This window comes from Dendrobates tinctorius, unplaced genomic scaffold (assembly GCF_039654945.1).
Source record: "Dendrobates tinctorius isolate UK_male_01 unplaced genomic scaffold, ASM3965494v1 ptg000008l, whole genome shotgun sequence".
Taxonomy (NCBI): domain Eukaryota; kingdom Metazoa; phylum Chordata; class Amphibia; order Anura; family Dendrobatidae; genus Dendrobates; species Dendrobates tinctorius.
In genome coordinates, this window is record NW_027361676.1 from 49951 (window position 1) to 626666 (window position 576716).

At 43.6% G+C, this 576716-nt stretch overlaps 2 protein-coding genes and 1 long non-coding RNA gene across 4 annotated transcripts; 1 reads left to right on the plus strand and 2 right to left on the minus strand.

The window, feature by feature from the left end:
* The first annotated feature begins 1128 nt into the window (after positions 1 to 1128).
* Positions 1129 to 53380, plus strand: LOC141089670 (uncharacterized). 2 transcript variants are annotated; one of them, XM_073576149.1, is made up of 8 exons: positions 1129 to 1446; positions 3389 to 3465; positions 5591 to 5655; positions 18030 to 18099; positions 22911 to 23002; positions 24044 to 24116; positions 26310 to 26630; positions 53117 to 53174. In XM_073576149.1, exons 1-7 carry the CDS (start codon positions 1184 to 1186, stop codon positions 26612 to 26614), a joined length of 945 nt encoding a protein of 314 aa, XP_073432250.1. In that variant the 5' UTR covers positions 1129 to 1183; the 3' UTR covers positions 26615 to 26630; positions 53117 to 53174. The 2 variants fall into 2 exon arrangements, with proteins under 2 accessions (XP_073432250.1, XP_073432254.1); XM_073576153.1 differs by lacking the exon at positions 26310 to 26630 and having other exon boundaries at positions 53117 to 53380.
* Positions 53381 to 132910: 79530 nt separating this feature from the next.
* On the minus strand, positions 132911 to 380854 carry ZNF827 (zinc finger protein 827). The gene is made up of 14 exons (XM_073576166.1): positions 380388 to 380854; positions 309344 to 310339; positions 294584 to 294756; positions 278219 to 278672; positions 233090 to 233314; positions 180832 to 181065; positions 176174 to 176228; positions 175364 to 175461; positions 151040 to 151177; positions 150615 to 150786; positions 148130 to 148296; positions 146945 to 147136; positions 145270 to 145447; positions 132911 to 138483 (listed from the first exon to the last, which is right to left on the minus strand). The coding sequence occupies exons 1-14, from the start codon at positions 380428 to 380430 to the stop codon at positions 137676 to 137678; spliced, it is 3933 nt and encodes a 1310-aa protein (XP_073432267.1). The 5' UTR covers positions 380431 to 380854; the 3' UTR covers positions 132911 to 137675.
* Positions 380855 to 477538: 96684 nt separating this feature from the next.
* LOC141089359 (uncharacterized) lies at positions 477539 to 500760 on the minus strand. The gene is made up of 2 exons (XR_012232259.1): positions 500511 to 500760; positions 477539 to 480169 (listed from the first exon to the last, which is right to left on the minus strand). It is a non-coding gene; the product is annotated as an uncharacterized lncRNA (long non-coding RNA).
* Positions 500761 to 576716: the final 75956 nt, after the last annotated feature.

Consider the following 576716-nt stretch of genomic DNA (forward strand, 5'->3'; position numbering starts at 1 on the left):
TCTCCAGAGGTCTAATGGTTTCTTGTTACATACTGAGGGGTGACTGAAAGCTGGATATAAAAAATAGATGTTCTATAAAAATTTGGTATGGAAATTTCCAAGTTTTATTTCAGGCCTTATATATGCCTGCGTTACCTGTATGCCCCTTTTTATAGGAGTCAAGAGAGGCATTACAGGTGAGAATTAAAGACAAGTTGGTATAAGCTTTTGTGCAGATGTCTGTATTTTAGGACCAATGTTAGTCTATGGGGCCGTGCATAGGTCTGATTTTTTTCCTTGGGCCAGGGTCACACTTGTGAGTGTAATGTGAGAAACCTGCGCATTAATACCCAACACTGCCACCGGCACTCGGGACCAGGGTGTGCAGCTGCATGTATTTCTATGCAGCCACACACTCCAGTCCCGAGTGCCAGAGTTTCTCGCATCACACTCGCAACATGCATGATTTGCATCCAATATTCAGATTGCACTCAGCCATGCAAGTCAATGGGTCCCAAATGCACTCGGATGCCATTCGAATGCAATCCGTTTTCCATAGACTGACTGAATGGAGAAGATGGAGAATTTTTTTCCATCTTCTCCTCATCCTAGAAAATCAGATTACGCTGTGATCACACTTTAATCAAACTTTGATCCAAGTGTCATTTGCATAATCAACCCGATTCTCTTGGATGAGAGAACATATGGTGATGTGACTCTAGCCTAATATGCAGTCATACAATGACATTGGATGGCGCCATCTCACAACGTCACAAATATATATATACTTTTACTGCATTTAAGTCCTACAGTTGTTATGTCTGCCACACACAGCTCGGGAGCTTTAGGCTTAGTTTCTCTAGGATAGAACTCATATATAAATAAGTAAGATTATTTAGTAGTGATTGGCATACTTGCTGTAAGATACCGATTTCTTTTTCTCTGAGGAGCTCGGATTCTGCACTCCATATTAGTCCTTTCACATGGTAGAGACCGTTATTGTGTTTTGTGCTCACTTTGCATAGTAATTGATATGTAGTGCTTGCTTAGGTACACCTTCCACGTGGTGGTCACCGAGTAACGAGGGTCAAGTAGCGAGCAATATAAGCGTTACTAAGCAACCATTAACAACGTAACAGAGCCTTCTGAGCGAGCGCAGAGCAGTGGAGGCGAGAACACTTCTTACTCTCTAGAACTCGTCATCATGACAATGGCAGGCTATTCCCTATACCACAATGCCAACTTTCAGTCATTTGTTAGGCGAAATTACCAGCCTAGGCCTGCCAAGGAGAAATATGCTGAGATTAGGGTTGAAGCGCAGCTGCAGCACATCCGTGATGCCAGAAAGAAAGAGAAAAGTGCCACAGTATACGCTGGTGAATACCGGAGGAAGGAGCTGGATGAAAGCTGCCAATCATCGATGAGACCAAGCTCACCCACCCGGATGAACAAGCCTCACCCACCTGAGTAAGAATGGCAATGTGTGTGACGCGATGACGCTAGCTGTGGCCACTCTATGATGGTGATTGTGATATGGCCAATGATAATATTGGGTTCTCCAAAACGTTGTATTCCTGACGCACCATTTCCACCATAACCAGTTCCAAACTGGCTGGCTCATAATAATTGTCACCGAATGTAGACACCGTATGGCCAAAAGTAATATTATGGGAGTCAGTAGGATCAGTCCCCCTAAGCCGTCTATATGGGCATGTAGGGCATAGGAAGCCGAACACAATGAGATCTTACACCTGTGATCCAGTGTCTTATTCCAGTCTAATCTGCTGGAAAATTGTGTGGCAAAAAAACTAGTAAGAGATTTTACAGCTGTATATTTCTCCACACATTGCTAAGAATCTGTTTGTCATGACAGAGAGTTTATAACACTTTTATCTGTCTTTTGCTGAGCTCCACTCAACTGATTTATGACCACACATCACATCCAAGGAAAGTTGAACATTTATGTGATCACAAATTAGCACATAAAAGCTCAGAAAAAGACAGATAAGAGAGTTACAAACTCTCTTTCAGAGTGAGCTCACTGATTAATTCTTATTAAACTTATTCTGCATCCAGCAAGGGACCGTGCAACACCGAGTCTATAGAATGCAAATGATGCCAAATTTTTAATGAAACCTAATTGCAGAAAATGTTAGCCCAAAATACATGCATAGAAGTAAACAAAGAAAAAAACAGTTGCCCCAAAGGTGTCTATGTGCTTTTATTCTCATTATGTAACCCCTAAAAGGGATCATACAGGGCTATTTAATTTCTTTACTACAGACCTAAGAACTAACAGCCAAGTAGTTGCTAACTACCTGTCTGTTTTGCCCAGTGCCAGTGGCTTCTGTTCCATTCTGCTCTGTTGAAGGGGTATGACTGCTAATGTCATGCTGATTAGCAGCCGGCTCCCCACTGCCTAAGTGCGGGGAGCTGACTGTCAATCAGCATGATGACAGTAGTCTCACCCCGTACACAGAGCAGACTGGAAGAATGAAAGCTGCTCTTTTGACATAGAGCATCTAAATCACCAGAAGGAGTGGTCGGTGACTGCTCTGAGCCGGCACCAGGTAGGACAGGCAGGTAGTTGACTCTTTTACCAATTACCTGACTGTTAGTTTTTAGGCCCACAGAAAAAAAACCAACCCCTTTAATTTATCAGGTCTTAATAACCCAGCATTTTATGGCTATATTATGTTTTTTCTTTTCGTTGTAGAATATAAAAGTAATAATGTGATTTAGGATTTATATTTTATGCCAATATACATCTATGGTATGAATTAATTTTTTTAGAATACAGTTATGTGAAAAATCAGGAAAAAAAAATTTTACTTAAAAAAATCAAATAGTATTTATATTTCTCTTCATCATAGTTCACCCTTTAATTTGATATATAACAAAGCCTAGTTATTGAGTTTTAATTAGAAATGTAGGATGTTAGTGGGAGGAGGAGCTGTTACTTTTATTATTACGTTACATTACATTTTATTATCATCAGACACTACATTTTATTTATTATAACTGTAGTTGTCAGGGCACCATTACACAATTTTGGGGTGCCAAACCTCCACTGCTCAGGTTGAGGCCACTAAGTATTAGGGTCTTACAGGATTACTGGAGGTGCTCTTTCCCCTTCTTACCCTATTGTTTTTTTGAGGGGATCCTTTTGTCACCCCCTTGTATGTTTTGTGGTGTTATTTGGGTGTTTTTAATGAGTCTATCTAGTAAAGATTTACTAATTTTTAAAGAGAACCAGAAGAATTGGCGTAGCTAATATTAGCAGACTATAACCTTATTCCAAAAATGACCAATCCACTCATTATCAGCATCCCAAAATCAATGGTCCTACTAGTAGCAGATTATAATCTAATAAAACATGTGATTACTGGTTTTTTTATGTCTTTTTTAGGGTATTCTTATTTACGACACTACATAACATCCCAGGTCATTACAACTGTAAGAAAAACATCTCTTTTGAAGAAAAAGGTACCGCAATCGTATTCAGGAAATCATGAATTCAAAGAAACACATCATGTTTCACGCACATTAGCTAACTCCATCCAGCCCCCAAAAAGTTTAGGAATATATTCTTTAAGTACCCTATAGTCTATGGGCCAATTGTTTGGTATGTCATGAATCCTTTTTTTCACTGTAGGGGATTGCTCAGGCATGCCAATGAAGGTCTGCATTGCATACATTTGCATCCAATTTTTATATTTCTAGTGTTTGAAGATGTATTTCATGCATACGTTGAGCCAAAAATATAAATGGGTCTTTATATATTACTTTGGTATAACACGACTAGCAAACACCTACACTTCGGGCACGGACCTCAAACATGGACTTCTCCAAGAAGTCCGTTTTACTGTTTGGGTTCAGCACCCTGAACATCTGGTGTTTCTCACGGGGGCTCTGATCGGCGGTAAAATCATAACTGCTGGTCAGAGAGCTGCAGTTCCCACATTGTCAGATGACAGCGTGAGCTAAAAATAAATACAAAAAAAATTACGGGGATCTCTTCTATTTTTGATAACCAGCGCAGGCAAAACTGACAACTGTGGGCTGTCACTGACCACAGTTGCTTGCTTACATTGTCCTCAGACAGCGTGTCAACCACAGCTCTTTGACCGCAGATCAGAGCCTGGGTATGCTACGCTGTCATGCAGATAACAGCGTTGCAAACAGTGGATGTTCTGGTCAGCCATTCATCTGAATGGTGCTTGGGTTCAAGTTCAGGTACCATTCTGGTTCTAGTACCAAAGCCAACATTTTTGTAGATGTTCAGCTGAACCTGCCAGACCTGAACATCCACGGGTTCGCCCATCACTAAACACTACATATACTGTATATTCATATTATAATCTGGAAAACAGAATTCCACGTGCCTGCGGCTCATTGACCTAGCATCAACTGCGTGAGAATTGAACTAATCTATATCCATTTTCACTCCAATAGCTATAGCACTGCTTGTGTCTCTTTCTAGTCTAAACCAATGGAAGGTTCTGCCTCCCTTATTGTAAATTAGCGTATGCTAGGGAAGAAGTTAGTTCAAGGGATTCAACATGGAATATATCATTGACCAGTAAGGACTGTGCACTGAATATATCTCACCATCTTGGAATATATGAAGGATCATCATGAAACACAGACTGTATATAGCATTTATCAACTGGCTGTCATTAATAAGAAATGGCCACTGTGGATCAGGCTCTGAATTTACTTGTCATTGATAGTACAATCCTGAAGTGTAACATAAACTATTATTTAACACGACAGTCTACGCTTATATCACACATTATGACGCACCATGGCATAAAGTGGTCACATAGATGAGATAAATGAATGATGGACTGCTGGAGTTTTTTGAGGCTTTCAAAATGACAAGTTTTTAAAATGGAAACTGGTTTCGGGAAAGGCTTCTTTTTTGGAAAATTTTGGAAGATTTCTTCCTTTCCTGAAGCAGTTTTGAAGCGTTTTAGAAAAGTTTTTTTTACAAGAGTGTTTTTTTTGTTTTTTTGCAGCCTTCTGATCTAACAGTCTTTGGTTTTTGTCACCACGTTCAGTATTCGGCCAGTATTTTTCCTCAGTGTTTGTAAGCCAAAATCAAGAGTGGAACAGTCAGAGGAAAAGTATAATAGAAACACGTCACCACTTCTGGATTTTTCATCTACTCCTGGTTTTGGCTTACAAATACTGAGGAAAAAAATCACCAAATACAGAATGCGTGAACGTCGCCTTCAAAGAACTGACTTGCATTTATTTTCCACAATGGTCCCTTATTTTCCACAATGCTCAAGCAACTCTTCATATGAAAAGCGAGGTGTAAATGAACACAAAAATGAATACTAATTGTTTCACAAGCATTTCTGAAGCAGTCAAAAAAAGAAAAACTCTTAAAAAAAATTAGTGTGAACATAACCTTAGACACTCTGATTACTGCTGGATTTCAACATGCCAGATCCCTGTTACCTCTTGCACGATTTAAATGTAAACATGGGTGCCTGGTGCAGTCAGGAGAAATAGCTTTCGGCCTAACACGCATCTCAGTGTATGATGCTTTAGATGTAAGTAAACCAATTCTGAAAATAATTTAAGAAATCGTTTTTTGCAGGGAAAGAACAAACAACCATTTCTCCCATTAAACCTAAAAAACTCCAACGTGGAGACAAGGTCAAGGTAAAGAACACATGCAGCCATCTGAAGGTCACACTCCTATTGTTTCTTACGTACAAAAAGGGTTTTCTAAAATAGTATTCCTTTAAATTTCTCACGTGACCCAACTTCTAAGTTAATTTATGATCAATAAAAGTTGAACGGTTAAAGGTGTTTTCCACTTTCAGGAAAGTGGACCTCAAACACTCTAAAATATAGCAGCGGAATCACATCGACAGTGCACACTTAAAGCCGAGGCTGGGCATCAGTGAGGACCTCCCTAGTTATTATTTTAGAGTATTGGGGTCCACAGTCCTATAATTGGAAAACCACTTTACCTGGTCAATAATCATCTTAGAAGAGACATAAGAGTTATGCACTGTGTAGAATAAGCTCACTAATGGATTGACTGCTAACTCCTTCTCCAGCCCTTTTGGATTGAACTGGACCACCTCCTTTCCAACAGCTCCTGCTCCATCCAGTCTCTCCAAAATCCCAAGTTCAAACATAGGTGTGCTGATGATTCCCTTTTTCACATGTACTCATTTATGCTGACCACTTTATTTTTGCATATATTTATAGTGCTCAGTATTAGAGTTGAGCGAAACGGGTCGAAAAAATTCAAAAGTCGCCGACTTTTGGCAAAGTCGGGTTTCATGAAACGAAACCCGACCCTAGGATGAGGTCGGCCACGAGGTCGGCGACTTACGCGCCAAAGTCGCGTTTCAAAAGTTTGTTTTGCGCTCTTTTTCAGCCAATCAGGATCCACGGACACTGTGGGCAACGTGATGACATAGGCACGGGTCACCACCATCTTTCAGAAGGGCATGCAAGTGATTGGCTTGCTTTGGTGGGCGTCACAGGGGGTATAAAAGGGCGTGCACGCCGACCGCCATCTTACTTCTGCCGATCTTAGTATAGGGAGAGGTTGCTGCTGATTCTGTAGGGAGAGCGTTAGGCAGGGAAGAAGACAAAAAAACTGCTTCTGCTGCTAGCGATTTGGCCTGCACAACACACCAGTCACTGTGTGTGCAGTGCAAGGGGAGGCTATATAGTGGTGTATCAGTGGTGTTGGTTGTTGGGCTGCCTTCTAAGGCTTCCTGACATTCCTGCATTGCTGTTTACCCACTGCTCCGCAAACTGCTTTTTTAAAAGCAATCCCAATTTTTTTTTTTTGTCCTGCTGAGAAGAAAAAAAAAACTGCTTCTGCTGCTAGCAATTTGGCCTGCACAACACACCAGTCACTGTGTGTGCAGTGCAAGGGGAGGCTATATAGTGGTGTATCAGTGGTGTTGGTTGTTGGGCTGCCTTCTAAGGCTTCCTGACATTCCTGCATTGCTGTTTACCCACTGCTCCGCAAACTGCTTTTTTAAAAGCAATCCAATCTCCCTTAACCTCTAGTCACTTTGGTCACAGCTGTGCCATCGAGCCTGTCACATAGCGCTCAGATATCAGTGGGCCTCACACAATCCAAAAGTGTCCAGTGTCCAAAAGTGTGTGCAGAGATTCAAAATCTCCCTTATCCTCTAGTCACTTTGGTCACAGCTGTGCCATCGAGCCTGTCACATAGCGCTCAGATATCAGTGGGCCTCACACAATCCAAAAGTGTCCAGTGTCCAAAAGTGTGTGCAGAGATTCAAAATCTCCCTTATCCTCTAGTCACTTTGGTCACAGCTGTGCCATCGAGCCTGTCACATAGCGCTCAGATATCAGTGGGCCTCACACAATCCAAAAGTGTCCATCCAGTGTCCAAAAGTGTGTGCAGAGATTCAAAATCTCCCTTATCCTCTAGTCACTTTGGTCACAGCTGTGCCATCGAGCCTGTCACATAGCGCTCAGATATCAGTGGGCCTCACACAATCCAAAAGTGTCCAGTGTCCAAAAGTGTGTGCAGAGATTCAAAATCTCCCTTATCCTCTAGTCACTTTGGTCACAGCTGTGCCATCGAGCCTGTCACATAGCGCTCAGATATCAGTGGGCCTCACACAATCCAAAAGTGTCCATCCAGTGTCCAAAAGTGTGTGCAGAGATTCAAAATCTCCCTTATCCTCTAGTCACTTTGGTCACAGCTGTGCCATCGAGCCTGTCACATAGCGCTCAGATATCAGTGGGCCTCACACAATCCAAAAGTGTCCAGTGTCCACAAGTGTCTGCAGAAATTCAAAATCTCCCCTGTCCTATAGACACCTTGTACCTTGTTTTACATTACTATATAGTTTGTTGGATTTTGTCTACATTTCTACCAAAAATGAGGAAGGCTGGTGGAAGAGGCCGTGGAATTGGGCGGGGGTTGGCAGCTGGTAATGATGGTGTTGGTGGTGGATCTGATGGTAGTGGCAAGAGCAAAATAGGACCGAATGCAGGAGGTGCTGACCCTGCGTCATCGTCTGGCTACATAAGGCCTCGAACGCTTAGTTTTCTAGGAGTTGGCAAACCGCTTTTAAAGCCAGAGCATCAGGCTTTAAAAGCATCTTACATTGCTGACTCAGCCTCCAGCTCTATCGCCTCCTCTTCTTCAGTTGTAAAAAGTAAAAGCACTGAGTCGTCATTGGAGGCTCATGTTCATGAACCACACCTTTCCTTGTGTCCTTCACCCCAACCAAGATTGAAGGATGACGCAGGCCATACTACTGATTACTCCATGGAGCTGTTTTCACATACCATGCCTGGATTATCAAGTGAAATGGTGAATTACCCAGGCCAAGATGAATCTGACATGGAGTGCACTGATGCACAGCCGCTGATGGATGATTCTGCTGGTACATTCACTCAGAGCACTACATTGTCCTCGCAGTGTACAGAGCCAGATTCTGACCCTGATGAGACTCAGGTGCCCCTTCCCGCACACTATACCACCATACACGGTGACACAGAGGAAGGTGCACATGACATAGAAGAGGAGGTGATGGATGACCCAGTTGTTGACCCAGATTGGCATCCATTGGGGGAAGAGGGTGCTGCTTCCAATAGCTCAGATGAGGAGCATCCACAGCAGACATCGACATCGCAACAGCTGTTATCTGGCAGGCCCGGAGCACTCCAAAGACAGGTTCCAAACATCAAAAGAGTTGCTGGACAGCTTGTCCAGAGGGTCAAAAGATCACAGCGTGCTAGGCCGCAAAATGTCTCCCAAAGTAGGAAGAGTGCAGTGTGGCACTTTTTTGACCAAAATCCTCATGATCAGGCCAAGGTTATCTGTAAGAAGTGCGCAAAGACCTTTAGCCGAGGGAAAAATCTGAAAAATTTGAATACCAGTTGCATGCTTAGACATTTAACCAGCATACACTTGCAAGCGTGGACACAACACCAAACCTCAAGTGCCACATGTGCAATTGATCACAACGAAGGTAGTCAGCAACGCTACATTGTTTCCCCCACTGTAAGCCCACCGGTTAGCACAGCAGCAAATGTTGAGGTGTCGTTGCAAGACCACAGCAGTCAGGGAATCCCACTGTTATATCAACGAAAGACTGATTCTAGGCCATCAGAAAGAACACCAACTCCATCACCATCATCAACCCTCTCTCAGTCCGCCCTGTCCACCGCTACTTCCACCATATGCAGCTCTCAAGTCCAGCTCACCCTCCCAGACACTATGAGTAGGTCAAGAAAGTACTCAGTCTCTCATCCGCGTACACTGGGTTTGAACGCCCACATTGCCAAACTAATCTCGTTTGAGATGATGCCCTTTCGGTTGGTGGAAAGCACAGCTTTCCGCGAACTCATGGCCTATGCAGTACCACGCTATGACCTACCCAGTCGCCACTTCTTCTCTCGCAAAGCCATCCCAGCCCTCCACCATCATGTGAAAGACCGCATTGTCCATGCACTCAAGCAGTCAGTGAGCGGAAAGGTGCACCTCACAACTGATGCATGGTCCAGTCGGCATGGCCAGGGCTGTTACGTGTCCATCACTGCGCACTGGGTTAATGTGGTGGATGCAGGGTCCACAGGGGACAGCGGTGGTGGGACAGTGCTGCCTAGCCCACGGTATAGGAAACAGTTGGCTGTAGGCATTCGACCCTCCTCCTCCTCCTCCTCCTCCAGAAGCGAAAGCTCGTCCACAGAGCGCAGTCGTACGAGCACTCCATCTGCAGCTGCCACTGTTGCACATGATGTGTCCCCCTATCGAGCAGCTAGTGGAAAGCGTCAGCAGGCTGTGTTGCAGATGATGTGTTTGGGCGACAGACACACCGCCGAGGTGCTGGCCGAGTACTTGAAGCGACAAACTGAGTCATGGCTGGGCAGTGTACATCTTGAGGCAGGCAAGGTAGTTAGTGATAACGGCCGTAATTTTGTGGCAGCCATAGCCCTTTCAAAACTCAGCCACATACCTTGCTTGGCTCACACCTTGAACCTGGTGGTGCAGTGCTTCCTCAAAAATTATCCGGAGTTAACAGCCCTGCTCCAGAAGGTGCGAAGACTTTGCGCGCACATCCGCCGGTCGCCTGTACACTCCGTTCGTATGCAGAAGCTGCAGCGATTGCTCCACCTTCCCAACCACCGCCTCATTATCGACATTGCAACAAAGTGGAACTCCACCCTGCACATGGTGGAGCGGCTGTGCGAGCAGAGGCAGGCCATAATGCATTTGTGGGAGGATACACGGCCAGGCACTTTGAGAGCAGACATGGAGTTGACAGGTGTGCAGTGGTCGAAGCTGAAAGACCTTTGTAAAGTCCTTCAGTGTTTTGAGGAATGCACACGGCTGGTAAGCGCAGACGACGCCATCCTAAGCATGAGCATCCCACTTATGCGTCTGCTCATGCAAACTTTGACGCACCTTAAGGAGCAGGCGTCTGAAGCCAATGTTGATGAGGAGGAAGAGGAGGAGGGAATCCTTGATGACATTCAGCCATTGTCTGCTCAGGGACCTCTCCTGGACGAGGTGGAGGAAGAAGAGGAGGAGGAGGATGATGATGGGGATGATTTCTTAGGGGAGGAGGATGCATCTCGTGGGGCAAGTGAAAATGTTGGCGTGGCAAGGTCTGGTACAGGGTTTGTGCGTGACTGGAGGGATGTGGATTTGCCAGAAAGTGCTCCTCCACCCAGCACTCGCAGTGCATCATTGACACCGGGAACATTGTCCCACATGTCAGATTATGCCTTGCGGATCCTAAAAAGGGACCCCCGCATTGCCAAAATGATGAACGATGACGACTACTGGTTGGCCAGCATCCTGGATCCACGCTATAAAGGCAAATTACAAAACATCATGCCACAGGAGAACCTTGACCTAATATTGGCTAATAAACAAGCAACTCTGGTAAATCGGTTGCTTGAGGCATTCCCAGCACACAGCAGCGGTGATGGTTCTCACACGAGCCGTTCGGGCCGGGGGCAGCTTGGCAGAGGTGTTCGTGGTGCACACAGCAGAAGTGGCGTTGGAGACAGGGGTTTCATGACAATGTTGTGGACTGATTTTTCAAATACCGCTCACACAACTGGTAATACTGCATCGATGGAAAGTGACAGGAGACAGCAGTTGTCAACTATGGTTACAAACTACTTTTCCTCCCATATCGATTTTCTCCCACACAGGTCATTCCCCTTTGACTATTGGGCCGCTAAACTGGACACCTGGCCTGAATTGGCCCAATATGCCTTACAGGAGCTCGCTTGCCCAGCTGCAAGTGTGCTATCGGAAAGAGTCTTCAGTGCAGCTGGATCAATCCTGACAGAAAAAAGGACCCGTCTGTCAACCCAAAATGTGGATGATCTAACCTTCATTAAAATGAACCACGCATGGGTTTCCAAGGATTTTGTCCCACCTTCCCCTGATGACACATAGGGTGACAGAAAAATGGCTTGCTTTGGTCCACCTCTTCCTGGTACTTCACCTATTTCGCCTTTTGCATCAGCTGAATGTCCAACATCAACATATGCCACTTTCTAAAACTCCCTAACTGTGCTGCCTCCCCCCCCATGGCCGGGGTCACCACCTAGCGCACGACACCGTGCGAGTGCCGTTGCCCTGGACAGGTGGGTAGGCCGACTCTTGGGAGCGGGCGCGGGCACTGGCACAGGGTCCCTCATAGTGCAATCAAGTGTCTCTGACGGTGGTGGTGCACACCCGCCGTCAGACACACCGCTGTACTATGAGGGGCCCAGTGCCAGTACCGACGCCCACGAGTGGGCTCCCCTTGCTTGGGCAGGGCCCCAGCATTTGCAATCTTTACCTCTCCCTGCTCCTCCGCTGTGTAATCTGGGCCGTCAAATCCATACTGTGCCTGACACCGTCTGAGCCTGCCTCCTGATGTATAGACATATATTTTGAATGTGTACGCTATCCATACATGTTATCCGGGGATACGGTACCCTTTCTAACCTTTGTGCAATCACGTGCAATCCATACTGGGCCTAACACTGTCTGAGCCTGCCTCCTGAGACATATATTTTGAATGTGTACGCTATCCATACATGTTATCTGGGGATACGGTACCCTTTCTAACCTTTGTGCAATCACGTGCAATCCATACTGGGCCTAACACCGTCTGAGCCTGCCTCCTGAGACATATATTTTGAATGTGTACGCTATCCTTACATGTTATCCGGGGATACGGTACCCTTTCTAACCTTTGTGCAATCACGTGCAATCCATACTGGGCCTAACACCGTCTGAGCCTGCCTCCTGAGACATATATTTTGAATGTGTACGCTATCCATACATGTTATCCGGGGATACGGTACCCTTTTTAACCTTTGTGCAATCACGTGCAATCCATACTGGGCCTAACACCGTCTGAGCCTGCCTCCTGAGACTTATATTTTGAATGTGTACGCTATCCATACATGTTATCTGGGGATACGGTACCCTTTCTAACCTTTGTGCAATCACGTGCAATCCATACTGGGCCTAACACCGTCTGAGCCTGCCTCCTGAGACATATATTTTGAATGTGTACGCTATCCATACATGTTATCTGGGGATACGGTACCCTTTCTAACCTTTGTGCAATCACGTGCAATCCATACTGGGCCTAACACCGTCTGAGCCTGCCTCCTGAGACATATATTTTGAATGTGTACGCTATCCATACATGTTATCCGGGGATACGGTACCCTTTCTAACCTTTGTGCAATCACGTGCAATCCATACTGGGCCTAACACCGTCTGAGCCTGCCTCCTGAGACATATATTTTGAATGTGTACGCTATCCATACATGTTATCTGGGGATACGGTACCCTTTCTAACCTTTGTGCAATCACGTGCAATCCATACTGGGCCTAACACCGTCTGAGCCTGCCTCCTGAGACATATATTTTGAATGTGTACGCTATCCATACATGTTATCTGGGGATATGGTACCCTTTCTAACCTTTGTGCAATCACGTGCAATCCATACTGGGCCTAACACCGTCTGAGCCTGCCTCCTGAGACATATATTTTGAATGTGTACGCTATCCATACATGTTATCTGGGGATACGGTACCCTTTCTAACCTTTGTGCAATCACGTACAATCCATACTGGGCCTAACACCGTCTGAGCCTGCCTCCTGATGTATAGACATATATTTTGAATGTGTACACTATCCATACATGTTATCTGGGGATACGGTACCCTTTCTAACCTTTGTGCAATCACGTGCAATCCATACTGGGCCTAACACCGTCTGAGAATGATAGATGGGGCCCACCATACACTGGAACATTCCAAAGGTGGACATCAGACACTGGAGCAGCATTTACAGGGCCCATTATACACTAGAGCATTAGAAATGGGGCCCATTATGTTTGGAGCATTATTTGGGCCCATAAGACAGTAGAGCTTCATCCATGGGGACCAACATATACTGTAGCATTATGTGGAGCTCATCATATACTGTTTCAAACATTATATGGGACCAATGATTCTGTATGGAGAAATAGATGGGCCTCGTCATGAGATGTAAAAAGTGAGGTATTTTTCATTGTACTATACCGCTATTTCTCTGCCGTATCGGAGCATGATGAGTTGTGGTATGTGTTAAAGGGGCGCTCTTTCGCCCAGGGCACATGAAAACCTGGAGCCAGCCCTCCCCCCACAGTCTGTAGCCAAATAACCCCCATTTTTCAGTGCGTAACTTGTATTATGAAGTTAATTAAGGTTGACAAGCTTAAGTAAGAAGAATTGATGCTTTTGGCATTCAAATGGGCACTGTTGGTGTGTTTCCTGTCCTCCTCTCACTGCCGACTTTTATTCCACATTGACTTACATTGGGTTTCGTGTTTCGGGACGACCCCGACTTTTCCCTATAATCGGACGATCTTGCTCGACCCGACTTTTGGAAAAGTCGGGTTTCACAAAACGAAACGCGACCCTAAAAAACCAAAAGTCGCTCAACTCTACTCAGTATAAATGAGTACACCCTCTTTGAAAAGTAACATTTTAATCAGCATCTCACTAAACACCAATACAATTTCCAAAATTTTGACAAGATTGAGATTCTTGGAACATTTTTTAACCCATAACATGAAAGTAAGGTTAATAATATTACTTTTATTATAAAATCTTCAGTTTTAGTCAAATAATTTATGCTAAGAATTAATACATCCCACAGTTGCAGCACCACTCTCCATCTAGCATTCAGGTTCTAAAAGATGTTTTTCTTGAAAAATGGAAAAAGATACGGTAGATTTTGCAATATGTCGCCAGCATGTTCATTCCATTCCATGACTGGAAGGCTTGGGGTTGTCCTTAAAAATCATGGAGGTCATACAAAACAGATGTTGTAATTTTTGATGTGGGGTGTATTCATTTTTGCATCAATTAATTTTAGAAAAATGGAAGATCAAGTAATGAATGTTATATTATTATCCTTACTTTGATGTTATGAGTTAAAAAAGTGTTCAATGAAACTCAATCTTATCAAAATTTGTGCAATTGTACACTGCTCAAAAAAATAAAGGGTACACTAAAATACCACATCCTAGATGTCACTGAATGAAATATTCCAGTTGCAAATCTTTATTCATTTCATAGTGGCATTCATTGAAAACAGTAAAATATTGAAATGATTAATGTAAATCAAAATTAATATCCCATGGAGGTCTGGATTTGAAAGGAGACTCAAAATCAAAGTGGAAAATCAAATTACAGGCTGATCCAATTTCAGTAGAAATGCTTGAAGACAAGGAAGTGATGCTCAGTAGTGTGTGTGGCCTCCACGTGTCTGTATGACCTCCCTACAATGCCTGGGCATGCTCCTGATGAGGCGGCGGATGGTCTCCTGAGGGATCTCCTCCCAGACCTGGACTAAAGCATACGCCAACTCCTGGACAGTCTGTGGTGCAACGTGACGTTGGTGGATGGCGCAAGACATGATGTCCCAGATGTGCTCAATCTGATTCAGGTCTGGGGAACAGGTGGGCCAGTCCATAGCTTCAATGCCTTCATCTTGCAGGAACTGCTGCCACACTCCAGCCACATGAGGTCTGGCATTGTCCTGCATTAGGAGGAACCTAGGGCCAACCACACCAGCATATGGTCTCACAAGCGGTCTGATGATCTCATCTCGGTACCTAATGGCAGTCAGGCTACCTCTGGCGAGCACATGGAGGGCTGTGCGGCCCTCCAAATAAATGCCACCCCACACCATTACTGACCCACTGCCACACCGGTCATGCTGAAGGATGTTGCAGTCAGCAGATCACTCTCCACGGCTTCTCCAGACTCTGTCACATCTGTCACATGTGCTCAGTGTAAACCTACTTTCATCTGTGAAGAGCACAGGGTGCCAGTGGCGAATTTGCCTATCCTGGTGTTCTGTGGCAAACCCCAAGCGTCCTGCACAGTGTTCGGCTGTGAGCACAACTCCCATCTGTGGGCGTCGGGCACTCAGTCCATCCTCATGGAGTCGGTTTCTAACCATTTGTGCAGACACATGCACATTTGTGGCCTGCTGGAGGTCATTTTGCAGGGCTCTGGCAGTGCTCCTCTTGTTCCTCCTTGCACAAAGGCTGAGGTAGCGGTCCTGCTGCTGGGTTGTTGCCCTCCTACGGCCCCCTCCACGTCTCCTGGTGTACTGGCCTGTCTCCTGGTTGCGCCTCCAGCCTCTGGACACTACGCTGACAGACACAGCAAACCTTCTTGCTACTGCTTGCATTGACGTGCCATCCTGGATGAGCTGCACTACCTGAGCCACTTGTGTGGCTTGTAGAGTCCGTCTCATGCTACCACTAGTGTCAAAGCGCAACTAACATTCAAAAGTGACCAAAACATCAGCCAGAAAGCATTGGTACTGAGATGTGGTCTGTGGTCCCCACCTGCAGAACCACTCCTTTATTGAGTGTGTCTTGATAATTGCCAATAATTTCCATCTGTTGTCTATTCCATTTTCATAACAACATGTGAAATTGATTGTCAATCAGTGTTGCTTCCTAAGTGGACTGTTTGATTTCACAGAAGTTTGATTTACTTGGAGTTATATTCTGATGTTTAAGTGTTCCCTTAATTTTTTTGAGCAGTGTGTATATATATATATATATATATATATATACTAGCTATGAACCTGTTCTACGCCCGGGTGGCGGGCATTTTTATTGGTATATGGTCTCCCATCCTGGTATGTGCTGCCCCCCTCCTATCCTGGTATGCATGGTCCTCTCACCCCCCTATCCTGGTATGCATGGTCCTCTCACCCCCCTATCCTGGTATGCATGGTCCTCTCACCCCCCCTATCCTGGTATGCATGGTCCTCTCAACCCCCCTATCCTGGTATGAATGGTCCTCTCAACCCCCCTATCCTGGTATGCATGGTCCTCTCACCCCCCAATCCTGGTATGCATGGTCCTCTCGCCCCCCAATCCTTGTATGCATGGTCCCCTAGCTCCCCAATCCTGGTATACATGGTCCCCTCCCCCTTTTTGTGGTATGCATGGCCCCCTCACCCCCAATCCTGGTATGCATGGTCCACTCGCCCCCCAATCCTTGTATGCATGGTCCCCTAGCTCCCCAATCCTGGTATACATGGTCCCCTCCCCCTTTTTGTGGTATGCATGGCCCCCTCACCCCCCTTTCGTGGTATGCATGGTCCCCTCACCCCCCTTTCGTGGTATGCATGGTCCCCTCACCCTCCTTTTGTGGTATGCATGGTTCCCTCACCCTCCTTTTGTGGTATGCATGGTCCCCTCACTCCCCTTTCGTGGTATGCGTGGTCCCCTCACCCCCCCTTTCGTGGTATGCGTGGTCCCCTCACCCCCCTTTCGTGGTATGCGTGGTCCCCTCACCCCCCATTCGTGGTATGGTGTCCCCTCACCCCTCTTTCGTGGTATGCGTGGTCTCCTCGCCTCCCTTCTCCTGGTATGCGTGGTCCCCTCACCCCCCCTTTCGTGGTATGCGTGGTCCCCTCACCCCCCTTTCGTGGTATGCATGGTCCTCTCTCCCCCTTTCCTGGTATGGATGGTCCCCCTCACCCCCTATCCTGATATGCATGGTCCCCTCACTCCCCTTTTGTGGTATGCATGGTCCCCTCACCCCCTCTCGTGGTATGCGTGGTCCCCTTGCCCCCTTCTGGTATGCGTGGTTCCCTCACCCCCCTTTCGTGGTATGCGTGGTCCCCTCACCCCCCTTTCGTGGTATGCATGGTCCCCTCTCCCCCTTTCCTGGTATGGATGGTCCCCCTCACCCCCTATCCTGATATGCATGGTCCCCTCACTCCCCTTTCGTGGTATGCATGGTCCCCTCTCCCTCTTTCCTGGTATGCGTGGTCCCCTCACCCCCCTTTCGTGGTATGCGTGGTCCCCTCACCCCCCTTCTCCTGGTATGCATGGTCCCCTCACCCTCCTTTCGTGGTATGCATGGTCCCCTCACCCTCCTTTCCTGGCATGCATGGTCCCCCTCACCCCATTAAACTACACACATACAAAAAAAAACATTTATACTCACCCTTCTTTCCTGTGCTCCAGCGCTGCCTGTCACGTTCTGCTGGAGGCCGGGGGAGGAGTCTGGTGCCGGAGTTCGCACATGCCCATAGCGCTGTCTGGCGCCATATTGCTGAAGACACACTGCAAAAGTGTCCAGTAAAATGGCGCCGGATCGCGCTATGCTCATGCGCGATTCCGGCCGCACTCCTGCCCCGGTCTCCGGCCGAAGAGAAGCGCCGAGGCAACGCTCCTCCCGGTCAGGTAAGTATGTAACTATGGCGCCGGACATAGCGGTATGCAGTGTGTATGCGTACCGCCATCTTTGACGCCATACACACTCCTCACCGCTGGCTGCCTCATTCTGTCAGGAGCCAGACTGCGCAGGCGCGTCACGCTTGCGCAGTCTATAAAGGCTTCAGACAGAGTGACGCTTAGCCTGTTATATTATAGATATACAGTATATATATATATATATATATATATACACACATATATTTATAACCTGTTGTAGTATGACATATGAACCAACAGAGTATTTTGTATTTTCATAGGTACAAATATTTAAAGACGTAGACGCCAATATGGCAGCCCAGGCTTGGCTGAAACTTGCTAATATTGAAGGTAAGATGCGTATTCAACTTTCTATGTTATGCATAGTCCAAGGGAAAGGTATGTGCAAAATGTAGGGAGTTTCTATTTTTGCACACTGAAAAGTAGAGATGATTCAACCTCTTCAAATTCACCTGGCTTGCGCAATTTTTTAAAAGAAATTTGATTTGCGATGAAAAAATGTGCTGGGTATTGCAGGTAGTTTAATTGTGGTGACATAATGTGGCCAACAGTGTGAGGTTTCATGCTTGTTTTAATGTGTTTAAGGCCCCTTTCACACATCCGGGTCTCCGGTATGTGTGGCGACAGTTTTTACACGTATCGGAGACACGCACACACGTAGACCCATTCAAATGAATGGGTCCATGCACATGGCAGTGTGTTTCCACAGACCGTGTGTCCGTGGGCAAATCATACTGACATGTCCGTTTTTTGCTGTCATCACAGACGGCAAAACGTCCCTCACACGTGCACACAGAGAACACACATTGATGTCCTCCGTGTGCACGGACGGCCGCCGGGGAAGAAGCGCTACTGTAAGCACTTGCACTGTTCCCCAGTGGAAGGTGCTGAAGCCAGCTGTCATTCTCCCCTGCCCTGCCAACGGGCAGGGGAGAATGATGACAACCGGCTTCCGCACCAGCCGCCGGGGAACAGCGCTTACAGTAGCACTTCTTCCCCGAAGGCTGTCTGTGTGCGGCACACGGTTGCCACACGTGTGCCACACGGAGTACACACAAGGACACGGATATCTCCAGTACTTGTTTTTCCGGTACCGGAGATATACGGATGTGTGAAAGAGGCCTCAGTGGGCTCAGTAAGTTGGAAGTCAGATGTGAGATAGAGACGGGCACAGTTCTGGCATAGGATAATCTGTGGTAGTCGTGATGCCCTTAAGGACATGTGAAGCCTGTGTCTGTTCTCCGAAGTCATTGTGTAAATTTGTTAAATTTTTCTATGAGTTAAAACTACACACATGATCAAAATTATTGATACCCCTCGTTTAATGACAGAAAAACTCACAACGGTCACAGAAATAACTTGAATCTGACAAAAGTAATAATAAATCAAAAATCTATGAAAATGAGCAAATGAAAGTCAGACATTGCTTTTTAACCATGCTTCCACAGAATTAAAAAAAAAAAAATAAAAGGTATGAAATAGACCTGGACAGAAATGTTGGTACCCCTGAAAATAATGTAACAAAAGGGACTTGTTAAACCAAAGTGTGTCCACTAATTAGCATCACAGGTATCTACAATCTTGGAATCAGTGAGTGGGCCTGTATAGAGGGCTACAGATACTCACTGTACTGCTTGGTGACAAGGTGTGTATCACACTCAACATGGACCAGAGGAAGCGAAGGAAAAAGTTGTCTCAGGATATTAGAAAGAAAATTATAGACAAACATGTTAAAGGTAAAAGCTATAAGACCATTTCCAAGCAGCTTGATCTTCCTGTGACTACAGTTGCACATATTATTCAGGAATTTAAGCTCCATGGACTGTAGCCAACCTCCCTGGACATGGCCGTAGAAGGAAAATTGATGCCAAATCAAAGAGATGGATAATACGAAAGGTATCGAAAGAGCCCAGAAAAAATTCTAAACAGAGTAAAGGTGAACTTCAAGCTCAAGGAACATTAGTGTCAATATGACAAAATTTAGTAATTTTCAAACTTTAAATGAATTTCCCTTTAATCCAGATAGATATACCATGCAAAAATAATAGTAAAAAGCATTTCCCTCATGTCAGCATGGTATTTTGGCCCACTCCTCAAGAGCAAACTGCTCCAGTTATCTTGTGTTTGAAGGTTGCCTTTTCCAGATGGCATGTTTCAGCTCTTTCCAAAGATGCTCAATAGGATGTAGGTCAGGGCTCATAGAAGGCCACTTCAGAATAGTCCAATGTTTTCCTCTTAGCCATTTTTGGGTGTTTTTAGCTGCGTGTTTTGGGTCATTATCCTGTTGCAAGACCCATGACCAACGACTGAGACCAAGCTTTCTGACACTGGGCAGCACATTTCTCTCTAGAATCCCTTGATAGTCTTGAGATTTCATTGTACCCTGCACAGATTTTAGACACCCTGTGCCAGATACAGCAAAGCAGCCCCAGAACATAACAGAGCCTCCTCCATATTTCACAGTAGGGACAGTGTTCTTTTCTTGATATACCGGTACTTCATTTTTCCATCTGTGAACATAGAACTGATGTGCCTTGCCAAAAAGTTCCATTTTTGTCTCATCTGTTCATAGGAAATTCTATAAGAAGCTTTGTAGCTTGTCAAAATGTAGTTTGGCAAATTCCAGTCTGGCTTTTTATATGATTTTTTTTTTCAACTATTGTGTCTTCCTATGTCATCTCCCTTGAAGTTTACTTTGGCTCATACAACGACGGATGGTGCGATCTGACACTGATGTTCCTTCAGCTTGAAGTTCACCATTATTCTGTTTTTCTGGGCTCTTTTGTTACCATTTATGTTATCCATCTCTTTGATTTGTCATCAATTGTCCTCCTGCAGCCATGTCCAGGGAGGTTGGCTACAGTCCCATGAAGCTTAAATTTCTTGCTGCATGACCCACATTCATTTGAGCATCAGCTCATGGACAGATCTCCTGACAATTTCCTTCAGAATTTGCTGATATAATTCAGAATTAATTAATAATGATGAACCTTTGTGTCCCAGATCCAGCAAAATAGGCCCAAACCATGATACTACCATTACCATGTTTCACAAATTCTAAGATGTTTTTTATTTTGTAATACAGTGTTTTCTGTCTTCAAACAAAACATTTCCTCTTTAGAAAAGCTTTATTCTGGTCTCATCCATCCACAGAAAAAAATGTACCTATAATCTTCTGGCTTGTCCAGGTGATCTTTAGCAGACTCCAGATAAGTAGCTAGTTTTTCTTTTATGCACAATGGCTTTCTTCTTGGAATCCTGCCATTTACACCATTGTTGTTCAGTGCTCTCATGATGGTGGACTCACAAATGTTAAAATTATCCAAATGTGAGACAGGCCTTTAGCTGCTTACAGGTTACCTTGGGTTATTTTGTGACCTTGCTCTTGAAATGATCTTTGCTGGTTGACCTCTAATGGGAAGGGTAATAACGTTCTTCAATATCCTCCATTTATATAAAAATTGCATGATTGTGGATTGGTGGAGTCCAAACTTTTTAGAGATGGTACTGAAGTAAGCTTTTCCAGCCTAATGAGCATCAACAACTCTTCTAAGATCCTCAGAAATCTCATTTATTTGTGCAAGTGATACTCTTCAACAAACATCTGTTGTGCAGATCAGACTTTGTTAGATCTCTGTTCTTTATATAAAATACCTCACCCATTCACACCTGATGGTCTCCCCATCGATTAGAAACACCAAGTTCTAATTTCACCTTCAAATTATCTTGTAGTCCTAAAAGGTCACATACTTTTGCCAGTCAGTGACATTTGATAATGGATAACTTTCCTCATTTAAAAAATGACAAAGTCTACTATGTTTGACTCCTCTGTTTTATTTGGTTTTCTTTCATCCACAGTACTTTTAAGATGTGTGTCAAAAAATCTCATGCAGTTTTGGATCAAAAATATGCAAAAAAAAAAAAAGTTTTTGGAGAGCTTACAAACTTTCAAGCACCACTGAATATGTTCTTATTTTGTCCATTCTATTCCTCGCCATTTACAGCATTTCATATCATATTTGGTCTTACCTAATGATTTCTCTTTCTAAACTATTGGTTCTTTTAATATGCATTTAATTTCTACCTGTCCTTTCCTATCCATCCAGTAAATTCCATTTGTTCTATGCCTATCTGGGCTTATCAAATATATTTCTATCTTATTTTTTCATAATTATTTCTCTATAGTATTGTATCTCTGCCTATACTAGCCATTTACAGTATATTCATTCTATTCCTATTCTATGCATATTCCTTTCCTATTCATCCTAATTTACACCTAAACTATGCTGTCCTTTATTCTTTCATCCTTTCTCAATTCATCTAATCCTCCATCATCTCCAATCTTAGGGTCCCGTTACACATAGCGACGCTCCCGCGATCCCGACAATGATATGACCTGGTAAGGATCGCTGGTGCGTCGCTACATGGTCGCTAGTAAGCTGTCAAACAGGCAGATATACTCAACGATGCAGCAACGATTCGGCGATCCATATAACGACCTCGGCGGCCATCGGGACCTTGTCACACAGCAGCTATTCTGACAACTCACGCCTGCGTCCATGAGTTCTGCGTCGCCAACGAGGTCGCTCGTCGGCGTCAAACACATCGATGCGCGCTGGCCAGCGGGATGCCAATGATCAAAAAATGGCCCAGGACATTCGAGCACGATCAGCGATATCCAGCGGGGGGGGGCGGTCGCCGCTATGTGTCACACGTAGCGAGATCGCTGGCGAGGTCGCAGATGTGCCACAAAATCTGTGATGTTTCAGCGATCTCGCTAACGATCTCGCTATGTGAGACGGGGCCTTTAGTCATTCCTATCCTATCTGTTGCTTTATAACGTTATATTTTGTAATCCATTTTTTCTTATTCTTTTACATCCTATCATATTATTTTTTAATACCATTACGAATCTAATCTGTTTCCATAGTAGTTTATCCATCTGTTTCTTCTGTTACTGTTCTACCTATCCACTCCTATCTCCTCTGTACCTATCCATTCCTACTGTAGATCCGTATATCTCTTAATAACTATTTAGTTCTCATTTTATGCTTTAATGCTTTTCCAAATCTTCAGCTACTCATCCTTTTTAATTATTTATATATTTACTAAACTGTCCATTCTTCTTATGATAAATACAGACTATTCTGCATTAATGAATATGATAAGGTTTGTAAGTGACAATCAAGCAATGAATGAGGATCCAAGAGCAAAGAAGAATTTACTCAACCAGGTAAGAGTTTTGATATTTTCGTAAAATAGATACGGTAACAGAAAATTTTCACATTGTAATTCCTGATTTTCCATTTAATTATACCTAGCAGCTTACCTGACTTTTACTGTAATTTCCTGTTACAATAAGTGTACCAGGGGGCATCTCTTGAGGAAGGGGGGGGATATGTTAGGACATGCATTATGGTCACTATGCCAATTTATGTCAAGAGTACTTAAAAGAAAGGACATAGAGGATGATTCTTTAAGACCAAAAACCAAAGTGCGTACCAGCTCATCGGGTGTAGATAGGTTTAATTCAAGGCACGGACCATGTTCCTGTGTTCCAATGAAAATCCAAAAATTCATCTTTAGTCCAGCCACATGGGTAAAACATAAAATCTTCTTTATCAAATGTTGAACAAAAACATGTAACAGAGTAACATCATAAAATCCGTCTTCATGCCTCATTTCATGATATAACTTTTTACAACATGATTTTACTCAATATTCAATAGAGAAGATTTTATGTTTTATCCATGTGCCTAGACTAAAGATGCATTTTTGGAGAGTCATTATTGAAGCTCTCACCTAAGTAGACTGACCTAATTCATGATATCTACATTCTGTAGTTGCCAGAAATGTACGCCAACCTCGAGCTGGTCTACATCTATGGTATATACTACTCCACTTTAGTGGTGTAACTTATGATGAATTTGACGGGCGGACATCCTACCTATACACCACCGACGCCCATATTGACGTAGCTGGCCAGGACTGGTGGGTAAATGCTAAAAGTCGCAATATGCCATGTTGCAGAAAAATATTGGGAATTATTATGGTGTTTTTGCCAGGTTTCTGGCATAAACACCCTAATGAGCCGCCCCCTTTCAATGTCTGGCTTGCACCTAAAACCTTGCTGTTTGACCTATATGGCCTGTCCCGATCTCCATATTTTCTATTTTATTCTTGGTTGATAGAGAAAGAGGGGTTCACTTTAGTTGAAGAAAGCAGCACAGTTATCATCATTCACTGTACATAACATTTTATATCTTTTAAACAGGTATTGGACCAACATATGAAACCGGAATATGTTCCCTCAGCCCAACGGTGGTTACTAAATGCTCGGCCTGAAGGTAAAATGAATATGAATGACATCAAGACCTCCAACATACAGTTCATATAGTAAATTACAAGTATAAAGAGGCAACATAAATGTGTGAATGTTGGGCCTGAGAATATAACACTTATTACAAGCAAATCACCAAGGTTACAGAATTATTTATTTTGAAATGCGTTTCTCGATATGAGATGTGAACATTTCATAAATGACTTTTCTAATATGCAACTTACAACTGTGATCTTCATAGAGTAAATGTAATGTTGAGTACTGTAGACCATGTCTCGTACTCTAGCATCAATGGCAATGAGATGAAAATTCAGGGTATTGCCCAAAGATTTATTTTTCTTGTGTACTTTATTATATATACACTATTATCTGTGACAGGTCAGACACTGACAGTGAAGGGTCACCTTGCAGGATTCGCACCTGGTGTCCACCCCCATCAGGCCCACCTGGGTATACACTGCACATTTTTTGTGATGCATTTGTTCAGACATCTAGACTATTTTTATTGTTCACTCATTCATAGATGTAACAGCCATAACCTTTTAATCTTTATGTAAGCTTCACTGTAAGTTTTTTACAAGTCAAGCTGTCGTTTTGTTAAAAGTGCCATTTTGTCAAACACGCGGTTAGGGGTTACATTTGTATTAACTTTTTTATGGGTTTAATGTATTAAAAAAACAATCAGGACATTTTTTATGCCATTTACCATTTACAGTGAATTTTCTATTCACTGTAGTGTATGGGTTGTTTAAATTACAATGATAACAAATATGTCAATATGTCAATGGTATTTGATGATTTGTGACATTTATTTAAAAAAAGTATTAAAGTGGTTTCCTGGGGCGTGGCTATGCCGTGAACGGGAGAGAGGACGCTGGTGAAGAGAGCTCCTCTTAATCCTGACAAATCCTGATCCCTAGACCCTCTCCTGGCGACTTACTTGCGGCTGGCTGGACCCCTTTGGACGCCGGGACCCCCTGGGCACTCCGTGGCAGGTCAGGAGACGGCTTTTAGGAGCGGGCGGCGGGGGAGATAGAAGTGGGTGGCTGGTTCCCCCATGAGGTGGCGGCCATCTTGGGCGCATGGCTCAGCTGCTGAGAGCTGCAGCGCCGGCTTCCCACTGCTGCACCGCCGCCGGGCAGTGAAGAAAACTGGCTGACAACCTGAGGGAGGGCGTGGTGAGTGCCCTGGAAAAACGGGCCCCGAGTGGTATCCCTCTCTTCTTACCCGCTCACTGTGCCGGCTTGCGCCATCATTAAGGGAGGCCCTGTGCATCCTCCCCCACTGCAGCTGCCTCTGCGGGACCCCCCTCCCTCCCTGGGCCATAAAGATCATTTGAATTGTGCCTGGCTGCCGTCCGTGTAATCCCTCAGGCATCCCTCTGTAGCCTGAGCCATATTTAACTGTTGCCAGCCAGCTGTGATTCCCATCTGTAGTGGGTAATACCTGGATTACAAGTTTCAATTGTTTCAGCAGAACGCACCGCAGACAATCATGAGCCGACTTAAAGGGGCGGGAGCGGCGGAAAAATTGAAGGAGTTTGCTAGACCTGACCCCGCTGAAGGTGCGCGGCATAATAGGAGCACATCCTCTCAAGTTCAGCGCAAAAATCGCCAGTCTGGGGGCAAGGAGGAGATGGAACAGGAAGAACTGACCCTTAAACAGGCATCTGAGCAGTTGATGCAGGCTATCTCATTGACCAGCACATCCCTGACGGAGAAAATTGAGGATGTTTACACAGAGGTGGGGAGACTCTGTCAGGATATGCAGACCATGAAGGGGCGCATTACGGAGGTGGAGACGAGGGTGTCTAAGGTGGAAGATACCATTGCACCTATGGAGACTAAATTAACGAAGGTGGCAGGCTCCATGAATGCTTGGAAGCAGAAAGCGGATGATTTAGAAAACAGAATGCACCGGAATAATATGCGTATTGTTGGACTACCTGAGCGCTCGGAATGTCAGCATCCTGAGCAGTTTCTGGAGGATTGGCTTAAGACCTCCCTGGGGGATGAATTCTCCTCAATGTTCGCCGCTGAAAGAGCTCACAGGGTCCCTACAAGACCCCTGCCTCCGGGGGCCCCACCTCGACCATTCCTGGCACGCCTGTTCAACTGCAAGGACAGAGATACCACATTGCGTCTTGCATGCCTGAAAAGCCCTATTAAATACAACAATGCTGTCGTTTCCATCTTTCCAGATTTCTCCGTGGAGCTGCAGAAGCAATGGGCGCAGTTCTCCGAGGTCAAGAGGCGACTCAGAGACAGGAACATTGTATATTCGATGATATATCCGGCCCGGCTCCAAGTTGTCCATGAGGGTTCCTCCGTATTTTATACAGATCCGGCGGAGGCGATTGAGTGGCTGCGGTCCCATGGGGGATCCCCTGATTTGTATGACCTGGAATGTAAGAGGCATAAAAAACCCCTCGAAAGAAAATTAAGGTGTTCTCACAAATCAGACATTACTGTCCTCACATTGTGGCCCTGGCAGAGACGCACCTGACTAGAGGTACAGTTCGGTGGGTACAGAAACCGTGGGTGCAATGGTTTATACATGCTTTTCACACCAGCTACTCAAGGGGAGTTTCTCTGTTAATTCATAAGGATGTTCGGTGGGAGGCCGGGGAGGCCCGGAGAGATCCCGAGGGACGATTTGTGTTCGTACACGCGCTAATTAACTCTCAGAAATATGTCATTCTTTGTATTTACAATCCCCCTCCGGCCAATATATCAATTGTTCAGAAGGCATTGAGCTTTGCTTTAAATTACCCAGACACACAAGTCATCTGTATGGGAGATTTTAATTTGGTCATGAACAACCATCTTGATAAATTGAGACTGGGTGATGGAATACAGGGTGGGGTCCCCCCCGGGCACATCCCAACTGTCACAATTCATGGCGGGTAGTGGGTGGCTAGATCTATGGAGAATCCGCCATCCAGAGACAAGGGAGTACACTTAACATTCCTCCACCAAACGTTCACTGTCTCGCATAGACTACATTTTTGGGTCCAGCAGTCTGGCGGCGTGGGTGGATGATATTAAACATGGAGGCAGGGGGATTTCGGATCATAGTCCAAATATTCTCAAGCTTAAATATGGGCCATTGACTAATAGGATAGCATGGAAGCTGAATCCTTTTTGGCTGAAGTTGATAACACCCCCTGATAGAACGATAGATCAGTTACGTTGCTTCGTCTCGTCCCACCCCGAACCCCGAAATATTAATGTATTTTGGGATGCTCTCAAAGTCTATCTACGGGGCTGTCTATCCTCTACGATTTCTCACATTAAGCGGGTGACATCGGAGGAGGATGGCGAGATGGAGCGACGTCTGAAGTACTCGGAGGCAGCATATACATCGGATCAAGCTAACAGTAATGAGGTAGAATGGCTGACCGCTCAAAGGTTATATGCTCAATACACTGACACCAAGACGAAGCGTAAATTATTTTTTGTCCGGCAGTCTTATTTTGAAATGGGGAATCAGGCGAGTAAGTTTCTGGCTTACTTAGTACGACAGCATAATGCAACTAACACAATTCTACAAATCCGTGATTCAGGTGGTACGTTGGTTTCGTCAACTGAGGAGATACTAAAATGCTTTTCTGATTATTATGGTTCATTGTACAATTCTAAGACGGATAATTCCTTCCCAACAGGCCTTTATGGATGCTGAGTTTACTCTGGAGGAGGTAGAGGATGCCATAAAAGACATGGCCTCCGGGAAGGCCCCTGGGCCGAATGGGTTCCCTGTGGAGTTATATAGGAAATATCAGGATATACTGGCGCCAGTTTTGTTGACAGTGTTTCTTAGGATTTGGGAGGGGGGATGCATGCCAGAGTCCTTTTATGAGGCCAATATAATAGTTCTTAAAAAGGAGGGGAAAGACCCTTTAGATTGTGGATCTTACAAGCCTATATCACTAGTAAATGTGGATTATAAAATTTTGACAAAAATTTTGGCCAAAAGAGTAAATTCAGTTATATTAGATCTTGTACACCCTGATCAGACAGGTTTTATGCCGGGTAAGAGCACTTCCATGAATATCAGACGTGTCCAGTCAGTGGTCTAATATAGCTCTCTGGTACCAGATAATGAATGGGCATTGGCATCACTAGATGCGGCCAAGGCCTTTGACTCGCTTGAATGGCCTTTTCTCCGTGCATGTTTGCAGAGGTACGGGTTTGGAGATAGATTCCAAAAATGGGTCAATGTCTTATACATGAAGCCCAAGGCCCGGGTCATCGTAAATAACTCCATATCTGAATCATTCTCACTGCATAGGGGAACTCGTCAGGGGTGTCCTCTTTCCCCGACCCTTTTTGCTCTTGCTATTGAGGCGTTGGCAATTCGTATAAGATCCTCCCCTGATATTGCTGGTATAGAAATAGCAGGTCGAACGGATACCATAGGCCTATATGCTGACGATATGGTGATATTTATGGACAAAGCAGAGGAGACCCTAACAAGAGTGATCACTACCATAAATAAATTTAGTAAATATTCTGGCTTATACATAAATTGGGAGAAATCCGCTTTGGTGCCTCTTTCCCATGCTCCAATGCCACGACTTGAAACTCTCTCCTTACTGCCCATTGTAACCAGTTTTAAATATTTGGGTGTTTATATCTCTAAGGGTAGTAAATTTGATTTACAACTCAATATACAACCATTGCTGGAGACGGTTAAAGGTAAATTCGCGATTTGGGGTAAACTTCCACTGTCTGTAGCCGGACGTGTTAATTTAATTAAAATGATATTACTCCCCAAGCTTATCTACTTTCTTCAACATAGTGCGGTAGTGGTGCCCAAATCCTTTTTTGCTAATCTAAATTCCCAAACCACATCCTTTATTTGGGGGAAAGCCAGGCCTAAACTCAAACTAACCACTCTGCAGAGGCCCAAGAGGGGAGGAGGGGCGGCGTTACCCGATTTCTTTTTATATTATCTAGCTGGACAGGCCAAGGCTATAAGTACATGGATGCCTGGAGGTCACCTCCCGAATTCTGAGAGTCATCTACTTCATGCTGCAGGGACTGGTTGCCCACTGGGTTTTTTGGAAATGAGGAAAATAAATGTCTCGAGACTGTTGCCTCTGCTCCGTCTGGCTCGATCGATATGAAGACAGATTAAGGGGGTGGTTAGATTTGGGGATAGTATAGCTGAAATGCCCCTGTGGAATAATGACTACCTCCCGGTGCTATGTGAACATCCATCCACCGAGTTCTGGGTACAGTACAGTGTCTCTAAGATAGGTGATCTATACGATCATGGTACTTTGGTGTCCTTTGAGCAATTACAGGCTGATCGAGGTGTTCCGAGATCCCAGTTCTTCCGTTATTTACAACTAAGGTCAGCTTTTCAATCGCATGTGAGAAGTCTAAATATAAGTGATGCCATTTCGTCTCTACCCTTGATAGGGATCCTCAAGTCACAAGGCCCTCAAGGTCTCATCTCCTCACTATATACATATATGTTGTCAGTGGGGACAGAATGTACCTTAGATTCCGTTAAGAACGAAATGTGAGGGGCTCATCCCTGATACACAGAGTGAGGAATGGGAAGAAATCCTGGAGTCACCAATTTGGGTGTCTCCGTCTGCCAACAACAGGATGATACAACTGTATAACTGTATATTATTAATCAATCATATTTGACCCCAATTCGACTCTTTAAGATGGGCCGATACTCGTCATCGGAATGTTTGAGATATCATTCAATGGATGCAGACTTATTTCATATGATCTGGAGTTGTCCTGTTGTTGTGCAATATTGGAGAGGGGTGACGTCATTATTAACATCCTTGGTACAAACCCCAGTTCCCCTTGAGCCACTGATCTGTCTGTTTGGAGTGTGCAATGAGGAGACATGGGGTCATTATGTTTGGATTTTTCTACGGGGACACTGTTCATGGCACGGAAGATACTAGCATTACGGTGGATGGGGAATTCACCTCCCTCTCTTGGGTCCTGGATCACTCTAGTAAATTCGATTATCCCATATGAACGTACACTGTACCAAAATAGAGGGTGCCCAGGTAAATTCAAAAAGATTTTGGAGAGGTGGAACTCCTCTCACCTTACTTTGCAGAGCGGAGATATCGCACAGTAAACTGCTCATTATATAGAAGTAGGCTGCGGAATGGTTTATGTTTATTTTTTGGTAGATGTAAGTAGGGTTTAGAAGCCAGGCAGGTTTCACTACTGGTGCATTAACACAATACTACTGTGATTCAATTGATATTATGTTTGCTTTATTTACACACAATTGATGCACACATTATGTTTCACGTCTACATGATATTTGAACATATATATTTTGTATCAAGCTTAACATCTTGTACTAAATGTGTGTACTGTAAAACTGCTTATGGTTTAAGAAACGAATTTAAAAAAAAAAGTGGTTTCCTGCGCTCCAGATTAATTTCTGCAGTCACTCTTTATGCCGACCATCACTATTCCCCTGTATTTCAGGTGAGAGTAGGCGATTACGAGACCTGAGAGAAGCGAATGAGAATCGAGTTGACAGCTGTGATTTGCACCACCCACTCGCACAGTGACTGCAGAAATTTGTCTAGAGTCTAAAAAATCCCTTTAAAAATGTGACTTTTATACCCTCTGACTTTTATTTTACTCCAAATATATACAGCCAAAGCAACGCGTTTCGATCTAGTGATCTTTATCACGGCTGGCACTACCAGCAGATGCACCACCACCATCAGTACCAGGTGGCCCCCCACGCCCACATCCGCGTCCTCTTCCACCATACTTCCTCATGTTTTGGAAAATGGACCCAAAATACCAGCAGATATATGGTACTGTATCAGAAGCGTACAGCTGTATACAGTGTTGGCCAAACTGAAAATCTCGGTATATATTTCTGAAGTCACCCTCAGACGCTCACTCAGTCTGGATTTGACCATAATAAAAAATGTTGTAAAAAAGGTACTGGATAACAAGATAGCAAGTATATATATTTTAGGGTACAATTGAAATCTCCATATAAATAGTCCCGTAGTCACTCTCAGACGCTTACTCAGTGCGGATTTGACCGTAATGCTAAATGTCAAAGGTACTGTATAACAAGATACAAGCTGTATCGAGTATAGTGTAAAAATTGGTATCTCCGATTCACCATATATATAGAAGGCGCAACCCACACACGCTCACTCACTATGGATGATGTAGGGAAGGTGGACTGACAGACAAACCAGCCTGTAGTGAGTAGCAGAGGTGTAGCGCAGTGTAGGTGTGAAACCGCTAAGATAAAGAGAAAGGGTGCAGTGTTTTAGCATGCCCATTGGAGGGCAGTGGAGAGTGTAGGAGTGGGACTGAATAACTGCCATTGGTCAGAGAAACTGTCAGGTGATGGTGGGCGGAGTTACCAGAACTGGAATTATAAAAGGCTGAGGGAAGTTTCTGGAAGAGTCAGTCAGCGAAGGGAGCACAGTAAAGAGGAAGTTCTGCTGATGAAATAGAGACAGTGGAAACGCTCCAGAGAGGACTGACAGTTGAGGCGGTCACAAGGGGGGTGGCCCAGAGGACGGTAGCCGCAGACGAAGATGGCCTGGGGCTATCATACGGACGGTGTGCTCAGACTTGTGAAGTGCTGTAGTGGATGGGCATAGGGCAGCCCCAGTGGAAGAGCCACAGAGGACGCCACGATTATAGTAGCAAAGGAAGTGAAGGTACCGGGGCCTGTGTACAGAGAAATGTGCAACGGCTGTGGTGAATTGCTGTGGTCGACAGAAGGATGGGCAACAAAAACGGACCTGTTCAATACAAACTCTGTCTCAATCTTGTGTTTATCTGCGGCAAGAAGAGGGTCCCCCCCAGTTGGTTATCCTACAGATGATACCGTAATACAAATTTTTGAACCAAGGTACTGTATCAGCACATACCAGGTGTATCCAGTCTAGGGGTAAATTTCCGTCTATACTTCCGGAGTCAGACACAGACACTCACAGGCTCACTATGTATTACACCAGAATTAAAAAAGTAGAAAAAGGGAAAGGTATTCAAAGCGTACACCAGTAGACAGTGTTGTGGTACTTTTAAATTTTCGTATATATTTCAATCTCAGTAAGCCAGTCCAGACTCTCTGCTACTGGAAACTACATGGATACAAGTACAGACGGAAAGTCGAGTGTTACCAGAAGTTTTGGAATTACTCATCGCGGGAAAACCTCCCAGTAGATGTTGCAGAGGCAATGCAGACCCTCAATTACTGTGTCTGTGGAGAAAGCGAAAAAGGTTCTTTGTGAAGAAAGGATTGCTTTATCGCAGTAGCGTGGATCACATCACCATTACTCGTCTCCATTAAATTGTGATCACAGGGAGAGATGTACACATGGTCCTCTCTGCCTATCATGATGTGTCTGGTCATTTTGGAGTGCAAAGAACAGAAGCCACAGGCCGTAGGCGATTCTATTGGATTGGCATGAGAGGAGACATTGAAAAATGGTGGCAGGAATGTCACACGTCTGTGACTATCACAACTGTGAAAGGTGATCATAAACCACCACTGCATCCGCTTGTAAGTTGACGTCCATTTCAAATGGTAGCCATTGATCATCTGAAGGTAGAGGCCAGCAGGACAGGCCATAGCTACATCTTAGCACCATCTGTAGGCGTTCAAACAAAGTGTACGCGGATGAGAGGATGAGTACTTTCTTGTCCTACTCAGAGTGTCTGGTAGGGTGAGCTGGACTGAAGAGCTGCATATGGGGGAAGTAGCGGTGGACCGGATGGAGTGAGAGGGGGGTGGTGATGGTGTGGCTGGTGATGGCCTAGATTCAGTGTTGTGTTGAAAAACAATTGTGATTCCCTGAGTGCTTTGGCCTTGCGACGACACCTCCACATTTAGTGCTGGTGGTGTGCTTAACGGTGGCGGTGGACTTACAGTGGGGGAAGCGATGGAGCATTGTTGTCTACCTTCAGTCAGAGCAGGTGCACATGTGCTACCTGAGGTTTTGTAGTCCGTCCACGCTTGCAAGAGCAAGTTAATTAAATGTCTAAGCATGCAACTGGTATTCAAATTTCTGAGTTGTTTACCTCACCTAAAGGTCCTTCCGCACTTCTTACAGGTAACCTTCGCCTCTTCAGTAGGATTTTGGACAAAGAAGTGCCACACTGCACTCATCCTACTATGGTAAACATTTTCTGGCCTTACACGCTGTGGTAAGTTGACCGTCTGGTCAAGCTGTCCTGCAACTCTTTTAGTTTTTGTTCCACGTTGTAGGACAGCTGCAGGCCTGCCAGATAACCGCTGCTGCGATGTCAATGCCTGCTGCGGATCCTTCTCCTTATCTGAACTATTGCCAGCGCCACCCTCCTCCCCCAATGGATGCCAATCCGGGTCCAAAACTGGGTCATCCATCACCTCCTCTTCAAAGTCATCTGCATCTTCCTCTTTATCTTCCTCTGTGTCACCATGTAAGGTGGTATAGTATGCGGGAAGGGGCACCTGAGTTTCATCAGGGTCAGATTCTGGCTCAATAGACTTCGAGGGCAATGTAGTGCTGTAGGTCAATGTACCAGCAGAATCATCTAGCAGTGGCTGTGCATCAGTGCACTCCATGTCAGATTCATCTTGGACTGGGGAATTCAGGATTTGACTGGATAACCCAGGCATGGTATATGAAAAGAGCTCCATAGAGTAATCTGAAGTGTTGGCTGCCGCATCCTTAACATTTGGTGGGGGTGAAGGACACAAGGAAAGGTGTTTTTTCTGACCAGAACCCTGCACTGACGACTCCGTGCTTGCAGGTTTCGAACGTTCAGAAGAGGAGGCAATAGAGCTGGTGGCTGTTTCGGCAATGTACGCCAAAACATGTTCCTGATGCTCTGGCTTTAAAAGTGGTTTTCCTACTCCAAGAAAAGGCAACCTTACAGGCCTTCTTGGGCCAGAGGATGACGCAGTCTCAACACCTCCTGCCTTAGCTGCTATTGTGCTTTTGCCAGAACCAGCCGATGCACCACCACCATCAGTACCAGCTGCGCCCCCCTGCCCATGTCCGCGGCCTCTTCCACCATACCTCATGTTTGGGAAAATGTACCAAAAATACCAGCAGAGAGATGGTACTGTATGAGGAGCGTCCAGCTGTGTAAGGTGTATTAAAAGAATTAAATCAACGTATATATTATGTTAATCACAGACGCTCTCACAGTATGTATTGGACCGTAATCCAACAAGCAGATATACGGAACTGTATCAGAAGTGTACAGCTGTATACGTTTTTTGTGTAACTAACAATCTCCGTATATGTATTTACGGAGTGTCACACACACACGCTGACTCTGTATAAATGTGACTGTAATACGAACGGCAGATATACAATACTGTTTGAGAATCGGACAGCTCTATACGGTGTGTGTATGGAAAATTGTCAAGCTCCGTCTATTTGTATACGGACTGACACACGCTGTCTCTGTCTAGTTTTGACCGTAATCAAACAGCAGATATATGAAACTGTTTGAAAAACGGACAGGACTCTAAGGTGTAGGTCTGGAAAAACGGAAAAACTCCTCGGCTTTTTTTTCCAGAGTCACACACAGGTAGCTTCTATTTGTCCGTGATAACAGCCGGTACACGGTAGTGTGTGAGGAGCCTCTCAACCATGTGCAGGGTGGAGTTCCACCTTGTTGCAGCTTCTATGATTAGGCGGTGCTTGGGGAGGTGGAGCAGTCGCTGCAAATTCTGCATACGACTGGAGTGTACTGTCGAGCGACGGATGTGCGAGCACAGTTTTCGCACCTTATGGAGCAGGGATGTTAACTCCGGATAATTATTGAGGAAGCATTGCACCACCAGGTTCAAAGTGTGAGCCAGGCATGGTATGTGTGTGTGAGTTTTGCACGGGCTATGGCTGCCACAAAATTACGGCCGTTATCACTGACTACCTTGCCTGCCTCAAGATGTAGACTGCCCAGCCATGACTCTGTTTGTCGCTGCAAGTAGTCGGCCAGTACCTCCGCGGTGTGTCTGTTGTCGCCCAAAGACATCATCTTTAAGACAGCTTGCTGACGCTTACCATTAGCTGTTCGATAGTGGGACACCTCGTGTGCAACACTGCCAGCTGCGGATGGAGTGCTCGTGCGACTGCGCTCTGTGGACGAGCTTTCGCTGATGGAGGAGGAGGAGCGAAAGCCTACAGCCAACTGTTTCCTATACCATGGGCTAGGCAGCACTGTTCCACCACCGCTGTCCCCAGTGGAGCCTGCATCCACCACATTAACCCAGTGTGCAGTGATGAACACGTAATGGCCCTGGCCATGCCTACTGGTCCATGCATCTGTTGTGAGGTGCACCTTTCCACTCACTGACTGTTTTAGTGCATGGACAATGCGGTCTTTCACATGCCAGTGGAGGGCAGGGATGGCTTTTCGAGAAAAGAAGTGCCGACTGGGTAGGTCATAGCATGGGACAGCGTAGGCCATGAGGTCGCGGAAAGCTTCGCTTTCAACCAAACGGTGGGGCATCATCTCTAATGAGGTTAGTTTGGCAATGTAGGCATTCAAACAAAGTGTACGCGGATGAGAGGATGAGTACTTTCTTGTCCTACTCAGAGTGTCTGGTAGGGTGAGCTGGACTGGAGAGCTGCATATAGGGGAAGTAGCGGTGGACCGGATGGGGTGAGAGGAGGTTGGTGATGGTATTGGTGGTGATGGCCTAGATTCAGTGTTGTGTTGCAAAACCATTGTGATTCCCTGAGTGCTTTGGCCTTGCAACGACACCTCCACATTTAGTGCTGGTGGTGTGCTTAACGGTGGCGGTGGTCTTACAGTGGGGGAAGTGATGTAGCGTTTCTGGCTACCTTGAGTCGAAGCAGGTACACACGTGCTACCTGAGGTTTTGTAGTCCGTCCACACTTGCATGCTTATGCATGCAACTGGCATTCAAATTTCTGAGTTGTTTACCTCGGCTAAAGGTCCTTCCACATGTCTTACAGGTAACCTTTGCCTCATCAGTAGGATTTTGGACAAAGAAGTGCCACAATGCACTCTTCCTATTATGGTATACATTTTCTGGCCTTGCACGCTGTGCTAAGTTGACCATCTGGCCAAGCTGTCCTGCAACTATTTTAGTTTTTGGTCCACATTTTTGGACAGCTACGGGCCTGCCAGATAACCGCTGCTGCGATGTCAATGCCTGCTGCGGATCCTTCTCCTTATCTGAACTATTGCCAGTGTCACCCTCCTCCCCCAATCGATGCTGGCAGGTTTCGAACGTTCAGAAGAGGAGACAATAGAGCTGGTGGCTGTTTCGGCAATGTACGCCAAAACCTGTTCCTGAATCTCTGGCTTCAAAACCGGTTTTCCTACTCCAAGAAAAGGCAACCTTACAGGCCTTCTTGGGCCAGACAATGACGCAGGCTCAACACCTCCTGCCTTAGCTGCTATTGTGCTTTTGCCAGAACCAGCCGATGCACCACCACTATCAGTACCAGCTGCACCCCCCTGCCCATGTCCGCTTACTCTTCCACCATACTTCCTCATGTTTGGGAAAATGTACCAAAAATATCAGCAGAGAGATGGTACTGTATGAGGAGCGTCCAGCTGTGTAAGGTGCATGAAAAAAAATAAATCTACGTATATATTTTGTTAGTCACAGACACTCTCACAGTATGTATTGGACCGTAATCCAACAAGCAGATATACGGAACTGTATGAGAAGTGTACAGCTGTATATGTTTTTTGTGTAACTAACAATCTCCGTATATGTATTTACGGAGTGTCACACACACGCTGACTCTGTATAAATGTGACTGTAATGCGAACGGCAGATATACAATACTGTTTGAGAATCGGACAGCTCTATACGGTGTGTGTATGGAAAATTGTCAAGCTCCGTCTATTTGTATATGGACTGACACACGCTGTCTCTGTCTAGTTTTCACCGTAGTCAAACAGCAGATATACGAAACTGTTTGAAAAGCGGACAGCACTCTAACGTGTAGGTCTGGAAAAATGGAAAAACTCCTCGGCTTTTTTTTTTAGAGTAACACACAGATAGCTTCTATTTGTCCGTGATACCAGCCGGTACACGGTAGTGTGTGAGGATCGTACACCGCTATACGATGTCTGTATGGAAAATTGTCAATCTCCGTCTATTTCTATAGGGACTGAGACACGCTGTCTCTGTCTAGTTTTCACCGTAATCAAACAGCAGATATACGAAACTGTTTGAAAAGCGGACAGCACTCTAAAGGCTCATTCACACGTCAGTATTTGGTCAGTATTTTGCATCAGTGTTTGTATGCCAAAGCCAGGAATGGAACTTACCGAGAAAAAATATAATTGAAAGACTGACTCCTGTTCCTTATTTTGGAGACATTCCTGGTTTTGGCATACAAGTACTGATGAAATACTGCTCAAAAATACTGATGTGTGAAAGAGGCCTAAGGTGTAGGTCTGGAAAAATGGACAAACTCCTCGTCTTTTTTTCCCAGAGTAACACACAGATAGCTTCTATTTGTCCGTGATACCAGCCGGTACACAGTAGTGTGTGAGGATCATACACCGCTATACGATGTCTGAATGGAAAATTGTCAATCTCTGTCTATTTCTACAGGGACTGACACACGCTGTCTCTGTCTAGTTTTCACCGTAGTCAAACAGCAGATATACGAAACTGTTTGAACAGCGGACAGCACTATAAGGCCGGGGTCACACTAACCGACGCAAAATACGGTCTGTAGTTTACAGGCATAATACGGATGAATGACCCCTAAATAGTGATCCGTATGTCATCCGTAAGCAAGGTGTGGTCGCGTATTTTGCGCATGTAAGCATCCATATGTAATCCATATGCCATCCGTATGCTGAGATTTTCTTGCCGACTTGCAAAATGGACATATAATGGAGCCCTATGACAGGTTTTATAACACAAACGAAAGAATAGATATAGACACATAGAATACATATATATATATATATATATACATGTCATTGAGACACATATATAAATATATATATATTTCACAGAGTTCTGACATAGCAGAATAGCCGCTAATTCAATTGCCGGCTTTTGTCAAATCATTCCCCAACCTGACATGAAATGACACATGGTTTACATACAGTAAACCATTTCATTTTTTTTTTTTGTATGTCTTTCATTAGTAATTAGATGAGGGTTGATGTGTAAAATTTGGGAGGTGTAGGTGTTAATTTAAGGGGTTAATTCGTTGTTAAAAAATGTGTGGGCTCCCGCGGTAATTTGTCAATGCGGGAGCCCACACATTTTTTAACAATGAATTAACCCCTTAAATTAACACCTACACCTCCCAAATTTTACACATCAACCCTCATCTAATTACTAATGAAAAACAATTGAATTAGCGGCTATTCTGCTATGTCAGAACTCTGTGAAATATATATATATACAGTGGGGCAAAAAAGTATTTAGTCAGTCAGCAATAGTGCAAGTTCCACCACTTAAAAAGATGAGAGGCGTCTGTAATTTACATCATAGGTAGACCTCAACTATGGGAGACAAACTGAGAAAAAAAAATCCAGAAAATCACATTGTCTGTTTTTTTTTCATTTTATTTGCATATTATGGTGGAAAATAAGTATTTGGTCAGAAACAAAATGTCATCTCAATACTTTGTGATATATCCTTTGTTGGCAATGACAGAGGTCAAACGTTTTCTGTAAGTCTTCACAAGGTTGCCACACACTGTTGTTGGTATGTTGGCCCATTCCTCCATGCAGATCTCCTCTAGAGCAGTGATGTTTTTGGCTTTTCGCTTGGCAACACGGACTTTCAACTCCCTCCAAAGGTTTTCTATAGGGTTGAGATCTGGAGACTGGCTAGGCCACTCCAGGACCTTGAAATGCTTCTTACGAAGCCACTCCTTTGTTGCCCTGGCGGTGTGCTTTGGATCATTGTCATGTTGAAAGACCCAGCCACGTTTCATATTCAATGCCCTTGCTGATGGAAGGAGGTTTGCACTCAAAATCTCACGATACATGGCCCCATTCATTCTTTCATGTACCCGGATCAGTCGTCCTGGCCCCTTTGCAGAGAAACAGCCCCAAAGCATGATGTTTCCACCACCATGCTTTACAGTAGATATGGTGTTTGATGGATGCAACTCAGTATTCTTTTTCCTCCAAACATGACAAGTTGTGTTTCTACCAAACAGTTCCAGTTTGGTTTCACCAGACCATAGGACATTCTCCCAAAACTCCTCTGGATCATCCAAATGCTCTCTAGCAAACTTCAGACGGGCCCGGACATGTACAGGCTTAAGCAGTGGGACACGTCTGGCACTGCAGGATCTGAGTCCATGGTGGCGTAGTGTGTTACTTATGGTAGGCCTTGTTACATTGGTCCCAGCTCTCTGCAGTTCATTCACTAGGTCCCCCCGCGTGGTTCTGGGATTTTTGCTCACCGTTCTTGTGATCATTCTGACCCCACGGGGTGGGATTTTGCGTGGAGCACCAGATCGAGGGAGATTATCAGTGGTCTTGTATGTCTTCCATTTTCTAATTATTGCTCCCACAGTTGATTTCTTCACTCCAAGCTGGTTGGCTATTGCAGATTCAGTCTTCCCAGCCTGGTGCAGGGCTACAATTTTGTTTCTGGTGTCCTTTGACAGCTCTTTGGTCTTCACCATAGTGGAGTTTGGAGTCAGACTGTTTGAGTGTGTGCACAGGTGTATTTTTATACTGATAACAAGTTTAAACAGGTGCCATTACTACAGGTAATGAGTGGAGGAAAGAGGAGACTCTTAAAGAAGAAGTTACAGGTCTGTGAGAGCCAGAAATCTTGATTGCTTGTTTCTGACCAAATACTTATTTTCCACCATAATATGCAAATAAAATGAAAAAAAAACAGACAATGTGATTTCTGGATTTTTTTTTCTCAGTTTAACTCCCATAGTTGAGGTCTACCTATGATGTAAATTACAGACGCCTCTCATCTTTTTAAGTCGTGGAACTTGCACTATTGCTGACTGAATAAATACTTTTTTGCCCCACTGTATATGTGTCTCAATGACATATATATATATATATATGTATTCTATGTGTCTATATCTATTTTTTCGTTTGTGTTATAAAACCTGTCAGTGTGATTTTACTGTATCGCGCACTGAATTGCCGGCTTTTCTAAAGGACACTGGGTGCGTATTTCTCGCAAGTCACACATCTGGTCCGTGTGTAATGCATATTTTTAGCGCACCCATAGACTTGCATTGGCGTACTATGGGCGTAGTACGCTGACAATCGCAGCATGCTGCGATTGGCACGGACCGTAGAATACGGACGAGAAATATACGGCTGATGGGAGAAAACCCATAGAGAATCATTGGTCCGTGTGTAATGCCTGCTTTTAACTCCTCTCCCTCGTCCGTATTCCTCTCTAGTGTGACCCCGGCCTAAGGTGTAGGTCTGTAAAAACAGACAAACTCCTCGGCTTTTTCTTCCAGAGTCACACCCAGATAGCTTCTATTTGTCTGTGATACCAGCCGGTACACGGTAGTGTGTGAGGAGCGTACACCGCTATACGGTCTGTGAAAAAATGAACGCTCAGTAACTCACCAGGACAAAATAATAAAAGTTGGAGTGCTTTGAAAAAAGCAGTTTGAACACCAGTATGCACACAGCAATGCAGCTAGCAGGTAGCCTTACAATGCAGCCTAATCACCACCAGCGCTGTTGCACAAAAGCAGAAATCCTCCTCTTTCACTGCACACTAACTGTACAGTGAAAAGCGCTATCAGCACAAGCAGTTTTTTTCTCTTCTTCCCTGCCTAACGCTCTCCCTATTCAGAATCAGCAGCAGCACCTCTCCCTATGCTAAGATCGCCAGAAGTAAGATGGTGGTCGGTGGTCACAGCCTTTTATACCCACTATGACGCCACACAAAGCCAGCCAATCACTTCAATGCCCTTCTCTAAGATGGTGGTGGCCGCTACTTATGTCATCGCGTTGCCCACAGTGTGCGTCCTCCATCATTGGCTGAAAAAAGGCGCTGGAAGCATAATTTGAAACGCGACTTTGGTGCTCGGGTCGCCGACCTCATGGCCGACCTCACGCAATGGTCGGGTTTCGTTTCATGAAACCCGACTTTGGCGAAAGTCGGCGATTTTTTAAATTGACCGACCCGTTTCGCTCAACTCTACCCACAAGTCATCATCTCAGTAAATTAGAATAACAAAAAACACCTGCAAAGGCTTCCTAAGCATTGAAAAAGGTCTTAGTCTGCTTCAATAGGCTCCACAATCATGGGGAAGACTGCTGACTTGACAGATGTCCAGAAGGCAGCCATTGACACACTCCACAAGGAGAGTAAGCCACAAAAGGTCATTGCTAAAGAAGCTGGCTGTTCACAGAGTGCTGTATCCAAACATATTAATGGAAAGTTGGAATATGAGTTTCACTTTTTGTATTGAGGAGCTGATAAAAATGAACTTTTTGATTATATTTTAATTTAGTTAGAAGAACTGGTATTTTACCCAGTAACAATAAATCAAAAATCTATGAAAATGAACAAATTAAAGTCAGACATTGCTTTTCAACCATGCTGCCACAGAATTAAAAAAAAAAAAATAAAACTCATGAAATAGGCCTAGACTGAAACGTTGGTACCCATGAAAATAATGTGACAAAAGGGACATGTTAAATCATGGTGTGTCAACTAATTAGCATCAGAGGTGTCTACAATCTTGGAATCAGTGAGTGGGCCTGTATAGAGGGCTACAGATACTCACTGTGCTGTTTGATGACATGGTGTGTATCACACTCAACATGGACCAGAGGAAGCGAAGGAAAGAGTTGTCTCAGGAGATTAGAAAGAAAATTATAGACAAACATGTTAAAGGTAAAAGTTATAAGACCATCTCCAAGCAGCTTTATGTCCCTGTGATTACAGTTACACATTTTATTCCAAAATTTAAGATCCTTGGGACTGTAGTCCTTGGATGTGGCCACAGGAGGAAAATTGATGACAAATCAAAGAGACGGAAAATACGAATGGTCACAAAAGAGCCCAGAATAACTTCTAAACATATTAACCTCTTTCTGACAGATGACGTACTATCCCGTTCATGTGCCTTGGGACATAATTCCCAAGGAAGGGATAGTACGTAATCATAGATCAGCGGCGCTCACGGGGGGAGCGCGGCTGATCGGGGCCTGGTGTCAGCAGATTATGACAGTTGACACCCAACACTATGTGCCAGGAGTGGGCACGGACTGCTCCCAGCACATAAACCCCTGACACACTGTGATCAAACATGATCGCAGAGTATCGGGGGCATAGGGAAGAATCGCACAGGGAGAGTGCTCCCTGTATGCTTCCCTGACACCCTCGGAGCAACGTGATGTGCTTGCGTTGCTCCGAGGGCCTCCTCCCTGCAGGCCCCCGTATCCAAGATGGCCACGGCGGCCTTTGAGGTCCTGCAGGGAGGCAGCTTTCTCAGTGCCTGCTAAGAGCAGGCGCTGAGAAGCCGCCTGCAGTGCCTGTCAGATCGCTGATCTGACACAGTGCCCTGCAAAGTGTCAGATCAGCGATCGACACTATGTAGTAATGTCCCCCCATGGGACAATGTAATAAAGTAAAAAAAAAAAACGTGTAAAAATAATTAAAAAAAAATCTTAAATAAATAAATAAAAAATCTGTAATAAATTCTTTTTTTTTAAATAAAAAAAACAATAAAAGTATACATGTTTAGGATCGCCGCGTCCGTAACGACCCGCCCTATAAAACTGTCCCACTAGTAAACCCCTTTAGTGAACCCCTTCAAAAAAAGGCAAAAAAACAATGCTTTATCATCATACTGCCGAACAAAAAGTGCAATAACGCGCAATCAAAAAGACGGATATAAATAAATATGGTACCGCTGAAAACGTCATCTTGTCCCGCAAAAAACAAGCCACCAAACAGTGTCATCAGCAAAAAAATAAAAAAGTTATAGCTCGCAGAATAAAGCGATGCAAAAATAAGTATTTTTTATATAAGATTGTTTTTTATTGTATAAAAGCGCCAAAATATAAAAAATTGTATAAATGAGGTATCGCTGTAATCGTACTAAACTGAAGAATAAAACTGCTTTATCAATTTTACCACATGCAGAACGGTATAAACGCACCCCCCAAAAGAAATTCATGAACTGATGGTTTTTGTTCATTTTGCCTCTCAAATATCGTAATAAAAAGCAATAAAAAAAGTCACGTGCCCGAAAATGGTGCCAATAAAAATGTCAACTCGTCCCGCAAAATATAACACCTCACATGACTCTGTGGGCCAAAATATGGAAAAATTATAGCTCTCAAAATGTGGTGATGCAAAAACTACTTTTTGCAATAAAAAGCGTCTTTTAGCATGTGACAGCTGCCAAACATAAAAACCTGCTATAAATAGTAAATCAAACCCTCCTTTATCACCCCTGTAGTTAGGGAAAAACAACAATAAAATGAAAAAAAAAATATTTATTTCCATTTTCCCATTAGGGCTAGGGTTAGGGCTAAGGTTAAGGCTAGGGTTAGGGTTGGGATTAGGGTTAGGGTTGGAGTTAGAATTGGGGGGTTTCCACTGTTCAGGTACATCAGAGGCTCTCCAAGTGCGACATGGCGTCTAATCTCAATTCCAGCCAATTCTGCGTTGAAAAAGTCAAACGGTGCTCCTTTCTTTCCAAGCTCTGCCATGCGCCCAAACAGTGGTTTACCCCCACATATGGGGTATCAGCGTACTCAGGAAAAATTTCACAACAATTTTTGGGGTCCAATTTCTCCTGTTACCCTTGGGAAAATAAAAAATTGGGGGCAAAAATATCATTTTTGTGGAAAAAAATATGATTTTTTTTATTTTTATGGCTCTACGTTATAAATTTCTGTGCCACACATCTAGATAAGTTCCTTCGGGGGTCTAATTTCCAAAATGGGGTCATTTATGTGGGTTTCCACTGTTTAAGCACATCAGGGGCTCTCCAAACGTGACATGACACCCACAGACCATTCCATCAAAGTCTGCATTTCAAAACGTCACTATTTCCTTTCTGAGCCCCGACATGTGCCCATACAGTAGTTTACTCCCACATATGGGGTATCAGCATACTCAGGACAAATTGCACACCAACTTTTGGGGTCCAATTTCTCCTGTTACTCTGGGCAAAATAAAAAAATTGGGGACTAAAAGATCATGTTTGTTTAAAAAATATGATTTTTTTATTTTCACGCCCGGGCGTTATAAACTTCTGTGAAGCACTTGGGGGTTCAAAGTGCTCACCCCACATCAAGATAAGTTCCTTGGGGGGTCTAGTTTCCTAAATGGGGTCACTTTGGGGTTTCCACTGTTCAGGCACATCAGGGGCTCTCCAAACGCGACATGGCGTTCGATCTCAATTTCAGCCAATTTTGAGTTGAAAAAGTCAAACGGCGCTCATTCCCTTTCGAGCTCTGCCATGCGCCCAAACAGTGGTTTACCACCACATATGGGGTATCAGAGCACTCAGGAAAAATTGCACAATAACTTTTGAGGTCCTGTTTCCCTTGGGAAAATAAAAACTGGGGGTGAAAAGTTCATTTTTGTGGAAAAAATATGATTTTTTAATTATACGGCTGTACGTTATAAACTTCTATGAAGCCCTTGGGGTTCAAAGTTCTCACCACACATCTAGAAAAGTTCCTTTGGGGGTATAGTTTCCAAAATGGGGTCACTTGTGAGGGGTTTCCACTGTTTAGGCACTTCAGGGGCTCTCCAAATGCGACATGGCATCCTATCTCAATTCCAGCCAATTTTGCGTTGAAAAAGTCAAACGGCACTCCTTCCTTTCCAAGCTCTACCATGCGCCAAAACTGTGGTTCCCCCACATATCAGGTATCAGCGTACTCAGGACAAATTGCACAATAACTTTTACTGTCCAATTACTTATGTTATCCTTGGTAAAATAAAAAAAATTGGACCTGAATTAATTTTTTTGTGAATAAAAGTTAAATGTTCATTTTTTTTCAACATTCAAGAAATTCCTGTGAAGCACCTGAAGGGTTAATAAACTTCTTGAATGAGGTTTTGAGCACCTTGAGGGGTGCAGTTTTTAGAATGGTGTCACTTTTGGGTATTTTCTATTATATAGACCCCTCAAAGTGACTTCAAATGTGACGTGGTCCCTAAAAAAAAAATGGTGTTGTAAAAATGAGAACTCGCTGGTCAACTTTTAACCCTTGTAACTTCCTAACAAAAAAAAATTTTGGTTCCAAAATTGTGCTGATGTAAAGTATTCACTGATTCAAAATGTAGAATTGTAAAAGCGCAAATAGGGTCTTATCCGATAGACAAGATACAGATAATACTATAATTGCACTCATCTGATGTATGAGTAAAAAAGCGCATAGAATTGTCAGTCAGCTGCTGCACATCCATAGGTCAAACCGGTGACCGCAGAGATATTCAGATTAGTGGAGCTTTTCGTGGATTTATTGTGCTGCTAAACATGACAGGATCAGTTATTCATAAAAGAGAGTGATGATATATTCATAAGCCAACACGTTTCGAAGTTTAAACACTTCTTCCTCAGGGGATGATATAAAAATACAATAGCGTTGCTCGCTGGTTATGTATATCTATATATATTCTTTCTATATATATATACATTTTGTACCTGTAAATTAAATGAAAAAAAACATGATTATTTTATGATGTTGTTTTATACAAAATAATAAGATTTGTTAAAATCATGTGATAAATGTATTGGTCATTATATGAACTTTGACTTTTTCTTTGACATGTGACTCTTGGCGCCAGTTTTTTTCAAATGTGTTTAACCAGTGAGCAACACTATTGTATTTTTATATCATCCCCTGAGGAAGAAGTGTTTAAACTTTGAAACGCAAATAAATCATCACTCTCTTTTATGAATAACGGATCCTGAGTCATGTTTAGCAGCGCAATAAATCCATGAAAAGCCCCACTAATCTGAATAGCTGATGTAAAGTAGACATGTGGGAAATGTTATTTAATAAGTATTTTGTGTGCCATATCTCTGTGATTTAAGGGCATGAAAATTCAAAGTTGGAAAATTGCGAAATTTTCAAACTTTTCACCAAATGTCAGTTTTTTTCACAAATAAACGCAAGTTATATCAATGAAATGTTATCTCTATCATGAAGTACAATATGTCACACAAAAAAAAATGTCAGAATCACCAGGATCCATTGAAGCGTTCCAGATTTTTTACCTCATAAAGGGACAGTGGTCAGAATTGTAAAAATTGGCCCGGTCATTAACGTGCAAACCACCCTTGGGGGTTTAGGGATTAAAGATGAACTTCAAGCTCAAGGAACATCAGTGTCAGATCGCACCATCCATTGTTGTATGAGCCAAAGTGGACTTCATGGGAGATGACCAAGGAGGACACCATTGTTGAAAAAAATTATAAAAAAGCCAGACTGGAATTTGCCAAACTACATCTTGACAAGTGTAGTGCAGCAGTGTCCACGCTGTGCAGTGATGAGGCAGTGACCCAAGCAAGTTCAAATACAAAACGTGTTTAATGTCCAAAAAGGAAACACACACAGTGCACCAAACGCTGTATCCTCCGGATCGCAGCCGGTAAAATCAAATACAGGCCAGTACCGGCTGTTGTGAGCGATGGCACCGCTGTATATGCTGGGGTGCCAGACCTTTTGGCTTTGCTTGGCCCTGTGTTACTTCACACAGGGAGTGCTCTGCAGACCTACTGCTCTGCAGACCTACTGCTCTGTCTGCCAGCAAGCTCAAAATGGACACACCCAAACCCTTCCTGCAGGGTTTTTCTTTTCCTTCACTCCACTCTGTGGCCATGGGCCACTTGTAAGATCTGGGCTGGAGGAAATGGACAGATCTCCACTACCTTCCTGCAGTCCGTTTAAAAAAATAAAAGCCTAAAAGCCCATACTGGGTTTTCCTGAACAATTCCTTTGTCAAATAACTTGACCAAGTTCACACTTACTTTTATTCTGCCTTATGACTCACATGCAACCTGCTGTGAGCACAAGGCACTCCAGCGGATCTAATACGCTTCTGAGCGTATCCTGAGGGACACATAGCGACCCTTGCATATGACTCCGGTCACTGCCTCACATATTTTCCCCCTGTTCAAAAGGGACAGGAACCATCTGGTGACTCGGTCATTCCTCTTTTGCATTTCTCATCCAGACGAGGGGTGAGTGGCCCGTTACCAAAAGAAACTGACGCTCGAGCAGATAGTAGCGTAGGGACTCCAAGGCCCATTTAATCGCCAAGCACTCCTTCTCCACTACGCTATAATTTTTCTCTGCCGGGGTCAGTTTCCTGCTCAAGTAGGTGACTGGATGCTCATCCCCATTCACGTCTTGCGACAGCACCGCTCCTAGGTCTACCTCCAAGGCATCGGTTTGTACAATAAAGGTTTTCTTGAAGTCGGGGCCGACTTCAGGGACTGGAATGCTTCCTCCGCTTGAGGATACCATCGGACCATCACTGTCTTCTTACCTTTTAACAGGTCCGTTAGGGGTGCTTATTTACCCACAAAATTGGGTATAAACCGGCGGTAGTACCCAATGATGCTAAGGAATGCCCTCACCTGTTTGGTACTTAAGGGCTGGGGCCAGTTTTGGATGGCCTTGATCTTGTATACTTGGGGTTTGATCACCCCACAGCCAATCACGTAACCTAAGTATCGAGCTTCCGTGCGTCCTATCGCACATTTCTTTGAGTTTACTGTTAATCCTGTGATTCTGAGCAACTTTAGCACTGCTTGTACCTGGGACAGGTGGGTCTTCCAGTTGGTACTAAAGATGACTATGTCATCTAAATAGGCTGATGCGTATTTCCGTTGTGGTTCTAACACTATGTCCATTAGCCTCTGGAATGTGGCCGGGGCCCCATGTAACACAAAGGGCAAGATGACATAGTGAAATAGACCCTCTGGCATGATAAATGCGGTCTGATAAATGCGGGCTTCTCTTTAGCCGATTCTTTCAGGGGAACCTGCCGGTGTTCTTTGATGAGATTGAGCGTGGAGAAGTTCTGGGCCTTCCCCTTTCTTTCAATTAGCTCATCCACCTGAGGCATTGGATAGAGGTCAAATTTTGACACCTCATTTAATTTCCTGAAGTAATTACAGAAGTGTAACGACTCGTGCGGTTTAGTTGTTAACACAATGGGGCTAGTCCACCCACTCCGGGACGCTTCAGTGACTCCCAATTGAAGCAATTGCTTCACTTCAGCTGCTATGGCTTGCCTTCTGGCTTCTGGCACTCAGTATGGTTTCATCTGTACCCTTACCTGGGGCTCCGTGACAATGTCATGCTGAATCACCAAGGCTCGCCTCGGCAGCTCTGAGAATACATCCGTATTCTGCTACACCACAGCTCAAGCCTCCCATTGCTGTTGTTTTGTGAGGGTGTCATACACTTTTACCTCACACCTGGCCGCATCCCTGTTCGGGGCCAGAGGGTTCCCTATTGGTACGCCCAGAGTCGCCTCCGTGACTATGCACTCTTGGTCCTTCCAGGCTTTTAACAGGTTAACATGATACAACTGCTTAAGTTTCCTTTTACAGGGTTGATACACCTTATAATTCACTTCCCCTACCTTCCCCTTTATCTCAAATAGCCCCTGCTACTTGGCCATGAGCTTACTCTTTGGGCATGAGGACCAACACACGATCCCCTTCTTTAAAGGTCCTGACTGTGGCCCTTTTATTATACATGCGGCTTTGAGCGGCCTGGGCATCCAGCGGATGCTCCTTTACTATGGACTGCATGGCTGCAAATTGGTCCTGCATACTTGCCACATGCTCAATAAAACTCTTGCGGGGAGTGAGCTTCTATTCCCACGTCTTTTTGGCTACATCCAGTAATCCCCTTGGGAGCCTGCCATACAAGAGCTCAAATGGGGAGAAGCCCGTGGACGCCTGCAGTACCTCAAGGATGGTGAACATTAAATAGGGGAGTAGCATGTCCCAATCTCTCCCATCCTTGGCGACCACTTTTGAACATTGGTTTGAGGGTCTTATTAAATCTCTCCACCAACCCGTCGGTTTGTGGATGGTACACAGACGTACGTAGCTGTTTAATTTGGAGGAGCTTACATAGCTCCCTGGTCACGCTAAACATAAAATGAGTTCCTTGATCTGCAAGGATCTCCTTGGGTAGCCCAAGGCAACAAAACATGACAAATAGTTCACGGGTTATCAGTTTAGCCAAAATGTGATGGAGTGGTATAGCCTCTGGGTACCAAGTGCGTAGTCTACGACTACCAACATGTGTTGGTGACCCTGGGTGGATTTCACTATTGGCCCTACCAGATCCATTGCAATCCACTCAAAAGGTACCTCTATAATGGACAGAGGTACCAATGGACTCCGGTAGTTCACGGTGGGTGAGGTCAGTTGACACTCCGGACACGTATCACAGTACCTTTGGACCTCAGTGTAAACACCTGGCCAGAATGTGACTCACATACAACCTGCTGTGACCACAAGGCACTCCAGCAGATCTAATACGCTTCTGAGCGCATCCTGGGGGACACATAGTGACCCTCGCATATAACTTCTGTCACTGCCTCACAAAAGCCACAAAGCTTCTGGGAGAATGTCCTATGGACAGATGAGACAAAAATGGAACTTTTTGACAAGGCACATCAGCTCTATGTTCACAGATAGAAAAATGAAGCATATCAAGAAAAGAACACTGTCCCTACTGTGAAACATGGAGGAGGCTCTGTTATGTTCTGGGGCTGCTTTGCTGCATCTGGCACAGGGTGTCTAGAATCTGGGCAGGGTACAATGAAATCTCAAGACTATCAAGGGATTCTAGAGAGAAATTTGCTGCCCAGTGTCAGAAAGCTTGGTCTCAGTTGCAGGTCATTGGTCTTGCAACAGGATAATGACTCAAAACACACAACTAAAAACATACAAGAATGGCTAAGAGGGAAACATTGGACTATTCTGAAGTGGACTTCTATGAGCTCTGACTTAAATCCTATTGAGCATCTTATGAAAGGGCTGAAACATGCCATCTGGAAAAGGCAACCTTCAAACATGAGACAACTGGAGCAGTTTGCTCTTGAGCAGTGAGCCAAAATACCTGTTGAGCGGTGCAGAGATTCCAATGACAGTTACAGGAATCGTTTGATTGCAGTGATTGCCTCAAAAGGTTGTGCAACAAAATATTAAGTTAAGAGTACCATAAATTTTGTCCAGGCCTATTTCATGAGTTTTATTTTGTTTAAATTCTGTGGAATCATGGTTGAAAAGCAATATCTGACTTTAAATTGTTCATTTTCATAGATTTTTCATTTATTGTTACTTTTGTCAGATTCAAGTTATTTCTGTGACCATTGTGGGTTTTTCTGTCAATAAATGAGGGGTACCAACAATTCTGACCACGTGTGTAGAGATGTACTGGTATATAGAGAGGGCAGCATGGTGACTCAGTGGTTAGCACTGTTGATTTGCTGTGCTGGGGTCCTGGGTTCAAATCCCACCACTATAAGGAGTTTGTATGTTCTCCCCATGTTTGCATACTGATAGGGAATTTAGATTGTGAGCCCCATTGGTGGACAGCAATCATAATGTGTAACATCCCTGCCAGCATCACTGCATGGCTTCCCATCTCCCATCTTACTCACCACTCCAGGCCATGCTGTGAGTTCTGTCCTCTGCCTGCTCCATGCTGTGAATCTCATGTCCTTGCTTGCTGCATACTTACTGGCTGTATGCTTAGGGCAGCAGCGCCGGCACTTCCTGAGTCTTATAGACAGTGTGCACACCCCTAATTTGGCCCCAGCCTATTGCCAGTAGATATCAGCTACTTAAGGCATCTCCACCCATCTCCACTTAAGGCATCTGTCAGTCTGCTACTGAGTTGCCAGGTCCTGTCCTGTTTCTGCCTTCCTGGGGGCTGCATACCCAGGCCCGTTTCTGTGCTCTTAGTGTCTTGTTTCTGCCTTCCTGGGGGCTACATACCCAGGCATGTATCCTTCATCCTGTTCATTCCCGTGTCTGTCCTTGTCTGTACTAAGTCCGTTTCTTGTACCTGTTCGTATCCTTGCCTGTTTCCTTCCCTACTCAGCTGTGTGTAGCCTTGTGTATATTCCTTTTGCTCTGCTCTCCGCACTGTGGCTCTGCTCTGCAGCTCTGCTCCGAACCCTGTGCTCTCTGCTCCGCTTCCTGCGGCTCTGATCTGCTCTCCGCTCCACACCCTGTGGCTCTAGTCTGCTCTCCACATCCTACGGCTCTACTTTGCTCTACGCTCCGCACCCTGCGGTTCTGATGTACGCTCCGCACCCTGCGGCTCTGCTCTCCGCTATGCACCCTGTGGCTCTGCTTTGCTTTCCTCTCCGCACCCTGCAGCTCTGCTCTCCGCTATGCACCCTGTGGCTCTGCTTTGCTTTCCACTCCGCACCCTGCAGCTCTGCTCTGCTCTCCGTTCCGCACCTTGCGGTTCTGCTCTGCCTCCGTTCCGCACCTTGCAACTCTGCTCCGTCCTGCGCCCTGTGGTTCTTCGTCCTTCTAGTCTGAACTGGTTCCTGTCTCTCCAGTCAGAACTGGTTCCTACCTTCTCCCTTATCCTACTCGTACCTGTCTGTGTTCCTGCCCTACCTGTAACGGTTCCGGTTCCTCCAGTCTGATCCCTGCCTGCTAGAGTGCCAGCCGTGCCCGCCTGCCTGCCAGAGTGCCAGCTGTGCCCGCCTGCCTGCCAGAGTGCCAGTCGTGCCCGCCTGCCTGCCAGAGTGCCAGTCGTGCCCGCCTGCCTGCCAGAGTGCCAGTCGTGCCCGCTTGCCTACCAGAGTGCCAGCCGTGCCCGCCTGCCAGAGTGCCAGTCTTGCCCGTCTGTACTTTCCCGCACCTGTCACTAGTGTTTAGTCCCCCAGTGGGATCAGCTGCTACTGTCAGACACACAGCCCAGGAGTGGTACCTGGCAGCTACCTGCCGCACAAGCCTGACCTCACCACTAGAGGCTCCAGTGTACACCAAGGTAGCTGCTTAATCATGCCCCTCCATGGTAGTCAGGTTTGTGGCACAGAGGAGCCACAATCCCCTCTTGCGCCATCCAGTCTGGGCGCGAGCGTTACTTAATGCCTGTAAAGTGCTGTGGACTATGATGTCACTATGTAAGCAATGCATAATAAATATATAAATACATATTTATCTACTAGTACATTAAGCCTGTAATGAAGAATCATAGCTCACTACGAAAACTGTTACCCACCATGCTAGAGGTTGACAGTTTGAAACCCAAGGAAGAGTGTCCTAAATGAGCAACATGACTTCCAACTAGGCCACCCTCCTCTATGGGCCACTGTGCATCTAAGCCAGCTGCTCTTGTAGTATGTCTGAACCTGGGTTGCTTCTCCTGTGCCATACACTAATTTACAGACTAGCAGTATCCCCTCTTTTTTAAATGTTTCTATTATACAGTCATCCTTTTATGCAAATCTTTAGCAATGCTGTTGAACGCAGAAAGCGAACTCTGGGGTAAGTTACTGCAAAAAGAGGTTAGGAATAAAACTTAACTTTTAATTATAATTCATGGTTAAAAATAAATACTGACCAACAATACATCACAATACTATAATTTTGATCCACCTGAGTTCAGTGCTGGGTGGACATAAATATTCCCCAATCCGCATCTTTTCTAGTGTGCATGTTTGTCTAGGAATGTGGAAATGAGATTCACAATAATGTTCCAACCAGTCATGAAAAGCCATTGTCATAGAGCCCAAAGAACTAGCAAAGAAAAATGGTATTAAACCTTTTTACAAAACAAAATATTTAAATCAAGTGACATAAAGGTATGACTAACAAGTGAGAAAATCAACACGTGTCTCCTGTCATTAGGTTCAGTTGATCAGTGGTTTACCTTTCATATCTATAGTTGCCCTAGTGTTTCGTGTGTGATCACATAACTTGATGAGGTTTATAATTCACTTTGGGTTAGGATATATTAATTCGTAATCTTATACATGTCCAAAGCTGGTGTTATTACTATACATCCATATCTAACACATTATTACACTCAATTTCAGAAGGAAAAGCTATGGAGAGATTGCTTAGGACTTTGTCTACAGGACCTCCAACAGCACCAAAAGAAACGTCTGGAACTTATCGACCTGTTTACAGACCACAAAAGAAAGAATATCTAATACACCCGGACTGGAGGGCACAGAAATAAACTGTTTAAACTCTTTTTCAGTAAGATGTCTACACTGAGTATTTATTTCATTAAGATGTCTACACTGAGCTGTAAGAAGTGTGAACAATGACTGTCGTGTTACTATCCCTGAATACACCAACCGCGTTATTTGTATAAGTGTTATGTGTCTTTTACATATATTATGATATATACATATATTGTGAGAAGGTCACTGATAAAATACTGGAGGGGAAATATGTGTCAGTAAGGATGTTAGCCTCAGTAATATGAACCTGGAAAAATGCTCCAGCATACAATGTGCTGAGAGGGGTCAATTGGACATATTAAGGGCTGGGTTTTGGTGGACAGCGCAAGAGTAGGTGGGAAGCTGTTCACCATATCGCCACTCGCAGTGTGTGGTCCAGAAGATAAATGAGGAGCCTTTGGACTAATTCAGTGTTCGGTGTTATCCACAGTGTACAACAGTGTTATAGGTAATGCTGGTAATTTATCATGTAGGATGATAGAGATCGGTGTTGTAGTGTTTGCATAGAATGTAGGCGAAAGGTTACATCTGCCCAGCAACATACAGCAGGGTCAGAGACAGTTACTGTTGGGACTAGCCCACAGGGGGAGGCCTTAGTGATAGGGAAAGGACTGCATTTCCTGGTTAGGGAGAGATAGAAGTTAGAGTCTGAAGAAGTAACAAGTGTGCAGTGCTGCCAAGAGGTGATTCACAGCATAACAAGATGTATGTGTAACAAGGTGGCACGAGGTGATAGTCGCGTGCGAGTTCAGTAAGCAACAGTCAGTGAGCACCCCGGCACCTTGTACATGAAAAGATAAAGTCCTGGTACTGCTATACAGTTGATTATCTCTATTCCATGTTCACTTCTCCTTCCCAGGGTGGCGAACAGACAGACAATGACACATCCAATGTTTTTTACACCAAAAACATTTACTTGCAGAATAGATGTCTTCAGGCACAGATTATAAGCAGCAGGCATTCCTTCACATTCAGCACACACTCAGTCCCAGTTGCTGAACCTCCAGTCTTGTCCTAGGAAACTGTGCTACTCACATACGGATTCTGTCCCTTCTCCACCGCCTCTATTCAGTCCTCAGCCTCAGCTGCTGACTCTCTTGTGCACCAGTCTGCACACCCTCTTGACCCTGTCTTGGTCTCAGGCTGCTGGACTCTCTTTTAGTACAATAGCCCGCGCACCGTATTGACTCTGTCTTGGTCTCAGGCTGCCGGACTCTTGTACTCACATGGACCCTTGACTCAACGTGTACTGGCCTATTGCCTGAGCGTGCTTACACCATCACTGGTCCACACTGTTCTGTAGTGTTGCTTTGGCTCTAAGTGGCGTCCTCAGGATGAAACTCTCAACCACTGACTCTGGTCCCAGAGGTCTGCAATCTTCCTACTCTTGCCCTGTCTCTGCAAGCCAGGCACCGCACTCTATTCACTTCTTGCCGAGGGCATGGCTGCCTGGGCTCTGCTCTCTGATTTCCTGCTGCTGCTGCCTTATCTCTTGCTCTTCCCTCCAAGTTAACCCATGCCTGCTTGTAGACTACCACGGCTCCCCTTCTAGTGCCTTCTGCTGCTGCCACCTAGTGACCGTCCAGTCACAACATTCACTCACATGCACAACACATTTGCAGTATATTAGAACACACATGTGGGGATGAGTAGCAGGAAAAGAGGTACCATACCACCCCTACTACATACGGACAGGAATAGTGAGATCCTGAAGAGAATTACTGATGAGACAGAGTGGCCTTCCACCTTAAAGGGGCCCTTGCATAGGACAATGTACCACGTGAAACCCGGGAGCTTGCTAGTGCTGAAGGTAACGGACCTAAAGGGGACCGAGAGCATGGAACTATTGGGGGTTCCGAACAGTAGATCCAGGGCATCCATAGTAATAGGATGCAGAACTGCTGAGCAATTAGAGAGAAACTTGCTGATCAGGAGTGGCTGGGGCCTAGAAGCTGGGCTGTGGTGGTGAAGTAGGGTGAAACAGTGTGCTTCACTGGCCCTGGAGTAGACTACAGTGGAAGTAAACAATGAGTATGAAAATACTTTTCATTGTGAAGGAAATGTGCTTAAGACTGTGTACCTGCTATCCCTTGTACATAACCCTTATCAAGTTCAGCAAAGTCCCTATGTTTGAATGGAAGCCTCCTTTATTAAACTGTGGAATTCCTGGTCCTGGCAAGCCAACACTATTGGGTTAAGGTGGCCTGCATGGGCATAAGGCCCTCACATTACCAACACCCCGCCAGACCCCATCTTGCCCTGTAAAGAGCAGCCGGGCCATGGCTACCGCCCATGGTCAATTTACATAGCGTTTATTTCAATAAGGCCATGTTCACATGTTCAATATTTGTTAATATTTTACATCCGTATTAGTAAGCAATCTTTGCTTTCTAATACATTAGTGAATGAGAGACAGTCTCTACTTTTTATTTCTGACTTTTTATGTCTTTCAGGTTTACATTTGTGGTCTATGTCAGATTCCTTGGACTACATCAAACCTGCATGACTTGTTTTTTTCTTTGTATATATGCTTTATTTAGAAAATTTTAATAATATCACAGGAAAGGAAAATTCCATTTTCCAGAAATAGTAAAAGAAAGAATGAAATTAAAAAAACAAACAATCGTAATAAACCACAACGATAACACTACAAGGCTGCAGATTGCGAACCAAAAGGGTTGTAAGAAGAGTTTAAAAAACATGGGGCAGTGGTGGGGAGAGACACGGAAAGGAAAGGGGGAGGGTAAGGAGTCAGAAAATCCTGCTTAAAATATAGAGGTTAACTAAGCCATTTGGGAGATCAAGCTCAAATAAAGGCATAAACATTACAGAACTAGCTATATGTAAAGAAAAAAAATGAATAACAAAAGAAATTTGTAGAGGGACAGAAATTAAGGATTACCGGTTGTGCTTATTTGGTGATCCTCTGAGGCGTTCAACCAGGCTATCCATGCGTTTAGAGTCTTTAAGTTTTTAGATCCTGAAAGTCTAATTTTCTTGTATATACCGATTTGGTTGGATTCTTTTATCCATTGTTTGCAGGTAGGGGTCTCTACATCTTTCCAGTGTCTTGTGAGCCTTTTTTAAAGTGTAAATTTGAAGGATCCAGATTGAATAGAATGAAACTTGACGTTAATGGGATGTCTCCGTTTAAGGTTTTCTTTATATGTTCTCTAACTCTCTCCCAGAAACTTTTAATTTTTGTGCATTCCAGCCAAATGTGAGATGGAGAACCCTTCTCTCTGGTGCATCTCCAACAAAGAGGAAAGGATGAGCTGCCTATTTTATTCAATATGTCTCCTATCTTGCATTTGATCCCTAATAAATATAGATCTCTTAAGAGGAAAATCAGGCTCTCAATTCCCTTCAGAAACATGCCGATTTACTTATTGGTGCACAAAAACAAATGTATGAGCAAGAAGAAGATCAGCTCACTCACTAAAAACCTTCACTTGAAAGATGAGGAAATTCAAACTCTACAGGAAGTTACAAATCTTTATCCCCCAGACATTTCTACCTCAGCACCTGATACGCCAATTCTTAAACTAATTATGAACACAAAAGGAAAGGGAAAAATGATAGCCAAAATAAATAAGAACCTAACCCAAACACAGGAGACCCCAGATTTCATTAAAAAATGGGAATTAGAACTAAACACAAAATTTCTCCCAGAAGAAAGTAATACAATCTTCAAAAACATCCACTTCCTAACATCTTAAGTGAGATTCCAAGAACCTAATCATAAAATTATATCAAGATGGTATAAAACACCTGCATGACTTGTTTTAATAAATTGGTGAACCAGGGAAAAAGTCAGGTAGTGTTTTTTTAAATAAAATATTTCTGTGTGTTTTTTTCTTTTTACTAAGTTAGTAATGGGAGTATCTGATAGACAGCTCTCTATAACTGACAGCAGGGCTTAATGCCAGATGTGTTTTGGGACAATTCACAGCTGACATCAACCCCAACTACTATTACTCCAATTGTAATGTGGCGCCCCTGAGGGTCCAGTCGCCACAGAGGTACTGCACCTCATCCAGAGGTGTGGTATCTCACCCTCAGGTAAGGAGGGAGCACCACCTAGGACTCCAACACTTGCACCCAACACACACCAGTTCAGTCAGGGCATCTGGGTGTACCCTTCAGGAGGATGGCCTCATCCCAGGCTGGCTAGGAAAGGGTGTTGGGGAGTCAGTGGGGAAGGGTAGAGAATGGGCAGAGCTTGGTGAGTGGTGTGAGAGGACATCCAATCAGTGGCAGTTGGTGGGTGGAGTTAAAGGGAATCTGTCACATCTTTTTTGAGATATCATATAATGATATCATTTAATTGTGTGTCACATAAGGATTCTCTTAGTACTTTTGCTTCCCCTTGACAATGCACCTTTCATGCATAAATACCTTGCTTATATCGGTTCAGATGTATGTAAACTGCCGCTGTCCGGTCCGCTGGGCAGGGCTTATTCACCTGCCCCCCCCTGTCTTGCTCTACGCATTTCTTCTTGTGTAGAGCAAGACAGGGAGGGGGGGAGCAGTTGAATAAGCCCCGCCCAGCGGACCGGACCGTGGCAGTTTACATACATCTGAACCGATATAAAAACGGTATTTATGCATGAAAGGTGCGGGTTCAGGGGGAAGCAAAAGTACTAAGAGAATCCTTATGTGACACACAATTGAATGATATCATTATATGATATCTCAAAAAGGGGTGACAGATTCCCTTTAAGGCTGAGGTAAAAGGATTGTTCTGGAAAGATCTAGCCAGTTGGTGGCGGGACAGCGGAGGAGTCATTCAGGTGCTGGGGAGAGAGGAGTGAGGAGAGCTGAAGGAAGCTTCCGGAAGGACAGAAGGGGTCCTAGGGGCATGGGTAGTGCGGAGGCCACCCATGGGGCCTGTATCCAGAAGAGAAAGGACCAGGTCGCAGTGGGGGAGCCGGCCCCTAAGTCTAGTGGAGAATAACAAACGAGGCTCAGCTAGGAAGCCGGAGGCTGACGTCATTTCAAGTGCCTCAGCCGCAACCACAATTATTCCCCAAAAAGGCAGCCAGATAGGAGCAAGGGGACTCTGAGAACATCGCCCGACAGGGTCCGCGGCTGCCGACTCGGGGACACTGCTTGTGAAAGCGCAGAGCAGGAGAGAAAGTGGAGATCAGCGCAGAAAGGCGGCCAAGAAAGGTGAACATCAAGGGGTGTCCTGAAAAGGTGTTCCTAATCTACCTGGGAGTTGGCTGGACCCCTCACCCGAAGAACATGGCACCAAGCAGGCACCGGTGCGCACAATACAACAGTGAGTAAAAACTCTGAAACTGCACCCATCTGTGTCCCTCGTGTCATTTGCGTCTCGCCTGCCCTACTCCGCACACACCATCTCAGTCACCGACTCAACTGATAATATCTTAGCTGCCCTGTGAAACAGCTCTGCCCGTGGAGAGCTTAACCATCATAGCTGCCCTAACATCATCTCAGAGGATCTGCATTGCAGCGTCGGCTACTCTTGCCGAATACTACGGGTGGCGTCACGATTGCATTTTCCCTACCATTTTCCCATCATCTTCTCCCCATTGTCATCCATCATCCTTCATTTAACAGCACAGCTATCTTTACTGGACACCCAGGGCCACGGACCGGGTCACTGCCACCGTGACACATCCCCTTTAAAGAACCTGACCGGCCCGGTACCGAGTAACCTAAGGCCCTGCAGGGTGCTCCACCGACACACAAGGGCAACTGGGAAAAGCCAAGAAGAAGCGGCTGAATTGGCGCATCTAAAGTGATGCGCAACTTCTGAGGCGGCTGTGGGCTGGTATTTTTAGGCTATGAAGGGCCCAATAACAATGGACCTTCCCAGTCTGATAATATCTGCCCACAGCTCTCTGCTTTGCCTTTCCCGGTTATCAAAAATATGAGGAACCCCATGTTGGTATTTTTAAATTATTTATTAGGTTAAACAAGGCTAAACACCCTTTAGAGCTACATGAAAGACACTAAAGGGTAGAAGTTTATAATATGTTCGGGGCCTGTGAAATTATAACTGTATAGGATATCTTATATATATAGATCTATTATCTAGATTATAGATCTAATATCTTTCTGTCATCTATCTATATCTTTATATAAGACTAGCTGAAGAGCTCGGTGTTGCCTGGGCATAGTAACCAACTGTGGTTAGTTATAACAAATTATAATGATTATATTGCACATAAAAACCATGCATCTAATCCTATCCTGTGTGATATTGACTGCTGAGCTGTGTATCTAATCCTATTCTGTGTGATACTGTCTGCTGAGCTGTGTATCTGATGCTATTCTGTGTGATACTGTCTGCTGAGCTGTGTATCTGATGCTATTCTGTGTGATACTGTCTGGTGAGCTGTGTATATAATCGTATCCTGTGTGATACTGACTGCTGAGCTGTGTATCTAATCCTATTCTGTATGTTACTGTCTGCTGAGCCGTGCATCTAATCCTATCCTGTGTGATACTGACTGCTGAGCTGTGTATCTTATCCTATACTGTGTGATACTGTCTGCTGAGCCATGTATCTAATACTATCCTGTGTGATACTGACTGCTGAGCCGTGTATCTTATCCTATCCTGTGTGATACTGTCTGCTGAGCAGTGTATCTAATCCTATCCTGTGTGATACTGTCTGCTGAGCCATGTATCTATTCCTATCCTGTGTGATACTGACTGCTGAGCTGTGTATCTAATCCTATCCTGTGTGATACTGGGCTCCCCCTGCAGTCTGTGTCAGAGGGTGGTCTGTGTTGGCACGGTAATAAATTGTGCTATTTCCAGCTTTACAGAAGGACGATAACACCATAGAAATGATAAGAATAATAGGCCTCAGTTACCACAACTGTCTACAAAGAAAACTGTTGCTGATAGTAACCAATCACAGCTCATTTTTCATCTTTTAAACAGCTCTGGGACAGCGTGGCGAGTTTTGAGTGGCGACTTTTGTGTTTTGACTTTTATGTGGTGAGGTTGGTGTATGTGTGGTGAAATGTGTGCTGAGGGTGGTATATGTGTTGAAGCACGTGGTAGTGTGTGGCGCATTTTGTGTGTGTGTTCATATCCCCGTGTGTGGTGAGTATCCCATGTCAGGGCCCCACCTTAGCAACTGTTCGGTATATACTCTTTGGCGCCATTGCTCTCATTCTTTAAGTCCCCCTTGTTCACATCTGGCAGCTGTCAATTTGCCTCCAACACTTTTCCTTTCACTTTTTCCCCATTATGTAAATAGGGGCAAAACTGTTTGGTGAAGTGGAGCGCGCGGGGTTAAAATTTTGCCTCACAACATAGCCTATGACGCTCTCGGGGTCCAGACGTCTGACTGTGCCAAATTTTGTGGCTGTAGCTGCGACGGTGCGGATGCCAATCCCGGACATACAGTACATACACACATACAGTGGGGAAAAAAAGTATTTAGTCAGTCAGCAATAGTGCAAGTTCCACCACTTAAAAAGATGAGAGGCGTCTGTAATTTACATCATAGGTAGACCTCAACTATGGGAGACAAACTGAGAAAAAAAAATCTGGAAAATCACATTGTCTGTTTTTTTTTCATTTTATTTGCATATTATGGTGGAAAATAAGTATTTGGTCAGAAACAAGCAATCAAGATTTCTGGCTCTCACAGACCTGTAACTTCTTCTTTAAGAGTCTCCTCTTTCCTCCACTCATTACCTGTAGTAATGGCACCTGTTTAAACTTGTTATCAGTATAAAAAGACACCTGTGCACACCCTCAAACAGTCTGACTCCAAACTCCACTATGGTGAAGACCAAAGAGCTGTCAAAGGACACCAGAAACAAAATTGTAGCCCTGCACCAGGCTGGGAAGACTGAATCTGCAATAGCCAACCAGCTTGGAGTGAAGAAATCAACTGTGGGAGCAATAATTAGAAAATGGAAGACATACAAGACCACTGATAATCTCCCTCGATCTGGTGCTCCACGCAAAATCCCACCCCGTGGGGTCAGAATGATCACAAGAACGGTGAGCAAAAATCCCAGAACCACGCGGGGGGACCTAGTGAATGAACTGCAGAGAGCTGGGACCAATGTAACAAGGCCTACCATAAGTAACACACTACGCCACCATGGACTCAGATCCTGCAGTGCCAGACGTGTCCCACTGCTTAAGCCTGTACATGTCCGGGCCCATCTGAAGTTTGCTAGAGAGCATTTGGATGATCCAGAGGAGTTTTGGGAGAATGTCCTATGGTCTGATGAAACCAAACTGGAACTGTTTGGTAGAAACACAACTTGTCGTGTTTGGAGGAAAAAGAATACTGAGTTGCATCCATCAAACACCATACCTACTGTAAAGCATGGTGGTGGAAACATCATGCTTTGGGGCTGTTTCTCTGCAAAGGGGCCAGGACGACTGATCCGGGTACATGAAAGAATGAATGGGGCCATGTATTGTGAGATTTTGAGTGCAAACCTCCTTCCATCAGCAAGGGCATTGAAGATGAAACGTGGCTGGGTCTTTCAACATGACAATGATCCAAAGCACACCGCCAGGGCAACGAAGGAGTGGCTTCGTAAGAAGCATTTCAAGGTCCTGGAGTGGCCTAGCCAGTCTCCAGATCTCAACCCTATAGAAAACCTTTGGAGGGAGTTGAAAGTCCGTGTTGCCAAGCGAAAAGCCAAAAACATCACTGCTCTAGAGGAGATCTGCATGGAGGAATGGGCCAACATACCAACAACAGTGTGTGGCAACCTTGTGAAGACTTACAGAAAACGTTTGACCTCTGTCATTGCCAACAAAGGATATATCACAAAGTATTGAGATGAAATTTTGTTTCTGACCAAATACTTATTTTCCACCATAATATGCAAATAAAATGAAAAAAAAACAGACAATGTGATTTTCTGGATTTTTTTTTCTCAGTTTGTCTCCCATAGTTGAGGTCTACCTATGATGTAAATTACAGACGCCTCTCATCTTTTTAAGTGGTGGAACTTGCACTATTGCTGACTGACTAAATACTTTTTTTCCCCACTGTACATACACACACACATTCAGCGTTATATATATTAGATTGCTTTATTATTTATAACAACTAGATTTAATTTACATAGAGTATTAAAGTATGCAAAAGATGCATACGCATGATATCTGGATGCTAGGCAAGAAAAAAGCGCATAGTCGCATAGCATTCACATAACATACGGATTGACATGCGCAGGACACTCGCCATCTTTTCTGGCTGAGAATCTGAGAGATTTTCTATATGCAGATGTGAGCGAAGCCTAAGATGTCTACACTGAGCATTGTATTTTGACACATTGCTTTGAAACTAAGGGCTAGCCCACATTGCATACTTTACATCTCCTGTTGATTCCTGAATTTTTTGTAAAAATGGGAATGTATCACAGCAAAAAAAGAAAGCCTCTGCCAGAACAATAATTTTCCATCTTCCTCGAATTAATCCTTTTTGTGAATAAATTGTGAACTCATGGACACCAAATACGTGCTTTTAAGCTATACTAAAATGATAATTTAGCAGAGTAGCTGCATATATTATGCTACTAATCAGACTTGTTCACAGAAGTCACATAGCACATTAGTGTACACTCACTGGCCACTTTATTAGGTACACCTGTCCAACTGTGTGTTAAGACTTAATTTCTAATCAGCCAATCACATGGCGGCAACTCAGTGCATTTAGGCATGTAGACATGGTCAAGACAATCTCCTGCAGTTCAAACCGAGCATCAGTATGGGGAAGAAAGGTGATTTGAGTGCCTTTGAACGTGGCATGATTGTTGGTGCCAGAAGGGCTGGTCTGAGTATTTCAGAAACTGCTGATCTACTGGGATTTTCACGCACAACCATCTCTAGGGTTTACAGAGAATGGTCCGAAAAAGAAAAAAAAACCAGTGAGCGGCAGTTCTGTGGCCGGAAATGCCTTGTTGATGCCAGAGGTCAGAGGAGAATGGGCAGACTGGTTCGAGCTGATAGAAAGGCAACAGTGACTCAAATTGCCACCCGTTACAACCAAGGTAGGCAGAAGAGCATCTCTGAACGCACAGTGCGTCGAACTTTGAGGCAGATGGGCTACAGCAGCAGAAGACCACACTGGGTACCACTCCTCTCAGCTAAGAACAGGAAACTGAGGCTACAATTTGCACAAGCTCATCGAAATTGGACAGTAGAAGATTGGAAAAACGTTGCCTGGTCTGATGAGTCTCGATTTCTGCTGCGACATTCGGATGGTAGGGTCAGAATTTGGCGTAAACAACATGAAAGCATGGATCCATCCTGCCTTGTATCAACGGTTCAGGCTGGTGGTGGTGGTGTCATGGTGTGGGGAATTTTTTCTTGGCACTCTTTGGGCCCCTTGGTACCAATTGAGCATCGTTGCAACGCCACAGCCTACCTGAGTATTGTTGCTGACCATGTCCATCCCTTTATGACCACAATGTACCCAACATCTGATGGCTACTTTCAGCAGGATAATGCGCCATGTCATAAAGCTCGAATCATCTCAGATTGGTTTCTTGAACATGACAATGAGTTCACTGTACTCAAATGGCCTCCTCAGTCACCAGATCTCAATCCAATAGAGCATCTTTGGAATGTGGTGGAACGGGAGATTCGCATCAGGGATGTGCAGCCGACAAATCTGCGCCAACTGTGTGATGCCATCATGTCAATATGGTCCAAAATCTCTGAGGAATGCTTCCAGCACCTTGTTGAATCTCTGCCACGAAGAATTGAGGCAGTTCTGAAGGCAAAAGGGGGTCCAACCCCTTACTAGCATGGTGTACCTAATAAAGTGGCCAGTGAGTGTATATTGCTGAGATGCACATTTTTATTACATTACCTGAGCTGAAAAGCGTGGTGGGTCTCCTTTTGGTATTCCGTAACCCTCCAGCCATGATATCACTGCATATTTACACAGCTGTAAGGGAAGTGACCATGGAATTAGAAATGAGTCCACATGGACCAGTGTCAAAGTTTGTCACTGAAGTTCCCAAAATTGCATTTCTCCAATACCTAGGACATTGCCAGCAGACATGACATTGGCTTAATATAAACATTGATTAAGAAAATGAGCAGACTGTGGGTGGCTTTATATGAGGTCTAGAATTTGGAAACCGTATCAGGCATAAATATAATGAGCTTTACGCTTCACCAAGTTTTAGCTTGATTATAGTAGTATTCAGCACCATTCACTTCCAGATGGAGCGTCAGACACACTTCATGGACTGGTGCTGTTTTTGGAAGGAAGTAGCCATGGTTTTCTAAGCTTGGACAGATACTTTAAATGCAGCATCTGGCAGAGAATCATCCATTGCCCTGGGATGTTCAAGAATGTCCTAACAGAGTCAGCAGCTGCACTGAAAACACAGCTCTTGCTGCCATGCTCGGCCTGACATTCCATAGAAAAGGCAGAGATGGTTTATTACTATATTATCAGCTCTGATAAAGCCCTGTGTATAAAGTTTAGGAAGCACTGACAGCGCTTTATTCTCCCCTCCTAGTGACTGTTGTGTGCCGAGAAGGAGCTGGCGCTGCTGGATCATACTCAGATCAGCACCTCAGTTCAAGGAGGAGGCTGAATTTGCCCTGTTACTGGGACTGGTATTTCAATCCCAGTTACAGGGACAATTAGCAATAGAAAAAAAGTTTTTTAAGGTTTAAATGCCCCCAAAAAGCTTGTTTTGGCCTTATGAGGAGCACAACATGCGAAATGTGTGTGTGTAAATATTTATATATTATATATATATATATATTATATATAAATATATATATATAAATTGAGCAGAGAGCAGCACCTGAACAATGGCAATAGCTGGGTGCAGGGCTTAGAAAAATCAAAGGAGCAGCACACCATCATTTTAGTGCAAAAAAAGCTATTTTAATAGCCCATTTGTGCGCAACATTTCGGCTGTGTGTGTGAGCCTTTTTCAAGCAGTATACAAGCGCACATTCGGGATATTTAAAGTATGCAATGAAGTGAATACAATTTACTGTATATCATTTAGTATCAAACAGTACAATTTCATATCTGTTATTCCATATTTAGGCTAAGTGCACACGTAGCAGAAATTTTCTGCTGAAAAACAGGACTCCCTTCCCAGAAACCGCACGATTTTTGCGCGGTTTTTTTGCATTTTTTTTCCCGCGCGGTTTATAGACACATGGAAACAGCAAGAAACACGGAAAAAAACGCGAAATTATTGAGCATGCTGCGGTTTTTACCACAATGCGTTTTTTCGCGGTAAAAAACTCATCAATATGCACAAAAAGTGCAAAATGCATAGAAATGAATGGGAAGCTTCTTTTTCGCGTTTTTCCCGTGGATCTTTATTATTAGAAATCCTACTTGAGCATGTGTAATCACATCTTGCTTGCTTGGTAAATCCCCTGTGTTGCCCCTCTATTGGTCTTGTTAAGTGTCCTGCAGTGATGATGTGTCAACCACTGCAGACAATCTCTGTTATAGGAGTGAATACATTCTTTTGCATTCATTGCTTTGTGGCTATTATTATTTTCTTTAATCCTGGACAAGCTATTTCGATTATATCCCCCATTCTTTCTACTGCAGCTCTGTATGCTCAGTCTGGCTGCTGAGATAAACACATGCTCCATTACCAGCTCTCATAGGGAGCTTACACCTAAAGGGTACTTCACACTCAGCGAGATCGCTAACGAGATCGCTGATGCGTCACCGATTTTGTGACGCATCAGCGATCTCTCCAGGGATCTTGCTGTGTGTGGCACGCATCAGTGACCGCCCCCCCCCCCCCCGCCGGTTATTGCTGATCGTGCAGGAATGTCCTGGGCCATTTTTTGATCGTTGGTCTCCCGCTGGCCAGCATGCATCGCTGCGTGTGACAGTAGGAAACCAAAGATCAGCGAGCTCAAAGCGCTGTAAGCAGACGCTGGGAGCTGGTATCCAAGTTAAATAGCGGGTAACTAAGCTCGCATGTCCCTTAGTTACCCGCTGTGTACCCTGGATAACAGCGTGCTCGCGCTGGTAGCTCATATCCAAGGTAAACAGCGGGTAACTAAGCGCCGCGTGCGCTTAGTTACCTGCTGTTTACCTTGGATACCAGCTCCTAGCGCGAGCATGCTGGTATCCAGGGTACACAGCATTTAACTAAGGGACGCGTGCGCTTAGTTACCCGCTATTTACCCTGGTTACCAGCGTCCTCGCTGGTCCTGATTGCTGGTGAGTCTGCCTGTTTGAGAGCTCACCAGCGATCATGTTGCGACGCAGCAGCGGTCCTGACCAGGTCGTATCGTTGTCGGGATCGCTGGTGCATCATTTAGTGTAACGGGACCCTAACTCTCCTGCACATTTTCTAGACACTCGCTAAAATATGTTGTTTGTGGTCTATGTTGCTACCTATAGTTACATGTACAGTAGTGTTCAAAATAATAGCAGTCCAATAAGACTAACCACATTAATCACTGTTTGGTATAAATTATATTACCACATGTGCACTGGATTCTAAGAAAACCGACAGACTCAGCATTCATGATCTGCATGTTTATGAGACCGCGTAATAAAATAATTAATTGAAAAATGGTGTGTTCAAAATAATAGCAGTGTAGAGTTTAGTTAGTGAGGTCAATAATTCTGTGAAGAAACAGGTGGGAATCAGGGGTCCTTATTTAAGGGTGAAGCCAGGACATGTTGTACTTGCATTTCTCCTTTAAAGCCTGAGAAATATGGGTCGATCGAGACATTGTTTAGAAGAACAGCGTACTTTGAAGTAGACTGTTCAGCTAAAATGCTCTCCAATGCTTTAAAATGGAAAGTCAAACCGGAAAGATGTGGAAGAAAACCAAAGACTACCATTCGAATGGATGGCAGAATAGCCAGAATGGCAAAAGCTCAGCCAATGATCGGCTCCAGGATGATCAAAGACAGTCTCAAGGTACCTGTGAGTCCTGTGACAGTTAGAAGGTGCCTGTGTGACGCTAATCTCTTAGGAAAAAGTTCCCACAAAGTCCCACTGTTAAATAAAAGACATGTACTGAAGCTGATACAATTTGCCAAAGAACACATCAAGTGGCCTAAAGAGAAATGGAGAAACATTTTGTGCACTGATGAAAGTAAAATTGTTCTTTTTGGGTCCAAGGGCCACAGACAGTTCATCAGTCAACCCCCGAACTCTGCATTCAAGCCACAGTATACTCTGAAGACAGTAAAGCATGGTGGTACAAGCATCATGATATGGCCATGTGTCTCTTACTATGGTGCTGGACCTATTTACTGCATACCAAGGCTCATGGACCAGTTTGCATATATTAAACTACTTGAAGAGGTCATGTTGCCTTACACTGAAAGGATATGCCCTTGAAATGGGTGTTTCAACAAGACAATGACCCTAAACACACCAGTAAACAAACAAAATCTTGGTTCCAATTCAACAAAATTGAGGTTCTGGATGTTGGTGACATAAAAAATGCCGTTTCTAAGACAAAGCCAACAAACGCAAATAATTGTGGGATGTAATCCAAGCACCTGGGCTGGAATAACAGTTGACAGGTGCCAGAAGTTGGTTGACTCTGTGCAACATAGATGTGAAGCAGTTCTACAAAACACTGTGGGTATACAACTAAATATTAGGTTAGTGATTCACAGGAAGGCTAAATCCACAAAAAAAGTACATATTGTGAGTTTGTAAAGACAAATGCAGACACAGCTATTTTTTAGAACAGCACAATATTCATTTTTGGTTATTTTCTGTAAAGTAGTTAAAATTATATACATTTCTTTTCATGCTTTGAATTTTAAAAAAAAGTGCAATGTTCCCAATGCATGGAAATAAAAACTAGTATAAAGATTTTGAGATTAACTCGTGTTTTTGAACACATTGCAATTTTTATGGAAATCAGCATTACTGTTTTATCTTGTTATCCAGGCAAATGTCCCTTCTGATTGGTTGGACAGAGGATTCACTGGGGGGAAGATTGTCCCCTTCGGTAGCTGGATCCGTGGATTGTGATCGCAACTGTGAAGAGAGAAGCCTTGACCATCACCCCCCCTCTAAGGAAAAAACAGTCTATATTTATTAAAGGGTCTGTCAAGAGGTAACAAGATAACTTATACATTGGTGAAGTTCCTGTTATCTCCGTTTAAGTACTGCACTCAGCAGCCACATAAGGAATGAATGGAGAGGAGATTTGGCATGTGCACTGCTGCTCCATACGAACGGGTATGAAGGTGCCCCATTATGTTGAATCTGCAATTCCTTAAACCAGAGAGTTATGTCACACAAAATAGTTAAATAATAACATTTCCCACATGTCTACTTTACATCTGCATCATTTTTGAAACATCAGTTTTTATGGTTACGAAGTTAGAAGGGTTAAAAAATGAACATCAATATCTTATTTCTCCAACAAAATTTACAAAACCATTTTTTTAGGGACGACATCACATTAACTTTGAGGGCCCTATATTACAAAAAACATCCAAAAGTGACACCATTCTAAAACATGCAACCCTCAAAGTGCTCAAAACCACACTCAATAAGTTTATTAACCCTCAAGGTGCTTCACAGGAATTAATGCAATGTGGAAGGAAAAAATTTACATTTTATTTTTTTTCACAAAAATATTTTGTCCCCAAATTTTTATTTTTATAAGGGTAACATGATAGAATGTACATCACAATTTGTTGTTCAAATTCTTCTGAGTGTGCTGATACCCCAAATTTGGGGGAAAACTACTGTTTGGGTGCATGGCAGGGCTCAAAAGAGAAGGAGCACTGTTTGACCTTTTTAACACAAAAATGGCTGTATTCGAGAGCAGATGCCATGTCTTGTTTAAAGAGCCCCCAATGTGCGTAAACAGTGTAAACCTTCCACAAGTGACTCCAGGGAAGGGCTTGGAAGGGAAGGAGCACAATTTGACTTTTAGAGTGCACAACTGTCTGGAATCGATAGCAGTCGCCATGTTACATTTGGAGAGTCCTTAATGTGCCTAAACAGTGGAAACCCCCACAAGTGACCCTATTTTGGAAACTTCATCTTTTGAAGAATTCTCCTAGGCATGTAGTGAGTATTTTAAACCCACAGGTATTTTACAGATTTTTATAACATTGGGCTGTGAAAATGAAAAATTAAATTTTTTCACTAAAATGTTGCTTTAGCCCCAAGTTTTTAATTTTACAAAGGGTTAATAGGAAAAAATGGACCACAAAATTTATTACATAATGTCTGCTGAGTTCAACAGTGCCCCATAAGTTGTCAACAACTACTTTTAGATATAGTGCAATGCTCAGAAGGGAAGTACCGATTTTGCTGGAATGATTTGCAAGTGCCACGTCACTTGGTACAGTCCCTGAGGTGTCAGGACAGTGGAATCATCCCCTCAATTGACACAAATTTAGAAATTACACCCCTCTGGAAATTCATCTACAGGTGTAAGTGATGATTTTCTTGCAATGTATATTACCAAGTGAATATGCAAATATGCCATTTTAGTGTGCAGTACATTGTACTGCCCAGTACATTTTAGTGCCCATATATTGTGCCCAGCTCATGCTTCTGTAGACACAACTTAAATTAGGCGGGCTCTCATCACTACAGTAATGCCAAACATGTGGACACTATCTGTGGATTAGGCACACTGAGGCACAGAAGGAGGGGGAATTTGGATTTGGGAGTGCAGATTTAGCTGGATTTCTTTTGGTGGGAGCTACCTCACTTTTCCAGAGCCTTTGTGCTACCAGTAATGTGGACACCCCCTATATTTCTGTTAAATGACCAACCTTAGTGGGGATTTCTTTTTGATGGGTAGAGTTGAAGCTTGTATTGGTTGTATTTTGGGGTAGAGAACATTTTGGATCACTTTTATCCTGTGCTGAGCATTTACATCGGGGTTTACATCTAAATCTAAAAAATATGTGTGATTCGGATGAAATCCCGAGGGATCCATTCCCTAATGAGGCGGCAGAGTTAAGGGGGTTTTACAGATAGCGATATCGCTAACAATATCGCTAAAGCATCACCGATTTGGTGACGCAGCAGCGATTTCGCTAGCGATATTGCTATGTGATACTTACCTACGACCGGCTCCCCTGGTGTCCATCACTGATTGTGCGAGATCACGCAGCTCCATTTCTCGTCGGGCGCTTCCTGCTGGCGCTGACGAGCGACGCGTGGACGCAGACGGGAGGACGTCAGGATCGCCGCGTCTGAAAGGTAAGTATCACCCGCTAGATCGTTGCTATGTCGCTGTGAGATCTGCTTGTGTGGCAGCTCACTAGCGACCATTTAGCGATGCACCAGCGATCCTAACAGGGTCGTATCATTGTCGGGATCGCTGGTGCATCGCTAAATGTAAAGGGGCCTTTACTCTGGACTCTGTCTAGCCTCTCTTCAGCGGGGTCCTTCTTTTCAGAAGTGCACAAAACTCTGGCTGACTGCGCTTTTATGCACACCTAAAACACAGGTTGGTTCATAGGCCAGACGGCGTCCAGCATTTTCATCTGCGTTATTGTGGGGAAAGTTCTGCACGGGTTCTGTCTTAATCACATATTTCTGAGATTTGCATGGAAATCTTGGTGTATGTGCTCAGCGTAGATCGCAGGATAAATGTGCGCCGAGCCTTACTGGGTCCTTTGGGAAACAGAGTGAACAAATCAGCAGCAAGTTAAGAATTGGTTTTATTTATTTTTTATGCCGTTTCTTAAGCGGTATAAGTGATTACGCAACTTTAATCTTTGGGTTGGTGTGATTACAGCTAATTCTAAGAGCTACAATTTCCTGTTTCAGTGCTTGTTTTTTGCAGGAGGAATTGACATTTTTATTGGTACCATTCTTGGGCACATAACGTTTTTTGATCGCTTTCTATTCTGAATTTTGGGAGGCAGAATGAACAAAATCCAGCAACTCAGAGATCGTGTTTTTTTTTTGTTTTTTTGTTTTTGCCATTCATCGTGTCCACAAGTGATAAGACAGATTTTTTTTGTTCGGGTCAGTACGATTATAACGATACCACATTTTTATGATTTTTTTTTGTTTTACCGTTTTTACTCAATAAAAACTATTTTATTGAAAAAAATGTTGTTTTTACATCACTGTATTTTGAGAGCAGTAGCTTTTTTATTTTTCCACTCATAGAGCTGTATGGCAGCTAGGCTTCTAAATTGATTAAATCTATCAAGGATCAGGTTAAGTAACGAGCCTAAATCATGCTGGTACTTTATATGCAAGGGTTCCATTTCATTTTCTACAGCTGTGCTGGCCTTCTCAAAATACTTTGCTACGTCTCATACACACATCAGTATTTTTGATCAGTATTTGTATGCCAAAACCAGGAGTGTCTCCAAAACACAGAACAGGTGTCAGTCTTTCAATTATAGTTTTTCTCTGTCCGCTCCTGGTTTTGGCATACAGACACTGATGAAAAATACTGACCAAATACTGACGTGTGACTGAGGCCTTATGCAAGGAAAATAATTTTCAAGTGAGATGTAGAAACTAAAACTTATAAGTTTATTTTCAAAAGCTTTTATGTATCCAAACATAATGTCAATACTTTTGCCAAAACCTTGTAACTTTAAGTTCAGTAGTTCAGTTCATTAATATGAACAGAGAGATCTGTAAAAAAACATCAGGGTGTTGACTCACTTATCATCATTGAGTTGAGGAAACTTTCCCAGATCCTTATCCTCAAGAAATACCTAAGGGTCCCGTTACATTTAGCGATGCACCAGCGATCCCGACAACAATACGACCCAGTCAGGATCGCTGGTGCATCGCTAAATGGTCGCTAGTGAGCTGCCAAACAGGCAGATCTCACCAGCGACGCAGCAGCGATCCAGCGATGCTCGGCTGTCATTCTTACCTGTCACACGGCAGCGATGATGATGACTTCCGCCTGCGTCCAAGCGTCGCTAGTCGGCGCCAGCGGGACGCCAACTAGGAGAAAATGGCCCTGGACGTTCACTCGCGATGAGCAATATACAGCGGGGGGCCAGTCGGAGGTAAGTGACACATGTAGCGAGATCGCTAGCGATATCACTGTTGCGTCACAAAATCGGTGACGCTTTAGCGATATCGCTAGCGATCTCGCTATGTGTAAAGGGCCCTTTAATTTCTTCAAAGCACTCCACAAAGCGCTCAAGAACTTTGCCTCGGCTCAGCCAGCTTACATTACTGCACATCAGAAGTCCACTGTAGGTGGAATCAACCTCCAGTAAAAGTGCAGAAAATTCTCGTTAGTGAAGGGGGCGAGCAGCTATTAAATTAACTACTTTTGTAACAACTGACATTAAGTCGTTTAAATCGTTGAATCCTGCCATGACACAATGAAAAGGCACAATCGGTTGTCCAAAAGCTTCCGTAAACCATTTCACAAAAACAACTTTTTTCCCCATCTGTCGTCACTGACACAACTTTAGAGATATCAATGCTTAGGTCACAAAATGTTTGAATAATAACCTTACATATTTTGCTTCCTGTTGTACTTGTTGACACTGATTCTAACTTTATCAACTTTTCTCTCATTGTGAGACCTTCAGAATATTGACCAACTGAGCATGTGATTTGACATCAGTAGTTTCATCAAGAGAGATTGAAAAATATTTACAATTACTTATGTCTCTCTTTAATTGGTGTTGTACGTTTGTGTTTAGTCTCATTATTTGGTCTTTTATGATATTTCTACTGAGTGGTAACTCAGATATTCTCTTAATAATTACATCTTTATTCTGCATATCATGAAATATAGGGTGGGCCATTTACATGGATACACCTAAATAAAATGGGAATGGTTGGTGATATCAACTTACTGTTTGTGGCACATTAATATATGGGAGGGGGAAAACGTTTCAAGATGGGTGGTGGCTATTGAGGCCATTTTGAAGTCAGCCATTTTGGATCCAACTTTATGGGAAGAGGGTCATGTGACACATCAAACATATTGAGAATTTCACAAGAAATACAATGGTGTGCTTGGTTTTAACGTAACTTTATTCTTTCATGAGTTATTTACAAGTTTCTCTTTGTTTACAGCCATTGACATGTCACAGAGGTTAACACGTGAGGAGCAGATAAAAATTGTGTTGATGTCTGGTGAATGCAGTACCTGGGTCATTGCAGATTTCAATGCAAGACACCCTAAGCAAGAAAGCTGTCACCATTCCCATTTTATTTAGGTGTATCCATATAAATGGCCCACCCAAAAAAGTTTGCCTCATCATTGAACATAATGTTGTGTGTAAATTGAGGGTCCTGTTCCAATTTTTGTTTTGCCCATTCTGCAAATTCAGCACGCAGATCTGCGTCACCAACCATTCCCATTTTAGTTAGGTGTATCCATATAAAAGGCCCACCCTGTAGAACTGGTGCACATCTTAGTAAAGTTTCTTTAATAAATTCTTCCTCACTGAGTGCTTTTCCATGCTGAGCTATGGAGTGAGCAATGCTCAAACTTGCAGATATTAGCCCCTTTCTGCCATCAGATGTACTATCCTGTCCATTTGACCTGGGGCTTAACTCCCATGGACGGGATAGTATGTCATAGCGATCAGTGGCGCCCCCAGGGGGGAGCGCCGCTGATCGCGGCCGGGTGTCAGCTGATTATCATAGCTGACACCCAGCACTATGTGTCATGGCTGGTCATGGACTGCCCCTGGCACATTAACCCCTGGCACACTGCAATCAAACATGATTGCAGTGTACTGGGGGATTAGGGAAGAATCGGCAGGGAGGGGGCTCCCTCTGTGCTTCCCCGAGACCCCCGAAGCAGCACAATGTGCTGCGCTGTCTGAGGGTCTCCTTCTCTGCGGCTTCCTCAGTGCCTGCAGAGAGCAGGCATGGAGGAAGCCTGCTTCACTGCCTGTCAGATCTCTGATCTGACACAGTGCTGTTCTAAGTGTCAGATCAGCGATCTGACACATTACAGTGATGTCCCCCCCGGGGACAATAAAATAAAGTAAAAAAAAAAAGTGTAAACATAATTCATAAAAAATCCCTAAATAAATTTAAAAAAATAAAAATATTCCCTAATAATTTCATTTTTTGGAAATAAAAAAAAACAATAGAAGTACACATATTTAGTATCGCCGCGTCCGTAACGACCTGCCATATAAAACTGTCCCACTAGTTAACACTAGAGATGAGCGACTTTTCCTTTTTTAGGGTCGAGTCGGGTTTCATGAAACCCGACTTTCTCAAAAGTCGAGTCGAACGAAATTGGCCAACTATAGGGAAAAGTCGGGGTCTGACTGAAACACGAAACCCAATGCAAGTCAATGGGGAAGCAAAGTCGGCAGGGAGTGGAGGACAGTAAACACAGCTACAGTGCCCATTTCAATGCCAACAACATCAATTCTTATTACTTAAGCTTGTCAACCTTAATTTACTTTATAATAATAGTTACGCATTGAAAACTGGGGGTTATTTGGCTAAAGTTGTGGGGGGGTAGGGCTGGCTCCAGGTTTTCATGCGCCCCGTTAACACATACCACTATTCAATAGTACAATGAAAAATAATTCACTTCTTACATGACATGACTGATATCTATTTTAAATTCTTCAATAGCTCAAAAAGCGGACAGTGTATTACTCCATACAGTATTATGGCCACAACATGGTGCGCCATACAGAATAATGAGCCCCATATATTTCTCCATACAGAATAATTGGTCCCATATAATGTTCCATACAGTATATGATGAGCTCCACATAATGCTACAGTATATGATGGTCTCCATGGATGATGCTCCAGTGTGTTATGGGCCCAAATAATGCTCCATATATAATGGGCCCCATTTCTAATGCTCCAGTGTATAATGAGCCCCATAGATGCTGCTCCAGTGTCTGATCTGCCCCATTTAGAATGCTCCAGTATCTGATGGGCCTCATGGATGATGCTCCAGTGTCTTATGGGCCCAAATAATGCTCCATATATAATGTGCCCCATTTAGAATGAACCCAGGCATGGTATGTGAAAAGAGCTCCATGGAGTAATCTGAAGTGTGGGCTGCCGCATCCTTCACTTTTGGTGGGGGTGAAGGACACAAGGAAAGGTGTTTTTCCTGACCAGAACCCTGCACTGACGACTCAGTGCTTGCAGGTTTTAATAGTTTAGAAGAGGAGGCAATAGAGCTGGTGGCTGTTTCGGCAATGTAAGCCAAAACCTGTTCCTGATGCTCCGGCTTTAAAAGCGATTTTCCTACTCCCAGAAAAGGGAACCTTACAAGCCTTCTTGTGCCAGATGATGACGCAGGCTGAACACCTCCTGCCTTAGCTGCTATTGTGCTTTTGTCATAACCAGCAGATGCACCACCACCACCATCAGTACCAGCTGCCCCCCCACCCACGTTCACGGCCTCTTCCACCATACTTCCTCATGTTTGTGAAAATGTTGCAAAAATACGAGCAGATATATGGTACTGTATGAGGAGCGTAAAGCTGTATAAGGTGGAGGTAAAAATTTTAATCTCCGCATATATTTCCTTAGTCACAGACGCTCACCCAGTATGTATTTGACCGTAATCCAACCAGCAGATTTACGATACTGTATTAGAAGCTGACAGCTCTATACGGTGTATGTATGGAAAAATAAAAATCTCTGTCTATTTTTTACGGAGTCACACCCAGATAGCATGTATTTGTCCGTGATACCAGCTGGCACACGGTAGTGTGTGAGCAGCGTACAGCTCTATACGGTGTATGTATGGAAGTTTTTAAATCTCCATCTATTTTTTTACGGAGTCACACACGCTGTCTCTTTATAGATTTGACCGTAAGACAAACAGCAGATATGCGATGCTGTTTGAGAAGCGGACAGCTCTATACGATGAATGTATGTAAAATTTCAAATCTCCGTCTATTTTTTGACGGAGTCAACAGTAGATATTTGATACTGTTAGAGAAGCGGACAGCTCTATACGGTCTATGTATGGAAAATTTTAAATCTCCGTGTATTTTTTTACGGAGTCACACACACACATGCTGTCTCTGTATAGATTCGACCGTAATCAAACAGCAGATATACGATACTGTTTGACAAGCGGACAGCTCTATACGGTGTATGTATGGGAAATTTTAAATCTCTGTCTATTTTTTTACAGAGGAACACACACGCTGTCTCTGTATAGATTTGACTGTAATCAAATAGCAGATATGTGATATTGTTTGAGAAGCAGACAGCTCTATATGGTGTATGGAAAAATTGAAATGTCCGTTTATGTATTTACGGAGTCTCACACACACACGCTGTCTCTGTATAGATTTAACCGCTATACAAACAGCAGATATACGATACTGTTTGAGAAGCAGACAGCTCTATACGATGTATGTATGGAAAATTTAAAATCTCCGTCTATTTTTTTACGGAGTCACACACAGATAGCATGTATATGTCTGTGATACCAGCCGGTACACGGTAGTGTGTGAGGAGCGTACACCTCTATATCGTGTGTGAAAAATGAACGCTCTGTATCTGTGCAGAAAATCAGAATATCTTATACGGCAACCTAATAACCACCAGCGCTGCTGCACACACAAAAATCCTCCGCTGTCACTGCACACTAACTGTACAGTTGAAATCGATATCAGAAGAAGCACAGATTTTTTTCTTTGCTGCCTAACGCTCTCCCTATTGAGAATCAGCGGCAGCAACCACTCCCTATGCTAAGATCGTCAGAAGTAAAATGGCGGTCGGCGGTCAGGGTTTTTATAGCCACTGTGACGCCACACAAAGTAAGCCAATCACACGAATGCCCTTCTCTAAGATGGTGGTGGCTGCTGTCTATGTCATCACATTGCCCACAGTGTATGTCCTTGATGATTGGCTGAGAAAAGGCGCTGGAAGCATTATGGGAAACGCGACTTTGGTGCACGGGTCAGCGACCTCATGGCCGACCTCACGCTATGGTCGGGTTTCGATCGGCGAAACCCGACTTTAGCGAAAGTCAGCGACTTATGAATTTGACCGACTAGAGTTGAGCGAAATGGGTCGGTCATATTCAAAAGTCAGCGACTTTTGCTGAAGTCAGGTTTCATGAAACGAAACCTGACCATAGTGTGAGGTCGGCCACGAGGTCGGCGACCAGAGCGCCAAAGTCGCATTTCAAAAGATGCTTCCGGCGCCCTTTTTCAGCCAATGATGGAGGACGCACACTGTGGGCAACGTGATGACATAGGCATCGGTCACCACCATCTTTGAGAAGGCATGCAAGTGATTGGCTGGCTTTGTGTGGCGTCACAGGGGCTATAAAAGGGCATGAACGCCGACCGCCATCTTACTTCCGCCGATCTTAGCATTAGGGAGAGGTTGCTGCTGCTGATTCAGAATAAGGGAGAGCGTTAGGCAGGGAAGAAGAACCAAAAAACTGCTTCTGCTGTTAGCGATTTCCACTTACAGTACAACACTTTGTGTGCAGTGACAGGGGAGGCTCTATTTTTGTGCATCAGCTCTGTTGGTTATTAGGCTGCCTTATAAGGCTCCCTGATAGCTGCATTGCTGTTTGCACACTGCTGTGCAAACTGCTTTTTTAAAAGCAAAAATACTTTTTTTCCTCTTTTCTGCAGTTACCAAGCGTTCATTTTTCCACCCTTTTGTGTGCAGCAGTCCTGCTTATTAGGCTGCCTGCGTCCATACTGAGAGCATCATTGTCAGCGTCCTCAAATCTCTAGTGAGATCAAAATAATCACCAATCCTATAGACACCCTCCACCTTGTCATACACCATCCAATTTCAGTCTGTTACATTGAGGTGTAATCTCTACTGGGCCTGAGACAATAGTTAAGCGTCCACAAATCTCTAGTGAGATTCAAATTCTCACCAATCCTATAGACACCCTCCACATTGTCATACACCATCCAATTTCAGCCTGTTACATTGAGGTGTAATCTCTCCTGGGCCTGAGACAATAGTTCTGTGTCCTCAAATCTATAGTGAGATTCAAATTCTCACCAATCCTATAGACACCCTCCACCTTGTCATACACCATCCAATTTCAGCCTGTTACATTGAGGTGTTATCTCTCCTGGGCCTGAGACAATAGTTCTGCGTCCTCAAATCTATAGTGAGATTCAAATTCTCACCAATCCTATAGACACCCTCCACCTTGTCATACACCATCCAATTTCAGCCTGTTACATTGAGATGTAATCTCTACTGGGCCTGAGACAATAGTTCAGCGTCCTCAAATCTATAGTGAGATTCAAATTCTCACCAATCCTATAGACACCCTCCACCTTGTCATACGCAATCCAATTTCAGCCTGGTACATTGAGGTGTAATCTCTACTGGGACTGAGACAATAGTTCTGTGTCCTCAAATCTATAGTGAGATTCAAATTCTCACCAATAGTAGATACACCTTCTACCTTGTTTTACAGTACCATATAGCTGGTGGTATTTTGGGTACATTTTCACAAAAATGAGGAAGTATGGTGGAAGACGCCATGGTACTGGGCGGGGATTGCCAGCTGGTCCCGATGGTGGTGGTAGTGGTGTTGCATCTGTTAGTAGTAGCAAAAGCACAATAGCACCTAAGGCAAGAGGTGTTGAGCCTGCGTCATCATCTGGTTCCACAAGGCCTTGAAGGCTCTCTTTTCTGGGAGTAGGTAAACCACTTTTAAAGCCAGAGCTTCAGGAACAAGTTTTGGCTTACATTGCTGACACAGCCTCCAGCTCTCTCGCCTCCTCTTCTGAAGTTTCAAAAAATAAAAGCACTGAGTCGTCAGTGGAACAACACCTTTCCTTGTGTCCTTCACGCCTACCAGAAGTGAAGGATGTGGCAGGCCACACTACCGATTACTCCATGGAGCTCTTTTCACATACCATGCCTGGGTTAGCAAGTCAAATCGTGAATTCCCCAGTCCAAGATGAATCTGACATGGAGTACACTGATGCACAGCCACTGCTAGATTTTTCTGCTGGTACATTCACTCAGAGCACTACATTGTCCTCGCAGTGTACTGAGGCAGAATCAGACCCTGATGAAACTCAGGTGCCCCTTCCCACATACTATACCACCTTACACGGTGACACAGAGGATGGTGCATATGAAATTGAAGAAGAGGTGATGGATGACCCAGTTGTTGACCCAGATTGGCATCCATTGGGGGAAGAGGGTGCCGCTGCCAATAGCACAGAAGAGGAGAAAGAGGATCCGCAGCAGGCAATGACATCGCAACAGCTGTTATCTGGCATGACCGTAGCAGTCCAAAAACGTGTTACAAAAACCAAAAGAGTTGCAGGACAGCTTGGCCAGACGATCAAATTAGCACAGCGTGCAAGGTCTCAAAATGTCTTCCATAGTAGGAAGAGTGCAGTGTGGCACTTTTTTGAACAAAATCCTAATGATCATGCAAAAGTTATCTGTAAGAAGTGCGCAAAGACCTTTAGCCGAGGAAAAAATCAGAGAAATTTGAATACCAGTTGCATGCTTAGACATTTAACCACCATGCACTTGCAAGCATGGACGGACTACTAAACCTCACGTACCACATGTGTACTTGCTCCGAATGAAGGTAGTCAGCAACGCTACATCACTTCCCCCACTGTAAGCCCACCGGTTAGCATACGACAAGCAGCAAATGTCGAGGTGTCGTCGCAAGGGCAAAGCAGTCATGGAATCACAATGTTATTGCTACGAAAGACTGAATCTAGGCCAACAGCAACACCACCAATACCATCACCATCACCAACCCTCTCTCAGTCCGCCATCTCCACCGCTAGTTCCACCATATGCAGCTCTCAAGTCCAGCTCACCCTACCAGAGACTCTGAGTAGGACAAGAAAGTACTCATCCTCTCATCCGCGTACACTGGCTTTGAACGCCCACATTGCCAAACTAATCTCGATAGAGATGATGCCCTACTGGTTGGGTGAAAGCAAAGCTTTCCGTGAGCTCATGGCCTACGCAGTACCATGCTATGACCTACCCAGTCGGCACTTCTTTTCGCGAAAAGCCATCCCAGCCCTCCACGTGCATGTGAAAGACCACATTGTCCATGCACTCAAGCAATCAGTAAGTGGAAAGGTGCACCTCACAACAGATGCAAGGTCCAGTTGGCATGGCCAGGGCCGTTACGTGTCAATCACTGCGAACTGGGTTAATGTGGTGGATACAGGGTCCACAGGGGACAGCGGCGGTGGGACAGTGCTGCCTAGCCCATGGTATAGGAAACATTTGGCTGTAGGCATTCGACCCTCCTCCTCCAGAAGCGAAAGCTCGTCCACAGAGCGCAGTCGCACGAGCACTCCATCCGCAGCTGCCAGTGTTGCACACGAAGTGTCCCTCTATCGAACAGCTAGTGGTAAGCGTCAGCAGGCTGTGTTGAAGATGATGTGTTTGGGCGACAACAGACACACCGCGGAGGTACTGGCCGACTACTTGCAGTGACAAACTGAGTCATGGCTGGGCAGTCTACTGTATATCTTGAGGCTGGCAAGGTAGTTAGTGATAACGGATGGAATTTTGTGGCAGCCATAGCCCTTTCAAAACTCAGACACATACCTTGCCTGGCTCACACCTTGAACCTGGTGGTGCAGTGCTTCAATAATTATCCGGAGTTAACACCCCTGCTCCATAAGGTGCGAAGACTGTGCTCGCACATCCGCCGGTCGCCTGTATACTCCAGTCGTATGCAGAAGCTGCAGCGATTGTTCCACCTTCCCAAGCACCGCCTAATTATCGACGTTGCAACAAGGTGGAACTCCACCCTGCACATGGTTCAGAGGCTGTGCGAACAGAGGCAGGCTGTAATTCATTTGTGGGAGGATACACGGGCAGGCAGTTTGCAGGCAGACATGGAGTTGTCTGGTGTGCAGTGGTCGAAGCTGAAAGACCTCTGTAAAGTCCTTCAGTGTTTTGAGGAATGCACACGGCTGGTAAGCACAGACAACGCCATCATAAGCATGAGCATCCCACTTATGCGTCTGCTCATACAAACTTTGACCCACATTAAGGAGCAGGTGTCTGCAGCTGAGGAGGAAAAGGAGGAGGGAAGCCTTGATGACAGTCAGCCATTGTCTGCTCAGGGAAGTCTCATGGACGAGGTGGAGGAAGAAGAGGAAGAGGAGGAGGAGGATGATGGGGTGATTATTTTGTGGAGGCGGATGCTTCTCAGGGGGCAAGAAAAAAATGTTGGCATGGCAAGGTCAGGTACAGGGTTTGTGCGTGACTGGAGGGATGTGGATTTGCCAGAAAGTGCTCCTCCACCCAGCACTCGCAGTGCATCATTGACACCTGGGACATTGACCCACATGTCTGATTATGCCTTGCAGATCCTAAAAAGGGACCTCCGCATTGCCAAAATGATGAACGATGACGACTACTGGTTGGCCAGCATCCTGGATCCACGCTGTAAAGGCAAATTCCAAAACATCATGCCACAGGAGAACCTAGAGCTAATATTGGCTAACAAACAAGCAACTCTGGTAAACCGTTTGTTTGAGGCATTCCCAGCACACAGCGGCGGTGATGTTTTTCCATCAAGCCATAGGGGGCAACATGGAAGAGGTGTTCGTGGTGCACACAGCCGAAGTGGCATTGGACACAGGGGTTTCATGACCATGTTGTGGACTGATTTTTCAAGTACCGCTCACACGACTGGTAATACCGCATTAATCGAAAGTGACAGGAAACAGCAGTTGTCAACTATGGTAACAAACTACTTCTCCTCCCATATCGATATTCTCCCTCACTGGTCATTCCCCTTTGACTATTGGGCCAGTAAACTTGACACCAGGCCTGAATTGGCACAATATGCCTTGCAGGAGCTCGCTTGCCCTGCTGCTAGTGTGTTATCTGAAAGAGTCTTCAGTGCCGCTGGATCAATCCTGACAGAAAAAAGGACCCATCTGTCGACCCAAAATGTTGATGATCTAACCTTCATTAAAATGAACCATGCATGGGTTTCAAAGGATTTTGTCCCACCCTCCCCTGCTGACACGTAGGTTGCCAGAAAAATGTCTTGCTTTTGTCCTCTTCTTCCGCGGACTTCTCTAATTACTCCATTTGCAGCTGATGAATGTCCAACATCAACATATGCCATTTTTTCCACCTCCCTAACTGGGCTGCCTTCCCCCACAGGGCCGGGGTCACCACCTGGCGCACGCACCCGGTCCCTCATAGTAGAATCAAGTGTCTCTGACGGTGGGGGTGCACACCCGCTGTCAGACACACCGGCGTACTATGAGGGGCCCTGTGCCAGTACCGCTGCCCACGAGTGGGCCCCCCCGCTTGCTCAGGGCAACAGCAATTGCAATACTTACCTCTCCCTGCTCCACCACTGTGTAGTCTGGCCTGTTAAATACTTCACTGGGACTGCCAAAACAAATTTGGTGAAATGATAGATGATGGTTAAGACGTAGCCATGCCCTGTCCTGCTGGGCTCTATTTTCAGATGATCAATGGCTTCCATTTGTTATGGACGTCGACTCACAATGAGATGCAGTGGTGGTTTATCATCAGCTTTCACGGTTTTCTGACTCATAGACGTGTGACATTCCTGCCCACATATTTAAATGTGTCCTCTCTTGCCAATCCAATAGAATCGCCTACGGCCTGTGGCTTCTGTCTTTTGCACTCCTAAGTTACCTGACAGATCATGATAGGCAGTGAGGACTATGTCTACATCTGTCCCTGTGATCACAATTTGATGGAGATGAGTAACGGTGATGGGTTCCACGGTACTGCGATACAGCAAACCTTTCTTCACAAGAACTGTTTTCGCTGTCTCCACAGACAAAGTAATTGAGGGTCAGCATCGCCTCTGAGAATTCTCCCGGAAGTTTTTACCGTGATTAGTAATTCCAAAATTTCTGCAATCAGTCAACTTTCCATCTGTACTTGTATCCATGTCGTTTCCTCTTGCGGAGAGTCTGGACTGTCTTACTGAGACTGAAATATATATGAAGATTGAAAAATACCCCAACAGTGTATACTGGTGTACGCTTCGAATACATAGCCCTTTTTCTACTTTTTAGATTCTTGTCTAATCCATACTGAGGCTGTGAGTGTCTTTGTTGGACTCCGGAAATATACACGCAGATTTTTAATGTTTAAACTATGCTATATATACCTGCTATCCAGTGATACTGTACCCTTTCTCAACTTTGTAAAATCACGTCAAATCCATACTGGGACTGAGACCCTCTGAGTCTGCCTCCTGATATATAGACATAGGTTTTTAATGTTTAAACTATGCTATATATACCGGTTATCCGGTGATACTGTACCCTTTCTCATCTTTGTACAATCACGTCAAATCCATACTGGGCCTGAGACCCTCTGAGTCTGCCTCCTGATATATAGACATAGGTTTTTAATGTTTAACCTATGCTATATATACCTGTTATCCGGTAATACTGCACCCTTTCTCAACTTTGCACAATCACCTCAAATCCATACTGGGCCTGAGACCCTCTGAGTCTGCCTCCTGATATATAGACATAGGTTTTTCAGGTGTACACTATGCTACATATATACCTGTTATCCGGTGATACTGTACCCTTTCTCAACTTTCTACAATCTTGTCGAATCCATACTGGGCCTGAGAACGCCTGAGTCTGCCTCCTGATTAGAGATGAGCGGTGTTCGAGTCGACCTGTTTGCCAAGTTAAAATTCCAGCTGTTTTGGGCGGTGTTCGAGCGGTTCGTCGAACTCGAACACTTTGCTTAAAATTCGGCTGTTCGAGGTTCTGTTCGAGAACGGTTCGTTCACCAAAAGCGTAACTTCATTTTCACATTAATAATGGTTTTCAATGTTAATAGACTGTTTCATGGCATAGTAGCGGTGTGTGGTAGCAAGCGGTGTAGTACACCTGTCAAGGAGCTACACCGTGTGTGTTTCTAATTATTTTTTACCACATCTTGTCCAGAAAATCCTTTTGGGCTTTGTAGCACTGTCTGCTACTCAGCAGAGGAGGCCACCAGTGAACCAAGCTATGCCGCCTGTTTATGTAAGAACTGCGTGCTACTCAGCATAGGAGCCCAGCTGTTAAGGAAGCTACAGCCCTGTGGTTTGGACACTTATTTTTTTCATTTTTTTCTGGAATGCCGGTTAGGCCTAATTCCAGAATTCCGGTTGACCTGCACTTACTGGGAAATCCTCGATCGCGGGGAAGAATTGCTATCCCAGATCCCCATCACTAACGGGGTTCAGCGGGTTATCTGCACCTGTAACGACACACGCTGGACCTTTCAGTGTAGCGCGCATGCAGCCCCGGGCATGTAAGGGCATGGCAGACCTGTTATTGATCGATCTCGCGTGCCAGAGCCTCGCGTGTCCCTCTAGAAAGCTTGACGCGTACCGCGGGGGCATGCCGGAGTCTCGTTCGTTAACAGAATTAAGCTGACAAATCTCTAGCACAACTAAAAACAGACATCCACCACCACCCACAGAATCAACAAAGCTTACAATCTGTCAATCTTTTCTGTAGCTGGCATGGTTGAGGTTTCCCGGGTGGAGTCGAATTAAGCCGCAAGCTCCACTCCTGGTGGTGCCCTTCTGGAGATTCCTTTAAATTTCAGCTTTGCAACCATACTGCCCCCGGAAACCAAACACTTTGCCTTCATGGACACTGTTCGGAAGTTCGTGGGAATAACGCCGCTAGATCAGCAGTTGGCCTAATTTATGGTGGGAAGTCCGACGGTATATGATCATCTTCGATTTCAGATTTTTACTGTTTTTTGGTATTTTACATTTTTATTCCAGCCTTTCTTGACTTCATAAGGGCATGACATGCCTATATCTGTGTCTCCTCCTCCTCCTTTTACTCCTCCACCTCTTTTCTATATGTAGTTGCCGTTTTCCATATGTTATTTTTGTATTCTGAGCATTTTGTCTGCTTTGGGACACGTTTTAAGGTGTTTTGTAATTGTTTTCTATGTGTTTGTGTTTGCCTGCACTTACTGGGAAATCCTCGATCGCGGGGAAGAATTGCTATCCCAGATCCCCATCACTAACGGGGTTCAGCGGGTTATCTGCACCTGTAACGACACACGCTGGACCTTTCAGTGTAGCGCGCATGCAGCCCCGGGCATGTAAGGGCATGGCAGACCTGTTATTGATCGATCTTGCGTGCCAGAGCCTCGCGTGTCCCTCTAGTAAGCTTGACGCGTACCGCGGGGGCATGCCGGAGTCTCGTTCATTAACAGAATTAAGCTGACAAATCTCTAGCACAACTAAAAACAGACATCCACCACCACCCACAGAATCAACAAAGCTTACAATCTGTCAATCTTTTCTGTAGCTGGCATGGTTGAGGTTTCCCGGGTGGAGTCGAATTAAGCCGCAAGCTCCACTCCTGGTGGTGCCCTTCTGGAGATTCCTTTAAATTTCAGCTTTGCAACCATACTGCCCCCGGAAACCAAACACTTTGCCTTCATGGACACTGTTCGGAGGTTCGTGGGAATAACGCCGCTAGATCAGCAGTTGGCCTAATTTATGGTGGGAAGTCCGACGGTATATGATCATCTTCGATTTCAGATTTTTACTGTTTTTTGGTATTTTACATTTTTATTCCAGCCTTTCTTGACTTCATAAGGGCATGACATGCCTATATCTGTGTCTCCTCCTCCTCCTTTTACTCCTCCACCTCTTTTCTATATGTAGTTGCCATTTTCCATATGTTATTTTGTATTCTGAGCATTTTGTCTGCTTTGGGACACGTTTTAAGGTGTTTTGTAATTGTTTTCTATGTGTTTGTGTTTGCCTGCACTTACTGGGAAATCCTCGATCGCGGGGAAGAATTGCTATCCCAGATCCCCATCACTAACGGGGTTCAGCGGGTTATCTGCACCTGTAACGACACACGCTGGACCTTTCAGTGTAGCGCGCATGCAGCCCCGGGCATGTAAGGGCATGGCAGACCTGTTATTGATCGATCTTGCGTGCCAGAGCCTCGCGTGTCCCTCTAGTAAGCTTGACGCGTACCGTGGGGGCATGCCGGAGTCTCGTTCATTAACAGAATTAAGCTGACAAATCTCTAGCACAACTAAAAACAGACATCCACCACCACCCACAGAATCAACAAAGCTTACAATCTGTCAATCTTTTCTGTAGCTGGCATGGTTGAGGTTTCCCGGGTGGAGTCGAATTAAGCCGCGGGCTCCACTCCTGGTGGTGCCCTTCTGGAGATTCCTTTAAATTTCAGCTTTGCAACCATACTGCCCCCGGAAACCAAACACTTTGCCTTCATGGACACTGTTCAGAGGTTCGTGGGAATAACGCCGCTAGATCAGCAGTTGGCCTAATTTATGGTGGGAAGTCCGACGGTATATGATCATCTTCGATTTCAGATTTTTACTGTTTTTTGGTATTTTACATTTTTATTCCAGCCTTTCTTGACTTCATAAGGGCATGACATGCCTATATCTGTGTCTCGTCCTCCTCCTTTTACTCCTCCACCTCTTTTCTATATGTAGTTGCCGTTTTCCATATGTTATTTTTGTATTCTGAGCATTTTGTCTGCTTTGGGACACGTTTTAAGGTGTTTTGTAATTGTTTTCTATGTGTTTGTGTTTGCCTGCCATTGTTTTCAATGGTGTTCAACGTTGTTCGTCGAACGTTCGACAAACATTCGACGAACTTGCCTCGTGTTCGACGAACCAAAACGAACTGGAACACTAGCGGGGTGGCTCAACACTACTCCTGAATATATAGGCGTACATTTTTAATGTTTAAACTATGCTATATATACCTGGTATCTGGTGATATTGTACCCTTTCTGCCAGGAAGTCCTCCTCCACCCACCACTCTAAGTGTATCATTGACACCTGGAACATTGTCCCACATGTGTGATTATTTCTTGCGGATCTTCTTGTTATATTGTGGTGTGATCCATCTTGAGCGTGTGACTGTCTGTGGGTTACTCCTGCAATTTAGATGTACATTTAAAAATTACCCCAACACTAGTGTATACAGCTCTACGCTTGTGATACATTACCCATTTACTGCTTTTTATATTCTGGTCTAATCCAAACTGACCAAGTGAGAGTTATTTTCTGACTGTGGAAATAAATACTGAGATTGACAACAATAACCCCTACACTGTGTACAGCTGTACTCTTCAGATCCATTACCGTTTTACAGCTTTTTATACTATGTTGTAATCCATACTGAGCCTGAGAGCTTCTGTGTCTGCCTCCTGAAATATCTACGGAGATTTAGAATGTTTAAACTATACTTTATATACCTGCTATCTGATGACACTGTACACTTTTTCTACTTTTTATATTCATGTCTAATCCATACTGAGCCTGTGAGCATCTGTGTTACTGATGGTAGGGAGATTGACAATCACCCTTTGACGGTATAGAGCTGTACGCTTCTGATACAGTACCATATATCTGATGTTATTTTGGGTTCATTTTCTGCAACATTTTGAAGTTTGGTGGAAGAGGCCGCGGACGTGGGTGTGGGGGGGCCAGCTGGTGCTGATGGTGGTGGTGGATCTGCTGGTAGTGGCAAAGGCACAATAGCAGCTAAGGCAGGAGGTATGGAGCCTGCATCATGGTCTGGTCCGGAACGCCTGGAAGGCTACCTTTTCTGGGAGTAGGTTAACCGCTTTTAAAGCCAGAGCATCAGGAACTGGTTTTGGCTTACATTGCTGAAACAGACTCCAGCAAATATGCCCTCCTCTTCTGAAGTTTCAAAAAATGCAAGCACTGAGTCGTCAAGTGCTGGCTCCTGGTCAGGAAGAACCCCTTTGCTTGTGTCCTTCACCCCCACCAAAAGTGAATAATGCAGCAGGACACACTTCACATTAGTCCATGTAGCTCTTTCTATCATACCATGCCTGGGTTATCAAGTCAAATCGTGAATTCCCAAGTCCAAGATGAATCTGGCATGGAGTGTGGGTGGCCAGCCAGGGCAGTGGGGTTAATCGGTACCGGGCCGGTGTCTCAGAGGAATGTGTCACGTTGGTGGTGATGACCCGTTCCGTGGCCCTGGGCGTCCATGCAAAGGGGTGAATAACGTTTATAGGTGAATGATATGTGACGCCACCTGTGGTTTCTGATCAGATTGACCCACGTTGCAGTGTCGCTTCTCTGGGACAGATGTTGTGGTGCAGCTAAAATGTAGAAGCCCTGCACAGGTAGGGCCGTAGTCGCAGGGCAGATGAAAGAGTTGGTAGATGGTGTGCAGTGCAGGATGTAGCAGAGCTGTGCACCAGGCGCAGGAGAAAGATGACAGACACAGTCATGCAGTTCCTTTACCTGTACTTGGTAAGTGCCATCCAGGACCCAGAGTACAGATGGAGAAGGAATTGGTTAGCCTGGAAGCAAATTAGGAATTCTCTCTCTGCAGATAGGTAGTGTGGCCTCCGTTCTAGCGCTTATCTGAGGTACTCGCAGTACTGAGTTCACTGAAGTTCCCCCTGTTGACTCTCTTTTGGAACTTTCTCGTATGGCAGGCAGCCATAGCCTTTTCCTTCTGGCTCACACACGTCGCTGCTGGGGCCTCCGAGCCTTAGTTGGGAACAGAGCATTTACAGGGGCTACTTCCTCCGGTTTCTGCTGCAGTACCGTCAGTGTCCCTACAAACTCGGAGACCGGAATCCTGACCATGCGCTCCAGCTAAGAGTGAGCCTTAACTCTGCTCATCCTCCAGATCCCCTTCTCACGTCCACACACTTCCCCTTCCCTTCACAGACTGCCCTAACTTACCTCCTCCCGACCACAGAGAGCAGCTCCTCAGCAGTCAGGTTCAGAGGTCTTCCTGCTGGCCTGGAGTGGGAACTGTGTTGTGTGTTGGTTTAACTGCTAGAGAGATCCTTCGTTGCTCCCAAGCATGACATCACACTCCCTAGGAGGAAGGTAATGCCACTGTGGCGACTGTACACCTGGGGGCGCCACAAGTGCACTGATGCCCAGCCACTGCTAGATGATTCTGCTGGTACATTGACCCAGACCACTGCATTCCCCTCACACTCTACACAGCCAGAATCTGACCCTGATGAAACTCAGGTTCCCCTTCCCGCATACTATACCACCTTACACGGTGACAAAGAGGAAGATGCAGATGAAAGTGCAGGTTCCTTGAGCAGGTGGGGGGGCATACTCATGGGCGACGGCACTGGCACAGGACCCCTCATAGTACACAAAAGTGTCTCTGCCGGTGGGAGGGCCCACCCGCCGTCAGACACACCGCCGTACTATGAGGGGCCCTGTGCCAGTGCCGTCGCCAATGAGTGGGCCCCCCCTGCTTGCTTAGGATCACAGCACTTGCAAAGTTGAAATACTTACCTCTCCCTGCTTCACCGCCGTGACGTCTTCCGCGTTTCCTGACAGTGACATTCTGGTCAGAGAGCGCAATGACATCACATCTGTACGCCCTCTGCCTAAACAGTCCAAGTGCAGTGAGATGGAAGATGGGGGCGACGAGAAGTCCAGACTAGTGCAGGGATTCCCTAGCGAGGAGACTTATTTAATTGTTTTCAATGTTGGGACAGCTATTTTTGTGGAGCACTATACTCTGGAGAATGATATATGAGGCCCACAATACACTGGAGCATTCCAAAGGTGGACATCAGACACTGGAGCAGCATTTACAGGGCCCATTTTGCACTGGAGCATTAGAAATGGGGCCCATTATATATGGAGCATTATTTGGGCCCATAACACAGTGGAGCTTCATCCATGGGGCCCACTATATACTGTAGTATTATGTGGATCTCATCATATACTATTTCAAACATTATATGGGACCAATGATTCTGTATGGAGAAATATATGGGCCTCATTACTCTGTATAGCACACTATGCGTTGGCCATAATACTGTATGGAGTAATATAATGTCCGTTTTTGGAGCTATTGGAAAATTTAAAATGGATATCAGTCATGAGATGTAAGAAGTGAAGTATTTCTCATTGTACTATACTGCTATTTCTCTGCCATATCAGAGGATCATGAATTGTGGCATGTGTTAAAAGAGCCCAGTGACACTCTTTGGCCCAGGGCCCACGAAAATCTGGAGCCAGCCCTACCCCCCCACAACTTTAACCAAATAACCCCCAGTTTTCAATGCCTAACTATTACTATAATGTAAACTAAGGTTGCAAAGCTTAAGTAATAAGAATTTATGTTTTTGGCATTAAAATGGGCACTGTAGGTGTGTTTCCTGTCCTCCACTCCCTGCCGACCTTGGTTCCCCATTGACTTGCATTGGGTTTCATGTTTCAGTCGGCCTTCGACTTTTCATGATAATCCGTCAATTTCGTTCTACCCGAATTTTGAGAAAGTCGGCTTTCATGAAACCTGACTCGACCCGAAAAAAGGCAAAGTCGCTCATCTCTATGACCGACCCGTTTTGCTCAACTCTAGATAACACCTTTAGTGAACCCCTTAAAAAATAAAAAGCAAAGCAAAAAACAATGCGTTATCTTCATACTGTCGAACAAAAAATGCAATAACGTGCGATCAAAAAGATGGATATAAATAACCATAGTACCACTGAAAACGTCATCTTGTCCCACAAAAACGAGCTGCCACACAGCATCATCAGCGACAAAATAAAAAAGTTATAGCTCGCAGAATAAAGCGACGCAAAAATAATTATTTTTTATGTAAAATTGTATTCATTGCATAAAAGCGCCAAAACATAAAAAACTACATAAATGAGGTATCGCTGTAATCATACTGACCAGAAGAATAAAATTGCTTTATCAATTTTACCACACGCGGAACGGTGTAAATGCACCCCCCAAAAGAAATTTATGAAATGCTGGTTTTTGCTCATTCTGCGTCCCAAAAATCGGAATAAAAAGCGATCAAAAAATGTCATGTGCCCGAAAAAGGTACCAATAAAAACGTCAACTCGTCCTGCTAAAAATAAGACCACACATGACTCGGTGGGTCAAAATATGGAAAAATTATAGCTCTCAAAATGTGGTGATGCAAAAACTATTTTTACAATAAAAAGCGTCTTTTAGCGTATGACAGCTGTCAAACATAAAAGCCCACTAAAAATAGTAAATCAAACCCCCCTTTATCACCCCCTTAGTTAGGGAAAAATAATAAAATAAAAAAAATGTATTTATTTTCATTTTCTCTTTAGGATTAGGGCTAGGGCTAGGGTTAGAGTTAGGGCTAGGGTTAGGATTAGGGCTAGAGTTAGGGCTGAGATTAGGGTTAGGGGTGTGTTGGGATTAGGGTTGGAGTTAGAATTGGGAGATTTCCACTGTTTAGGCACATCAGGTTCTCTCCAAATGCAACATGGCGTCTGATATCAATTTCAGCCAATTCTGCGTTGAAAAAATCAAATGGTGCTCCTTCCCTTCCAAGCTCTGCCATGCGCCCAAACAGTGGTTTACCCCCACATATGGGGTATCAGCCTACTCAGGACAAATTGCACAACAACTTTTGGGGTCCAATTTCTCCTGTAACACTTGGGAAAATAAAAAAAATTGGGGGCAAAATTATCATTTTTGTGGAAAAAAATGATTTTTTTCTTTTTATGGCTCTACTGTTATGATTGAGTCACCGTAGGAGGCAAAAACAGAAATGCTAGCTAAGTCCAGAAAACCAGAGAGTTTGGCAGCTATCGGATTGCAGACCCCTGATCCTATCCACAACAACTAACAGTAGCCGTGGGGGGTTCCTACGATGCCCTAGACCCCTCGATCACAGCCGGAGAATTAAATAGGCCTAAAGAAAGAAAGGGGAAATCTAAACTGCCCCAGAGCAGACCCCAAAGCAATAGGCAGCCCCCAACATATAATGATGGTGAAGCAAGATGAAAACACTAACACAGACAGAAAGATAGACTGAGCAAAGACGGGGCCCAAGCTATCTAGATAGGAAAGGACAGGAAGGCTGCTGTCTGCAATCCGTGAAAAACCCTATGAAAATAAGAGCCAACAGACTGACAGTGAAAAAGGCCCTGAAGACGCTAGGCTTCAAAAAAGCTATGTCAGTACTCAGGAATATTCTGAAGACAGAACATCGGCAAAAGGAGATTCAGCTCACCCCAGCAGGGAATTGCAGAATCAGAAAAGCAAGGAAAACAAAAACAAAACACAAATGCTAACATGCAAAGCAGAAAACTTTAGAGGAGCAGGAATCAGACTGGTGTCCTAGAAGTCCACAGAGAAATCACCCGCAGGGCAGAAGGGCGTCGGCAGCCTTATATCCAGTCTGTGACTCCACTCAGCCAGTCATCCTCATTAGGCTCAGGTGCCTGATAATCAGGCTCATTACCTTCCTTTACCAGAATAGGGAGTTCACCAGACCTCAGTGACGAAGGGGAAAATGAACTCACAACAGTACCTCCCCCTTGAGGAGGGGTCACCGAACCCTCAACCACGCCACCAGGGCGATCAGGGTGAGCCCGATGAAAGGCAAGAACCAATCTTTTGGCATGAATATCAGAGGCAGAGACCCAGGAATTATCCTCCTGACCATAACCCTTCCACTTAACCAAATACTGGAGTCTCCGTCTAGCCAGACGGGAATCCAGTATTTTCTCTACCTCATATTCCATGTTACCTTCAACCAGTACAGGGTCTGGAGGTGCTACCCCAGGAACAACTGGTTCAACAAACCTCTTCAACAAGGACTTATGGAACACATTATGGATTTTAAATGTGACAGGAAGAGCCAAACGAAAAGAGACCGGATTAATAATCTCCAAAATCTTGTAAGGTCCAATAAATCTAGGCTTAAACTTAGGAGAAGCCACCTTCATAGCAATATTTTTTTAATGATAACCACACCATATCACCAATCTTAAACTGGGGACCAATGGTCCTATGTCGATTGGAAAACCGCTGGGCCTTTTCCTGGGAGAGAGATAACTTATCCACCACTTGGTCCCACATCTGGTGCATTCTCTCCACCACAGTGTCAACACCTGGGCAGGCAGAAGGCTCCACCTGCCCTGAAGAAAATCGAGGATGAAACCCAAAGTTACAAAAAAAAGGTGACATCAAAGTGGCAGAACTAGCTCTATTATTTAAAGCAAATTCGGCCAAGGGCAAAAATGAAACCCAATCATCCTGATCAGCGGAAATAAAACTTCTCAAATACGACTCCAAGGTCTGGTTTGTTCTCTCTGTCTGCCCATTGGTCTGAGGGTGAAAAGCAGAGGAGAAGGACAACTGAATTCCCAGCTTGGAACAGAAAGTCCTCCAAAATCTAGACACAAACTGAACTCCTCTGTCAGATACAATGTTCTCAGGAATCCCGTGTAAGCGAACCACCTGTTGCAAAAACAGGGGCACCAACTCAGAGGAAGATGGCAACTTAGGGAGTGGTACAAGATGAACCATCTTAGAGAACCTATCACAAATCACCCAAATAACAGTCATTCTTTGAGAGACCGGCATATCAGAGATGAAATCCATTGAAATATGGTCCATGGCCTCCTGGGGACCGGCAAAGGCATCAACAACCCACTAGAGCGAGAACAAGATTTAGACCGGGAGCAAGTCCCACAGGACTGCACAAAATTCCTGACATCATGAGACAAGGTGGGCCACCAAAAAGAGCGACTCACCAGATCTCTAGTACCAAAAATACCTGGATGACCAGCCAACGCAGAGCAATGAACTTCAGACATCACTCTCTTCTTCCACTGGTCAGGAACATACAACTTTCCACTGGGACAACGCTCAGGTTTGTCCTCCTGGAATTCTTGCAGAGCAAGTCTCAAATCGGGCGAGATGGCAGAAAGAACTACCCCTTCACCTAAGATGGTAGCAGGCTTGGTCACCACAGGAGAATCAGCAAAGAAACTCCTAGAGAGGGCGTCTGACTTGACATTCTTAGTTCCAGGAAGAAAAGAGACCACAAAATCAAAACGTGTAAAAAAACAAGGCCCACCTAGCCTGTCTAGGGTTCAAGCGTTTAGCCGACTCTAGGTAAATCAAATTCTTGTGGTCAGTGAGGACCACAACTTGATGTTTAGCTCCCTCCAACCAATGTCTCCACTCCTCAAATGCCCATTTCATGGCCAACAGTTCCCGATTCCCCACATCATATTTACGTTCAGATGGAGAGAACTTTCGGGAAAAGAAAGCACAGGGATTCATTTTAGATGTTACAGGATCCTTTTGGGACAAAACAGCTCCTGCACCAATCTCAGAAGCATCCACCTCTACCTGGAACGGGAGTGAGACATCAGGTTGCCGCAAAACCGGGGCGGAGGTAAATCTTCGATTCAGCTCCTGAAAGGAAGCAACAGCCTCCAGAGACCAATTCAGCACATCAGCACCCTTCTTAGTCAGATCAGTCAATGGCTTGGCAATACTAGAAAATTTTGCTATAAATTTCCGATAAAAATTAGCAAAACCCAAAAACTTCTGGAGGGCCTTCAAAGAAGTGGGCTGAACCCAATCATAAATGGCCTGTACCTTGGCCGGGTCCATTTCAATAGTTGACGGAGACAAAATAAATCCCAAAAATGAAATCCTCTGTACTCCAAAAAGGCATTTTGATCCTTTGACATACAGGGAATTCTCCCTCAAGATCCGGAACACAGTCCGAATATGTTCCACATGAGAATCCCAATCCTTGGAGAAGATCAAAATATCATCCAGATAGATGATCAAAAATTTATCGACAAAGTCTCGGAAAATATCGTTCATGAAGCACTGGAAGACAGAAGGGGCATTAGTGAGCCCAAAAGGCATCACCAGGTACTCAAAATGTCCCTCCGGAGTATTAAATGCCGTCTTCCATTCATCCCCCTGCTTAATGCGGATAAGATTATACGCCCCCCTGAGGTCAAGCTTGGTAAACCAGCAAGCACCTCTAACTCTAGAGCAGGGGTCCCCAACCGCCGGTCCGCGGCCCAGCACCGGGCCGCTGCAGTGCCCTTGCCGGTCCGCGGACACAAGGGGAGCCAGGGGCGGTCAGTGGCGTAGCGGGGGCAGGGGCGGCGCGCAGCAGTTCTTAGTGGCGTGTGTAGCGGCGGCCAGGGAGCGATCAAGCAGCTCCGCTGCCTGCAAGAGGGAATAGCAGGAGCGGAGCTGCAAGGACCCGTCCAGCTTCCTGCCCGCCGCCCGCGCTTCCTGTCTCTGACTGACACAGAGAGGAGCGTGGCCGCTGCTGTGTCAGAGCGAGGGAGCGCGGGCGATGCTGCGACAGGTGAGAGGAGAGAGGTGGTGTGTGTGTGTATGTATGTCTGTCAGTGTGTGTACATGTATGTCTGTGTGTGTGTGTGTGTGTGTGTGTGTTGGTCTGTGTTTGTCTAGCCTGGCCCTGGAGGAGATGGGGACATGAGGAGAAGGCCATGAGGGGAGTGATGGGGTGAAGGCAATGATGGAGAGACAACAGTGATGGGGAGAAGGGAGTGATGGGGTGAAGGCAATGATGGGGAGACGGCAGTGATGGGGAGAGGGGAGTGATGGGGTGAAGGCAATGATGGGGAGAGGGGAGTGATGGGGTGAAGGCAATGATGGGGAGACGGCAGTGATGGGGAGAAGGGAGTGATGGGGTGAAGGCAATGATGGGGAGACGGCAGTGATGGGGAGAGGGGAGTGATGGGGTGAAGGCAATGATGGGGTGAAGGAAATGATGGGGAGAGGGGAGTGATGGGGTGAAGGCAATGATGGGGAGACGGCAGTGATGGGGAGAGGAGAGTGATGGGGTGAAGGCAATGATGGGGAGAAGGGAGTGATGGAGCACTCATTCAAAACCTATGGTGAGTTGAGTCACATTATAAATGTTATTTAATTATAAGTATGCACTGCTAAACTACAAGTGTCCATAGCCCCGCCCCCTTATGACCAAAGCCCCGCCCCTGCCACACCTCCATCCCCGGGCCATGGAAGAATGGTCTTGCTTGAAACCGGTCCCTGGTGCAAAAAATGTTGGGGACCACTGCTCTAGAGAATAGATCCGAAATCAGGGGTAACGGATACTGATATTTAATAGTAATTTTATTGAGGGCACGATAATCAATACAAGGCCTTAGGCTACTTTCACACATCAGGTTTTCGGCGTCAGGCGCGATCCGGCGTCGTGCCGGAATGCCGGATCCGGCAAATGTTTTGTAAAACCTGATGTGCCGGATCCGGTTTTCTGCCGGATCCGTCTTGTTCTTGACAGACAAAACCGGATCCGTCTCATCCGGTTCATCCGTTTTTCTATCCGTTTTTTCGACGGATTTCGCCGGATCCGGTTTTTAAAATTGACCCTTGTGGCCCCTCAAGGCAGAGTACACTGGCAGGATGACAGAGTGTGAAAGATTTGTGCCCTAACCAAACTTGTGTACCTTCTGGACCAACAGTATATACCTTTGCCAACCAAAGTTGGCTATCTTGTCATGGTCTACTATTTTTAGCTTTAGGCCACAGGTGTGTACCTGGTTGTGTTTTATGCAAAGTATTTCACCTTTTAACAAAAGTTGTGTACATTGTTAGGAAATCACCAACAATAAACACAACTTTTTAGGTGAAATACTTTGCTTCAAACACAACCAGGAACACAACTGTGGCAAAAAGCTAAAATTTACCCACAGTTATACCTGGTTTTGAATACCTTTTTACCTTTGAAATACCCTGTATTTAACCTTTTTTTTAAACATAGTTCGCCGCAGAAAGAAAAGACAGACAACCATTGTGAAACGATAATTTAACTTTTATTTAAAATTTTTTTTTTTTTTGTAAAATGTTTTTAAAGTGCAAAAAACTTTTTTAATAAAGGTTTTAAACCCAATGGGCATTTTTATTAAAAAACACACATTACAAATCTGTGTATTGTGGGGTGGAAATACTGCTGGAGGGGCTGCGGGACACTTCAACACTGGGTGTGTGGAGAGAGGACTGGGATCGTGGTGGGGAAGGAACAGTTAGAGGTGAAGGTGTGGAAAAAACTACAGAATGGGTGGACATGTGGGAAGCAGAAGAGGTGGTGGGTGGTGGAGTGGAGGGTTGGGCAGGGACTGTAGGAGCAGATGATGTTGATGGAAAGTTGTATGGGGAAGGAGTTTGGTACGGGGAAGGAGTTTGGTACGGGGAAGGAGTTTGGTACGGGGCAGGTTGCTGGAAGTGGGGAGATGACTGGTACTGGGGAGGTTGCTGGTACTGGGGAGGTTGCTGGTACTGGGCAGGTTGCTGGTATGTAGTAGGAGGGGGAGGATGAAAAGTGGCTGGAGGGGGTGCAGATGTAATAGGAGGGGGAGGATGGAAAGTGGCTGGAGGGGGTGCAGGTGGAGGAACTACAGTGGTGGGAGGTGGAGGTTGGGAGGTAACCTGCTGTAGAGCACCGTGGCACGAATGCATTACATGCATCTGCTGGGCAGGAGAGAGCGTTTCCATGCGCTCCACAACAGACCTGAAAAAGGTGTGGTTTGGCGAAGATCTTGCTTCTGAATGCATGGTTTGCAGAAGTGTCTTCACCTCCAGAATGCTGGATTTGATCTGCTGAAAGCCTGCGGAGATTTGCTCTGACAAGACTTTGAGACAGTTCTGGAAAGATGCATTCAGATGCAATAACTCTTGCGCATAACTCTTTTCCTGACCCCTCTGCCGCTGCCGCCCAGTACCCGCAGGTGTACTAGAGGCGGCAGGGGCAGAAGGGTGGGGTAAAGGGAAAGCGATCTCCTCACCAGCAGCTTCATGTAATGTAGGCGGCCACGATGCTCCTGTGCTGGTGGATGGGACAGATGGGTCGAATGTGTGGGAAGGCAGGGAAGGTGCAGATGTACCGGGGCGGTCGAAGTGTCCCTCGGTGCCGGTCTCCTCAGGGATCGCCTCAGAAGGGTCCAATCGTGCAGGCTCCCGAGTGCTGCTCACCGTGCTGTGGAATAAAGAGAAAAAAAAACAATTAAAATACTGACATGGTATGGCCCTGGCTGAAAAAAAAAAGTTACATCTTTTTCACATGTGGTGTGTAATATTTACCTTCTGGTGAGCATTGTTTCCCAGAGGAACGACAGGGCTTGTGCGTACTTGTACTTGCTCCTGCGTCCTCCAGATCCACTCGGGGCCCGCATCTCTTTATTGAACTCCTTCTTGAAACGATCCCTCACAGACCGCCACCGATTCACAATTCTGTTCCCTGAAACGAGAAAGGAGTGGTTAGTATACAACATCAGTGTTTCACAAACTCCAGTCCTCATGGTCCCCAGGGGTCATGTTTTCAGGATTTCAATAGTAAATAGAAATCCTGAACACATGATCCGTGGGGACCACGAGGACTGGAGTTCGGGAAACACTGGTTTACATCAAGCAACCGTTACTGTATATACTTACGCTCTTTAATCTGGTCCCGAGCTTCGAGGTCCTCCCAGCGGCCCACAAGGAGAGAACAGATTTCCTCCCAGAGTCGTCGGGTAATGATCAGGTCAGCGTGGCGGCGGTCAGCCATATTCCAGAGCGGCTCCCTTTCTCTGACGAGATCGATGAGGCGGTCCACATCAATCCCTCCATCCTCACCGTCAGAGTCGGGAGCACGCTGTGAAGGCTGTTAAAGAAAAAGACAAAAATAACATAATTAGCCTCCACAAAAGAAATGAAATAAAAAGTGCCAAAAAACAAAGCAAAAATATTTATACTTACACGCTGGTGACCGCCGCGTTGCTGTCGCCGACGACCCTGGGAGGCACTGCGAGGACCTCTTGGCCGAGCACCAGATTGGGAAGACTAGAGAAGAAAACAAAAAATGTTATGAGTTTGGATGTAGGCATTTGTTTGCTGTGTGTGGTCTGCAGAACATTGTTTTCTATGTGTTGTGTGTAGTGTGATGTTGTGTTTCTGCGTTTGATGCAAAAAACTTACCAATTGTGAGCCCACTCCAAGCGTCTGTCCACCCCTTCCTTCTTCTTCTGGGAGCTCCTCTTCATCTTGTGATTCCTGTTTTGAAATAAAAGGCAATGAATAGACATATATTACAGAGATGATAGATTTTGGAAATAAAAACTTACCGTCAAACGCTGACGATGCGAGGGAGGGCTCCCAGAAGAAGATGTGCTGTCCTGTTGATGGCCAGACTCCATGGCTGTGGGTATTGCTGCTGCCAGTGATGCCATTTCTGCTGCTGCTGCTGCTGCATCTCTTTGGCGGCTGTTGAATAAAGAGAAACAAAGGGCCAATGAATATCTTGATATTCCATGGCCCTAGTTTGGAGGAATGGGGGATTTGATAATTACCGTCTCTCATCTGCTTCTGGACTCCCCTCCCGTTCAGCATGCTGCTCCATTTGGGGTGTTGCTGATGGTGCTGCTGCTGCATCTCTTTGGCGGCTGTTGAATAAAGAGAAACAAAGGGCCAATGAATATCTTGATATTCCATGGCCCTAGTTTGGAGGAATGGGGGATTTGATAATTACCGTCTCTCATCTGCTTCTGGACTCCCCTCCCGTTCAGCATGCTGCTCCATTTGGGGTGTTGCTGATGGTGCTGCTGCTGCAGATGTCTGCTGCCTTCTCCTGCGCCTGGTTGCTGTCTTGGGTGGCATGTTGGGTGTGGCTGAGGGTCCCATTGTCTTGCTTTTATATATCTCCTGTGGGCAGAGCTACTGAGCATGCTCAGACCAAAAAAACCGGATCCGGCGCATTGCGGCGCTCATAGGCTTTCATTGTGTGAAAAAGCCGGACGCGCCGGATCCGGCGCGTCCGGCTTTTTCGCCGGAGACAAAAAACGTTACAGTAGACGTTTTTTCCAGACGCCGGATCGCGACACATTGCGACACATTGCCGGATCCGGCGATAACCGGATGAAACGCATGGCCATCCGGCGCGATCCGGCGCAAATGCAAGTCAATGGGGGGAAACCGGATCCGGCATTGCATTTCGCCGGATCCGGTTTCTGTCAAAAGCGCCGGATCGCGCCTGACGGCGAAAACCTGATGTGTGAAAGAGGCCTTAAAGAACCATCCTTTTTGGCCACAAAAAAAAACGGCACCTAAGAGTGAAGAGGATGGTCTAATATGACCCTTCTCCAACGCCTCCTTAATATAGGACCGCATAGCCTCGTGCTCGGGTACAGATAAATTGAAGAGCCGACCCTTGGGAAATTTACACCCCGGGCTTAGTTCAATTGCACAGTCATAACTCCTATGAGGAGGCAAGGACGCAGACTCATTCTCACTAAATACATCATAAAAGTCCGCCAAATAGTCAGGAACATCATGCGACTGAGGAGAGGTGGAAAAAACCGGAGCCTCACTAAAGGCACACCGACAACCCCAACTCACCACAGACACAGATTTCCAATCCAAAACTGGATTATGAATTTGCAACCAGGGAAACCCCAGAACAACGGCATCATGCAGACCATGCAACACCAAAAATCTGCAATTTTCTTGATGGTCTGGGGCGACCCGCATGACCACCTGGGTCCAAAACTGAGGTTTATTTTTAGCCAAAGGAGTAGCATCAATCCCCCTCAAAGGGATAGGCGTCTGCAGAGGTGTCATCGGAAATCCACAACGTTTAGCAAAATCCAAGTCCATTAGGTTTAGCGCTGCTCCCGAATCCACAAAAGCCTTGACGGAAAATGTGGACAGGGAGCAGATCAGAGTAATTGCCAGAAGAAACTTAGGTTGAACACCACCAACAGAAAACGTGTGTGCAAAGCGTTTCTCTCGTTTAGGACAAACAGAAATAATATGCGAGGCATCTCCACAGAAAAAACACAGCTTATTACGCCTTCTGAACTCCTGACGTTGCGCCTTAGACAAAACTCTATCACATTGCATAGGTTCAGACGTCTGTTCAACCGGTGGCAACACCTCTCGTGCAATCCTGCGTTCACGTAAACGCCGATCAACCTGAATGGCTAATGACATAGAATCGTCCAGACCAGAGGGAACAGGAAATCCCACCATAGTATCTTTTACTGCTTCTGACAAACCCTTCCGAAAGAGAGCAGCCAAGGCATTATCATTCCAGGTAGTAAGGACCGCCCACTTTCGGAACTTTTGACAGTACAACTCTGCAGAATCTAGACCCTGGTTCAATGCCAACAGGGTCTTTTCAGCCTGATTAATAGCATTAGGTTCGTCATACAACAACCCCAAAGCTTGAAAGAATGCGTTGACATTAGTCAGAATAGGATCATCTGGTTTCAAAGAAAACGCCCAATCCTGGGGTTCGCCACGCAGCAAAGAGATGACAATTTTAACCTCCTGCGTGGAGCTCCCTGACGAGTTAGGCTTCAAGGCAAAAAATAATTTACAATTATTTTTGAAACTCAAAAATTTAGATCGATCCCCAAAAAATACATCAGGTGTAGGGATCTTTGGTTCAACAGCATGCGAACGAGCAAGGTAGGCGGAAATTCCCAGCACTTCCGCAGCGAGCTGCTCCACACGATCAGACAATTGCTTTATCTCCATTGAGAGAAAAAAAAATTCCCCCTATGGCCTCAGAGATATAGAGGAAAGAATATACACACCTTTTTTTTTATTTTTTTTTTAAACACAATTCTTTCCTGCTATTGAGTACCCTAGGATCTGCGGTAGGGCGGGTGATTCAGTTATGATTGAGTCACCGTAGGAGGCAAAAACAAAAATGCTAGCTAAGTCCAGAAAACCAGAGAGGTTGGCAGCTATCGGATTGCAGACCCCTGATCCTATCCACAACAACTAACAGTAGCCGTGGGGCAGGGCAGAAGGGCGTCGGCAGCCTTATATCCAGTCTGTGACTCCACTCAGCCAGTCATCCTCATTAGGCTCAGGTGCCTGATAATCAGGCTCATTACCTTCCTTTACCAGAATAGGGAGTTCACCAGACCTCAGTGACGAAGGGGAAAATGAACTCACAACACTCTACGTTATAAACTTCTGTGAAGCACTTGGGGGTTCAAAGTGCTCACCACACATCTAGATAAGTTCCTTGGGGGGTCTAGTTTCCAAAATGGGGTCACTTGTGGGGGGTTTCCACAGTTTAGGCACATCATTGGCTCTCCAAATGCGACATGACACCTGCAGACTATTCCATCAAAGTCGGCATGCATTCCAAAATGTCACTACTTCCCTTCCGAGCCCCGACGTGTGCCCATACAGTAGTTTTCTCCCACATATGGGATATCAGTGTACTCAGGACAAATTTGACAACAATTTTTGGGGTTCAATTTCTCCTGTTACTCTTGGGAAATAAAAAATTCGGGACTAAAAGATCATGTCTGTGGAAAAAATATGATTTTTTTTATTTTCACGCCCGGGCATTATAAACTTCTGTGAAGCACTTGGGGGTTCAATGTGCTCACCACACATCTAGATAAGTTCGTTGGGGGGGTCTAGTTTCCAAAATGGGGTCACTTGTGGGGGGTTTCCACAGTTTAGGCACATAAAGAGGCTCTCCAAACGTGACATGGCATCCGATCTCAATTCTAGCCAAAAAAGTCAAAAGGCACTGCTTCCCTTCCGAGCTCTGCTATGCGTCCAAATAGTCGTTTATCCCCACATATGGGGTATCAGCATACTCAGGACAAATTGCACAATAACTTTTGGGGTCCTGTTACCCTTGGGAAGATAAAAATTGGGGGTGAAAAGATCATTTTTTTGGAAAAAATATGATTTTTTAATTGTACGGCTGTATGTTATAAACTTCTGTGAAGCCCTTGGGGGTTCAAAGTTCTCACCACACATATAGATAAGTTCATTGGGGGGTCTAGTTTCCAAAATGGTGTCATTTATGGGGGCTTCCACTGTTTTGGCACATCAGGGGCTTTCCAAACGCGACATGGCATCCGATCTGAATTCCAGCCAATTTTGCGTTGAAAAAGTCAAACGGCATTCCTTCCCTTCCGAGCTCTGCCATGCGCCCAAATAGTCATTTACACCCACATATGGGGTATCAGCGTACTCAGGACAAATTGCACAATAACTTTTGCAGTCCAATTTCTCCTGTTACCCTTGGTAAAATAAAAAAATTGAACCTGAAGTATTTTTTTGTGAAAAAAAGTTAAATGTTCATTTTTTTTAAATATTCAAAAAATTCCTGAGACGCACCGAAAGGGTTAATAAACTTCTTGAATGTGGTTTTGAGCACCTTAAGGGGTGCAGTTTTTAGAATGGTGTCACTTTTGGGTATTTTCTATCATATAGACCCCTCAAAGTGGCTTCAAATGTGATGTGGTCTGTAAAAATAAAATGGTGTTGCAAAAATGAGAAATCGCTGGTCAAATTTTAACCCTTATAACTTCCTAACAAAAAAAAATGTTGGTTCCAAAATTGTGCTGATGTAAAGTAAACATGTGGGAAATGTTATTTATTAAGTTTTTTGTGTGCCGTATCTCTGTGATTTAAGGGCATAAAAATTCAAATTTGGAAAATTGCAAAATTTTCAAATTTTTTGCCAAATTTCCATTTTTTTCACAAATAAACACAAGTTATATGAATGAAATTTTACCACTAACATGAAGTACAATATGTCACGAGAAAACATTGTCAGAATCACCAGGATCCATGGAAGCGCTTCAGAGTTATAACCTCATAAAGGGACAGTGGTCAGAATTGTAAAAATTGGCCAGGTCATGAACGTGCAAACCACCCTTGGGGCTTAAGGGGTTAAAGAAAAAAAATAGCAGATCATTTTGCGTTCTATGTACTGAAATGGTAGTAAGCAGGACATGGAATATAATTGACATTTTGAAACTAATCATTCCCAGCTCTTGAAAAAAAAAGTGAGGATGAAAGGAAGGAATGCATTTCCAGGTAGCTACACCTTTATAAGAGCCAATCTAAATCCATCCTTAAATTTGGAAAAGGCTCTACAAATTTAACCCCTTTACCCCCAAGGGTGGTTTGCACGTTAATGACCGGGCCAATTTTTACAATTCTGACCACTGTCCCTTTATGAGGTAATAACTCTGGAACGCTTCCATGGATCCCGGTGATTCTGACTTTATTTGACGTTTTTGGCTGGAATTGAGATCGGAAACCATGTCGCGATTGGAAACCCCCTGATGTACCAAAACAGTGGAAACCCCCCACAAATGACACCATTTTGGAAACTAGACCCCCCAAGGAACTTATCTAGATGTGTGGTGAGAACTTTGACTCCCCAAGGGCTTCACAGAAGTTTATAACATACAGCCGTACAATTAAAAAATCATATTTTTTCCACAAAAATGATCTTTTCACCCTCAATTCTTATTTTTCCAAGGGTAACAGGACCCTAAAAGATATTGTGCAATTAGTCCTGAGTGCGCTGATACCCCACATGTGGGGTAAACCACTATTTGGGCGCATGGCAGAGCTCGGAAGGGAAGCAGCGCCATTTGACGTTTTCGGCTGGAATTGAGATCGGACACCATGTCGCGTTTGGAAAGCCCCTGATGTACCAAAACAGTAGAAACCCCCCACAAATGACACCATTTTGGAAACTAGACCCCCTAAGAAACTTATCTAGATGTGTGGTGAGCACTTTGAACCCCCCAGTGCTTCACAGAAGTTTATAACGACCGGGCGTGAAAATAAAAATATCGTATTTTTTCAACAAGCATCATCTTTTAGTCCCCTTTTTTTTATTTTCCCAAGAGTAACAGGAGAAATTGGACCCCAAAAGTTGTTGACCAATTTTTCCTGAGTACACTGACACCCCATATGTGGGAGAAAACTACTGTATGGGCACATGTCGGGGCTCGGAAGGGAGGTAGTGACACTTTGGAATGCAGACTTTGATGGCATGGTCTGCAGGTGTCATGTTGCCTTTAGAGAGCCCCTAATGTACCTAAACTATTGAAACTCCCCACAAGTAACCCCATTTTGGAAACTAGACCCCCCCACGGAACTTATCTAGATGTGTGGTGAGCACTTTGAACCCCCAAGTGCTTCATAGAAGTTTATAACGCCTGGGCGTGAAAATAAAAAAATCATTTTTTTCCACAAAAATGAAATTTTTGCCCCCAATTTTTTATTTTCCTAAGAGTAACAGGAGAAACTGGACCCCAAAAGTTGTTTTGCAATTTGTCCTGAGTATGCTGGTACCCTATATGTGGAGGTAAAACACTGTTTGGGCGCATGGCAGAGCTTGGAAGGGAAGGAGCACCATTGACTTTTACAACGCAGAATTGGCTGGAATTGAGATCAGACGCCATGTTGCATTTGGAGAGCCCCTGATGTGCCCAAACAGTGGAAACCCCCCAATTATAACTCCAACCATAACCCCAACACACCCCTAACCCTAATCTCAGCCCTAACCCTAACCCTAGCCCTAACCCTAGCCCTAGCCCTAACCCTAATGGGAAAATGGAAATAAATACATTTTTTTTATTTCATTATTTTTCCCTAACTAAGGGGGTGATAACGGGGGGGGGTTTGATTTACTATTTATGGCGTTTTTTTTGTTTGGCAGCTGTCACACGCTAAAAGAAGCTTTTTATTGTAAAAATAGTTTTTGCATCACCACATATTGAGAGCTATAATTTTTCCGTATTTTGACCTCATGTGAGGTCTTCTTCTTTGCGGGACGAGTTCCATTTTCGGGCAGATGACATTTTTTGATCGCTTTTTATTCCGATTTTTGTGACACAGAACAAAAACCAGCGTTTCATGAATATTTTTTGGGGGGTGCGTTTACACCGTTCCGCGTGCAGTAAAATTGATAAAGCAGTTTTATTCTTCCGGTCAGTACGGTTACAGCAATACCTCATTTACGTCTTTTTTTATGTTTTGGCGGTTTTATGCAATGAAAACTATTTTATATAAAAAATAATTATTTTTGCATCGCTTTATTCTGCAAGCTATAACTTTTTTATTTTTTTGCGGATGACGCTGTGTGGCAGCTCATTTTTTGCGGGACAAGATGACGTTTTCAGCGGTACCATGGATATTTATATGCGTCTTTTTGATTGCGCTTTATTGTACTTTTTGTTCGGTGGTATGATAATAAATCATTATTTTTTGCTTCGTTTTTTATTTTTATTTTTTAAGGGGTTCGCTAAAGGGGTTAACTAATGGGACAGTTTTATAGGGCGGGTCGTTACGGACGCGGCGATACCATTTATGTGTACTTTTATTGCTTTTTTTTTTTTTTTCAAAAAATGAATTTATTGGGGAATATTTTTTTTTTTTTACTAATTTATTTAGCGATCTTTTTAAAATTATTTTTACACTTTTTTATTTTTTTTAATTTTATTACATTTGGACATCACTGTCCTGTGACAGATCGCTGATCTGTCACATCACAGATCACTGTGACAGATCAGCGATCTGTCACAGGCACTGCACAAGGCTTCCTCCTTGCCTTTGCAGGCATGAGGAAGCCAGCTCCCTGCAGGCCCCCGAAGGTCCCTGTCGCCATCTTGGATCTGGGGGCCTGTAGGGAAAGAGCCCCACGCAGCAGTGCGGACCGCCCCCGACACGTTAACCCCTTGCACACCGCGATCAAATACGATCACGGTGTACCGGGGGTTAAAGGGAAGCAATGGCAGGGAGGGGGCTCCCTCCGTGCTTCCCTGAGCCCCCCACAGCAGCGCAATGTGCAGTGCTGCTGCGGAGGCTCCATCCCTGCAGGTCCCCGAATCCAAGATGGCGACGGGGACCTTCGGGGGCCTGCAGGGAGCTGGCTTCCTCAGTGCCTGCAAAGCGCAGGCACGAGGAAGCCTTGTGCAGTGCCTGTGACAGATCGCTGATCTGTCACAGTGATCTGTGATGTGACAGATCAGCGATCTGTCACATGACAGTTATGTCCCCCCCTGGGACAATGTAATAAAGTTTAAAAAAAAAAAAAAAAGTGTAAAAATAATTTTTAAAAAATCGCTAAATAAATTAAAAAAATATATATTCCCTAATAAATTCATTTTTTGGAAATAAAAAGAAAAAAACAAAAGTACACATATTTGGTATCGCCGCGTCCGTAACGACCTGCCCTATAAAACTGTCCCTAAACTAGGGATTGGAGAAGCAGGAAGCTCATCTGCATATTTCTGGTGCATTCTGGGAAGAGGAGAAGAGTCGCCTTAAGCTGATCGATCATTGGGACTTGCCGGGTCTCGCTGTTTGAGGAAGTCACATCATAGACTGCATCAGCAATAGCAATATGGAAGAGAAGAAAATCCACATGGTCACCTGCAACACATGCTACATGTTTATGGATCTTCTGGCTCAAAAACTCAACTTTACCTGTCAAAAGTGCAAACTTGTTGCCCTCTTAGAGGAAAAGGTGCAGGGACTGGAGGAAAGAATAGCAACATTGAAGGTAATTAAAGAACATGAGGACGTCTTGGATGAAGCAGAAGCAACCATTCAGGATACGGAAAGTGAGAAAAGATTCAGAGCACATACAGAGGCTGAAAAGTGGAGCCATGTGACGAAAAGAAGCAAATGGATCAAGTGGTCATCACCACCCACACAGCTTAGTAACAAATATGAAGCCCTCATGCTGGAGAACGAAAATGCCACAGCTCAGGATGATACCGTATCTACAAGAGAAGACACACTATCAACAAAAGAAGTTATTGTGTCAACAAAAGCGGAAACAAATGACACTCAAAAACACTCACGAGCAACAAGCAGTGCGTCCGGAAAGAAAAGAGTGGTAGTTATGGGCGACTCACTACTAAGAGGCACGGAGGCAACTATCTGCAGGCCGGACATAACCGCACGAGAAGTATGCTGCCTCCCAGGAGCAAAAATCAAGGATGTGGCCAACAGGATACCAACTATCCTCAAATCCAAGGACGACTACCCTTTCCTACTGATACATGTAGGCACAAACAACAAGGCAAGAAATGACCTACCAACTATCTGTGAAGACTTTGAAATTCTGGGGAAGAAAATAAAGGAACGGAACGTACAGGTTGTTTTCTCATCAATCCTCCCAGTCGATGGTCATGGCATCAGAAGATGGAATAGAATACTAGAGGTGAACAACTGGCTATGACGGTGGTGCAGGCAGCAAGGATTTGGATTCTTGGACCATGGCATGAATTACCTCTGCGGTTGACTTCTCGCAAGAGATGGGATACACCTCACAAAACCTGGGAAACACACATTCGCCAGAAGACTTGCCACACTCATCAGGAGGGCTTTAAACTAGAAGAAGAGGGGATGGGAGGAAAAACAGCAGACAAGAACATGCAGCAGAAGGACAAACTAATCAAGAATACTAGATGTAGTAAAGAGGACCCAAGACAGGGTACTCAGAAGGAAGCTAAGAAAAAGGAAGCAAAACTTCTTTCCTGCATGCTGACCAACGCAAGGAGCCTGACCAATAAGATTGAAGATCTGGAGTTGTTAATGTATAAGGAAAATACGACATAGTAGGAATAACTGAGACATGGTTAGACGACAGCTATGACTGGGCGGCTAACTTGCAAGGATATGATTTGTTTAGGAGGGATCGTTAAAAAAGGAAAGGGGGTGGAGTCTGTCTATATATAAAGTCCACTTTAAAGCCCACACAAAGAGAAGATATACAAGAGGGAAATGAAGAGGTGGAGTCTCTATGGGTGGAGATACAAGGAGGGAATAGTAATAAAATCCTCATAGGGGTTTGTTATAAGCCACCAAATATAACAGAAACCACTGAAAATGTATTATTGAAACAAATAAGACAATGCAGAAAATCACAATGAGGTGATTAATATGGGGGACTTCAACTACCCCGACATAGACTGGGAAACTGAAACCTGCGTATCTCAGAAAGGAAGCCAATTTCTGTCAGTGACCAAGGATAATTATCTGTCACAACTTGTGCAGGGCCCAACTAGAGGAACAGCCCTTCTGGACTTAATTTTAAGCAACAGGCCAGATAGAATAACAGAAGTACGAGTCGATGGGCACCTAGGGAACAGTGACCACAATATAAAACATTTCCACTTGTCCTTCAGTAAGGTGCCCTGGAAGGGGGTTACAAAAACGCTGGATTTCAGGAAAGCAAAGTTTGATCAGCTTAGAGAGGACCTTCGCCGAATTGATTGGGACAATGTCCTCAAAAATAGGAGTACAGAAAATGAATGGGAAATATTTAAATCAGTTTTACACACCCACTGCGAGCTAGCCATACCGTACAGAAATAAAAGGGCTAGGAACAGGAGAACACCAATGTGGCTAAATAAGGATGTAAAAAGGGCAATAAATAACAAGAACAAGGCATTTAGGAAGCTAAAACAAGAAGGCAATGAAGAAGCATTAAAAAGTTATAGAGAAAAAAATAAAATGTGTAAGAACAAATACATTTAGCAAAAGTAGAAACTGAGAGACTCATTGCTAAGGAAGGTAAAACAAACCCCAAACTATTCTTTAATTATATAAACAGTAAAATGATTAAAATTGATGGTGTCGGCCCTTTAAAGAAAAATGAGGGTGAAATCATAGAGCGCGATGTGGGAAAAGCAAATGTTTTAAATACTTTTTCTCAACAGTGTTCACACAGGAAAAGGATTTGCCAGGGGAAATGCAGAGTGATAATGTAAACTCCCCATTAAGTATTACCTGCATAACCCAGGAAGAAGTGCAGAACCGCCTTAGTAAGGCTGGTTTCACACTTTCATTTTTTTGCGCTGTTTTTTAGCGCAAAAAAAGCATGCGTTTTTTTTCCCCATAATTTAACATGGGTGCGCATACACATGCGTTTGTATGCGTTTGTATGCGCATGCGTTTTTTTGTAGTGTGCGCTCGGGCGCACAAAATGCATCCTGTTGCATTTTTTATGCGTCCGACTTGCCCCAAAAAAACGCATGCGCACACAATGCGTTTTTTTTACAGCAAAATACCCATTTGCACGTATGCGCAAAAAAAAATGCAGTTTTTTTTAGAAAACGCACCAAAACCCGCAAAAAAACGCACACAAAAAGCATGATGCTTTTTTTTCATGCGTTTGTGTGCGCAAAAAAACGCAGAGCAAAAAAAAGCAAGTGTGAAAGTAGCCTAAGATTAAAATTGACAAATCACCAGGCCCTGATGGCATTCACCCTCGGGTATTAAGGGAGTTAAGTAGTTAAGTAATGTGATAGACAGGCCTCTATTCCTTATATTTAAAAACTCTATAGAAACAGGAGAAAAAGAGGAAAAAATAGAGGAAAAAATAGAAGGTTTAAATTATAGATCAGATTTGCAATATATAATGTAATATGTCTTTTTTTTTCTTTTGCAATACTCATCTATTGTGATTTATGGTTTATTGCTGTTTTTGCATGTATTCATTTATGTCTGCAAACATATATTTCTTATTTATATGTTAGCTTTGTTTAGTAACATTACTTGCTTAGGTCTGAATAGGGTGGAGCTAATTAATTACCTGAAACTGGGTGTTCACTTTGCAGTCTCCTCATGTATTCATTTATTTAAGCTTCCTAGTTTTGATAAGATATACCTATGACTAAGGACATATAATATCTGTCTGAAACGCGTAAGGTAGCCTTGCCTGTCATGGTGGCTTATTAATATGATTTTAAAACCTTCCTAATAAATATGAGTTTTATCTTTTTTCACTAATTTTGGTGCTGGAGACCCCCTCTTTTTTTCTTTGGAATTGGATCTATAGAAACAGGGTCTCTTCCTTTTGATTGGCGGCAAGCAAATGTGGTACCAATATTCAAAAAGGGGTGTGAAAGGGAACCTGAAAACTATAGGCCGGTAAGCTTAACATCTGTTGTGGGTAAAATTTTTGAAGGGTTTCTAAGGGATACCATTATGGAATTTCTCAATGTTAATAAATGTTTAACTTCATATCAACATGGATTTATGAAGGATCGCTCCTGTCAAACTAACCTGATCAGCTTCTATGAGGATGTAAGTTCTCAAATGGACCAAGGAGAATCATTGGATGTCATTTTTCTCGACTTCTCTAAAGCATTTGACACTGTCCCACAAAAAAGATTGGTAAGTAAGATGAGAAAGCTTGGGCTAGGGGAAAATGTGTGTAGATGGGTAAGTAGCTGGCTTAGTGATAGAAAACAAAGAGTGGTTATTAATGGTGCATACTCAGATTGGGCCAGGGTTACTAGTGGGGTACCACAGGGTTCTGTATTGGGCCCCCTACTATTTAATATATTTATTAATGATCTAGTGGATGGCTTACACAGTAAAATATCAGTATTTGCAGATGATACAAAACTATGTAAGGTAGTTAACACAAAGGAGGACAGTTTGCAACTACAAAACACAAGCCGCGGAGACACCATCACATGTTTCTCAACGCAAGCAATGACTAGCCAGGTCTTTCCCCGGGAGGGAACAACCACGGGAAGGGCAGTCTCCAATGAACGAAACAACCTATGCCAAAACATGGTATCCATCCACAGACAGCTGTTTCGGGGTATTGCCCCTCATCAGTGTGGAGTAGTAAACTGGCCAGTAGGAGCAATGCCTAGTAGAAGACTGTGAAAAATGAGGATGAATGAACTCGTGGAGATCAACATCCAACACTGCGGAGACACCATCACATGTTTCTCAACGCAGTGATTCTAGGTGGTTTCCTTCATTGGAGACTGCCCTTCCCGTGGTTTTTCCCTCCCGGGGAAAGACCTGGCTAGTCATTGCTTGCGTTGAGAAACATGTGATGGTGTCTCCGCGGCTTGTGTTTTGCATATATTTACATATTTCCCATAAGGGTGGGGGCATTGCCCTAGAATCACTGAGTTGAGAAACATGTGATGGTGTCTCCGCAGTGTTGGATGTTGATCTCCATGAGTTCATTCATCCTCATTTTGCAACTACTGACAGATTTGAGTAAATTGGAGAATTGGGCTGAAAAATGGCAAATGAGGTTTAACACAGATAAGTGTAAGGTTATGCACATGGGAAGGAGAAACAGATGCTACAATGACTTACTAAATGGGAAACTGCTGGGGAAATCAGACATGCAAAAAGACTTAGGCATCTTAGTCAATAAGAAGCTAAATTGGAGTGCCCAGTGTCAGGCAGTGGCCACCAAAGCAAATAGGGTCATTAGAAGAGGTCTGGGGACACGAGATGAAAACTTAATTCTCCCTCTGTACAAATCACTCGTCAGACCACACTTGGAGTATTGTGTGCAATTTTGGACGCCGGTGCTCAAGAAAGACATTACTGAGCTTGAAAGGGTTCAAAGGCGGGCTACTAAAATGATAAATGGAGTTGGTTCACTACAATACCCAGGAAGGTTATCAAAATTAGGTCTATTTACTCTAGAAAAGAGGAGACTTAGGGGAGACCTAATATATATGTACAAGTATATCAGAGGGCTATACAGAGATCTCTCCAATGAACTGTTTGTACCAAGGACTGTGACAAGAACAAAGGGGCATTCTCTTCGTTTGGAGGAAAGACAATTTCTGCACCAGCATAGAAGAGGGTTCTTCACGGTAAGAGAAGTGAGGCTCTGAAATTCTCTTCCTGAGGAAGTGGTGATGGCCAACTCACTGAATGAATTTAAGAAAGGAATGGATGCTTTTCATGTGAGTAACAGTATAGAAGGTTGCGAATAGCATAATATTATAGGTAGATGGTTGACCCAGCTTAGGGGAAGGAATTTTTTTTCCCAATGGAGAAAATTGGCTTCTACTCTGTGGGTTTTTTGCCTTCCCCAGGATCAACAATGCAGAACAGCTGCACTAAAAATAGGCTGAACTAGATGGACATAAGGTCTTCCTTCAGCCTTCAAAACTATGTTACTATGTTACATTAGTTAACCCCTTTAGCGAACCCCTTAAAAAATAAAAATAAAAAAAGAAGCAAAAAAATAATGATTTATTTTCATACCGCCGAACAAAAAGTACAATAACGCACGATCAAAAAGGCGCATATAATTATCCATGGTACCGCTGAAAATGTCATCTTGTCCCGCAAAAAATGAGCCGCAACACAGCGTCATCAGCGAAAAAATAAAAGTTATAGCTCGCAGAATAAAGCGATGCAAAAATAATTATTTTTATATAAAATTGTTTTCATTGCATAAAAGTGCCAAAACATAAAAAAGACATAAATGAGGTATCGCTGTAACCGTACTGACCCAAAGAAAAAAACGCTTTATCAATTTTACCGCAGGCGGAACGGTGTAAATGCACCCCCCAAAAGAAATTCATGAAACGCTGGTTTTTGTTCATTCTACTTCCCAAAAATCGGAATAAAAAGCGATCAAAAAATGTCACGTGCCCGAAAATGATATCAATAAAAACGTCAACTTGTCGCGCAAAAAATAAGACCTCAAATGACTCGGTGGGTCAAAATATGGAAAAATTATTACTCTCAAAATGTGGTGATGCAAAAACTATTTTTACAATAAAAAGCGTCTTTTAGCGTACGACAGCTGCCAAATATAAAAACCCGCTATACATAGTAAATCAAACCCCCCGTTATCACCCCGTTAGGGAAAAATAATAAAATAAAAAAAATGTATTTATTTCCATTTTCCCATTAGGGTTAGGGTTAGGGCTGAGATTAGGGTTAGGGGTGTGTTGGGGTTAGGGTTGGAGTTATAATTGGGGGGTTTCCACTGTTTGGACACATCAGGTGCTCTCCAAATGCAACATGGCGTCTGATCTCAATTCCAGCCAATTCTGCGTTGAAAAAGTCAAATGGTGCTCCTTCCCTTCCAAGCTCTGCTATGCGCCCAAACAGTGTTTTACCCCCACATATAGGGTATCATCCTACTCAGGACAAATTGCAAAACAACTTTTGGGGTCCAATTTCTCCTGTTACCCTTAGGAAAATAAAAAATTGGGGGCAAAAATATCATTTTTGTGGAAAAAAATATGATTTTTTTATTTTCACGCCCGGGCGTTATAAAATTCTGTGAAGCACTTGGGGGTTCAAAGTGCTCACCACACATCTAGATAAGTTCCTTGGGGGGTTTAGTTTCCAAAATGGGGTCACTTGTGGGGAGTTTCAATAGTTTAGGAACATCAGGGGCTCTCCAAACGCACATGACACCCGCAGACCATTCCATCAAAGTCTGCATTCCAAAACGTCACTACTTCCCTTCTGAGCCCCGACGTGTGCCCATACAGTAATTTTCTCCCACATATGAGGTATCAGCGTACTCAGGATAAATTGGACAACAACTTTTGGGGTCCAATTTCTCCTGGTACCCTTGGGAAAATAAAAAAATTGGTGACTAAAAGATCATGTTGTTTTTTTATTTTCACGCCCGGGCGTTATAAACTTCTGTGTAGCACTGGGGGGTTCAAAGTGCTCACCACACATCTAGATAAGTTCCTTGGGGGTCTAGTTTCCAAAATGGTGTCATTTGTGGGGGGTTTTCACTGTTTTGGTACATCAGGGGCTTTCCAAACGCGACATGGTGTCCGATCTCAATTCCAGCCAAAAACGTCAAATGGCACTGCTTCCCTTCCGAGCTCTGCCATGCGCCCAAATAGTGGTTTACCCCCACATGTTGGGTATCTGCGTACTCAGGACAAATTACACAATAACTTTTAGGGTCCTGTTACCCTTGGAAAAATAAAAATTGGGGGCGAAATGATCATTTTTGTGGAAAAAATATGATTTTTTAATTGTACAATTGTACGTTATAAACTTCTGTGAAGCCCTTGGGGGTTCAAAGTTCTCACTACACATCTAGATAAGTTCCTTGGGGGTCTAGTTTCCAAAATGGTGTCATTTGTGGGGGGTTTCCACTGTTTTGGTTCATCAGGGGTTTTCCAGTTGCGACATGGTGTCCGATCTCAATTCCAGCCAAAAAAGTCAAATGGCGCTGCTTCCCTTCTGTGCTCTGCCATGCGCCCAAATAGTCGTTTACACCCACATATGGGGTGTCAGCGTACTCAGGACAAATTGTACAATAATTTTTAGGGTCCTGTTACCCTTGGGAAAATAAAAATTGGGGGTGAAAAGATCATTTTTGTGGAAAAAATATGATTTTTTAATTGTACCGCTGTACGTTATAAACTTCTGTGAAGCCCTTGTGGGTTCAAAGTTCTCACCAAATATCTAGATAAGTTCCTTGGGGGGGGTCTAGTTTCCAAAATGGAGTCACTTGTGGGGGTTTCCACTGTTTAGGTACATCAGGGACTCTCCAAACGTGACATGGCGTCCGATCTGAATTCCACCGAATTTGCACTGAAAAAGTCAAACGGCGCTTCTTCCCTTCTGAGCACTGCCATGCGCCGAAACAGTCGTTCCCCCCCACATATCAGGTATCAGCGTACTCAGGACAAACTGCACAATAACTTTTGCAGTTCAATTTCTCCTGTTACCCTTGGTAAAATAAAAAAAAATTGAACCTGAAGTATTTTTTTTGTGAAAAAAAGTTAAATGTTCTTTTTTTTTAAATATTCAAAAAATTCCAGATGCACCTAAAGGGTTAATAAACTTCTTGAATATGGTTTTGAGCACCTTAAGGGGTGCAGTTTTTAGAATGGTGTCACTTTTGGGTATTTTCTATCATATAGACCCCTCAAAGTGGCTTCAAATGTGATGTGGTCCGTAAAAATAAAATGGTGATGCAAAAATGAGAAATCGCTGGTCAACTTTTAACCCTTATAACTTCCTAACAAAAGAAAATTTTGGTTCCAAAATTGTGCTGATGTAAAGTAAACATGTGGGAAATGTTACTTATTAAGGCTGGTTTCACATTTGCGTTTTTTAGCGCTGGAAAAAAACGCTAACCTGCGCATGCGTTTTTTCCCCTATCTTTAACATGGGTGCGCATACTTGCGCGCTTGTAAGCGCATGTATGCGATTTTCATGCGCTGCGTTTTTTTGGGGTGTGCGATTGGATTTTCCAGACGCATCATGTTGCATTTTTTGGCCCTGCAAAAAAGCGCATGCGCACATATGCGCACGTTTTGCGCTAAAAAGGGCCATTATAGCCTATGGATGCGCATATGTGCGCACTGGCATGCTCATGTAAGCGTTTTTTTGCATATGCGTTTTTTTTTTTTAACCATGGAATTTAGGGGTTTGAGTTAGAGTTAGGGTTAGTTAAGGGGGTTTAGGGTTAGGGTTAGGGTCAGGGTTAGGGTTGGGTTTTGGGTCAGGGTTAGGGTTTAGTATGGTTTGGTTAAGGGTTAGGGTCAGGGTTAGGGTCAGGATTAGGGTTAAGTATGGTTTTGTTAAGGGTTAGGGTCAGGGTTAGGGTTAGGGTCAGGGTTAGGGTTAGGGTCAGGGTTAGGGTTAAGTATGGTTTTGTTAAGGATTAGGGTCAGGGTTAGGGTCAGGATTAGGGTTAAGTATGGTTTTGTTAAGGGTTAGGGTCAGGGTTAGGGTTAGGGTTAGGGTTAGGGTTAAGTATGGTTTTGTTAAGGGTTAGGGTCAGGGTTAGGGTTAGGGTTAGGGTCAGGGTTAGGGTTAGGGTCAGGGTTAGGGTCAGGGTTAGGGTTAGGGTCAGGGTTAGGGTTAGGGTTAGGGTTAGTTAGGGTTTAGGGTTTGGGTTAGGGTTAAGTATGATTTGGTTAAGGGTTAGTGTCAGGGTTAGGGTTAGGGTTAGGGTCAGGGTTAGGGTTAGGGTCAGGGTTAGGGTTAGTAAAGTCATGGTTTGGGTAGTGTGAGGGGCCACCTAAAAATGTTGGAAAAAAACGCAAACGCGGTAAAAACGCGCTAAAAACGCATACAAACGCATAAAAACGCTGCGTTTTTTTCATGCATGCTCATAAAAATGCTTGAAAAAAACGCAGCAGTTGTATGCTTATGTATGCGTTTTTTCAATGCGTTTTTTTGCGGGAAAAACGCGCTGCAAAAAAAAGCAAGTGTGAAACTAGCCTAAGTTTTTGTGTGCCATATCTCTGTGATTTAAGGGCATAAAAATTCAAATTTGGAAAATTGCAAAATTTTAAAAATCTTTACCAAATTTCCATTTTTTTCACAAATGAACGCAAGTTATACGAATTAAATTTTACCACTAACATGAAGTACAATATGTCACAAGAAAACAGTGTCAGAATCACCAGGATCCATGGAAGCGTTTCAGAGTTATTACGTCATAAAGGGACAGTGGTCAGAATTGTAAAAATTGGCCAGGTCATGAACGTGCAAACCACCCTTGGGGGTTAAGGGGTTAAGTTTTGTAGCCCAGCTAATGCAGGGTGGATTTAATCGATTCTTATGTGTTTGTTACTTATATTTATGCATAAGGTATTATTGGATATGTATTATTCATGATTGATTGATAAAATGGATATTCCTTTAATAAAACATTGTTGCCTATTTGCTGTGTGTTAATTAGGTATTTGATATGTATTAAATTTATATTGGGTGTTGGGATACCATGACCTGTCACTCACAGGCTGACAACATGCCCTGAAGCTGAACACTGTCCTTGCTCTACATAGATTGGGGATCTTTCAAGCCAGAGAAAGCTTAAAATAATTGAGAGAGCAGTGCCTTTCTTCTTGTAATCATGCCATGCACACCATTGTATTGTTTTTCGATGTCCTCTTGATGGAGGATTCATGAATAGGGATGCGCGAGTATACTCGTTGCTCGGGTTTTCTACGCTGCTGCATGCTTTGTGGCTGCTGGACAGCCTGAATACATGTGAGGAATGCCTGTTTGTTAGGGAATCTCCACATGTATTCAGGCTGTCCAGCAGCAGCAAATCATGCAGCTACGGCGACAGAAACTAAATCTCAGAGCACACCAAAATACTCGGAGGACACCCAAGCATGCTTGGGAAAACCCGAGCAACGAGTATACTTGCTCATCACTATTCATGAACATTAACTACAGTGAAAAAGGTCCTTACTTGCTTAGTTGTTACCTCAGCTTCTTTTTTTTTTTTTCTTTAACAGTTTTTATTGAATATTTTCATATATAACATACAAAAAATAAAAAGTATCCATGCAAGGACAAGGAAAAGCAAAAAATAGCAACACAGTTAAGTAAAACAGCAAGACAATCAAGTAAAGCATAACCACTAGTGATGAGCGAGTATACTTGTTGCTCGGGTGGTCTCCGAGTATTTTGGCATGCTTGGAGTTTTATTTTTCGTCGCCTCAGCCACATGATTTGTGACTGCTAGACAGCTTGAATACATTTGTGGTTTGCCTGTTTGTTAGGGAATTCCCACATGTATTCAGCCTGTCTACAAGTCGCAAATCATGCAGCTGAGACGAGGAAAACTAAATCACTGAGCAAGCCAAAATACTCGGCGATCACCCGAGCATGCTCAGGAAAACCAGAGCAACGAGTATACTCGCCCATCACTACTAACCACCTTACATGAGTCAGATTCACTCATTAACCATTAATTGATTGTCCAGAGCATTGCCATAATGCTGTCTTGAGTATCATATTCCTTATCATCATAAACATCCGATAAACATAATAGAATGAAAAGAAAAGAGTGTAGCGTAGGTAATAGAAAGTACGGAAAAAAGAGGAAGGAGGATATAGGGGCGGTCTGATCAAGAAGACGGAAGGGAGGGGAGAGAAGGGTATTGAGGGGTCAAGTATGAGGAGAGTTGAATCTCTCCCGTTTGTGTTAACTGCCTCTCTGTTCTACCCTACTCCGCTAATTTGTCTCCAAGAGTGTTAGGAATTCAGGTGATTCATGAAACAATCCATTCCTGCCATGTTTTGTAAAACGCATCCACATGCTATGTCATAACAGCCTACATAGGAAATCCATTTCAACTATCATCAATCCCCAATATTGGGGGCTGTCTTAGAACGCCACTTCCTAGGAATGATAGTATGAGTGGCCGTTATGCAATGTTTTAGGAGTCCTACCTTGATGCTCCTGAGGGAGCCTGCGATCATTGACAGTAGGCCCAGCTGAGGGTTACTTCCAATGATGTCACAGAAACCTTTGAATAAATTTCAAAGACCATATTTCAAAGTTTTTTAATTGGTGGACAATCCCACTGGCTGGCTGGACATCTGTACCAGCTAGTTAAAAGATTAAAGGTCATTTCCTGAGCCCTACAAGCCAAAGAGAGCCCGTGTGCACAAAAGAAAGTTTTTTCCATTGCTCAAAAGAAAACTATAGCCTAATCTTCCTAATCCAAGGCAAGCCATGACTTAAGGCCCCGTCACACACAGCGATCTCGCTAGCGAGATCGCTGATTTTGTGATGCCACAGCGATCTCGCCAGCAAGATCGCTGTGTGTGTGACGGGGATCAGCGACCGGCCCCCCTGCCGGGTATCGCTGGTCATGCTCAATCGTCCTGGGCCATTTTTTGATCGCTGGTCTCCTGCTGGCCAGCACGCATTGCTGCATGTACGCTGGTTTCCAAGGTAAACAGCGGGTATCCAAGAGCCGCGGCTCCTGGATATCCGATGTTTACATTAGAAACCAGCTTGCTCACTGGTCTTGATCGCTGGAGGGGCTGTCTATGTGACAGCTCACCAGCGATCAGCCTAACGATGTCCCAGCAATCCCATCCATGTCGGATCGTTGGTGGGATCGCTGGGACATCGTTATGTGTAACGGGGCCTTTATTCTCAGCTCTCTCTGACTTAAGAATTGTGTATGCTTGTGAGACTGAGTGTGCAGGGCTCTTCTCTTGCATCATCAATGATTCCAGGGGTGTCAGATCTGTCTCGTTTAATGGAGCCAGCTGGAGGGATGACACAAAGGAGCACAGTTGCAAATATGCCAGTGATTTCTGTCTCTCTAACATCCTAGAGATGTGCATCACTCACAGTTTAGGTGTGTTGGACCACACCAAAAATGACCCCACTCCAACACCCGGGGGAAACTCGGGATTGTCAAACACTGAGGTCATGGGACTGGGGCTGTTTGAGAAACTCTGCCAAAATAGAGGAGTCCCATATTTTAAGTAGATCACGTCAGAAAAGGTAGGGAGTTGGTCCAGTTATGATGTGTCTTAGGTGTCCAAAGTAGCGAAGACAGCGCCAGTGGTGAAAAAGACCATTCTATCGAGACCCATTGTTTTCCTCCCTGATCATGAAACCAGTCCGAAGCTCATATCTCTATGGCTGCCCGACGGTAGTTTCTCAAGTTTGGCATGCTCATACTGCCCTCTGATTTGGGTTTGCTAAGCAGTGAGCGAGCAAGTTGAGGGCTCTTCAGTCCGCATATGAACTTACTACAGACTGTATCTAGATGCTTAAAAAAATTAACTGTATCACCTGGACTGCCTGGAACAGGTACAACAGTCTGAGGAGAATATCCATTTTGATGACATTTATTCTACCAAACCAGGACAATCTAGCTCTCCCATATCTTTGAAGATCAGCTGTAATACGTGTTTAAAAGAGGGGCAAAGTTGGCCTGATATAATTGAGAAGTCTCTGATGTCAACTGTACCCCCAGATATTGCATTGATGTGGAACACCACCGAAAGGGAAATGAGTTTTGTAGCACCACCCTCTCCCGACCCGTCACCGTATAATTAAGTATCTCAGACTTAGATGGATTGATTTTAAAGTTACTTACCCTGCTATACCTATCAAACTCCTTCATGACCACGGGTAGTGAAAGTCTTGGGGTGATATACAGCAATAAGTCATCTGCATATAAGGAGAGTTTATGTACTCTAGGGCCAACCTGTATATCAGTAATATTGGGGACATTTCTAAGGGCTACCACTAGTTGCTCCATCACTATAATATACAGCAGCGGTGACAGCGGGCAGTCCTGTCTCATTCCATTTGATATCTTAAAATAATCTGAAAAGACACCATTGCATTTTACTTTAGCTGTGGGGTTATGATCTAGAGCCATTATCTTCTCTTGTTGGTTAGGTCCCATATTGATGTGACTGAGTGCACTATGGAGAAAGGACCATTTCACCCGGTCAAATGCCTTTTCAGCATCGACCGATAGAATACATGTGGGTGACTTTGTCGTTTTTCTGTGGGACATAAGTTGGAGTGTCTTAATAGTATTGTCCCTCGGCTCTCTCCGCAGGACAAACCCTACCTGATCAGTATAAATTAATTCTGGTAGATAGGTGGACAATCTTATTGCTATCATTTTGGAGTATAATTTTACATCTAAGTTGATTAGTGACATTGGCCTGTAGTTGGGGCATAATTTAGGGTCCTTCCCGGCTTTAGGAATGAGAGAAATATGAGCCTCCAGTGTCTGGTCAGGAAATGGGTGCGCCGAAGAAACCTTGTTGAATACTTTGGTCAAAAAGGGTGTTAATTGGGGGACTAGTAACTTGTAAAATTTGGCTGTCTAGCCATCTGGGCCAGGACTTTTATCAGTTTGGGACATTTTGATCGCTTGCGTAAGCTCCTCCTCACTAAAAGGCAAATCCAGGGTCTCCCTGAAGTCCGCCGATAATGAGGGAAGGGCAGTCTCTCTGATCTACTTTTGTTTGCCCATGTGTGGGGGACATGTCTGCATAGTGGCCCGTGATGTTAGAGAGCGCTTCATAATAGTCCATGAATGACTGAGCAATCTGACCTGATTAATTCACCTCTACCCCTCCAATATTGCGAATAGAGGGTATATGGGTATTGGGGCTCCTTGGATGAATACTTCCATCCAACGGGCCCCCGCAATTGTCAGCAAACTCATAAAGAAACCCGGCAATATTTCCCTGTATTTGGTAAAGCCTTGATCTACTAATTTTTTCAAGTCCTCTCTTGCCTTTTTTTTAACATAATAAGGGTTGCCACTAGTTAGATCATGTTTAAGTTCTTGTTCCAGGGTGTGTATCTGCGCAAGCAGCTCCTTCATGTGGGCAGTCTTCTTCCTTTTAAATCTGGAACCCTCCCACACTAAAATCCCCCCAATTACGCATTTTAGGTCCACCCACTGGGTGGGCAACGGGGTAGGGTCTCCCTCACGGTTTATGAAAAATTCTTGGATGGTGGTTTTAATTGCATTAGTTGTCTCAGGATCCTGAAGAAGGTTCGGTTTTAGGTGCCACTGCCAAGGTCTGTGATTCAAATTGGGGAGGCTGGAATGAGAAAAAGATGGGAGCGTGATCTGACCATGTCATTACACCTATGGACATTGTGGGATTCCAGCTAAGAAAATGATGTGAGACCAGTAAATGGTCTATCCTACTGTAGGAGTTCTGGAGGTGGGAGAAGCAGGTATAGTCTCTGTCCCCCGGGTGTAGAATGTGCCAAATATCCACTATCTGTAGTCTGTGAAAGTCAGCTTTCAGCACAGCTAAGAGTGAGGGAGGAATGGAAGACTTTCCCGAGGAAGAGTCAAGTGTCTTGTTCATTATCTGATTCAGGTTGCCTCCTATTATCAGTTGGCTATCTTGATTGTAGACATTCTGTAAACCCCCAATGATAGTTGCTGTAGAGGATCGTAGAGAAAGACTGAGGGTAGAGCCTGAGAGGGTAAGCAGAAGGTTAGGGAAGGACGGGAAGAAAAGAACGAATGGGGAACAGAAAGCAGCAAAAGATGAGGAATAAGTAAATACAGAGAACCTAAAGAAAATTCAGGAGCCTAACAAGGGTAGGCAACTTCCTCAATCCTAAGCTGAGAAAACAGTATTCGGGAAATCTCAGAACACGGAGATTTTCCGATGCCTTCAAATGCAAGCTTTCTATGTGGGGGGTGTCTCTCAAGATGCGGGTACACCACATGGACCAAGCATCATTGTTTGTATAGACCCAAGAATCTAGACATAAATCAACAAGCACAGTAACCCCAATGCTTCCTCCTATCTCCGGAAAAGCACACAGGTAGGCGGAGTCAATACTACATTCTCATTGTCGAAAACCTGAAGCCAAAATATGGATTATCACCATCTCAGCCCGCATGTTGGCTCTCCTCCAACAGAGAGCTGTTGTGCCATTAGGAGCAAGGTGCCTCTCTTAGTCATGGTTAAGTCCAGATCGACAGATGGGCTACCTTGGTCCGGGTACATTTGACAGGGTCCATATTTTTACAAAAATCAAAGAGGAATAAAAAGCAAGTGTCACTGTTCTGCAGATTGTGCGGAAGATGGGTGAGAGCCTATGCGGCTACACCCGCCCTGTTCCCGCCCTGTTGCAGCAATGGTTGCTGCGAAGGTCTGCAACGGTTGTTGTAAAGCACCACAGGTCTTGGCATGTTTGTTGGCCAGTCAGTTATCTGAACCTGTGGGAGGTCCAGTCTCTCCAAAAATCCCTGCAAGCCCTAAGGATCCCTCAGCGACGCCACTCCCCTCTGGTCTCTGAGGGGACTGAGGGATTAGCTGCACCCTTCCTCCACTCTTTCCAGCCTTCTAGATGTGGTGCCCATGCTCCAGAGCTCTCCCAATGTGCTTTTATTCCATCAGATGCTGGCCTTCTCCATGTGAGCAGCAGGAGCTCTCACACCATGCTTCTGTCCCGTGCCATTGCTAGGCCACGCCCCCTCGGCTTCTTTTTTTTTTAACTTTTTGGACTACTTCCACAAACGTGTCGTGAAGATTTATGAAATCACATCCAATTTGCTTGTACAGTTAAATACAATAAATACCGCATAAAAACTTAGCTAAATAAAAAAAAAACATAGGGGAGACACACTCCACAAATAGATATGTTAAACCAACTGAAAACACCCAGAGTGCTACACTGGTCTCATGAAGAAAAATATTTCATTGATGTAAAAAAAATGAGTAAAAATTTTACAAAAAACAGAATACTTCAATGAAGTGGTACCAAAGCACATATGGATATATGCAATAAAAGATTTATCAAAAGGTCAAGTGCAAGATGCGTATATATAAAAATATATAAAAATATATTAACAGGTAAATAGAGCCCTTACTAAAAAATACCCTGTCATACATGCAAAATGATGAGACTACCTATTACATAGAGGGAAACCATAGTGTACTTACATCAAAATGATGTGACAGTAAAAGAGGAGGTAATGTGCGTGTGCTCTGGTTCACCAGCCCCAACGCATGTTTCACCCACAGACTTCGTCAGTGGGCGTGTCTATTTAAGAGGTAGTCTCGGCATTTTGCATGTATGACTTAGGGTAATTTTTTGGTAAGGGCTCTATTTACCTGCTTATATATTTTTATATATACTTTTCTTGCACGTGACCTCTTGATAAATCTATTATGACATACAGTATATCCATATGTGCTTTGGTACCATTCCATTGGAGTATTCCATTGTTTTGTAAAATTTGTACTCGTTTTTTTTACATCAATAAAATATTTTTCTTCATGAGATCTGTGTAGCACTCTGGGTGTTTTCAGTTGGTTTAACATACAGTTAAATACAGTACAGCAGAATTTCTGAGCAAAATAAAGCAGAAAAAGAGCAGCATTTACGCTACATGTGAACACGGCCTAAATGTACAAGCAAAGTGGTTGTGATTTCATGAAAACTCTTGTCCTCAGTGTGTCTAAAGACATTGTTGTAATGTGTGGTACATTTTTCTCTACGAACTTCTAAGTGGAGCTTGAAAAAAACAAAGTTGCATTTTTAGTGCAGAATTCAAGATTTCTGTGTTATTAAAAATGCAGTTTAAAATTTGCACTGCCAGACGCATTAAATTAAGGTAGTCACACTTAGCGATGCACCAGCGATCCCGACCAGCGATATGACGCGGTCAGGATCACTGGTGCATCGCTAAGTGGTCGCTAGTGAGCTGCCACACAGGAAGATCTCACCAGCGACATCGCAGGGGTCGGGGGTCGCTACTTACCTGTCAGACGAGGCGATCCTGACGTCCTCCCGCCCGCGTCCACGCGTCGCTCCAGCAGGAAGCTGACGACGAGAAACGGTCCAGGACGTTCTCGTGCGATCAGCGATAACCAGCGGGGGAGCCGGTCGAAGGTAAGTATCAGACATAGCGATATCGCTAGCAATATCGTTATAACGTCACAAAAACCAGTGACGTTATAGCGATATTGCTAGCGATATCGCTTAGTGTGACAGGCCCTTAAGGGATAAAATGCACACAAAAAAACACAGCAAACATGGAAACATCAGAGAAGATTGTTATTGTGCCGTGTGGTGTGGACACCTGTAGAAACAGTGCAAAAAAAAAAAAAGCAGTAGAAAAAATGCAACATTTATGCTATCTATAACCCCTATTGATTTAAATAAGTGGCGGATATGAAGTACGTGATCGTAGCCACTATATGCCGTATTTTTCGGACCATAAGATGCACTTTTTTCCCTCTAAATTTGGGAGGAAAGTGTGGGGTGCATCCTATGGTCCGAATGTAACGTGGGGAGGGGGCAAGTCCAAGTCCTCAGTCAGACAAACAAGGGAACAATATTTTACAGCTCTCAAATAAACTCCTTCTGTGAGGTTCAGAGACTCTCTCTGTTTTTGCTCATACATAGAGTCTACAAAATGCTGACGTTGTTGCATAAAATTGGCGTACGCCAAGATGCCATGTGTAATATGTTGGGTTGATGTTGACACCTATTACCCGTGCTATGGGAATTTACTGGAATAATGGAAAGGGATGTAAATCTTTAGCTCTTATTAGTCTATAATACTGTTCTTTACGTGGATCCAAAAAATATGCAAAATAAAAAAAAATCAGGTTCACAACCCTAATGCCATTACCATAAAGGAAATAATGTCTGCAATATTTGGATAGGTTGTATAAAATATTATACATATCAAAGCCAAAGAAATGTTGACCCAAGATTTCCCAGCAGAACATTGTCCGGCGCATTACACTGCTTGCCTTCTTCCCATTGTGCATCATGAAGCTATATTTTCTCCAAATAAGCCACATTAATGTACTCAGTCATACATATGTTAAGGAGGACGTGACACATCCGACAAGACAACCGTCTCTCATTACTCCATGGTTTATGTGGCCATTGGTCAGCATTGGCACGGTGATCCCTCTAAGGCTACGCAGCCATAATACACAGAAACCTGTTATGCAGCATGTCCTCTGAGACCTTCTACAACAGTCAGCAGTCGGTCTTTTGTGGGATTGAAATAGACAGGCCAGGTCCTGCCCCTGCTTCCCAGAAGCATCAATGATCCTTTTTGAAGATGCTCTATCTCACCTACCAATCACAATTTGGCACCAGTCTAAGTTCATCATTCTAATTTTTCCTAGTTTTTCTGCTTCCAACACATCAACCTGAAGAATTATGTGAGAGAATGCTTACTTTCTGATTAACCCTTTCACTTTTGAACCAATTTTCGTTCTAATAATAATAATCTCTTTATTTATATAGCGCCAATATATTCCACTGCGCTTTACAGGTTTTGCACACATTTTCATCGCTGTCCCCAGTGGGGCTCACAATCTAAATTTCCTATCAGTATGTCTTTGGAATGTGGGAGGAAACCCACACAAACACGGGGAGAACATACAAACTCCTTGCAGATGTTGTCCTTGGTGGGATTTGAACCCAGGACCCCAGCGCTGCAAGGCTGCAGTGTTAACCACTGAGGCACCGTGTTGCTTTTTCTTTCTTTTTTTACTCTCCTTTTTAAAGCCATTCATGTAGTCATATAAGGGCCTGTTTCTTCGTTTTAGATTTAAAGAGTGCCAATCCTGTTTATCCGATTTTATAAAGTACTGAAAAAATGAAAAAAAAAAAAGATAAGTGTGATAAAATGGTGGAAAAAGCAATTACATTATTATTTAATTTAATTTTTACAGAATTCAATATGACCTACAAATGAATGGGCAATATGATGCTGCAGGTCGGTGCAGTTTCAGAGATACTAAACTTTGGTTTTTTTTTAATTACACAGGGCATTTTTACCAGATTTAAAAATATTCAAAACTATTTAAAAAAATAAATAAATATATATACCGTATATTATATATATATATTGTTTCTCCATTTTTTGTTTCATAAACTTTTAATTTTTCCGTCGATGGAGCAATATTAGAGCTTGTTTTTTTTCATCTTTTGGAAGTGGCTGTGACCATAAAATGGCAATGCTGGCTTTTCCTTGTTTTTTTTTTCTTTATGGTGCTTACTATATGGGTTAAGTATAGGTTTTATGCTTTCGAACTTATGAATGCAGTGATATCAAACTAGTTGTTTCTTTTTTTATTTCTTTATTTTTGGTTTGGGAAAAGGAGGTGACTTTATTCTTAATATCTCAATATGTTTTTAGTCCCCTTAGGGGACTCGTTCCTGCAATCATTTGAATGGGGGTACAACAAAATCCAAAACTATAGCTTTGAAGTATGTAGTAAAATAAATGATCTCTGAAGATGGTGGCGAGTGGGGGCTACTGGAGACCCTGGTTAACAACAGGAACGCACTCTGCAATTGTGTAGGAAGGGAATAAGGTGATGACTTCCCGAAAGACATGTCTGCCAATGACAACCACTTAAATAATGCAGAGATTGACAGTGGCATCTAAGTGACTGCACTTGTCCTGAGTGGATAGGCTCGGCTCCTTGGCCCAGACATGTGACATAGATGCACATCACTTTTTGAAAAGGGAATAATGCTGTATATCCCAACCCTTGTAAGATGACATTGACTCAAGATAATATTAAAGCTTCTGTTCAGGGAAAGCAATTACATGACTCGCATACTGTTTAGATTTAATTTCAGTTGAAAATGTTTGAAACATTCGTGCATGACAAGACTCCATCCTGCAGAGCTGATCAGTCAACGCTTCTTCAAAAAAGCTGAAACTAGCTTGATGTAAAATTTTTCTTATCAGTGGAGAAGTCCATGTCTTAAAACAAATTCAGCCTGTAGAACAGCTTGAGGAACACCAGTAGTAAAAGTACTCATTTAGATTTTTTTGTTCATAATTCCATATTTTTTCAACTACACGGCGATTAAATGTGCTGAGGAACATCCTCTAAATGTTTGGATTCCTACATTTTTGTCTATGAGCTATCTTCAAGATATGACTCCAGTGTCAAAATGGACCACCGTACCTTTGTGTTCACATGTGTAACAGCTGCTTGTTTATTTCTAATTAAAACCCCAGTCTCATTTCAGTCTTTAATAAATGTGTAGACACACAGTAAAATAATTCAACAATAAATACATAAAACTGAAAGCTTTAATTGTAAACATATTTGCTGCTTTTATACCTAGTTAGGTAACCATTCTCCCAGAGAAAGGGGGGGAAAAAAAAAGGAACTTTTTTAATATACCCAGTCTGTTCCATGCTCGAAGGTGAGCAGAAATAAAGGACACAGTGCTGTGAATAGCAATAATATCATATAGAATAATATCATATAGGAAAGCATTCATATACACCAAAGTGTTTATGTCATCGGATGGGAAAACGTTTCAGTTTATAATACATTACAGTTCACTTTTTGATCAACATACATAATATCGTCAAAGTAACTTTAGGCTTTCTGGTCTGTTTAACAGAAGACAAAGTATATTTTTATTAAAATCCTCAAAAGTACTGCTACTTTTTTTTCCCCAGAAAATCAATGTTTTATTCTCCTTTTTTAAGGTTAAGTATCAATACAACCAAATGTTATGCAACCGTTGCTGCCTCAGCTAGCAGTAAAGTGCAAGAAAGTTGCCACATTTGTTATAACCATGCTTTTAGCATCACTTAGAAGAGGTCTCCTCTAGGACCTCAGTACAGGTAGAGGGGTATTCACCTTTCTAAGAGGTCATCAGAAAGCCAAGCTTCTTAGCTTAACGTTGAGTCCCTTTCTTATCATGTTTCAAAGTGCCTTGTGATTAGTTTGCCTCATTCAGCCTAGGTTACTCTGGGGTGTATCTAAGCTTATGTTTGCCACTTGCAATCTCCCTCTGTGTGTCTATCCAATGAAGCGTGAAATGGTGCCTGAGAGATTACAGTGGTGTGCAAGGAAAGCTGCCTCGCACAACTGTTACAGAGAAGAATATTGGTCTGTAAGCGTCATCACACAGAGAATAAGTGCGTACTGCATGTAACAATGGAGGTTTACCGGCTAAGTGACAAATCTGACGGAAAAAACTTAATGAGAAGCTATATAGACAGCAAACAAAGCTCATATGTTTATATGGATAGTCATTTCCAGGCCGATCAATATGTTTTCAATGTCTGTATTGAGCCCTGGAATTTTTGTGGTGGCGTCCAAAAAGTTAAACTCAGTAGACGAATAGTCCGAAGTACTATGCACTTTTCTCATACAACTGGATACAAATCATAAACATTCAAAAACACTGAATATAGACATCCCTGACCCGAAAATCTAATATGGATGGGACAGCCTAAACAAACCTCTAAAAGGCATCATCTACAAGATTAATATTTTTTTTTGCCATAGGCCAATCACAATACCCGTCCTGACCACCAAGAGTTACCGTAACTGCCCGGATGCTTCAGTTATTGTGATCCGAGCGCACTTCATGGCTCTGGGACATGTGAAATTGGCCTGAGTGCTATAAAACAAATCATATGATAAATGTCACAACTGTGACTACATTACGGTTGTTGGACTCCATTTATCCACTCCATTCACCTTTAAGGCATTTACGTCATCAAAGAGAAAAGAACATATGATTATAGAAAATATCTACCCTTAATAATTAGCTACCAGCAAGTGTTACAGCTATGGATTTTACCAGTGAGTAATTGACAGTGACATATTTGATTGAAAATTGACCCCAGGAATATACAGCCAAAGGCAAACTACTTTTGATGGCCAAAAAGGCTTAGCAAGGATAGTCCAGACTTTATCAAAGGTAACAATACTGCTAAAGATTTGAGTGTGAAAATAGGTTTATAGTTAATGGAAAAACTGGTGATACTGAGTATCAATGCAGCACAGAAGAATGACAGAATAATGTCATACTGGACACCAAGTGTAAAATCAATGGTGAATAAAGGGGCACTCAGCAGTATTGATCATACAATGTCAGCCACCATATACACAGGTAGGCCGGTCTGTGATGTTCTGCTACAGGATTATGGACAAGAAGTGTAGGAGAATCTCAGTCGTGTGATCATCACTTCACGAATGTGGAGAACATTCAATGATAAAAGTAGCTGTTTCTGTATTGTAGTTAGGTGTGGTATCCTCTAGAATACAGGAGTACAGGTGGGGTAACGCTGGTGTGCACAAGGGCATATATCTCTTCTCAATGGATACAATCAACAATATAACCACTTAATCATTGCTTGCTTAAAGTGCACTTACACAGACAGATTCAAACTATATGGGGACTGAACGTTAGCTTGGTCGTTGTCTCGTTATACAGTTTGCATATTGTTGGCAGCACATATCCTGCTTACATGGTATGATGTGATATGGACACAGTGTTTTTAGGCCAGCATAAGTGATAAAACTAGGTGGCAAATGAGTGTTATGCATGCAAGTTCTTGGTTAATGAATGGGTCCTTAGTCAGTGAAGAACAGTGGATATCTCTGGCCACAAGAAAGGAAGCCGTCACAAAGTGGGGTAGAAATAAGACACAAGTCTATTTAGTTCAGCCTAACTGAAGTAACGCCACCTGAGTTGGAACTGGATGCTCCATTTTTTTATCCAATCCAAGTCCCGATGGCTCAGCAAAGAACTGTCCTGCAGAGAACACTATTTTTTTAAGAATTCACAGTGCAAAACTACCGTATCTACACTGTCAGAAAAATGCCTAAAATTCTATGGGCATTGTACTAACATCTTTATACCTATGGACCTCTCTGACAACACAACTGAAAAATACATTACAGCACCCATCATGCACTGCGTATGGTATTGGGTGGCTTCAGTTTTGCATTGCATGTGCCCTTATTCAGTGTGCCGTACTTTAGAATAAAGATATTCTACCATGCAGATTAATGGCAGGGACCATAAGCCCACACACAATCACTGGTTGTGAATTCAGGACATTTTTCATTCACAAAGATCCCAAAAACGCTATTGTGAATTGTACATGAAGTCGTATTTTATCACTTAAAATAAAAACAAAACATACACACGTGGTCAAAATTGTTGGTACCCCACGTTTAATGACAGAAAAACCCACAATAGTCACAGAAATAACTTGAATCTGACAAAAGTAATAATAAATCAAAAATCTATTAAAATGAACAAATGAAAGTCAGACATTGCTTTTCAGCCATGCTAACACAGAATTTAAAAAACAAAATAAAACTCATGAAATAGATCTGGACAGAAATGTTGGTACCCCTGAAAATAACGTAACAAAAGGGACATGTTTAATCAAGGTGTGTACACTAAATAGCATCACAAGTGTCTACAATCTTGGAATCAGTGAGTGGCCTGTATAGAGGGCTACAGATACTCACTGTGCTGTTTGGTGACATGATGTGTATCACACTGAACATGGACCAGAGGAAGCAAAGGAAAGAGTTGTCTCAGGAGATTAGAAAGAAAATTATAACTTTCACCTTTTACATGTTTGTCTATAAGACCATCTCCAAGCAGCTTGATGTTCCTGTGACTACAATTGCACTTATTATTCAGAAATGTAAGGGTATGTGCACACGGTGCAGATTCTGCAGCAGATTTGGCCCTGCAGAACTGCAAGTGATATACAGTACCATTTAAGGCTATGTAAAACAAAAACCGCTGTGCACATGCTGCAGATTTTTCCGCACAGATTTGGTGCAGATTTAAAACCGCAGCATGTCACTTCTTTTGTGCAGTTCTGCAGCAGTTTTTCATCTGCTCCATTATAGAAATCTGCAAGTGAAAACTGCAGGGGAAATCCGCACAAAAACTGCACTAAAACTGCAGGTAAAACGCAGGTCATTTCACCTGCAGATTTAGCAAAATCTGCGCTGAAAAATTCCACAGCAGAATCCGCACCGTGTGAACATAGCCTTAGCTCCATGGGACTGTAGCCAACCTCCCTGGGCGTGGCCAGAGGAAAATTGATAACAAATCAAAGAGACAGATAATATGAATGGTCACAAAAGAGCCCAGAAAAACTTCTAAACAGACTACATGTTGACAAACACAAAGCTTCTGGGAGAATGTCCTATGGACAGATGAGACAAAAATTGAATTTTTTGTCAAAGCACATCAGCTCTATGTTCACACACGGAAAAATGAAGCATATCAAGAAAAGAACACTGTCCCTATTGTGAAACATGGAGGAGGCTCTGTAATGTTCTGGGGCTGCTTTGCTGCATCTGGGACAGGGTGTCTAGAATCTGTGCAGGGTACAATGAAATCTCAAGACTATGAAGGGATTCTAGAGAAAAATGTGCTGCCTAGTGTCAGAAAGCTTGTTCTTAGTCGCAGGTCATGGGTCTTGCAACAGGATAATGACTCAAAACACACAGCTAAAAACACCCAAGAATGGCTAACAGGAAAACATTGGACTATGCTGAAGTTGCCTTCTATGAGCCCTGACCTTAATCCTATTGAGTATCTTTGGAAAGAGCTGAAACATGCCATCTGGAAAAGGCAACCTTCAAACACGAGACAACAGGAGCAGTTTGCTCTTGAGGAGTGGGCCAAAATACCTGTCGAGAGGTGCAGAAGTCTCATTGACAGTTACAGGAATCGTTTGATTGCAGTGATTGCCTCAAAAGGTTGTGCAACAAAATATTAAGTTAAGGGTACCATCATTTCTGTCCAGGCCTATTTCATGAGTTTTATTTTTTAATAAATTCTGTGGAAGCATGGTTGAAAAGCAATGTCTGACTTTCATTTTCATTGACTTTTTACTTATTACTTTTGTCAGATTCAAGTTATTTCTGTCACCCTTGTGGGTTTTCCTTTCATTAAACGAAGGGTACCAACAATTTTGGCCACTCGCGTACATATATTTATTTCACGATCCATGTGACTGCTATCTGAGATTCAAACAGCAGAAAGATAAAGTGCCACATTTAATACTGGGAGACTGTATCAAGATAGATATTTGTATGTAATTAATTGTAAGAGTGCTAAAAGTTGTTTAATAGTCACTTACTGACATTTATCGTGAAAGTAATGAGCTGTTTAGCATCTGTGAAACAATCTATGATTGACAATAATTGTAGCAGAAGAAGAATTGCAAGGGGTTACCTATATAGGAATACTAACGGCCTCAAAAGTGATTTACTCTGCCAGCTTGACAAAACCCTGCTGAGAAATGCATGTGCCATGGACCTGAATATAAAAATAATCACCACCTTATGAATGCGGCATCATGCAATGGACTTCTCCCACTTGTAGCACATGCTTTTATCATCCCATAACTGATGGAATGACCATTGTTGGACCTGTCACTAAAGGGAATCTGGCATCATCTGAGCATGATGTAGGGGCAGAGACTCTGATTTTAGCAATGTATCACTTACTGGGTTGCTTGATGTATTTTTTATAAAATCTCTTTTATCTGCTGCAGATCTAGCAGTTCTCTGAATGCTGAGCCCTGTATAACCCCCGCCCACACCACTGATTGGCAGCTTCTGTGTGCACTGTGCAGAAAGCTACCAATCAGTGGTGAGGGTGTGGTTATACAGAGCTCATGAATATGCAGGACTACATGGCAGCAGGTTTATAACGTCTCTAGTTATAATTTCCTGCTAATAAAACTGATTTTGGAAAATCAGCCCTGTAATGGATACATCTCTAAAATAAGAGTATCTATCTTTATAATTTGCTGCTCTCGGATTAGGTGGCAAAAACCTGGTGACAGATTCCCTTTAAAGGGATTCTCCAAGAATGGAATAAAATGGACGCCGTCACAAAAAAAAAATCAGCAGCCCATCCCAGTCATGTGTCAGGATGGACTGCAGCCTGGAGAAACACAGCTCCTGAAACTTTTGTCTCAACTGGCAGTGGAGCTGTAAGCACACATACCAGTGAGTTGCTGGTACATGAGAAGAAATACATCATCTTAATCATGGAGGACTACGACTTGAGAAAAAGTCTTTTGTGTGCAGTCAGATGAGGAAAAGATTTATTTCTTTTGATGTCGCAGCCTTTCTCCTTAGTTTACAGAATTGTGCTTTAGATACAGCTCCTCTGTCAACAGACTGCAGCACGTCCTGATACATGAATAGGACAGGCTGCCATTTGAATTATGTGCCAAGGACAATTTGAATACATTTTTATAGAACCAATTTAAAATTGGGCTAAGCAGCTGGCAATGTCTCCCTTTCGATAGTTCACCTCATGGAGATCCTACATGATTCAATCTATCCTTGTACTAATTGACAAGAGTAGGGTTTTAGTGGAAAGGAATAGTTTTGTATATTGAACAACTGTGACAATTGTGGAGAGGCTTTCATGATACAGAAGACATGTGGAAATGGAGAAAATAGGCAAAAACCAGGGTTAGTGAATTACCAACTTACTATCTAGGGGATTTTTGAAAACTGGCACACAAGTCTGGAACAGCTGCCAATCAGCAAAATGAAATTCCCACCAGTTACTTTTTCTTGTGCACAAGTTTTAATAAAACCACATCTGCTGGCTTCCATTGCATAGAAAAACCACATGGTCAATAAATATAAATTCTTCTGTGGGTTTAGGAGCTCGTTTGCTGTATATATCATCACTTCTCATTAAATATGTACCGTCACATCATCATAGGTAAATATCTGTCTGACAAGACACAAGCTTTGATCCACATATTGGAATCATCTGGAATACATACCAACAAAATCTGGTTTTCTACGTCTAACGGGTGAGATTATTTTGCTTCGTACTGACATTTTAGACAATCAATGGTATATTATGGTTCAGGAAATGAGATACATGAACTAGCGCAAGGCAAGCACTGTGCAAAACTGCCTTTTTATCCTGGGCGCATCACCCAGCTTGTATCGGACACCCTTAATAATCCTTACCGGACAGAATGACATCAATTTCTATAGGTAATATACATATATTCAGTACAAAAAGGTACCCACTGCATACTCACCATATTTAACCCTTGTGTGTCATCCTAATGAGATAAATCTTTATACATTGCAGACAACCATGGAAACCATGATTAGGCTGTATCCTTTGTCCCGACGCCATTGTTACCAGTTGCTAAGTGAACTTCCAAACAAGCCTCTTAAGACAATGGCAGCAGAAATACAGAGTATTCAGACTAGTTTAATGGGCCCTTGACCTTTTTTCCAGCAGGAAGATGTTAAAGCAAGTGGATTAAAAAACGCCATGCAAAAGCAGCGCGCGTTCGAGTACACAGCTGCCAGTCCAACATCCAGCATTGTCTGCCTGTAAGCACTGCTTGATTTCTTCTGTTAAACAGAGCTAACAATGGTAATTTACTCAGGCTAAATTAGGTGGCAGAACAGCAAAGGGTTCCCTACCTACAACCACCAGTCTTGCTTTACCGGACATATGGGAGGGGTGTTGGTGATCTGAATAACTGAACAAGGTGGACTGCAAATCAAAGGCCATACTGCAAAAAGGAAATATTTCTATATAACTAATGTAAGGTCTTACATCTCTAGACATCTAAGAACAACTAATATGACCTATTATTCTGAATATCTGCAGCAGATCAGTGAACATTCTCCTGCAACCCACCCTGCAAATTATAGGATTTTACCAATCCTAAGCAGCAATATAGTATGTTACACAAGGTAAGCAGCGAAGATCTGGGACGTCACAGATTTCTAGTCCTCTGTAATGTCTCAAAATGTCAGCCTCCAGCACCTGTACAGTGCCAGAAAAATGAAAGAAAATGCTACTTTCTGGTGAAGATTCCAGCTGCAGTTCCTAAGGGTTTCCTTCACTTGTAAATGATACATTCTGCAGGAAAACTGTAACATGGTTAAGTGAAGGTGTTTTACACTGGGACAAAGAAGATCATTGTGTAAAGTACTGATACATGGGATAAGAAAAGCCAGTAACAGATCTCAGGAGAAGTACTGGATGGAAAGGAAAATAGAATGTATACAATTGCATACGCTGATTCTGGCTACGTTGAGAGTGCACATGGAAAGATACTCCACAGTGCTTATATTATGGGTGGTACATTTCTCTTCATAGTATGTATTGGTGGTATTAGAGATGCTGCTTATTAATTAATCGTTCAGAAGCCAAGCAGGTAATCTGTGGCTGTCAGACAGGAACCCTGCTTCCTACCTGACGGCATCATCGTTTGATTAGCTGGCCTGGCACAATGTCATTTTTGCGGTGTTGCGCCAGGCCAGGTAGTCAAAAGAAGAGCCACAGATGCTGACAGGTAGGAGACAATTCACTTAGCTCCAGTCAGGCAGTCACAGGTCACCGACACGGCAGCTGGCCCAGGTCCTGCAAATTGGTTTGCAGCATCTCTAGGTGATACTTTTCTCCCCACAATACTTCTATTATGGGTGGTACTTTTCTCCCCACAATACTTCTATTATGGGTGGTACTTTTCTCCCCACAGTATTTCTATTATGGGTGGTACTTTTCTCCCCCAGTATTTCCATTATGGGTGGTACTTTTCTCCCCACAATACTTCTATTATGAGTGGTACTTTTCTCCCCACAATACTTCTATTATGGGTGGTACTTTTCTCCCCACAATACGTCTATTATGGGTGATACTTTTCTCCCCACAGTACTTCCATTAGGGGGTCGAACTTTTCTCCCCACAGTATTTGCATTATAGATGATACTTTTCTCCCCACAGTACTTCCATTATGGGTGGTACTTTTATGGGTGGTACTTTTATCCCCACAGTACTTCCATTATGGGTGGTACTTTTCTCCTTACAGTACTTCTATTATGGGTGGTACTTTTCTTCCCAGAGTACTTCTATTATGGGTGGTACTTTTCTCCTTACAGTACTTCTATTATGGGTGGTTCTTTTATGGGTGGTACTTTTATCTCCACAGTACTTCTATTTATGGGTGGTACTTTTCTCCTTACAGTACTTCTATTATGGGTGGTACTTTTCTCCTTACAGTACTTCTATTATGGGTGGTTCTTTTATGGGTGGTACTTTTATCTCCACAGTACTTCTATTTATGGGTGGTACTTTTCTCCTTACAGTACTTCTATTATGGGTGGTACTTTTCTCCTTACAGTACTTCTATTATGGGTGGTACTTTTCTCCTTACAGTACTTCTATTATGGGTGGTACTTTTCTCCTTACAGTACTTCTATTATGGGTGGTACTTTTCTCCTTACAGTACTTCTATTATGGGTGGTTCTTTTATGGGTGGTACTTTTATCTCCACAGTACTTCTATTTATGGGTGGTACTTTTCTCCTTACAGTACTTCTATTGTGGGTGGTACTTTTCTCCTTACAGTACTTCTATTATGGGTGGTACTTTTCTCCTTACAGTACTTCTATTATGGGTGGTACTTTTCTCCTTACAGTACTTCTATTATGGGTGGTACTTTTCTCCTCACACTACTTCCATTAAGGGTGATATTTTTCTCTCCACAGTACTTCCATTAAGGGTGATATTTTTCTCTCCACAGTACTTCTATTATGGGTGGTACTTTTCTCCTCACACTACTTCCATTAAGGGTGATATTTTTCTCTCCACAGTACTTCTATTATGGGTATTACTTTTCTCTTCACAGTACATATAATATGGGTGGTCCATTTCTATCAACAGATGTGTGGAACACATTTCACTCCACAGTACTTAAAATATAGATGGTACATGTTTCTCCCCATAGTACTTTTATCAGGAGTGGTACATGTTTCTTCCTCAGGCTGGCACATACTTGTATACAACTGAAACATGAAAATATCATTCAATAAGTGCAGAAGCCGTCACCCAAAGCAGCGGCATTGGGGCGCCAGCCCCTCGATATGTAGATGTATGCAGTAGGTTTTCTCTCTGAATACTTAATTAAGCAGCTTTATGTAAATGCAGTAAGTATACACACAGAGCCCATTAACTAATCTTCATACCAATCAAACATATAATTTGCAGCAATGTTTACCTGCCGGATTTTAAAGACAAAATAAGGGCTGTTCTTAAACAGTTTTTGCCCTTTCTATCAGTCCAAGGTAAGCAAGGAAGGAGTGCTTCGGTGTGGTGACACCAGGGGGTGCCGTTTGAGGTCTGGGAGGATGGAATGTGACGTCATAATGGTTCTTAGGAAAGAGCATTGTTAAGGGAATGAGATGAGCAAATTCTGAGTTCTGGTACCTATCCAAGCATGATAAGTTACCGTTTACTGCAAAGGCTTTAAGTGCTAAATGTGTCTCCATGCCACTGCTTTGAGCAGCAGACATAGCCACTGATTGGAGAGCCTGTGAGGCAGACATGACAGAGAGAGGTGACAAGAGGCTCCGAGTGTCATTGACAGAGAGCCCAGGGGTAGCCTCTTTTTGGACTGTGGTCTGGAATTTCTTCTCTTCTTCCAGGAACTCACCATTCTGGTGCTTCTTAACATGACGGCTGAAGACAAAAGGGTGGGTGGTCTTAAACAGGCACTCCTCGCAGCTGAAGGTCTGGCGGGGAGAGTGCTTGAGCTTCTTGTGCAAATTGAGATTGTCTTTGCGCTTGCAGCTATAGCTACACTGGTCACAGTGAAAGGGGCGCTCTCCTGTGTGGACACGCACATGCTCAATCAGCTTATTGGCCGTCTTTGAGAGGTAGCCACACTGGTCACACTTGTAATGATTCCCGAGCCGATGCTCGCGGATGTGCACTTCCAGCTCTAGCTGGTTTGCCTTGACCGTCTTGCAGATCCGACACTTGTACTCCATCTTGTAGTGCGTTTTCAAGTGACATTCCATGGCTGCAGGGCGGTTTGTGGAGTAAATGCAGAATGGGCACCTAGAAAGAAAGCCATGCAAATCATACTGACAGTTAGTCTTCACACCTCATGTATAAAGACCAAACATAAATGAGAATATATTGACACTGACTAAAGGCGACTATGCTTAGCTACTAACAACTTTTCAAAAACTTACTACGATTTAGCAGCTTGAGCATTCTAATAATACTGTGGAACACTTTAAAGAACTTACTGCGGCAGTCTGTTTCTGGCAGTTTGTAGTCTGTGTATGCACTCCAGACTGTCAAAAAGCAGCCTCTGATTTCTGGAAAGGCTGCAAGTCAACCTTGAAAGGATATGTCACCATATTTTACAATGTAAGCTGCATACAGTTTTAAAAAAAAGTCTTGGACCTGATGAGGTTGGTGTACTTGATGTGAAATCTGTCAGAATGACTGTGTAATCTTTTTTAAGTTGTAGCATCTGATATTAATACACATATTTAATATCACATGGGAAAACTTTTTGAAAGTACTATACAACATTCAGATATGGATTTTTGAGGTAAGTACATCAGCCTCATCAAGTCTAAGACATTAATATTAGTCGAGTCACTGGCGCTGCTCCCAGTGTCTGTTATTGTCTTCAACATTGACAGCCAATCAGTGAGCTCAACGGTTCATGTCATGTACATTAGCAAAGCCGCTAAGCTCAGTTATTGGTTGAAGCAGTGTTGACATGGTATCAACGCTGCAGACAATCACAGACGCTGAAAGCAGTAGTGCAGACTTAGCAGTGGAACCGGGCAGGGTAAAAAAGGACAGTCTGTTTTTCTTTTTTTTACCACTAACAGCGCTTATAACTTTTCTGAAAAGGTACAATCCCTTTAAGAACCTGGCATTTTCAGCTATTTCAGATCTACTATCCTGTATTTGAGGTTAGCAGAGAATATTGAAGGTGAAGTTGAGCTTGATGATATGAAATGCCCAATTTTCGATCATACTAATCAGTATTTTAATAGGAAAAGCTAGAGAATTACTGACTTAGAAAATGCACGTGAGTCCGGTCTCCCTAGTCCAAATAGAATGGTACAGTGCGTTGCGAAAGTATTCGGCTCCCTGGAACTTTTCAACCTTTTCTCACTTATCATGCTTCAAACACAAAGATACCAAATGTAAGTTTTTGGTGAAGAATCAACAAAAAGTGGAACACAATTGTAAAGATGAACGAAATTTATTGGTTATTTTACATTTTTGTGGAAATTCAAAAACTGAAAAGTGGGGCGTGCAATATTATTCGTCCCCTTTACTTTCAGTGCAGCAAACTCAATCTAGAAGTTCATTGTGGATCTCTGAACGATCCAATGTTGTCCTAAATGACTAATGATGATAAATATATTCCACCTGTGTGTAATCAAGTCTCCGTATAGATGCACTTTCTCTGTGATAGTCTCAGGGTTCTGTTTGATGCACAGAGAGAATCATGAAGACGAAGGAACACAACAGGCAGGTCCGTGATACTGTTGTGGAGAAGTTCAAAGCTGGATTTGGATACAAAATGATTTCCCAAACTTTAAACATCCCAAGGAGCACTGTGCAAGCGACCATATTGAAATGAAAGGAGTATCATACCACTGCAAATCTACCAAGACCCGGCCGTCCCTCTAAACTTTCATCTCAAACAAGGAGAAGACTGATCAGAGATGCAGCCAAGAGGCCCATGATCACTCTGAATGAACTGCAGAGATCTACAGCTCAGGTGGGACAGTCTGTCCATAGGACAACAATCAGTCATACACTGCACAAATCTGGCCTTTATGGAAGAGTGGCAAGAAGAAAGCCATTTCTCAAAGATATCCATAAAAAGTGTCGTTTAAAATTTGCAACAAGCCACCTGGGAGACACACCAAACATGTGGAAGAAGGTGCTCTGGTCAGATGAAACCAAAATCGAACTTTTTGGTAATAATGCCAAACGATATGGTTGGCATAAAGGCAACACAGCTCATCACCCTGAACACATCATCCCCACTGTCAAACATGGTGGTGGCAGCATCATGGTTTGGGTCTGCTTTTCTTCAGCAGGGACAGGGAAGATGGTTAAAATTGATGGGAAGATGGATGGAGCCAAATACAGGACCATTCTTGAAGAAAACCTGTTGGAGTCTGCAAAAGACCTGAGACTGGGACGGAGATTTGCCTTCCAACAAGGCAATGATCCCAAACATAAAGCAAAATCTGCAATGGAATGGTTCATAAATAAACGTATCCAGGTGTTAGAATGGCCAAGTCAAAGTCTAGACCTAAATCCAATCGAAAATCTGTGGAAAGAGCTGAAAACTGCTGTTCACAAACGATCTCCATCAAACCTCACTGAGCTCGAGCTGTTTGCCAAGGAAGAATGGGCAAGAATTTCAGTCTCTCGATGTACAAAACTGATAGACATACCCCAAGTGACTTGCAGCTGTAATCGCAGCAAAAGGTGGCGCAACAAAGTATTAAGTTAAAGGGGCTGAATAATATTGCACTCCCCACTTTTCAGTTTTTGAATTTCCCCAAAAATTTAAAATAACCAATAAATTTCGTTCAACTTCACAATTGTGTCCCACTTGTTGATTCTTCACCAAAAATTTACATTTGGTATCTTTATGTTTGAAGCATGATATGTGGGAAAAGGTTGAAAAGTTCTAGGGAGCCGAATACTTTCGTAAGGCACTGTATGCTGTGCTGTCTGGGAGCAGTGTAGGGGAGGTGAGAATCCAGACTCGCGAGCTTTCTCTGCGAGTCCTTGCAGCATTTATACAGCTTGTTATATAAAAATAATAAAATAAATTGAAATGTGCATATATACAAGCTCAATGTCTCCATTTCTCGGTTACCCTACATTCCTACAGGGTCACATTGCAGATTTGACCTGTATGTAAAGATAATATAATAATATACTTCTTTTACTTACGCTGTATAGTTGTCAGTTATCATTGACTACATGGACAATGAAACATTGAAACATTGTTCCATATATGACAACACTCAACAAAAATGGATATAATACCGCATTAACCCCTTCCCGACCAACGACGCCACATAGGCGTCATGAAAACCTGTGCCATTATGACCAGTGACGCCTATGTAGCGTCATGACTTTAAAGCACCCCTGCGGGTCGGGTGACCGGGGTCAAAGGTCACCCGACCCGCACACAGAGGACCCTTCACTTAACCCCAGGGGGCGTGGCTTAGCCCCCACGTGCCTACGATCGCTCTGATTGGCTGTCAAAAGTGAAACAGCTAATCAGAGGGATTGTAATATTTCACCAATGAAATTTGGTGAAATATTACAATCCAGCCATGGCCGGTGCTGCAATAGCATCTGCCATGGCTGGAGACACCGATCAGCCCCCCCCCCACTGACTGGAGGCGCCGATCGGCTGCCGCCCCTGATTGACGGCACCGATCGGCAGCCGCCATCAAAATCTGCCTCCCCTCCCTCCACTCCCCCTCGCCTTCCGATCCCCCCTCACCCTCCTTCTGGCCGTCTTGCCGTCTCTGTCCATGGGCGCCGCCACCTTGGAAAATGGTGCATGCGCAGTGCGCCTGCTCGAATCTGCAACGCTGCAGATTAATTCATTTATTTTGATCACTGTGATAAACTCTCACAGTGATCAAAATAAAAAAAAAGTAAATTACTGCCCCCCTTATCATCCCCATATGTTGGGACAAATAATAAAATAAAGAAAATATTTTTATTTTTATTTTTCCATTAGGGTTAGGGCTAGAATGAGGGTTAGGGTTGGAATTAGGGTTAGAATTATGGTTAGGGTTGGAATTAGGGTTACGGTTGGAATTAGGGTTATGGTTGGAAATAGGGTTAGGGTTGGAATTAGGGTTAGGGTTGGAATTAGGGTTGGGATTAGGGTTAGGGTTGTAATTAGGGTTAGAGTTGGAATCAGGGTTAAGATTAGAGTTAGGGGTGGGTTGGGATTAGGGTTAGGCTTGTGGTTAGGGTTGGGATTAGGGATAAGGGTGTGTTGGGGTAAGGGTTGTGGTTAGGGTTATGAGTAGGGTTGGGATTAGGGTTAGGGTTGGAGATAGAATTGAGGGGTTTCCACTGTTTAGGCACATCACGGGGTCTCCAAACGCGACATGGCGCCACCATTTATTCCAGCCAATTTTGCGTTCAAAAAGTCACAGTGCTCCCTCCATTCCGAGCCCCGACGTGTGCCCAAAGAGTGGTTTACCCCCACATATGGGGTATCAGCGTACTCAGGAAAAATTGCACAACAACTTTCTAATTTCTCCTGTTACCCTTGGGAAAATAAAAAATTGGGAGCTAAAAAAATTATTTTTGTGGAAAAAAAAATTATTTTTTATTTTCATGGCTCTGTGTTATAAACTTCTGTGAAGCACTTGGGGGTTCAAAGTGCTCACCACACATCTAGATTAGTTCCTTGGGTGGTCTAGTTTCCAGAATGGGGTCACTTGTGGGGGGTTTCCACTGTTTAGGTACATCAGGGGCACTGCAAACGTAACATGACGCCCGCAGACTATTCCATCAAGTCGGCATTTCAAAACATCACTACTTCCCTTCCGAGCCCCGACGTGTGCCCAAACAGTGGTTCCCCTCCACATATGGGGTAACAGCGTACTCAGGACAAACTGGGCAACAACTTTTGGGGTCTAATTTATCCTGTTACCCTTGTGAAAATAATAAATAGTGGGCTAAAAATTATTTTTTGAGGAAAAAAATTTTTTTTTTATTTTCACGGCTCTGCATTATAAACTTTTGTGAAGCATCTGGGGGTTCAAAGTGCTCACTATGCATCTAGATAAGTTTCTTAGGGGGTCTAGTTTCCAAAATGGGGTCATTTGTGGGGGAGCTCCAAAGTTTAGGCACACAGGGGCTCTCCAAACATGACATGGTGTCCGCTAACGATTGGAGCTAATTTTCCACTCAAAAAGTCAAATGATGCTCCTTCCCTTCTGAGCCCTGCCGTGCGCCCAAACAGTGGTTCCCCCCACATATGGAGTACCAGCGTACTCAGGACAAACTGGACAACAACTTTTGGGGTCCAATATATCCTGTTACCCTTGGGAAAATAAAAAATAGTGGGCTAAAAAATAATTTTTAAGGAAAATTTTTTTTTTTAATTTTCATGACTGCGTTATAAACTTCTGTGAAGCACTTGGGGGTTCAAAGTGCTCACTACACATCTAGATAAGCTCCTTGGGGGTTCTAGTTTCCAAAATGGTGTCACTTGTGGGGGTTTCTACTGTTTAGGCACATCAGGGGCTCTGCAAACGCAACATGATCCCCGCAGAACATTCCATCAAAGTCTGCATTCCAAAATGGCGCTCCTTCCCTTCTGAGCTCTCCCATGCTTCCAAAGAGTGGTTCCCCCCCACATATGGGGTATCTGTGTACTCAGGACAAATTGCACAACAACTTTTGTGGTCCAGTTTTTCCTGTCAGCCTTCTGAAAATAAAAAATAGTGGCCTAAAAAAATCATTTTTGAGGAGAAAATTTTTTTTTTTTTCACTGTTCTGCGTTATAAACTTCTGTTAAGCACTTGGGGGTTCAAAGTGCTCATCACACATCTAGTTAAGTTCCTTCGGGGGTCTAGTTTCCAAAATGGGGTCACTTGTGGGGGAGCTCCAATGTTTAGGCGCACAGGGGCTCTCCAAACGAGACATGGTGTCCGCTAACGATTGGAGCTAATTTTCCATTCAAAAAATCAAATGGCGCTCCTTCCCTTCCGGGCCCTGCTGTGCGCCCAAACAGTGGTTTATCGCCACGTATGAGGTATCGGTGTACTCAGGAGAAATTGCCCAACAAATTTTAGGATCCATTTCATCCTGTTGCCCATGTGAAAATGAAAAAACTGAGGCTAAAAGAAAATTTTTGTGAAAAAAAAGGACTTTTTTTTTACGGATCAATCTGTGAAGCACCTGGGGGTTCGAAGTGCTCATTATGCATCTAGATAAGTTCCTTGGAGGGTCTAGTTTCCAAAATGGGGTCACTTGTGGGGGAGATCCAATGTTTAGGCGCACAGGGGCTCTCCAAACGCGACATGGCAACCGCTAAATCGCAAAGTGATGTGAATGGTATTGTTAAGGTTAATAAGCATAACAGAATTGGAAGTTTCCTTATATTACAAATAAAATATAAAGTTAAAAGGGGTTGTCCCATTTTAATCAATAGATCTTGGAATAATAGTAAGTTCCACAACTGTGCTGAGATAAATTTGAAAATATGTCCCAGCTACTGTATGTACTGTGTGATGGCTGTGTGTGACTAAGCACAGCTCCAACAGCTCATGGTCGGCATATACCACAGCACCTGGCCGGTGAGGAAACATGGGTGACTTATGATAAGTGAGTATACAGACAAAATAGCAGGAGCTCCTGTGATAAAGCAGGGAAATGCTAAGAGCATTTGCTTTTTCGTCTGTATACTCACTAATCATAAGTGACTTATGCTTCCTACCCTTCCCAAGAGCTATGGTATCTGCCGACCATAAGCTGGAGCAGCTTTGCACGATCATTCATTACACAATATATAGCAGGGGCACATAAGATCTCAGCACAGGAACATTTTTTCCCCAGTACATCCAATTATGGAACTTGCTATTATTACAATATCTCTTAATTAAAATATACTTTGTTAGTGGGACAATCCCTTGAAATGCTATCAATGATAATAGTTTGGGAATGAGAGCATGCTATGACAGTGTACTCCTAGCTATATGACCAGGGAATATTTTGCAGACATATACAAAAATAATCATATAATTACAACAAAATGTATCATATGCTTAACACAGGAAAAGTTTTTGTACTTGCTTTCCTTACTTGAGCCCACCGGTAGGGACTGTGTGGCATTTCTTGTGTTCTAACAGCTGTTCAGGTGTCTTCATGAACTTATGGCACACGTCACACTCGTACATTCGAGTGATCAGGTGAATCTGCAGGTGTCGTTCAAACATTGGTTTCGTTTTGCAGACAAAATTGCAGAACACACATTCAAAACCTGCCATTAGAAAAGATCCATTAGCATAAAACTTTGACATCCTAATATCATAAGAAACTACACAAAAGTAATAAACTGCACACTGATCAACGAGGATTTCAGCTTTAATTTTGTTTCTTTAATTTTATTTACTCGCTTTACCTGTAGCACAGCGTCATGTTCTTTATTAACCGGGTGCAGCGGTGACGTCACAACTACACTATGAGGCCGTTGCAGCCAATCATGAGACAAGTAACTGGCTGCAGTGGTCACATACTGTAGTCATGACGATACTGCTGCAACCATGTCATGGAAGACTGAAGGTGGTGGTGCACAGGTAGTGCTGAGGTGTCATGGGTAACTAAGGCTCATTTTGTTACTTGTTTTGATAGGGGATGTTATGGAAAAGAAACATTTAAACTGGGAAAATCCCTTCATACCTTGACATGCAAAAACATAACTGCAAAGCATAAAGTAGCTATAAAATGAAACCAATGAAAAGAAAGGCATTAAATGGGTCCTCCAGGACTTTGATATTGATGGCTTATGCATAGAATAGGTCATGAATATCAGTTACATGGGTGTTCACTTCATGGCACCCCCAAAATCAACTGACTCCTTCATTGTCTCTCAAATTTCAGGAGACTAAATTGCGATATCAGGCATAAACACTGAAAATGTTTGGTACTACATCGGGGAAACATTGAAGGAAAGGCAGCAGTCGCCTGACCCCATCAATTATGGTAGTTGATCAGTGTAGGGACCAAAAGTCAGACCACTAAAGAGCTAATAATTATAGCGTATGTTATGGATAGGCCATAAGGCTATGTGCACATGCTGTGGATTCTGCTGCGGATCCGCAGCGGTTTTGGCCCTGCGGATCCACAGCAGTTTCTGCTGCGTCGTACAGTACCATTAAAATCAATGAAAAACAAAAACCGCTGTGCACATGCTGAGGATTTTTCAGCGCAGATTTGCTGCAGTTTCTAATCCGCAGCATGTCAATTCTTTGTGCGGATTCCGCAGCGGTTTTACACCTGCTCCATTGTACAGGTGTCAAACCGCAGGGCAAATCCTCAGGCTAATCCGAAGATAAACCGAAGCTGCGGATTTTGCAAAATCCGCAGCACAATCCGCAAAGTGTGCACTTACCCTAATGGTCCCAGAAAACCTCTTTAACCAATGGAGATCTCATTTACGCAAAGCTATGCCAGATCTCCACATTACCATGTACTGTACATACAAGTAGATATGTTATAGTGTTAACAATATTGCGTTATTGTAAATGTTATATTGCTCACAATTCCTCATTTTAGGTGTTGAATCCTATCCCTTTTCTATCAATGTCGCCATTCTCCGCCTCACACCACAATATATAGTTACTTGCTCACTTCAGAGCTCCTTACACAGCTTATATGCACTTGGGTAAAATGGGAATTACATTGTCAGTGCACAGAACAATGCGCTTACAGGTGGATGGAGAGGACATTGTAGGCAGCTAGTGTGAGTCACAGTTACCTTTGTCAGATTTCTCTTCACTGCTAACAAAAGGCTGGGAGCTGTGTCCTACAGAAATCACCAACAAGCTGTTTGAAGTCGGGTTTCTTAGTGGGGTGTCCGAGTCTTCTTTACTGTTGGCTGAATCACTAAGTGCTGACAATGAAGAAGAAGAAGGGCTTACGGACTCACTGGGGGTCTTTCTTTCATCTCCTAGAGAGAAAAAAAAAACACCATTTTAAATGGTACAATAACTTTAGACAATTTATGTCACACATGGGCTCCATGTCACACATGGGCTGAGTGCACGTGATGATTTCCATACTGGCCAAGATGCATCAGTTTGCTCTGTGAAGGTGTTATTATGGCTTACCGGGGACCTGTCAGCATTCCTGACAAGTTTTGTCTTAGCAAATATTTGTATTTTCTATACATCAATAATGCTGAAGAAGCTTTTCTTGACATCTTCCATTATGCCATTCCTCTTTTATTCCTGCACAAAATTGATGCCAATGTCTTAGCATTCCCTTTGTCAACATGGTGTGCCCCTGTACAGTCAAATGGTCAGCTCTTATTGGACAAACAGACATTTTGGGAATTGGAGGAATTGTATAAAAAGCCAAGGTATTTTATAAACTGCTTAAACTGTGAAGACATTGTATAAAATAAATTATTTGTGTACATTTTCCTAATACTGAAATGTTACAAGTGACCAAATCATAGCCTGAAACTTGCATTTGCCTACATTTGTAGCTTAATCGGTGCACATTTCCTAACCCTAATAAATGAAAGCCTACAATGACACAATGCTAGCTTTCAGGTAATATGTCCAAAGTAATGGATACAGAAAAAATAGACCAAATAATATTTTATTAAGTATTGATAAGCATATTAAAAACATATCAAAAATAGATCTGACAGTGCAAGTGGCTTCAAAGACAGTGGGAGAGGACAATGTGCACCTTGTCCATTGGGGCAATTGTTTTTTATATTATCTTCCGGTTGATCCTTTTCTATTGGTGCCGATATTATTTGGTACCCCTGCTAATATTTCTATGGCATATTGCTTTATAGCTTTCAGGTAAGTTTTCTCATAAAGTTTTCTCATCTTTCTACCTATTTTTATTCGTTTGCATTTCACTCCACTAATAAAGTTCTCTCCCCTGTGGTCCATTATTCCGGTCTCTGAGGGCCTCCTTTCCTTACCTGAGTGTTTGGTGCTGATGTGAGTTCTCATATCAGCTTCTTCCATGGTGACAAAGTCACAAGTACTGCAGCAAATTGAATACATCCATTGTTCCTTGTCTACATGAAGAGACATGTGGCTCACAAACTGGACATTCAGCTCGGTCTCAAAGCCACAAACATGGCAGCTATATGGGATGAAGAGGAACAAATGTTATTATCTGTGGCTAAACTGCATTACATACCCTTTTGTGATTTCTGTCACCTCCGAAAGCAATAGCATCGATACAAAGCCAGAAGAGAGGATTTCCATAAAAACTATGAAATGCTCCTAAAGATTTCTGGATGTTATGACATGAAAGATTAATACTGTGACTTTTTAATTCCCGTGAGTACTGAAGAAACAAACAAAAAATCTTTGAAGACGTTTCCCCCTTCCAACCATGTATATATATATATTGCGAGGTATGTGTCATGACATTACACTGCGGAGTATAATGATGATGTTAATTGGGAACTACATGTTCCAGATGCTGCACATCACCTAGCAGATTCCTCGGGGCAACAGAGGAGCAATGTAACCCTGCCAAATACAGTTGTAAAGGCTGGTTTGTTGCTAAGTAGAGAGCACACGGCACCTCAGAAACCAACTCAAACAATCTGGACAGCTTCCCAGGTTACTCTGCACTATTTCACAAGCTTCCAGGAACGTCATGTCCCAGTCAGTGCTAGAATATGAACACAATGCTGCCACCGGCTGTTATTTAGTGAGCAGGACATATACAGAACAAGACCTCAGATCATTGTGTGACAGCGCAAACTGACACACAACTGACAATAGGTCACTGCCTATTTTTAACCATGGACACAGGGCAAAGGGAATGAGACTTCCAGGAAGCCTCAAATACGGCTGGTACAACACTTGGGGTCTCTGTTCTGTTAGAGGAACACAAGAAACCCAACTCCTGCAGGAAACTGTCCGAGCGTGGAAACAAATAACACCAGATGGAACCCGGTAGGGTCCATTTGGTTTTTGGCTGTTTTTTTTCTGCAAAAAATGACTGACCTTTGTCTGAGCCTCCGACACAAGTGCAAACAGTGTTGTTTAATAATGTATAAAGGCTATAAAATGCTAAAGCAAAGTGTCTGGGTGCTGCGGAATAGATTTACACTATATAGATACATAGAAAAAAACGTGCAAAAAATCCAGCAATGGTGTCCTTAAAATCCAGCTTTTATTGTCTTTGCATTCAAATCCAAGAAATTGCAGATGCGTTACTGACATACGTCCTTGCTAAATGGACCCCTTGCTGGATTTTTTGCTCATTTTTTCCTACGTGACCCTTTGTCAAAGCAATGGTTTTCTCTGTGCGTTGGGGATTCCTCCGTTCCATGGTGAGTTGATTGTTTCTTTCTGTTTGACTCTATACATACTTGCCTTCATATAGGACAATTACGGTATACATTTTACTAAAGAAAGTGATTCCTTGTTCTTGAATAAATATTATTTATAAGCTGGGATTTTATTATGCACAAGCTGGTTATTTAGATTTTTCTGGATAATCTAAGAAATACAATTCACCTTATATGATTGACATTAGTCATGTGATTAACGCCATGTCGGACTTTATATTAACCCTAAAATCAATGGGAAGGATACTGCCTTCATACCTGCTAATTGCGTCAATTCATGGCAGTACTGAATATTCAACACCCTTTGACTAATTCAGAAAGCTCTAGGGCATTTTTTTTGCGACAAAACAAAACGGTCATTAGGCTAAACTTCCGTATATAGCATAAAACCATTTTATTTCTGAGTAAAACACTCTGGTGATTGACAGCTTGTTACTGGGCAAACACAACCACAGCAACCCTCCAATCGCAGAGACGAGGGGTGGGAAGAACGAGACCCTCACAAGTACAGCGGACTCAATCTGTTGGGAGAGTTTATCAAGACAGGTGACACATAAGCCAAAGCCCACTGGAGTGAGGTGTGCTAATTTTATGAAGAGGTGCGCCCATCATAATAAATATAAGTAAGCTAGAAATGCTCGCTCCGATCTGACATACCGTAATTTAAAATACAATGTGCGCCAATTTTGTAAGAGTTATTATGCAAATGCCCCTTCCACATTTTTGATTCCAGAAAAGTGGCATAGATGTAGAGCGAACATTAAATGGGGAACAATAAATGGTCAGTGTATATTTGGAAAAAATGCACAAGATTTAGTTTTCAGCCATTTTGGCTAATAGGAGAGCCAACTTGTATACCTTTAAGCACAGACTGATGACAGATCTGATTTTAAACATACATTGCTTTTATCAATGTAATATTTGAGATTACTAATGCCATAATTGGCCTTCTGAGACAAAATGAAATAATTGACTGAATTTCTCGTAAAAAAAGATGTGAAAGCCATTAACTTAAAAAAAACCCTATTAAAATGGTTGAAAACATCATTAATGTAATACTGAATAAAGAATACAAGTACGTAAGTCCTCTCACCTATAGTAATATGGGTTCTTCTTTTTCTCACTGGTATCAGAAATGACGGCACTGACAATATCTTCAGTGTCAGTGCTTACCAACTTTACCGCGTGGACGGTTAGGTGCTGGTTCAGGTTAGCCCGGCACTTTGCAGCATATGGGCACAAATGGCACTTATACTTTCTCTCTTCTGTACAGGAAAGTACAAAAACAGTAATATTAAATCCACCACATGGGCTACATTATATTCGAGGAAATGTCTGCCCATCGTAAGGGTTAGAGAAATATGACCTATTGCTGCCCATGAAATACCAAACTGGCAGCACAAGATGAAGAACAAAGATGAGATGGTACAACCGGGCCTTTCCTAGGTGTTCACCATGTCGATAAAAGGGTGGGCTTCAGGGCATACTTTTAATATTTCACAGTAATGAAAGCTGTACCTGTGTGCAATAACAGATGTCGAGATAAAGTCTGCTGTCTACCAAATACTTTTCCACAAACATCGCATGGAAAGAGCTGTTCATTCAGCTTCCAGGCCGTTAACCCACTGCTTGCATCTAGTCCAAGTGTCTCTGAATCTGCAACGATGGAGAAAATACATCAAGGGATTTATGTCGGCGAAGACTTGTTAACCAGGTTGTAATTCCATCTTTGTAGTAAAAGAAAAAAACAAAATACATAACTTAAATAAGAATTTACTGGATATATTAGGTAGAACAAGGAGAAATATTACAGACATTGTAAAGCCGCCAGAACAAAGGTATACACAGACTGGTGCTCATCATCAGGGAAGCTTTAGCTTTCTTAAAATATTCTGCAGAAGAAAATCACTTTATGATCATAACACTTTCAAGACTTTGCCATGAAAATGGATGCCAAGCACTATGTTTTTATTGGGGCCCAACTGTCAAAGGACACATAATTCATAAGCCGATCCTTGGGATCTGGCCGGCACATGCACAGTTCTCATGTCTGAGAGACATACCACCTGGACAGGCATCAAAAGAAATGGTTTCTGGTTCAAAAACAGATGTTCTTGGCCAGAGAATACACTGAGCATTTTTATATGTGCAAACAGCTTACAGGAGAACATCAAAGACACAGCAAGAAGTGTAGAACAGCTCCTGAATTGCCATTGTTTGCTCACATGGACATCAGCCTTGATACCAAAAAATCCTCAACCACTGACTGTCCAGATTAGCGTGCAACTAGGGTCCAACATCTGCTCACGTCATAGCATCAGACACCTCTGATTAGGAGTTTCATTAATGCAACCCAAGCAACAAGAGGCACGGAAGTACATTGTAATAAAGGGTCATGTAAAGCAAATTACCCCCGTTCTGTCCTTATAAGCTGTTCAGATTTGTTCATACCAGCATTGTGAATGCAAGCATATTGGATGAAAAATGCTCCTGATAACATGTCATTTTGATACAGGAGGTCAATTTTCTGATGTTGTCATAAATCTGGACAAGTCTTTCAAAATTAAAAAAGACTACTCTTGAAACAAGTCCTTATCATCAGAATCCAAGGTAAACCATCAAGGGGGAGCAACGATTTTGCACATGAAGAATTTTCTTTAAAAATGAAAGAAAAACCAGAAACCAACTTATATTCATTTTTTTTCTGTTCAGAGTTATTATTCTTTTTTCTGTACACGACAATGGGGGCAGTGAAAACACAACTTCTCAAGATGAGTTTTTGCAAGCTTTTGATGCTGCGTCTAACAGTTTCTGCACAGTGGATGGGATTTATAGAGATCTAATGCCCGTTGTTCTTTTTTACGCCGTGTAAACTGACCTTAGATGTGTGTTTCAAATCCACAACAAAATGTGCATGAGTTCTTAGTGCTTGTAATCTGTACATCCATAAAGTTTTGTCATAGCCAAATACCAGGAAGTATCAAAAACAAAGCAACTTTATTTAAAAGCATAACACGCCAAGAGCCAAAAATTAAAGGAACAAAAACATGATAAAAATACATGTAAAAAAGCACACTCAAACACTCAATGAAAAAACACAAATAGCCTAGTTTACATAATAGGTGCAGAAATGCTGCAAAAAATCTGCAAGATCAAAAACTCACCAAAAGCTCATCATGGGAATGCAGCCCTATAGTTCAGAGCAGTATTATTTTGCTGCCTTTAGCGCTCAGATCTTAGCCTTACTAATTGCTAGAACATCATTTGCAACAGAGAATATTTTGTAAAATGTAAAGGGAACCTGACAACTGATTCATTCTGCTCGGTCAGGTCAACCTGGTATGTTTCAATCGGAAACGCTACGTCATTTCAAAGCAGAACATACATTTTGCTAGCAAGACTGGAACAATGCCAATTGTAGGACTAGTACAAAAGGCCCGTTAATGGGGGCTTCTTCCTACTCCACTCTTCTTGAGTGACAGATCTCACCCTATACACACACATAAAGAAAGTCCTGTCACTCAAGGGGAGTGGGGTGGGTAGAAGACCAGCCTTTTGAACTAGTCATCTGAGCACCATGGTTCCCAGCCAGCTTTAAAATATGTTTTATTTTGAACTGCCTCAGCACGTCATAACAAAACTGTGTCCGTTTCATGCTGCACATGGTATGGACAGAATCAGCGTCGGACTGGAACACCTTGGGCCCACCAGAGAAAGTCATTCTTGGGGCCCACTATGTAGCTGCATAGAGTTAAATACCAGACCACCAATTATGCGGTAAAACACGCTAATATCCGGGTATAATATAAGGTTGTACATGTCTTAATTATGTAGCAGGAGTTGGGGTAGCCCCCTCATAGAATATAAAGCAGCCCCCTCACATAGTATAATGCAGCCATCTCATAGAATATAATACTGCCCCCCTCATAGGGTATAATACTGCCCCCCTCATAGGGAATAATGCACCCCCTCATAGGGTATAATGCACCCCCTCATAGGGTATAATGCACCCCCTCATAGGGTATAATACTGCCCCCCTCATAGGGTATAATACTGCCCCCCTCATAGGGTATAATACTGCCCCCCTCATAGGGAATAATGCTGCCTCCTCATAGGGTATAATACTGCCCCCCTCATAGGGAATAATGCACCCCCTCATAGGGTATAATGCTGCCCCCTCATAGGGTATAATACTGCCCCCCTCATAGGGTATAATACTGCCCCCCTCATAGGGTATAATGCTGCCTCCTCATAGGGTATAATACTGCCTCCTCATAGGGTATAATGCTGCCCCCCTCATAGGGAATAATACTGCCCTCATAGGGTATAATGCTGCCTCCTCATAGGGTATAATGCTGCCCCCTCATAGGGTATAATACTGCCCCCCTCATAGGGAATAATGCACCCCCTCATAGGGTAGAATGCTATATAGATATATAGATATAGAGTTAGATAGATATAGATAGAAAGATAGATGTAGAAATAGATAGATATAGAGATAGATAGTAGATAATGGATAGAAAGTAGATAATGGATAGATATAGATAGAAAGATTCATAGAGATAGATAGAGATAGATAGAAATAGATATAAAGATAGATATAGAAAGAAAGATAGATAGATCGATAGGTAGATAGATATAGAGATAGATAGAAAATAGATAATGGATAGATATAGAGATAGATAGCTATAGATAGAAAGATATAGAGATAGAGATAGATAATAGATAGAGATAGATAATAGATAGAGATAGATAATAGATAGAGATAGATAAGAGATATACAGATATAATAATAATAATAATAATAATAAAGACATATATAGATATAGAGATAAATATATATAGATAGATGGCTATAAATAAAAATAGATATATAGATAGATATAGAGATAGATATAGAGACAGATAGATATAGAAAGATAGATATAGAGATAATAGCTAGATATAGAGATATGTATAGAGATAGATATAGAGTTAGAAAGATAGATAGATATAGAGAGAGATATAGAGATAGATATACACTCACTGGCCACTTTATTAGGTACACCTGTCCAACTGTGTGTTAAGACTTAATTTCTAATCTGCCAATCACATGGCGGCAACTCAGTGCATTTAGGCATGTAGACATGGTCAAGACAATCTCCTGCAGTTCAAACCGAGCCTCAGTATGGGGAAGAAAGGTGATTTGAGTGCCTTTGAACGTGGCATGATTGTTGGTGCCAGAAGGGCTGGTCTGAGTATTTCAGAAACTGCTGATCTACTGGGATTTTCACGCACAACCATCTCTAGGGTTTACAGAGAATGGTCCGAAAAAGAAAAAAATCCAGTGAGCGGCAGTTCTGTGGCCGGAAATGCCTTGTTGATGCCAGAGGTCAGAGGAGAATGGGCAGACTGGTTCGAGCTGATAGAAAGGCAACAGTGACTCAAATTGCCACCCGTTACAACCAAGGTAGGCAGAGGAGCATCTCTGAACGCACAGTGCGTCGAACTTTGAGGCAGATGGGCTACAGCAGCAGAAGACCACACCGGGTACCACTCCTCTCAGCTAAGAACAGGAAACTGAGGCTACAATTTGCACAAGCTCATCGAAATTGGACAGTAGAAGATTGGAAAAACGTTGCCTGGTCTGATGAGTCTCGATTTCTGCTGCGACATTCGGATGGTAGGGTCAGAATTTGGCGTAAACAACATGAAAGCATGGATCCATCCTGCCTTGTATCAACGGTTCAGGCTGGTGGTGGTGGTGTCATGGTGTGGGGAATTTTTTCTTGGCACTCTTTGGGCCCCTTGGTACCAATTGAGCATCGTTGCAACGCCACAGCCTACCTGAGTATTGTTGCTGACCATGTCCATCCCTTTATGACCACAATGTACCCAACATCTGATGGCTACTTTCAGCAGGATAATGCGCCATGTCATAAAGCTCGAATCATCTCAGATTGGTTTCTTGAACATGACAATGAGTTCACTGTACTCAAATGGCCTCCTCAGTCACCAGATCTCAATCCAATAGAGCATCTTTGGGATGTGGTGGAACGGGAGATTCGCATCAGGGATGTGCAGCCGACAAATCTGCGCCAACTGTGTGATGCCATCATGTCAATATGGTCCAAAATCTCTGAGGAATGCTTCCAGCACCTTGTTGAATCTCTGCCACGAAGAATTGAGGCAGTTCTGAAGGCAAAAGGGGGTCCAACCCGTTACTAGCATGGTGTACCTAATAAAGTGGCCAGTGAGTGTAGATAGATGGATAGATAGATATAGATAATAGAGATAATAGATAGATATAATAGATAGATATAGAGATAGATATAGAGATAGATGGATAGATCAATAGACAGATAGATAAAGAGAGAGATAGAGATAGATAATGAGATATAGAGATAGATATAGAGATATAGTGTTAGATAGAAAGATAGATATAGAGATAGATAGATATAGAGATATATATGGATATAGAGATAACAGATAGATATAGAGATAGATAGATAGCTATAGAGAGAGAGATATAGAGAGAGATATAGAGAGAAACAGATATAGAGATAGAGATAGATATAGAGGTAGATAGATATAGAGATAGAGAGAGCGGTAGATAGAGAGATAGATATAGAGAGATAGATACAGAGATCGATAAATAGATAGAGAGATAGATATAGATAATAGATAGAGATAAATAAATAAATATAGAGATAACAGATAGATATAGAGAGAGAGTAAGATAGAAAGATATAGAGATAGCTAGATAGATAGACATAATAGATAGATATAGATAGATATAGATGTAGAGATAGAAAGATAGATATAGATAATAGATAGAGATAAATAGATAGATAGATAGATAGAGAAAGATAGATAGATATAGAGATAGATAGATAGACAGAGAAAGATAGAGATAAATAGATAGATATAGAGAGAGATATAGAGATAATAGATAGATATAAGATAGATATAAAGATAGAGATAGATATAGAAATAGATAGATATAGATAATAGATAGAGATAGATATAGAGATAGATAGATATAGATAATAGATAGAGATAGAAAGATAGATAGATATAAGAGAGATAGAGAGAGAGATAGAGAGAGCGAGAGAGATATAAAAAAAAACAAACAAAACACAATACTCACCTCTCCTCCTCGCTCCCACGCTGATCCCGGCTTCAGTGTCAGGAGCTGCCCCCTCTGCCAGACACACAGCGGGTGCGCAATGTAGTGACGTCATCGCGCACTGGCTGTGAGCCAGGAGCAGAGAGGACTGAGGGCGGCGCCGGCCCTGATTTACAGCTGTAGTCTGCAGAGCGGCTTACTGGGCTGGGGGCGGGGCCTCTGGGGGTGTGGAGACCTGAAATGATATTCACTGCTTCGCAGTGAATATTCATTTCTCTTTAGCAGCGGGGACAGGGGCTCCTGCCTCCTGACACCCGCTGCTGCTCCGCTGGCAGGGGCCCCCATAGCAGCTGCATGGTGTGCGACACACCACTGGCTGGGGGCCCCTGGAGCAGCGGGGGCCCTAGGCAACTGCTGGCCCTGTATGCCTGCAGGTGCCAGGGCCCACCAGATGCCAGGGCCCACCGGAGAATCCACCGGTTCTCCGGTGGGCCAGTCCGACGCTGGACAGAATGAATCAGTTGTGAGGGTCACCTTAAAGGGGTCGCCTGGGAAATCAAACTCAGGTCCAATGCTGCCTCTATGCTGCTTGGTATAGGTTTACTGGCTGCAGCATTGATATCACAACTACATAACAAATCAGCGCTGCAGTCCATCATTGAGCTCAGTGGAGTAGATTGTCTACATCGGCATAGCCACTGAGCCCAAGGATCAGCTGCAGGTGTGATGTGCCATGTAGTGGACAATAAACTGAGCGCAGCCACCGCACTCCCATTAGGATTACTGGAGTGGAAGTCTGCTTCTTCCAGCCAAGGCTCTATAGAGCCATGTTCTGGTAGATCAAAAGCCATTTAAGACAAAAACATTTGTTCAGATTAAAAAAAAATACAGCCCCGTCAGAAACAAAGTTCCCGCCTGGATACACTGGCACAAAAATGGGCATTATATAGAGCAGCCAGATAAAAGCCATTGCTGCACAGACATAACAAAACATCCATTTACAAAATGAATATAGAGAAGATTCAAAAATTACTGGAACTAAATTGGCAGAAATGAGACCTAAATTAAACTTCATGGTCACAACAATAAAGTCTAAGTTTGGAGTGGAGACAACAAGGCATGAGGTGAATGCTGATGGTTTGGGGTTTGTAAGCCACAGTAGCGCAAGAGTTTATTTAAGGGCTCATTCTCATCTGCGTATAAATCAGTTGAGTGGAATCCAATAAAAAAATCGGATTGCACTTTGACTAATAATATTGAATGATTCAGTGCTCATGTGCGATTTTTATCTCAATTCGGATCGAATGTAGAAAAAAATCCCAGCATGCTGCGAGTGGCTGCGTATATCGGTCGAGACTCGCTAATGCAAGTCAATGGGTGCGATACAAATAAAGCACATGCGTGTGCAGTCCAATTTTTACACACCGGACTCATAGGAAACCAGACATTTCATCAGTCGAGTACAGTAAATTCAGAGCCCAAATTGTCAGGATAGAACAGATATAAGATAGAATAGATAGAAATATGTTAGTGAGATATATAATCAGCGTTTTGCATGCTTAGTTTTTTGCACTTGTAATTAGCAAATAAAGACTGGAGGAAGACAACAGGGACCGCCGTGGGATAGGACCTCCATATTATCATTTATGGCTGACCCTGTGGTTTACTTTTCTACAGTTGTCCAGGATTATAGTAACAAAGCAGTTTTCTTCCAGAAACTGTGCCACCCTTGTCCAAGCATTATATCTGGTATTGCAGACCAGCTCTATTAAAGGGAATGGGACTGAGGTGCAATACCACCCACAACCTGCAGACAGGTGTGGCAATGCAACTGGATTACAACTGAACTCTTAATCTCTTTCGGACGTTGGGCGTAATACTACGCCCACGTCGGAATTCCTCCCTTTGATGTGGGATCCGGCGCTGAGCCCAAATCTCTTCCGGCACATGTCTGCTGTTTTGAACAGCTGACACTTGCCTCTAACAGCCGCAGGTGGAATAGTGATCCACCCGCGGCTGTTAACTATGTCGCTGTCAATCTCTGATAGCGGCATTTCATTTGCACTTTCCAGAAGCGCGACGGAAATCCCGCCCATCGGTGACCCTGTCACGTGATTGCGGGTCACCGATGGGTTGGCATGACAACCAAAGGTCTCCAGCAGACCTCTATGGTTGTCATAACTGGATTGCTGCCCGATGGTCGGAGCTCATAGCAAGTGATGATCGCCTGTATGTAGCAGAGTTGATCAAAGTAGTGCAGCTTCTAGTCTCCCATGGACACTACTTAAGCATGCAAAAAGTTAAAAAAAGTTTTTAAAAATATATAAATAAAAAAATAAAAAGTTCACCCCCCTTTCAAAATAAAATAAAAATATCAAATATACACATATTTGCTATCGCCTCGTTCAGAATTGCCTGATCTATCAATATAAAAAAAGAATTAACCCGATCGCTACACGGCATAATGAGAAAAAAATTCAAAACGTCAGAATTATGGTACTTTTTTTGGTCGCCGCTACATTGCACCAAAATGCATAAACGGGCGATCAAAAGATCGTATCTACACTAAAATGGTATCTATAAAAATTTCAGCTCGGCGCACAAAAAATAAGCCCTCACCCAGCCCCAGATCACAAAAAATGGAGATGTTACGGGTCTTGGAAACTGGCGCTATTTTTTTTTTTTGACCAAGGTTTGGATGTTTTTTTTACCACTTAAACAAAAAAGAACCTAGACATATTTGATTTCTATGAACCCGTAATGACTTGGAGTATCATAACGGCAGATCAGTTTTAGCATTTAGTGAACATGGTTAAAAAAAAAAAAAACACCTGTGGAATTGCACTTTTTTTGCAATTTCACCGAACCTGCAATTTTTTTCCATTTTCCAGTACATGATATGTTAAAACAATGGTGTTGTTCAAAAGTACAAACTTGTCCCACAAAAAACAAGCCCTCACATGGCCATATTGACAGAAAAATAAAAAAGTTATGGCTTTGGGAAGAAAAGGAGCAAAAAACAAAAGCTAAAATACCTCTGGTCGTTAAGGGGTTAAACATTTAAGAACAAAAGGCATCTAGGCTTGTTAAAAGAGCACTTTTAATTTCCATTACTGTTACAGTTGGATTAATGATTCTGCTTTATATTCTGTAATATAGAATGGTTTTATTTGAAAAACAAAGTTAATATTTTGCTCTTCTGCATTCAATTCCCCCCCCTTATTTCAAGAGGCATAACTATTTTTGTCGACATAGCCGTATGAGGGTTTGTTTTATGTGGGACGAGTTGTAATTTTGAATGACACTATTCATTTACCATACAATATACTGAAAAACAGGAAACAAAATTCCAAGTAAAGTGAAATGTTGAAAAAAAAAAAAGAAACGCAATTCCACCATTGTTTTTTGGGTTGTATTTTATGGCACTAATTGTGCTGCAAAAATCACCTGAGAACATGATTCCCCAGATCACTACGATTATGGCGTTAGTGAACTTGTAATTTTTAAAAATATATTTTATATGGTTACAAATATTCCGGATGTTGCTCTATGAAAACTTGTTTTTTGCGTGCAGAGCTGTAGTTGTTATAGCTATGACTTTGGCATACACACAATGTTTTGATTGCCTTTTATTGCATTTTTTTCAACAAAGTGCGGTGAGTGAAAAACAGCAATTCTGGAGTTTCGATTCTTCTTTACTTTTTTGCATTTTACTTATGGTTGAAATAATTTTACATGATAGACAATACCAAAAAGGTTTAATTTTATTTTTATTTCTACTTTCTTATTTAAGTTCTATCTAGAGACTTGAACCAGCGATCGCTTGATATACCACAAGATTGCAGTTTGCAGTGTAATTGACCTTCTTCTATAAAGCTGAGCCTATGGCTGGGCTTCATAAAAGGACTAAGATAGCAGACCCCCTTCTGCTATGGTAACTCACCGTCAGGGTCTCCCCATGGTCGCGTTGCTGGGGGTTGTGGGATATTGATAGCTGATACTCGAGTGCACCGGCAACCAGTACATGATGCAGTCATGGATTGACAGTGGCAGTTAAATGGTTCAACAGCAGGAACCAGAGCTACTTCTGGTCACTGTTGTTAAAGGCAGATGCTGGCTGTATAACTTAGCCGGCATCTGCATTGGTAGGATGCAGCCTCCACTGCTGGGCAACGTCATACACCCTGCATGTGACCTGTGCCGAAAAGATATGTCACAGGTTACTAATGGGTAAACGTTATCACCTAGTCCCAGCGCTGTACTCGGCTATGTCCAGAAGTCCAACAGAGAATGAATGGAGCAGTGGTGCGCATGCAGTGGTCACTACTCAATTCCGACAAGACATTTCAGAGCCCGGTCTCCATTTCTGCCTGTGGTATGTAGACCTGTGTGCACAACTGCCCAGGTAACTACATGGAAGAAGGACACTGCCAGGAGACAGGGCACCGACGTCTACTGGCAACATTGTGATCATCTGACGGGACTGTTTTTCCTTCACTGCCCATTTAATTGCAGATGGGCGGGAGATAAAGGCTGGTAGCACAAACATATTTTGGATCTCCAACAAACGCACTCAGTTTAGAAACGTTTAACTGCACTTAAAAAGCTAAACTTCTGTCTAGTAAATACATTTAATGCTAAACTAAAACCAGTCATTTTCTCCCATATTCTAAAGGTCCCTTTCTCTCCCATTCTCCTGTCATTATACTGAAGGTCACCTTCACATAAAACACAACCTTAGCACGGAGAAGACTCTCAATTAGTTCTACAAATTGTACTGTTAGTGCAGGGGATTGTGGCGCTCACTAATGCCATCTTGTGGTCTGCAAAAAACTACAAGTCCTCATAACACTTCACTAACCACAAAGAACACGCCAAGACTGACAGCCACTGTCTGATTGTAAAATATATTATATTCATTCCATAATATATTCTGCTTAAATACATTTGTCCATTGAGATATCATTTAGACAAATGTACTGGAAGTCATCGAGACAAAAGGCAGCTTCAGTGAGAAAGAATAGTGCTGCTCGATAATTAGAGTATTCTTTATGACTTTGCTCTAGTTGACAAGTGCAATTGTTTTTAGCATAGATCTAAATGAGACAGAGACACAGTGGAGAAAAAAAAATCAACATATTGGAGTAACAAGATTGTGGCTTATATTTAGCCAAATTTCATCTACATTCTGCAGAGACAATCCTCAGCAGAAATTGTTCTATGTGGCAGTTGTGAAATTTCCAACATTTATAATTATTTATTTTACTCACTTATACAGCACCATTAATTCCACAGCGCTTTACAGATATTATTATCACTGTCCCCATTGGGGCTCACAATCTAGAATGCCTATCAGTATGTTTTTAGAATGTGGGAGAAAACCGGAGTACCCGGAGGAAACCCACACAAACACAAGGAGAAACATACAATCTCTTTGCAGATGTTGTCCTTGGTGGTCCAATAAAACTAACAATGATTTTATCTACTGAGGATTTTCCACTAAAGAAAGTCCACTACTGAGAAGTCTATTAGGTGGTCATGGGGTGAACTTCCACCTATACATTATAATTATGGCTTAAAGGGATTTGGACAACCTCTCCTCAATCAGTATGTTTCGCCCTATTAAAATAACAACACTTCTACTCACATCCGATGCCTTTCCAGCAGTGTTGGCATTGTCTTTCCCATGTTCTTGTGCAGGTGAGTGACGTCACGCGAACTAAGAGACCAATCAACGGCCGTTTCAATCACCCCATTTTCGGACAATTTGCTTAAATCTGTAGGAAGTGAGCACTGCTGCTCTCTCTTCCCCCGGATGTATGTGATACATCTGAAAGCGGGGAAAGTGAAACAGCCGTCGATTGGCTGCTTGGTTCATGTGACATCACACTGTTTCGCGATCGCTGGAAAAGTCAATGCCAACACTGCTGGAACGGCGGCAGCACCAGAAGTGAGTTTAACTGTTATTTTAATGGGGGTAAACATACGGATTGAGAAGGGATGTCCCAGTAGAGGATAACCCCTTTAAATCCAGTGGGTAAACTGAAGACTTGAATGTACTAATGTATTACAGAACTATATATAATCTAAACAGACTAAACTTTTTTTTAATAAAATGGTGGTGCCTCTTATTGCTTATCGGGGGTGGTGACTGCGGTGAAGTGGGGTCCCAGGGTCGCTGCTGGAGGAGGCAGTACTCAAAATACAGTAAAGGTTTTCAGACAAATCTGTTGGGGTGTACTCATTTATGCTGTATATTTCTGCACTCAGAGAAGTGGGAGCGTGTCAGTAGATACCACAACCTGTGTTTGCTTTCTCTGTGCTCTTTAACCAAACAGTGGACTGAATCTAATTTTCCCAACACTAAAGAGGTTGTCCAGGACAATTTTTCAATATTTTTTATTATGAGTCTAAAAACTAAACAAGCAGGTAGTTGCTAATGGAGGCACCTTCCTGCCTTTTCTATCCTGCGCCGTCACGGTCCACTCCTGCCAACGATGCAGCAGGTCCATGTCTCAGATTGCTCTGTCGACAGGGTGAGACTGCTGATGTCATGCTGATTGACAGCTGTCTCCTCACAGTTATGCTTTAATGAGCTGCCTGTCAATCAGCAAGATGATGGCAGTGACGCCCCATTAACAGAACAGGGTAAACTATTACTATGGGCATACAGGTTATAGACAGCATAAACAGGTCCTAACTCTATGTCTCATATCAGATGCCTTGTTGTGGATAAATCATTTGTATCACTTTATGTAAATGACCTCTTCCATACTCTGGGGAGGACGCTGCCTGGAAGATAGCTCTGCCTCCAGACCGTATTTACATATAAGGGGCAGTTACCGGTGTGATGGCCGCTCTCTGGTCACAGTTGGCTGTTATTACTTGAGGCTCTATACCTGAACACTCTACAACATACACTCACTGGCCACTTTATTAGGTACACCTGTCCAACTGTGTGTTAAGACTTAATTTCTAATCAGCCAATCACATGGCGGCAACTCAGTGCATTTAGGCATGTAGACATGGTCAAGACAATCTCCTGCAGTTCAAACCGAGCATCAGTATGGGGAAGAAAGGTGATTTGAGTGCCTTTGAACGTGGCATGATTGTTGGTGCCAGAAGGGCTGGTCTGAGAATTTCAGAAACTGCTGATCTACTGGGATTTTCACGCACAACCATCTCTAGGGTTTACAGAGAATGGTCCGAAAAAGAAAAAAAATCCAGTGAGCGGCAGTTCTGTGGCCGGAAATGCCATGTTGATGCCAGAGGTCAGAGGAGAATGGGCAGACTGGTTCGAGCTGATAGAAAGGCAACAGTGACTCAATTTGCCACCCGTTACAACCAAGGTAGGCAGAAGAGCATCTCTGAATGCACAGTGCGTCGAACTTTGAGGCAGATGGGCTACAGCAGCAGAAGACCACACTGGGTACCACTCCTCTCAGCTAAGAACAGGAAACTGAGGCTACAATTTGCACAAGCTCATCGAAATTGGACAGTAGAAGATTGGAAAAACGTTGCCTGGTCTGATGAGTCTCGATTTCTGCTGCGACATTCGGATGGTAGGGTCAGAATTTGGCGTAAACAACATGAAAGCATGGATCCATCCTGCCTTGTATCAACGGTTCAGGCTGGTGGTGGTGGTGTCATGGTGTGGGGAATTTTTTCTGGGCACTCTTTGGGCCCCTTGGTACCAATTGAGCATCGTTGCAATGCCACAGCCTACCTGAGTATTGTTGCTGACCATGTCCATCCCTTTATGACCACAATGTACCCAACATCTGATGGCTACTTTCAGCACGATAATGCGCCATGTCATAAAGCTCGAATCATCTCAGATTGGTTTCTTGAACATGACAATGAGTTTACTGTACTCAAATGGCCTCCTCAGTCACCAGATCTCAATCCAATAGAGCATCTTTGGGATGTGGTGGAACGGGAGATTCGCATCAGGGATGTGCAGCCGACAAATCTGCGCCAACTGTGTGATGCCATCATGTCAATATGGTCCAAAATCTCTGAGGAATGCTTCCAGCACCTTGTTGAATCTCTGCCACGAAGAATTGAGGCAGTTCTGAAGGCAAAAGGGGGTCCAACCCCTTACTAGCATGGTGTACCTAATAAAGCGGCCAGTGAGTGTATGTAGCCATGCAGTGGAATAATAACCCTGTAACATGTAAGTACTGTAGTGCTAGGCTGATTTTGGAAAAGAAGCTGCTGCCATAAAAGTATCTTGGTGGGAATTTCACCTTTGCCACAGTTTTCTGCGGTAGGTTCACTAACAAGGGAGAGGCGCATCTGCACAATGATTAATTATGGACTGTTCCTCTGCAAGAAATCTGTAGGAGCCCAAACTTTAATGACTCGCTGGACTTAGAATAGCTTCACAGCAGCTGCGCGCTGGGTACAAACGTAGTATGAGAAATACAGTGCAAGAGAGGGCAACATCAGACACTGACGGAGGTTACACTGTTAAATCAGAGTTCAGCACTCAGGCCGCAAAGCTCTATTACAGTTGCATAATGAAAGGAAGAAATTTAACATTAAGTAGTATCCAAAAATGACTTTCTATCTGCGCTTTGCTGATTTTTTTTTTTTTTTTTTTTTGCTGAATAGTTATACTAGAACTACTTCAAATAATGACTAGTAATTAAATTATCATACAGTATATATATATATGCTCATATTTTTAATCTCCTAAGGAATAGGCCATTTTGGTATACAAAACCATAGAAAATGCTCAATTTTTTTAATCTCACCATTTGAGAAGTGATACATTCATCGTGTTTGCATTAGTGCATAGATGTGGGGTCAAATTGTTGTTCTGCACACACACATACCACTTGATACACTTATGTTAGCATTTACTTCTTATGCATTTCATTTTGTAGGGAACAAGCAAAAAAAAACAAAAAAAAACCGCATAAAACAAACAAAGAAAAGACTCCGCTACTTTTTTCCTATTTCTTTTTTACCTTATTTATCACTGATCTAGAATAATTGTATATATTTATATTTGTTGTGGCGATTGTAGATATACAAAAAAATATCTGAGGGTTATTTAGTTGAATGTGTGATTTTTAAATGAACATGTTTTATACAAAAATGTTTTTTTTTTTTAATTTTGTTTTTAAAGGGAACGTCACACGTGAAAAAATGCTATTAAACTGCTGATATGTGGTTAAGCTTCAGGTTAATAGTGTTCTGAACCTGCCCGGCGCCTGCATGTGGAGCCCCGCGGCTGGGAGGAAATCAACTTTATTCCCCCATCAGCGATCTGGTTTCAGTCACAGGAGCGCGGGTTCAGACACAGCTCTATGTATAGAGAATGGCGGCTATTACCGTGCCACCCGTCACTGACTGACAGCTCACTCGGCATTAGAACCGGCTGTCAGTCAGTGTCGGGGTCGTGGCTACAGTCGCCGCTCTCTATACACAGAGCTGTGTCTGAACTTACGCACAGCACCCATGACTGAAACCCAAACACTGTTGGGAGGAATAAAGTTAATTTCCTCCTGGCAACGGGGCTCTATTAACCTGCAGATTAACCTCAAATTTGCAGGTTGATAGGGTTTTTTTTCAGGTGAGCAGGGGAAGCAGAGCAGATTGATATGATTTGGAACAAAATATTTAGTATAACCTGTGTTTTCAGCATATAAACCTCTGCTTTAGCTGGGATTTTTGGTCCAGTGAGTGGGCCTATCATTGGCAGACACCTTACTATGATTAACAAAGTCAATTTTAATGACCAAGCCCCATTTGTTCAAATCTAACCAGTGTCACTTTATGTGATAACTCTGGAACACTTCTATATATCCTGGGGATTCAGAGATTTTTCCCCTCACACATTGTACTTTATATTAGTGGTAAATTTAAGTTGATACGTTTTTAATTTTTTTGTGAAATAATCTAAAATTTGATGAAAATTTAGAGAAAAATAGCGATTTTCAAACTTTGAATGCTTTTATCCATAATCTTGATAGTCATAACACACAAAACAGTTTAAAAAACATTTGCCATATGTCTACTTAATGTCAGCCTAATTTTTCAAACGACCTATTATATTGTTACAATGTTAGAAGTGTTAAAATTAAGCAGCATTTTTTCTTATCAAGGAAATTTACAAATCCAGTTTTTTACAGACCTATTCAGGTTTGAAGGGACATTGAGGGTCCTATATATCATAAAATCCCTCCAGAAGTGATAGCCTTTTAAAAACTGCACTCCTCAACTTATTCTAAACTGCTGTTCGAAAATGTGTAAACTCTTCATGTGCTTCACAGGGATTAAAGGGGTGGACCAAAGATCAAAGAAATTTTAATCTAAATCTCCATTTAGTGCTTTAATCTAAACTAATTTCTAAAATGTTTGCATTAAAAATTCCCTACTGTTCCCTAACTACACCATCTAAGTGTATATTCTACTTTTTCCCTACTTCCTTTGTGACAACGCTTCATTTGAAAATCCCAGTGCATCCTGGGATACGAAGTGTCATCAGGGGACAAAGGATCAGTCACTGCAGCAGCATCTGCCCCTCCCTGAAATCAAGAATTATCAGTGATGCTCGTTCCAGGGGTGGGGATAGTCCTTGCTCTGTCCCTGCTCACTGTCATTGTGCAATGTGCACAATCACAGCACATTCTGTTTTGCAGGCTCAGCTCAGCAGTAACAAGCCGGCAACACAGAGAACAGCGGACTGTCAGTGATCAGAGACCATCACCTCCCCCCCCACAAGTGATGTCACTTGTGCGAGCGGCACTGTTCTTTGCAAGCCGCTGGGTATTCTGACAACGCGCTCTCAGGTTAGATGATATCCAACCTTTTAGGCATGCACACATACGGTTGTCCACACTTGTGCGCTAAAAAGATGCATAAAATGATGGGACACTGCCGGAACAGAGACCAGTCCAAAATAACTCCATCTGCCCCATTATAATGAGTAGTTCCTTCGGGCGTTTTGTCTGAATTGCCATTTTTGGCCATCTACACGAAACCCCGAATGAAGAAATCAGCGGAAAGCATAGGATAAATGTGAACTGAGAATAATTTTGATTTTTGAGAATGAACAAATACAAGTATAAGAATAGTTTTTATTTTAGTGCAGTTCACCGTGCGGTATAAATGATGACTGCTTTGTTCTTCAGGTCAGTTCCAGATTTATATAGTTTTTTTTTGTGCTTTGCTTCTGTCACATAGTAAAAATGCATTTTTATAAAAAAAAAATAATCTATTTTGATTCCGTTTCTATATTCGAAAAGCAGTGACGTTCTTTAATTTTTTTAGTTAATAATGGCGATTGCAACACTGGGGTCGGTAAAAACCGACCCGAATCATGTTCCCTGGGGTCTCAGCTACCCCCGGTAGCCGAGACCCCTGAGAAATTCCGACTCTGGGGGGGCGCTATACCCTTATTTCTCAGCGCCGCTTAAAAAGCGTCGCTGTGGTTTAAGTACCCTTAACTGCCGCCCTTTAAAAGGCATATCGGCAGTCGTTAAGGGGTTAAGACAACCCTTTCTGAAGCCCTATTCATCCCTTCAAAATTCATATATTTGTGACCGATAGAGATGAGAAACTTTGCCCTTTTTTAGGGTCGAGTCGGGTTTCATGAAACCCGACTTTCTCAAAAGTCGAGTCGAACGAAATCGGCCAACTATCGGGAAAAGTCGAAGGTCTGACTGAAACACGAAACCCAATGTAAGTCAATGGGGAAGCAAAGTCGGCAGGGAGTGGAGGACAGTAAACACACCTACATGCCGGACCGCTTTTTTTAAAGTGCGCGAAATCTCTCTCTCTCCCCGGACGCTGCACATGTCATCTCGTTGCCCACAGTGTACGTCCTTGCTCAGTGGCTGAAAAAAGTCACGTGCAAGCATCCGACTTTGGCCGACTGCATGGCCGACTTCACGCTGTGGTCGGGTTTCGGTCTGCGAAACCCGACTTTGCCATAAGTTGGCGACTTATGAATCTGGCCGACCTGTTTCGCTCAACTTTAGTGACCAACAACCAACAGACAACCACCGAAATTGGATACTTTAAACTCTGCACGACTACAAGTGCTTCATCAATGCGGCATGGCATGGCATGGAGGCGATCAGTCTGTGGCACTGCTGAGGTGTTATGGAAGGCCAGGTTGCTTTGATAGCAGCCAACAGCTCGTCTGCATTGCTGGGTCTGGTGTCTCTCATCTTCCTCGTAACAATACCCCACAGATTCTCTATGGGTTAAGGCTGTGTGCACACGCTGCGGATTTTGCTGCGGTTCCGCAGCGGTTTTGGCCGCTGCGGACCCGCAGCAGTTTTTGCTGCGGTGTACAGTACCATGATTCCCTATGGGAATCAAAAACCGCAGTGCAGACGGTGCGGAATTTTCCGCGCGGATTATCTGCGGTTTTCAATCCGCAGAAAGAATTGACATGTCAATTCTTTCTGCGGATTCTCCTGCGGTTTGCCATCTCCTCCATTGAGGAGATGAAAAACCGCAGGGCAAAACCGCAGAGCAATCCGCAGGTAAAACCGCAGGTCTTTTGACCTACGGTTTCACCTGCGGATTTTACAAAATCCGCGCGGATGAATCCGCACATAATCCGCAGCGTGTGCACACAGCCTTAAGGTCAGGCGAGTTTGCTGGCCAATCAAGCACAGTGATACTGTTGTTTTTAAACCAGGTATTGGTAATTTTGGCAGTGTGGACAGGTGCCAAGTCCTGCTGGGGTATGAAATTTCCATCTCCAAAAATCTTGTCGGCAGAGAGAAGCATGAAGTCCTCTAAAATATCCTGGTAGATGGCTGCGCTGACTTTGATCTTGATAAAACACAGTGGACCTACACCAGCAGATTACATGGCTCCTGAGTCCCCAAACCATCACTGATTGTGGAAACTTCACATTAGACCTCAAGCAGCTTGGATTGTGTGCCTCTCTACTCTTCCTCCAGACTCTGGGACCTTGACTTCCAAATGAAATGAAAAATTTATTTTCATTTGAAAACAACACCTTGGACCTTTGAGCAACAGTTCAATTCTTATTCTCCTTGGCCCAGGTAAGACGCTTCTGGCGTGTCTATTGGTCATGAGTGGCTTGACAAAGGGAATGCGACACTTGTAGCCTGTGTCCTGGATAATCTGTGTGTGGTGGCTCTTGAAGCAATGACTCCAGCAGCAGTAACTTCCTTGTGAATCTCCCTCAAATTTTTGAATGGCCTTTTCTTAACAATCCTTTCAAGGCTGCGGTCTTTTTCTACCACACTTTTCCTTTCACTCAACTTTCCATAAATATGCTTTGATACAGCACTCTGTGAACAGCCAGCTTTTTTAGCAATGTGGAATGTGTCAATGACAACCTTCTGAGCATCTGTCAAGCCAACAGTCTTTCCCATGATTCTAATTTACTGAGATAATGACTTTTGGGTTTTCATTGGCTGTAAGCCATAATCATCAACATTAACAGAAATAAACACTTGAAATAGATCACTCTGTTTGTAATGACTCTATACAATATTGCATATTCACTTTTTGTTTTGAAGAAATGAAATAAATTAACTTTTTGATGATATTCTAATTTAGCGAGAAGCACTTGTATGTGTGCATAACAAATTTTATCGAAAATAGACCCTAGGTAATAGGCAAAGTAGGCACGCCAGCTTGCCATTTTTAGACAGATGCACTGTAAGGGAGTGTCAAAAATTACGCACAATCCTGGTTTATGTCGGTCAACCTCTCCTCCTTTTTGGTCCCAGATTTTAGCGGCAGTTCTGTTAAGCACTGAGTTATCTAAATCAGATTGGTTATTGGATATGCACTGACAGCAAACCGCACAAAACAACTGTTGGTGTGTATTGTATTCCTAACAACCAGTCTGCCTTAAAGGGGTTGTTTGTTCTAAAACTATAAATCTGCAGTCACTCATCATGACTGCAGACTTGTGAATCTGCACACTACGCACAATGCTCGCTGTGAGGATTCTCCGGTGCTGGCAGAGAGCGGTCATGTGACCACAAATATGCATTCTCGTCTGGACTACTGCAACTCTCTTCTGATCGGTCTCCCTCTTACCAAATTTTCTCCTCTCCAATCCATCTTGACTGCGGCAGCCAGGGTCATATTTCTGTCCAGCTGCTTCACCGATGCCTCCATCTTGTGCCAGTCATTACACTGGCTACCTATTCGCTACAGGGTCCAGTATAAACTCATCTCTCTCACCCACAAAGCTCTCCACAGTTCTGCACCGCCATATATTTCCTCTCTCATCTCTGTCTATCGCCCTACACGTGCCCTCCGTCTTACAAATGACCTACATTAAAACTAACATCCCCGTAATACGAACCTCGCACCTCCGTCTCCAAGACTTCTCTCATGCTGCGCCAGCTCTCTGGAATGCACTTCCCCAGACGATCAGACTGATACCTACCCCCAACCTATTCAAGCGCGCTTTGAAAACCCATCTCTTCAAACAAGCCTACCACATCAACTACTCAGTAAACTAACTTTGCCCTGTTCCCTCCTTCCAAATATTATTCTGAATCTGCACCCTACTATTCATCTGTCTCCACACCCTCCATGCATACGATAACTGCACTTGATACTTGACTATTGCACTTAAACACAAGGGCCGATGACCGGATCATGCAGCTTTATATGAAAATCCCTATTTGTTATAATTGCCAGACCTGAAATAACAAGCACTTTTCACCTACTGTGTCTCCCCCATTTCCTTGTAGATTGTAAGCTTGCGAGCAGGGACCTCACTCCTAATGTCACTGTTTAAATTGTCTTAACTTGTATTGAATTTATTGTCTGTACATGTCCCCGCTTAATTGTAAAGTGCTGCGGAATATGTTGGCGCTATATAATTAGAAATTATTATTATATTATTATTAATGTGCGTACTTCCAGCCAGATTCCAACTAATCTGTATCTGGCAGCGCTCTATACATTTGAGAGTGGCCAGATACAGTCTAGTCCGCACTTGACCGCATCTATACATCTCGCATACTTGTAGTTATGCCCCTCCTCACCTGGTGCCAGCACTGAGGAATCCTCACAGTGCTCGGTGCGCCTGGTGTGAGGATTCAGAAGTGTGCAGTCACAAGGAGTGACTACAGACTTTTAGTTTTAGACTGGACAACCCCATTAAATATCCCAGCTATATAGCTCGAAGCATTACAGTCATTGTAATAAGATGATATGCAGTCTAATATAAATTAGATGATTCTTCATCTCAGGCTGCTGTGGTATTACAGTAATTTGTGTTTTCTACTAATTTAATCAATTTTAACACCTTGGTATCATGTGTTATTCATTTCTTTGTAATATATAATATACATATATTACAAAGAAATTATATAATAATTATATAATTGGGCAGCACGGTGGCTCAGTGGTTAGCGCTGTTGCATTTCAGCCCTGAGGTCCTGGGTTTCTATGCTCTCCCCATGTTTGCGTGGGTTTCCTCCGGGTACTCCGGTTTCCTCTCACACTCCAAAGACATACTGATAGGGAATTTAGATTGTGAGCCTCAATGAGAATAGTAATGATAATGTCTGTAAAGCCCTATGGAATTAATGGCGCTATATAAGTGAGTAAAATAAATAATGTACTTAAAGGGTAACCATACTGTCCAGTAACTTTCAAGAATTAGTTAGCACACTGACAGAAGCAGTAAAGGTTTGGAGGAAATTATAGAGCACTGTTAAGCTGTGTAGAAGTGAATACACATCTGAAGCTCATCACAATCTTCCTATGTCTTGCTCGGTTCTTCACTTCTTCTTGTTCCTCTCCATAGAGGATAATTCGCTATGTAACCTGGTAGCTCACTGTGCTGATAGTCTTCCTTGTCTTGAGCAAGTCCTGAGTTGAGCTATTTTTTTTTTCCAAAGCGAATGACACATTCAGGAGGTGAGAGGGCATGAAGAAGTCTCATGAATGGAGAAAGAAGCTGAGTTTGGTAATGTATATTACAAAATTTCATATGTTCACATTTACTACTGATTTATGCAAAATTTGTTAAAAGTACAGCGCTCTTTTAAATAGTTGTGGACAACCCTTTTATACGCATCACAATAGGGAATCTGCAGATTCTACGAGTCACATCAGAGATCTGCTACCAAGAATGACTCCCAACTCCATGGCCTACAACATATTCATAGTCTCCATTTTATTCATTATAAGAAATGGTAATAAATGGTGGGAACCTAATCATATTAAAAAGAAATCAAATTCATTTCAGATGTAATTTATAACATCTATTTCATCATCCTTTGTATAAATCTGATTTGCCTTTTTAATTACACAGAATGCTTTTTCTATTAATTATTCCTCCAGAAATGACCAAACCTGCTTTAGTATTGCCCTTTGCGTTACAGATGACACATCCATACTTAAGAGAATTGATAATGACCATCACTTTGCTCATTACAGATATTATTCTCACTTGTTTCTTGACCTCGGCACTGCATGTGACACGAATGGCGATTTGATTTTATGTGGACATCTGTGGTCTTCATACAACCTCAGTTACGGGTCAAGCTCCCATAATTGGTTATGCCTGGTCCTCACAGGAGACCTTTTTTCAAGCCACGTATAATTTGCTGCCGTCAGGATCCATTCAAAAGGTTTAACCTGGCCAGTATATCACAGATTACATGTAATCGTCATTATCTTTTGTTGAGGAGGATAAACATGTATCGAAAGCTGGGCACACATCTCCTGTTTCTACAGATTCAAATCTGATGTTGCAAGTCACATATTCGTAAGCAGTAGGGGCAAGAATTAACTAACTTTTATCTTTTTTCAGATAACAAGTTTAGTCTGTGCAGATCTTAGGGCCCCGTCACACATAGCGACTCACCAGCGATCCCGACAACGATATGAACTTGTCATGATCGCTGGTTTGTCGCTACATGATCGCTGGTGAGCTGCCAAACAGGCAGATCTCAGCAGCGATCAGGACAGTGACACGCGGGTAACAAGCGACGCACGTCGCTTAGTTACCCGCAGCGTACGTTAAGATACCAGCGCGCTGGTGCAGGAAACTGGTAACCAAGGTAAACATCGGGTTTCTAAGCGCCGCGCGTCGCTTAGAAACCCGATGTTTACCTTGGTTACCAGATCCCTGCACCAGCGCGCTGGTATCTAATGTACACAGCGGGTTTCTAAGCACTGCGCGTCGCTTAGAAACCCGATGTTTACCTTGGTTACCAGCTCCCTGCACCAGCGCGCTGGTATCTAACGTACACATCAGGTTTCTAAGCGCGGCGTGGCGCTTAGAAACCCGATGTTTACCTTGGTTACCAGGCTCCAGCTCGCTGATCTCCCGCCTGCCACACGCAGCGATGCGTGCTGGCCAGCGGGAGACCAGCGATCAAAAAAATGTCCAAGCCATTCGAGGACGATCAGCGATACCCGGCAGGGGGTCCGGTCGCTGATAAGTGTCACACACGGCGATCTCGCTGGTGAGATCGCTGTTGCGTTACAAAACTTGTGACTCAGCAGCGATCTCGCTAGCGAGATCGCTGTGTGTGACGGGGGCTTTAGAGACCTTATTTATTCACAGCTTATTTTATTTACTTAACTTACTGCCTTTTTTATGAATATTATTGGTTATTTTTTGTGATCATAACTCTAGGTTAAAGGGAATCTGTCACCCCATTTTTTGCCTATAAGCTGCGGCCACCACCATCAGGGGCTTAACTACAGCATTCTGTAATGCAGTAGATAAGCCCCCGATATAACCTGAAAGATAAGAAAAACAAGTTAGATTATACTCACCGGGGGGTGGGTGTGGTGGGTATCGCGGTCCAGTCCGGCGCCTCCCATCTTCTAGAGATGACGTCCTCCTCCTTACTTCTGCTGCAGCTCCTGCGCAGGTGTACTTTATCTGCCCTATTGAGGGCAGAGTAAAGTACTGCAGTGCGCAGGCGCCGGGAAAGGTCAGAGAGGTCTGGCGCTTGTGCACTGCAGTACTTTACTCTGCCCTCAACAGGGCAGAGTAAGTACGCCTGCGCAGGAGCCGCGACAGAAGTAAGAAGGTGGACGTCATCTCTAGAAGATGGGTGGCGCCGGACCGCGACACCTATCGGACCGGATCCCCGGGTAAGTATAATCTAACTCTTTTTTCTTATCTTTCAGGTTACATCGGGGGCTTATCTACAGCATTACAGAATGCTGTATATAAGCCCCTGGTGGTGGTGGCTGCAGCTTATAGGCCAAAAATGGGGTGACAGATTCCCTTTAAATATAGTTGTAGCACAGTTTTTACAGGTGTGTGGAAGGGGCACACAGTTATTATGAGGCAGAATAATCTGACATTTTTTCAAGAGGAAAATACTTCAGGAATCAATGCTGGTATTTTTTTTGTATTTCGTGATATATTTTTGAGGTTTTGTCAAAATTTTTAAAGCGTTTTCCCCCCACTTTTTTGACTTGACAGTGTCAAGTTTGGAGCCGAATCCACTCTTTTTTTTTCTTCGACAAAGTTTTCAAAACATTGTTGAAGAAAAAAATATACAAAAAAAATTACCCATAAGAAGAGCAAAGTGGATTTTCCATTGAAATGAATAGATAGAGTAGGTAAAGCGCATGTGAAGTGGCTTGAAATGTGGATTTTGGAGTCTATTAACTTCAAAATCCTGAGTGATCTAAAAGAAATCCTGAATATTAAAGTGAGGGACAACAATTAATTGCAAATCATCAAATTATGTAAAAAAAAAAAATGTAGATTTCAATCCTTGCTACTATACCTGGCAATGACGACCTTCCTTGAGGAGATTGATCACTTTTTGGGAGATCTTTAGAAGTGAAGGGTGATTGTCTAAATTTATCTTCTGAAAAAAATGGGCTAAAAGAAAAAAAACAATTATTATACAGATAACTGTTGGACCAATTTTATAGATGTCTACTGGAAATTTCTGTTGCTGAGCAAATTCACCAATTTCACTGCTGGATTCTCAATTTTACAAATCATTAACTATATAGCGCAGTATGTTTTCTTTATAGAATTGTAAAATTTAAACACAGGTAGATACCAATGAAGCCATTGCATTTTCCTAGGTAAAGCCACTTCAGGAAAACGCTAGCGGTCATGTTCCTGAGCTGGCTTTGTCGTCATTACTGCGGAAGGTGCCCAAGAATGAGAAAGTCACTTCTTTTAACCACTTTTCGAAAACACTGAAGCGATTAAAAGAAGTGATATAAGAAATAACTTGCACAGCACTACTGGGGCACTGATATGCAGCAGACTTTCCACCCAGAAAACCTGCATGGAAAATCCACTGGAAATTCATCACTTGGGCACAGATGGACATCCTTTCAAATATAACATGTGAGTTTGACTCCATTGAGATATATATTATGTACATATATACACACACCACTGCTTTGAATGTATGATGAATGTGTATATATACACATATACATACACACACACACACACATAGACACACACTGACAAACCCATACACTATACATACTCGGCACTGTACATATATATATAGATTTGTATATTATATTTTGGCGAATATGGGCTATTTTGTTAAAAATTAAACAATTACCTGGTTGTTCTGATAATGTTTGACTTGTTATGATTGTTTTCTTTGCTGACTTTCTCTGTAACATAAGTCACAAGAAGAGTTACAAGTTTTTGGGCAATTTCTGTGCCTTCCGTTATTCTGCAAATCTGTTATTTCAGTATTCTCTCATTGATGTTGCTACCATGAGCATTAATCTTCTTGCTCATACATCACTAAACCTCTAGGAGAGTTCATTACAATCTATGAACCTTAGGCGTTAATATATAGCTCATTTCAAAATACAAAAAAAAGTCTCCACTCAGGGGCACAGTCACATCTAAATTAAAAAAAATGGTGCCTGCAATTTTATTGGAGAACCTAACATCACATCCAGTATGGTAAGCGAATGACCCTAAAAGGTACATCCTACTCAGTACTGAAAAAAAAAATAGTGACTGCCCTAGAAAAAGCCGACCTATGTTGTAACGACGCCATTAGATGCGTCACTTATCTCATACTTGTCCCTGGGTATTTTATCTGGAGGTCTATCAGACTATTCAGTGGATTGCCAGTAGTTTATAAGGATATTGTGGATGACAAATTGTAACCAAGGATTAAAGGGAATCTTGTCACCCTTTTTTTCGACTATGACCTGCCGGCATTGACATCAGGGGCTTATCTACAGCATTCTGTAATGCTGTAGGTAAGCCCCCAATGTAGCCTGAAAGATAAGAAAAAAGAGTTAGATTATACTCACGGGAGGGGGCGGTCCGGTCCGATGGGTGTCGCGGTCCGGCGCCTCCCGTCTTCACACAATGCCGTCCTCTTCTTCCCTTCCTGTCGTGGCTCCGGCGCAGACCTCCCCCGACGCCAGCGCACTGCAGGACTCTGCTCTGCCCTCAACAGGGCAGAGCAGTGCGCCTGCACAGGAGCCACGACAGGAAGCAAAGAAGAGGACGGCATCGTATGAAGATGGGAGGTGCCGGACCGGACTGCGACACCCATCGGACCGGACCACCCCCTCTGGTGAGTATAATCTAATGTGTTTTTCTTATCTTTCAGGTTACATTGGGGGCTTGTCTACAGCATTACAGAATGCTGTAGATAAGCCCCTGATGTAAATGCCGGCAGCTCATACTCCAAAAAAAGGGTGACAGATTCCCTTTAAGTATGACATCTATACGCAAGGTTCCAACATAAGGTCGCTCTTGTCAAGGTGATCATCTAATTAATTCCTAGGGTAGAGACTAAAGTGTACTTTAGGGTCTTAAATACTGACTGCTTACCTAGACATATTAGGATCTTCTCTAACTATGCAAAATACTGCGGTAAGAAGTCCATGAGTATAAGATGCCACTGAGTCTCTATGGATGGAGATTCTGTTTTTTTATATAGGCTACTCATTATATATTACCAATTAAAAATAGATATTCCAATAGGAAGAAGCTGTCATCTATTTCTAGACTGGTGAGGATACCAGCGGTCAGACACTCATCGATCTACAAGTTATTGCGTAATGACAGGAATTATAAACTATGTTCAGGATTAAGTTCTAGTTTAAGAATCTATATAAGCTATGTATATGCAGCATCAATCTTTAAAACATCATGTAATGCAGTACACTGAATGGTCTTTTTCTCCTGTGTTAAAGGGAACCTGTCAGCAGGATTGTGCACAGTAACCTACAGACAGTGTCAGGTCGGCGCCATTATACTGATTAAAATGATACCTTGGTTGATGAAATCCATCTTGTGGTTGTTGTTTAATCTTTATTTTCAGTTTTGAGTTAATGAGATTCTCGTGTTGCGGGGGGTCTTCATGAAGTGCTCTGATTCGATATTCAACAGTATGGCTTCTGAGAGGTCAGATCCCTCAGTCACTTGCCTTCTATTTTACATAATGAATATAATATGTTTTAAAGAAAAAAAAAATCACATTCAGCAGGCAGGTGCAGGAGTTGTAGAATGGTTGCATCTATAATAGCCATTTAAATATTTCATTTAGTAATAGAAATTTCTTAGTAATCTCAAAATAGCGCCAGCCGCATCTGTGCAGTAGCATCTACTGGCGATCCGACAGATGCTACTGCACAGGCACAGCCGTCTTGGTGGAGACAATTTTTTTTCTAGCAAAATGGCGCTAGCGGCGCCTGCGCAGTAGCATCTATCGGATCGCCAATAGATACTACTGCACAGGTGGTGCCATTTTGAGAAAGATTTTTATTTCTGAGGAAATCACTAAACAAAATAATTAAATGGATATTATAGCTGCGATCATGCTAAAGCACGGGCGCCGCCACCTGCCTGCTGAATGTGAATTTTTTTTTTCTTCAAAACATATTATATTCAGTATGTAAAATAGGGGGGGTCAGTGAGGGATCAGTGACCTGTCAGAAGCCATACAGATGAATACCTAAGTAGAGCATCACATGAAGACCCCCACAGGCCGCCCCCCAGAGCACGAGAATCTCATTCACGCAAAACTGAAAATAAAGATTAAATAACAACCATAAAGCCCCCGTTACACACTGCGACATCGCTAGCAATATCGCTGTAAAGTCACCGATTTTGTGACGTTGCAGCGATATTGCTAGCGATGTCGCTGCATGTGATACTTACCTCCGACCGGCTCCCCCGCTGGTTATCGCTGATCGCGCGAGAAGCTGCTGGACCATTCCTCGTCGGTCACTTCCTGCGGCGCTTCCTGCTGTGACGACGAGCGACGCGTGGAGGCGGGCGGGAGGACGCAGGATCGCCGCGTCTGACAGGTAAGTAGCGATCCCCGTCCCCAGCGATGTCGCTGGTGAGATCTGCCTGTGTGGCAGCTCACTAGCGACCACCTAGCGATGTACCAGCGATCCTGACCGCGTCATATCGCTAGTCGGGATCGCTGGTGCATCGCTAGGTGTAACGGTACCTTAAGACGGATTTCACCACCCAAGTATCATTTAATCAGTATAACGACGCCGACCTGACACTGACTGTAGGTTACTGAGCACAATAATGCTGACAGGTTCCCTTTACAGGCAAAGCTAATACCTAAAATCATATTCAGAAACCATAGAAAATGAAATACTGTATAAAATATCTTTTGGAAACACCATATAGTCAAGCACCCAGCACAGCCTCCTTAAAGAGAATCTGTCACCAGGTTTTTGACACAATCTGAGAGCAGCATGGGGTAGTTACAGAGGCTAGGATTTCAGTGATGTGTCACTTACTAGGCTGATTGCTGTAATTTTCATAAAGTCACAGCTTTATCAGTAGGAGATTGTTACTAGAGGACGAGTAAACCTGCAGCAATTCAGTACTCTATATTCATGAGCTATGTATAACCCCACCACTGATTGGCAGCTTTCTGCCTATGCACAGTGTACACAGAAAGATAGCTAGCATTCAGAGAGCTGCTAGACCTGCGGCAGATAAAACTGATTTTATAAAGAATAAAACACGCAGCCCAGTTAGGGGATGTGAACACGTTGCAGATTTATCACAGTTTTCGCTACGTAGTTGTGTTACAAAACCTGAAGCGTTTCCTGATGCCGGCAAAGTGAATGAGAATCCTGACGTTTCTTATTTATGACTTGCAGATTTGGTGCAGATTTAAATCTGCACTATGTCAATTCTTTCAGCGCTTCTTCTGCAGATTTCACTCATACTAATGAGTGGGGAAAAATCTGCACCATAAACGCAAGTAAAAATGTGGAAAAAAAATAAACTATTTTAAGCAGCAAATTTCCTGCCAAGAGATACAGAAGTGGTGCAGAAATTTCTGCACCAAATACTAAACGTCTACACATACCCTAAGTGACACATCACTGGAATCAGGATCTCTGCCCCTACATCATGCTGCTCTCAGATTGCATAGAAGAAATATGGTGACAGATTCTCCTTAAGTTCATGCATAGGTTCTTGGTTGTGGCATACTCAATACCCACCGGGATTTCACTCATACTAATGAGTGGGGAAAAATCTGCACCATAAACGCAAGTAAAAATGTGGAAAAAAAATAAACTATTTTAAGCAGCAAATTTCCTGCCAAGAGATACAGAAGTGGTGCAGAAATTTCTGCACCAAATACTAAACGTCTACACATACCCTAAGTGACACATCACTGGAATCAGGATCTCTGCCCCTACATCATGCTGCTGTCAGATTGCATAGAAGAAATATGGTGACAGATTCTCCTTAAGTTCATGCATAGGTTCTTGGTTGTGGCATACTCAATACCCACCGGGACTTTAATTAGTGCTGATAAAAGATGCCTGCTTTGCCTTTTTCTGTACCTCCCAGCGCTGAGAAGAGATCAGAGTGCATATATAGCAACCTGTCAACCAGATCCTATAGAGACTGTGGCCATTGGGAATTAGCAAACTAGGGTCAAAGGAAGCTCTTTAAATAGACACATTCGCCAACCTACTCGTACAGAGAAATAGGTAGAAAATAGATTTCTTTTTTTCCTCTCCCAGGATTTATTACTGCCCATGTTATCTCCTACCTGTTCTGTTGCACACAATCATTGATGTTGAGTAGTATCTCACAATTTTGCGCTGATGATTCGGACCCATATATGTTACGCTAACATTCATTAGACAATTGTGCACCAAGAAGGTAAGTTCTGGTTCCACACAGTCATCAGAATCACATATAAGGATTTCACGAGTTTGACATTAAAGACGCCACTATAAATTGGTATATTACCTGACAATTTGAAGAGGAGTTCTGAAGCCATCTTCACAGAGATGTCTTGGCTGAACAGGTTCCCCTCGGGAATCACTCTGCACTCTGGCATCTTCTGCAAGTGCTCGTTTTTTTCTTGCCTTAATAAAGTGCTGTAACCAATGTTTTGTCTGGGGGAGACGGAAGAGTCAGGGATGTCAACCTCCATGGGTTCCTCTTTAATCTTCACAGTCTGCGCATCCTTACAACTTTCAGCTACACAGGGATGCAGAATGAAATTCAATTACAAACTGTACCTTACTGAAAAAAAAACAACTGAGTGAATCCGATCTGATCTCAGTGCCTGTATAGTCTAAAAAGACCGATTCTAAAAAAAGACAGCTTAAAAACATAAAATTCTAAACTTTTTATAGCGGAATTCTTTCAATCCTGGAAAATTGTGATTAAACCAATATAAAAATAAACACTAAAAATAAATGAATGTCAACAGAAAATTATCAATTTCTTAAGTCAGGTTATTGTGTTAAATTTTTTACAAATTTGTGGCAATGTTTTTCTTCTTCTCCCGTTATTGTAATGTTTATTATAAATAAAAGTTTTGCAACTTTCACACTGGTTGCTTTATAAATGGCGGTATCACACGCCAATCAATGAAACACTCACTGGAGTACATTGCGCCAAATTCATTACTTGGCACAAGCCAGTCACTGAACTCGGCACATTTTCTCAGTGCGTCTCTTTCTGATATAATAAATGCCAGCATTTTCCATGAATCTTGTGGGTGGGCATAGTTCATCTCCCTCCCAGGTGCTCTGGACTTATGAGTCAAAACCTGAAATATCTGGCTACATTAGAAGGCAGTTTGTTCACCGAAGGACTGGAGACCGATGCAATCAGTGTTTGCAGGCAACAGTGAAGCATGGTGGAGGGTCTTTGCAAGTTTGGGGCTGCATTTCAGAAAAGGAGTTGGGGATTTTTTCCGGAGATTAATGGTAGCCTCGATGTTCCGAAATACAGGCAGATACCTATGCATTGTGCAGTACAATCAGGGAGGTGTCAGATTCCAAATTTAATTTTCAGCAGGACAACGACCCAAAACATACAGACAATGTCATTTTCAGAGTAAAGAACAAGGAATCCTGGAAGTGATGATATAGCCCCTACAGAGCCCTGACCTCATAATCGAGTCTGTGTGGCATTATCTAAAGAGACAGAAGGATTTGCACAAGTAGTCTACATGCACAGATGAAGTGTGGTCACTAGTTCTTCAAGATCCCTGGAACAACCTGTCTGCCGAGTTTGTTCAAAAACTGTGTGCATTGAAGAAAAGATGCTGTTTTGATGACAAAGCACGGTCACACCAAATATTGATTTGATTTAGATTTCTTGTTTGTTGATTCATTTTAAATTTTGTTAATTTATAAAAATAAACTATTCTATAAACACTTCTATTTCTGAAAGCATACTTACTTAGCAGCATGGATTGTCACAACAGCCAGAGGTCTGCTGAAGACCCCCATGCCTGTCATTATGATCCTCCTGTGAAAGACAGCCCATGGCCGGCGTTCATAGGAGATCATGGTTTTAGCTATACATAGCTGGGCTGCTGCACTGCCATATATAGCACAAGCGATAGCATGATCACAGCTGCAATTTATCTAAGGAGACTGCTAACAAATTTACCCCTAAAGGAGGTTTGCATGTTAGGCCGGGGTCAGACTTGTGTGAAACTCGCACGAGTCTCGCTTCTTAATACCCGGCACTTCTGCCGGCACCCGGGACCGGAGGGAGCGGCTGCATAGAAATACATGCAACCTCGCACTCCAGTCTCGAGTGCCGGCGACAGTGCCGGGTATTAAGATGCGAGACTCGTGAGAGATTCTCACAAGTCTGACCCCGGCCTTAAAACGAACCTGTCAGCAGTATTGTACACAGTATCAGGTCGGCGCCGTTATACTGATTAAAATAATACCTTATCTTGGTTGTTGAAATCTGACCTGTGATTGTTGTTTAATCTTTATTTTCAGTTTGGGTTAATGATATGCTCGTGCTCCGGGGCGGCCTGTGGGGGGGGGGTCTTCTGACTAGCTATTCATCTGTAAGGCTTCTGACAGGTCACTGATCCCTAATTGACCTGCCCCCTATTCTACATAATGAATATATGTATGTTATGAGCTCATTTTCTCCTTCACCTTTGATGTCCGATGAACACCCTCTGCTGGTGAAAGGAGGTAGTGAAATTGATTTGGATGGGAAAAACCTGTCATCTGAACAGGTGGAGTGTGATTGGACATCCGGAATCTCATAGAATCATAGAATCGTAGAGTTGGAAGGGACCTCCTGGGCCATCTGGTCCAACCCCCTGCTCAAAGCAGGATTCGCTAAATCATCCCAGTCAGATGTCTGTCCAGCCTCTGTTTGAAGACTTCCATTGAAGGAGAACTCACCAATTCTCGTGGCAGCCTGTTCCACTCATTGATCACTCTAACTGTCAAAAAGTTTTTTCTAATATCTAATCTGTGTCTCCTCCCATTCAGTTTCATCCCATTGCTTCAAGTCTTTCCTTGTGCAAATGAGAATAAAGATGATCCTTCTACAATGTGACAGCCCTTTAGATATTTGTAGACAGCTATTAAGTCTCCTCTCAGTCTTCTCTTTTGCAAACTAAACATTCCCAAATCCTGCAACCTTTCCTCATAAGACAGGGTTTGCAGACCGGTCACCATTCTGGTCGCTCTTTTCTGAACTTGCTCCAGTTTGTTGATGTCTTTTTTAAAATGTGGTGCCCAAAACTGGACACAATATTCCAGATGAGGTCTGACCAAAGAGGAGTAGAGGGAAATAATGAAATTATATCTCTGAGTGGATATAAGGCCGCCGACGCCCTGCTGGGTTGCTGGTGATCCTCTCTGCTCTGAGCTCTGGCCTCCAGTTTAGTCCTGTCTATTAAAGCTAAGTTTTTGCTCTGCTATTGTTCCATGAAATTTTGTCTGGTTTACTTAGTGTTTGTGTTCAGCCAGCCCTGGTTGGGACTGACTGAACTCCATTTTTGTCTCTGATCAGTTGATCTCTTTGCTCTGTTTTCAGAATATACCTGAGTGCTGATATAGTGATTTTGAAGTCTAGTGACTGCAGGGCCTTTTCTATCAGACGTGTTGGACATTATTTTTGGCAGGGTTTTTGCGTGATTGCAGACAGTTGCTTTTCTTTCCTGTCCTATCTAGTTAGTGAGGGCCCCATCGTTTGCTCAGCCTGTCTTTCTGTCTGTGTTTGTGTTTTTATCTGTTTTCACCGTCAATACATGTTGGGGGCTGTCTATCAATGGAATGGAAGTCTTCAAACAGAGGCTGGACAGACATCTGACTGGGATGATTTAGCGAATCCTGCTTTGAGCAGGGGGTTGGACCAGATGGCCCAGGAGGTCCCTTCCAACTCTACGATTCTATGATTCTATTGCTTTGGGGTCTGCTCTGGGGCAGTTTAGATTTCCCCTTTCTTTCTTTAGGTTTATTTAGTTCTCCGGCTGTGAACGAGGTGTCTAGGACTACCGTAGGAACACCCCACGGCTACTATTAGTTGTTGTGAATAGGATCAGGGGTCTGCAATCCGCTAGCTACCAACCTCTCCGATTTTCTGGACTTAGCTTGTATTTTTTTTTTTTTCTCCTCCGGTGACTCATTCATAACATATGTACAAGTGCTTCTCACTAAATTAGAATATCAAAAAGTTAATTTATTTCAGTTCTTCAATACAAAAAGTGAAACTCCTATATTATATAGAGTCATTACAAACAAAGCGATCTATTTCAAGTGTTTATTTTTGGTGATGCTGTTGATTATGGCTTACAGACAAAGAAAACATCAAAGTAGTTATCTCAGTAAATTAGAATAATTAACAAAAACACCTACAAAGGCTTCCTAGCATTTAAAAAGGTCCCTTAAGGTACTGTCACACTTAGCGATGCACCAGCGATCCCGACCAGCGATATGACGTGGTCAGGATCGCTGGTGCATTGCTAAGTGGTCGCTAGTGAGCTGCCACACAGGCAGATCTCACCAGCGACATCGCAGGGGTCGGGGGTCGCTACTTACCTGTCAGACGTGGCGATCCTGGCGTCCTCCCGCCCGGCTCCACGCTTGTCGCTCGTCTGTCCACAGGAAGCGCCGCAGGAAGCTGACGACGAGAAGCGGTCCAGGACGTTCTCGCGCGATCAGCGATAACCAGCGGGGGAGCAGGTCGTAGGTAAGTATCACACACAGCGATATCGCTAGCAATATCGCTATAACGTCACAAGTTATAGCAATATTGCTAGCGATATCGCTTAGTGTGACAGGCCCTTTAGTCTGTTTCAGTAGGCTCCACAATCATGGGAAAGACTGCTGACTTGACAGATGCCAGTAGGCAGTCATTGACACACTCCACAAGGAGGGTAAGCCACAAAAGGTCATTGCTAAAGAATCTGGCTGTTCATAGAGTGCTGTATCAAAGCATATTAATGGATAGTTGAATGGAAGGAAAAAGTGTGGTAGAAAAAGGTGCACAAGCAACCGGGATAACCCCAGCCTTGAAAAGATTGTTAAGAAAAGGTCATTCAAAAATTTTGGGGAGATTCACAAGGAGTGAACTGCAGCTGAAGTCATTGCTTCATGAGCCACCACACACAGATGTATACAGGACATGGGCAACAAGTGTCGCATTCCTTGTGTCAAGCCACTCATGGCCAATAGACAACTCCAGAAGTGTCTTACCTGGACCAAGGAGAAAAAGAACTGGACTGTTACTCAGTGGTCCAAGATGTTGTTGTCAGATGAACATAAATTTTGCATTTCATTTGGAAATCAAGGTCCCAGGGTCTGGAGGAAGAGTGAAGAGGCACACAGTTCAAGCTGCTTGAGGTCTAGTGTGAAGTTTCCACAATCAGTGATGGTTTGGGGAGACATGTCATCTGCTGGTGTAGGTCCAATATGTTTTATCAAGACCAAAGTCAGCGCAGCCGTCTATCAGGGAATTTTAGAGCACTTCATGCTTCCCTTTGCTGAAAAGCTTTTTAGAGATAGAAATTTCATTCTCCAGCTGGACTTGGCATCTGTCCACACTGCCAAAAGTACCAATACCTGGTTTAAAAACCACAGTATCACTGTGCTTGATTGGCCAGCAAACTCGCCTGACTTTAACCCCATAGAGAATCTATGGGGTATTGTCAAGAGGAACATGAGAGACACCAGACCCAACAACGCAGACGAGCTGAAGGCTGCTATCAAAGCAACCTGGGCTTCCATAACACCTCAGCAGTGCCAAAGGCTGATCGCCTCCATGCCATGAAGCATTGATGCAGTTATTGATGCAAAAGGAGCCCCGACCTAGTACTGAGTGCATTTACTGAGCATACATTTCAGTAGGCCAACATTTCCGATTTTAAAATCATTTTTCAAGCTGTTGTTATAAAGTATTCTAATTTACTGAGATAATGACTTTTGGGTTTTCATTGGCTGTAACATTAACAAAAATAAACACTTGAAATAAATCACTCTGTAATAACGCTATATAATATGAGTTTCCTTTTTGTATTGAAGAACAGAAATAACTTAATTTTTTGATGATATTTGTCACGGTTCCACCCCTCAGTGTGTCTGGGATGCGGCTACAGACAGCTCAGCCGTCCAATCTGGTATAGGGGTGTGCTGAAGCTTTCAGTACTTTGATTGACAGTTTGGTCATCAAATCCCTGCTGAGCTGTCAGTGTGTTGATTGACAGCTCGACTATCCAATCTGAGACTGTGAGGTGTCGGCTGCCTCATGTGTTCATTATTCCAGTTAATGCCCATGCTTCTTAAGGCCGGTTTCACATGTCCTGATATTTCCGGTACCAGAAAAAATGGTACCGTGTGTCAATTTGTCAAATTCATGTGGCATCCGTGTGCTATCCGTGTGTACCATCCGTGTGTGATCCATGTACTGTCCGTGAAAACACGCTGGCATGTACATAAACCCATTCATTTGAATGAGTCTACGTGTGTCAGTGTCTCCGGTACATAAGAAAACTGTCACCATAAGTACCGGAGACACTAACTAACTGAGCTGAGTTTCCCAGAACACCGCCAGACGCACATTCATCTTGTGAGGTTTGTGCTGTGCTTTCCTGTGCCTTGAGTTCTGTATGCTTGATCTGCTGCCTGACCTTGGACTTCGCTCTGACCAGCCGCCTGTTTAACCCCTTCAGCTCTGATCTGTTATCCTCCCAGTACTCTAACCTAGGAATGTTATCTGACTACACTTTTGTCTCTTCCTTCTGTTTATGAAGTACTCTCCTGGCTTCTGACCTTGGACTCCTTGACCTCCTGACTCACTAGCATCACAATATTCTAGTTTAGTGAGAAGCACTTGTACATACTTAAAAAAAAAAAAAAAGTGGCACCAGCGCTGTAGCATAATCACATGTTTAATGTGCAGTTAATAAATGTGCTTGATGTTTTCCTGAGGAGTATTAAAAAAAATCCATTTTAAAATGGTGCCCACGGCACCTGCGCAGCAGCAGCTATCAGTGTATATAGAGGTGATCTGATAACTGCTACTGCGAAGGCGCCGCCATCTTGCTACAGAAGAATAAAAAAATTCCTCCTCCAAGATGGCACTGCCGGCGCCTGCACAGTAGCAGCTCTCGGCGATTGCATAATGTTCCCCCCACCGGCCACTGCAAAGCACAAGAATCTCATTAACTCAAAACTGAAAATAAAGATTAAGCCCCAACCACAAGTTGGATTTCATCAACCAAAGTATCATGTTAATTGGTATAATAGTACCGACATGACACTGTGTACAATCCTGCTGAGAGGTTCCCTTTAAACTCGGACAATATGTACCTGTAAAGTGACCATGAACCAGCGTATGAGAACTTTGTATGTGGATTCCATTACATTTAAGCTGGAGTCACACATAGCGACTTACCAGCGATCACGACAACGATATCAACGTGTCAGGATCGCTGGTGAGTCGCTATGTGATCGCTGGTGAGCTGTCAAACAGACAGCTTCACCAGCGATTAGCACAGCGATGCCAAGCGCGCGGCATCGCTGTGTTCGTTAGCGCTGATGCCATATTCATGTCAAAAATAGAATTAAAATAAAAAATATTGTTATTCTCACCTTCCGACGTCCCACGCAACATTCCCGCCTCTCTCCACGCTCCGGTCCCAGTGATCCTTTGCGAGAATTACCGCAATGACGTCCGTTCTCGCGGGATCGCGAAGTCTCGCGGTCATTCTTGCAAAGGATTACTGGGACCGGGAGCGTGGAGAGAGGCGGGAAGACTGCGCGGGGCGCCGGAAAGTGAGAACAATATTTTTAATTTTTTTTTATTATTTTACAGCTGATCGCTGGTTTCCCGTCTGTTACACGCAGCGATGTGTGCTGGCCAGCGGGAGATCAGCGATGAAAAAAATGTCCAGAGGTTTCTTGCAGCGATCAGCGATACCGGCAGGGGGGGTGGTCGCTGATCGCTGTCACACACAGCGATCTCGCTGGTGAGATCGCTGTTGTGTCACAAAAGTTGTGACTCAGCAGCGATCTCGCTAGCGAGATTGCTATGTGTGACGGGACCCTTAAGTATCTGCAGCAGGAAGAAATACTGATCCCCATATGGTTGCAGGACGCTATATCCCATGTACTAACCAAATCTTCCTCCCATTTACATACATAGCTGCGTAAGGTGCAATGTGAGATGCAGTTTGACAGTGAATAGACAATGGAAAGTACGGTAGGTCTCTAGAGCGTGGAGACGATTGGAAAATTGCATAAAACATATGGAAGGTTGAAGCCAGGCAAGTAGCTTGACGAACAATTATTTTATTTGCTTATATCTGAAGTGTTCGATAGAGGAATCAAGTATTTCAAAAGAAACAAAGCCTGAAGAGGAAAAAAATTAATGAGCTTTTTCAAAGCTGTTCACCTGCCACCACTAAAAGGAAGCATGGTCATCTGCACCTGGTGGGTAGGTCAAATTGTGCCAGAGAGACTGAAGGGGAAAGTGGAGAGAGACAAGTTAGCACAAAAATTGAACTGCATCCTACAACTAAAGAAGGTGAACCATTAAAGGGCTCAGTGAGCAAGTGCAGAATGTTGGGGGTCCACAGCAGAAAGGTTATAGATAATGGAGATACAAGATGCTAAATGAGCCAAATAAACCAATCTGTGGATATTATTGCTAGCTTGGCAATGTGGGATAATAATTAGAGCTCCAACTGGATTTAAGGAGCTGAGGAATGAGTTAAAGGGTTATTCAATAGTGATACGGATTACATTCCTCAATAAACATGAAGAACTTTTTAGCGGTACTAGTTTGGCATCCAGCCTCTTTTGGTATAAGATGCTTGATACCTCATTTATATTTTTCCATATATTATTATTGATATTATACCATAATGAGTGACACTATTATACTTGTTATAGAGTGTATGAAATTAAAAATTAATCTAGAAAATATAAACTGGTCAAAATGTTCAACTCACTAATCCAAGTATGTATATCTAACTAAAGATAAAAGGATGATTAAGAGCAGAGTAAATTTACAGAAGATTGGCTAGTGTCACATTTGATTTCTAAATGAAAGGTTTTTCAAAGTGAATTCCACCTTCTGCAATTCATAGGTTCATCCATAAAACCACAACTTTCCATTTTGACATGTACAGTATATCTGACCCGGGTGGTCATACTGTACCCTAAAAAACTAGTCGGCTTAGGTTTCATTAAGTTACTTTATAAAGGTGATTGTAAAACTCAATTTTATTGGAAACAAAGTCAACGCCTGTCCATCTGGGCATATAAAGTTCATACAGGTAAGTCCGCAGTATGAGATCCCCATCTATCAGTCACAACAGAAAGTTGTTTTTCCAACCAGAAACTAAGGTTACCCAGACAGCCATTCATCTATATAGTTTCCATATAATACTACATTTGCATTGGATAATGCCTACCTAGCTGTAGTTCCCTGCAGCAAAGTTAGCTGGCGGTATTTTGAAAGGGGTTGTCTCTGATGGGAAAACAGCTATAAGGTTTATATGAAGGTGGCAGGGCAGAAAATTGGCAATGTTTCCATCTTTTCCACTTTGCTGCTGCAGTAATAATAATTCCTTAGTGAAAATTGGATCTATTTAGGAGGAAATATCCTTTTGGGAAAGTCACAAATGGTGACAAAGCAAAATTTGTTAAAAGTTCACATTCCTTATAAGAGACACTCTTTGGAAGCCAAGATCTAAAAGGCTTTTAAAGTACATTCTTTTCCCTTTACGTCTGATGCAGGAACGTTAAGCAGGGTGTTGAGGTCAGCCCTAAGATACCTAGTGTAGCCAGGTTTGCTCTGTCATCAGCCGCGCAGAAAATAACATGAAAGCTGACCTCTGTTCCATTTAGGAAGGCAATTCCATTTCTCTTCACCTTCACAGAGGCCAAAGCGATACAGTGAGATTTCCAAATCATGAATTACGGCTAGACTGTGTCACTTAAAATGTGTCTCCATCAACGATGAGAGATAAGGTATTTATTATTCAAGATTAGATATTGGGGTGATGTTAGTTGTAAGGAGGACAGATCCAGATTTGCTGTTGTGGGGTAAATGTTGATCATGCACTTTTAAAAGATTGATAAGTAACAAACAAATGAACTAATTCCACTGCGCTAAAAGGATAATTATAAATGACTATGGACACCCCATGGCTGCTCAAGTGGATACCAAGAAACTCACCACAAAAATTGCATTTATCGAAAAGTGGTATTGGATTAGTAAGTTGAGATCGGCAAAATGTCAGTCAACACAGGACAGTTAAGGCCCCGTCTCACTAAGCAATCTCGTTAGCGAGATCGCTGCTGATTCACAACTTTTGTGACGTAACAGCGATCTCACCAGCGAGATCGCTGTGTGTGACAGCGATCAGCGAGCGGCCCCCCTGCCGGTATCGCTGATCGCTGGAAGAAACCTCTGGACATTTCTTTGGTCGCTGATCTCCCGCTGGCCAGCACGCATCGCTGCGTGTGACAGGCGGGAGACCAGCGATCAGGTGTAAAAAATAATTAAAAAAATAAAAAATATAGTTATTCTCACCTTCCGACGTCGCGTTCAGCCATCCCGCCTCTCTCCACGCTCCGGTCCCAGTGATCCTTTGCACGAATGACCGCGAGACTTTGTTATCCCTCGAGACCGTGACATCTCGCGGTCATTCGTGCAAAGGATCACTGGGACCGGAGCGTGGAGAGAGGCGGGATGGCTGAACAGGACGTCGGAAGGTGAGAATAACTATATTTTTTATTTTGATTCTATTTTTTACAGGATGGCCAGCGATGCCGGGCGCTCGGCATCGCTGTGCTGATCGCTGGTGAAGCTGCCTGTGTGACAGCTCACCAGCGATCACATAGCGACTTACCAGCGATCCTGACACCTTGATATCGGTGTCGGGATCGCTGGTAAGTCGCTTAGTGTGACGGGGCCTTTAGATTCAAAGAAAAAAAAACAACCAGGTCAACCACGTTGAAGCAAACAGTTCAGTGGATGTTAAAAAATAGGTAAAAAGATGCAACCTGTTTGGTGTCCATAGTACCGGCATTAGGATTACAAAAATGTCCAACAACTTTACAAATCTTCTGTTTCAACCGACATATATTAATTGTATCAATATTTTTGGGACAAACATCCTTATTGAACTCACTGTTTTAATGTACAGTCCTATATAAATAATCACTTTAGTGGAGAAACACCTGAGGGTTAGTCCGTGCTGTAGCCGCCAAGCCAAGATACATACTGCAGTGTTCAGGATTCCGGGCCGGTGGGTCACCCGACACTACAATCATCATGATGGAGCAAATGGCGTGTGCGCGTTGATTCTAGTTTCCAGTTGAGTCACCGGCTGGGAATCCTAAATACTGCAGCGTGTATCCACACTTGGCGGCTACAGTTGCACGTTTTTTTTTGCTCAGGTCAGTTGTTTGTCCCAAAAATGTTGATATACCGTAATTAACATATTTCTGTTGAAACAGAATATTTGTAAAGTGGTTGGACTTCTCTAGATGCCGTGTCCCTACCAGACAGGTTCTCATTAGTTTTAGCTTCATCAGCTCAGCAGGTTTTTGCCACCTAATCTGAGATGATCATTATCTAGAGACAAAGACCCTATTTACAGTGATGTGTCACTTACTGGGCTGCTTAGTGCTTTTTTTTTTAATCACTGTTTTATCAGCAGATTATCATCAGTCGAGGACTAGTAAAACTGCTGCCATGTAGTCCTCCATATTCATGAGCTCTGTATAACACTGCCCCCACCATTGATTGCCAGCACTCTGCGCACACTGTGCATAGGCAGAAAGCTGCCAATCAGTGGTGGGGAAGGAGTTATATAGAGCGCAACTTTCAGAGAACTGGTAGGTCTGCATAAGATAGAGTTGAGATTTTATCAAAATGTCATCAAGTAGCCCAGTAAGTGATACATTGCTATTCCTACATTATGCAGCTTTCAGATGGGGTAGCAAAAGCTGGTGACATATTTCCTTTAAATGCTTAAAGCATCTCCACTGGAAAACCACCCAATGTGGATACATTTACTGCATACATGTTTCACATTTGTAATCCTAGTTTAGTAAGCAAATAAAGGTATAGTAATAGGAAAGAACAGACATTCATATACTAAGAGAGGGCACAAGAGATGGCAAAATAGTGCTTTCTGCATACTGATTTATGTAGAGGCGGGAAAGGAAAAAGGGAAGAAGAGAAACATGAATGTGTTAAAAACTAACTTTTATCATGAGCTAACCTTGTGTTTTAGGTAAAAGAAACGGAAAGTTGATCAGATAAGGTTACTTTCACACTTGCGTTAGGAGGCGCAGCGTACCCTCGGCTGGCTGCACCAAAATGCAACACGTTGCGTTTGGCGCAGGTCAGCGCACCGTCAAAATGACGCATGCGCCGGCAAAAGCATACCTGCGCACAGCCTGCGTATCCAATGCTAAAGAAAGGGTACCCAGGTCACATGCAGTGTCATGCGCCCATGGGCGGAGCTGACCGGAGGAGGCGCGGGAGGGGGCAGAGCTTCACGCCGAGGGTACGCTGCGCCTACTAACGCAAGTGTGAAAGTAGCGCTTTTCTTACCTATAGAGAGTGAACATGTTCATTCTAAGGCCACGTTCACACAGTCAGTAACCGAAAACCTGGAGTGGAACAATCAGACGTCACCACTTCTGCATTTATCACCCACTCTTGGTTTTTGCTTACAAATACTGAGCATGTGAACGTGGCCTTACACAAAGTATTTACTAGGACGGTCATGCCAGGAGAGTGACACGTGCTTTTTATCGCAGTGTATTTGTAGGACATTTGGAGCTCTGCATCAAATTACAGAGCAGAATTGGAATTGTTCAATGCTGTCAACTCTCTGCAGTTTATATATACGTAGAAATCACTACTATATACTTTGGTACTGACACTGGACACCCAATCTGATAAGGAGTGATGAAAATCTTAAAGGGAATGTGTCATCAGAAAATGACCTATTGTTTAAATCGAGTTTTCAGAACAATTAGTTGCTTGTCATTAGAGATGAGTGACTTTGCCTTTTTTAGGGTCAAGTCAGGTTTCACGAAACCCGACTTTCTCAAAAGTCGAGTCGAACGAAATCGGCCGACTATCGGGAAAAGTCGAAGGTCCGACTGAAACACGAAACCCAATGCAAGTCAATGGGGAACCAAAGTCGGCAGGGAGTGGAGGACAGGAAACACACCTACATGCCGGACCGCTTTTTTAAAGTGCGAAAACTCTCTCTCTCTCTCAGAAATCCGACTTTGGCGTTCGTTTTGCCGACCGCATGGCCGACTTCACGCTGTGGTCGAGTTTCGGTCGGCGAAACCCGACTTTGCCATGTCGGCGACTTATGAATCTGGCCGACCTGTTTCGCCCAACTCTACTTGTCACGTTTCCTTATTTCCATGTCGGTATCTATTTAATGATAAGTAAATAAATCCTGAAAGACTGCAGTTTTCATTCTGGCCACAATGAATGTCTACAACACTATGCCATACAAATCAAGGTGTCATCTCCGGATTATAGTTACCTCTGGTCTCTGTGACTGCTGTACAGCAGATCTCTGAACACTACAAACTGTGCAGAGAAGCAGCTCATACAAATGGCCACCCCATAATCATATAGAGGAAAAAGGATAAAAAGATCTATAAGTAAATAAAGTAATAATATTTATCATTATCTGATTTTATTAGCAAAATATAAGTTGTACATTTCCTTTAATGGTGATGAAACATCCCACAAATAGAAGTTTGCTTACTTCACTTGATTGGATTTCTGGTCATAAAGTTGGGGAAACTGCAGGGAGCCCCCTGCACATAGAGTAGTGCTGCAGTTCTAGGGTACCGATGCACGGGAAAAACTGTGAAGGGGCACCGTCATTTCTCCATTCTCCAGATTAGTGGGGATGTCATAGCTACAATTTTCAACAGTCAAAGTGATGTCAGTTTTCTACCGATATACCATGACTTTACGACATGAAGAGTAAGAGAACAGAACGCTTAGTTTCACCTTTTCTAGACAGCTAGTAGTCAATACTGACCAGTTATAGAGTCATGCATCATGACTTTATAATGCCAAGACTAAATTTTCGGAGCAGAACAAAACAGCTTTTTCCTTTTAAAGAAGATTTCTGGTTGCCCATTTTTCCATGTCATACAGCGATGGTATTGCTACTTCCAGTAGGTGGCACTAGACACCCTGATCTTTTGCTCTAAGAACAGGCTATTTGCATATTTTTTTCACAAGGAGTATTGTATAGACCAGACCTGGGCAAAGTGCGGCCCGTGAGCCACATCTGTCCCCCTTGGCTGTCCCAGTTCGGCCCGTGGACCGACAGTCATGGGGCTGGAAAACAGTAGCCTATGGGCTGCACAGTGCCCTCCCACGCCCGCCCGCTTGCTATGTCCACTGTCTCCATCTGCGCTGGCTTCACTGGTGGAGGAGGGGCCTCCGGCCACTTCCTCCACCAATCAGAGTGTGAAACAGTTGATGGGATAACAGCATTTCATCACGGCAGCTGTGTGCTGTGGAGTCAGAGCACCGCAGACATGGCACAGGAACAGAAGCAGAGAGCTGGGGGAACGGGACAGAGGTGAGTATGTGGTGTTCTTTTTTTTCATGTGTATGGGATTTTTGGCTGGACATGGGGAGGCTATGGGGGGCTCATGTTGGACATGGGGAGGCTATGGGGGCCTCATGCTGGACAAGAAGAGACTATAGGGGTCTCATGCTGTATATGGGGAAGCTGAGTGGGGCTCATGCTGCATATGGTGAGGCTGTCTGGGGCTCATGCTGAATATAGGGAGGCTGTGTGAGGCTCATGCTGCATATAGAGAGGCTGAGTGGGGCTCATGCTGTATATGGCAGGTTGTGTGGCTCTCACGCTGCATATGGGGAGGCTGTGTGGTGCTCATGTTGCATATGGAGAGGCTGTGTGGGACTCATGCTGTATATGGGGAGGCTGTGTGGGGCTCATGCTGTATATGGGGAGGCTGTGTGGGGCTCATGCTGTATATGGGGAGGCTGTGTGGGGCTCATGCTGTATATGGGGAAGCTGTCTGGGGCTCATGCTGAATAAGGGGAGGCTGTGTGAGGCTCATGCTGTATATGGGGAGGCTGTGTGGGGCTCATGCTGTATATGGGGAGGCTGTGTGGGGCTCATGCTGTATATGGGGAGGCTGTGTGGGGCTCATGCTGTATATGGGGAGGCTGTGTGGGGCTCATGCTGCATATGGGGAAGCTGTCTGGGGCTCATGCTGAATATGGGGAGGCTGTGTGAGGCTCATGCTGTATATGGGGAGGCTGTCTGGGGCTCATGCTGTATATGGGGAGGCTGTGTGGGGCTCATGCTGTATATGGGGAGGCTGTGTGGGGCTCATGCTGTATATGGGGAGGCTGTGTGGGGCTCATGCTGTATATGGGGAAGCTGTCTGGGGCTCATGCTGAATATGGGGAGGCTGTGTGAGGCTCATGCTGCATATGAAGAGGCTGTGTGGGGCTCATGCTATATATGGGGAAGCTGTCTGGGGCTCATGCTGAATATGGGGAGGCTGTGTGAGGCTCATGCTGTATATGGAGAGGCTGTGTGGGGCTCATGCTGTATATGGCAGGTTGTGTGGCTCTCGCGCTGCATAAGGGGAGGCTATGTGGGGCTCATGCTGAATATGGGGAGGCTGTGTGAGGCTCACGCTGCATAAGGGGAGGCTGTGTGGGGCTCATGCTGAATATGGGGAGGCTGTGTGAGGCTCATGCTGCATATGGAGATGCTGTGTGGGGCTCATGCTGTATATGGCAGGTTGTGTGGCTCTCTCGCTGCATAAGGGGAGGCTGTGGGGCTCATGCTGTATATGGGGAGGCTGTGTAGGGCTCATGCTGTATATAGGAAGGCTGTGTGGGGCTCATGTTGTATATAGGGATATCCAAGTAGAAATTAGGTCGCACTCAACGAGTTGGTGAAGATATTGCTTGATTTATTGGCACATGTTACACATGTCGGGCCGGGGTAGTGACATCAGGAGTGCAGAGGGAGCGGACAACGATCATTTTGCGCTATCCAAGCACTTCGACGGGTCATAAAGTGGAAGGGAGTGACGTATTCATATAGAAATTCCGTCACCAAAGATGCAAGAAAGCACAAATACAAATAAATGCAAATACATATCAATATGGACAAAGAGAGCTACCTAAGAGAGAAATAAATAACTGTTACGATCATCTTATCATTATGACATAATTATATAGCATAGTATGGACTATATAAATATAAAACAACTATGGCAGACATATGTATCTAAATGCTAACACCATCTGTCGTCCATGCAAGCAGAAAAAAGTAAGTGCAGTATAGAAATATACTTAGAAACATGTACAGACACCAAATGTATTAATACAAAACATTCTGTGCTTCAATAATGTAAAATGAGGCAATTAGATGTAAACCAAAATACCTCAGTGATCTATCAGCACGGCTGAAAAAATACCACATGCAGGATTGACCAATGATTCTAAGAATGAAAATACAGATATATACTGCACAAATCATACATAAAATCAATGATATAAATATGTCTGTGAGAATTCCAGTAAGATGTACTAATAACAAGAATAAACACCTTAATCAATGCAAGACAATAGTGTTCAGTTCTATCGTGTAGTTATTTGAAATGACAAATAATTGCATAAAACGGTAAACCTAAATACATGCATTAATATCATAATATAAAGCAGTCCCAGGACAGAGTACACAATTATATATCTGCTTATTCCTCACAAAAAAACAGACATGTCTATCCTATCATTAAATCCAGTCGGACCCATGGCACATGTGTCCATGATCCACTTGGATTCTCGTCTTAACAAAATCCTGTGTAAATTTCCTCCTTGAGGGGGCAAAACCACCTTCTCAATACCAGCAAAAGAGAGGACAGACAAGTCACCTCCATGTATGTCCCTGACGTGACTGATTAGACGCGGAACCCCTTTCCATGTTCCAATCGATTTATTGTGTTCCCTGAAGCGGACGTATAAGGGGTGTATGGTTTTACCTATGTAGTTATACCGACACGTGCAGAAAATGACGTACACCACATGATCTGTCTTGCATGTAATAAAATCAGAAACCGTATGACTGATCACACTCATGCTTATGGTGCGGTCAGTACAATGGAACTTGCAATACGGACAGTGACCACACTTAAAATTGCCTCTAGGGATTCCCTTACTCAGCCAATTGTCATGTTCTGTAACCATGCGATTTTTCACCAAAACATCCCTAATTCTTGTTCTACGTTTACATGAGATAAGGGGCCCTCTGGATGTTATGTCACTTAAATCTCTGTCCTGCTCTAAAATATGCCAGTTCCTTCTTATTGCAGACCGGATCTGCGGATCCATGGAACTGTAACGAAAGCAAAATGTGAACCTTTTCTCATTCTGAACCTTCTTACTGCTGCTAGATACCTCTTTATTGTTCTTAGACCTGTATTGTTGTTTCACTTTTTCAAGTGCTGTGTCTAATATGGTATTCGGGTACCCTCGTTGTCTGAGCCTGTCGTATAAATCCTTGGATTGTGTATCGAAACCCTCTATGGTATTATTAAGGCGGCGTACTCGCAGGAACTGGCTATATGGAAGTGATTTTTTAATATGGGTGGGTGGAAACTATCATAATGCAATACCGAATTAGTTGCAATTGGTTTCCTGCATATTGACGTACATATGTTATCATCTTTAACCCCTTCCTGACATCCGACGTACTATCCCGTCCATGGGACCCGGGCCCCTATGCCCATGGACGGGATAGTACGTCTACCGCGATCAGCGGCGCCCACGTGGTAAGCGCCGCTGATCGCGGCCAGTTGTCAGCTGATTATCACAGCTGACACCCGGCACTGTGTCAGGGGCGGCCACGGACCGCCCCTGACACGTTAACCCCTTGCACACCGCGATCAAACATGATCGCGGTGTACCGGGGGTTAAAGGGAAGCATCGGCAGGGAGGGGGCTCCCTCTGTGCTTCCCTGAGCCCCCCACGGCAGCGCAATGTGCAGCGCTGCTGCGGGGGGCTCCTTTCCTGCAGGCCCCCGAATCCAAGATGGCGACGGGGGCCTTCGGGGGCCTGCAGGAAGCTGGCAGGAAGCTGTCAAAGGCAGAGCCTTCTGCACTGCCTTTGACAGATCGCTGATCTGTCACAGTGATCTGTGATGTGACAGATCAGCGATCTGTCACAGGACAGTGATGTCCCACCTGGGACTATTTAATAAAGTTAAAAAAAAAATTAAAAAAAGTGTTAAAATAAATTTAAAAAAATCGCCAAATAAATTAGAAAAAAAAAAAAAATATTCCCCCAAATAAATCCATTTTTTGGAAAAAAAAAAACCCAATAAAAGTACACATATAAGGTATCGCCGCGTCCGTAACGACCCGCCCTATAAAACTATCCCATTAGTTAACCCCTTTAGCGAACCCCTTAAAAAATAAAAAACGACGCAAAAAATAATGATTTATTATCATACCGCCAAACAAAAAGTGTAATAACGCGCGATCAAAAAGACGCATATAAATATCCATGGTACCGCTGAAAACGTCATCTTGTCCTGCAAAAAACGAGCAGCCACACAGCATCATCAGCGAAAAAATTAAAAAGTTATAGCTCGCAGAATAAAGCGATGCAAAAATAATTATTTTTTATATAAAATAGTTTTCATTGCATAAAACCGACAAAACATAAAAAAACGACCTAAATGAGGTATCGCTGTAACCGTACTGACCCGAAGAATAAAACCGCTTTATCAATTTTATCGCACGCGGAATGGTGTAAACGCACCCCCCCAAAAGAAATTCATGAAACGCTGGTTTTTGTTCATTCTGCGTCCCAAAAATCGGAATAAAAAGCGATCAAAAAATGTCACGTGCCCGAAAATGGTACCAATAAAAACGTCAACTCGTCCCGCAAAAAATAAGACCTCACATGACTCGGTGGGTCAAAATACGGAAAAATTATAGCTCTCAATATGTGGTGATGCAAAAACTATTTTTACAATAAAAAGCGTCTTTTAGCGTGCGACAGCTGCCAAATATAAAAACCGCCATAAATAGTAAATCAAACCCCCCGTTATCACCCCCTTAGTTAGGGAAAAATAATAAAATAAAAAAAAATGTATTTATTTCCATTTTTCCATTAGGGTTAGGGCTAGGGTTAGGGCTGAGATTAGGGTTAGGGGTGTGTTGGGGTTCGGGTTGGAGTTAGAATTGGGGGTTTCCACTGTTTGGGCACATCAGGGGCTCTCCAAATGCAACATGGCGTCTGATCTCAATTCCAGCCAATTCTGAGTTGAAAAAGTCAAATGGTGCTCCTTCCCTTCCAAGCTCTGCCATGCGCCCAAACAGTGTTTTATCCCCACATATAGGGTATCAGCCTACTCAGGTCAAATTGCAAAACAATTTTTGGGGTCCAATTTCTCCTGTTACCCTTAGGAAAATAAAAAATTGGGGGCAAAAATATCATTTTTGTGGAAAAAAATGATTTTTTTTATTTTCACGTCCGAGCGTTATAAACTTCTGTGAAGCACTTGGGGGTTCAAAGTGCTCACCACACATCTAGATAAGTTCCGTGGGGGGTCTAGTGTCCAAAATGGGGTCACTTGTGGGGAGTTTCAACAGTTTAGGTACATTAGGGGCTCTCCAAACGCACATGACACCCGCAGACCATTCCATCAAAGTCTGCATTCCAAAACGTCACTGCTTCCCTTCCGAGCCCCGACATGTGTCCATACAGTAGTTTTCTCCCACATATGGGGTGTCAGTGTACTCATGACAAATTGGACAACAACTTTTGGGGTCCAATTTCTCCTGTTACCCTTGGGAAAATGAAAAAATTGGGGACTAATTGATCATGTTTGTGGAAAAAATACGATTTTTTTATTTTCATGCCCGGGCATTATAAACTTCTGTGAAGCCCTTGGGGGTTCAAAGTGCTCACCACACATCTAGATAAGTTCCTTAGGGGGTCTCGTTTCCAAAATGGGGTCATTTGTGGGGGTTTCCACTGTTTAGGTACATTAGGGGCTCTCCAAAGGCAACATGACACCCGCAGACCATTCCATCAAAGTCTGCATTCCAAAACGTCACTACTTCCCTTCCGAGCCCTGACGTGTGTCCATACAGTAGTTTTCTCCCACATGTGGGGTGTCAGCGTACTCAGGACAAATTGGACAACAACTTTTGGGGTTCAATTTCTCCTGTTACCCTTGGGAAAATAAAAAAATTGGGGACTAATTGATCATGTTTGCGGAAAAAATACGATTTTTTTATTTTCATACCCTGGCATTATAAACTTCTGTGAAGCCTTTGGGGGTTCAAAGTGCTCACCTCACATCTAGATAAGTTCCTTAGGGGGTCTAGTTTTCAAAATGGGGTCATTTGTGGGGGGTTTCCACTGTTTAGGTACATTAGGGGCTCTCCAAAGGCAACATGACACCCGCAGACCATTCCATCAAAGTCTGCATTCCAAAACGTCACTACTTCCCTTCCGAGCCCTGACGTGTGTCCATACAGTAGTTTTCTCCCACATATGGGGTGTCAGCGTACTCAGGACAAATTGGACAACAACTTTTGGGGTTCAATTTCTCCTGTTACCCTTGGGAAAATAAAAAAAATTGGGGACTAATTGATCATGTTTGTGGAAAAAATACGATTTTTTTATTTTCATGCCCTGGCATTATAAACTTCTGTGAAGCCTTTGGGGGTTCAAAGTTCTCACCACACATCTAGATAAGTTCCTTAGGGGGTCTAGTTTCCAAAATGGTGCCATTTGTGGGGGGTTTCCACTGTTTTGGTACATCAGGGGTTTTCCAATCGCGACATGGTGTCCGATCTCAATTCCAGCCAAAAACGTCAAATGGCGCTGCTTCCCTTCCGAGCTCTGCCATGCGCCAAAATAGTGGTTTACCCCCACATGTGGGGTATCAGCGTACTCAGGACAAATTGCACAATAACTTTTAGGGTCCTGTTACCCTTGGGAAAATAAAAATTGGGGTGAAAAGATCATTTTTGTGGAAAAAATATGATTTTTTAATTGTACCGCTGTACGTTATGAACTTCTGTAAAGCCCTTGTGGGTTCAAAGTTCTCACCACATATCTAGATAAGTTCCTTGGGGGGTCTAGTTTCCAAAATGGGGTCACTTGTGGGGGGTTTCCACTGTTTAGGTACATCAGGGACTCTCCAAACATGACATGGCGTCCTATCTGAATTCCAGCCAATTTTGCATTGAAAAAGTCAAACGGCGCTCCTTCCATTCTGAGCTCTGCCATGCGCCGAAACAGTCGTTCCCCCCCACATATCAGGTATCAGCGTACTCAGGACAAATTGCACAATAACTTTTGCAGTCCAATTTCTCCTTTTACCCTTGGTAAAATAAAAAAATTGAACCTGAAGTATTTTTTTTGTGAAAAAAAGTTAGATGTTCATTTTTTTTTAAATATTCAAAAAAATTCCTGTGACGCACCTAAAGGGTTAATAAACTTCTTGAATGTGGTTTTGAGCACCTTAAGGCTGTGTGCACACGCTGCGGATTAGGTGCGGATTCATCCGCGCGGATTTTGTAAAATCCGCAGGTGAAACCGCAGGTCAAAATACCTGCGGTTTTACCTGCGGATTGCTCTGCGGTTTTGCCCTGCGGTTTTTCATCTCCTCAATGGACATGTCAATTCTTTCTGCGGATTGAAAACCGCAGATAATCCGCGCGGAAAATTCCGCACCGTCTGCATTGCGGTTTTTGATTCCCATAGGGAATCATGGTACTGTACACCGCAGTAGAAACTGCTGCGGGTCCGCAGCGGCCAAAACCGCTGCGGAACCGCAGCAAAATCCGCAGCGTGTGCACACAGCCTCAGGGGTGCAGTTTTTAGAATGGTGTCACTTTTGGGTATTTTCTATCATATAGACCCCTCAAAGTGGCTTCAAATGTGATATGGTCCTAAAAATAAAATGGTGTTGTAAAAATTAGAAATCGCTGGTCAACTTTTAACCCTTATAACTTCCTAACAAAAAAAAATGTTGGTTCCAAAATTGTGCTGATGTAAAGTAAACATGTGGGAAATGTTAGTTATCAAGTTTTTTGTGTGCCATATCTCTGTGATTTAAGGGCATAAAAATTCAAAGTTGGAAAATTGCGAAATTTTCAAAATTTTCGCCAAATTTCCGTTTTTCTCACAAATAAACGCAAGTTATTTGAATGAAATTTTACTACTAACATGAAGTACAATATGTCACGAGAAAACAATGTCAGAATCACCGGGATCCATGGAAGCGTTCCAGAGTTATGACCTCATAAAGGTACAGTGGTCATAATTGTAAAAATTGAACGTCATGAACGTGCAAACCACCCTTGGGGGTGAAGGGGTTAATCTCCACCAATACATCCAGGAACTCTAGCCGAGCGCCTCCATAAATGTGCGCGAACAACATGTTCATCTGATTGACATCATTCAACTGGTTGACAAATCCATCAAACAGTTCTCTAGAACCATCCCATATGATGAACACGTCATTCACATATCTGAGATAGAGCTTGATGTGTTGGAGGAAATTATTGTTATTATAAATATATTTTTCCTCAAAAACGCCTAGAAACAAATTAGCGATAGTACACGCTGCCGGAGTTCCCATCGCGGTACCCACATTCTGTAGGTACCATGTAGAGTCAAAAGTGAAGGCATTATGTGTGAGTATGAAATGAATAGCTTCACATACAAAATCAATAAAGCCCTGCTCTTTATCTGTAGTACTGAGAATTTCTCTGATAATATCTACCCCTAGTTTTTGGGGGATCCTTGTGTATAGGCTCTCAACATCTATGGATGCCAACTCGAAACCTGGCTGCCAAGTGAAATTTTGAACCACACATAAAAAGGCATTAGTATCTTTTATGTAAGAAGGAATGTCTTTCACCATGGGACGTAACAACCAATCAATATACTGGGATAGGGGTTCCGTGATGGATCCTATCTCAGATACAATTGGGCGTCCTGGAGGGCAAGATAACGATTTATGAATGCTGCATATGCGGGAGGCAGTGTGGGGCTCATGCTGTACATGGAGAGGCTGTGTAGCACTCATACTGTATATAGAAAGCTGTGTGGGGCTCATGCCGTATATAGGGAGGCTGTGTTGGGCTCATGCTGTATATAGTGAGGCTGTGTGGGGGCTCATACGATATATATACAAGGGGTTGTATTGGGGTTCAAACGATATATAGGGGGATGTCAGTATACTTAATGCTGCTTTAATATTAAGTGATACAATTAATATTATTATAATTATCAATAATATAATAATTTTAATTAATATATTGATATTCACAACAGTCATGGTCTCTCATGGCCCCTCCGGAAAATGAATTGCCCACCCCTGGCATAGACTATTGTCTCGCTATGCCCTCTTGGTGGTCTACTTAATGAGTAACTTTACACCTTGGAAGTACCCCTTTAATGTTAGTTAGATAAAAAATAGTTGGATCATGAATGCACTATGGTTTCATTAGAAGTCTACATTCCAAGCTCACATGTGCTTTGCTTAACCCCTTACTGCCATGTGACGTACTATCCCGTCCATGTGCCCTGGTACTTAATTCCCAGGGACGGGATAGTATGTCACAGCGATCAGCGGCGCCCACGTGGTGAGCGCCGCTGATTGCGGCCGGGTGTCAGCTGATTATCACAGCTGACACCCGGCACAATGTGTCAGGGGCGGTCACGGACCGCCCCCGACACGTTAACCCCTTGCACACCGCGATCAAACACGATCGCGGTGTACCGGAGGTTAAAGGAAAGCATCGGCAGGGAGGGGGCTCCCTCCGTGCTTCCCTGAACCCCCCACAACAGCACAATGTGCAGCGCTGCTGCGGGGGGTCTCCTTCCCTGCAGGTCCCCGAATCCAAGATGGCGACGGGGACCTTCGGGGGCCTGCAGGGAGCTGGCTTCCTCATGCCTGCAAAGCGCAGGCAAGAGGAAGTCTGCTTCAATGCCTGTGACAGATCGCTGATCTGTCACAGTGATCTGTGATGTGACAGATCTGCGATCTGTCACAGGACAGTGATGTCCCCCCTGGGACAACCTAATAGAGTTAAAAAAAAAAAAGTGTAAAAATAATTTAAAAAAAATTGCTAAATAAATTTAAAAAAAAAAAAAAATTCCCTAATAAATTCATTTTTTGGAAATAAAAAAACCCAAAACAATAAAAGTACAAATATTTGGTATCGCCGCGTCCGTAACGACCTGCCCTATAAAACTGTCCTATTAGTTAACCCCTTTAGCGAACCCCTTAAAAAAAAAAACGAAGCAAAAAATGTTTTATTATCATACCGCTGAACAAAAAGTGCATTAATGCGCAATCAAAAAGACGCATATAAATATCCATGGTACCACTGAAAACGTCATCTTGTCCCGCAAAAAACGAGCCACCACGCAGCATCATCAGAGAAAAAATTAAAAAGTTATAGCTCGCAGAATAAAGCGATGCAAAAATAATTAATTTTTATATAAAATTGTTTTTATTGCATAAAAGCGACAAAACATAAAAAAATGACATAAACGAGGTATTGCTGTAACCGTACTGACCCGTAGAATAAAACCGCTTTATCAATTTTACCGCACGCGGAACAGTTTAAACGCACCACCCAAAAGAAATTCATGAAACGCTGGTTTTTGTTCATTCTGCGTCCCAAAAATCGGAATAAAAAGTGATCAAAAAAGGTCACGTGCCCGAACATGATACCAATAAAAGCGTCAACTCGTCCCGCAAAAAATAAGACCTCACATGACTCAGTGGGTCAAAATATGGAAAAATTATAGCTCTCAATATGTGGTGATGCAAAAACTATTTTTACAATAAAAAGCATCTTTTAGCGTGTGACAGCTGCCAAATATAAAAACCGCCATAAATAGTAAATCAAACCCCCCGTTATCACCCCCTTAGTTAGGGAAAAAAAATAAAATTTAAAAAAATGTATTTATTTCCATTTTCCCATTAGGGTTAGGTCTAGGGTCAGGGGTGTGTTTGGGGTTAGGGTTGGAGTTAGAATTGGGGGGGTTTCCACTGTTTGGGCACATCAGGGGCTCTCCAAACACAACATGGCGTCTGATCTCAATTCCAGCCAATTCTGCGTTGAATAAGTCAAATGGTGCTCCTTCCCCTCCAAGCTCTGCCATGCGCCCAAACAGTGTTTTACCCCCACATATGGGGTATCAGCCTACTCAGTACAAATTGCAAAACAACTTTTGGGGTCCTATTTCTCCTGTTGCCCTTAGGAAAATAAAAAATTGGGGGCAAAAATATCATTTTTGTGGAAAAAAATATGATTTTTTTATTTTCAAGCCTGGGCGTTATAAACTTCTGTGAAGCACTTGGGGGTTCAAAGTGCTCACCACACATCTAGATAAGTTCCGTGGGGGGGTCTAGTTTCCAAAATGGGGTCACTTGTGGGGAGTTTCAATAGTTTAAGCACATCAGAGGCTCTCCAAACGCACATGACACCCGCAGACCATTCCATCAAAGTCTGCATTCCAAAAACATCACTACTTCCCTTCCGAGTCCCGACGTGTGCCCATACAGTAGTTTTCTCCCACATATGAGGTATCAGCGTACTCAGGACAAATTGGATAACAACTTTTGGTGTCCAATTTCTCCTGGTACCCTTGGGAATATAAAAAAATTGGGGACTAAATGATCATGTTTGTGGAAAACTACGATTTTTTTATTTCACGCCCGGGCATTATAAACATCTGTGAAGCCCTTGGGGGTTCAAAGTGCTCACCACACATCTATATAAGTTCCTTAGGGGGTCTAGTTTCCAAAATGGTGTCAGTTGTGGGGGGTTTCCACTGTTTAGGTACATCAGGGGCTCTCCAAAGGCAACATGACACCCGCAGACCAATCCATCAAAGTCTGCATTCCAAAACATCACTACTTCCCTTCCGAGCCCCGACGTGTGCCTATACAGTAGTTTTCTCCCACATATGGGGTATCAGTGTACTCAGGACAAATTGGTCAACAACTTTTAGGGTCCATTTTCTCCTGGTACCCTTTGGAAATTTATAAAAATTGGGGACTAAATGATCATGTTTGTGGAAAAAAAACGATTTTTTTATTTTCACGCCCGGGCGTTATAAACTTCTGTGAAGCACTGGGGGGTTCAAAGTGCTCACCACACATCTAGATAAGTTCCTTAGGGGGTCTAGTTTCCAAAATGGGGTCACTTGGGGGATTCCACTGTTTAGGTACATCAGGGGCTTTCCAAACACGACATGGTGTCCGATCTCAATTCCAGCCAAAAACGTCAAATGGCGCTGCTTCCCTTCCGAGCTCTGCCATGCGCCCAAATAGTCGTTTACACCCACCTATGGGGTATCAATGTACTCAAGACAAATTGCACAATAACTTTTGGGGTCCTGTTACCCTTGGGAAAATAAAAATTGGGGGTGAAAAGATCATTTTTGTGGAAAAAATATGATTTTTTAATTGTACCGATGTACGTTATAAACTTCTGTGAAGCCCTTGTGGGTTCAAAGTTCTCTCCACATATCTAGATAAGTTCCTTGGGGGGGTCTAGTTTCAAAAATGGGGTCACTTGTGGGGGGTTTCCACTGTTTAAGTAGATCAGGGGCTCTCCAAACGTGACATGGCATCCGATCTGAATTCCAGCCAATTTTGCATTGAAAAAGTCAAACGGCGCTCCTTCCCTTCTGAGCTCTGTCATGCGCAGAAACAGTGGTTCCCCCCAAATATCAGCGTACTCAGAACAAATTGCACAATAACTTTTCCAGTCCAATTTCTCCTTTTACACTTGGTAAAATAAAAAAAATTGAACCTGAAGTATTTTTTTTGTGAAAAAAAGTTAAATGTTCATTTTTTTTTTAAATATTCAAAAAATTCCTGTGAAGCATCTGAAGGGTTACTAAACTTCTTGAATGTGGTTTTGAGCACCTTAAGAGGTGCAGTTTTTAGAATGGTGTCACTTTTGGGTATTTTCTATCATATAGACACCTCAAAGTGGCTTCAAATGTGATGTGGTCCGTAAAAATAAAATGGTGTTGCAAAAATGAGAAATCGCTGGTCAACTTTTAACCCTTATTACTTCCTAACAAAAAAAAATGTTCCAAAATTGTGCTGATGTAAAGTAAACGTGGGAACTGTTACCTATAAAGTTTTTTGTCTGCCATATCTCTGTGATTTATGGGCATAAAAATTCAAAGTTGGAAAATTGCAAAATTTTCGCCAAATTTCCAATTTTTTCACCAATAAACGCAAGTTATATGAATGAAATTTTACCACTATCATGAAGTACAATATGTCACGAGAAAACAGTGTCAGAATCACCGGGATCCATGGAAGCATTTCAGAGTTATTACCTCATAAAGGGACAGTAGTCAGAATTGTATAAATTGGCCCGGTTATAAACGTGCAAACCACCCTTGGGGGTTAATACACTTTATGTCACACAATTTGGTCTTTTTCTCTATGAACATATAATTTAAGCACTCTTCCTACGATGTTTTCTTTCTTGTCACCGCCCATTCACTAGTATAATTGATGCCGAGTGGTGTAGATATGTGCTCATCTACTTATATAGATGAATACAGATCTGTCAAAGACAGAAGTCAAGTAGCACGTTACTTTCCTAATCACTAATTAAATAAAATGTAGGTCATGAAACAAATACTTTTCTTAAAAAAATAAAAAAGGTTGCAATAACAAAAGAGTCACAGCATGCGGATTCAATCTCCTCATAACTGCTAAGGTTATAATTTTCTTTTCTCACTACAACTGACAGTGTAATCAGCACTTCGCAACAGACAACAAGAAATGTTACTGTGCAAAAAAGGCTTCCATCAAAACAAGCACACATACACACAAACATATACACACACAGAAACACACACATATTCTAATTAGGGATGAGCGATATTGCCCAATATCGTATCGGAATTCCAATTTCCGATATTGGAAAATATCGGATATCGGAATTTCCGATTTCCGATATCAATGCAAGTCAATGGGAGAAAAAAATCAGAATTACAAAATGACCACTACAGTGCTATATAATGGATAAAATGGAGGGGAAACAACTCAGGATAATGGGGAAGGAGTTTGCAGAGGCAGAGGGGCAAAAATCGCTAGAAAAATGCACAGACCGAAAGCTGTAGCAGGAAAACTGGTCGCCATCTTCTTAACAGCGGTGTTTTTTCTTTGGGTTAGGATTAGTTGGGGTAGGGTTAGGGATTATGGTTAGTAGGGTAAGGGTTAGGGTAAGGGGTTAGGGTTAGTAGGGTTAGGGTTGGTTAGGGTTAGTAGAGTCAGGGTTTACGGTTAGGGTTATGCTTATAGTTAGTAGGGTTCGGGGTTAGGGTTAGTAGGGTTAGGGCTTAGGGTTATGCTTATGGTTAGTAGGGTTAGGGATTATGGTTAGTAGGGTTAGGGATTAGGATTAGTAGGGTTAGGGGTTAGGATAAGTAGGGTTAGGGTTTAGGGTTAGTAGGGTTAGGGTTAGTTGAGTCAGGGTTTACGGTTAGGGTTATGCTTATAGTTATTAGGGTTAGGGTTATGCTTATGGTTAGTAGGGTTAGGGTTACGTTTATGCTTATGGTTAGCAGGGTTAGGGTTTAGGGTTAGGGTTAAGGTTAATGGTAAGGGTTAAGGGTTAGGGATAGTTAGGGTTAGAGGCTCAGAGGCTGAAGGATTATGGGATTTCCGATTTCCGATGTGAAAAAAATATCGGAATCGGAATTCCAATATCGCAAATATCGGGCCGATTTCCGATATTTCAATATCGGAAAGCTCATCCCTAATTCTAATTCAGTGAGAAGCACTTATATATTATCAAAAAGTTCATTTATTCAGTTCTTCAATACAAAAAGTGAAACTCATATATTATATAGAGTCATTACAAACAGAGTGATCTATTTCAAGTGTTTATTTCTGTTAACCCCTTAACGACCGCTGATACGTCATTTAACGGCGACAGTTAAGGGTACTTATGCCTTAGCGCCGCTTTTTAACGGCGCTGAGAAATAAGTGTACAGTGCCCCCCAGAGTCGGAATTTCTCTGGGGTCTCGCTACCGGGGGTATATAACGTGAATAACGGCGAACGCAATAATAAAAAAAGTCTGATTTCCTATTTAATTTTTCTCTAGCACATCAGAGGAGAGAGAAATGGGGTCCCTATATTCCTCCCCACGGGACCTCCAGTGTCCCTGTATCTCCCTGTGAAGTCCCCCTGCTGCCGGTGTCTTCTTCCGGGAAGAAAATGGCTGGAACATGCGCAGCGCGCCCGCCAGGATCTGCCGGCTAGCACCCAGCAACAATAGGAAATTTTTCCTATTAGTTAATTTTGATCACTGTGATTGATCACTCAAAATTAAAAAAAAAATGTAAATCAAACCCACTTTTATCACCCCCTTAGTTAGGTAAAAATAATTAAATAAAAAAAAATATTTATTTCCATTGTTCCATTAGGGTTAGAGTTGGGCTAAAGTTAGGGTTGGGCTAAAGTTAGGGTTGTGGTTATGGTTGGGATTACGGTTAGGGGTGTGTTGGGGATAGGGTTGGGATTAGGGTTAGGGGTGTGTTGGGGTTAGGGTTGATTCCAGCCAATTTTGCTTTCAAAAAGTTAAACGGTGCTCCCTCCCTTCTGAGCCCTGCCATGCGCCCAAACAGTAGCTTTCCCCCACGTACGGGGTATTGGAGTACTCAGGAGAAATTGCACAACCAATTTTTTGGTCCATTTTCTCGTTATACCCTTGTGAAAAAAATTGGTTCCAAAGTCAATTTTTTGTGAAAAAGTAAAATGTTAAATTTTTCCTTCCACATTGCTTTGGTTCTCGTGAAGCACCTGAAGGGATAATAAACTTGAAGGGTGCAGTTTTTAGAATGGTGTCACTGTTGGATATTTTCTGTTATGTTGTCCCCCCAAACTCACTTCAAATGTGAGGTGGTCCCTAAAAAAAAAAAAAAAAAAAAAGGTTTTGTAAATTTTGTTGGAAAAATGGGAAATCGCTGGTCAACTTTTAACCCTTAGAACGTCCTAACAAAAAAAATAGGTTTCCAAAATTGTGCTGATGTAAAGTTGACATGTGGGAGATGTTATTTATTAACTATTTTGTGTGGCACCACCCTCTGATTTAAGGGTACAAAAATTAAAAGTTTGAAAATGGTTAGCCACAGTGCCATGGGCTTTAAACTTCTTGATGACACTGCGCACGGTAGACACAGGAACATTCAGGTCTTTGGAGATGGACTTGTAGCCTTGAGATTGCTCGTGCTTCCTCACAATTTGGTTTCTCAAGTTCTCAGACAGTTCTTTGGTCTTCTTTCTTTTCTCCATGCTCAATGTGGTACACACAAGGACACAGGACAGAGGTTGAGTCAACTTTAATCCATGTCAACTGGCTGCAAGTGTGATTTAGTTATTGCCAACACCTGTTAGGTGCCACAGGTAAGTTACAGGTGCTGTTAATTACACAAATTAGAGAAGCATCACATGATTTTTCGAACAGTGCCAATACTTTTGTCCACCCTCTTTTTTATGTTTGGTGTGGAATTATATCCAATTTGGCTTTAGGACAATTCTTTTTGTGTTTTTTCATTTAAGACAAATTAAATGAAGATAATAATACCAAAGAATTTGTGTTTGCAATAATTTTCAGGAAGAAACTGAGTATTATCTGACAGAATTGCAGGGGTGTCAATACTTTTGGCCACAGCTGTAATCATTATAATTTGTTATAACTAACTGTAGTTAGTTACTATGCTCGGGCAACACCGGGCTCTTCAGCTAGTAATTTATATTACAAGGTAGTAATAAGTTTTGTTTTAAATTAATTTGCATTTAATGTAATGAATGTCAATAGCAATGAATGGATAGAGATTTCTCTTCACTTTAAAGTTAAAAGTCTTGGCTGATCAGTCTGTTTAATAGAAGCATTTCCAATTTGGACATTATGCAGGAAACTCACTTATACGATAAAATTCAGATATAAATGTTGAATTTTTGTGACCCACTCTAATGTGGAGAATAGGGGTCCTCAGACTTGACCAACAAAGCAGTACAAAAACAGACGGGCAAGCGTGCTTAGTAGGAATGAGCAGATTCGTGGAAGTTCGGGTTCTGGCACCCAACCCAAACTTTAGTCCAAAGTTCAATTCGGGTACCACAACTTTTCCCGAACCCCCTTGAAATGTAAGGGGAATCAAATTCACTCTCTTAACTTCCCCACAACTCAGAACATTAAAACGGACTTCCGGTACGAACTTCGAACTTTAAAGTTCGGGTTCGCTCAATTTTACTGCTTGGCTGCTTCTGTAACCTCCATGGCAGTGAATGATGAGTGCTGTGCACATACATGAACGCCTCTCCATTCATTCTCTGCATGGATGTGATCGCTGCCTTGCCAGAAAGGTTGGGGGAAGTCTATTTTCCCCATTGGTGCAGGTTCCAAGATGTGTGACCTGCATACACCACACATTTATGGTACATCCTGTGAAAATGGGGAATACCCCTTTATATCCACAGCAATTTATTACTGTATTGATGTTGCAAAAAAAAATTAAAACCTGTACAAGATGCACTATGTTTGAAAATTACATTGATCACAATTTTTATTTAATGTATGATAGATATATACAGTGGGGCAAAAAAGTATTTAGTCAGTCAGCAATAGTGCAAGTTCCACCACTTAAAAAGATGAGAGGCGTCTGTAATTTACATCATAGGTAGACCTCAACTGTGGGAGACAAACTGAGAAAAAAAAATCCAGAAAATCACATTGTCTGTTTTTTTTTCATTTTATTTGCATATTATGGTGGAAAATAAGTATTTGGTCAGAAACAAGCAATCAAGATTTCTGGCTCTCACAGACCTGTAACTTCTTCTTTAAGAGTCTCCTCTTTCCTCCACTCATTACCTGTAGTAATGGCACCTGTTTAAACTTGTTATCAGTATAAAAAGACACCTGTGCACACCCTCAAACAGTCTGACTCCAAACTCCACTATGGTGAAGACCAAAGAGCTGTCAAAGGACACCAGAAACAAAATTGTAGCCCTGCACCAGGCTGGGAAGACTGAATCTGCAATAGCCAACCAGCTTGGAGTGAAGAAATCAACTGTGGGAGCAATAATTAGAAAATGGAAGACATACAAGACCACTGATAATCTCTCTCGATCTGGTGCTCCACGCAAAATCCCACTCCGTGGGGTCAGAATGATCACAAGAACGGTGAGCAAAAATCCCAGAACCACGCGGGGGGACCTAGTGAATGAACTGCAGAGAGCTGGGACCAATGTAACAAGGCCTACCATAAGTAACACACTACGCCACCATGGACTCAGATCCTGCAGTGCCAGACGTGTCCCACTGCTTAAGCCTGTACATGTCCGGGCCCGTCTGAAGTTTGCTAGAGAGCATTTGGATGATCCAGAGGAGTTTTGGGAGAATGTCCTATGGTCTGATGAAACCAAACTGGAACTGTTTGGTAGAAACACAACTTGTCGTGTTTGGAGGAAAAAGAATACTGAGTTGCATCCATCAAACACCATACCTACTGTAAAGCATGGTGGTGGAAACATCATGCTTTGGGGCTGTTTCTCTGCAAAGGGGCCAGGACGACTGATCCGGGTACATGAAAGAATGAATGGGGCCATGTATCGTGAGATTTTGAGTGCAAACCTCCTTCCATCAGCAAGGGCATTGAAGATGAAACGTGGCTGGGTCTTTCAACATGACAATGATCCAAAGCACACTGCCAGGGCAACGAAGGAGTGGCTTCGTAAGAAGCATTTCAAGGTCCTGGAGTGGCCTAGCCAGTCTCCAGATCTCAACCCTATAGAAAACCTTTGGAGGGAGTTGAAAGTCCGTGTTGCCAAGCGAAAAGCCAAAAACATCACTGCTCTAGAGGAGATCTGCATGGAGGAATGGGCCAACATACCAACAACAGTGTGTGGCAACCTTGTGAAGACTTACAGAAAACGTTTGACCTCTGTCATTGCCAACAAAGCATATATCACAAAGTAATGAGATGAAATTTTGTTTCTGACCAAATACTTATTTTCCACCATAATATGCAAATAAAATGAAAAAAAAAACAGACAATGTGATTTTCTGGATTTTTTTTTCTCAGTTTGTCTCCCATAGTTGAGGTCTACCTATGATGTAAATTACAGATGCCTCTCATCTTTTTAAGTGGTGGAACTTGCACTATTGCTGACTGACTAAATACTTTTTTGCCCCACTGTATGTATATATATATATATATATATATACGGTATATATTAAATTATTAGTGGAGTAACTGCAGTTTAAGCAGTTCTGAGACCAAGTAAGAGAGGGAAGACTAGGGGAGTTTAGCAAAATGGTCGACCAGTTTGCATATGCCTTGTAGTTGTGCAATAATTAAAAAATAATTTCCATATAAGAAAATTGTGAACAAGATATACTAACCCCCAAAAAAGTCTGTTCGGTCACAAAAAGGTGTTCAAAGTGCAATTTTATCAAACTAATATACTTATTAGGGCTTGATCATACTAGCGTATAAAAAATTGGTTCCATTCTCATCCAGGAGAGTGGAACGATTGTTTCTCACTTGCTGTCCGTGTGTTGTCCGTATACAATCTGATTTTTTTACCCAGAAGTTATTCATAATTTCCCGGACCATTTCCAGTTTAATATACTACAGAATAGTAATTTATCAGTAAAAATTGCATGCTATACTTATGGTCCGTGTACCAATGGTCCGTATTCCGATGGTCCGTATTCCGATGGTCCGTATTCCGATGGTCCGTATTCCTATGGTCTGTACTCCTATGGTCTGTACTCCTATGGTCCGTACTCCTACGGTCCGTACTCTGATGGTCCGTATACCGATGGCCCATATTCCGATGGTCCGTATTCCGATGGTCCGTATTCCTATGGTCTGTACTCCTATGGTCTATACTCCTATGGTCCGTACTCCTACGGTCCGTACTCTGATGGTCCGTATACCGATGGCCCATATTCCGATGGTCCGTATTCCGATGGTCCATATACCGATGGTCCGTATACCGATGGTCCGAATGGAATCTTGATTTTTTTCCTGCACTTTCTGACTTTGGTGTGAAATTGCAGCATGCTGTGATTTTTTTTTTCTAATGCTGAATACAGCTGAGAAATAATACACAGATCTGCACGGCCTCAATGATTAACAATGGTCTGAGAGAGCAATCCGATTTCTTTCTCACATTGCTCTCATCTGAGTTATAATCTCATGTGAGCGAATGTGATTTCAGCCCGATGTTCCTTCCAACACAGAAAGGGAAACTGCCCCATTCTCTGTGAAGTGAACAAGGGCTCATTTCAATGGCTGAATCTGCCCTCTTTGCTGCACTGAGCCGGACACTGCCCCCTTCATACACAGCACAGCAGAAGAAAAGAATGACATCACGACATTCTGCTTTGCCTCAGAGGTGAACCCTACACTTGCCTGTGTAAAATGCTGACTCGCTGTCAGACTCTGGGATAGAAGAATTCACATTAAACAGCTTTAAATAGAAAGTTCATCATCAGTTCACAGTGGCCGACAATTGGTTCAAGATCAGTAGCTCACAAATTATAGGCCAGACCAAGCCAGTTTCTGATCTGTGTATTGCTTGAACTTGCTGATCACAATGAAAACAATGCCGCCCTTATTTTTTCGTTCTTCTTTTTAGGGGAATCTGTCACCAGGTTTATGTTGCCCAATCTGAGGTTCTACAATCATCTTGAGCCTCGCGGCAGTTCTCATAAAATACTTCTTAATCTGCTAGTCCTCTCGGTCAGCTTGTTCTGTGCAGTTCTCTTTTATTAATGGGCACAAAGAGTCTCCACTGTGCATAGGCAGAAAACAGTCAATGGTAAGGTTTTCCCCCTGTGAAACCATGACGCAGAGCCAGATCCAACACACAACACCACTGTGGGATCATGATGTGGGATCCAACAATTCAATGGGAAGAACAGTGTTACACGCCGCACTCTTCTTCCCATCAAATCTGATGGACCTTGTGACTGAGCCCCTGATGGTAATGTGAACAGTGTCTTATCACTGATCGCTTTCTTGGGGGCCACATCTGTCCATAGGCCACATATGATACTGCAGCGAATCCCATGCAGCGCACATGGACAGATGTGGCACGGTTTCTGAAAATAAGGGGGAAGAAAAAGCAGATCTTTTTAATCCCAGATAACCCCCTTTAAACATGATAAAAATATACAGAATTGAAAAAAAAGCCTCAAGTGACAAAACTCACCGCTGCCCTAGATTTTACATTTAGGACACTTGTACTCTTCTACGTGTTCTGCACATTTGCTGTTTAGTAAAGATCACGGCAATATGACTTGAGACCCATCCATTCCGTGATGGGCAATCAATTTGATGAGCACTATAATGATGATGATGGGTTATGTAAAGAATGAGAACATTCACAGCAGAGTGCAGCAGTAGGCCCTTATACAGGAGGAAATTCTGGATATTGTTTGGATACTTCTCTCTTTACACTGGCATTTAGGGGTGTTTTTCCGCTGTTATTTTTATTTTTTTTATTTCCTAATTGTTTAGTTACATGTAAAAAACATAAAAAAACATTTTTACCATCAATTTGTTGCATGCATTTTACAATGCATTTTGTAACAACCGTTTTCACAGGATAAACTGATAGTAAACTGGATCTGACATGTAGAAAAATATGCTAAAATAACCTCCTGACTCCTGCAATTACAACAATGCGCTGGATTTTCGGTCGCTGGTCGCGAGTCACATGCGGCTCACTTGCAAAAGGCTTCAAGGCAAGTTGCATGCACTGCAGCTTGTCTGCGATTTGGCTGTGTTTTTTTTTACAGAATTGCAGCCTAAGGGTGTGTGCACACGTTGCGGATTCTGCTGAGGAATTTTCGGCGCGGATTTGTCTAAATCTGCAGATTTTCTGCGGTTTACCCTGTGGTTTGACACCTGTCATGGAGCAGGTGCTAAACCGCTGCAAATCCGCACGGAAAAATCCACACCGTGGGCACTGCGGTTTTCATTTTCCATTGCTTTTAATGGTACTGATCCGCATGACCAAATACGCTGCGGACCCGCAGCAGAATCCGCAACGTGTGCACACACCCTAAGGCTTCTTTCACACGTCAGTCTTTTGACGTCAGTTCCAAACCGTCAAAGTGTGAAAAAACAGATCCGTTGCAGATTGGCAAAAAACAGATGCACCGGATCCGTTTTTTTGACGGATCCGTCACAGCAGCCAGGGTATGAAATGTAGAGGAACAGAACTCTGGAAAAGGAGAGAGAGAGAGAGAGTGTGAGTGACGGATCCGCTGCCCATAGGCGGCTGTTATGGCAGACAAGAAACGTTACAAAGTCCGTCTACTCGAGACGGCGGACGCCTACATTCCGACAACCATCCGTCGCAATCCGTCACTAATGCAAGCCTATGGGAAAAAACGGATTCCGCAAAAAAAAACAAAAACGTTTTTTTCTCAAAAGGGTGGATTTTGACTGACGCCAAACGACTGAAGTGTGAAAGAGGCCTAAGGCTGGGGCAACATGGCTACATGGGTCAAGTCACAGTAACCTCAGACAAATTGTGAAAATTGCTGTCATGTGACTATTTTAAGGCTGCGTTTTGCTGTATAAATCAAACGGTCAAATTGCAGACGATTTGTGCTAAAATACAATGAAATAATAGAACAATAAGCAAAATATATTGTATCTTTATTATAATGCACCTTTAAGTAATAGATCCGATTAAACAATCAGTGGATATTGTGGAGATGATAACCTGGGAGTAATCATGTGGGCTTTAAACAAATGGATAGCAGAATAGACCAACTTCCTATAGATTGGATAGGAAATTGGTCCATGGTCCTATCAATGGACAGAAAATTGGTCCATGGTCCTCATATAGGACCATGGACCAATTTCCTATCTGTAGATAGGAAATTGGTCCACTCTGCTTCTCTTATTGGCACCGTGATATGACACAACGCTGCATCACTGAGGAAAACCTACGAGCCCCTGGAGATACTTCACCTGCGAGCGCTCCTGGCCGAGGGTTCAGCTCGAGCGAGATTGTTAATCGAAGACTCAATATACAGAACAACCAATTTCTTTACAGACTAACAGGTATCTACATTACTATAACATTGACAAATATTGCCCGTAAACAATCTTCCCACTACATAAGTGGATCCAATATGACTGTTTGAACTTCATACATTTGGTTGCATCAGGGCAAATCCCTATGAATGTAATTTATCCACCTGTTTAAGCGCCACATGGTTACAGTCATGGCCAAAAGTTTTGAGAATGACACAAATATTATATTTTCACATGATCTGCTGCCCTCTGGTTTTTATGTGTGTTTGTCAGATGTTTTTATCACATACAGAAATATAATTGCAATCATATTATGAGTAGCAAAAGGTTATATTGACAGTTAAAATGAGTTAATGCAGCAAGTCAATATTTGCAGTGTTGACCCTTCTTCTTCAGGACCTTTGCAATTCTCCCTGGCATGCTCTCAATCAACTTCTGGATCAAATCCTGACTGATAGCAGTCCATTCTTGCAAAATCAATGCTTTTATTTTGTCTGAATTTGAAGGTTTTTGTTTGTCCACCCGTCTCTTGATAATTGACCACAAGTTCTCAATGGGATTAAGATCTGGGGAGTTTCCAGGCCATGGTCCCAAAATCTCTATGTTTTGTTCCCTGAGCCATTTAGTTATCTCACCTTTGCTTTATGGCAAGGTGCTCCATCATGTTGAAAAAGGCATTGTTGATCGCCAAACTGCTCTTGGACGGTTGGGAGAAGTTGATCTCGGAGGACATTCTGGTACCATTCTTTATTCATGGCTGTGTTTTTAGGCAAGACTGAGAGAGAGCCCATTCCCTTAGCTGAGAAGCAACCCCACACATGAATGGTTTCAGGATGCTTGACAGTTGGCATGAGACAAGACTGGTGGTAGCGCTCACCTGGTCTTCTCCGAATAAGCCGTTTTCCAGATGTCCCAAACAATCGAAAAGGGGATTCATCAGAGAAAATGACTTTACCCCAGTCCTCAGCAGTCCACTCCCTGTACCTCTTGCAGAATATCAGTCTGTCCATGATGTTTTTTCTGGAGAGAAGTGGCTTCTTTGCTGCCCTCCTTGAGACCAGGCCTTGCTCCAAGAGTCTCCGCCTCACAGTGCGTGCAGATGCACTCACACCTGCCTGCTGCCATTCCTGAGCAAGCTCTGCACTGCTGGTAGCCCGATCCCGCAGCCAAAACACTTTTAAGAGACGGTCCTGGCGCTTGCTGGTCTTTCTTGGGCGCCCTAGAGCCTTTTTGACAACAAGGGAACCTCTCTCCTTGAAGTTCTTGATGATGCGATAGATTGTTGACTGAGGTGCAATCTTTCTAGCTGCGATACTCTTCCCTGTTAGGCCATTTTTGTGCAGTGCAATGATGACTGCACGAGTTTCTTTAGAGATAACCATGGTTAACAGAAGAGAAACAATGATGCCAAGCACCAGCCTCCTTTTAAAGGGTCCAGTGGTGTCATTCTTACTTAATCATGACAGATTGATCTCCAGCCCTGTCCTCATCAACACCCACACCTGTGTTAATGGAGCAATCACAGAAACGATGTTAGCTGGTCCTTTTAAGGCAGGGCTGCAATGATGTTGAAATGTGTTTTGGGGGATAAAGTTCATTTTCTAGGCAAATACTGACTTTGCAAGTAATTGCTGTTAAGCTGATCACTCTTTATAACATTCTGGAGTATATGCAAATTGCCATTAGAAAAAATGAAGCAGTAGACTTTGTAAAAATTAATATTTGTGTCATTCTCAAAACTTTTGGCCATGACTGTACTCCCAGGCAATCATCTCTGATCTATTGTATAAAGGTGTAATATATTTTATTTATTCTATTTATTCAGTACACATAATTGTTCCATTTCATTTTAGTGCAAATTGTCTTTTGAATTTCAGTGTCTAATGTTGCACATAGTGGATTTTTGCTATTTATTTGCCGTTGTGAGATGGACAGGTCACAGCGCCACTGTGGTCATTTAGAGTTTTTTAGTTTTGCAATTTGCAAAAAAGTCGCATGGTGCTGTAGTCGCATGGGACTTGCGATGAAGTCTATAACAAATGAGTTGCATGCGACTAGCAACCATTGACATTACTTTGTAAACATCTGTGAAGGGGTCACAAATATGATAGGTCACCATTCCCAAAGCGACAGCATAAGAAGCCCTTAGATGCAATGTCATAATTCGACCGTGTTGGCCTAGCCTTACATGGGAACATATATCACGCAACAATATCTCTCGTTGTCACGAGACCAAAATCATGTATACAACTTGTCCGCAACTTGATGTTGTGTGACTATTTTACATCAGCATTTCTGCTGTTAAAAAACTGCCAAATCGCTGACAAGTCACATGCGACTTGCATTCAAGTCTATAGAAAGGGAGTCACATGTCACTTGAGATCCAAGACATAAGATCCAATACCTCTGGAAACGTTTCGTGACTGTCGCAGTAGAGCAAAGATCACAACATATGAAATCATTAGATCCAATGTCGAAATGCCACACAACGACCTCAGTATTGGGAAACATGTATTGCCATGCAGCCCTAGCCTAAAACACTTACAAGACAGCAAGTTGCCGACAGGTTGCACAAATGCTTTGGCTGCACAACTTGCCTGAGATTTGTTGACATGTCGCCATGTAGCCCCAACCTTAATGGTTAAACCATAATATTCTGGTGTGAATTTTTTAAATTTAATTTTGGCATCATAGCACATTAAAATCAGACAATATCAGATCAACCATGGACTGTCCATGGGTGCGGTGATGACTGAGCTGTACGACTCCCGCACTAACCTGACCCCGGTGATGGAATAGCCGCCTCCAACCCAACAATGAGCAGTGATGACAGGTGGGCTCCACTGCAGTCACACATGGCAGGATCTCTCGGCTATGCTTTATATCCCTACCCCAGTATGAATGATTGGCCTCAGGCCAGCCACTAATAATAGCTTTCTAATGACCTGTGCCAAATACACCAAATGAAAATTAATTCCTCTTCTAAAAATGATCACTTTACAAGAAAACAGCACCTCTTCGATTTTTCTACAAACCAACATACAAATTGTTATATTCTATAAGGAACTAGCAATGCACACGGCAAATCTGTAACCAGTTTAACCCCTTGCTACTAACAAATTGCAAAAACATAGTATTGTTGGCCATTAAAGGGAATCTTTCAGTAAGATCAACCCCCCAAACAGCAAATATGGCCATGCAGGTCATCCAACAACACCTTTGTATCTTCTATCTGTTGTTGCATTTCCTAGAAATCAGTGTTTTAATTCATAAGCAAATGAAATGCTCTAGGCTGCAGAGCACTGTCTGAGACTTTGCCACCAGATGTTGTTGCAACATTGAGCACAAGCTTCTTTAGCTTGATAGGTGTCAATAGATTTAGTTTTCAAAGACCTCCATACATGTGATCTAAGGGGGCTGATTTAACAGATTCCCTTTAATGCACAGATATTTCGTCAAAGGACATATGCCAATATTTCGAATTGGTGCCACTTATAAAAGGAAATACTGTAGATTATATTTAAGGAATATCCTAAAATGTCATTTTAAGTCAGCCATACATTAGAATATAATTTTAATTGTTATAAAGATCAATCAAAGCTGCCTGAAAGCTGTTGTGATAGGGTTGAGTTGATTTTTAACAATATGCTTTTTGCGTTACAGTAGCTATTTGGATGGGTAGTAAATAATTTTAAAAATCAAAAAGGAACATAATTGTCACGCTGCTGCTATGCAGGTACATGCAAGCTCCACTAGATGGCAATATAGTGGAGGGAGGACTGCACACAGCAAAAGCAAACCTGCAGTACAGCAGCGAGGCTGCCACCAGGTGGCAGCAGAATAGTCAAACAAGCCGGGTCGATATCAAACTGTAGCATAGTACCAAAAGAATAAACAAACACAGCGTCAGAAAGAAATCCGAATGGGTCAGTAACAGTCAGGAGCAGATAAGCCAAAGACAAGAGACAAACAGCAGGTCAGGGTCCAAGCCGAGTCAAATACCAGGGATTCCTAAACATGAAAAGGAAACAGGAAGACAGGGAGTGGGGAACAAACAGGCACGGGCAGGGACAGCAACAGCAGGAGGACAAATCAGGGTACTACCAGAGTCAGATACTCACACCGTAGGCAGAAACTATAACTGGCATGGCCTGCAGGAGGCAGCAGGAAGAAATGGCAAACCTGAATCCAAATTGAAGCCAGGCAAAGTTAACCCTTGACATCATCAGCCCGGGGAAAGGGCAGACAGGACTCAAAACCCAGACTGGATCATGACAATAATATCTTGAAGATGCAGATGTGTGGTATATACAGGGTTGTAAACCTTGATATATTAATTTTAACAGTTTATTTTGAGTGTACTCCTCTGCTTAGAAAAGAGCATTAGTCACAAAGGTCATTCAAAATAATTACTTTTCCCAATAATTTTAGTGTGTTGCATTAAATTATTGCGCCTTTGTGAATAAATGGTATGTTTGGGTCAACTTTGAAGTCAGATTACCTGAACCGCCAGACATTTTTGGCTAAAATCACAATTTCCAAAGAATGAAGAAAAAAAAGGTACTCCAGCGTAGAAAAATATAAAACTTGATAAAGACAGGAGCGTCAAAACGCGTCGGTTAGTAGCTCTCTGGGATATATATGTTGTCCACATTGTGCCTGTGTTTATATTTTACTGCGCTGGAGTACCTTTTTTCTTCATTCTTTGGTACTTGCAGACCCAGGCCCAAGCCCAGGCGGCTCCGTGCGTGGAACTCATTCTTGGAAAGAGACTGCAAATAGTGAGCTGACTTCTCCTGTTCCCCATTCTTTTTTTTATATAAAATCACAATTTGCAGCAAGGATGTAAAAACAAGGCCGTACTGTAAACTACTGCAACACTTCCATTCTTCAGGGTGTCTATGTCAAGAAAATATATATAGTTTATTACAACCAAGGTTTGAGTCCAAAGATTTATAAGTAACTGATAAAAGATAGATGAATTAAAAACAAACACACACGATAAAATATACTGTAGCTAAATAAAAGGATAATAAACCACCTGCAATATTTTTGCCTAGAAAAAGAAAAAGGCTTAATATGGGTTGTCCACTACTCAGAAAATCCCTCCACGATTATCATGTTTCTCCCATCCAGTAAAATAATATCTATACTCAACTCCGATGCTACTTGTCAGGTTTCTATATCCACAATTAAGAAAATAATAAAAAGATCAATTCGCTTTGTTGTATAGGCTATTGTGCAACAAGTCACAGCAAAAGGGTCAACTCACAGGGCAAGGTTCATGCAGCTTGTAGGATGAGGAGCACAGGCTTCAAATCATTCAAAAAGATTATCCAGGCTATGAAAAGGGTTAAGTAAGCAAGAGAAGAAAGAACAAAATTCATTTGAAAGAGTATATGAAACTTAAAGAAGCACTCTGGTGAAAAGCGCTTAATCTTCAGACCCTCCTTTGTACCAGTCTCTGCAATATCTTGTCCTCATCTGCATCAGACTAACCAGAATCAGCGTCTTCTGTGTGCAGTTGACATCACTTTCTCAATACATACCTACGAGTCTCGCAGTGAGGTCCTTACAAGCAGGCACTGAAAGAGTAACATCCGGTCCAAGCAGAAGTCTTGAGTCTTCTAGCTAGTCACAGTACAAGTACATGTGGTGCGGATGAGGACCGGTCGGGTCTGATAGTGGGATTTTGCAGCGATTGGTAAGTTTTTTTTAACAGTAACACTTTCACCATAGTGCGGCTGTAACCCTCTGCTTATAATCCTACTTTGGATAGAACATATCCAAAAATGTATTCCCCCCTACTACAACCAAGGCTGTGGAGTCGGAATTGTGAGGTCGGTGCTCATTTTGGTGGAGTCGGTATACAATGGACCGACTCCTAAAATATATAATAAATTGGGTTCAGTAGTACAATGCAGGATTTGCTGTACATGTTTTCATAATAATTTGGGAAAGTTGTGAAATGTCCTATAAATGTTCTGTTCCTGATCTAAGGATCTCGGCTTTTAGCTCACATGAATCTGTGCTGCACTTTATGTACATGCTCAGTAGGGAGGCAGGGCTGTGGAGTCGGAGTCATGGAGTCAGGGAAATTGAGGAGTCAGAGTTGGAGGTTTGACTTACACTCCACAGCTCTGACTACAACATAGAAAGACTATTAGTTTGTTTCATAGCCAAAGTGACACTGATCCCTCCATCGTCTCAGACCACCAAGGAAATTTTAGTTTTCAATAATTTTTTTTCCTGTTTTCTGGTGTTTAAACCTGGGGTGCATCCCACTGTCCTAAAAATATGGTACTTGTACTAAAAATCCTTTGTCACACCATTTCTAATGCTGCCCAAGTTCCCTGCTGGTCTCTGTGCTTCATGTCACTGCAGTTAATTCCTGACAACATTAGTGTCCAATGTGTTAAAATTGCCGCCAGTGATTGACCTCAGCAGTCACATACCTATAACGTCTGTGAGTGGAGTCAAGAATGAAGGTGAGATGGTTCTGGAGTATTGTGAACACTTCATTCTAAGTACTACAGAAAAATTGCTGCATCACATAGAGAAAAATTGGTTTCACCAAAAAAAAAAGTCAAGATAGGTAATACAGTTGTGGCCAAAAGTATTGACACCCCTGCAATTCTGTCAGATAATACTCCGTTTCTTCCTGAAATTTATTGCAAACACAAATTCTTTGGTATTATTATCTTCATTTAATTTGTCTTAAATGAAAAAACACAAAAGACAATGAAGCAAAAAGCAAAACATTGATCATTTCACACAAAACTCCATAAATGGGCCAGACAAAAGTATTGGCACCCTCAGCCTAATACTTGGTTGCACAACCTTTAGCCAAAATAACTGCGACCAACCGCTTCCGGTAACCATCAATGAGTTTCTTACAATGCTCTGCTGGAATTTTAGACCATTCTTCTTTGGCAAACTGCTCCAGGCCCCTGATATTAGAAGGGTGCCTTCTCCAAACTGCCATTTTTAGATCTCTCCACAGGTGTTCTATGGGATTCAGGTCTGGACTCATTGCTGGTCACCTTAGAAGTCTCCAGTGCTTTCTCTTAAACCATTTTCTAGTGCTTTTTGAAGTGTGTTTTGGGTCATTGTCCTGCTGGAAGACCCATGACCTCTGAGGGAGACCCAGCTTTCTCACACTGGGCCCTACATTATGCTGCAAAATTTGTTGGTAGTCTTCAGACTTCATAATGCCATGCACACGGTCAAACAGTCCAGTGCCAGAGGCAGCAAAGCAACCCCAAAACATCAGGGAACCTCCATGTTTGACTGTAGGGACCGTGTTCTTTTCTTTGAATGCCTCTTTTTTTCTCCTGTAAACTCTAAGTTGATGCCTTTGCCCAAAAAGCTCTACTTTTGTCTCATCTGACCAGAGAACATTCTTCCAAAATGTTTTAGGCTTTTTTAGGTAAGTTTTGGCAAACTCCAGCCTGGCTTTTTTATGTCTCGGGGTAAGAAGTTGGGTCTTCCTGGGTCTCCTACCATACAGTCCCTTTTCATTCAGACGTCGACGGATAGTACGGGTTGACACTGTTATACCCTCAGACTGCAGGACAGCTTGAACTTGTTGGGATGTTAGTCGAGGTTCTTTATCCAACATCTGCACAATCTTGCGTTGAAATCTCTTGTCAATTTTTCTTTTCCGTCCACATCTAGGGAGGTTAGCCACAGTGCCATGGGCTTTAACCCCTTCCTGACATGAGACGTACTATCCCGTCCACGGTACCCGGGCCCGTATGACCGGGGACGGGATAGTACGTCTACCGCGATCAGCGGCGCCCACGTGGTGAGCGCCGCTGATCGCGGCCGGGTGTCAGCTGATTATCACAGCTGACACCCGGCACAATGTGTCAGGGGCGGTCACGGACCGCCCCCGACACGTTAACCCCTTGCACACCGCGATCAAACATGATCGCGGTGTACCGGGGGTTAAAGGGAAGCATCGGCAGGGAGGGGGCTCCCTCCGTGCTTCCCTGAGCCCCCCACGGCAGCGCAATGTGCAGCGCTGCTGCGGGGGGCTCCTTTCCTCCAGGCCCCCGAATCCAAGATGGCGACGGGGGCCTTCGGGGGCCTGGGGAAGCTGGCTTCCTCAGTGCCTGCAAAGCGCAGGCATGAGGAAGCCTTGTGCACTGCCTGTGACAGATTGCTGATCTGTCACAGTGATCTGTGATGTGACAGATCAGCGATCTGTCACAGGACAGTGATGTCCCACCTGGGACTATGTAATAAAGTAAAAAAAAAATTAAAAAAAAGTGTAAAAATAAATTTAAAAAAATCGCCAAATAAATTGGTAAAAAAAAAAAAATATTCCCCAATAAATTCATTTTTTGAAAATAATAAAAAAAAAAACAATAAAAGTACACATATTAGGTATCGCCGCGTCCGTAACGACCTGCCCTATAAAACTGTCCCAATAGTTAACCCCTTTAGCGAACCCCTTAAAAAACAAAAATAAAAAACAAAGCAAAAAATAATGATTTATTATCATACCGCCAAACAAAAAGTGCAATAACGCGCGATCAAAAAGACGCATATAAATATCCATGGTACCGCTGAAAACGTCATCTTGTCCCGCAAAAAACAAGCCACCATACAGCATCATCAGTGAAAAAATAAAAAAGTTATAACTCGCAGAATAAAGCGATGCAAAAATAATTATTTTTTATATAAAATAGTTTTCATTGCATAAAACCGACAAAAACATAAAAAAACGACCTAAATGAGGTATCGCTGTAACCGTACTGACCCGAAGAATAAAACCGCTTTATCAATTTTACCGCACGCGGAACGGTGTAAACGCACCCCCCCCAAAAGAAATTCATGAAACGCTGGTTTTTGTTCATTCTGCGTCACAAAAATCGGAATAAAAAGCGATCAAAAAATTTCACGTGCCCGAAAATGGTACCAATAAAAACGTCAACTCGTCCCGCAAAAAATAAGACCTCACATGACTCGGTGGGTCAAAATACGGAAAAATTATAGCTCTCAATATGTGGTGATGCAAAAACTATTTTTACAATAAAAAGCGTCTTTTAGCGTGCGACAGCCGCCAAACATAAAAACCGCCATAAATAGTAAATCAAACCCCCCGTTATCACCCCCTTAGTTAGGGAAAAATAATAAAATAAAAAAAATGTATTTATTTCCATTTTTCCATTAGGGTTAGGGCTAGGGTTAGGGCTAGGGGTGTGTTGGGGTAGGGTTAGGGTAGGGTTAGGGTTAGGGCTAGGGTTAGGGCTAGGGTTAGGGCTAGTGCTAGGGTTAGGGCTAGGGTTAGGGCTAGGGTTAGGGGCGTGTTGGGGTTCGGGTTGGAGTTAGAATTGGGGGTTTCCACTGTTTGGGCACATCAGAGGCTCTCCAAATGCAACATGGCGTCTGATCTCAATTCCAGCCAATTCTGAGTTGAAAAAGTCAAATGGTGCTCCTTCCCTTCCATGCTCTGCTATGCGCCCAAACAGTGTTTTACCCCCACATGTAGGGTATCAGCCTACTCAGGACAAATTGCAAAACAATTTTTGGGGTCCAATTTCTCCTGTTACCCTTAGGAAAATAAAAAATTGGGGGCAAAAATATCATTTTTGTGGAAAAAAATGATTTTTTTATTTTCACGTCCGAGCGTTATAAACTTCTGTGAAGCACTTGGGGGTTCAAAGTGCTCACCACACATCTAGAAAAGTTCCGTGGGGGGTCTAGTGTCCAAAATGGGGTCACTTGTGGGGAGTTTCAATAGTTTAGGTACATCAGGGGCTCTCCAAACGCACATGACACCCGCAGACCATTCCATCAAAGTCTGCATTCCAAAACGTCACTGCTTCCCTTCCGAGCCCCGACGTGTGTCCATACAGTAGTTTTCTCCCACATATGGGAAATCAGCGTACTCAGGACAAATTGGACAACAACTTTTGGGGTCCAATTTCTCCTGGTACCCTTGGGAAAATAAAAAAATGGTGACTAAAAGATCATGTTTGTGGAAAAAATACAAATTTTTTATTTTCACGCCCGGGCGTTGTAAACTTCTGTGAAGCACTGGGGGGGTCAAAGTGCTCACCACACATCTAGATAAGTTCCTTGGGGGGTCTAGTTTACAAAATGGTGTCATTTGTGGGGGGTTTCCACTGTTTAGGTACATTAGGGGCTCTCCAAAGGCAACATGACACCCGCAGACCATTCCATCAAAGTCTGCATTCCAAAACGTCACTACTTCCCTTCCGAGCCCCGACGTGTGCCCATACAGTAGTTTTCTCCCACATATGGGGTATCAGCATACTCAGGACAAATTGGACAACAACTTTTGGGGTCCAATTTCTCCTGGTACCCTTGGGAAAATAAAAAAATGGTGACTAAAAGATCATGTTTGTGGAAAAAATACGAATTTTTTATTTTCACGCCCGGGCGTTGTACACTTCTGTGAAGCACTGGGGGGGTCAAAGTGCTCACCACACATCTAGATAAGTTCCTTGGGGGGTCTAGTTTACAAAATGGTGTCATTTGTGGGGGGTTTCCACTGTTTAGGTACATTAGGGGCTCTCCAAAGGCAACATGACACCCGCAGACCATTCCATCAAAGTCTGCATTCCAAAACGTCACTACTTCCCTTCCGAGCCCCGACGTGTGCCCATACAGTATATTCTCCCACATATGGGGTATTGATACTCAGGACAAATTGGACAACAACTTTTGGGGTCCAATTTCTCCTGGTACCCTTGGGAAAATAAAAAAATGGTGACTAAAAGATCATGTTTGTGGAAAAAATACGAATTTTTTATTTTCACGCCCGGGCGTTGTAAACTTCTGTGAAGCACTGGGGGGGTCAAAGTGCTCACCACACATCTAGATAAGTTCCTTGGGGGGTCTAGTTTACAAAATGGTGTCATTTGTGGGGGGTTTCCACTGTTTAGGTACATTAGGGGCTTTCCAAAGGCAACATGACACCCGCAGACCATTCCATCAAAGTCTGCATTCCAAAACGTCACTACTTCCCTTCCGAGCCCCGACGTGTGCCCATACAGTAGTTTTCTCCCACATATGGGGTATCAGCATACTCAGGACAAATTGGACAACAACTTTTGGGGTCCAATTTCTCCTGGTACCCTTGGGAAAATAAAAAAATGGTGACTAAAAGATCATGTTTGTGGAAAAAATACGAATTTTTTATTTTCACGCCCAGCCGTTGTAAACTTCTGTGAAGCACTGGGGGGGTCAAAATGCTCACCACACATCTAGATAAGTTCCTTAGGGGGTCTAGTTTCCAAAATGGTGTCATTTGTGGGGGGTTTCCACTGTTTTGGTACATCAGGGGTTTTCCAAACGCGACATGGTGTCCGATCTCAATTCCAGCCAAAAACGTCAAGTGGCGCTGCTTCCCTTCCGAGCTCTGCCATGCGCCCAAATAGTGGTTTACCCCCACATGTGGGGTATCAGCGTACTCAGGACAAATTGCACAATAACTTTTAGGGTCCTGTTACCCTTGGGAAAATAAGAATTGAGGGTGAAAAGATCATTTTTGTGGAAAAAAATATGATTTTTTAATTGTATGGCTTTATGTTATAAACTTCTGTGAAGCCCATGGGGGTTCAAAGTTCTCACCACACATCTAGATAAGTTCCTTAGGGGGTCTATTTTCCAAAATGGTGTCATTTGTGGGGGGTTTCCACTGTTTTGGTACATCAGGGGTTTTCCAAACGCGACATGGTGTCCAATCTCAATTCCAGCCAAAAACGTCAAATGGCGCTGCTTCCCTTCCGAGCTCTGCCATGCGCCCAAATAGTGGTTTACCCCCACATGTGGGGTATCAGCGTACTCAGGACAAATTGCACAATAACTTTTAGGGTCCTGTTACCCTTGGGAAAATAAAAATTGGGGTGAAAAGATCATTTTTGTGGAAAAAATATGATTTTTTAATTGTACCGCTGTACGTTATAAACTTCTGTAAAGCCCTTGTGGGTTCAAAGTTCTCACCACATATCTAGATAAGTTCCTTGGGGGGTCTAGTTTCCAAAATGGGGTCACTTGTAGGGGGTTTCCACTGTTTAGGTACATCAGGGACTCTCCAAACGTGACATGGCGTCCAATCTGAATTCCAGCCAATTTTGCATTGAAAAAGTCAAACTGCGCTCCTTCCATTCTGAGCTCTGCCATGCGCCGAAACAGTCGTTCCCCCCCACATATCAGGTATCTGCGTACTCAGGACAAATTGCACAATAACATTTGCAGTTCAATTTCTCCTGTTACCCTTGGTAAAATAAAAAAAATTGAACCTGAAGTATTTTTTTATGAAAAAAAGTTAGATGTTCATTTTTTTTTAAATATTCAAAAAATTTCATGTGACGCACCTAAAGGGTTAATAAACTTCTTGAATGTGGTTTTGAGCACCTTAAGGGGTGCAGTTTTTAGAATGGTGTCACTTTTGGGTATTTTCTATCATATAGACCCCTCAAAGTGGCTTCAAATGTGATGTGGTCCTAAAAATAAAATGGTGTTGTAAAAATGAGAAATCGCTGGTCAACTTTTAACCCTTATAACTTCCTAACAAAAAAAAATTTTGGTTCCAAAATTGTGCTGATGTAAAATAATCATGTGGGAAATGTTAGTTATCAAGTTTTTTGTGTGCCGTATCTCTGTGATTTAAGGGCATAAAAATTCAAAGTTGGAAAATTGCGAAATTTTCAAAATTTTCGCCAAATTTCCGTTTTTCTCACAAATAAACGCAAGTTATTTGAATGAAATTTTACCACTAACATGAAGTACAATATGTCACGAGAAAACAATGTCAGAATCACCGGGATCCATGGAAGCGTTCGAGAGTTATGACCTCATAAAGGTACAGTGGTCAGAATTGTAAAAATTGGCCCGGTCATGAACGTGCAAACCACCCTTGGGGGTGAAGGGGTTAAACTTCTTGATGACACTGCGCAAGGTAGAGACAGGAACATTCTGGTCTTTGGAGATGGACTTGTAGCCTTGAGATTGCTCATGCTTCCTCACAATTTGGTTTCTCAAGTCCTCAGACAGTTCTTTGGTCTTCTTTCTTTTCTCCATGCTCAATGTAGTACACACAAGGACACAGGACAGAGGTTGAGTCAACTTTAATCCATGTCAACTGGCTGCAAGTGTGATTTAGTTATTGCCAACACCTGTTAGGTTCCACAGGTAAGTTACAGGTGCTGTTAATTACACAAATTAGAGAAGCATCACATGATTTTTCGAATAGTGCCAATACTTTTGTCCACTCTCTCTTTATGTTTGGTGTGGAATTATATCCAATTTGGCTTTAGGACAATTCTTTTTGTGTTTTTTCATTTAAGACAAATTAAATGAAGATACTAATAGCAAAGAATTTGTGTTTGCAATCATTTTCAGGAAGAAACTGAGTATTATCTGACAGAATTGCAGGGGTGTCAATACTTTTGGCCACAACTGTATATGAATTCAGAGAAGGGTAAAAATATGAATTATTAGTACTTCTCAAGCAAGACCTGCAGAAGTTACCCTTTTCAGGTAATTTCTAAGGGTGCTTTCACACTGCGCTCGTTGGTCCTGTGGGGGCTTACGTCCGAACCCTTCTCCCTCCGCCCTGCAAAACAGGATTTGGACATATGTGCTGATGGAGCCATCTAATATATAAAGCTCAAGTGTGTGTATGTATGTGTGTGTGTGTATGCCCGGGATTGGCATCCGCACCGTCGCAGCTACAGCCACAAAATTTGGCACAGTCACACGTCTGGACCCAGAGAGTGTCCTAAGCTATGTTGTCCAGGTGTATATACCCAAAAATGAAGCACGTCAGAGCACACATTGACTCTGTCGACACCACTATTGTCAATGGCTCCGTCAGTGCATATGCCCAAATCCTGTTTTGCTTGGGGTTTAGACATAAGCACCGACGGGATGACTGAATGTGGGACAAAGTGCAGTGTGAAACAACCCCATCCTGTGGCAATACAGCAGCAGCAAACTACAACTCCTAAAATGATATGGACCAGAAACATGTAGAAAAATGAACACTAATGCAAGAATTTAATAATACATTTGTTATAGAAGTATATTTGTTTTAAGTGAAACGGTTAGTAAGAATGTGCCTAAGAAACCTGAGGTACTTCAGAGAAACACATTTCCAACATTACCTATTCTTTATTCACTGCTTTGCTGTGCCAACATTTATGTGTTCTTGATATGCAAATTAGACTTGCAAGTGCATTGCAGGGCGTGTTGATGTACTTGCAGACAACAACTTCTCAGAACTGGTGACGCCCTGCTACTTGATTAACCCCTTAATGACAGCCAATACGTCTTTTTACTGACCTGAGATATAAGAGAATAGCATCCCCATACAGGTGACAATCCAGCAGCTGTCGGCTGTTCACTATAGCTGACAACTTGCTGTATCACAAGCGATCAGTGTTGACAATGTCCATATCTGTTTAACCCCTTAGTTGCTGCTGTCAAAAGCGACTACATCAAATAAATGGTTAATAGATTCTGGGGGCTTCTGCTTTAACCTAATTGACACATCGAGATCATGATTGTGTGGTTCTGATGTTTGCCACAGCAGTTCATGGCCAAATAGCGGCCTTAGAGACTCCCGGCTATAGCGACCGGTTCAAAAGTTACCGACATTTAGGCGGTAAACATACACTTTTTTAATTCCGGCTATACCACTTTGCATTAATTCCTGAAAATCACCTGTAGGGTTAATAAACTATCTGACAGAAGTTTTTAATATGGCAGGAGGTGCTGTTTTTAAAATGGTATCACGTTTGGGGTTTTCCAATATATAGCACCCCCAAAGGCACCCCAAACCTGGATAGGTCCCTCAAAAAAATAAATTTTGTAAATTTCCTTGAAAAAATGAAAAAGTACTGCTACACTTTTAAACCTCCTAAAAGGCTAACAAAATAAATTAGCTTTTTAAAAATGGTGTTGATGTAAGGCAGACATGTGGGAAATGTTATTTATTAATGTTTTTGTTTGGTATGACTATCTGTATTAAAGGGATTATCATTCAAAATTTGAAAATTGCAATTTATTTTTACATTTTTGTCAAGTTTCTGATATTTTTTTATAAATAAACACAAAACATATCAACCTAAATTTACCATTATCATAAATTATAATGTGCCACGAAAAAACAATCTCAAAATCAATGGGATTTGTTGAAGCGTTCCAGAGTTATCACTATATAAACTGACATTGGATAGAATTTATAAAAATGGCCCCGTCACTAAGGGGTTAACAGTGTAGCGCAGAGGTGAGCTTGTGCAGAAGCGCCTCAGGCTGCACTGGCAGATGGGATTGAAGCGAAACCGAGAACTGCAAGCGCACTGTTCTGCCCAGCAGTGCACTTGTGAAGATAATTTGCATATGAATAAAACATTAATTTTGTTATAATGTAGCCCCGATCAACAATAGCATAGGTATTGATTCCAATGTGTGTTCCTGTTCTATCTTGCAGTACCTCAGGTTTCTTAGGCACATTGTTACTGACCTGTTACATTAGCCAAACTACTTTATAAAGGGTGTTTTCTACTGACAATACAATGTAAATAAATTACCAGAAAGTTTCATGAGAAGTTCAGATGCCGCCTTGACAGAGATGTCCTGCGTCAGTAAGTTTGGCTGTGTTTCTTGGGATGTGGCTTTTTCTGGCGTGCTTGAGCGTCGGGCCTCAGAGTCATGGCTGTAGGTGAATCCAGACTGTGGGGACAAGGAGATGCTAAGTTCTCCATCATTAGGTTCTTCTTTCACTTTGAGTGTCAGGGGTTCTTTCTGATTTGCAGCTACAAATAGAAAATACAGACTATATTAATCAGAGGAAACATGCTGCAATCAATTTTACACAGTGATCTCAAAGATGGGTATGGTACCCTGCCCCAGACACATTAAATGATCACCTAGCGTCACCACATCAGTGCAATCCTACATGTAAAAAGAGATGGCGATACCAAAGATCAAAAACCATCTAAAAAAAAATAAATAAAAAAAATAAAAAACATTTCTGTTTGTCCAGAAATGATAAGGGTATGTGCACACGTTCAGTATTTGCAGCAGAAAAGTCCACTGCAAATACTGGCATGTGGGCAGGAAAAGCTCGGCATAAAATACTCTCGTTTTTGTGTCCTTTTTCTCCCCATTCATTTGAATGGATGAAACATGAGGTAAAAACATTGACAACATTGATATGCTACATATTTGGAAGTGGTTTAAGTCTGCAAGCAAAAAAAATAAACAGCACGTGCAGAAGATTTCAGAGATCTCATTCACTTTGCTGGTACAGTAAAATCCTGTGATATTTTTGCGGCAAAAACGCAACGTTTGAACTTACCCTAAGATGTTAATGTTTAGGCAAGACAATGTGTGGGGTGAAATCTAAAAAATAGTCTTAGAACACTTTACAATGCATTCATCAGAATGTGTGCAAATTGTGACCATTTTCTTAACGTGGGGCAATATGGAGCTGTAAATGTGCCTTCACACTTTTTAGACACCATTTTTTTGTCAAAACTATTGCAAAATACTCAAAGACAGCTTTGATAATTTAATGCAGATGACACCACTTTTCTGATGCATTACTTTTGAAAAATGTGTTTATATAAAGTTCAATATACATTTATATATAGATAAATGAACAGACAGAGCCCAAAAATAATGGGCTATCCTTAGTCCTCTATTCTTTTCATGCCAACTCATAATCATAGACCATTTTGCTTTAGGAACACCAATCTTCTTTAAGGTTTAGCTAACACTTCTTATTAGAAACAGTAATTATATGTAGGCTATACAGATACTATTAAAGGTGTTTTTCAATCTCGCTCATTTATGATATATCCCCAGGATATGCCATAGACGTATTGTAGATGCAGATCCTAACAATGGGAGCCGCATCTATTTCGAGAACGGGGCCTGACCACTCTGCTGGCAGTGGAGAAGAGATGAAAATTCCATTAAAAAATAATATACAAATTGAGTCTTAAAAGAGAGGAAGAGGACTTGAACTCTATAGTGCCACCTTTCTGAATCAGCAATCCTACAAGTCACTATCGACCCTATAACTACTCTTGCAGTATGACTTCTGATAAAACCCAAATCAGAATCTCAATTTGTAGACACAGTGTTTCGGGGTATTGCCCCTCATCAGTGCAAAGTATGAGAACTGATTTGGCTAGGTGAGAGCCTCTGGGGTAATATTTCTCCTTGTGGAGAGTGACATACCGGTTCTGCCATACCAATTTAAGGAGGCTTATAAAAAACAATAGGTATACCAAATATTTTTTACTGACAGCTGCATGAGCCAGGGCCTGTTCTCGAGACAGATGAAGGTACATTGGTGGGATCTGCATCTTACTATACAATAATCGTATAAATCCTTTGGGTATGCCATAAATATACAAGAGGGGAATACCCCTTTAAATCTAATGGCAATCTGTTTTAGTGAATCGAACAAAAAAGAGAGGAACAAAAAACTGGCTGACTAAGATTAATTTAGAAAAAAAGAAATGGCGTCAATGCAAAAATTATCAAAAGATACTGCACAAAGAAAGCGGATAATCAGGGATACTATACATACAGTGGAATGGTTCATCAGTGAATTTTATCTAGTAGAACATAACTTTTATGTTCTGAATGGAAATATGCTATCATTACAGTAATAATTCATGACATTTTGCAGTGTTACGTTGCAGGCAAACATCCTGAGCAAGAATAATAATTGTGCAGCATCTGCAGGCCTAGGAAGACGCTCGAAAACTGTGGAAATGAAAAGTCATTGGGACTTGGACAATGCAAAATGTAAAGTCGAATATGATCTCCTTGGGCTTTGTCCAATGTAATATGTCACACAGAGTGTATATGCAATTTGCAATAGAAGCCAAGGGTTGAAACACTAAATTGTAATAAAAGTCTCCCTGAACTATTTGAGCCCATGGCTTATAATCACGCTTGGACCATTGTCAGTATTTAATCAAATTCAGCCTATTCGATCTGCACTTCAAGCATTAAAGCTCCGACATTTAGATTTGCATAGTGGGTTCAGAGACTATTCGAATGGGAAAAAGTGGATTTAAAGGGGTTTTATAATCATCACCTATCCAGTGAGAAGGAAAGGCGGCTTGGGACACGTGTTCTGGCACGTTTGTACCATTCATGTTAGTAATGTGTGATCCAGTTATCAGCCATTTTTCATATATTAATCACAGTGACTTTTTTAGACACACAAAACACTGCACTACCAAAGGATTCACCTGCAGTTAAACTAACGTTATATATGGAAAGATTATACAATTTCCCTATACAATTACCTCCTATAAAGTTGAACCGTAACACAAATAGTAATAATAATAATTTAATGAGTATGGTAATTATATCTGTGTTTTCTCTTAGGCCACGTTCACACGCTCAGTATTTGGTCAGTATTTTACCTCAGTATTTGTAAGCCAAAACCAGGAGTGGGTGATAAATCCAGAAGTGCTGACGGGTTTCTATTATACTTTCCTCTGATTGTTCCACCCCTGGTTTTGGCTTACACATACTGAGGTCAAATACTGACCAAATACTGACTGTGTGAATGTGGCCTAACACAGTCTTCGCCACCCCTGGTTATTTCCCCAGCACCGGCCTCTTTAGCTTGATTGATAACTTATTGTCTGTGTGAGGTTGGGTACCAGGCAAGCTAATGATGATGGTGCTGGATGGGAAAACATATATATAAACCACTGACAAAAAACGCTAATTACTTGGGAACGCAGCCACAGATAGAAGATGTAAAGTTGTCAAAGAATTTCCATTTCAAATTCCTGGATTTCTATATATGCTGTTTGGAGGGGTGTTGATCTTACTGACACCTTTCCTTTAAGAAGTTTATAACTCCCAATCCACTAAGGTCCACTTATAATAATAATCGAAGCTCATATCATCATTTTTTATATACGTAACATTGCATTATAAGGTGTTGCTTGATTTTTTATTAACTTCACTTACTCACGCATTGTGTTTTGTGGAAATAGCCTTTAAGCAGGTTTTTGCTATGAAATCTGAGAGCACCATGATGTGTAGGGGAAGAGAACCTGGTTTCAATGGTGTCACTAACTGGGCCGTGTTTTGCTGTTATAACAGTGTTTTATTAGCAGGAGATTATCACCACAGGACAAGGTGACCACGTGCCTCCTAGTCCATCCAACAGAGGACACGGAAAGCTTTTAATCAGTGATGTGGGTGGGTAATATATAGCTCAACAATCCGAGCTCTGGTAGATCTGCAGCAGAGAAAATTGTGACTATCACAACTGTTGCACTGAGTGATACATCGCTGGAATCATGGTCTCTGTCCCTACATCATACCACTGTCAGATTACATAGCAAAAACCTACTTACAGATTCCCTTTAAGAAGTGGACTACAAGGTTGTGTTCACAGCTCGTAGCTGCGATACAGCTGAAACAAAGCCAGTTGGACAGTTTTCCAATCGAGTACACCTAAAAGCATTTTGCTGCTTAAGTCTTGCAGTATTACAGCTAACACCAGCAATACTGTGCAGCCAATAACTATCAAAATGATTTTGGCTGCAGTCACTATAAAAACCGCACCGACATACACTGAGGTTTTGGCCACATCATGGCTGTTCTTACATCACATTTGATCAAACAGTTAAGATTTAAAAAAAAAAAATATATATATATACATTTTTCAGAATTCTAAAAGTTACAGTACATTTATAGTACTGTTCGCACATCAATGTTAATTGAAAAAAAAGTACTATGACAGCAGCGTTATGATATTCTGCACCTAAAATATGCAAGCAGACGAAATTCTCTGCTCATGTGCTTTACAAGCTCTGTAGCAGATTGTGACATTTTTCATAGTGTAAATTGTAATGCACACAGCTTTATATCTGCCCTCAAAAAGACCTTGATGCCACCAGATGAACCCCATTTTAAGAATAATAAGGGTCCATCAGGTGCCACTCACAATGGAAGCAGCACAGTGCTGTGGCTGCTGGTCTAAATGGAAACCACAATGAATCAATGCAGCTTACTGACAATTGTCACGGTCACGTGTGTCTGGACGCAGCGAGTACCGCAAGGCGAACCCATGACACGCGTGACCCTGGATACACCGCCTCCAGTAGGGCGAATTTAAATAATAAAACGTGCAGCTGGATACACCGCCTCCAACTGGCGAATTTAGGTTATACACGTTATATATACAGTAGTCTGGAAACCCCTCCTCCAGTAAGGCGAATTTAAATACTAAAGGGGAAACCTGGGTAACAATAACAATGGAGGGCCCTGCGATAGGGAAACGGGGAAGTGGAGACCTCCTGCACCCCCCTGAACTAGAGTCCCTGCACTCCTAACGTTCCCTATGCCGCTTCCGCACCGGGTGACGCACGCGTACCTAAAAACCCTAGCTCGCCCTGCACCTAAACCCTCCCTAGGGAATTGGTCGGTGCGGAAACTAATCCCACCACTGCACTAAACACACATGAAGAAAGATGACAAAACAGGGGAAACACCACTTAGCTTTGCTCTGTTGCATAGGCTCCTAGCAACAGAGACCACCACCTGCGTGCATCTTCTCCTCCACCCGGATCCATCACCATAACCGGATCCATCACCATAGTGCAGCCTTGGAGCAGAGTCCACCACCAGTTGCAGCTGCCCAGTAAGCAGAGTCCCAAAGATGAGTCCAGTTTCTGCCAAAAAGTCCAGCATGCTTGAGTCCAACTTATCTGCCAAAAAGTCCAGCATGCTTGAGTCCAGTTTTCAGCAACCAAGTCCAGCATGCTGAGTGCAACTCTCACCATAGTCGCCACTCCACCAAGCCATGCAAGCACTTCCAGCCGACACCATAAACTGCAACTCCACCACGCTATGCCAGCCCTTCTTCCAGACACCATTGTTGAACTCCACCAATCCATGCCAGCACTCCCTGCAGACTCCATAGCTGACTCAACCCCTCTGGCTGGGCTGCCCAGGACTCTCATTCAGCTCCTTCATCACCCAGGCTTGCTTCCCAAATGACGAACTATCAATATCACCAACGATCATCAAACACAACTGAAACTGTTTTATAGAGCCTCACACCTGATTTGTAAAACGTGCACATTAAAACTAAACTGTAATACTACTCACCACCACCGGGGCAACTTAGAACAAATGACACCACGTGTAATAATTCTAACGGCCACCGGGGGCAATCAACCCACTTTGGCACGAAGCCAAAGGAAAAAAAGTTCACTTTGTCCATTTACTTGTCAGATCCACCTTGGACATTGACAACAATCACTTGACTAATCTGGAGTGGTACAGATGATGTTTGTTAATAATGACATTTTGGATGTGTATTATCGTCTTACTTTTCTGGTACACAAATCAATGCCCCCAAAGTGATGTGACTAAATCTAGGTGTGGGGAATAGAGCACATAATTGAGTGATAACCTATGGAGGGAGAATGGGTAAGTGCTGGTTACAGTCACCTGGTGGAGTTGTGACAGGCACAACTCCTATGTAGTCATGAAGAAGAAACGCTGCTGCTGATCCTTGGCTGGTCGATAAATCCTCCAGGAACTATTGGATCCAGTTCGATGAAACATGTAAGGTGGGCTGCGCTGCTGGAGTAAATCGATTCTTCAACAATGATGATAAAAAGGTTTATTATTCACCAAGCGTTTCAACGCCGTACCGACGTCTTTATCAAGTAAAAAAAACAAACAAAATATGCCAAAGAAGTGGTACGGCATTTATCATCACTGTTGAACAATCGATTTGCTCCAGCAGTTCGGCCCACCTTGTGCGTTTCATCCAACTGGATCCAAAAGTGATGTGAACAGAGTCTCATCAAGCTCCAAGGTGGAGTTATAATGCCCTTGCTGGCAGCTTTTACATGTATTCTACACTTTCAGAATTAGGACTCATCTCTATCAGCAGATACTATCACAGACTAGCCACACAGTAGTTGTGTGATGATATGTTGGAAAAGGACACTTCAGGCAAAAGTTCATAAGAGATTGCTCATATCAAGCTTCCAGCCAGTGAAGGGTGGTATAAATGCCTATATAAGAGGAGAGGTACCCGCTCTACACACTCAAGAAGGGAGCGACAGAGTGTTATGCTGTGACAACTGGGGGAAGAAGTAGCTTATTGACACTATTAAGGGAATAAGGGACCAAGAAAATAGGTACTGCTGGGGTAACGCATGGCTGGTTAAACTCAGGTGGAGCAGAAGCCAAAGATTCTACATAGATTGTAATTTTGTATGAACAGATCTCCTATCAAGTGTATCTTGTAGACACTGTTTTAATAATACCATAGTCTTTCGCAGTTGTTACAATGTGTAACCCAAAGATTATGCCATCTTTGATTTTAGCTTTTTTCCTGAATTACATCCCAAGGACGACAGAGTGCAGCAGCGTCATCCACAAGGAAACCGGACTTCCAGGATCTAGCACCGTGAACCCTGCCGGCGGATATAAATCAAAAAAAGCCTTTTAGTTAGTTCTGAAACTTTTAGCTGAAGAGAGTGCTGCCATGCATGGTGGTAGATGGTGATATACTACTGTGACCAGTGGGGAGTGAGGAGACCCAGCGCTGTGACAACCTATGTCAGTGCCATTTCAGTCCTCCTGGATGCTGGGCTCCGCAGGATGTTTCATTTTGGATTCAAAGTGGGGTAGATAGAAAATGTTATATTTTGTCTCGAATATTGTAAGAGAAGTTTATTAAAGAAAACCAAAATGTGCATTGTCCGGCATAATGCTGTATCCACACATCCTCATAGCTGAGGAATGGCGGACAAAAAAAAAGGAGCTTCTGTGCATGACTATTGACCGAGGTTATAAAAATAGATTAAGGGAACAAACAGAGGAAGGATATAACAATTATCAGAGAAAGCATCAGGTCACCATTTAGGTCAAAGCGTAAATGGAAAAAAAAAATCAAGAGTGAACGGTTTCTTTAATTTGATTGCATGAATAAGTCAGCAAGATAAGCCGTATTTGATAGGATGACAATCATGTAGAATTCCTGCATTCCAATAGCAAAGCAAATACTGTAAGTAGTGAGCCAGGAAATAACCAGACACTTAGCGTGCTTTCACAAAACCAACGTGGCAAAATATAAAACCAAAAGGCAGCAGCCGGGCACAAAGCAAAACTTCAATACCTTGAAAAAATTACACGCTGAGATACTCAATGGCCTATGAGCGAGTCTCACACCTACCCTCAGGGTTTATCACCAATCTGATTACTAGACTCTGAGTGCCCAAACAGGGGCACACTCCCTTATCAAATGCCAATACCTTTCATACACCAACTCAAGAGCGGAACAATATCTGATCAACAGGTTAGACATTCCTGAGAGAAGGAACAGGCAGTCAAAATGTAACACCTTGCACACATCAACTCCCCACTATATGGTTGTGGTGTGCCGATGGGTTGCCATGGCTGAAGGGCCCTATAAGGAAACCATCATCTTAGCTATATCCTGCAATAAAATTGTATTGCAGTACACTGAATTACTTATCAGATAAATGGAAGGTTCAAATCTTTTAATAGGACTAGGTAATTTTAGCAGGTTTTTGCTACGTCATCTGATAACAGTGTAAAGTAGGTAAAGAGAAGCTGAATCCAAGGATGGATCACTTAGATGACTGGGTGCAGCAGTTCTGACACAAGCAGAGCTTTTATGCAGCAGAGCTGAGGAAGCTGCACCCGCCCACACCAGGCTCTGTATATACCAAGTCCATAGACAGTGAGCTGCTTAGTTGCCGGACTAGTCGGCAATGTTAATCTCTTTGTGATAAATCCTTCATAGTTAGTAAACAGCAGCACACACTTTGACAAGTGACACATCGCTGAATTGTGTGTTTCAGCCTCTATGTCCTGCTGTCTTCATATTACATAGTAAAAACCTGCTGACAGATTCCCTTTAAAAGAATTAAAAAAATTTAAAAAAAAATCTAAAAATCGGAATGACACTACTACTTTACATTAATACCAAAGATATTGAAAAATAAAGTATATTCAATATCACCACATCAATAGAAGTCCCCCAAAATATGGAAATGTCAGAATTTTTCATTCACAGCATCTCTGCCAAAAATGCAATGAAAAGTGATCAAAAAACAATGCATGTACCCTAAAACAGTATCAATAAAAACATCAGCACACTACACAAAAAATAGACCCTTACAAAGTTCATTCGAAGGTTTGGTCTGTCATATCCCCTCCATCAGCAGCTTTTTTGAGAGCATAGTGTGTGAGGAAGACTGTAATATCAAGTGCAGGAGGATATCCTGTTATACTTATATGTTAGTCAGGGGCTCAAAAGTGAGTCCCCAACACATTTGTTAAATTATAGTGTACAAGATATTTCAGGTAAATTTTCAGAGTAAGCGGTTGTGTTTGTACACAAGGAATAACACAATTTCTGCACATTTTCATAATTTCTTTACTATTCTGTATTTTTTTTACCAGTTCCAGTTTTTACATTACAGTAAAAAGTGAATGAAAAATGTTTTGAAAAATACAAAAAAAAAATGTAAAGGTTCAAGTCTTCCCTCTTTTCCCCCATTAAAAATAAATAAATTATAATAAAAAAAACACATTTGGTATTGCTGCATTTGTAAAAGTCCGATCTATCAAAGTGTAAATTAAATATACCCGATAGGTAAACGGCGTAACGAGAAAAAAAAATGGCAAAACTAAATTATTTTGGCTGCCGCAACACTGCAATAAAATGCAATAACAAGCGATCAAAATATTGTATCTACTAGAGATGGATGTTCGGTCCAGCTGAACAGTTATAAAAAGTTTGGGTTCAGGTACCCCATTCACTTGAATGGGGGTCCCAACATCCATATGCATGACAGCGCGGTAAACACAGTTTCTGATCGACGGAAAAATCATTACCACCGGTCAGACAGCCGCAATTCCCACGTTGTTCAAAGACAGTGTGGGCCCGCAGCTATGATCGGAGGTATAAAGCTTACCTCCAGTCACTGGTGTCAGCTGATGGGAGTACAGCACGCCGCACTTCTTACCCACCAAATAATAAAAAAATATTACACTTTTATTGTCACTGTTTGCACTTTTTCAAGTCACTTGGCACTTTATTGTATTTAGTGCGTCACATATTTTTTAAAATTATATATAAATTTAAACACTGGCTGTTTAGGTCAGTGATAATATTATGGTCACTGAATTAAGCTAGTATAAATTTTATTCTCTTGCACGTTATCTTCAGTCAGAGTGGGGAATTGAAACAACGAATTTAGCAGGATATTGTATTCGGTTTAGGGATTCTGGATTTCATGTTAAGATGGTTATTTAATCATCAGTTGAAAACAATAATGTACATATTATTTAATATTTAATTAGTATTGGTCAAAATTTAGATTGCCCCTCTAGTACAATTAGCCGGCTTGCTTTGTCTCACACGCACGGCTGGCCGTGTTTCAGGCATTTGGTGGGTAAGAAGTGCGGCGTGTCTCCTTTCTGCAGGGGAGACTGTCTGCGCTCTGCTCAGCCATGTGCAGGTCTGATGGTCAGCGCGGTGTGTTTGCTTCAATGTGCGCTGATGGGAGGTGTTGTATTCGGCAAACACTCCCCTTAGAATACTGTGGCTGTAAGTGGGCGGTCTTGACTCATATAACTCCTCCTTCCAATGATTTCATTGGATATGACGTTCATGACACACGAACAATGTCCTCCCATCTCTCCTTATGTTCATTGGACTGCGATGTGTATAAGAAGGGTGACATGGGAGAACTAGACACACCCCCAGGAAGAAGCACGGGCGAAACGCGCGTTGGGGTGCGGGGAAGCAGCGTGTCTTTTATGCCTAACTTTACGGTGCACACGGCTCAGGTAATACGTATTTGGCGGTTCATTTATTCACATTTGTATATATGTTTTGGGTCATTATAACCTGCATATATAAGAGGCTGTGGTAGCGCTGTAGCAGCAATGGCTGCATATATCGTATGCTGTGGGTGATTTAAATCCATGTATATGTAAGGCTATGGCGGTGTAGCAGCAGCAATAGCTGCATGCTATTTGATTTTCAACTGGTGAAATAGTCATTAAACCTCAATGGTGGGAATTATATGCAAGACCTTATTTATTCAAATTAAGGCAGTAAATTTCATTTACATCATTGCAGTTTTTTGCAAGTATTTTCCTACAGTCATTCAGCCCTTTTGTAGTCAACAAAAGATACTAAGCATACTGTTGGGCATATTATATTATTTTGGATACTGTAGTAATTTTTTCCAAATTTTGATACATTATATACACAAGAATTGTATCCTTTCATTGCTTCTCCTAACTACATGTGTTGGTTTGAGGCAATGGTTTTATGGTTGTATGTCTATTAATGTTGAATAAAATGTTCGTTTTATGAAATGAGTGACACTCTTGGTTATTGGGTCACCTGACAGTGACATGACCTTTGTGATATATCTGTGTATTCAGAGTGTAGCCCGCTCCTCAAAAGGATAATGGGCTTGGGTATTGTGCTTACCAATTGTAATAAATAGACTGCATTCACCACATCTTCTTAAGGTGCAGGCTTTATTTTAAAGTGAAGGGGGTGTGCAGTATGAGGTGCGCAGCAGCTGAGGTTTCAGTGGTGAACTCTAGCACCAGTGAAGCTCCTCCTCTACAGACAAGGGTACAACAGAGACAAGTAAACATATTCAGAAAGAAGGAAGGCACTTATCTCAGAAGAATTGCTAGAGTGAACAGGATAACAAGATTAAGGTAATTACTTCTTAAAGCATATTTAAACTTTCAATAAACAGTGCATAAATCAATAGTCCAGTATACTGTATGTTCTCTCTGTATGCTTGATGCTTGTTTTTTCTTTGAGCTCATATACTTTTGGGAAGCTAGCTTTTATACAATATACATACAATATACAGGGATAATACAGTAAGGGTACCGTTACACCTAGCGACTCACCAGCGATCCCGACCAGCGATATGACGCGGTCAGGATCGCTGGTGCATCGCTAGGTGGTCGCTAGTGAGCTGCCACACAGGCAGATCTCACTAGCGACATCGCTGGGGACGGGGATCGCTACTTACCTGTCAGACGCGTCGATCCTGCGTCCTCCCGCCCGGCTCCACGCGTCGCTCGTCTCACACAGCAGGAAGCGCCGCAGGAAGTGGCCGACGAGGAATGATCCAGGAGCTTCTCGGGCGACCAGCGATGAGCAGCGGGGGAGCAGATCGGAGGTAAGTATCACATGCAGCGATATCGCTAGCGATATCGCTGCAACGTCACAAAATCGGTGACTTTACAGCGATATTGCTAGCGATATCGCAGTGTGTAACGGGGGCTTTACAGGATTGATGAGGTCTTATATGAGGACTTGTATAGGTATAGAAGCCAAAACATCCAGTTATTAGCTCTGTTATCAGTTTCTTTGTTCCTGGAGTATGATACACAACAAACTTGCTCTCTCCCTCTTCCCCTCTTCATAGACTGTGAAGCATTTAGTGAGCTGTACCCTAATAAGAAAAGCCTTGGAAATTCAAAGTAAAGCTATCTAATAACATATTTTTCAAACTTTATATTTGTCATCTAAAATTATACAGTTGGGAAAGTATGTATTTGATACACTGTCGATTCCCACCTACAAAGAATGGAGAGGTCTGAAATTTTTAATCATAGGTACACTTCAACTGAGAGAAACAGAATCTACAGGAAATGTCTGACCTCTGTAATTGCAAACAAAGGTTTCTGTACCAAATATTAAGTTCTGTTTTTCTATTGTATCAAATACATATTTCATTCAATAAAATGCATATTATTTAAATCATACAATGTGATTTTCTGGATTTTTTTAGTCTGTCTCACAGGTGAAGTGTACAATTGTAGACCTCTCCATTCTTTGTAGGTGGGAAAACATGCAAAATTGTCAGTGTATCAAATTCTTATTTTCCCCACTGTACATGGCTCCCTGTTCTTGCTGGAATTAGAATATACATTATTTTATTTTATAGGACACAATTATTTTGAGAGTGAATTTATATGATTACAAAATGTCTAAGAAGCTCCCCATGAAGTCAGCTGTATTTGAGCATTTCACAGTGACTCAAGATGAAAAACATTTTGTGTGTCAATGTATGAAAAGTGACCCAGAGGAAAACAAATGGTGTGATGCCAAAATCAGCGCATACTCAGGCAGTGATAAAAATGCTCCTACAAGAGCTTCCAATATAAAAAGACATTTACAACGCTTCCACCCAGAAGTTTTCAAAGCTGTGACTGAGAAAGATAACAGCAGCACCAAGAAACCAGCGCCCAGCACTTCCTGCCAGGCAAATGAGGAAAGAGCATCTCAAACATCATTAACAAGATATTTTGTAAGTGACAAAGTTACTGTAACAATGACAGCAGATATGTTTAAAAGACAGCTCATACAGCCTGCTGTGAAGGACGGTGTACCATTATCACTATTTGCACGACCAGCTTTTACAGCTCTTAATGGAGAAATGGCCCGCAAACTTTGGTGTTTCTCTGGAAAGAGAAAGTATTAGAAAATTAGTGATTGAAGAAGCCCTTAAACAAAAGGAAGATCTTAAAAAGACTCTCAAAAGACGCTTCATGTTTCTTAAAATGGATGCCTGCACACGTCACAGAGTGAACTATTTTGCCATCAATGTTCGATATGTTTGTGACAAAAAAGAAATTGTTACCAAGACATTGGAAGTAAAAGATACTAAAGCTCATCACAGCAGCCAGTTTCTCCAGGCCTTAGTGGATAAAGTTGTGCAAGATTATGAACTCAAAAAAGAACAGGTCCGTGCTATTGTAACGGACAATGCTTCAAACATGATAAGTACAATTACACTGATGAATGAGAGTAATGAACAACAGCTAGAAGAAAATTTAGGATTCAGTATGTTTGAGATGGAAGGCCACAGTGCTGTTCATGTAACTGAGGAACAAACAGATATTACAACAGAAGAACAGCAAAATTATACTTTAGAAATAGATGATCTTGTTGAAGCTGCTTCAAAACACTTTCCTATTCATCACATGCGTTGTGTTGTGCACATGCTGCAGCTGGCAATAAGAGATAGTCTGCAAGAGGGACATGCTGGAAATCTGATTGGAAAAGTGAGGAAATTGGCTATTGCCGCCAGAACCCCTAAAATTGATTCCATCTTGAAGAGACGTGCTGGGAAAGGGGCAATTGTTGATCAAGCCACTCGGTGGGGCAGCACTTATTTAATGATTGAGCGATTGCTTGAACTAAAACCGTTTCTTACAGATATGGCGAACCCTCAGGTAACCCTAAATGAAGGTCAATGGACACAGGTTGCTGAATTGAAGGAATTGCTTAACCACCCATTAACCGTGACTAAAAAATTACAAGCTGAGGATTTAACTCCTGGCATTTTCATAAGGGAGCGGAAGAATTTGCTATTTTGCTTGTCCCAAAGAGGAGGTTTAATCGCAGATGGCATTTCTGCTTCAATGAAACGGAGAGAGACACAGCTATTGGAAAATAAAATTTTTCTGGCAGCTGTTTATGTGGACCCAAGTTATCATATACTGCTTGATGATCAACAGCTTACTAAAGGAAAAGAAGCTCTGACTGAGGTAGCAGTTAGGATTAGTGGTGTAACAACCCTGCTGGCGTCACTGCATGGCCTCCCATCCCCCGCACATCAACTTACTCACTGCTCCGGGTCATGCTGTGAATTCTGTCTATTGCCAGCCCTGTGCTCTGTGCCTCTGGTCTTCTGTATGTTTCCTGGCTATTTGTGTATAGGGGGGCTGCGCCAAAACTCTCTGGTTCTTATGCAGTCAGGGTGCACCTGTCTAATCTGTCCCTGACCAATCACCTAGAGCCCTTGACTATTTAGTTCCGCCACACCCACTGAAACATTGCCTGTGCAATGTCTATACTCAGTTAGTATCTTGCTGCTGAGGACGCCAGGCCCTGTTCTGTGTATCTCCTTCTCTGTAGGAATACTCAGCCTTGCATTGTGTTCTTTGCCTGCCTGCCAGGAGGCTGAATATCCTGGCCCTTGAGTCTTGGTCCCAGTACCTTGTCTGTACTCTGTCCTACCTTAGTCTCCCGTTCTCCTTGTCTATGGCTTCCTTCCCTGCTGTGTCTTTCCTTGTGTCATCCCTGTCTGTGCATCTGCACCCTTGCAGCTCTGTCTGTGCCTCTGCACCCTTGCAGCTCTGTCTGTGCCTCTGCACCCTTGCAGCTCCGTCTGTGCTTCTGCACCCTTGCAGCTTCGTCTGTGCCTCTGCACCCTTGCAGCTCTGTCTTCTCTGCTGCTGCAGAACTTCTTGCTGCAGTTTCTCCACAGACCTTGTGGTTCAGCTCTTCTCCGCACTCCTGCCTATATCCATACCTGCACCTCCTGTGTGAACAGGTCCAAATCCTGTTCCAACATACACCACTCCCTCCTGCCTACACCTGCACCTGCTGTGTGAACAGGTTCCTACCTGTCCCTTCTCATACCACGCCAGTCTGTCCTGTGTCTCCAAGCCATGCCCGCCTGTCCTGTGTCTCCAAGCCGTGCCCGCCTGTCCTGTGTCTCCAAGCCGTGCCCGCCTGCCCTGTGTCTCCAAGCCGTGCCTGCCTGCCAGTGTACCAAGCCGTGCCTGCTTGCCCTGTATCTCAGCCTGCATGTCTCTCGCACCTGTCCAGGTGTCCTGTTCCCGAGTGGGATCAGCAGCCACAGCCAGACACCACCCTGGAGTGGCACCCGGCAGCTACCTGCCGCACAAGCCTGACCTCACCATCAGAGGCTCCAGTGAAGACCGAGGTAGCTGCCGTAGTTACGCCCCTTCCAGGGTAGTCTGGTTTGTGGCACAGTGGGGCCACAACCCCCCGGCTTGCGCCATTCAGCCAAGGCGCGAGCGTGACAAGTGGTCTACAGGAGGACTGCCAGGTGCAAGAGGACTTGGGTCCTGACAGTGCTACTGCTGCCTTATCTTCATCCTCATCAGATGAGGAGTTTGACTTTGACAAGTATTTGGATGACATGGAGCAGGCAAAGCGTTGCCGCAAGGAAAAAGACTTCACTCCGTCTCCTAGAGCAAGCAGATTAACCATATTTCAGCAAAATGTTTCACTTGCTCTCAAAATTGACTGTGCATGAGGCAATTCCTTTATACCTGGAAATTGCTAGAGATGCTGCCCATGTGGTTACGGCTTTGCCTCCAACCCAAGTTAGTGTAGAGAGGTTGTTCTCTGGCCTTAAAATTATTAGGTCAGATTTGAGGTCATCTATGAAGGAGGATCTGATGGAGGCAATTCTATTTCTTAGGACAAATTCATAGACTGCACAAATGTTATTTAGTATGTTTTTGTTGAAAACTGTTTTTTGCCACTTACATAGTTTACACAGTGTTATATATGTAATCGATATTACATAGTGTATTAGATATTTACAATTTATTACAGTTTTTTTGTGCTCTAGGTTGTATTCCAATAAATATATATTATGTTCTATCTAAATATCTTGATTATTGTATCATAAAAATAATTAAGTGTCTGATGTTCACATTGTACTACAATAAATTTTTCACTTGAATATAAGCAATATATATGGGAGTCGGAGTCGGAGTCGCAGGTTTGGCTTACCGACTCCACAGCCCTGCTTACCAGCCTGAAAATACCAGACCCCAGCTGTCTGCTTTAGAACAGCTGGTTGCCAAAAAATAGGGGGGACCCCACGCCATTTTTTAAAATTATTTAAATAATTAAAAAGATACAACGTTATTCTTGATAACCAGCCTTGCTGAAGCTGACAGCTGAGGTTTGCAGCCCCCAGCTGTGAGTTTTGCCTAACTGGTTATAAAAAATACGGGGAACCCATGCAGTTTAATTATTTATTTCCAGTACAGGAGCCGGCTGATGAATAATCTCATCAGTTGCTATTGCTCTCGCTGTTATTAGCGGCAGCAGGTGTCGGCCAATGTGAGCAGTAGTCCCATCAGCTGACACCAGTGACCGAAGGTAAACTTCATACCTCCGATCACAGCTGCGGGCTCACGCTGTCTTTTGATAGCGTGGGAAACACGGCTCTCTGACCGGTGGTGATGATTTTACCGCCGATCAGAAGCAGTGTTTGCTGCGCTGTCGTGAACATTCATAGCTGTCCAAAGATGCATCGAAAACAAGGCAAAAACGGGCGTTTTTGCTGCTACATTTTTCCTGTCAAGAGATGCAGCAAGGGTGCAGAAATTCCTGCATTCAAATACTCAACAATCTTGAAGTCAGTTGGTATAAATAAAATATATTTCTTCGAATAGGAAAGGAAAATAAAAAGCTTCTTTCGCATGAAAGATAAGTGGACACGTTTACATTACCATCCAAATGCTGCATCTAAGTGAAGAAAATATTACAGATACATCCTTCAACCCCTGTGACTTTATATCACGTTGCTAGGCAACAAAGCTTATAGGTCAGGTGCAGGGACCTTTCGTAAGTCACCATGAAATGGCTAGGCCTTTTGCATAAATGAAACACATTTGCATGTGTCTCTTGGCATATCAGTATTTCAATAGATTTCTCACTGTGCAATTTGATGTATAGAGTTTATTCTGACAGCTGGCTGTGACCTTTTGTAGTTCACCATTGTACAGATTCTCAAGACCAAGGTGATTTCAATTCCTTTCTTGTGGTTTACTGTATTTCAGGATCATGGCGACAATCACTGTGCCGCACCTATAGACTGGCAATCCAAATAATTAAGTATCACAAACATTTAAAAAGAATACAATATATAATCGGGCTGCTGCATTTTGCTTGGTACTTACATTCGAAGATGTATATATAAACATATATATATAAATACACACACACACATGCACACATACATATGGTATATTACCCTATTAAGGGAGGAAATGCTGGGAAATATATATATATATATATATGAACAACGACAAAGCAAAGGCCAGCAATAACGTGAGCAATCCAGGATGCTGTTAAAAAATTTTTTCTTTTTATTCATAAATCCATTAAAATGCAATGGTCCAAGCAGTTCAAAACAGCAATAACGCAGGAAAGTCGTGCAGATAGGACTACGCGTTTCAGCGGTAGAACCCGCCTTCTTCACGGTCCAGAATATATATATACACAGCTCTGGCAAAAATTAAGAGACCACTGCAGTTTTATAAAAATCAGCTTCTCTACATGTCTGAGCCATTCCATCCCAGTGTCAGTTGGATTCCAACCAGAGTACACCTCATTCTACTTAATGTGCTTCTGATTAGGTGATCACCTGAACCAAATCTTGTTTAATGAAGGAAAGTATAAAAAACCCTGATCTGATGTTCACAATCCTCTTGCAATAGGATAATCTGGATGGCAAAACAAGTGCTAGTAATATTCCAAAAGTAATAGGAATGAAAAGCTAACTTTTAACCATGCCAAAGGAGTTGAAAAGAAAAGACTTGAGTGAGGAAAAGGGCTCAATTCTGGCTTTACTAACAGAGGGATACAGTGAGCATCATGTTGCCTCCATCCTTAAAATTTCTAAGATGGCAGTCCATTACATCAAGCTCAAGCAGCAGACATTGGGGACAACAAAGCTACAGACCGGCAGAGGGCGAAAACGACTCTCCACTGACCGGGATGACCGTCATCTTATTCGAATGTTACTCAGCAACCACAGGATGACATTAAATGACCTACAAAAGGAATGATAAATGGCAGCTGGGGTGAAGTGTTGCTAGGGCTGGCGGAACGCGCCAAATAATAAAATAATAGTAAGGTGCGTTCGCAGCCCGGTGTCCACCTTGCAGGGGTGGTAAACTGCTGCTTAGTAATGGCGGAAGTATAAAGCGGTATACAAAAGGACACATGTGGGTTAACATCACCCAGTGTGAACAGGGCGAACTCTGTTACCTCACAGAGCTGCACTACCGCAGAACATAAATGCCGAAGCCTGTTTAGCTCACAGAGCTCGGCAACGGAGCATACAGAATGCGGTCACAGAACTCTGCCCCAAGGACACGGGGTCAGAGTCCCTCTAGACCTTCTGAACACGCGGCGTCGCACCTGCGGACGCCACTATAGACGTTGACTATGGTGGAGTGTCGAGCACGTGCACCGTGGCGTGCAGAGCCAACGGAGGACACTGATGCCAAATTCAGACTCTGCCTCTACCTACACCTAAGCCTGGGCGCTTAACAGGCTAGGCTGCACAACACATGCGTACCAAGGGTAGGGGTTTCTTAATGAGTCATTCACAAGAGACATTCATACATGCATACAACACTCATTCCTCATAGTCTGGTAATGCAGTCTATACTAGCGCATGGCCGAGCGGCCATGTGAACCTTTTATAGCCGCGTCCTTCCGGGACCTTCCTGACCTTTCTGATGGTCCAATCCGAGCTGGAGAAGGACCTGAGCATATGACCTCCGATCTCCAATGAGAGATTGTCCCAAGGGTATGCTCAGTGGACCGAAAGGAGGACTTAGTCCCTGGAGTAGCTCGCTGCTGACCATCATGTGTTGCTATAGCTGGACCAGAGGTGGCAGCAGCAACCAAACCCACAGAGCTGGTCTGAGCAGAGCGCCCTGATCGACGAGTCTGCTGAGCAGCCTCCTCTGCGGCCGGACAGGAATGGGAGACTGCCGAATGCAAGGCTTGGGATTCCTGCTGTGCAGCGACAGGAACCGGACGCCTAACAAGTGTATGGCAAGAACAGTTCGTAACAGGCTTCTAGAGGCAGAGCCAGGGCCGGTTTTAGGCAAAGTAGGGCCCTAGGCAAAGTTTAAAATGGGGCCCCAAGTGCTAACATATTGCACATCACACAGAAGCATTTTGGTTGCAGTTAGATGCGCTGAGTTCAGGCCGCTAAATGAGTGTGATCGACAAAATTGAAGAAGTCGTTCAACACTTGTTTCCCGGCCTCTTTTCACCGTCTGAGAAAGAATGATGGGGACAGAACGATCACTAATGGATCTATCTGTCCCCATATAGTATCATGTTATCAGTAGCACATCTACAGTTTACACCCCATAGTCCTCCATATAATATAATACACTCCTCAGTCCTCCATATAGTATAATACACTCTTCATAGCCCTCCATATATTAAAATACACTACTCAGTCCTCCATATAGTATAATACACTCCTCATAGTTCTCCATATAGTATAGTGCACCGCAATTGTCATCCATGTAGTACAATTCACTTCCCATAGTATAATGCACCCCATAGTTATTCATATAATGTATTCCCCATAGTCCTCGATACAGTATAATGCAGCCCACATATAGTATAATGCAGCCACCCCATTGAGCATAATGCAGCCACCCCAGAGTATAATGCAGCACCGCCATACAATATAATGTAACCCCCCATAGAATATAATGCAGCCCTTCTCTTATAGTATAATGCAGCCACCCCTTAGAGAATAATGCAGCTACCCCAGAGTATAATGCAGCCACTCCACAGAATATAATGTAACCCCCCCATAGAATATAATGCAGCCCCCATATAGTATAATACAGCCCTCCATAGAATATATGGCAACCCGCTCATAGGATATAATGCAGCCCCTTATATAGTATAATGTAGCCCCTCCACAGAATACAATGTAGCCTCATGTAGTATAATGCAGCCCACATAGAATATAATAAATATAATACAGCCCCCCATATAATATAATGTAGTCCCAAATAGAATATAATACAGCCCACCTCCCCATCACATCCCACCATGGTATCTAGCACAGCACCACACGTTATCTAGCACAGCCTCACACATTATCTAGCCCAGCACCACATGGTATATAGGACAGCCCCGCATGGTATATAGCACAGCCCACCAGGGTATATAGCAGAGCCCACCATGGTATATAGAACAGCCCAGCATGGTATACAGCCCAGCATGGTATATAGCCCACCATGGTATAATACAGCCCACTATGGTATAATACAGCTCACCATGGTATACAGCCCAGCATGGTATACAGCCCAGCATGGTATAATACAGCCCAGTATGGTATAATACTGCCCAGCATGGTATATAGCTCCCCCAGAGTGGCCCCACAGTCCAGCACACACAACGATATATTTTAAAAAAAAACAAAAAAGCACACTCCTCACCTTCTCCTCGTGCCCGCGCTGCTCCCGGCTCCTGTCTCCTGCACTGCTGGAACACAGTGAGTACGCGATGGCGTCATCGCGCACCCGCTGTGTCAGAGGCAGAGCGGTGAATGATGGGAGAGGGAGTGTCAGTTAACGCTCTCTCCTCGATCATTGCTGTGAACTGTACTGGCGTTTATGACGCCGCTATAGTTCAATACGGTGGCGGGGAGAGTTGACGCTGGGGGCAGGCGGGCCCCCCTGCCTCACAGGGGCCCCATAGCGGCGGCATGATGTGCCGCTAGCTGGCGGCCCCTGGGGGAGCGGGGGCCCTAGGCAGCTGCCTGGTCTGCCTGTCCCTAACGCCGGCCCTGGGCAGAGCTCAAGTCATGTAACGCTAGAAAAAAGCCTTTCATCAATGAGAAGCAAAGGAGAGCCAGGCTGAAGTTTGCCAAATACCATAAGGATTGGACCATAGAGGACTGGAGTAAGGTAATCTTCTCTGATGAGTTTAAGTTTCAGTTTTGCCCAACACCTGGTCGTCTAATGGTTAGACGGAGACATGGAGAGGCATACAAGCCACAGTGTCTTGCACCCACTGTGAAATTTGGTGGAGGATCGGTGATGATCTGGGGATGCTTCAGCAAGGCTGGAATTGGGCAGGTTAATCTTTGCGAAAGAAGTATTAATCAAGCTGCATACAAGGTTATCCTGGAAAAACAGTTGATACCTTCTGCTCAGGCAATATTCCCCAACTCTGAGGACTGTTTTTCCAGCAGGACAATGCGCCATGCCACACAACTTGGTCAATTAATGTGTGCATGAAAGACCACCACATCAAATCCATGTCATGGCCAGCCCAGTCTACAGACCTGAATCCCATTGAAAACCTCTGGAATGTAATCAAGAGGAAGATGGATAGTCGCAAGCCATCAAACAAAGAACTGCTTACATTTTTGTACCAGGAGAGGCATAACTTCACCCAAAAGCAGTGTGAGAGACTGGTGGAAAGCATGTCAAGACGCATTAAGGCTGTGTGCACACGCTGCGGATTTTGCTGCGGTTCCGCAGCGGTTTTGGCCACTGCGGACCCGCAGCAGTTTCTGCTGCGGTGTACAGTACCATGATTCCCTATGGGAATCAAAAAACGCAGTGCAGACAGTGCGGAATTTTCCGCGCGGATTATCTGCGGTTTTCAATCCGCAGAAAGAATTGACATGTCAATTCTTTCTGCGGATTCTCCTGCGGTTTGCCATCTCCTCCATTGAGGAGATGAAAAACCGCAGGGCAAAACCGCAGAGCAATCCGCAGGTAAAACCGCAGGTCTTTTGACCTGCGGTTTCACCTGCGGATTTTAGAAAATCCACGCGGATGAATCCGCACATAATCCGCAGCGTGTGCACACAGCCTTAAGCTGTGATTAAAAATGATGGTTATTCCACAAAATATTGATTTCTGAACTCTTCCTGAGTTAAAACATTAGCATTGTTATTTCTAAATGATTATGAACTTGTTTTCTTAGCATTATTTGAGGTCTGCAAGCACTGCATTTTTTGGTTATTTTGACCATTTCTCATTTTCTGAAAATAAATACAAAATTTAGTGCTTGGAAATTCGGAGACATGTTGTCAGTAGTTTATAATATAAAAGAGCAATTTACATTTTACTCAAAATTATACCTATAAAGAGAAAAATCAGACAAACTGAAAATTTTGCAGTGGTCTCTTAATTTTTTGCCACAGCTGTACACACACACACAGTTGGGAGAATAAGTATTTCATACGCTGTCGATTTTGCAAGTTTCCCACCTGCAAAGAATGATGAGGTCTGTAATTTTTATCGTAGTCACACTTCAACTAGGAGAGACAGAATCGTAAAATAAAATCCAGAAAATCACAATGTATGATTTTTACATAATAATTAATTTACATTCTATTGCATTAAATAAGTATTTGATTACCTATCAACCAACAAGAATTCTGTCTCTCACAGACCTGTTAGTTTTTCTTTAAAAAGCCCTCCTATTCTGCACTTATTACCTGTATTAATTGCACCTGTTTTAACTCGTTAACTGTATAAAAGACACCTGTTCACACAATCAATCACACTCCAAACTCTCCACCATGGCCAAGGCGAAAGAGATGTCTAAGGACACTAGGGACAATATTGTAGACCTGCAAGAGGCTGGGATGGGCTACAGGACAATAGGCAAGCAGCTTGGTGAGAAGACAAGAACTGTTGTCATAATTATTAGTAAAGGGAAAAATCACAAAATGACTGTCAATCTTCCTCGGTTGGGGGCTCCATGCAAGATCTCACCTCGTGGGGTAAGGATGATTCTGGGAAAGGTCAGGAATCAGCCCAGAAATACATGGGAGGACCTGGTCAAGTGGCCTGAAGATAGCTGAAATCACATTCTAAAGCATTTCACACTACGCCATCATGGATTAAAATCCTGCAAGGCATGCAAGGTCTCCCTGCTCACGTCAGCACATATCCAGACCCGTTTGAAGTTCGTCAATGACCATATGGATGATCCAGAGGAGGCGTGGGAGAAGGTCGTGTGGTCAGATGAGACCAAAATAGGACTTTTTGGTATGAACTCCACTAGTCATGTTTGGAGGAAGAAGTATGATTACAACCCCAAGAACACCGTCCCAACTGTGAAGAATGGTGGGAGAAACATCATACTTTGGGGGGGGGGGGGCATTCTGCCAAGGGGACAAGACCGTAATGAAGGAAGTATGGATTGGTTCATGCATTGCGAGATTTTGGCCAGCAAACTCCTTGCCTCGGTAAGAGCATGGAAGATGGGTTGTGGCTAGGTCTGACAATGACCTGAAACACACAGCCAGGACAAATAAGGAGTGGCTCCGTAAGAAGCATTTCAAGGTCCAGGAGCATCCTAGATAGTCTCCAGACTCGATCTCAATAGAAAATCTTTGTAGGGAGCTGAAACTCAATGTTGCCCAGTGACAGCCCCGAAAACTGAAAAATTTGGAGAAGATCTGTATGGAGGAGTGGGCCAAAATCCCTGCAGCAATGTGGGCAAACTTGGTCAAGAACTACAGGAAACGCCTGACCTCTGTAATTGCAAACAAAGGTTTCTGTACCAAATATGAAGTTCTGTTTTTCTATTGTATCAAATACCTATTTCATGCAATAGAATGCAAATTAATTATGTATAAATCATACAATGTGATTTTCTGGATTTTTTTTTAAGATCCCATCTTTCACAGTTGAAGTGTACCTACAATAAAAATTATAGACCTCATCATTCTTTGTAGGTGGGAAAACTTGCAAGATATATATGTATTCTCCCAGCATTTCCTCCCTTTAAGGGGTATTTCCAACATCCAATCCCAATATGTAGTAGGTGTAATAATATGAATATTATTATTACCCCTTTATGACATTGGACGTACTATCCCGTCCATGTGCCCTGGGCCTTAATGACCATGGATGGGATAGTACGTCATACGCGATCAGCCGCGCTCATGGGGAAGCGTGGCTGATCGCGGCCGGGTGTTAGCTGGTTCCCACAGCTGACACCAGGCACTAAGTGCCAGGAGTGGTCAAGGACCGCTTCCGGCACTTTAACCCCTGGAACACTGCGATCAAACATGATCGCAGCATTCCGGGAGCAGGCAAAGGGGCTGTCACCTGTGACAAACCCTCTGGCTTTGGATCGGAGACCCCGCGGCATGACGCGGGGTTCCGATCGCTCCCATGGTAACCCGATGTCGTCATGACGACATCCGGGTTACCAAAGCTCAGAGACTTCCTGTCATGTGCAGTGCATGTCAGGAAGTCTCTGGGGTCAATGTGCACAGAGTGCAGCGCTGACAGCTTATATGGCATGCAGATCTGAATGCCATATAAGCGATCAGCCCGCACAAAATGAGTGTCCCATAGTGGTATACAGTGTAAAAGTAAGACTTAAACAAACAAAAAAATTAAATAATTGTAAAAATTTTAAAAAATAATAAAAAAATAATAGAAAAATCAATATTTATGCTATAATTTGTACATGGACTTTTCAAAAGCTTTTGATACGGTGCCACACAAAAGGTTGATACAAAAAATGAGAACAATGGGGATAGGGGAAAATATGTGTAGGTGGGTTAAGAGCTGGCTCAGGGATAGGAAACAAAGGGTGGTTATTAATGGAGCACACTCGGACTGGGTCACGGTTAGCAGTGGGGTACCACAGGGGTCAGTTTTGGGCCCGCTTCTTTTTAACATATTTATTAATGACCTTGTAGGGGGCATAGAGAGTAGAATTTCAATATTTGCAGATGACACTAAACTCTGCAGGGTAATTAATACAGAGGAGGACAATTTTATATTACAGGAGGATTTATGTAAACTAGAAGCTTGGGCTGATAAATGGCAAATGAGCTTTAATTGGGAAAAATGTAAGGTCATGCACTTGGGTAGAACGAACAAGTTGTATAATTATGTGCTTAATTGTAAAACACTGGGCAAAACAGTCACTGAAAAAGACCTGGGTGTATGGGTGGACAACAAACTCACATTTAGTGGCCAGAGTCAAGCAGCTGCTGCAAAGGCAAATAAAATAATGGGATGCATTAAAAGAGGCAGAGATGCTCATGAGGAGAACATAATTTTACCTCTATATAAGTCACTAGTGCGACCACACTTAGAATACTGTGTACAGTTCTGGTCTCCGGTGTATAAGAAAGACATAGCTGAACTGGAGCGGTTGCAGAGAAGAGCGACCAAGGTTATTAGGGACCTAGGGGGTCTGCAATACCAAGACAGGTTATTACACTTGGGGTTATTTAGTTTGGAGAATCGAAGGCTTAGGGGTGATCTTATTACAATGTATAAATATATGTGGGGACAATACAAAGACCTTTCTAATGATCTTTTTACTCTTAGACCTGTGACGGGGACAAGGGGGCATCCTCTACGTCTGGTGAAAGAAGGTTTAAGCATACTCACAGACGCGGATTCTTTACTGTAAGAGCAGTGAGACTATGGAACTCTCTGCCATATGATGTTGTAATGAGTGATTCACTACTAAAATTTAAGAAGGGACTGGATGCCTTTCTTGAAAAGTATAATATTACAGGGTATATACACCAGTCTCCTTAATATTGCGTTGATCCAGGGAGCTAGTCTGATTGCCGTATGTGGAGTCGGGAAGGAATTTTTTTCCCCCAATGTGAAGCTTACTGTTGCCACATGGGTTTTTTTTGCCTTCCTCTGGATCAACATGTTAGGGCAAGTTAGGATAGGATATGGGTTGAACTAGATGGACTTAAAGTCTCCCTTCAACCTTAATAACTATGTTACTATGTTACTATGTATTAAATCAATATTTGAATTAAAAAAAATCTAACCAATAAAAGTACACATTTAGTATTGCCGTGTCCGTAACGACCCGACCTATAAATCTGTCCCACTAGTTAACCCCTTTAGTGAACACCATTAAAAAAAAAAAAAAACAAGGCAAAAAAAAAATAATGCTTTATTATCATACCGCCGAACAAAAAGTGGACTAACACGCGATCAAAAAGATGGATATAAATAAACGTGGTACTGCTGAAAATGTCATCTTGTCCCACAAAAAACAAGCCACCATATAGCTCCATCACCGGAAAATTAAAGAAGTTATAGCTCTCAGAATAAAGCGATGCAAAAATAATTATTTTTTCTATAAAAAAAGTTTTTATTGTATAATAGCGCCAAAACATAAAAAAAGATATAAATGAGGTATCGCTATCATCGTACTGACCCGAAGAGTAAAACTGCTTTATCAATTTTGCCACAAACGGAACAGTATAAACGCTCCACCAAAAGAAATTCATGAATTGCTGTTTTTTGTTCATTCTGCCTCCCAGAAATCGGAATAAAAAGCAATAAAAAAAGTCATGTGCCCGAAAATGGTACCAATAAAAACGACAAATTGTCCCGCAAAAAACAAGACCTCACATGACTCTGTGGGCCAAAATATGGAAAATTATAGCTCTCAAAATGTGGTGATGCAAAAACTATTTTTTGCAATAAAAAGCGTCTTTTAGTGTGTGACAGCAGCCAAACATAAAACCCGCTATAAATAGTAAATCAAACCCCCCTTTATCACCCTTTTAGTTAGGGAAAAATAATAGAATAAAATAAATGTATTTATTTTCATTTTCCCATTAGGGTTAGGGTTGGAGCTAAAGTTAGGGTTAGGGTTGGAGCTAAAGTTAGGGTTAGGGTTGGGGTTAAAGTTAGGGTTAGGGCTAAAGTTAAGGTTAGGGATGGGGATAAAGTTAGGATTAGGGTTAGAGTTGGGATTAGGGTTAAGGTTGGGATTAGGGGTGTATTAGGGTTAGGGGTGTGTTGGAGTTAGAATTGGGGGATTTCCACTGCTTAGGCACATCAGGGGCTCTCCAAACGCAACATGCATCTGATCTCAATTCCAGCCAATTCTGTGTTGAAAAAGTCAAATGGTGCTCCTTCCCTTCCGAGCCTTGCCATGCGCCCAAACAGTGGTTTACTCCCACATATGGGGTATCAGTATACTCAGGACAAATTGCACAACAACTTTTCGGGTCCAATTTCCCCGGTTACCCTTAGGAAAATGAAAAATTGGGGGCAAAAAGATCATTTTTTTTTTAAAAATAAGATTTTATTTTTACGGCTCTACATTATAGACTTCTATGAAGCATTTGGGGGTTCAAAGTGCTCACCACTCATCTACATAAGTTCCTTAGGGTGTCTACTTTCCAAAATAGTGTCACTTGTGGGGGGTTGCCACTGTTTAGGCACATCACGGGCTCTCCAAACGCGACATGGCGTCCAATCTAAATTCCTGCCAATTTTGCATTGAAAAGTCAAACGGCGCTTCTTCCCTTCCGACATCTGCCGTGCGCCCAAACAGTGGTTTACCTGCATATATAGGGTATCAGCGTACTCAGGACTAATTGTACAACAAGTTTTGGGGTCCAATTTCTCCTGTTACCCTTGGTAAAATAAAACAAATTGGATCTGAAGTAATTTTTTTGTGAAAAAAAGGTAAATGTTAATTTTTTTTTTTTTTTTTAAACATTCCAAAAATTCCTGTGAAGCACCTGAAGGGTTAATACACTTCTTGAATGTGGTTTTGAGCACCTTCAGGGGTGCAGTTTTTGGAATGGTGTTACTTTTGGGTATTTTCTATCATGTAGACCTCTCAAAGTGACTTCAAATGTGATGTGGTCCCTAAAAATAAATGGTGTTGTCAAAATGAGAAATCACTGGTCAACTTTTAACCCTTAGAAGTTCCTAACAAGAAAAAAAAATTGGTTCCAAAATTGTGCTGATGTAAAGTAGACATGTGGGAAATGTTAGGCTAGTTTCACACTTGCGCTGTTTTGCGCAGTGTTTCGAGCGTACATGATGCGCATGCAAAAAACACTTACAAACGCTTGTAAACACTGCGATTTTTTGTCGCATCATCTTGCGCATTACGACAAAAAAAGCTGTGTTTGTATGCGTTTTCACGCGTTTTTCCATGTGTTTGCATTTTTTATGCGCATGGCGTCACAATCACAGGAGGAAAATCCTTGCAACAGACTCCACCAATGGGACAGCAGTGGGCTTGTGTTATGGGAATTCTTTATATAGACCCAGTTTACAGCTGAATTCTTCACATTTGCTTTCATTTTCTCTTGACAACATGGATCTGCGCTGGAAGAGTTTTCACTCCAACTTGGATCTGGACATCAGGATGGCTCAGGCTTATGCAGTTGCTTGCCATCAACAAAGGCAGAGAGAGAGACAGCGAAGATTGCAGCGGCGGCGTCTGTGGATACATCCGATTATTGAACTCCGGGAGAGCCGTGGAGCGTACTACTCTCTCTACAGCGAGCTCCAGGCAAACCCGGATAAATTTACTGATTACACAGAGATGTCCCAACAAAGCTTCAGGTATTTGCTTGGTCGTGTCCAAGATGCCATCCGGAGACATGACACACAGCTCCGTCGTGCAATTCCTCCAGAGGAACAACTCATGGTCACATTACAGTACGTAGTATTGCAAAAACCAATGCCTGCATAATTTTCATTGTTCTGACATGTACTATTCCAAAGCTGTCAGAATTATTGTTCTGCCATGTAGTTAACCAAAGGCTGCAGTATTATTTTTATGCCATGTAGTAAAGAAAAGGCTGCATATTTATTTGTATGCCATTTTTTTTTCTTTTTTTAAATTTTCTTTTTTGGTTTTGTAAAAATCCATATACACAAATATTAATTTTTGTTGTTTCTCGGTTTCCCAGATTCCTGGCTATTGTCGAGAGCCTCTCTTCACTGCACTTCCAGTACCGGATTGGAATATCAACCTTGTCTGGAATTGTTGCGTACACGTGCCGGGCTTTGTGGGTCATTCTCTGTCCCGAATTTATGTCCCTGCCCACCGCGGAAAAGTGGATAGAAATTGCTGAAAGATTCTGACAGTCTGCAATTTCCCAAACTGCTTGGGAGCAGTTGATGGGAAACACATCCGTATTATAAAACCAAAAAGAACAGGCTCTGAGTACTATAACTGTAAAAAGTACTTTTTTACAGTACTCATGGCCATTTCGGATGCAGACTGTATGTTTGTTGCAGTTGACATTGGGGCATTTGGCCGTGGGAATGACTCCCAGGCTTTTAAGAACTCTGACATGGGCTGGAGGTTGTATGGCAACCAGTTCAATTTCCCCATGCCACGGCCTCTTCCCAACACCGAAGGTCCGCCACAGCCCTTTGTAATGGTTGGGGATGAAGCATTCCAGATGTGCCAAAACCTGATCAAACCCTACTCCAGCCGGGACTTGGACCACACCAAAAGAATTTTTAATTACAGGCAGACCAGGGTCAGAAGAACTGTTGAGTGTGCCTTTGGTAAACTAGTCTCAAGATGGCGCATTCTCGGCACAGCCATTAATCTGAAACTGGAAACAGTGGATGAGGTGGTGAAGGCCTGTGTGGTTCTACATAATTTTGTGATGGTTAGAGAGCACCCTAACTTTGAACTCGATGATGCAGCTCCTAACCCATTGGCTGGATTTACTCAGCACCCTCTCAGGTCATCCGTTGAAGTTGGCCAAATGAGGGACCAATTTGCGGCTTACTTCAACTCAGATGTAGGACGGGTGGAATGGCAAGATCAAATGGTGTAAAAAAGTTTTCTTTTGTGTGTATGTTAATAAAAAACCTGTGTTGATACCTGTACCGAGTGCACTCTGTCTTTTTACACTTCAATACAATAATCAACTGGGCAGGTGTAACAGTGAATTCATGATGCTGTGTTTTGTGCATCATGAATTTACTAGTACTCCTGACCAGGTGACTATACATACACACAAGTTGTATGATCTTTATCATCTCTACACTTTGAGTTCAATTTGCAGCGACAGTGGAGATAATACAACTCATTTTTGTGTCACCTGGCCTGATGTTAAAAATAGTGATTTGGGAATGCAGTTGCATCCCTCACTATTTATGATACCTAACGCTGTGACTATAAATATTATTTGTAGTGTCATCACTGTGGCTTCAGTTTGAACGCAGACTGTAGACATAATAAAGTTTATACAACTTCTACAATACCCAGGCCTGGTGTCATGCTGAAGTGAGGACGCCAAAAGTAACGCATCCTGACTTCAGAAGGTTATCACACATGGGCAGGAGAATACACATAAGAGGTCAACTGCAGCATCACTACAGTTTGATAGAAATATATACAGACTGAAGCGACGCTGCAGGTTAAAACTCATGTGTATTCACCTGCCCAGGTGTGATAGTTATGATATAAGGGCAGGGTATTGTACATATGGCGTGTATTTTCCCCATCATCTCCTCAGTTTATCAACACACACTGAATAGAGGATGTGGTTAATCACAAGGTATATCTAGAATCACCTTGCCTTGTATCACAAAAAGTTAAATGATGATGGTAAAAATACACCATAGTCAATTAACTTTTTATGATACCTGGCAATAGATACACCTTGCACTCAACACCATCCTCTATTCAGTCTGTGTAATATTAGCTGACTGAAGAGACTGGTGGGGAAAATACAAGTCATATAGATTTGTGCTTTTGACTACACATATCTCCAAGACTGACAAGAAACATGTGTCAGTAATGGAGCTATGTGGTGGCAAAAACGCAAAGTGTACGGCGCAGTGTGTGTAGGCGGCGAAGACACATTAATCAAACCGTATTTTGTGAAAGCAGAATTGCACATTTATTTAAAAAAAAAATAAAATAAATAAAATTTTATTTTGAAGGACGTTTGGGGGAAGAGTGGGATACTTTGGGGGTGTGGAGAGACGAGGAACGACTGGAAGTTGAGGAAGGGGTTCTAGGTGAAGACGCGACTAAAGTAGTGGGGGAAGGGAACTCAGGGATGGAAATGGAGGAAGGTTGAGAAACATTAGAAGGAGAGGGGGGAGTGACAAACAAAGTCTTTTGTTTCTTGTGCTTCTTTGGGGCAGGAGTCTCCTGCCAGGACCGACTACCACCGTGTGACCGCCTTACATTGCTCAACCGCCTGGAGCTGGTGGACCGGGTCCGTGATGAGAAAAAGAGGGAATGTGGGTCACCCCTCTGCTGCTCTGTGGTGGTGCTCCTTGAAGGAGAATATGTGGTGTCTGTGCTCCTAGAAGGAGAAGTGGTGTCGGTGCTTCTTGTGGGAGAAGTGGTGGCGGTGCTCCTACGAGGAGAAGTGGTGGCGGTGCTCCTAGTAGGAGAAGTGGTGGCGTGCTCCTATAAGTGGTGGCGGTGCTCCTATGATGAGTGGTGGCGGTGCTCCTAAGAGGTGCAGAGGTGGCGGTGCTCCTATGATGAGGAGTGGTGGCAGTGCTCCTAGGAGAAGTGGTGGGGGTGCGCCCATGATGAGGAGTGGTGGTGGTGCTCCTAGGAGGAGAAGTGGTAGCGGTGCTCCTATGATGAGGAGTGGTGGCGGTGCTCCTAGGAGAAGTGGTGGCGGTGCTCTTATGATGAGGAGTGATGGCAGTGCTCCTTGAATGATGAGGAGTGGCGGCGGCGCTCCCATAATGATGCTGAGTGGTGGCGGCGGCTTAGCAGAGATGTTGTGTCGGTGCACCGAACAGGAGAATAGGTGGCGGTGGCCCAAGCAGGTTGTGTGGTGGCGGTGCGCCAAGATGGTGGAACGGTGGCGGTAGTGGTGCTCCAGACAGGAGCAGCGCTTGCCATGGTGGTGGCGGGGGTGGAGTGTCCAGCAGCAATCGGCATTGGTGTGGTGTAGTGGTGTCCGGCTTGGCTAGGAATGCAGGTGGCCGTGCAGTGGTATGCAGCAGAAGTCGGTACTGTGGTGAAGCGAGTCAGTGGTGGCACAGGTGGGAATGACACCACTGACTGCTGCACGTACTGATTCTGCTGCATAGCCTGTAAGTAAGCAGTGTTGCAGGCCTGTAACACATTCAGCTTTTGCTCAGGACTAAGGTGCTCTGTCATGCCCCGTTCAATTTTACTAAAGAAATGGTGCGCTGGTCTGTTGAGGTCGGCCTCCAGCCGGTCAAGGCGCTGGTCGTCAGAGTGGAAGCGGTGTTCCATGTGGGTAAAACCACGTTCCTTGAGTGAAAAACCGCTTTCCACTCTGTCTGACAGCGACTTGAGGCTGGCATGAAAGGCCTCGCTCAAATGCATTAACTCGGACAAGACAGGCCTGTCCGAGGCCCTCTGCCGCTGGCGGGTAGTGCCCGCATAACCAGTGGCAGAGACCTGGGACAGGGGAACATCTGATTGACCAGCTTCCTGGTCACCAGCTGTCCGTGTTGCTGACCTGCAAGTTGCTTCCTGGCTGTCGGATGGCTGGGACGGGTCCGAGGTCGACCAATGAAGGACCACTCCAGGGACAGGTTGCAGGGTGCTGTTTCAGGTGCTGTGGAAAGAAAAGAAAAACATTACTATCATGCATTTACAACAAGCATCAGCTGTGGAATAGAAAAGCACAGTTTATTAAAATATTATATATATATATATATATATATATATATATATACTATATATATATATATATATATATATATATATATATATATATATATAATACTTACGCTCTGCAGGCAAGGACCGATCTTAGGAATGCCAACTCGCGATGATAGCGGTACTTTGTTCTGGTCCTTGCCGCTGAACCACTGCGAACCTGTCCCTCAGCACGAACATCAGTGTTGAAGCGGTCCTTCATCGAGTGCCAACGTGTGTGGACTTTGCTCACTGTTAAAAAAACAAAGAAAAAACGTTATACAATGCACTGATGGCAACATCTGTATCATCACACACACCTGAGTGAACTTGGCACACATTCAATGCGGCATCACAAAAGAATTCAATTCAGTCACTGTTGAACCTGAGGACACTGGTGTGTTTACTGCAAGAATATATCTTGCAAGAAACACACCAGTATCATCAGCAGCAAGAGTAAAAGCATGATCAATACAGCATTACAATACACAATGCAGTCACTGTTGATCCTGAGGACACTAGTGTGTTTACTGCAAGAATATATCTTGCAAGAAACACACCAGTATCATCAGCAGCTAGAGTAAAAGCATGATCAATACAGCATTACAATACACAATGCAGTCACTGTTGTTCCTGAGGACACTGTTATGTTCCCTGATAGATATATTCTATCAGGAAAAACAACAGTATCCTCAGGAACAAGAGTCAATGCGGCATCACACAGCAGGGAAATACTTACTAAACGCCTTTTTGGAAGCTGCAGAGGCGCTGTCCCGGTCATCCATCAACGCTGCGGCCACCTCATTCCAGAGGTGCCAGGTCACCACAGTGTCCTTGTACTGCTGGTCACGACTGTCCCACAACGGGACACGGTCCTGGACAAGGCGGATCAGGTGCTCGTTGTCGAGATAGATGTCTTCATCCCGTTGTGGAACCTAGAAAAAAAAATATTATAATCTTGGAAATTGTGGAGAATGAAATAGAAAAAAAAGAAAACAGAAAAGAAGAAAGACATAGAAGATGAAAAACAGGACAGAAAAAAAGGAAGAGAAAAAAAATGTAAAAAAAAGGGACATTCAAAGGCTGGATACTTACATTGCGTCTCCTCGCCGGGACTTGGCTAGGCTGCTCCCGGTGTTCCGCCTCACTTGCTGGGTCCGATGCTGAGGTCTGTAAAAGAACACAAATTATTACCCATTTGTAGAGGCAGCTATACTTACCCAAAGGCAGCAAGATCCTCACCTCACACTCTGCTTGGGCAAGTTCTTCTTGAGATGGCGAATATTCGGATCCAGAAGACATGCTGGAATAAAAAAAAAAAACACTAGTACATAATACATTTTAAAGGACAGGCACACATATATAGATTTTAGAATACTTACATTTTAGCTGCTGAAGCTGTTATCCAAAGTTGTGTCTTGTCTCTTGCTGGGTGGGTGTATTTTCTCTTCCAGGGCTTCTTATCTCTTGCAGACTGTCTGTAGCGTAAGTGGCCTGGCACTACAGACACCTTCTTTTATGTACACTCCTCCAAAACAATGTTGCTTGTTTAGGGGGTGGATTAAACAAGTGTCTAGGCATTGTTTACTCTGAAATTGCGTGCGCTTACAAAGCGCTGACGTGCGCACTTCGCAGCGTACGTCAGTGACCCCATTGACTATAATGCTATTTTTTTGTGCATTGCATGCGCACACGAGCATGCGATTTTTTAACGATGTTGGGCAGAACAAAGAATGCAACATGTAGCGTCCGGCGCGTCTGGTTGCACACCTGGAAAATGCACAGCGCACGAAAACGCTGAGGCACGCGTGCAATCGCTAGACACTGCGCCCGCCATTTGAAAGATAGGGGACCATTGCGCGTGCGACCGATAGCGCACGATGCGCTGCGGGATAAAATGCTAGTGTGAAACCAGCCTTACTTATTATCTATTTTGTGTGGCATATTTCTCTGTTTTAAGGACATGAAAATTCAAAGTTGGAAAATTACGAAATTTTCAAAGTTTTCGCCAAATTTCTGTTTTTTTTTTTCCCCACAAATAAATGCAAGACATATCAAAGAAATTTTACCACTAACATGAAGTACAATATGTCAAGAGAAAACAATGTCAGAATTACCGGGATCCATGGAAGCGTGCCAGAGTTACTACCTCGTAAAGGGACAGTGGTCAGAATTGTAAAAATTGGCCTGGTCATTAGCATGCAAACCACCCTTGGGGGTAAAGGGGTTAATACCTCCAATTAGAAATGTAGTCCAGTTTTTCTGATTCGCTATGTCTCTTTCCTCATGTACAGGCATTGCAGGACCTTAGATATCCATGGTTACGACTACTGATACAGTGACAGTTAGCTAGTTGCTTGTGGTCATAACCATGGATACCTAAGGTCCAGGTCCTGCAATACCTGCACATGAGGAAAAGAGTCATCGCAAATTAGAAAAACTATACTACATTTCTAGCTGGAGATATTTGCTAATATTATTGTTATTACACCTAATACATATTGGGATGGGATCTTGGAGATGGGAATATTATTATTATTACCCCTTTAATATTCTACTTTTATATATTTTGCCTCATATTGCAATTAAAAATGAGAAATAACATTTTTTTTACATCCTAGAAGCTTGAAAATCCGTGTGTGGCTGTAATACAGCTGGTTATAACAGGAGCCTCCACCTATGCCCTGTCTGCAGTAGGATATGGGGACTAATAAAGAGGGTGTTATGGATTTAGCTACTGATGCCCTATCTGCAGGCACGGTCCATTTATCAGTTTTCTCTGAGCTCAGTTCCAGAAGGGGCAGAGACTAGCAACCATGTCTCCCTTACCCAGCACACATGGTGTAGAAGAGGACATCCTGCTCCCACATATCACCGTATCACATCCTCAGAAGCAGAATCTGCATGGAAGATATCATAAACGTATGTTCCATTCATGATCTGGGACGTGGTCTTCACGTGTGGCGGAGGCTGAGGAGCTGAACACCCTCCACACGTGGCAGATACCGACGATATTACATAGCCAGCATCAGTCTCTAACATTGGCAGCTGCTAATCTCTGACAGCAGCATTTAAATGGAATATGGGGCGTTGATCGTGCATCCCCCCGTGACACAATCACAGGGAACCGATGAGTTACTATAACTGTCGGGGGTCTGCTAAAAACCCAAGTTCCTGTCATTTTGGCCCCCTTGGGAAATGCAGCAATTGGCTGAGCGCAATAGGGGGGCAGAGATTTTTACAATATGTGGCAATACTGTGGTATTGCAGTATATCGCATAAGCGATCAAATGACTCCTGGTTGAAGTCCTCAAAGGAGACTAAAAAATATTGAAAAATCCCAAGAAAAAAGTTTTTCAAAATCTTAATTTTAAAAATATTAAAGTTCAAATCACTTCCTTCTTCACCCAATGAAAAAAAAAAAAGAAAAGAAAGGAAACAATAAACATATTTGGTATTGCCGTGTTTATAAAAGGGATTGGTAAATGACATAAAAAGAGAAGAAATTTAAAAACGGCAGAATTGCAATTTTTCGTCGCCTTAAAAGAAAATGCAATTATAAGCAATCAGAGCATCCTATGTACACAAAATTGGCATCAGTAAAAACGTCAGCTCACCATGCAAAAACAAGTCTTCACTCAGCCCCATTAACAGAAAAATATAAATAAATGTCATAGGTCTCAGAAAATGGCAGCACAAAGCAAAAAGATTTTTGTGTTTTTTTTTACAATATTCTGAATTTTTTTTGATCATTTAAAAATAAAAATTGATGCATGTTTGGTTTTGCCGTAATCGGACTGACCTGTACAATCATCGTTACAGATGATTCTCACCCATAAAAACAAAAAACAATGATGGAATTGCCTTTTTTTCACCATTTTTCCCAAACAAGCCCTCACACGCCTATGGAATTTTAAAAAATAAAATAGTGATGGCTCTTAAAAGAAGGTGAGTAAAATCTGAAAGCTCAAAAATGACAAATTCCCTGGTCCTTAGAGGGTTAAGCAGCACAGCTGTGAATGCCTACACTGGAGCAGCCCAGCCCTATTCACTTAAATGGGAAAAGATCTGCAAACCCTTCACAGCCCATGTACAAGAAAGGGACATTTCCCTGAAATGACATACTGCCTATAGCATACGTAAGGGCTGGTAAAGATTATGCCATGAATCTACATTCCTGAAAGGCAGCCATGTTTGGATCTTTTTTTCCTTTTTAACTTTCTTTTTTTTATTGAGTTTTTACAACATTACAACATTGATATAAAAACAGAACATTCCAATTACATTCAACAATAACAATAAAAACGTTTGCAGTTGTTAATATTAAGTTATTGTTAAACATTAGAATATAAGTATAATCAGCATAATGAGGCATTAATCTATTCTATTACTTCTAAACACTGTTTTTCGGTGATTCCTTTGTATCCCCGTTCATACTGCACCCAAATGATACACCATTTGAAAGGTAAACTTACTCCCTTCAGCAAGAAAAGAGCCAAACAAACCACACATCCACTATTTGATCACAAAATACAGTTTAAACATTAATTTTCATAAACCTGCAGTAAGGAAAAATGACCTGCAGGTGGCACCACACTACCCCAAAGCACACTACCAACACATTTGTAAACATGCACTGCTTTTTCGCTCATTACTTCGCCCCACAAACACACATGATACACCATTTGAAATGTAAACTTGCTCCCTTCAGCAAGAAAACAGCCAAACAAACCACACATTCACGATTTAATCACTAAATACAGTTTAAACATTCATTTTCATAAGCCTGTAGAAAGACACAATGACCTACAGGTGGCACCTCAACCGGAAGACATTTTTTGGCCCCTACTTATCAAAACAATTTATTGTATTACCAAGCTACATACATAAATACCTGTCTGTGCTCATCAGCTCATGAAATACATTTATATTTGACCAGCTTGCTTTTCCCTGATGACCAATGTGCAAAAATTTTGCACGGGCCAAGCTAGTATAAGATATTACCGGAACCAAATAATGATGTGTGCTACAGGAATGTAAAGAAGAAAGGAAGTCGGTAAGAGAAAGAATGGATAAGGAAAAGGAGGTGGGGGGGGGGCAAAAGAAAAAAAACATGACTTCTTGAAACCAATATTTCAAAGGACAACATCTACCACGACGTTCGATTTTAAGTATTATATTCTGACAATCAGATTGCCAGGTCATTGCCCTCACTGAATAATATCCAACAAGTCCATTGGCGATGAAAAGCTATGTATGGATCCTCCTTCGTAGAGATGGCAAGGGAACAGAAACAAACAAAACCAAAAATGAAAAAAAGCTACTTTGCTCTAAGACTAAAAGAACATTCATAAACTTCATATGTCGATCCCCGAATACGATAATTATGGAGACAACAGTTCTGTATGCCTGGGACCTAGAGAAGTTGGTATTTTTCCTGCAGAAAATGTCAAACAATTAAGGGCAGTATCTAATCCCAGTTCATCATCTTGACAGTTACCTCCTTTTCTCTGACTTTTTTTTTCTTGCTCCGTTTAAAATGTGATCTTTCTAACCACTGAATCCTCTCCCGCCTGCATTCAAAGGTCAAAAGCGCCACACTCTCTAAGGAGCAAAGATCAAGGGACACAGGAACACAAAGCTTTTCCAGGAACACCTTGGAAGGCATTACAGAATAAATGCAGAGAACAATATACTGTCAAATTTTCAACTACAAGTCATCCGGCTATGACATTTAGTAAAATGCAGCTTGTATTTTTCACCAGCCAATTACCATCCATTTAACAGCACTGCCAATCTCTCAGGGCTTCTAATGGTATTTGTAATCATCGCAAGAACAAAAAAAAAGAAATACAGCTCAATTTCAAAACACCAAAATAAATTTAGTTTAACTATAACTGTGAATTCATTACTGCTCTGTAGCTTTGCCAACTAAACTCTGCCAGCTCATAATTTCAGTAATTTGCTGGAATATGGTTGGTCAAAGGGTAAATGGAAGAGAGATAGGGGGACATTACATAGCTGGACGATGATCTAGCTCGGAGCAGAGAGACTATTATTCACAGATGTGTGGTGGCTTTTCTATTGGCGTAGCAAAGTTTTAGCGACCCGTCCCTGGCCGGCTAGCCTTTGTCTCCTGACAATGGGGTTGTATAGAGCAGCAGAATGGTCATTGGATTTTATGATGCCCAATTTGAAGTGTAATAAGCTTTTACATTTTATATGCATGTATTACTCTTTATTTAAGCACTGTAAGAATGTACATTCTTTTCTCCATATTATTAAAAGGATTGGACAAGATTTAAAATAAATAAAAATAAAAAAGCCCCAAAATAAAAGTAGGGAAAATTATAAAAAAAAAAAAACTTACTCACCAGCAAACTCTCTAGCCGCGCCAATACTGCCAGTCCAATGGTCCCTGCTGATCTTGGCTTACATTGCTGAAGCCATGCATCTCAGTGACTGATGCAGCCAACCAAATATATGTGATGTAATTGCTTAAAGGGGTTGGCTAGTACTTTTTCTTTACTACTGGCCTATCTTTAGGATAGTCCATCGTCATCTGCTTTATGGGGGGGTGCATCACCTGGCTCCCCCAATGGTAGGCTGTTACGAGCAGTGGCAGGAAATTCTCGGATGCTGCCAGAACACAGTAGCTCCATCATTTATATATATATATATATATATATATATATATACACATATATATTATTATTTATTATTATAGCGCCATTTATTCCATGGCGCTTTACATGTGAGGAGGGGTATACATAATACATACAAGTAATCTTAGACAATACAAGTCACGACTGGTACAGGATGAGAGAGGACCCTGCCAGCGAGGTCTCGCAATCTACAACGGGATGGGTGAGGATACATTAGGCGAGGGCAGAGCTGGTCGTGCAGCGGTTTGGTGGATCGGTAGTTACTGCAAGTTGTAGGCTTGTCGGAAAAGGTAGGTCTTCAAGTTCTTTTTGAAGGTTTCCATGGTAGGCGAGAGTCTGATATGTTGTGGTAGAGAGTTTCAGAGTAGAAGGGATGCGCGGGAGAAATCTTGTATATGATTGTGGAAAGAGGAGATAAGAGGGGAGTACAGAAGGAGATCTTGTGAGGATTAGAGGTTTCGTGCAGGTAAGTACTGGGAGACTAGGTCACAGATGTACGGAGGAATCAGGTTGTGGATGGCTTTGTATGTCATGGTTAGGGTTTTGAACTGGAGTCTTTGGGTAATGGGGAGCCAGTGCAGGGATTGACAGAGGGGAGAGGCCGGGGAATAGCGGGGGGACAGGTGGATTAGTCGGGCAGCAGAGATAAGAATAGATTGGAGGGGTGCGAGAGTGTTAGAAAGGGAGGCCACAGAGCAGGAGGTTGCTGTAGTCAAGGCTGGAGATGATGAGGGCATGGACTAGGGTTTTTGCAGATTCTTGTTTTAGAAATCTAGCGGAGAAGAAGGATGAAATAGCAGACAGATATTGAGGGATTCTGTTAAGTAGGGAGGTGATATCTGGTCCAGAGATGTAGATCTATGTGTCATCAGCATAGAGATGATACTGAAAGCCATGAGATTCTATGAGCTGTCCGAGGCCGAAGGTGTAAACGGAGAAGAGCAGGGGCCCTAGGACTGAACCTTGCGGGACTCCGACGGATAGTGGGCGCGGTGAGGAGGTGGTGTGCGAATGGGAGATGCTGAATGTCCGGTTTGCTAGGTATGACGCAATCCAAGATAGGGCCAAGTCTGTGATACCAAGAGATGAGAGGGTCTGTAGTAATAGGGAATGGTCCACTATGTCAAAGGCAGAGGACAGATCCAGGAGGAGGAGGACAGAGTAGTGTCGCTTGGCCTTGGCGGCTAGTAGGCCATTGGTGACCTTAGTTAGGGCAGTTTCAGTGGAGTGGTGTGGCCGGAAGCCGGATTGCAAGTGGTCAAGGAGGGAGCAAGAAGAGAGGTGGGAGGATAGTTCAAGATGGACGTGTTGGTCCAGTAGTTTTGAGGCATAGGGGAGAAGGGCTATAGGGCGATAGCTAGATACAGAGGATGGGTCAAGAGAGGGCTTTTTGAGGATAGGTGTGATTGAGGCATGTTTAAAGCTTGAGGGGAAAACACCAGTTGTTAGTGATAGGTTGAAGAGATGGGTTAGGGTTGGGATGAAGACTGTGGTGAGGTTTGGGATGAAGTGGGATGGGATTGGGTCAAGTGCACAGGTAGTGAGATGTAATCTTGAGAGTAGAGTGGAGAGTCGATCTTCTGTAATGGTGGAGAAGTTAGTTTTGGGGGAGGAGGGCAGGTAGGAGGAAGGGCACTGGGGGTTGTTGACCAAAACTGTCTCTGATGTTATCAATCTTCTCCTTGAAAAATGAAGCAAAGTCTTCAGCTGAGATGAGTGGAGAGGGAGGAGGTGCTGGGGGGCGGAGGAGAGAATTGAAGGTGTTGAATAACTGTTTAGGGTTGTGAGACAGGGAGGATATGAGAGATGAGAAGTAGGTTTGTTTTGCTGCAGCGATAGATACTGCAGATCCACCCCATATTAATAGGATTAATTGCAGTATCTTGCTGCAGCCACTGTAGTTTTGATGGAGCTACTATGTTCTGGCAACATCAGAGAACATCCACCGCCTGCGGTGACTGCTGGTTATCTGCGGTGCCGGGTATCCGGTGATCAAAGATTGATAGCCAGCAATAAAAAAAAAAATAGCGGCCAACGTCTTTAAATAAGGTAAATAGGGACCATTGAAGCAGCTTAGCTCTAGCAGTTAGTAATTTAATAGCATTTTTTTTTATTTAAATGTTGGACAACTCCGTTAGGGATACTGTCAACCAAACTAACAATCATTGTCATAATTCAGAAGAAAACGTATGGAAATGCAGTAGGGAATTACAGATCTCATATTTAACAGGTCAAGGCTGTCTAAATTGTGACACGCAGGCCCCTGGAGACATTTGCTTTCCTTCCTAAACCTTTTCTATCAGGCTTTATACTGCATAACACTGGAGACTATACACTTTAAGGCTATGTGCACACGTAGCAGAAAATTTCTGCTTAAAAACCGGACTCCCTTCCCAGAAACCGCACATTTTTTTCTGCGCGTTTTCCGCACTTTTCTTGCTCAAAAAACGCGCGGTTTTTATGCTTTTTTTTCCGCGCGGTTCCTGACACATAGAAATAGCCAGAAATGCAGAAAAATCCACAAAATTAATGAGCATGCTGCGATTTTACCGCAAAGCGGTTTTTTCGCGGTAAAAAAACGCATCAATATGCACAAAAAGTGCAAAATGCATAGAAATGAATGGGAACCTTATTTTTAGCGTTTTTTGAGCGGATTTTTTGGCAAATCTGCTAAAAAAACGCTGTGTGTGCACACAGCCTTATAAAGGGAAAGAAAGAAAATGAATAGTACTTAAAGGAGTAGTACCATCTTCCAATATCCTATCCCAATATATAAAAGGTGTAATATTAGCAAATACCTCCAATTATAAATGTAATATAGTTCTTCTAATTAGCTATGTCAATTGCCCCATGTGCAGGGCATTTGCAGTAGCTTAGATATCCATGGTTACGATAACTAATAATTAACAACTTAACTGTCACTATGTGAGTGCTCGTAACCATGGATAGTTAAGCTACTGCACAATGCTCTGCAGATGAGGTAAGTGACATAGCTAATCAGAAAAACTATACTACATTTCTAATTGGATGTGTTTGCTAATATGATTGCTATTACACCTATTACATATTTGGAAAGTATTTTGGGGATGGGAATACCCCTTTAACCCCTTCACGACATCTGCCTTAAATGTAAAGCGCATGTGGAAGCGGGTGTATGGAGCGGACTCTCAAAGTGAGCGTGCCCCATGACCAGAAGGTGACGGCTGAGTATTGCAGCAAGGAAAAAAAAAAACTATTAGCTGCCTTTTATTTTCTGCTGCTTAATTTGAAATTTTTGGAGGCTTTTAGTCATCTTTTGTAGCTTTGCTAATAGTTTGATGTTAGGACTCGCGAGTGTGAGGACCCGTGACATGTGTTGCGAGCTTGCGTATTTTGGCCAAAATATCGACCAATGCCTCACTATTTTTCTGTATTTTGTGCACTATATTTTTCGGGGTGCAGCCAAGCCCAATCACGTCTGGTCTCATAAGAGGGGTGTTCACACTGGGATGCACTGAGAGTGTGCTGGCCAGCCCACCTAATCGAAAAGTAGGGGCGTGACTAATAGGCTGTGAACCAGACACTATGCAGTACCCTTATGTGAACAGCGCCCTATGCTGGTCTTAATTGTGCAAATGTATACTGGGCAGTCACACCCTCCAGGAATGGGAAGGTGGAGAGAGGCAGTTGATCTGGTATTTTGCACCTGCGTTGCTAACATCTTGCTATATGGGCTGACTGCACCCTGTAGTGCATTTGTTCCAAGATCTGGGCAGGTAAGCGGTGCTGCCTTTTTTCTGCTGTTTAATTTGTATTACAGCAAGGACCTGCTGCTAACCATATTTACAATTGTAAGCTTGTTAAATGCCACTCTCAATCTTTGACAGCATCATTTAACAGGCGCAGACATGAACGCACGTCTCATGTGCGGAATTTTCCGCGTGGATTTGCTGCGGTTTTAAATCCGCAGCATGTCGCTTCTTTGTGCGGATTCCGCTGTGGTTTGGCACCTGCTTCATGACAGGTGTCAAACCGCAGGGGGAAACCGCAGGCTAATCCGCAGAAAATCCGCAGATATTGGATAAATCCGCGCTGAAAATTCCGCAGCAGAATTCGCAACGTGTGCACACACCCTTAGGGTATGTGCACACGCTGCGGATTCTGCTGCGGATCCGCAGCGGATTTGGCCCTGCAGGTCCGCAGCAGATTCTGCTGCGTTGTACAGTACCTTTATTTCCTATGGAAATAAAAAAACGCAGTGCACATGCTGCGGATTTTTCCGCAGATAACAATCCGCAGCATTTCAATTCTTTGTGCGGATTTCGCTGCGGTTTCACACCTATCCATTATGAGGTGTGAAACCGCAGGGCAAAACCGCAGGCTAATTCGCAGATAAACTGCAGAACATTTGTCCTGCGGATTTTTCATTAAAATCAGCACAACCTAAAAACTACATGTGCACTTACCCTTATTCTCATCATACATCATCAATATCAGATCGGTGACATATCAGCTTTGACAGTAACCAGATAAAAGTATCAAACAAGGCTGCTCTGTTCAATGTTAGCGACCGCTACTGACAACTGTAAATGAGCTCTTATTCAAGAGAAGATGGAGCCAATCTACAGTCCTTGGAGGAGATCCTATAAAAGGAATGGGGTTGTACAGAGCAGGTTCTTTCCATGTGTTTACATCCATCTGCCACCAGAGCTGATCATTGGATCTGCTGTGTGTCTGACTATCCCCAATCTGATATTGATGACATATCCCGAGGATTTTAGATGCACGGACAACTCCTTTAATTCATAAAATGTATTTTTTATTGTATGCAGGTAAAATGCTGTTGCCCTAACAACTATCAATGATAAATCCACATGCTACAAGTCAGAGAACAGACTTGTAAAACATAAGCTATATAGCAGTATTATCAGTATATGATGGCACTCCTAAATAGGAGATCAAGTTTTGGTATTTGGAAGGTAAAATGTGAGGAAGTTAAGATGGCAAGAAGTCTATTGCTAGTACTCTTCATGTCAAAATATTTACATGGTAGCACCACGCCACACTTTATGGTCCACTGAACCGAATATTAAGTAAAAAACTCTGTTACATGAGTAGTTCAGTAACGTTGCGTTCGTACATTTTAAACCCACGACTTCAACTTCTGGACATGTATAAAAATGTTCAGGATCAGGTATATTGTATTTAGCTTTATTTCTCTTGCTCCCTGAAGAACATATAACTTTACAACAATGTGTTAAAAAGGTAAACTCATGGGACACCGTGGTGATTATGACATTCCTAATCATGTTGTCCTCTCCTTTTTTATTTTATGTAATTTTATTGGAATTTTTCAATGTAATTATGAATGAATAAAGATTTTAGTATTATTTATAGCAGTACGGTCTCTTTGTATAGGATTGTCTATTATTTTGTGGCCTAAGGTATAGGTAAAAGCAGGGCTGTGGAGTCGGACTCGGAGCCCATTTTGGTGGAGTCGGAGTCATGGAAATTGAGGAGTCGGAGATGGAGTCAGAGGTTTGGCTTACCGACTCCACAGCCCTGGTTATAGGCCTTTCTCTTCTACCTGACTTGAAGACTGTGATTGGTCTGACCCAATGCCACCAATTTTGCAAGGTTTTCCATGTAAACGATATTATATTCTGCTTGGTTGTTTTGGCCATTTTTTTTATGGAGACATGAAGAGCCGTCATGGTTGTTGTTGTTTGTGTCACTTTTGAACTGACTTCTCAGAACGAGAATTTGGTATGTTCTAGAAATAAAGCAACACTCAACTGCCAAGAAACCTACTTAAATGTGATAATCAACGTGGTTGTCACTTTTTCAAAAATGACCACTACAGCGGAATAGAAAAATACCACTGCCTCTGTGAGTAAATCATAAAATTCCCCAAAGTTTGACCTCGCTCTGACTTCTCTCACTTATTTGAAAAGGACAATTTAGACTAGATCAGAAGAAACGATGCTTCATACCTGATAACTTCATCAGAAAATCCGAAGCCATTTTGACAGAGATATCCTGACTAAAAAGAGATGATGGGCATGTAACAAAGTCCAAAGCGTCTTTCAGCTTCATGCTGCTGTTGCTGTTGGGTCTCTCAGGGAAGGGCATCATGGAAGGACAGTCATCATTAGGTTCTTCCTTGATCTGTAGTGAAGTCACAGCTGAAGAATTGATCTGATTTAAGTTTTCGGGAAGCAGAGAGCTTTGCGTCGGTGAAGCACTCCCTTCATCATGGCTGCCCAACGAATTATTAAAAGGTGATCCTTTATTGTCAGCATCACTTGGCTCTTCCTTCACTTTGGCTTCAGCCCGAAGAAAGTGCTGGTGGCAGCGCATGTGAAGTTTCAGGCTGAAATGTCGCGAAGAGGTGAAAGGGCAGAGCTGACACTGGAAAGTCTCTCCTCTGTCTTGGTGCTGGTGGACCTGATGGTGGAATCAATTTAATAAATATTAACTTTTTATCCTTCATAATCACAATGCAGACCATATTCAAGTAAGAAATCTACATCCACAACAGTTAAAAAGAATTATCAAATATGTTCTTAGGGGACCAGAAAAGCTTATGACTTCAAGCTTACATGGCAAAAAGGAAAATCTTTACATATGTATTACAGTGAAAAATAAAAAGTGATTTTCTGCTTCATTAGAGCAGTACATACAATCAACTGTATACTGAAAATCCCCTTCATTTACAATCTGCCTCTTTCTCTACAATTAGATTTATACGTATTCTGGCCTTTTGAGGTCCATTTTGTGAAGGTTTCAGCTTCTATAACAGTTCTATAAAATGTTATAAGATGAAATTAAAGTAGCTAAAGTATTGAGAATTTGTTGATACTTTTCCTTAAATCAGTAAACTACCCTTTATTGCTGTCACCAGATTTTACAATATTAACTGTACACATTATAAATAGATCTTTCAGACCCGATTAGGTAGGTATACTTATTTGGAAAATCCTTGCAAGAAAGCATGCGTAGTCCGTAAAGGAAATTAAATCTCACTCTCCGTCCTAATCCTTAGTGTCCCTCCTCCTTGCTGAGATCTAACACTGCTCAGTACAAGCTGAAGTTATCATATTGACAGTGTGGATGAAAAATATACTTAAACTCATGAGCTTTCTCACTTTTTATCTAGCCATAACGAAATCTTATTTTAAAAGGGAACTCCAAAAACACTATTTACCTGCTGATATAGGGGTAATTTGAAGGTAAAAATGTAAAAATAAAACATGCCTGACATACTGGAAAATGAAGTTTTATTCTCCCTACCACTGCTTGCTTCCAGTGTTTAGGTCATTGTTGGGAACAGTTACAGTCACCACTTACTACACAATGAGTAAGCTGTAATCACTTCCCAACACTTTGATTGTCAGGCTGTTGTACAGCGTGTATGCGCAGTGTGTGTGCAGAGAAAGCAGTGAATGTGCCAAGGAGTGATTACAGCACGCCCACTGTGTAGCGGGCATGGTGTAATTAAAGAGGTGAAGATCTAGAATTGTAAGGCAGTGACTTTCACGTCCGTGCTGTAATCTGGCAGTGACCCAAGAAAGTTCAACATAAATGTCTTTATTTGCCAACTTACAAAATAAATTCAAACTTTATCATCCGTTTCACAGCTGGAACTTTCGTATCAGTCAACTCAAGGGTGCGGCAATGGCTTTGCTCTAGTCTCTGGCTCTGTTCAATTTCACACAGAAAAGCATACACAGAGCCTCCTGCTCTCCTACTTGCAAACCAGCTGACACATCCAACTGTTATCTGAAAGTTTAAATGGAAATCGTGGACATGATTGTCATGTCTGTCATGCCGCAAGATGCCTGGAGCAGTGTGCACGCGTGCCATATCTCACGGCTGCACGCTGTTGCTGGGTAAGCATCCGTCTCTGTCTGACTCTGCAATCCGCTGTATTCCTGGAAACCCCTGATCATGTGACCCTTCCTATGTTCCAGTTCTGCTCTGATTCTGCAATCCGCTGTATTCCTGGAAACCCCTGATCATGTGACCCTTCCTATGCTCCAGTCCTGCTCTGATTCTGCAATCCGCTGTATTCCTGGAAACCCCTGATCATGTGACCCTTCCTTTGTTCCAGTCCTGCTCTGATTTTGCAGTCCGCTGTATTTCTGGAAACCCCTGATCATGTGACCTTTCCTAAGTTCTAGCCCTGCTCTGATTCTGCAATCCGCTGCATTCCTGGAAACCCCTGAACATGTGACCTCCTCTATGGTTCTACCCATTCTGTTCTAGCGATGCTCTCTATGATCATGGAGGATCTGAACCCAAAGTCCCTCCCTGGTCCTGACCCGGAAGTACTGGTGCTATATCAGACCGCCCCTCCCTATGGTCAGGGCCTGAGTATCGTGTTGCTTCCCTGCATGGCTGCTTGGCCTGCTGGGTCGCTCCTGTATTCTGTGCCCCTGCACTTTGCTCTGTCGTGCGTCTCTGCACACGCTCTGTGCTTGTACTCTGTGTGATAAAACACTCCGGGATCGCCTTTGCTGGGGTCAAAGGTCACGTGCGTTCAGCATGAAACTCAGGCGCAGAGCTGGGATTCGGGTGTAACTGACACTGGGACAGGTTTATTAACAGTGAAAGCAATGCAAAAGGAAATAAACCATAAAACAAATCCTTGCCTGTCCGGCACTAACTAAACAATGGACAACCTAACTACCAACTGGCGGGCTTCTCCCGTCCAGCCAAACCACAGTTGCAGTGGGCACTGCTTTCACTCACGTGTGTCTCTCACACAGACAGGCTCTCTGTGTTCCCAGGCTGAGACACCCACACAATCACCTTGCATCCTTTTATATCCACCTCCCATTATTCATTAGCAAGCAGGTGCGATACTGACCAGACTAGGCCACATAGGAAAGGAATCTGGGCGAGATATACCTGCCCTCATCCACTATTCCCACATGATTCTCACATATCCCCCCCCTCTGCTCAGACCACTCTGGTCGAGCAATGACACCCGCCAAACAGTGCACTCGGGACAGGGCATCTGCATTCCCCATCTGTACCCCTGGGCGGTGCTCCACCGTAAAAGTGTAGGCCTGCAGGGCAAGGAACCACCGGGTCACCCGGCTATTCCGTTCCTTGTTCAAGTGCATCCACTTGAGAGGGGCATGGTCAGTGATCAGCCTGAACTTTCGGCCCACCAGGTAATATTTGAGGGCCTCTAGAGCCCACTTAATGGCGAGGCACTCTTTTTCTACGACTGCATACCTTTGCTCGTGCTTATTCAGCTTCCTGCTGAGATAGAGGACTGGGTGTTCCACTCCGTCCCTCACTTGTGAGAGTACGGCCCCGATACCGGTATCAGAGGCATCCGTTTGTACCACAAACTCGCTGCGGAAGTCCGGAGTCACCAGTACTGATTGAGAGCAAAGTGCCCGTTTTAGGCTATGGAAGGCTTCTTCAGCCGCTAAACTCCATTTAATCATGACGGAGTCTTTCCCTTTTGTAAGATCCGTCAGGGGGGTAGCGATGGCTGCAAAATTGGGTATGAACCGGTGATAATAGCCGGCGATCCCCAGGAAGGCTTGCACCTGCTTCTTGTTGACAGGTTGTGGCCAGTCCTGAACCGCCTGAATCTTATCAACCTGGGGTTTAACAACACCCCTCCCAATTACATACCCCAAATACCGGGCTTCTTCTAGCCCGATGTGACATTTCTTGGGGTTCGCGGTCAGACCTGCCTCCCACAGGTCGTCAATCACAGCTTGTACTTTCTGGAGATGAGTCTCCCAGTCCAAGCTGTAAATGACAATGTCATCCAAATAGGCCGAAGCGTACCGCCTATGTGGCCTCAAGACTCGATCCATCAGTCTCTGGAAGGTCGCCGGTGCCCCGTGCAGTCCAAACGGCATATACACATAGTGAAATAAACCTTCCGGCGTAGCAAATGCCGTCTTTTCTCTGGCTGCCTCAGCCAGAGGGATCTGCCAATACCCCTTTGTTAGATCTAGGGTCGTAATATACCGGGCTTTTCCTAACCGATCTATTAACTCGTCGACCCGGGGCATAGCATAGGCATCAAATTTTGAGACCGCATTCAGTTTCCTGAAGTCATTGCAGAACCGGATGGTGCCGTCCGGTTTAGGAATTAGCACAATCGGGCTGGACCACGCACTGTGCGATTCCTCAATGACTCCTAACTCTAACATTGCCTTCACTTCCCGGGAAACGGCTTCACGGCGCGCTTCCGGGATTCGGTAGGGCTTTACGTGAACTGTGACACCAGGTTCCGTTACGATGTCATGTTTCATTAGCATAGTCTGCCCGGGTTTTTCTGAGAAAAACTTTTGGTTGTGAAGTAGAAACTGCCTGACCTCCATCTTTTGCCGCTCCGAGAGAGTCTCTGCAACCCGTACCTCCGGTACGGCATGCGAGCAGACAGGACGGGCCAGCTCCGCTGACGAGGCAGACCGATCCTTCCAGGGCTTTATCAGATTTACATGATAAATCTGTTCAGGTTTCCGTTTACCTGCCTGGTATACTTTGTAGTTTACTTCACCAACTCTTTCCTTGATCTCAAAGGGGCCCTGCCACTTTGCCAGGAACTTACTGTCCACCGTGGGGACCAGGATCAACACCCTATCTCCGGGTGCAAACGTACGGATCTTGGCGCCCCTATCATAGATTCTTTTTTGGGCTCCTTGAGCCTGTATCATGTGTTCTTTAACGATAGGCATAACAGCCGCAATACGGTCCTGCATTTGTGTGACGTGATCTATCACTGTTTTAAATGGAGTGACCTGACCCTCCCAGGTTTCTTTTGCAACGTCTAACAGTCCGCGAGGACGTCGGGCGTACAATAACTCGAAAGGCGAGAATCCCGTGGAAGACTGGGGTACTTCCCTGATGGCAAAAAGCAAATACGGAAGTAAATAGTCCCAGTTCTTCCCATCCTTGTCTATCACCTTTCTCAGCATCTGCTTCAGAGTTTTATTGAACCGTTCAACCAACCCGTCTGTTTGAGGGTGATACACGGACGTGCGTAACGGTTCGATTTGTAACAATCGGCAGAGCTCCTTCATTACCCTGGACATAAAGGGGGTCCCCTGGTCGGTGAGTATCTGTTTTGGTATACCGACCCGACTAAACACATGCACCAGTTCCTTGGCAATCGTCTTGGTGGCCGTGTTACGCAAAGGGATGGCCTCCGGGTAACGAGTGGCATAATCCAAGATGACCAGGATATGTTGGTGTCCACGTGCAGACCGTGGAAGGGGCCCAACTAAATCCATCCCAATCCTCTTAAACGGGACTTCAATCATAGAATCATAGAATCATAGAATCGTAGAGTTGGAAGGGACCTCCTGGGCCATCTGGTCCAACCCCCTGCTCAAAGCAGGATTCGCTAAATCATCCCAGTCAGATGTCTGTCCAGCCTCTGTTTGAAGACTTCCATTGAAGGAGAACTCACCACTTCTCGTGGCAGCCTAATCCACTCATTGATCACTCTAACTGTCAAAAAGTTTTTTCTAATATCTAATCTGTGTCTCCTCCCATTCAGTTTCATCCCATTGCTTCTAGTCTTTCCTTGTAGGGAAATAGGTAGGGGTACCAAATGGCTACAGAACCGGGGCTTAGGTGCAGAGGCTTGGCAGTCAGGACAAGACTCACAATATACACTCACTGGCCACTTTATTAGGTACACCTGTCCAACTGTGTGTTAAGACTTAATTTCTAATCAGCCAATCACATGGCGGCAACTCAGTGCATTTAGGCATGTAGACATGGTCAAGACAATCTCCTGCAGTTCAAACCGAGCATCAGTATGGGGAAGAAAGGTGATTTGAGTGCCTTTGAACGTGGCATGATTGTTGGTGCCAGAAGGGCTGGTCTGAGTATTTCAGAAACTGCTGATCTACTGGGATTTTCACGCACAACCATCTCTAGGGTTTACAGAGAATGGTCCGAAAAAGAAGAAAAATCCAGTGAGCGGCAGTTCTGTGGCCGGAAATGCCTTGTTGATGCCAGAGGTCAGAGGAGAATGGGCAGACTGGTTCGAGCTGATAGAAAGGCAACAGTGACTCAAATTGCCACCCGTTACAACCAAGGTAGGCAGAAGAGCATCTCTGAACACACAGTGCGTCGAACTTTGAGGCAGATGGGCTACAGCAGCAGAAGACCACACTGGGTACCACTCCTCTCAGCTAAGAACAGGAAACTGAGGCTACAATTTGCACAAGCTCATCGAAATTGGACAGTAGAAGATTGGAAAAACGTTGCCTGGTCTGATGAGTCTCGATTTCTGCTGCGACATTCGGATGGTAGGGTCAGAATTTGGCGTAAACAACATGAAAGCATGGATCCATCCTGCCTTGTATCAACGGTTCAGGCTGGTGGTGGTGGTGTCATGGTGTGGGGAATTTTTTCTTGGCACTCTTTGGGCCCCTTGGTACCAATTGAGCATCGTTGCAACGCCACAGCCCACCTGAGTATTGTTGCTGACCATGTCCATCCCTTTATGACCACAATGTACCCAACATCTGATGGCTACTTTCAGCAGGATAATGCGCCATGTCATAAAGCTCGAATCATCTCAGATTGGTTTCTTGAACATGACAATGAGTTCACTGTACTCAAATGGCCTCCTCAGTCACCAGATCTCAATCCAATAGAGCATCTTTGGGATGTGGTGGAACGGGAGATTCGCATCAGGGATGTGCAGCCGACAAATCTGCGCCAACTGTGTGATGCCATCATGTCAATATGGTCCAAAATCTCTGAGGAATGCTTCCAGCACCTTGTTGAATCTCTGCCACGAAGAATTGAGGCAGTTCTGAAGGCAAAAGGGGGTCCAACCCGTTACTAGCATGGTGTACCTAATAAAGTGGCCAGTGAGTGTACACGAATATCGTGATGCATGCCTGGCCAAACAAAACAGTGTAATATCCTTTCGGTGGTTTTCTGGACTCCCAGGTGACCTCCCATCACATGTCCGTTGGCCAGGTCCAGCACCTGCCGCCGGTAGGGTTTTGGCACGACTAATAGTTGCACCGTATCTTCCCCCTTTTTCTCTACCTGATAGAGTAAATCATTCTCCAGAACCATGTAAGGATATGCCAGCCTAGAGCCAGGTTCTACGGGTACCCCATTTATCACTTTTACATTTGTCCTAGCCTGAGAAAGGGTAGGATCCTTTATTTGCTCGCTTTGGAAGTCATCTTTCTGAACTTCTAAATCCGGCAAATGGGGAGGTGGACGGCTGTCGGCCTCCTCCTCTTCCCCGGTCTCCTCCGTATCACCCGCCATGACTGAAAACGGGAACTGCAGGTCATTTCCCGCAGACTCTTCCCCAGAGTCTTCCGGGGAGACCTCTTCCAGGGGTTCGGGACCCACACGCGCCCTGGGAGAAGAATCATGTACACTATTACCCTGGGGTATCAACTGATTCTCCCACAATTGCCAGAAGTGGGGAAAATCCCGGCCCAGGATAACATCATGGAATAACGCCGGGACGAGTCCCACTTTATGTTGCACAGACCCATAGGAAGTAGTAATGCATATGACCGTGGTGAGGTACGAACAGGTGTCTCCATGCACACACGTTACAGAAAATTTGTCTGATGGTCCAATCGGGGCTGACACCAGACTGGCCTTCACCAGAGTCACCACACTTCCCGAGTCTAACAATGGCACCACATTTTTGCCATCAACAGTTAAATCACACAAGTGTTTTTCCACATCCTTTTGACCGGCATTCACACTCACTACCCGTGCAACCATAGACATGCGGTTTTTAGAGTCTGTGACGTCGCACTGCATGGGTTCAGTAGTGACCGGACAGTTCGCAGCAATATGTCCCATCTCTTGGCAGCGAAAACACCTAACGGGCCCCTTGCTTAGACCATAGTTCGTTACTCTCGGCCTCGCAGTGCGGGCAGTCCCGTTTTCCTCCCCCACTGTCTTAGGGATTTTTCCATCTCCCCTACTCCCTGGAACAGTCTTACCGATTCCACGTGGAGACGATGAAGAACGAGGTGGGGTAGCGTCGTCTCTGAGTCCTTCCGCCACGGAGTAACGTTCAACCAGATCCACCAGTTGATCTGCCGTCGTAGGATTTCCATGGCTTACCCACTTCCTCAGGGCTGGCGGTAGAGCTCTCAGGTACTTGTCCATGACGACTCTCTGGATTATCTCTGGCGCTGTCAACACCTCGGGTTGTAGCCACTTCTTCGTCACGTGGATCAGGTCGAACATCTGGGACCGCGGTGGTTTATCCGGCTGATAAGTCCATTGATGCACTCTCTGTGCACGGACAGCGGTCGTCACTCCCAGCCGGGCCAAGATCTCGGCTTTCAATTTGTCAAAGTCCTGCATGGCTTCAGGCTCTAAGTCATAATAAGCCTTTTGGGCCTCACCGGAAAGAAACGGGGCAATCAGGCCGGCCCATCGTGCCTTCGGCCATTTTTCTCGCACCGCCGTCCGTTCAAACGTGGTCAGGTATGCCTCGACGTCATCTTCGGTCATCATCTTCTGCCAGTACCGACTCACGTGAATCACTCTCGACTCGGCTTCCAGGTTAACCTCATGTAGGCTTGCCAGGCGCTGCGCCACCTGCTGGAGAAGTGAACGATCGGTAGCTGTCATGTCCACCAACTCCTTCAGCTGGGCCATCATCACCCGATTAGCTTCTTGCTGGACAGCGGTGGACTGTACCAGCGCTTTCACCACGTCCTCCATGCTCATGCTTGCAACGTGATGCCCGCGCTCTCCACCACAATGTGATAAAACACTCCGGGATCGCCTTTGCTGGGGTCAAAGGTCACGTGCGTTCAGCATGAAACTCAGGCGCAGAGCTGGGATTCGGGTGTAACTGACACTGGGTCAGGTTTATTAACAGTGAAAGCAATGCAAAAGGAAATAAACCATAAAACAAATCCTTGCCTGTCCGGCACTAACTAAACAATGGACAACCTAACTACCAACTGGCGGGCTTCTCCCGTCCAGCCAAACCACAGTTGCAGTGGGCACTGCTTTCACTCACGTGTGTGTCTCTCACACAGACAGGCTCTCTGTGTTCCCAGGCTGAGACACCCACACAACCACCTTGCATCCTTTTATATCCACCTCCCATTATTCATTAGCAAGCAGGTGCGATACTGACCAGACTAGGCCACACAGGAAAGGAATCTGGGCGAGATATACCTGCCCTCATCCACTATTCCCACATGATTCTCACATCTGTCTCTTGTCCCGTGCCTTGTCTTATGTTTGTCCGTTGTGCTATGTTCGTCCTTGTCCTGCTTGTACTTGTTGTCCTTCTGGTGTTTTCTGCCTTGCCTGTTCCTGCCATGACTTGCCTTCGCTTTGCTCAGTCTTGTGTTCCCTCCTCTGTTCTTGCCTGTTCTCCCTTGCTCTGACCTATGGTGCCCTGTTGTGGCACCTGGCTCACGTACCATTCCTGCTCTCTGATCTATGGTGCTCTCTAGCACGTTCTCTGTCTAGTCCCAAGGCTCTGTCTTGGCCCGGCTCGGGGCTTTGGACTACTCTCCGCTGCTAGCTCTGTTCTCGCTCTGATCTGACTCTGTGTTTCTACCTAAGTTTCCGCTCCGTGTTCCGTACCTGCCTAGCTCTGCCTCGTTTCTTGTCTTGATTTGCTTTGTTGCTTCATGTGCCCTTTGCATGCACCTGGCCTTCCTAGCCTCCTGCTTGTGCCTCAGCCGTGCCTGCCCTAGCCGTGCCTGCCCTAGCCATGCCCACCTGCTTATGCCTCAGCCGTGCTCGTCGGTCAGTGACAGCTGTGTCTCCTGCTATGCCTCAGCCGGGTTTCCTGGAGTCTTGCACGCCTGTTAGTGCTGCAGACCGATCAGCTAGCCAGTGCCCCAGCCATGCTCTCTGTGCTTCCTTGCATTTCACGCTGTTTCTGCACTGTGCTCTATGTGCTCTCTATAGCACGCGCAGGTATTTGCCTGCCCTTGGCATACCTCCCCGTGCTTCTATAAAAGTACGCGCAAGTTTTGCCATGTACCCTGTGGTGCCCTCTAGCACGCACAGGTCCTAGTCTGTACCTTGTCTCGAACCCTGTCCCTGGCGTGTCCCTCTACACGCGCAGGCCTCCGTCCTTGTACCTGTCCCTGGCGTGTCCCTCTACACGCGCAGGCCTCTGTCCTTGTACCTGTCCCTGGCATGGCCTTCGGCATGCGCAGGCCTCCGTCCTTGAACCTGATCCTGGCGTGTCTCCTAGCACGCACCCTGCCTCGAACCCTGGCGTGGCTCCTAGCACGCACCCTGCCTCGTCTCCTGGTTTGCCTGCCGGATTCCCGAAGCCTGCCGACCGCTGCCAGAGGTCTGGAACCAGATGACTGCATCCTGATGCCTGGATCCTGTCAGTCCTTGCCAGTCTTCTGGAGTCCGATGCCTTCGCACCTGTTTTGGACCCTGGCATGTCTTCTTGCACACACTCTGCCTTGGACTCTGGCGTGTCTCCGAGCACACACCTTGTCTTGGACTCTAGCGTGTCCTAGTATGCATCCCTCCCAGGAACTCTGGTGTGACCCCTAACACGTACCCTACCCTGGACTCCGGTATGTTTTCTGCACGTGTTATGTCTGGAACATTTGGCGTGCCCTTGCACGCACCTGGCCGTGTTTCACCGTTGGTGCCCTGCATATGATTCTCTGTTTTTGGCTTGTATCTGATTAAAGTGTGTAACCACATTTGCTGAAGAAATCCTGTGACTTCGCTTTATGTTTCGTATCTTGTTCGTCCTGTTGCCCGACACTCAATAGTGTCTCCCTGAGCCGGCCCTCTGGTCCAGCTGCCGTGGTGGCTCACCCCCTTGGTCTTGACCCTGACACTCCCTGTACAGGGGGTGGGTTCTCACTAGGTTCGCTCGCCCTAGGTGGGTGGGTGCCACGGCCCAGAGGGTCCACTCTAAAAGGAAAAACGACTCAGTGTAAGCTGACGCTCGCCACAATGATCCACTTCCAAGACTTGGACTGGAGGGAGAGATCCATACCACTACCTTCCGATAGATCTCTATAAAAATAAAAGCTCATGTCAGGTTTTCCTAAATCTGACTTAGTCAAATAGCTTGACGCAGTCTACGGCTGTTTCTGTATTTAAAACACTCTCCAGCGGGTTCAGTATGTTTCTATGCACATCCTGGGAGACACATAATGACACTCGAATAGGATTCCCCTCACTGTTTCATCTACTGTATACCCCCTTGTGCATACTTTGACAGGGCATCCTCATTTCCTTGCGATTTCCCAGCTTGATATTCCACCGAGAAACTAAAGTTTTCAAACAACGAAACCATCTGGTGACCCGACCATTCTCTTAGCATTTCTCGTTCAGACCAGGGGTGAATGGTCCATTACCAAGTGGAACGGTCACCCAAGTAAGTAACAGCATAGGGACTCTAAGGCCCACTTAATGGCCAAGCACTTCTCTACTACGCTATAATTTTTATCTGCGGCGGTGAGTTTCCTACTCAATTAGGTGACTAGATTTTCCTCTCCATGTACCTCCTGCGACAGAACAGCTCGTAAGTCTACTTTAGAGGCATCCATTTGAACAATAATAGTGATCCTAAAATTGAAGCTGATGTGGAGGAGCTGTCCGTACAACACCAACTTCATGGACTGGAATACTTTCTCCGCTTGAGGGTTCCACCGAACCATGACCAATTTTCTTTCTTTTAAGAGATAAGCCATGGAGGTTGATCTATCAGCAAAATTAAGTATAAATCGCCTGTAATACCCAATGATGGCGTGGAATGCTCTTACCTGTTTCGTAGTAAGAGGCTGGGGACAGTTTTGAAAGGCCTCACATTTGTTTATTTGCGGTTTAATAACTCCATGACCAGTCATGTATCTAAAGTAACTGACTTCCTCAAAACCTATTGCACATTTTTTGGGGTTTGCCATCAAGCCTGCAGCACAGAGTGAATCCACTACCACACTTACACCTGAGACAGGTGGTTATGTCAGTCAGTACTATAGATGATAATATCATCCAAGTACGATGATGCATACTTCTGATGGGGCTCTAAAATGATCAGTCATGATCAGGACAGATGTATGGCCAGGAAGTTCCGAGAATACGTCTGTATTCTGCTGCACTTACTTCCAAGCCTCCCGCGCTTATCTTTACTCCATTCCCGGTCTCCTCCTAGCCCGGTCTCGGAGGGCAAAGACGATACGATGAGAGTCACATCTGTAACCATACATTTCTGGTTTTTCCATGGTTTTAACAGATTTACATGATATAGTTGCTTGGGTTTCCTCTTCCCATGCTGATATACACTCTAATTCACCTCCCCAACCTTTTCCCGGACTTCATACGGCCCTTGTAACTTGGCCATGAGCTTACTTTATGCAGTGGGCACCAAAACTAATACCTGATCTCCTTTTTAAAAGGACCTGACTGTACGCTTGCTATTGTATGCTTGGCTGTGAGCTGCCTGGGCATCTACGAGATGTTCTTTTACAATAGGAATCACAGCCGCAATCCAATCCTGGATACTTGCAATGTGTTCTATTACTATGTGTTTTATTATAATTTTATTGGGAGTAGGCTCCTGTTCCCACGTCTCTTTGGCGATGTCCAGCAGATGTCTGCCATATAATAGCTCGAATGAAGAGCACCCTGTTGAAGACTGTGGTACTTTTCGGGCTGCAAACATTAAATAGGACAGTAACATATCCCATATCACAACTTTTTTTTTTAGCACAGAGTTAAGGGTTTTGTTAAATCTTTCCACTAGACCATCTGTCTGTGGGTGGTACACAGACGTGTGCAATTGTTTGATCTGTAGCAGTTTACACAATTCTTTTGTCACACAAGTTTTGTGACGCAACAGCGATCTGACCAGCGAGATCACTGTGTGTGACACTTACCAGCGACCGGCCCCCCTGCCGGGTATCGCTGATTGTCCTGGAATGGCCAGGACATTTTTTTGATCGCTGGTCTCCCGCTGGCCAGCACGCATCGCTGCGTGTGGCAGACGGGAGACCAGCGATCAGCAAGCTGGCGCTGGTAACTAAGGTAAACATTGGGTTTCTAAGCGGCGCGCGCTGCTTAGAAACTCGATGTGTACCTTGGTTACCAGCTCTCTGCACCAGCGCGCTGGTAACTAAGGTACACAGTGCCGCGCGCTGCTTAGAAACCCGATGTGCACCTTGGTTACCAGCTCCCTGCACCAGCGCGCTGGTAACTAAGGTACACAGTGGGTAACTAAGCGACATGCGTCGCTTGTTACCCACGTGTCGCTGGTGCTGATCGCTGGTGAAGCTGCCTGTTTGGCAGCTCTCCAGCGATCATGTAGCGACACACCATCGATCCTGACAAGGTCATATCGTTGTCGGGATCGCTGGTGTGTCGTTATGTGTGACGGGGCCCTAAGGATCTCTTTAAATAGCCGAAGGTGGCAGAACATGGCAAACTGCTAGTGAGCAATAGGTTTAGCCGAGGTGTGACAAAGCGGAATTGTCTCCAGGAAACAAATAGCATAGTTTACTACAACTAATATGTGTTGGTGGCCATGGGCTGACTTTACAATTTGCCCTACCAGAATCCATATCAATCCACTGAAAAGGTACCAATGGACTATGGAAACTTGCGGTGAATTTGTTCAGCTGACACTCTGAGTATGACTCACAAAACCTCTGAACCTTGGCATAAATCCTGGGGAAAAAGAATCTGTAGAATACAATCATCTTTTTAAGCCCTAGGTGACCACCCAGCATGTGTTTGTGGGCCATCTTGAGCACCGCCTGGCAGTACAATTGGGGCACTACCAGCTGTTCTACTATTTCATCCCAGATTTTGGAAACTCAAAATAGCAACTCCTGATTAATCACCATGTGCAGAAAAACAGCCTCTGCCCCAGGTTGCTGAGCCACCCCATTTATCTCTACTACCCTTTCCTGTGCCCGGGTCAGAGTGGAATCCTGGAGCTGAACTGTCCCAAAAGTTCCCCAAGATATTTCCAGATCCAGGATTGATGTGGCCTCCACGACCTCTCCTGCCAACACCTCTAGGGGAAACCTATCAGATTTACACTCTTTCACTATGAGGGTAACCCCTATGGCAGGTATCCCTGCCTCAGGATCTTCGCATCCTGTGACCAGTGACCTTTACTCGGGGAGGGTTAATTTTACTCTCCCGCCGGATACAGAAGATGGGGCAAGTCTCTTCCCAAAACAGTTCCATAAGGAAGGGTATTTACTACTCCGCAGGGTGGAAAAAGTAACCTCCGTCGTCTGATACTCCCGAAGTTCACCATGTATACAAATGACCCCGACTATCCCCCTTGTAGGTTTTAACCCAGAGATCAATGACCCATGGACAAATGTAACTAGGCTACCTAAGTCAAAGAGAGCCTTCCATTTTCTTATTATTGCTCCAACAGTTGATTTCATCACACCAAGCGGCTTGCCTATTGCAGATTCAGTCTTCTCAGCCTGGTTGCAGGGTTACAATTTTGTATCCGGTGTCCTTCGACAGCTCTTTGCCCTTCACCATAGTGAAGTTTGGAGTGTGACTGTTGGAGGTTGTGGACAGGTGTCTTTTATACTAATAACAAGTTCAAACATGCTATTACTATAGGTAATCATACAACAGCGAAAAATCCGAAAAACAGACGTGCAATAATTAAAATAAAATAAATATTTTATTCACAAAATTAATAACATACAGAAAATGGTGGGAAACAGATACCAAACGGAAAGGGCAAAAACTAGGAATCCGTATAGCACCACAAAATAGCACATAAATGTAATAAATAATTGCAGTCAAAAATGATCAAACAATGCAAAAATGTGCAAATATAACTATAAAGTGCCAAAGTGCTTAAGAGTATGTACGAAGCAATGACCAGGTGTAAAAAACCAATTCACAAAAATATATAGGTGCAATAATTAAATTGCAAATGCAGAAACAATTTATAGATCAATAATAAAATATACCAGCATTTTGTGAAGTGTCACTGACAAAAAAGGGGGACTAGAATGTAACACTCAGTATATGGAGTGCAAATGCAGAGAAGGTACCATAACAAATACAATAGGTAAAGCATATACAGGCATATGAGGTAAAGGCACAATAGCCGCTTTGAACGCCTATTTAGAATGTCTTGCGCTAAAGATAAGGCAATACATGCTAGAGAAGTGCATATAAAGGCATATGGGGTAAAGGCACAATGGCCGCTTTAAACGCCTATCTCGAGAGCATTGCGCCAAAGATAAAGCAGTATACGCAAAAGAAGTGCCTGATAAGTACCTGGTATTAGTGGTGCAGGATTCCTAGGATGCGCCCGACGCGCGTTTCGGCGTCTGCCTTCGTCAGGGGGTCCCCTGAGGAAGCCCACGCGAAACGCGCGTTGGGGCTGCGCTATCTGACGGCACAGTGGACTTATTGTGGTATGACCCCTTTACTTTCTTTCTCTATATCTTGGCTCTAATCTACTGACTGTTTGACGGTTCTATACCCCTGTTAGCTGCGCTATTTGTGCAGGACACTATATACTTGAGAGTGCACTTGGTGCTATAGTCAGTAGATATATACACCTTAGTAAATAAAATACATGGCTTGGATATAAAATTTGGATGTCTTTTTACCAGGTCCCTATATATATAATTTTGTAGCCTCAGTTTTTTTTTCATTTGTCTATGTCCTTCTACATTTACTCTTTTGTCTATATGATGTAATTTTTACAAAAAAAATTTAAAATAATTGAATTAATAAAAATATTTCTTTTTTATATAACAGAGGTTTTATTGCTCCTTTTTTCTTATGTGATCAGTGTACCCTATATTTAGCATTGGGTACGCTGACCGTATGCTGGTCGTGCGCTGGTATGATTTTGCTGGCGCTGCACCCAGCGCACAAAAAGGCGCTGTGTCGCATTTTTGTGCGCTGGGCGCAGCGCCAGCAAAATCATACCAGCGCACGACCAGCATACGGTCAGCGTACCCAACGCTAAATATAGGGTACACTGATCGCATGCACCGTCATGCGATCAGAGGAGGAGCTGACCGGCCGAGGGCAGGGCTTAGTGGCGGCCCTGCGCTGCGCCCAAGAACGCTAGTGTGAAACTAGCCTCAGTTACTATATAAAATTGAAAGAGAACTGAAAGTTAAAGGTAGCTTGAAGAAAGCCGGTTAATACACAGACTGATGTCAGCGCAGTCAAGCTGGCAAGAAACCATTTTAACAATGTGAAGTATCTACTTGCAATAACAAGGCAGGATACACAAATGAAGGGAAAAAAAAAACCTTTTACAGTAGCAAGGCAATCATGGCACACTTGCAACTTCATATCAAAGTCATTTTGTATTGCAAGCACAAAGCCGCTTTAGTTATCAAACATAACCTTACCTTCATGTGTGATTTCAGATTGTCCTTGCGGGCACAACGAAATGGACATAGTGGACACTGATGGCTTTTTAACCCCGTGTGAATCACCATGTGTCTTTTCCAATAACTTTTCCGCTTTATTACTAGTCCACAGATGGGGCATTGGAAAGGCTTTCCGACTTCTTCTTCCGGAACTTTCATATTAAATTAGAAAGAAAAATCAAGAAAGTTCAATATATAGGAAGTATTTTGGCATGTAAGAATAAAATTTGAGTCGTGCTATACATGCATGTTTTCAGAAACAAACCAATGTGTCTAAAAAAGTCAGTTTTATGCAATAAATATACGGTATGTACACGGCCAGGACTTCTGGCCTAACAATTGCTCTTCTATGTACTGCAGGGCCTTTAAGGTATAGGAATTGGTGACGACACCTAGAGGCAACGCTCCCTGGGGCAAAGTATGCAAATCAGCCGTCTTCCAGAAGGAAGTAAACTAATGCCCCCAATATAAAGTCACCCTGTAAATCAATGTGCAACTCTACTAAAGGAGCCTTAGATCATGGCTAGGAACAGTCACACCAGGCAAGGGACAATTGGCGTACAATGGAGATTTTGCTGAGCACAGGGTTGGGTTCTGGCCACTTGGATCAGATGCATGTGATACAGCTTTTGGAGATTACTGCTGTATTTTCTTGCAAAAAAGATCCCTAGTTATACTTTCAAGGCTTTTTAAAGGGCTAGATACTAACCTGTAGGTGACACAGAGAGACAGTACCTTCTTTCTCCACTATAGCGCTACTAGTAAAACTTGCTATACCAACAGATCTCTGTCTGTCACCCAGCCAAAAAGAACCTGACTCTACACTAACAAAGGAGAGAACTTTTGAGATGTCTACGACAGGCGCCTCTTGATTAGTAAATATCCAAAAATGTATTCAAGGATCTCTAGTGGACTGTGCATTATCTTACAGGGTCACTACAAAGAACTGAAACAGTTCCCTCCTTCTAAATATTAATCATAATCTGCACCCTCCTACTCACCTGTCTCCACATCCTCCATACGCCCAAAATCATACGGTAACTGCGCTTACACAGATACTGGCTGATGTCCAGATCCTGCAGCTTTATACGAAAACCTTTATTATCATGACGACCGGACCGTACATAACAAGTACGTTCTATTGTGTCCCCCCTACTTCCGTATAGATTGCAAGCTTGTGAGCAGGACCCTCACTCCTCCTGTAACTGCGGAACTCTGGGTGACTTTGTATTTATTGTCTGTATATATCCCACTTAAATGTAAAGTGATGAGGAATATGTTGATGTTATATAAATAAAATTATTATTATTATTATTAGATCATTTTTCTATTGGAGAAACATTCATACAATGGTAATTATTTAAATATGTTTTTGTAACACTGGGCCCTTCCTGGATAGGGCCGCCGATGATGTGTTCTATCACAAATCCACTTCTATAGTTCACAAGCCAAACACCAGTGTAAAAGAACAAATACAGAAAATATTTAAGTTGCAGTTATTGATTAAAATCAAAACTAGATTATTAGGTGTTCCCACAAATATTGTTAAAAGAGTACACAGAAGACAGGGATAAGAAGCATTGGTCATGCAGGTCCATTGTTACTGCAGGCGACAGAGGCAGCCGCACACATTAGATTAGATGTACACTCGTCACAGCAGTTCCTTCTGTTCGGGGAGAGTTGGATGCAATCCTACCATCAGATGGTCAGGTGATCCCTCCAAACACCACAGCTCCATACACTATGTTGTGACCGTTCTCCAGTACTGCAGTTCAGATCACATTCAGTGAAAATGTCTACTATGGAGCGGTGGTGTTCCAGCTCTGTACATTGTGAGCTTCTGACGGCTGCAACTTCAGGCATTAGCTGAGCAGGGTTCTGGGTGTTAGAATCCCACCAATCTGAAACGAATGACCTATCCTAAAGGTCTACCAGTTTAAAGGGAATCTATCAATAAGATCAGACCCCTTCACAAATTGCATATGTGGGCATAAAGGTTTTAGAATATGGTTTTATATTTCAATCTGATGCTGCATTCTTCAATAATTAGCAGTTTAATTCATATGCAAACGATGTGTTAAGTGCTCTGGGTTTGACCGTGCACTTCCCGAGCCTCCGCCTTCTAGTGTTGTTCCCCACCCAGCTCTAGCCTCTTTAGCTTGATTGCTCACTGACCGATGTCCTTGCCTGGTGCCTGAAGACACATGTAGCGAGATATTAATAAAGCTAGATAGCCTGGGGCTAGACACAAAAACGACCTCAGCAGGTGGAAGCTCGACAAGTGCTCCTTACGCCCAGAACGCGTATGCCTCATTTACATGTGAATTAAAACACACATTTCTTGGGAATGCAGCAACAGATAGGAGATGTAAATCCATTGACCCCTATATGCTCATATATACGGATTGGGGTCGGGTAAAGGGTTCCTCAACCAAATGTGCAACTCATAGACAATAGATACCTTATTCTAGAAACCCTCCATTCCAGTCACTAAATGTATGTAGTGATGAACTGATAGCGCCCACATATGGGGCCCAGAGCCTCGTAAATAGAATACCGCTGACATTACTTAGCTAATGAACAGCAAAAACTGGAAAGAAATTATGTATTTCATGCCGACATGTGGGTCAGGTGGCACAAACATCCATTTTACAGGCAAAGTATAATACTGGTTGTCATCTTCAGAAAAAAATCTCGGGCTGCATCTTCTCTTTGACAGGCTAATGTGTCCTCAGGTAACCTCACAATACACTGAAGATTCTGCTGAATAATTCATACACAAGGGCATTTTATCAGTCGCATTTTACTATGTATAGACACTTGTTACAAGACCCCACTAACACATCGGTGGCGGATAACACATGACTCTGCAGTAAAGTCCGGGATTTATGCCTTCCATAGTACCATCTGAAGAAAAACAATCTGATGGGAAGGTTTATGTACTCTCAATTATTAATATACCCTTATTGACAGAGTTAATTTTGACCTTAATGATCAGGCCAAATTTTTTTAAATCTGACCAGTGTCACTTTTTGCGGTAATAACTCTGGAATAGTGATGAGTGAGTATGCTCGCTACTCAAGATTTTTGCTAACCATCCAAGGTAAGCAGACTGCTGCGGCCAGGTATCATCAGGCTGGTAAGGTTCATGGATATTGGATCTTTACCAGCCTGAAATACCACTCCCAGTAGTCTGCTTTACTCTGGCTGGTTAATATATATAGGGGGACCCCACGCTATATTTTGTAAATTATTATTTATTTATTAAAAAGGAGGGGAGACGCTGCGGGTCGGACATTGCGGGTGTACGCAGCGTCCAACCCGCAGCGTTTACAGACCATGGGAACGTACCCCAATATATCTGCAAACAGGAAATCACTTTTTTTAACTTCCCAGAAGTCAACTTTCAATTAGCTTTACTTCAAGTGACAAAAAAAAACAAATGCAATGAAAAAATGCATCAAAAACACCTGCAGAATAAACGCATCAAAACGCATGTAAAAAACGCATTCAAAAACGCAGGTGACCTGCCAGTGACCTCAAATGCAGATTTCCCCTGCGTCAAATCCTGAGCAAATACTGCGCCATTCCTGACCGTGTGCACGTACCCTAAGAAACAAATAAGTAGCATGTTCTGTGAATTTTAACCCTTGAAAAAAAATGCGGCAAAGACGTCCTTAGTAGTCTTTCATCCCTTCAGTTTTTTCTGTAGAAAGTTGAAATCTTTAAGTAGAGTGTGAGTGGTATTGCAGCTCAGCGCCTTCCACTTCAATATAATTAAGCCCATAAATTTCCTTTAAAACCTGGAAACAGATGCAGCACTTCTTGGATGTGCACAAATCTTCAGAGCCTCCTATTATCTATTATGCAAGTAAACTGGAAAAATGTGCTAGGTAGAGTAGAGCAAAAAGATCTGCAGGACACTGATCGGACCAGAGCCCATGTGAACCACCTCTAATCTCCAGGGATCCTTTGCGTCTCTCCTGATTGGTACTTCCGGTGTGAAATCATCTTTGTGGAGTGACATATGCATGACATCACATGGGGTCTGCTAATCAGAAAGGCGCCTGGGATGCTGGCCAAGGTGGGAGGAGATGTGCATGACTCTTGTCTGACAATCATGGACTACAGATGTGACCGCTAGACTTGCAGAACGTTTTTAGACTCTAGTTAATGAAGTCTTTTGTTATTATAATTACTATTACTTATTATGGTGCGAAGGACAGTGAAGCATCCAGAAAGAGTAACCTTCTCAGGGACCCAAATACATTGGTCTGGAGTTCATTTATCTCACTATGTGTCTAGTGCTCATATTTAGCGAGGCGCCCTTGATACCGGCACGTCTAATCTCTACAAGCTCTTCACAAGAACATGGACAAGCCGTCCACTACGCAACTAAATAAAAGGCACAAGCGCATATGTAAGGAAAGGGGATATTTTGCTTGGCGCCTGCTCTGGAAAGGTTACCTCTGCAAGAGGTGTTGGGTTCTGCATACAAAATAAGCATGTGTGTTAATAAGATACTGTCGCACTACAGAACTACAATGTTTTTCAACCTGACACTGGATAAAGTGAAGGAACTTCAATGCAACAGATACTACTGGACATTAGGCTTTGTTCACATCTGCATGGAAGGCTCAATTGGAAATGCTGTTGTATTTAAAAAGAAAACTAGTACTGCATATACCTTGGAGAAACCCAATGAAACCCCTTAGGGTATGTGCAGACGTTCAGTAATTGACAGCGCCTTGGACGCTGCACATGTCTCATGTTCACACACAGCTTTTTTAAACTGATTTTACTAAATGCGAATATACCCTTAAAATGTGGGGTTTGGTTTTTCAGCTAGAAGATGTCCAAACTAATTTAACCCCTACTATGAGATATTTTTCTTGCACTTGATAAGGTAGGAATGCCCTTCTCATTTTTTTTATGCTTATGAAATCATTCTGTTTGTTTTGCTTTTGTTTTTTACCATGAATGATAGCGCTTTATTTTCAATTCTTTCTAAAAGACATGGTAAAATATTTTTCTTTGCCAAATTGAACTTTTATTTTTTTATTAGATTTTTTTTCAATAATATATTTTTATATTTACATTTTTATTATCAACATTTGTGTAGCTTTTACATTTTTCCTTCTTGTTTTGTGCTGTAAACATCAGAAAAGGCTTTGTTGATGATATAACAGTTGTCACAATCAGGGCTTTATTGGATCTGGTTATCTCTGATATTTGATCACAAGATCGCTGGGACTAAAAGAGGCAGCAGCTCTGTCTTCTACAGTTAGGTTCAGAAACATTTGGACAGTGACAAGTTTTAACATTTTAGTCGTTTACCAAAACAATTTCAAGATACAGTAATATCAATTTGGGCTTCAAGTGCAAAGTTTCAGTTTAAATTTGAGGGCACTCACATCCCAATTGTGGTAAGAGTTTAGGAATTACAGCTCATTAATATGTAGTTGCCTCTTTTTACAGGGCTGCCTCCTTTAAATTGGACAAATATTTAAAAAGCTCTTTAATAGGCTGCATGGACTATTCCCTTGTTAAGCCATCATCAGTTAACCAGGTAAAAGGTCTGGATCTGATTGCAAGTGTGACATTTGTATTTGAAAGCTGTTGCTGTGAGCCCACAACATGTGATCAAAGGAGCTCACAATGGAAAACAAATCAACAATAGGCTGAAAAAAAGAAGAAATCCATCAGAGAGATATCAGTAATGTTAGGAGTAGCCAAATCACTTTGGTACCTTCTGGAAAAAAATGCATGTAAGTTTGGGTTCTCAAAAAGGCATGGATGTCTACGAAAGACAACAGAGATGGATGATCGCAGAATCCTTTCCATAGTGAAGAAACACCCTGTCACAGAATCCAGCCAAATGAAGAACACTCTCCAGGAAATAGACATTTCAGTATCTACAGTAATTCTACCATAAAGAGAAGACTTCATGAGGGCAAATACAGAGGGTTCACCACATGGTGCAAGCCATTAATCAGAATGAAAAATAGAAAGGCCAGATTAGACTTTGCTGAGAAATATCTAAAGAAGCCAGCCTAGTTCTGAAAAAGCATTTTTGGACAGATGAAACTTAGATCAACCTGTTCCAGAATGACAGGAAGTAGAAAGTATGGAGAAGGATTATAAGCACAACATGCCCTCTGTAAAACATGGAGGAAGGCAGTGTGATGGCTTAGGCATGCATGGCTTTCAATAGCACTGGGTCAATAGTAACAATTTATTGTTAATGTTATCACAATTACATTTTATTTACGTTTAAGTTAATTTGTCCAGTTGCTTTTGAGCACATGAAATGAGGAGGCTTTGTAGAAATAAGGTTTAATTCCTAAACGTTTCATAGGATATTTTTGTTCAACTCCTATAATGAAACCCGAAAGTCTACACTTCAATTGCATCTCAGTTATTTCATTTTAAATCAATAATAGTGGCATACAGAGTCCATATCACGAAGATTCAGTCACTGTACACATAGGTCCAGAAACAACTGTATATACACAACAGTCATTGAGTGATCTGGGCTGAGAAAAAGGAGTATAAGCTATTTGATTTTATCAGCGCCAAACATTTAGATCAAGAAGGGGTTGTCCTAGTTGTGGACAACTCCTTTAAGGTGAAAATGTGTCTACTTTAAAAAAGTCTTAGCAATTTTTTTCCCTTAATCTCTGCAAATGTAAAGTATGTAATGTAAGGTAAATATTAGAAATGATCAATCATCTGGGAATTGACTTAAGGCCCCGTCACACACAGCGAGATCGCTGATTTTGTGACGTCACAGCGATCTCGTCAGCGAGATCGCTGTGTGTGACATGCATCAGCGACCGGCCCCCACGTCGGATCGTTTGTGGGATCGCTGGGACACTGAAGCATGTAACGGGGCCCTTAAAAGTCGAATTTACAAAATTTGTAGGTCCCCTCGAGATCAAACAATTTGCATGGAATGCTAAAAAAAATAAAATATATATGCCCCGCACCATTTCACACATTGCCAAAGATTGCATCAACTAGAGATCAGGATCACAAGACATCAGTTGCAGCTTTCTGCATGATGCCTTACAGATATTACATCACATGCACATGGTCAGCGTAGCCAATCAAGGAAGACTATCACAGCCACTATAAAAGAAGAAGCAAGGAAAGCATCTACGGTATTTAAAGGATTTACAGCCCAGGACATGAAGTCAAACCACATTGCTCATCATTATAGATAAGGCATATAAAGGCCTAAATCTGAAGAACAGAATACTGTATTTTGAGGCCCGTTTCAATAGCACCAGTAAAACAGAGTTCTTCCAGCCCGGTATGACTGCCATGAGTTCCTGGTTGGATATAAGCCTGGTCCGTCAACAGGATTATATTGGGCCAGAAACCAGCCCTGGTATCATGTGAAGTTAAAACCGAGCACACGGATGTGTGGATTCGTGGATCGAGATAAAAAAGCAGCCAAAGGTTAAATTACCGTATCTTTCGGATTATAAGATGTTCCGGATTATAAGACGCACCCCAAATTTTGAGGAGAAAAATAGTAAAAAAAAAAAAACACCTCTTGTGGTGCTTCTTACAATCCATGAGTCTTACTGTTTACCGGGGATGGTGGCTGCGGTGAAATGGGGTCCCAGGATCGCTGCTGGTGGAGGCAGGAGTGGGGCGATGCTGCAGACCACAGACTGGGAGAAAGGGGTGTTCGGATGTGCGACGCTGTGGGTGTTCGGTGGTGCAGGGGCTCTGCCAACATTTTGTAAAAGCCCAGAGCCCCCGTACTTCCATGGTTTACTTTGCGGTCGACTCTGGGAAAATGGCCGCTGGGGCGGCGCATGCGCAGATGGAGATCTTGATGCTGAGATCTTATCTCTCAAGATCTTGGTGCAGAGATCGCCATCTGTGCATGTGCTGCCCAGAGCAGTCATTTTCCCGGAGTCCACTGCAATGTTAACCATGGATGTGACGGGGTCCCGGGCTTTCACAAAATGTCGGCGGAGCCCCTGCACCACCGAAAACCTGCAATGTCGCACTTCCAGACACCCCCTCATCCCAGCCTGCGGCCTGTAGCAATGCTCCACTCTTGCCGCCTCCAGCAGCGACCCTGGGACCCTGCTCCAAAGTGCATCTTATAATCAAAAAATACAGTAATAGGGAGTTGGTAGTATCAGTTTGTGAAAAATAATAGACAGATTCAAATGATAGGGAGGTGCAGGAACTGTGTAACTGTGAATTTATTGATATACAGCATTTTAATAACACCAATTTAGTTGTGCATGCTTGATGCACTACAAACAAGGAGGGCAGTTTTAGTCCCCTCAGTCCTCATTTCCCTACAGAAGAAAAATACTGAAACCAAAGAGTCTGAGAAAATATGCTTTCAGGCTTTTGGAAACTGACAAGCTAAAAGTGACTTTTTTAATTTGTTTTTATAAATTGGTTTGCTTTTTTCTTTTTTAAAAAAGAAAAAAAAATTCCCACCATTCCAGAAATGTAAACACAAAGGAGACCTCAGAGTGTCACATAAGCCTTTTCCAGGCAATCATGATCTTTGCAGCATGCCATTCGCAATTAATTGTCTCACTGCAAATTCATATTTTTTTAAAAAAATCATCAATCCTGGTGAATTTGAATTTCACGAGATTCAATAATATCTATATTTAAAGGTCCCGTCTCACATAGTGAGATCGTTAGCGAGATCGCTGAAGCGTCACCGATTTTGTGACGCAACAGCAACCTCGCCAGCAATCTAGTTACGTGTGACATGTAGTGGCGACCCGGTTCCCGCTGCGAAGTCGCTGATCGTGCTTGAATGTCCTGGGCCATTTTTTGATTGCTGGTGTTCCGCTGGCCAGCGCGCATCGCTGTGTTTGACGCCATAACAACAACGAGCGACCTCGTTAGCGACTCAGAAATCATGGACGCAGGCGGGAGTCGTCAGAATCGCTGCTGTGTGACAAGGTTCCAACGACCGCCGAGGTCGTTATACGGATCGCTGTATCGTTGCTGCGTCGTTGGGTAAATCTGCCTGTTTGACGTCCATGTAGTGACTATGTAGCGACGCACCAGCGATTCTTGCCAGGTCGTATTGTTGTCGGGATCGCTGGTGCGTCGCTTAGTGTAACGGTACCTTAATATACTAATGTGTTTGCTAAATTCTCTATTTTCCAGCACCATTCTGGTCTTCTTTTGTAGAATATGATTGCTCATTAGCATTTTCCGACTCACATAGGGTCCATTGTGTCGGATGGTGCAACTTTCCCAGTGTATTGGCCCCGTCACACATAGCGACGCACCACCGATCCCGACAACGATATGACCTTGTCAGGATCGCTGGTGTGTCGCTACATGATCGCTGATGAGCTGCCAAACAGGCAAATCTCAGCAGTGATCAGGACAGCGACAAGGCGGGTAACAAGCGCGCACGTCGCTTAGTTACCCACTGTGTACCTTAGATACCAACGTGCTGGTGCAGGGAGCTGGTATCCAAGGCAAACAGCGGGTAGCTAAGTGACGCTCGCTCTTAGTTACCCGCGGTTTACCTTGGATACCAGCTCCAGCTCGCTGTTCGCTGGTCTCCCGCCTGCCACATGCAGCAATGAGTGCTGGCCAGTGGGAGAACAACGATCAAAAAAATGTCCAGGGCTTTTGAGCACGATCAGCGATACCCGGCGGGGGGGGGGGGGGGGGGGGCGGTCGCTGATACGTGTCACACACAGTGATATCGCTGGTGAGATCGCTGTTGCGTCACAAAACTTGTGACAGCAGCGATCTCGCTGTGTGTGACGGGGGCTTTACTGTGAGACTCAGAACAATGCCTAAATAGACTTACAATGATAAAGCGATATCCAGTCGAAACAAACTCCTGAGTGAGTCGCAGGGGCATAACGATCGCAGTCGCAGTGGAAGGGACTGCAACTAGGTCCATGCGGGTGAGGGGCCCACCGACATCAGTGCAAACTTCAACTGGATGTGCGTTTCCACAGACATTCAGCTAAAGTGTATTGCGCTGTAAAGTCCGTACGCTGCAATACACGCTGTCGTCCAATAAGAAGAAATCAACTGACGTCGGAGTGCACGTGATAAGGGCCGCATAGGAGTGCTCCTGTCGCTTGCACACTGAAATAAGCTGCAGAGTTCAGAAGAGGACACCGTGAGGCGGTGGAGTGGAGGGAAAGGTCGTAGAATAATTTATTATTTTTCTATACATTAAAGAACAGCGGCAGAATGAAGGACATATACCAAGAAGGGGTCCAGGAAAAGGGACATATTTACCAAGATGTGGCCCAGAATAAGTGACATAAATACCAGGATGGAGGACACAGTGGGGAAGATAAGTATTTGATACACTGCCGATTTTGCAAGTTTTCCCACCTACAAAGACTGGAGAGGTCTATAATTTTTATCATAGTTACACTTTAACTGTGAGAGACAGAATCTAAAAATTAAAACCCCGAAATTTAAATTGTATGATTTTTACATTAATGTCATTTTGACTGCATGAAATAAGTATTTTATCACCTACCAGCCAGCAAGAATCCTGGCTCTCACAGACCTGTTAGTTTTTCTTTAAGAATCCCTTCTAGTCTGCACTCATTACCTATATTAATTGCACCTGTTTGAACTTGTTACCTGTATAAAAGACACCTGTCCTCACACTTAATCAATCACACTCCAACCTCTCCATCATGGCCAAGACCAAAGAGCTGTCTAAAGGCCCCTTTACATTTAGCGATGCACCAGCGATCCCGACCACGATACGACCCGGTCAGGATCGCTGGTGCATCGCTAAATGGTCGCTAGTGAGCTGCCAAACAGGCAGATCTCACCAGCGACACAGCAGCGTTCGGCGGTCGTACTTACCTTTCAGACGCAGCGATGATGTCTTCTTCCGCCCGCATCCATGTCTCGCTCGTCTGCGCCAGCAGGAAGCCGACGACGAGAAATGGACCAGGCCGATCTCGCACGATCAGCGATAGCCAGCGGGGGAGCCGGTCGGAGGTAAGTATCACATGTAGCAATATCGCTGCTGCGTCAAAAATCGGTGACACTTTAGCGATATCGCTATGTGTAAAGGGCCCTTAAGGAGTGAGATAGACTACAGCACAATAGGCAAGCAGCTTGGTGAGAAGGCAACAACTGTTTGCACAATTATTAGAAAACAGAAGAAACACAAGATGATAGACAATCACATGGAGAGAGCTGGGACCACAGTCTCAAACATTACTGTTAGTAACACACTATGCAGTCATGGATTAAAATCCTTCAAGGCATGCACGGTCCTCCTGCTCATGCCAGCACATGTCCAGGCAGTTTGAAGTTTAAGTTTGTCAATGACCATCTGGATGATCCAAAGGAGGCATGGGAGAAGGTCATATGGTCAGATGAGACCAAAATAAAACTTTTTTGTGCCGTGTTTGGAGGAAGAAGGAAGAAGCCCCAAAAACACCATCCCAACCTAAAGCATGGTGGTGGAAACATCATACTTTGGAAGTGCTTTTCTACAAAAGGGACAGGATCACTGCACCGTATGGAAGAATGTATGGGGTCATGTATCGTGAGATTTTGACCAACAACCTCTTTCCAGACCAGAACCCAATAGAAAATCTTTGAAAGGAGCCGAGACCCAATGTTGCCCAGCAACAACCCCAAAACCTGAAAGATCTGGAGAAAATCTGTATGGAGGAGTGGGACAAAATCCCTGCTGCAGTGTGTGCAAACTTGGTCAAGAACCTACAGGAAATGTCTGACCTCTGTAATTGCAAACATAGGTTTCTATACCAAATATTAGGTTCTGTTTTTCTATTGTATTAAATACTTATTTCATGCAATAAAATGAAAATTAATTATAATAATCTTTATTTTTATATAGCGCTAACATATTCCGCAGCGCTTTACAGTTTGCACATATTTCATCACTGTCCCTGATGGGGCTCACAATCTAAATTCCCTATCAGTATGTCTTTGGAGTGTGGGAGGAAAGCGGAGTACCCGGAGTAAACCCACGCAAACACGGGGAGAACATACAAACTCCTTGCAGATGTTGTCCTTGGTGGGATTCGAACACACTGCTATCCACTGAGCCACCGTGCTGCCCCTAATTATGGAAAAATCATACAATGTGATTTTCTGAATTTTTTTTTTAGATTCTGTCTCTCACAGTTGCAGTGTACCTACAATAAAAATTAAAGACCTCTCCTTTCCTTGTACGTGGGAAAACTTGCAAAATGGGCAGCGTATCAAATACTCATTTTCCCGATTGTATATATACCAGGATGGAAGACATATATATACCAGGATGGGGAAAAAATATACCAGGATGGGGCCCAGGATAAGGGACATATAAATATCAGGATGGGGAACAGATTATACACCAGGATGGGGGTCATATATAACAGGATGGGGAACATAAATACCAGGATGAGCACAGGATGGGAAAAATATATAACAGGATGGGGAAGATATATATTAGAATGTAGGTCATGTATACCAGGATGCAGAACACACATACCAGGATGGAGTACACATATATATATATATATATATATCAGGATGGGGACAGAATACATGCGGGGGTGGACAGGGCGTGGGAGGATTGGGGTTTGATTGGGTGACGGTGGGGGGCCAGGTCCAAATTTTGCTCAAGCCACTGCTGAGCCGAATATTATAATTTCAGGTCATGTAGTCAAAATGAGGACAGAAGCAGCTCTGGAAAGGAAAGGGAGACCAAATAAGCATTGTCATACCCTTACTCTACATTACATACATAATGAGGAGGGATTAGGGAAAAAATAGCTGAGACTTCATGGCTTGGTAGGTAGTGATGATATAGCAAAGTTTGTCTTCGCAGTAAGTAGAGCTGTATTCCGTAGAAACAGCAAGCTAGGCAACGATACCAGGTAGAAGGAAAAGGTGATCATGCAGTGAACAAGACACACATTTCTTAACATAGTTTGATAAATACTTTGTTACAATGTGTAATGGAAACTGCTGGAAAGTGGAATTATTGTTTAAATAATTATAAGATTGTTTGTTAGGCCTCTTTCACACTTCCGTTTTTTCTTGTCAGTTAAAATCCGCCAAAATGGCGGAAAGCGGATCCGTTTGTAACTGATGCAAACGGATGCCACCGGACCGGATGCCACGAGAGAGAGAGAGAATTTTTTCCACCGCCAGAAAGGATTTCAGGGTTAAATCCCCGGCTGACTTCCTTTCCCCGGGCATGCACACTGTAAAATGCGGATCCTACAGCCAAAAAAAGTTGCAGGGTCCGTCCAGGCATGCTGGCAGACGCAAACCTTTTGGCGGATCCGCAAAAAAACGGATCCAACGGATGGCCATCCGTCAAGATCCGCCGGTAATGCAACTCAATGGGGAAAAAAAAATGGCGGATCCGTTTTTTTTCAAAAACTGGTGGATTTTGACTGATGGTCAAAAGCGGAAGTGTGAAAGAGGCCTTAGAAAACAATCTTATAGTTGTTTAAACAATAATAAACAATCTTGAAAGGATTGTCCTCTGCAAACAACTTATCACCCATCTCTAAAATTATTCATTTGTTGGAGTCCAACAATTAGGATCACACCAACAGGCAAAGGAGGGATTTTTTTATTTTATCACCGACGGAACACTTTTATCTCCAAAATAAAATGGAGCAGCAGATTGGATGCCCGACTGCCTCTCCATTCATTCTCTATAAGGCGACCGGAAAAAAGCTGAGCACACAGCAGCTATATGGGAACCATGAAAGTGGCGGTCGACCAAGCTGCTCCATTATAACTGGATCAAATTTTCCCATTATTCTGATCCAATTAATAGGTTACCAATTACCCAGATGATAGGTGATAACTTGTTGTCACGGGAAAATCCCTTTAAAGGGAATTTCCCATAATTGACACTAATTAACTATCTAAGGAATGAATAAGGTGATAAAGTTCTGCTTGATCAATGGGGGGTCTGACATCTGAAACCCTTACCATTCACTAAAATGTGATTTTGAAGCACTGATTATCCCCAGATGTAGATCCAATTTAATAGAGCAACATTAATTTACACGTCTCCACTGAATTTTGATAGCAGCTGGGAAGAATAGAGGGTCAGGAACCCTGTTCTAGTGATCATTCAGGGTCCCAGTGATCAATGGATAATACTGTGGAAGATCCACTTTAATATAGAACTAACATATTTTGTGTATTTCAAAACATTGCTTTACAGCCTGTAAGTGTACTTGTAAATGCAGTGCTTTAAGAAAACGTAATTCAATTTTTGGGGTGAAACACTTCAAGGCACAGGTTAGCTTCATAGTTTTTAAGGTTGAAGGTAGATGCAAGTCCATCTAGTTCATGTTGATCCAGAGGAATGCAAAATCCCCATGGGGCAGACAATAAAAGCTCCAAATTAGTGGGAAAATTCCCTCCCGACTCCACATACGGCAATCAGACTAGTTCTCTGGATCAACGGCCCATCACAGAATCTAGTGTCCATAACATGTAATATTATATTTATCAAGAAAGGCATCCAAGACCTGTTTGTACTTTTGTTTTGAATCAACCATTACAGCACATGGTAAAGAGCTCCATAGTCTGGCAGCTCTTAGAGTAAGGAATAGCCGTCTATGATTATGATTGAACCTTCTTTCCTCTAGACGTAGACAATGGACCTTTGTCACCAAGCAATGGAAGCAATAATTTTTACAGTTGTGTACATTTTAAAATCTATGAAATAGGAAAAAAGGAATATATTAGTACCTTGACTTCCAGATTTTGAAGACCTTCCTTTTGGTGAAGGGAGTAATAACAGTTCTAAGGAATGGACTGCAGTCCCCTTTTCTGGTTTGTCTTCTGGCGGTGGTAGGGGGTCTTCTGAGATGAGGGGCTTTTTCTTCTCTGCAAGCATACTGCCAGCAGCACGTGCAGCAACTTCCTTAAGTAAAGCTGCTGACGAAGTCATTGATGCCAAGGAAAGGAATGGGCCAGCTGGAGAATGGCGCTCTTGACCTGACGTCATACCACGCTCACTAACTTTCTTAGACAAGGCTGCCAACGTGGAACTAGCCGACTGAGAACTGAATGGTGACGTAAATGTCTCAAACCTTAGGGTTTCTTCTGTTCTCATTTGTGACTGATCTTGTAACACCGCATTAGCAGCAGCTTTCAGTTTAAGGATTGCAGAATCTGGTGACAGACCACATGTGTTATTTGCGTTCTGTAGCCATTTATCCTGGCTCCATATAAACCGGTTCGTGGGTACAGCCCCATACTGATCACTGTTTTCCTGCTTCTCAGCTAGTTTTCGGGCAAGAACACTCAACTGCTTTGCATGGTGAGATGTAGGAGAAAACTGTAGACCTTGCAGATCTTCCCTGCCATTTGTAGACACTTCTGATACCAGCTGAACAGAACCAGCTTCCAGTAACCGTCGAAGATTACTACTTAATGGCTTATTCACACTGGCTTGATCATCCTCATCCATCGAGGATGCTGAAGTTGACAATTGTTCCTTACAATGGGAGGCATCTTTAAAAACTTCATTCTCAAAAAATCCAAGGTCAGCGTTCAAACTTGGAGTAGCACTTCCCAAAGAAGTATCAGGAGACGTGGGCGACTCTCGACCCCTATCAGTGGGAGACAATTTAAAATTGTCTTGTACATCACCAAAGGAATCTTCAGATGGTGTTTCTGAGTTTGCACCAAACCAGTTTTCTTCTTCACTGGCTTCTCCGACTTCTTCCCTTCGGGCACCATCTACAAGAAAGGGTACAATCACTGTTACAAAAAGGCTTTATCCTAAATAAGCTTTTACCCTGGCAGCTGGCGAGAAAACAGCCACACCTTTGCCATATTGCTCAACATATAAACTGTACATGCCAATATTTTGCTGACTGAAGAGTTCTGTGAACATTTTTTTCAGGAACTTCTCCATATGATTAGAATCGAAACAATCTGTACTAACAGATCTAGATGTCTATACAGCAACAAAAATGTCCCTAAATTCAAGATCTCTATAAAATCCTGGGATCTAAAAAAAACTATCAAATTTAAATTTTATATGCATTATGCTGCGATCTTATTCAATCCCCATTCAGAAATCCACTTTTCACATACAGTTTGTGCTTTATCTATGTTTTTCATGGCTAGAACATGTAATAGTCTTGTGTGTCCACAGAAAAAATCATGGCGAGTAAAAAAAAAAAAATCACCCATACAAGTCTATGGGTCCATGAAAATCACGGACCTCGCATGGGTTCTATCATTGTGCAGTCCATTTTTAGATGGATAAGAGAAATTTTCACCCTTTTTTTTAAGCATACGAGAAAATCACTGATGAACACGGATGATAAAAACTGACTTACGAAATAACGATGACCATCTGATAAAACAAACTGATGAAAATCAGTTTGTTTTTCACGCAAGAGAAAAATAAACTACTACCGGAATAATAAGGCTTTCCAAAAAAACCTCAAAAGTTCTAGAGCTATGAAAGAAAAGGAGTTATGTTTCTTTAGCCAATTGTCACTTCATCAAATTGAAGATTAAGGCAACATTACATAATATCAGCTGCTGACAACTTAATTTAGAGCAGACGTATCACCACGTTTTATTATAGAGACTGCACACATTATAAATAGATCTATTAGACCTGAGGAGACTGGTGTATGCACTAAGAAAATCCATATTAACATACCTGTGTCATCCTTTTTGAAAATTTACTTGCAGCCTCAACCTGATTGACAGCTCCTCAGTGTCCCTCCTCCCTGCTGCTACTGAAATATCACACTGCTCAGTACAAGCTACAGCGGTCAGGCCGGGTTAGTGGAGGCTGACTCGGACATATGAACTTTTTCACTCTCATAAAAAGCTAATTTTTACATCAGTGAAACAGTTTGAAAACCATGTCAGAATTGCGACAAGTACACCAGCCTCATCAGGTTTGAGAGATCTATTTAATAACATACGCAGCTTGAAAAAAGTGAAATCTGTGCCAGACTGGTTTTAAAAGTGATTTAAAAGTACTGCAACCCTTTCTGTTGTCACTTTTGCAAATAGTAGCTATTGCAAGACTAAAGAAAATCAAGAAATACAATGAATGATTACCAGTACCTGATGAGTGAGCTAACATCTGGGTTGTAAAGTATACCTATTCTACATTTTGGATGCACATTAGCTTTAGTGCCACAATAGGTACATTTGTCATATTTGATGAATGAGAATCCTGAAGTGTCGTGCACACGTTGCTTATTCGTTTCCTTGCAGATTTGCAGCAGATTTATATTTGTAGCATGTCAATTCTTTCAGCATTTTTGCTGCAGATTTCACCCAATGGGTAAAACATACCAAAAACACATGTATTTTATGCTGCACATACCTTTCAGGAGCTTTTATACATCATAAAACACACATGTTGCCAGGCTAAATGAATGGTCAGCACGCCACACTGGATGCATAGCACATCCTTTTTCTATGAAGGGTGTGCTAGACAAAAAGCATAGATGTGTTACATTAGGCCGCTTTCACACATCCGGTGTCATGGGTCCGGCGGTGTGCGGCGAAAAGCCGGGCCGCCGGATCCGGCCTGCAGCGATGACACCAGATGTACATGCGGCGCCTGATGCAGCTTGGAGGACATTTAAAGGAGCTGCAGCACCGGAGGACGAGAGCGCCAGCCGGAGAGAGATCGGGAGACGAGAGCAGCCAGAGAGATAGCGGGGGACGAGAGAGCAGCCAAAGAGAGAGCGGGGACGAGAGAGCAGCCAGAGAGACAGCGGGGGACGAGAGAGCCAGCCAAAGAAAGGTATGGAGCGTATGGAGAGAGAGAGGGGGAGAGAGAGAAGGGGAGGGGGAGAGAGAGAGAGATGCGCGCCGGGCACTTGTGGGGTTAAAACTCACAGTGCCCGGGCATGCACTGTTGAAAAATCCGGTCCGGCGCTGCAAAAAACGTTGCTTTTGCCGACCGCTTACGGCGCATGTTTGCCGTATCCGGCAAAACCCGGAGGCGCCGCATGTCCATCCGGCACGATGCGGCGATCATTACATTCTATGTGAAAAAAACGGATCCAATTCCGGATCCGGTTTTCACAATTTTCGCCGCATCGTGCCGGATTTAAAAAAACGGATGTGTGAAAGTAGCCTTACCTAGCATGGTGCTTGCTACATCTGTATGGACATTTAGTTCTCAGAATGTATTTTTTTCTTAACCCCTTAAGGACCAAGCCACTTTGTAGGCTAATGACCAGGCCTTCATTTTGAAATCTGACCACTGTCACTATGTTGTTTTAACTCTGGAACGCTTCAACGGATCCCACTGATTCTGATTGTTTTTTTGTGACATATTGTACTTCATGTTAGTGGTAAAATTTCTTCGATATAACTTGCATTTATTTATGAAAAAAAACAGAAATTTGGCGAAAATGTCTAATATTTTGCAATTTTCAAACTTTTAATTTTTATGCCGTTAAATCAGAGAGAAGTAGAGTAGCACTCTTGCTATAAAGAGAGGTGCTGACTGAGCGTGGATAGACCACAGACAGTAGTAAATGGATGGATAGTCGCACTCAGAAAATAAATAATCTTTGCAAAAGAGTCTTTGAAAAAAAAATATTTTTTTTTAATGATTTTTAATTCATGTGAGATTTTTCCAATAGATCAAATAATGAAACACCGCAAACAAAAAAGAAATATTCCAAAGGTGAGTATTATATGGTCCATACCATATAATACTCGCCTTTGGAATATTTCTTTTTTGTTTGCGGTGTTTCATTATTTGATCTATCATAAAAAAAATTTTTTTCAAAGACTCTTTTGCAAAGATTATTTATTTTCTGAGTGCGACTGTCCATCCAGTTAAATCAGAGAGATACGTCACACAAAATACTTAAAAAATAACATTTCCCACATGTCTACTTTACATCAGCACAATTTTGGAAACAAAATTTTCTTTTTCTTAGGAAGTTATAAGGGTTAAAATTTGACCAGTGATTTCTCATTTCTTCAACAAAATTTACAAAATCATTTTTTTAGGGATCACATCACATTTGAAGTCACTTTGAGGAGTCAATATGATAGAAAGTACCCAAAAGTGACACCCTTCTAAAAACTGCACCCCTCAAGGTGCTCAAAACCACATTCATGAAGTTTATTAACTCATCAGGTGCTTCACAAGAATTGAAGTGTGGAAGGAAGAAATGAACATTTAACTTTTTTTCCCAAAAATTTTACTTCAGACACAATTTTTTTTATTTTGTCAAGGGTAGCAGGAGAAAATTAACCACAATATTTGTTGTGCAATTTCTCCTGAGTACACCGATACCCCATGTGTGGAGGAAGACCACTCCTTATGCGCACGGCAGGGCTCGGAAGAGAAGTAGCGCCGTTTGAGGTTTTGAACGTAAAATTGGATGGAATCGAGAGCGAAAATAAAAAATCATATTTTTTTCCACAAAAATGATCTTTTTGCCCCCAAATTTTTATTTTCATAAGAGTAACAGGAGAAATAAGACCCCAAAAGTTGTTGTGCAATTTTTCCTCAGTACGCTGATACCTCATATGTGGGGTGGAACCACTGTTTGGGCACACCGTTTTGGAATGCAGAATGGTCTGCGGGAGTCATGTTGCGTTTGCAGAGCCCCTGATGTGTCTAAACATTAGAAACCCCCCACAAGTGACCCCATTTCGGAAACTAGACACCCCCGAGGAACTTACGTAGATGTGTGGTGAGAACTTTGAATCCCCAGGTGTTTCACTAAAGTTTATAACGCCCGAGCGTGGAAATAAAAAAATCTTAAATATTTTTTCCACATACATGATCGTTTAGTCCCAATTTTTTATTTTCTCAAGGGGAACAGGAGAAATTGAACCCCAAAAGTTGTCCAATTTGTCCTGAGTATGCTAATACCCTATATGTGGGAGAAAACTACTGTATGGGCACACATCGGGGCTCGGAAGGGAAGTATTGATGTTTTGGAATGCAGACTTTGATGGAATGGTCTGCAGGCGTCATGTCACGTTTGGAGAGCCCCTGATGTGACTAAACAGTGGAAATCCCCAACAAGTGACCCCATTTTGGAAAGTAGACCCCCCTAAGGGTAACTGGACCCCAAAAGTTATTATGTAATTTGTCCTGAGTACGCTGATACCCCATATGTGGGGATAAACCACTGTTTGGTCGCATGGCAGAGCTCGCAAGTGAAAGAGCGCCGTTTGACTTTTTCAATGCAGAATTGGCTGGAATTAAGATTTGACACCACGTCGTGTTTGGAGAGCCCCTGATGTGCCTAAACAGTGGAAACCCCCAAATTCTAACTCCAACCCTAACCCCAACACACCCCTAACCCTAATCCCAACCCTAACCATAACCCTAACACACCCCTAATCCTAATCCCAATCCTAACCCCAACCCTAACTTTAGCCCTGACCCTTATGGGAAAATGGAAACAAATACATTTTTTAATTTTATTATTTTTCCCTAACTAAGGGAATGATAAAGGGGGTTTGATTTACTATTTATAGGGGGTTTTACGTTCGGCAGCTGTCACACGCTAAAAGACGCTTTTTATTGCAAAAAATAGTTTTTGCATCACCATATATTGAGCGCTATAATTTATTCATATTTTGGTCCACCGAGTCATGTGAGGGCTTGTTTTTTGCGGGACAAGCTGACGTTTTTATTGGCACCATTTTCGGGCACATGACTTTTTTTGATCGCTTTCTATTCTGATTTTTGTGGAGGCAGAATCAACAAAAAAACAGCAATTCAGGAATTGTTTTGTTTTTTTTCTCCGTTCAACGTGTAGTAAAATTGATAAGGCAGTTTTAGTCTTCATGTCAATACGATTACAGCGATACCGCATTTATCTTTTTTTAATGTTTTGGCGCTTTTATACAATAAAAACTTTTATAGAAAAAATAATTATATTTGCATCGCTTTATTCTGAGAGCTATAACTTTTTTATTTTTCTGCTGATGGAGCTGTATGGCGGCTTGTTTTTGCGGGACAAGATGGCGTTTTCAGTGATACTATTTATATTCGTCTTTTTGATTGCGTTTTTTCCACTTTTTCCAAGCGGTATAATGATAAAGCATAATTTTTTTTTTGTGTGTGTTTTTTGCTTACCGCGTTCATTTTAGGGGTTAACAAGTGTGATACTTTTATAGATCGGATTTTTACGGATGTGGCGATACCAAAAATATGTACTTTTTTTGCTTATTTTATCTTTTTACATAAAATGTGTATTTATTAGGGAAATTTATTGTTATCATTATTTTTTAATTTTATTTTACTTTTCTTTTTTTTTTTAATCTAGTCCCTTTGTGAGACTTTCACTTTTTGACTTTTGATTGATGGTATAATACATTGGAATGGTCCAGCATTGCAATATACTGTATTATACCTATGCAGAAAGCTTCTGAGACCATGCTGTGAGCATGGCCTCAGAGGCTTTCCGTAGCTGGATGACCCATGGGTCGTCATGACGACCCCGGGTAATCATCGCAGGGGACGCCAATCAGAAGGCAGAGGGAGCTCCCATCCCTCTGACTCCCTCCTGAACGCTGCGATCGCAGCAATCGGGGTTAACAGCCAGGGACGGCGTGGATGCCGCTCCTGGCTGTTAGTGCAGGAAGCTCAGCCACTGGCAGCGCAGACCAATCACAGCATTATGGGTTCAGGGACCAACGGCATGGGTCCCCGCACCTCTTCCCGTGCCTCTCAGTTGTCTATGACAGCTGTCGGCACTGAACTACTACTGCGTGTTTACACGCAATAGTAGTTAAAAGGCATGACGGACACAGTCCGTCATGGTGCGGGAACTTACACCCGGCCATGACGGACTGTGTCCGTCAATGGACATTAAGGGGTTAAAGGGAACCTGTCAGCAGGATTGTGCACAGTAACCTACAGACAGTGTCAGGTCGGCGCCATTATACAGATTAAAATGACACCTTGGTTGATGAAACCCGTCTTGTGGTTGTATAATCTGTATTTTCAGTTTTGAGTTAATGATATGCCCGTACTCCGGGGCGGCATGTGGGGGGTTGGGGGCTTCATGTGGTGCTCTGATTAGGTATAGGTATTTTTTTTCTAGCTGAATAACATCAAGAACATGTATTATTGGGACCTGAAACATGTGATTATGCTGCAGAGCAGGTGCCACAGCTGGCACCTGCCTGTAGAAGGTTTTTTTTTCTTTTTAAGTACAGTATGTACATATATTCATTATGTAAACTAGGGGGCAGGTCAGTGAGGGATCAGTGACTGTCAGCAGGCTGCATTATCAATACCTAATCAGAGCACCACATGAAGACCCCCCCCAGGCCGTCCCGGAGAACGAGCATATCATTAACTCTAAACTGGAAATAAAGATTAAACAACAACGACAAGACGGATTTCATCAACCCAGGTATCATTTTAATCAGCATAACGGCGCCGACCTGACACTGTCTATAGGTTACTTTGCACAATCCTGCTGACAGGTTCCCTTTAAAGGAGAATTTTAACACGTGAAGTAATTGACTGAAAACACTACCTCCAAGTAATAACATGACTAATGTCGCCCCTCGGATTATAACTGGGTGTGTTGATTTTACGCCATTTAGCCAAGCATGAGATACTATTTTGCATGGCATTTTTGCTGAAAACTACAAGGCAGATGTCAACACAGAGATCTACCAAAGACGTTTAAGTAATCCATTGTGCACTCTTAGGCTGGTTTCACATTAGCGCTTTTTAAGCGCACGCACGGCCGGGGGTAGCTCCGCCCCCGAGCCGGCTCTCTGCCCGGCGTGCCCGCCCCTTGCTTGTAGAGCCGCCTCCTAGCGCACAGCGGCGCCTGCGATCGGCGCACCCTATCTTTAGCATAGGGTGCGCAGATCGTGCGCAGGCCGTGCGCTAGTTGCGCTTTGACCTGAGCTGCGCACTTTTGACGGTGCGCCGAGCACGCCGAAATCCAAAAAGTTTGATTTTGGCGCGCACGGCGCACCGTCAAAAGTGCGCAGCGCAGGTCAAAGCGCAACTAGTGCACGGCCTGCGCACGATCTGCGCACCCTATGCTAAAGATAGGGTGCGCCGATCGCAGGCGCCGCTGTGCGCTAGGAGGCGGCGCTACAAGCAAGGGGCGGGCACGCCGGGCAGAGAGCCGGCTCGGGGGCGGAGCTACCCCCGGCCGTGCGTGCGCTTAAAAAGCGCTAATGTGAAACCAGCCTTAGGGTATGTGCACACGCTGCAGATTTGTGTGCTAATTTTTCTGTGTAGAATCCGCAGAATCCGCAGCTAAAATGACCTGCGTTTTACCTGCGGATTTTGCCTGCATTTTTACACCTGCGGATTTCTATAATGGAATAGGTGTAAAAATGCTGCGGAATCCGCACAAAGAATTGACATGCTGCGGAAAATAAACTGCTGCACTTCTGCACGGAATTTTCCGCAGCATGTGTACAGCGGTTTTTGTTTTACATAGACTACCATGGTACTTAGGGCAGCACGGTGGCTCAGTGGTTAGTGCTGCAGCCTTGCAGCACTGGAGTCCTGGGTTCTAATCACTGCAAGGAGTTTTTATGTTCTCCCCGTGTTAGTGTGGGTTTCCTCCGGGCACTCTGGAATTTAGATTGTGAGCCCCATTGGGGACAGTGATGATAATGTGTGCAAACTGTAAAGCGCTGTGGAATATGTTAGCGCTATATAAAAAAATAAAGATTATTACTGTACCCGCATGTGAATCCGCAGGGCCAAATCTGCTGCGGATCTGCACACAAATCCGCAGTGTGTGCACATACCGTTAGGGCAGACGGCCGTATTTTTCAGTCACAGTGCCATCCGGCAAAACATCGGATCACACTCAGACCAATGTTATACTATGGGGCCCCGTCCATATGTACAATTTTTTCCTCACCCAGAAAGTCCGAGAAAAAAAAATCTGTTTGATCCATTATTTGGATTGCATTCAGCCATGCAAATCAATAGCTGAGTGGAAATCATCGGACTGAACTCAGGCGACATCGGAGTGCGGTCCGATTTCTGTGGACTCACAGAATGGAGAACTTTTTTTCTCCATCTTCTACTTATCCAAGGGAATCGGATCAAACTATGATCAAAGTTTGATCAGAATGGGAATTGCAAAATCAACCAAATTGTCTCGGATGAGAGAATCTTCGGTTGCGTGATTGCAGCCTTATTTTGAAAATTAGTACTAGTCCAAGATCTCAGAGACCATCAGTGTGATATTCTTACATACAGTGCCTACAAGTAGTATTCAACCCCCTGCAGATTTAGCAGGTTTGATAAGATGCAAATAAGTTAGAGCCTTCAAACTTCACACAAGAGCAGGATTTATTAACAGATGCATAAATCTTACAAACCAAAAAGTTATGTTGCTCAGTTAAATTTTAATAAATTTTAAACATAAAAGTGTGGGTCAATTATTATTCAACCCCTAGGTTTAATATTTTGTGGAATAACCCTTGTTTGCAATTACAGCTAATAATCGTCTTTTATAAGACCTGATCAGGCCGGCACAGGTCTCTGGAGTTATCTTGGCCCACTCCTCCATGCAGATCTTCTCCAAGTTATCTAGGTTCTTTGGGTGTCTCATGTGGACTTTAATCTTGAGCTCCTTCCACAAGTTTTCAATTGGGTTAAGGTCAGGAGACTGACTAGGCCACTCCAACACCTTGATTTTTTGCCTCTTGAGCCAGGCCTTGGTTTTCTTGGCTGTGTGCTTTGGGTCGTTGTCTTGTTGGAAGATGAAATGACGACCCATCTTAAGATCCTTGATGGAGGAGCGGAGGTTCTTGCCCAAAATCTCCAGGTAGGCCGTGCTATCCATCTTCCCATGGATGCGGACCAGATGGCCAGGCCCCTTGGCTGAGAAACAGCCCCACAGCATGATGCTGCCACCACCATGCTTGACTGTAGGGATGGTATTCTTGGGGTCGTATGCAGTGCCATCCAGTCTCCAAAAGTCACGTGTGTGGTTGGCACCAAAGATCTCGATCTTGGTCTCATCAGACCAGAGAACCTTGAACCAGTCTGTCTGAGTCCTCCAAGTGATCATGAGCAAACTGTAGACGAGCCTTGGCATGACGCTTTGAAAGTAAAGGTACCTTACGGGCTCGTCTGGAACGGAGACCATTGCGGTGGAGTACGTTACTTATGGTATTGACTGAAACCAATGTCCCCACTGCCATGAGATCTTCCCGGAGCTCCTTCCTTGTTGTCCTTGGGTTAGCCTTGACTCTTTGGACAAGCCTGGCCTCGGCACGGGAGGAAACTTTCAAAGGCTGTCCAGGCCGTGTAAGGCTAACAGTAGTTCCATAAGCCTTCCACTTCCGGATGATGCTCCCAACAGTGGAGACAGGTAGGCCCAACTCCTTGGAAAGGGTTTTGTACCCCTTGCCAGCCTTGTGACCCTCCACGATCTTGTCTCTGATGGCCTTGGAATGCTCCTTTGTCTTTCCCATGTTGACCATGTATGAGTGCTGTTCACAAGTTTGGGGAGGGTCTTAAATAGTCAGAAAAGGCTGGAAAAAGAGATAATTAATCCAAACATGTGAAGCTCATTGTTCTTTGTGCCTGAAATACTTCTTAATACTTTAGGGGAACCAAACAGAATTCTGGTGGTTTGAGGGGTTGAATAATAAATGACCCTCTGAATAAACTTTTCACAATTTAAAAAAAAATTAAACAAAGAAATAACATTCTTTTTTGCTGCAGTGCATTTCACACTTCCAGGCTGATCTACAGTCCAAATGTCACAATGCCAAGTTAATTCCGAATGTGTAAACCTGCTAAATCTGCAGGGGGTTGAATACTACTTGTAGGCACTGTATACCTATGGCAAGCCTGCGGACCATTTTGAGGGGACCTCCAGGCATCCCTCTTGCAGGGCCTTATTTGCCTTTAGACATTACTACTATTATATAATTTACTGCTTCCTTAATTTCCAAGATCCGCCTTCTCCGGCATGCCTGACAGCTCTTGTCGGCCCCATAACATGACAATCTTGGATTATATGTACTAATGCTTTATAATTCCTATCAGACATGTATAAATAAATTACTAGCCAGGAGTTACCATTCACATTTGTAAAGGTTGGTGTATATACACAGTCCGACACTGTCAGCACTGCCTGCAGAATTTCAGGGGCCGTAGGGACACAACCCCAAGAAGGAAGCATTTATATATTTCGAGGAGGAAAAACAGCCCAAGATGGAGTCTAATAATGGTTAGATTGCAGGGGGTCACAAGTAAAACAGACATGTCCGGAGCGTTGAGAGATCCAGTTCAGGCTGCAAGCTTTGAGCTCGGGGAGCATTCTCTGCATTCTCAGCAAAGCATGCCGGCTCGCCTGCTCCTTTTATTATTACTTCCATTCTGCATGCTGGCATTTCTGTGAAATCCAGCTCAGAACTCTCCTCTGGGATATAGATCACATGATAATGATATGTATGCATTATCCGCACATTATCACAATTTTCTGCTTCATGTGTTTAGAAAATGTATTATGCAAATGAGATATTATGGGAAACAAAAGTGCCCATATATATACATGGTATCACTTTCTTTCCATAGGAGGGAGCTAAGGACACACTGTAATGGTAAGGGACAAATTAAAGGGAAATTCGGGTTAGGTGGAGAAACTTTCCTACTTTAACTCTTCCTTACCATGTAATATACCTATACTACAGAACAATGATGAAGTCACTTGCCCCAGCACTGTCGCATGGATTGCTAAGCAAGTCATGATAGTTTTGTCCAGGTACATGTACTGACTGCCGCAGTGGCTCATTGTTCAGAGGAAAAATCCATTGTATAAGTAGAGGCTTTCTAATTAGTGCACATAGATATCTATAGATGTAATTCAGAAGAGTCTTCCACTTAGGACTCCCCCATTTATTCATTTGTGCCAATATAACGCCGTTTGATATCTGCCCCAATTAGCACACATCACTGCTCCAAGCTCTGTTTACCCACTGGATCCATCCTCATATACTGCGAATACTCCTGATCAATCATGAGCAGTGCACGCTCGCTCAGCTGGCTTTCTGCCAGTAAAACTGCCATTGTCTGGAATAGAGCTGTTTTGGTGTGACATAGCATCATGGAAAGGGGCAGAGCATCCCACATTACAGTGCGCGTATATGCTGGTAACTAACCTACAGCATGGGTCTGTATATAGGGGGCTGAAAAGAGAGATATACTGCAGGACGGGGCTGTATATAGAGGGATTCGAAAAGGAGAACTATATTGCAGGATGGGGCTGTACATAAGGGGCTCAGACAAATGATTCACTGCACGATGGGGCTGAAAGGAGAGACATACTGAAGGATACAGCTGAGTATAGAGGAGATTGAAAGATCTGATATACTGCATTATGGGGTTGTGTATATAGGGACTGAAAGGAGTGACATTTGATGGGATGGGGCTGTATATATGTGACTGAGAAGTGATATACTGCAGGATAGGGCTATATACAGGGGGTGCAAAGGAGTGCTATACTGCAGGACAGGTCTGAATATAGAGGGGCCAAGAGGACTTCAGCTACTCGTTGCTTGCTTCTGAGAGATCAGTAATGTGAAATTCCAAATGCTGCTCTGTTGATGCATAGGACAGAAAAGAATCCTCTGCCATATGCATCAATTCAACAGCATTTGTAGTTTCACATTACCGATTTCCAAGCAGCAGGCATCAATCACAACTCTGCATTGCCTAGTAATTAGGAGCTTTATTGTGGAGAAGTGCAGGAGAATTGAGTTCTTAAAGAAACCAGGTAATAATCATGTAAAATCACACAGACAGCTATACTGATGTAGATGGCAGAATATAAAATTGCTCAGGTAGGGTACGGTCCAAGAATAGAAAAACCCAGAAGCATGAGGTGAATTCTACACTTAGGCTGGAGTCACATACAACGCATAAAAATACGGTCCATTTTACACGGACAAGAATCACAGTGTTCCCTGAATAGTGATCCGTATGTCATCTGTGTGCAATGCAAGGATGCGATTTTCTTGCATCTAAGCATCCTTGTGACATCCGTGTGACATCCGTATGGCGAGATTTTCTCGCCAGCTTGCAAAATGGACATATAATGGATCCATGGCCTCAAATATTCATGAAAAGATACATATAGTCTAAAAAATATATATATATATATATATATATATATATATTTCATACAGCGGTAGATAGCAGAATAGCCGATAATTCAATTGTTGGCTTCTGTAAAATCATTACATAACCCGACAGGATATGAGACATGGTTTACATACAGTAAACCATTGCATATCCGTTAGATTTATATATGTCCCTCACTAATAATGTTAGTAGTGTGTGTGTGCAAAATTTTGGAGGTATTAGGTATTAAAGTATTAATTCACGGAAAAAAAACTTGCGTGGGCTCCCGTGCAATTTTCTCCACAAGAGAGGGAAGCCAGTGACTGAGGGCAGATATTAATAGCATAGAGAGGGACCATTGCTTTTGACGTCACCGCTCATCACTGAGTCTGGCTCTGCTCCATTCATTCCCCAGTCAGTTACAGTCGGGAGCGGATGTATTAGCAGCGCTCCCGCTGTAAATATATTAACCCCCCAAGATGGATTTACGCCGTGGGACATGACTGAGCACCGGACAGGTAATGTATAGATTTGTTTTCAACATTTTTTCAGAAAATCGATGGCTTCGCCAAGGAATTACCAGTATAATAAAGATAATAAAAATGTGTGTGTTGTATTTTTTCATTAAAATAATTTATTCTTATTGTGTGATTGTGTTTATTTAACCCTTTCTTTACTGTAGGATTAGTAATGGATCGGTGTCTTATTGACACCTCTCCATTACTAATCCGGCCTTAATGTCACCTTATAATCGAAAGGTGCCATTAACCCCTTATTACCCCACTTGCCACCGCTACAGGGCAAGTGGGAAGAACCGGGCAAAGCTCCAGATTAGGCGCATCTTATAGATGCGCCTTTTCTGGGCAGCTGGGGGCTGCTGTTTTTAGGCTGGGGGGGCAAGATCAATGGCCCCTTACCAGCCTGAGAATATTAGCCCTCAGCTGTCGGCTTTAGTCAAGTTGGTTGTCAAAAACATTGGGGGACCCCACGCTGGTTTTTTAAAATATTTAAATAATTAAAAAAACAGCGTGGGGACCCCTCATTTCTTCACAACCAACCTGGCTGAAACTGACAGCTGAGGGCTGCAGCCCCCAGCTGTAAGTTTCGTCTGGTTGGTCATGAAAATGAGGGAAACCCCACATGGGGTTTTCATTCATTCTGCTCTCCTGCCGGCAGAGCAGGAGAGCAGAATTAGGCTGGGTTCACATGTAGCGTATTTTTGGCGATTTTATACGCGTGATTTTGCCGCGAAAACGCAAAAAAACAGCATCCCATGCAATCCTATGGGATTCCGCAATGCTATGCTAATGCTGCGGATTTTCCCGCGGCGGAATCGCATCGCGGTAAAATATGCAGCATGCTCATTAATTTTGCGGAATCGCGGCGATCCCGCACCCATAGGAATGCATTGTTCTGCTTACTTTCCGCATGTGGCTATAAGGAGACTGTCCTCCTGGCTCTGGGTACCATATCCCTGTAAAAAATAGAATTAAAATAAAAATATTGTTATTCTCACCTTCCGACGGCCGGCGATCTTCTTCCCGCCCCTCTCCACACTCCCGGCATCTTCCGATCCCAGTAATCCTTTGTGAGAATGAACGCGATGACGTCGCAGCGACGTCTCGCGGTCATTCGCCCAAAGGATTACTGGGATCGGAAGATGCCAGGAGCGTGGAGAGAGGCGGGAAGGCTGCGCGGGACGCCGGAAGGTGAGAATAACAATATTTTTTTTCCTTTATTATTTTTTACATCCTATCTTTTACTACTGATGCTGCATAGGCGGCCTCAATAGTAAAAAGTTGGTCACACTTGTCAAACACTATGTTTGACGAGTGTGACCAACCTGTCAATGAGTTCTCCAAGCGATGCTCCAGATCGCTTGGAAAATGCTAGCATTCTGCAAGCTAATTACGCTTGCAAATCGCTAGTTTTTCCACGAGAAAATCACGGGAATTTAAAATGCGATTTTCCGGCGGAATGGAATTCCGTAATTCTCACTGTAACTTCCGCGAGAGTTCCGCTACGTGTGCACATAGCCTTACAGCCACGGTCAGCACCAGCCGCCGGGAACAGCGCTTTCTGTAGCGCTTTTTCCCGGCGCCGTCCGTGTGGTCCTGATGCGGCACACATGCGACACACGGTTGCCACACGGAGGGACCACATGGACACACGGATAGGTCCGGTACCGGCTTTTCCGGTACCGGAATTATCTGGATGTGTGAAACCGCCCTCAGGCGGGGAGTCAGCGCAGCCTAAGTGACGTCAGCGGTAGTCACTGAGGCTGCGCAGACTCCCCGCCTGACCCGCGGTGAACTGACAGCGTGGGAAAATGTTCAGAAACTTTCCCACGCTAATCAGTTCATCTCTGATCAGGCGGGGAGCCTGCGCAGGCAGCTTTCCATTCATTCCTCCATGGTTTACAGCCGGGCTGGTCGCATTAGCACCGCTCCCGGTTGTAAACTCTTTAACCCCTTCGGAAGGATTGCAGCGTGGGACTTGACTGTATGGCGGACAGGTATGTGATATTGTTGCTTTTTTATTTTGGATTTTTTACAGAAGAAGGATGGCTTCGATTGGATTGGGAGTTAAATAAAGATGGAAAAAATGTGTGTTTATTTCATTACAAGTATTTATTCTTAATGTGTGTTTTTTAAACCCTTTCATACTAATGCATTAATAATGTATATATACTGTGTGTATATATATATATATATATATATATATATATATATATATATATACATACACATACACACTATGTGTATACATGTATTCTATTTTAACATTTCAGTGTGATTTTACAGTATAGCGCACTGCATTGCCGGCTTTTCTAAAGGACACCGGTGCGCATTTCTCGCAAGTCACACGCATGGTCCGTATGTAATCCGTTTTTTCTCGCACCCATAGACTTGCACTGGCGAGTCTCGGCTGAGATACGATGGAAATCTTTCCTCCGCACGTATAATACGGGCGAGAAAAAGAACAAATGATAGGAGCTGCCCCATAGATTAACATTGGTCCGAGTGCTATGTGATTTTTTCTCGCATAGCACTCGTCCGTATTTCTTTCTAGAGTGATTCCCCGGCCTAGTCAGTAGCACAGGAAAGAAAGGGAGAGTTCTGCAGCAAGTGATGCTGGGAAATCCAGTTAACAAGCTAAGAATAGGACCACCAATCTATATGAAGCTGTATGCACAGAGGGGCGAAAAACTATTATCATAGTCGGTATATGAACAATAAATATGCATTTACTATTCATAGTAAAAAATAATGTGATTCTGGGAATAACCCTTTAAATGACACATGGCTTCAAAAAATCAAATGACCACTACTATTTGTAAATTAAAATTCATCTGCTATCCATGAGGCTCACATTAGGCTCACTTTTTTTTATATACATAGGACACGATGGCATTTGTGTCCTCAGTCTGCAATTTGGGTTTGCTCCTTTAAAGCCTATTAAAACTGTTGAAAGAAGTCAATTACATTGTAAATTGGAACTACTAATTAAAGATCAGAGGATTAAGAGTGTGTGTGGAGAATAAAAAGTGATAAGCCATCTATGCAATATGCCCACTGCTGTAATATTTATGCACTTTTGGTAAAGATGCAAATACCTGCATATAACACAATTACTTAGCCTCGTATAATTAAAGTGATTTGCGCTCCTCTGCTTTTTTTACCAATTAGCATGGATTCTTTTTTGCTTCTGTTGGGGCAGTTATTGGGATCAGCTGGGACTGTGAGAGTGTTATACTATATCCCTTCACTTCTGTTACTTAAAATGCACAGTCCGAACATTACCTAATTTTAACATGAAGTCAGATTTAAAGTTCTCACTTTTGTTATATAACTGACATTTTCACAGTGGTCACTGATGTTAAGCTAACACTTCTCTGTTTTGTAGAATTCACTCTCCAGCTTGTGCTGTCTGCAGGCGGAGCAGTCCTATCATTATCATCAAAAGGCAGGATTACTATGAAAGCTAAGGACAATGGGCATATTTTGTCTCCACAAGAAAACCTCTTGTCTGAAGACGCCACCAGGTGATCAGCTGTGTGCTCTAGCGTTAGCTCCTGGAAAAAAATAGGCAATCACTAGGGGGGTGGATAATGATGGTCAACACCACCTAATGCCAAGGAGAGGAACGCCAACGGTCCTGGGCTGTACATGGAATCCAACGTATGAACCTGTTCCGTAGAACTGTCCTGACCTCAGTAGTTCTCACTGCTGCATGTGATCTCCGGAGGAAACAGGATGTAGACGTCTACACAACAATGTAGTGAAGAAGATGCAGATAACATTTTCTAGTAGAGCTCTAGACTCTCACATCAGCAGTGCGAGCCATAAAAAGGAACCATTAATGAATGAAGCACTGGTGTGGAATTAATGGGAATATCGGTCTGAGCACTGCTCTTTTTGGTGTCTTCAATTATAAAAAAGGAATTCCTTACAGGCAATTTACAGGTTAAAGGGATCTTATGTAAAAGAGACCATACATGACGTAGTCACTGAGTAACCTTCTAGTACCGCTGCGCGGGTCTCCCCACGCCAAGTCGTGCGTACATCTGGTCACAGTTGACTTATGCAAACTACACCGCAAGAGTACCGGTTTGAGATCCAGGCAGAAGTATAAAAAGAGTGGCGGAGTATGCCCAGGCAAGTTTGTGTGTATTTTTTTTTTATCTATTTTTTTTAGACAGGTTTTTCTTTTTATAGGAAAAGTAGTGGATAAGACCTGGGCCATAGTAAGACAAATAGTTAAAAATCAATGGAGGAACAGCTGCAGGTCCCACAACTAAACGTAATTCTTTAGAGTACACTTGTAGCTCAGCAATTAAAATCAAATCAGTGGTGCTCGTCCACTGCACATTACAGTACCAGCATGGTGGAAGAGATTTTCCAAAATTTCATTCACACAATGCAGAGAAAAAATGGCGCTGCTGCTGGATTGACATCCGCAGACTGTCAATTTATCTAGCAGATTTTCATCACAGGATTCATCCTTTGAAATGTAAAGGATGAAAACGGTAGTAATTTCACAACATTTCGTAGCATGCCAGTGCGACCCTCCTAAATGCATCTCCTTCCATGTATGAGGGACGAATTAGGGCTGAGCTATGCGGATATAGAGGAAGGAGTTTATGCTGTAAGAATGCAGAGAAGGGGTTTACGCTCTAAACTAAACCCTTTGTCTATGTACACACAGTGCAGCCTGAACACTGCTCTTCTCTAACCACACCGTGAGTGGAAGCTTTGACTTAAAGACAGAAAATACCATTGTTTAAAGCAGGTTATTGCGTTGCATGTATTTTTTTTTATTAATTTGACAATTTTTTTCATATCATGATATTTATTAGAAAAATAGCAATCTTGCAAATTCCTCATTGGTTTCTGAGGCTTTTTCAAACTTATACTTCCTGTCCTTTCAGGAAAATCTTATAGCAAGGCTCCATATTGTCAGAGTCAGGATTACAATGGCAGGCAACACCTCTTTATACAGCTGATAACACAGGATCCACCAATCACAATAGGTGATATCACAGCTGACCTACTCCCTCTTCCTTCACAGTGACCTTTGCACACGCTCATTAAATATTTTAATACAAAAGAGAGAGCCAGAGTCTGTTCATTGTGGCTATGTGCATGTGTTGTTTCCTGAAACAACATGAAGTTAGAGTCCGGTTAACCCCAGTGGCCAGTGTACCATTTGCAATATTTCCATTTATTATTATAATACAGATTGATAATGCAAAAAAAATTATATATATATATATATACACACATATATACACACAGCTCTGGCAAAAATTAAGAATTAAGAGACCACTATCAAATGTTCAGTTTGTCTGATTTTTCTCTTTATAGGTATAGTTTTGAGTAAAACGTAAATCGTTCTTTTAGTCGACAAACTTCTGACAACGTCTCCGAATTTCCATGCAATAAATTTTGTATTTTTTTCTGACAAAGAAAAATGGTCAAAAATTAAAAAACAAACAAAAACAGTGCTTTCAGACCTCAAATAATGCAAAGACAACAAGTTCATAATCATTTAGAACCAACAATACTAATGTTTTAACTCAGGAAGAGTTCAGAAATCAATATTTTGTGGAATAACCATGATTTTTAAAAACAGCTTTCATGCGTCGTGGCATGCTCTCTCTCCACCAGTCTTTCACACTGCTTCTGGTGCAAAAAAATTAAGCAGTTTTTCTTTGTTTGATGGCTTGAGACTATCCATCTTCCACTTGGTTACATTCCAGAGGTTTTCAATGGGGTTCAGGTCTGGAGATTGGGCTGCCCATGACAAGGTTTTGATGTGGTGGTGTCTTGATTTTTGCCAGAGCTGTATATACAGCAGTTTCAGTTTCTCCTGTATAATGTATATAGACTGCTATATATAGAATATTTTGGGACATCACAAACAAAAAATAAAAAGGTACAAACACATCTGTATGCAGGAATTACCAAATAACAAGCGAGTACACAGTACAGCAGGTTATAAAAAAAAAAAAAACACACCATATTCATCAACCTAAATGGTAAAAGTGGACAGGGCCGCACCTATAATGAGGCGATTTGCACCAGCTGCTCAAGCGGCAGGCAGCAGGGGGCGGCATTATGCGCTCCTCTACCCGCAGCACCTACAATTTAGCCTCTGCACGCTGATGCTGCGGTCGTGCAAGAGGCTGTAATTGATGCGGTCACAGGAGGGAAGGTATCAGGGCCCCCTGATCATGTGACCCATGACTTCCCCTCCTGTGACCTCATCACAGGTCCTGTGCGCATCATTCCTTGGTTTATGCAGGACTGCTGTCTGTCATAGTGAGTGAGCTACTTGTGTGTGTGAGCTGTGATACATGCATGTGTGAGCTGTGTGTGTGAGTTGTGTGATACATGTGTGTGAGCTGTGTGTGAGTTGTGTGATACATGTGTGTGTGATACGTGTGAGCTGTGTGTGAGCGTGAGCTGTGTGATACGTGTGTGTAAGTTGTGTGAGCGTGAGCTGTGTGAGCTACTTGTGTGTGTGAGCTGTGATACAAAGTGTGTGATACGTGTGAGCTGTGTGTGATACGTGTGAGCTGTGTGTGTGTGTGATACGTGTGAGCTGTGTGTGATACGTGTGAGCTGTGTGTGTGCGCGATACGTGTGAGCTGTGTGTGTGTGACAAGTGTGAGCTGTGTGTGTGATACGTGTGAGCTGTGTGTGTGTGATACGTGTGAGCTGTGTGTGTGTGATACATGTGAGCTGTGTGTGTGTGATACGTGTGAGCTGTGTGTGTGTGTGTGTGATACGTGTGAGCTGTGTGTGCGATGTGTGAGCTGTGTGTGTGCGATACGTGAGCTGTGTGTGTGCGATACGTGAGCTGTGTGTGTGCGATACGTGTGAGCGCTGTGTGTGAGCTGTGTGTGTGCGATACGTGTGAGCTGTGTGTGTGCGATACGTGTGAGCTGTGTGTGTGCGATACGTGTGAGCTGGGTGTGTGATACGTGTGAGCTGGGTGTGTGTGATACGTGTGAGCTGGGTGTGTGATACGTGTGAGCTGGGTGTGTGATACGTGTGAGCTGGGTGTGTGATACGTTTGAGCTGTGTGTGATACGTGTGAGCTGTGTGTGTGTGATACGTGTGAGCTGTGTGTGTGTGATACGTGTGAGCTGTGTGTGTGATACGTGTGAGCTGTGTGTGTGCGATACGTGTGAGCTGTGTGTGTGATACGCGTGAGCTGGGTGTGTGCGATACGTGTGAGCTGTATGTATGTGATACGTGTGAGCTGTGTGTGTGATACGTGTGAGTTGTGTGTGTGTGTGATACGTGAGAGCTGGGTGTGTGATACGTGTGAGCTGTGTGTGTGATACGTGTGAGCTGGGTGTGTAATACGTGTGCGCTGTGTGTGATACGTGTGAGCTGGGTGTGCGATACGTGTGAGCTGTGAGTGCGATACGTGTGAGCTGTGTGTGTGATACGTGTGAGCTGTGTGTGATGTGTGAGCTGTGTGTGATACGTGTGAGCTGGGTGTGTGATACGTGTGAGATGTGTGTGAGCGTGAGCTGTGTGATACGTGTGTGTAAGTTACTTGTGTGAGCGTGAGGTGTGTGAGCTACTTGTGTGTGAGCTGTGATACAGAGTGTGTGATACGTGTGAGCGATACGTGCGAGCTGTGTGTGATACGTGTGAGCTGTGTGTGTGAGATACGTGTGAGCTGTGTGTGTGAGATACGTGTGAGCTGTGTGTGTGAGATACGTGTGAGCTGTGTGTGTGATACGTGTGAGCTGTGTGTGTGATACGTGTGAGCTGTGTGTGTGTGTGATACGTGTGTGCTGTGTGATACGTGTGAGCTGGGTGTGCGCTACGTGTGAGCTGTGTGTGTGCGATACGTGTGAGCTGTGTGTGATACGTGTGAGCTGTGTGTGTGATACGTGTGAGCTCTGTGTGTGTGTTATGTGTGAGCTGTGTGTGATACGTGTGAGCTGGGTGTGTGATACGTGTGAGCTGTGTGTGTGATACGCGTGAGCTGTGTGTGTGATACGCGTGAGCTGTGTGTGCGATACGCGTGAGCTGTGTGTGCGATACGCGTGAGCTGTGTGTGTGCGATACGTGTGAGCTGTGTGTGTGATACATGTGAGCTGTGTGTGTGATACATGTGAGCTGTGTGTGTGATACTTGTGAGCTGTGTGTGTGATACGTGTGAGCTGTGTGTGTGATACGTGTGAGCTGTGTGCGATACGTGTGAGTTGTGTGTGTGTGCGATACGTGTGAACTGTGTGTGATACGTGTGAGCTACTTGTGTGAGCTGTGTGGTACGTGTGTGTGTGTGTGTGTGTGTGTGTGAGCTAAAGCAAAAGTTGGCAGAACCTGCCAGTGTTCTACGATTTGGATGAGGACATTCATTGTATGTGGGCTGGTGAATTTTTTTTTTGCGTCAGGGCTGCTTTTTGGTCTCAGCCCGGCCCTGTGTAAGGATCAGAGCCGCGTGTGTACGAGGTGTACGGAGCGGAGCCGTGTGTGTGCGAGGTTTAAGGAGCAGAGCCGCGTGTGTACGAGGTGTACAGAGCGGAGCCGTGCGTGTGTACGGAGCGGAGCCGTGCGTGTGTATGAGGTGTATGGAGCAGAGCCGTGCGTGTGTACGAGGTGTACGGAGCGGAGCCGTGCGTGTGTACGAGGTGTACGGAGCGGAGCCGTGCGTGTGTACGAGGTGTACGGAGCGGAGCCGTGCGTGTGTACGAGGTGTACGGAGCGGAGCCGTGCGTGTGTACGAGGTGTACGGAGCGGAGCCGTGCGTGTGTACGAGGTGCACGGAGCGGAGCCGTGTGTTTGTACAAGGTGCACGGAGCGGAACCGCACGTGTACGGAGCAGAGATGTGTACGGAGCTGAGCAGCGCGTGTGCGAGGTGTAAGGACTGGAGCAGAGCCGCACGTGTACGAGGTGTACGGAGCAGAGTCGCACATGTGTGAGGTGTATGGAGCCGCCTGTGTGCGAGGTGTACGGAGCGGAACTGCGAGTGTAGAAGGTGTATGGAGCAAAGCCGCATTTGTACAAGGTTTACGGAGTGGAGCCGTTTGTGTACAAGGTTTACAGAGCGTGGCCACGTGTGTACAAGGTGTACGGAGCAGAGCCGCATGTGTACGAGGTTTACAGAGTGGAGCTGTGTGTGTGCGAGGCATAAAAAGCGAAACCGTGTGTTTATGATGTGTGCAGAGCCATACGTGTACAAGGTGTATGGTGGGGAGCATTCATACCTCCCAGCGGGACAGTCCCGATTTTGAGAGTGGCGGACCCCCGCGGAGTACTTTAAAATTGGCACGTGACGTTCTACCGGAAGTGGTGTGCTAGAAGCTGAACGGAAATTAGGTAATTTCGGGAGGAGATTGTGACGGAACCATGGAGGCACTTCAGGGAATGTTTCAGAACCATCACCGTGTCCTTCTCCAACAGCGTGGACAGCAGGATCGCCTTGGTTTCGGGGTCGCCGGCCATGTAAGCGGATCATGATATGTCCGGCTCAGGTGGGCACTACAGTGGGAGCCGGGCTGCTATGGTATCTTTATAGAATCTTTCTCTCTCTGTTTCTTTATCTCTCTAATCTTTCTTTTTTTTCTCTCTCTTGGTTTTTTCTTTCTCTCTCTGTTTCTTTCCTTCTTTCTTTCTTTCTCGTCTTTCTTTCTTTCCCCTCTTTCTTTCTTTTTCTTTCTTTCTTTCTCTCTGTTTTTTTTCTCTCTGTTCTTTCTTTCTTTTCCTCAGTACCAGTCAGTGTGCCCACAGTACCAGTAGAATAAAAGGGGTAGGAAACTAGGTGGCACTGGTCATATTGAGCCTCTCATACTTTTTACTGGTGTATAATCATATGCCCTGCGCACCCCCATAAAGTGGGCCAGCCCCAGACAAACAAATCACTATTACTATCAGTCCAAGTGGACAATTATATACGTAAAGTTAATGATGTCCCTGTGCCAAGCAGTGCGGAGGATCAGAATACACGGAGGAGACCAGAGCAGCGGGGTTTGGGGAGAAGAATTATATGGTGCCCATTTTACTGTATGAAGTAATATATGGTGCCAATTATAATGTATGAAGTAATATATGGTGCCCATTATACTGTAGGAAGTAATATATGGTGCCCATTACACTGTAGGAAGTAATATATGGTGCCTGATGATAATGTGTGCAAACTGTAAAGCGCTGCGGAATATGTAAGCGCTATATAAAAATAAAGATTATTATTATTATTATTATACTGTATGAAGTAATATATGGTGCCCATTATACTGTATGAAGTAATATATGGTGCCCATTATACTGTATGAAGTAATATATGCAGCCCATTATACTGTATGCAGTAATATATGGTGCCCATTATACTGTATGCAGTAATATATGGTGCCCATTATACTGTATGAAGTAATATATGGGGCCCAATATGCTGTATGATGTAATATATGGGGCCCATTATACTGTATGGAGCATTATATGGGGCCCATTATACTGTACAAAGTAATATATGGGGCCCATTATGCTGTACGAAGTAATACATGGGGCACATAATACTGCATGGAGCATTATGTAGGGATAGGGGATGACTTTCTGTTTGTTGTGGATCTGACCGCTGGGACCCCCATGATCCTGGGAAACCAAGCTTTGAAGAGCACCATGTACAGTGGGGCAAAAAAGTATTTAGTCAGTCAGCAATAGTGCAAGTTCCACCACTTAAAAAGATGAGAGGCGTCTGTAATTTACATCATAGGTAGACCTCAACTATGGGAGACAAACTGAGAAAAAAAAATCCAGAAAATCACATTGTCTGTTTTTTTTTCATTTTATTTGCATATTATGGTGGAAAATAAGTATTTGGTCAGAAACAAGCAATCAAGATTTCTGGCTCTCACAGACCTGTAACTTCTTCTTTAAGAGTCTCCTCTTTCCTCCACTCATTACCTGTAGTAATGGCACCTGTTTAAACTTGTTATCAGTATAAAAAGACACCTGTGCACACCCTCAAACAGTCTGACTCCAAACTCCACTATGGTGAAGACCAAAGAGCTGTCAAAGGACACCAGAAACAAAATTGTAGCCCTGCACCAGGCTGGGAAGACTGAATCTGCAATAGCCAACCAGCTTGGAGTGAAGAAATCAACTGTGGGAGCAATAATTAGAAAATGGAAGACATACAAGACCACTGATAATCTCCCTCGATCTGGTGCTCCACGCAAAATCCCACCCCGTGGGGTCAGAATGATCACAAGAACGGTGAGCAAAAATCCCAGAACCACGCGGGGGGACCTAGTGAATGAACTGCAGAGAGCTGGGACCAATGTAACAAGGCCTACCATAAGTAACACACTACGCCACCATGGACTCAGATCCTGCAGTGCCAGACGTGTCCCACTGCTTAAGCCTGTACATGTCCGGGCCCGTCTGAAGTTTGCTAGAGAGCATTTGGATCATCCAGAGGAGTTTTGGGAGAATGTCCTATGGTCTGATGAAACCAAACTGGAACTGTTTGGTAGAAACACAACTTGTCGTGTTTGGAGGAAAAAGAATACTGAGTTGCATCCATCAAACACCATACCTACTGTAAAGCATGGTGGTGTAAACATCATGCTTTGGGGCTGTTTCTCTGCAAAGGGGCCAGGATGACAGATCCGGGTACATGAAAGAATGAATGGGGCCATGTATCGTGAGATTTTGAGTGAAAACCTCCTTCCATCAGCAAGGGCATTGAAGATGAAACGTGGCTGGGTCTTTCAACATGACAATGATCCAAAGCACACCGCCAGGTCAACGAAGGAGTGGCTTCGTAAGAAGCATTTCAAGGTCCTGGAGTGGCCTAGCCAGTCTCCAGATCTCAACCCTATAGAAAACCTTTGGAGGGAGTTGAAAGTCCGTGTTGCCAAGCGAAAAGCCAAAAACATCACTGCTCTAGAGGAGTTCTGCATGGAGGAATGGGCCAACATACCAACAACAGTGTGTGGCAACCTTGTGAAGACTTACAGAAAACGTTTGACCTCTGTCATTGCCAACAAAGGATATATCACAAAGTATTGAGATGAAATTTTGTTTCTGACCAAATACTTATTTTCCACCATAATATGCAAATAAAATGAAAAAAAAACAGACAATGTGATTTTCTGGATTTTTTTTTCTCAGTTTGTCTCCCATAGTTGAGGTCTACCTATGATGTAAATTACAGACGCCTCTCATCTTTTTAAGTGGTGGAACTTGCACTATTGCTGACTGACTAAATACTTTTTTGCCCCACTGTAAATGGAGCTGTGGTCAGTCATACGCACTGTGGTGCCATTCACATGTGGCTCTTCAAATAACTCCTTAAAGAGTGTGATGAGGGGACAACAAAGTATAGCAAAAATTCACTGATCGGGGTGAGGAGTGTTATAGTTTGTGGGCTGGTGGGATTTGTGTGGCATGACTGCATTTTTGTCCCAGTCTGGCCCTGTGCCAGGCCTACCATTGCCATTAATGACCCTTGTTCTGGATACTTCTGTGTTGTTCTTCTATGTGCATGTGATGCCGCTGACATCCTTGTGTTTGGACACCTTTTTTTTTTCTATTTATCTAAATCAAAATGTCCACTACTGTACTCAGTTTTACAGGATAGATATGAGAATTTACTTTGTGTGTGTGTGGGGGGGGTGTCATTTTGCTGTTCGCCTCAGGCAGCAGAGAGGCTAGGTTCACCCCTGAATGTGGACAATACACATCCGTATTTTAGATCTGACACACTAACTGATTGACAAGCTTCTAAACTTTTCCTTCTTTAAATGTAGCATAAAATAAAACACAAAAGTATATACACTGCTCAAAAAATAAAGGGAACACTTAAAGAACAGAATATAACTCCAAGTAAATCAAACTTCTGTGAAATCAAACTGTCCACTTAGGAAGCAACACTGATTGACAATCAATATCACATGCTGTTGTGCAAATGGAATAGACAGCAGATGGAAATTATTGCCAATTATCAAGACACACTCAATAAAGGAGTGGTTCTGCAGGTGGGGTCCACAGACCACATCTCAGTACCAATGTTTTCTGGCTGATGTTTTGGTCACTTTTGAATGTTGGTTGCGCTTTTACACTCGTGGTAGCATGAGACGGACTCTACAACCCACACAAGTGGCTAAGGTAGTGCAGCTCATCCAGGATGGCACATCAGTGCGAGCTGTGGCAAGAAGGTTTGCTGTGTCTGTCAGTGTAGTGTCCAGAGGCTGGAGGACCTACCAGAAGACAGGCCAGTACACCAGGAGACATAAAGGGTGCCGTAGGAGGGCAACAACCCAGAAGCAGGACCGCTACCTCAGTCTTTGTCCAAGGAAGAACACTGCCAGAGCCCTGCAAAATGACCTCCAGCAGGCCACAAATGTGCATGTGTCTGCACAAACGATTAGAAACCGACTCCATGAGGATGGTCTGAGTGCCTGACGGCCACAGATGGGGGTTGTGCTCACAGCCCAACACCGTGCAGGACGCTTGGCATTTGCCACAGAACACCAGAATTGGCAAATTCGCCACTGGTGCCCTGTGCTCTTCACAGATGAAAGCAGGTTCACACTGAGCACATGTGACCAATGTGACAGAGTCTGGAGATGCCATGGAGAGCGATCTGCTGCACCTGCAATATCCTTCAGCATGACCGGTTTGGCAGTGGGTCAGTAAGGGTGTGGGGTGGCATTTCTTTGGAGGGTCGCACAGCCCTCCATGTGCTCGCCAGAGGTAGCCTGACTGCCATTAGGTACCAAGATGAGATCCTCAGACCCCTTGTGAGACCATATGCTGGTGCAGTTGGCCCTGGGTTCCTCCTAATGCTGGACAATGCCAGACCTCATGTGGCTGGAGTGTGTCAGCAGTTCTTGCAAGATGAAGACATTGAAGCTATGGACTGGCCTGCCCGTTCCCCAGACCTGAATCCGATTCAGCACATTTGGGACATCATGTCTCGCGCCATCCACCATCGTCACGTTGCACCACAGACGGTCCAGGAGTTGTCAGATGCTTTAGTCCAGGTCTGGGAGGAGATCCCTCAGGAGACCATACGCTGCCTTATCAGGAGCATGCCCAGGCGTTGTAGGGAGGTTATACAGGCACGTGGAAGCCACACACAATACTGAGCCTCATTTCCTTGTCTTTAGGCATTTCCACTGAAGTTTGATCAGCCTGTAATTTGATTTTCCACTTTGATTTTGAGTATCCTTCCAAATCCAGACCTCCATGGGATATTAATTGTGATTTACATTGATAATTTTTATGTTTTCTTGTTCTCAACGCATGCCACTATGTAATGAATAAAGATTTGCAGCTGCGACATTTTATTCAGTGATATCTACGATGTGGTATCTTAGTGTTCCCTTTATTTTTTTGAGCAGTGTATAAATATACGTTTCATGCCCTCATACATGGGTTACTTGTAGATGAGTACATCTTGCACAAAGTAGAGCCTATTCTTGGCTATTCTTTGAGATGTCACTTCCATCAAGTTACTTACAGTGTATCACCCTGTATCCATATATCACCTGTTACGCGTCTTTGTGAACAATCACTGCTATTCACACGCTGTCATTTTTTTTACTCCATTTGCAGAGTCGTAACTTTTTCCATCAACTTATTTCTAAGTCGGGGGCAAATTTTCCAATCTTTCCTGCTGTCAATGCAAATGTGGTGTGTCTTTACAGACAAAATACTATACGGCTACTGATGGGTTTGGTGAAATCACTACATGTCAAAAGATTGGAGCGCACTATACTTTGATTAAACCTTCCCACCAGATCAGAGCAAGCCTGGCGGCTCTTTTGTTCTAAGCTCTTAGCAATATAAAGGAAAGAAAATAGGAGCATTACGAGAAAAAGGTTTCTTGTACGGTTACCCAGACAGCAGCCACATATGCTCTTCAGAAGATTGTTTAGGTTAACAAGGAAAGCCAAGCATTGCAGAATTTGAAAAGCACTTTACACCGGCCTCTGTAAAGGTAAGGAAATGGTCTGTGTAATAAAGCATTTAGGCCTTGCATGTTATTCATAAAATGTTCCATGGATAAATGAAGGTAGCGAGCAGCTAATATAGGCTGTCCTAATAAAAGAGCAGTCGAGCTGTTTGAAGAAAGTAAGGAACACTTTAAATAGTTCGGAAATGTGCAGATGAGGTATAACTTACTTCCAAGTGTTGTTGCTTAATGTCATACTGCTAAATTAAAGAATTATAAAAGAAGCTAGCCGGGGTGGTATTTCTCACAGCAAGCTGCCACTGTGGGTAAAAGTAGCATTACATACAAAGGAATATCGTCAGCCTCTCACTATAAGGTCCATATGCCCAAATAGAACATATGAACAAGAATTGTTCTGAAAAAGATTTATCACTTAATCACAAATCCAACGGATTGCCAATAGGACCTCCAATGATCCTACGAATGCCCCCTGTATAATCAGAACAGTGGTCATGTACATCAGTGGGACTCCCAGGAATCAAACGACTTTACAAGAATTGTCTGGTCTTAAAAGCCCAATGCCCAATAGGGATGTTCTAAGTTACTAGTGAGGGCCCCCCCTTTCAGATACCTCATTTAAGAGAACATTAAATTATTGTACTTCCTAGTCACTCACTGGTTACATTTTCAAGATCTCTAAGGGTGCAGATATACATCTAGTAGAAGCTAGGTAGCAAAGCTGTGCTTGGTCTTCAAGCATAATGGGGGGTCTGGCTGGATCCTATGGCACCAGAACCGCAGCCCTATGACCTTACTTTGGGAAGTTATGATCCTTCATAGGTTTTAGGTATTTTAACAACAAACACCGAGGTGAGGAGGATAAGGCTCGTCTCAGGGGCGAAAAGGGTGTGACCAACCAAGGGGTTAAAAGGCTTATGTAACATCATATGCTCCCTCTGTCTTTGTCATGCTTTCTGTTCACTTCTAAAGGGGGCCCACATTGAGTAATAAGTTGGAAGGAACAGGAACCAGCTGGCAGCCCATGTCCCCATACGACCCAGCACACGGTCGAACATCAAACTGGTAATTGATATTTCTTATCTGCTTATATCTTTTGTACTTCACCTGCATTTGCATATCTGACCATTGTACATGTATTACGATTGAGTATCTAGTGTATTGTCTAGGGTGCCCTAAGGCGGTTAAATATATACCGTATTTTACGGATTATAAGACGCACTTTTTTCCCCAAAAAATTTTTTGGGAAATGGGGCTGCTTCATATAATGCGTATATACCTTACCGGTACCGTTGCTGCAGGCTAGGATGAGGGGGTGCCCGACGGTGCTGCTGGGGTGTCCACTGAAATCTCATCTCCTGAGATCTTGATGCCGAGATCTCCATGTGCGCATGCGCCGCCCCCGGAGGCCATTTTCCTGGAGGCCACCGCACAGTAAACTACGGAACTGCGGGGGCTATGGCCTTTCACAAAATATCGACAGAGCCCCCCCAAAGCACCAGAGACCCTCACAGCAGCATCGGAGACACCCGCAGCACCGCTGAGCACCCCCGCAGCGCCGGACACCCGAAGCACCGGACACCTGTAGCGGCGCACTGCACATCGGACACCCCCCTCATCCCAGCCTGAGGCCTGCAGCATCACCCCACTCCTGCCTCCTCCAGCAGCTACCCTAAGCAATAAGACTCATGGATTATAAGAAGCACCATCATTTTATTAAAAAAAAAAATTCCCATTTTTCTCTTTAAAATTTGGGGTGCGTCTAATAATCTGTAACATCTTTTATTCTGAAAAATACGGTAATTTAACCTTCGGCTGCTTTTTTATCTCGATCCACGAATCCACACATCCGTGTGCTCGGTTTTAACTTTACATGATACCAGGGCTGGTTTCTGGCCCAATATAATCCTTTTAACGGACTGGGCTTATATCCAACCAGGAACTTGTGGCAGTCATACCGGGCTGGAAGAGCTCTGTTTTACTGGTGCTATTGAAACGGGCCTCTCAGCCTGTCGGGGGTTCCACATCAGCGGCTGCGTGGGCCATATCCTCTCGCTCCCTGGTTCTGTGTGGACAGGGGGTGTCTCTATAAAACTGCGCCAAGCTGACCTTACTTGTCCCCAGGGGGTGCAGAATGTCACTTTGATGCACGATCGGAGACCGTACTGCGTGATCCTTCCGACATAATAGTGACATCAGGCGGGGTGGCAAGGTGCGGGTTCATCACATGCAATTCTTATAAGAGTGGCCATCCAAATAGGAACTGTGTAATACTTTAATTTCCCTAGTGCTGAAGCCATATTGAGCAGTTGTTTTCAACCAATCACTGTGGCCCCAAGCAACAAGATGTGATGATCTTATTCCTCGGGGACTATCAAAAAATAGGATTGTCCAAAACTAACAACCTGATTAAAGTTTGCTTTACACAGATGACTGTCTGCTTGTCTGCTGTATGAAGCTTCGGACAACAGTCATCTCAGACAATTGATTGATTTGCATTGATGCCTTGGATATGGATAACATGTCTTAGGAATATGCCATATTGTTAAGAACTCTTTGTCCATGCATATCTGTGAACTGATGTATAAAATTTCAGCACGTGCGATCTTCATGCCTGGCTTATTTCCAGATTAGTGGAGGGAGATCCATTTATTAGATGTCTTATATGGTCATTCTTTTTGGAGGTGTGGAGAATCGGGGTGTCGGCAGGCGCCCAAGTCTGCTAGTCAAAACCGCAAGGACCAGGGATCGTCCCGCCTAACGCCCACTCTCTCGTGATGTGATTTTCTGGCTTTTAGATTCTGTCTCTCACAGCTGAGGTGTACCTTACTGTACAATAAAATTACACACCTCTCCATTCTTTGTATTTGGGGGAAACTTGAAAACTCGGCAGTGTATCAAATACTTATTTTCCCCACGGTTTATCGCCGTCCTTCATTTAAAAGCCCTTAGATCTTAATAGCTCATTTTAATCAACTTTCTATGACCTGCATGCCCATATAGATGGCTTTGGAGGGGGGTTTTTACTGTTTGTTTTACTGGGTTTTTTTTGTATACAGCAAAGAAACCGCAACCGTTTGTCCAAGTGGTAACACTTGCAAAACGAGTGTCTTCTGGGAATCATCCCACTAACTTTTATTGTAAAGTATAGAGCGTTTTTAGAGCAGAAAAAACACCTAAAGAATGGTCTGTCACCTTTTAGCTGCTTATACATCTTTAGAAACCCGACGTGGTTGAAAGTCGCTTAAAAGACCGAACATATGAACAGCTAGTCATTTTTACACAGAAGTGCATGTGTTCGTTATTTGGAGCTTTTATTTAGCGCCTTTTCAGGCTGGTTTCAGAGCAGACTCACTTGTAAAAAAAACGGATTACATAACCTAAGGTTTCCTTGACACACAGATTTATAGTGTGCCAAAACATTACAAAAAAAATTGTTAGTTTGAATTGCATGTCATGATGACTATGGTTCAACTTAATAGTTTTAACTTTGCAAGAAACACAGCATTTTTTTCTGCACTTTAAGAAAATCACCGGAGAATGATGCTATTTTCCTGTAATTGCTGCAAAAAGAAGGCACCACAGCCACAACTTGTGAACACATCCCAAGGCCCCCATCACACGTCCGCTAAAAAAAAAGTATATGTGAGATCTTCTGTTTTTACTATCTGTGTGTTTTTTTTATTGGCCGTCTGAGTGTGTGTGTGTGCGCCATCCATGTGTACACTCCATGTACCGTCCGTGTGACACATACCGGAGTAAAATGCAGAATAGAAATTACAGATTTTTGTGTTAAAGAAGTGCAAAGAGATAGATAGATAGATAGATAGAACATTAGACCTGTGTGGGAACTTTTTTTTTAATAAAGTTGATGAATGAGGGAAAGAGTCTCCATTTTATTTCTCTGTTTGTGTGTGTTCTTTTCAGGTTTCCATTCCCTTGACTATGTGTGGGATTTTTTTTAATAGAGTGGTGAATCAGGGAAAGTATCGGGGAGTGTTTATTTCAATAAAGTATTTGTTTGTGTGTTATTCTTTTTTTTATTCCTGGGTTGTGTGTTTTTGGACAATTCACAGTTGACGGCAGCCCCATTACCTCGATTGCTATCGCGCCAAGGCAAAGCGCCAGAATTGGAGCATTTCATAAGGTGCGCCACTTCTGGGGCGGCTGGTATTTTTAGGCTGAAAATTGCACAATAACCGTGGACCTTCCCGGCCTTATTAGATCAGCTCTCAGCTGTCTGATTTACATTTGCTGGTTAACAAAAATGGGGGGGAACCCAAAGTCATTTTTTTCATTTATTAGGTTAAAAGATATCCATCCCACATCTATCATCTTTGCACATCTTTAACACAAAAAATCTGTAATTTCTTTACTGCACTTTATTCCAATAAGTGTCATCTGTGTGTTGTACGTATCTATGCGGACCCATTGACTTTTATTGGCCCTTGTCATATGTTTTGCCAAAAAAACGGACGGAGATTTAATAGGTACGTTTGGATACGTGTCTCTGGCACATATAAAAACGAATGAAGGCTTTATATTCAGATTTAAAAACTGTAGCATGTACATGTTAAAAACAGATTCTTACAAAGGATGCCACCATTGTCAATGTGAAAGGTTAAAAAAAAAAAAAAAACAGAAAAAAATCTGTTAGATATGTGGATTTTACTGCATATTCTACATGGATTAGCAGGAAAATCCCAGCGCGTAGATGCAGAACAAATATTATGACATTTGAATACTATGTTCACATGAGCGTCCCGGTAGCCAAATATAGTGGACATTACTATGCAGTGCCAGATAATTTATATTAAGGTATATTGGAATCCATCATGTTCTTCTTAAATCTACAACAGAGGCTCCTACCGAAGCACCAAAGGCACATGTCAACACATCATAAATTACATTATGTTGGAGTCCTGGGTTCAAATCCCACCAAGGACGACATCTGCAAGGAGTTTGTATGTTCTCCCCGTATTTGTGTGGGTTTCCTCTGGGTTCTTCGGTTTCCTCCCACATTCCAAAGACATACTGATAGGGAATTTAGATTGTGAGCCCCATCGGGGACAGCGATAATGTGTGCAAACTGTAAAGCGCTGCAGAATATGTTAGCGCTATATAAAAATAAAGATTATTATTATTATTTCTTAACTCTGAAAGTTGATCAGACAGACTGGAGCGTCACTCTGGTCTTGAAAATATTATAAAAAATGTAATCAGCATGGCAATGAATAAAAATGCACAATAAAGAAGATTCTAACATGCAGGTAGTCAATTAAATACCGGATGTGTGTGGGGCTTACATTAGTGGAAGCGTTTGCATGGGACTGGCAGGTATTTGTTTAGTGTAACAATTCAGAATAGGCCACAAATTTGCATTAGGGAGTATGCCAAGAACACTCTGCTTATTGTGAGTGATTAATTGCTGCCCTGAATTGAATCTTATTAGTCTGCTCATGCTCCAGTGATGCACAACCTCTTATCTGATACTTTGCCTATTTTTGCTCTGGTTACTATGTCAGATCTTCTCACTGGAGGTAAAAAGTCAGGCACAAAATAATGGAAATTATATGCCTACATTTACATACATACAAGGGGTGCTCAATAAGTTACCTTCCCAGAATATGAAAACTAAACTTTGTAAGATAATTGAACATAATACTGTCAGTTCAATGTAATCCCTCTTGACTTCAACACACTTATTCCACTTCGCTTCCAGTGATCAGATGCCCTCAAAACAGACGGAGACTTCTTGCTGCTGCCAGAACCTTATCGTTGCCTCTTTAACCGCATTATCATCAGGGAATCCATTGCCTGCGCAGAAATGTATTTAGTTTCCAAAATAGAACGTAATCACTGGGATTCAGGTCTGGACTGTAGAGTGGAAGACTAAGTTCAATGAAGCCGCCTTTTCTGATAGCAGCTTGTGATTTGCGAGACTTGGGAGCTTAAGCATGGTCGTGAAGCAGCAACACACTTGGCGACAACTTCCCACTGTATTTCTCTTTGATTGCCTCACGTAATGCCTTCATTGTTGAAGCATAGCTGTCTCCAGTATTTGTTGTCTTGTTTGGAATGAATTCTAGAAATAAAATGACTTCAGTATCCCAAAAAACTGTTGCTATGATCTTTTCAAATGACTTCTGGATGGACACAGAATTTTTTGGGTTGGTGACCCCTTGTGTTTCCCTTGTTTGATCTCAGGATCATGGCTGTGGATCCAGGTTTCATCACCCATAAGAATTTGAGAATAGAAGTCTCTTGGATTTTCTCTGAGCAACTCTACATTCTCTTGGCTAAATTGCTGGCGACATGTTTTTTACTAAGAGATCAACATTCGTGATACCCACTGGGAACTGACCTTTGACATCATCGAAACATCATTAATTATACTGCTTACTGAAATGACTTTTTCATGAGCTATAAAGCAGCCTTCGACCCCACAGTCTTCCAAAATCATGGCCTCCAGTTTATGGCACATTTCCTCTGAAGATGCTTCGACAGGTTGCCCTGAACAAGCGTCATCTTCAATTGCTTCCCTAATACTTTTAAACTGCTTGGCCCCAAACTTTACTTGGTAGTAGGAAGGAGGATCATCATCACCATATACAGCAATTATCCTTTAATGGATTTCTCTAGGCTTCTTTTCTTCCTTGGTAAGGAATTTAATCTTGGAACAAACATCCAATTCCCTCACTTTCTTTGTAGGGCCATGCTGTACTGCACTTGCCATCCTGTAACTTCAAGCTCAGTTCTTCAACGACAAAACAGAATTTGGAGCAGACTAACTTGGAAACAAAAATTCCCAATACGGGGAAAACTACTCAAGGCTCTAATTATAAAATATGTCTACTATGATATTTAAGGTACTTGCATTTTTTGGGACATATTTGCAATGTATACCTCCACAGCTTGCCATTATAAATGCACAAAGCTGCATACATCAGCAAATGACTGCCATGTACAGGGAAGCGCTGTAGACTACCCTTTTCTATACAGTCGGCGGGCACGTCAAAATGCCGCATGCGGACGCATCCACATACAACGCATGTCCCTGTGTACCTAATATTAAAGATAGGTACACAGGACGCATTTGGAAGTAGGCGGAGCTTAACAGAGGAAGTACGCTGCCCTACGCAGACCAGCCAAACACAAGTGTGAACTTAGCCTAAGCGATCAGACTGGCAAAAAGTGAAAGTATCATAGTGGGACAAAGTGAAAAAGTAAAAAAAAAAGTAAAAATAATAGAAATATTTCTTTCAAAAATCACTAAATAATAATAAAAAATAAAAGTATATTGCACCCATAATTAAAAAATTTTATGGCAGAAAAAAAAATAAAAAAACAGTACACATATTTCGTATTGCCACTTCCGGAACGATCCAACCTATAAAACTGTCCCACTAGTTAACCCTTTTAGTGAACACCATAAAAAATAAATAAAAAATTAGGCAAAAAACTATGCTTTATCATCATATTGCTTAATAAAAAGACGCCATCAAAAAGACAAATATAAATAAATATAGCATCTCAGAAAACGTCATCTTCTCCTGCAAACAACAAGCCACCATACAGCTCTATAAGCGGAAAAATTAAAAAGTTATAGCTCTCAGAATAAAGCAATGCAAAACAAAAATAATTCTTTTTTCTACAAAATAGCTTTTAATGTGTAAAAGCGCCAAAACATAAAAATATAAATGTGGTATCACTGTAATCGCTCTGACCCAAAGAATAAAGCTGCCTTTTCAATTCCTGAACTGCTGTTTTATGTTTATTCTGATTTTTGGAAGGCCGAATGGAGGGCGATCAAAAATGTAATGTACTCGAAAATGGTACCAATATAAATATCAACTTGTCCATACATGACTGTCAGCCGAAATATTTAAAATTTAGAGCTCTCAAAATGTGGCAATGCAAAAACTAGTTATTGCCAAAAAAGCATCTTTTAGTGTGCGACAGCAGTCAACCATAAAAACCCGATATACGGTATATCTCTCAATTTTTGCCAGAGATTATATAATATTATATATATTAGCTGAAGAGCCCGGCGTTACCAGGGCACAGTAGCTAACAACTAACTGTAGTTACTTATTATAACAAATTATGATTATCCTCCATCCCATAGTCCAGTGCCCACATACCCATCACACATCCTCCATCCCATAGTCCAGTGCCCATTTACCATCACATAGCCTTCATCCCATAGTCCTATGCCCATATTCCCATCCTACATATCCTCCATCCAATAGTCCCGAGCTGGGTGGCACTGGAGATGTGCTGTTATGTAACCTGGCAGTGCGGCCGCTGATTATGCGATTTTCTATGCCGGTAAGAATAGAGCACGGCAGTAATAGAGGAGGGGGTGATTCATTTCTGTCACGTGCTCTCTGCTCCTTTCTGGGGGGGCAGACAATGGCTGGGAGCTTATGTTCCCGGGGATGCTAGATTTCTCCCACCCGGTCAGTGTCTGCTGAGGTGTTGTGGAGTGGGAAAACTGTTGCTCATAGCAACCAATCACAGCTCAGCTTTCATCTTTTAAACAGCTCTGGTGAAATTAAAGATGCTTAGTGATTGGTTGCTATGGGCAACACAGGCAAGTGTAACCTGTTATGGTCAAGAAGATGTGCCTATGAAATATACATATATTAGATATTTAATATATATTTATGATATACTAGATGGTGGCCCGATTCTAACGCATCAGGTATTCTAGAATATGTATGTAGTTTATTTATGAAGATTTAAGAATAATGCAATGAATACAAAGGATTTTCCAGGTAAAGTCGCCGGGCGCGACCAATCAGAAAAGCGTGGTTCAAATCCCGCAGCAATTCGTGGGCGGACTGCACTTGTCGCTGATTGGTCGCGGCTGGCCGGACTAACGCCGGCCATCTCCCGGCTGCGTCGCCGCTGACCTCCGTGCGGCAGATGACCTGCGGCAACCGTCGGGAGATCAGCGGCTAGCACCGCAGATCTCCAAACGGTAGGGGTGGTGTGCGTCGTTCGAATTCTGTACCAATTCGCGGCCGGACTGCGCTTGTCGCTGATTGGTCGCGGCCGGCCGCGACCAATCAGCGACGTGGGATTTCCGTTACAAACAGAGACAGACAGACAGAATTAGTTAGACAATTATATAGTAGATATATTAGATATTATATGGGGCTTTGCGTGTGGAGTGAGTGTGGCTATGTGAAGTGGGCATGGTTTGATACACACATACATACATACACTCAGTTTTATATATATATATATATATATATATATATATATATAGATATATATATACACAAATATATGTGCAAATTACAGAATTGCTCTAAGTAAAAGCTCATATTAATAATCGCATTGCAAATATATCACAACTGCATGTAAATCAGATGCAAATCGGATGCTAGGTGTTAAAAATCGGATTGTACTCGCATGAAAAATGTATGACGCTCATCCGATTTTTCAAGAGCAAAAACTGACTGATTTTAAAAATACTTCTGTGTCTCAGGCCAAAAGGGCCAAAAGGGAGAAGATACAGATTAGATATTAGGGGAAAAAAAATGACAGTGAGGGTGATCAGGCTGCTACAAGAGGTGGTGATTTCTCCTTCAATGGAAGTCTTCAAAAAGAGGTTGGACAGACATCTGAGATAGTTTAGTGAATCCTGTACTCCACTGAGCAGGGGATTGGATACGATGCCTCTGGAGGTCACTTCCAACTCTACCATTCTAGCATTCTATGAATTTTGTAAGTTTCTGTGACACACATATGGGTTATATGGGTTCAAGGTGCTCACCACACATCTAGATACCGTAAATTCCTTGAGGGGACTAGTTTCAAAATGGGGTCACATCAGGGGCTCTCCAATCTCGACATAACACCAGCAGACGATTCCAAAATGTCACTCCTTCCTTTTACAGCCCTGTCGTGCGCCTAAACAGTAGTTTTACTCCACATATGGGGTATTAGCATGCGAAGAAATCACACAACAAATTTTGGGGTCCACTTTCTCCGGTTTCCTTCCATGTCCCATTAATTCCTCTGTAGCACCTGAAGGGTTAATAAACTTCTTGAATGTGGTTTTGAGCACCTTGACGGGTGCAGTTTTTAGAATGGCGTCACTTTTTGGTATTTTCTGTCATATACTTTCGTATAGGCCCCCAAACTCACTTGAAATGTGATGCGGTCGGCGGTCGCTAAAAAATGTTTGGGTAAATTTTGTTGGAAAAATGAGAAATCGCTGGTCGACTTTTAACCCTTATAATTTCCTAACAAAAAATATTTTTTAAAAATTGTGCTGATGTAAAATCGACATGTGGGAAATGTTATTTTTTAACTATTTTATGTGACGTGACTCTGATTAATGAAAGTTAAAAGTTTGCTAAATGTTCAAAATTTTTATCAAGTTTCCATTTTTTTCACAAATAAACACAAATCATAACCAACAAATGTTACCACTAACACAAAGTACAATGCGGCACAAAAAAAAAAAAAAAACAATCTCAGAATCAGTGGGATCCATTGAAGCGTTCCAAAGTTATTACCTCATAAAGGGACAGTGGTCAGAATTGTAAAATTTGAAGGATAAAAAACAGGTTTGGGGTATGTGAAGGGGTTAAGGCCAGGGTCACATGTGAGAAAATCGGTCCGATTATGGAAATACTCTAGAATCAGTTTGAGCTGAGGGTCAGTGCACTGTGCAAAGATTCTAGAGCACAAAAAAAAATTGGAGAACAGGTGCGGAGAAGATGGAGAAAATAATTTCTCCATCTTCTCCATTGCCTGTGTCCGCAGTAATTGCACTTCGCTCTGAAGACATCCGAGTGCAGTCCGATGTTTCACTCACACCCATGGACTTGTAAAGGTGCGTGCGGGCCGAAGCCACTCGCAGCATGCCACAAACTGGCATGAGAAAGAAAAAAGGCAGATCTGAGCTGCCCCATTCTAAATCAGTGGTCCGAGTGCTATGTGATAAAACATCGCCTTTCACTCGGCCGTATTAGACAGTACGCTCGTGTGAGCCCTGAGCAAGGGGTTTGCCTTTGTCGGAAAAATGGTTTGAAATGACTACTTGATGTTTAATCAGTGCAAACTTTATATTAATACAGAAAAGTACATATTTAAGGGGGACGTGTCCCAACGCCCAATGACAACGCCTTTCAATGAAGGAGTCAGTCTTAAAGGTTGATCCATTATACACGGACTGTATCTGGAATAGTACTTTTCTCCAAAACTGAAATGTTCGGCAGATTTAGGTCTATAGTTGGTGCATCGTCCGAAATAGGGCACGCATGGAAGTCTATAGTACCCCATTTCCCACCTCTGATTATTACAGTGGTGTTTTGCTGACCGATGGCGCACATTTCGGCCAGCTGGTGCCCTATGTATGGAGCTAGTCTCCCTTGGAAGTAATGTAGTCATCATCGGGGTAACACAAGTCACACCAAAGTTTTCTGGATATAATTTTGGCTAAATTACAGGCGGCATGTGCCAGATCCCCAGACACTTGTACGCTCACGCCAATCACAGCTCCGAACTAGGACTCGCTACAAACAGGAAGCTGACCCCGGATTGGCAACAATGTGTGTAAAAAGGAAACCAAGGATCCCTTCTAGGCCCACTGTACACAGCAAACAGGCGACATTCCCCAGGACAGCAGCACTCTGCACTGGAAAGGCATGAGGAATGTCACTTGTGTAATCTCATGTCCCCAGGCGGAGAGGAAGTGAGGTTACAGTGGGAAAGGTGAGCCCCGAGCGAGAATTAACCCGTAACCTACCTGTCAAAATGGATCCCCTCTCACACACAACAGTTCATCATCGTGACCGAAAGCATTGGAGCAGACAGCTTTAGGCTAAATTCACACATCCATGTTTGCCATTTCTCGCTCACATGTCATCCAAATTACCTCCGTTTTGCATTCTGTTAAATTAAACTAAACTTTTATTTACCCATTGACTCATTAAGGCAATCTGTCAGCAGATTTTTGCCACCTAATTGTAGAGCAGCATAATGTAAAGACAGAGACCCTGATTCCTGCGACGTGGCATTTACTGCTTGCTGCAGTCCTAATTAAATCACTGTTTCACCAACATGAGGTTATCACTAGAAGACTAGTAATCTGCTTCCAGGTAGTCAGGCATATCATGATGAGCTCGGTATAATTCCCTCCCCTACCAATGATTGGCAGCTCCCTGTATGCACTGCACATGGGCAGAAAGCTGTCAATCAGTGGTGTGGCTGGGTTATACAGAGCTCTGCATTCAGAGGAATGGTACCAGAGAAAACAGGGATTTTATCACAACTTCTACTCCAAGTAAATTAAGTGATACTTGGCTGGAATCAGGGTTTCTGCCCCTACATCATATTGCTCTCAGATGGGGTAGCAAAAACCCAGTGACAGATTCCTTTTAACAATGGATCAGGGAGAAACAGATAGAACACAAGTATAAAGCATGTCTTCTGTTTTTCATCAAGAATTTAACTGATCCCCATAGACTTTAATGGCCGATGTTAAGTGCAAATGGATGAAAATAGGACATTTTCTGAGTTTCAAGAACAAGAAACACATACATTTTAAAAAAAAAATGACGTGGATGGATCAATGAAACTCTATGGGTCAGTGTGCTGTCTATTTAAAAAAAATGTTGTGTGAATGTTTATAATTAGTTACTGCACCACGGTATACTACAGAGTCACACATCCTTTGTCTGATCTAAGAATATTTGTTCCCCTAGAAGTCAATGAAAGTAGAGTAGTTACTGTGTGGCAGCGTCAGTTTCCACAGGCTTCATTAGGGGTGCGTTGCTGAGCAACATTTTACATGGATGTCACCAAACTTCACAATATAAACTGCATACATTATAAAATAGATCGTGTAGACCTGATAATGCCGGTGTACTAACTGAAAATCCCTAACAATATCTGTATAATCTTTTGTGAAAGTTCCGCTGGTCAATATGAAAGCATTTTATGAGCCTGGACTTATATAATCATCAAATAGACATGAGCCTTTTCTATCTATCCTAAGGCTATGTGCACACGCTGCGGACCTGCAGCAGTTCTGCAGACAGTGTACAGTAGCATGTAAATCTGTGACTTACAATCTGCTGTGCACATGCTGCGGATTTTTAACTGCGGTTTTGAATCCGCAGAAAGAAATGACATGTGACTTCTTTTCTGTGGATTCTGCTGCGGTTTACCATCTCCTCCATTGTAGAGGTGATAAACCGCAGGGCAAAACCACAGGTCATTTTACACATTGCACATGGACTAATGATTCCCTATGGGGCAGCTCCCATCAGCCGTATTCTTCTCACATATTTTTTACGGGCTGAGCCAATCGCAGCATGGCCGTAGTACGCCAATGCAAGTCTATGGGTGCGCAAAAAATACGCATTACACACGGACCACACATGTGACTTGCGAGAAATACGCACCCGGTGTCTTTTAGAAAAGCCGGCAATTCAGTGCGAGATACAGTAAATGACAGGTTTAATAAAGAAACGAAAGAATAGATATAGACACACAGAATACATACCTATATATATACATACATAGCTCCCAAGTGTCCCGGATTCCGCGGGACAGTCCCGTTTTTGCCCCTCCCACCCGCTGTCCCGCCCGCGATATTATTTGTCCCGCACTGCAGGGAGACAAGCCGCACGCCCCTCCCCACACTCGCCCTCCCAGAGACGCACCGAAGCCAGTCACAGCCTGCAATGAACGCTAGGGTGTAGTTAGTTCTCTTCTCTGTGCACACAGGACCTGTGATGAGGTCACAGGAGGGGAGTGGTCAGGAGTCACATGATCACTAATTACAGCGTTCATTGCAGGCTGTGAGGGGCTGCGGTGATCAGGTGCCTCAGTGTCTGCAGGACTCTGCTGTGCTGGTTGTCATGGTGCTGGATGAGTGAAGTTTATGTGTGGGGTCAGGAGGGGTTTACAGGGAGGATGTAGCAGAGCCGTGTGTACGGAGCGGAGCCGTGTATGTACAAGGTGTACGGAGCGGAGCAATGTGTGTACGGAAACGGAGCCGTGTGTGTACGAGGTGTACATAGCGGAGATGTGTGCGAGGTGTACGGAGTGGAGCAGCGTGTGTACGAGGTGTGCGGAGAGAAGCCATGTGTGTACGAGGTGTACGGAGAGGAGTCGGATGTGTACAAGGTGTGCGGAGCTGTGTGTGTACAGGGTGTACGGAGAGGAGCCGTGTATGAGGTGTACGGAGCGGAGCCATGTGTGTACAAGGTGTACATAGCGGAGATATGTACAGGGTGTAAGGAGCGGAGCCGCGTATGTACAAGGTGTACGAAGTGTGCGGAGCTGTGTGTGTACGGGATGTACAGAGAGGAGCCGCGTGTGTACAGGGTGTACGGAGAGGAGCCGCATGTGTACGAGGTGTACGGAGCGGAGCCGGATGTGTGCGTGGTGTACGGAGAGGAGCCGCGCGTGTACGAGGTGTACGGAGCGAAGCCATGCGTGGTGTACGGAGAGGAGCCACACGTGTACGAGGTGTACGGACCGGAGCCATATGTGTACGGGATGAGCGGAGCGGAGCCAAGTGTGTACGAAGCATACAAAGCGGGCTTTTCCCACAGACACAGGAGTACACGGCAGAGCCCCGAGGAGCATTTTAAAACTCGCACATGACGTTCCTCCGGAAGTGATGTGCTGGAAGCTGACCGGAAATGAGATAATTTCATGAGGAGATTGTGACGGAACTAGGAATGCTTCAGATCCATCAACATGTCCTCCTCCGACAGCGCAGACAGCTGGATCGCCTTGGAATCGGGGATGCCGGCCATGTGAGCGGATCATGATATGTCTTGCATCGGGAGGCTCAGGTGGGCACTACAATGGGAGCCGGGCTGCTATAGTATCTTTATAGAATATTTCTCTCTCTCTGTTTCTTTCTTTCTCTCTTCTTTCTTTCCCTCATTTTCTCTCTCTCTCTAATCTTTTTCTTCTTTCTCTCTGTTCTTTCTTTCCCCTCTTTCTTTTTCTTTCCTCTTTCTTTCTCTCTGTTCTTTCTTTTCTTTACTTCTTTCTTTCTCTCTCTCTGTATTTTTCTCTCTCGCTCTCCTTTCTTTCTCTGTTTTCTTTTTTCTCTCTCTGTCTGTTTTCTCTCTTTAGTGCCAGCCACTGTGCCCTCAGTACCAGTCAGTGTGATCAGCAGTGCTAAATGGGTGCGTTTGGGAGTGACTACTAAAATGGGTGTGGCTAGGGCGTGGCCTAAATTTGCCTTTGTCCCTCTTTGCCTTCTTCAAAAGTTGGGAGGTATGTGTGTGTGTATATATATGTGTATTCTATGTGTCTATATCTATTCTTTCGTTTGGGTTTTAACCTGTCATTTTGCTCCATTATATGTCCATTTTGCAAGCCTGTGAGAAATTCTCAGCATACGGATGCCATACGGATTACATACGGATGCTTACATGGGAAAAATACGCGGCCACACCCTGACAACGGATGACATACGGATCACTATTTACGGACCATTTATGCGTATTACGGCCGTACAGTACGGTCCGTATATTTCTACGTTGTGTGTGACACCGGCCTAATAATGCATTCAGCTAGAAGTATGACACCTGCAGACAGATCCAAGCCAGGTTACACACACACATTTCTGAGGAAACTTACAGATGATGGCATTGATCAGAGTTGGCCATTTACACAGAGATCTTTTGTTAGGCTAGAACTGATAGGATTGTTCTCATCTGTTACAATTGTCCAAAAATGAGACCTGTCTATTCCTTTCAATACATATTTCCTACAGAATTTTGCTTATGGCAAGACCTGAATGTGTGAACATTGCCTATCTATTGACATTCTGGTTTCTGACACGGATGCGTCAGTCAGTGGGGCTTAACCATGCCGTTATATGTGGAATCCACACAAGTAAGGAGGTCGTTATTACAAGCTGATTTTTTTTTTCACCTTAAAAAGGGACAGTCTGGTCCGGCTCACTTTCTAATCGGGTGGAGAGAACGGCCGGTGACGCCATGTTTACATATATCCGCCAGCTTCAATGCCTGAGCGCAGGTATCATATCTGTCCTGTACTAATAAATATGGCAGGTGTGCGATACCTACCAAGAAGGAGTGACTTTTTGGAACACAGACTTTGATGGAATGGTCTGCCTTACACATGCCAGCAGACATGATGGCACCAAAAATGAGTAGGGCCGGATTATCTCCCACTTACTTTCTTTGGATGCAGAATGTCATGAGAATTTCGGTATGAATAGTTACCAACATCTTCATCAAACCCAATTCATGTCAAAATAGTCTAAGGCGACGGTCACACTATCAGTATCTGGTGAGTTTTTTACCTCAGTATTTGTAAGACAAGCCCAGGAGTGGGTGATAAATCCAGAAGTGGTGACGTGTTTCTATTATACTTTTCCTCTGAGTGTTCCACTCCTGGTTTTTGCTTACACATACTGAGGTAAAATACTGACCAAATACTGAGCGTGTGACCGTGACCTAATAGTTATACATAAAACATACAGAAGAACAACTTGGTGACACTGTTACTCCATAGGGCCTATTGGGGGTGTCACACTTCTATTGTGATGGCATTTCCAGCATTATGACTTTTCCCATTGCTCATGTATGTTTCTACTAACTTGAGTGTTCTTGTGGGATTATGGAGTCAATCTATAAAGTATATCATAAGGCTCCTTTCTATACAATGTGCCCAAAAACAATTACCTCTGATTATGGTCTGATTAACCTTTGTCAAGCCTTGACCGTAAGGCCAGCAGTCTAATGAGCATTTATATCAATGCACAGATTTTTATGATAAATTACTATTAAGTGAATTGCTTCATCTGTCACATCATTAACATTTATCTACAGTCTTATCGAATAACTAAGAGCCCATATTAGCATGTATACTAATTATTCAGGTAGCTAAAATCACAACGGCCATTTACTTTTATTACAGTCTTGACTCTGTAGTCTAAACCAACCAACAAAGAGGACTTAACTCCACTTCAATGCTAGAAAAGCCACAGAACAATAGTCTACAACACGTCCAGGTTGTGTCTCCTCCTAATGGCTCATACTCACTTGCGAGAGACTCGCACAATTCTCGTGTGAGTCTCTCGGATGAATACCCGGTACTGCCGCTGGCACTCGGACCGGAGCGTGAGGCTGCATAGAAATACATGTAGCCGCACCGTCCAGTCCGAGTGCCGGCGGCAGTGCCAGGTTTCCGTACAAGTTTCTCACAAGTGAGTATGAGCCCTAGTGGTCAGTGACCTGCCATATTGAGCTGGTGGATACTCTGATGGATAACACAATTCCAGGAATATCTGCAACCCTCATCGTGTTGTCAAAAGGTTTACCTGCTAGAATAATGCAAATTACGTCTCATAGTGTTACCGAAAAAACATTATTTACTCATACATTTCAGTGCTGCATAAGTGCTGCCGCTCTGCTGGTCCCCATCGGTACTGCAGTGATGGCGTCATGGCCTTCATTCATGTGACTGCTGCAGCTGATTACTGACTTCATCTGTGACAGTAGCTTTGGGGGTTACAAGCCATGGATGCCACTGACTGACTGCTGCAGTCACGTAAGTTATTGGCATGGTCATCACCGCAGGCCCGGAGTGATTAGGAAATGCTATTTCATTATTTAAACATTTTATATTTCCTCCCCTTTTCCAATAGAAATTAATCCACTGTAAATTCAATCTGTAACAGCTGAAATAATTTAAAGCCAACTTAGTAACATAGTAACATAGTTAGTAAGGCCGAAAAAAGACATTAGTCCATCCAGTTCAGCCTATAAATTCTGTCAGAATAAATCCCCAGATCTACGTCTGTCTAAAGAACCTAATAACTGTAAGATACAATATTGTTACGCTCCAGGAAGACATCCAGGCCTCTCTTGAACCCTTCGACTGAGTTCGCCATCACCACCTCCTCAGACAAGGAATTCCAGATTCTCACTGCCCTAACAGTAAAGAATCCTCTTGTCTTCAAGTAAATCTGAAGAGCATGGCCTTGTGGCCTTCCTCTCCCCAAATTCACTATATGTTACACCATGGTACCTCAGACCCGGATTGGAGTAAGTTCATTAAAAATTCCTCATCATGCATTTGGCACATCTTACTCCAAGCGGCCCTGGATAAAGGCTGACGTATATAAAATGGTCTAGATGATGGCTCTCAAAGAGGTTTCTACCCACTGACACTAAAATAACTACTGAATATCAGTAAGCAGAGTTTTGCTTTTTGTGAGCTTTTGACATAGCGTATTTTCACTGAGCAAAAAAAAAAAAAATGCAGTGTCTTAGGGTATGTGCACACGTTGCGGATTGCTGTGCGGATTCTTCTGCTCGGAACCTGCATCTTTCGGCAGAATCTGCAGGTCAAACTCCGTGCGTTTTTTAGGCGGATTTCCTGCGGATTTCGCCTGCGTTTTTACACCTGCGGATTCCTATAATTGAATCGGTGTAAAAACGCTGAAGAATCCGCACAAAGAATTGACATGCTGTGGGAAAAAAAACGCTGCGTTTCAGCGCGGATTTTTCCGCAGCATGTGCATAGCAAATTTTTTTCCCCATAGAATAACATTGTACTGTAAATCACTTGCGGATCTGCAGATAAACCGCAACATGTGCACATACCCTAAGGCTATGTGCACACGCTGCGGATTCTGCTGTGGATCCGCAGTGGATTTGGCCCTGCGGATCCGCAGCAGTTCCGCAGACATTGTACAGTACAATGTTAGCCAATGGGATTTCAAATCACCCGGGGCACATGCTGTGGATTTTTCCGTGCGGATTTGCTGCGGTTTTAAATCCGCAGCATGTCAATTCTTTCTGCGGATTCCGCAGCGGTTTTCCACCTGTTCCATTGTCCAGATGTCAAACCGCAGGGGAAAACCGTTGGCAAATCCGCAGGAAAACCGCAGGTTTACCTGTGGTTTTACCTGCGGATCTGCACAGAAAAATCTGCAGCGTGTGCACACAGCCTTAGGCTACGTTCCCATGATGAGCTTTTGGCAAGTTTTTCACATTGCAGATTGTCTACAGCACTTCTGCACCTATTAAGTAAAATCAGGATACTTGCGTTTTTCATTTAGTTTTTAGTGCGTTTTTTAACCCCTTTGTGACCGAAGTACGTCTTAGGTTTCCTCCCCCTCTTTAATGTGGGCTCTGCTCAGCTGTTATGGGCCCCCTAACAGCCACAAGGAATCGCAATCCACCCATGGCTATTAACATGCAGTGATCAATCTGTGACGGCATCATTTAACGCCCGCAACCCTGATGTGTGTCATTAGCTTCTCCCATTGGCGCCCCTATCACATGACCGCGAGGCGCTGATGGGTTGGCATGACAATTCGGGGTCTGCCCCGTGACCGACGCTCATAGCAGATGATCTGCAGCCCTGCTATTAGTTACACATGCGATCAGATGATCGCAGCTTCAAGCCTCCTAAGGTGTCTGTTGAAGTTAAAAAAAAAAAAAAAAAGTTTAAAAATATTTAAAAAAATTAAAATATACATGTTCAAATCACCCCCCCCCCTTTACCCCATTCAAAATAAAACAAAAAAAAAATCAAAAATACACATATTTGGTATCGCCGCATTCAGAAACACCTGATCTACCAAATATAACAAAATTAATCTGATCGGTAAATGGCGTAACAAGGAAAAAAAAACAAAAACAAGAGAATTACGTTTTTTTTAGTCGCCACAACATTGCAATAAAATGCAATAACGGGTGATCAAAACATTTCTATCCCAAAATGGTATTAAATAAAAAAAAGTTAGCTCTGTGTACAAAAAAATAAGCCCTCACCCAGCCCCAGATCCCAAAAAATGGAGACGCTACGGGTCTCAGAAAATGGAGGGTTTTATTTTTTTTAACAAATGTTGATTTTTTTATCACCTAAGTAAAAAAAGAACCTAGACATGTTTGGGATCTACAAACTCGTAATGACCTGGAGAATCGTACGGAGGCCAGTTTTAGCATTTAGTGAACATGGTAAAAAAAAAAAAAAAAAACAATTGTGGAATTGCACTTTTTTTGCAATTTCACAGCACTAGGATTTTTTTTTCCCTGTTTTCCAGTACATTATATGGTAAAATCAATGGTGACAAATTTAAAAGTACACCTCTTCCAGCAACAAAAAAGCTGTCACATCACAATATTGACGGAAAAATAAAAGAATTATGGCTGTGGGAAGAAAGGGAGCAAAAAACGAAAACATACCAATGGAAAAACCCAAGGTTGTGACGGGGTTAATCACATTTTTTTTTTCTCTTTTTCTTATGTTATGTTTTAAATATTTGTTTTTTATTTTTACTGGTATTTGGCTTTGACAAAACTTTACTGATACAGTCACACGTTGCGGATTGCTGTGCGGAATTTGCATCTTTTGGCAGAATCTGCAGGTCAAAATCCGTGCGTTTTTTTATGCGGATTTCCTGCGGATTTGGCAGAGTTTTTACACCTGCGGATTCCTATAATGGAATGGGTGTAAAAAACGCTGCGGAATCCATACAAAGAATTGACACACTGCGGAAAATAAACTGCTGCGTGCATGTGCACAGCATTTTTTTTCTCCATAGAATAACATTGTACTGTACGTCACTAGCCAATCTGCAGTGGAACAGCAAATCCGCACCGTGTGCACATACCCTTACAATGCCAGAAAAGTGAATAGGATTCATCAAAATCAGTTTGTTTGTTGTTGTTTGTTTTTTTTTAAAACACTGAGTAAACTGACCTACATATCATGACTCTATCAATAAAGATGTCAAAGCCAAATTCCAGGAGATATCAAAAACAAAGCATCTTTATTTATAACATGACATAAACAAACAAAATAATGTAGCTTAAAAAAATACAGTAAAACGCATTTAAAAAAGAAAAAAAACTATCGAAAATGTAGTGATAAAAAAGTAACTTAATTTGCGCAGAACAACGGCAACATTAAAAACCCACCAAATACTCATCGTGGAAACGTAGCCTAAAACCACCAACTCCTTTACGCCTACTTCACACGTCCTGATATTTCTAGTACTGGAAAAAACAGTAGCGGTGTTATCCGTGTTCGGCATTCGGGTGACATCTCTGTACTTGTGTCTCATCCGTGTCCGCAGTCCGCGTGCACAATGAGCGTTATCATTACAGATATTCACAGTTGCCGAGGCCGATACGTGGAACACTGGACTACGTCGGCCCTACTTGGGAACATTTTTTCTGATAACTTGGTAATAATAATAATCTTTATTTTTATACAGCGTCATGTGATCCTAGGAGGAGCTGACCGGAGGGGGCACAGCCGGGGATGGAGCTAAGCGGCGGCCTTGCGCTACACCCGAGAACGCTAGTGTGAAACTAGCCTAACATATTCCGCAGCACCTTACAGTTTGCACTCATTATCATCACTGTCCCCGATGGAGCTTACAATCTAAATATATAAATTGGTGAATGAGGAATAGCATGTTGTTTTTATTTCTCTCTTTTCTGTGTTTTTCAGGTTTCCATTTGTGGACGCTGGATTCCGGGGACTATGTTGGAATTGCTTGTTGAAGAGTGAAGGCAAAGAGCCAGAATTAGGCCGGGGTTACACGGGACCAAAGTGTGCTGAGCACTTCGGTCCAACTGCAGTGCCAGGTATCGAGACGCGATACTCATGCAAGTTTCTCGCAAGTGTGACCCTGGTCTTGCAGTGGATTACAGATCTTACTATCCCAGTTCACATGAAAGTAATTATTGTCACTAACGCATTGTGGGTTATAGTAATAGCAGAAGGTTGAACTTGATGAACTTTTGTCATTTTTTTCAACCCTATCTAAAACCAAAAAAAAAAAAATCCATGCAGAGTTTAGGGATTCCTGTAAAATAGCAAATTTATAGGGTGTGTGCACACGTTGCGGACTCTGCTGCGGATCCGAACCGTTTTTGGCCCTGCGGATCCGCAGCAGTTTCTGCTGCGCTGTACAATACCTTTTATATTCAATGGAAAATAAAAAATGCAGTGCGCATGCTGCGGATTTTTCCGCGGTTTTAAATCCGCAGCATGTCAATTCTTTGTGCAGAATCCGCAGCGGTTTCACACCTTCTCCAATGTACAGGTGTCAATCCGCAGGGGAAAACCGCAGGCTAATCAGCAGATAGGATTTAGGCAAATCCGCAGCACAACCCGCAACGTGTGCACTCACCCATACCATGTACCCTGGATCACAGATAAAGTTGTAAAGTATCTGTTTCAATTGAAGGGTAAGGCTATGTTCACATGCTGCGTTTTTGCAGTGTGTTTTTTATGTGTTTTTTAATGCAAGGTTTCAGCTGTGTTTCATAGTACTAGCAAAGTCTATGAGATTTCAGAAATCTCATGCACACACCTTTTGGGGGTTTTTTTTTCTGGACTGTTTTGTCAATGTTCTTTTTACGCAGTGTATTTTGTGCATAAAATATGCAAGGTTTTACATGAACATAATCAAGAAGATTTCTAAAATCTCATGTACACACTGCATTTTTTTCCTGTGCATACTATAGCAGAGCCAGGTAGGACTGTCGGCAGAGCCTGTGTTCGAGATGTGCAGGTGGCAGAACATTGCATGTAGTGATGGGCAAGTAGCATCGTTGCTTGGGTGATCTCCGAGTATTTTGGAGTGCTTGGAGATTTAGTTTTCCTCGTCTCAGCTGCATGATTGCCACTTGTAGACAGGCTGAATACATGTGTGAATTCCATAACAATCAGGAATTCCTCACATGTATTCAAGCTGTCTAGCAGTCACAAATCATGTATCTGAGGCGGCGAAAACTAAATCTCCGAGCAGGCCAAAATACTCGGAGACCACCCGAGCAACCAGTATACTCGCTCATCACTAGCATGTAATCTGCAGGTAGCCAGGTAGCTACTGTGCTCTGTGTGTTTGTAGATGGTGCGAAGCCCATGACTTGGGATCAGAGGTGAAATGTAGCAGATCTAGGTAGGACAGGGTAAATTCCTAGCTTTGCAGGATATGATTAGATGCACCTGCGTACCTAATTTAATAAAACCAGGGCATGTGTTCACTTGGTGTGGCAATCTGCTGGATGAAGCAGGGTTGAGTGTACTGCTGGTGAGTGGTCAGCCAAAATGTGAGCTGTAGCTGAGAGACATGTCAGGGTCTCTTTCAGAATGAAGACTGCATTGGTCAGATAGGAAATCTGAGCAGTCTGTGTGTGCAGAGAACAGCGTGGAAGCTGCAGACTGTTCAATGTGAACTGTGCCCGAAGTTGAACACCTCTGTTTGTATTATGTCATTGCGGGCTCAGCCAAACAGATGTGCCCTGCTTAATGAACTGTTTATTTTTTTAGATACCTTTGCGCCAGAAGAGGCTGCTTTCGGTTTTGAATCTATTGGAGTTTTATGAAAGCAATAAAAGTGCACCTGTTTGGATAACACCACACTGTCTGTGTGAACACTACCTAATGCCCACCTGAGCGAGTGAATCCTTACATTACCTTGAGCCCTGCTGTGTTTTTGCCAAGAAGCAGCATGTCAAATCTTTCAGCTGTTCTGCATTGCTATTTACCTGAAAAAACGCAAGCAAAAAATTCAACAAAGATGCAGGTATTGCATGCAAGGGTTAACATACCCTCAAGGTATGAACATAAAGTTGAGGGTATGCGCACACGTTGCGGATTCTGCTGTGGATCCACAGCGGATTTAGTCATGCGGATCCGCAGCAGATTCTCCTGCGTTGTACAGTACCATTAAAGTCAATCTGAAATGAAAAACGCTGCGGGTTCATTTCCGCAGCATGTCAATTCTATGTGCGGATTCTGCAGTGTTTTACACCTGCTCCATTATAGAAATCTGCACTAAATCCGCAGGTAAAATACAGGTCATTTTATCTGCGTATTTAGCAAAATCCGCGCGGAAAAATCCACAGGGTAATCTGCAATCTGTGCACACACCCTTTAGCTGTCTACCTACAGACAAGCCCTATCATATATGCAGCGATAGCCAGTGTGCACAGAGTATTTGCAGCAGATGTTTCTGCACAGAAAACTACAGTGCTGGTAGGAAGAAATGTGGCATAAAATGTTACTTTTGCTTTTTTTCCCCATTCAGTTGAATGGGTGAAAAAACACTGAAAAAAAAAAAATGATGCTGCAGAATTGAAAAACATTGGCAGCATGTGATTGAGACTTCATAAATCTAATTAAGTTTACTGGTACTCTGAAAGAGAAGCTTTTTTACCCTTGAACGTGCAGAAACAATGTGAACGGGCCAGTAGCGTAACTACCGGGGGGGGGGGCAGAGGGGGCGGTCGCCCCGGTCCCCGAGCTCTGAGGGGGCCCACCAGAGCTACGCTACTGTAACTGTATCGGCAAGCACTGCGCGCCTATACAGTTACATTCTGCGGCAGAGCAGGGAGAATCGATCTCCCTACTCTGCCGCCCAGCCGATATGGGCCCCTGAAAAGGCGGTGGGGGCCCCAGTGCCAGCAGTGCGTCCCCCACTCACAGCCAGCAATGTCGTCCTGGGCTATTCTATGCGCACAGGACCTGTGATGAGGTCACGGGAGGGGCAGAGTCAGGGGGTCACATGATCAGGGGCTTCAGCTGCAGGACTCTGCTGTGCTGGTTGTCATGGTGCTGGATGAGGTGAAGTAAGTTTCTGTGTGGGCTCAGGAGGGGTTTACAGGGTGGATGTACCAGAGCCGTGTGTGTATGAGATGTACAGAGCGGAGCCGTGTGTGTAGAAGGTGTACGGAGCAGAGATATGCATGTATGAGGTGTACAGAGGAGCGGAGCCGTGTGTGTATGGGGTGAGCGGAGCCATTTGTATACGGAGCAGAGCCAAGTGTGTACTGGTCGGGGTGTACAGAGCAGAGCCGTGTGTGTACAGCGTGTACGGAGCGGAGGCGCATGTGTACGGAGCAGACAGAGGCGCATGTGTACAGAGCAGAGCTGCGTATGTACAGGGTGAAGGGAGCAGAGCTGCGTATGTACAAGGTGTACGGAGCAGAGCCGCATGTGTACAAGTGCATGGAGCGGAGCAAGGTGTGTACAGCGTGTACGTAGCAGAGGCGCGTGTGTACAGCGTGTACGTAGCAGAGGCGCGTGTACGTAGCAGAGGCGCGTGTGTACAGCGTGTACGGAGCAGAGGCGCCCACTCACAGCCAGCAATGTCGTCCTGGGCTATTCTATGCGCACAGGACCTGTGATGAGGTCACGGGAGGGGCGGAGTCAGGGGGTCACATGATCAGGGGCTTCAATGGCTGCAGGGCTCTGCTGTGCTGGTTGTCATGGTGCAGGATGAGGTGAAGTAAGTTTCTGTGTGGGCTCAGGAGGGGTTTACAGGGTGGATGTAGCAGAGCTGTGTGTGTATGAGGTGTACAGAGCGGAGCCGTGTGTGTAGAAGGTGTACGGAGCAGAGATATGCATGTATGAGGTGTACAGAGGAGCGGAGCCGTGTGTGTATGGGGTGAGCGAAGCCGTTTGTGTACGGAGCAAAGCCAAGTGTGTACTGGTCGGGGTGTACAGAGCAGAGCCGTGTGTGTACGGGGTGTGCGGAGCAGAGCCGTGTGTGTACAGCGTGTACGGAGCAGAGCTGCGTGTGTACAGCGTGTACGTAGCAAAGGCGCGTGTGTACAGCGTGTACGTAGCAGAGGCGCGTGTGTACAGCGTGTACGGAGCGGAGGCGCATGTGTACGGAGCGGAGGCGCATGTGTACGGAGCGGAGGCGCATGTGTACAGCATGTACGGAGCAGAGCTGCGTGTGTACAGGGTGTACGGAGCAGAGCCGCGTCTGTACAAGGTGTACGGAGCAGAGCCGCGTCTGTACAAGGTGTACGGAGCAGAGCCGCATGTGTACAGCGTGTACGTAGCGGAGGCGCGTGTACGGAGCAGAGGCGCGCGTGTACAGCGTGTACGGAGCAGAGGCGCGCGTGTACAGCGTGTACGGAGCAGAGGCGGGTGTGTACAGCATGTACGGAGCAGAGGCGCGTGTGTATAGGGGTATCAGGTGCAGTAATAGAGACACATACGGCAGCAGCGGTTCAGCATTGGGGTATCAGGTGCAGTAATAGGGACACATACGGCAGCAGCGGTTCAGCATTGGGGTATCAGGTGCAGTAATAGGGACACATACGGCAGCAGCGCCTCAGCACTGGGGTATCAGGTGCAGTAATAGGGACACATACGGCAGCAGCGCCTCAGCACTGGGGTATCAGGTGCAGTAATAGGGACACATACGGCAGCAGCGCCTCAGCACTGGGGTATCAGGTGCAGTAATAGGGACACATACGGCAGCAGCGGTTCAGCATTGGGGTATCAGGTGCAGTAATAGGGACACATACGGCAGCAGCGGTTCAGCATTGGGGTATCAGGTGCAGTAATAGGGACACATACGGCAGCAGCGGTTCAGCATTGGGGTATCAGGTGCAGTAATAGAGACACATACGGCAGCAGCGCCTCAGCACTGGGGTATCAGCAGGATGATTGGTTTGTGCAGATTGGGGATAGATGGTGATGGGGCTGGAATATGAGAAGTGAAACGTGTCGTTGTTGTATTCTCTGTAGCAGAGTCGTGGCTGGAGGAGTTGTCATGTCGGTCTGGGCCAGATGGAAAAGACGTGAAAAGTGACCGATTCCATCAGAAAGAACGTCAGCGGTAAGACACCAACTATACCTGTGCAGTAATCACATATGTTTTGTAGGACTGGTATTTACCACTGACCATATTGCGGTAATATCCATGTTGGTATTTATACAGGGATTATTTTCAGTAACTGCACAGCCATCTCCTACATCCACTATTAGGGTGCATCACCGAGTTGTAATCACAGTTACCTAGTTAGGGGCCCACTCGGAAGTTTCACCCCCCCCCGAACCGAAACCCTAGCTACGCCTGTGGAACGGGCATTAATTGATTGGCTTCTACATTCAGGTTTTTGATGCAATTTTAATGAAAAACCTAAGGAATTTTGAGGAAAAATTCTTTATAGGCACCTTCCTGGCTGCAAGAAAAGCATTGCCAAACCCTAAGGGTATGTGCACATGTTGCGGATTTGTGTGTGGATTTTTCTGCGCGGAATCTGCAGAATCCGGAGGTCTAAATGCCTGAGTTTTACCTGCGGATTCCTAGAATGGAATAGGTGTAAAAACGCTGCGGATTCCGCACAAAGAATTGACATGCTGCGGAAAATAAACCGCTGCGTTCCGCGTGGATTTTTCCGCAGCATGTGCACAGTGTTTTTTTTGTTCTTTCCATAGGATAACATAGTACTGTACATCACTAGCGGATCTGCAGGGCCAAATCCGCAACGTGTGCACATACTCCAAATGCATGTTTAGACAATGCGAATGTGTATCAGAGGTATTTTTTTTCCTGCAAAGAATGGCAGTGTGATCGCATGAAGTTCAAGGGCTCGTACATACAGGTGTGTGTGTGTTTATAAAGTATATATAACATTATAGTGCATTGCGAAAGTATTCGGCCCCCTGGAACTTTTCAACCTTTTACCACATATCAAGCTTCAAACATAAAGATACCAAATGTAAATTTTTGGTGAAGAATCAACAAGTGGGACACAATTGTGAAGTTGAACGAAATTTCAAGAAAGTATTACGGTATGTGTGTTTGTTTTTGTTTTTTTTACTTTGATTGGGGCGAAAGGGGGGTGATTTAACTTTTTTTTTTTTTAAATATTTTTAAAAACTCCATGGGAGGCTAGAAACTCCCATAGCTTGATCGGCTCTGCTACATACAGGCGATGCTCAGATCACCTCTATGTAGCAGAATTACTGCATTGTTATGAGCGCTGACCACAAGGTGGCGCTCAAAGCAATTTGGCATCAACAACCATAGAGGTCTCAAGGAGACCTCTGGTTGTTATGCCGAAGAACAGATGACCCCTGATCACATGATGGGGGTCACCGGCAAGTGTATTTCCGGCCCGATGCCAGAAGCGCACATTAAATGCCGCTGTCAGTTTGACAGCGACATTTAACTAGTTAATAGCCGCAGGGGGATCGCGATTCCTCTCGCAGCTATTGCGGGCACGTCAGCTGTTCAAAACAGCTGACATGTCTCAGCTTTGAGGTGGGCTCACCACCGGAGCCCACGTCAAAGCGGGTATACTGCCATCAGACGTACTATATCGTCCAATGGCAGTAAGGGGTTAAAGGGAATCTGTCATTAGAAAATGACCAATTCATTAAAATGTTTTTATGGCAAATGTATTAAAAAAAATTGGAAATGTCTCTCTTTTTCTGTAGTGCAATCTTTATTAAAAGTACTAATTAGAAATCGTGCAATTTTCAATCTGGTCAGAGGAACTTTTATAGACTAACTTCCGATTTCATGAAATTCATATGTACATTAGCAGCAATGTCACTATGAAAAGGAAGGATGAGCAGGGTCAAATGTGACATCACCTACGGAGATCGGTGGATCCTGAGTAATCTGTATACAGAGATTTACTTATTGTAATTGAAAGGAGCCTGCTGATAAAAATGACATAACATTACCCGCATTTTAGAAATACATTTAATACCAAAACCTCAGGGTTTTTTTGTTTTATAACCACACATTCCCTTTAGGTTTATTGAGGTTTATGTGCATTTGTATGTACAGCTCTCTTAAAGGGAACCTGTCACATCAGACCTGGGCAAAGTGCGGCCCATGAGTTGTCTCAGTCAGGCCCGCAGGCCAAGACAGCCGTGGGGTGAAAACCTGAGGTACGCGGCCCACTGTCAGCATTGGTGGAGGAGGGGCCTCCAGCCACTTCCTCCACCAATCAGTGTGTGAAACAGTTGACACGATCACGTCATGTCATCGCGTCAGCTGTGTACCGCCGGAGACACAGATACGGGAGCAGAAGCAGGGCGCCTGGGAACAGGACCGAGGTGAGTATGTTTTTGTTTTTTCCCCATGTGTATGAATATGGGGGTGTAAATGGGGATTCTATGGGGGTGACGTGCAGCCCATGGGGAGACTATGGGGGTGACGTGCAGCCCATGGGGAGACTATGGGGGTGACGTGCAGCCCATGGGGAGCCTATGGGGGTGACGTGCAGCCCATGGGGAGACTATGGGGGTGACGTGCAGCCCATGGGGAGACTATGGGGGTGACGTGCAGCCCATGGGGAGACTATGGGGGTGACGTGCAGCACATGGGGAGGCTATGGGATGGCTGTATACTGTCATGCTGTATATGGGGGAGGCTGTGTGGGGCTTCATGCAGTATATGGGGGAGGCTGTGTGGGGCCTCATGCAGTATATGGGGGAGGCTGTGTGGGGCCTCATGCAGTACATGGGGGAGGCTGTGTGGGGCTCATGCTGTATATAAGGGGCTGTGGGGGGGTTTAAAGATATATAGGAGGTGTAAGCATACTTAATATTGAGCAGAATTAAGTGACACTATTAATTTAATACATTAATATTGAGAATTAATTTCAAGCTACTGGTTCGGCCCTCCACAACAGTCATGGTCTCTAATGTGGCCCCCTCGGGAAAATTAATTGTCCACCCCTGTGTCACATAATTCATGTTGCTCAAGTCATGGGCAACATGAATCAAGTATGCTATTCTCTGAAATGGTGCAGCATTTCAGAGAAAATGCACTTTTAGGCTATGTGCACACGTTGCTTATTTAATGAGTATTTACTGTGCTTTTTTTCCAGGCGTAAATGGTCCAAAAATGCAATGGAATACTTTATGCAAGGTAATCCAATGACAATCCTGAAGTGCTGTACACATGATCAGTAAATTTCAGTCCGTATTTGCAGTTTGTTTGTTTATTTTCTGCAATTCCTTTTGCGTTTTGCCTGCGTTTGACCCATTGAATGGACAGGAAAAAAAGTATGCAAAAACGCATAAAAAACTTGCATATTTTCCGCTGTTTTTCTGCCAAGAGATGCAGAAATTTCTGCAAGCAAATATGCAACGTGCACACATAGCCTAAAGGGGTATTCCCATCTCCAAAATCCTATCCCAATATGTAGTAGGTGTGATAATAATAGTAAATCACTCGAATTAGAAATGTAATATAGTTTCCTGATTCGCTATGTCTTTCTTCATGTGCAGGCATTGCAGGACCTTAGGTATCCATGGTTACGATCACTAATATAGTGACAGTTAGCTAGCTGCTAGTGGTCGTAACCATAGATACCTAAGGTCCCGCACATGAGGAAAGAGACATAGCGAATCAGAAGAACTGTACTACATTTCTGAATGAAGGTATTTGCTAATATTATTACTACTACACCTACTACATATTGGGATAGCATCTTGGAGATGGGAATACCCCTTTTAAAGATCCGGCCAGGAACCACAGCAAGAAATGAGACTAGTCCAGTACTGCCCCCAAACTGCTTTTCTCAGCACCGTTCTAAGTGATTGCCAGGTCTATGGGGGAGACCTGTCAGTCCCCAGCAGCGGCAAAGGTAGAATCCAGCCACAGGAAGTGTCTGACTAGTCTTCTCTCAGGCTATGGTTCCTGGCTAAATCTGTAGGCTGGGGCCGCATGAGCATATTTAAAAAAAAAAAAAAAAAACACTACTAACATTCTCATCCAGGACAGTGGGACGTTTATCACTTGTCATCCGTGTGCAGTCCATATACAATCTTTTTATTACCCAGCAGCTATTAATCATTTGGCCTCCCATCTTACTCACGTTGAATAAAGCTGATAAACAAAATACTCAATCTGCACTGCCTCATTGAATACCATTTGTCCGAGTGCAATTTTTTTTTTTTTTTCTTGATTTACTGTAACTAGTCGTGTGAGCAAGCGATTAGGCTGGGTGTCCAAAGCTTGGTGGCTTTCCTGACACTGAATATTTTCGCTACGTCAAAAACCCTTAGGCCGGAGTCACACTAGCGATTAAATCGGACGAATGCAATGCGATAAAAAAATCGCGTTGCATTCGTCCCAATGTTATTCTATGGTGCTGCTCCCATCATGTGTTTTTTTTGTCGGATCCGTTCCTCGGACCGAGACAATCGCAGCATGCTGCGATTGTCACTGATTTTCGGATCGGACTCACCAATGCAAGTCTATGGGGGTGAGAAAAAATCGGATGACAAGCGGACCAGATGTGTGACTTGCGATAAAATCGCACCCGGTGTCCTTTACCAAAAGCCAGCAATTCTTTTTACAATACAGTAAAATCACACTGACTGGTTAAATATTTCTAATTCAAACAGTTCTTCATAGCAGTATAGCTGCTGAAACATTTGCCGGCTTTTGGAAAATCATTCTCCTACCCGACATGAAATGACACATGGTTTACATAGTTAACCATTTCATCTCATGTTTTTTTTAAAATGTCTATCACTAGTAATTAGATGAGGGTTTGTGGGTTAAATTTTGGAGTTGTAGGGGTTAATTAAAGGGGTAAATTCAATGTTAAAAATTACGGGGACTCCTGCTGACGTCACTGAGGCTGCAGGGAGTCCCCGTAATTTTTAACAACGAATTAACCCCTTTAACCCCTACAACTCCAAAATTTAACCCACAAACCCTCATCTAATTACTAGTGATAACCATTTCATTTCATGTTTTTTTTTAAGATGTCTAACTGTATGTAAACCATGTGTCATTTTATGTCGGGTAGGAGAATGATTTTCCAAAAGCCGGCAATTGTTTCAGCAGCTATACTGCTATGAAGAACTGTATGAATTAGATATATATATATATATATATATATATATATATGTGTCTATATGACGTGTGTGTATGTATGTGTATATATATGTGTCTAGATCTATTCTTTAGTTTGTGTTGGAAAACCTGTCATTGGGCTCCATTATATGTCCATTTTGCTAGCCTGCGAAAAAATCTCGCCAGACGGATGTCAAACGGATGCTTAGATGCGAGTAAAATCGCATCATCACACGAAATTCGGCTGACAGACAGATCCCTGGTGAAGAAACATTTGTGCAATTTCGGTCCGTCAAAATTGGACTTTTTTTTTTTTATCGTTTAGTGTGACTCCAGCCTTAGGCTGAGATCATACATGAAAGCAGTATCGGACTGGGATGCCAAGGGCCCACCAGTAACAATGACTTTGGGGGGCCCACTTTTCACCTGTATACAAATATTACACTACCCTCATTCACAAATGTACCGATATCCCTATATAATAAGATGCTGGGTAGTTTGGTTACTGAATGACTAGATGCTGTTTTTTTCTGTACAGAGTAAATCAAGTGAATTATGCCAAGTATTATCCACATAGTGGGGTTGGGGGCCCAAATCTGCACAGGGGCCCACCGGGGGATTCCCATTACCCTGTGGGCCACTCCGAGCCTGCATGAGAGGAATACGGGCGAGTCTTGCGTGTTAATACCGGCACTCGGGAGCGGAGCGTGCGGCTGCATAGCAATACATGGAGCCACACACTCTGCTCCTGAGTGCCGGCGGTAGTGCTGGGTATTAACACGCGAGACTCGCACGTATCCCTCGCATGAGTGATCCCGGCCTTAGGCTGGGGTTACACAAACGCATGAGACTTCTATACATCCCACCCACTTTGCTGGAACTATAAGATGCTGTATTTTTGACACATTGAAAATGAGCAGCGTCAAAAACTCACCAAAAGCTCATTGTGGGTACAAACTTTAAAGTATTTTTTTCTGATACAATGGAGCCTTTCTTAAGAAATATATACACTTTGCTGCAATAGTAGTCAGGATTTTATTTAACCAAAACAAGCCCAAATCACCACCCCTCCACTCTGTGATACCCTAACCAATGTACCACTAGCCACCTTTGTACCATACTTTACAGCACTGAGGAACATTATTGTATCTATATTCCTCTCTATGATTGATCTACAGTGGGGAAAAAAGTATTTAGTCAGCCACCAATTGTTCAAGTTCTCCCACTTAAGGGTGTGTGCAGACGCTGCGGCTTAATCCGCACGGATTTTGCAAAAACCGCAGATAAACCGCGGATTATCTGCGGTTTTGCCTGCGGTTTGGTCCTGCGGATTCACCATCTCCACAATGGTGGAGATAGGAACCCGCTGCAGATTCCGCAGAAAGAATTGACATGTCACTTCTTTCTGCAGTTTCAAAACCGTAGCAAATCCGCGTGGATTTTTCCGCAACGTCTACACAGCGTTTTTTTTACCATTCATTTGAATGGTACTGTACACCGCAGCTAAAACTGCTGCGGAATCCGCAGCGTGTGCACATACCCTAAAAAGATGAGAGGCCTGTAATTGACATCATAGGTAGACCACAACTATGAGAGTCAAAATGAGACCACAAATCCAGAAAATCACCTTGTCTGATTTGGCAAGATTTATTTTTCAAATTATGGTGGAAAATAAGTATTTGGTCACCTAAAAACTTACAAGATTTCTGGCTCTCACAGACCTGTAACTTCTTATTTAAGAGGCTCCTCTGTTCTCTACGCAATACCTGTAGTAATGACACCTGTTTGAACTTATCAGTATAAAAGATACCTGTCCACAACCTCAAACAGTCACACTCCAAACTCCACTATGGTGAAGACCAAAGAGCTGTTGAAGGACACCAAAAACAAAATTGTTGCCCTGCATCTGGCTGGGAAGACTGAATCTGCAATAGGCAAGCAGCTTGGTGTGATGAAATCAACTGTGGGAGCAATAATAAGAAAATGGAAGACATACAAAATCACTGATAATCTCCCTCGATCGGAGGCTCCACGCAAGATCTCACCATGTGGAGTCAAAATGATCACAAGAACAGTGAGCAAAAATCCCAGAACCACACGGGGGGGACTTAGTGAATGACCTGCGTAGAGGTGGGACCACCCTAACAAAGGCTACCATCAGTAACACACTACGCCACCAGGGATTCAGATGCTGCAGTGCTAGACGTGTCCCCCTGCTTAAGCCTGTACATGTCCGGGCCCGTCTGAAGTTTGCTAGAGAGCATTTGGATTATCTAGAGGAGTATTGGGAGAATGTCATATGGTCTGATGAAACCATCCAAAAGAAGACCATACCTACTGTGAAGCATGGGGGTGTCAATAGCAAGCTTTGGGGCTGTTTCTCTGCAAAGGGACCAGGACGACTGATCCGTGTACATGAAAGAATGAATGGGGCCATGTATCATGAAATTTTGAGTGCAAACCTCCTTCCATCAGCAAGTGCATTTAAGATGAAACATGGATGGGTCTTTTCATCATGATAATGATCCCAAGCACACTGCCAGGGCAACGAAGGAGTGGCTTCGTAAGAAGCATATGAAGGTCCTGGAGTGGCCTAGCCAGTTTCTAGATCCCAACTCCATAGAAAACCTTTCAGGGATTTGAAAGTCCGTGTTGCCCAGCGACAGGCCCAAAACATCACTGCTCTAGAGGAGATCTGCATGGCGGAATGGGCCAACAAACCACCAACAGTGTGTGCCAAACTTGTGAAGACTTACAGAAAACGTTTAACCTCCTGTCATTGCCAACAAAGGATATACAACAAAATATTGAGAGGAACTTTTGTTAATGACCAAATACTTATTTTCTACCATAATTTGCACAATAAATCTTGCCAAACCAGACAAGGTGATTTTCTGGATTTGTTTTCACATTTGACTCTCACAGTTGTGGTCTAACTATGATGGCAATTACAGGCCTCTCTCATCTTTGTAAGTGGGAGAACTTTTTTTTTTTTTTCCACACTGCATCTAATACTTGGTTTTTCAGCTGCAATTTTGTCTAGTTTGACACCATTTGCATTCACATGGCTATAGGTGACAAGCTTTGTTTATGTTTAATTACCTACATAATTTTGGATGATATATTTTTGTGCAGTCTTCTGTACTTCATTTCAGGCCCTTTTGTAGTGCGGTGACAATTCTTATTTTGTGGTTGTCCAGGACAGTCATTTTTAATTGTGTGCAAAATGTTGGTCTCTTATGTAAATTAAACTTTTTTTTAATAAAAGACTGTCTATTTTGCATTTCTTTATGGTGTGTGTTATTTATAATGTGGTACTCCAAGTTATGAAGCAAGTTAATCCTCTCCTTCATACTTGCTGCACCCTCCCATTTATTAGTGGTGCTCATTTTTCGTCCAGTGTTCTCTCCACCACAGTAGTTGACAAATAGTAATTGTTTGTGCTGATATTCTCTGCTTGGTTTTACCAAATGTGGCCAGGGCATTATGGTCAAACATCTCCACTTTGGTCTCGTCTGGCCAAAGGACATTGTTCCAAAAGTCTTGTGGTTTCATCAAATGCAACTTCGCGAGCTTTACACATGCTGCCATGTTCTTTGTAGAAAGAAGAGACTGTCTCCTGGAAACCTTGCAAACAAGGCATATTTGTTCACTGTTTTTCTGATTGTACTGTTATGCTGTTCATTATGTTCACATTTTGTGGCACTTTTTCAGGCACTTTCTATGCAGAATCTGCCTGAAAAAACTTACCGGTAAGTGTGTGAACCAGGGCTATGGAGTCGATAAGCCAAAACTCCAACTCCACAGCACGGCCTCCCTATTGAGCATGTACCCAATTTATCATATATTTTCGGAGTCGGTCCAGTTTATTCCATACACATACCCTAATGGTTATAGATGTACTGTAGATTTTTTTTTTTTTATTTGGAGTAATATTTCTCAGTAAAAACAGTTTCTATGAGTCAAAGCAACAATTCTGATTACACCCCACCCACACCCTAGTACAGGAGCATGATAATCAGCATGCATGGGTAGTGTAAGCAGTACAAGCATGTTCATACTAAAGGTGTGAACCAAAATCCACATCAAAAATTGCCTCAAATATGCATGACACTGTCAAGTAAAAAGGATGTAAAACAACTATGTGGAAAAAAAAAAAAACGCTAGAGAATTTTTCATAATCACATTAAAAAAAAAAAATGCTGTCAGAAGAAAATGGCCCCCAAAAAAGTGTTTCCTAAAGTGGATTTCTCTTGAAAATCTCATTTTGATTTTTTTTTATCTCTGCAAAACAAACTGTGAATGCATCCTAAGAGTACATTCACTTTGCGTCTTTTCTTCTCTTTTTTTTTTTTTTTTAAACTAATCCCCTAAAAAAATTAAATGTCGTCGGGAAAAGTGCTAACAAAATGATGAAGAGCATGGTCCTATTAAACTGTATGGGAAAACAACAATCTGTTCGTATTTTCAGGATTTCAAAGACGTCAACCGTTTAAAATATCATGTACATTCTTCTGGCTTTTTTTTGAATATTTCTTCAGTATTTTTGTATTGAAAAACACAAGCATTTACATCATTGTTTGATGGATTTAAAAAAAAAAAAAACATCTGGAAAACACACACAAAGCCAAGTAAACAAAAATAAATTGAAAAAGCACCCTAAAAAATGAACAAAAACACTAGACCCTTTCAGGCTGACAACTCCAGGGAGAAGGAGTGATTCCCAAAGCATCTACTACTTCAATAATGGATGTTCTTGACCATCGGAAAAAGACTGTGCACGTACCCAAGAGTCCCATCACCATTTTCTCAGCTTTTAACGCAGAAATCCTGATCCAAATAATATAAGCCTATCAATCATAGGGCTCAGCTTCACTCTCTCACATCATGCTCTCCGAGAGGCCGTATAAATCTCCTGACATGTTCAGCATTTGCAGTGTTTTTCTGGCTCCATTCATTCAATAATATTCAGAATTGAGAGTCCTCAGTGGTTGATACCTTTTAATGGCTAACTGAAAAGATGGTAATACATTGCAAGCTTTCGAGACTACTCAGGTCTCTTCTTCAGGCTAGACTAATACAAAATCTGAAGAATGTCATAAGGGATACAATGAATGCTCATCGTCACACAATAAGGCTGGGTTCACACGTGGCGTTTTTTTCGCGTTTCCGTGGCAGTTTTAACCGCGCGATTTTGCCGCGAAAACGCGAAAAATAAGCATCCCATGCATTCCTATGGGATTCCGCAATGCTGTGCTAATACGGTTTTTACCGCGGCGGAATCGCTTCGCGGTAAAAACCGCAGCATGCTCATTATTTTGCGGAATCGCGGCGATCCCGCACCCATAGGAATGCATTATTCCGCTTATTTCCCGCATGTGGCTGTGCACACCATGCGGAAAGTAAGCGGAACAATTGCGGATGGTACCCACGGTCCGGAGGAGAGGAGACTGTCCTCCGGGCTCTGGGTACCATAATCCCTGTAAAAAATATAATTTAAAATAAAAAATATTGTTATTCTCACCCTCCGACGTCCCGCGCAGCCTTCCCGCCTCTCTCCACGCTCCCGTTCCCAGTAGTCCTTTGCGAAAATGCCCACGATGGCGTCCGATCTCGCGGGATCGCAAAGTCTCGCGGTAATTCGCACGACGTCATCGCGAATTACCGCGAGACGTCGCGTTCCCGCGAGAACTGACGTCATCGCGGGCATTTTCGCAAAGGACTACTGGGAACGGATGCGCGGGACGTCGGAGGGTGAGAATAACAGTATTTTTTTATTTTTTTTTTACATTCTATCTTTTACTACTGAGGCCGCATAAGCAGCCTCAGTAGTAAAAAGTTGGTCACACTCGTCAAACACTGTGTTTGACGAGTGTGACCAACCTGTCAATCAGTTCTCCAAGCGATGCTACAGATCGCTTGGAGAACGCTAGCATTTTGCAAGCTAAATACGCTTGCAAAATGCTAGTTTTTCCGCGGGAAAATCGCGGGAATTTAAAATGCGATTTTCCCGCGGACTGGAATTCCGGAATTCTCGCGGTAATTTCCGCGAGAGTTCCGGTACGTGTGCACTTAGCCTAAGAGAAAAAAGAATGGATCTACCTGTGGCAAAACAATTTTGTATCCCTGATCACAGCAACATGGATATGAAATTACTGGTATTGAAAGGTAACTTCACATCTCAGAGAGAGAGACGTGTTTGGGAGTATAACTTTATGACGACCTTTGACACTCTCAGTGCTGCAATGACTGTTGCATGGATTTATGTCTTTTTACATCAATTAAGGAATTTGCTTTCAAGACCTGGTGGGGGCATCACAACACATTAGGAGACCCCAATCAGAGGACTATAAAACATCCGGATTCCTTATCTATGTACTGGTCCAATATTTATGTTTCTCCCTCTCCCATACTGATAGTTCTGCTTCACGTCACTTGTCTTATCCATTGCATTTTTTCTGTGTTGTACTGTGCATAAATATGTGACTCTTCAGATTTTGTATTAGTCCAGCCAGAAGAAGAGACCTGAGTAGTCTCGAAAGCTTGCAATGTGTTACCATCTTTTCAGTTAGCCATTAAAAGGTATCAACCACTGAGGACTCTCAATTCTGAATATTTTTCTATCTACTGGCTAACACGGTACAAAGATATACATCTTTCATTCAATAACAAACTCATTTTAATAGTGCTAACTAAAGAAATGCAACTTTGTTTCTACAACTCTACTGTAGTCATTGGTCTGGTCTCCATGGTAACAGAACACAAACAAAATCACGTCCTCTGATCCTGCAGTCATACATTTGTGATCTGTCCTTTACTTCTTGACGCTCACCAAATGTGGATAAGCAAAAAAGAATATGACGAGATCCGACTACACATCGGTTGTTGTCTGTTACCAAGGAGATGAAAAGTCAGAAAAGCAACACTACAAACAAAAGAATAGAAAACTTTTGATCAAAGCGTACTGCGTTAGGATATTAACAAAACTTTTGATAACAAAGATGTATATAATCTTAAAACATTCACATCACTTCAAGACTTTAAACAATTGCTACAAGAATAAAATGGAGTTTTTGCAGTTCAGCCTTACTGCAGCATTTGTATGACCCTACAAGTACTCTTAAGGAATATCTCTACTCTGCCGAAAACTATTCCGTGTAACCAACGGTGGAATGCGAACCTTAGGAGAACTGTGGAAGAGTTGTTCACCATCCCAACAGTACAGGGGGGGGGGGAATAATCCAAGTCTGGTGAAATGGCACACGTACCCCAGCATTTAAGAATGTTTTTTGAGTTGTGTTTTTAGGGCATGGCGTGTCAGTTTAGTAGACAATACCATACTTATAAAAGAAAAAATTATTGAAAAAATGGTGAAAAAAGTAACCAGAAATTTTAAAAATAAGGTTACCGATGATGGAGCTGTGTGCCGGCTTGTCTTTTGGGTGGAGAGCTGATGTTTCTATTGGCATCATTATGGGGTAAATACGTACAACCTTTAGATCACTTCTTACTGTACACGCATTTATCAACTTATTCCCAAATTTTGAGGAAGGATACATCTACATTAAATTGTAGTGACTGTGCGATCATTCTTTTTCCATATCTGATAACAGTGTGGCACAAACAAAAAAAAAAGTTACGGTATAAGAAATCGTCACGGTTTCTTGAGTTAACATTCATCTGTGTTTGGCACAAAAAAATGGGACTGTGGCAGAAGGTGGCCACAAAGAATGGGACACAGCGCTGAGTTACTGCTGCAACCTTTCATTCTCAGGGTTGGAGGAAGATCCAGTGATCGGACCTGCACCGATCATAAAGTGATGGCTTGTCTGAGACATGGGAATATCCTTTTAAAAGGAGGCTGTCAACACCGAATGACTGTTCAAACCAAGTCGAGGTGCTCAGTGCACCCTTGGTGTGGCCAAACATTTACCTACACCTTCCCACCTGCTTCTTTCCCCCCCCCCCCCCCCATCTCCACCCTTCTCTGCCTCTATAAAGTCACAGTTGTCAATCAAAGAAGAGTGGGATGGAGAGAGGGAAAACAAGCAGGTATGACGGTGTAGGTAACTGTTTGGCCATGCCTAGGGTGCACCAAGCGATGGGACTTGAACAGTCAATCTGTGCTGACAGAGCCAACACTGTAAACTGTTTTCACTTTATATGTTTCATTGTAAATACACAGAATTAATAACCACATGTCTTTTTTGTTTGTTTTCAGCTTCCTGATAGAAGTGAGCGAAGCACTAGATTGTGCGGGTGCACATAACTCTGAATGGAAAGTTCTCTTTAGACGACCGACATCGCGCTGGACACAAATAAGACGTTTGTAGATGTCCCCGGTGACAATTTAAAACACAGTCTCAGCAGCAGACGAAAGTTTGAGCTCATTCAGCGCTTCCTGTGACTGCTCCTAACCTAAGAGCAGGGACAGACACTGGCCGGGGATCTGCAGAAGGAGTCAGAGCACAAAGGCACCGTGTAGGCCCAGAGTGACTGAGCTAAAATGGAGAATGACTCAGAGCTGGAGGGGAGTAGCTGAGGTCGGGGTCAAGGTCACATGGCTCTGCATCTACTGTTCAGCAGAGGTCGCCTTCCTCCATCCCTCAATCCTCACATATTTCTGTCTTCAAAGCAAAAACAAAAATAGCAAAACATCTCCACTGTAATTAACCTCTTCAGGGACAGTCTGCAGCACCTGACCACCCTGTTACCCTGCTACAAGTCGCGCGATCTGTGCTGTATATAGTAAAGGGCAGCCAGTCTATGTAGACAAAAATCTGAAAACTTTCCCAGGAGTGGCGGCACAGTGAAATAAAGGGAATAATATATATATGTTAGGCTATGTCTGGATATAAGAGCACATTAAGCCTCTGGAGCGAAGCCTTGTGCACTACCTATGTGTTCTATGCCAAGTCCTCTAGTGGGCACATCAGGAAACAAAATCCTGTACAAAGGGGTATTACAAATGCCAAGCACAGGCCACTAACGATATTATTTGTATTCTCATTATCTGATATGGCGCCAACATACTCTGCAGCGCTCAGAAACCAGTGATCCCAGGTACAGACAATGTACACAGTATGACGCTCTATGTAAGAGCTGCAATGGAGCCCTGGATGCCAGTGAGGTTATTAATGCCCACAGGCTGAAGCTGTGCCAGCCTCCTCCATTCTTCCCCGCGTGGCAGAGACATGCATACATATATTTATGCTATGGATATTGATCGGGATCTGTCTGCAGAGAGCAAATGGCTGCAAATGGAGAGCAACAACCTGACCCCTCCCTCCCTTCCCCCAACCTTGTGAACTTCAGGTGACCGACGGTGGCTTTATACACACCAGCAGCGAAAACACAGACGTACAGATCCTCAGCTGAACCAAGGGGTGCAGCTGGGCCCGTGATTAACCCTTGCCTCCATAAATCTATGCACCTGAGTGGCACAGGCCGGAGAGACGGTAGTTATGACAGGCCGGGGTATCACCTGCCAGCCACAGTCATGGCCATTCAACCAAACAATGGCAAAGACAATGTAAACATAGAAAACAATACAGCGGCACCCGATGTGCGCCAAGGTAGATGTGAACACTGAATATAGGAATTGGGGGTATAGGGTGCCAGCTGCTTCAAAACCCAGACGTTGGTACCCTGGACCACACCATACTATACACCCGTGATAAGGAATGCTTTGTATCGAGAAATGATACTGGAGGCATCTACATCAAGGGGCATCCAAGAGGTGTGCGAGACCACCCCAGAAGCGGCCCTCTACAGCGCCCACCTCACCCTCAGCCCTCCTAGCACCTACTGACTGGTGTGTGGCAGTGCCACTAGGGTATCAGTTGTGCCCCCTGCCAGCTCAGAGGTGGGACCACTCCATAAAGTATGGCTCAGATCAGCCCCTCACCACTCAGAGGGGATAATACACCCATAGTCATTTCCTACATGCCCCAGTTGACCTGACCCTTCTCAGGACTGTGGCAGGGCCACACACTAGGCATCATGCCCAGCACTACATGCTCTGCCATCTTTGAGCATGAGAAAAGTTCCAGGCTGTGGACAATGGAGGACGAGGCTGGAAGTAGCAGGAAAAGTTGCAGCAAGGCCGGTGTGTGCCCGGTGCTGTGGGCAGTGAGGGCGCAGACTCGGTGCCCCTTGCTGTGCCCAGGCTGCAGCCCCTCGCTCGCAGGGATTCCTATGCAGACACCCCCTTTTCTCCCTCCCGTGCTCGGCCCACCCCTCGGGTTTCTTGCACAGCCTCCCTCCCCCTTGCATCTGCTGCTGCCTCTCCTCCCGGGGCCGCCAGGCTCAGCAGCCGGAGCTGGCCGCAACCTTTACCCGGGGACAGAGCCCTATTGATTGTGCCAGAGGCCGGCCCAAGGCTGGGGAGCAGCATGGCAGGCGGGCGGCGGAGGGCACGGGAGCAGGAGGAGGGGGCGCTCCGCACACAACACCCACAGACTAGCTGAATAAAACGATGACAGCCATAGCCAGCACAGGACTGCTGCTCCACAACATGGCTGCCCTGCTCAGCCCGCACACAGCACCTCTGTAACCCTAAACTAAGCCCACAGCGGGCAGCAGAGCCAGACGGCGGCGGCCGGGCACTTACGTGACAGCAGGCGCTTGGGCTGCTCCTGCTTCCTCCTGGGCATTGTGTCCCCTTACAGTGTCCGGGGCTTCTCCGCGTCCATCACATTCTCCTCCTCGGTGCACAGCGGAGGATGAGGAGCAGCTCCCGCGGGCTCCGGAGTCAGGGCGCTCGGTCCTTGCACCTGGCTTGTCCTCCCCTTCACCTCCCTCCCCCAGCCGTGATAAATAGTCCTCAGTGGATGGGATCTATACGTGTGTGGTGTGTATGGAGGGGCGACATGATGCTGAGGAGCCGCGGCTGCCGTGTATGGCTGCTCCCTGGGTGTCTTCAAGCCCCTAACACTAGTGCAAGGATCAAAGGGCAGCAGCAGTGTCGGCGGCGGAGCGCACACAGATGGAGGGGAGCCTCCCAGCCTCAGACATCCAGCAGACGAGCTCCCAGCCAAGGCTGGGTCACAGTGCAGAGCTGCCCTAGGCGCTCTCCTCCTCCTCCCCTTGCACTTTGCACACCCTGCTCCCCTTCAGCTCCTGTAGGGAGGAGGTAGACATGTGCAGGGACTGCAGTAAAACACTCTAAGGTTAACGCCGGCTCCAGGCTCCAGCCCAAACTTGTTCCCCAGCACAGGCTGCAGACAGGGAGAGGGGTCACCAGGGAGGACAACATGGCTGGGTGGTGGGAGCACGGTCACTGCAGTGAGATGACAGCATCGCCAGGATTCTCCCCACGCAGGACCAGGGACACCTGTGGATGGCTCTCCACAGCCCTGGCTTATGGGCTTTGTTAGGAACCTGAATGTTTGCCCAAAATTAAGATTCCTATTATTGGGCAACTGGGGTCCCGAGATGTTCCCCAAAATGTGAATCATTTGATAAAACGGTGATAAATGTTTCTGCAGATTTGTTTTATCACCGCGAGGAGACTGATGGTCAATACTGGTAATCGCTACGTGTACGGACGCTGCTAGGAAGGAACGGTGGCCTCTTCAGGATGGGATCAAACTGGTGAGGAGATCCGCTCCGAAAACTGCCCCTAAAAAATCCCTAAGTGCTATAGGGTGCTTTATCGGACCGCACTCGGATCAGTGGTATTCTATGGGGCAGTGCTGAGCAGAGCTTTTTGGAAAGCATTAAAAAAAATCGCAGCAATTCGGAAGCCACTCGCCCATTCAAGTCTATGGGTGCATGGAAATCATCGGGCTGTACTCGGATGACATCTGAATGTAGTCCGATTCCCGCAAACTCACAGAATGGAGAAGATGGAGATGTGTTGTTCTTCATCTTGTCCTCACCTGTGCTACGGTTCCCTCATCCGACAGAATTGGATGATAGCTCCATTACCATAATCGATCCAATTCTCTCATCTATGCTCGTGTGAACAGGCCCTAAAAAGGATTCTTCCTATACATTTTAATGACAAATCCACTTTGCTGTTCATATGACTTTTTCAGCTCTTTGGGTAAGTGCACACGTAGTTTTTTGGTGGTGCGGATTTTGTAGTAAAATCCGCAGATAAATCCGCAGGTATCTGTGGATTTTTCTGCGGTTTTGCCCTGCGGTTTCACACCTCATAATGGATGAGATGTGAAACCGCAGCGGTTCTGCACAAAAGAATTGACATGCTGCGGATTGTAACCCGCAGCAAATCCGCGCGGAAAGATCCGCAGCATGTGCACAGCTTTTTCCAGTTTACCATTGAAAACAATGGTACTGTACAACGCACCTAATTCTGCTGCGGACCTGCAGGGCCAAAACCGCTGCGGATCCGCAGCACAATCCGCACCGTGTGCACATACCCTTAGTTTTTTCTTCCTGAAGACATTCTGAAATACACCTGGTGAGAGAAAAAAAATGCAGGTCACACTTCCTATTGGAATCCAATCCAAACTTGAATCATCAATGCTGCAGAAAAGCACTATGTGCACATGACATCTTTTTCAGGCAGATTCTAGGCAGAAGAAGTGTTGCAAGAAATGAGCATAGTACACAGCAGTCTTAAACAACATTGCTGTGCACTTGCTCAGTCCTTTGTCACTTCTTTAACCCCTTTACCCCCGAGGGTGGTTTGCATGTTAATAACCAGGCCAATTTTTACAATTCTGACCACTGTCCCTTTATGAGATAATAACTCTAGAACGCTTCCATGGATTCCGGTGATTCTATTTTTTCGTGACACATTGTACTTCATGTTAGAGGTAACATTTCTTCGATATGACTTTTGCAGTTTTTAAACTTTGAATTTTCATGCCCTTACACCAGAGATATATGTCACACAAAATAGTTACTAAACAACATTTCCCACATGTCTACTTTACATCAGCACAATTTTGGAACCAACTTTATTTTTTTGTTAGGAAGTTATAAGGGTTAAAAGTTGACCAGCGATTTTTCCAACAAAATTTACAAAACCATTTTTTAGGGACCGTCTCACATTTGAAGTCACTTTGAGGGGTGTATATGACAGAAAATACCCAAAAGTGACACCATTCTAAAAACTGCACCCCTCAAGGTGCTCAAAACTACATTCAAGAAATTTATTAACCCTACAGGTGCTTCTAAGGAATTTTTGGAGTGTGGGAAAAAAATTAACATTTAACTTTTTTTCACTAAAAATTTACTTCAGATCCAAATTATTTTGTTTTAACAAGAGAAACAGGAAAAATAATGGACCCCAAAATGTGTTGTGCAATTTCTCCTGAGCTTGCCGATAACCGATATGAGGGAGAAAACCACTGTTTGGGTGCACGGCAGAGCTTGGAAGAAAAGGAGCGCCATTTGAGTTTTTGATTGCAAAATGTGGCAGAACAATTGGCGGACGCCATGTCGTGCTTGGAGAGCCTCTGATGTTCCCAAACTGTGAAAATCCTCCACATGTGACAAAATGTTGGAAACTAGACCCCTCGGGGAACTGAACTTGATGTGTGGTGAGCACCTTGAATCCCCAAGTGCTTCACAGAAGTTTATAACGTTGAGCCGTGAAAATAAAAAGATTCACATTTTCCCCATAAAAATGTTTTTAGCTCCAAAAGTTGCATTTTCATAAAGGTAACAGGAGATATTGCACCATACAATTTGTAGTGCAATTTCTCCTGAGTATGCCGATAACCCACATGAGAGAAAACTACTGTTTTGGCGCACGGCAGGGCTTGGAAGGGAAAGAGCGTCATTTGACTTTTTGATTATAATATTTCCTAGAATTATTATTGGACGTCATGTCCCATTTGGGAGCCCCTGACATGTCTAAACAGTGGGAAACCCCAACAAATGACCTCATTTTGGAAACTAGACCCCTCAAGGAATGTATTTAGATGTGTGGTGAGCACCTTGAACTCCCAGGTGCTTCACAGAAGTTTATAACGTTGAGCCGTGAAAAAAAAAAATCACATTTTCCTCACAAAAATGTAATTTTAGCCCTAAATTTTGCATTTTCATAAGGCTAACAGGAGAAATTGCATCATACAACTTGTTGTGCAATTTCTCCTGAATACACCGATACCCCATATATGGGGGAATACTACTTTTGAGGCACAGTGCAAAGCTCAGAAGGGAAGAGGCGCCATATTGGAGATCAGATTTTACTGGAATGGTTTGAGGGTGCCATGTCACATTGGCAGAGCCCTGAGGTGCCAGAACAACAGAAACCCCCTATATGTGAACTAATTTTACAAACTACACTCCCCTATGAATTCACCTAGGGGTGCAGTAATCATACTGACTCTACATGTGCCTTAGAATTTTATACGATTGAGATGTTGTTTTAGCCCCAAGTTTTTAATTTTTCTAAGGGCTAATAGGAATTTTTCTTTACAACAAACTGAGGTCCATTTTTTCCTGAGTGCTCCAATACCCTACATGTAATCTGGAAATATTTTTCAGGCACAGTGCAAAGCTCAGAAGACAAGGAGCGCCAGATTTTACTGTTATGGTGTGCACGTGCCATGACCTACTGGGAGAGCCCATGAGGTGCCAGAACAGCAAAACCCCCCATAAGTGACCTTATTTTACAAACTACAGATGACTACGGATGCAGTTATTATATTGACACCACAGATGTGTCACAGAATTTTATACCATTGGGCAGTGAAGAAAAAGTAACTACATTTTTAGCATCAAAATTTAGTTTTAGCCCCAGATTTGACATTTTTACACAAGAAGTGGGTAAAAAGGCACCATGATTTGTCCCATAATTTCTACTGAACACGGCAGTATGTGGCTGTACAGTGCTACTTGGCCATACGGAGAAACTCGGGAGGAATGGAGCTTTGTTTGCCTCCTGGAGTGCAGATTTTGCTAGAACAGTTTGCGGACTCCATATACCGAGCCCCTGATTACTAGAAGAGTAGAATCCCCCTTAACCGTTTCACAACCACCAACGGTAGATAAGCGTCGGTGCTTGTTGGGCTTTGTGCAGCGCCGACGTTTATCTACTGTTGGCGGTTTGGTGTCCCCCGGGACCCCCACATACCTTATAATGCAGGGATCCCGGCGCACAATGCTTACTGTGACCCCCGACCTCATCGAGACCTGATTGGTTCAGGTCCTGATGACGTCAGCATCACAGCAGCCAATGAGAGAGATCACTAGGAAAGTTTGTTGTAGCAACGAACTTTCCCGGCGATCTACCCATAAAAACGCTGTTTCTCCTCAGATCTCCTGTCAGTGAGAGATTTGAGGAGAAACAGTGTTACAAGTGCTGCTGGCAACATCTGTGCCAGGCAGCGCTTGTGCTATAAAGTTAAAAAGACACAAAAGGCAGGTTAGGGCTAGTGATATAGTTAGGGTTAGGGTTACTGTTAGGCTAAAGTTAGGGTTACGTCAGTCAGTCACGTTACGTCACGTCAGTCAGTCACATCACGTCAGTCAGTCACGTCAGTCAGTCACGTCACTTCAGTCAGTCACATCAGTCAGTCAGTCACGTCACTTCAGTCAGTCACATCAGTCAGTCACGTCAGTCAGTTACTTCACGTCAGAGTTTTCTATTTCCGGAAGAAAAAATAAAAATGAATAAAATGGCCCGTCCGTATTATAGTACAGAGGAGGCTTATGCACTTTTATGTTCTGACAGCGAAGAAAGTGCAGTGTCAGATGGCGATGTGGATTTTGTGGGCTTTAGTAGCAGCGAAAGTGATAGCTCAGAAATGAGCAGTGATTCTGGTCCATCCTCACACACAAGGACCAGTACAACAAGAAGGGCAAATAGCGCTTCTGGAGAAACGTCTCCAACTCAGGGAACAATATTCCGTACTAGCGCTGTCCCTAGTGTTCGTGAATTGGCGCCTGCCAATGTCCAAGGGGCTTTGCCTCTTGATGTAGCATTTCCCAGATGGGAGTCTTTGGATTCGGCTACTCCATTCATCCCTAATTTTAATGCCATTCCTGGTATAAATGTGGTGGTGGAAAATTTTGGACCAATTATTTTTTTTAATTTGTTTATGACAGATAGCTTGCTAGAGTATATTGTTCTACAAACAAATTTAAATGCGTCCCAATTCATCAGTCAGAATCCACGATCCTATTAATGCTAGGTCAAATTTATGGACACCAACTAATGTCTTAGAAATGAAACATTTTTTAGGACTTACATTCGCTATGGGGCTTGTTAAAAAACTGAGCATTCGGTCCTATTGGTCCAACCACCCTGTTCAAGCCACCCCTATGTTTTCTGCCGTTCTTCCTAGGACCCGTTATGAAATGCTCATGAGGTTTTGACATTTTAACAACAATAGTCAATGCCTGCCCAGAGATGCCCCAGAACATGACAGACTATTCAAAATCAGACCCATCATCAAAGACTTAACAGAAAAGTTGTTCAGGCTCTACACCCCAACAGAAAACATTTCCGTTGATGAGTCCCTTGTAAAATTCAAAGGAAGACTGCACCTTAAGCTATTTATTCCTTCTAAGAGACCAAGGTTCGGAATAAAGCTCTATAAAATGTACGAGAGTTCAACCGGATACTAGAGATGAGCGACTTTGCCTTTTTTCGGGTCGAGTCGGATTTCATGAAACCCGACTTTCGCAAAAGTCGGGTCGAACGAAATCGGCCGATTATATTGAAAAGTCGAATGCCGACTGAAACACGAAACCCAATGCAAGTCAATGGGGAAGAACAGTCGGCAGTGAGTGGAGGACAGGAAACACACCTACAGTGCCCATTTTAATGCCAAAAACATAAATTCTTATTACTTAAGCTTGTCAACCTTAATTTACTTTATAATAATAGTTAGGCATTGAAAACTGGGGGTTATTTTGCTAAAGTTGTGGGGGGGGTAGGGCTGGCTCCAGATTTTCGTGGGCCCAGGGCCAAAGAGTGTCACTGGGCTCTTTTAACACATGCCACAATTCATGATCCTCTGATATGGCAGAGAAATAGCGGTATAGTACAATGAAAAATACTTCACTTCTTACATCACATGACTGATATCCATTTTAAATTCTCCAATAGCTCCAAAAACGGACAGTATATTACTCCATACAGTATTATGGCCACCGCATAGTGCGCTATACAGAGTAATGAGGCCCATATATTTCTCCATACAGAATCATTGGTCCCATATAATGTTCCATACAGTATATGATGAGCTCCACATAATGCTACAGTATATGTTGGTCCCCATGGATGAAGCTCAACTGTCTTATGGGCCCAAATAATGCTCCATATATAATGGGCCCTATTTCTAATGCTCCAGTGTATAATGGGCTCTGTAAATGCTGCTCCAGTGTCTGATGTCCACCTTTGGAATGCTCCAGTGTATGGTGGGCCCCATATATCATTCTCTAGAGTATAGTGCTCCCCAAAAATTGCTCCCAACCTTTAAAACAATTAAATAAGTCTCCTCGCTAGGGAATCCCTGTACTAGTCTGGACTCCTCCTCGTCCCCATCTTCCATCTCTCTGCACTTGGACTGTTTAGGCAGAGGCCGTACAGACGTGATGTCATCGCGCTCTCTGACCAGAATGTCACTGTCAGGAAACGCGGAAGACGTCACGGCGGTGGAGCAGGGAGAGGTAAGTATTTCAACTTTGCAAGTGCTGTGATCCTGAGCAAACAGGGGGGACCCACTCGTTGGTGACGGCACTGGCACAGGGCCCCTCATAGTACGGCGGTGTGTCTGACGGCTGGTGGACCCTCCCACCGGCAGAGACACTTTTGCGTACTATGAGGGGCCCTGTGCCAGAGCCGTCGCCCATGAGTATGCCCCCCCCCACCTGCTCAAGGAACCTGCACTTTCATCTGCACCTTCCTCTTTGTCACCGTGTAAGGTGGTATAGTATGCGGGAAGGGGAACCTGAGTTTCATCAGGGTCAGATTCTGCCTGTGTAGAGTGCGAGGGAAATGTAGTGGTTTGGGTCAATGTACCAGTAGAATCATCTAGCAGTGGCTGGGCATCAGTGCACTTGTGGCGCCCCCAGGAGTACGGTCGCCACAGTGGCATTACCTTCCTCCTAGGGAGTGTGATGTCATGCTTGGGAGTAACAAAGGTTCTCTCTAGCAGTTAAACCAACACACAACACAGTTCCCACTCCAGGCCAGCAGGGAGAGCTCTGAACCTGACTGCTGAGGAGCTGCCCTCTGTGGTCCGGAGGAGGGAAGTTAGGGCAGTCTGTGAAGGGAAGGGGAAGTGTGTGGATGTGAGAAGGGGAGCTGGAGGATGAGCAGAGTTAAGGCTCACTCCTAGCTGGAGCGCATGGTCCGGATTCCGGTCTCCGAGTTTGTAGGGACACTGACGGTCCTGCAGCAGAAACCAGAGGAAGTAGCAGCTGTAAATGCTCTTTTCCCAACTAAGGCTCGGAGGCCCCAGCAGCGACTTGTGTGAGCCAGAAGGAAAAGGCTACGGCTGCCTGCCATACGAGAAAGTTTCAAAAGAGAGTCAACAGGGGGAACTTCAGTGAACTCAGTACTGCGAGTACCTCAGATATGCGCTAGAACGGAGACCACACTTCCATATCTGCAGAGAAAGAATTCCTAATTTGCTTCCAGGCTGACTTACTCCTTCCCCATCTGTACTCTGGGTCCTGTACGGCACTTACCAAGTACAGGTAAAGGAACTGCACGACTGTGTCTGTAATCTTTCTCCTGCGCCTGGCGCACGGCTCTGCTACATCCTGCACTGCACACCATCTACCAACTCTTTCATCTGCCCTGCGACTACGGCCCTACCTGTGCAGGGCTTCTACATCTTAGCTGCACCACAACATCTGTCCCAGAGAAGCGACATTGCAGCGCTGGTCAATCTGATCAGAAACCACAGGTGGCGTCACGTATCATTCACCTATAAACGTTATTCACCCCTTTGCATGGACTCCCAGGGCCACGGAACGGGTCACCACCACCGTGACACATCCCTCTGAGACACCGGCCCAGTACCGATTAACCCCACTGCCCTGGCTGGCCACCCACACTCCATGTCAGATTCATCTTGGATGGGGGAATTCACGATTTGACTTGACAACCTTGGCATGGTATGTGGAAAAGAGCTACATGGACTAATGTGAATTGTGGCCTGCTGCATCATTCACTTTCGGTGGGGGTGAAAGACACAAGGAAAGGGGTTCTTCCTGACCAGGAGCCAGCACTTGACGACGCAGTGCTTGCATTTTTTGAAACTTCAGAAGAGGAGAGCATATTTGCTGGAGTCTGTTTCGGTAATGTAAGCCAAAACCAGTTCCTGATGCTCCAGCTTTAAAAGCGGATAACATACTCCCAGAAAAGGTAGCCTTCCAGGCGTTCTGGAGGCAGACCATGACGCAGGCTCAACACCTCCTGCCTTAGCTGCTATTGTGCTTTTGCCACTACCAACAGATGCACCACCACCATCAGTACCAGCTGGCCCCCCCACGCCCACGTCCGCGGCCTCTTCCACCATACTTCCAAATTTTGGAGAAAATGTACCCAAAATAACATCAGATATATGGTACTGTATCAGAAGCGTACAGCTCTATACAGTCAAAGGATAATTGTCAATCTCTCTATATATTTCATGAGTCACACAGAGACGCTCACAGGCTCAGTATGGATTAGACAAGAATATGAAAAGTAGAAAAAGGGAACAGTATCATCAGATACCAGGTATATATAGTATAGTTTAAACATTCTAAATCTCCGTATATATTTCAGGAGGCAGACACAGACGCTCTCAGGCTCAGTATGGATTCGACAAGATTGTAGAAAGTTGAGAAAGGGTACAGTATCACCGGATAACAGGTATATATGTAGCATAGTTTACACATTAAAAATCGATGTCTATATATCAGGAGGCAGACTCAGACGGTCTCAGGCCCAGTATGGATTCGACAAGATTGTAGAAATTTGAGAAAGGGTACAGTATCACCGGATTACAGGTATATATGTAGCAAGGGCATAACTAGAACTGATTGGGCCCCATAGCAAACTTTTAAATGGGGCCCCCTCAAAGACACACCCCCTCAAAGACACCCCCCCTCAAAGACACCCCCCCTTCAAGACGCACCCCCTTCAAGACGCACCCCCTTACCAATAATGCATACTAGAGTCACATTAGGATCGCGGCGGAGCTGCTTACCTGACCTCTGCCGCGAACCCTGGCCTGAATTCCGCTGTGTACAGAGTGGCGAGGCCCTTGAGAGGACTATGTAATAAAAGAGGACACTGTAAATAACAAGACTACACTATGTAAGAGACAGCACTATACATAACAGCAGAGGAAGCTATATAATAAGGGACGGCACCATATATAACTAGAGAGGATGGTACGTAATAAGGGATGGTATTATACATAATAAAAGAGGAAACTATGTAACTAAGAATGGTGTTATACAGAATTAGTGAGTACACTATATACTAAGGGACTGTGTTAGACATAGTGAGTACACTATATACTAAGGGACTGTGTTAGACATAATAAGCGATAAGAAAGTCTTCCTCCACCTCCCCCTGTTCCTAAGGCCATTATAAGTCCCCCTTCCTCCAATTCCAATCCTCCACACCCCTCATTGTCCTCCTCCCCTCGCATCCCATTATTGTCCTCTCCCCAACCCCATCATTGCCCTCTTCACCACCTCCATCATTTCCTCCTCCTCCACCACCATCATCATTGCATTCTCCCCCACCACCCCATCATCATTTCTTTTTCCCCCACCACCCCATCATTGCCTTCTCCTTCACCCCATCACTGCCTTCTCCCCATCACTCCCATCATTGCCTGCTCCATCACCCTATCACTCTCATCATTGCCTGCTCCATCACCCCAACACTCCCATCATTGCCTTCTCCATCACCCCATCACTGCCTCCTCCCCATCACTCCCATCATTGCCTGCTCCATCACCCATCACTCCCATCATTGCCTGCTCCATCACCCCATCACTCCCATCATTGCCTGCTCCATCACCCCCATCATTGCCTGCTCCATCACCCCAACACTCCCTTCATTGCCTTCTCCATCACCCCATCACTGCCTTCTCCCCATCACTCCCATCATTGCCTGCTCCATCACCCCATCACTCCCATCATTGCCTTCTCCCATTACCCCCATGGCCTTCTCCCATTACCCCCTCATGGCCTTCTCCCATTACCCCCTCATTGCCTTCTCCCATTACCCCCTCATGGCCTTCTCCCATTACCCCCTCATTGCCTTCTCCCATTACCCCCTCATGGCCTTCTCCCATTACCCCCTCATGGCCTTCTCCCATCACCCCAGGCATCATCATGGCCTTCTCTCCCCATCGCCGTCTTCTCCTCATGTCCCCATCTCCTCCAGGGCCAGGCTAACCTACACACACACACAGACACACACACACAGACAGACATACACACAGACATACATACATTCACACACACAGACAGACAGACAGACATACACACACATAGGCATACAGTGGGGAAAAAAAGTATTTAGTCAGTCAGCAATAGTGCAAGTTCCACCACTTAAAAAGATGAGAGGCGTCTGTAATTTACATCATAGGTAGACCTCAACTATGGGAGACAAACTGAGAAAAAAAAATCCAGAAAATCACATGGTTTGTTTTTTTTTCATTTTATTTGCATATTATGGTGGAAAATAAGTATTTGGTCAGAAACAAGCAATCAAGATTTCTGGCTCTCACAGACCTGTAACTTCTTTAAGAGTCTCCTCTTTCCTTCACTCATTACCTGTAGTAATGGCACCTGTTTAAACTTGTTATCAGTATAAAAAGACACCTGTGAACACCCTCAAACAGTCTGACTCCAAACTCCACTATGGTGAAGACCAAAGAGCTGTCAAAGGACACCAGAAACAAAATTGTAGCCCTGCACCAGGCTAGGAAGACTGAATCTGCAATAGCCAACCAGCTTGGAGTGAAGAAATCAACTGTGGGAGCAATAATTAGAAAATGGAAGACATACAAGACCACTGATAATCTCCCTCGATCTGGTGCTCCACGCAAAATCCCACCCCGTGGGGTCAGAATGATCACAAGAACGGTGAGCAAAAATCCCAGAACCACGCGGGGGGACCTAGTGAATGAACTGCAGAGAGCTGGGACCAATGTAACAAGGCCTACCATAAGTAACACACTACGCCACCATGGACTCAGATCCTGCAGTACCAGACGTGTCCCACTGCTTAAGCCTGTACATGTCCGGGCCCGTCTCAAGTTTGCTAGAGAGCATTTGGATGATCCAGAGGAGTTTTGGGAGAATGTCCTATGGTCTGATGAAACCAAACTGGAACTGTTTTGTAGAAACACAACTTGTCGTGTTTGGAGGAAAAAGAATACTGAGTTGCATCCATCAAACACCATACCTACTGTAAAGCATGGTGGTGGAAACATCATGCTTTGGGGCTGTTTCTCTGCAAAGGGGCCAGGACGACTGATCCGGGTACATGAAAGAATGAATGGGGCCATGTATCGTGAGATTTTGAGTGCAAACCTCCTTCCATCAGCAAGGGCATTGAAGATGAAACGTGGCTGGGTCTTTCAACATGACAATGATCCAAAGCACACCGCCAGGGCAACGAAGGAGTGGCTTCGTAAGAAGCATTTCAAGGTCCTGGAGTGGCCTAGCCAGTCTCCAGATCTCAACCCTATAGAAAACCTTTGGAGGGAGTTGAAAGTCCGTGTTGCCAAGCGAAAAGCCAAAAACATCACTGCTCTAGAGGAGATCTGCATGGAGGAATGGGCCAACATACCAACAACAGTGTGTGGCAACCTTGTGAAGACTTACAGAAAACGTTTGACCTCTGTCATTGCCAACAAAGGATATTTCACAAAGTATTGAGATGCAATTTTGTTTCTGACCAAATACTTATTTTCCACCATAATATGTAAATAAAATGAAAAAAAAACAGACAATGTGATTTTCTGGATTTTTTTTTCTCAGTTTGTCTCCCATAGTTGAGGTCTACCTATGATGTAAATTACAGACGCCTCTCATCTTTTTAAGTGGTGGAACTTGCACTATTGCTGACTGACTAAATACTTTTTTTCCCCACTGTACATACACATACATACATGTCCAGGACTCAGGTCACACGGTGGTCAGGGCCCAGCCAGGAGGAGAGTGACTCACCGTCACCGGCGTCACGTCACATGAGTGAGGAGGTCACGCGGTGGTCAGGGCCCAGCCAGGAAGAGAGTGACAAGTCAGGACTCAGGAGCTGCCGCCGCCGCCGCTGGAGACAGCCAGCCAGGGAGGCGCCAGTGCCGCTAATCACATATGCGCATATGTAATGAGCAGCTCATTACTTATGCGCATAGGTAATGAACAGACTCAGAAAGCAGGAAGGAGTGGACAGCTGCGCTGACTGACGCCGCTGAGAACTGAAAATCATGGAAATAATAAGCATGGGGCCCGGGGCTGCGTTAATATTGCACTACCTGGGTAGCGCCGATTGGAGCCGGGGACCCGGGCGGCGGGCCCCTATATGGGGCTGGGCCCCAAAGCAACCGCTTCGGCTGCTACCCCGGTAGTTACACCCCTGATATGTAGCATAGTTTACACATTAAAAATCTATGTCTATATATCAGGAGGCAGACTCAGATGGTCTCAGGCCCAGTATGGATTCGACAAGATTGTAGAAAGTCGAGGAAGGGTACAGTATCACTGGATACCAGGTATATATAGCATAGTTTAAACATTAAAAATCTCCGTGTATATTTCCGTAGTCCGACAAAGAAACTCACAGCCTCAGTATGGATTAGACAAGAATCTAAAAAGTAGAAAAAGGGTAATGTTTTCGAAGCGTACAACAGTATAAACTGTTGGGGTATTTTTCAATCTTCATATATATTTCAGTCTCAGTAAGACAGTCCAGACTCTCCGCAAGAGGAAACGAGATGGATAAAAGTACAGACGGAATGTCGAGTGATTGCAGAAATTTTGGAATTACTAATCACGGGAAAAACTCCCGGGAGAATTCTCACAGGCGATGCTGACCCTCAATTACTTTGTCTGTGGAGACAGCAAAAACAGTTCTTGTGAAGAAAGGTTTGCTGTATCGCAGTACCGTGGATCCCATCACCGTTACTCATCTCCATCAAATTGTGATCACAGGGAGAGATGTAGACATTGTCCTCACTGCCTATCATGATCTGTCAGGTAACTTTGGAGTGCAAAAGACAGAAGCCACAGGCCATAGGCGATTCTATTGGATTGGCATGAGAGGACACATTTAAAAATGTGGGCAGGAATGTCACACGTCTGTGAGTAGGAAAACCGTGAAAGCTGATGATAAACCACCACTGCATCTCATTGTGAGTCAATGTCCATAACAAATGGAAGCCATTGATCACCTGAAGATAGAGCCCAGCAGGACAGGGCATAGCTACGTCTTAACCATCATCTATCATTTCACCAAATTTGTATTGGCAGTCCCAGTGAAGGATTTAACAGCCCTGACTACACAGCGGTGGAGCAGGGAGAGGTAAGTATTGCAAGTGCTGGGGCCCTGAGCAAGCAGGGGGGCCCACTCGTGGGCGGCGGTACTGGCACAAGGCCAATGTGCCAGTGCCGTCTCCCAAGAGTGGGCCCACCCACCTGTCCAGGGCAACGGCACTCGCACGGGTGCGTGGGCCAGGTGGTGACCCCGACACTGGGGGGAGGCAGCCCAGTTAGGGAGGTTGAAAAAATGGCATATGTTGATGTTGGACATTCAGCAGCTGAAAATGGAGGAATTGGAAAAGTCTGAGGAAGAGGAGGACAAAAGCGAGCCATTTTTCTGGCAACCTACCTGTCAGCAGGGGAAGGTGGGACAAAATCCTTTGAAACCCATGCATGGTTCATTTTAATGAAGGTTAGATCATCAACATTTTTGGGTCGACAGACGGTCCTTTTTTCTGTCAGGTTTGATCCAGCTGCACTGAAGACTCTTTCGGAGAGCACACTAGCAGCAGGGCAAGCGAGCTCCTGTAAGGCATATTGTGCCAATTCAGGCCAGGTGTCCAGTTTACAGGCCCAATAGTCAAAGGGGAATGACCTGTGAGAGAGAACATCGATATGGGAAGAGAAGTAGTTTGTAACCATAGTTGACAACTGCTGTCTCCTGTCACTTTCAATTGATGCAGTATTACCAGTCGTGTGAGCGGTACTTGAAAATTCCGTCCACAACATGGTCATGAAACCCCTGTGTCCAACGCCACTTCGGCTGTGTGCACCACGAACACCTCTTCCATGTTTCCCCCTACGGCTCGAGGGAGAACTATCACCGCCGCTGTGTGCTGGGAAAGCCTCAAACAAATGGATTACCAGAGTTGCTTGTTTGTTAGCCAATATTATCTCTAGGTTCTCCTGTGGCATGATGTTTTGGAATTTGCCTTTATAGCGTGGATCCAGGATGCTGGCCAACCAGTAGTCATCATCGTTCATCATTTTGGCAATGCGGGGGTCCCTTTTTAGGATCTGCAAGGCATAATCACACATGTGGGCCAATGTTCCAGGTGTCAATGATGCACTGCGAGTGCTGGGTAGAGGAGCACTTTCTGGCAAATCAACATCCCTCCAGTCACGCACAAACCCTGTACCTGACCTTGCCACGCCAACATTTTCTCTTGCCCTCTGAGAAGCATCCTCCTCCCCTAAGTAATCATCCCCATTATCTTCCTCCTCTTCCTTTTCTTCCTCCACCTCGTCCAGGAGCGTTCCCTGAGCAGACAATGGCTGACTGTCATCAAGGCTTCGCTCCTCCTCTTCCTCCTCGGCTGCAGACGCCTGCTCCTTAATGTGCGTCAAAGTTTGCATGAGCAGACGCATAAGTGGAATGCTCATGCTTATGATGGCATCGTCTGCACTTACCAGCCGTGTGCATTCCTCAAAACACTGAAGGACTTTACAGAGGTCTTTCAGGTTCGACCACTGCACACCAGACAACTCCATGTCTTCCCTCAAACTGCCTGCCCGTGTATCCTCCCACAAATGCATTACAGCCTGCCTCTGTTCGCACAGCCTCTGAACCATGTGCAGGGTGGAGTTCCACCTTGTTGCAACATCGATAATTAGTCGGTGCTTGGGAAGGTGGAGCAATCGCTGCAGCTTCTGCATACGACTGGAGTGTACGGGTGACCGGCGAATGTACAAGCACAGTCTTAGCACCTTATCGAGCAGGGCTGTTAACTCCGGATAATTATTGCAGAAGCACTGCACCACCAGGTTCAAGGTGTGAGCCAGGCAAGGTATGTGTCTGAGTTTTGAAAGGGCTATGGCTGCCGCAAAATTCTGGCCGTTATCACTAACTACCTTGCCTGCCTCAAGATGTAGACTCAGGCATGACTCAGTTTGTCGCTGCAAGTAGTCGGCCAGTACCTCCGCGGTGTGTCTGTTGTCGCCCAAACACATCATCTTCAACACAGTCTGCTGACGCTTACCACTAGCTGTTTGATAGTGGGACACCTCGTGTGCAACACGGGCAGCTGCGGATGGAGTGCTCGTGCGACTGCGCTCTGTGGACGAGCTTTCGCTTCTGGTGGAGGATGAGGAGAGTCGAACGCCTACAGCCAACTGTTTCCTATACCGTGGGCTAGGCAGCACTGTCCCACCGCCACTGTTCCTTGTGGACCCTGCATCCACCAGATTAACCCAGTGCTCAGTGATGGACACATAACGGCCCTGGCCATGCCTACTGGACCATGCATCTGTTGTGAGGTGCACCTTTCCACTCACTGATTGCTTGAGTGCATGGACAATGCGGTCTTTCACATGCAGAGGTGGAGGGCTAGGATGGCTTTTCGAAAAAAGAAGTGCCGACTGGGTAGGTCATAGTGTGGTACTGCGTAGGCCATGAGCTCGCGGAAAGCTTCGCTTTCAACCAACCGGTAGGGCATCATCTCTAACGAGATTAGTTTGGCAATGTGGGCGTTCAAACACTGTGTACGCGGATGAGAGGATGAGTACTTTCTTGTCCTACTGAGAGTCTCTGGTAGGGTGAACTGGACTTGAGAGCTGCATATGGTGGAACTAGCGGTGGACATGGCAGGCTGAGAGAGGGTTGGTGATGGTGATGGTGTTGGTGGTCTTGCTGATGGCCTAGATTCAGTCTTTCATAGCAATAACATTGTGATTCCCTGACTGCTTTGGCCTTGCGACGACACCTCAACATTTGCTGCTGGTGGTGTGCTAACCGGTGGGCTTACAGTGGGGGAAGCGATGTAGTGTTGCTGACTACCTTCATTCGGAGCAGGTGCACATGTGGTACGTGAGGTTTGGTAGTCCGTCCACACTTGCAAGTGCATGGTGGTTAAATGTCTAAGCATGCAACTGGTATTCAAATTTCTCAGATTTTTCCCTCGGCTAAAGGTCTTTGCGCACTTCTTACAGATAACCTTTGCCTGATCATTAGGATTTTGTTCAAAAAAGTGCCACACTGCACTCTTGCTACTATGGAAGACATTTTGAGGCCTTGCACGCTGTGCTAATTTGACCGTCTGGCCAAGCTGTCTTGCAACTCTTTGGGTTTTTGTAAACCGTTTTTGGACTGCTACGGGCCTGCCAGATAACAGCTGTTGCGATGTCGACGCCTGCTGCAGATCCTCCTCCTCCTCTTCTGAGCTATTGGCAGGGGCACTCTCTTCCCCCCAATGGATGCCAATCTGGGTCAACAACTGGGTCATCCATCACCTCCTCTTCAATTTCATGTGCACCTTCCTCTGTGTCACCGTGTAAGGTGGTATAGTATGCAGGAAGGGGCACCTGAGTTTCATCAGGGTCAGATTCTGGCTCAGTACACTGCTAGGACAATGTAGTGCTCTGAGTGAATGTACCAGCAGAAAAATCTAGCAGTGGCTGTGCATCAGTGCACTCCATGTCCGATTCATCTTGGACTGGGGAATTCACGATTTGACTTGATAACCCAGGCATGGTATGTGAAAAGAGCTCCATGGAGTAATCTGTAGTGTGGCCTGCCGCATCCTTCACTTTTGGTAGGGGTGAAGGACACAAGGAAAGGTGTTGTTCCTAACCAGGAGCCTCCACAGACGACTCAGTGTTTTTATTTTTTGAAACTTCAGAAGAGGAGGCAATAGAGCTGGAGGCTGTGTCAGCAATGTAAGCCAAAACTTGTTCCTGTAGCTCCGGCTTTAAAAGCGGTTTACCTACTCCCAGAAAAGGGAGCCTTCGAGGCCTTGTGGAGCCAGACAATGACGCCGGCTCACCACCTCCTGCCTTAGGTGCTATTGTGCTTTTGCCACTACCAGCAGATGCACCACCACCCCCACCACCATCAGTACCAGCTGGCAACCCCCGCCCACTTCCACAGCCTCTTCCACCATACTTCCTCATTTTTGGAAAAATGTACCCAAAATACCACCAGCTATATGGTACTGTAAAATAAGGTACAAGGTGTATATAGTATTGTGGAGAATTTGAATCTGCCTAGAGATTTTAGGAGGCTGAACTATTATCTCAGGCCCAATATAGATTACACCTCAACTTAACAGGCTGAAATTGGCTGGTGTATGACAAAGTACAAGGTGTATATAGTATTGGGGAGAATTGGAAGCTCCCTAGAGATTTTAGGAGGCTGAAGTATTATCTCAGGCCCACTATAGATTACACCTCAATTTAACAGGCTGAAATTGGCTGGTGTATGACAAAGTACAAGGTGTATATAGTATTGGGGAGAATTTGAATCTCCCTAGAGATTTTAGGAAGCTGACAATGATGCTCTCAGTCCACGTATGGCAGCAGGCAACCTAATAAGCAGGACTGCTGCACACAAAAGTGTGGAAAAATGAACGTTTGGTAACTGTGCAGAAAATAGGAAGAAAAGTATTTTTGCTTTTAAAAAAGCAGTTTGCACAGCAGTGTGCAAACAGCAATGCAGCTATCAGGGAGCCTTATAAGGCAGCCTAATAACCAACAGAGCTGATGCACCAAAAATATAGCCTCCCCTGTCAATGCACACAAACTGTTGTGTTGTACAGTGGAAATCGCTAACAGCAGAAGCAGTTTTTTTGTTCTTCTTCCCTGCCTAATGCTCTCCCTTTTTCAGAATCAGCAGCTGCAACCTCTCCCTAATGCTAATATCGGCAGAAGTAAGATGGCGGTCGGCGTGCACGCCCTTTTATAGCCCCTGTGACGCCACACAAAGCAAACCAATCACTTGCATGCCCTTCTCAAAGAAGGTGGTGACCGATGCCCATGTCATCGCGTTGCCCACAGTGTGCGTCCTCCATCATTGAAACGTGACTTTGGCGCTCTGGTCGCCGACCTCGTGGCCGACCTCACTCTATGGTCGGGTTTCGTTTCATGAAACCCGACTTCAGCGAAAGTCGGCGACTTATGAATTTGTCCGACCCGTTTCGCTCAACTCTACTGGATACACATCTGCTTTTCCCATTTATGAGGGGAAAGATAACCAACTAAACCCACCAGGATGCCCTACTTATCTGGGCACATCTGGAAAAATTGTTTGGGAGCTGATAACTCCATTTTTACCAAAAGGTTATAATCTGTATGTTGACAAATACTACACCAGCATACCCCTATTTAAAAGTCTGGTTGACCATAACATAGGGGCGTTTGGGACCATTTGCAAAAACCGTCAGGGGTTTCCACAATCGTTGATCAACGAAAAGTCCCGAAAGGGGCAGTCAGGGGCTTTACGCAATGGAGAGCTGCTTGCCCTTAAGTATAAGGATAAAAAAGATATTTTTATCCTGAGCTCGATCCACACAAATGCCATAAGGGTCACTGCAGTTCAACAGGCATCCACTACTCCAAAACCGGTGTCTGTCATTGACTACAACAAATATATGGGGGGTGTGGACCTTGCAGATCAGGTTCTACAGCCATACCAGGTATCAAGAAAATCATATACCTGGTATAAGAAGTTAGTCATTTATTTGTTTCAGGTGGCCATATAATTCCTTTGTGTTGTACAAAAAAGCCGGAAATACAGATACTTTCCTTGATCAGGAGAAGGTCATTGAACGTCTTGTTTTTGAAAATTTTGTCCCCACCAATCAGGGGCTGGCTGGCACTTTTCAGCCTGGGGGGCAATCACAAGGCAGTGGCCCTCGAATTGTGGTGGCCCACCTCTGCCCTGCTTATCTCTGGCCGCTGCATTAAAGCAGCAGCAATGACAAGCTTTAAAGACAGGCTGGTACATAGATATGCGAACAGAACAAAGCTTGCTGCATAGATATGGGAGTAGAACCAAGCTTACTGCCTACATAGATACAGTAACAGAAGCAAGCTAACTACATAGACACAAGAACGGAACCAAGAATACTACTTAGATAAGGGAACTGAAACGAGCTTACTACAGCGATAAGGGAGCAGAGCCAAGCTTACTGCAGAGATATGGGAGCAGAACCGAGCATACTACAGAGATAAGCGAGTAGAACTGAGCTTACTACAGAGCTATGGGAGCAGATCCGAGCTTACTAGAGAGATATGGGAGCAGAAATGAGCTTACTACAGAGATATGGGAGCAGAACAGAGTTTACTACAGAGATATGGGAGCAGAACAGAGCTTACTCCAGAGATATGGGAGCTGAACCGAGATTACTAAGTCTACTACATAAATACGGGAACAATACCAAGCTTATGGCATACATATGGTACCAGAATCTAGATTACTACATCGATACAGTACCAGAACCAAGGTTACTGCTTAGATATGGTACCATAACTGAGCTTACCTTCAAACATACAACTCCGGAAACACGGACATGTAAACACACAGTACGCAGGGGTGTTGCTAGGGTCCTAAAAGACCAGGGGTCCAAGCCCCAAAGTGCATGTTTCCCCATATGACCGCCCTATATCCATATAAAATAGCATCTGTAATTACAGTATATCACTGTTGCTAGCCAACAACACACAATGCAAAGACCAATATTATCAAAATGACTACTACAAAAGACCAAACAATACGGCTACACAATGTCCACTATCATCACCAATACACAGAGAATAGATAATAATATGACCATTATCTCTACATAACAAAACACTCTATACAAAGACCAATGATACCACCATACACCTTCTACTACATAATGACTGAAAAACATTAACCTGTTACTAAATAAAAAAAATAAAAACACTACTAAAAAGAGCAATCTTACCACCTTACAGTAACTGTATATTGGTAGATACCAGTCCCACAGAACATACACGTGATTACAGTACAGTTTAACTTACACATGACGTTCTTTCTGATTCGGGTTGTTCACTTTTCCAGTCTTTTCCATCTGGCCCAGACCTCCATTACCACTTCTCCAGCCACAGCTTGTCTGCATAGATTACAATAAAAACACATTTAAAGCGACGTAGCCATCTATTTCCAACCTACAAAAACTCCCCACTCTGCGTGCACTTGCGGTGTGGAGCACTGACCCCAATATTTAAAAAATTATGGCATTATTAGGATTACTCCCTCCCCAAAAAATTCTATATAATATCCCAAGTGCCCCCTTCCAGCAACAAATACTCTTGAGTGTCCACTTAAAGTTAATAATGCCCCCCCAACAAAAATAAATAATGGGACCTGAGTGCCCCTATCAAAACTAATAATGTCTCCTTTTATAACAAATAATGTCCTTTGAGTACCCACACAGCTCTGTATATACAGAATGATAGTCCTACAGCCCTCAATACACAATATGATTTTCCCCAAAGCCCTTTATAATACATTGAGGACCCCAGCGCTCCCTATATATAGTAAAATGGCTACATAGCCCCTATATACAATATGATGTCCCCACTGCCCCCTATATATAGTATGAAGGTCCTCACTGTCCTATACGTATCATACAGTGGGGAAAAAAGTATTTAGTCAGCCACCAATTGTGCAAGTTCTCCCACTTAAAAAGATGAGAGAGGCCTGTAATTGACATCATAGGTAGACCACAGCTATGAGAGTCAAAATGAGAAAACAAATCCAGAAAATCACCTTGTCTGATTTGGCAAGATTTATTTTGCAAACTATGGCGTAACATAAGAAACATGCAAGATTTCTGGCTCTCACAGACCTGTAACTTCTTCTTTAAGAGGCTCCTCTGGCCTCCACTCATTACCTGTAGTAATGGCAGCTGTTTGAACTTGTTATCAGTATAAAAGACACCTGTCCACAACCTCAAACAGTCACACTCCAAACTCCACTATGGTGAAGACCAAAGAGCTGTCGGAGGACACCAGAAACAAAATTGTAGCCCTGCACCAGCCTGGGCAGACTGAATCTGCAATAGCCAACCAGCTTGGTGTGATGAAATCAACTAAGTGCACAAAAAAGCAACACGGCGCATTTTTGTGCGCTTGCCGCAGCGCCAAACACGCGCAAGCACCAGCAAAAATGTACCAGCGCATGACCAGCATACCCAACGCTAACTATAGGGTACGCTGATTACATGCTGCGTCATGCGATCAGAGGAGGAGCTGACCGCAGGAGGTGGGACGGGGGCAGAGCTTAGCGGTGGCCCTGCACCTCCGAACGCAAATCTGAAAGTTGCCTTAGGCCTGTTTCACATGTCAGTTTTTTGCCATCAGTCAAGATCCGCCGTTTTCCTAAAAAAACGGATCCGCCATTTTGTTTGGCGGATCAGTTTTTTTTCCCATTGACTTGCATTACTGGCGGATCTTGACGGATGGGGATGGCCACCCGTTGAATCCGTTTTTTTGCGGATCCGCCATTTTTTTACCATCCGCCGACATGCCCAGACGGAGCATGTAATGTTTTTTTGGCTGAATGATCCGCATTTTTGTATTGCGCATGCCCGGAGGCATGAACTCAGCTGGCAATTTAACCCTGAAATACTTTCTGGTGCACGGAAAAATTCTCTCTCTCTCTTTCTCTTTCTCTTCCCCAAAATGCGGTTCCTTAAAAATTCTTCAGCCAACGGATCCGTAAAAAAAAACGGTCCGCTGCCGTCCGTTTGCATCAGTTATGAACGGATCCGCTTTCCGCCATTTTGGCGGATTGTAACTGACAAGAAAAAACTGACGTGTGAAACAGGCCTTAGAGGGACACATCAGTCACAGTCACATTAACATTTTAGAGGGCCACATCCACATTATTGATGTCTGTGAATGTGGCTAAAACACATTTTCCCATACTTGCTATGCTGGAGGAGCCTGCCTGGGCTGGAGGACACACGATCAGTAGTGCACTCAGTGGAGCGAGTCACGAGTGGACAGTTTGAGGCCTGGCTGAGGCTCTCACTGTGTGAGCAATGGCGGCTGATCTCTGCCTCTTCTCTCAGATATGGCTGGGGACGGTTCAGAGACGTGCTTACGTAGCACGCTGTACACATGACCCACCCACCCCCCTCTCTCTGAACCTCGGCCAGATCCTACAATCACAGGCTGCCACGTCTGTGCTGTCTCACTGTCTCAGTCAGCCTGCAGTGACAGTCTGACTCTGTGTGCAGTGACTGAGTGCCCCTCCCCTCCCCTCCCCATGTCTCTGTACTGCTACACAGTACTATAATGAATGATGCAACCTATGTGTGCTGCCGTGGCCCGCCCACCCCCCCGTGTCAGTTAATGTGCTATGTGTGTGCGGCGGCCCGCCCCCCCACCCGCTATGATAATGTCACATAGCATTTAGCAGACACATGGAGGGAGGGCGAGTGGGCGGGGCGCCGCACACACATAGCCTATGTGTGTGTGGCTGCAGTAGTGCCCGGCCACCCGACCAGCAGCCCTGTCTCAGCTAATGCTAGCCTATGCCTATGCTATGTCTGTGTGGCAGGCAGCCCGCCCGGCCCCCCTGTGTCTGCAGCTGCTAGTGTGGCGGCCGCTCTCCTCCTCCTGTCTCCAGTCCTCTGATGATGCCGACAGTACTATTATGTACACAACAAGCGCTGTGGCCCTGTCCTTCTGCCAATTAACCGGCCCGGGGGGAAAATTCCTCCCTGCCACCCGGCCCAGCCCGCCACTGCCACCAATCCTTTAGAATCTGAAGATGATAGAAGACTCATTGAGCAACATTTTATTGCACTCATCCCAGTTACAGGAATAAAAAAGAACCCCAAGAAAAGATGTTGTGTATGTTCCAAGAGAGGAATGAGGCATGATACCCGCCATTATTGCCCACAATGACCATCATTGCCAGCCTTATGCCTCCATGACTGCTTTAAAATCTTCCATATAGAACCACATTTTTAAACTGTTTTGACATTCAAAGCAGTCACTTTTGGGGGCTTATGCTGTTCTGGCAGCTCAGGGGCTCTGACAATGTGACATGACACCATCAAAACATTCCAGAGAAATATTAACTCCAGTATGGCGCTCCTTCCCTTCCGAGCTCTGCCATGCGCCCAAACAGTGGTTTACCCCCACTTATGAGGTGTCAGCATACTCAGGGCAAATTGCACAACAACTGTTGGGTTCCAATTTCTCCGGTTACCCTTTGGAAAAAAAATTGAGAGCAAAAAGATCATTTTTTGTGGAAAAAATATGATTTTTTTAATTTTCACGGCTCTACGTTATTAACTTCTGTGTAGCACTTGGGGGTTCAAAGTGCCAACCACACATCTAGATAATTTCCAATGGGGGGTCTAATTTCCAAAATGTGGTCACTTGTTGGGGGTTTCCACTGTTTAGGCACGTCAGGGGCTCTGACAATGTGACATGTCACCCACAAACAATTCCAGCAAAATCTACTCTCCAATATGACACTCCTCCCCTTTCAAGCTCTGCCATGCGCCCAAACAGTAGTATTCTCCCATATATGGGGTATTGGCGTGCTCAGGAGAAATTGCTCAACAAATTGTATGAGCAATTTCTCCTGTTACCCTTATGAAAATGCAAAATATTGAGCCAAAACAATTTATTTGTGAAAAATGTTGCTTTTTTTATTTCCACGGCTCTATGTTATTGTTACCACGGCTGGTCAGAAGTGAGATGTCTAGGAGTGGACCCTCTGGACCGTGGCACCGAGGGGCCCTGGGCGAGCTGCCAGGTGGAGCCGACCTCTATACAGGGATCGTTACGAGCAGGCCCAGGGGTTCGGGAACCACGATAGCCGGTACTGAGAGGGGTGGCTCAGGACGGACTGGAGTAGGAGTGCAGGACTGAAGCATAGACAACAGGTCGGAGCAGGAACATGGGAGGCAGGACTGGAGTAGGACTGTAGGACTGGAGCGTGGATAGCTGGATGGAGCAGGAACACAGGAGGCAGGACTGGAGTAGAACTGTAGGACTGGAGTGTGGATAGCAGGATGGAGCAGGAACACCGGAGGCAGGACTGGAGTAGGACTGAAGGACTGGAGTGTGGATAGCAGGATGGAGCAGGAGCACAGGAGGCAGGACTGGAGGTAAACTGTAGGACAGGAGTGCGGATAGCAGGATGGAGCAGGAACACCGGAGGCAGGACTGGAGTAGGACTGAAGGACTGGAGTGTGGATAGCAGGATGGAGCAGGAACACTGGAGGCAGGACTGGAGTATAGATAGCTGAGCCCAAGGAGCACCGGACTGCGGGGATACTGCAGGGACCACGGATGGCAAGACTGCGAGGTTACTGCAGGAATCACTGAAGACAGGACTGCGAGACTGCAGAGAGCACACGAGGAAGCAGGGCCCAGTGTGCTAGCAAACACAGCAATCAGGCGCCTCCCTCAGGGGGGAACGGCCTGATATTGCCCTGTCTGGTCTGCCATTGGTCAGTAGGTGCTTCCAGGTCAGGGCATTGCCGGAGCACAAGTAACAGGAGGGAGGCGCGGCCGCGGCCTATGGTGCTTGTGCATTGCATGCAGAGACCCCGTCGGCTGTGCGACTGTACATTTTGTTTTGCACTTTCTCCTGAGCATGCCGATACCCCATATGTGGGAGAATACTACTGTTTGGTCGCACGGCAGGGCTTGAAAGGGAAGGAGCGCCATTTGACTTTTGGAATGCAAAATTGGCTGGAATCAATAGCGGACGCCATGTTGCGTTTGGAGAGCCCCTGACGTGCCTAAATAGTAGTGACCCCATTTTGGAAACTAGACCCCTTAGGGAACTTATCTAGATGTGCATTGAGCACCTTGAACCCACAGGTGCTTCACAGAAGTTTATAACTGTCACACCGCCTCTGCATACTCACCCGGCCTCCGCTCCCACGCCGCAGCCCCCTGCCGCCCGACAGGCCCCCTATATTTCCATTACCAGATGACAGACCTGAGTGGGAACTTGCTTTTTTGTTGATTGAGTTGAAGCTTTTATTGGGACATTTTCCATAACGTTTGAGATCACATTTATTCAACTCTCTATGCTGAGCGCTTAGTTTGGGGTTTCCATCTAAATCTCTCAGTGATGTGAATCAGATGAAACCCCTGAGGGATCCATTCGCTATATTAAGGCACCAAAGTGGATCACACATAAGAGAAACTTGGACGAGTCTCGCATTTTAATACGTGGCACTACCGCCAGCACTCGAGAGCGGAGTGTGCGGCCGCATAGCAATACATGCAGCTGCAAGCTCCGCTCCTGAGTGTCGGCGGCAGGGCCGAGTATTAACATGCGAGACTCGTTCGAGTTTCTCGCATTTGTGATCCCGACCTTACTCTGGATTCCGTCTGGCCTCTGTTCAGCTGTGTCCTTTTTTCAAAAGTGCACAAAACTATGGCCGATGGCACTTTTATGCAATCGTAAAAAGATGGACACCACCGGATCACAGGTCAGATAGCGTCCACAGTAATTTCATCTGCCTCATTATAAGGATTCTACCCCCAAAGGTTTCATCTGAATCACATATTTCAGAGATTTACACGGAAACCCCAGTGCAAGCGCTCAGCGCAGAGCGCAGGATAAATGTTTGCTGAGCCGTACTGCGATCTTTGGGAAGCAGAATGAAAAAATCAACAGCAGGTGAAGAATTGGTTTTATTTATTTTTCACGCCGTTCCTCGTGCGGTATAAGTGATTAAGTGATTAGGCAACTTTTTTCTTCGGGTCGGTGCAATTACAGGGATACCAGATTTATATCGGGTTTTTATGTTTGGCTTCTGTCACACACTAAAACACGCTTTTTATTGCAAAATATAATTTATGCATCACCATATTTTGAGAGCTATAATTTTTCCATATTTTGGCCCACAGAGTTATGAGAGGTCTTGTTTTTGCAGGACGAGTTGACATTTTTACTGGTACCATTTTCAGGCACATGACTTTTTATCGCTTTCTATTCCGAATTATGGGAGGCAGAATAAACAAAAACCAGCAATTCTTTTTTGGGGGTGTTATGACGTTCTGCGTGTGGTAAAATTGATAAGGCAGTTGTTCGGGTCAGTACGATTACAGAAAAACCACATTTATATTTTTTTTAATGTTTTGGCTCTTTTACACATTAAAAACTATTTTATAGAAAAAATAATTATTTTTGCATCACTTTATTCTGAGAGCTATAACTTTTATATTTTTCTGCTGATGGAGCTGTGTTGTGGCTTGTTTCTTGCGGGACAAGATGACGTTTTCAGCTGTACCATGTTTATTTATATTCGTGTTTTTGATGGTGTTTTATTTAACTTTTTGTTCGGCAGTATGATGATAAAGCATTGTTTTTTTCCTTTGATTTTTATTATTTTTATGGTGTTCACTAAAGAGGTTAACTAGTGGGACAGTTTTATAGGTCTGGTCGCTTTGTACGCGGTTATATCAAATCTGTGTACTTTTATTGTTTGTATTTTTTTCATACAAATATTTATTTGTTGATACAATATCTTTTGTTTTTTTATCTTTTTTTAATATTTTTCCAACTATTTAAAAAAAATTTTTGTTACTTTGCGCCACTATGGGACTATTACTTTTTGCAGGCTGATCGCTTGTATAGCATGGGGATGCAGCAGGATCCCCATGCTATGTAAACTGTCAGCTCTACACTGACAGAGAAAGTTGCTGATCATGCACTGCGACATCAGGTCACCTTGGCAATGATCGGGACCCCGCGTCGAAGGGCAGAGGGGCTGTCATTACTCTGCCGGCTCCCAGAATGCTGCGATCGAGTGTCAGAATCAACTGACACCCGGTGGCGATCACATGTGAACAGCCTGTGTACGCGCACGATCATGGAGATGTAATAATCCGTCCCTGGTCAATAAGGCCCAGGGCACAGGGACGTATTATTACGTACTATGTCAGAAAGGGAATAAACTGCTTCAGGGTCCAGAAACCGAGGAGCGCTTAAAAGAAGTAATATGTCCATTCATTGAACAGCTTCTGCCAGGAAGATGCTTGACACTAAAGCATAAAATATAGAGAAAAGATGACGATGGCAGAGCAACTGGAAAAAATGGCGGCAGCTCTGTCATCGAAACCACGTCAGGAGAAAGATTACTGTCATTTTCTTGAAGCGACTTTGTTTAGAAAAACTTTTCAGAGCAAAGAAGTCATGGGAACTAATCCTAAAACTGCTTTAAAAGCACTTCCAAAAATGATTCAGAAAAAAAAAAGACTTCTTTAAAAAAATCACCCCAAAAGGAGAGATTCCCAAAGCAGATTCTGTTAGAAAAACCTCCCATCAAAACTTGTATCCTCTTATTATATTGCAATCATCATATTACATAGCACTGCGTACTTACAATTGCTGATTTTGCCTTTCTACCCAGCTAATTCTAGCTAATTCTTCTCTTTTCTCTGCTCTATGTAGAAACTGCATGTAAACATATAGATCGTACAGTGAATTGACTATATTCAGATCAAGAAGTGTCTCTCAACAATAATTCATAAAACAAATAAATTTTATTTAAACATCTAAAATATATCACAATAGGAATAAAACAGATTGGTGCCTCAAACCATGCAAAAAGAAGTCAGCTAGAATGGGGACACAAAAATACTCAAGTATAGAAAAATAGTTGATCTGTCCACTATATCATATTAGAGATCATTTAATGACACTTCAACTAGTATAAATACTTTATAAAATATATAATAGACATGTACCAACAGAAATCACTACAAATCTTCAATCATTATTTAACCTGCATATATAAACATACCCATACAAAATGAGTCTGCTGGTGGTTGACCACTCCCACCTTCCTTTAAAAGGTCACCAGGTGCTGCAGCTCAATGTTGGTGATACATTTCCTTTTGGATACCAACCTGTTGTGAATTCTCTCTCTGGCTTCCCTCTGGTGGTTATGGAGCTGATCTGATTGACAGAGGCTTGCCACCTGATAATGATGAAGATGATTGGAGATCTGGGGTGTTAGGCGTCGGGTTCCTGCAGCGGTTCAACAGGAATCCAGAGCCTCACTTTCTGCGGTCTCCCATTGTCTTTTGACCGCAGAGGAGATTGCTCAGCAATCCCAGATTCCCAGACGCTCTGCCCAGACCTGCTCTGTGGGGCTGACTATTGCTGCCACCTTTGGGTCAGCAATGGCAATGCAGGCTGCTCAGCAGCAAATCGCTCCAGAGGCTAAGTCCTTCTGTCGCTCCACTGAGAATGCTCACGAGACGATCTCCCATTGGAGATCGGGAGCCACATGTCCAGGTCCTTCTCCAGATCTGATTGGTCCATCTCAGGGATCTGGAAGCTTCTGGAAGGTCCTGGCTATAAAAGGTTTGCATGGCCACTCGGCCATGCGCTTGTTATGAATGAGTCACCGGAGGAGGAAAAAACAAAAATGCAAGCTAAGTCCAGAAAACCGGAGAGGTTGGTAGCTAGCGGATTGCAGACCCCTGATCCTATTCACAACAACTAACAGTAGCCGTGGAGTGTTCCTACGTTGGTCCTAGATGCCTCTTCACAGCTGGAGAACTAAATAAGCCTAAAGAAAGAAAGGGGAAATCTAAACTGCCCCAGAGCAGACCCCAAAGCAATAGACAGCCCCCAACATGTATTGATGGTGAAAACAGATGAAAACACAAACACAGACATAAAGACAGGCAGAGCAAATGATGAGGCCCAACTAACTAGATAGGAAAGGACAGAAAAGATGCTGGCTGCAATCCGCAAAAACAGGAAAAACGGCCCTGAAGTCACTAGACATCAAAATCCCTATATCAGCACTCCGATATATTCTGAAGACAGAGCAAAAGAGATTTAACTGATCAGGGACAAAAATGGAAATTCAGCAGAGCCCCAGCCGGGGCTAGCAGAACACAAAACTAAGCAAATCAGACAAAATCTCATGGAACAATAACAGAGCAAAAACTTAGCTTTAGAAGACAGGAACTGAACTGGAGGCCAGAGCTCAGAGCAGAGAAATCACCAGCACCCTACAGGGCATCGGTTGCCTTATATCCACTCAGAGATTCCGGATGTCCAATCGCAATCCACCTGTTCAGGTGACAGGTTTCTCCCATCCAAATCAGTTTCACTACCTCCTTTCACCAGCAGAGGGAGTTCATCGGACATCAAAGGTGAACGAGAAAATGAGCTCACAACAGCGCTAGTATAGACTCTAGTGGCTAACTGTGTGAATGATGATGGATTCATATACCTGCAAATGACTCATTGAGATCCCCTCCCTCTGATATTCCGAGTGTGTATAGGGACTTAGCTTTATAGTCAGCGCCAGCCAGTGGCAAGCTACAGCCACAATAGCATCCTCCACAGTGCTAGCGTCCGACAGTGCACCTGCTACCGGGCATTGTCGATTAGCGGCAGTGTCTGTGACAACGCTGCAGTCTGCAGCTCCTCTTGGCGTCCACAGTAGCGACGCCGCACGAACGGTAGGTCTAGACGGACGCTGACCCTCTGCCTAGGGCACAGCTCCTGTGACCATATATCGTACGAGCACTTCTCTTAGGCCTGTGACGTTAACAGGCTCAGCCTTTTATGTTTAGCACTTAGGCGTCTCTGTGAATAATCAGAGATCGCTCAGCGCACCCGGGTGACGTTCAACCCGCGTGCGTTACACCACCATATTGTACGTCCGCCATTATCTAGCAGCAGTGTTAACACCTTCTGCACGGTGGACCCCGGGCGGCGAATGCACTTTACATTATTTAATATTTAGTGTGTTCTGCCGTCCCTAACATGGGGTTTCTGATTGGGATTTAAGACAGCTTACTCCCTCTTTGCTGGTGATTTTCTTCCTGTTCCTTCTGAGGTCTGATGTCTCCTGCTATTTCCCTGCATGTTCAGCTAAGTGGTTCATTTGTTATTCTGTTTGCATTTGATCTGGTTTTGTTTATCTCTGCTTTGTGCGGGTCAGCCAGCTCCGGCTGGGGCTGTGCTGAATCACCGCCCATATGTTACTGCATGTGCCAGTTTGTTTGTCCCCTGTTACATTGGTCTCTTTTTGCTTTGCTTTCAGAATATACCAGAGTGCTGTTATAGTGGGGGCGAAGTAGTGCGACTTCAGTGTTTTTGTGCATCAGACGTGTTGGACTTTTTGCAGGGTTTTTTGCGTGATTGCAGACAGTGTCTTTTCTTTCCTGTCCTGTCTAGTCAGTGTGGGCCCCATTGTTTGCTCAGTCTATTTTTCTGCCTGTGTTTGTGTTTTCATCTTGTCTCACCGACAATATATGTTTGGGGGTTATCTATTCCTTTGGGGTCTGCTCCGGGGCAGATTAGATTTCCCCTTTCTTGCTTTAGGCTTAGTTAGCTCTCCATCTGTGCCGAGGCATGTAGGATCATCATAGGCACGCTCCACGGCTACTGCTAGTTGTGTGGACAGGATCAGGGGTCTGCATTCGCTTAGCTACCAACCTCTCTGGTTTTCTGTGGCTTAGCTTGGGCCTGCTATCCTCCTCGGTGCCCATTCATAACAGAATCACTAGCCTAACTGTAGACTATAGGGTACTCTAAAGAAGAAGAGAATTTTAAAAAAAAAGTGTCAGAATTTATATTTATATATTTTTTCCTCTTTTTTTTCTGGGGCTGTAGGAGGATATTTTTTGTCTAAATGGAGACTAAGCAATTGTCTGATCATGTTGAGCAGCTCGCTGCTGAAGTGCAGGGAATTTCTGCCTATCTCGCTCAATCATCTGCTGTTGAACCAAAAATCCCTACTCCTGATGTGTTTTCTGGGGATCGGTCTAAATTTTTGAATTTTAAGAACAATTGTAAACTATTTTTTGCTTTGAAACCTAACTCATCGGTGAGCTCTGTGCAGCAGGTTAAAATTGTCATCTCCCTGCTACGCGGCGATCCCCAGGATTGGGCCTTTTCTTTGACACCCGGAGATCCTATTCTGGCTAATGTGGATGCGTTTTTTCAAGCCTTGGGGTTGTTGTATGATGAACCTAATGCTATTGATCAAGCTGAGAAAACTTTATTGGCATTGAATCAGGGTCAGGATTCTGCAGCGTTATATTGTCAAAAATTCCAAAAGTGGGCGGTCCTTACTAAATGGAATGACGATGCCCTAGCAGCTCTCTTTCAAAAGGGTTTGGCAGAAACCGTAAAATATGTTATGGTGGGATTTCCTGTTCCCTCTGGTCTTGACGACTCTATGTCATTGGCCATTCAAATTGATCGGCGTTTACGTGAACGTAAAACTACACGAGAGGCGTTGCCACCTTTCGAACAAACTTCTGAACCCATGCAATGTGATAGGGTTTTGTCTAGGGCGCAACCTCAGGAGTTTAGAAGGCATAATAAGTTGTGTTTTTTCTGCGGGGACGCCTCTCATACTATTGCTGTCTGCCCGAAACGAGAAAAGCGTTTTGCTCACATATTTGCGATGGGCAGTGTACAGCCTAAGTTCCTTTTGGCGATTACCCTGATCTGCTCCTTGTCTACATTTTCCGCTAAGGCTTTTGTTGATTCAGGAGCAGCTTTGAATTTGATGGATTTGGACTTTGCTAAACGTTGTGGTTTTCACATGATACCCCTGCGGACTTCTATCCCTTTGAGGGGTATTGATGCTACTCCTTTGGCAGAGAATAAACCCCAGTTTTGGACCTAGGTGATAATGCGGGTCGCCCCGGACCACCAAGAAAATTGTAAATTTTTGGTGTTGCACAATTTGCATGATACTATTGTTCTGGGTTTCCCTTGGTTGCAAACTCATAATCCTGTTTTAGATTGGAAAACTGTGTCTGTGGTGAGTTGGGGTTGTCAATGTGTTCTTAGTGACACTCCTGTTTTCTCCACCTCTCCCCAGTCTCATAATATTCCTGACTATTTGGCTGATTTTTCTGATGTATTCAGTGAGAGTAAGTCTGCGTCTTTGCCTCCTCATAGGAGTTATGATTGTGCAATTGAGTTAATGCCCGGGTGTAAATTTCCCCAGGGTCGGCTTTTCAACTTATCAGTACCCGAACATGATGCTATGCGATCTTATATCAAGGAGTCGTTGGAGAAGGGTCATATTAGACCATCCTCTTCACCTTTAGGTGCTGGGTTTTTTTTTGTGGCCAAGAAAGATGGTTCATTAAGGCCGTGTATTGACTATCGTTCCCTTAACAAAATCACTATTAAATATCAGTACCCGTTACCCCTGATTTCGGATTTATTTTCCAGAGTTAAAAGTGCCTGTTGGTTTACCAAGCTTGACCTCAGGGGGCGTATTATCTTATTTGCATCAAGCACGGGGATGAATAGAAGATGGCGTTTAATACTCCGGAGGGACATTTTGAGTACCTGGTGATGCCTTTTGGGCTCACTAATGCCCCTTCTGCCTTCCAGTATTTTATGAACTCAATTTTTCCCGGGACTTTGTGGATAAGGTTTCGATCATTTATCTGGATGATATTTTGATATTTTCCAGTGATTGGGATTCTCATGTGGAACATGTCCGGACTGCGTTCCGGATTTTGAAGGAAAATTCTCTGTATGTTAAGGGATCGAAGTGCCTCTTTGGTTTCATTTTTGGGATTCATTTTGTCCCCGTCTGCTATTGAAATGGACCCGGCCAAGATACAGGCCATTTATGATTGGGTTCAGCCCACTTCTTTGAAGGCTCTCCAGAAGTTTTTGGGTTTTGCTAATTTCTACCGTAAATTTATAAGAAATTTTTCTGGTATTGTTAAACCACTGCCTTATTTGACCAAAAAGGGCGCTGATGTGGTGAATTGGTCTCCAGAGGCAGTTTCGGCATTTCAGGAGCTTAAGAGTAGATTCACTTCTGCTCCGGTTCTACGGCAACCTGATGCCTCACTCCCATTTCAGGTGGAGGTAGATGCTTCTGAGATTGGTGCACGAGCCCTTTTGTCCCAAAGAGATCCGGTGACTTCTAAGATGAATCCCTGTGCCTTCTTTTCTCGAAAATTCTCCCCATCTAAACGTAACTATGACGTGGGGAATCGGGAATTGTTGGCCATGAAATGGCCACTTGAAGAGTGGAGACATTGGTTGGAGGGAGCTAGACATCAAGTTGTGGTCCTCACCGACCACAAGAATTTGATTTATCTTGAATCAGCCAAAAACTTGAATCCTAGACAGGCTAGGCGGGCCTTGTTTTTCACGCGTTTTAATTCTGTGGTCTCTTTTCTTCTGGGCACTAAGAATGTTAAGGCGGACGCCCTTTCTAGGAGTTTCTTTGCGGATTCTCTTGATGTGACTGAGCCTACTACCATTCTAAATGAGGGTGTAGTTCTTTCCGCCATCTCACCCGATTTGAGACGTGCCCTGGAGGAATTTCAGGAAGACAAACCTGAACGTTGCCCTATGGGAAAATTGTATGTCCCTGACCAGTGGAGGAAAAGAGTAATGTCTGAAATTCATTGCTCCGCGTTGGCTGGTCATCCAGGTATTTTTGGTACCAGAGATTTGGTGAGTCGGTCTTTTTGGTGGCCTGCCTTATCTCGTGATGTCAGGAATTTTGTGCAGTCCTGTGGGACTTGTTCTCGGTCCAAGCCCTGTTCTCGTTCTAGTTGGTTGTTGATGCCCCTGCCGGTGCCCAGGAGGCCATGGACTCATATCTCAATGGATTTTATTTCTGATCTTCCTGTCTCTCAGAGAATGACTGTTATCTGGGTGATCTGTGATAGATTTTCTAAGATGGTCCATCTTGTACCACTCCCAAAGTTGCAATCTTCTTCTGAGTTGGTGCCCTTGTTTTTACAACAGGTGGTTCGGTTGCACGGGATTCCTGAGAACATTGTGTCGGACAGAGGAGTCCAGTTTGTTTCCAGATTTTGAGAGCTTTTTGTTCCAAACTGGGAATTCAGTTATCTTTCTCCTTTGCATTTCATCCTCAGACCAATGGGCAGACTGAGAGAACAAATCAGACTTTGGAATCCTATTTGAGATGTTTCATATCTGCTGATCAGGATGACTGGGTCTCATTTTTGCCCTTGGCCAAATTTGCGCTAAACAATAGAGCTAGTTCTGCCACTTTGATGTCGCCCTTTTTCTGTAACTTTCAGTTTCATCCTCGATTTTCTTCAGGGCAGGTGGAATCTTCGGCCTGCCCAAGTGTGGATTCTGTGGTAGAGAGAATGCAGCAGATTTGGGACCAAGTGGTGGATAAGTTGTCCCACTCTCAGGAAAAAGCCCAACGGTTTTCCTACCGGCATAGGACCATTGGTCCCCTTTTAAAGTGGGTGACATGGTTTGGTTGTCTTCAAAGAATATTCCTATGAAGGTTGTGTCTCCAAAATTCAAGCCAAGATTCATTGGACCTTATAAGATTTTGGAAATCCTTAATCCCGTTTCTTTCCCTTTGGCTCTTCCAGTTACGTTTAAGATTCATAACGTGTTCTGTTGTGAGTTCATTTTCCCCTCCGTCACTGAGGCCTGGGGAACTCCCTATTCTAGTGAAGGAAGGTAGTGAGCCTGATTATCAGGCACCTGGGACTAATGAAGACGATTGGCTGAGTGGAGTCACTGACTGGATTTAAGGCAGCCTACGCCCTTTCTGCCCTGTGGGTGATTTCTCTGTGGACTCTTGGACACCAGTCTGATTCCTGCTCTCCTAAAGCTAAGTTTTCTGTTTTGCCTTTTTGCATCTAAGATTTGTTTTTGTTTTTCTTGCTTTTTGGATTCTGCCACTCCCTGCTGGAGTGTGCAGTGTTCCTAGAGCTCTGCCTTCTGAAAGTACCTGAGTGCTGATTTAGTTTTTGAAGTTTAGTTGCTTCAGGGCCATTTTTATATCAGCTTGTTGGCTTTTGTCTCTGATAGGGTTTTGGCAGATTGCAGACAGCAGCCTTCCTATCCGTTCCTATCTAGGTAGTTTTTGGGCCCCGTCTTTGCTCAGCCTGTCTTTCTGTCTGTGTAAGTGTTTTCATCTTGCTTCACCGTCATTATATGTGGGGGGCTGCCTATTGCTTTGGGGTCTGCTCTGGGGCAGTTAGATTTCCCCTTTCCTTCTTTAGGCCTATGTATCTCTCCGGCTGTGATCGAGGGGTCTAGGTCATCGTAGCAACCCCCCACGGCTACTGCTAGTTGTGTTGATAGGTTCAGGGGTCTGCAATCTGATAGTTGCCAACTTTTCTGGTTTTCAGGACTAGCTAGCATTTCTGTTTTTGCCTCCTACGGTGACTCAGTCATAACAGTGTTTCATAAATCCTTGTTAAAGAAGTTTGTAGAGCCAGTAGTTCCCAAGACGGCGCCTCCTGACCCTGTATTGGTTAAAGGTAATTTGAAGTATGAGGTAGATAAAATATTGGATTTTTGTTTGGCTAGAAGGAGACTCCAGTACCTGGTCAAATGGAAGGGTTATGGCCAGGAGGATAATTCTTGGGTCTCTGCTTCTGACATTCATGCCGAAAGATTGGTTCGTGCTTTTCACCGGGCCCATCCTGACTGGCCTGGTGGCGTGGATGAGGGTTCGGTGACCCCTCCTCAAGGGGGGTACTGTTGTGAATTCTCTCTCTCTGGCTTCCCTCTGGTGATTACTGAAGATAGTGGAGCTGGTCAGATTGAGAGTTCTCTTTCTGGGCTCCCTCTGGTGGTTACTGGAGGTAGTGGAGCTGATCTGATTGACAGAGGCTTGCCACCTGATAATGAGGAAGACGATTGGAGATCTGGGATTTCTGATTGGGATTTAAGACAGCTGACTCCCTCTGTCCCTGCTGGTGATTTTTTTCCTGCGCCTCCTGAGTTCTGATGTCTCCTGCTCTTTCCATGCAAGTTCACCTAAGTGATTCATTTGCTATTCTGTTTGCATTGGATCTGGTTTTGTTCATCTCTGCTTTGTGCGGGTCAGCTAGCTCTGCCTGGGGCTGTGCTGAATCACCGCCAATATGTTACTGCACGTGCCAGTTTGTTTTGTCCCCTTTAATATTGGTCTCTTTTTGCTTTGCTTTCAGAATATACCAGAGTGCTGATATGGTGGGGGGCGAAGTCGTGTGACTTCAGTGTTTTTTGCATCAGACGTGTTGGACTTTTGCAGGGTTTTTTGCATGATTGCAGACAGTGTCTTTCCTTTCCTGTCCTGTCTTGTCAGTGTGGGCCCCATCGTTTGCTCAGTCTATTCTGCCTGCGTTTGTGTTTTCATCTTGTCTCACCGACAATATATGTTTGGGGGCTATCTATTCCTTTGGGGGTCTGCTCCGGGGCAGTTTAGATTTCCCCTTTCTTGCTTTAGGCTTAGTTAGCTCTCCGGCTGTGCCGAGGCATCTAGGATCATCGTAGGTACGCTCCATGGCTACTGATAGTTGTGTGGACAGGATCAGGGGTCTGCAATCCGCTTAGTTACCAACCTCTTTGGTTTTCTGTGGCTTAGCCTGGGCCTGCTATCCTCCTCGGTGCCCATTTATATCACCCACCGTTGTAATTGTGTCCCCGGTGTCCTCTTGTCTGTCTTAGTTGTTTTGGTGACCGACTAATCATTGGGTCGCATCACATAGGGCCAGACATATTGTGACATAGATAGACTCAAACAATATTATTCCCGATCCTCTGCATATTACCTGGGCACGTGTCCATGAGAAAATTACTGTCAAGTGACAAGCTGTACCTCCGGACCACGATGCACGTTTTGCAGATGCTTCTTCCTGGGTGACACCTTGATAGTATGGTTTGTGTATTATGGTACACTACTACTCCCCTCTTCCCTAGATGAGGGACGGGTACAGACTGAGGGCAGATTTAGGAGCTAAAGCAAGGTACGTGGCCCCAGCGTCTTCACCATCAGAAGTAATCCGGGGAACAGGGTAAGCTAGGTTGCCCCTAGCATTAGGGACAAGGAAGGAGCCCCTGGTACTAGGACATTCGACAACAGCGTCGTGACAGATTGTCTATGAAATGATGGCAGTTTCAAGTTCAAAGCAGAAGTGGATAATGAGATATGGAGCCTATTTGAATACACTTGGCTACAAGAATGCTGTAAATAAATCAGATATACTACAATTGTGTTGGTATTCTGATATTGAACACATCTCTAATTCTTGGAGTGCCAGATCTATGTATAATATTTGATATTAAACAAAATTTCCTCCTAGGTATGCATATAGAGGCACTGAAGGTATTTGTAAACAGTATTTTGAGTAGTCACTAAAGTGCAATATATTCTGTAATGTCTCATTCCTGCCCCCTGTACATGAGTATGATGAATGGCTTTGCATCAAGAGTAAACCAATGTTAAAAGGCATTTACCTGACTATTTGTTCTGCAAGTGGAGTATGGCGCCTCTTAGCCCTGTCCATCTTCTCCGACGCGCGATTTGCCCAGCTTCTTTTGGGGAGAATTCATTCTGTATTTAGGCATATAATGAGCCTGTTCAAATGTCACTGTGAAGGGAGGGAGTGAAGAGGAAAATATGACATCACCTATTGTGATTAATATTATCAACTATGTATAGAGGTGGTACCTGTTATTGTATTCCCACCTGTGATGATAATGAGACTGACAAAAAGTCAGAAAAGAAGTGAGACGAATCTAACATTAGTGCCTAGTTTTAAAACTGCAAGATTTCTATATTTTTCAATACAAATTGCAAAGGTATAAATAAAACATTACCATTTATTTTAAAAATATTTAACACAAAAACCTGATTTAACCCCTTTCTGCCATATGACGTACTATTCCCTCCATGTGCCCTGGCACTTAATTCCCACGGACGGAATAGTACGTCATATGCGATCAGCTGCGCTCACAGGGGGAGCGCGGCTGATCGTGGCCGGGTGTCAGCTGATTATCACAGCTGACACCCGACACTAAGTGTTAAGAGTGGCCATGTACCATTTCCGGCACTTTAAGCTCGGACACACTGCGATCAAACATGATCGCAGTGTTCCAGGAGCAGGCAGAGGGGTTGTCAGCTGTGACAGCCCCTCTGCCTTTGGATCGGAGACCCTGCGTCATGATGCGGGGTCCCGATCGCTGCCTTGAGACCCGATGTCATCATGACGACATCCGGGTCTCCACTGCTGAGAGACTTCCTGTCAGGCACAGTGATGACCAGGAAGTCTCTCAGGTCAGTGTGCAACTTTGTGCAGCTTGGAATAAGGGTCATGCACATACCTCCCAACTTTTAAAGAAGGGAAAGAGGGACAAAGGTTGCAGCATGCAAATTTTAGGCCACACCCGACCACACCCATCTCACAGCTAGTCACACCCATGCCCACTCCCCAACCGCACCCATTTAGCACTGCTGATCACACTGATTGGTACTGAGGGCACAGTGGCTGGCATTATGGGCACAGTGGCTGACATTATGGGCACATTGACAGGTACTGAGGAAAAAAAGAACAGAGAGAGTAATAAAGAAAGAACAGAGATGGAAAGAAAGAGGGGAAAGAACGAACAGAGAGAAAGAAAGATACAAAGAAAGAAAGATAGAAAAAGGAGAAAGAAAGGGAGAACAGAAAAGAGAAAGAAAGAGGGGAAAGAAAAAAGAACAGAGAGAGAGAGAAAGAAAGAGAAAGAAAGAAAGAACAGAGAGAGCGAGAAAAAGAACAGAGAGAGAAGGAAAGAACAGAGACAGAAAGAAAGAAAGATAGAGGGGAAAGAAAGAGAACAGAGAGGAGAAAAGAAAGAACAGAGAGAATGAAAGGAAGAACAGAGAGAGAAAGAAAGAACAGAGAAAAAGAAAAAGGTCAGAGAGAGAAAGAAAGAGGGGAAAGAAAGAGAAAGAAAAAACAAAGCGAAAGAAAGAACAAAAAAGAGAAAGAAAGAGGGGAAAGAAAGAAAGAACAGAGAGAGAAACAAAAAGATTACAGAGAAAGAAAGAGGGGAAAGAAAGAGAAAGAAAGAACAGAGCAAAAGAACAAAGAAAGAGAAAGAAAGAAGGGAAAGAAAGAAAGAATAGAGAGAGAAAGAAAGAAAAAAAGAAAGAAAGAAAGAGAAAAAGAAAGAAAGAAAGAAAGAAAGAAAAAGAAAGAAAGAAAAATAGGGGAAAGAAAGAAACAGAGAAAGAAAGGGGACAGAAAAAAAGAACAGAGAGAGAAGAAAAAGAAAGAGGGGAAAGAAAGAGCAGAGAGGGGGAGAGAAAGAAAGAGAAAGAAAGAACAGAGAGAGAAAGAAAGAGAAAGAAAGAGGGGAAGAATAGAGAGAAAGAAAGAATAGAGAGAAAGAAAGAGGGGACAGAAAAAACAGAGAGAGAGAAAAAAAGAAAGAGGGGAAAGAAAGAAAGAACAGAGAGGGAGAGAGAAAGAAAGAGAAAGAAAGAACAGAGAGAGAAATAAAGAAATAGGGGAAAGAATAAACAGAGATAGAGAGAAAGAAAGATGGGAAAGAAAGAACAGAGAGAAAGAACAGAGAGAAAGAAAGAACAGAGAAAGAAAGGAAGAGGGGAAAGAAAGAAAGAAGAGATAGAGAAAGGAACAGAGAGAGAAATAAAGATTCTATAAAGCTACTATAGCAGCCCGGCTCCCATTGTACTGCCCACCTGAGCCTCCCAGTGCAGGACACATCATAATCCGCTCACATGGCCGGCATCCCCGATTCCAAGGTGATCCCGCTGTCCGTGCTGTCGGAGGAGGACACGGTGATGGATCTGAAGTGTTCCCTGAAGTGCTTCCATGGTTCCGTCACAATCTCCACCAGAAATTACTTCATTTCCTGTCAGCTTCCAGCACGTCGCTTCTGGTGGAATGTCACATGCGAATTTTAAAGTGCTTCTCGGGGCTCCGCCGTGTACTCCTGTGTCCGTGGGAAAAGTAACTTCCCGACTGGGGCAGTGGGGCAGAATCAAAATCGGGACTGTCCTGCTGGATTCGGGATGGTTGGGAGGTGTGAATGCTCCCCACCATACACCTTGTACACGCATGGCTCTGCATACCTCATACACACATGGTTCCGCTTTGTATGCCTCGTACACACATGGCTCCGCTCTGTACACCTCGTGCACACACATGGCTCCTCTCCGTAAACCTCGTACACATGCGGCTCTGCTCCGTACACCTTGTACACACGCGGCCACGCTATGTACACCTTGTACACACATGGCTCGGCTCTGTACACCTCAGCCCCTAGAAAATTACAATGCCCCTCTTTGTGCCCTTTTAATGGTCACAATACCCTGGGTGCCCTTACAGCAATAATGCTTCTTAAGTGCCCACTTAACATTTAAGTATGTCCCCTTAGTCCTCCATAATGTCCTCTGAGACCTCTCATGTACAAATCCTCTATTCACAGTAAAATTGGCTAACAGCTCCCCTATACACAGGATAATGCACCTACAGCTCCACTTTACACAGTATAATGGGCTTACAGCTCCCTTATACACAGTAGGGTGGGCTCACAGCTGCCTTATACACAATATGGTGAACCACAGCTCTCCTGTGCATAGTATGCTGGGCCTACAGCTTCCCTATATACAGTGAATATGGAAAGTATTCAGACCCCTTTACATTTTTCACTCTTTGTTTCATTACAGCCATTTTTTATAAAATTACCCACACATTAACTGCAGCACTATATATTGGCCCCCAAATTAGCTGCAGCACTATATAATGGTTCCCATATTATCTGCAGCACCATATAATGGTCCCCAAATTAGTTGAGGAACTATATAATGGCCCCCATATGAGCTGCAGCATGATATAATGGCCCCCATATTAACTGCAGCACTATATAATGGCCCCATATTAGCTGCAGCACTATATGATGGCCCCCATAATAGCTGCAGCACTATATATTGGCCCACATATTAGCTTCAGCACTAAATAATGGTGCCCGAATTAGCTGCAGTACTATATAATGGCCACCACATTAGATGTAGCACTGTATAATGGCCCTCAAATTAGCTGCAGCGCTATATAATGCCCCCAAATTAGCTGCAGCACTATATAATGGCCCTCATATCAGCTGCAGCACTATATAATGGCCCCCATATTAGCAGCAGCACTATATAATGGCTCCCATACACTGTAAGCTGCAGCACTATATAATGGCCCACAGTAGTACCTGAACAGTATAATGGTCCCCACACTTTGAGGATCCCCCCACAGTAGCCCCTACAATGTATGAGGAGCCCCCTCCGCCATTGTTCATGATGCCCCCACATAAATTTTAGTTCAAATATAAAACATCATATACTTGTAAGGTGGTCAGGGTGGTGGTCGTGGCAACGAGCTGTAATGTTCCCACACCCTGGCGCCCCACAGATGAAATATAATGTCCCTTCTGCAATGTGTATAATGTGCGCAACAAGACACTCACGTTAGTTGTCAGAGTCCCATTTGTACATCTGTGGTAATTCCTGAGGAAGAAGTCTAAGAGCTTTGAAATGCATTTAATAAAACCACATTATATATGATATACGCCCGCACCTTCAATTATTCGGTGTCGTAGAGTAAATCCACGCTTACCCAATTTTTTTCCCTACAGTGTATACAGAGTAACACCTCTTAAGCTTAACCTGCCTTCCCAAAACCTTTTATCCCTTCTGGCAATCCCTGCCTCGCTTCCGGCAATCCCTGCCTCGCTTCCAGCAATCACTGCTCTTCCCTGGACAATCTCTGTCCCGTCCATACTTCAGGCCCACCAGCTTCCTGCCGTTCCCCTTGTCCTGATTCGAGTTATAGGGTAATGGGCTTGCCATCTCAGCTGCCCCCCAGTCCCTGTCGTAAGCTTTGGATCCTCCTCGGAACGGTTATGTCTAAGTTGATGACCCCCTGCACGACACTCAGTCTGGGGTCCCTTCCTGCCTTAGTAGCTTTACTCCCACAGCTCTCAACCTGTCTCTTCTCACTGCTGCATCTCCAGTGCACTGCTTCTTGCCCTGGGCAAGGCTGCCTGGGCTCTGCTCACTAACCAGGATTTGTATACACTATATCCTATTGCTCTGCACTACTCTACACTGTAAACGCCTCCCCATCTGGAAAACCCCTATGCTGACTAAACCTAAGCTAATACTCCTATTCCCTATTTTTAGTATGCCCCCTCTATTCTAATCACACTATTGTCCTGTGCTACTTTCTATTCTATCCCTAATTCTGTACATAACACATCAAATACATTCACATTGCAGTACATAAACACATCAATACTTATAAACAGTACATACGCAATAAAGCAACATTACATTAACATTAGTAAACGACAAGGTGCTGCACGCTATACATGTGTACAGTGTCCAAAGAGGGGAACACACATGACGGACTCTGTGACCTCCTTACACTCCTCCCTCCTAAAATATACTGTCGTTGTCCCTGACCATGGCGCCACCTGTAAGCTTAAAACGGTTAACATTTTTAAAACATTTAACACATTTATTCAGTTGATACAGTCTATGTCCAACTCTTCTTGTTGGTCAACCGTGACCTCAGTTCCACTCGGTTGGTACCCTGGAATAAAAAGAGTTCAAGTTCCTTCAACATGGGTCCCTTTTCTCCTAGGACCCGTACACATAAGATGCTTACTAACAACAGTCCATGCCCATGGACCAGTCTTTTCCATCTCTGGGTATCCAAACACAGGAAGCCAATAAGAGCGAGCACACTGGCCCAGTGACCAACTCAGCAACAGTCCATATAGTACTGACATGGCTTGCTCCTCGGGTCCTCCTGTGACTCTGTTTCCTCCTTACATACTCACCTAAACGAGGACTGACAAGTCCTCCTGCAAGCACAGATGCCCGCATAGGATGGAAGTGGTAAGAGAAGTACAAAATGTTTGTTCGAAATGATAGATATTTTTAGGAATGACAGATAAACTCGAAGGAATGAAATTAAAAGAAATACTTTATTATTTCTAGAAATAACTGATAGTAAGCATTTACGTAAAACATTAAGAAACAAAAATTTCTAAGAACAAGAAAAATATAGTTTCATCATTCATATATATGTATCCATGAGAGCCTGACTAATGCACAGCTCTGGAAAGTACAGTGCATGTTCTGCTGGTAGACTGGAATGAAAACAAACTGAAAATAAATGATGCTGATGTCTGCATCACCTGCAGAGGTACTGTAAGGTGAGAAGCTGTAGCCCTTCAGAGTGCACTGACAGCATATTTTCCTATTAGACAGCGTGGCGATGAACAATTTACCAATATGTCACACTCCGTAAAATGCCAAAAATACTTTTAAAAAATTAGAATATTTATGAAGAAATATGCCGTTTTCTGATGCAATCACTTTTGTTGAGAAAAAAAATAATTGGATTGTGGAATTTAAAGTTATATAGGCACATTAGTAGTGCCAGCTAACAAATGGCCAACTACATCTCTTCTTCTCCAGACTCTGGCCTTCAAACAGAGGCTGCACAGTCATCAGTCTGAAAGGTTTAGTGTATCCTGCATTGAGCAGAGGGTTGGACCCAATGACCTATTAGTGGATGATGCTCAATTAATTCACATAAGGAATAAGGATACAATGTGCAGCTGGCAACACTGAGATCCATAGACAATATGGAAAGGAGTCGCTCAATGGGATAGATGAGTAGATGAGGGGGGGATGCTAGGTTGGAGCTGCAGGACAATGAAGCAGCTAGCTGGGTGACAGTTAGAAGGCGGGGTAGAGGGAAGAGCACCAGGGAGGCTAGTCCTGATCTGGCACACCCCAATAAGTTTGCTAAGTTAGCAGATGAGGGGAGTGTTAGTGCAGGAGTAGCACTGCTGCAGCAAGGCATGTCCTCTGAAAGCCGGAGGAGTGTCTGCTCCAGTAAGGGGGGAAATAGGAGAGCAGGGCAGGCCAGACAGGTTCTGGTAGTGGGAGACTCAATTATTAGGGGAACAGATAGGGCAATCTGTCACAAAGACAGGGATCGTCGAACGGTGTGCTGCCTACCTGGCGCTCGAGTCCGACACATCGCTGATCAGGTTGACAGGTTACTGGGAGGGGCTGGTGAGGATCCAGCGGTCATGGTGCACATTGGCACAAATGACAAAGTTAGAGGTAGGTGGAAGGTCCTTAAAGATGATTTCAGGGAATTAGGCTGTAAGCTTAAAGCAAGGACCTCCAAGGTGGTATTTTCGGAAATACTTCCTGTACCACGTGCCACGCCAGAGAGGCAACGGGAGATTAGGGAGGTTAATAAGTGGCTCAGGAATTGGTGTAGGAAGGAGGGGTTTGAGTTCCTGCAGAACTGGGCCGACTTCTCAGTTGGCTACAGGTTCTACGCTAGGGACGGGCTGCACCTCAATGGGGAGGGTGCAGCTGTGCTGGGGGAGAAAATGGCTAGAAGGTTGGAGGAGTGTTTAAACTAGGGACGGGGGGGAGGGTATTCCTTTTATAGGAGGGGAAGTGCAGCTAGAGACCTGGGCACAAATAATGACATTGGGGGTGGGGGTGGCGTGGGGGGTGGGGTTAGAACAGTTAATAATTTAAGAAAGAATAGAGGTACAGAGAGATACATAAAGTGCATGTATACTAATGCCAGAAGCCTTGCCAACAAAATGGAGGAATTGGAGTTAATGTTGTTGGAACATAATTATGACATGGTGGGGATATCTGAGACATGGCTGGACGAGAGCCACGACTGGGCGGTTAATTTACAGGGCTATAGTCTGTTCAGAAATGACTGAACAAATAAGCGAGGGGGAGGCGTGTGTTTATATGTAAAATCATCCTTAAAACCCATCCTTCGTGATAATATATATGAATCTAATGAAAATGTAGAGTCCCTGTGGGTAGAGATAAGGGGAGGGGGGAAAAATAATAAATTACTGATAGGGGTTTGTTATAAGTCTCCAAAAATAATGGAAGCAACAGAGAATATCCTCATAAAGCAAATAGATGAAGCTGCGACTCAAGGAGAAGTCATTATTATGGGGGACTTCAACTACCCTGAAATACATTGGGGAACAGAAACCTGCAGTTCCAGCAAAGGTAATAGGTTTTTGACTACTATGAGAGACAATTACCTTTCACAACTGGTTCAGGACCCAACAAGAGGGGGGGCACTGCTAGACCTAATATTAACCAACAGGCCAGACCGCATATCAAATGTAAGGGTTGGGGGTCACTTGGGTAACAGTGATCACAAATTAATAAGTTTTCATGTATCCTTTAATAAGAAGTGTAGTAGAGGGGTTACAAGGACACTAAACTTCAGGAAAGCAAATTTCCAACGGATGAGAGATGATCTTGGTGGAATTAACTGGGACGATATCCTGAGACATAAAAATACACAAAGAAAATGGGAGACGTTTATTAGCATCCTGAATAGGACCTGTGCACAATATATACTGTATGGGAATAAACATGCGAGAAATAGGAAGAAACCACTATGGCTAAATAGAGCTGTAAGGGGCGCAGTAAGGGACAAAAATAAAGCATTTAGCGAATTAAAGCAAATAGGTAGTGATGAGGCATTAACTAAATACAGAAGATTAAATAAATTCTGTAAAAAGCAAATCAAGACAGCAAAGATTGAGACAGAGAGACTCATTGCCAGAGAAAGTAAAAATAATCCCAAAATATTCTTTAACTACATAAATAGTAAGAAACCAAAAAATGATAGTGTTGGCCCCCTTAAAAAAGTCTGGGTGAAATGGTGGATGAGGATGAGGAAAAAGCCAATATGCTAAATGACTTTTTTTCAACAGTGTTTACCCAAGAAAATCCCATGACGGATAACATGATCAGGGATAAAAATTCTCTGTTAAATGTCACCTGCTTAACCCAGCAGGAAGTACGGCGGCGTCTAAAAATCACTAAAATTGACAAATCCCCGGGCCCGGATGGGATACACTTCCGAGTACTGCAGGAATTAAGCACAGTCATAGATAGACCATTATTTTTAATCTTTAAAGATTCCATAATAACAGGGTCTGTACCACAGGACTGGCATATAGCAAATGTGGTGCCAATATTCAAAAAGGGGACAAAAACTGAACTTGGAAATTATAGGCCAGTAAGTTTAACCTCAACTGTGGGTAAAATCCTGGAGGGTTTTCTAAAAGATACTATACTGGAGTATCTGGAGAAGAATAACCTCATGACCCAATGTCAACATGGGTTTACAAGGGACCGTTCCTGTCAGACTAATCTGATAAGCTTTTATGAAGAGGTAAGTTCCGGACTGGACCAAGGGAATGCAGTGGATGTGGTGTACATGGACTTTTCAAAAGCTTTTGATACAGTGCCACACAAAAGGTTGATACATAAAATGAGAACAATGGGGATAGGGGAAAATATGTGTAGGTGGGTTAAGAGCTGGCTCAGGGATAGGAAACAAAGGGTGGTTATTAATGGAGCACACTCAGACTGGGTCACGGTTAGCAGTGGGGTACCACAGGGGTCAGTTTTGGGCCCGCTTCTTTTTAACATATTTATTAATGACCTTGTAGGGGGCATAGAGAGTAGAATTTCAATATTTGCAGATGACACTAAACTCTGCAGGGTAATCAATACAGAGGAGGACAATTTTATATTACAGGAGGATTTATGTAAACTAGAAGCTTGGGCTGATAAATGGCAAATGAGCTTTAATGGGGATAAATGTAAGGTCATGCACTTGGGTAGAACGAACAAGATGTATAATTATGTGCTTAATTGTAAAACACTGGGCAAAACAGTCACTGAAAAAGACCTGGGTGTATGGGTGGACGACAAACTCACATTTAGCGGCCAGTGTCAGGCAGCTGCTGCAAAGGCAAATAAAATAATGGGATGCATTAAAAGAGGCATAGATGCTCATGAGGAGAACATAATTTTACCTCTATATAAGTCACTAGTGCGACCACACTTAGAATGCTGTGTACAGTTCTGGTCTCCGGTGTATAAGAAAGACATAGCTGAACTGGAGCGGGTGCAGAGAAGAGCGACCAAGGTTATTAGGGAACTAGGGGGTCTGCAATACCAAGACAGGTTATTACATTTGGGGTTATTTAGTTTGGAGAATCGAAGGCTTAGGGGTGATCTTATTACAATGTATAAATATATGCGGGGACAATACCAAGAGCTTTCTAATGATCTTTTTACTCTTAGACCTGTGACGGGGACAAGGGGGCATCCTCTACGTCTGGAGGAAAGAAGGTTTAAGCATACTCACAGACGCGGATTCTTTACTGTAAGAGCAGTAAGACTATGGAACTCTCTGCCATATGATGTTGTAATGAGTGATTCCCTACTAAAATTTAAGAATGGACTGGATGCCTTTCTTGAAAAGTATAATATTACAGGGTATATACACTAGTTTATTTAATATTGCGTTGATCCAGGGAGCAAGTCTGATTGCCGTATGTGGAGTCAGGAAGGAATTTTTTTCCCCAATGTGAAGCTTACTTGTTGCCACATGGGTTTTTTTTGCCTTCCTCTGGATCAACATGTTAGGGCAAGTTAGGATAGGATATGGGTTGAACTAGATGGACTTAAAGTCTCCCTTCAACCTTAATAACTATGTTACTATGTTACTATGTTACTATGTAAAAGGAATGTGGGAGGCACTGGGAAAGCTGCATGAATGACCCAGCTTAAATCACAAGTTATTTCTGTTAAGAAAGCTTTACAGTATGAGACTAAGTGCAGACAATGACATGCAGAAGCACATATTCTCTATTATGGAAGTGATATCACAGCTGAGATCAATTGGTGAAGATATTAAGGAAAGCCATGTAGCAGCAATATTATTGTGCAGTTTACCAGATTAATATACTGCTTTAATAAATGCACTAGAGACAAGACCTGAAAAAGACATTACATTAGAATTTGTGAAGACCAGACTCATAAATGAATATCAAAGAAGGAAAGAATAAACAAATGATTATTCTACTGAAAAAGATAATGGAAATGCTCTTAAAGCTACAGAATAAAAAAAACCCTATAATAAAGAGACAAGAGAATGTTTCAGATGTAAGAAAAAAGAACATTTAAAGAAAGACTGTACTATATGGAAAGCAGAACAGAAATTACACCATAAGGAGAATACACAGAAGGTGAAAAACAATTTCTCATTCATGTGAAAATAATTGGAATGGCTCATTTAAAGTAACTGATAAGAAATCATCATTTGGTTGGTTTATTGACTCAGGAGCAACAAGTCACATGACAAGTAATACAAATTTCTTTACTCAACTTGATTTAAAAAAGAAGGAAGCCATTTATCTTGCAGATGGAAGCAAAATAACTGCAAAAGGTATTGGACAAGGAATGTTAAACTGTTCTAACAAATTTGGGCATGATTCAAAAATACTTGTACAGGATGTGTTATACGTTCCAGGACTAGAAAACGTCTAACAGCTAAACGACTTACTGTAAAATTCAAAGATGATGACTGTACAATCTTAGCAGGAAAAAAGGTAATAATCAATATCAAGGCAGATGAACAATTATATCACCTAGACACATTAAAGGAACAGATGAAGTTGTGTACACATGATCACAAGAATTGTATTCACATGTGGTATAGACGTCTAGGACATAGACATCCTGAAAGTATAATGGAGCTACAAAGGAGAGAATTGACAAAGGATCTATTGATATCTGATTGCTCAATTACCGTAAGATGTGAATGTTGTATAAAATCTAAAGCCACAAGAATATCTATTCCTAAGGATAGTGAAACAAAAAGCAAAAGACCACTTGATTTGGTGCATACTGATGTATGTGGACCCATGAAAGTGACTACATCAGGAGGCAATAGATATATGGTGTCTTTTATAGATGACTACTCAAGATACAAAGCCACATAGTTAATCAAGAACAAAAGCGAAGTTTTCAATAAACTAGTAAGCTACGTGACAAAGTTGAATAACAAGTTTCAGAGGAAACCAATTGTCATTAGAAGTGATAATGGAGGTGAATTTACAGGACACGAAATAGAAAACTACTTAAGACAAAATGGTATAGAAAATCAAAAGACTGTTCCATATACATCTGAACAAAATGGAGTAGCAGAAAGGAAAAACAGAACTCCGACAGAAATGATGAGATGTATGCTGACAGAGTCCAAACTACCAGAGAAATATTGAGGTGAAGCAGCAATGACAGCTACATATCTACAAAACCGACTTGTTTCCAGAAAACTGAAAAAAACTCCATATGAACTGTGGCAAGGTATGAAACCAAGTGTGAATCATTTAAGAGTTTTTGGTTGTAAAGTTTTTGTATTCATTCCAACAGAAAAACATTCCAAACTTAAAAACAGGTCCATAGAAGGAATATTTGTTAGATATAGTGAAAATTGCAAAGCATATAGAATCCTAGATCCCAAAACAGACAAAGTTACGGTGAGTAACAGTGTGACATTCATTGAGGATCTAAATGAAGACACTATGATTTCACTGGAAGCAAAAAATGAGAAAAACGGCAGTGATATAGCTGAAGAAATATCTGATGAAAAAGTTGAAATTGATAAAAAAAACCAGAATTCTGAAAGTGAAGAGATACAACTACAAACAGACACAGAACCAAGATGTTCAACAAGAGAAAACAAAGGAAAACCACCAAAACGTCTCTCATGCAAGGCAGGTACAAGTAAAATTTATGAACCTACCTCTTGGGAAGATATATCTCGACTTCCTGAAGAAGAAGCTAATAAATGGATAGAAGCAGCAGAAATAGAAATAAAGTCTATACATGACTCAAAGACGTGTACACTGACAGACTTGCCAGAAGGAAGAAAAGCTATAGAATGTAAGTGGGTTTTTAAAGTAAAGTACCAAACAGATAGCACAACTGAACGATACCGAGCAAGACTCATAGCTAAAGGTTATTCTCAAAAATATGGAGAAGACTATGAGGAAACATTTGCTCCAGTTGTCAAACATACAACAATAAGAACTTTGTTTCCAGTTGCAGCAATGAAACAAATGGAACTGAAACATCTGGATGTAAAGACAGCATTTTTGAATGGAAGTTTAACAGAAGATATTTACAAGGAACAACCTCTAGAATTCAAAGATGAAAGTAACCCAAACATGGTTTGCAAATTGCAGAAAAGTATATACGGTTTAAAACAAGCAGCTAAAGCGTGGAATGATAGAATCATGGAAGTGCTTACAAATGAAAAATTTCAAAGAAGCAAAGCTGATCCTTGCCTGTACACAAAAAGACTAATGGACAGATGGATTTATGTGCTTATATATGTTGGTGACATTTCAGTTTGTTTTGAAAAAGAAAGGGATAAAGAGGACATACTAAAAATCCTGAATCATTTTGAGATCAAAGACTTGGGAAATGTGAAACAGTACCTAGGAATACAGATAGAAAGAGAAGTAGATGGAAGTTTCTTACTTAATCAAAATCACATGATTCAAGACATAACCAAAATATTTTGATTGAAAGATGCAAAAATAGCAAAGTCTCCAATGGAAACTAATTATCTTAAAGAGATGAATAGAGAGAAAAATGTGTTACCAAATAATGAAGAGTACAGAATGGCAATAGGAAAATTACTGTTTCTAGCGACTGTTACAAGACCAGACATCGCAGCAGCAGTAGGAATTCTGAGTAGAAAAGTATCTAAGCCAAATAAAACGGATTGGAATGCCGTGAAGAGAGTAATACGTTATTTGAAAGGAACTAGCAATGTTAAACTCAAACTGACTATAAGTGATAAATGCATTTTAACTGGATACGTTGATGCAGATTGGGCTGGAGATCCAACTGACAGAAAATTTACCAGTGGCTAGCTTTTCTTTCTCTCAGGCGGACCAAGTAGTTGGACAAGTAAAAAAGAATAAATAGTAACGCTGTTGTCAACAGAAGCAGAATATGTTGCAGCAGCACATGCAAGTCAAGAAGTTCTATGGTTAACACAATTGCTAACAGACCTAGGACAACCTCAGTTGGAACCAACAAAAATAAATGAGAACAATCAAGGATGTCTTGTTCTTCCTCAGATGGAAAGAGTTAACCCAAGAACCAAGCACATTGATGTGAAGTATCATTTCTTGATGGATCATCAGGAACAAGGAATCCTAAAATTAGAATATTGTCCAACTGAAGATATGACAGCAGACATTTTCACAAAGGCATTGAATGCAGAGAAAACAACAGAGATTAATGAAGAAATTAAGTTTGACTGAATAAGTCCTTACTGTTGAGAAAGGGTGTTGGCATCTGCAACAGAAATGGACTTCTTGTTTGTGTAAAAGAGGACTTTATGCTGATCTGACAATAGATGGCGATTTGTGTAAAAGTTTTCTTGCTTAATATGTTGTAAGAGAAAAGGTCTCTCTTGTTTATTTTCAGTTTTAATTTCCTACTTCCTGTTGATGAAAGCATTGTATGACTATGCATTTTTTCCTTTACCTCATGCTCTGAGAAGTAAAAGCTTGTTATCCCATGTAATCTGCTCTGTGAAGGTTTCTACTGAACTGTGGATATCGAGGAGCTATACAACAAGCTGTGCAACAGTATTGTCAAGAGGAAGATGAGACACCAGACCCAACAATGCAGACAAGCTGAAGGCTGCTATCAAAGCAACCTGGGCTTCCATAGCACCTCAGCAGTGCCACAGGCTGATTGCCTCCATGCCAAGCCACATTGATGCAGTAATTGATGCAAAAGGAGCCCTGACCAAGTAAAGTAATGAGTGCATTTGTGGCGCCATGTGTCTTTGCCACCACAAAAGGGTTAAATATGTACTGTTTTGCATGTGTTTTGTAAGCAATGGGAGTTATGCTTTCTCTGCTAGAGACCACAACACACACACACAATTTATCTCACTCCCTTACTTGTCTGAAGCTTAGAGCTTTGCAGACATACCCTAACTGGGAGGGGGAGGAGTCAAGAGTTGTTGCTTCAGTGAAGAAGGAGGAAGAACGCTTCTGGAAGCCATGATGATATGTGCTTCCTCAGGACTAAAGCTAATAAGCATCAGGGAATCAGCCCCTAGGCCATCCATGCTTTCAGAGCAGGGTGGTAAGATGAGAGACTGTGTGAGTTTATACAACCAACGGCGCAGTGTTTTCCCCAGGATTACGGCAGCAAACTAGGATCAGTGAAGGATTGTGCAAGAAGAGCTTCACACAGGAACCAAGCTGCAAGTTGCCAGAGGAGGAAAACACAGTGAGTAGTGGATATACTGGAAAGTTTTAGACTCCGGGAAGCCTTGGTCCCAGAAGGGATTAGAATAGCAGGAAGCTTACACCAAGTCACAGCAGAGTGAAGGATAACTCCCATTCTGCAGAGCAGACTGTAACCTGGTGAGAGTTGTAATATCTCCTCTGAACTGCACCTGAACTACAGTAAATGATAAAGTGACTTTCCTTGTCTCCTGCCTTATTACTACATGCTTTCTACTTCCATCACAATCTCTGGGGGCCAGCCCTGGTTGGAGAGGATTAAACATCTGCATTGCCATCACCATCTACTCCCCCAGTGATCTTCTGTAGTGTCGGCTATACTACAGTCGAACACTCCAACTGGCATCAGGAATCACTACATTAACTTTATCCCTAATCAATACTCCCCTTTTACGTGACCACCTGGGGCCATGGACCGGGTCACTGCCACTGTGACACATCTCTTTAAGATGACCGGCCCGGTACCGAGTATCCCACGGCCTCTGGGGTGCGTCACATTTACTGAGCATACATTTCAGTAGGCCAACATTTCAGATTTTAAAATCATTTTTCCAGCTGGTGTTATAAAGTATTCTAATTTACTGATTTATGGGTTTTCATTGGCTGTAAGCCATAATCATCATTAACAGAAATAAACACTTGAAATAGATCTCTCTGTTTGTAATGACTCTAATCCGCACCGTCTGCACTGCGGATTTCAATATCCATAGGATATTATGGTACTGTACACCGCAGAAAAAACTGATGCGGTTCCGCAGCGGCCAAATACCCTAAGGCTATGTGCACAGAGTTTCAGGCTCTGTGGGTCCGCAGAAGATTTAGCTGCGTTGTACAGTACCACTGTTTTAAATGGTAAACTGAAAAACGCTGTGCACATGCTGCGGATTTTTCCGCGTGGATTTGCTACGGGTTCGAATCCACAGCATGTCAATTCTTTGTGCGGATTCTGCTGCGGTTTCACGCCTTCTCCATTGTAGAGGTGTGAAACCGCAAGGATAAACCGCAGGCTAATCCGCAGGTAAACCGCAGGTCTTTGACCTGAGAATTTATCTGCGGATTTTTCCAAATCCGCACGGAAAAATCCGCAGGACCGAAAACTACGTGTGCACATAGCCTAAGGTGTGTGCATGAGCTTTCTGGTACTATAAAACACAGCTTAAAATGTGCAGCAAAAGAACGCAGCGTGGCATGTGACTATAGCCTTCATATCAAAGACATTCAATTGATGGTCGCTTTAGCTCTTTTGTAGTTGTTTTATTTTTTCCCCGACATATTTTGACTTGGTTCTATCAAATGAAAGAAAAAATACTGTATATATATATATATATATATATATATATATATTACTTTCTAAACTGCAAGTGGCTAAAATGTTCACTTTATGCTGGGCACCAGACCCCTACACTTTCTGTACGCTATCTTCCAGTCATTTTTTTTTTTATATTTGGAATTAGTTCATAAGAGACAGAAGTAATATGCCTGTCTTCATTATACCTCCTCTCCTCTCCCTAGAATATAATCCCTGTTGATAAATTGATAAAGAAACACTGGAATTATTTTTGAAGCCTTGCTGTGTCTCACATTCAATACCAACCTTGGGCAATTGTTGATGTTAATGAACAAGTATGTACAATGCTCTTTACATCTTCTATGCTCCTTCATCAAAGCAAAAAACCAGCAGAAGAAGAAAAAAAATGTGAAAGATCTGGGTCTCCCTAAAGCATAAAAGGTAGTGTAAGGCGGCTGCGAGGACTTCTTTATGCAGTTTGCAGTCATTTGGATAAAAGTTCATTCCAAGGTTGTTAATGATTTAAGCCCCAGAACCTGCCACTGCTATTGAATTGGAGTGGATTGAAGCATGGCTGTGCTCTGCGACTCTTTTTGTCTAGCACATCTTTGTACTAAACCTGAATACGTAATACAAGTCTGGAAATAGTGTTCACATTCATTTATATACATTTTTTTTTTCATATTTTGTGATCTATTTCTGTTGTTTTAAGGCACATCATTGATTTTATTTTGCTCAATGCTTTTTCTGTTTCTGCTTTATTGTCTTCCAATATATACAGAGCTGCAGATTTTTTGTAAAGCATTATTTATCTGACTCCGCTCTTGGAGCATTTGGTGATAAGTAATAATTATAGAAAGAACTTTGTCCTGTAATGCTCTAAACATAGCACTAGGTACATGGTTTGTATTGTACCAGTGTCAAATATTTACTGTGCTGTCTGCAGATAAGTGCATTGTACATGTATATGTCGTCTGGCTTGCTGGAATCAAAAGGTTTTAATATTCTGAACACATGTATAAGTAGAAGGAGGGGTGTTTAGTTAATGTCGATCTTTTTCTCTACTGTTTTATTATTGAGAATCACAATTTTGGGGATTGTACGCCATTTTCCAATCTGTTAGTAATATTTATTGTACTTGTTTAGTCCCTTATGTTGTAGGCTTGTGTTATGTATTGCTAGATGTACAGTATGTACTGTAAACCCTATTTGCACCTTTTCACATTTTCATTGTCCCAGAAATTACAGTTCCATTATAAGAAATAATGACTCTAATATAGTTAGCTCCTAAAAACACTATAATTGAGTTATTATTTATTATAAAGGGGCTGTAATTTTCCCTGTACATGTGAAAAAGGTGCAGACAGAGTTTACAGTACATATCATACATATGACCATACATAAGTATAAAAGATAAGGTACAAAACAAGTACCATAATCGGGACTTAATGAATAACAGATTCATTAGGCTAACAAGAAGCGTGTTGGCCTCATTTCAAAATCTCCAACAAGGCCCTAAACTTTCCCAGGGCTTTAAAGGAAACCAGTCATCAGGAATTTAGACCCCTAAATAAAGGCAAGTTAGTAAAGACCCTCATTGCTTCCTAATGCATACCTTCTATATGGTATTTTGTTTGGAAATTGTAGAGCAATCCCACTCTGAAGTTTTAATCCCAAGTGCAGTGGGTGGACTCTGCACTTCCAGCTCTCTTGTATGTTTCCTTATTTCCCCACCTGGATTGGACTTCAGTTGTTGACTCTTCTCTCTTCCCCTGCTCAAAATTCTTGGCAGGTGCCAAATCATTACCCAGGGTCGCATCATCAAATGGGTCGGAGCGTGCGAAGTAAGCTCCTGATGATGTTGCGGAAATTGGCCTAAAAATCTTTGCATGCATTGCCTTCTCAGATGAGAAGACTCCACGCAGTGATTCTGCTCATGTGCCGAACCAGAGCGGGTGGCGCATGCACAGATCTATAGGTCGGCTGTTGCAATATCATCAGTTTTTATTAGCTTACCCTGAGCAATGATTCTGCCCTGGGGCATAATCTCAGGCAGAGGAAATGTAAAGAATGAAGGCCAACAGCAGGAAGGTAAATAAGAAGAAATGCTTAAGTACTGGAAGTGCAGTGTCCGCCCACTGCACTTGTCATTAAAACACCAGAGATGGATTTCCATACTAAATACTACAAGAAACACATGCATTTGTTACACATAAAAGGGTCTTTACAAACATATGTTCCAGTTAGGGTTCTAATTTCTTGATGACAGGTGAGATAATTGGTGGGTATTCAGGATTCTACCATCAGGAAGACTGATAGAAAAATATATCACCAACACCTCCTAAATTGAGTGGTTTTCTGTCTACCTGTTGCCAGAGTATGGCATGTTGTTAAACTACTGAGGAGCTCATGATGATCTAGCTGCTATGGTCCTGGTGGGAGCCAATGACAATATGTGGTAGGTAGAAAATCCTTAATAATAATTTAATTTCTGGTTTGGGTAGTAAGATTTCTAATTGGATTGAAAACTAGCTCAAATGTTGCACCCAGAGAGTTGTGGTGAGTGACTGCTACTCTGAATGGTCTACGGTCATAACTGGTGTATCCCTTGGTTTAGTGCTGGGTCCGCCACTATTCAACATTTTTACTAATCACATAGAAGAAGGGGATTAATAGAGTTGTTTCTATTTGTCATGATCTCCACTCTGTTCCTGTCTGATATGTTACTTTGTGTAGGGGCTGTCAGTCTGACTTGGTTGTGCTGGGTCTGTGCTTCAATAATCTGTGTTCACTTCCTTTGATTAGTCCTCTACTTTTAAGCATGCTAGCTTCTCCATCCAGTGTCAATCATACACTTGCTGCTGCCTGTGTAAGACTGATCCCTCTGTGCTCTGTGCTTGACCCAGCCTGACTTTATTCCCTTCCCGGGGAAACCCGCTGTTTACCTTGGTTACCAGCTCCCTGCACCAGCAGACTGGTATCTAAGGTACACAGCGACGCGCGCTCGTTGTCGCTGGTGCTGATCGCAGGTGAAGCTGCCTGTTTGGCAGCTCACCAGCGATCATGTAGCGACACACCAGCGATCCTGACAAGTTCATATCATTGTTGGGATCACTGGTGAGTCGCTATGTGTGATGGGGCCCTTAGACTGTTTGCTTGTGACCTGACTTCTCATGTGCCTGCTCCCTGTAAATTGTCTTGTCTTTCTGGTTTTCCTGACCTTGGCTCGTGAATTGGATTCTGTCTCTAACTTCCCCTTGTTGTACTACGCCATTTCCTGGACCTGACCTCGCATTGTTTGACCTCCCTGTACTTATTCTGTAAGTAGTATATATTTTTACTGTCTGTTATTGTAGTCTATCGCTCCACTTCTGGGACTAAGGGCCCCGTCACACATAGCGATTCACCAGCGATCCTGACAACGATATGAACTTGTCAGGTGTGTCACTACATGATCGCTGGTGAGCTGTCAAACGGGCAGCTTCACCAGCGATCAGGACAGCGACACGTGAGTAACAAGCGACGCACGTCGCTTAGTTACCCACTGTGTACGTTAGTTACCGGCGCGCTGGTGCAGGGAGCTGGTAACCAAGGTACACATCGGGTTTCTAGGTGGCGCGCGGCACTTAGAAACCCGATGTGTACCTTGGTTACCAGCTCCCTGCACCAGGTAAGTGTCACACACAGCGATCTCACTGGTGAGATCGCTTTTGCGCCACAAAACTTGTAAACTTGTGACGGGGCTTAATATTTACTATAGTGACTCGCGTCACGCTATTTTTGTGGATGACACCAAGCTATTTAGTATAGTGGGCCTCAACTATCTGCACATACTGTACTTCTTGGCTTAAACTTGCTAATCTTCTGTAAACATAGCAAACTCTTCTCTGGTGTTGTTCACACTACAAAACCTGTTGTATCAGTAATCAGTTTGTCTGTTCATCATTGCTGGTTTGCAACTAATCATTTATTTGCTGATTACCCCTTTCTCTATAGTGTAGTGCTGTTCACTCTGCAAACCCTACCACAACATCATTTTTATGTTCAGACGAGCTAAGTGACTTCTTGTTACAACAAGGGGCTTTCTGATGAGGAGTAACTGACAGTGTGTCTTTCAAAACATCAGGCAGCAGATTCAAAAAGTAAGCCTTTCTCTTTTTTTTGTAATGCAAAAATTTTACATTGCACAACTTTACAGTTTTACATCACTGTTGAAATTTTGATTTGTCCATAATGTCAGTTCCTGGCTACTATAATGTCAGCACCAAACTGGAGCAGGTTGCAAAAACTATAAATGCAAAGCAGTAAAAACAGCAGGACAGCTTGAAAAAAACAACAAAGATCACCTCTGCCTTCATGTCTTTGAGTCTAAAATTCTGTAAATCTAATTCATAGTTGTACTTTTTTTTACCAAAGGTAACAAACAATTGCAGTCATTATAGCCTCTGGATTTGTGAATGTTGCAAGAAAAGTACTAATACTTTACCAGGTAGATATCTTTCCTAGAGTATGTAAAAAATAGGTGAAAACAGGAAAGAATTAGGAAGAGAGAATACAGTTCTTAAAATAGTAAATGTTATACAGTATTTCAGTTGGAAACCTTTTTTAATTCATTCTCTGTGTATAAAAAGATTTTTGCCTTTTTGAAAAATTAATTAAAAATGCAAAATGACAAAAAATAAAAATTCTAATACTACTACTAATGTTCATTTAGAAACGAATATTAGCATATTGGAATAGTAATACAATCATTCTCTATCATTTCCTAGATCTTCTTATTTACAAAATAAAAGCAAAAGAAACCTCTTGTAATGTCACTAGGATACCATAAAACTTTGATCTGTAGGTGTCCGCCCACTGGCTTATCAATCAGTCTGAAGAACGGGTCAGATTCAGTTCTGAACTTCAAGCATAAAAGGAGTAGTGGCCGCCCATCTGTGGTCTCTTGCCAAAAAACCAACAGGTGTTCTTACTTGGCAGCGTTCTCAATATTTGGTATTGTAAATGCAGTTCCACAGTAAGTATAACATAGTATGTTGGAAATAAATTATTTATATAGAACTGCAACAAACACCACATCAAAAAAATCCTAATGCAAAAGCATGTATAGTTGTATAAAAAAGTCCAATAATGAAGAGTTTTTTATGCTTTAAATAAAAATTTGAATTTATGTATTGTGATTAAAAGTGAAATACATGCATATGAGAATACCGAATGGTATGTCGCTATTTTCTTTTGTTGCTTTGAGGATGAGAATTATAATCATTGTTTAGCTTTCATGTCATAAATTATATTAGTCTAACAAGATGTTAACTTCTTTTGACTGCATTGCCTGCATTATGTACATTATGTAATTTCAAGCTTTATATATTTTTTGATAATACAGTATACGGTGTTCATCTAAAAAATACTTTGTACTTCTGGAATAACTCACAGAATGTAATTTCCTAAGAGGGAAACTGTAACTGCAATGTATTTATTAAAATCCCTGTCTGTATGCATATGAGTCCAGTAGGCGGTCTTACACGGTGATTGACAGCTATCACTGTATGTACAGTCATACAAGGAAGACTTTCAGTCACTGAGTAGCACCGCCCACTGGACTCCTAAGCACACCAGTGATTTCAATCAATAAAATGTAAGTTTCACTAAACATTTTCCTTCAAAAATGACTATCTGATCATCTCAATGTGCTCTATAACATCCTGTCTGCAGATCGGATAGCTTTTCCAGCATGGCAGATTTCTTGTAAAAATCTTTTCCATCTGTGACATTTATTGCATAGTATGAGTGCAATTTTTAAAGCAAACTTGATGTGCACTGGAGCCCCTTTCTCAAGACACATACTTGTCCCACAGCTGAACATTGGACACTTATGGCATTTGCTGTTGATTTGCCTTAAATAAGCTAGATTGAACATCCCCTTTAAGCACTAATTGCTAATACAGTTACATAGTGAATACCTTGAATTGAATTTGAATTGAATTTGCCTCCTAGTTATAGAAAAAGACTTAAAGGAGTTTTCCCATGAACAAAACTTCATTTTAATCAATAGATCTTGGAATAATAATAAGTTCCACAATTAGATGTGTTTAAATAAAATATTCCTGTGCTGAGATAATTTTATATAAAGTTGTGCTCAAAAGTTTACATACCCCAACAGAATTTTTGCTTTCTTGGTCTTTTTTCAGAGAATATGAATGATAACACCAACACTTTTTCTCAACTCATGGTAAGTGGTTGGGTGAAGCCATTTACTGTCAAGCTACTGTGTTTTCTCTTTTTAAATCATATTGACAAGCCAAAATATCCAATTGACTCTGATCAAAAGTTTACATACCCTGGTGATTTTGGCCTGATAACATGCACAGAAGTTGACACAAATGGATTTGACTGGCTACTAAAGGTAACATCCTCACCTGTGACCTGTTTGCTTGAAATCAGTGTGTGTCCAAAAAAGCTTAGTGAGTTTCTGGGATCCAGACAGACTCTTGCATCTTTCATCCAGCCACTGACGTTTCTGGAATGTGAGTCACGGGGAAAGCAAAAGAATTGTCAGCAGATCTACGGGAAAAGATCCCCCTCCCCGTCCAGCATCATACATTCATACAGTTGAAAGCAATAATGGAGGAGGAAAGCCGTCCACTCCCTCCCCCTTCATTCTCCCTCGGTGTCTGATGTCTCAGCCAGTGGGTGGGATGGCATCACTTCTTCGCACCACACTGTGTTGGTGTCATGATCCATGCTGGATCATGACAGATAAAAAGCACAGGTAACCTTTTTTTTCCCTTAAGCTGTGTGCTTAAGTTTGGTTTTGCCCCCGGTGGCCATTAGGATTATTACACAGTGGTGTCTTTTGTTCTAGTTTGCCCCTGGTGGTGGTGAGCGTTATTGCACATGATTATAAAGCAGGTGTGATTGCTCTGGCTCTGCTATAAAAGAGTGTCAGGTGTTGCAATCACTGATGGTGATAGTGTTCATTTCAACCATCCTTGGTGGAGGAAGGAGCTAGAGAGAGTTCCTTGCAGCACAGTCAGAGTCCTGGTGTGGAAGGATTCACTGAGGGGATTTCCTTGCAGCTCTGACTGAGCTTGGTGGCAGCTATTCAGGAGGAAAGCTGCATTCTGGTGGTGGACTCTGTTGCTGGGAGCAAGAGCAACAGAGCAAAGCTAAGTGGTGTTTCCCTGTTTGTATTTTTCCCTGGTGTGTATTAGCACAGCGGTGGGGCCAGTGCCTGCATCATCCAGCTCCCTAGCAAGGGATATGTGTAGGGTGTGCTAGGGTTTTTAGGTTCCTGATCAGCGCCCGGTGCGGAACTGGCCTAGGGAACATTAGGAGTGTAAGGCACACTGACTCAGGGGAGTGCAGGAGGTCTCCACGTCCCCGTTCCCTATCGCAAGACTCACCATTGTAACTGTTTCCCCTTCCCCCGTGTCTTGTTGTTTTAGTTACTGGCCTGCGGGTCATGTCACGCAAGACAGTTTCACGTGCCGTGTCTTGTTGTTTCAGTTACCGGCCTGCGGGTCGTGTCACACAGGATGGGTCCACGTGACATTATTACCAACCAACACATTTTTTTCTCTCTGGTGAGCCATGGGCCAAGTTCAGACCAGTGAGCAGCTGCTGCTGGCCCTCACTGAGGTTAGTGAGGAGCTGCATGATGTGTTTCAGCAGTACCTGCAGCAGAATTATGGGTCTGAGGCCTATCCTCTGCCTCAACTAGAGGGTCCATATACAGCTTTGGCGAGGAGGTGCCGTGGAGTCCCTGCTGGGGAGCAGGACTTGCTTATTCAGGCGGACGTACCCAGGCAGGTGGGTGGAGTCGGTGTCCCCATGGTGCTGCCTGGTGTTCCCCAAGTTGAAGGGGTACGTCCCTGTAGTGAGCAGACTAATGATTTAGTCCTTGGCACTGACGCCAAAGTTTCTGTACTATCAGAGAAGCCATGTCACCCTGGTCGTGTGGAGGAAGACGACCTGGGAGTGTATATTTCCTCCTCGTCCTCAGAAGGTACTATGACAACAGAGGTGATGGTTGACAAGGTACCGGAGGGCATACTGGTGCTTGTGGACAGTGGAGCAGAAGTCAGTCTGGTGGATGCTCAGGTTGTCCAGACTCATAGTCTGAGGTGTAAGACGCTGGACAAACCCATAAGCGTCCAGGCCATTAACTCTGTCCCACTGAGCCAGGGGGGGTTATACCAAGTCGTAGAAGACATTTATCTGCATAGAGGATATCATGATGAGTCCCAGTCATACTACGTCTTGGAGAGAAATCCAGCATCTATCGTTTTGGACCCCCCTTGGTCTAAAAAATACAACCCGGTCTTAGATTGGCGGACTAGGGAAGTAGTCAGCTGGGAGCAGTCGTGTGAGGGCTGCTGCCTAGGGGCTACTGTCCCTGCCGTCTCTCTACAATCATCCCCTTCCTCTCCAGTGAGAGCAGCGGAGATGCTGCAGAAGAGTAGGGGTAAGGCTCAACCCTCGCCATTAGCCAACCCTGAGAGGCGCAGACCTCGTAGTAGGAGGGGTTGGAGGGTGGTGTTTCCCTTGGTGAATTGCGGGGGTGTGACTGTGGAGACACAGGGGGATGCCTCTGTTGTCAGTTCCAGAAAGAGTTCACCCTATTTTGACAAACGAATGTGTGGCAATAAACGTTCAGGTCCGGACCTGTGTGTGAACGAGCTTGTATGGGTGGCCACCAAAAACATCCAGAGGAAGTGTGTTGCAGGGGTCTGGAATTCTCAGGTGATCGGGCTGTATCTGGTGTCGGCTGTCCAGGGCCCAGGGACTTACCAGCTGGAGTTACCCACATACTTGCCCATACACCTCTCGTTCCCCAGATCAGCGCTTTGGAGATGGGTGGTGCCTCCGGAACATACATTGCCAATACCAGCGGTGCTTGTTTGTCATAAACCTGAAGTGCAGGAAGTTGTTGGGGTGAACTCTGGACCTGGGCGTCCCCGCTATAGGTGGTTCCTGATGAGGAGCGGTCTTGAGAGTCCGGAGGCCCCTCATTAAGGGGAGGGTACTGTCATGATCCAGCATAATACCACTCCTGGTACAAAAATTTAAGCAGTTTTTCTTTGTTTGATGGCTTGTGACTATCCATCTTCCTGTTGATTACATTCCAGAGGTTTTCAATGGGGTTCAGGTCTGGAAATTGGTCTGGCCATGATAGGGATTTAATGTAGTTGTCCTTCATCCACACATTGATTGACCTAGCTGTGTGGCATAGCACATTGTCCTGCTGGAAAAAAACAGTCCTCAGAGTTGGGGACCATTGCCTGAGCAGAAGGAATCAACTGTTTTTCCAGGATAACCTTATATGCGGCTTGATTCATACTTCCTTCGCAAAGATTAACCTGCCCAATTCCTGCCTTGCTGAAGCATCCCCAGATCATCACCGCTCCTCCACCAAATTTCACAGTGGGTGCAAGACACTGTGGCTTGTACGCCTCTCCAGGTCTCCATCTAACCATTAGATGCCCAGGTGTTGGGCAAAGCTGAAAATTAGGCTCATCAGAGAAGATTACCTTACTCCAGTCCTCTATGGTTCAATCCTTATGGTCTTTGGCAAACTTCAGCCTGGCTCTCCTTTGCTTCTCATTGATGAAAGGCTTTTTTCTACCTTTACATGACTTGAGCCCTGCCTCTAGGAGCCTGTTACGAACTGTTCTTGCCATGTACTTCACCCCAGCTGCCATTTGCCATTCCTTTTGTAGGTCACTTGATGTCATTCTGCGGTTGCTGAGTGACATGCGAATAAGATGATGGTCATCCCAGTCAGTGGAGAGTATTTTTCGCCCTCTGCAGGTCTGTAACTTTGTTGTTCCCAATGTCAGCTGCTTAATATTGTTGTAATGGACTGCCATCTTAGAAATTTTAAGGATGGAGGCAACATGACGCTCACTGTATCCCTCTGCTAGTAAAGCCAGAATTGAGCCCTTATTTTCCTCACTCAAGTCTTTTCTTTTACACTCCTTTGGCATGGTTAAAAGTTAGTTATTCCTTCCTATTACTTTTGGGATATTACTAGCACTTGTTTTGCCATCCAGCTTGTCCTATTGCAAGAGGATTGTGAACACCACAGCAGGGTTTTTTATACTTTCCTTCTTTAAATAAGATTTGGTTCAGGTGATCACCTAATCAGAAGAGCACATTAAGTAGAATGAGGTGTACTCTGGATGGAATTCAACTGACACTGAAATGGAATGGCTGTCAGACATGTAGAGAAGCTGATTTTTATAAAACTGTGCAGTGGTCTGTTAATTTTTGCTATAGCTGTATATGGTGGACTATGTGGGTGCATTCTACAATATGAATCACTATGAGGAGAGCATTATAAAATATGGAGAACTATGGGGTTTGCATTATACAATATGGAGAAATATGGGCTGTGCATTTTACTATATGGAAGATTATGGGGAGTGCATTATACCACATTGAGAACTATGGGAGTGCTTTATACCGTATGAAGGACTATTGACAGTGCAATATATTTTATCAAGGACAATGGGGGTGCTTTATATTACATGGAGGACTATGGGGGTTCTTTATACTGTGTGGAGGACTATGGGGAGTGCATTATATAATATGGAGGACTATGGGGTGTGCCTTATACAATATGAAGGACCAAGTGGTGTGCATTATACTATATGGAGGATTATGTGGAGTGCATTATACTCTATGGAAGACTATGGGGAGTGCATTATACAATATGGAGGACTATTAAGAGTGCATTATACTATGTGAAGGACTATGGGGAGTGCATTATACAATATGGAGGACTATAGGGAATGCATTATATTATGTGAAGGACTATGGGGAGTGCATTATACAATATGGAGGGCTATAGGGATTGTATTATACTATACAGAGGACTATGGGGGTGCATTATGTAGCTCTGCTGCCGGCAACCATGCATAGTGTCTCCTTCTTCCAATGTAGAGATGACAACTTACTCATCGTCCCGGGTTAGTAGGTCTGGTGAAGAGAACGTCAAGGAGGTGGTATCTTCCAAGTCTCCTCAACCCATGAACCAGGTGGATGGACTCCAGTTGGTCCTTGAATCCTTCGGGGTGGTAACTGATCTCAATGAATCAAGAGAACCTTCCCAATGCCTAGTTCCAGGTCCTATGCCCGCTTTGTCCTATGCGGAGGATGGCTTGATTGAGAAAAGCAACCTATTCGTGAAGATGGTGAGAGATGTCACTTTTCTTCTAGTGGACAGAAGAAGTTGTGGTCCTCATTAGAAGACATGGAATTCAGTGATGAGGTGTCGACCTCCAACTTCTCTGCAGAGAGTCCTCGTGGGCTTGAAGAAGAGAGGGAATACTGTAGCATTGCTGCTGATGCCCCTGCATGATGTCCCCCTTCTTCTTCTATGCAGGAATGCCAGCTTACTCAGTGCGGTCCCCAACGTGCACCTGTTTCCTGTGTGTGCGCCTCTGTCCCGGCAGTGAACATAGCATAGTACACACAGGCTCCCAGTTCTTAAAGGGACAGCATGCACATATATGCACTCAGCAGGTAGCTGAGAGGTATTTAGTATAGCTAGTGCACCTGCAAGATAGCTCCCAGTCAATTGCTGGGAGTCATCCTGTATAAAAGACTCCCTATTCTCTGGGGGATGGCCAAGCAACATGTAGAGTCATTAGTGAGTAAGGTGTACTACCAGTAAGTTCTGTCTCTTGGTCACTGTGCGGCCCGCATCCTGAACCTGTACCCCTGGTCCCCGTGTGGCCAGTCCTGTATCTGCAGTCCTCTGGTCCCTGAGTGCTCAGTGCATTATACAATATAGGGGACTATTGGGTGTGCATTATGCTCTGGAGGATTAAGGGGAGTACATTATACTATACTGAGGACTATGGGGAGTGCATTATACTATATGGAGGACTATGGGGAGTACATTATGGTATATAGAGGACTATTGAGAGTGTATTATACTGTGTGGAGAACCATGGGGAGTGCATTATACAATGTGGAGGACTATAGGGAGTGCATTTTACAATATAGAGGACAGTGGGTCCCATTATACTACATGGAGGCCTGTTTGGGTGCATTATACTATATGAAAGGCAATGTGAGGCCCATTATTCTATATGGAAGGCAATGTGGGGACCATTATAATATTTGGAGGCTATGTGGAGGCCATTATAATATTTGGAGGGCTATGTGGGAGCCATTATACTGTATGGACGGCTATGTGGGAGCCTTTATACTTTATGGAGGGCTTTGTGGGGGCCATTCACTGTATGAAGGTTTGTGCGGGGTCCATCATACTGTATGAAGTGCTGTGCAGGGGTCATTATACTGTTTTTAGGGCTGTGTGGAGGCAAATTATACTATTTGAAGGGCTGTTTGGGGTCTATTCTACTATGTCTCTGTATCAATGTGCTCCATTCATGCATGTGTCGGTATGTATGTTTTCTGTCCATGCATGTGTTGGTATGTATGTGCTCCATCCATGCATGTGCCGGTATGTATGGGCTCCATCCATGCATGTGTCTGTATGTAGAGTGGGGAAAAAAGTATTTAATCAGCCACTAATTGTGCAAGTTCTCCCACTTAAAATGATGAGAGGCCTGTAATTGACATCATAGGTAGACCACAAGTATGGGAGTCAAAATGAGAAAACGAATCCAGAAAATCACCTTGTCTGATTTGGCAAGATTTATTTTGTAAATTATGGTGGGAAATAAGTATTTGGTCACCTAAAAACATGCAAGATTTCTGGCTCTCACAGACTTGTAACTTCTTCTTTAAGAGGCTCCTCTGTCCTCCACTCATTACCTGTAGTAATGGCACCTGTTTCAACTTGTTGTCAGTATTAAAGATACTTGTCCACAACCTCAAACAGTCACACTCCAAACTCTACTATGGTGAAGACTAGTGATGAGCGAGTATACTCGTTACTCGGGTTTTCATTTTGGTGTGCTCAAAGATTTAGTTTGTGTCGACGCAGCGGCATGATTTGCAGCTGCTTGAGAGCCTGAATACATGTGGGGATTCCCAAACAATCAGGCAATCCCCACATATATATTCAGGCTGTCTAGCAGCCACAAATCATGCCACTGCATCGACACAAACTAAATCTCCGAGCACACTAAAATACTCAGAGGACACCCGAGCAACAAGTATACTCGCTCATCACTAGTTAAGACCAAAGAGCTGTCGAAGGACACCAGAAACAAAATTGTAGCCATGCACCAGGCTGGAAAGGTTGAATATGCAATAGGCAAGCAGCTTGGTGTGATGAAAGCAACTGTGGGAGCAATAATAAGCAAATGGAAGACGTTCAAGACCACTGATAATCTCCATCAATCTGGGGCTCCACGCAAGATCTCACCCTGAGGGGTCAAAATGATCACAAAAACTGTGAGCAAAAATCCCAAGCGAACACAGCCGGACCTAGTGAATGACCTGCATAGAGCTGGGACCACAGTAACAAAGGCTACCATCAGTAACACACTATACCACCAGAGATTCCAATCCTGCAGTGCCAGACATGTTCCCTTGCTTAAGCCAGTACATGTCTGGGCCCGTCTGAAGTTTGCTAGAGGGCATTTGGATTATCCAGAATAGTATTGGGAGAATGTAATTTGGTCTGATGAAACCAAAGTAGAACTGTTTGGTAGAAAAAAAACTCATCGTGTTTGTAGGAGACAGAATGCTGAGTTGCATCCAAAGAACACCATACCTACTGTGAAGCATGGGGGTGTCTACATCATGCTTTGAGGCTGTTTCTCTGCAAAGGGACCATGACGACTGATCCGTGTACATGAAATAATGAATGGGGCCATGTATCGTGAGATTTTGAGTGCAAACCTCCTTCCATCAGCAAAGGCATTGAAGAAGAAACATAGATGGGTCTTTCAGCATGATAATGATTCCAAACACACCGCCAGGGCAGCAAAGGAGTGGCTTCATAAGAAGCATATGAAGGTCCTGGAATGGCCTAGCCAGTCTTCAGATCTCAACCCCATAGAAAATCTTTGGAGGGATTTGAAAGTCCGTGTTGCCCAGTGACGTGCCCAAAACATCACTGCTCTAGAGGATATCTGCATGGACGAATGGTCCAACATACCACCAACAGTGTGTGCCAACCTTGTGAAGATTTAAAGAAAATGTTTGACTTCTGTCATTGCCAACAAAGGATATATAACAAAATATTGAGATGAACTTTTGTTAATGACCAAATACTTATTTTCCACCATAATTTGCAAAATAAATCTTGCCAAATCAGACAAGGTGATTTTTTGGATTTGTTTTCTCATTTCGAGTCTCATAGTTGTGGTCTACTTTTGATGTCAATTACAGGCCTCTCTCATCTTTTTAAGTGGGAGAACTTGCACAATTGGTGGCTGACTATATACTTTTTTCCCCCCAATGTATGTGCTCTGTGTATGAAGGCATCTGCATGTAGGTGCTCTGTATACATGTATCTATATGTACGTACGTGCTCTGTGTATACACGTATCTCGTATCTGTAGGAGCACTTTGTGTATGTGCTATGTGTATATACATGTGTGTGTAACATACTTTGTGTATACCTGTGTGTCATGTACTGTGTGTGTTTAGCTTCCACATTTATAAATACAGGTAGCACAGATGGTTGTCCATAGGTGTAAACATCAGCAATCTCCCAACAAACCAGCAAACTACTGCCTATTCATCAGGTGACTGGATTGTTTACGCCTGAACAAAAAATATTGTTCAAAGCAGCACATTGCTACTGATAGCATGATGCTGTATGGGGACAGATTGATCTATTAGTGAATTGTAAGAAATAGAAAGAAATGCAGCACTCACCCAATCCTGTATGAACTTGTGGTTTATTCCATTAAGTAGAAAACATGGTTACATGCGGTGGTGCAGGTGTTAGGGAAGTGATTCATAAGAATAGGAGATCTGTCTGTCAGGTCTCCCATAATTACAAAAGAAAGGTTCCTGTAGAATGATTGACCTGACTGTTAAAAGCGAACTCAGCAAGAGGCAAAAATGAGGACCAGTCCTCCTGCTGATCAGCCCTAAAACATCTTAAAATTTGTTCTAGCGATTGATTCGTCCTATCTGTCTGACGGTTTATTTCAAGGTGATAAGTAGAGGAAAAAGACAAATCAATCCCCAGCTTTCTACAAAAGGCCCTCCAGAATTTAGAGACAAATTGCACCCCCCTATCAGATACAATGTTTAAAGGAATGCCATGCAATCTCACCACATGATTGATAAATAACCTGGAAAGTGTTTCAGCATTAGGTAAGCCAGATAACGGAACAAAGTGAGCTTGTTTACTGAATCGGTCAACTACCACCCAAATGATCATTTTTCCACCAGATAAAGGCAAATCCGTAATGAAGTTCATGGACAAATGAGTCCATGGTCTCTCTGGTATAGGCAATGGAGCCAATTCCCCGGCCGGCTGGTTATGGCAGACTTTAGCGCGTGCGCCAATCTCACAAGCAGATACAAATTCCTTTACATCGTTAAGCATGAATGGCCACAAAAAGAGTCTAGCAATAGCTTTCTGTGTAGCAGTGACTCCTGGGTGACCACTTAAGACGGAGTCATGAAATTACTGCAATAGACGTAATCTAAGATACACAGGCACAAATAATTTAAAATCAGGAGTAGCGGATGGGGCCAACAACTGGACCTCACAAATTTCAGCTTCCAATTCTTAGGACACCATAGCAATCACAATTCCTAGAGGAAGAATGGAGGATGGAGGCTCTGGAGGAGAAACGGAATCAAGGTTGCATGACAAAGCTTCAGCCCTAACATTCATAGACCCTGGTCTCAAAGTGATAGAAAAATTGAATCTATAGAAAAATAAGGACCATCTCGCCTGTCTAGGGGTTAAACATGTAGCAGATTCAGTATAGGCTAATTTTTTTGATCTGTCACCACAGTAACAAGATGAATAGCTCCCTCCATAAAAAGTCTCCATTCTTCAAAAGCTAACTTGACCTTGAGCAGCTCGCGATTCCCCACATCATAATTTCTCTCCTGGAGAAAATTGCACATGGATGCAAGTTGGTCAGAATTTTGGAACCTTGAGACAAAACAGCTCCTACCCCAACCTCTGAGGCATCCACCTCTACGATTAATGGTTTCTGGAGATCAGGTTGAATCAAAACTAGAGTGGACATGAAGCACTCCTTTAATTTATCAAAGGCGCCAACAGCATCCAACGTCCAAACCTTATGATTTGCCCCCTTTCGTGTGAGGTCAGTAAGGGGTTTCACTATCTGAGAAAAACGCTTAATAAACTTTCTATAGTAATTAGCGAACCCTTAAGGCCCTGTTACATTTAGCGATGCACCAGCGATCCCGACCACGATATGACCCGGTCAGTATCGCTGGTGCATCGCTAAATGGTCGCTAGTGAGCTGCCAAACAGGCAGATCTCACTAGCGACGCAGCGATGCTCGGCGGTCGTTCCTTACCTGTCAGACGCGGCGATGATGACCGTCTCCCGCCCGCGTCCATGGCTCGCTCATTGACGCCAGCAGGAAGCCGACGATGAGAAATGGACCAGGCTGATCTCGCGTGATCAGCGATAGCCAGAGGGGGGGCCGGTCGGAGGTGAGCGATATCGCTAGCGATATCGCTGCTGCGTCACAAAATCGGTGACGCTTTAGCGATATCGCTAGTGATATCGCTATGTGTAAAGCCCCCTTTAGAATCATTGCAGTGCTTTCAGATCACGAGGTTGAACCCAATCAATTATAGCCTGCACCTTCCCACGGTCCATTTTAAACCCTTCAGCTGACACAATGAACCCCAGGAATGAAATTTCCTGAACAGAAAAAGTACATTTATCCAACTTAGCAAACAAAGAATTTTCCCTGACTTTCTGTAAAACAAATCAAACATGCTCATATTGAGAATTCAGATCAGGCACAAAATTAGAATGTCATCCAGGTATACCACAGTAAACCTTCCAATAAAATCAGAGAAAATGTCATTCATAAAGTTCTGAAAGACTGCAGGTGCATTGGTTAACCCAAAAGGCATAACAAGATTTTCAAATAAACCCTCCAACATTAAAAATGCCGTTTTCCACTCATCACCGTCATGGACACGTATCAGATTATATGCCCCTCTAAGGTCAACCTTAGAAAACTTTTCGCCCCTGTAAGTTGATTATATAGGTCAGGGATAAGAGGAAACAGATAAGTATTTTTAACTGTAATTTTGTTTAGCTCACGGAAATTGAGGCAAGGACAGAGGCCATCATCTTTCTTTTTCGCAAAAAAGAACCCCGCTGCTACAGGCGAGGAGGAATGACGGATATGACCGTTCCGTAAACTTTCATTTACATATTCCTTCATAGCGGTCCTTTCAGGTCCAGACAAATTATTCAGCTAAGCTTTAAGCAATTTGGCATTAGGAAAAAGATTTATAGCACAATCTTAAGGATGATGGGGTGGTAGTATCTCAGCCTCTTTCTCCTAGAGCACATCTCCGTAGTCTTTCAGGTAAGCCGGCAGACTTTCCAGACTAGCGGAGCAAATTTGTACAGAGCTAAGACATTTCTTATGACAGTAAGAACTCCATTTAACAATATCCTTCTGACACCAATCAATAGCAGGATTATGGATATGCAGCCATGGAAATCCCAACACCAACCCAGCAGGTAAATTATCCAACACATAGCAGGAGATGTACTCAGAGTGAAGAGTTCCCACTCTAAGTGTGAATTCCACCGTTACCAGCTGGTCTAAGTTCTGAAGTAACGGTGTATTGTCAAAGTTGACAATTTTAAACGGTCTTTTCAGTCTAACTGTCCCTAATCCTAATTTAAGAACCAGCCCAGGATCAATGAAATTGGCGGCAGATCCACAGTCAATGAAAGCAAGAGCAGATAACCACAGGTTCTTAAAAGTTCCAAGTTCAGCAATACTTTATCTGAGGAGTAAAAGGGTGCCTGGAAGTCTGGATGACCTCCTTGAATATCACCCAGACTTAGACGTTTTCCGATGGCTTGCTGGCTTGAGGGTGAATGGAGCAGCCTTTGAGGGAATGTCCAGTACAATCACAATAAAGGCAAAGTCCAAGATCACGCCAACGCCTCCTCTCCATGAGCCGAGAACGGGCTGTTCCAACCTCTACTCATTCCGTCTCAGTCAAGTGAACAGACTTGGGCAGGACGACTGAAAACCCCTGTCGTTCACCATGTCTTTCACAAATTCGGAGATCAATTCGAATGGCCTGGGTCATGGCCTCCTCCAGGAACAGGGTGGAGTATGCAAAGCCAGAGCGTCCTTTAGAGTATCAGAAAGGCCACGGTGAAACTGACACCTGAGAGTTGCATCATTCCACAAAACCTCAGAGGACCATTGCCAGAACTCAGAGCTCTGAGCTCAGTCCTCTGTGGTGCGGCCCCCCTGCGTCAGGTTCATGATTTTAGCTTCTGTGACCTGGGCCCTGTCAGGATCGTCAAAGATCATCCCTAAGGCATCAAAAAAGGCATCAATGGAAGACCATTCTGGAGCTAGTGGTGACATAGAGAATGTCCAAGTCTGAGTACCCCTCGCAATTAGGACTTGATTATTCCCACCTGCTGGTACTCATCCCCTGGAGACCGGGGTCGCAAGGTAAAAAATAGATTGCAGCTCTCCATAAATACCCTAATCTGATCCTTTTCCCCCGAGAATTTGTCAGGAAGTGCAACTACAGGTTCAGGAAAGACCATCTGCACATCAGAAGGTAAAGTAGTCATTACTACAGTTGATGGTAAGGAGCTTTGGGAAGCATCCATAGTTCTAGAAAACTGACCCTGCAGCTGGGACTGTGTAGATTCTAGTTTATGGTGTTCCCTTGCGAGATCCTGAACAATCTGGGTAAGATTTGCCACCTGATCACAGAGTGCACAAAGAGAGAGAAAAAAAAAAGTACTTATGGGGTCAGTCAAAATATGACGCTGGTCACAACCCACGGCCATGCCGTGAATAAGCGCAGTCAGATGGTCATTACTAAAAGATCACGTAGTAAACCAAGGGAAAATGCGAAGTCGTAAGTCAGGTCACATGCAGGGTCAGAACAGAAGAGAAATAGTAGATAAGCAAAGGGACAATAACAAACGGGTAGTCTGTACACAGTCCGAAGGTCAGCAGCAGAATATCAGATGCAAAGGGGTAATAACAAACTGGTAGTCTGAACACAGTCCAAAGGTCAGCAGCAGAATATCAGATGCAAAGGAGCAATGACAAACGGGTAGTCAGAACACGCTTCAAAGGTCAGCAGCAGAAGAAGATCAGAACCTACAGCACGGGGTACAGGCGAAGACACCAGAGAGCACAAGCTTAGAACAAGCTTTTGACTTGCAATGATCTGGGCAAGATAGCTCACCTAAGTAGCAGGGCAATTACCAAGAACATGGAGCACCTGTGGAAATCTCTGCACCTTCCAGTCAGATAGGTCAACCGAGCTGTCAATTAAAGCACAGGCAGCTCAGCACGCCCTAGCACAGGATAGGATGACAGAGGTGTCCATCACGGAGTCCCAGACACTCTGAGCAGAGGAACCTTGACACCCACATAAGGAAAGACCTGTCATAAAGAGAGAAACCTGTAAATCAAAGGGATTGGGAAAAGAATAATGGTGAATGGTGCCAAAAATTTGCATTTTACATTAGTTTGAATCAGCTCTGTCCAATTAGGCAGCGTGGGGACGAGGCATGAAAATCAAATAAATAAAATTTATAAAATGTGCTGGAGTTTTGTACATCAGAAATACTACTCCAGTCCCCGATTGGAGGAGCATTTCTAGTGCGGTGCACGAAGGCACTCACTACAAAGGAGATGCACTGAATTTTTAAGTGGCTTTAGCCTCTTAATAAAATCCAGGAAGACTGGCATAGTATGAATATGTGCAATGCTAGTCTTCATGAATCAGTCTTGTAGTCGTCATCCGGTTCTTCAAAGCATACTTACTGTGAAACAACATAGCATTTTAGGATAAAGCATATGCGGCTGCAATAGTGCAGCCACTACATGCTTCATTCTGCGTGTGGTGAATCTGATGACAGGTTCACTTTAAATCAGTTTATACTATGCTGAGCATAAGAAGATACAGCTGCTAAGTACAAGGATCACAGTGGGAGTGCTGTGCATCACCACCTACAGTTGAAAAGCTTTACTGCATTATATTGCTTTTTTTCAATCTGTGGATGAAGTGAGCACATGCGATAATCAGACCGCTAACCTGTTTGTACTTAATAATTCATTTAATTTTTAACGTAATTTTTAAAATAATTGAGAACTCTTTTTAATATAATGTTTTGTAAATTTCCTTGGCTTAGGAAAACCCTTATTGTGTAGTGAATTTTTGAAATCTATATGCCTTCCATTTTCACATGTAACTCAATATTTAGGTGTTCAAACTAAGAAGCTGAATACAAAAGCATATTGGGAACCTTTAGCATTTAATAGTCACAGAGGCTGATTCCTTAAGACTTTCATTGCACTTGTCAGTCTTAACCCCTTCACCCCCAAGGGTGGTTTGCACGTTCATGACCGGGCCAAATTTTACAATTCTGACCACTGTACCTTTATGAGGTCATAACTCTGGAACGCTTCCATGGATCCCGGTGATTCTGACATTGTTTTCTCGTGACATATTGTACTTCATGTTAGTGGTAAAATTTCATTCAAATAACTTGCGTTTATTTGTGAGAAAAACGGAAATTTGGCGAAAATTTTGAAAATTTCGCAATTTTCCAACTTTGAATTTTTATGCCCTTAAATCGCAGAGATACGGCACACAAAAAACTTGATAACTAACATTTCCCACATGTTTACTTTACATCAGCACAATTTTGGAACCAAAATGTTTTTTTGTTAGGAAGTTATAAGGGTTAAAAGTTGACCAGCGATTTCTCATTTTTACAACACCATTTTATTTTTAGGACCACATCACATTTGAAGCCACTTTGAGGGGTCTATATGATAGAAAATACCCAAAAGTGACACCATTCTAAAAACTGCACCCCTTAAGGTGCTCAAAACAACATTCAAGAAGTTTATTAACCCTTTAGGTGCATCACAGGAATTTTTTTTGAATATTTTAAAAAAATGAACATCTAACTTTTTTTTCACAAAAAAATACTTCAGGTTCAATTTTTTTTATTTTACCAAGGGTAACAGGAGAAATTGGACTGCAAAAGTTATTGTGCAATTTGGCCTGAGTATGCTGATACCTGATATGTTGGGGGGAATGACTGTTTCGGCGCGGCAGAGCTCAGAATGGAAGGAGCGCCGTTTGACTTTTTCAATGCAAAATTGGCTGGAATTCAGATCGGACGCCATGTCACGTTTGGAGAGTCCCTGATGTACCTAAACAGTGGAAACCCCCAACAAGTGACACCATTTTGGAAACTAGACCCCCCAAGGAACTTATCTAGATATGTGGTGAGAACTTTGAACCCACAAGGGCTTTACAGAAGTTTATAACGTACAACGGTACAATTAAAAAATCATATTTTTTCCACAAAAATGAACTTTTCACCCCAATTTTTATTTTCCCAAGGGTAACAGGACCCTAAAAGTTATTGTGCAATTTGTCCTGAGTACGCTGATACCCCACATGTGGGGGTAAACCACTATTTGGGCGCATGGCAGAGCTCGGAAGGGAAGCAGCGCCATTTGACGTATTTGGCTGGAATTGAGATCGGACATCATGTCGCGATTGGAAAACCCCTGATGTACCAAAACAGTGGAAACCCCCCACAAATGACACCATTTTGGAAACTAGACCCCCTAAGGAACTTATCTAGATGTGTGGTGAGAACTTTGAACCCCCAAGGGCTTCACAGAAGTTTTTAACATAAAGCCGTACAATTAAAAAATCATATTTTTTCCACAAAAATGATCTTTTCACCCTCAATTCTTATTTTTCCACGGGTAACAGGACCCTAAAAGTTATTGTGCAATTTGTCCTGAGTACGCTGATACCCCACATGTGGGGTTAAACCACTATTTGGGCGCATGGCAGAGCTCGGAAGGGAAGCAGCGCCATTTGACGTTTTTGGCTGGAATTGAGATCGGACACCATGTCGCGATTGGAAAACCTCTGATGTACCAAAACAGTGGAAACCCCCCACAAATGACACCATTTTGTAAAGTAGACCCCCCCAAGGAACTTATCTAGATGTGTGGTGAGCACTTTGAACCCCCCAGTGCTTCACAGAAGTTTATAACGCCCGGGCGTGAAAATAAAAAATTCGTATTTTTTCCACAAACATGATCTTTTAGTCACCATTTTTTATTTTCCCAAGGGTACCAGGAGAAATTGGACCCCAAAAGTTGTTGTCCAATTTGTCCTGAGTATGCTGATACCCCATATGTGGGAGAAAACTACTGTATGGGCACATGTCGGGGCTCGGAAGGGAAGTAGTGACGTTTTGGAATGCAGACTTTGATGGAATGGTCTGCGGGTGTCATGTTGCCTTTGGAGAGCCTCTAATGTACCTAAACAGTGGAAACCCCCCCACAAATGACCCCATTTTGAAAACTAGACCCCCTAAGGAACTTATCTAGATGTGAGGTGAGCACTTTGAACCCACAAGGGCTTCACAGAAGTTTATAATGCCCGGGCATGAAAATAAAAAAATCGTATTTTTTCCACAAACATGATCAATTAGTCCCCAATTTTTTTACTTTCCCAAGGGTAACAGGAGAAATTGAACCCCAAAAGTTGTTGTCCAATTTGTCCTGAGTACGCTGACACCCCATATGTGGGAGAAAACTACTGTATGGACACACGTCAGGGCTCGGAAGGGAAGTAGTGACGTTTTGGAATGCAGACTTTGATGGAATGGTCTGCGGGTGTCATGTTGCCTTTGGAGAGCCCCTAATGTACCTAAACAGTGGAAACCCCCACAAATGACCCCATTTTGGAAACGAGACCCCCTAAGGAACTTAGCTAGATGTGTGGTGAGCACTTTGAACCCCCAAGGGCTTCACAGAAGTTTATAATGCCCGGGCATGAAAATAAAAAAATCGTATTTTTTCCACAATCATGATTAATTAGTCCCCAATTTTTTTATTTTCCCAAGGGTAACAGGAGAAATTGAACCCCAAAAGTTGTTGTCCAGTTTGTCCTGAGTACGCTGACGCCCCATATGTGGGAGAAAACTACTGTATGGACACACGTCGGGACTCGGAAGGGAAGCAGTGACGTTTTGGAATGCAGACTTTGATGGAATGGTCTGCGGGTGTCATGTGCATTTGGAGAGCCCCTGATGTACCTAAACTATTGAAACTCCCCACAAGTGACCCCATTTTGGAGACTAGACCCCCCACGGAACTTATCTAGATGTGTGGTGAGCACTTTCAACCCCCGAGTGCTTCACAGAAGTTTATAACGCTCGGACGTGAAAATAAAAAAATCATTTTTTTCCACAAAAATGATATTTTTGCCCCCAATTTTTTATTTTTCTAAGGGTAACAGGAGAAATTGGACCCCAAAAATTGTTTTGCAATTTGTCCTGAGTAGGCCGATACCCTACATGTGGGGGTAAAACACTGTTTGGGCGCATAGCAGAGCTTGGAATGGAAGGAGCACCATTTGACTTTTTCAACTCAGAATTGGCTGGAATTGAGATCAGACGCCATGTTGCATTTGGAGAGCCCCTGATGTGCCCAAACAGTGGAAACCCCCAATTCTAACTCCAACCCGAACCCCAACACACCCCTAACCCTAATCTCAGCCCTAACCCTAGCCCTAACCCTAACCCAAGCCCTAGCCCTAACCCTAACCCTAGCCCTATCCCTACCCTAACCCTAACCCTAATGGAAAAATGGAAATAAATACATTTTTTTAATTTTATTATTTTTCCCTAACTAAGGGGGTGATAACGGGGGGTTTGATTTACTATTTATGGCGGTTTTTATATTTGGCAGCTGTCACACGCCAAAAGATGCTTTTTATTGTAAAAATAGTTTTTGCATCACCACATATTGAGAGCTATAATTTTTCCATATTTTGACCCACCGAGTCATGTGAGGTCTTATTTTTTGCGGGACGAGTTGACATTTTTATTGGTACCATTTTCGGGCACGTGACATGTTTTGATCGCTTTTTATTCTGATTTTTGTGACGCAGAATGAACAAAAACCAGCGTTTCATGAATTTCTTTTGGGGGGTGCGTTTACACCGTTCCGCGTGCGGTAAAATTGATAAAGCGGTTTTATTCTTCTGGTCAGTACGGTTACAGCGATATCTCATTTAGGTCGTTTTTCTATGTTTTGTCGGTTTTATGCAATGAAAACTATTTTATATAAAAAATAATTATTTTTGCATCGCTTTATTCTGCGAGCTATAACTTTTTTATTTTTTTGCTGATGATGCTGTGTTGTGGCTTGTTTTTTGCGTGACAAGATGACGTTTTCAGTGGTACCATGGATATTTATATGCATCTTTTTGATCGCGTGTTATTCCACTTTTTGTTTGGCGGTATGATAATAAATCATTATTTTTTGCTTCGTTTTTTATTTTTATTTTTTAAGGGGTTCGCTAAAGGGGTTAACTAATGGGACAGTTTTATAGGGCAGATCGTTACGGACGCGGCGATGCCTAATATGTGTACTTTTATTGTTTTTTTTTATTATTTCCAAAAAATGGATTTATTTGGGGGAATATTTTTTTTTTCTAATTTATTTGGCGATTTTTAAAAAAATTATTTTAACACTTTTTTAAATTTTTTTTTTAACTTTATTAAATAGTCCCAGGTGGGACATCACTGTCTTGTGACAGATCGCTGATCTGTCACAGTGTAGTGAAGGTGACCTGACGGACGGACTAGTCAGAGTGAAGAAGGAAAGGTTTGCACAGTGTAGGTAGGTGCCGGTTATTACAGAGGGTAAACAGCTAGGAAAGTGTAGTGGACGTGCAGTACCTTGGGTTGACCATTAGATGGCAGGGAGGAGTGTGAGCAAAGGACTTGACATCAGCTTAGGGCTTTAGAAACCGTTGGTCATGGGGGGCGTGGTGACAGTGACAGTTTCAAGGAACCGGGTTAGCTATAAATACTGAGGGAGGGTTCCAGAAAGTTCCAGTCCCCAGGGGGAGCTCCAGTGACAGGAGGACTGCTACAGTCTGTGCGCTGTGAGGTGAATCCAGACCAGGGGGACTGAGGAGAGAGAACGTCAGGGGGGTGGTCCTGACAGGAAATTACCGCAAAAAGGATGAGACAGAGGCGAAACATACCGTGTGGAAGAAGACGTCTGACCAGTAAACTTACTTTTGGTGTACGGGCCTAAGGCGGCCACAGTGACGGACCTGTCAGCAGCGTCATCAAGTGAAGTAGGGACGGTACGTGCATGTACGTCCCTGGTGTTAAAGTACGGTGTGAGAAGCGGCTCTGGAAACGGAGGGCCGTCAAGGGAAAGTGTATTGCTTGGAAGTGCGGTATACCGTGAAGGCTGTCAAGTGGATGGCCAGAGAATAAACTTGGACCTGTTGCACCCAGAATCTGCCTCATCGTGTCTCTGTTTTTATCTCTGCGTGGTAAGAAGAGGGACCACCCCCCCAGCTTGCCCCACCAACCCTACAACATCACAGATCACTGTGACAGATCAGCGATCTGTCACAGGCAGTGCAGAAGGCTTCCTCATGCCTGCGCTTTGCAGGCACTGAGGAAGCCAGCTTCCTGCAGGCCCCCGAAGGCCCCCGTCACCATCTTGGATTCGGGGGCCTGCAGGAAAGGAGCCCCCCGCAGCAGCGCTGCACGTTGCGCTGCCGTGGGGGGCTCAGGGAAGCACGGAGGGAGCCCCCTCCCTGCCGATGCCTCTCTTTAACCCCTGGTACACCGCGATCATGTTTGATCGCGGTGTGCAAGGGGTTAACGTGTCGGGGCGGTCAGCTGTGATAATCAGCTGACACCCGGCCGCGATCAGCGACGCTCATCACGTGGGCGCCGCTGATCGCGGTAGATGTACTATCCCGTCCATGGGCATAGGGGCCCGGGTCCCATGGACAGGATAGTACATCGGATGTCAGGAAGGGGTTAATGAACAGAGTTACTTCTAACTGTCATGAAAACTCTAAAAGTCACAGACTCCGTATTGTGCAAAAATATTGTGAATCTTTGATGAAATGGCCCCTCAATGTACAAAAATTGTTGACTTTTTCCATTAATGACAAAAACTAAATTCTAAATTCTGATTTATGGATATCGTTTTTCTTCTGTGAGCAGTGGATCATGAGAGCTTAGACAATAGTTGTAGAGCTAGGTTGTAAAGTCCCATGTGTGACAATGAACTGATGTCTGCTAGGTCTCAGCAGCTCATTTGCAGGTGGACCCCTAAGGCTACTTTCAGACTTCAGTTTGGAAGCATCAGGCGCGATGCGGCGAAAAATGTAAAAGCCAGATCCGGCTCCGGTTGCCACCAGATCCGGCTTTTCCCTCATAGACTAGCATTATCGCCGCATTGCGCCTGATGGCCATGCGGCGAGTCCGGCTTTTGCTGCAGCCCGCCAGATTTAAAAATCTGAAGTCTGAAAGTAGCCCTAGCCTAGCCACTGGCAACTATAAAACATGTGGCAGCATACCTGTATTTTTTAGAAATGTAAAGTCTCACAGAATGCTTCCATAGTGATTAATCATAGGATAAATTTTCAATATGAAATTGATAGGTGTCTGACACCCAGCATCTCCACCAATCAGCTGTTATCACACTGTTCTGTACACTGATTAGTGGCCATTGCATGGTATTGCAGATCACCTCCTATAGAGAAGAATAGGAACTAAGCTGCTTTACATGGCTGAAACCGCTAAACAGTATATAGATCAGTTGTGTTACCATAGACGGACACAGATAGAAGAAGGCTCCAGTGGAATAACAATATACAGTGAAGAAAATAAGTGTTTGATCCCTTGCTGATTTTGTAAGTTTGCTCACTGACAAAGACATGAACAGACTATAATTTTAAGGGTAGGTTAATTTTAACATTGAGAGATAGAATATCAAAAATAAAATCCAGAAAATCACATTGTATAAATTATATAAATTTATTTGCATTTTGCAGTGATAAATAAGTATTTGATCCCCTACCGACAATTAAGAGTTCTGGCTCCTACAGACCAGTTAGACGCTCCTAATCAACTCATTAACAGCATTAAAGACAGCTGTCTTACATAGTTACCTTTAGAAAAGACTCCTGTCCACAGACTCAATTAATCAGTCAGACTCTAACCTCTACAACATGGGCAAGACCAAAGAGCTTTCAAAGGATGTCAGGGACAAGATCATAGATCTGCACAAAGCTGGATTGGGCCACAAAACTATAAGTAAGACGGTGGGTGAGAAGGAGACAACTATTGGTGCAATAGTAAGAAAATGGAAGAAATACAAAATGACTGCCAATCGACATCAATCTGGGGCTCCATGCAAAATCTCACCACATGGTGTATCCTTGATAATGAGGAAGGTGAGAGATCAGTCTAAAACCACACGGGAGGACTTGATAATGATCTCAAGGCAGCTGGGACCACAGCCACCAACAAAACCATTGGTAACACATTATGCTGTAAAGGTTTAAAATCCTGCAGCGCCCGCAAGGTCCCCCTGCTCAAGAAGGCACATTTGCAAGGCCGTCTGAAATTTGCCAATGAACACCTGGATGATTTTGTGAGTCACTGTGAGAAGGTGCTATGGTCAGATGAGACAAAAATTGAGCTCTTTGGCATTAACTCAACTTGCCATGTTTGGAGGAAGAGAAATGCTGCCTATGACCTAAAGAACACCGTCCCCACTGTCAAGCATGGAGGTGGAACTATTATATTTTGGGGGAGTTTCTCTACTAAGGACACAGGACTACTTCACCACATCAATTGGAGAATGGATGGAGATATGTACTGTAAAATCATGAGTGACAACCTCCTTCCCTCCGCCAGGACATTAAAAATGGGTCGTGGCTGGGTCTTCCAACAAGACAATGACCCAAAACATACAGACAAGGCAACAAAGGAGTGGCTCAAAAAGAAGCACATTAAGGTCATGGAGTGGCCTAGCCAGTCACCAGACCTTAATCCCATACAAAACTTATGGAGGGAGTTGAAGCGCCAAGTTGCTAAGCGACAGCCTCAAAACCTTAATGATTTAGAGATGATTTGCAAAGAGGAGTGGACCAAAATTCCTCCTGACATATGTGCAAACCTCATCATCAACTGCAAATAACGTCTGACTGATGTGCTTGCCAACAAGTGTTTTGCCACCAAGTATTAAGTCTGTTTGCCAGAGGAATCAAATATTTATCACTGCAAAATGCAAATAAATTTCTATAATTTACACAATGTGATTTTCTGGATTTTATTTTTGATATCCTATCTCTCAATGGTAAAATTAACCTATCCTTAAAGTTATAGACTGTTCATGTCTTTGTCAGTAGGCAAACTTACAAAATAAGTCAGGGATCAAATACTTATTTCCCCCACTGTAGTTGCCTTAGTGTGGTAGGGGGCCGGATTGGGGGATGGTCCACTGCTTACCACGACCGGACGATGCAAAGACGAGACGGAGGCAGAATTCAGTTGTAACAGATCCGGGTTTATTGGCCGTCCTCCTGATGACCTTAGCCACACACCGCAGTTCCTTTACAGCTCTCCATTTCCAGGCCCGGGAACCTTTCACCTTTCCTTTAGTTGTGATGTCGTCCCTCGCGGATCTTTCGCTGGGGCTTTCCTAGACCAATCTACCGCCAGCGTTTCACCTGCCCGAGGTCGTCGTCCAATCGGTACCCCCCGGGGCCTCGTCTGTTCTGCGGTACGTCGTGTCAGGGCCACCCCCCTGACTGTCTTCTCCTGTCAGTCCCCTGGTCGAGCTCTTCACTGTTCTCCGTCTTCTGTCCTGAGTCTTCCTCTGCTGAGCTCCTCCCGGGACTAGCCTAGCCTCTGGAACCCCAACCAGTCCTATTTATCCACTCTCTCACTGGGAATTTCCCTCCTGGGTTCCTATCTCCCCGCCCCCCATGACTAAGCAGTTTCTATAGCCATAAGCTGATATTAAGTCTTGAAATACACTCCCCCCTGCCATCTTGTGGTCAAATTTCGGTACTGCACTCCCTTTTCTGTCTTTCCCTGCTGTTACCTTTCTGTCATTGCCAATCTTCGTCTGTAGTGCACAAATCGTCCCCTCCTACTTGCAGTCAGGTCTGTCCATCAAGTCACCTTCCCCACACTAGCAGTCCAAAAGCTCATCATAATGCACTCCTTTATGTGTCTGGGAGAAGCTGTGTGCTGCTTTAGAGATGGAAGTAGGCCCCCTCACCTCTTAGGCCATGAGGCAGCTGCACAGGTTGCCCCAATGGTTTATCCGTGCCTGTTCTCTGTTTCGTATGGCCAATGCTGGAGGTGATAACAGATGGCGTTGAAGGTGTCGGATGTCCAACCTACACTGATCTTATGTTGATGACCTATCTCAAGGATAGGTCAAAATATGTAATACTAATTGTCTATAGCTCCCTGACCACTGTGGTTGTTACCCTTACTCTCTAATTCAAGTAGACTACCAGAGGTATTACTATTGTCCTTTTAGCCCCATAAATTACTATATAATAAGAGAGATTGCATCCATTTAATATAACAACCTTCACTTACTGTACTATAGGTGGAGACATCAAGGAGTACCAGGGATGAAGATCAACTATTTCTCCAAAGTCTGTGAGCTCTTACCTCATTACAAAGTTATTTGTTTGAAAAGATATACAAGTTTTAATGTGGATTTCTACCATGAGTTTGTAAACACAGAATTTCCCTTTGGGGTATGTGTATAGCGGTCTTATCCTATGTGGAATGCTTTGTAGACATGCTGTACGTTTTACCTTTTGCATTCCAGGTACAGTCATTTTACTCTCTAGATTATTTCCGGTTTTCCTCCATCTGCCTTTACATATGGTACAGCTTTTGCCTTAACCCCTGTCCTTAAATGCCCTTAACCTTAAAATTAGTGCAATGTCTCATTTAAAATCTTAATGATACTGTATAATGTGGATGGACAGTGAGAAGTACGCCTTGTGCGTCCCTTTACAAACATACAGTACCTTTGTCTACACAGATATGGCTTAAAAAGCATAACTGAAAAGATAGGTTAACCCCAATGTCAGAAAGAAAACAGCTTTTAGCTGCACCTTGGCTTTTATCCTATAATTACATCTGATCTGCCCTTTCGATCCCAAATGGCACCACTTTTTAAGTAATATATCATCAGTCCACTGCACAGTGATAATCTATTTCACTCATATATCAAGAGAGAAACAGCTGCATTAGTGTAATACATCATCAAAACAAAGCTCTCTCATCATGATGTATTTCTCGGAGATGGCAGCGGTGGAGAAAGATAGAGGTCGGAGAGCAAATTTAACTCCAAACAGTGGGCCCTCATCAAAACTCAACTAGGAGCGCAAACATAACAGCCAGCAATAAATGTGTAGGTTGGAAAGCATAGGGGCATTTGTATTCATCTATGATAACAGCTACCTTCCTAGTCTTTTAGACCAGTGCCATAAATTTCATCAAGGTGTAGAAAGTACAGAGGACTTCTGTGTATTTAAGCATTGAGGAACTACATTACTCCCTGTACCCAATATTTATTCTTCATTCTTGGTGTGGAAATTAAAACCTTCACCATAAATCCATCAGTAACTTGGTACTATCTATAAAACTGTACTGTGTCACAAATTGAATTCAAGGACATTTTAAATCAGTGAAGACAGTTTTTAACTATCAGAATGCGTATGTTACTTAATGATTTCTACAATATTGTCGCAATAGAATAATATATTCACAAGAGATTTTTTTGCTAATGCCTGCAATTGTTCTATTCTTTTTAACACCTGGGGATGTAACAGCCGTGCATATACACACGTGGTCAAAATTGTTAGTACCCCTTGTTTAATGACAGAAAAATCCACAATAGTCACAGAAATAACTTGAATTTGACAAAAGTAATAATAAATCAAAAATCTATGAAAATGAACAAGTGAAAATCAGACATTGCTTTTCAACCATGCTTCCACAGAATTAAAAAAATAAATAAATAAAACTCATGAAATAGGTCTGGACAGAAATGATGGTACCCTGAAAATAATGTGACTAAAAGGACATGATAAATCAAGATGTATCCACTAATTAGCATCACAGGTGTCTACAATCTTGGAATCAGCGAGTGGGCCTTTATGGCTTGTCTATGAAGTGAACGGCTCTACTAGGCCCAAAAGGTATTCAACAGAGGGCCAATAATTGATGCTATCAAAAGTCTCCGCCAGGTCTTTTCCTGCATTAATCCAAGCCTTGAAAACAGGTTTCGAAATCAGGATTTCTCAGTATTGAGAATAATGCAGAATATTGGGGAATTGCAGTGGAAAGGGGCAAAAAGTTTGTTCCATGTGAACCCAAGCCTTATTTTGACCATTTCTACCAATTAACTATTTGTACTAAACGTACTGCCAACTAGTATAGCTTAATTTCAGGAAGACCTATATCATCTGCATCCTTACATCTGCAAAGGTTTGATCTTTTAAGTTTGGGAGTTTTTTTTAGCCCAAATAAAAGCTTTCTGTATAGAAAAAAATGTTTTAAAATATGCTTCTGGTAATTTAATAGGAAGGGCTTGCACGAGGTATAGAATTCTTGATATAATATTCATCTTAAAAATCTGCCATTTGCCAGTCTCCTCATATAGAGTTAAACAAATCAAGGAAGTTACATTGATTGGAGGTTGGCAGAAAGATATATACCCAAATAATTTCAAAGTTCTGTGGGCCCATCCATATCTAAAAGAGTTTTTAAGGTGTTTCATGAGAGTATCAGGAAGGTTGATATTCAAAGCTTCTGATTTTGAAAAGTTAATCTTAAATTGCGAGTGTATCTGAAATTCGTGCATTAGATTAGGTACAGAGATTGTAGGTTTGCTTATAAGAGAAGGTCATTTGCATAAGCCGCGATTTTATGCGTGATTTGGTGAATTTTGATACCCTCAATGTTTTTGTTTGCTCTTACATGTCTAAAGAAAGGTTCCATCCTTAAAATGAAGATTAGCGGGGATAAAGGACAGCCCTGGTGTGTGCCATTATAAATATTAAATGAGTCTGAAAGAAGTCTGTTCACCTGAATTCTAGCTGAGGGAGACAAGTATAAAGACAAGATCCAAGGCCCAAATGCCTTAATGACGCCTTGAGGAATACCCAATTAACCCTATCGAAGGCTTTCTCCACATCCATGGATAAGAGCATTAAGGGTGTATTAGATGATTTATCTCTATATATTAGATTAATAGATTTAGTGGTATTATCTTGTGCTTCACGACCCATCATTAAACCAACCTGGTCTGAGTGAATGAAGCTCGGTAACAAATGTGATAGTCTGGTAGCTAGTATATTTGCAAAAAGTTTTATGTATACATTTAATAGGGAGATAGGGCGGTAACTAAAGCATTGTGAAGTGTCTTTTCCAAGTTTATGAGTTACCAAGATGTAAGCCCTAAGGGAATCTGAGGAGGGAGGAAACATCTTGGACATGGTGTTAAATAAAAACATTAACTAGGGAGTTAAATGCCCTCTGAGCTTTTTAAAGTAAGGTAAAGGAAAGACGTCTGAGCCTGGTGCTTTACCAGTTTTAGAAGTGGAAATTTCATGCGTGATCTCCTGTTCTGAAATTGGTTCCTCAAGGACACTAATATCATCAGGTTTAAGTTTGAAGAGCCTAGCAGTCTTTATTTACAGTGCCTGGTGAAAGTATTCAGCCCCCTGGAACTTTTCAACCTTTTCCCACATATCATGCTTCAAACATAAAGATACCAAATGTAAATTTTTGGTGAACAATTAACAACAAGTGGGGCACAATTGTGAAGTTGAACGAAATTTATTGGTTATTTTAAATTTTTGTGGAAATTCAAAAACTGAAAAGTGGGGCGTGCAATATTATTCTGCCCCTTTACTTTCAGTGCAGCAAACTCACTCCAGAAGTTCTTTGTGAATCTCTGAATGATCCAATGTTGTCCTAAATGACTAATGATGATAAATATAATCCACCTGTGTGTAATCAAGTCTCCGTCTTAATGCACCTGCTCTGTGATAGTCTCAGAGTTCTATTTGATGTGCAGAGAGCATCATTAAGACCAAGGAACACAACAGGCAGGTCCGTGATGCTGTTGTGGAGAAGTTTAAAGCCGGATTTGGATACAAACTGATTTCCAAAACTTTAAACATCCCAAGGAGCATTGTGCAAGCGATCATATTGAAATGGAAGTAGTATCATACCACTGCAAATCTACCAAGACCCGGCCGTCCCTCTAAACTTTCATCTCAAACAAGGAGAAGACTGAACAGAGATGCAGCCAAGAGGCCCATGATCATTCTGGATGAACTGCAGAGATCTACAGCTGAAGTGGGACAGTCTGTCCATAGGACAACAATCAGTTGTACACTGCACAAATCTGGCCTTTATGGAAGAGTGGCAAGAAGAAAGCCATTTCTCAAATATATCCATAAAACGTGTAATTTAAAGTTTGCAACAAGCCACCTGGGAGACACACCAAACATGTGGAAGAAGGTGCTCTGGTCAGATGAAACCAAAAAATGAACTTTTTGGTAACAATGCCAAACAATATGTTTGGCGTAAAGGCAACACAGCTTATCACCCTGAACACACCATCCCCACTGTCAAACATGGTGGTGGCAGCATCATGGTTTGGGCCTGCTTTTCTTCAGCAGGGACAGGAAAGATGGTTAAAATTTGTATAAATAAAATAATTACTTCTGCGCTTAGAGTCACTGGTATCTGATGACTCCTCAGGATGGATCATGAATCAATAAGCTCAAAATGCAAGACACAATCAAGCATAGGTACAAATACCAGAAACGGGCAAAGAGTAAAAAAGTAAATTGATCATATAACCCATAGGATGCTTGCTAACACTTGCAGTTCATAGAACCAAAGTTACCGGATGATGCGGTAGAGGTTTGCAGTCACAGATGAGAAGGACGGGCTCAGTCTAAAAAGTGAGTGCCGATTCAGCGTTCAAAAATCCAAAGGTCCTTCTGTAGACAATAATACTACGGTGGTGGGTTGCCGATAATACTTGCTTGAGAGCCGCAGTAGTATTAGCGATGCTGCCCCTGCTGGTGGCGGCAATCGCTCTAATTGCAGGCTGGGTAGAAAAAACACACAAGCGCACCCGTGTGCTAAGCTGGGTGCCCGATCGTCACACTGTGCTCGTCAGCACAGGTCCTGTGTGACGTCAGGAACACGTGATGCGCTGGGCTGCAGCCACTAGAATTCGCCATGAGGACCAAAAAGCTATCCACTAGAGATCGCAATGAGGACCAAAAAGCTATCCTGTTTGGATCGTTGCTGCGCCGTTGGGTAGATCAGACCGTTTGACATCTCACCAATGACCACATAGCGATGCAGCAATGATCCCTGCCAAGTTGTATCGTTATCGGGATCGTTGTAGCGTCGCTATGTGTGACGGGGCCTTTACTCTAAAGATTTATTATTTATTATGCTTACTTACATAGCGCCATCGTATTCTGGAGCACTTTACAGACACCATCATCACTATCCTCACTGGGGTTCCCAATATAAATTCCTTATTAGTTTGTCTTCAGAACAGGGTTGTCAAACTCAATTAAACAGAAGGCCAAAATTAAAAGCTTGGACAAAGTCAAGAGCCAACCTTGATATTTATTTAAAAAAAGTCTACAATTGAGGAAGCTTTTCCTTATCAAACATAACGATTAACTTTTTCATATGGAAACAAACTTAAAGAAGTTGTCCCACGAACAAATTGCATTTTAATTAATAGGTCTTAGAATAAAATATTGGAACAATATAATATGTTATGTAAGAGCAGAAAAAAGCATATGGCCCAATGGCTTAATTTAAATATGTAATAGCAAAGGATCAAAAACCTTGATTAATACAGATAAAGTATGATGCAAACAAAAGTGGCCCCAAACACAATATGATACCCCCACAGTGAATTCATCTACATGCACAGTTTGATGACCCTACTGAACACACCCTCCTAAATTTTACAGACAAAGAATGGTGACCCCATCAAAGTATGATTCTCCAACTGCAATCCCCACACAGACCTCAGTACAGTATAATGCCACAAAAAGTGCTTCATACAGTATAATGGGTCCGACATAGTCCTACATACAGTATAATGGCGCCCTGAATTGCCTTCTGTACAGTATAATGGCCCCACATAATGCTGCATACAGTATAATGGACATAAAAAGGGCTCCATACATTATAATGGACCCACATAGTGCTCTATACAGTATAATGGCCCCACATAGTGCTCCATGCAGTATAATGGTCTCACATGGTGCTCCATATAGTATAATGAAAGTGCTCCATATAGTATACTGGTACCACATAGTGCACCATACAGTATAATGGCCCCACATACTGCTCCATATAGTATAATGTGCCCCACTTAGTGGTTTATACAGTATGATGGAACTGCTCCATACAGTATAATGGCTCCACAGTGCTCCATACAGTAAAATGGCCACACATAGTGCCCCATACAGTATAATACGCCCTTCATAGTGTTCCATACAGTATAATGGCCCCACATAGTGTTCCATACAGTATACTGGCCCCACATAGTGCTCCATACAGTATAATGGATCCACATAGTGCTCCATACAGTATAATGGCCCCACATAGTGCTTCATACAGTATATTGTGCCCCACTTAGTGGTTTATACAGTATGATGGAAGTGTTCCATTCCGTATAATGGCTCCACAGTGCTCCATACAGTAAAATGAACTACATAGTGCTCCATTCAGTATAATAGCCCCACATAGTGCTCCATACAGTACAATACAACCTACATAGTGTTCCATACAGTATAATGGCCCCATATAGTTTTCCATACAGTATAATGGCCCCACGTAGTGCCTTATACAGTATAATTTCCCCACATAGTGCTCCATACATTATAATGAATCCGCATAGTGCTTCATACAGTATAATGCACCCCACTTAGTGGTTCATGATGTAACTGCTCCATTCAGTATAATGGTCCCACAGTGTTTCATATAGTATAATGGCCTCACATAGTGCTCCATACAGTATAATGTCCCAACATAGTGCTCCATACAGTATAATGGGCCCCACATTTTGCTCCATACAGTATAATGCACCCCATATAGTGTTCCATACATTAGAATGGGCCCCACATAGTGCTCCATACATTATAATGGGCCCACATAGTGCTCCATATAGTATAATAGGCCCCACATTTAAAAAAATAAATACTCACCTTAGCCCCTTCCAACCGCTGCTCCGGTCTCTTCATGTTGTCTTCAGACCCTTTGCATATCTCATTACGGGTGGCGCGTTGTAGTAATGCCAAGATTCCTGCTACACTGATACGCCATATGTAGAGGGGGAATAATGGGAGAGGGAGCGTTAGCTGATGCTCCATCCTCCATTATTGCTTTTAACTGCATCTACATCTAGGATGCTGATACACTTGAAAGTGCAATGCAAATAATCTTGGGACCCACCCTCGGTGTCTTGGGCCAAATATACTCCCCGTGTGGGCCAAATTTGGCCTGCAGGCCACAGTTTGACATATGTGCTTTAGAGTGTGGCAGGAATCTGGATCTCCTGAAGGAAACCTACGCAAACATTGGGAGAACATACAAACTCCTTGTAGATGTTGTCCTTGGTGGGATTTGCACTAAGGACCCCAGTGCTGTAAGGCTACTGTGCTAACCACTGAGCCACTAAAGAGGAATGGAATGGCACTAGATACCAAAGAAAATCAGTGAGTATATTAACACACTGAGGTTACATGACACAAAAATTAAGGCTATGTTCACATGTTGCCGTTTTGCAGCTTTTTTATGCCAATTTTAAGCTGCATTCAAGCTGCTTACAAAAAGCATGTTTTGCATAGTTTTTGCAGTTTAGATTTTAGTCCTTTTTTTGGGTTCTCCATCATTTTTGCCAAGCTAAAGCTGACAGCTGGGGGCTGGTATTCTCAGTCTGGAAAGGAGCCATGGATAGTGGCCCCACAGCCTAAAAATAGCAGCCTGCAACCACCTAGAAAACGCTCATTTATTAGATGTGCCAATTATGGCGCTTTGCCCGGCTCTTCCCACTTGCCCTGTGAAATATTTGTGGGATTGATGTCACTTTGCATCGTCTGGTAGCCTCAAGCCCACAACTTACTAATGGAGAGGCGTCTATAAGACAACTATCCATTACTAATCATAGACTTGTATTGTAAAGAAACACACAGCTAGAATAAAGTCTTTTTTAAATCCCTTAACGACCGCCAATATGCCTTTTAACTGCAGCAGTTAAGGATACTTATTCCTCAGTGCCGCTTTTTAACTGCGCTGGGAAATAAGTGTATAGCGCTCCCCAGCATCAGAAAATCTCTGGGGTCTCAGCTACCAGGGGTAGCTGAGACCCCGGAGAACATGATTCGGGTTGGTTTTTACCATCCCCAGTAAAGCGATCGCCGTTATTCACCTAATAACGGCGACCTCAAAAAATGAAAAAAGTCTGCTCAAAAAATGAAAAAAGTCCGGTTTCCCATTTACTTCTCTCTCCTCTAATATGATCTAGCACATCAGAGGAGAGAGAAATGGGATTGCAGTGAAAAAAAATTGTAAATCAAACCCCCCTTTATCACCCCCTTAGTTTGGTAAAAATTATTTATTATTATTTATTTCCATTTTTCAATTAGGGTTAGGGTTGGGGCTAGAGCTAGGGTAAGAGTTGGGCTAGGGTTATGTTTGGGGCTAGGGTTGGGGCTAGAGCTAGGGTTAGGATTGGGCTACGGTTAGAGTTGGGGCTAGTGTTAGGGTTGGGCTAGGGATAGGGTTGGGGCTAGGTTTGGGGTTAGGTAGGTGCTGGGGCTAGGGTGGTGTTGGGGTTAGGGTTGTGTTGGGAGTTAAGATTGTGTTGGAGTTAGAGTTGTGTTGGGGTTAGGGTTGTGGTGTTGGGGTTAGGGTTGTAGTGTTGGGGTTAAGGTCATGTTGGGGTTAGGGTTGTGGTGTTGGGGCTAGGGTGGTGTTGGGGTTAGGGTGGTGGTTAGAGTGATGATTGTGGTTATGGTTGGGATTACGGTTATGGTTGGGATTAGGGACAAGGATGTGTTAGGGTTAGGGTTATGGTTGGGGTTAGGGGTGTCTTGGGGTTAGGGTTGTGTTAGGGTTGGAGTTAGAATTGGGGGTTCCACTGTTTAGGTACATCAGGGGGTCTCCAAACACGACATGGTGCCCACCATTGATTCCAGCCAATTTTGCGTTCAAAAAGTCCAACGGTGCTCCCTCCCTTCTGGGCCCTGCCATGCACCCAAACAGTGGCTTTCCCCAACATACGGGGGTTTGGGCGTAATCAGGAGAAATTGCACAACGAATTTTGTGGCCATTTTCTCCTTATATCCTTGTGAAAATAAAAAAGTTTGGTTCCAAAGTTAATTTTTTGTGAAAAAAGTAAAATGTCCATTTTTTCTTTCCACATTGCTTTAGTTCTCGTGAAGCACATGAAGGGTTAATAAACTTCTTGAATGTGGGTTTGTGCACCTTGAGGGGTGCAGTTTTTAGAATGTTGTCACATTTGGGTATTTTCTCTTATACAGTCATATGTTAAAGTTTGGGCACCCCTATTAATGTTAACCTTTTTTCTTTATAACAATTTTGGTTTTTGCAATAGTTATTTCAGTTTCATATATCTAATAACTGATGGATTCAAATGAGGTTTATTGTACTAACAGAAAATGTGCAATCTGCATTTAAACAAAATTTGACCGGTGCAAAAGTATGGGCACCCTTATCATTTTCTTGATTTGAACACTCCTAACTACTTTTTACTGACTTCCTGAAGCACTAAATTGGTTTTGTAACCTCATTGAGCATTGAACTTCATAGCCAGGTGTATCAAATCATGAGAAAAGGTATTTAAGGTGGCCACTTGCAAGTAGTTCTCCTATTTGATTCTCCTATGAAGAGTGGCATCATGGGCTCCTCAAAACAACTCTCAAATGATCTGAAAACAAAGATTATTCAACATAGCTTTTCAGGGGAAGGATACAAAAAGTTGTCTCAGAGATTTAACCTGTCAGTTTCCACTGTGAGGAACATAGTAAGGAAAAGGAAGAACACAGGTACAGTTCTTGTTAAGCCCAGAAGTTGCAGGTCAAGAAAAATATCAGAAAGGCAGAGAAGAAGAATGGTGAGAACAGTCAATGACAATCCACAGATCACCTCCAAAGACCTGCAGCATCATCTTGCTGCAGATGGTGTCACTGTGCATCGGTCAACAATACAGCGCACTTTGCACAAGGAGAAGCTGTATGGGAGAGTGATGCGAAAGAAGCCGTTTCTGCAAGCACGCCACAAACAGAGTCGCCTGAGGTATGCAAAAGCTCATTTGGACAAGCCAGTTACATTTTGGAAGAAGGTCCTGTGGACTGATGAAACAAAGATTGAGTTGTTTGGTCATACAAAAAGGCGTTATGCATGGAGGCTAAAAAACACAGCATTTCAAGAAAAACACTTGCTACCCACAGTAAAATTTGGTGGAGTTCCATCATGCTTTGGGGCTGTGTGGCCAATGCCAGCACCAGGAATCTTGTTAAAGTTCAGGGGTGCATGGATTCAACTCAGTATCAGCAGATTCTTGACAATAATGTGCAAGAATCAGTGACGAAGTTGAAGTTAGGCAGGGGATGGATATTTCAGCAAGACAATGATCCAAAACACCGCTCCAAATCTACTCAGGCATTCATGCACAGGAACAATTACAGTGTTCTGGAATGGCCATCCCAGTCCCCAGACCTGAATATCATTGAACATCTGTGGGATGATTTGAAGCGGGCTGTCCATGCTCGGCGACCATCAAACTTAACTGAACAGGAATTGTTTTGTAAACAGGAATGGTCACAAATACCTTCATCCAGGATCTAGGAACTCATTAATAGCTACAGGAAGCGACTAGAGGCTGTTATTTTTGCAAAAGGAGGATCTACGAAATATTAATGTCACTTTTATATTGAGGTGCCCATACTTTTGCACTGGTCAAATTTTGTTTAAATGCAGATTGCACATTTTCTGTTAGTACAATAAACCTCATTTGAATCCAGAAATATAACTGAGTCCATCAGTTATTCGATATATGAAACTGAAATAGCTGTTGCAAAAAACAAAATTGTTATAAAGAAAAAAGGTTAATATTAATAGGGGTGCCCAAACTTTAACATATGACTGTATATATTAACCCCACAAACCCACTTCAAATGTGAGGTGTTCCCTAGAACAAATGGTTTTGTAAATTTCGTTGGAAAAATGAGAAATCGCTGGTCAAATTTTAACCCTTATAACGTCCTAGCAAAAAAAAATTATGTTTCCAAAATTGTGCTCATGTAAAGTTGACATATGGGAAATGTTATTTATTAGCTATTTTGTGACACCACTCTCTGATTTAAGGGTGCAAAAATTATAAGTTTGAAAATTGCAAGATTTTCTCACTTTTCGCCAAATTTCCATTTGTTTCATATATAAACGCAAGTTATATAGAAGAAATTTTACATCTAACTTGAAGTACAATATGTCACTAAAAGAGTCTCATAATCAGTTGGATCTGTTGAAGCGTTCCAGAGCTACAACCTTATAAAGTGACAGTGGTCAGAATTGTAAAAATTGGATTGGTCATTAAGTATCAAATTGGCTTTGTCACTAAGGGGTTAAATAAAAAGAAAACACACTTTTCATTTTTTATTTTAAAATAACAAACACAGTTATAGCCACCTAACGCCTATTTCATTGAAGCTCTTGTCTCCTGTAATAAAAGAAAAATAAAAAGCAACCATATCCCTCATTTCTCTGTTGTTCTGTCCAACGCTGTATTCCATGTCTGGGAATAAACAGTTTTCAACCTGGACATTGCCAAGATGTGACCGTCCAGGCTGAGAACCACTGAAGAATGAGCTGTGGATCATTGAGGCTGTGTTCTCAGCCAGGCTGAACTGCAGTGACCTCAGCACTTTGAGAAAAAGTCAGTGAATTCACCGCAGATCACGGTAAGAATTTCGCTAAGTATGTAAAAGTTTGTTTTGTTTTTATTTAAAATAAAGGACTTTATTCTGGCTGTGTGTTTATTTACCATATCTCTATAGAATTAGTAATAGACAGGTTTCTTAAGGCCCCTTTACATTTAGCGATGCACCAGCGATCCCGACAACGATATGACCCGGTCAGGATCGCTGGTGCATCGCTAAATGGTCGCTAGTGAGCTGCCACACAGGCAGATCTCACAGCGATGTAGCGACACAGCAGCGGTCGTTACTTACCTTTCAGACGCGGCAATCCTGACATCCTCCCGCCCGCGTTCACGCGTTGCTCGTCGGCACCAGCAGGAAGCCCAGCAGGAAGCGCCCGACGAGAAATGGAGCTGCACGATCTCACGCGATTAGTGACAGACAGCGGGGGAGCCGGTCGGAGGTAAGTATCACACATAGCGATATCGGTGACGCTTTAGCGATATCGCTATGTGTAAAGGCCCCTTTATAGACGCCTCTCCATTACTATATCGTGGTCTTGATGTCACCAGACAATACAAAGGTGACATCAACCCCACAAATTTGAACCCCACTTGCCACCAGAAAAGGGCAAATGGGAAGAGCCGAGCAAATCGCCAGAATTGGCGCATCTCATAGTTGTCATTCGTGTGCACGTGTGTTGAACATTTTGCAGCCCCTGCAGCTGTTAAAAAATGGACATGTCAGCATGTCACGTGGAAACACACTGACGTGCACAGAACCATTCACTTGAATGGATCTACATGTGTAAGTGTCTCCGTTACATGTGAAAACTGTCACCACACGTACTGGAGACATGAAGGTATGAAAGAGCCCTAAGGGAGTAAGAAAAATACCGGGAGTGCGTCTTTAAAGACACAGTGGACATGAGTTTTAACTAATTCATATCCACTTTGCTTGAACTGTTAAACACAGCGGATTTTCTGCGAGAAAAAATGCAATAGAAAAATGCAGCTTTCAAGCTAAGTGGGAAATGTGATATATATACAATTAACAACCAAAGTCACTATGGTTAGGTAAAAATAGGAGGCTTTTTACCATTGTTTGCCAAAAAACAAAAAGGCATCCATGATTTTTTGGGGTCTGGAGAAACTAGCAAGGACTATTGTGACTGTAAATATAACCATTTTACATGCATTTCATGGCAAATGCTGATAATGTGTATTATGGATATAGCATTATATTGAGCAATGCACATAGTTCATCTTTATAATTCATTTAGATTTTACATTTTGTCCTTTGGCTAGCCATGATTTTTGGATAAGTTGCACACAAAAAAATAAATCAGAGAGACTACCCTGCTTGACCTGTGTATATCAAGCTGTAATTTAGGACTACACAATATGATTTTTCATGTGATCTGATTAGTTACATTCCCATCTAGTGATAATTCATGCTTGTAAATGACCTGTGTCGATTGTTTTCAACTTGCTTCCATCACAATGGAAATTAATCTGACATTAAATATTTATCTCGCAAGACAAGCAAAATTGTGGCGATCACTGCATGTTAACAGTCCTTATCTGTCGTCAGCATACAAATGACTGGCATCTCAATGTCAAATGGTGCTCAGTGTTATAAAGTACATCGCTTCGTACTGGAATTAATGGGCATATAAACACATTGGATCACAATCCTCATATTAATCAGACTGAAAGTTGGATGTTCACAAACTTGTAGCAACTAAACCCAGACTAACAATCTATTCTCTGTCCAAGCTAATGTCAATATCAGGACAGAGAAATGTTTCGATAGGATTAGAGCAATTTTCATATCATTAATTAAAATAAAACCCAGCAATTTACCCTGATTAAGTTTTCTCCAAGATCATCCCATAAAAGTGTGATAATAATGTTAATGAGAAACTTAGTGCAGACGTTGAGGCATCATATACTGGCAGATTTCAGCTCTGAAGCTTGCAGAGTTATTAATGCAACTCTTGGCTATAATACAGGCTGTGAATCAAGTTGATATAATATATTTGCAGTGTTACTAAAAGCATACACACTTTGTTTTATTATTATGTTAGAGAGTCTAAAATGCGGTGCAAATTGGTGGGTGACCGGGTGCTGAGACTCCACAGCTCAAAACTTTCTGATTCTCCTTTTTCCAAAGGGCACTTCATCAATGTCATCACTTTACTCCATGATGAATCCTAATCTATTGGGAGTACATCCAGATACCTTTTTTAAATTAAGAAAAACAAGAAGGAAAGGTCCTCCAATAAAAGTAAAAAATTGATATTTTTATTAAGACATATGACAAAGAGTAAAACAGAGTCGGCAAACCATACTCGATAATGAAATAGCAACAAAACACACAACTTCTGGGTGAAAAAACAATTATTCATATATGAGGTAAAGTGTAATTATACATATACAATCTGGCAAGAAGTAATCCCATATATCTCACAGGGCACATGGACACAATATATGTCTAAATAGTATACAGCTGAAAAAGAAATTATTTCTCTTTTAATAAATAATTCTAATAAATAAATACAAAATTATGAAAAAATATATATAATAAATTCATAAGAAGAAGGATAAGTGTAAAAAATACACCTCATGGCTCCATTAGTAATATATTGATGAAAGTTATTACCAGAAAGGATCACCCAGAGTCCCCCTGATGCGCGTTTCGATATGGATATCTTCCTCAGAAGGGGTGCTAAACCTCCCATTTCGAATAGCCACCTTTTTATAATCATTTAGAGTACTAATGCCATTCACCTGTGAAAAGGACCGCTCCCGAGCATCACCATGAATCCACAATATAGCGGAAGTGTGCTCCCATAAAAAATCGCCGTTGCGCTGTCTGCTCAATTACCGGAGGTGAACCTTTAAAATCATCCCGGTGTCCACTCTCACATATCCAAGGACACCGGAAGTACCGGTGCCATCTTAGTTCCCCGAAAACAGGAAGTGTACCTTTTGTTCCCTTGGAGACTCAACGTCACCCAGTATGTCATTCTCTCCACCCTCATAGCAGGGAATGTTCGCCGTCATTTCAAAGGAGACCGCATAGTACAACACATCAGCGTCTTTCCTATGAAGCCGGCTCCCTATGTTCTAGATCCAACACGGCAGATACAAATCAAAAATTACTGCGCATCACTCTCCCACATTACCTATGCTCCATACTTAATAGGACGAATATATGTTAGAACACAATCTGAACAGGTACCTTTGTTCAAAAACATAATAGATCTCAACATACTTAAACCACTCATACTTAGCCATTCATAAATTATCACATATATTAAATAATTTATTAAACAAATTTGAGACCAAACAGGTGATGGATGCGAGCCCTCATACACCACCCAAGGTCACTCGAACATGCACCTATATCATAGCGCATGTATACATGTGCAAAAAATATTTAAAAAATAAAAAATGGTAATTGAAAAAAATATATAATAGTGATTGAAAAAAATAATATACAAAAAATGCAATCAATAATATAATAAAAATAATAAGATACAAAAAATTAAAACATTTTTTTAATTTTTTTTTCCTTTTTCCTCTTCTTTTTCAAAGATTTTTTTATACCAATAGGATGTACCAATGCGTGAATTAAAAATATAAATTAATATAAGAATTAATTATTATTAATCCATAACTAAAAGTGATATTAATACTCAGAGAATGGATTAAGAAGTGCTACTAAAGTGTACCAAATACATGAGTGAAATAAAATCACACCAAAAGTGAATGATGATTTATATTTATTCTCTACCAACATATAAAATGAAATCACACCAAAAGTGAATAATGATTTATATTTATTCTCTACCAACATATGAAAGTGAAAGCGATGCTCAAGTAAAGAAGTGATGGTTAAAGTGACAATAAATATCATAGTCATAAAAAGGTATATCATATATACAAAAACCCCCATAAAGTTGTGAAGTGCAACCAATTATTCTTATCTTTTACCATGCATACTCACTACCCATAGAAAAGAAAAGAGAGAAAGAAAAAATAAAAAATAATAAAGTAAAAAAAATTAAATAATTACTCTTTATTGATTCATTATAAAAGAACCACAATATAATAAAAGTGATAAAGTAAACAGATATTAATAGTGTACACCCCATAGAGTAAAAATCAATGTTCATACTCATATAGGGTGATATATCATAAGTGTGCAAACCACATACAGTACAATATTATATAAGTGACAGTTCATTCCAGTACAATAGTAATGAACCATGAATAAATATGAAATAAATACAATAATCATTTATTCAAGTACAGTAAAGCCCTTACATGACAGCTGTTTAGATACAAAACAAAATAAAGCCTCTCTTTTCTTACATACATATATACTCACAACCTATCAAAAAGAAATAAAACTGCACTAACATATAAGTGTATTCCAGCAATGCCACAATATACAAAAGTAAAGAAATATATTAACATATTAATATTTTAAAGGGCAAATACCGATCATAAAGGCAATCCATTAGAGAGGCTGAAGAGAAGGCATCCATCCCAAGATAGTTTTCAAGTCTTCAACAATCGGAGTACTTTAAAAGCAAGGAGCAAAAGATATGATCCACTAAGTGGAAAAAATTTTTTGAGTAAATTCCATTTGATGTTTACACAAATAAAAAATAAAGAATGAGATCCAAGTAATGCTGAATAAGAATGTACCATCCCGAAATATTCTATATAAAAGGATCTCCAAACTATGAGATGACACTCAGGAACAAAGAGCAGATAATATAATCCTTCATCCGGGGGTTTAAATGAATTTCCATCCATGATAACATAAGGAAAGCCGAATTTTCCACAAAAGAAGGGGAAAAAATTCCTCTTTAACAAGTAAAGATGACCAAGAAGTAACACTAAAAAAAGAATAAGAAACAACAATTACACAGAAAAGAATAAAAACATGTAAAAAACGACTGGTTCACAAAAAGGGAGCATAGCTCAGGACTTCGTTGAGACCCTTGGGGCGTACTGTCTGTAATTTCCAGATCCATTTAGATTCCATCCGCGAGAGTATCTTCCCAACATCTCCCCCGCGATGATCCATCATGACACAATCAATGCCTATTACTTTCAAAAATTTTGAACCACAATTGTGTACCATTTTAAAATGCTTAGGGATTGGTTTCAACGATTTGCAATCCGTGATCTTTTCAGCATTAATGATATCCAATATGTGTTCCCGAATTCTAATACGCAGTTTTCTTGATGTCAATCCTACGTATATGAGATTGCACGGGCACTTAGCGCAGAAAATAACTCCTTCCGTATTACAGCTCAAAATTTTCTGATTCTCCTTTTTCCAAAGGGCACTCCCTCAATGTCATCACTTTACTCCATGATGAATCCTAATCTATTGGGAGTATATCCAGATACCTTTTTTCAATACTGGAGGTTACAAATGGACAATGTTGATATCCCTACCAAAATCAGAATGGGAAGGACTACTGTTGCGAAAAACATTATTAATAAATCTTGGAGGGAAACACAGCTTAAAATTATGCATGGGGCTATTATTCGCTTTTACTATTCCTAAAATGGATCCATCATCTGACAGGTTAACTGCATGTCCCAAATGTCATCATTCTGATTCTGACCTAATTCATGGTGTATGGTACTGTCCAGATACTGCCTCCTTTTGGAAATCTGGTGGGCACCCCCTGGAACTGTGTATGTCTCCTTCTACACTACTGAGGTGACTCAGATGTAGATACTAACCTATTTAGAGGCCTCCAAATTTCTTCTCACTATACTATTCTTGACTAAAAAACTAATTCTTAGATATTGGTTAAAACCCTCCTCCCCCTCTATCCCAGAGCTGATAGCCCAGCTAAAACATTTTATTGATGTTGATCAGGGGGACAAAATTACTAATAGTCACAAGGAGATAAATTCATTTTGAAATGGAAACAGTCTATTAAAATATCCTGAAATCTGGAGGAAAGAAAAAAATGTATAAAACCCTTTGTTTCAACCTCCTGGTATTTCTTAGAGGACCTGGAGGACAACCTAGGTCAACTTCATAAATTGAGTGAACAAAGAATTAGACTGGTATAATTAATAGGGAATCTTTACTTCTTCGTCCTCTTTTATGCTGGCTTCTATGTTGGTTTGCTTTAATGTTAATTTTAATTGTAATTTTCTTTTGTATGTTGTAATTTTCTTTTCTTACACAACTGTCTTTATACCATTTTATGTAGAAATGATAAATATGTCATAATCAATAGCTGTTTAGCTAGTCTATGCAGTGGATGCAATTAATTGACTGGAAGGTAAAGGACTATAACACCACAACAATGTTTCACCTTCTTTTTACTATCACCCCCATACTACTCTATTTATCCCTAACTCCTGCAATCCCCCCTCCTAGTAAGGAACTATTCATCTCCCTCTCCATTCTCCCCAGCCACCTAACCTTCTCCTCACAACTGTTCCTCCACATACAATCCTTTTTCTCCAGACATGCACGGCCACATCATGTCCTATCCTCCTCCCACCTTCTAATGCATCCATTCCCCCTCCAACTGGTTGTCATCTACCGCCCCCCAGAACTAGCCATCTCTACCTTTCTCGACCACTTCACCACCTGGCTACTCCATTTCCTTTCTGCTGACATCCCCACCATCATCATGGGCGACTTCAACATCCCTATTGACACTTCCACCCCGACTGCCTCTAAACTTCTATCGCTCACGGCTTCCCTCGGCCTCACTCAATGGTCATGTCAGAGACACCGCACTACACTTGCTCATAGAGCCAGTGCGCGTGTCCTGAGTACAGTAGCAGTGCTAAGAGTTACCTGGGGAGCAGGGCAGCAGAGGTGACAAAGCGTGCTTCAACTAATAGTGTCAGAGAAGCCAGAGAACTCAGATTATGGCAAAGCAGAAGTCATGCACGGTACAGACCAGCGAGGTACAGGAGGGATAAACAGACAGGAGGTCAGACAAAGCCAAAGGTCATGCACAAGATATCAGTACAGTACCAGGGAGGAGACAGAGCGGATAATCAGGGCCAAGCAGAGATCAAAACCAAACAGACATAGGAGGTAAGAGGCAGAATCCAAAGCGATATCCAGGGAACAGACCGAGTCATACACAGAGAATCAAGCAACCAGAACACAGCACTAACACACTCAGGGGTCACCACACAATGCCAAGGGCAAGAGTATAACTGACAGGGATGGGAGCGTCCTGAGGCTATAAGAAGCCTCCCCCAGAACCAGGGAGAGGCCACAATCATAGCCCCAGGTGTGCAGGTAAGCCTGCATCGGGATCACAACCTTTAACCCCAGAAATGCCAGTCATCAGCACTGGTTCCAAACATTAACCCCACGTGTGCGAGTCAAACCCGCACTGAGATCATGACAGTACCCCCCTCTCAATGGGGGGCCTCTGGACCCCCAGGCTTGCCTGGGTACTTAGCATGGAAAGTCCGTACCAGGCGATCAGCATGCATCAACCGGGCCGGTACCCAGGACCTGTCCTCCGGTCCATACCCCTTTCAATGAACCAGGTACTGTACCGACCGCCGTACCAACCTGGAATCTACGATATGACCGACCTCGTACTCCACCTGCCCCTCGACCAAAACAGGAGAAGCAGCAGACTCGGAGTCTCCCCGGACTGCTTCAAAAGGTTTCAGTAGAGATTTGTGGAAGACCTTAGGGATCTTGAAAGAGGGTGGAAGGCACAGCCTATACGCCACTGGATTGATTTTTTCCACAATCTTGTACGGGCCAATGAATTTGGGTCCTAACTTGGCTGACGGAATCTTTAACTCAATGTTTTGCGTGGAGAGCCAAACTTTCTCTCCCACCCGAAACATGGGACCAGGTGTTCGTTTCCTGTCCGCGAAAAACTTATACCTGCCTTAAGACCTGGATATACGCCGCTGGACTTCTGCCCATGTATCTTTTAACCGCTGAACAGAGTCCTCAGCCCCAGGGCACCCCGAATCCAGACGAGAAAACTCACCAAAATGAGGACTGAACCCATAGTTAATCAAGAAAGGGGACCTACCAGTGGATTGACTCACCCGACTATTGAAGGCAAATTCAGCCAACGGCGGTGCCAGTCACTCTGTCTAGCAGAGGTTAGACACCTGAGGATCTGTTCCAGGGACTGGTTAGTGTGCTCCGTCTGCCCATTGCTCTCAGGATGGTATGCAGACGAAAAGGACAGAGACATACCTAATTTTTTGCAGAAAGCACGCCAAAACTTAGCCACAAACTGCACACCACGATCAGACACCACATTCAGGGGTACCCCATGCAACCGGATCACATGCTGCACAAAACCTGGACAACGTCTCAGCTGACGGTAGTGCAGACAGGGGTACGAAATGAGCCTGCTTAGAAAACCTGTCCGCCACTACCCATACCACTGTATTACCCTTAGATGGAGGGAGATTGGTAACAAAATCGATGGATAAGTGAGTCCATGGCCTTTCGGGCACTGCCAAGGGTATCAGCTCCCCTGCCGGCCGGCTATGAGAGCTTTTAGAATGAGCGCAGACCCCACAACCAGCAACAAATTTTTTTATGTCCGAACCAAGGGTAGGCCACCAAAAGATCCTAGCCACCGCCAGACGTGTGGCTGAAATACCAGGGTGAGCACTCAGCTTGGATTCATGGAACTCCTGCAAGAGTTTCAGGTGAAGTTGCTCTGGGACAAACAACTTCCCCTCCGGCTTGGCCGCCGAGGCCTGCGACTGGGCCCCCTGAATCTCCCGTTCCAATTCAGATGAGACCTCTGCTATCACAAACCCAGGGTGAAGAATGGAGGACGGTGGCTCAGGGGGCGACACCGGCTGAAAACTGCGTGATAAGGTGTCAGCCTTGACATTCTTAGACCCTGGACGAAATGTAATTGTAAACTGAAAACGGGAAAAAAAAAGTGACCAACGGGCTTGTCTGGGCGTTAGTCTTTTAGCAGACTCAATGTACGACAAATTTTTGTGATCCGTGATCACTGTAACCGGGTGACTGGCCCCCTCCAAAAAGTGCCTCCATTCTTCAAACGCCAATTTGACCGCAAGAAGCTCTCTATTGCCTACGTCGTAATTTCTTTCCGCAGCAGAGAACTTCTTGGAAAAGAAAGCACATGGCCTGAGGTTGGTTAGAGTGGCAGGCCCTTGGGACAACACCGCCCCCACCCCCACCTCAGAGGCGTCCACTTCCATGACGAATGGTTTGGACGGATCTGGCTGCACTAACACAGGAGCAGACATAAAACATTTTTTCAGCGTCGCAAAGGCCTCTTTTGCGAGCTAGGACCAATTTCTCACATCCGCACCTTTGCATGTTAGATCCGTGAGAGGTTTGACCACTTGCGAAAACCCCCGGATAAATTTGCGGTAATAATTGGCGAATCCCAAGAAGCGCTGAAGACCCTTAAGATCTCGGGGTTGCACCCAATCCGCAATGGCCTGCACCTTCTTGGGGTCCATGCGAAAACCCTCACCGGATACAATTAACCCCAAAAAGGACAACTCTTGTACACAGAATACACATTTTTCCAATTTGGCATACAAATGATTTTCCCTCAGTCTTTGGAGCACAGTTCGTACATGTTCCAAATGAGAATACTTGTCGGGGGAATATATCAAAATATCATCCAAGTAGATAACGACAAAACGACCAATGAGATCCGAGAATACCACGTTGATGAAATTCTGAAATATGGCAGGGGCATTGGTAAGACCAAACGACATGACTAAATTTTCAAATAGTCCCTCGGTCGTGAGGAACGCGGTTTTCCATTCATCCCCCTCTCGGACCCTTATCAAATTATATGCCCCCCGAAGGTCCAGTTTAGAAAACCACTTTGCCCCTGATAGTTGGTTACATAAATCGGGAATCAACGGAAGGGGGTACGTATTCCGTACAGTAATTTGATTAAGCTCCCGGAAGTCGAGACAGGGACGTAACCCGCCATCTTTTTTCTTTACAAAAAAGAAACCTGCCGCCACAGGTGAGACTGAAGGACGTATGTGTCCTTTGCGCAGACTTTCAGTAATGTACTCCTTCATAGCTAAGCGCTCAGGACCAGACAAATTAAACAGACGGGCTTTGGGTAATTTAGCCCCCGGGACCAGCTCAATAGCGCAGTCAAAGGGTCTATGTGGCGGTAACGTCTCGGCCTCGCTTTCAGAGAATACATCTTCGAAGTCCTTCAGGCATTCCGGAATACCTTCCAGCTCGACAGATGATACAGACACAGATTTAACAGGTTCAACCAGCAGTGCGGATTTATCATATAATTCAAAATCATTAAACCCCCATTGTACAATCTCCCCCGTTTTCCAGTTAATAACTGGGTTATGGTGTTGTAACCAGGGCATGCCCAACACCAACCCTGCAGGTAGATTGTCCAGCACAAAACAACTTATGTTTTCCACATGAGTAGCGCCCACTCTGAGCGAAAACACATCAGACAAAGTGAATTCCCTCCTTAGTGAGGGGAGATGAGTCAATGGCCATCACCTTGATCGGAACCTTGAGACTAACTGTCCCTATCTTGCAGTGTGTGACCAATTGGGAGTCAATAAGATTAATAGATGATCCGCAGTCCACAAAGGCTGTAGAGGAAAAAGAACTACCATCCACAAACAGTTCCACAGGCAGTACTACTTTAGAAAACGAGGAAAATGGTACCTGAGGGTCTGAGCAGCCTCCCCGTTGACTACCCAGACCTAGTCGTTTCCCGCCGACCGGGTTTGAAGACGGGCAATTCGGACACTCCCTTTTCCAATGTCCCGTTTTACCGCAGTAAAAGCATAACTGCTTGTCCTTCCGGCGTTTCCTCTCCGTATCCTTCAGGGAGAGGGCGCCTACATCCATGGGCTCAGGGGCAGTCTCTTTTCCACTGGGGAATAATGGAGTATCCACCTGCATCACCCCTCTGGCCCGCAGCCTGCGGTCCATCCGGACGGCCTGGGTCATGGCGTCCTCGAGAGAGTTAGGTGGGGGATGTAACGCCAAGGCATCCTGCAGCCGCTCGGACAAGCCTCTGCGAAAGAGTCCTCGGAGTGCGGCGTCGCTCCAAGAGACCTCTGCCGCCCAGCGGCGGAACTCAGAACAAAACCACTCAGCTGAGTGTTTCCCCTGACAGACACTCATCAACATGTCCTCTGCCAATCGCACTCGGTCAGGTTCACCATAAATGTGCCCAAGGGCCTCAAAGAATGCGTTCACTGACATACGTTCAGGAGCAGAGGAAGACAGAGAGAAAGCCCATGCTTGCGGAGCCCCCCGAAGAAGGGAAATAATGACCCCCACCCTCTGGAACTCATCCCCGGAGGAGCAGGGCCTAAGAGAAAAAAAAAGCTTGCATCCTTCTCTGAAAGACATGAACTCCTTTTTATCCCCTGAGAAAAGGTCTGGTAATTTGACCGGAGATTCGGGGGACGCTAATGACACATCCCTACCCCCAGAACCAGAAGCCCCTGCATCGACAGCCCCCTGCACAGTAACCACCAACTGTTGCTGGGTCTGGGCCATCGTGCGTTGTTCCACATTGAGCTTATGGAACATTTGGGTCAGGTGGTTGACCTGATCAGCCAAGGCTTGTATGGGATCCATGAGGATAACACACACACTTTTTTTTTTTTTTTCTTCAAAAAAAAAAAACCTGAAAGGGTCAGTTATAATGTCAGAGACACCGCACTACACTTGCTCATAGAGCCAGTGCGCGTGTCCTGAGTACAGAAGCAGTGCTAAGAGTTACCTGGGGAGCAGGGCAGCAGAGGTGACAAAGCGTGCTTCAACTAATAGTGTCAGAGAAGCCAGAGAACTCAGATTATGGCAAAGCAGAAGTCATGCACGGTACAGACCAGCGAGGTACAGGAGGGATAAACAGACAGGAGGTCAGACAAAGCCAAAGGTCATACACAAGATATCAGTACAGTACCAGGGAGGAGACAGAGCGGATAATCAGGGCCAAGCAGAGATCAAAACCAAACAGACATAGGAGGTACCAGGCAGAATCCAAAGCGATATCCAGGGAACAGACCGAGTCATACACAGAGAATCAAGCAACCAGAACACAGCACTAACACACTCAGGGGTCACCACACAATGCCAAGGGCAAGAGTATAACTGACAGGGATGGGAGCGTCCTGAGGCTATAAGAAGCCTCCCCCAGAACCAGGGAGAGGCCACAATCATAGCCCCAGGTGTGCAGGTAAGCCTGCATCGGGATCACAACCTTTAACCCCAGAAATGCCAGTCATCAGCACTGGTTCCAAACATTAACCCCACGTGTGCGAGTCAAACCCGCACTGAGATCATGACAGGTCCTCTGCGGCCACTCACAAAGATGGTCACACGCTGGACCTTATCTTCACCCGTCTCTGTTCCCTCATTAATCTCAATAACTCACCCCTCCCCCTGTCTGACCACAACCTACTGACATTCTCTTCCCTCTCCTCTCCTACTGTGCAATCCCCGCTCCATAATCTCACTCACCCTCGCAAGAATCTCAAACACCTCAATTTACAATCACTCTCTGAATCCCTTCTCCCTCTTACAGACATAGCTTCCCTTCATGACACAGATGCTGCTGCCACTTTTTATAACACCACAATATCAGCAACACTTGATTCGGCCGCCCCCCTCATGCAGAGCAAAACTCGAACAATCAACAGGCAGCCCTGGCTGACCAGCCTGACCAAAGAACTGCGACGGGTTTCTAGGGCCGCTGAGCGGAGATGGAAGAGAACCCATTCTACTGAGCACTTCAATGCATACAAGCAGTCCCTGCCAGCTTTAAGTCCATGCTCTCTGCCGCAAAACAAACTTACTTCGCATCTCTCATATCCTCCCTGTCTCATAACCCTAAACAGCTCTTCAACACTTTCAATTCTCTACTCCGTCCCACAGCACCTCCTCCCCCTCCTCTCATCTCTGCTAAAGACTTTGCCTCCTTCTTTAAGCAGAAGATCGACACGATCAGACAAAACTTTGGCCCGCAGCCCCCAATGCCCCTCTTAGCCGCTCAGCCCTGTTCTGCAAAAGCCAGCTTCTCCACCATGACAGAAGATCAGCTCTCCACCCTTCTGTCAAGATCACACCTCACCACTTGTGCCCTCGACCCACTCCCGTCCCACCTCATCCCTAACTTGGCCACAGTCCTCATCCCATCTCTAACACACCTTTTCAACCTTTCACTTACAAATGGTGTCTTTCCCTCATCCTTCAAACATGCCTCAATCACACCCATCCTCAAAAAGCCCTCCCTTGACCCATCCTCTGTGTCTAACTATCGCCCAATATCTCTTCTCCCTTATGCCTCAAAACTACTGGAACATCGTGTATATCTTGAACTGTCCTCCCACCTCTCCTGTTCCCTCTTTGACCGGTTACAATCTGGCTTCCGACCGCATCACTCAACTGAAACTGCCCTAACTAAAGTCACTAACGACTTACTAACCGCCAAGAGCAAGCGACACTACTCTGTCCTCCTTCTCCTGGACCTGTCCTCTGCCTTCGACACCGTAGACGATTCCCTCCTGCTACAGATTCTCTCATCTCTTGGCATCACAGACTTGGCCCTATCCTGGATCTCATCATACTTAACGGACCGAACATTCATTGTCTCCCTCTCACACACCACCTCCTCACCTCACCCCCTGTCTGTTGGTGTTCTCCAAGGCTCTGTCCTAGGACACCTACTATTCTCCATCCATACCTTCGGCTTGGGACAGCTCATAGAATCCCACGGTTTGCAGTATCACCTCTATGCCGATGACACACAGATCTACATATCTGGACCCGACCTCGCCTCCTTACTGACTGAAATCCCACAATGTTTGTCTGCTATCTCAGCCTTCTTCTCTGCTCGCTTTCTCAAACTGAACATGGACAAAACAGAATTTATCATCTTTCCCCCATCTCACTCTACCCCTCCACTAGACCTATCCATCAATGTCAACGGCTGCTCTCTTTCCCCAGTCCCGCACGCTCGGTGCCTTGGGGTGATCCTCGACTCTGTGCTCTCTTTCAAACCACATATCCAAGCCCTCGCCTCCTCCTGCCGCCTCAAACTCAAAAATATTTCCCGGATCCGCTCATTCCTCAACCACGAAACGACAAAAACACTAGTGCACGCTCTTATCTCCCGCCTCGACTACTGCAACCTCCTACTCTCTGGCCTCCCCTCTAGCACTCTGGCACCGCTCCAGTCCATCCTACACTCTGCTGCCCGACTAATCCACCTGTCTCCCCGCTACTCCCCAGCCTCCCCCCTATGCCAGGCCCTTCACTGGCTTCCTATCACCCAGAGGATCCAATTCAAAACCCTAACCATGACATACAAAGCCATCCACAACCTGTCTCCTCCATACATCTGTGACATGGTCTCTAGGTACCTACCCGCACAAAAACCTTCGATCATCTCAAGATCTCCTTCTCTACTCCCCCCTTATCTCCACTTCCCACAACCGCATACAAGACTTCTCCCGTGCTTCCCCCATACTCTGGAACTCCCTGCCGCAACACATCAGACTCTCACCATCAACGGAAACCTTCAAGAAGAACCTGAAGACCCACCTGTTCCGACAAGCCTACAGCCTGCAATGATCCTCAGTTTACTGAACCACCGCACGACCTGCTCTACCCCCTCCTACTGTATCCTCACCCATCCCTGTAGACTGTGAGCCCTCGCGGGCAGGGTTCCCTCTCCTTTTGTACTTGTGCTTCCCTTGTCTTACACTTGTTTATTATTCTTGTATATATTACACTTGTCTATAATTCCCCTTTTGACATGTAAAGCGCCATGGAATAAATGGCGCTATATAAATGCATAATAATAATAATAACAAATTGTTTTCAAAATGTTGATTTTAGTGTTTAACAAAAATTTCAATAAAAATTATATATTAAAAAAAGTTTCTGATTCACACATAGAGCAGTGTACAGTCTGAATTTACAGTATTTGAGCCCATATACCACTCTGTGCTCACCAGAGTGCTTCTGTTTCCCAAGTAGCACACGTATGACAAGTGTTTTGAGCAACAAATAGGGGTCTCAAGACTCTGCAGGACCAATCTGAATATAGACATTTCAGGCCCTGTCATTAGAAAACCAAAAAAAGTGTGGGTACGCTTTAATGTTTGAAATTCGATCTGAACTGTGAAATGTTGCTCCAAGATGGGCAACTTGTACATATTCAGGCATATCAAGTGTAATTTCCTCTAAACTATTTTAAAGCTGAAGATCTGTCTAGGTACTAGTGGCCTTAATGGTTAATTAACTACTTGAAGACCTTCCATAGACTTTAAACACTTGGGTGGTCTGTATTTTACTCTGGAATAATGTTCCAAATCACCACTACAGAGTAAGCAGCTGCACAAGATTGTGCAGGAGCAGGGAGCCTACTGTCAGACACAGCCGGACTCCCCATAGAGAAGGCATAAATGGTTTATTTATATCTGCACCAAACTGATCTCTGTATACACATTGTGAAACAAGTGTGTTGTGAGTTCATTTTCCCCTTCACTACTGAGGCCCGAGGAACTCCCTCTTCTGGTGAAGAAAGGTAGTGAGCCTGATTGTCAAACACCTGGGGCTGATGATGATGACTGGCTGAGTGGAGATAATGACTGGATATAAGGCTGCCGACGCCCTTCTGGCCTGCAGGTGATTTCTCTGTGGACTTCTAGGAAACCAGTCTGATTCCTGCTCATCTAAAGCTAAGATTTCTGCTTTGCCTTTTTGCATTAGTGTTTTGTTTTCCTTGCTTTTCTGGATTCTGCCATTCCCTGCTGGGGTGAGCTGAATCTCCTTTTGCCTGTTGCTCTGTCTTCAGAATATTCCTGAGTACTGACATAGCTTTTTTGAAGCTTAGCGTCTTCAGGGCCTTTTTTACTGTCAGTTTGTTGGCTCTTATTTTCATAGGGTTTTTCACGGATTGCAGACAGCAGCCTTCCTGTCCTTTCCTATCTAAGCTAGCGTTGGCCCCATCTTTGCTCAGTCTATCTTTCTGTCTGTGTTTTGTTCTTTCCTCTTGCTTCACCGTCATTATATGTGGGGGCTGCCTTTTACTTTGGGGTCTGCTCTGGGGCAGTTTAGATTTCCCTTTCTGTCTTTAGGCTATGTAGTCCTCCGGCTGTGATCGAGGGGCCTAGGGCATCGTATGAGCCCCCCACGGCTACTGCTAGTTGTGTTGATAGGTTCAGGGGTCTGCAATCCGATAGCTGCCAACTTCTCTGGTTTTCTGGACTTAGCTAGCATTTCTGCTTTTGCCTCCTACGGTGACTCAATCATAACAGAATCACCTGCCCTACCGCAGATCCTAGGGTACTCAATAGCAGGAAAGAATTGTATTAAAAAAAAAAAAAAAAAAAAAAAAAAAAAAAAAGGGGTGTATATTTTCTCCTCTATATCTCTGAGGCCGTAGGGGGAATTTTATTTTTCTCTTTCAATGGAGATAAAGCAATTGTCTGATCATGTGGAGCAGCTCGCTGCTGAAGTGCAGGGAATTTCCGCCTACCTTGCTCATTCACATGCTGCTGAACCAAAGATTCCTACACCTGATGTATTTTTTGGGGATCGGTCTAAATTTTTGAATTTCAAAAATAATTGTAAATTATTTTTTGCCTTGAAGCCTAACTCGTCAGAGAGCTCCGCGCAGCAGGTTAAAATTGTCATCTCTTTGCTGCGTGGCGATCCCCAGGATTGGGCGTTTTCTTTGAAACCAGATGATCCTATTCTGACTAATGTGAACGCATTTTTTCAGGCCTTGGGGTTGTTGTATGACGAACCTAATGCCATTGATCAGGCTGAAAAGACCCTGCTGGCATTGAACCAGGGTCGTGATTCTGCAGAGTTGGACTGTCAAAAGTTCCGAAAGTGGGCAGTACTTACTCCCTGGAATGATAATGCCTTGGTTGCTCTCTTTCGGAAGGGGTTGTCAGAAGCCGTAAAAGATACTATGGTGGGATTTCCTGTTCCCTCTGGTCTTGACGATTCTATGTCTTTAGCCATTCAGGTTGATTGGCGTTTACGCGAACGCAGAGCTGCACGAGAGGTGTTGCCACCTGTTGAACAGATGTCTGAACCTATGCAATGTGATAGAGTTTTTTCCAGAGAGCAGCGTCAGGAGTTCAGAAGGCGTAATAAGTTGTGTTTTTTCTGTGGAGATGCCTTGCATATTATTTCTGTCAGTCCTAAACGCGAGAAACGCTTTGCACACACGTTTTCTGTTGGTGGTGTTCAACCTAAGTTTCTTCTGGCTATTACTCTGATCTGCTCCCTGTCCACATTTTCCGCCAAGGCTTTTGTGGATTCGGGAGCAGCTCTAAACCTAATGGACTTGGATTTTGCTAAATGTTGTGGATTTCTGATGACACCTCTGCAGACGCCTATCCCTTTGAGGGGGATTGATGCTACTCCTTTGGCTAAAAATAAACCTCAGTTTTGGACCCAGGTGGTAATGCGGGTCGCCCCAGACCATCAAGAAAATTGCAGGTTTTTGGTGTTACATAATCTGCATGATACTATTGTTCTGGGGTTTCCCTGGTTACAAATTCATAATCCAGTTTTGGATTGGAAATCTGTGTCTGTGGTGAGTTGGGGTTGTCGGTGTGCCTTTAGTGAGGCTCCGGTGTTTTCCACCTCTCCTCAGTCGCATGATGTTCCTGATTATTTGGCGGACTTTTATGATGTATTTAGTGAGAATGAGTCTGCGTCTCTGCCTCCTCATAGGAGTTATGACTGTGCTATTGAACTGAGCCCGGGGTGTAAATTTCCCAAGGGTCGGCTCTTCAACTTATCTGTACCCGAGCACGAGGCTATGCGATCCTATATTAAGGAGGCGTTGGAGAAGGGTCATATTAGACCATTCTCGTCACCCTTAGGTGCCGTTTTTTTTTTTTGTAGCCAAAAAGGATGGATCATTAAGACCTTGTATTGATTATCGTGCTCTCAACAAAATTACTGTTAAATATCAGTATCCGTTACTCCTGATTTCTGATCTATTCTCCAGAGTTAAAGGTGCTTGCTGGTTTACCAAGCTTGACCTCAGGGGGGCGTATAATCTTATTCGCATTAAGCATGGGGATGAATGGAAGACGGCGTTTAATACTCCGGAGGGACATTTTGAGTACCTGGTGATGCCTTTTGGGCTCACTAATGCCCCTTCTGTCTTCCAGTGCTTCATGAACGATATTTTCCGAGATTTTGTCGATAAATTTTTGATTATCTATCTGGATGATATTTTGATCTTCTCCAAGGATTGGGATTCTCATGTGGAACATATTCGGACTGTGTTCCGGATCTTGAGGGAGAATTCCCTGTATGTCAAAGGATCTAAATGCCTTTTTGGAGTACAGAGGATTTCTTTTTTGGGATTTATTTTGTCCCCGTCAACTATTGAAATGGACCCGGCCAAGGTACAGGCCATTTACGATTGGGTTCAGCCCACTTCTTTGAAGGCCCTCCAGAAGTTTTTGGGTTTTGCTAATTTTTATCGGAAATTTATAGCAAAATTTTCTAGTATTGCCAAGCCATTGACTGATTTGACTAAGAAGGGTGCTGATGTGTTAAATTGGTCTCTGGAGGCTGTTTCTTCCTTTCAGGAGCTGAAGCGAAGATTCACCTCCGCCCCGGTTTTGCGGCAACCTGATGTCTAACTTCCGTTCCAGGTAGAGGTGGATGCTTCTGAGATTGGTGCAGGAGCTGTTTTGTCCCAAAAGTATCCTGTAACATCTAAAATGAATCCCTGTGCTTTCTTTTCTCGAAAGTTCTCTCCATCTGAACGTAACTATGATGTGGGGAATCGGGAACTGTTGGCCATGAAATGGGCATTTGAGGAGTGGAGACATTGGTTGGAGGGAGCTAAGCATCAAGTCGTGGTCCTCACTGACCACAAGAATTTGATTTACCTAGAGTCGGCTAAGCGCTTGAACCCTAGACAGGCTAGGTGGGCCTTGTTTTTTACACGTTTTGATTTTGTGGTTTCTTTTCTTCCTGGAACTAAAAATGTCAAGGCTGACGCCCTCTCTAGGAGCTTCTTTGCTGATTCTCCTGTGGTGACCAAGCCTGCTACCATCTTAGGCGAAGGGGTAGTTCTTTCTGCCATCTCGCCCGATTTGAGACGTGCTATGGAAGAGTTCCAGGAGGACAAACCTGAGCGTTGTCCCAGTGGAAAGTTGTATGTTCCTGACCAGTGGAAGAAGAGAGTGATGTCTGAAGTTCATTGCTCTGCTTTGGCTGGTCATCCAGGTATTTTTGGTACTAGAGATCTGGTGAGTAGGTCTTTTTGGTGGCCCTCCTTGTCTCGTGATGTCAGGAATTTTGTGCAGTCCTGTGGGACGTGCTCCCGGTCTAAATAGTGTTCTCGCTCTAGTGGGTTGTTGATGCCTTTGCCTGTCCCCAAGAGGCCATGGACCCATATTTCAATGGATTTCATCTCTGATATGCCTGTCTCTCAAAGGATGACTGTTATTTGGGTGATTTGTGATAGGTTCTCTAAGATGGTTCATCTTGTACCACTCCCTAAGTTGCCGTCTTCCTCTGAATTGGTGCCCCTGTTTTTACAACAGGTGGTTCGCTTGCACGGGATTCCTGAGAACATTGTATCTGACAGAGGAGTCCAGTTTGTGTCTAGATTTTGGAGAACTTTCTGTTCCAAGCTGGGAATTCAGTTGTCCTTCTCCTCTGCTTTTCACCCTCAGACCAATGGGCAGACAGAGAGAACAAACCAGACCTTGGAGTCATATTTGAGATGTTTTATTTCTGCTGATCAGGATGATTGGGTTTCATTTTTGCCCTTGGCCGAATTTGCTTTAAATAATAGAGCTAGTTCTGCCACTTTGATGTCTCCTTTTTTTTGTAACTATGGGTTTCATCCTCGATTTTCTTCAGGGCAGGTGGAGCCCTCCGCCTGCCCAGGGGTTGACACTGTGGTGGAGAGAATGCACCAGATCTGGGACCAAGTGGTGGATAAGTTATCTCTCTCCCAGGAAAAGGCCCAGCGGTTTTCCAACCGACATAGGACCATTGGTCCCCAATTTAAGGTTGGTGATATGGTGTGGTTATCATCAAAAAATATTGCTATGAAGGTGGCTTCTCCTAAGTTTAAGCCTAGATTTATTGGACCTTACAAGATTTTGGAGATTATTAATCCAGTCTCTTTTCGTTTGGCTCTTCCTGTCACATTTAAAATCCATAATGTGTTCCATAAATCTTTGTTGAAGAGGTTTGTTGAACCTGTTGTTCCGGGGGGTTGCACCTCCAGACCCTGTATTGGTTGAAGGTAACATGGAATATGAGGTAGAGAAAGTACTGGATTCCCGTCTGGCTAGACGGAGACTCCAGTATTTGGTTAAGTGGAAGGGTTATGGTCAGGAGGATAATTCCTGGGTCTCTGCCTCTGATATTCATGCCAAAAGATTGGTGCGTGCCTTTCATCGGGCTCACCCTGATCGCCCTGGTGGCATGGTTGAGGGTTCGGTGACCCCTCCTCAAGGGGGAGGTACTGTTGTGAGTTCATTTTCCCCTTCACTACTGAGGCCCGAGGAACTCCCTCTTCTGGTGAAGAAAGGTAGTGAGCCTGATTGTCAAAAACCTGGGGCTGATGATGATGACTGGCTGAGTGGAGTTAATGACTGGATATAAGGCTGCCGACGCCCTTCTGGCCTGCGGGTGATTTCTCTGTGGATTTCTAGGAAACCAGTCTGATTCCTGCTCATCTAAAGCTAAGATTTCTGCTTTGCCTTTTTGCATTAGTGTTTTGTTTTCCTTGCTTTTCTGGATTCTGCCATTCCCTGCTGGGGTGAGCTGAATCTCCTTTTGCCTGTTGCTCTGTCTTCAGAATATTCCTGAGTACTGACATAGCTTTTTTGAAGCTTAGCGTCTTCAGGGCCTTTTTTACTGTCAGTTTGTTGGCTCTTATTTTCATAGGGTTTTTCACGGCTTGCACACAGCAGCCTTCCTGTCCTTTCCTATCTAAGCTAGCGTTGGCCCCATCTTTGCTCAGTCTATCTTTCTGTCTGTGTTTTTTTCTTTCTTCTTGCTTCACCGTCATTATATGTGGGGGGCTGCCTTTTACTTTGGGGTCTGCTCTGGGGCAGTTTAGATTTCCCTTTCTGTCTTTAGGCTATGTAGTCCTCCGGCTGTGATCGAGGGGCCTAAGGCATCGTAGGAGCCCCCCACGGCTACTGCTAGTTGTGTTGATAGGTTCAGGGGTCTGCAATCCGATAGCTGCCAACTTCTCTGGTTTTCTGGACTTAGCTAGCATTTCTGTTTTTGCTTCCTACGGTGACTCAATCATAACACAAGTGCTTTGTATTCAGCAAAGTGTCTGCAAATTGAGATTTGGGTTTTGACTTTTTCCTAAGTTATGTGATAAGGCTCGTTAAAGGGTCAATAGTGACTTGTAGGTGTTAGGGTTGGCGGATTGCACTAAATTAAAATAAATTATAAAGTGCAATCGCAACCTGGGGTCCACTGTGCAGAGATGTTTCACTGCTGCTAGTGAGCAATGACGGAAACTAAACAGTGAGTGATTGCTTGAACACAGTGTGTTAGCACCACACAGTGTGAACGGAACACAGAGAACCCCGCACCGGTACTGAAGGCTAAGAGCAATACCCTGCTGACCGTCACAGGGATAAAGCAAATATGACGCTAGTTGTGGAACTCTATCGCTCTCCCAGGGAAGTCAGGGCAAATGGTTGGACTTGCTCTGCAACTCAGCTGTGCTAACTGCACACACGACGGAAACAGATACTAAGCAAAGCGGGAGTGTCCCACACTACACTACCTGCCTAGACACACAGTCACTGTGGTAGCGTATCCACTCACACACGCAATCTCCAATGATACTAGCGCCCCGGCGTGCGCCTGTGAGAGCCTTTTATACACTAGGCTCATGTCCAGTTGAACAGGACCTTGCCCGTGGACCAATCCGGAGCTGCCACATCACCAGAGCAGCTGACGTCCGACCACCAATGAGAAGACACCACCTTACGGACATGCTCCGTACGGTGATGTCAGGACTTAGACTCCAGAGCGCCAGACTGCACATGAATATCATTGATTACTAAGGCCTTGGCTGGAGACCTAGCAGCCAGCAAGCATGTAGCACGAGTCTGGGCAAGGTGCTGGGACCAGCGTCTGTTCTGAGCAGCAATCTGAGCGGCTGGACCCGAATGGTGGACCGCAGAGGCAGATAAGGCTTGGGATCTATCCCATGCAGCTGGAGGATCCTGATGCCTAACAGTAGGACTCTTACTTCTTTTAGATGGGACTAGGGTTCTAGTCATTTTCCTCTCTGAAGAAGCAATTTTCAGTATAGGAAGTTACTTTCTCTGCTGGACACAGCCGTTCCTGTGATTGTTGGGTGCCAAGAATGAGCAGGAGCTGCTGAATCCTAGCAGACCCAGATCAAATCTGTTGTTCAAGCAGGAGGCTGAATTTGCTCTGCTATTTGGGCACTTATGCCAACACAGTTATAGGGAAAATCAGCAGTATTAAAATATATTTAAACATCAAAATGACCGCCAATTGTCTTTTATGATCTTATGGAGGCATAATGTATGAAATATACGACAAAACAAATGAATAAAAGCTAAGAAAATAATGATTAAAGCAATTAAAAAAAGACTCAGAAAAAAAACAGAATATAAAACGACATAACAATTAGGCCGCTTATATCATGTTAAAAAGGAGGCAAAAATTATTTGAATATCTGACTGAGAAAAAAAAGTTAGAGCTGTTTAAAACTGGATGAAAAAAATATGCTTGGTCGGGAATATGGAATAATTGGCTTGTCCTGAACTGGTTATGAGCGAACTCTGTCTATCTGTTATACCTGATGGAAGGTTCTTTCTGCTTTTAGAGGAACATGTTTATCCTTAAGCCACGTTCACACGTTCATTATTTGGTCAGTATTTTACATTGGTATTTGTAAGCCAAAACCAGGAGTGGGTGATAAATACAGAAGTGGTGACGTGTTTCTATTATACATTTCCTCTGACTGTTCTACTCCTGGTTTTGGCTTTCTCATGTAAAATACTGACAACATATGGTACTGAACATGTGAACATGGCCTTATAGTCGTCCTGGTTGTTTTTAATTTTCACATTTCACGAGGAAGCTGTCTGTGAAAGTAAACTTGAGTTTGTATGTTGCCGTCGATGATTCAGTAAGAGGAATTTACAACAATTCTGGTGGCTTGGAAACTTGTTGATTGCTCTTGTGTATTATTATCACTCAGAGAAAACGGTGTTAATTTAAGGGTAAGCAGTATACTATTGTTTCTGACTTCCAACATAGATACAGTTGGAAAAAACGCACAAAATTGCATGTATTGGACTCCTTGAAGTCTTTGGTTCCATTCCCGAATTATGTTTTTCAGGGTCATTGGGTGCAGATGGGACTCTCAGCAGTATAACATTTAAAAAAAAAAAATCAGGCCCTCAAAACTTTATTAGGTTGGGTTCACATTGGGTTACTGGGCAAAGCGCTGATGGATCCGTTACATAGCGGCACTAACACTATGTAACGGACCCGTTAACGCCTCCATTGCCCGCAATGAATGTAGCGCATCCTAATGCATGCCAAAATTGGCATGCATTAGCAAGTATGCGTTAATTCATGACGCACCCTCGAACGCTGTATGCAGCGTTTTTGGGTGCATTGGCAGTAGCGCACAGCGAACGGACCTGTTCGCTATGCATAGAACTGTATGGGCTAACGCATGGTAGCGCATGGTACCTTAGTGCTACCATGTGTTAACGCTAGGTCCTAAAAGATGTAAAAAATGACATCAGCATTAGCGCATCTGTTTAACGTATCCGTTAAATGGATGCCCTAGCACAATGTGAGCCTAGCCTTATTAAATAGATTTTCAGGTGTACAAATACGCTATTTCCAATATACAAGCATATATAGTACATACCATGGGCACAGCACATTGCAACTAATGAATACGTGAACTCCAATTTTGCTATACATGTTAAAAACATAAGGTACTTACTTAGTTAACATTTTTTGATCAAAAAGTGCAAAAGCCGTCCAACCTCATCAAGGTGTACCTAATTAATATGGAAAGTCATTAGCTCTAATGTCTCATCTCGACATGCCCAGAGAGGCCTCATCTGAACTGGGAAAATGAAAGCAAATCAGGGAACTCCCATAAGTGGCACAAATGTGTGGCTAAAATGTGGTTTGAACTCAGTCGATAAGGAGTCTCCAGAATTATTTGCATATGAACAAAACAATAGACAAATCCTTATACTGAAATATGGAAGAGCCAATGAGGATGTGTGAATATGTTGAAAAAAAATTGTATTCAAATTCAAGTCGATGATTCATTGACAACTAACATTACGGACTGATACAGGATTTTATCATCTCCACATAGCTGCAAATACCAACGATAGCTATAAAGAAATCAAAAGTATTACCTATATTTGCATATTTTATGTTATCGCTGAGCAGTCTGTTTAATATCCACCTTAGTAATATCTGGTCATGTATACAATCTAGTCAGCTATAAATTTCATTAGTGCTAATAGTATACATAAACTTCCATTACTTATTATGTCAAGATGCCAGGTGTTACTATGTGAAAGTAGGAATCACAAGATATGGTTTCAAGTCATTCCAACATCTAGATAAGGCAGTGGTGGTATAGGGTTACAATTAAAGGTGTTGTCCCCTTTCAGACAATTTTTCTTAGTAAAAAAAAAAAAGTGCTACTTTGTCACAGCAACCAATCGGTGAGCACAGGGCTTCATGCCCTTTACACAGGTAGAGCTCATGTAATGCCAGTTTCTGGTTCACCCGCTAGGCTGCACCACTCCTTAGTTGCGGCTTATGCTTCACAATATCAGTTCTGTTTTGTTCCTGGGACTTTTGGTGCCACAAAATCAGTGAACTATGGGATTAATTGTCTAGTTTAGTCTTTTTTGAGAGCACTGGGCTAGGCTGTCTGCTATTTAAACCCCTGACAACCGCCGAGGTCACACTTGCGAGAAACTCACTCGAGTCTCACATCTCAATACCTGGCACTGCCGCCGGCACTCAGGACCGGAGCGCTCAGCTGCATAGAAATTCATGCAGCCGCATACTTCGGCCCCGAGTGCTGGCGGCAGTGCCGGGTATTGAGATATAAAAAAAGGGGGAGACAGAAGCGCACAATAGGGTCTTATCCAATGATATAAACGTTCCACAGATATGGATCCACTCACCTGGTTCAGTTGTGTGGAACACAACAACCATAAGCACAAATGGGTAGGATCCGATGAACTGCAGCAATCAGCCGGTCACTAGAATTGCACATATAGGAAGGAGAGAAGTCCGGCTTTCAGGATCGCGCTGTTCCAGTCCAAAGTTCACAAGGAGTTAATCCAAGGACCAAGCAGTGATTATAACTTTCTTTTTATTCCATAAACTCTACGCGTTTCGTGTACACTTCCTCAGGAGCAAAGTTACACTGGCATCACATTCCATTCTCCTTATATACTAACTCCCCCAGGAAGTGAGGTAGGTGCTCATTGCACTTAAAAAAATTCACACATAACTATCAACATAATGTAAAATCACAAAAATCACTAAAATTCATCTATAAAACACACTTCTATAAAAACACACATATGTAAAACTTCACACTAGAAAAAATGTAAAACATTATAATAAAATTATGATTATACTCAATAAAAATCTAAAATTCTTGGTACATCATATCAATTAGCAGAACAACATTCACAAATCTCTTATATAACCACACTTATATTTTCCTTTCAGTATTAACCCTTCATTCAACATATTATACTTTGCTTATATTTCAGGCAGATGATCATTTATTAATTAATGTATGTACTCCTATGTGGATTTGATCCTGCACAGCAGACCCATGCTCTGCACTCAAGAAACTTTTCTGTTCTCTCAGCCAAAGGCTCCACATCTCCAGAGCTGTCAGTTCCTTTTCAAGGCACCAGCCAACTATTCCAATCATAGTAAAATGCCGCCGATTGTATCTCTTTATATGTTAGCGATATGATCATTCCCTTGCTGTAATGTTATAGCATGGACATCACACAATTATCAGATGCCAATACTACTCTAATCCTTAGCAGACAAATATGCAGAGCACCAAAATTATTTAAAGATGTCAGATATTTCATTTAAACCGTATGGTTGCAGAGTCTGCAACCTGTGAATCCAGTAAATTTCCTTTCTCATCAGAATGACACTCCTGTTCACAGTGTCTTCTGAAACATAATCAATTGGGGCCACTTTAATACATGGTTTCTTCCCATGTTTTATAGTGCAATGTTTTGATACTCCATGGAACATACAACCTTCAATTATATTGTGTCTGTGCGAATTCATGCGGTTATGCAGTTCTTGTGTGGTTTTACCCACATACTGTAAACCACATTCGCATTCTATCAGATATATCACAAAACTACTTTTACAATTCAGGGAAAACTTTATATCAAACACCTTATTATTTTGAATTGATCTGAATGTGGTCATATTATGCATAATCATGGCACAACACAGACACCGAGCGGTATTACATTTAACACTAGGACTACTGGACTCGTGACCCCGCCTAGAACTACTGAAAGGAGTCATTTTGACTCCTTGCTTGTTTTCGTTTATTTTTAGAGTTTCATTTGTGGTTATTTATTAATAATTATATTTTTTGTAATGTATTATTATTGTGAGATCCAACAGTAATGCTTTTGATTGTTTTTTTTCTGCTTTTCTTATTTTTCTACAGAAAATAACAATAATTATAATAGACGTTTTTCAAACATTTTTTTTTATTCAAGTGCACACATATAAACAACAACTGAAGAACAAAAAGCAGAGAAAATGTAGGTGGAGGAACATAAAAATGAAAATATGGCGCAGAATTCACCTTCTAAACATTTGGTGTTTCGCATTTTAGGCATTGCCTTTGATTTATGGCAGTACATTGCCCACACAAAGACTTACCACAAGTCTTACAATTGCCGACAGATCTATTTTTCTTGCACTTTTCTTTGATCTGGCAAAATTTTGTTTGAACCATCACTTCTGAGCATGTAGAAACTTGGGACGTGGAACCCTTTTCCCTATCTGTGACATAAGGACCACTCAACTCTCTCACAAGCGTTTGCAAAAATGCCTTGCGTGACATTTTTTGGTGGGTAATCTCCTTGAATATTATCCATGCATTTATACCCGCAAAGTCTAAGGCATTTTCAAATGCATGAACAGGCCATCTCCTTGTGCATGTTCGTGTGGTATATTTTCGTGCCATCTGATCCACTACATCTACTCCATATTTTGTTTCATTGTAAAACTTTACCGTTTCTGGAGTTTTTTTAGCGGAATCAGACGCAACAACAACATCTGGATGGACGGAACTCAAAATGACAACATTTTTGTTGGGCTTTCCTTGATATACTGTAAGTGTAAAATTGTCTTCATTTCTAAACACTTTAGTGTTGTACAATTCCTCTTTCATGGATTTTATTTCTTTAGGCACTTCTCGCCTTATCTTGTTCAGTGTTTCCACGATGGTTGTTCCTTTGCTTTTTAGCTGTTTAGCTAATTTTACTGAAGTAAAATAATTATCGGTTGTAACATTGTGACCTTTTTTCAAAAACGGGTCCAATAACTTCATTACCACATGGTCAGCTAAACGGTCCTCAGCACGGCGTGTGTCATCTTTTGCCTAGATAAGGGAAGCCATTTGCCAGATATTTGCTCTCCTTATCAACAGCTAGCCAATATTTGTGGCCATATTTATCTGGTTTGGAAGGCATGTACTGCGTGAATGGACACCTAGTTTTGCTAGGGAAAAGTTGCTCATCCACCGTTATGTATGGGCCAGGTTTGTAACACGCAATACAATTTTCAATAAACCTGTCCCACACAGTAGAAAATAGAGCAAACTTGTCCTTTTGCAGTCTCTCCGATCTAGTAGATTTCTCATCAAATCTGATAAGATAAGAGCCTAGAGTAAACAAGCTATTTTGTTCAGTATTACACAGTAATACAAGCAGGTAAAACACAAGAAAAATGTGAAAAGTTGACATGTAAATTGAACTACATCTATATGAACATCAGGGTAAATAAGACAGAGTGAAAAAATTATGCACAAAACTTTATAGCAACATTTAGTGACAAAAGGACCTCAAAATATAGTAGGGAGTCAAAATGACTCCCTTCAGTAGTTCTTGGTAAATTTTGAAAAAAAGCGCAAATTTTTCACCAAAATTATTTATTCTCACAAAATCTTTTTTCACATCATATTTGAGGAAAAGTCACCGAGTTTCAAGCCGGAATTCTGAAAAATGTAGTCACAGAAGAGAAATAAAAAACGAAAGGAGTCAAAATGACTCCATCAGTAGTTCTAGTAGACTCCTGGTTTTTTGCACTGTTCATCCCTAATTTTTTCTTTTTTCAGGTGACTGGGGGCCAGTGTATTTCTAAGAGTAGAGGATCTTTTAAAGATTAGTCCTGGTTTATTCGGTAGCATACTCCCCAACAATGGATCATTAAGAAGAACAGACCAATGATCCTGTAAAATATTCCTAATTTTTTTATTTTGTTTAGTAAAATTAGTTAAAAAGTTTAAGGAGAAACTATCATTCTCTTTTTCTTTTTTCTTAGGATTTACTAGGTCCATCTGTTCAAAACCTGCGCACTCATTATATGCTTTTTCTAGCAGTTTTTTGGGTAGTTTTTCTCAATAAACCTATTTTTCAATTCCTTGGCTTGTGATACAAAATCTGACTCTAAACTACAATTTTTCTTAATCCTTTTATACTGGTTCTTCGGGACATTGATTAACCATTTATAATAATGGCCACTATTAAAATCTAACAGACTATTTGCATCACACTTCTTAAAAAAAGTTTTAGTAAAAATCTTCCCTTCTGAATGGAAAATGGTCAGATCCAAATAATCTATACTCTCCATATTATATACCCATGAAAAGGTGAGACCCTGATCATTCCTCTGAATGCTCTCCAGAAATTGTTCTATGTTATTACATTTATTATCAAAGACTATCATAAGGTCATCTATGTACCGTTTAAAAAATATAATATGCTCTGAATCCTAAGAAAAAAGAAAAAGAGAATGATAGTTTCTCCTTAAACTTTTTAACTAATTTTACTAAACAACATAAAAAAATTAGGAATATTTTACAGGATCATTGGTCTGTTCTTCTTAATGATCCAGTGTTGGGGAGTATGCTACCGAATAAACCAGGACTAATCTTTAAAAGATCCTCTACTCTTAGAAATATACTGGCCCCCAGTCGCCTGAAAAAAGAAAAAATTAGGGATGAACAGTGCAAAAAACCAGGAGTCTTTAAATGTAATACCGCTCGGTGTCTGTGTTGTGGCATGATTATGCATAATATGACCACATTCAGATCAATTCAGAATAATAAGGTGTTTTATATAAAGTTTTCCCTGAATTGTAAAAGTAGTTTTGTGATATATCTGATAGAATGCGAATGTGGTTTACAGTATGTGGGTAAAACCACACAAGAACTGCATAACCGCATGAATTCGCACAGACACAATATAATTGAAGGTTTTATGTTCCATGGAGTATCAAAACATTGCACTATAAAACATGGGAAGAAACCATGTATTAAAGTGGCCCCAATTGATTATGTTTCAGAAGACACTGTGAACAGGAGTGTCATTCTGATGAGAAAGGAATTTTACTGGATTCACAGGTTGCAGACTCTGCAACCATACGGTTTAAATGAAATATCTGACATCTTTAAATAATTTTGGTGCTCTGCATATTTGTCTGCTAAGGATTAGAGTAGTATTGGCATCTGATAATTGTGTGATGTCCATGCTATAACATTACAGCAAGGGAATGATCATATCGCTAACATAAAAAGAGATACAATCGGCGGCATTTTACTATGATTGAAACAGTTGGCTGGTGCCTTGAAAAGGAACTGACAGCTCTGGACATGTGGAGCCTTTGGCTGAGAGAACAGAAAAGTTTCTTGAGTGCAGAGCATGGGTCTGCTGTGCAAGATCAAATCCGCATAGGAGTACATACATTAATTATTATATGATCATCTGCCTGAAATATAAGGAAAGTAAAAGTGTAATATGTTGAATGAAGGGTGAATACTGAAAGGAAAATATAAGTGCGGTTATATAAGAGATTTGTGAATGTTGTTCTGCTAATTGATATGATGTACCAAGAATTTTAGATTTTTATTGAGTATAATCATAATTTTATTATAATGTTTTACATTTTTTCTAGTGTGAAGTTTTACATATGTGTGTTTTTATAGAAGTGTGTTTTATAGATGAATTTTAGTGATTTTTGTGATTTTACATTATGTTGATAGTTATGTGTGAATTTTTTTAAGTGCAATGAGCACCTACCTCACTTCCTGGGGGAGTTAGTATATAAGGAGAATGGAATGTGATGCCAGTGTAACTTTGCGCCTGAGGAAGTGTACAGTGTGTACACAAAACGCGTAGAGTTTATGGAATAAAAAGAAAGTTATAATCACTGCTTGGTCCTTGGATTAACTCCTTGTGAACTTTGGACTGGAACAGCGCGATCCTGAAAGACGGACTTCTCTCCTTCCTATATATGGGTATTGAGATATGAGACTCGTGCGAGTTTCTTGCAAGTGTGACCCAGGCCTACCACTGCCAGTCAATTAGTTTTACTACCTGGCTTGTGCTAGTCATTGCTTGTGTTCTGGTCTTGATTCCTCCTGTTTTCTGACCTTTGTGCCTCTGTTGCGCTCTTCTGGTTGGCAGCCCTTTCGTGGAAGCAATCCACTGGAGCCTGTTGTAAGATTAGACCCTTTACAGGGAATAAAGGGTGAAGGTCGGGGTTACTCTGTAATCTGCTAGATGGAATGGCTTGTGCAAAGGCTGTCCGAGGTAGCCTCTTTGAGCCTGTAGCCTCTGACAGACGTGACAGCTATGTTAGAGATTGTGAGCAGCTAAATATGTGAGTGCCCAAATCCAGTATGGTAGTTTAATGGTTGGTACTGCTATTTTGCAACACTGGGGTCCAGGGTCCAAATCTGACCTGGTGGAAAATTTGCGCAAAATTTGTCTGTTTTTCCCTTCCATTCTGATAGGTTAGTTAAATTAGCTGTAGTGTGTGTCTGAAATAGGGATCCAATGGAGACAGAGACTAGTGGCAAGAGTGACAATCTTTACAATGCTGTAGAATATCTGTGTGCTACCTATTAAGATAAATATATAGTAAACCCATAATCTGGCTCTTCAATCATATGCATGTTTTATTACAAGATTTTTTTTAATGAAAATGTCATTTGCTAGGTCTTGCAATCCACAAAGCATGCTTAGTTAATAGTTTTAGCCATTCTAATCCATTGTGTCAGTAGGCTTTTCGGTATAATTCATGTAAATTGGCATCACATTGACCACAGCATTTATATCAGAGTGCAGACATTAGAAATGACTTTGCTGCTGATTGTTTTCATCATTTCCCAGTATACCTCTCTAGATTAGATGACAATATCTCCTTTTGGGGAGGCCACTTAATGATGTGAATAATATCTAGCATTGCAGTTGCTAGGTGATCTGCTATAAAATAATTGACTGACATGAGTCAGCGTATGGGGGATTTACTGTGTAAGGAGGTGACCGAGTCCGTCACATGCCTCCCCCTCTTTGGACACTGTTCACATTGATTACGTGCAGTACCGTGTCGTTTACCAATGTTAATGTGTTCCTGTAATGTTGCTGAATTATGTATGTACTTGATATGTACTGTTTATAAGAATAGGGATAGTATAGGGTAATAGCATAAGACAGTATTGGGCATAGAATAGTAAGGGGCACTATAGAGATAGGGAATGAGATGGAATAGTATAGTGAGAATTAGGGGTTTCCCAGTTGGAAGGGGTTATAGATGAGTGCAGCATAGAGCAGTGGGATATAGGAAGGCACTTCCTGGTTAGTGTTCAGTGCTGATGCAGCAGTGAGCAAGGACAGTCTGACAGCTGTGGGGATAAGGTTGCTTCAGCAAAAAGGGGCCCCAGACTGAGTGGCATGCAGGCGGTCACCAGCTTGAATGGTAACCATCCCGAAGAGGATCCAGAGTCTATGACCAGGGCAATTGAAGCTGAAATGGCAAGCCTCGTACTTTTTCCTTTTGAAGCTGGACAAAGGAATGGTAGGAAGCTGATGGGCCTAAAGGCACGGACATGACAGAGATTGTTCAGGAAGAGCAGTGATTGCCAGGTCAAGACAGGCATTTTCCAGGAGAAACAGCGATTGCTACGACAGGACAAAGATTGTCGAAGAAGAGCAGAGATTGCTAGGAAGACAGGGAATTCTTAGGAATGTCACTGTGCACACACTCTGCCACATCTGTGATGGAAACCCTACTGATAAGTAAAGTTGAGAACAAGAACCACTGATGCATATTAATTAATTGATCTGTCCATATGCCTGTCTAACAGACCAATTTCACTATTCAAGGACACTCCAAAATCATAAATCCTACAAGAACTCATGGAGTCCTTACATTACAAAAAAATTACATTTATTGTCATCAATAGCTATAATAGACAAGTCACACAGAAGCATTTTGTGTGAGGGTCACAAAAAACGATAGTTAGATCACAGGATGAGCAAACTGACAGGAATCAAGTACCCTATACCTCAAAGAAACCCTCTTTGTAAAAGGTATACGCAACAAAGTGCATAGTGCATATAAGGTGCAATCAAAATGCAAAGAGAGACCCCTGGTCAGTTGGAGATTGTATGGGAGAAATAGGAATGAGTTCAAGGGAATACTGTTTTTCATATGCCTCAGACCTTGGGGAAAAGGTAATGTTAGGAAATGACCTGCTTACCCATATTTGCCTGTCAGCGCGTGTCCGGTGCAGCCCCAGACACACGCTGCACATGCCCCAGACACATTCTCCTTTTCCTAGTTGCAGGTGACATCTCTCTTAATTCCGGCCCCTCTTGTAATAATAAAATGAACTCCTTCCCTGGTACACTCAGAAACCCTGCTTTTCTCATAAATATTTCTTGCATGCCTTCTGTCTCTTTTAATTGTGCATTCTGGAACGCACAGTCAGCGTGTAACAAACTATCCTACAAACATCATTTTCCCCTTTCAAATTCCCTTAACTTTCTGGCTCTTACTGAAACTTGATCCAGCAGTCGGACATTATCGCCGCTGCTGCTCTCTCATATGGTGGCCTACTGTCACGCCGTCTCTGCATACTCACCCGGCCATCGCTCCCACGCCCAGGGCCATAACTACAACCAGTGCCCCGGGGCCCCAACCACCCAAGGGGCCCCAAACTGATGGTAAAAAATTGTATTTTAATACTTTATTTTCTCATACAATACCCAGCTCCTATATTATTCCAGTTTAAAGTTAATAAAAATAACGAAAAGATCCATGAAAGTGCAAGCGTAAATGTTTTTTGTTCGTTTATACTTTAAACGGGGAAACGCTATTTCGCTTAGTAACAGGAGCTCTATGGCAGACAGTAGACTGTTAGCTGATCGTGTGGTGTCGCACCAGGCGGTGACTCAGCCAATAGTTCAGGCAGCGGCCATGAGGCGACGTGCACTGACACTGAGGTCTTGTTTACCCCAACTGCTGAACTGCTCATTGGCCATTGTTCATCGGTCAGAGGCCAGTGTCGGATCGTCAGTGCAGCAGTCTGTGTCGCATATAGTAGTTATAGTGCGTGTGTAGGTAGATAGTATTTAGTATTACCGTATTTTCCGGTGTATAAGATGGCTGGGCATACAAGACGACCCCCAACTTTTCCAGTTAAGATAGAGTTTGGAATATACTCACCGTATAAGACTACACCTCTTCTACTGTGTGATTCCCATTGTGAACCCCACACAGCCCTTCATACAGTATATTGGCCCCTACATCTCTTCACACTGTATTATGGCCCCACACAGCCTTAAAGGGACACTGTCACCAGGATTTTGCCATCCCATCTGATAGCAGCATAATGTAGAGATAGAGACCCGGATTCCAGCGATGTATCACTTACTGAGCTGCTTGCTGTACTTTTAATATAATTACTATTTTCACTGCTTCATATTTAGCAGTAAATGAATGTGCTGGGCTATTTGATTAGTCCTACAATGTTAATCTCAAACTGATTGAACAGTGATTTTATGAAAACTACACTGAGCAGCCCAGTAAGTGACACTGGTGACAGTGTCCCTTTAAATCGCCCTCCATAAAGTATAAAGGCTTCCTCATAGTCCTTCAAGTATTATCATTCCCCCCACAGAGCCCTCCCAGTATTATAATGGCTTCCACATAGTATAATTGGCTCCGTATATTATAGTGCATCATCCATAGTCACCCATTATAATGCACCATCATAGTGCTCCATATAGTATACTGCACCCCCATAGTCTTCCATATACTATAAACATGGTGAGGGGTGATGTGCCAGCATCGTGTGGAGGGGGGTGGAATAAGGGGATTGGGAAGTGCCAGCTCCGTGAGGGGGTAGGTGACATGTAGAGGGATTTGTTCCTGTGTCAAGATGGGGGGGTTTGGGGAATACAGGGGGCAAACTTTCCTGTCAGATAATGTCACCCGGAGGACAGGAGACTCTCATTTCAATAATTTCCAGGAGTTCTGCCAGCTGTCAATGAATGGAAACCTGCACTGGCCTGGAGAGTCTCATAGCACAAGATTTGTAACAATATGTTAGTCTGGAGATCACAGAGAGTTGGCAAGGCAGGCGCAGTGCACACTGTAACAAACTCTCAGCATTGAGAGGAGACAGTCTCAGCAGACACAAATATCTCTGTGACAAACTGTGAGAAGCCCAGCTCCTCTCCAGTCTGCAGGTCTATACTGCTGCGAGGGGGAGGAGGTCAGGAGGAAGTCTCCATAATCACACATTCCTCCCGACTCCGGGTCATGCAGTATCTATCTTCTCAGTGAGTCATCTGCCTCTTGTTTTCAATAATCAGAGCTGTGTACAACCCCCCCTCAGTCTCTCCTCACAACCGGGAGGGAGCAATAGTGACTGCTGTACCTGTGGCCGGGGGTTGTAGTATTTGATGTCTGGCACCTGCTGGGGGAGGAAGAAATGTCAGCTCCAGTCTCTCTCTTCCTGGAGAGAGCGGCTGGACACAGTGCACATATCCTGGGCTGGGCAGCCGCACTGTCTCTTTGCCAGTAGGTGGCGCCCTGCACTTGGCGTATAAGGCGACCCCTGACTTCTGAGATTTTCAGGGGTTAAAAAGTAGTCTTATATGTCGGAAAAGGAAAATACGGTACTGTGATTGTGTATGTTAATAAAACCGTTTATTATGAAACAAATTCGGCACCAGCCAAGTGGAAATAAAAAAGACAGACTGCAAAAAGAAGAAACTTGGAGGCTGAAAAAAGTTCGAAGAACTTAGCAGCATGGCTGGATGTTGAAAGCCACTCGACAGGGAATGATATTGAAATCTCACAAAAATTAAATTCAGATACGTCAGAACAAGACAACCTTAATTATGATAATGACTCGAAAAACCAAAAATTTATAGGCGAAGAAGATATAACAGACCCACCAATGATACACCAAATTTTTTGGAAGATGAAGATTCTGCCTACTACAACGCCTTTCCTACTGTGATTGAAAATCAAGATAAGAAGCGTAGGCTGATAGCGTCTGGTCCAATACAGCCTGACGGACCATTTCCCAAGGATATCAATCAACAAGGTCGATTTTTTTCAAGTAAGTATTATTTTATCAACACAAAGTCAGGGTTGAAGCTAAAAGAAGTTGGTTATGTTACTCAACAAAATTAGATTGTGTTTACTGCTTGCCATGTTGGCTATTCCCTCAGTCACAGTTGGAAGCACTTGAATACAGAAATCGTGTATTACCGTTTTCAACAATCGGAGTTCAAGACTGGAAGCATATTTCAGAACGTATTTCAGTTCATGAAGCATCCAAAAGCCATACACATGCTTGTGTAGTTTATGAGCAATGGTCGAAACGTGGTACTTTAGAAGACGTTTTCGACAAAAATGTGGAGAGTGAAAGAAGCTTTTGGCGTAAAGTTCTTGAAAGAATCCTGAATGTGACATTAACACTTGCAACATGTAATCTTGCTTTTTGTGGATCTATTGAAAAGTTAGAATATAGTAACAAAGGAAACTTTCTCTCGATAGTTGAGCTTTTGTCAAAATATGACCCAGTACTACAAGAATTGCTTCAGCGTCTGCAAGGGACTGTGAAATACCTCAGTCCTAAAATTCAGAATGAGCTTATTAATCTATTAGCCTTACAAATCAAAGATGAAATTGTAGTTGAGCTTCAAAATTCCTTGTTTTTTTCATTGATCCCAGATACCACCCAGGACATAGCTAAAATTGATCAGATGAGTGAAGTTTACCGGTATGTCAAAATAGTTAATGATGAAGACGGGAAACCTATTGAAATCAAAATATGTGAAACTTTTGTATCCTTTAGAGAGATAAAAGATCAGTCTGCGCAAGGTCTTGCAGAAGAAATAATAACTTCATTGAAAGAGAAAAACTTGGATTTGACCAAATGTCGGGGACAAGGCTATGATGATGCTGCAGTCATGAGTGGGGCATACAACGGAGTGCAGCAGCGTATTAAAGAAAAAGCCCCCACGCATACTTTGTGCACTGCGCTGCTCATAACCTTAATTTAGTGTTGAAGGATGCTGTGGAATAGAACTGAGTGGTGAGCCAGTTTTTTGAAACAATTCAAAGTGTATATTGCTTTTTTGGTAATAGTATTGTTCGCTGGCAAGATTTTAAATCAGTGTACTGCATCGAAGCTCAGCCCGATTCACTGAATTCGAAATCGAAAGTAACACTGAAAACTCTTAATCCAACGCGTTGGTCTGGCAGACATGATGCATTCTGTGCAAGCTGGGGTGTGGCCTCCCTCTCCTGAGCTGGAAATTGTATTTAAAGGCTTCCCCTGACTGGTGTCCAGTAGTTGGGACCCGGCCCTTGTCTGAGCTTATTCACACAGACGTCAACTTTGATACATGATAAGGTTATTAATACTAGACAGTGTAGGACCGCCCCGACCACAGAGTCACCTTGTCGTTGGTGGGACGGCTTTTATGCTATGTTTGATCAAATACAGTATTACTAAGAACTCTGTATGATTTAAATGCACTTTTGCTTTTTACTTATTTAATTATAGCAGGGTTTTTTTTCATTTTGTCTTTTGTAGGTTTTGTAGACATGATGCTGTGTATGCACTGAAACACAGGTTTTGTGACGTGATGAAAAGTCTTACTCGCATAAGGCCGGTTTCACATTAGCGCTTTTTAAGCGCACGCACGGCCGGGGGTAGCTCCGCCCCCGAGCCGGCTCTCTGCCCGGCGTGCCCGCCCCTTGCTTGTAGCGCCGCCTACTGGCGGACAGCGGCGCCTGCGATCGGCGCACCCTATCTTTAGCATAGGGTGCGCAGATCGTGCGCAGGCCGTGCGCTAGTTGCGCTTTGACCTGCGCTGCGCACTTTTGACGGTGCGCCGTGCACGCCAAAATCCGAAAAGTTCGGTGCGCCTATCCTCATCTATTGCAATTACACTGCCCTGGGGTTACAGCTTCACCTGTGGGGAGCTACACCATCTATGCTGCAACACACCATCAGCCCCAGAGGATCTGCATGCAGCGTTGGCTTAACATCTTGCTTGCCAAACACCACAGGTGGCGTCACGAACTATCACATAAACTATATCACATTCCACCATTACTTGGGCGCCCAGGGCCACGGACCGGGTCACCGCTGCTGTGAAACATCTCACTGACATCGGCCTGGTACCGAGTACCCCACAGCCCTGGGAGGGCAACCCATTCCGCCCAACCTCTAGTAATTGAAATGCTGAGGGGCCCCACTATGAAGTTTTGCCCTGGGGCCCCGAAATTTATAGCTATGGCACTGCCCACACTGCAGCCCCTTGCCGCCCGACAGTCACGGCGGTCACCTCTGACAGGCGCGTGGCCAACGGCATCTTTGCATGCAATGCGCATGCGGCATAGGCCACGGCCGTGCATCCCTTCTGCTTCTTGTGCTCCGGCTATGCCCTGACCCGGAAGCACCCCCTGACCAATAGCAGACCAGACAGGGGCATATCAGGCCGCTTCCCCCTGAGGGAGGCACCTGATCATTGTGTTTCCTAGCACACTGGGCCTCCCGTTCTCGTGTGCTCCCTGCAGCAGCCTCGCAGTCCGGCTATCCGTGTCTCCTGCTCCAATCCTGCCGTCCTACTCCAGTCCTGCCTCTGGTGTTCCTGTTCCATCCTGCTCCAGTCCTGCCATCCTACTCCAGTCCTGCCTCCGGTGTTCCTGTTCCATCCTGCTCCAGTCCTTCCGTCCTACTCCAGTCCTGCCCCGGTGTTCCTGTTCCATCCTGCTCCAGTCCTTCCGTCCTACTCCAGTCCTGCCTCCGGTGTTCCAGTTCCATCCTGCTCCAGTCCTTCCGTCCTCCTCTAATCCTGTCTCCTGTGTTCCAGCTCCTACCATCCCTCCACGTTCCAGTCTTGTGTCTTACTCCATTTCTGTCTCCTGTGTTCCAGCTCTGTTCTGTCATCTACACTTGAGTCCCTCCACGTTCCAGTCTACAGTCTTACTCCACTCCTGTCTCCTGTGTTCCAGCTCTGTTCTGTAATCTACACTTCAGTCCCACAGTCCTGCTCCAGACCATCCCGTGCCGTCCCTCTCGGTACCGGCTACCGTGGTACTTGAACCCCTGGGCCTGCTCCTAGCGGTCCCTGCATAGGGGTCAGTTCCACCTGGCAGCTCGCCCGGGGCCCCTCGGTACCACAGCCCAGAGGGTCCACTGCTGGAGAGGGTCCACACTAACACCTACATTTTTATCATACCCTGAGACCTGACAACAGATCAGGTAGAGGTGTTGGTCTGCTCCTTTCAACAAAATGTACTTGTCAGGTCAACCTCCCAGTACCCTCCCTTATCTTCCTTTTTTTTAGGTCCCCACTGTCATACTCTACCAGCCCTTCTACCTGAAATTAGCAGTTGTATATCGCCTTCTGGGCTCATCCTGTAAGTTCCTGGATCACTTTGCCACCTGGCTTCCAAATTTTCTATCCTGTGACACCCCCACTCTCATCATGGGGGACTTTAACATCCCCAGTGGTGAACCAGTCTCCCCATCTGCCTCCCACCTGTCATCGCTAACTTCCTCCTTTGGCCTTTCCCAGCATACTAATTCTCCTACACATGAAGACGGAAATACACTTGACCTGGTCTTCTCCTGGCTCTGCTCAGTGTATGACTTTACCAATTCCCCTCTTCTGTTCTCTGAGCACAACTGTAATGATACACAGCACGTTTGTATCCAGAGGTGAAGCCTAGGGGGCGCTAGCAGAGAGCACGGACAAGTAAGAGAGTAGTGAGAACACAGCAAGGTGCTGTGCACACTGGACCGGAGCCCAACTGGACGTGCGAGGACAGAGGGAATGATGGGGGCGGAGCCAACCACCATGCGACGGAACGGGAGTCAGCTGGATGTGGTGATGGGGACTTAGTCAGGAGCGAGCAGAGGGTCAGAAGCCAGAAGGGGACAGCAGGAGTCAAAGGGAGAGACAAGAGAGTTGTCAAACAAGCCGGGGGTCAGAGGCCAGGAGGTAATGCGGTATCCGAAGGGCAAGACAGGAAAATGGTGAGGAGGGGAGCCGAGTGTCAGAAACCAGAGCAGCATGCATGTTACGTAAACGGGAGACAGAGACGAGTCAAGGAACAAACCGGGTCATACACAGACAAGCACACGCTGTTATGAATGAGTCACCGTAGGAGGCAAAAGCAGAAATACAAGCTAAGTCCAGAAAACCAGAGAAGTTGGCAGCTATCAGATTGTAGACCCCTGAACCTATCAACACAACTAGCAGTAGCCGTGGGGGGTTCCTACGATGCCCTAGACCCCTCGATCACAGCAGGAGAATTACATAGGCCAAAAGAAAGAAAGGGGAAATCTAAACTGCCCCAGAGCAGACCCCAAAGCAATAGGCAGCCCCCAACATATAATGACGGTGAAGCAAGATGAAAATACTAACACAGACAGAAAGATAGACTGAGCAAAGACGGGGCCCAAAACTACCTAGATAGGAAAGGACAGGAAGGCTGCTGTCTGCAATCTGCCAAAACCCTATCAAAGACATAAGCCAACAAGCTGATATGAAAAAGGCCCTGAAGCAGCTAGGCTTCAAAAACTAAATCAGCACTCAGGTATTTTCAGAAGACAGAGCTAAATGAATTCAGCACACCCAGCAGGGAATGGCAGAAATCCAGAAAAACAAAGCAAAACAAAGTCAAAGCACCAAAGCAAAAGGCCGAGCAGCAAACTTAGCTTTAGAGGAGCAGGAATTCAGACTGGTCTCCAAGGATCCCACAGAGAAATCACCCGCAGGGCAGAATGGCGTCGGCAGCCTTATATCCAGTCAGTAACTCCACTCAGCCAGTCATCATCATCAGCCTCAGGTGTTTGATAATCAGGCTCACTACCTTTCTTTACCAGAAGAGGGAGTTCCTCGGGCCTCAGTAATGAAGGGGAAAATGAACTCACAACAGTACCTCCCCCTTGAGGAGGGGTCACCGAACCCTCAACTACGCCACCAGGGCGATCAGGGTGAGCCCGATGAAAGGCACGCACCAATCTTTTGGCATGAATATCAGAGGCAGAGACCCAGGAATTATCCTCCTGACCATAACCCTTCCACTTAACCAAATACTGGAGTCTCCGTCTAGCCAGACGGGAATCCAGTACTTTCTCTACCTCATATTCCATGTTACCTTCAACCAATACAGGGTCTGGAGGTGCCACCCCCGGAACAACAGGTTCAACAAACCTCTTCAACAAAGATTTATGGAACACATTATGGATTTTAAATGTGACAGGAAGAGCCAAACGAAAAGAGACCGGATTAATAATCTCCACAATCTTGTAAGGTCCAATAAATCTAGGCTTAAACTTAGGGGAAGCCAACTTCATAGCAATATTTTTTGATGATAACCACACCATATCACCAACCTTAAACTGGGGACCAATGGTCCTATGTCGGTTGGAAAACCGCTGGGCCTTTTCCTGGGAGAGAGATAACTTATCCACCACTTTGTCCCAGATCTGGTGCATTCTCTCCACCACAGTGTCAACACCTGGGCAGGCAGAGGGTTCCACCTGCCCTGAAGAAAATCGAGGATGAAACCCAAAGTTACAAAAAAAAGGTGACATCAAAGTGGCAGAACTAGCTCTATTATTTAAAGCAAATTCGGCCAAGGGCAAAAATGAAACCCAATCATCCTGATCAGCAGAAATAAAACATCTCAAATATGACTCCAAGGTCTGGTTTGTTCTCTCCGTCTGCCCATTGGTCTGACGGTGAAAAGCAGAGGAGAAGGACAACTGAATTCCCAGCCTGGAACAGAAAGTTCTCCAAAATCTAGACACAAACTGGACACCTCTGTCAGATACAATGTTCTCAGGAATCCCGTGCAAACGAACCACCTGTTGTAAAAACAGGGGCACCAACTCAGAGGAAGACGGCAACTTAGGGAGTGGTACAAGATGAACCATCTTAAAGAACCTATCACAAATCACCCAAATAACAGTCATCCTCTGAGAGACAGGCATATCAGAGATGAAATCCATTGAAATATGGGTCCATGGCCTCTTGGGGACAGGCAAAGGCATGAACAACCCACTAGAGCGAGAACACGATTTAGACCGGGAGCACGTCCCACAGGAATGCACAAAATTCCTGACATCACGAGACAAGGAGGGCCACCCAAAAAACCGACTCACCAGATCTCTAGTACCAAAAATACCTGGATGACCAGCCAAAGCAGAGCAATGAACTTCAGACATCACTCTCTTCTTCCACTGGTCAGGAACATACAACTTTCCACTGGGACAACGCTCAGGTTTGTCCTCCTGGAACTCTTCCAGAGCATGTCTCAAATCGGGCGAGATGGCAGAAAGAACTACCCCTTCGCCTAAGATGGTAGCAGGCTTGGTCACCACAGGAGAATCAGCAAAGAAGCTCCTAGAGAGGGCGTCAGCCTTGACATTCTTTGTTCCAGGAAGAAAAGAAACCACAAAATCAAAACGTGTAAAAAACAAGGCCCACCTAGCCTGTCTAGGGTTCAAGCGCTTAGCCGACTCTAGGTAAATCAAATTCTTGTGGTCAGTGAGGACCACGACTTGATGCTTAGCTCCCTCCAACCAATGTCTCCACTCCTCAAATGCCCATTTCATGGCCAACAGTTCCCTATTCCCCACATCATAGTTACGTTCAGATGGAGAGAACTTTCGGGAAAAGAAAGCACAGGGATTCATTTTAGATGTTACAGGATCCTTTTGGGACAAAACAGCTCCTGCACCAATCTCAGAAGCATCCACCTCTACCTGGAATGGAAGTGAGACATCAGGTTGCCGCAAAACCGGGGCGGAGGTGAATCTTCGCTTCAGCTCCTGAAAGGAAGAAACAGCCTCCGGAGACCAATTTAACACATCAGCACCCTTCGTAGTCAAATCAGTCAATGGCTTGGCAATACTAGAAAATTTTGCTATAAATTTCCCGATAAAAATTAGCAAAACCCAAAAACTTCTGGAGGGCCTTCAAAGAAGTGGGCTGAACCCAATCGTGAATGGCCTGTACCTTGGCCGGGTCCATTTCAATATTTGACGGGGACAAAATAAATCCCAAAAAAGAAATCCTCTGTACTCCAAAAAGGCATTTAGATCCTTTGACATACAGGGAATTCTCCCTCAAGATCCGGAACACAGTCCGAATATGTTCCACATGAGAATCCCAATCCTTGGAGAAGATCAAAATATCATCCAGATAGATAATCAAAAATTTATTGACAAAATCTCGGAAAATATCGTTCATGAAGCACTGGAAGACAGAAGGGGCATTAGTGAGCCCAAAAGGCATCACCAGGTACTCAAAATGTCCCTCCGGAGTATTAAATGCCGTCTTCCATTCATCCCCATGCTTAATGCGAATAAGGTTATACGCCCCCCTGAGGTCAAGCTTGGTAAACCAGCAAGTACCTTTAACTCTGGAGAATAGATCAGAAATCAGGGGTAACGGATACTGATATTTAACAGTAATTTTGTTGAGGGCACGATAATCAATACAAGGTCTTAATGATCCATCCTTTTTGGCTACAAAAAAAAACCGGCACCTAAGGGTGACGAGGATGGTCTAATATGACCCTTCTCCAACGCCTCCTTAATATAGGATCGCATAGCCTCGTGCTCGGGTACAGATAAATTGAAGAGCCGACCCTTGGGAAATTTACACCCCGGGCTCAGTTCAATTGCACAGTCATAACTCCTATGAGGAGGCAGAGATGCAGACTCATTCTCACTAAATACATCATAAAAGTCCGCCAAATAATCAGGAACATCATGCGACTGAGGAGAGGTGGAAAACACCGGAGCTTCACTAAAGGCACACCGACGACCCCAACTCACCACAGACACAGATTTCCAATCCAAAACTGGATTATGAATCTGTAACCAGGGAAACCCCAGAACAATAGTGTCATGCAGATTATGCAACACCAAAAATCTACAATTTTCTTGATGGTCTGGGGCGACCTGCATTACCACCTGGGTCCAAAACTGGGGTTTATTTTTAGCCAAAGGAGTAGCATCAATCCCCCTCAAAGGGATAGGCGTCTGCAGAGGTGTCATCGGAAATCCACAACGTTTAGCAAAATCCAAGTCCATTAGGTTTAGGGCTGCTCCCGAATCCACAAAAGCCTTGGCGGAAAATGTGGACAGGGAGCAGATCAGAGTAATAGCCAGAAGAAACTTAGGTTGAACATCCCCAACAGAAAACGTGTGTGCAAAGCATTTCTCTCGTTTAGGACAGACAGAAATAATATGCGAGGCATCTCCACAGAAAAAACACAACTTATTACGCCTTCTGAACTCCTGACGCTGCTCTCTGGAAAAAAACTCTATCACATTGCATAGGTTCAGACATTTGTTCAACAGGTGGCAACACCTCTCGTGCAGCTTTGCGTTCGCGCAAACGCCGATCAACCTGAATGGCTAATGACATAGAATCGTCAAGACCAGAGGGAACAGGAAATCCCACCATAGTATCTTTTACGGCTTCTGACAACCCCTTCCGAAAGAGAGCAGCCAAGGCATTATCATTCCAGGTTGTAAGTACTGCCCACTTTCGGAATTTTTGACAGTACAATTCTGCAGAATCACGACCCTGGCTCAATGCCAGCAGGGTCTTTTCAGCCTGATCAATGGCATTAGGTTCGTCATACAACAACCCCAAAGCTTGAAAGAATGCGTTCACATTAGTCAGAATAGGATCATCTGGTTTCAAAGAAAACGCCCAATCCTGGGGATCGCCACGCAGCAAAGAGATGACAATTTTAACCTGCTGCGCGGAGCTCTCTGACGAGTTAGGCTTCAAGGCAAAAAATAATTTACAATTATTTTTGAAATTCAAAAATTTAGACCGATCCCCAAAAAATACATCAGGTGTAGGAATCTTTGGTTCAGCAGCATGTGAATGAGCAAGGTAGGCGGAAATTCCCCACACTTCCGCAGCGAGCTGCTCCACACGATCAGACAATTGCTTTATCTCCATTGAGAGAAAAAAAAAAAATTCCCCCTATGGTCTCAGAGATATAGAGGAAAAAATATACACTTTTTTTTTTTTTTGTTACAATTCTTTCCTGCTATTGAGTACCCTAGGATCTGCGGTATGGCGGGTGATTCTGTTATGAATGAGTCACCGTAGGAGGCAAAAGCAGAAATACAAGCTAAGTCCAGAAAACCAGAGAAGTTGGCAGCTATCAGATTGCAGACCCCTGAACCTATCAGTAGTTCCTATTGGAACTACTATTGTTCCTATATTGTTCCTATAAGTTCCTATTGGAACTTCCTATTGGAACTACTAACACAGGAAAAGAAATATGATGTCATTGGAATCACTGAAACTTGGTGGGACAATACACATGATTGGAATACAAGACTAGAAGGATACAACTTATTTGCAAGAAACAGACTTGATAAACGAGGAGGGGGTGTCGCATTGTATGTTAGAAACGCGTATATCTGCACAGAGATTGAAGCTTCAGAGACTGGGAGTTCTGTGGAAACTGTTTGGGTAAGAATACAAGGACAGAACAATGGAAAGGACACCATTGTAGGCATTTACTACAGGCCGCCTGTGCAAGCTGAAGCTATGGATGAACTCTTTATGCATCAAATGGCCAAGTTCTCCAAAAAATATGACATAGTTGTCATGGGAGATTTCAACTATCCAGACATTTGTTGGGAATCTCTCTCAGGCAAAACTAACAGGTCAAGGAAATTCTTATCCTCTCTTGCTGACAACTTTATCTTCCAAAAGGTAAGGGAGAAAACAAGGGGAACTGCTACCTTGGATCTAATCCTTATAAACAGGGAGGAAATGGTTGAGGAGGTAAAAGTGGCTGGGACCCTAGGAGGTAGCGACCATGCTATTTTAGAATTTTGGATAACTAGAGGCAGAAGACCTGTGAAGACTCAGACGTCAAGGTTAGATTTCAGAAAGGCAGATTTTAAGGGATTCAGAAAGAGAATTGGAGGGATCCAATGGCTGGATATCCTTAAAGACAAAAATGTCCAGGAAGGATGGGAAATCTTGAAAAATGAAATTCTCAAAGCACAGTTGTTAACAATTCCGAAAAGAGGGAAGAATAGGAAGCAGTTAAGGAAACCAGGATGGATGAACACAGAACTTAAGCACATGCTAAAAAGGAAGAAAAAAATGTTTATAAAATGGAAAGAGGGAGGCATATCTAAAGAAGAATATAATGCTGTCTGCAGAACCTGCAGGGCACAAATCAGATTAGCTAAAGCTGAAAATGAATTGAGGCTTGCAAGAGATGTGAAAAGCAATAATAAAGGATTTTGGGGATATGTCAAAAGTAAAAGAAAAGTCAAAGATGCTATAGGATTTTTACAGGATGAAAATGATGAAATGGTAAGACAGGATGTTGAGAAGGCCGAACTTTTAAATTCCTATTTTGCATCTGTTTTCTCTCAGAAAGGAAATGTAACATCAACTGTTATCCACTGTCCTATTAAGGGAATAGAAGAATCCAGGATATCTATACACAGAAAGATAGTGAGGAAACACTTAGCTAGCCTAAATGAATTCAAGTCTCCAGGTTCAGATGAATTACACCCCAGAGTACTGAAGGAGATAGCAGAAGAAATTTTTGAACCCCTCTCTATAATCTTTGAAAATTCTTGGAGAACAGGAGAAGTGCCAGAAGACTGGAGAAGAGCAAATGTTGTTCCTATCTTCAAAAAGGGGAAGAAGGTGGACCCAGGTAACTATAGGCCGGTGAGTCTGACTTCTATACCAGGAAAGATCTTTGAACAAATTATTAAACAACATGTATGTCAATACCTGGATAAGAATGAAGTGATTAAACAGAGTCAGCATGGGTTTGTAACTAATAAGTCATGTCAGACTAACTTAATTTCCTTCTATGACGGTATCACTGATTGGGTGGATCAAGGAAATGCTGTAGATATAGTATATCTTGACTTCAGCAAAGCATTTGACAAAGTCTCTCATACAATCCTTATTGAAAAAATGATTAAGTATGGAATGGACAAGGCAACTGTTAGTGGATTCATAACTGGCTTAGTGATCGGACCCAAAGAGTGGTCGTAAATGGCTGCACATCCAGTTGGAAGAATGTCTCAAGTGGGGTACCACAGGGCTCTGTCCTGGGCCCTGTATTGTTCAACATCTTTATCAACGATTTAGATGAAGGAATTGAGGGTAAACTGATTAAATTTGCTGATGACACAAAGCTAGGAGGGATAGCTAATACTAGAGAAGAGAGCGAGAGGATTTAAAAAGATTTAAATAAACTGGAGAAGTGGGCAGCAACTAACAGAATGGTTTTTAACAGGGAGAAATGCAAAGTACTACATCTGGGCAATAAAAATGGAAAAAGCATATATAGAATGGGAGGAATAGGGCTAAGTGACAGCACATGTGAAAAAGACTTGGGTATACTAATAGATCACAGACTGAATATGAGTCAACAGTGTGATGCAGCAGCAAAAAAGGCAAATGCAATTCTAGGATGTATTAACAGAAGCATACAGTCTAGATCACGTGAAGTCATTATTTCCCTCTACTCCTCTTTGGTCAGACCTCATCTGGAATATTGTGTCCAGTTTTGGGCACCACATTTTAAAAAAGACATCAACAAACTGGAGCAAGTTCAGAAAAGAGCGACCAGAATGGTGACCGGTCTGCAAACCCTGTCTTATGAGGAAAGGTTGCAGGATTTGGGAATGTTTAGTTTGCAAAAGAGAAGACTGAGAGGAGACTTAATAGCTGTCTACAAATATCTAAAGGGCTGTCACATTGTAGAAGGATCAACTTTATTCTCATTTGCACAAGGAAAGACTAGAAGCAATGGGATGAAACTGAATGGGAGGAGACACAGATTAGATATTAGAAAAAACTTTTTGACAGTTAGAGTGATCAATGAGTGGAACAGGCTGCCACGAGAAGTGGTGAGTTCTCCTTCAATGGAAGTCTTCAAACAGAGGCTGGACAGACATCTGACTGGGATGATTTAGCGAATCCTGCTTTGAGCAGGGGGTTGGACCAGATGGCCCAGGAGGTCCCTTCCAACTCTACGATTCTATGATTCTATGATTCTATGATCAACACAACTAGCAGTAGCCGTGGGGGGTTCCTACGATGCCCTAGACCCCTCGATCACAGCCGGAGAATTACATAGGCCTAAAGAAAGAAAGGGGAAATCTAAACTGCCCCAGAGCAGACCCCAAAGCAATAGGCAGCCCCCAACATATAATGACGGTGAAGCAAGATGAAAATACTAACACAGACAGAAAGATAGACTGAGCAAAGATGGGGCCCAAAACTACCTAGATAGGAAAGGACAGGAAGGCTGCTGTCTGCAATCTGCCAAAACCCTATCAAAGACATAAGCCAACAAGCTGATATGAAAAAGGCCCTGAAGCAGCTAGGCTTCAAAAACTAAATCAACACTCAGGTATTTTCAGAAGACAGAGCTAAATGAATTCAGCACACCCAGCAGGGAATGGCAGAAATCCAGAAAAACAAAGCAAAACAAAGTCAAAGCACCAAAGCAAAGGGCCGAGCAGCAAACTTAGCTTTAGAGGAGCAGGAATTCAGACTGGTCTCCATGGATCCCACAGAGAAATCACCCGCAAGGCAGAAGGGCGTCGGCAGCCTTATATCCAGTCAGTAACTCCACTCAGCCAGTCATCATCATCAGCCTCAGGTGTTTGATAATCAGGCTCACTACCTTTCTTTACCAGAAGAGGGAGTTCCTCGGGCCTCAGTAATGAAGGGGAAAATGAACTCACAACAACACGCATTCAGAGGAACAACGATAGTTAACTGAGTAACCTGGGTCAGCTACACACTAAATTTCAGTATTCATTGGCCCCAATTTCCTCCCTCTCGTGTCCTTACTATGCATTGAAACATCATAATGAAACATTCCCTAGATGAAGTTGCACTGCCTACATTTAGAACACCTCAATACAGATTTTGACAACCCTATCACATGCTGCAAACACGTTTTCTCCAGTGGTGCTCCAGTGTGCTGAAAATCTGTGGAGAAAATCCAGTCTGGCTATAGATTTCATCCATTATAAGTTCATGCTTAAAGCATACCACTCTGCCCTTCACGTCTCCAAACAAGCCTACTTCAACATCCTCATTATCTCACTATCCAATAATCCTAAACGACTCTTTGACACTTTTCACTCTCGCCTCGGTCCAAGGGTAAAGGCCTCGACCAGTGCTGATAATCTGGCCAATTGTTTCAAAGAAAAAATTGTTCATATCGGGCAGTACATTTTCTCCCAATCCATAACACTATTCATTCTCCTTCCTTCTGCACTGCATCCAGCTCACTTTCTGTCTTTGAACCAGCCACGCAAGAAGTGACAGTCTTCTTGCATCTTTTAGCCCTACTACCTGTTCCAGTGAGCCTATTCCCTCACATCTCCTCCAATCCATTTCCCAAGTTGTCATCTCTCACCTAACTAACATATTTAATCTCTCCCTCTTATCTGGTATTTTTCCCTACTCATTTAAACACGCCAGCATACATCTATTGCTTAAAAAACCATCCCTCGACCAGAACTGTGCTGCTAACTACAGACCGTTCTCTAATCTCTCAACTCCTGGAAGGCTTGGTCCACTCTCCTCTAAGCCGTTATCTCTCAGATAACTGTCTTCTCGACCCTTTACAATCTGGTTTCCGCTCTTGACATTATACTGAAACTGCCCTCACTAAAGTCTTTAGTAATCTACTAACAGTTAAATCTAATGGCCACTACTTTCTGCTTATTTTAACATAGTAACATAGTTAGCAAGGCCAAAAAAAGACATTTCTCCATCCAGTTCAGCCTATATTCTGTCAGAATAAATCCTCAGATCTACGTCCTTCTAAAGAACCTAATCACTTTAAGATACAATATTGTTACGCTCCAGGAAATCATCCAGGCTTCTCTTGAACCCCTCGACTGAGTTCGTCATCACCACCTCCTCAGGCATGGAATTCCAGATTCTCACTGCCCTAACAGAAAAGAATCCTCTTCTATGTTGGTGGAAAAACCTTCTTTCTTCCAGACGCAGAGAATGCCCCCTTGTGACCATCACCTTCCTTGGTATAAACAGATCCTCAGAGATATATTTGTATTGTCCTCTTATATACTTATACATGGTTATTAGATCGCCCCTCAGTAGTCATTTTTCTAGACTAAATAATGCTAATTTTTCTAATCTCTCTGGGTATTGTAGTTCCCCATCCCCTTTATTAATTTTGTTGCCCTCATTTGTACTTGCTCTAGTTCCAAAATATCCTTCCTGAGCACCGGTGTCCAAAACTGTACACAGTACTCCATGAGCGGTCTAAACAGGGATTTGTACAGAGGCAGTATATTGCTCTCTTTATGTGTATCCAGACCTCTTTTAATGCACCCCATGATCCTGTTTGCCTTGGCAGCCACTGCTTGGCACTGGCTGCTCCAGGTAAGTTTATCACTAACTGGGATCCCCAAGTCCTTCTCCATGTCAGATTTACCCAATGGCTTCTCGTTCAATGTGTAATGGTGATATTGATTCCTTCTTCCCATGTGTATAACCTTACATTTATCAATGTTAAACCACATCTGCCACCTTCGGCCCAAGTTTCCAAATTATCCAGATCCATCTGTAGCAGTATACTATCTTCTTTTGTATTGACTGCTTTACATAGTTTTGTATCATCTGCAAATATCGATATTTTACTGTGTAAACCTTCTACTAGATCATTAATAAATATGTTGAAGAGAATAAGTCCCAACATAGACCCCTGCGGTACCCCACTGGTCACAACTACCCAGTTAGAGAATATACCATTTATAACCACCCTCTGGTTTCTATCACTAAGCCAGTTACTTACCCATTTACACACATTTTCCCCCAGACCCAGCATTCTCATTTTGTGTACCAACCTCTTGTGTGGCACGGTATCAAACGCTTTGGAAAAATCAAGATATACCATGTCCAATGACTCACCTTGGTCCAGTCTATAGCTTACCTCTTCATAAAAGCTGATTAGATTGGTTTGACAGGAGCGATTGCCAATAAACCCATGTTGATATGGAGTTAAACAGTTATTCTCATTGAGATAATGCAGAATAACATCCCTCAGAAACCCTTCAAATATTTTACCAACAATAGAGGTTAGACTTACTGGCCGACAATTTACAGGTTCACTTTTAGGGCCCTTTTTGAATATTGATACCACATTTGCTATTCGCCAGTCCTGTGAACAGAGCCCGTTGCTATAGAGTCTCTAAATATAAGAAATAATGGTTTGTCTATTACATTACTTAGTTCTCTTAGGCCGGTTTCACATTAGCGCTTACGGCCGCAGCGTCGGGCTGTGCACGGCCGCCGCTAAGCCCCACCCCCTGCCGCGCCTCCGCCGGTAGCTCCACCTACGGGCGCATGACGCTTCATGCGTCATGCGTCCCCTATCTTTATCACTGAGGATGCAGGCCGTGCGCAGTATGCGTTTGGCGGCGCCTGCGTCCCTTTGACGGTGCGCCGAGCGCAATCAAATTGCAACAGGTTGCGTTTGGCACTGGTTGGCGCACCGTCAAAAGGACGCAGGTGCCGCCAAACGCATACTGCGCACGGCCTGCGTCCTCAGTGATAAAGATAGGGGACGCATGACGTATGCAGCGTCATGCGCCCGTAGGCGGAGTTACCGGCGGTGGCGCGGCAGGGGGCGGGGCTTAGCGGCGGCCATGTGCAGCCCGATGCTGCGGCCGTAAACGTTAATGTGAAACCGGCCTTAGTACTCGTGGGTGTATGCCATCCGGACCCGGAGATTTCGCACCTCTTCTTGGGTTACTGTATATTGGTGACCCTTAATATAGGGTTTTCTTTGTCTCTCGGCATTTCACCTAGCATTTTATTTTCCACCGTGAATACCGTGGAGAAGAAGGTGTTTAATATATTAGATTTTTCCTCGTCATCTACAACCCATTCTTTCCTCACAATTTTTTAAGGGGCCTACACTTTCACTTTTGATTCTTTTACTATTGATATACAGTAGTTGAAAAACAGTTTGAGATTAGTTTTACTCTCCTTAGCAATGTGCTTCTCTGTTTCCTTTTTGGCAGCTTTAATTAGTTTTTTAGATAAAGTATTTTTCTCACTATAGTTTTTTAGAGCTTTAATGGTGCCCTCCTGCATTAGTAGTTTAAATGCTTTCTTTTTACTGTTAATTGCCCCTCTTACGTCTTTGTTTAGCCACATTGGGTTTTTCCTATTTCTTGTCCTTTTATTCCCACAAGGTATAAACCGCTTACAGTGCCTATTTAAGATGTTCTTAAACATTTCCCATTTATTATCTGTATTCTTATTTCTGAGGACATTGTCCCAGGCAACCAGATTAAGGGCATCTCTAAGCTGGTCAAACTTTGCCTTCCTAAAATTCAGTGTTTTCATGACTCCCTGACAAGTCCCTCTTGTGAAAGACAAGTGAAACTACAATATTGTGGTTGCTATTTCCTAGATGCCCAACGACCTGCAGATTTTCCTGGATCTCTTTGCAGCATTCCACACTGTGGATGACCAGCTCCTCCTCATTATGCTCCACTCTATTGTGCTCAAGGACACTGTTCTCTCCTGGTTATCATCTTACCTCTCTGACCGCTCCTTCACTGTATCTTTTGCTGGCTCCTCTTTCTCTCCCCTTCCTTACTGTCGGGGGTTCTCAAGATTTCACTCAATTATACCATTCGTCTCCTGACATCAACCCTACATTATTACATAATACCAGTGATTGTCTTTCCACTGTCTCTAACATTATGTCCTCCCTCTATCTAAAACTAAATCTATCAAAAACTGAACTCCTTTGTTTCCTCCACTAACCAACTATACCTGATATTGCCAATTCCATGTGTGGTTCTACCATTACTTCCCTGCAACATGCCCGCTGTCCTCCCTCTATCTAAAACTAAATCTATCAAAAACTGAACTCCTTTGTTTCCTCCACTAACCAACTATACCTGATATTGCCAATTCCATGTGTGGTTCTACCATTACTTCCCTGCAACATGCCCGCTGTATAGGTGTCATATTTGAGTCAGATCTTTCCTTCACTCCCCACATCCGATCCCCCACCATCTCATGTCACCAACATGTCAAAAACATCTCTAAAATTCAACCTTTTCTTACCCCTGACTCGGCAAAAACTCTTACTGTAACTCTTATTCATTATCATCTGGACTATTACAATTCTCTACTAACAGGGCCTCCCTCTTACCAAACTCTCCCCTCTCTAATCCATCCTGAATGCAACAGCCAGGATCATATATTCCTTTCCAGCTGCTACACTGATGCTTCTACCCTGTGCCAGTAGCTGTACTGGTTGCCTATTCAATACAGAGTTCAATATAAACATCACTTTCACCCACAAAACGCTCCACAGTTCAGCACCACCCTACATCTCCTCTCCCATCTCAGTCTACCACCCTACCGATTCCTTGCATTATGATAATGACTTAAAACTAAAATTCTCAATAATCCGAACCTCCCATTCCCATCTCCAAGACTTTTTGCCTGCCATGTCAATTCTCTGGAATGCACTTCCCAGGACAAGTTGATTAATTCCCAATATCCACAGTTTTAAGCGTGGACTAAAAATGCATTTCTTTAGACAGTCCTATAGCCCCACCTCACTACTCTAACTATCCTCGTTTTGCCCACACAAAATTTTCTTCAAAATCATGACCCTCGTAGCAATATTACTTGTACAAATATTACCCCATTTAATATTACCCCGTATAATATTGTACAATATTACATTTTATCATTCATCTTTCATGTCTCCCCTATTTCCTCATAGATTTTAAGCTTGTGAGCATGGCCCTCACTCCTTTTGATATCAAAGTTATGTTTATTCTGTAATGTCTTTATTGTCTGTTCAAGTCCCCTCTAAAATTGTAAAGTGCTGCAGAATATGCTGGTGTAGAGTCGGTGGTGGGGTGCCGAGCTGGGGGGGTGGTCCTACTTTTATACCGCGCAGAGATGACAACAGAGACACGATGGAGGCAGATTCTGGGTGCAACAGGTCCAAGTTTATTTCTTCACTTGCCGTCCGACTGACGGCACACCTCGCGGCCCTCCGTTTCCAGAGCCGCTTCTCACACCGTACACTGGAGACGTGTCTGCACACACCGTCCCCTCCTTTACTGTCGACGCTCCTGACAGTTCCGTCACTGTGGCCGCCTTAGGCCCATTAACCAACAGCGCTTCTACTGCTCAGTCGTCGTGTCACATACGGTGTCTTACACCCAGTACCTCGTCTCAACTGCGGTCCTTTCCTGTCAGGACCACCCCCCTGACGTCCTCTCTCCTCAGTCCCCCTGGTCTGGATTCTCCTCAGAGTGCACAGACTGTCGTAGTCCTCCTGTCACTTGAGCTCCCCCTGGGGACTGGAATCTTCTGGAACCCTCCCTCAGAATTTATAGCTCACCAGGTTCCTTGAAACTGTCACTCCAACTGTCACCTCGCCCCCCATGACCAACGGTTTCTAAAGCCCTAAGCTGCTGTAAAGTCCTTCGCTCACACTCCACCCTGCCATCTAATGGTCATCCCAAGGTACTGCACGTCCACTACACTTTCCTAGTTGTTTCCCCACTGTAATCACTGACTCCTACCTACACTGTGCAAACCTATCTTTCTTCACTCTGACTAGTCCGTCCGTCCGTCAGGTCACCTTCCCTACACTCCCCCTTCCTTTGTCCATTGTCGTCCTCGACAATCGTCATCCCTGCCTTCGTCGTTCTGAATCTACACCTACATTCTGTTGTCGGACCAGAAGTTGAGCCAAACCCACTATCTGCGGGGGCCGAACCATACTGGGAGCACTATGCTCTGAGCAGCCTACTGCTACTCACCAGCACGCACGCCACATGACAACGTCTTTCAAATTGGGCAAGGTACACCCGTATTCTCTCTACGGCGTGTATCTTTCCCCTACTCTCCCCTACTGTTACCTTTCACTATCCGGTACGCCATGATCGAGGCCACTCACCTACCAGATCATTGCCGGCGCCCGCCTTTCCTTCTTCAGGGGTGTCCGTGGTGTTGGGGACCTGACCTAGGACGGCTGTCTTTCTCACGTCTTCCAACTCATTTTCCTTCTTTCAATTACATGTCATGGTCGGCGTCCCGGTCTCCCAGACCTCCTCAACTCTTAGATCCCTACCGGATCTCACACTTTCCTTTGGTCCCGCAGACCTTCCCTTACCCGGACCTGTTGCATTTTACTTTGCATATTATACATCATACAACTTTATAATAGCACAAGTACCCCATTTTTTTATAATTTTTTTTTTTTTCCGTTTTCTTTTGCTCATTTTAAAACCAACATATAACAACATAACATTGCATGTCTTCTTTCTCCCCCCTTCCTTGGACATGGACACTCCCTCTCTTCTAAGTATCCCCGCTCTGTCAGTCTAACAAGTAAACACAAACTATCCTGTAAGAGGAACATAGAAAAACAGACATAAAAATCACAGATAAACATTTCTTTTTTTTTTAAAAGCTGACCGCGAACTGTCCTTTTGACCTGCACAACGGTGCAACGAACTCCTGACAGTTCAATCCTCCTTTCGGTGGTCAGTAGTATGGGACCCCACAACCGTGGAGCTCCCAGGATGCAAGAAGTGTCCCTTTCTGCAAGATAGTATAAACGAGCCGTCCCGGGGGTCGTGCAGCCGCCATGCCAGCCTCTCCCCTCTCATGGAGCAGGTTCCAGACTTCCTGCCCCCTGGCCCTCTTCTTCTCTATAACTCCTGCGACCCAAACAGAGGGTCCGGCATGAGCCCTGGAGTCCGGTGGGCGGGACTTAACCGAGGAAGGACGTGGATCAGAGGCGGCCGATGATTCCTGCGGCTCAACAGCCGCTGGGGCCAGGTGGGAAATTGGGACAACCGGGTCCTTGGAGGCTGGAATCACAAGGCACACTAAGTCGGCCGCAGTCGACTTCAGCAGCGGCATAACCGCGGCCTCAGGACAGGCCGCATCCACTACTTCCATTGGAGCCGGAGTAACGTCCGGTTCCAACGACGCAGCTGCTATCAGCAGGGGGAACGCAGCAGCGTCTTCTTTGGATGACTTCCGCACTGGCGGCTCCAGGCAGGGTACCTCAGGGACTTGAGCAGGGGCCTCGCACAACTCTGCATACACCACTGGGCCCGATGTACCCAGGCCTTCCGGTGCGCAGGGGGCAGCGTGCTGCGGCGGAATGATGAGGGCCGCTGGCGGAGGCACTGGTGGTGCCGGGGGTACTCTCACCTTCCCCGGCGCTGCGGCCTCCATCACATCAATACGTGGCTTCACCCGCAGCCTCCGTCCCTCGCTCCACTGTCCCGCGGGTTTTTCCCCTAAACTCGGGGGCTCCGCTGAGAAGTCCTCTGCTGGTATTGGTGGCGGCCGTTTTCGCTGACTCCGCTCAGGCTCCGCTCCCCAGCTCAGCATCCCGCTGCTCTCCCGTGGCTCTGAGGGCGACTTCTGGCACAGCTCCATCCCCTGCCGCCACTGCCACTCTAGGCGGCCGATGCCCCGACACCTGCAGAGTCTCATACCGTCCGTTGGGCAGCACTCGAATGGCATCAGACAGCCGCAGCCAAGTTTTTCTTCTGTGCCACTCCCTCTGTGAGGTGAGGTGTCGGCAGGCCTCTCCACCATCCTGTCTGGGTCCAATATATGGAAGCGTCGATTTCCAGGCACATACTGCTTCCTTTTGGGGTACGTTGGAGGGGGTCCCAGTCCATTCAACACGACTGCAAACACCCGGACCTCTCCTCTGCGCTGAAGCAACACCGCCATACTGCACAGTACCTGGTACCGCCCCGGATCCTCTGCTGGCCACACAGATCTGCCACAGCGCTTCCCATTTGTATTCCACAGGTAGGTCATTTGTAATCCACAGGTAATTATAATCCAAACAGACTAGTCCAAGTCCTTTTCCATTCTTTGAGGCAGGTCTGCCGCAGAAGATGGGGTATTAGCGGCGGCGATCCTGCCGACTACGCCAAATGTAGAGTTGGTGGTGGGGTGCCGAGCTGGGGGGGTGGTCCTACTTTTATACCGCGCAGAGATGACAACAGAGACACGATGGAGGCAGATTCTGGGTGCAACAGGTCCAAGTTTATTTCTTCACTTGCCGTCCGACTGACGGCACACCTCGCGGCCCTCCGTTTCCAGAGCCGCTTCTCACACCGTACACTGGAGACGTGTCTGCACACACCGTCCCCTCCTTTACTGTCGACGCTCCTGACAGTTCCGTCACTGTGGCCGCCTTAGGCCCATTAACCAACAGCGCTTCTACTGCTCAGTCGTCGTGTCACATACGGTGTCTTACACCCAGTACCTCGTCTCAACTGCGGTCCTTTCCTGTCAGGACCACCCCCCTGACGTCCTCTCTCCTCAGTCCCCCTGGTCTGGATTCTCCTCAGAGTGCACAGACTGTCGTAGTCCTCCTGTCACTTGAGCTCCCCCTGGGGACTGGAATCTTCTGGAACCCTCCCTCAGAATTTATAGCTCACCAGGTTCCTTGAAACTGTCACTCCAACTGTCACCTCGCCCCCCATGACCAACGGTTTCTAAAGCCCTAAGCTGCTGTAAAGTCCTTCGCTCACACTCCACCCTGCCATCTAATGGTCATCCCAAGGTACTGCACGTCCACTACACTTTCCTAGTTGTTTCCCCACTGTAATCACTGACTCCTACCTACACTGTGCAAACCTATCTTTCTTCACTCTGACTAGTCCGTCCGTCCGTCAGGTCACCTTCCCTACACTGGCACTGTAAAAATAAAAATTAATGTTATTATTATTATCCTGACAGTCCACCATTTTGAATGAACCCAGCCTGTCTGACTATGTTTTCAGTCTGCTGCATCAGTGCCGATAATGTATATAAAGCGCCGTGGAATTAATGGCGCTATATACCGTATTTTCCGCTTTGTAAGACGCACTTTTTTCCCCCCAAAATTTGGGGGGAAAACAGGGGTGCGTCTTACAAAGCGGACATGCCTTACCTAGGCTGTGATCGGGGGCGTCCGGCGGTTGCTGGCCGCTGCTGCGGGTGTGTCCGGTGCCGCGTTGTGTGCCCGTCGATGCCCGGGCATTTCCTCAGTTCCCTGTGTGCCGGTAAAAAGATGGCCGCCGGCGCGTGCGAAGATGGGATCTCGGGACCCAGTTCTCGAGAGATGAGATTTGAAATCTCATCTCTCGAGAGGTGGGTCCTGAGATCCCATCTGCGCACGCACCGGCGGCCATTTTCCCTGGGTTCCCTGTGTGCGCGCGGTGGTGCCTGCAAAAAAATGGCCGCCGCGCGTGCGCAGATGGGATCTCGGGATCCAGCTCTCGAGAGATGAGATTTCAGATCTCATCTCTCGAGAACTGGTCCCGAGATCCCATCTGCGCACGCGCTGGCGGCCATTTTTTTTTTACCGGCACTTCAGCGCACATATACAGGGAACCGAGGAAATGCTGGGGCTCTGGTCTGTCGAACAATGTCGGCAGAGCCCCGGGCATCGATGGGCACACAACGCCGCACCGGAGCACCCGCAGCACCGGCTTCCAACCGCCGGACAAGTGGAGAAACCTGACACCAGCACAAGACTCTGCAGCAGCAACAGCACACATCGGAGCCCCCCCTCATCCCTGAATGCGGCCTGCAGCATCACTCCACGCCTGCCTCCTCCAGCAGCGAGCCTGGGATCCCTCTACACCGCAGCCACCAACCCCGGTAAGCAATAAGATGCAAGGATTATAAGAGGCACCACCATTTTATTAAAAAATATTTTTTTCTTATTTTTCTCCTCAAAAATTGTGGTGCGTCTTATAATCCGGAGCGTCTTATAAAGCGAAAAATACGGTAAATGAGTAAAATAAATAGATAAATTGGTACTATGCCTTGGAGCATCCTATACATTGAATGCTCTAGCATAGACTACTCTAGGGGATTCCCTGCAGCAAAATCAAAGGGGGGAAAACAAAGAATTCTTTTGACTCCACTTATCAGTTTAGCCAATGTTAAAGTCTTGTAAAGAATGCACTTTGTTATCCCTAATTATATTTATAATGGTATGTAACTGTGTTAAAATACTTACTGATCAGTGTCTTTTCCAGTTTCCAGCACCGCGGTGCCACGTGAGCATTCGGCAGCTTTGCTGATTCTCATAGCATTTACTGTGTGGAGATATGGCTGCTTTCCCTACATAAAAAACAAATCTGAACTGAGAAAAGTAAGTTAATGTGTATGCACAATGTAAGTGCATGTTAACACATGACCATTAACCAGAGAAAACAAAAAGCAAAAAACACAAATATCCTGAACTAAAAAGTAAAAAATATACTGCAAATAATGCATAAAGGTAATAATAATAATAAGGGTATTTAGTAAACATAATTTTGATCAAAATAATATACAAGCCATCCCGCCACGTCACGGCAACCCTTGTGGGACAGTCCCTACTCTAGTATTTAAAAACTTTTCACTTGCCAAGTGACGTGAATGTGAATAAGGATCGAGCGGCTGAACCACTAGTAACAGCTTAGGCCAGACTGGATGGCTTTTCCAGCTCAGAAAGAGGGCGGTCACACCCATATATGCACTAATAGCACAATGAAATGAATAAAAAACAAATCTGATCTGAGAAAAGTAAGTTAATGTAATAATAATAATAAGGGTATTTCGTATGGCTGCTTTCCCTACATAAGTCTGTGAAAGAGTGAGGCTTCATAGACTTAGGGCTTGTGCAGATGACCATATTTTTGATATAAGTGTGATCCGACAAAACATCAGATCGCGTTTGGACCGATGTTATTCTATTGATTCGATATTTGGATTGCACTCGGCCATGGGAGTCAAGGAGTCCGTGGAAAACATTGAACTGCTCTCAGATGATATCTGATCGCGGTCCAATTTTCCCACACTGACAAAATGGAGAAGATGGAGAATTTGTTTTATGTCTTCTCTTCATCCCAGAAAATAGGATCACACGATGATCACACTCTAATGTGTGTTTAGCATAATCGGACTGATTTTCTTAGATGAGAGTAAATACGCTCATGTGACCCTGGGCTTACATTGAGAAAGCGACTTTTGATCAACATATAAACCCCTGTGTGATCTGGATTGTCGGTTTTCTGGGCCAGAAATGGACTGGAGCCGTGAAGACGGTGATCGGCAAGTTATTTAATACACTTATAGACCATTGCATAGGTTAGGACAGAATCTGGAATAAAAATTTTGATAAGAATTCATAATTTCTAAAGGCCTTTGCCAGGGTATATATCAATATATTTTTTTTTATTAAGACAATGAAGTGGAAAATGTCCTTTAATATTTAACCCCTTCACAATATTTGACTTACCTATATGTCATGGTCAGGAAGGAGTCCTTGACTAATGATGTATAGGTACGTCATGGCGCTTGTGCAGGGTACAGGATTTGTGCCCGCACATTCGCACCTGGGAGCTAGGCTTGAGTGATAGCCGAATCCCAGCTGTTACAGCCAGAAGTGTTGACCACACTGCCATGGCTGTTTGACCACCTAAATTCCATGATCAATAATGATCACAGCATTTGTCAGGCTGGGAAAGGGAGGGTGCTCCATCTCCCACGCGATTGGCATCCCCACGACAACTTTGTGGGCTGCCGATCGTTGTCATGGTAACTCAAGGTCATCATGATGACCTCCGGGTCTGCCAGCTAAGATGGAATGTTCGACCATGTGAGGAGCAAGGTCTATTGTTCAGGAAGTGTAGCATTGACAGGTATACTGCATTGCAGTGCTGGTGCTTTGCAAGGCATTACAGTGGCATGTAAAAGTTTGGGCACCCCTGGTCAAAATAACTTATTGTGAATAGTTAAGCAAATTGAAGATGAAATAATCTCTAAAAGGCCTAAAGTTAAAAATGACACATTTCCTTTGCATTTTAGGAAAAAAAATATTTTCATCTTTCATATTTTAAAAATTACAAAAAGGAAAATGGGTTAGTGCACAGGTTTGGGTATCCTGCATGGTTAGTACACAGTAGCACCCTCTTTTGAAAGTATTACAACTTGTAATTAGTGTTGAGTGATACCATCCGATATAGAGAAATATCGGATCGGATTGGATCGGCCCGATACAAAAAAAGTATCGGGTATCGCCGATTCCGATACCGGAAGTCCCATTCAAGTCAATGGGACAGAAATATCGAATTAAAAAAACCCCTTTCTTTACTTGCACATCCAGTTCGGGAGGGGGGAAAAGTGTGGACGGTGCGTGGGCGGACACTGTGCGTGTCTGTGTGTGCGGGCGGGGTCTGTGCGGGCCTGCCGGGGGTCTGTACGGGCCTGCCGGGGGCTTGTGCCGGCTGCCGGGGGTCTGTACGGGCCTGCTGGGGGGCTTGTGTGTGTGCAGGCATCGTCCGATGGGACTACAAGTCCCATCGGGCGATGCCTGCTACAATGACAGTGATTGACACATTAGCCAATGATGGGACATCATCCGGCTAATGTGTTGAATGTAAAAAAAATAAATAAAAATACATACTACATACATACTACATATATACTACATTCATACAACATACATACATACATACTACATATTTACACTACATTCATGCAACATATATACATACATACTACATACGTACAACATACATACAACATACATACAACATACATAATACATTCAAACTACATATATACTACATTCATACAACATACATACATACATACTACATACATACTGTATATACTACATTCATGCAACATACATACATACTACATACATACTACATATATACTACATTCATACAACATACATACATACTACATACATGCAACATGCTACAGACATACAACATACATACAACATACATACTACATTCAAACTAAATATATACTACATACATACAACATACATACAACATGCTACAGACATACAACATACATACAACATGCATACTACATTCATACTACATATATACTACATTCATACAACATGCATACATACATACTACATTCATACAACATACATACATACTACATACATACTACATATATACTACATTCATACCACATACATACATACTACATACTTACTACATACATACAACATACATACAACATGCTACAGACATACAACATACATACAACATACATACTACATTCATACTACATATATACTACATTCATACAACATACATACATACATACTACATACATGTATACTACATTCATACAACATACATACTACATACATACAACATGCATACAACATGCTACAGACATAGAACATACATACAACATACATACATTCATACAATACATACATACTACACTCCTACAACATACATACATAGTTCATACTACATACATACAACATGCTACAGACATACTACATACATACTACATACAACATACATACATTCATACAATACATACATACTACATACTACATTCATACAACATACATACATTGCTGTGTGAAAAAGTTCCCACGCAGCTTTTGCCATAAAGTGAGACCAGGGACTATTTTTTTACAATGGCGGAGGAATACAGTGCGGAAGGATACCTACCTCCCATCATTGGATTCCTGGAGCCCCGTAGAGAGTGGTCGCATCAGCTGATGCTGCTGTTCTCCACGGGAAATCGGCGTGGGACACGTGGATTTCTGCGGATCAGGGAGTATATGGCTTGTTTGTTATTTACATATTTTTTCATAGATGACACTGGCTTCAGGGAGCAATGTGACAAGTATTGGTGAGTATGTACTCTATGTTAGATGTACTGTATGTCTATATGTATGTACTGTATGAATGTATGAATGTATTGTATGAATGTATGTATGTTGTATGTAGTATGTATGTTGTATGTATGTTGTATGTCTGTAGCATGTTGTATGTATGTTGTATGTATCAAATACAGTATTACTAAGAACTGTATGATTTAAATGCACTTTTGCTTTTTACTTATTTAATTATAGCAGGGTTTTTTTTATTTTGTCTTTTGTAGGTTTTGAATGTTTTTTGGCCATGTGAACATGCATTTATATGCTGCATGTGTACCAACACAAACCAAGCTCAATTTTTGTGTTTTTTCTTTGTATTTTTGCATTCTGTGCAAGCTGGGGTGTGGCCTCCCTCTCCTGAGCTGGAAATTGTACTTAAAGGCTTCCCCTGACTGGTGTCTGGTGGTTGGGACCCGGTCCTTGTCTGCCCTTATTCACACAGATGTCAACTTTGACACATGATAAGGTTATTAATACTAGACAGTGTAGGACCGCCCCGACCACAGAATCACCTTGTCGATGGTGGGATGGCTTTTATGCTATGTTTGGTGAAATACAGTATTACTAAGAACTCTGTATGATTTAAATGCACTTTTGCTTTTTACTTATTTAATTATAGCACGGTTTTTTTCATTTTGTCTTTTGTAAGTTTGGAATGTTGTATGTATGTAGTATGTATGTATGTTGTATGAATGTAGTATATATGTATGTATGTTGTATGAATGTAGTATATATGTAGTATGTATGTAGTATGAATGTAGTATATATGTAGTATGTATGTAGTATGTATGTATGTATGTTGTATGAATGTAGTATGTATGTAGTATGTATGTAGTATGAATGCAGTATATATGTAGTATGTATGTAGTATGTACTGTATGTCTGTAGCATGTTGTATGTATGTAGTATGTATGTAGTATGAATGTAGTATGTATGTATGTTGTATGAATGTAGTGTATATGTAGTATGTATGTAGTATATATGTAGTATGTATATTGTATGAATGTAGTGTATATGTAGTATGTATGTAGTATGTATGTTGTTTATATGTAGTATGTATGTAGTATGAATGTAGTATATATGTAGTATGTATGTAGTATGAATGTAGTATGTACTGTATTTGTGCAGGTGTTTCTGAACAGTAGAACAATCTATCACAACTCCTGAGTCTGCAAAATCTTTCTGAAGGTCTTTTGCAGTTAAGAGAGGGTTCTGATTTGCCTCTCTAGCAATCCTTCCAGCAGCTCTCACTGAAATCTTGATTGGTCTTCCTGACTTTACCTTGACCTCCACTGTTCCTGTTTACTACCATTTCTTAATTACATTTCAAACTGAGGAAAAGCTAACTTAAAAATGCTTTTCTATCTTCTTATAGCCATCTCCTGCTATGTAGGTATCCACCATTTTCAGATAACTGCTTAGAAGAACCTATGGCTGCTGTTTTTTGGCACAAGGTTAGAGGAGGCTGGGATTTTATAAAGGTGGGAAATTTGCATCACCTGGCCTTCCCTAATGTTGATAGTGTTAGGCATCAGATTCCTGCAGCGACACAACAGGAATCCAGAGCCTCACATGCTGCTCTGCAGCAAGCCATTCCTGAGGCTAAGTCCCTCTGCTGCTCCACTGAGCATGCTCACGAGACAATCTTCCATTGGAGGTCGGGAGTCACGTGCTCAGGTCCTTCACTCCAGATCTCATTGGTCCATCTCAGAGATCTGGAATTTCCCGGCAGCGCACAGCTATAAAAGGCCCGCATGGCCATGCGCTTGTATAGACTCTTCTTGCTAGGTGTGTGAATGGTGATGGATGTATGACTCTGGTGACTGACTTATTAAGATTCCCCTCCCTCTGATATTATGCATGTGGATAGGGAACTAGGGAAAGAGTCAGCGCCAGTCAGTGGCAAGCCATAGACCACAGTGCACACCGCACCTCTACACTAGCGTCCGATGGTGTCACGTCTCACACGGCACTATCGCTTAGCGGCTGTGTCTGCCGCTGCGCTGCAGCCTTCAGCACTTACCGGCGTCCGCAGTAGCTATGCCGCACACGCACGGTTTGTCTAGTCGGACACCGACCCCAGTCTTGGGCCCATGTCCTGTGACCGGATACCGAGCGTGCAATTTTGCTGAGACCTGTGAGTCTAACATGCTCGGCGTTAATGTTTATGTTACATATTAAATAGAAAATGGCAGCGCACCAAATATGAAATATGTGAAATACGAATAGCAAAATGGCTTTAGTAATACATTTCATAATGGCTTTTATAAGGCATATCAAATATGAAATAAGTGAAATATGAATATCATAATGGCTTTTGCAATCTTGAAAAACATATGAGATACTTAGCACAAAATTCGGCCAAAAGATGTGAGCGATTTTGCTATTCGTATTTCACATATTTCATATTTGGTGTGCTGCCATTTTCTATTTAATATGTAAGTTGCCTTTTGGTATGCACCTATTCAGACTAGTTCTAGATGTGCCGTCAGTTTGTTTTATTAAATGTGTATGTTACAGCGCCTCTGTGAGCTAACATAGTCCGCTCTGCGCACATCGGGTGACGTTGAACCCGTGCACATTATACCGCCATTTAGCGCGTCTGCCATTAATTAGCAGCAGTGTTTTCACCTTCTGCACAGTGGACCCTGAGCGGCGAACCCACTTTTTTTATTTATTTATTTAGTGTGTTCCGCCATTCCTAACAGATAGTAAACAACCAAGAACAGACTAATTAAAGTCTGAAACCTTGGTCAAAGTTATCTGAGCACACAAATTTCCAAGGGAGCCCAAAAGTTTGCATCGTCCCATTTTCCTTTTTGCAATTTATAAAATGTAAAAGATAAAAATAAATATACAGCATATATATATATGTGTGTCAGTGTCCAGCTGCAGCAATGAGACTCATGGGTCTTTCCCACCTGGTAATCAAGTACCTGCACGGACTGGATTAGGAGTAGATCCTTCAATAGGAGAAAAAAAAGGAAATCCAGCAAGAACTCAGCAAACCAGGGTTGGAGTAAAATGATGCTTTTCTTTATTTCTTCAACAAGGTAAAAAAACGACCCACAAGGATCAGAAACCAGAGTGCATGGCAGAAATAAGCGCAAATGGGACCATATATATATCCTAAAATACATAGGAAATGTGTCATCTTTAACTTTAGGCCTTATAGAGATCATTTCATCTTCAACTTGCGTAACTGTTCACAATAACATGATCAGAGGAGCAACAAAAATTAAAGTCCCATAGAAGTACTAAATAAAAAAGTTGGAAAAAGTTATAAAAAATATCTAAAAAAAATTCACAAAATAAATTAAAAAATGAAAAAAATACGATACCAATTTATAGGTATGTTTATGTAAAAACAAAAATCAACAAAACAAGTACACATACTTGGTAACGCCACGTCATGAATGATTTGATATATAAGGAGGTCACACTTGTTATCCCCTGAATGCTGTAAAAATAAATAATTAAAAAACTTGGCAAAAAAACTATGATTTTTCACCCTACTGCCAAAAAAAAGTGGAATAAATCGTGATAAAAAAATAAGATGTTAAAAGAAATGGAATAGCTGAAAATGTCATCATGTCCCACAAAAAACAAGCCGCATTAAAAAAACGTGTAGCTCTCAGAATACAGTGATGCAAAATCAATTCTTTGTCTATAAAACAATTTTAATTGTGTAAAGGCGGCAAAACATAAGAAAAATTAAATAAAATTATGTAACTGCGGTATCGCTGAACTGATCCAAAGAATAAAGCTGCCTTATCACTTTTACCACATGGTGAATGACAGAAAAAAAACTCAAGTAGCAATGCCAGAATTGCTGTTTTTTTGTTCATTCTGCTTTCCAAAAATCGGAATAGAAAGTAATTAAGAAACAGGTTACGTGCCTAAAAATGCTACCAATAAGAACGTCAACTTATCCCGCAAAAAAGAAGCCCACACATGACTGTCGACAGAAATACAGAAAAATTATAGATCTCAAAATATGGTGATGCAAAAACTTTTTTTTTTGCAAAAAGGTTTTTTTTTATTGTGTGATAGTAGCTAAACATAAAAAGCTTATATAAATCTGATGTCGCTGTAATTGCACTGTCCAGAACAATTAAAATCGCACTGACCTGAACAATAAAGTCATCTAATCACTAATACTGCAACAGAAAACGGCATAAAAATAAACAGAAAAAATTCTTGACCAGCTTTTGATTTGTTCATTCTGTCATGCCTTTATACAAATTCATATAATCAGTTATGCGGTGCTTTGTATTGAATTGTAGTGTATTGATAACATTGGAGTGTACTGTATTGTGATAACTTATCCAACAGCGCCATCTGTTCACAATGTTCTGATTACAGTTTACTTTCTGATTCATTGCTTACTGTGCAATTTAACATTTAAGGCTCATCAAGGTTTCCGTAGTTCCATCAGTCTCTGCATTAGCTTTGCCCCCTTCTTCTCCAGCAGCCATTTTGGCCTCATGGATAAAGACATGCTGATTATCTCTCCCTCATTTTCAGCCCATCTTGTTGTTTACCTCCACATAGCACAGTCGGTGAGTTATTTCCCCCTTGTTAGAGCTCACCATATTGCATTATATAGCTACTCTGTTCAATATGTATTATATCAAAGCAGTCTTTTGCCATTACAGATGTTTATGATACCGCCATGTTGTGCACTTACACTGTGAATGTCTTTGCACCATGCATAATACTATGTGCTTTAGATATGTTGTATGACTTGTACTGAGTACTTTCATTTTTCTTGTACTTTTACACTGATCCTATCAATAAAAGTTTAAAAGACTCCCTGCGTCTACCTCAATGCATCGATAGGAAAGAGTTTAGCTGTCTGTCAACTCACTTTTCTTAAGCACAAAGTTGAGGGTGCCAAAAAACATTCTGCCGCCAAAGATCGCAGTGAGTCTTGGTACACATTTATTCTGCACTCTGCGCTGAGCGCTTACACCGAGGTTTCCATGTAAATCTCTGAAATACGTGATTGAGACGTAACCCCCAGCAGAAGATGCCCTACAATGAGGCAGATGGAAACACTGTGGACACAGCTATGTGCACCTCTGAAAAGAAGGACACCACTGAACAGAGGCCACATGGAGTCCAGAGTCACTCTGCAGCCTCATTATAGTGAATGGATCCCTCAGGGGTTTTATCTGAATCAAGTTATTTGGAGATTTAGATGCAAATTGTCTCTTCAGTCGCCTCTGTGTTTGGGGTACTGCCCCTCGTCAGTGCAAAGTGTGACAAAGTTTACACTGAGGGGCAGTACCTCGAAACACAGTGTCTGAAAATTGATATTCTGGTTTGGCTTTTATCCTAAGTCATGTGACAAGGCTTGTTAACCCCTTCATGACCAAGCCTATTTTGACCTTAATGACCAGGCCATTTTTTGCAATTCTGACCAGTGTCCCTTTATGCTTTTTCGTGACATATTGGACTTCGTGCTAGTGGTAAATTTAGGTCAATAATTTTTGCGTTTATTTGTGAAGAAATCGGAAATTTGGCGAAAATTTTAAAAATTTCGCAATTTTCAAATTTTGAATTTTTATTCTGTTAAACCAGAGAGTTATGTGACACAAAATAGCTACTAAATAACATTTCCCACATGTCTACAGTACTTTACATCAGCACAATCTTGGAAAGAAATTTTTTTTTTGTTAGAAAGTTATAAGGGTTAAAAGTTGACCAGCAATTTCTCATTTATACAACAAAATGTACAAAACCATTTTTGTTAGGGATCACCTCACATTTGAAGTCACTTTGAGGGGTCTATATGGCAGAAAATACCCAAAAGTGACACCGTTCTAAAAACTGCACCCCTCAAGCTACTCAAAATTACATTCAAGAAGATTATTAACCCTTCAGGTGCTTCACAGGAACAAAAGCAGCGTGGAAGGAAAAAATGGACATTTTAATTTTTCCAACAAAAATTTTGTTTTAGCATCATTTTTTCCATCTTCACATGGGCAACAGGATAAAATGGATCCGAAAGTTTGTTGGGCAATTTCTCCTGAATACAGAGATACCTCATATGTGGTCATAAATCACTGTTTGGGCGCACAACAGGGCCCAGAAGGGAAGGAGCACCATTTGACTTTTTGAATGGAAAATTAGCTTCAATCGTTAGCGGACACCATGCCGCGTTTGGAGAGCCCCTGTGTGCCTAAACATTGGAGCTCCCCCACAAGTGTCCCCATTTTGGAAGCTAGACACCCCCAAGGAACTTATGTAGATGGATAGTGAGCACCTTAAACCCCCAGGTGCTTCAAAAATTGATCCGTAAAAATGAAAAAGTACTTTTTTTTTTCACAAAAATTTTCTTTTAGCCTCAATTTTTTCATTTTCATATGGGCAACAAGATAAAATGGATCCTACAATTTGTTGGGCAATTTCTCCTGAGTACACCAATACCTCATATGTGGTCATAAACCACTGCTTGGGCGCACGACAGGGCCCGAAAAGGAAGGAGCGCCATTTGACTTTTTGAATGGAAAATTAGCTCCAATCATTAGCGGACACCATGTCGCGTATGGAGAGCCCCTGTGTGCCTAAACTTGGGAACTCCCCCACAAATGACCCCATTTTGGAAACTAGACCCCCAAAGGAACTTATCTAGATGTGTGGTGAGCACTCTGAACCCCCAAGAGCTTCACAGAAGTTTATAACGCAGAGCCATAAAAATAAAAAATCATTTTTTTTCCTCAAAAAATGATTTTTTTAGCCAGCATTTCTTTTATTTACACAAGGGTAACAGGAGAAATTAGACCCCAAAAGTTGTTGTTCAGTTTTCCCTCAGTAGGCTGCTTCCCCATATGTGGGGGGGACCACTGTTTGGGCACACATCGGGGCTTGGAAGGGTAGTAGTGACGTTTTGAAATGCAGACTGTGATGGAATGGTCTGCGGGCATCATGTTACATTTGCAGAGCTTCTGATGTGCCTAAACAGTAGAAACTCCCCACAAGTGACCCCATTTTGGAAACTATACCCCCCCAAGGAACTTATCTAGATGTGTGGTGAGTAGAGTTGAGCGATACCAGCCGATACTTGAAAATATCGGATCGGAATGGATCGGCCGATCTTAAAAAAAGTATCGGTATCGCCGATTCCGATACCGGGAACCAATGCAAGTCAATGGGGCCAAAATATCGGAATTAAAAAAACCCCTTTCTTTCCTTGTAGGTTAATTCTACATGAAGAAAAACAACTAAGAATAATGTAGAATGTATTGTGGGAGGTGGAGGAGACATTAAAGCCATAGAGGTTTAGCCCAATCAAATGGAATAGCAGGAATTAAACTTTTTTTTTTAAAGACGTTAGGAGTTACAAAGATATTGACTATGTTAGCCTCATTTATATTTTGCCAGACATGTATGTCTTCTTCTTCTTTCTTCTTTCTTCTTCTTTCTTATTCTTCTTCCTTTTTTTACCTTCTTCTTCTTATTATTATTCCTTTTTTTACATTCTTCTTCTTCTTCCTTTTTTTACATTCTTCTACTTTTTTTTTTACATTCTTCTTCTTATTCCTTTTTTTACATTCTTCTTCTTCTTCCTTTTTTTAAATTCTTCTACTTCCTTTTTTTACATTCTTCTTCTTCTTCCTTTTCTTACATTCTTCATATTCTTCTTATTCAACAATTATTATTCTACATATTGAACTTCTTCATCTTCTTCCTATTCTTCTTCATCATATTCTTGTTTGTGTCAGGCATTCCTGTAGTTGTTATCTAGAAAAGTTAGAAGTTTACACCTTCCGTTCTGCCTGTCACAAAAGATTTACAACAGGATTTGTCCGCGTTCAGTTTGGCCTGCAGCAGCAGGCCTTTTCCAGGGGCACCACGAGGAGGAACGGACTCACCCCCATACACTGCTTAGTCTTCTTCTGCTTATAAATAAGATAATATCATTTGCTCAGAGTATTAGTCTTATGCTTAATGTTCTTCAGCTTTGTTTTCTTATGCTTATTTGTCTTCTCTCTCTTGAAGTTCTGCATCTTGGTGGTTGTCTTCCTGTTCTTTGTCCTCTTGAACCAGCTGACGGTACTGGCACCCGGAGGGGCAGCAGAAGGAGCAAGAGCCAATGGCACTACCGAGGACCAGCTGACGGTGCTGGAACCCGGTTACTAAGCAGGAGGTACCTGTGCTACAAAGCACTACCAAGGACCAGCAGACGTTGCCGGAACTCGGATACCGAGATGGAGGCACCTAGGCCAAAGGCTCTGACGAGAACCAGCTGACGGTGCTGGAACCCGGAGGGGTAGCATAAGCTGCAAGAGCAAATGGAAATAGCGAGGACCAGCTGACAGTGCTGGCACCCGGAGGGGCAGCAGAAGGAATAAGAGCCAATGGCACAACCGAGGACCAGCTGACGGTGCTGGAACCCGGTTACTAAGCAGGAGGTACCTGTGCTACAAAGCACTACCAAGGACCAGCAGACGTTGCCGGAACTCGGATACCGAGATGGAGGCACCTAGGCCAAAGGCTCTGACGAGAACCAGCTGACGGTGCTGGAACCCGGAGGGGTAGCATAAGCTGCAAGAGCAAATGGAAATAGCGAGGACCAGCTGACAGTGCTAGCACCCGGAGGGGCAGCAGAACGAATAAGAGCCAATGGCACAACCGAGGACAAGCTGACGGTGCTGGAACCCGGTTACTAAGCAGGAGGTACCTGTGCTACAAAGCACTACCAAGGACCAGCAGACGTTGCCGGAACTCGGATACCGAGATGGAGGCACCTAGGCCAAAGGCTCTGACGAGAACCAGCTGACGGTGCTGGAACCCGGAGGGGCAGCTGAAGTTACCCCTGAAAAGCAAAGTTGGCATGCCGCAAGCTGGCCGCAGTTACCGAATCACACAGTCCTACAGGGGGTGCTTGTCCTACTGGCACTACGGAACAAGCCTTTCTTACCAGAACCCGCAGTCCACATAGGAAGCACCTAAACTGCTGGCACCCTAGCCTCGGCTAACCCAACCGCAACACGACATGGCAACTTGGGGTGGCAAACTGACATTGACACTTCCCGGAAACAGCAGGCAGGGCTGGAACCAAGCTGGGCAGGAGGGAGTACCCGTGCCAAAGACAGTTATGAGCAGCAACTGGCGATGTTGGAGCCCAGGGACAAGCACTTAGCAGGCTGAGGCCTGATGTGCTGTCAATTGGGAGGCAGCAGGACAGATTGCCATCAAAACAGCAGGGGAACAGCTGACGTTACTGAACCCCACAAACACAGGAGCTAGTGTTTTACTCTGTGAAGACGGCACTTCCGAGCAACAACTGGCTGTGTTGAAGCCCAGGGACAAGCACGGAGCAGGCTGAGGCTGCATTGAAGAAATTTTAAGATCGGTTGTAGACTTCTACTAATTTTAACCAAGCTCCACTTAGGCCTGTGGCTTCACTGATATTCGTATTTTCCCTGTCCTCCAACCCCGCCAGTTACAGCTCCGAAGTGGCGTCTGCACAATCCACACTTGTTCCTGTGTTACAGGTGTTCAGTCCGGTCAGTTAATCCCCTGATGTGTGTCCGGCAATGTCGCCTGCTCTGTCCACATTCCCATTATGGGAATGTGGACAGAGCAGGCGACATTGCCGGACACACATCAGGGGATTAACTGACCGGACTGAACACCTGTAACACAGGAACAAGTGTGGATTGTGCAGACGCCACTTCGGAGCTGTAACTGGCAGGGTTGGAGGACAGGGGAAATACGAGAGACAGTGGAGCCACAGGCCTAATTGGAGCACAGTTAAAAATCAGTAGTAGTACGACTGTGTAGGCAGCAGGAGACTTTGCCATCCACACAGCAGGGGATCAGCTGACGTTACTGAACCCCACTGAGACACGGGAGCAAGTGTCTCTTTCCGTGTGGACGGCACTTCCGAGCTACAACTGGCTGTGTTGAAGCCCAGGAAATAGGAGGGTGTAGGCAGAGGCCTACTGTATTTGGAATGTGGTGACAGCAGGAGAGACTGCCATCCACACAGCAGGGGATCAGCTGACGTTACTGAACCCCACTGAGACACGGGAGCAAGTGTCTCTTTCCGTGTGGACGGCACTTCCGAGCTACAACTGGCTGTGTTGAAGCCCAGGAAATAGGAGGGTGTAGGCAGAGGCCTACTGTATTTGGAATGTGGAGACAGCAGGAGAGACTGCCATCCACACAGCAGGGGATCAGCTGACGTTACTGAACCCCACTGAGACACGGGAGCAAGTGTCTCTTTCCGTGTGGACGGCACTTCCGAGCTACAACTGGCTGTGTTGAAGCCCAGGAAATAGGAGGGTGTAGGCAGAGGCCTACTGTATTTGGAATGTGGTGACAGCAGGAGAGACTGCCATCCACACAGCAGGGGATCAGCTGATGTTACTGAACCCCACTGAGACACGGGAGCAAGTGTCTCTTTCCGTGTGGACGGCACTTCCGAGCTACAACTGGCTGTGTTGAAGCCCAGGAAATAGGAGGGTGTAGGCAGAGGCCTACTGTATTTGGAATGTGGAGACAGCAGGAGAGACTGCCATCCACACAGCAGGGGATCAGCTGACGTTACTGAACCCCACTGAGACACGGGAGCAAGTGTCTCTTTCCGTGTGGACGGCACTTCCGAGCTACAACTGGCTGTGTTGAAGCCCAGGAAATAGGAGGGTGTAGGCAGAGGCCTACTGTCTTTGGAATGCGGAGACAGCAGGAGAGACTGCCATCTCCACAGCAGGGGAACAGCTGGCAGTGCTGAACCCCACTAACACTTGAACGAATGTGTTTGGCTCTGTGGAGATGACACTTCTGAACACCAACTGACGCTGTTGGAGCCCAGGATCAGGCGTGAAGCAGGCTGGGGCCTACTGGATTTTGGCAGGTGTAGGCAGCAGGAGACTTGCCATCTCCACAGCAGGGGAACAGCTGGCAGTGCTGAACCCCACTAACACTTGAACGAATGTGTTTGGCTCTGTGGAGATGACACTTCTGAACACCAACTGATGCTGTTGGAGCCCAGCATCAGGCGTGGAGCAGGCTGGGGCCTACTGGATTTTGGCAGGTGTAGGCAGCAGGAGACTTGCCATCTCCACAGCAGGGGAACAGCTGGCAGTGCTGAACCCCACTAACACTTGAACGAATGTGTTTGGCTCTGTGGAGATGACACGTCTGAACACCAACTGATGCTGTTGGAGCCCAGGATTAGGCGAGGAGCAGGCTGGGGCCTGTTGCTTTTGGCAGGTGAAGGCAGCAGGAGACTTGCCATCTCCACAGCAGGGGAACAGCTGGCAGTGCTGAACCCCACTAACACTTGAACGAATGTGTTTGGCTCTGTGGAGATGACACTTCTGAACACCAACTGACGCTGTTGGAGCCCAGGATTAGGTGAGGAGCAGGCTGGGGCCTGTTGCTTTTGGCAGGTGAAGGCAGCAGGAGACTTGCCATCTCCACAGCAGGGGAACAGCTGGCAGTGCTGAACCCCACTAACACTTGAACAAATGTGTTTGGCTCTGTGGAGATGACACTTCTGAACACCAACTGACGCTGTTGGAGCCCAGGATCAGGCGTGGAGCAGGCTGGGGCCTACTGGATTTTGGCAGGTGTAGGCAGCAGGAGACTTGCCATCTCCACAGCAGGGGAACAGCTGGCAGTGCTGAACCCCACTAACACTTGAACGAATGTGTTTGGCTCTGTGGAGATGACACTTCTGAACACCAACTGACGCTGTTGGAGCCCAGGATTACGCATGCCGCATGCAGAGGCCAATGGCCAGCGGTTTTTATGGAGGTTGTTGACTACTACTGATTCTAACCATGCTCCACTTAGGCCTCTGGCTCCACTGTCTCTACTATTTACCCTGGCCTCCAACCCCGCCAGCTACATCTCTGAAGTGGCGTCAGCACAATCTACACTTGTTCCTGTGTTACTGGTGCTCAGTCCCGTCAGTTGATCCCCTGATGTTTGTCCGGCAAGTTCGCCAGCTCTGTCCTCATTCCCACTACTGGTTATGGGAATGTGGACAGAGCAGGAGACCTTGCCGGACACACATCAGGGGATAAACTGATGGGACTGAGCCACAGGAACACAGGAACAAGTGTAGATTGTGCTGACGCCACTTCAGAGATGTAGATGGCGGGGTTGGAGGTCAGGGGAAATAGTAGAGACAGTGGAGCCAGAGACCTAAGTTGGGCACGGTTAAAAATCAGTAGTGGTTTGAATGTTGATGGAGCTGGTGACTTTGCCGTCCACACAGCAGGGGATCAGCTGGCGTTACTGAACCCCACTAACACAGGAGCTAGTGTGTTTCTCTGTGCAGACGACACATCTGAGCGACAAATGGCTGTGTTGAAGCACAGGGATTATAGTTCAGGTGGTAGAAAAATGAACACACCAGCAGACCTGGATACAGTTGCCAACCACTAATTTAGTGTGTAAGAGGAATGGCAAAGTCTTTGGAGATCCAGGCCTTGTTCATTTTCAGAAAAGTCAGCCGGTCAACATTATCGGAAGATAGTCGCGTGCGACGGTCTGTTAGTACACCACCTGCGGCACTAAAGACACGTTCCGATAATACACTGGCAGCAGGGCAAGCCAGCACCTCCAATGCATACTGGCTAAGCTCTGGCCATGTATCCAGCTTAGAGACCCAAAACTTGAAGGGGGAAGAGCCATCTGGGAGTACAGTGACAGGGCAAGACATGTAGTCTGACACCATCTGACGGAAGCGTTGCCTTCTGCTGACTCGAGGCGTCGCTGATGGTGTAGACAATTGTGGTGGACACACAAAACTTTGCCACATTTGGGCCATAGTGGTCTTGCCTTGTGCTGCGGCGCTGCCTCTGCTCCCTCTTTGTGCAGAGTTTCCTCCACTGCCTCGACGCACAGAGCTGCTTTGTAAAGCACTAGCAACAATGCTGTCGGGTGGAATGGAAAACATTATGGACTGCACCAGTGACTCTTCGTACTCCCGCAGTTTACGCTCCCGGTTCAACGTTGGTATGAGCCTTTGTATGCTGTCCCGGTAGCGAGGATCTAGGACGGTGTACACCCAATAATCAGCCGAGACGAGAATGTGGGCGATGCGGCGGTCGTTTCTCAGGCACTGCAGCATGAAATCAACCATGTGCTGCAGACTCCCAACTGCCAAAGAACCGCTGTCCCCTGTTTGAGGCATGACCTCGGCCTGCTCTGCATCACCCCACCCTCGCTGTACATACTAAGTAGAGGTTTGTGTACCTCCCTCCTCTGGAGAGATGTCTTCCTCCTCCATCGACTCCTCCTCATCCTCCTCACAAAGTGTCCCCTGCCTAGGCCTTTGTGAGGAAACACGTAGCGCAGACTGTCCAGAAGCAGATGGCATTTGGGACTCCTCATCCTCCACCTCTTCCGAAACCTCATCCCTTAGTGCTTGCAGTGTTTGTTGAAGCAGGCAGATAAGGGGGACAGTCATGCTGACTAGTGCATCATCTGCACTCGCCATCCGCGTGGATTCATCGAAGGCACGCAAAACGAGGCAGATGTCCTTCATAGAGGCCCACTCAATGGTGCTGAAGTGTGAACGGCGCACAGTGCGACTTGTTTGCGCCTGATGCAGCTGGTACTCCATGACTGCTGCCTGCTGCTCACACAACCGCTCCAACATATGTAACGTTGAATTCCACCGGGTGGGTAGGTCACATATGATCCGATGTTCCGGAAGGCCAAATCGTCGCTGCAGATCAGCGAGGCGCGATCTTGCCGTGCTGGAACGCCGCAAGTGAGCGCACTCTATGCGGACCTTGTGCAACAGTGCATCAAGATCCGGATAGTCCCTCAGAAAGCTCTGCACGACCAAGTTAAGCACATGTGCCGGACATGGGATGTGTGAGGTTGCCTAGGCCAAGAGCTGCCACCAGATTTCGGCCATTGTCACACACTACCAAGCCCGGCTGGAGATTCGCTGGCCCAAACCACACATCGCTCTCCTGCTTGATAGCATTCCAGAGCTCCTGCGCTGTGTGGCTTCGATTCCCCAAAGAAATTAATTTGAGTACAGCCTGTTGACGTTTGGCCACGGCTGTGCTTATATCGGTCGTAACAGGCTCCTGCTCTGCTGTTTCTGAGGAACTTGAGTAGGAGGAGGAGTCTATGTGTACAGACTGGAGTCCTGCAATCCGTGGCGTTGGAAGAACACGTACAGCGCCACTCTCCAGATCTGTACCCGGCTCCACAACATTGACCCAGTGGGCAGTGAGGGAAAGGTATCGTCCCTGTCCATGGTTACTGGTCCACGCATCGGTGGTCAGGTGGACCTTGCTACGAACGGCGTTTAGTAGCGCATGTTTTATTTTGCCCTCAACATGTTTCTGCAGGGCAGGGACGGCTCGCCTGCTGAAATAAAAGCGGCTGGGCACGTTGTATTGGGGGACTGCCAATGCCATTAAGTCCCGGAAGGTGTCAGTGTCCACCAGCCTGAATGACAGCATTTCAACTGCCAGAAGTTTGGCAATGCCAGCATTCAGAGACTGTGCTCGGGGATGGTTTGCCGAGTAAGGGCGCCTTTTATCCCATGCCTGTGCTACCGATGGCTGTGATGGATGGGAACGTGCTGCTATGGGTGGAATCTGACAGGGTCTCCGGACAACAGTGGCAGAAGTTCTTCCTTGGCGATCCTGTGAGGAAGCCGAACCAGCAGTGTGTGAGCTGGAGGAAGAGGCCCCAACTTTTTGGAGCTATTACAATGCAGGCAGGTAACCTACAATGCAAAAGATGAGGCTCCAAAAAAATTGGGTAATACTAATCTGGCTGCGCCGGCAGGGCACAAGCCAGAAAAAAAGGCTACTCTATCTACTCCTATATAGTGTTTGCAACCAACCAATGTTGATGGATACGGATGGATGCACACTAATAGGAGAAGAAAAAATGAGCTGCACTCAAAGACAAATATGTGTGAGGCAGTGACGCACGTTGAGCGTCCTACAACCAGATGTAGCTGCAGGACACTCTACTCTGCGTGAGCTGCACTCACACACAGTCAGAGACCTCTCAGATAGCCGTGAACAGTGCAGCTAAGTGGGCACTGGCACTGACAGGCTGCAGAAAGGCTCCGCTGTGTACACCTATATAGTGTTTGCAACCACCGTAGATGGAGACGGATGGATGCACACTAATAGAAGAAAAAATGAGCTGCAATAAAAGAAAAATGTGTGAGGCAGTGACACGCTGAGCATCCTGCAACCAGACGTAGCTGCAGGACACACTACTCAGCGTGAGCTGCACTCACACACAGTCAGAGACCTCTCAGACAGCCGTGAACAGTGCAGCAAAGTGGACACTAGCACTGAAAGGCTGCAGAAAGGCTCCGCTGTCTACTACTAGTGTTTGCAACCAACGTATATGGATACGGATGGAAGCACACTAGATTGAAATTATGTAAAAAATGCAGCTCAAAAATGAAAAGATGTATGAGGCAGCAGTGAGGCACGCTGGGCAGCCTACAACCTGACGTGGCTGCAGGACCCACTCCACAGCGTGAGCTGCACTCACACAGCCCTTGCAGACAGCTGTGAACACTGCTGCTAGGGCAAAGAAGGCTACAGTGGTGGTTTATGTAGCCTGGGTAAAGCACTAGATGTTTGGTGGAATCGCTATTTCTAACTGTCCCTCACAGTCTTCTACAGCAGCCTGTCCCTAACTGAATTCACAGCAGAGTGAACCAGAAATGGCGGCTGCGGTGGCTTTTATAGTGCATCATGACATCATTTTGGCAGCCAATCACAGCCATGCCAATAGTTAACATGCCTACATGCCTAACAGGATGTGCCCACACTTCGGAGGATTCCCATTGGCTTAATCAAAGCAAGCAGGCTCATAGCATGATGGGAACTTCCGATTCCGATTCCGGTATCCGATATGACAAAAGTATCGGAAGTCAGTATCGGAATTCCGATACCGCTAATATCGGCCGATACCCGATACTTGCGGTATCGGAATGCTCAACACTAGTGGTGAGTGAGGTACCAAGGGGGAGGGACAGTGATCGGAAGGCGGAGGGCAGGGGAGGGGGGAGCAGATAATGAATGTGGCAGCAGATCGCCGCTGTTATATTGTGGTGGGGCAGATTGCCCCTGTCAGCTGGTGGGGGGGGTCTGATCGCTGTCTCCAGCCATGTCCGATGCTACTGCATCATCGGCCATGGCTGGATTGTAATATTTCATAAAATTTCATTGATGAAATATTACTATTGCTCTGATTGGCTTAGAATCATAGAATCATAGAATAGAATCATAGAGTTGGAAGGGACCTCCTGGGCCATCTGGTCCAACCCCCCGCTCAAAGCAGGATTCACTAAATCATCCCAGACTGATGTCTGTCCAGCCTCTGTTTGAAGACTTCTATTGAAGGAGAACTCACCACCTCCCATGGCAGCCTGTGCCACTCATTGATCACTCTAACTGTCAAAAAGTTTTTTATGATATCTAATCTGTGTCTCAATTCCTTCATCTAAATCATTGATAAAGATGTTGGACAAAACAGGGCCCAGGACAGAGCCCTGTGGTACCCCACTTGAGACATTCTTCCAACTGGATGTGCAGCCATTTACGACCACTCTTTGGGTCCGATCACTAAGCCAGTTATGAATCCACCTAACAGTTGCCTTGTCCATTCCATACTTAGCCATTTTTCAATAAGGATTGTGTGAGTTACTTTGTCAAATGCTTTGCTGAAGTCAAGATATACTATATCTACAGCATTAATCGCCATATAGGCTGGACAAAATATCCTCAGTATCAGTATCCACCTGGTAAGCTGTTTCCATATGACTGTCGCTGATATATTATTATTATTATTATTATTTATTGTTCTAGCGCCATTTATTCCATGGCGCTTTACATGTGAGGAGCGGTATACATAAAAACAAGTACAATAATCTTAAACAATACAAGTCATAACTGGTACAGGAGGAGAGAGGACCCTGCCCGCGAGGGCTCACAATCTTCAAGGGATGGGTGATAATACAGTAGGCGAGGGTAGAGCTGGTCGTGCAGCGGTTTGGTCGATCGGTGGTTACTGCAGGTTATAGGCTTGTCAGAAGAGGTGGGTCTTCAGGCTCTTTTTGAAGGTTTCGATGGTAGGTGAGAGTCTGATATGTTGTGGTAGAGAGTTCCAGAGTAGGGGTGATGCGTGAGAGAAATCTTGTATGCGATTGTGGGAAGAGGAGATAAGACGGGAGTAGAGAAGGAGATCTTGTGAGGATCGGAGGTTGCGTGCAGGAAAGTACCGGGAGACGAGGTCACAGATGTATGGAGGAGACAAGTTGTGGATGGCTTTGTATGTCATGGTTAGGGTTTTGTAATGGAGTCTCTGGGCAATTGGGAGCCAGTGAAGGGATTGACAGAGGGGAGAAGCTGGGGAATAGCGGGGGGGACAGGTGGATTAGTCGGGCAGCAGAGTTTAGAATAAAGAGTTTAGATATATGATGTAACTTATGAGGAATGTTATGGATTCTGCTTGCTGTCATTAGCCCTATTGCCTGATTGCACACCGGCCCTGAGGATATATTGTCCAGCCTATATGGCGATTATTTGGCATTTGTAACAGCCCTTGTGTCAGCATATTTTACAAACTATCCTGGCTAATGTTATATACAGGTGCAGTCTTTTTTTTTTCACCCCCCACCTGCCTTCTTAATATTGGTGTCTATTTGTCATCTGCAATTTTGCTGGTTATTTATATATATATTGTCTGTGCTCGCATTTAATTAAGGATTTTGATATTTTTATACTACTTGGATTCGTTTGCTCCCTTTTTTCTCCTAAATTTGTATTCCTCAAGAGATGTAGTTTACAAAATGGGGTTACATGGGAATTTCTGTTGTTTTTGCATGTCAGGGGCTCTTCAAATGTGACATGGTATCTTACAATCTATTCCAGCCAAAACTGAGCTCCAGAATTCAAAGGAGAGTTTCCTACTCAGGTATAGGACTGGATATTCCTTGCCATTTATTTCTTGGGACAACAAGGCTCCCAAGCCGACCTTGGAGGCATCTGTCTGACCAACAAACTCCTTACTGAAGTCAAATAAGGCACAGGAAGTACATAGCCATAAAATAAATAGCCTTTATTCATATAGTAACAAAAACAAAAGAATTTTAAAAGGAGATACATGTCCAATATACTCTCACAAGGTCCATATATAGACTATATTGCAAATAATAGGCACTATAAAAAGCATGAGACATACACATGTAATACAAAAAGGCATATAGGTACAATACCAGTGCAAAAATAGTGTCCCTGCTATAGAATTAGATTAGAGGTTATGTCATATATATACTCTGCAAAAACAGCCAATAATGCTTCAAATAAAGTGCATGTAATTAAGACCCAATAGAATAGTATCCAAATGGGAAAATGAGGCATTCATACAATGATATACGTGCATTTCACAGAAATGCAAAAATTATGGTCAGCAAGTGCCCACATAAAGCTGATATGGCATACAATAACCAGCAAAAGTGTATTCAAACAATTCCTGCATAAGTCTTATATAATATACCAAGGCCTGTGTTATTTGTGGAGATATGACCAGAATACGGCCCATATAAGGCTAGTATAGCATATAGTAGCAAGTGCTATTTGTACAATCAAAAAGGACACATGCTGGTTACCATCGCCACTTCCCATATAAAAAAAATGTCCATAATATTTAAAGTGCAGAGTGCAATGGTATAAAAAACATACAAGTATGGATCCCCGACGCGCGTTTCGCGTTAGCTTCGCCTCAGGGGGGTGCCCCCGACCCACTGTTCTAAGTCCTATATCACCCCTTACTAATGCTAAACCTTACTTTATTACTACATCTCCCTATTTCTATCCCTAGCCGATAAAGGTGTATAACTTACACAACACATGAACATTTTGCATGTTAATACACAATAAAATAATATCACATTACATGACACTTTATATGCAAAACGTACCTGATTTTATTAAGAAGATGCGCACAGGGATGCAGGGCGCAAATTAGCCCCCAACACACCCCCTACAATTGATTGATCAGCTGACATGTGCCGGAAAAGCTGCAGGTTCATCACCGGAGGTCTCAGCAAACAGGGGGAGGCAACCTCGAGTGTGCTGATACACCTAAGGTTGTAAAGGGGTTAAGGACATACAAATTAAAAGTTTGAAAATTGCTACTTTTTCAAAATTTTTTGTCAAATTTTAGATATTTTCATAAATAAAAGTAAACCATAGCAACCAAAATGTACCACTAACAACATCTCACGAGAAAACAAACTCAGAATCACTGGGAAATGTTGAAGCATTCCAAAATTATTACCTCATAAAGTGATAGTGGTCAGAATTGAAAAAAATGGCCTGGTCAGGAAAGTGAAAACAGGCTTGGGTGTGTGGAGGTTAAATGCAATCTGTGAGAATAATCCCCCACTCCAAACTATTTACATGGTCATGTTACTATGAAAGATTGTGTCATCCACACCTTTACTTATGCAATCTGTTTCTCTGACTGAAAAATCGCTGTTTTAATTTATATGCAAATGAGGCTTAAGTGCTCTAGTAGAATTCCCAAGCCTCTACCTTCCTGGCTCTATTGCTCACCCTACCCCACCTTCCTCTGCTTGACCAACAGCTCATTCTCTGTGTATTAATGCCAGTGGGCTGCAAGTCAAGCAGAGTAAGGTGGGGCTGGTTGGAGAATAGAGCTGGGAAGGCATAGGCTAGGAAAGTGCTCTGATCACACCCAGAGAAATTGAGTCTCATTTACATATGAATTAAAACAGACATTTAAACAGTTTGGGGGCTGGATTGTGTTGACATATATCTCTTAAATTAAATGGAAATTAAATATGAAAATAAATCAAATATCTTTTTTGTATTGCTTAAACCATGGGAAATCATAGAATTTTACAACTACATTACAGGCTCTGTGCACATGGGGGTGATACGCATTGGATTTTTCATTACACAGCAAATTTTCCATCTGGAATATTGTATTACAGTACCAAATTTGTGATTGAGATTTTATTAACCCCTTTCTGCCATCTGACGTACTATTCCGTCCATGTGACCTGGGCTTTACTTCCCATGGACGGAATAGTACGTCATTAGCAATCAGCCGCGCACACAGGTGGTTTGTGGTCGATCATGGCCGGGTGTCAGCTGATTCTCATAGCTGACACCCAGCACAAAGTGCCAGGAGCAGTCACGGACCGCTCCCGGAACTTTAACCCCCGGAATACTGCGATCGAACACGATTGCAGCATTCCGGAAGCAGGCAGAGGGCTGACAGCGGGATCGCAATCGCTGCTATGGTATGTCATGATGACATTCGGGTTACCAGAGCTGAGAAACTTCCTGTCATGTGTAGTGCATGTCAGGAAGTCTCTCAGTTCAGTGTGCACAGAGTGCAGCGCTGACAACTTCTGCAGCATGTAGATGCTGCTTCATCTGCATGCTATAGGAGTGATCAGCCTGCACAAAATGAGTGTCCCATAGTGGGACAAAGGTAAAAGTAAGAATGAAATAAAAAATTTTTTTAAAATACTTGTACAAATATTAACATAAATTAAAAAATAAAAAAATCAATATTTATTCTATCATTAAATAAATATTTGAATAAAAAAAAGCTAAACAATAAAAATACACATATTTGGTATTGCCGTGTCCATAATGACCTGACCTATAAAACTGTCCCACTAGTTAAAACCTTTAAGTGAACCCCATAAAAAATAAATAAAAAACGAGGCACAAAACAATGCTTTATCATCATACCGCCAAACAAAAAGTGGAATAACACGCGATCAAAAAGACTGATATAAATAAACATGGTACCGTTGAAAACGTCATCTTGTCTTGCAAAAACGAGACACCATACAGCATCATCAGCGAAAATATAAAAGAATTATAGCTGTCAGAATAAAGTGATGCCAAAATAATAATTTTTTATATAAAATAGTTTTTATTGTATAAAAGCATCAAAACATAAAAAAATATAAATGAGGTATCGTTGTAATCGTACTAACCCGAAGAATAAAACTGTCTTATCAATTTTACCACACGCAGAACGGTATAAACACCCCCCCAAAGAAATTCGTGAATTGCTGGATTTTCTCATTCTGTCTCCCAATAATTGGAATAAAAAGTGATCAAAAAAATGTCACCTGCCGGCTCTGCCGGAGATAGGCACAAGCAGGGGAGAATGATGAGAGCCGTGTTCAGCACCCGGCGCTGGGGAACAGCGCTTACTGTAATATTTTTTTTCCTGGCACCAATGCATGTCACATGGATGACATCCATGTGTGTTGTGCATATGCACGTGTGCTGGATGTTTTGTGGCCCGTGCTGACATTAAAAATCGGACATGTCAGCGTGTTTTGCCCATGGACACACAGTCCGAAGAAACACACTGACATCTGAACAGACCCATTGACTTGAATAGGCAAATAGCAAATAGCGCTCTGTTCCTCCTGAGTTTCTCCGCATGGCTGTCCAATAGTATAAAATTCTGTGACACACCCATGGTGTCAACAAGATGAATTCATTGAGAGGTGTAGTTCGTAAAATGGGGTCTCTTATGGGGGGTTCTGCTGTTTTGGCACCTCATGGGCTCTCTCAGTGGGTCATGGCACCTGCAATCCATAGCAGTAAAATCTGGTGCTCCTTCCCTTTTGAGCTCTGCCATGTGCCCAAACAGTGGTTTACCCCCACATATAGGGTGTCAGCTTTTTTTGTGGAAAAAATATGATTTTTTATTTTTACGACTCTACGTTTTTTTGGGGGGGGTTCCACTGTTTAGGCACATCAGGGGCTCTCCATATGCGACATGGCTTCCGATCTTAATTCCAGCCAATTTTGCATTGAAAAAGTAAAAAGGCGCTCCTTCCCTTCCAAGCTCTGCCATGCGGCAAGATTTAGTTTGCAAATTATGGTAGAAAATAAGTATTAGGTCACCTAAAAACATGCAAGTTTTCTGACTCTCACAGACCTGTAGCTTCTTCTTTAAGAGGCTCCTCAGTCCTCCACTCATTGCCTGTAGTAATGGAACCTGTTTGAACTTGTTATCAGTGTAAAAGACACCTGTCCACAACCTCAAACAGTCACACTCCAAACTCCACTATGGTGAAGACCAAAGAGCTGTTGAAGGACACCAGAAACAAAATTGTAGCCCTGCACCAGGCTGGGAAGACTGAATCTGCAATAGGCAAGCAGCTTGTTGTGATGAAATCAACTGTGGAAGCAATAATAAGAAAATGGAAGACATACAAGACCACTGATAATCTCCCTCGATCTGGGGCTCCACGCAAGATCTTACCCCGTGGGGTCATAATGATCACAAGAACAATGAGCAAAAATCCCAGAACCCCATGGGGGGACCTAGTGAATAACCTGCATAGAGCTTTGACCACCATAACAAAGGCTACCATCAGTAACACACTATGCCGCCAGCAACTCAGATCCTACAGTGCCAGATGTGTCCCCCTGCTTAAGCCAATACATGTCCAGGCCCATCTGAAGTTTGCTAGAGAGCATTTGGATTATCCAGAAGAGTATTGGGAGAATGTCATATGGTCTGATGAAACCAAAGTAGAACTGTTTGGTAGAAACAAAACTTGTCGTGTTTGGAGGAGACAGAATGTGGAGTTGAAAACAAAGAACACCATACTGTTATGAATGGGTCACCGAGGAGGAAAACAAGACCAAGTCAAGTCACAAAAAACCAGAGAGGTTGGTAACTAGGCGGATTGCAGACCCCTGATCCTAACCACACAACTAACAGCAGCTGTGGAGCGTACCTACGATAATTCTAGATGCCTCGTCACAGCCGGAGGACTAAATAAGCCTAAAGCAAGAAAAGGGGAAATCTAAAACTGCCCCAGAGCAGACCTCAAAGGAATAGACAGCCCCCACACATGTATTGATGGTGAGACAAGATGAAAACATGAACATAGATAGGAAAATAGGCTGAGCAAACGATGGGGCCCACACTAGCTAGAAAGGACAGGAAAGGAAAGATACTGTCTGCAATAACGCCAAAAAAACCCTGCAAAAATGTCCAACACTTCTGATAGCAAAAAATACCCTGAAGTCACTAGACTTCTCCCACTATATCAGTACTCTGGCATATTCTGAGAACAGAGCAAAAAGAGGCCAATCTAATAAAGGACAAAAGCAAACTGGCACATACAGTGACATAAGAGTGGAAATTCAGCACAGCCACAGCCGGGGCTGGCTGACCACAAAAAACTGAATAGACCAAACCAAATCAAATGTGAACATTAGCAAAGACAACTTAGCTTGAGAAGGCAGGAACTGAGCTGGAAACTAAGATCTCAAGAGGCAGGAAAAAATCACCAGCATGGGAATAGGGAGTCGGCTGTCTTAAATCCAGTCTGAGACTCCAGATGTCCACTCCTCTTCCTCATTATCAGGTGGCAGGTCTCTGTTAATTAGATCAGCTTCACTACCTCCTGCCACCACCAGAGGGAGCCCGGGAAGAGAACTCACAACTCCTCTGTCAGCACAACCAGCTCCCTCACCAGAAACCAGAGGCAGACCAGAAAATGAGTTCACAACACCATACCTACTGTGAAGCATTGGGGTGGCAACATCATTCTTTGGGCTGTTTTTCTGCAAAGGGACCAGGACAACTGATCCGTGTATGTAAAATAATGGGCCCATGTATTGTGAGATTTTGAGTGCAAACCTCCTTTCATCAGCAAGGGCATTGAAGATGAAACTTGGATGGGTCTTTCAGCATGATAATGATCCCAAGAACACCACCAGGGCAGCGAAGGAGTGGCTTCGTAAGAAGCAATTGAAGGTCCTGGAGTGGCCTAGCCAGTCTCCAGATCTCAACCCACGGAAAACCTTTGGAGGGATTTGAAAGTCCATGTGTCATGATCCATGCTGGATCAGGACTGGTAAAAAGCACAGGTAACCAATTTTTTTCTTAAGCTGTGCTTAAGTTTGGTTTTTGCCCCCGGTGGCCATTAGGATTATTGCACTGTGGTGTCGTTTGTTCTAAGTTTGCCCCCGGTGGTGGTGAGCGTCATTGCACTCTTGTTTCTTTTGTTAAGTGCACAGGATTATAATGCAGGTGTAATGGCTCTGGCTCTGCTATAAAAGAGTCACAGGTGTTGCAATCAGTGTTGGTGATAGTGTTCATTTCAACCATCCTTGGTGGAGGAAGGAGCTGGAGAGCGTTCCTTGCAGCACTGTCTTAGCCCTGGTGTGGAAGGAGTCATAGGGGATTTCCTTCCTCTCCGGTGAGGGCAGCAGATGTGCTGCAGGAGAGTAGGGGCAAGTCTCAACCCTCGCCATTGGCCAACCCTGGGAGGCGCAGACCTCGTGGTGGAAGGGGTTGGAGGGTGGTGTACCCCTTGGTGAAGTGCAGGGGTGTGAGTGTGGTGACACAGGGGGACATGTTGTGAGTTCATTCTCTGGTTCACCAGTTGTGAATTCTCCTTCCAGACTCCCTCTGGTGGTAACAGGAGGTAGTGAGGCTGATTTGATAGGTGGAGATCTGCCACCTGAGAATGAGGATGACGATTGGACCTCAGGAGTCTCAGATTGGACTTAAGACAGCCGACGCCCTATTCAGTGGCTGGTGATTCCTTCTACTTGTCAGCTCTTGGTTTTCAGCTCTGTTCCAGTCATCTAAAGCTAAGTTTCTCTGCTAATGTTCACACTTGATTTTGTTGGTCTATTCAGTTTTTTGGTGTGGTCAGCCAGCCCCGGCTGGGGGCTGTGCTAAATTTCCACTCTTATTTATCAGTATTTTTCCAATTTGCTTTTTGTCCCTTACTAGTTTGGTCTCTTTTTGCTCTATCTCAGAATATTTCAGAGTGCTGATATAGTGGGAGAAATCTAGTGACTTCAGGGTTAATTTTGCTATCAGAAGTGTTGGACATTATTTTTGTAGGGTTTTTTGCAGCTTGCAGACAGTGTCTTTCCTTTCCTTTCCTCTCTAGTTAGTTTGGGCCCCATCGTTTGCTCAGCCTATTTTCCTGCCTGTGTTTGTGCCTTCATCTTGTTTCACCGTCAATACATGTGTGGGGGTTATCTATTCCTTTGGGGTCTACTCTGGGGCAGTTAGTTTTCCCCTTTTCATGCTGTGCAATTGAGTTGATGCCTGGGTGTAAATTTCCCAAGGGTCGGCTTTTCAACTTATCAGTACCCGAACATGATGCTATGCGATCCTATATTAAAGAGTCATTGGAGAAGGGTCATATTAGACCATCCTCGTCACCTTTAGGTGCTGGGTTTTTTCTTGTGGCCAAGAAAGATGGTTCATTAAGACCGTGTATTGATTATCGTTCCCTTAACAAGATGACTGTTAAATATCAGTACCCGTTACCTCTGATGTCTGATTTATTCTCCAGAGTTAAGAGTGCCTGCTGGTTTACTAAGCTTGACCTCAGGGGGGCGTATAATCTTATTCGCATCAAGCACGGGGATGAATGGAAGACGGCGTTTAATACTCCGGAGGGACATTTTGTGTACCTGGTGATGCCTTTTGGGCTCACTAATGCCCCTTCTGTCTTCCAGTCCTTTATGAGCGATATTTTCCGTGTCTTTGTGGATAAGTTTTTGATCATCTATCTGGATGATATTTTGATCATTTCTAGTGATTGGGATTCTCATGTGGAACACATCCGGACTGTGTTCCGGATTTTGAGGGAGAATTCCCTGTTTGTTAAGGGATCGAAATGCCTCTTTGGTGTACAGAGGATTTCATTTTTGGGATATATCTTATCTCCATCGACTATTGAAATGGACCCGGCCAAGGTACAGGCCATTTATGATTGGGTTCAGCCTACTTCTTTGAAGGCCCTCCAAAAGTTTTTGGGTTTTGCTAATTTCTATCGTAAATTTGTAGGTAATTTTTCTGGTATTGTCAAACCACTGACTGATCTGACCAAGAAGGGCGCTGATGTGCTGAATTGGTCTCCTGAGGCTATCTCAGCAGTTCAGGAGCTTAAGCAGAGATTTAGTTCAGCTCCAGTTTTACGGCAACCTGATGTCTCACTTCCATTTCAGGTGGCGGTAGATGCTTCTGAGATTGGTGCAGGAGCTGTTTTGTCCCAAAAAGACCCTGTGACTTCTAAGATGAATCCCTATGCCTTCTTTTCTCGAAAGTTCTCCCCATCTGAACACAACTATGACGTGGGGAATCGGGAATTGTTGGCCATGAAGTGGGCATTTGAGGAGTGGAGACATTGGTTGGAGGGAGCTAGACATCAAGTTGTGGTCCTCACCGATCACAAGAATTTGATTTATCTGGAGTCGGCCAAACGCTTGAATCCTAGACAGGCTAGATGGGCCTTGTTTTTCACGCGTTTTAATTTTGTGGTCTCTTTTCTTCCGGGCACTAAGAATGTTAAGGCAGACGCCCTTTCTAGGAGTTTCTTTGCCGATTCTCTTAGTGTGACCGAGCCTACTACCATCCTAGGTGAGGGGGTAGTTCTTTCTGCCATTTTGCCCGATTTGAGACGCGCCCTGGAGGAATTTCAGGAGGATAAACCTGAGCGTTGCCCTATGGGAAAATTGTATGTTCCTGACCAGTGGAGAAAGAGAGTGATGTCTGAAATTCATTGCTCCACATTGGCTGGTCATCCAGGTAATTTTGGTACCAGAGATTTGGTGAGTCGGTCCTTTTGGTGGCCTGCCTTATCTCGTGACGTCATTAATTTTGTACAGTCCTGTGGAACTTGTTCTCGGTCTGAACCCTGTTCTCGTTCTAGTGGGTTGCTGATGCCCTTGCTGGTGCCGAAGAGGCCATGAACCCACATCTCAATGGATTTTATTTCTGATCTTCCCGTCTCTCAGAGAATGACTGTTATCTGTGTGATTTGTGATAGATTTTCGAAGATGGTTCATCTTGTACCACTCCCAAAGTTGCCATCTTCCGCTGAGTTGATGCCCTTGTTTTTACAACAGGTGGTTCGGTTACATGGGATTCCTGAGAACATTGTGTCCGACAGAGGAGTCCAGTTTGTTTCCAGATTCTGGAAAGCCTTTTGTTCCAATCTGGGAATTCAGTTATCCTTCTCCTCCGCGTTTCATCCCCAGACCAATGGACAGACTGAGAGAACAAACCAGACCTTGGAGTCTTATTTGAGATGTTTTATATCTGCTGATCAGGATGATTTGGTCTCATTTTTGCCCTTGGCCAAATTTGCACTGAACAATAGAGCTAGTTCTGCCACTTTGATGTCACCTTTTTTCTGTAATTTTGGGTTTCATCCTCGATTCTCTTCAGGGAAAGTGGAATCTTCATCCTGCCCAGGTGTGGACACTGTGGTTAAGAGAATGCAGCAGATATGGAACCAAGTGGTGGATAAGTTGTCACTCTCTCAGGAAAAGGCCCAGTGATTTTCCAACCGGCATAGGACCATTGGTCCCCGGTTTAAAGTGGTGATATGGTTTGGTTGTCGTCTAAGAATATTCCTATGAAGGTTGCATCTCCTAAATTTAAGCCAAGATTTATTGGTCCTTATAAGATTTTGGAAATTCTTAATCCTGTTTCGCTTCGATTGGCTCTTCGAGTTACGTTCAAGATCCATAACGTATTTCACAAATCTCTGTTGAAGAGGTTTGTTGAGCCAGTGGTTCCTATGGCAGCACCTCCTGAGCCTGTGTTTGTCGAAGGCAATGTGGAATATGAGGTAGAGAAAATATTGGATTCTCGTTTGGTTAGACGGAGACTCCAGTATTTAGTCAAATGGAAGGGTTATGGTCAGGAGGATAATCATTTGGTCTCTGCCTTCGATATTCATGCCAATAGATTGGTTCGTGCTTTTCACCGGGCCCATCCTGATCGGCCTGGATGAGGATTTGGTGACCGCTCCTCAAGGGGGGTACTGTTGTGAGTTCATTCTCTGGTTCACCAGTTGTGAGTTCTCCTTCCAGACTCCCTCTGGTGGTAACAGGAGGTAGTGAGGCTGATTTGATTGGTGGATATCTGCCACCTGAGAATGAGGATGACGATTGGACCTCACGAGTCTCAGATTGGATTTAAGACAGCCGACGCCCTATTCAGTTGCTGGTGATTCCTTCTGCTTGTCAGGTCTTGGTTTTCAGCTCTGTTCCAGTCATCTAAAGCTAAGTTTTTCTGCTAATGTTCACACTTAATTTTGTTGGTCTATTCAGTTTTTTGGTGTGGTCAGCCAGCCCCGGCTGGGGGCTGTGCTAAATTTCCACTCTTATTTATCAGTATTTTTCCAATTTGCTTTTTGTCCCTTACTAGTTTGGTCTCTTTTTGCTCTGTCTCAGAATATTTCAGAGTGCTGATATAGTGGGAGAAATCTAGTGACTCCAGGGTTAATTTTGCTATCAGAAGTGTTGGACATTATTTTTGTAGGGTTTTTTGCAGGTTGCAGACAGTGTCTTTCCTTTCCTTTCCTCTCTAGTTAGTTTGGGCCCCATCGTTTGCTCAGCCTATTTTCCTGCCTGTGTTTGTGCCTTCATCTTGTTTCACCGTCAATACATGTGTGGGGGCTATCTATTCCTTTGGGGTCTGCTCTGGGGCAGTTAGTTTTCCCCTTTTCATGCTTCAGGCTTATTTAGTCCTCCGGCTGTGACGAAGCGTCTAGGAACATCATAGGTACGCTCCACGGCTGCTGCTAGTTGTGTGGTAGGATCAGGGATCTGCAATCTGCATAGTTACCAACTTCTCTGGTTTTCTGTGACTTAGCTTGTTTTGCTTTTTTCTCCTCGGTGACCATTCATAACAGGGACGCCTCTGTTGTCAATCCCAGAAAGAGTTCTCCAAATGGTGACAAGCGAACGAGTGGCAATAAATGTTCAGGTCCGGACCTGTGTGTGAACGAGCGTGTATGGGTGGCCACCAAAAATCATCCAGTGGAAGTGTGTTGTGGAGTGTTACCAGCTCATACCAAGCATACACATACACAACTCGTTCCCCAGGTCAGCGCTTCAGACATGTGTCGTGCCTCCAGAACATACGTTGCCAATACCAGCGGGCTCGTTTGTCATCAACCTGACGTGCAAGTAGTTGCTGGGGTGAACTCTGGGTCTGAGCATCCCCGCTGTAGGTGGTTCCCTGATGAGGAGCGGTCTTGAGGGTCCAGAGGCCCCTCATTAAGGGGAGGGTACTGTCATGATTCATGCTGGATCAGGACTGATAAAAAGCACAGGTAACCTTTTTTTTTCTTAAGCTGTGCTTAAGTTTGGTTTTTGCCCCGGTGGCCATTAGGATTATTGCACTGTGGTGTCATTTGTTCTAAGTTTGCCCCTGGTGGTGGTGAGCGTCATTGCACTCTTGTTTCTTTAGTTAAGTGCACGTGATTATAATGCAGGTGTGATTGCTTTGCTCTGCTATAAAAGAGTCACAGGTGTTGCAATCAGTGTTGGTGATAGTGTTCATTTCAACCATCCTTGGTGGAGGAAGGAGCTGGAGAATGTTCCTTGCAGCACTGTCTTAGCCCTGGTGTGGAAGGAGTCATAGGGGATTTCCTTGCAGCTCTGACAGAGCTTGGTGGCAGCGATTCAGGAGGAGAGCTGCATTCTGGTGGTGGACTCTGTTGCCAGGAGCAAGTGCAACAGAGTAAAGCTAAGTGGTGTTTCCCTGTTTGTGTTTTTCCTTAGTGTGCATTAGTACAGCGGTGGGGCCAGTGCCTGCGCCACCCAGCTCCCTAGCAAGGGATAGGTGTAGGGTGTGCTAGGGCGACAGGTTCCTGATCGGCGCCCGGTGCGGAACTGGCATAGGTAACGTTAGGATTGTTAGGGACACTGACTCAGGGGAGTGCAGGAGGTTTCCACGTCCCCTCTCCCTATCGCAGGGCCCACCGTTGTAACTGTTTCCCCTTTCCACGTGTCTTGTTGTTTTAGTTACCGGCCTGCGGACCGTGTCACACAGGACAGTATCATGTGCCGCGTCTTATTGTTTTAGTTACCGGCCTGCGGGTCGCGTCACACAGGACGGGTCATCGTGACACCGTGTTGCCCAGCGACAGGCCCAAAACAACAGTGCTCTAGAGGAGATCCGCATGGAGGAATGGGCCAACATACCACCAACAGTGTGTGCCAACCTTGTGAAGACTTACAGAAAATGTTTGACCCCTGTCATTGCCAACAAAGGATATATAATAAAATATTGAGATGAACTTCTGTTAATGTCCAAATACTTAACTTCCACAATAATTCGCAAAATAAATCTCGCCAAATCAGACAAGGTGATTTTCTGGATTTGTTTTCTCATTTTGACTCTCATAGTTGTGGTCTAACTATAATGTCTATTACAGACCTCTCCCATCTTTTTAAGAGGGAGAACTTGCACAATTGATGGCTGACTAAATACTTTATTTCCCCACTGTAGTTTACAGTTGGTGCTTTTGAAATTTTATGGAGATGGAAGGTGGAAGCAACAGACACAGACACTGCAAGGTCCTCTAAATTGATATTTTTATCCATAGAACTTTATCAGCACTGACTGTAATTTCCTATCTCAGTAATTCGAAAATCTTGATGTATTATAGACAGATTTTACCTGTAAATTGAGAATTTTCAGAATTAAAGATCAGTTCAGGAGTAAAAAGAAGCAAATTTCTCTAATAAGATAGTATTTTTTATTTACACTTGTACTATAGATTTATGAAGGAGAATTAAAACAACAGTTACTCTTTAAATGTGTAGTATGATAGTTTTACATTTTCTCATCTACAAATGTTAAATACATGAATGACTGTACTTACTTCAAACAGGTGGCGCTATAGTGTTCAAGTCCTCTTTCTCTCTGAAGAGGCAATTTGCATATATACCTATTTTAGTATGTCACCCTTCTTTCAGTCCTTTCTTTTTGTATAAATATATGTGATAGTCTTATTCTTTTGAAAGATATTAGCGAAAATCAGTGCACAAACTGCAGAAATAACCCCATTTAGATGTGGGCTTGCATTTTTCCTGGCAGATGATACCTGATTTTATCAGTGTCGTGTAGTGACCACTGTGTCTGCTAGGGGGCGCCGTGTGGATGTCCTAGGAGAGAGGATGAATGGCAGAGTACTGAATGACCGTTGTGTATCTCAAGGTGGCCTTGTGTGTGTTGATCAGCAGTGATACTGCTGAGGCGTTGTTTCAATGTGTCCGGGAGAAGTCTCCAGGTAGCTGGGGAGAAGCGTGGAATTTGTTACCTACAAATCCACCCAGGGGTGTGGTTAAGAACAATATTGTAAAGAGTGTGAGAATGGTTCAAGGACCTGTGATGAGGTCATAGCCATGTGACCCGGTGGGCGTGGCTACGGACCATATAAGGTGGCCAGGGTCGGTCACATGGGTGAATGCTGGGACCCGGTTGGTCCGTTGTGGAAGGTCCCGCTGGGAGATGTGTCTCCTTTCCTGACAGCATGTGAATGCTGGGTTGAATGGCTGCACGTGCCTGATGATTCCCTGGAGGGAATGGATGTCTGCAGCATGATGAAAGAACTATGAGGAAACCTTGATGTGGGTGAGATATCTGAGGCTGAAGAGCCTGCGTATGCATAACCTGTGTGACCACAGGGATTACAGAGCTGAACTCTGTCATGGACGCTATTCTGATTCTATGAACTGTTTGTTACTGCTGTGGGTTTATGATGCTGAATAAACCGCATGGACTATAATTGTTTTATGGAAAACCAGTGCCGGATCTGGTTTTGTGGCAGCTAAGCGAGTATCCCCTACTTGAATAACAGCGCTACCTTACAATTGGTGGAGATTGCAAAGGGCAATGTTGTAGCCTTGTTGCTAAGGGCAACGGAAGAGGACTGCAAAACTCGGTTGCTAAGAGCAACGGTTCCAAAGCACATGGTGCAGTACTGGCAACGCTAAGCCAGGTGGGTGGACGGTCGTGAAAGCCGTGTAATATGCTGACCGGCCACGTGTGTGAACAGAGCCTGTGATGTCCTGCATTTGGGGAAGCCACTGCCCGGCTGTGGTTCTGGAACCGTGGGGCAGCCTAGTGAGTAAGGCACTGTCCAGATCTGTGAGCCCAGTGCGGCCGCTTCCCCAGGAGAAAGACACTGGTGATTGCTAGGGTGCCTCTGCGGAGAAGAGGTACCCGAGGACCTGTGTGGCCGACACAGGTAACGGACAGGTGTTTGTGTGGTACTGACCTGGGTCAGTGATTAAGACTGTGTACCTGGAGGGTTCAGTGAGGAAAGGTCCTGGAGGGTCAGTGTTGGGAGATTCTAGGAGAAAGAATCAGATCCTGGGAGCACGTGGTATTGCCTTGGACCTGGTGAGGCGCGAGTGTTGGGCAGTCTCAGGCACAGATGGATGTCCTGAAGAGCACCCGTCGAGCCCCTGGACCTGATGAGGCCGGTGTGTGGGGAGACCCTGGGAGGAGTGTCACTCCCTGAATCGCACCCGGTGCGCCCTGTGTGTTGGACGGTCTCAGGCGGAGACGAAACGTTCTGAATAGCACACAGACAGGACACGTGAGTTTTGTGTAGTGTGTTTTTTTTCTCTTGTCTCAACTCAGCTTGCATTGGCTCAGTGGGAGTCAAGAAGGTGGCAAGCGGCTTGCTGTAACTCAGCAGGGTTTCGAAGGGCACAAGCAGCTTCCTGTATCTTGGCGGGGTTACGAAGGGGACACCAGCAGCTGTGTGTGAATGGCAGCCGGTGGTGTCGAAGATCGGTGACAGCAGGAGCTGTGGTGATGCCAACAAGGACTTGTGTGGTATCGTAAGATACCTAAACTGTGTTGTGTGAACTGTGATCTGAGAGACCGGACATGGGGAAATCCCGAAAGGGGGCGGTGGCCCAAATCGGGGTGGTAGCCCAAAAGGGGGTGGAGTCTCAGAGGGGGGCGGTGACCCAAATTGGGGTGGTGGTCCAGAAAGGGGCCAGTGTGTCAAAAAAGGAACAGCAGTGTTTGTGTAGTGTTTTCAGAATGTGGGTTATACTTTCCGGAGCATGACGGACCGCAAGTGTGTACCGTGATGCTGCACCGGGGAGGATTCTCGGGATGGTTGGACTCAAAGAGTCAGGTGACTCTGTTAGGAACTCCTCTCACTTTCTGTCTGACCGAGAAAATGGCCCAGGTTCGCTGTAAACATGGGGTCACTGTGAACTATGCGCTAGACAGAGTGGTGTTTGAGGGGCCCGGAGGCAGTGAGTGCCAAGGTGGCGGTATACCACCAGACTGAGTGTATACCTTGGAGGGGGGCCGGGACTTTGTCGTGTTTGATGACCTATGGTACGAGGGTGGAGACGTTTCTACTGTTGGGCTAACAGATATTAAGACGGTGACAGCTCCTGACGTGGAGAGGTCAGAGGTAGAAGTGACCGGGAAAAGGGGTACGTCTGCCCAACGGACGGACCTGGCATCTCGTGACAGGACTGACGTTGACCTGGTTGATAAGACGGCTGAAGTATTCACACGGTTAATGGGTAACTGGAGGGATTGCTCGACAGGTTGGGCTGACTCAGACTCTGGGGTTGATTGTGGCTCTGAGAGGGAAAGGGAGCACTGACTGTAGGAGCTAGAGAAAGAAGTCTCTGAGCTCAAAGGTCACATGGTAACGTGGCCAGGACTGAATAAGGCCCTCAGAGAAGAGGTGGAAGAACATGTCAAACAAGAAGGAGTCCTGAGACAAACAGCCGAGCACAGGGTCGAGGAGCTCGAGAAAGAAGTCTTGGAACTCAGAGGTCACCTGTCCATCTGGCAAAGTGTGAACAAGACCCTTAGGGAAGAGATGGAGGAACTCAAAGAAACTGTAAGAGATCTTCGGCGGGAGAGGAAACTGGACGAAGACTTACAGCGGTTGGGCCCGAGTGACAACAAGACGGAACTGCCAGTACCAATCGTGGCAAAGGGTCATGAAGAGATAAAATCTTGTGAAATTGGTGAGCAAAGAGCTGAAGAAGATGGTCATCCGGTCGGCTCATCTGTAGTGAGGGAAGTGTCCATGGTAAAGCCAGTGCCTTCGGTCCAGGAAGTGAGCAAGACCACGACCTTCAAGACTGTGATTGATGTACCAGAAGACATGCAAGAAGCCTGTGCTTAGGAAGGTGTGCATGAGGCTTTCAAAGAGGCTGTCAAAGCGTGTAAGGTGCACTGGGCGCCTGAGACTCGGCAGTTGGTGATAATATCAGCCAGAGAAGATACATCAAACTGAGTAGCTGTCCTGAAAGAAATGCATCTGCAATGTCTTCACGCCAAACAGCTGGTGAGTAATATAAAATCTGCTCAACGCCTAGAGTTAGCAAGGGAGGCTATGGATCGGCTGGGTTTGCGGAAAGATGTAGTTCCGGTTCCCAAAGGTCTGATTGGGAGAATCATTGGAAGATTCGGGAAGGTAATGCAAGACCTTGTGAATATCTCCGGCGTGGTGACGGTGAGGATCCCTCCTGATGATGAAGACCAGATATCCAGTGAAGAGGGTAGGATTCCCATCATGGTGGTTGGCTCTGTGGAAAGCCTGAGAAACTTTCGGATGCTATTGGAGTATCGAGTGGGGTACCTGCAAGAGATTGAGCAGTTGAGGCTGGACTGTCGGCGAATCAATATAGAGGTACTGAACACCAGGTGGCTGCCGCCTTCAACCCAAGATGTAAGGACCCAAACGGTTCCTCCAAGAAGTGACATGGCAGATGGTCGAAGAATGTCAGCAAGTGGTAGTTCGACTGGCAGCATCTCATTGAGAGACGTTAGTTCCTGTGAGACGCTGAACGAGTCAGACTCAGGCCAGACAGTAGGCTTAACTAAGACTTATGATCGTACTTACCGGGGAGCTGGTCGGGGAACGGAACAAACAGGGAGAGGAGTGTGATGACCAAACAGTGTCTGATGACGCAGACAAGCTGTGACTGGAGGGCCAAAGATCAGGGCCGATATTCTGACCGCTGGGGGCGGGGGAGGCCTAACGTAGGAATGAGGCCGTATGACAGATGGAGACGGTTCTCTCTACTGGGGGGCAAGGTATAGTGAGTGCCCGGTCTCAAGATCCTGGGGTTATGCTGTGTGTTCAACCCCACAGGTTTGAACAGAGGGGGAGGTATGTGGTGTAGTGACCACTGTGTCTGCTAGGGGGCGCTGTGTGGATGTCCTAGGAGAGAGGATGAATGTCAGAGTACTGAATGACCGTTGTGTATCTCAAGGTGGGTGGCCTTGAGATGGAGACTAATGTGTGTGTTGATCAGCAGTGATACTGCTGAGGTGCTGTTTTAATGTGTACAGGAGAAGTCTCCAGGTAGCTGGGGAGACGTGTGGAATTAGTTACCTACAAATCCACCCAGGGGTGTGGTTAAGAACGATATTGTAAAGAGTGTGAGAATGGTTCAAGTACCTGTGATGAGGTCATAGCCATGTGACCCGGTGGGCTGGCTACGGACCATATAAGGTGGCCAGGGTAGGTCACATGGGTGAATGCTGGGACCCGGTTGGTCCGTTGTGGAAGGTCCCGCTGGGAGATGTGTCTCCTTTCCTGACAGCACGTGAATGCTGGGTTGAATGGCTGCACGTGCCTGATGATTCCCTGGAGGGAATGGATGTCTGCAGGATGTCTGAGGAAACCCTGACGTGGGTGAGATATCTGAGGCTGAAGAGCCTGCGTATGCATAACCTGTGTGACCACAGGGATTACAGAGCTGAACTCTGTCATGGACGCTATTCTGATTCTATGAACTGTATGTTACTGCTGTGGGTTTATGATGCTGATTAAACCGCATGGACTATAATTGTTTTATGGAAAACAAGTGCCGGATCTGGTTTTGTGGCGGCTAAGCGAGTATCCTCTACTTGAATAACAGCGCTACCTTACATCAGCCATTATGTGCCTCTAACAGCTGCCAGTGGAGAGGCGCTCTGCAGTGGGCTCTAAACTTATTAAATGCTGCTGTCAATCTTTGACAGCGGCATTTAATACTCATTAGCATTGGGGGTGCATCATTCTACACGCCCATCCCATCATTGCGCCCATAACATGATAGCCATGACAGCCAGGGATCTGCTGAAGACCTCCATGATTGTTATGATGATTCTCCTATGAAAGCCAGCCTGAAGCTGGCGTTCATATGAGAGCGTGATTTTCACTATACATAACAGTGCTGATGTGAATGATCTCAGTTTCAAGTCCCCTAAGGCTATGTGCACACGATCCAGAAATAGCTGTGTTTTGGATGCAGCATATTTTCCCCTTGTTCTATTGAACACAAGTAAATCCGTATGTGTTCTCTGAACCATGCATTCAATAAATTCCTTTGATGTGGTAATAGTGGTAAAAATGATATGGTATAATGTAAAGAGTGTGATAGGTATTGTTAGTATAATATACAAATGTAATGTGTAGCAATGTTTAGTGTATAGTGTAGGATGAGCATTGGTTAGGATTTAGGACATAAGATAGGTAGTAAGATAGTGTATATGGGGTAGGACAGACGTTAGTAAGCATCTATATATATAAACGCCTTATCGTGTCTGTCTGTAACCGAAATTGCGGGCCGCTGATTGGTCGCGACCGCCATGCCCCCGCCAGGCCGCAACCAATCAGCGACAGGTGCAGCTGTTTGTAACGGTAAGCTGCGCCTGCCGCTGAATGGTCGCAGCCGCCAGGCCTTGACCAATCAGCGGCAGGCGCAGGCCTTAATCTGTAAAAAAAGAGAATTAAAATTAAAAAAAGTTATTCTCACCTTCCGACGGCCTCCTGTCTTCTTTCCACGTGCCCGGCCTCGCGTTCCCAGTAATGCTTTGCGGCTTAGACCTCTGATGACGTCACTCTCGCGAGAGCGAGAAAGAAGACCGAGGTCACTCTCGCGAGAGCGAGAAAGAAGACTGATGTCATCAGTGGTCTAAGCCGCAAAGCATTAATGGGAACGCAAGGCCGTTCACGTGGAAAGAAGACAGGAAGCCATCGGAAGGTGAGAATAACTTTTTTTTTATTTTTTAATATTATTTTTGTACAGGGCCGCGGCAGTGATTGGTCGCGGCTACAGGGCCGCGTTGCTGATTGGTCGCGGACAGAGGGCCGCGACGCTGATTGGTCGTGGCTACATGGAAAGGGGGGTGAGGGCACCATGCATACCAGGATTGGGGGGTGAGGGGACCATGCATTCCAGGATTGGGGGGTGAGGGGACCATGCATACCAGGATTGGGGGGTGAGGGGACCATGCATACCAGGATTGAGGGGTGAGGGGACCATGCATACCAGGATTGTGGGGTGAGGGGACCATGCATACCAGGATTGGGGGTTGAGGGGACCATGCATACCAGGATAGGGTGTTGAGACCATGCATACCAGGATTGGGGGGTGAGAGGACTATGCATACCAGGACTGGGGGGTGAGGGGACCATGCATACCCCAAAAGGGGGATAAGAGGACCATGCATACCAGGATTGGGGGGTGAGGGGACCATGCATATCAGGAAAGGGGGGTGAGGGGACCATGCATACCAGGATAGGGGGGTGAGGATACCATGCATACCAGGATTGGGGAGTGAGGGGACTATACATACCAGGAAAAGGGGGTGACGGTGAGCATACATACCAGAATTGGGGTGTCAGAGGACCATGCATACCAAGAAAGGGGGGTGAGGGGATCATGCATACCAGGATAGGGGGGTGAGGGGACCATGCATACCAGGATTGGGGGGTGAGAGGACCATGCACACCAGGACTGGGAGGAGAGGGGACCCTGCATACCCCAAAAGGAGGGTAAGAGGACCATGCATACTGTCACGCCGTGCTCACCTGGGGGCGGGACCTCGGTCCCGACGTCATCTCTTCCGGAGCTGCGGTCACTCCGGGGGTCCCGTAGGGTGCGCACGCGCAGCTCTCGTCCCCGGGCCTCCTCCTACATGTCACGTTTGCGCTTGCTCGCTCCTGTCAGTGCTGTATAGGGCTCGGTCCTCTCTATGGTAATGGAGGACCTGACCCGGAACCTGTAGTGGTCATGTGCTTTCTGGCTAGGTCCTGACCCGGAACCAGTAGTAGTCATGTGCTATGTCAGACGACCTCCCCCTAGGGGAGGTGCCTGATTATTGTTGTGCTCCTGGCTTGGTCTGCCGTGTCCCTGCCTGGCTGTGCGCTGTACTCAGGTCCTCTGCCTTGCACTCTGTTGTGCCTCTTGGCACACGCTCTGAATCTGCACTCTGCTTTGTACTTGGTTGTGCCTCCTGGCACACGCTCTGACCCTGTGTTCTGTCTCGTACTCGGTTGTGCCTCCTGGCACACGCTCTTACCCTGTACTCAGTCTCTTACTCTGTTACACCTCCTGGCACACCTGCTGCCTGACTCAGTGCTCTGACGTGCTCCTTGCACGCTTCCTGCTTCACTCACACCCGGACGAACGAAGTCTCTGTATACCACGTGTTCCCGTGTCCACACTTTACACGTTCCTGCAGACACTCTCACCCACTCGTGTCTCCTGTGAGCCGGCCGCCTGGTGCCAGCAGTCGTGGTGCCTCACCCTCTGGGGCTTGCCCCTGACACTCCCTGTATAGGGGGTGGTCTTCACTAGGTCAGCTCGCCCTGGGAGGGTTGGTGTCACGACCCAGAGGGTCCACTCCAGGAGTCGTCACAGTATAATCAGGCCATGGACCCCGCTGGTGCCACCACCTCCATCCAAAAGGAACTGGTGTTCCTACGGGAGAGTCAGACCAGGATTATGGTCTTTTTGAAATCCATGGAGTCTCGTTTGTCGGCCATACAATCCGTTTCTGCCCAGTCCTCGGCCCCGCACCCGATTCCGCGCCTCGGCAAGCCACCCCGATATAGCGGGGACCCTAAGTTTTGTTGCGGATTTCTGAACCAATGCCGGTTACATTTTGCGCTTTTGCCGCAGCACTATCCCACTGAGCGCGCCCAAATTGCCTTTATTGTTTCACACTTAGAGGGGGAGGCATTAGCATGGGTGAACCCCCTCTGGGAGCGCAATGACCCACTCGTCTCTCGGCTTTCCACCTTTTTGGACACCTTCCGCAAGGTGTTCGACGAGCCAGGTCGGCTGGCCTCTATCACCGAGTCCCTCTTTAACCTCCATCAGGGTACGCTACCGGTA

What these genes read in the sequence shown, in the direction of transcription:
- LOC141089670 (XM_073576149.1), top strand. Translation starts at nt 1,184, where the DNA reads ATGACAATGGCAGGCTATTCCCTATACCACAATGCCAACTTTCAGTCA. An exon ending in AACGTGGAGACAAGGTCAAG is followed by an intron (nt 5,656 to 18,029) that starts GTAAAGAACACA and finishes GTATTTTCATAG; the next exon opens with GTACAAATATTTAAAGACGT. An exon ending in AGAAGAATTTACTCAACCAG is followed by an intron (nt 23,003 to 24,043) that starts GTAAGAGTTTTG and finishes TCTTTTAAACAG; the next exon opens with GTATTGGACCAACATATGAA.
- ZNF827 (XM_073576166.1), bottom strand. Translation starts at nt 380,430, where the DNA reads ATGCCCAGGAGGAAGCAGGAGCAGCCCAAGCGCCTGCTGTCAC. An exon ending in TTCAAAATCTGGAAGTCAAG is followed by an intron (nt 294,757 to 309,343) that starts GTACTAATATAT and finishes TTAATATGAAAG; the next exon opens with TTCCGGAAGAAGAAGTCGGA. An exon ending in AGGAAGGTCGTCATTGCCAG is followed by an intron (nt 151,178 to 175,363) that starts GTATAGTAGCAA and finishes CCATCGTTGCAG; the next exon opens with ATTCAGAGACACTTGGACTA.